General features: G+C 46.9%; 2 protein-coding genes across 5 annotated transcripts in view; one reads left to right on the forward strand and one right to left on the reverse strand.

Annotated features, from left to right (window-relative positions):
- Positions 1 to 43,535: 43,535 nt before the first annotated feature.
- STYX (serine/threonine/tyrosine interacting protein) lies at positions 43,536 to 364,349 on the reverse strand. Its single transcript, XM_086937427.1, has 11 exons — positions 364,083 to 364,349; positions 314,003 to 314,035; positions 272,664 to 272,717; positions 222,645 to 222,742; positions 195,342 to 195,402; positions 186,546 to 186,582; positions 173,779 to 173,818; positions 173,647 to 173,697; positions 92,909 to 92,981; positions 59,675 to 59,768; positions 43,536 to 44,503 (listed from the first exon to the last, which is right to left on the reverse strand). The coding sequence occupies exons 1-11, from the start codon at positions 364,137 to 364,139 to the stop codon at positions 44,430 to 44,432; spliced, it is 672 nt and encodes a 223-aa protein (XP_086793553.1). The 5' UTR covers positions 364,140 to 364,349; the 3' UTR covers positions 43,536 to 44,429.
- Positions 364,350 to 538,277: 173,928 nt separating this feature from the next.
- Positions 538,278 to 576,716, forward strand: part of DDHD1 (DDHD domain containing 1) — a 463,741-nt gene continuing 425,302 nt past the window's right edge. The window contains exon 1 of one of the 4 annotated variants that reach the window (XM_086937428.1): positions 538,278 to 539,179. In XM_086937428.1, the coding sequence (XP_086793554.1) occupies positions 538,453 to 539,179 (727 nt within the window). In that variant the 5' untranslated portion in view covers positions 538,278 to 538,452. The remainder of the gene's footprint in view (positions 539,180 to 576,716) is intronic. The other 3 variants (XM_086937430.1, XM_086937432.1, XM_086937429.1) reach the window with 3 other exon arrangements.

Below are 576,716 nucleotides of genomic sequence, written 5' to 3' on the forward strand. Positions count from 1 at the left end.
TCAAAGATGCGCCATCACTTAGAAGTTTCAATCCAAAGATTAAACCAATTCTCATCACGGATGCTAGTGAAAAAGGTTTAAGGGCAGTGTTGCAACAACATAGCTTCAGTGGTATGCAAACCATAACATTTTTATCACGCAGTCTTAAAGATCCTGAAACTAGATATTCAGTGGTAGAGAGGGAAGCCCTTGTGGTCTTTCGGGCCTTGAAAAATGTCTCTGGGGTGTTAACTTTGAGGTACGCACCGATCACAAACCCTTGGTTGAGATATTTGGTAAAAAGGGTCTTGATTCAATTTCCAGCAGGATAACCAAAAGGGTTATAGGTTTACAAGAATACAATTTTGCACTTAAGTACATCCCTGGTGTAGATAATAACATTGTTGATATGTTGTCTTGCCTTACACCTAAAGTTGTATCTGAAGAGGAAGAGTTGGAGGATGTTGATGAATGGATTTGTGTAGTTGATCAAACAATTCGGAAAAGAGGTGGAGTGATGAAATGACTCAAGAAGTCATTTTGAACAAGGTCATGGCCCTCATTAACAAGGGCTGGAGTAGCAACAAAGAAGGTTCTGATACTACTAAACAATTTTGGATTATGCGTAATGAGTTGTCTGTACAAAATGGATTACTGTTTCATGCAGTCTCAGGAAGGAGCTGATTGACTTAGTTCACTCTTCCCATGCTGGACTCACTAAAAGTAAATAGTGATTACGCATGTCGTATTGGTGGCCAGGCATGCACAAAGAGGTTGAACGCGCAATACGTGACTGCATACCGTGTGCACTAAGTGACAAGTCCAAGTGTGCTCGTGTTCAACCGATAGTATTAAGGAGACGTCCATTTAACCCGTGACAAGATATCGCATTGGACAATCTTGGTCCAATACACAATAACGATTCTCAGACTTATGTTTTAGTTGTGATTGACATGTACTCAAGATGGCCTGAAGTCTTCTTTTCAGTTATCGATTCTGCTCACGTTATTAAATGCTTGAAGAGTTTGTTTGCAAGAGAAGGGGTTCCTGAGTCCATTTGAACCGATAATGAAGTTCAGTTGATCTCTAAAGAGAGGGAAGATTTTCTTTCCTCTCATGGTATCGTACACAAAACATGTTCTCTCTACCATCCAGAGGCCAATGGAACGGTAGAGATATTCAAGAAAGTGATCAAGGAAACCATTGTTCTTGCAAAGTATTTATCCTTGGATTGGAAATGTGAATTGTAAAAAAAAAATTGAAGAGTATAGATTGTGTTCCTCATGCAATCACAAGAAAAACACGTTTCTTACTGTTTCGTGGTAGAGTTCCTCCTTAGAGTTCCTAATATTTGTGTTGAACCGGCGTAATTAAACAAAAATGAAGTGGCTAAAGGTAAAGAAACGAAATGTGATAATAAGGTCATTCAAAAGAGAGAATACGAAAAGGCAAAGGAAAGGAAAGAGTACTTTGATTTTAAAAAAGCAGTTAGAAAGACCAACGTTAACATTGGGGATTGGGTAATGATCAAAAGTCCAGGTTTAGGAGGTAGTTCTGTATCCAAATTCATGAAACCCCTAAAAGTAATGAAATTATTTAATAATGCAATAAAAACACAAGACTATCGCATTTGGAATTTAAATAGAGTGGTGCTTGTCAAAGGCAATCTTACTGATGACTCCAATGTAATTTCAGGTATTTCTGACAGTACTTGTGTTCCTCCACATGCTGGTGTGGAAGGTGGAAGTTGAAATTCATCTAGGAAGTGCAAACGAACAAGTTACTTACCTTCGTGTAACCTTTCCGGGACTCGCGGGGATAGCAGTGAAGGGCAACAAGCGTGTTTTGGTTACAACGGGTTTTATTGAATTGAGTAAGTCATCAGAACAAGTCTTTCTGAGTAAGGGGGTTCTCCGGGGAGATCGACTTCAGGACCTTCTTCGTCGCCGGTGTTCTAAATACTGAGTCCTCCGATAGCCGGTCTGGCTCCGTCGGGCTGTGTTATCGTCGGGGTCCGTCTTGCCAACGCCTCGTCCCCAGGACCGGAGGCAAACAAAACAAAAGGCACTCGTGAGAGCGTTATCCTATTCGGACAGCAGTTTACGGGAAAGGGAGTGAGGAATCAAACCCACACGTGCTCCAGCTCTTCTATACAAGTGAAGGGGTCGTGAGGGGGATTGTGCTCGGGATAGGGTTAACCGGGAACCAGGGACTCCGCTAATGTACCACCGGACCTCCCTTTCGTCCCACCCAGCCCCTGAGCCGATTACGCACCTGAGCAAGCCACGCACCTCCCCCGGGTGAGTGGCTGGGCAGCTCATGGGATCGGTGGCCTCCAGGCATATCCTCTTCAGTCGGGGCTCCTCATCCTCCACGGTGAGACTCCACCGTCCCGCTCGTTTCACTCCTTCGCCGTCCTTTCTCCTCTTCTCCTCTGCAGGTGTACAAGCACACCTCGTCGTCCTGGACTTCCGCTTTTGACGGAGTTCCGTCAATCCGTAACTCCACCCACTCGTCCTCTCCTTGATAGTTAAAGGGCCAGTCTCTGTCTTTCTCATGGGCCGCTGCAACCTCGTCTCCTGTCCCTCGATAGTCCGTCTGCTGAGGGATATAAGAGGGGTTAATGGAAGTACTCTGCGGAGTCTTTAGTATGTGTACAGGTCCTGATCCCTTAACGGGGAGCCACGTCGGGGACACCCCGTTACATTCCTCCCCCCTAGGACGCTCACGTTCGGGGAGCGGATGACGGGACAGGAAAGCGGCACCCACATTGTCTACCCCGTCCTGTGCCGCACTGTGAAGGAGTACGGCTGGAGAGACAGAAACCAGCGCATCACACGCGCGTTGTTAGACTTGTTTCTGGCCATCCAGAGAAGGGGGGGCATGGTCAGTGAACAGGGTAAACGGATGCCCCTCCAGGTAGTAAGATAGCTTCTCCACAGCCCACTTAACCGCCAAACACTCCTTTTCAATGGTGGCATAGCGCAACTCACGCGGAAACAGTTTCCTGCTTACATATAGGATGGGATGATCCCTACTGTCCTGTCCAATCTGAGATAGCACAGCTCCTATACCATACTCCGATGCGTCAGGGTGAAGGGTTTAGAAAAATCAGGGGATGTCAGTACCGGGGTGGAGGTGATGATATGTTTGAGGTAGGTGAATGCTGACAGCATGGCTTCTGTGGGCTGTAGGGACGCAGAGGATTTACCAGGATGTCGCAAGGCATCTGAAAGGGGCGCAGCTATGTGAGAGAACTGAGGAATGAAGCGTCGGTAATACCCAGGAATGCTCTTAACTGTTTTCGGTTGGAGGGAAAAGGGGTTTCCGCTATTGCCCTGATCTTCTCAATCTGAGGCTCAATGAGCCCGTGACCCAGGACATACCCCAGATATTTCACCTTTTGATAGGCGACTTTAGATTTTTTGGCATTTATCTTCAGGCCAGCCTTTTCCAAGGCTAGGAACACCTCATGTACATGGCGTAGATGAGCGGACCAGGATGGACTATGAATAACAATGTCGTCGAGGTAAGCCGAGGCGAACTGGGATACGTCTTTCAGTACGGTGTTCATGAGTCGCTGGAAGGTGGCAGGGGCTCCATGCAGGCCGAAGGGGAGGACCGTGAATTCGTAATGTCCTTCATGTGTACTGAAGGCGGTTTTCCGTCGGTCTTCTTCCTTTAAGGGCACCTGCCAGTATCCTTTGGTGAGGTCGAGTGTCGTGATATACTGGGCATCCCCTAACCGCTCTATTAATTCATCGACTCTCGGGAGGGGATAGGCATCGAAGCAGGAGATCTCATTCAGCGCCATGAAGTCCATACAAAACCTACGGGAGCCATCTGGTTTGGGGATCATGACTATGGGACTGGACCAATTGCTTTTTGACGGTCGGATGACTCCCAGATTTAACATGTCCTCCACTTCCTTCTGTATCGCCCTTCTCCTGGATTCAGGTACTCGGTAGGGTTTGATTTTTACCGTCTTCCCTGGGGCCGTCTCGATGCTGTGTTCCGCCATAGATGTTTTGCCTGGTAGATTAGAAAGAGTGTGTCATGACGTAGTAAGAGGTTGTTTAGTTCTTCTTTCTGGCTAGAAGTAAGCTCGTCATTGATCTGCAGCTCTTCACGGGTGGATGGCGTGGACACTGGGGCGGCTAAAGGTACTTCGGAGGGTGCTGGTCCTAACCACTTCTTCAGAAGATTAATATGGTACACTTGTGTTTTGTGGGGCCCAGTCTGGAGTCGGTAACTGGTGTTGCCGATAGTTTCGACTACTTTGTGGGGGCCCACCCATTCTGCACGAAACTTCTGGTTGGATGAAGGAAGGAGAATCAGAACCCAGTTGTTTATCTTCAGACGTCTCCATCTCTTTCCTTTGTCATAGGAGGCCTTTTGCCGTCTCTGTTGCGATTCCAGGTGGGTATATGCCAGGTCTTGCAGTTTTCCTAATCTTGATTTTAGGCTTTGGGCGTATTCTAGGGTGGTGGCTGTCTCCTCCGGTAGCTCGTTCTCCCAGGCGTCCTTCGTCATCTCCATCAAGGACCGGGGTTGTCTTCCGTATAAAAGTTCAAAGGAAGACACGCCTAGGCTGCTCTGCCGTTGTCCTCGGATCACGTAAAGAGCCAGGGGCAAGATGTAGTCCCATCCAGCCCCGCTGACCTCCAACATTTTACGAAGTGTCGTTTTGACGGTCCTGTTATACCTCTCCACAAGGCCATCCGTTTGCGGATGGTACACAGAAGTGCGGATCTGGTGTATGTCGAGGTTTTTACATACTTCCCGCATTAGTTTGGACACGAACGGGGTACCTTGGTCCGTAAGGATTTCTTTCGGGAACCCTACTCGGCTGAATACTTCGATCATCCGATCCGCCACTTGTTTAGTGGTGGCCGCGGTTAGTGGAAAGACCTCAGGAAACCTGGTCGCATAGTCAACCATTACCAACACACGTTGGAACCCCTTTTGTGTCTTCAGGAGGGGACCGATTAGGTCCATGCCGACTCTTTCGAATGGCTTCCCTATAATGGGAAGGGGTTGTAGAGGGATTTGAGGGGGCTTTGTCATGTTCTTTTTCTGACAAATGCAACACTCCTTGCAGTACACCGCTGTGTCCTTGTATATGCCCGGCCAGTAAAAGTGTCTGAGAATGTTTTGGGTAGTCTTTTCCCCCCCTTGTGTCCCGCTAATAAGTGACTATGGGCAAAGAAGAGCACCTGACTCCGGAAGGACACTGGTACTAGTAGTTGTGCTTCCTCGTTGGGGTTCCCTTCCCGGTATAACAGGTCATGTTTAATGATAAATCGGGGAAACCTGTCCGGATCATGCCCCTGACCCTGATGGGCCTGCTCCCAGGCGTTAAAAAGTGTGGGGTCGTTTGACTGCGCATAACGGAAGCTCCTGTCTAATAGCCAAGGTTCAGGGGCGAGCATCGCGGGACAGGGGGCACGGGGACCATTCTCCTGGGGTGGTGTTCTATCGTGACTTTCTGTACTGGTCTTAAACATGGACAAAAACCGCGGGTTGTCGGTGCCTATGATAAGGTCCTCGGGCAAAGAGGCTAACACTCCCACCCTCACCGTCTGGGTATCCCCCTTCTTGATTTGAATGGGAATGTTCGCTACGGGGTAGGGTCGTACATCCCTATGCACACACCGAATGCTCACCATTTGTCTGGGAATATACTGGGACAGGGTAACATGTTTGGGTTGAATTACGGACTGTCTACACCCAGAGTCTAGTAAGGCAGGAATGGAGGTGACACTTACTCTGTACGTGCCTCCCATCTCTGCAGAGAAGAGTATGGATTTTGGAAGGTATTCTACTTCCATCGGTTCATCCGGGGTCTTCTCTTTGGACAGTGTCTGGCAATGTGCCCCCAATTACCGCAGTCAAAGCATTGGGGACCGGATGCCCCCGGGCTCATGGGTTGCCAGGGCCGTGGTTTAGGTGGTTCGCCCGGACGTTGCGCCTTCTTCTCGGGTTTGAGGGCTTGCCGGGGCGCCTTCTCATGTTCCCATCCTGGATTCCGGGGCTGTGCCCGTACAAACGAGGAGGCCATTTCAATGGCCTGAGCGGCAGTAAGGTTGTGATGCTGCCTTAGCCATCTCTGAGTGGGGTAGGGGAGAGCTTCCAAGTACTGCTCTAGATAGATGCGGTCCATTATTTCCTCCTTCGTGCTCACGGAGGGGGTTAACCATTTGTCTGCAGCCATGTGCAGGCGTACCAATAGGGTTTTGGGATTCTCCCCAGGGGAACCCCGTTCTTTTCGGAAACGTAGACGATACGCCTCCGCATCCAGCCCCAGATGATCCAAAATGACTTTCTTCACTTCCTGATAAGGGGTATCCCCTGTGGGGTTTGCCACCTGATAGGCGGCCTGAGCTTCACCCACCAGGAGGGGGGCCAGGAAAAAAGGCCATTTCACCACCGGCCATCCACAGGACCGGGCGGCGCGTTCAAAATTCAGGAGGAACACGTCCGGATCCTCCCCAGGCTGGTATTTCTGTAGGGCTATGGCGGCCGAGCCATGGGGGATTACTCTCTCTGCACTGCTGCTGGGTTGGACGGGATCCACCCACGGGGCTGGGGCCCGAGTGGCCAGGGCCTCCTTCAGTAAATCCCTATTGGCTTGGGCCGCGTTGAGCTGCTGCTCTGCAACCCATTCCAGTCTTTCTTGTCCTTTTGCGAGCTGTTCGATAACCGTTTCCATCTTCTGTGTGCAGATGGAGTCTATGCCCGGATTCTCCACCACTGTAACCTTTCCGGGACTCGCGGGGATAGCAGTGAAGGGCAACAAGCGTGTTTTGGTTACAACGGGTTTTAATGAACTGAGTAAGTGATCAGAACAAGTCTTTCTGAGTAAGGGGGTTCTCCGGGGAGATCGGCTTCGGGACCTTCTTCGTCGGCGGTGTTCTAAATACTGAGTCCTCCGATAGCCGGTCTGGCTCCGTTGGGCTGTGTTATCGTCGGGGTCCGTCTTGCCAACGCCTCGTCCCCAGGACCGGAGGCAAACAAAACAAAAGGCACTCGTGAGAGCGTTGTCCTATTCGGACAGCAGTTTACGGGAAAGGGAGTGAGGAATGAAATCCACACTTGCTCCAGCTCTTCTATACAAGTGAAGGGGTCGTGAGGGGGATTGTGCTTGGGATAGGGTTAACTGGGAACCAGGGACTCCGCTAATGTACCACCGGACCTCCCTTTCGTCCCACCCAGGCCCTGAGCCGATTACGCACCTGAGCAAGCCACGCACCTCCCCCAGGTGAGTGGCTGGGCGGCTAGTGGGATCGGTGGCCTCCAGGCGTATCCACTTCAGTCGGGGCTCCTCCTCCACGGTGCGACTCCTCCGTCCCGCTCGTTTCACTCCTTCGCCGTCCTTTCTCCTCTTCTCCTCTCCAGGTGTACAAGCACACCTCGTCGTCCTGGACTTCCGCTTTTGACGGCGTTCCGTCAATCCGTAACTCCGCCCACTCGTCCTCTCCTTGATAGTTAAAGGGCCAGTCTCTGTCTTTCTCATGGGCCGCTGCAACCTCGTCTCCTGTCCCTCGATAGTCCGTCTGCTGAGGGATATAAGAGGGGTTAATGGAAGTACTCTGCGGAGTCTTTAGTATGTGTACAGGTCCTGATCCCTTAACGGGGAGCCACGTCGGGGACACCCCGTTACACTTCGCTAACGATATATCTGTAAGAAACAGTAGTTAGTATTAGATTCCTTACCTTAGAATATCCCCAGGCGTCTGACTGGATCCGGAAATTTTTGCATAGCAATACCCCTGCGCGTCGTTAGGCGTCGTCTCCGGCTCCGCGTCCGTCGTCGTCTGCGCTGGAATGACGTCGGAGTACTTAGACGCTGCCTATGCGCGCTGACGTCAGTTCTTAGCCACAGCTTTTCCGCGCCAGATACGCAGAGCCATGCTAGAACCAACACTGGTGCCAAGAAACTAGGGCCCTGAAAGGGGAAAAACCTTAACACTAGGTATCAGTTCGCAGAACGGGGAGGATGGGTGAGGCGGTAAGGAATCTAATACTAACTACTGTTTCTTACAGATATATCGTTACCGAAGGTAAGTAACTTGTTCATCTGAAAGAAACACGTTAGTATTAGATTCCTTACCTTAGAATAGATACCCCAGCAATACCAACCCCGGTGGTGGGTCTGCGAACCAATACTCACACCAGGGGACGGAACGGCCAAAGAAGCCATCCCTCCGGACCTGACAGTCCAGGCAGTAGTGCCTCGCAAAGGTGTGCAGCGAGGCCCACGTAGCCGCCTGGCAAATGTCCTGCAGGGGACTCCCCGACCCAGGGCAGTAGTGGCTGCCGTGGCCAGAGTGGAATGGGCCATCAGCCCAACTGGAGGCTCCTTTTTAGCCAAGGAGTAGCACACCTTGATGCATAAGACGACTGACAAGAAACTAGGGCTTGGGCGAGTTTAGTCCGGACCTCCTCAGGGCATTGTGGCAGCACGTCCGCAACCGTGTCCCACAGGGTGTGGGTGTAGCGGCCCAAGAGGCATGCGGTGTTGACTGACCGCAGTCCCAGACTAAGGGACGAGAACACTTTCTTGCCAAAATGTTCAAACCTCTTGGATTCTCTGTCGGGAGGGGCCGACGGGAACGTGGTCTGGGAGTTAGAGGCCTGGATAACCAGGCTCTCGGGGGTTGGATGGGTCGACAGGAAGCTTGGGTCACCCGAAGCCGGGCAGTAGCGTCTGGCCACGTTCCTGTCCACAGACTGTCCTGAGGCGGGCTTGGACCAGGTGCCCAGCAGAAAGTCACATAAGGCCTCATTGAACGGCAGCAGAGGCTCGACCGAGCTTGACTGCGGTTTGAGGACCTCGGCGAGGAGATTAGTCCTCTCTGCCGCTGAGGGGAGCGTAAGGTTTAAGGCCTTAGCCACCCGCATCAGAACTACGCTATAGGCTGCCCCCTCCTCCGTGGCCACGGTTGGAGGGGAGACAAAACTAGGGTCCGGAGAGAGATCCAGGCCGCTGGTTTCCCCAAGCTCCTCTGTCCAGTCCGCTTGGTCCTGACACTCCTTTGTCAGAGGGTCCTCAGACCCCTCCCAGTCCTCTTCGTCACCCAATGCCTGGTAGCCAGGATCAACAATTGGGGCCCGTTCATTAAAGTAGAATGTACCCAAAACCGTCTTGTGTCGACGGCTGAACGGGATTGACAGAAGAACTGGGGCCGGCCGAAGTCGGCGCCGGTGGTAACACCCTTGGGGCGGCGCCGGTGAGGTCGTAAGGTCGACCGGCGTCGACCCGGACCCGGATCCGGCTGGGGCCTTCGGTACCGGGACCGAAGTCGCCGGCGGCGCCAAGGCCGAAGCCATCTGCGGCGTCGGTGCCGAACCACGCGACCCGCCAGGCCCCGGAGCCGGACCCACTGGGCCCGAAGGCGCCGTGGGGTCCGGTGGAGAAGAGAGCGACCTCATGGCCATGAGGTACCGCTAGATCTCCTCCGGCGTCGCACCCTGTTCAGGGACCCGAAGGTGTGGGGCAGGATGCGGCTCTAGCGACTACTGCGGAGCTGTATGGGTGGTGCCACCCAAAACCCCGGCCGCATCGGGCGAGCGTCGGGGGCGGTCGGAGGGGCGATGATGCCACTCCGACCTCTCATGCCTCTTACCTGAGGAGGAACCAGAAGACCGATGCTGACTTCCAGAGCTGCGAGGGCTCCGTCCCCGCGACCGATCCCTCGACCTCCCATGGGACCGGGACCTCGAATGGCGCAGGGCCGACTGTCGGAGCTCGAGCCGCTTGCGGGACCGCTCCCGCCTAGCCTTCGACGTCAGAGCTCGACAATCGGAGCAGGAACGGTCGTCGTGGTCGAGGCCTAGGCACTGCAGACACCAGCGATGGGGGTCGGTACTCGACATCAGTCGACTACACTTCGAGCAGGGTTTGAACCCGGGCATCCCTACCGGCACCTGAAGAGTCGAGAGCGACTCGAAGAAGATCAAAAATGATCAAAAAAGTTTTAGTCAAAAAGTGACTAAGGGGTAGAACTTCTCCGGATCTACGCTAGCTGGTGCGGAAAAAAGAAGAACTGACGTAAGCGCGCATGGGCGGCGTCTAAGTTCTCAGACGACGTCATTCCGGCGCAGACGATGCCGATGACTGACGCGGAGCCGGAGACGATGCCTAACGACGCGCAGGGGTATTGCTATGCAAAAATTTCCGTATCCAGTCTGACGCCTGGGGATATTGTAAGGTAAGGAATCTAATACTAACGTGTTTCTTTCAGATGTCCGTATTATCTTTCTGATTATGTATAAATGTTTTCCGTATTATCTTTCGGATTATGTATAAATGTTTTGCTTTTTCTCTCAGTTAAGTTTTGTTATTTAAATAAGGAAGGGAGGTGTGTGGAGTACTACCTTCCTTCTGTCATCAGTAGAATTGCAATATGTCAAATACAGAATCTTGCTTGTGTCATGTGGCAATGTCCTGTACAGAATTGTATATATGTCATCTAATTCTGGAAGTAGATTCTTAAGAGAACTGAAGCAGTTAATGATACTGCCTGCTTGTTGATGAATGGAATCCTCTAAGAAATAAACCTGAAAACAAACATCTTTCCAGTGTACCATCTTTATTTATGGAAATGCCTCACCCTTACTCTTCTTCCTTCCACCTGTGACATTTCTCTGATGATGGAGTGTGGATGTCTACCCTCCCCTGCCAAAGTTTATTGGCCGGTCTGCTAAGTTCTGGTCTTTCTGGATTTAGTTTGTCATCCACACCCCCTCCCCACGCCTTGAGACCCTAGCGGGTGAGCAGCGCGCTCCATAAATTGAATAATTGATTGATCTGGTCACTAAAGTCCATCTGCTTGAAAGCGTCTTCTCTGGTATTGTCTGGAGTAGCCCTCGTAGTAGCCTTTTTTGAGGCCAGTCCCTGTTGTTCAACTCAAAGCACGCCATCCTGTTGCATCACTGTTCGGGGGAGTAGGGATCTTCCTAAAGTGTAGTCACCCACACTGTTCTCTCCACATACCCACTCAATCAGCTTAGGCCTCTCGGTTTCCGAATTTTGTTTGTGGCATTAGATCTGCTGAACCAATTTACAATCTCCAGCCACTCCCACACTTCTTCAGGAGCATTTGCAAAGAAGACCTTTTATCCCATTAAAAACAGAGGTTGAAGCTGGAGGCTTCACATTTTTTTATTTTAATTAAAGCGGTTTGCCGAACTTTTTGTTAAAAGACAAACCTCACCAGACGCTTTATTCCGACAGTTGATATGCTTCAGCTGAAATGGAAGGGAAGGAGTGCCCTGTGCTGTGGTCAAGAGAGATTTGGGGGGCTTGGGGTCAGAAAGCTAAAAAAGGAACATGCCTTCTTGACTGGGTGCCTGCTGCCTGAAAGAAATGTAGGTCTGTGCAACTGGTTAATCTGCAAATGGAAAGAGGAGACCTCTTGGTCACTCCGAACGTATGGCTGGGTGCCCCGATCCCCCGGGAAACCTTTGCGGGCAGGGGGGCGTGTCCCGGCCGGTATGCCCATAGTGGCGTGGTTGGAGCACGCCCCCGCCGCCTAAAAAGGGTTGTCCTAGCACCCGCCCGGAAGTCCGTGCACCTCTGGGCAGGATGGGGATGCTGCCTGCCTTCCAGCTGCAAGATAAAAGGCGCAGGAATCCAGGCAAGCGTCCTCTTGTTCCTGCGCTCGGGAGGCTGCACCACTCGTCGCTGGTGAGCCCTCAAGGGAACATGCTGCAGTATTTTGAACGTGTAATCGTTGTTTTTTCTGTTTCAGTCGTCAAGGCGTAGCTGGAGTCCGAGTTGCTACTGGAAAACAGGCAGAGACAAAACAGAACGCAGATATGCCTGGTAAGAAGAGTGGAAAGAGCTCCGAGATGGAACGAATGCTGCGCACACTGGTGAACCAAGTGTCGGCGATGGACAGGAAATTCGGTAAAGTAGACCAGCTGGGTCGCGGCCTAGCGGCCCTCCGGAAACAAGTAGAGGCCCAAGCGGGGCCCTCAGGGCGACCTAAGAGGATCGTGGGGCCTGCTTTGCCAAACATTACCCCAGGGGGGGGATAAGGGGAAAAAGAGGAAGGGGAAAGTAGGTCCTAGCGAGGCCCCAGTCCCGATGGAGGTCCCGCTGGTCCTGGTTGCACCAGCGTCCAGCCCGGTACCCATACCGGATGGGGGATTGCCAATCCCTGTGGTTATCACACCACTGGATAACGACCAAATGCCCCCCGAATTAGTGATTCAGTTGGCGGCTGTATTACCCTGGTTGAAGAAGGGAGCGGGGGAATCCGCGGCTGTGGAAGACCCAGCCGAAGAAGCTAGGCAGATTATCGAGCAGCCCAAGCAGACAAGGGGCGCTGGGGCAGCGAACGTGCATTCTATTTCTCCGCAGGTGGCAAACCTGGCCGCGGTCGAAAATCGGAATAAGTGGACGGACACGACCGGAGGTACAACAGAAGCCGGTAAGAGATCGCTCCCTATAATGGGGGAGGGCGCTGTACCCTCAAGGCGGGAATGCTTGGCGCAACATGTTCCTATGGCAACTAAAGAAATGGTGTGGGCAAATAAGTACATCAATATGTTTTCATTGTTGACAGACAATCGTGAGTTAGAATATGCCAAGACTCAGAAGGATTTATGGCACCCCAGTGTATGGCGGGCAAAAATGGCAGAATTCAGGGTGGAAGAGTCTATGATGAACTGGATCAGGGCTTTTTCTGTTATTGTAGCAATTATGGCTGAGCGAACACCAGAACTGTTGGGTGACCTAGCGTGCTACCAGAGCAGGATCACGGGCTTCCATGAGAAGTATGGAGGAGAAGAATGGAAAGGGTATGACGTGGCATTTAGAAAAGCAAAAGAGTTTAATGAAACACTGACTTGGGATTGTTTGGATATTGTATCTTGGCATGCGCAGTTCTTGCCGGGCTCGGCGGGTAGATCGGGGTCGAGCGCAAACGGCTCCAGGGCCTTTCAACACAAACATCCACAGCCCTTTTGACCAACCTACGGGGGGGGGATACTCAGTCTAGATCGGGTGGGAATGGGAATAAGCGAGGAGTATGTTGGGGTTTTAACAAGGGAACGTGTAGTAGGCCGCAAGGAACATGCAGGTTCAGGCATGCCTGCGCAGGTTGTGGTAACACCTCCCACCCCGAAACTAGCTGCCAATCCAGAGGCAATGGTACCGGAGGAAAAGGGGGTACTACGCAGGATTGACACGGTGCCTCGGAGGTCCAAATAATCGCCCGTGGATATTCTGGCTTTAACTCCCTGGCTGAACAAATACCCTGATCATGTGTCCGCTGGGATTCTGCGAGATGGCTTCTCGTATGGCTTCAGGATCCCGGCGGGTGATTTTCGGGGGGCCCCCTCATGCAAAAGCCAACTGTCCGTTAAGCAAAACCCGGCGGTGGCCGCCACAAAGATCGCAAAAGAGTTTTGCTTGGGGCGGGTTGCAGGACCGTTCGGTGAACCACCAACGGCCAATTTTGTGTGTTCCCCATTAGGGGTAGTTCCCAAGAAGGAGCCGGGAGAATACAGGCTCATTCATAATTTATCGGCACCAAGGGGGGCTTCCGTTAATGAGGCGATCGATGCAGACATTTGCAGTGTGAGGTACGCATCATTCGATGACGCAGTGGTAATGCTGAATCGCCTAGGCCCCGGTGCATTGTTAGCGAAATCGGATATTGAATCCGCATTTAGGTTGCTTTCGGTACATCCCCAGGATCAGCACTTGTTGGGTTTTTGCATTTCAGGGGAAGTAGTACATGGATATGTGCATGCCCATGGGTTGTTCAATTTCGTGTGCCTATTTTGAAATGTTTAGCTCATTTCTGGAGTGGGTATTCTCGAAGGCCTCAGGGCACCAACATGTGAAGCATTATCTCGATGATTTCTTGTTTCTCGGCCCGGCGGGCTCTCGGGACTGTGCACGGGCATTGCAGGATTTCTGCGTGCTCATGCAGGGTTTCGGGGTACCGTTGGCGCCAGGTAAGACGGTGGGTCCAACTACCTCCCTGGAGTTTCTGGGTATCGAACTAGACTCCGTTGAGGGTTGCTTCCGTTTGTCGGCGGAGAAGATCGCCAAATTCAGGGCCTCCTTGTTGCAATGTCTCCGGAACGACAAAGTGACACTGCACCAACTACAGCAAATAGTGGGTCAGCTTAACTTTGCATTGAGGGTTATACAGATGGCTCGCCCTTTCTCCCGATCGATTGCCCAGGCCATGGTTGGCCTAAAGGAAGGGCACCATCGTACGAGGCTGTCGGCGGAGGTTCGCCAGGACATGCTCATTCGGCTGGCATTCCTGGCGGATTTCAATGGCCGGGTAGTCTGGAGCAAAGCCCCGGCCTCGTCAGCAGAGTTAGGTTTATGGACCGACTCTGCGGGCAGTGTGGGGTTTGGCGCGATCCTTGGTAACCGATGGTCGGCCCAGAAATGGCCAGCATGGTGGGAAACAAGTGGACTGACGAGCAACATTGGTTTTCTAGAGCTATTCCCCATCTGGGTAGCGCTGTCGGCCTGGCCAGAAGAGTTCCGAAACTGCTCAGTGATATTTTGGTCTGATAACATGACCGTAGTCGAGTGCATTAACCAGCAGGCAGCACGCTGCAAGTGGATATTGCGGTTGTTGAAACAAATTGTGTTGAAATGCTTGAGACTAAATGTGCAATTCAGGGCAAAACATGTGCCGGGAGTACTGAATAATGCAGCTGATGCGCTCTCTCGTTTCAAAATGCAGGCTTTCAGGGATTGTTTAACCTCAGAGGAGCTAGTGGCAGCGCCATTTCCTGAAGCATTATGGCAAATCGGCGCCCCGGACTACAAAACCTTGTGGCAGCCAGTTTAGTGCCCAGGGCAAGAAAAGCTTATGAAGGGGCGTTCCGCTCGTACTGCGCCTTTTTGGGCCCTACATGGGAGCATAGATGGGGTCAGGAGGGGTCCTTTACCCAATTTTTAGTGGCACTTCATGAGGAGGGCCGGTCGGTGGCAACCTCCAGTCGGTATAAGGCCGCCATATCGTTTATGGCTCAGCTCCAGGGGATCAGGGACCCGACGGATTCCTTTATAGTCAGAAAGGCGCTGCGTGGCTGGCAGTGCCTAGAGGGTTGCAAAAAGGATACCAAGCACCCAATAGGATTTGAGAGATTGACCTTGTTGGCTAAACTAGAAGAGACATGCTCCTCACCTAGTGAGGTTGTCCTATTCCGGGCAGCATTTGCATTGACGTTCTATGGGGCCCTGCGGGTAAGCGAACTAGTGGCTGCCAACAAAAGGGATACCAAGGGGGGTCTGCGCAGGGACCACACGCAAGTGAGGGGGGATTCCCTGCTGATTACCATAGCCAGGTCAAAGACAAACCAGGAGGCCCAGGGGAATAGCATTGTGTAGCAGCGCGCTCCGGTTAGTCCTTGTTGTGCAGTGAGGCATGCTGAGGCCTACCTAAAACAAAGGTTGACGAGGTGGGGGGGCCTTGCTGAGACATGCGGACGGCACCCCGTTAACAAAGTTTCAGTTCCAGAGGGTGCTGGCAATCACAATTGCAGCTGCGGGCTTGAACCCGAGTGATTTTGGGACTCATTCATTCAGGATAGGGGCCGCTACAGAAGCAACGGGGTCTGCGGGCAGACAATGTTAAACAATTAGGCCGCTGGTCTTTGAATTGTTTCAAACGGTACGTGCGGCTGCACATGTTGTAAGTTACTGAAGAAGTGCACTCACGCTTGTTGTCTTTTGTTTGGATTACAGTTTCACGAGCCTGTGACGCAGGGCGGAAATTGGGACCGGCCCAGTATCAGCTAACTACCACTTCAGGATCAAGGAATGGAAGACGAGTGGTTTGGGTCGTGGGCCACTCATACGTGAGGCGTGCCGCGGACATATTCAAGGCAGGTGATGCGATCCACATATCTGAGTAATATGGTTTCAGGGTGTCCTTCCATGGGAAGGGCGGCCTATGCATTGACCCACTGCAAGGTTTTGTGGAAGAATTGTTAGGGCGGCACAGGTCACCGCCATCAGTAGTCATAGTGCACATTGGGGGCAATGACTTGGTAAGGTTGGGCAGACGAGCTTTAATCGAGCACATACTCTCAGCAGTTAGTTGGTTAGCAAAGACGCTCCCGGGGTGCACAATAGCTTGGTCACACATGATTCAGAGGAGGGTATGGAGGGGTGGATTGTCCACAACAGCGTTGAACCATTCGGTAAAGAGGGTCAACAATAAAATGGAGAAATTGTTTTGCTCTGCTCATCTTCAAAGCATACCGCATGGGTGCATCTGGGGGGACCATTGTTATTCAGATGATGGGGTACACCTGTCCAGGGTGGGGAATGAATTGTTGATAGGAGACATGATAGCTTGGCTAGTGGGATTGAGGAGACATGACATATAGGAGGTGTGGGGGGGCCAGATAGTCGGTCAACTATCTGGCCTGTGGCGGTAAGGTCATGATCGGTGAGCAGTGATTTCAAGGTCCCTAGTAGGGACGCCACCGATTATGGATGGGAGCGCCTGGGGGAGGCGGCCATTGGCCCCTCCCACGGGGGGCGGGGGGGGGCAGCACCCATTACGGATGGGATCGCCCAGGGGGAGACGGCTATATGCCCATCCCACAAATTTCCCAGGGGCCGGATATCCGCTCCGGCAGAAGAGAGTGCGGGGAAAGGGGGGGGGTTCACGCTGTCCTTTTTACGGATACCCCGCACGGGAACTCGGACGACCTTAAGATGGCGCTGAGTGAAAGGGGGCCCCCATGACAAGGGAAGTTACAGTTGGCTACGAGGGTAAAGTCCTCTGCGCATGCGCCACTCACACGTGAGGGCGGAAATTTAGTGATAGGGATCTGACACCGGTTAAGACCGTGCCGTTGGCCCCTAACGATAGGATGTACAAAATTCGTATGCAATGCATTATGTCATGATGTTCTACTTGGTTAGGAAAATCTTTGTATTAGAGATTTGTTAAGGTTAGCCTGGATACCGGTCTTCATCAAGTGTAATGAAAGTTACATTGTGTACATGATACATGAAACGTTTTTAATTTAAAGTTTTAAATTTTGTTTCATATTTTAATAAATACGGCCGGGGGGGTTGTGAGGCCCCCCTGCCTTCCAAAAGTTCAAACTGTGTCTGTCCCCTACCATTGGGATTGGTGGTGGAAGGGGTGGCGGGCATCCCGGACCATATGGAAAGGGGAGACCTCTTGGTCACCCCGAACGTATGGCTGGGTGCCCCGATCCCCCGGGAAACCTTTGCAGGTGGGGGCGTGTCCCGGCCGGTATGCCCATAGTGGCGTGGTTGGAGCACGCCCCCGCTGCCTAAAAAGGGTTGTCCTAACACCCGCCCGGAAGTCTGTGCACCTCTGGGCAGGATGGGGATGCCGCCCGCCTTCCCGCTGCAAGATAAAAGGCGCGGGAATCCAGGCAAGCGTCCTCTTGTTCCTGCGCTCTGAAGGCAGCACCACTCGTCGCTCGTGAGCCCTCAAGGGAACAAGCTGCAGTTTTTTGACCCACCCACCAGCCCCAGGTGCAGAAGTTTTGGAGTAAACAAAGTTGTAATTAACAATTTGATTTTAATGGATAAACTTCTTGTTGGAACCGTTGCTCTCATCTTAGATTGATGCCAAGAGTGTGCATGCAACTGAATACTTGCCTATAGGCCTTTTTTCCTTTGTAGAAATGTAATGAACTGTATGTAATAAAGACGTACTCTGTTATAGGACCTTTTTCTCCTTTGGTAGCAATGTTTATAGTTCATTGGATATACCTAGCTGTAATTTAAGATTAAGCATAGGTTTTCCCCCTAGTAGGTAACTGTCGTATTTATTTAGTCTGCGGTCGGGCGGTAAGGTCATGATCGGTGAGCAGTGATTTCAAGGTCCCTAGTGGGGGCGCCACCCATTATGGATGGGATCGCCCGGGGGGAGGCGGCCATTGGTCCCTCCCACGGGGGGCGGCACCCATTACGGATTGGATCGCCCAGGGGGAGACGGCCATAGGCCCCTCCCAGGGGGAAACGGCTATATGCCCCTCCCACGAATTTCCCGGGGGCCGGATATCCGCTCTGGCGGAAGAGAGTGCGGGGAAAGGGGGGGTCCACGCTATCCTTCTTACGGATACCCCGCACGGGAACTCGGACGACCTTAAGATGGCGCCGAGTGAAAGGGGGCCCCCATGACAAGGGAAGTTACTGTTGGCTACGAGGGTAAAGCCCTCTGCGCATGCGCCACTCACACGTGTGGGCAGAAATTTGGTGATAGGGATCTGACACCGGTTAGGACCTTGCCGTTGGCCCCCAATGATAGGATGTGCAAAAATCCGTATGCAATGCATTATCTCATGATGTTAAACTCGGTTAGGAAAATCTTTGTATTAGAGATTTGTTAAGGTTAGCCTGGATACCTGTCTTCATCAAGTGTAATGAAAGTTGAATTTTGTACATGATACATGAAACGTTTTTAATTTAAAGTTTTAAATTTTGTTTCATATTTTAATAAATACGGCCGGGGGGGTCGCGAGGCCCCCCTGCCTTCCAAAAGTTCAAACTGTGTCTGTCTCCTACCATTGGGATTAGTGATGGAAGGGGTGGCGGGCATCCCGGACCATATGTAAAGGCTGCTTAGAAGCCAGAATTGGCTTTAACTGAGTCACTTGAAGCTCGCAATAACGAATATGTATTATTTTTTCAGAGAAATTGTAAGGGTGTTTTGTTACCAGCTGAACAATGGAGTGTGTGATTTTAATGCACAGATTTTTTTCTTTGCACAGGGTACAGTCTGATTGCGCATCACTGCAGTCTAGATTTTGAAAGCCTTTTTTAATTCTTAAACCGTTATTTTTGTGGCAGCCCGTCTTATACGGTGTGCAACAAAGTTTAAAATAATGATTTACATATTCACATTGTTTCCTATCACAGGCTGGAACCTTGTAGAACTAAAAACACACAAGTCACTTCCCCACTACACTAACAAGGATTACATTATTTGGCTCTCTGGTTACAGACAGCTGAAGCTATCACATTAAATAACAACTTAAAATAGTGCATTTCAAACTAATTAGTTTAACTTGCATGAATTGTTCATGTAAGGTATTATGTTATGTGTAGTTATATGAAGGTGAAAAAATCCCAACATTTTTACAGAACAATTTGTTATTTTTAGCCATGAATTTGACCCCACGCTCTTGGTATGGAGGATCAACGTCATCATACTTCATTCAAGGCACCTCAACAGCGGATTAAAAGTCAGCTCTACAAGGCGAAGAATAATCTTGCTTAGTTTAGTTATTCATTCATGAACCTAACTAGCTCTGGAAGCCCAAAAGACAAACAGTACTCCCAAAGTTCTAAAAAACTGTTGCTTGCACCAAACGCAGGACCCTGTGTGTTAGAATTGCTATGAAATCTAGAGGCACTAGCCAGATGTTCATTGCCTACATGGGCCTCTAAGTCATACCCTCAAATTAAGCAACACGTTTCGCGCGTCTTACCAGTAGACACAGTGTATTTTAACCGGCACGGCCGCAGGAATCTACTCACAGAGTAGAGTACAGAGGAAAAATACTGTCTACTGCCGGCTCTCCAGGTTATTAATTTCGCGCATGCACTCCCCAGGAATTTGAAAGGACTGTCTACCAGCCCGCATAAGTGCAGATTAATCCATTTTACTATAGGAGGAGGGGTAAGGCTGGATAGAGAAGTACAAAGTGGGGGAGGGAAGAACTGGTCGATGAGCAAGTAAGCCCTAAAATAATGGCACTTCTGACAGTTTTCCAAGAGAATAGATGAGAAACTTGATTCAATTTGCTGTTGGTGGTGTAGTGTTCCTAGTGACAGGTTGCTGATTAGCCAGCACAGGCTGGGCTCCGAGTCAACCAGATCTGTGCATTTCATGCTGCTGGGGAGATGCGTTGGCTGGGAAGGGGACGGCCCTAGAGTAAGAATGGCAGGAGACCAGGGTCATTTGCACCAGTTTTGTTTTTAAACATTAAACTAGAAGCCTGTACTGCCACACCCGCTTACCAGCATGTAGTGGATGTCTAGTCAAGAAGCTGCAGACTGGTTTCCAAAGCGAGCAGTCGCCCAACACGCAAATAAGAGGGACAAATGCTGCATTAATATGCAAGAAAAGGCAAACAGTAACAGAGCAGGAAACCAAGAAAAAAATAGTACCCCAGAGAACTGATAAACAACCGTAATGTAAAGATATCATACTTAGTCCCTGCTCCATGGAACGAAAGAGAGAAAGAAAGGGAGGGACAAAAAGGAAGGACTGACCAGTAGCAAACAAGGATTTTTAAAGGACACTGATCTACACAAATGAAGAGCAATGGCAAGCAATGGGCGGAGTTGAACCCCACAATCCATATACAACAGGTCGCTAAGTGACAGTGCAAGCGCTGCATAAGCTTGACCTAAAAAGGGATTTTCTCGGCGGATCAGGTTTGTTTCCAGTGTGTTTACATTGTCCTATAGTGGCCAGAGTCAGTGCCCCAGTAGGCTTTTATTATGCTTGAGGGGATGGGTGAACGTACTCCCCTTCATTCTATTCCCCCACAACCCTCCTTCTGCACCAGTTTATTGTTCCATCTTTGAGTGGGATGTTTTTGGGATCGATCTCTTGCCATGGTGACCACTTCTCCCCAAATGTTCGGAAGTTCCCCAGGCCCTGGTACCATGGCGTGTGGTATTAGGCCTCCAGGCACCTGTTTGTGATAGCCTGGCTGTTGTATAGAAGCCAGAATTTGGTGTTCCTTTCTTCCTGGTCACTTAGTAAGGTCTTGAAATCCTAGGCTTCTCACTCACAGGAGACTCATCTGTGCAGACCCATGGTAGGATGGGGAGTGCATAAAGGTTGTCTCCCTGTTGTACATTGTGCAAGTTCTCTATGTAAGGGAATCTAAAGTTGGTCTGTTGTCTTTACCCCCCTCCTTGTGCCTTGGATCTGTTAACACTCGGGTGGTGTTTCTGGTCACTCCATATAGCTTCAAGTTCCCAAATCTGGTCTGCAAGGTCGATAGGGATTTGTCCTTGGTTAGAGGGACTGATATGCCTTCCCTCTCTGATCGAACTCCCACTCTTTTTTAGTTGCGTCTCCTTTTCAGCTGCTTGTTCAGAGGGTCTATGTAGTTTTGGAATTAGAAGACTGATGTCTGCACCCTGACATCACATACTTCTACGTTCTATAAGGGAATAGGATGAACAGCAGTATGAGTTCAATGCTTGAGAGAGGCGGCTGTAAACTTTTGCGCTGCAATAAAGGTACTCATCTATCCTGGCCTGATCTTTAGAGAATTGGCAATGAACAAGGCAAGCTAGTCAGCATAAAGACCTATGCGATTATTGCTGAATGTGGCGATAAGCATGTCGAGCAACACAGATTTGGAATACACACTGGAAGATCTGCCTATAAAGACAACACCTAATTGGTAAATTGGTACTGTTCCTGTGCCAGAAGTGGCGATATAGCAGGGAGTAAAGGGATTTCTTGACTCACTGATCCATATAGTTGTAAAAGACTCCACCACATACCTATAAGAGTCGTCATCATGAGGTCTTTAAGCGCTGCCTGTGATGAAGCCCAACCCCCACTTCTAGCATGGGACAAATTAAGTCATAAACTCCTGTTACATGACCCTGAGGTAACCATTTTGAGTGTACTTTGTCCACAAATACCAGCACATTTTCAACACGGATTACTTCATGAGGCCCACTTACGTGACCTAACAGGCTGATGTTTTGAGTGTACTTCATACACTGGAACCAGTACATTTCTGCAAATATGGGTGTCGTCTTCTCATGTATGATATATTACTCCATGCTACACAATTTAACCTACAGGCCGCCTGGAAGGTTTCCTGGTGTCTGTCTCTAGGGTGGTGTTGCGCCATTCTTAAGGTACAGCATATATTTATATACAATTGTATGGAATCTCTTCAATGTGTGTTCAGAATTCCATCACTTACATCTTCCTCAACCTTTCATGCCATCTGGTTTTGAGCCTACCCTAAAATGGGAAGAATGGATAGCACTTTTCATGAATTCCATTTCAACATTTGATGATAAGGATAGGTCTCCTAAAAGGAAGAAAAACATTTTATTACACGGTTTAGGTCCTGATGGATTAAAATGTTATACGGAATAAGAAAAATCTGAGGCAAGATGGAGACGGGGACATTTTCCTAAATGCCTTGGAAGATAGGGATGCTTATTTCCTAACAACTGTTTGTTTCGCCATTGACGGCTACAAATATTTTTTCGTCAATCCAGCCGTGAGGGGAACGGCTTGTGCTGCAACTACAGCCCCCAGGTGGCAGTGGGGCTGCCAGTGATGCCATTCCCGCGCCCAGAGGCGCGTTAAGAGGACCTGCGGGCTCCTGCAGCGCAGGACACTCGTCAATCCAGCCGTGAGGGGAACGGCTTGTGCTGCAACTACAGCCCCCAGGTGGTGAGTTATACAAACTTTATAAATGTGGATATCACACGCCATGGGTAAACGCACCATCTTGCCAAGCTCCCGTAATTCCACTTCTATAGACAATATGTTGGAAAGAGCGGTTCACATTGTTAGTACGGCGATCGAGTTAACTGAGTGGCGTCTCTCATTGGAAAGAACAACTCCTCAGATCACTCTCCCAACCGAGGATAGTGACCGTATAGGCCCCCTGCTGATGCCTAACTTATCAACCAACCGTAACCCGCAATCATTAGTCCTGGGAAGTGGACTCGGCGCTGAGGGCAACAGGTTGGCTGAGGATTTCCCAGCATCGACCTGTATCAAGGAGAGTGCCGCAACTGTGAACATTTCCCCGAACCCAGCAATTACCGGTGCCGAAAGGAAAAAGAAATCAATGAAGCTGTTTGTTCCAAGAGGAAACAACCCCCACGCCTAAAACAACAATGTACCACCTTAAGCTCATGGATCCAAGGATCAGTGGTCTCAGCCAACACAGTAACTGTTAATGCCACCGTTGACTTAACTCTAAAAAGAGAGTTTTCCCAAATAAACCCAGAAAGGACTGGGAAATATCGCAATCAAACAAAGAAATTCCTTTCCTTTCCTTATGTATCCCCAAGGATACATAACTGGTACCCGAAAGATTGAAATTAACAATAAGTAAGATCTGTTTATGACCATTCACTCTAGTAGCCCGCTTGTAGAAAGAAGTTTTCTTTATATAAGTATAACTCAATTAATTGTATGTATTTAATTTTAGAAAGAAGATTTGATGTTTTTAAACTATATCGTCCTGAGGAAGGTGTTCTATAAAAACGAAGCACCGAAACGCGTCGACATACAGATTTTTTTGTGTATAAAAATTGTTTTATTGAAATGATGTATTGTGAAATATGTATTAATTTACTGTGAAATTCACCAAAATTGAACATAATGTTATTATGAAGAATATGTGTGATTGTTTTTAAGGAATTGTCAACAAATATGCATCTATTTCTGAACTTCTTTTAATAAAAAGTACTAAGATACATACATTTTTATTTTGGGATTATAATGTTTGCATAGGGCTATATATATAGTTTGAAATTGGTCTAAACAAATGGTGTTTTGGAAAGTAATGCGAGTATATGAATTGGAACACACAGAAAGGAATTTCTTTGTTTGACCGTTGACTTAACACCTTCTGAAATACTAAACTCCTCCATTTATACTCAAACGGAGTCCATATCAGCACCCTCTACTTACTTTAAACTTGGGGACACTGAAATTGATATCATTGTAGACACTATGTATGAGCGTGTTAGGGAGCTTGTAGATAAGAACTTTACTATACTTTGGAAGCGCTTCGATCGTTTAGAGTCAATAATCAATAAACTAAGCCTGCACATTAACCCCTTGCATGCTGATGACGGCCCCCAGCTGTCATGCACTACAGTGCTCGTGTGCTGATGACGGCTGGGGGCCGTCATGACCGCACCCGCGCTGAAATCTTCAGCACGGGAGCAGAATCGCGGCAGCATGGAAGGGGTTAATGCACCCAAATCGTCACTACAACAGGGAGGGATTCCCAAATTGCAGCCCCCCAGCGTAACGAGTTCTAGTGTGCAACGCTAACTCCTGCGCAGCCTCCTCCAACTGATTTCTGTGACACCTGCCGTGAAGTTAAAAGAATGCATTTTCCCCAAACCCCAGGAAAAATCATTGAAGCCAGGTGACCTTAATAGTTTACATCCACTTACTCAATCAGCCGACCATGCCACCCTCATATCCCCTGTAAATCATGTCTGCTTAGCGCGCAACTCCCAGAGCATGATCCCTGCCATTAAGAACAATGTTTGCGAGCTCACTGAGGCAAGTAAAGAAGTCCTCAGCTTATCACCGGCAGCCTGCCCTTACGTCTTGGTTCTTGCAGGGTCCCTCCCATAGGAAAAAAATCTGTATGAGTCTTGGGATCAATTGCGTAATAAAAGTACTGACCGGCTGGCCAAACATAAAGGGTTCAGGGTGTCTAACATTAATGATATTATAATGGTGCGCAGGGTAGGCTGGGTTGGATCCTCACCTAAAACCATAGAGGGAGACTGTGTTGTCATAAATTTCCGCCAACCGGCACTCTTAAGATCGATATTGATGTCAAAAGAACGTAATAATTTCACACCTACTCACATTTGGTCATTGTCTCTTGGCTTCTTCTATAAACCAAACCTTGAGCAAAACACACCAGTTATCTCTCCATATACAATGCATAATAGGTTTTCTGCCCTATCAGGCCTAGATTGACTGATGCCTAACATAACACCTATTGAATTTGTCCCTTCCATACCCATGTCAGACTCTTTGGGAAATGATGGTCTGGAGCCACATAACCTAAACCTGCAGGTGCCAAGCCGGAATATCTCGGGCTTGGCCTCTAAAGTAATCTCCGAGGATTGGGTCAAGGTGGTCCAAAAATATTATATTTTAGTGTTCCAAGAGACTTGGGCAACAAGGGAGCTATACCTTGAAGGGTTTGAATGTTTTAATGTCACTGCACCCGTCCCTAAACATGGGAGACCCTCTGGTGGCCTTTCCATCTGGGTCAATATTTCTTCAGGTGGCAGTGCTAAAACACTCACCACTAATAGTGATAACTCTCAAATCTCGATATACATAGGGGGGGGGGGGTCTGAATTTGTTTTATACATTTTTGTAACAATGATTTTTTAACTGTACCCAACACGAATTTCATTTTTTTTTTTTATTTTGTTTCGGATATACAAAGCCAAATGGAGAATCATAAATTTGTTGGAATATGTTTGGGTGGAGACTTCAACGCTAAAATTGCCAGGGCAAATTTATTGGTTGCCGACCACCCACTCCAAGTACACCTGTGTAAAAGGGGGACAGAATTATTGGATCACCTGTCTACCACAATTTATTAAACGTGATGGACATCGCGGCAATAAATCATAATGACAGTTTTGCAATCCCCCACTTATGGAGGCCGCAGCTGCTCCTCAATTTTAGATTATGTTTTCATATCCGCTTCTTTAGAAGATTTTTTATTAAAAGCCGAGGTTGTACCCACTACATACGGGCCCATAATCCAACCTTGGTTATATTTAGGGTTGTCCTTAGACCGGATTTTGTTAAAGAACTTGAGGCCAGTAACTTAGTACCTTCGACAGATAACTTAAGAGTGATCTAGAAAATCATTGACAACAGTAACCTGTTTTCAAAAATGTTATCAATTTACCAATTATTTGATGAAACGTGTGAGGTCTATTGATCTCAATCTTCCCAGTATTATCACAACTGATGCAAGCCATAAAGGTATTTGTAGTGGTAATAACTCAGAGAGAGGGAAGTAGTAAAGAACTGATTGTCAATCTTCTAGTTCATGGACTCCTGCTAAGGAAAAATTCTCAGTGACAGAAAAGGAGACATTAGCATTCATGTGGGGTTTAGAAAGATATTGGTAATATGAGTGGGGTACTCCTGTGAGGAAATATCAGACAAATTGAAAGCTGTAAATCAAAACTTGAGGAACCTAATATGGAATGAGAAAAAATCAGGCAAGACCAGTATTCTGGGCAAAATTATTCCATGCAAGTAATCAGACAAATACAAGAGAGTTCTGGAAAATTATAAATGGTCTGGCAAGACCAAACAAAAGGGTTGTTTCCTCTGTTCTAACTGAGCTAGAATGGGTGACATTTCTCAGAAAACATTTAAACCAGAAAGGTATAACAAAAGCAAAAATAAATTGAAACACAATCTACAGATAGCTATGATTGTGATATGGAAACCCCTATCGCAGTAACAAAGGATCAACTAAAAAAATTAATTAAAAAACAGAAAGATGGGGCACCAGGACCGAATGGAATTCTTTTCGCCCTATTCAAAGAAAATCCAGATCTATGGGCAGCATACTTAGAAAAGGTATTCAATGAAGTTATTGAGAAAGGCGTTATCCCGGAGTCATGGCGAGGGTCATTAATTACAACAATTTATAAAAAAAGGAAACTGGGCGCTCGCAGAAAATTATAGGCTCATTACCCTTCAAGATACCGAGGCTAAGTTGTTTGCTAGGATCCTGCTTAATGAGTTGAACGAATGGGCGATAGAAAAAAGATTCTGCCAATGGCTTCGTTAAAGGCTCAGGGACATCTACAAACATCCTGGCATTATCTCATATAATGGACAAGTCAATTAGACTTAAGCAGCCCTTGTATCTATGTTTCGTAGACTTTAAATCAGCCTTTGATTGTTTCCAAAGAAATCTGCTGTGGAAAAAGCTCAGAGAAATGAATATTCCAAGGGCCTTGCTGAAAATCATCCAGCTCTTATATAGCAAAACCTGGGTTAGGATAAGGATGGGGGATGGCCTAACGCTATCGAAGGAAATCCCAGCCATCGAAGGTATAAAACAAGGCTGCGTACTGGCCCCACTTCTATTCAATTTGTTCTTGGCAGATTTAACTGTGACTTTAGACGAACTAAACGCACACCCCCCGAAATTAGCTGATAGGCATATTTCTAACTTGCTGAATGCCGATGATGCCATCCTTCTAAGCCGCACAAAAATTGGGCTACAGCGACTTATCAATGGAACATGTACATATGCAAAGGAAAATGGGATGGTGATTAATGAAACTAAAACGAAGATCATGGTAGTCTCTAAGAACAAAAAATTAAGACAAAGATGTAATTGGTATATGGAAAACATACAACTAGAGCAAGTCGATGTATACAAGTATTTGGGAGTACTGTTTGATGAGAAGGGTAATTATCAGCCTCAAAAAAGAGATATTCAAAGGAAGACAAACTCCCTAATTGCTGCATTTAGAATCCTGCAGAAAACACTGGGCAACCTTACATATGGGCCGCTTTTAAAAATTTTAGGGGCAAGACTGCTACCAACAATTACATATGGCAGTGAACCATTAATGGGAAATGATACTGAAACAATAAATAAGGCTATATCCAAAACATATAAATTACTATTTCACTTCCCAATTAATGCCTCCCCAGCCCAAATTAGACTGGAGTTTGGTTTAACGAACCAATATTATGCGAGGAAGGGACACTTTATTAAAACCTGGAACCGGATTAAAAACGATCACGACAACCAAATATCGCAGTTATTATGGAAAGAGATAAGTAATAACACAAAGGCAACAGCATGGAACTATCTTAAAGAAGCTATAGAAGAGTTTGCGGTCACCTCAATTTGGAATAATACTATAACTAATGCATCATTCAAAAAAATAATCAATAGAACTACAAACCATCTATCACTCTTAAATGACAAAGATAGTCTTGCAAAAAGAAAACCTGCTTGGACAATAATAAATGGATATAAAAAAAAAAGAAGGTACAAGACTATTTGGAAACCCCGTGGTCAGAAAAAAACAACAAATCCTTCTCATAGCAAGATTTGGAATACTCCCGGGAACTTGCCACCGCCCTCCTTGGAAAATCAATGAAAGGTGTACATTATGTAGACTATGTAAAAGTGGAGAAGAGAACATTGTCCACCTGTTATGTATTTGTACGGGACTCCAAAATGAAAGGAAATCTTTACTTAAATTCCCTTTTAATGTACGTGTAATACGGACATGTAGGCAAGCCCTGAAATGTTGTCTCCAACCAAATGATACGCTACCTTTGTAAAGTTTTTATTAATAGCAAAAACAAAATTAGGAGACTAAGTCTTAAATGAATTATCTTAAGGATCTTTAATGAATTTTATGAAGAAAGTGTTTTTCTATTTTTTATTTTTATTGGTTTTAGATACTAAAAGTATTTATTATGGTAATTGTACATTGTAAGATTTTAAATAATCAAACAATAAAGATATATATATATATATATAAATATAAATATAAATTCAGCTTTTCCCCGTGGGGAAGTTTGGTTCCTCATGCACTCCCGTGTGAAGATAGTAGTTCAAAAACCACACCGGGTTTTAGTCAAATTACAGATTTCTTTATTTAGCATCCAGCAACACCTAACGCGTTTCGGTCTCTACGGAGACCTTGCTCACAGGTTAGTTTACTCGACAACATTTTTACATTTAAATAAAGAAAAAAAGGGACCCCTTCGGGATTACATCACTTCCTGTATATCATACAGGCATTCTGGGACATGTAGTTTCTTTGTATTGTTTTGTCAACCATAAGCGCAAAAAGTTTTTTTTCTTTCTTCACAGGGTGTGTAAATTCGAAATTAAACTAATGTTGTTGAAGTTTTCAAACACGTAAATTAAAGCCCTCTGGTGGGCGTTTGAGTACATGTGCATTTAACTCATGCATTTGTACTGTTATAATGTTAAGCAACATTAAAAAGTGATAAACCTCAAAATTCACATTAGAGCCCTCCAGTGGGCAAACCCGTTCCACACCAAGTTCATTTATCAGTTCCTTGACAGTGCTAAAATTATTCTTAATATTCAAAAATTGTGAATTTAACTCATACATTTGTACTGCTGTATTATGAAGCAACCTTAATAATAAGAGTTCATAATGGAGCCCTCCGGTGGGCAAAACCATTCCCCCCCCGGATCATTAATCCATCTTTTGAAATGGACAGTGCAAACAATGTTATAAATGTTCAAAACATGTCCTAAATGAAGAAAAATTGTGTGAGAGATAAACGTATAAATTAAGACAGGGCAGGCATCAGTTATTTCTGATAAGCGTGTAAGTACAACTTTACAGGTGGCAGTGTAGTTCTTCATCCTGATTATGCCCAAACGGGCTCAAGGTTCGGAAATTCATGATATGTTTGGACTCTTTTTGCCTCATCACCAATTCACGATCACCACCTCTTTGATTTGGTCCAACACTTTCAATTCCGTAGAAGATTAGAGATTTCCAATCCCCTTTGTGTTCCTTCTCCATATGTCTAGCCATGGCATTACTGCGATCAGAGTTAATTGTCGCACAAACATGCTCCAAAATACGAAGTTTAAGTTCTTTTTTGGTGCTTCCGATATACTTTTGGGAGCACGGGCATTCTAAGGCATAAACAACAAATTGTGTTTTACAGTTAATTAGTTGCTCAATTTTCCAGGTCTTTTTATTTGCCATCTGTATTTCCTTGGTTGTTTTGGCAATGCAACAGACTTTGCATCCTGAACATTTATAAAATCCTTTGGGTCTCTGTCATACTTCTGGTTTTTTTTGTTCCTGAAAATGGCTATGAATCAGTTTATCCTTCAAGTTCTTTGCCCTTCGATAGGTCACATTAGGATGATCTCCTACAATTTGAGCCACTGTAGGGTCCATGTGGAGAATATGCCAGTTTTTTTTGAGAATTTTAGTAATTGCTTGGTTGGCCGTTGAGTGAGTGGTGATGAAGCGAATTTTGTCTGATTCATCCTCTGATGGTTTTAGTTTATCCACAAGTAGATCAGTTCTTTTAATAATTGAAGAACGATTAGAGGCTGTTTGTATCCATGCTGGATTGTATTTCCTTTTCAAAAATCTGTTTTTAGCTAGGTCTTTATGTTTTTGCCAGTCATCTTCGTCCGAGCAGATCCTTTTAATTCGGAGAAATTCTCCATATGGGATGTTCTGTATAAGGCTAGGTTGATGGGCTTTTCTTTTAGCCCGTCGTACGCATGCCTGACAATGGGACAATGGGAAAAGACATGGGCATGGAGATCGGAAAACGACCAAGCGGTTCAAAAAACCATAGCATGGTTAAGATACATAGACGATTTGTTGCTAATTTGGGAGGGAACAAATGAAGAATTTGAAACTTACTTTGAAATTTTAAACAATTCCAACTTTGGTTTAAATTTCACTTACACAATCAGTGATTCTAGGGTTGTTTTTCTAGATACGGAGATCTTCGTCAAAGACAATGTATTGCACACAACATTACACCGCAAAAGTACCGCAACAAATGCGGTCTTACATGCTCAGAGTTTTCATCAACCTAGCCTTATACAGAACATCCCATATGGAGAATTTCTCCGAATTAAAAGGATCTGCTCGGACGAAGATGACTGGCAAAAACATAAAGACCTAGCTAAAAACAGATTTTTGAATAGGAAATACAATCCAGCATGGATACAAACAGCCTCTAATCGTTCTGCAATTATTAAAAGAACTGATCTACTTGTGGATAAACTAAAACCATCAAAGGATGAATCAGACAAAATTCGCTTCATCACCACTCACTCAACGGCCAACCAAGCAATTACTAAATTCTCAAAAAAAACTGGCATATTCTCCACATGGACCCTACAGTGGCTCAAATTGTAGGAGATCATCCTAATGTGACCTATCGAAGGGCAAAGAACTTGAAGGATAAACTGATTCATAGCCATTTTCAGGAACAAAAAAAAACAGAAGTATGGCAGAGACCCAAAGGATTTTATAAATGTTCAGGATGCAAAGTCTGTTGCATTGCCAAAACAACCAAGGAAATACAGATGGCAAATAAAAAGACCTGGAAAATTGAGCAACTAATTAACTGTAAAACACAATTTGTTGTTTATGCCTTAGAATGCCCGTGCTCCCAAAAGTATATCGGAAGCACCAAAAAAGAACTTAAACTTCGTATTTTGGAGCATGTTCGTGCGACAATTAACTCTGATCGCAGTAATGCCATGGCTAGACATATGGAGAAGGAACACAAAGGGGATTGGAAATCTCTAATCTTCTACGGAATTGAAAGTGTTGGACCAAATCAAAGAGGTGGTGATCGTGAATTGGTGATGAGGCAAAAAGAGTCCAAACATATCATGAATTTCCGAACCTTGAGCCCGTTTGGGCATAATCAGGATGAAGAACTACACTGCCACCTGTAAAGTTGTACTTGCACGCTTATCAGAAATAACTGATGCCTGCCCTGTCTTAATTTATACGTTTATCTCTCACACAATTTTTCTTCATTTAGGACATGTTTTGAACATTTATAACATTGTTTGCACTGTCCATTTCAAAAGATGGATTAATGATCCGGGGGTGGAATGGTTTTGCCCACCGGAGGGCTCCATTATGAAGAAATGCGTTACTTACCTGTAACAGCAGTTATCCAGTATTGGTGTCTTTCATGGATTCACATGCCTGAATCATTCCCCGTCGTCGAGACGGGAGCCTCCGGTAAATAAAAAAGTAATGTCTTATAGACATACATAGAGAAAATAGGCCTAAGGGCCTCCCCTTAGTAGCCTTTCTTAGTCCTTATGTAAAAAGGACCAAACTCTCCTAGTCAGCCAATCAGCTCCGACCTCCCTCTAGAACCTTCCTGGGAGGAGCCTCAGTCCCTCAGATTTTCGTACGCACCCAGCTAGGTAGGCGTAATGTTGTTAGAGAGGGATGTGAGTCCTTCCCGGGGAGGCGGGAGGGTTGCATGTGAATCCATGAAAGACACCAATACTGGATAACTGCTGTTACAGGTAAGTAACGCATTTCTTATCCAGTATTAGGGGTGTCTTTCATGGATTCACATGCCTGAATCAGAATAGTTAGCAGTCAGATATGCACATTTGCGATGTAAATCAGCTCTGCAGTCATGTTAGACAATGCATATATTATCACATATAGTATCACAAGAGCAAGGAATGTGCATACCTGGACGGCGGGATGTAGGAAGGCTCACCTCACTGAAAGAGATGGCGAAGTCCTGCTGGACCCGCTGCCGCGTCTTTCTGAAGTTCGAAATCCAGGCAGTACTGTCTGGAGAAAGTGTGCGGTGACTTCCAGGTCGCCGCTCTGCAAATGTCCAATATTGGCACCTCCGCGAAGAGAGCTGCTGACGTGGACATTGCCCTGGTGGAATGTGCAGTGACGCGAAGAGTGTTGCTGACGTGGACCACGCCCTGATGGAATGTGCAGTGACCTGATCAGTTAAAGGCCGTCCGGCCTGGTCGTGGTAGAATGCAATCGCTGATGAGATCCATCTTGAGATGCTTAGTTTCGTGAGGGACAGGCCCATTCTTGGCCTGCTGTATGCCACGAACAGTTGTGAAGAGTATCTGAAGTCTTAGAGTTATCTAGGTAGAACCTGAGCCATCTTTGAGATTTAAAGAATGTAGAGCCCATTCTGCTGCGGTGGAAAGGTTCGCAAAGAAAGTTTGAAGGATTACTGGCTCATTGAGATGAAAGTCTGAAGGCACTTTTTGGAACGAATTTTTTGGGTTCGGACTCAGCACCACGCCATCATTCCTGAAGTGCATGTATGGTTCCTGAATGGACAGAGCTTGAAGCTCGCTCACTCTTCTGGATAGAAAACCGTCAGTAGCTCTCTGACCCTTAGTGTGGATTTTCCCCCGAGACATACTTTGGGTCAGCTCCGTGTACTGGTTCAAACGGATGTTTCATGAGCATGTTAAGAACCCCATTGAGATGCCAGGAGGTGGCAACCTCCTTACTGTCGGGAAAGATCTATATAATCGTTTTAGAACTTGCTTAATCAACCCGCTTGACCAGAGCGATGGGCTCGTTGGAATTCTTATATAACGAGATGACGCTGTTAAGGGTACTGTAATGGAGGAGTGGGTTAGGTCCGACTGTGGTAGATGTAATCGATAAGGCAATATTTGCACCAGTGATGTGGGGAAAAGCATATTTCCGCGGCTACGCCCCAGACACAAAGCGCTTCCCTTTCCGGGAATATGTTTATGTGCTATCCGCACTTGCTCTGGTAAGAATGTCTACAGTCATGTGGATTATTCCGATTGTGGAACTCTGAACTCAGGGGCCAGGCGACCAACCTGAGAGACTACATACCCTGATGTTGAACTGCCTTATCGTTCATAGTAAGCAGAGATAGATACTGCCGCCGGTGGATCGGTGGCTCCAGGGATAGGCGGCGGAGTTCTGTGAACCAATGCCGCCTCGGCCCAATTGGGGCTAGTAAATCCAGAATACAATAGGCGGCGGAGTTCTGTGAACCAATGTCGCCTCGGCCCAATTGGGGCTAGTAAATCCAGAATACAAGGCTCCACCATTCTTGTCTTGAGGACAATGGGAGCATCGGGAATGGTGGAATGCCCACGCAAAAACAGTGCGCCATGCGGTTGGAGATGCATTCCCCAGCCAATTTCCGAAGTGTGGGCATTCGGCGTACATTGACGTCGCAATTAGATCCATGTGCGGCGTGCTTCATCCGGAGAAGATGTGGCCAATGATGTGTTGGTCCAGCTCTCTGTTACAATGGTTTCTGCCTGCTGAACGCATTGGTGAGCCCCTTGTTCGTCTTATTCTTGGTAGGCAAGCTTGAAGAACCAGGAAGGCCGCCAGCAGGTTAGTCCGATTGATATGTAGTGTCTTCTCCATAGGAGACCACCGTCCACCTTATGTGACAACGTGAGGAACCGCCGGAAGTAGGAGTGACCAGCCTTGAGACAGTGTTTGAGAGGGTATTCCCCATTGTAGGATTCCGGCCATGTGCGGAGTATCTTTTATGTGGCAAGATGACCCTGTGGAATGTAACCACCGCTTCAATAGCGCCCCTTTTAGAGGTCTCGTTCGTAGTTGAGAGCGAGGGGGATACACGATCACTCACCGATGGGAATGCTTGTGGTGACCGTGTGTCCAGGGTATACCTAGGAAACTGAAGTACCTAGGAAACTGATGTAGTGAGAAGGTTCCAGGACCGATTTTTCCTGATTGAGGATGAGATCCAAGCATTGAAAACTGAAAGCAGGCGTTGGGAGACCTGGACCGTCTTGCAAGGATGAAGCCTTGACCAGGCAGTCATTCAGAAACCGAAGGACCTGGTGTCCTAGTAATGTCGCCCCCAGGGAACGGTATTTCGTGAGTATGTGTGGCGCAGACTTTAGCCCGAAAGGCAGAACGCGAAACTGCAAATGTCCGGCCACTACTGCAAATCGTAAGTATTTTTAGCGATTTCTGTGAAGTGGGATATGGAGTTAAACGTCCTGTTTGCAGGACCTCATGGATTGCCATGCGAAACAACTGTCTCTTGTAGGAGTGTGTTGAAGTCTCTGAAGCCCAAGGTTGGTCTCCACCTCTTATCTTTTTCTGGATATAAAAAAGGGAAGCGGGAACAAAAAACCCTTTTTCCTTATGAGGAGGAGGTACTCTCGCTATAGCTCCTTTGAGGAGGAGGAATTCTCGCTATAGCTCCTTTCTACAGTATAACCCAGACGTAGATGCAGCTGTACCTTTTGATATCCCCGCTGTCCGTTCCCTGAGAAGACAAGTTCTCAGAAGAGGGGTGCTTGTTTTGCTATTGTTGGCGACTGAAGGCCTTGCGGTCTACTCTGGCCTGAAGAGCAGGAAGATTGGAATTGATAATGTCCTTTGTGGGAAGACCTTCTTCTTCCTCCCTTTGCACTAAAGGACTGGTTCATATACTGAAGAGTGTTCAAAGTTCTCGCATTGTCTGCCTCGTTAACTAATCGTGCCAATAGTGACTGGCCCTCATATGGCCTGACCACAACTGTCGTTTGCACCTCAGGACGGAAAGGGCCCTCCTTGGATCCGCAAGACTGCTGTTTCAGCCAACTGGCGGAACCCTGTCATAGCGATGTTCTTCGCGCAGTCTATAGTTTAACGCCGATGCTTCACCATGTAGCGGATTCCATTTTACTTCCACTTCGGATGAGCCTGGCAATTCCGACTGGTATGGGGTCAGTGAGGCCACAATTGTCCATGCTAGCGTACCAAGAGCGCTAGAACGGTCACTGAGGAAAACCTGTTCCTAAGGTTGTCCCCTCTTAAATCCTCCGTATCAGGAGGAGGTGACCTCGGGGCCGAAGGATCCCCAGAGTTTTTCTAGGCCGCCCGTGTCACTACGGAGTCCGGCATAGAAAGTTCCTGTTAAACACGCCGGTGTGAGGGATCACCAGTGATACAGAGGATGGGTACTACCTGACCCGTACCTTTTCCGACTATAGGTAATTTATAACCAGTATTGACCTCACAGCCTTCTTGAAGGTGTCTCTGGAGACGTACAAGAAGCAGGCCTGCTCTTGAGAGGTCATCGAGGTCTGAAAACGTTGAGTAGTTCTCCATACCACCTTAGAAGAGATTCCAGAATTGGTGGATTTCCTCCGTCGATGAATTCGTCGACGCGGTTGCCGTCATAGACTATGCCATCGCAGACGAGCAGTCATAGATGACCATACCCCCTTTAGAAGAGAGTACAGAATTGGCGGATTTCCCCTTCGTTGCGAGTCCGTCGACGAGATCTCCGTCAGAGACTATGTCGTCGTAGACGAGCAGTCATAGATGAGGCCGTCGTAGACGACTGCATATATGCTCCGTCGTAGATAAGGGCGACGACGCCGTCGAAGACTAGCCTTCGTAGCTGAGGCCGTCGTAAATGCGGTCATCATAGACAAGACCATCCTAGACGAGGCTATCGTAGACAAGTCCCTCGTAGGCTAGGCCATCGTAGACGAGGCCCTCGTAGGCTAGGCCCGCGTAGATGAGGCCGTCTTAGACTAGGCCATCTTAGAGAAGGCCCAGGTCGACTAGACAGGTTGTCATAGACGATGTCGTCCATGACTGACGCCGTAGATGAGTCCTCGAAGATGAGCCTACGTAGATGAGGCTATCGTCGATACCATAGACAGGCCGTCGTAGGCGAGCAGTCGACTCCTTAGACTAGCCTTTGTAGATGAGGCCGTCAGAGACTAGGCCATCTTAGACTAGGTCGTCGTAGACGAGGCCACCGAGCACTAGGCCTTCGTAGACGACTAGGCCATCGCTCACTAGGCCTTCGTAGAGCAGGCCATTAGACTAGGCCATCGTAGACTATAGAGTAGGCCATCGTAGAGTAGGCCATTGTAAACTAGGCCATCGAACACTAGGGCTTCGTAGACTAGGCCCTCGTAGACTAGGCCCTTGTCGACGCTGTAGACAGGCCGCGACGCGCCCACGAAGATGCGCCTTCGTAGATGAGGCCATCCTTGAAACCGTAGGTAGGCCATAGAAACGCCGTCGTAGAGGAACAGCCATGTAGATGAAGCCATAATCGATATTCCTAGAGGTTGACGTCGATGGTTGCGTGTCCGACGTCGATGGTTGCGTGTCCGACGTCGACGGTCTCGTCGTCGACGGCCTTGCCGTCGACCGCCTCGTCGTCGACCGCCTCGTCGTCGACAGCCTTGCCGTCGACAGCCTTGCCGTCGACGGTCTCGTCGTCGACGGTCTCGTCGTCGACGGTCTCGTCGTCGACGGTCTCGTCGTCGACGGTCTCGTCGTCGACGACCTAGTCGTCGATGACCTCGTCGTCGATAGTACCGCCGTCGACGGCCTCATCGTCGACGGCCTCGTCGTCGACGGCTCGTCGTCGACGGTCTCGTCGTCGACGGTCTTCCCTCGTCGTCGACGTCATTGTCGACGCTGTCGTCGCCGTCGACACTCTCATCGTCGACGCTTAGACAAGCATTGCAGATGAGCCATATAGACGCAGAGGCTGTGGTAGCAATGATGATGTTTTTGACATCGATGGCTCCTTAGGCTGTACTTCGGGTAGGAGACGCCCTTCTGAATGATCCTATGATCAGAGGAGGCGATTTAGACGGCTCATACGTCGTCATTGTTATCCGACATTTCTCCAAAGGCAAGTCCTTTACTCTCCTTTTTCACAGAGTGGGGAGATTGTTGAAGGACTGCGCCCGGAAGACCATGAGCGGTCTTTTTTAGGGCCTTCTCAGGATGGTACCCTGAGGAATGAGTCTGAGGAAATTCTTTATCAAGGTCTCCTAGACTTTGAGGGCAACACCTCATCCCCGTAACTGGAGAAAATAATAGCCTCCTTTCTGGCCTTAACCATTTTAACAGCCTCTCTTCACGACCCCTCAAAAATCACTTGAAAAAGTGTAACATACCTTTTGGTCTGTGAGTGTGAGGAACAGAGCAGAGCTACCTCTTGGAACAAGAAGTGCAAATAATAGCCTCCTTTCTGGCCTTAACCATTTTAACAGCCTCTCTTCACGACCCCTCAAAAATCACTTGAAAAAGTGCAACATACCTTTTGGTCTGTGAGTGTGAGGAACAGAGCAGAGCTACCTCTTGGAACAAGAAGTGCAGGCTCCAAACAGAATTCTTCCGTTCTTTCCCTTGTTATATCTTCTTTATTTGAGATAAAGAATGTATGTGAAGATAATCCATAGTAGAAAAGCCAAATTAAGTAAAAAATACACAGAATCTGAGCAGAGCTCAGAGGAGACTCCCTAGCACAACGTGCGGTAGAAAATCTGAGGGACTGAGGCTCCTCCCAGGAAGGTTCTAGAGGGAGGTCGGAGCTGATTGGCTGACTAGGAGAGTTTGGTCCTTTTTACATAAGGACTAAGAAAGGCTACTAAGGGGAGGCCCTTAGGCCTATTTTCTCTATGTATGTCTATAAGACATTACTTTTTTATTTACCGGAGGCTCCCGTCTCGACGACGGGGAATGATTCAGGCATGTGAATCCATGAAAGACACCCCTAATACTGGATAACTCTTATTATTAAGGTTGCTTAATAATACAGCAGTACAAATGTATGAGTTAAATTCACAATTTTTGAATATTAAGAATAATTTTAGCACTGTCAAAGAACTGATAAATGAACTTGGTGTGGAACGGGTTTGCCCACTGGAGGGCTCTAATGTGAATTTTGAGGTTTATCACTTTTTAATGTTGCTTAACATTATAACAGTACAAATGCATGAGTTAAATGCACATGGACTCAAACGCCCACCAGAGGGCTTTAATTTACGTGTTTGAAAACTTCAACAACATTAGTTTAATTTCGAATTTACACACCCTGTGAAGAAAGAAAAAAAAACTTTTTGCGCTTATGGTTGACAAAACAATACCAGGAAACTACATGTCCCAGAATGCCTGTATGATATACAGGAAGTGATGTAATCCCGAAGGGGTCCCTTTTTTTCTTTATTTAAATGTAAAAATGTTGTCGAGTAAACTAACCTGTGAGCAAGGTCTCCGTAGAGACCGAAACGCGTTAGGTGTTGCTGGATGCTAAATAAAGAAATCTGTAATTTGACTAAAACCCGGTGTGGTTTTTGAACTACTATCTTCACAGGGGAGTGCATGAGGAACCAAACTTCCCCACGGGGAAAAGCTGAATTTATGTAATCGCAGCGGGTCCTGCTGCGCCTCGCGTGCACCGCCCTAGAGCACCCGGGAGCCTCTGAACTTGGGCCAGACTGAATTATATATATATATATATATATATATATACTCCTGTTATTTAAGGGGTGATCATAAACCTTTAGTCAGAGTATTAGCTACAAAAGGGATTATTAGTACTACACCATGTATTGCACATATGTCCTTAAGTTTGTTGGACTATAATTATGTGGTAGAATATGTTCCAGAAGCAGAATTCCATTATACTCAAAAGAAGTCCCAGAGAATAGTTGGTTTGGTTACCAAGTTGCCAACATAACAGATGATTCAGTACATTGTATCACAAGACAGGAATGGAATGAAAATTTGAAAGGAAGACAAATATTTTTGTTTGATTGTAGCGGTGTGCTCAAGAAATGTGGTCTGCGAAGAGAGCAGTAGAGAAAGTTATAGTAAAGCTTTGGTAGGTGAGGAATGAGCGAAGTGTGGATATAGGGGGTATTTTGTTAAGAGGTTCTAAAGTTTTGCCCCCTAACAATTTACTCAAGAATCTGAATGACATTTTCCATGACGATCACAAGGGGATTGTGAAAATGAAAGGAAGAGTTAAAGACGTTTATTTATGGCCTGGCATAGATGTAAAAGAAGACAAATTGGTAATTGATTGTACTTCATGTGAGAATTCTGATAAATCTCAAGTGACACCTAATCCGCCATTATGACATCCGAAGTTTTCTAGTATGCCTTAGGGGAAATGTTGAGATTGACATTATGAGTCCCATTTATGAAGAAGTCACAAATGGAAAATACATTGGTACGGTGGATGTATTTTAAGATGGGTTAGGTTTGTGAAACATATAGATGTCAGTGTTATTTTACAATACATGGACAGAATTTTCTTAGGCTAAGAGTTGCCGGAGGAAATTATTGGTGACAATGGTCCCCAGTTTTTTTTTCACTTGTGTACATTGTTTTTTCTTGAATTGTATATTGTATAGGACTACTTCAAATTACCATCCCAAAGAAAATGATTATCTGGAAAGATTCAATAAAGTTTCTAAAGGAGGGATATGGTTGACCAGGAAATAAAGCTAATTGGAAAAGAGAAGTATTAAAAAAGTGGTGGACGTCTAGATTAATACAAAGTAATGTTAATGGGTTTAGCCCATTTGCTCTTATGAAGAGTAAACACCATTTAAGGACAATGTAGCCTGGATGTAAAAAACAGACAAATTGAGTGGTCTTCTGAAATTGCGCAGAATAACATAAGGATTACTCAGTTGGATTACAAGAAGAATTATGATGAAAGGCACTGAGTAAGAGAATCTGAACTCAATGTGAGTTATTGGGTTTGCATTCCTATGGAAGTAAAAGTATTTTTTTGTAACTCTGCTCGACTCAGTGATGGGAAGATATGGGATGTTTGCAGAATGGCAAAGTACAAGATGCATACAGAAAATATTCTTGATGCACAGAAGTGTGATTGGTTGGAGGAGGAAGATGATGATGATACAAGGGCTGATAAGGATGCTATTTGAAGGTGTTATAACAAATAATATACCACATTTGTAAATTGCGAACAATCACCCGTAAGGGTCTCTAGGCGCTGGGGGCCGTCAGGAAGATTAAGCAAGCTATTGCCCAGAGTCACATGGAGCTAGGTTAAACTGCCACGGATCGAACTGTGATCCCCAGATTCCAGTGTCAGTCACCCTGGCCGCGGCACCACACCTCTCCCTAAATTAAGGATGGATTAAGTGATACTCCTAGTGATAATGCTAATAAAACAGCTTCCAATAAAGTTTGCGTTAAAAGGAGAAACCATGGTCGAGAAATTGTTAAACCAAAAAGATTTCATGATTTCTTGTGTGATTAAAATATTCTATAGTAATCTGCATATATTGTATGGTTAGAAGATTTTAATAATTTTCTTTTTATATTCTGTATATCTACAAAAATATTGATATTGATTTTTTTTGTATATTATAAGGAGGAAGACATGGATAGAGTTGGAACTAATAGGATGTGATGTCAGCACCCTGATATCACATATTTCCACATTTTATAGTGGAATAGAATAAACAGCATTTGGAGTTGAATTCTGGCTTAAGACAGCTGTAACCTTTGGACAGCAATAAACTTTCTACTCATCTATCCTGGCTCTGCCTAATTTTTACAGTCAACTGCTGACCAGGCTGAGTCTCCGACTCACGTAGACTTGCCCGGCCGCCAACCAGGGCCAACCTAGTTCCCTAGTCTCCTTCTGAGCTGCTGCCTCATGTGCAGTGGAAGGGGTTATGGGAATGTGGTGCTGTTGTGTCTCTTGAGTGCCACGTCTCATGTATGTCACATCACCACCTCTCTGTCTACAAGTACCAGTATGCAAAAGCACAGTGGTGGGTGAGGTGCTTACACCTGCCAGGGGAGCGTTTAAGATCTCTGGCATTGTTTGGGTGATGGGATACAGACACCTTCCTGCTGCTTAAGTGACGCTCTTGCGCCAAGTACAACAGATCATGTTAAACTGCTCATGAGATTCATGAACCATTGGCTGTTTCCAGGTGTTTACTTTCTGTTTGAAGCCCCTCAAGTGGTGGTGATATGTTTGGATTAACCTCGTTCAGCTCTTCTGCCTGTTGGCACTTGGCCCCCAAGGCCTTTCCACAGCACGCAGCAATTAACCATTAACTACATGTTTCCGTGAACAATGGACACCCAAGTTACAGAACTATGGAATTCACTTCATAATCGTTAGACCGATAACTCAAGGGATGTATAACTGGTAAACAGATTTTTTTCACACAGCAGTCTCTGTTGTGAAATATCATCCGTGTACTTTTTTGTTTTTATTACTCTGGATAAATTATCACCGATTTTCAAATAGGGTCTCAGACTAGCTGTCGAATCCCTAAGGGTAGGGTATCAAGGTGCTTTATGAAAAGACTGCATGCTTTGGTGTATTTCTTTAAGTGCAGCTTTGGTCATCTCTTTCAGGGAGTGTGAACTGTGAACCTGCCTCCCAAGATCCAGGGGCGTGGCTTGGTCAGTAAGATTGGTGGGTTGCGAGCTTCAGATTCCCCAAGAATCACAATAGCATATAATGTAAACATTATAAGACAAGCAAGACACGAACGGGCCTTAAGAGGCAGTGAAAAGAGAGAGAAGTGCGGATTGTTAGGGGTACTTAAAACACAACTGTTTTCAAACTAACCAAGTTTAAGAGGAGCAAGAGAGAACGCTTGTGTTTGTCTGTGTGCATGTAAAAATCCAGAGTGAAATCCGACAGACAGACCCTCCTAAAAAAAAAATGATTTTAAGGTAAACATTTGGGTACAGGTGCTTTCAGTCGAGTACAGCGAGGTAACACCTCATACACTCCCCATGAAGCTTCGCTCCTGCCAACTTCAAAGACGTACACCATTTAGGTGACTTGGATTACTACATGTGCTCAGGACAGCAGGGCTGCCTCAGTGTGCACACACCACAGGCGGTGTTCACAGTGCGTGTACTGGTAAAACACAGAACAGCTAAGCATAGACATCAAACATATGGAGTTGGTGCAGACTTAGTAGTCAAATAGCAAACTAGCGCTTCAATGTACCCGTAGATTGTCTTTTGATATCTTTAACAGGAGGGCTAGTTCCTTAAAATGAAATGAACCTTGATTGCGCAGGCAGATGTTTTAGATTAAAGAGCCCCATCCCACCCTCCACACGAACAGTTTTTGCAGAATGATATCCTAAACAGAACTATCCGTGTGCATACTTTGACGTTTTCGAACATTTCAGGATTGCCTTCAGACTATTGCTTTTAACCAATTTCAACTCGCTGGGAAATGTTCAATTTTCTCCTCTGTTTCAAACTTGGTTCAGTGAGGGACCCCACAACCATCTATTCCTGTCTCACTCACATTCTGGCTCACACGTCATACCCCACCACTTTCAAAAGTCACCAGCCAGCATTGACCCTCACCTCACTTGTATTGTGTGGTAAAAGTATAATTACCTTTGTGGTAAAGACTGTGTGGAAAAGGCTATTCCCCTGAGCCAGGACACACATGTTTTGAAGACACTGTTGACTATTTTAAGCCCTTCAATATGTTTGGTGGGCACCTTCGACAGTTTGCACTCCCCCCACATTCTATACTTTAGGTCTCGTCTAAGAGCATGTGTGCAGTCACTTGCAAACATTGTGTTTTCTTAGAGCCCGCATATTGCTTACCATTGGTTGGCTTCATCGTCACGCATTTCCTAGCTTACTTTTAGTCAGCAAGGGCAGACTTTACTTCGTGTATTTTGTCCCTTCCTTGAAGAGTGGCCCAGGTACTGTTTACCTTGCTCAGTGTTCTCCCACTGCTCATTGCTTTTAGAGGTACTTTTTGTTTCCATTTACTTTCACCACCCTCCTTCCGCCACCACATGCATGGTTTCTTTCCCGGACCCCCACCTTTCTCCTCAATTGTTGCTTGTCCGGTTTGCATCTCCCAAGTTGCTGCTTGCCTCATCCACCCCCTCCCTCTTCATTGCCTGCCCCTCTTGTCCTAAAAAAAAAGCCCCCAAAAGCCATATCAATGTGTCAAGATGCTACAAAGATGCAAAGCGCACTGTGCTCCGTGCTCTGCATTGCCAAAATGTAGCTGTCTTCATGCGCGGCCAAAATGTCAAAGTTCAGCTTAAACGAAATATATTAAACTTTTTTTTATTTTTGTGAAAGCAGAGATAGGGAAAAAAGCGCTATGATGCAGCAGTGATCAGTTTTCTCAAACTTTTACTTGTGCACTGCTGTACAACATGGCTAAAAGAAGTTGACAATGCCAATGACTCTCCCATAGGCGAGACTTATTGGCTTTGTAAATGCTTACTGATGGTTTAGGTTTTGAAAAAGGTTCCACTGAGGGAGGTAGGCACGTGATTAATCTCTTCATGAGCACAATGCCATCCATTTGTTTTGTTTTTTTACACATACTGATGTACCACAAAATTACAAGATGTATTTTGTTGATCATAATGTTACTTTGACATGTCATACATTTCTTCAATAAACAGAAAAGTACTAAGAACCGTTATTCTTTGTTATATTTCATCTGGATGTGTTGATCTGTTTATTTGGGGACAAAAATATTTGTACTACATTTACAAAGATAATGAAAGATTGAGGAAACTTAGGTTTACAATAAAATATGTTGCAAGTGAACAAAGAAAACCCGGGCACAGCAAAGCTGCAATAGCAGTCCTGTCGGCTGCTGTGACACTGCTAATTACCGGAATCAGATTACCCTCCCGAAACCCAGAAATTTCCTGAAATTCCCAGCCCTTGCTTAGGCATCTTGCAGAGTCGTTTTCTTAGGATTGTATGTGCACCTATATACCACCCAGAGAAATAGGAGCTAAAAAATACATTTCAGCGGGGTAGAAAGTTATTTAAAAGTATGCAGAATTCCCACAGAAGTAATAGACTGTGTACCAATGAAGCATAAAATATTCCCCAATTGTGGGGTACATCATCACATTCTGTATGTGCGTTAAAACATCCTTAACATGTGAAGCTATAAAAGTTTATGTACAAAACACAAAGTACATTTTAGAAAAAACATTTCTTTACTAAAGATTTGAAGTATAAATTATACAAATAACTTTTTATAAACAATTTCTCATTCCCCAACTTGTTTGCATTTTACGTCATGTAATAACTTCATATAAAGTTCAAGTATGAAAGTGCATTATTGCAGTAATACCTGTTAACAGGCCCAAAAGTCTTGCTTTTTTAATAAAATGGTCAAGTGTAAAAATAATAAAACAATCAATTAGGGACTTGTAGTCTTTCTAGTAGTTCATTGCTTCGATGCATTTCCGAAGAAGTTGAGGCAAAGTGTTACAAAACAAGCTGTGTTTTACCCTTCCACAATATTAATATCTTTCCTATGTATTCCAATTCATGTACACTGTACAGCCACAAGCTAATGTCATCCATCTTGAGCAGCGGTCACTTGCATACTTCCAAATTCATCTTCCTCCTCGTACGTCCGCTTCAGACCTCCTAGAAGAGAAGTACTTTTGAATATGGTAAACCCAACAAGGTACAAGCCATATATATATATATATATATAAATATATATATATATATATATCACCATACCAACCCTTTTTGACAATGCGACCTGAGCTAAAACATGCACACGCATCAAAGATTAAAAAATTTAGTTTTGTGACAGTCTAGCAAAAAAATTAAATCAACACAATTCCTACTGTGGCTCTAGCTCGAGGCACCCTCCAGTACATTCTAAGACAATATATTTCGGACTTAGAGCTTTTGGAGTTCCAAATACTTTCAGGTCAAATAATCCCTTTTAAATTAAGTCAAATATTAAATCCAGGATGTACATTTTTGTTTAGTGCTTTCCAAAAAAGGCGATATTTTAATTTTGGGAACTCCCGATGCAATTAAATCTTTTCTTTTTACTGAGGGAGCCCCCCTGCCCTATTTATCTTAACCGAACTGTAATCTAGCTCTTTTTTGCTAACCCTTCTCTTACTCCATGTCATAACCTCTATCCCTACATCCCTTACTGTTTACCTGTCTTTTGTCTGATTTTTAAGTTGGGTCTAATAGACACGCAAGCTGTCTGGCTGCAAAAGGCATATAGTGGGTTTACTAATAACTTACAGGGGCTTACAGACCCCATGCCCACTCGTTGGCTTTATTGTGGTGTGGCTCACTGGTTGGAGGCAGCAGACCCGGAAGCAGAAGTCGGCCCGGGACCAGGGTTCAATTCCCGACGCGGCAGGGTCGTGGACCAAGGTCAGCGGACTCGATAATTCTCGCCTCGGCGCCTACTCTAACCAGGGGTCCCACTCTGCAACTCTGGGCATTGCAATAGCTTGCCTAATCTCCACAACGGCCCCATCAACGCCGGGGATGCCTGGCTCCACCTTGGGGACTCCCAGTAGGGACCATCCCACAGGGAAAGCCAGGACGGGTTCCCCAGTGGTATACAGCGCCAGGACACCGGCTGGCAAAAGTGCGCTTTACAAGTAATACATTACATTGTCACCCATTTACTTGCTTCATATTCAATGTTTTTTCTTGTCCCAGCTTGTCCATCTTGTGTTTGTCCCTCCTCTGAAGCATAGCCTCTTTACAATCGCTTTGATTTGCTGGCTTCTTGTCCTTCAGCTGCTCTCTTTTAGGGAACTTTTTATTTTAACCTAAGCACGTCATGATAGTGCATGTGTTTTCCAGCTCTCTTCCTTGTGTGTTCTCCCCATGCTCCATGTTGCTTTCTCACTCATGTGCTTGTGCACATGTTGCTTTCCCTGGTGTTCTGCTTTTCCCTCCCTGCCCTCCGTGTTACTTTCTCGCTTGTGTGCTTTTGCACATTTTCCTGTCCCAGGTGTTCTGCTTTTCCCCTCCCCGTCCATTCATCGCTGCTTCACCCATAGATTTTCAGAATAAAAGCAGACCAATTAAATAATTTCGGTTTAGATTCAGTGGGTCCAATTCAAAAGTTGTACATTTAAAACTAAACATGCACCTCTCTATGCACAGATGTAACTCACTACTTTTCCCAGTAGTATGCCTAAAAGGTGGCGGAAGGTGCAGGTTGCCAGTTCTACTCGAAATGTAATCTGCCATGTCCCTCATGCTGAATGGTATGTAAGGTTGAGCTAAGCACGAAGGAAAGATAGCCTTAAGCAATAACAAACAAGTTCCTTCTCACAGTTTTATATAGCGAAAACTTGACCCAAAGGTATCAGGTGTCAGTGCGCTTTACATGAACACCAGTTGAATTACAGGCGGACGCATTCATTTTTATTTTCAGGCACAGGGACATTAATTGATTTGCCCACAATCACAGGATGTTGAGCGTTGTTGCGGAGACTCGTACCCGGTTTCCCAGATTAGAGGTAGACTGCCCTAGCCGTCAGACAACATCCTCTCCCCTTCGGCAACGTCTTATGTGGTAGAGACTTTATCTAGCCGTAGATTCCTTACCATAGAAATATCCCCAGGTGTCAGACTGGATCTAACAATTTTCGAGCAGTACCCCCAGCGCGGAGCCATGATAAAGAATGCCACTGGTGTGAGTTGCTATGGCCAATTGCAAGGGGAAGCCCTCATCCGTTAATCAGATCGCAGCGCAGGAAGGATCGGTAAGGAAACTGCAGTTAGATAGAGTCTCTACCAGATGAGGCTTCCCTGAAGCTAAGTAACTTGTTCATCTGAGAGAGACTTCTAGCTGCAGATTCCTTACCTTAGAATAGATACTCAAGTAATGCCTCCTGAAGCCGAGTCTACAAACCCAACTTAAGCCAGGAAGTCCTGTAGGAGAGAATGGGCAAAATCTCCTTCCCGATGGACCGGACTTTCCATGCAGTAGTGCTTTCTGAACGTGTGCAGTGAAGACCACGTTTCAGCCCGACAGATGTCCAAGACTGGAACTACACTGCCTAACACGTGGTCACAGCTTTGCTCTGGGAGAATGAGTGTGCATGCCCTCCGGTCGTTGCTTTTTGGCCAGCGTATAGCAGATTTATATGCAGAGCACAATCCATAGGGAGATGGTTTGTTTCTGTATAGCCTTCCCTTTCTTGGCCTCAATATACCCTACAAAGAGTTGGTGTGGCATCTTGGTTCCTGTTGCTAGGAGCTATGGAATGCTATGTAGTGAAGACAAGAATGTTATGTTTAGAGTTTAGTCAGTTGAAGCCTGGTAGATGTACGGAAGACATCTTTCCTGTGGATGAGATTATTTCTCCTGAATAAACCTACTTAAAGTCTTGTTCTGCTTCCCCGATTCTTACAATTGGCGACGAAGGATGGGATGGATGAAAGGATCTCAACGTTACTCCTGGATAAATCATCTTCAAAAGAAGAAAGAACTTTAAAACTCAATTTGGATACACATCGTTTGGAAGGTACTGTAATTTTCAATTGCTGGGATTTTCCCTTCTATACTTGGAAGAAACTCCTTAATTAATAACTTTGGCGTTCCCTTTATTTATAAAACTTGAGCGAAACTTCAGACAATTTTTTTTTGTTTACACTATTGTTAATTGGAGCACGCAACTTTATCGACAAGGAATCTTAGCAAAAATTACTCTGATTTCTACCTTTTGTTACCATTAATATCGTAACTTTCTGTGGAAATGCTTAAGAAAGTTCAATTGTGACATTTGAGGTTCGTTATTTCGCTGGAAAATGAAGCCGTTAATGTGAATTGTGACAGCTCCGTTAGGTGAAATTTGGGACTATCAAGCAAGTATCGTCACGCAAATACTGTATGTAATTGCTTCAAATGTTGTATCGTCTCATAACTACTCACAACGTTGTAATGCAGAGAGCACATTTTTCAAACTTACCGTGCTCGAGCGTTTGCATTGCGGGTAGTTCGGAGAAGTTCTCTCCATGTCAAGACGTTCTCTTTGGATTGTGAGACGAGAAGCGTCATCCACAGCGAGAGGAGAAGCGTCATTCTCTGCCGTCACAAGGAAGCATTGCATTGTGGGATCATGCAGTGCTAAGCGTCATCACGTTTTCAGACTAGCGTGGCGGCCATCTTAGGTGTGGAGATCTGGACTTTTAAGCTGAATCTTCGGGTCAGACGATTTGACGGTTTCAATATTTTTTATTCATTTCAAAACAAGGCGTCTCTTCCGAAGTACAAGAGGTACGTTTGGGGTAATTTTGAGGCATTTTCACCGCGTGTTACGACAGTGACACACACACTAGACAGACTCTCTTTTGAGGCACAAGAGTTATGTTTGCAGTAATTGTGGGGCATTTTCATCACGTTACAACAGTTACACGCACACTGGAGAGAACAATTTTTGTTGTGCAACAGTGACACGCACACTTTATATAAACTTATCTTCCACAAAATATATTTGGATATTACTATAGTGGGATGTGGTAGAAGCAGTAGTTTCTGTCCTGTAACTCAAGTTCTGTAGTAGGGGTATCTCTGTTATAGTCATAATCTAGTGAATAGTCCCGCCCATGTGCGTGGACCCCGGAGCAATCAAAAATAATCTCTTAAGGTGTCGAAAAAAATGCAGAACTGCACAGACACTTAAAAGAGAATTAAAGACAGATAATGCAGCCTATAAAACCAGGCTACACTGTCCAGTACTTCAACTAGAAATTCCACCAAAAATCCACAAACAGCAACGTCTGTCCAGATTTCCCTTGCCTCAGCAGCAAAAAACCCCTCTGGAATGATAGAGAGGAAGACCTGGACAGACAATCCCCATAGGCAGAGATATCCCTACTACAGAACTGGAGTTACAGGACAGAAACTACTCCTTCTGTAGTAGGGGATCTCGGTGTATAGTCATAATCTAGTGAATAGAATGGCAATGGAGGTGGAGAAACGAGAAATAACACCACTATTGTGCGAACAGATTTCGCAGCGAAGCATGCCCCACCTGAGCGTCTGCCCTGGCATCAGTGTCCAGGTAGTAATGCTTAGCAAAGGTAAGGACCGACTTCCAAGTGGCCGCCTTGCAGATTTCTGCAATGGGAACATTACGGAGCAAAGCCGTCGTGGCAGCTTTGCCCCTGGTGGAGTGAGCCTTAGGTTTACCCCCTAAGGTCTTATTAGCCTTTTGCTAACACAGTTGTATGCAGGACAGAATCCACCTAGAGATGGACTGTTTAGAGGTAGCAAGACCGGTCCTGACTGATCCAAAATTGATAAACAATTGGTCTGACCTAGGAATATCTTTGGTCTTATCCAGATAAAATTTCAACACCCTCCTAGCATCCAGGGAATGTAAAGACCTTTCCGCTGGAGATGAAGGATTCTGAAAAAACGTAGGCAAAGTTATGGTCTGGTTGACATGAAAATCAGAAATAACTTTGGGAAGAAATTTAGGGTGAGTACGCATAACAACCTTAGCAGTATGAAATACAGTATAAGGTTCTTGGCAACACAACGCTTGAATTTCACTCACCCCGCGGGCCGATGTAATGTCCACGAGGAACGCCGCCTTCCAGGACAGGTGCTGCAACGAAGCCTTATGAATAGGTTCAAAAGGCTCCTTCATCAATCAGGACAGCACCACATTCAATTCCCATGAAGGCGAAGGAAGCCAGACAGGAGGGAATACTTTCTTCAAGCCTTCCAAAAAATCTGATCACAGGGATCTGGAAGAAGTCTGAAGGGCATTTCCTGTAGGCAGTCAATGCAGCGAGATGAACCTTAATGGAATGAACATTAAGGCCAGACTGCGCCAAATGTAGAAGGTAAGGAAGGATGACGTCTTCCTTGCACGTCGTCAGGTCATAGTTCTTGGACTTGCACCAGATACAGAACCTCTTCCACTTGTAAGCATAGGAAGTCCGAGTGGAAGGTCGCTTAGCCTCCTTCAGTATGACCATGCAATCTTCTGGTAGATTCAAATGGCCATATTGCACTATCTCAGGAGCCATGCCGCCAAACTCAAAGACGAGAGGTTGGGGTGCAACATCTGCCCCCCGAACTTCGTGAGAAGGTCCGGCCTGCACGGCAGCCGTATCTGCTTAAGGAGAGACCGGTGAAGCAGGTCCGTGAACCACGACTGCCTGGGCTATTCCGGGGCAATCAGGATCATCCGTGCCCTGGACTGGGACAGCTTGATGAGCACCGCCGGAATCAGGGGAATGGGTGGAAAAGCATACAGAAAGCTGTTCGACCAGTTGATCCATAGCGCATTCCCCAGCGTCCCCTGCTGGTAGTACCTGGAGACGAAGTCTAGGCATTTGCTGTTTTCGGCCGTGGCGAACAGATCTACGTCTGGAGTCCCCCACCTTGCGAAGACTTCTCCTAGTACTTCGTCGTTTATGACCCATTCGTGGTTTTCCTGAATCAGTCTGCTCAGTGCGTCCGCCTGAACATTCTGCACACCTGGCAGGTGGGTAGCCGTTATCGTCAGTCCTCTGGCCAGAAGCCAGTGCCAGATCGTCTGCGCCTCCTGTGACAGAGTGCGTGATTTCGAGCCCCCCTGCTTGTTGAGGTAATACATCGTGGTGGTATTGTCCATCTGTACAAGCAGAGAGTTGGTCTGAAAGGACGGAAGAAAGGCCTTCAGTGCCAAGTGAACAGCTCTGAGTTCCAGGAAATTGATGTGATACGTGGCCTCCATCGGGGACCACGTTCCTTGAATCTGTAGGTTTGGGGAGTGCGCTCCCCACCCCTGGAGAGAAGCATCCGTCACGACAGTCTGCGTGGGAATGTCCTTGTGGAAGGGAACCCCTCTGAGGAGATTCTCCGCTGAACACCACCACTTCAGAGACTGAAGAGCATGCAGAGACAGTCGTATCTTGTCGTCCCAAGATCCTTTCCTCTGATCCCACTGGTCTTCCAAGCACTCCTGCAGAGGTCTCATGTGCAGCTGTGCGTGTGGCGTCAGGAAGATACAAGAGGCCATCGATCCCAGAAGAGAAGACACCGTCCTCACTGTTGTAGATGGAGTGGTCATAAGAGCCTGAGCCTTCCGATGGAGTGATAATCGTCGCTCTTCCGAAGGAGACACGCTTGCTGACAGCGTATTGATGGAGGCTCCCAAGTACTGTATGCATTGGACCAGAGTCGGGACAGACTTGGACATGTTGATGTGCAACCCCAGCTTGTTCAAGAAAACGCACGTCTTCTGGAAGTGTGCTCGCGCTTCCGAGAAGGAGGATGCCTTGATCAACCAATCGTCCAGGTACGGGTAGACAAACACCTTGTTCTTCCGTAGGTGTGCTGCTACCACCGCCATGCACTTCGAGAATGTTCTCGGCGCAGACTTTAGTCCGAATGGGAGTACTGTGTATTGATAATGATTGGCGCCGACTTGGAACCGCAGGAACTTCCTGTGTTTGTGTGCAATGGGCACATGGAAGTACGCATCTTGTAGGTCTATAGCACATAGCCAGTCTCCCTGTTGCAACTGAGGATAAATCTGATGCAACGACAGCATGCAAAACTTTTCCCTGCGAATCCATCTGTTTGCCTGTCGCAAATCCAGAATGGGTCTGAAATTGTTCTTGTCCTTCTTGCGAACCAGGAAGAACCGGGAGTACAGACCTCTTCCTCTCTGAGACAGAGGTATGTCTTCTATCGCCCTTTTCCTTAACAGGATATCTGCCTCCGCCTGAAGCTCGCGCAGCTGAAACTGCGAGCTGACCGGTGGAATTGCTGGAGGCGGGCTGGTGAACCGAAGACTGTATCCATTGCAAACAATTTTCAGCACCCACTTGTCCTGAGTAATTTTTCTCCACTCTGCCAGAAAAAATTGAATGCTTCCCCCTACCGGAGTGGGTAACAGATCCGGGGGAAGTAAGTGCTCAGGGCCTAGACCCGGCCGGGCCCTTGGTCGCTGGAGCAGACTGTTGGCCTCCTCTGCCCTTCGGGTGTTTCTGGAACGGCTTACGGAACTGTTGATGTTGCTGCGACTGACCCGAAGGTTGGCTACGTCCTCTGCCCGGCCCACCGAACCGCCGTTGGAATGGGCGGTACGATTTCTTCGCTTCTTTGGGCCTCTCCAGGCCCACAGCCGTGAGCGTTTCGGCCTCCGCCTTCATGTGGGCCATTTCGTCATCCGCATGTTTCCCAAAAAGGGTCTCGCCAGAGAATGGGAGGTTGGCTACCCTTTGCTGTGCGTCCGGTTTTAGTGACGTAAGGCGGAGCCAGGCGTGACATCGCTGGTTAACCCCATGGCAAAAACCATGTGCCGCTAATAGGGATGAGTCTGCTGCAGCGCTGATAATCTGATTCGCTATCAGCATCACTTCGTTGAGCACTTCCTGGAAGCCTTCCCACTTCTCGCGAGGCAAGTGTTCCGCAAACTGCTGGAGAGAGACCCAGATGGCGCGGTCGTAGCGTCCCAACAAGGCCGTGGCACTCGCAGCCTTCATAGAGGTCGCCGATGTTCCACATACTTTCCTTCCAGCTGAATCCATCCATCTAGACTCTTTATCCGGGGGAACCGTGGATGACTGGGTGGTGCCATGTTGTTTGCGGGCCGCCGTCACAATCACCAAATACGGAGGAGGTTCCGCCCTTAGAAAGGCCGGGTCCGAATCGGGAGCCCGGTATTTTTTCAGCAATCTCGATGGGGCTGCCTTACTCACCGCAGGGGTGAGGAAAAGGTCCATGGCCGGTTCCTCCAGGCCTGGCACCAGAGGCAGCAGTGGATGAGACAGGTGTTTCTGGTGCAGTGTCTCGAAAATGACTGATGTCTTAGGCATGGGCACCGTCAAAGATATGCCCAATTTGGCAGCGCCTCTCAAAAGGACATCATGGAACGCCACCAGGTCATCAATCGGCGACACCCTTGTGTCCGGTGACCCCGACAAGGTCGGAGAGTAGTCCCTGGTCCCTGAGGACCTCGTGCGAGAGCGAGATCTGTGCCTCCTATGGCGGTGTCTCGACGCGTGGAAGACCTTTGGCGCGATCGCTCCTTCCTCCTAGAGCGAGAGCGTGATCTCCCGGCCCGTGGACGCTCCACAGGTTTCCGTGGGGGCGTCTTCCTGGGGCCTAGGTCTAGGGGTCCCCTTAGGAGGTGTCGGCAGAGGAGGCAAGGGCGTGGACCTCGGCAGAGGGACCGGGGGTATCACTGACCGAGGGGCAGGCCCATGCGGTGGAAGCGGTGGCAGTGGTCGTCCTGGCGGAAGTGGAGGGTTGGTGGGAGGTTCCTCCTTAGGTACAGGAGGAGGGGGCGACTTCGGTCGAGTTGGTGTATACACCACCGAGCCCGGTGACTCCTTCGGCGAAGGGGACTGTGACCCAGCCCCTTCCGCAGAAGATCGCTTTCTCTTGCGTCCTCCACTAGATCCAGCCTGACTTCTGGCGCCAGAACTCCTCTTGCGCCGTTTAGGAGAGTTGGAGCGACTCCTAGACGCCGATCTCTTCCTTCGACGTTGAGCGTCGCTTTTCCGGCGTCGAACGTCGCCTCCGCGACTCTGGCGTCGAACGCCGCTTCCGCGACGTCCACCTCTTCTTCCTCGACGCTGAACGCCGCCTCCGCGACGCCGATCGTTCCATTCTCGACAACGAGCGTCGATTCCTCCTTCTCGAGGTCCTCGACGTCGAGGAGTCCCTCGACGCCGACCTTTGTTTCGACGGCGACCGGCGTTGTCGCCTCGACGGCGAGCGCAGATGCCGGTCGCTCCATCTTCGACGTCGATAGCTCGACGCAGACGTCGACGATGAAGATGCAGTCGACGTTGGTCTCGACGGCGGCCTATCCAGGCCCTTCGACGTCAAATCTTCACGCCGTCTCGACCCGGAGCCCCGGGGAGATGGGGAACACACCGTCGTCATCCCTCTCGACGTAGTCGTCGAGGCAATCGACGCCGACGGAGACCGGTGTAGGAGAGTAGGGTCTGCAATCCTATGATCACCCCAGATTTTTGCTTTTTGCTTCACTGGTTTACGACTTCCCTGGCTGTGGGCCTGCTAATCAGACCCACAGCCTAGATGTTCTCTCACTAAATTGACACGTGTACCTTAGGTGCATTTACCAATTGGTACTGGGCCACCTTGTCAGACCCTGTAACTCAGGGCATAGGTGTACCCAGGGCCTACCAGGGGCTGCAGCATGTATTATGCCACCCCTGGCTGGCCATCTAAATCTGACACAATTGGCTGCACGATAGCTGGGGCAAGGTGGTGTAATCACCCTTTGCTTTAGATATAGTATACCTCTATCTAACCCTAAAATGGACACATAGATTTCTATCAGTCACTCCTATGGCAGGCCTTAACAATCCTGAAGGCAGAGTGCTTGGAATCATGCGAGATGGTGCTCTGGCATGAGCTGAGCCCGTTTGCAGCTTGCGGAACCAAGTCCTAATAGCTGTTCCATGATAACGCATACCATATACTCTTAAGTGCATTATAATCCTCGCGGTTATATGCCAACTTTGGTATCGCTTTATCAAAACATGTCGAGTAAGGTGTCATACGAATTGGAATACTAACCCCTCGCCAATTCTGGCGACGGGGTTAGCATTCCACCCTTCTAGAGGGACACGACATGTATGTAACTGTGAACCCCGGTTAAAGTTAACTCGAGCCTCAGCATCACAAAATGGATGCTGCCACCACAGACACAAGTCTGACCTCCTGCTGCTGGGAGTCCTTCCAGCGAGGAGAGCTTGGACAAAGGGTTTCCTGTCAGGGGCGGTGCTAGCACCATCCCCGACAGGGTTTTGTGTATCCTGGGTAGGCAGGGCTGAATAGGAAGGTGACTGCAAGTGGCACCCCGGTGCTCACTATGCATAGGCCGGCTAGAACCAGTTCCAGGGGCACACCAGCCCCTGAGCTGGGGAAAGTCCGGCATGGGAGAGGGGTGTAACCACCCCCCTTCCTGGTCCCACCCATGGGCAGGACCTAGTCCCGTACCAGCCCCTTTCTTTAGAATAAAGGTGGGAGCGGGGACCCTTCCAAATTAGATCATCTTTGAATCCTGAAACTACTTTCTACGAAAGGAACTCAAGACTTCTTCCTAAGATTTCTCCCTTGTGACTAAGGAGTAGTCCCCCTGCATCTGCGGGCACCAACTAAATAACCTGCGGTTTGCTGCACGTCCTTCCTCCGGAATCCGACCGACCAGCACGACGAGACCCGGCTTCCCATGCACCTCTGACCTCTACCTACATTATCAGCCCAGCTGAGATTCGTGGGTGTGATGAGACCTCGAGGGACCGGCCATCTTCAGAACTGCACTACACTTATCCAGCACGACCGCCGAGGGATCCTCGAGTGAGTGCTTTGGGGTTTGAGAAGCCATAACCCTGAGCAGCTCCAGCACCGAAGTCCAGCCCCCCAGCATCCACGAGATCTGCGTGGGGCCCTTCTGCTCTTTGCTGCTCACCGCGTTGTCCGGCCACTTGCCTGCTGGCTTGTAGCCCTCTTGACGACGAACGACGACATCTCCATCGCTGGTCTGGCTGCTCCAGGCTGGCCCTTGCTCCCCTCCAACAGAGGAGCACCCCGGACCCTCCTGGTCCACTCCAGACGCCATTTTGAGTCCACCGCGTGGGCTTGCATTTGCCAAGAGTTGTTGCCCCAATCCTGGGTCCAGCGATGTCGACAGCAGATACCTTCGTGGGACAGCTCGCACCTCCATCCTGGTCGCCGACAACGCCTCCTGGTCCGAGAGACTGCAGAGCCCAGCGTCGCCCACTCACCTGGTCGAGGTGACTTCGTCCGGTGCCATCCTGGTGCCCATCTAATCACTGGCTAGTGATTCAGAACTTGGTCCCCTCTGCTTACAGGTATCCTTCATCACCGATCTAGGCTTGGATCACATCGAACTTCATCACTGGTCGCCTGCCAGCAACTTCTTCTTTCAGGCTCCATAGACTGCAACGAGGATTCCCGGCGTCTTTTCAGCCCTATGCAGCCGCAGCCCCTGGGCTAGGTAACCTGAGTATTTTGGTGCAAACAATTACTGTAATCCTCCGAGCACTCAATCAGATATCAAGAAAAGTCTGGAATTTATTTGATGGAAGATTGGACATTAAAAGAAATAGTGCAAACTATATAAGACTTTTCTTGATATCTGATTGAGTGCTCGGAGGATTACAGTAATTGTTTGGACCATTGGTTTGTCTTGGAGACTGTGGTAACCAGTCCCCCACCTCTTCCTGAGCACCACTTTGACATACTATTTGATTACATATACCTGGACTTTGTGCTGTGCGCTCTTTTAAGCCGTTACCATTGTTTTCTGAGTATTTTGGTGCTCCAGCATAGCTTAACTATCTAAGTGTCCAGATCCTTTTTCGTTTCAGCTCTACCTAGTCGGATTCGTCCGATAACACTAACTTTACGAAATCTAGCATCCATAGACTTTGTCCCACATCCCGCGTGAGAGTGCACACTCTGCACCCGATCTCCCTAGGCCTCCAGCTCGTAATCTGAAGGTTCAGTAGTCCAGTCCTAGCGATCCTAAAGCCTTTGAGACTAGTTACTTACCTGCTAGTATTTCGCATTCCACTTTTAGAGTATATGGCTTTCGCACCCCTCGGGCATTTGTGTAAATTGTGCGACTTTCAGTATATCTTTAAGAGCTTTGTATTATGCTTAGCGCCCTGTCCTCATAAAGAGTCCAGGGCTGTTGTGTTCTAAATAAATATCCTTTTATTGTCATAACAACTTGTGTGGTGTCCTTTCACTTGGTGTTCAAGGGGTATATGTGATGGTATAACAGCTGGCTTAACACGCCCTCTAGAGTTTAGCCTAAAGACTGCTCTTGTCCAAGCTACTAGGATAGCTGGTCTATCAGGTTGACTTAATACCAATCATCAATAAGGGTTGTTTGGACTGATACATAGTGATCACTAGAATAGTGAGCACTGCATATCAGGCCAACTTCTCACAACCAAGACCGTTTGCTGGTCTTCCTGCCTCTGGGGAGCCCCCCAGAGGCCTCAGCAGAGGCAGAGGGAACCTTCCCAGCCTGCCCAGACCCACCTGCAGCCTGCAGTCGTCTCTCTTCAAGGCCTTGAAGCCTAATCTTCAGCCTGTCCCTCAGGGTCCTTGCTGAAAGCTGCTGGCAGATGCCACAGTCTTCAGGGACATGTGTGTCAGGGAGACAGACGATGCAGACGTCGTGTGGATCACTCTTGGCCTTCTTCCTTCCACATGATGGGCATTTATCGAAAAGACCAGGCATTTTAGAGCCCTAAAAAGCCTGAACCAACACACAGGAGAGAAGAGAAGCACCAAGAAATATATACTCAAACACTTTTATCCAAAAAAGTGACAAAAATCCAATAAACCCTTGAAACAAGGGAGAGCTCAATGCCAGGGTCCTGTTAGCAGGAGCCGGAAAAAAGAACTGAAAGTAAGAGGGACCTGCTATGCATTCTGGGATACTGGGAGAAAGTTCTGGAAAGTTCTCTTAAAGGCACAGTATCCTATTTAAACCACATAATGGCAGCCTATGGGGCTTGTCTGTCCATGCCTTCCTCTCTATCCTTCCAGAGTCTTTTACTGGTGGAGGCAAGTTTCTCTATGGTAGAAACTGGGCAGGTTGTGTTGTATGTGGTGTTGTTTGGTGGAATTTCTAGTTGAAGTACTGGACAGTGTAGCCTTTGGATATAAGCTGCATTATTTGTCTTTAAATTCTCTCTTAAGTGTCTTTGCAGTTTCTGCATGATTTGACAGGTTAAGAGATTATTTTTGATTGCCGGGGTCCACGCACATGGGCGGGACTATTCACTGGATTATGACTATACACAGAGATCCCCTAGTACAGAATGATCGAAACTCTAATCAGCCCTGAAGAAGTCAAGGTATCACCTGCCTATTGACTTAACACGAATTGGCTGAACTGTGTTAATTGCTGAACTATTGTATGCTGGTTACACATCTCCTTTTTGATTGGATCACATATTGGCTGTGAGAAAAGCAACTAACCTAGCTTGAGAAAATGTGTGGACTTCAATTCCATGTGATCCAAACAGAACATTTTGTATTAAAGATGACTTTACAGCAGTTCCAGTTTCTTTAATATACCGGAGTGCTGGGATTGGTTTGATGAAGAAAAATAAACAAGCTGGGTTCTGAAAGGGCAGATGGAGTGTTGATCAGATCCTTCCTCTAAGCAACATCATAGATCAGTATATGGAGTGGCAGAAAGTACTATACATTAACTTTACTGATTTTAAGAAAGCGTTTGATAGTATCCACACTGACAGCCTCTGGCATATACTGCGAGCCTAGGGCATACCGTAGAGATAGTTTTCTTTATCAAGAGCTTTTATGATAATTTGATCTGCAAGGTGGAAGATAGGGAGTATAGGTTAGAGGTCAAGACCAGTGTGCGACACTGATGCATTATGTCAGTGTTGCTCTTTAACCTAGTCATCGACTGGGTGAAGTGACGCACAACTGAAGACCAAGCCAGTGGCACTAGATGGACCTTATTCTCTACAATTAAGGACCTTGACTATGCAGATGACCTTGCCTCGCTCCCTCACATATACCAGCATATGAAAGGAAAGAATTATTGCCTCAACATATATGCATAGCAAGTGGCAATGAAGAAATCATTAATCATACCACTTAACATCTCCAAAAGTGAAAGTTTTTAAAAAGTGAAGGCATGTTGCCTGTGAGAACAAATGAGATTAAAATACCTTCAGAAAAAGACGGTGAAAAAAAATCTTTACAGGAACATTATTAGAAAAATGTAAGTGATGTCGAGCAAATGTAAAAACTCAACAAATGTGGTGCCTGAGCCAAAAATAGCTTTCAAAATGGCAGAAAGGGTTTGGGATATTTTACATTGGGTAGGAAAAAAACTACATAAGTCACCATTCTATAAGAGGACAGTGAAATATTCCAAAGTTCTCAAAGAGGTAGGGGCAGTTTTAATGCTCAACAGTAAATTGTACAAGGTCAGCATTTCTTGCTTTTACTTTTGCTCTAAAGTATAATTCAGTAGTGTTGTTTGAGCCACATGAGTAAGTTCTGCTCAACAGATTTATGTTTTCCATTTATTTATATTTAGTTTACATTCAAAAAGCAATTTTTATTAACATGTCATCTGCATCCCACACTTGCACACAGATATTCACATTTTTAGATGATAAGAGGATCAGTTAGTGTATCATTTATAATACCCACCTAGCAGTCCAGATAATACAGCAGGTAGATAGATATCAGCGCTCTGCAACACCATACCTCTAGTTAATTCACACAAAATGAACCCGTCAGGCAGTACGCAGTCCCAGGTAACCCATTTAGCAAGTGCACGCTAGCAAGATCTCCAGCCACAGTCAACAAACTGTATACATTGTTAGCCAACAAAATATCATCCATGTTCACACTGCCTACTACCTCCCCCAACTCTCACACGCCACCAGACTTCGGGGCTGCAATGGAATCCTCAAAACCATGACAAGAAGTTATCAAACCTGACTGGGAGGGTGCACACCAAATAATTATGAATAACACAACATAATTATATGCCAATGTATACAACCATGCTGTGGTGGCTTGTAACTCTGGAAGCACCACTGTGCAATTAACATGGGATTTATTGGTGCACTACAAAAAATATAATCATGGATTATTTATCTTCGGAGGCTACAATGAGTGAGAAGGGTGAAGAGTGAAAAGAGCGGGAAAGTGTGTGTGGGGGGGGGGGGAAATCAGCAAAGAGAGAAACAGAAGGATACGAAGAGAATGTATTTCTGTAAAAGTGGTCTCATTAAAAGAAACCTTACCTGTGGTTCCAGGCTGCAGTGTTAACGATCTTCCAATCTGCAACGGGGACATCATCTTTATTGTTAATTTTGCTAGATATATGGCTTCATATTCCTAAACCCAAAAATAAGACCGAAACATTGCGTTCGTTAAAATGTATGTTTGTCTTTCTACAAATGCATGACATTTTACTTTAAATGGGTTACATAAATCATGTTAAAATTACTCGGGGAACACCAATGATTTATGTACAATGCAATGTACTTTGATATCTTCGATCCAGTCACAATTTTCAATCAGGTTCATTCCGAGTAAAAAATCAGAAGGCAACAGGAACTGATGTGTTCTCACCCACGTCTAAACAGGGATGTGAAGGCACTCTTAAGAATCCATTGTGGCACGATTACACCGTGTGCCTTCCTGTATGGGTATTTTATGTATGGATCCGTGGATATTTAGATTCAGCAAGAAAGCAAGGGAGGGCGTCAGGGAGGGCAATCCAGGAAAATTAAGATTGTGGATCGAAATTTGTTGGAGTAGAACCTACAATGTAGATGTAGTGTTCTCCGATGAGCTGAGAATTCAGAACAAATCGGATTTGAAAGGTCGGGCAGTTCTGATGGTGACAGGGATGCTGTTCCAGATTGCAAGGCTGTGTATGGAGAAGGTCTGGTTTCCCCCTGTTTGTAGATTTTTAAACTCTAGTCTGTCCAGTGATGCTTTAGAAAACATGGGTTCTCTTTACTCGGCGCTAGCAAGAACAGCTTTGTGTGACTAAACTGGCAACGCCAAAGGAGCAGTCCAAAGAAAAGATTCTTGCAAAATTACTGAGGCACTGCATGAGAGGTAGGGATCGCTCGTCATCACTCGGTACTGAATGACATTCCCATCCTACCGACAAACTCACATTTAACTCACATTTAATTACAGAATGCAGAGCTTTCCCAAAGTCTTGGAGGAAGGTCCCATTCTGACCATCTTGCTAAAACACTTAAGGGCAAATTAATAATTTCTGAGCAATGCTACCATCATTTGGGGATTTAGCAGAATCAGAAACCTATAGATCAGATTACAAAACCATACAAAACCGATAAGTCACCCTAATTAAGTATTGACTTAAAAAAGTTAAGTCACAAACTTCCAAGGCACGTTATCATCCCTGTCCTAGCTTTCCGCTGTCCCAATCGAGGGATATACCTGCAAGTATGCTCAATGGATTGGAAAAAGCAGATGCCACCTACGTATGGTGAAAATGCCCCAAAATCATTGTATCATCAAAAAAGTCCTTAGCAATAAACCTTACTGATCTTAAAAAGGATACAACCCCTAACCCTCACAAGGAGGCATGCTTCATCATATGGGTGCTCCTTCACCAGCACCAATTAGTGATAGAAGAGACTCCTCTAGAGATCTAAAATGGGAGCTGTGTTTTGAAAGTGTGAAGGGTCATCATAAATTAAGATTGGATTACAATAGAAACGATCAATGACAATGCATAGAATAGGGGTAATTTTTATTTCACCCAAAATATGCTAATCATAAAAACGATGAAACCATAATTAAAAAATATTTTAATTCCTCGATCTACCTAGATAAAACGTTTTTTGATGGTGTTTGGTCAAGCAATGTGCGGTATGACGCACAATCGGTTTAATTTAGATGATGCTACTTTCCCCTTTATGAGGAAAGTAGTTTATTATATGATGATGATGTGGTTGTGTGACATCACCATGTAATAAACAAACAAACCCGTAACAGGTCCAGTCAGACTCATTTAAAAACCTTTAGCACAGTCCTGGCTAGCTGTGAACATGGCCTGAAACCTCACTTAAATGCAAATACAACGGAGGGGGAAAAAAGCACGCAGCTTGTTATCTCTTTACAGGTACGTAAGAGAGGCATGCTTTTTACTTTGTTCAGTCCCTTTATGTAAGTAAGTGCATGCACTGTAAGAATGGCAGATGTTTTTATAGCGCTACGATCCCAATACAGTGTATCAGAGCGCTTTACATAACATACACATTAGACATTGATAATAAATCACTAAGTGTGTAAATCAACGTACAAGATGTGTTACATGAGTCAGTGAGGGTTATAAGGTGTAGGAGTCACATTCTACACAGCTCACTTTGATATATTAGAAGGATTATAATTTATGAACTGCAATTAACAAAAAGATCCGTGTTCAAAGCAGTAACTTACATACAGAGCTACATAAAATAAAAATCTCTCACCTGCATATTACGTGATGTGCTGTGCAGGATACACATTAACCTTCTATACTACTTTGATGCAAATCAGGGACTACTCAAAACACAGATCTCTCCAACAAAGGTTTTAACCTCCAGAGTTATCTCACCATTATTATTATACCGTGGGATTTACTGGGCACCTCAGTAGCAGATGCCTTAAACCCATAAAATAGTTTAAAATGCAGACCTTGCAACCAATTAAGTAGTAGAGATTTACTGCCATGCTACTCCTTGTTGCCAATTTGTTTGTGGCACGGCTTTGAGACATTTTTTTTTTTAAGTCGAGCGTAGCGATGGACCTTTTGTTGGCGTGTTTGGGGGAATGTGAGACAGCGATCGCCCACGCGCCTCGCTGTCTCAGATTCCTCCTCGTGGGCGCGCACGGCGCCGTGCCCATTTCCTGTGCGCACACAGCCAGCCCCCACACCACACAGACTGAAACACACGCGCGCACACCCGTCTCCACTGCAAGCCTGCTGGTTACTTTCACTTTCCATCCCCACACCAGTCATCTGGCTCTTTTTACACACGCACGCATGCATGCATGCATACATACACACACACACACACACACAACACACACAGACGCGCACACACAGGCACACACGCGCACAAACACACAGACACACACACACGCGCGCGCGCACACATCCCCCCCCCTCACAGAGTTCTTTTCGTGTGTCCCTCTCTGCAGCGGGACATTCTCAGCAGCAGGCGGGGCTCTCCACGAGCACGGGAGCCCCGCTAGCTGACACACAAATCTCCCGGCTGACGGGCACAGGAGCGCTTCAGCACAGGAGCGCGGGGTAGGCTCCCGTCTGCTTCCTGTCTTTTTGCGGCCCCACCCCCGTCCCAACACAGGTTGCCTGGCTTCCTGTTCAAGCCGGGCTGCGGCGGTGAGTTTTTTTGTTTGTTTGCTGCCTCAATGCATCTTCCCCACTATATCCCATGACCGACCTCACAGAGTGTGCCATGCAGGCCTAAATTAGCCAGGCAACTTTGTATTCGGAGGCTCGTAACTTACATTTCGAATATGACGAACAGACTGCAATTTCCGTAAATTAAGTGATTAAATATCAAACTGTCGCTGATGTTTCCTGTAACTGGGCTGGAGGAGAGGGCCCGTCGCGGGACCTCTCCTGCGCAAGATTCTTATGCAGCAGGCAGGCAGGATCACCGTGTCATAGAAGAGGGGGGGAGAAAGAAGGGCGACACAAAACAACAATCTGCCTCAATGCCAGAGAGGGACGCACAGTCATAAAACAGACACGCAGGCTGACAAAACAATAATCTGACTCTTTGACAGGCAGAGACCAACAGGGTCACATAGTCCGAGAAAAGACAGGAAGATGGAAAGGCAGACACAACAACAGTCAGAGGCAGGCAGCATCAGAAAGTCATGGACACACTGACCAGACAAGAACAATGTGACTCTGTGACACAGGGTCACAATGTCATGGAAGGGGCAGGAAGATAGAAAGGCAGACACACAATATTACTCTGTCTCAGTGGCAGAGGCAGTCAGGGGCACACAGAGAAGAGACTGGAAGATAGAAAGAAAGACACACAGCAACAATCAGGACGGTCTGCCACTGACCCACTGCGGCACAAACCTTTGGCATCTAGTGAACAGTACCACAGGATGGGTCTGTGAAAGAGGACAGTCTGCCACTGACCCACTGTGACACAAACCCTTCGGCTGTTGGTATTATAAATGATAATGCGTTTTATTTATGTTTCTTTTTAAAAACATAAATAAAAGGCATTGTCATTTACAATGCGAGAGTTTAAGCTATTAGCATTGTAAATGACTGCCATTTATTTATCTGTTTTCAAAACCAACACATAGATAAAAAGGTTTATCATTTACAATGCCAATAGCTCAAACTTTTGCAAATGCGAGACCTATTGCATTGCAAATGCTTGTTTATTTGTGGCCCCGATTTTGCGTTGGGATTGCACTACTTTTTTTGGCATGAGCCCAAAGCAAAATCTAATTTGTTAAATCGCATAATGCGCTTAAAAGTACTCATAATATACCTGATAAACATGTGTGAGGTCTTAAGATCTTATGTCACTTCCAGAGAGATAATTTCCTGTGATCTCATGTGCAATGCCACGCTTCATGGCGTCATTTGCTGTGTTGGCACGCGCCACGATGTCACTTGCAAACTACACAACTTGGTTAGTATCCCAAATTCTTTTTTTTTTTTAGGACATTCACCCTGGGGGAGGAGGTGGAGGTAGGTGGAAGGTGGGGGGTGAGTCAGTATAATCATGTGTGCAATTTGTTGTTTACTGCGGGGAGCAGCGTTGGGCACCAACGCATTTCCTCGCTTCTTGCTTAGGGAGCAAGTTCGCCGATTGGCAGCCAGCAAAATGAGAAAAATGTTGCTGCCAGCCTTTATAGGACATGGGGACTTAGCATAGCAAACAAATACTCTCAGACACTTTAAACATGCTAATTTGAAAGTGGAAGTCTCTGCTACAACAGTTTCCATTGATTTAAGACTGTAACGGTATGATTATGAGAAAAATCAAGTGCCACAATAATGCTGCAAAACTTCAATTTTTGTGCCACAAAATTTAAATTATTGTGTTGCAAAATTTGCAAATCTATGCCACAATATTCTAGGGTGTCTGAGTAGCGATGATCTAACTTTTGGTAACAACGTGCTACAGGGGTTGTTGGATTCGAACAGTTTTTGTAATTTCAAAGTGAAACACTAACTGCTATTTTAACTGGCACTGAGCACCCCATACCCCCACCCCGGCACTTTAAGGCAATCCATATCGTGGGCAACCACTATTTAGGGTTACTGCCAATTCATTATCCCCTGTCTTTTAAACAAACAATAGAAACTATGTTCAGTAACTCGATAATTTTAGAGTCAGGCAACTCTTTAAGGATATTGGTACTGTGTATCCCAGTATTGTCTCAGGGACCGCTCATCAGTACAGGTTTCAGAAGGACATATTTATTCTTATACACTCACAACAGGACTATAGAATGACACCACATCGTCACTTTACTGTAGGGCATTGTGTCAAGTACGTGTCCAATGTAGGGAGATGCAGCCAAGTGTCAGACAACAGGAAATTATGTCACGGGTTTTTTGAACCAGTTTCAAGTATCTGATTGTCAACCTGTTAAATCTAATTATAGCATAACAAAGTTTATGTTTTAAAAAGCAAGTATAATATTCTTTGTTCTTCGTGTTAAATGGAAATTGCATTCTAAAATCATTATGCATACATTGATTATCACGTTCAACACAATAGTTACTGGGAGTATCTACTGGGATGTATTATTTACCTATCTGATATGCTAATCAGCAACTTTCTGAAATATAAACTGAGTTTGGGTGCCATCTTTAGCAGGGACTATACTTCCAAGTATGCTGGGTTAATGGCTGAAGAGATTGCTTCAACTTTCCTGGGCACATTCCAATCTACTTATTACTAAAAGTATTAACCCCTTCAGCGTGGCGCAAATTCTTGCGCTGTGCTGAACATTCCATTGGGTCTATGGAACCATGACGGAACGGTTCCGTCATAAGCACAGGGCAACCGACGCTCATGACGGAACCGTTCCGTCATGAGCATGGAAGGGGTTAAAAGAGGTTAAGAATACTGTTGACTACAATACGCCGATCTAATTGTGGACTTTTGGTACTATCTGAAGCTGCCCAAGTGATTCTATAAAAACGCTTCTTCATTGCGAGCATGTAATAATTAGGACATTTATATACTACTCTTTATATTCGTAGGGATGCTATGTGAAATAGTATCTTTCACTTAACCACTGGTGAGTTTTTAGTGCTCTATGGTCACACACAGATAAATTGAAATGGAGTAAAAAAGGCCCTTTGTTACTCCCCAGTGTAACTGTATTTAACAATGGAGTAAGAATACTATCATTAAGCACATGATTGTGATACTGGCTATCCACATATGCTCATAGGTAACAGTTAGAGCTACTGATGAAAAGAGGCTGATGAACCTCCTTCATTTCCTTACCTTGAAGGGTCATTGCCGGGTTTCTTCCAATATATTTCCAAAACTACTTGATCATAGAGTGGTACTCAATTTTATTCAGGCCTGTTGCATGTGTTCCCAATCAATAATTATTTCTGTCCGTGAGCAATAGCCTTTGTTTCATGTTTTCTGACCCACTTCTCTATGTCTGTCCAATGTAGTTGTTTCGCTATATTCTGCGGTTCTTGAATTGTACTACCAATATGGTAGTTTGAATGAGATTTTCATATTGGATTTATGTTTATTTTCCTTGTCATACCAGTGTATTTTATTTCACATGGAGACCATGGACACTGTATTAACATTCACAGTGTTCTAGTTAATGAATGAACATTGGTTCAACGTGAGGTTCCGTGACAATCATGGTGGTGTTTTCTTACTCGTTCGAATATGGACGAGTTTGATATCTATGAACCGCAAATGACGAGTTTAGTGGGTGTACGCGTTTTCGCTATGCTGGCCTGTACCGTTCGTCTTATTCGTGGGTTTCTCCATCTGAACCCACGGGTTCCATTTTAGATACGGCATCCATTTTGTCTCTTGCCCTCAAGTAGCCAGCGAACGGACACTGTCCGCTTCGTGACCCTGGGATTCCCAAGCTCTTGCGGAAGACACGTGTTCCTTTGAGGGTGTCTTTATGATGAGGGGGATGACACTGCAAAGGCAGATGGCTCTGCTCGAGGCTCATCTTGCCGTGCCGGTCTATTGTTTCAGCCGTGCATGCATTAGGCACAAATCCTTTGATCCTGCAATCGTGCTTCCGATACTGCCCCCTACACTCTTTTTCAATCTGTTGTTTATCTTTGTCTTCCTTGCACCTGTTTCTGTCTCTTTTCTTAACTCGTTTACAGCTAGAACAGAATGTACTTAATGGTGAGATAACGTACTTTTACAGTTGGGAACCGGCGATGTTACTGTAATTATGTTCCGGGCTCCTGAATACATGAAAGCAACCCTTTTGAAGTTTACTGTGGGAACTGAATTGTAACCCTTTGTTCGCCATGTTGTGCTATGACTAAAATATGTATAAAAAGGAGCGATCCACTGTTGCAATTTGAAGCAGTATCTCAGAACCTACACGTAGTGTACTTCTTGCGATTTCTGTATCCCTGCAGTAAATAAACGCTGATCTTTGACGCCGAAGGAAGTGTCCCGTGTCTCTGTGATTTGTACGCCGGAACAGGTAACCCACGAAGGTTTCAGGTGTTGTCCCCTGGCACCGCTGGGCCTTAGAATAGCCCAGTCCTTCAGTTGGCGCCCAACGTAGGGCGACATCAGCGGTACCGGTCCAAAGCCCGACGATCGTGAGGAACTTAGTGTGAAATCTCTGAGGGAAGGTGCACCCCGCTTCATCGATCCTGTTGTCGAAATAAGTGGTCCGAAGACTTTTCCAGCGAAGATTCCCGCCTCCTGACGGCTGTGACGGACTGATGCCCTGACTGTCGACCTGTTTTGGCGCCTGGCGTAGTCCTTTGTACGGCGAGACGATAGACGGGTCTTCCTGGTGACGCCATTGTTCTTTCAGTTAAGTATTTGTGGGTCGCTCCCAGAGTCCTTGGTTGTTGTTGAAACTTGGTTGTTTTGCATGGTTCCATTGCATTTGTGGTTCTTAGTTGTTGGTTCTTAGTTGTTGGGTTTTATTGGACGATTGCAATTGCTAAAAACCGAGGGTCTTGCATTTTTGCGAGGACATCGTAATTCGATAACCCTTGAAGTTTGTAAACTCGGTTAGTGTGCACGATGCCTGGCCGTAGTACTTTGTTTGGTTTCTTTAAATGTTGCTGTGCGGATTTCCGATTGGAGGACTCATGTCCGATACCTCCAGTTGGAACTCCGATCTATGAGCTCTAAAGTCGCCATTGAGTGGGTCCTATCGTATATAATGATTATTGGATCCGCTACACCAAAGACGATGGTGTCCTTAGTTGGCCACCTCATGGCAGTTTCGAAGCTGCAATTTTGGATAATCTTGAAGCAAAATTGTTTAAGAAAAAATCTAGGCCGGCCATGTTTGATTCCTTTCGGTTATGGCGCAAAGAGGCCAAGCAGAAAGAAATCAAACAGATTAAGAAAAATAAGAGGGAAGGTATCATTACGGTGATGAGAAATGCAGAGCAGTTTCAGCGAGACAAAGAAGAGAAGGAAAAGGAAGTTTTGCTAGATTGCAACATATGGCGGTGGATAAGTGTTATCCTGTTTTACCGTCGAGTTCTGATAAGAAGGGAGAAGAAGCAGTAGAGGACCCTTTGTTGTCCTATCTACTGAAATCACCACCTCCATACGCACAGGATACTACAGCCCCTGTGGTTCCTCCTGTTCCTCAACCTGTTGTTCCGGCAGCTGCTGGTCAGCCTGCCGTTGGTCCTGTTCTTCCGAATCCTCTTGTTCCTCAAGTTGTCCCTGCTCCCTTACCTGCCCCTCTTCCTACTGCTCCACTGCCTATTCCTTCTCAGTCTGCTGTTCCCGCTGCTCCTACGTTCAGCCCTCATGTTGTTGCCCCTGCACTTTTCTCATCTTCTCCTGCTGTCCGTAGTCGCATACCTAATGCTGTTGCCAATCTTTACTCTCCATTTGGACCGATCCTTGGGTCCGATGTTTCTGATGTCTCTCAGAGACGAAGTCAAATTCCTGGTGGTAGGGAGAGTGAGACGTTAGTGAAAATGACGCGTAAATGGATTAGGCATCCTGCTAAATACACCCCGCGCATAGTTTGACACGTTCTCTCAATTTAATGAGCCCACACAAAGATTTGTGTTTGAGGAAATGTGTAAATCCCTAAGAGAAGAGTGGGATAATGATGAGGTAGACAATGTACCGTCTGAAATGACTGAACTCCAGAATCAGTTTTCGAACGGTATGATTGTGGGTGGTAATATTCGACGTGCTTTAGAGCGTATCTTATCCTTTCGATCTACAGTACAACCTCGAGCATTGTTTAATGACGAAACTGAGGAGTGGATGGCACAACCTGGTCAGTATCCCATGCGAGAAGCTCCCCCAGTGTGGATGCCAGGTAATCCTGCTGCTAACCCTGCAATTTTACCACACTTCCGGAGAGTTTGGATACACCTCCCATGGAAGCGTTCGGAAGTTTTGCAGGTGAAGCAAACTTTGCCTGACCCCAGCAAAAATCTGGCTGGTTATTATAACGAATTATCCCAATTAGTGGATGCTACTGTTATGAACCTTGCCGATATCGACATGCTGTTCGGTAATGTAGTACCTCAACCAATTTGGGCAAAAATCCGTCAAGAGAATCACATAGCCGAGTTAGGCGGTGATTGGGCTGCTCTTGCGGCGGTTGACGGACGACAAGTTGGTGGGGCTGAGCCTGAACAGCTCATTACGGATCTGCCACAGAGGATTATTACTCTTATGAAAACACTTATGCCAGCAATGAGAGTTAATTGGGATAAATTGTCTGCGTGTAAGCAAAAGAAGGACGAGAGTGTCTCCGATTTCTTTACGAGATTTGAGGAGGCATTCATCGATCACAGTGGTCAGGATATGAGCACTGAGGGAGGTCAGCGATTGTTCGTGGATAAATTTGTATCGAATTTGTTGCCTGAACTCAGCAACAAATTGAAAAATTCCGAAAGTTCGTGGGCTGTTTCTACCTCTGCTCAAATATTAGCCACGGCTCAATATTACGAAGATAGAGAGGAGGAAAATGATCGTGCGGATAAGAAAACGAAGGATCTTAAAACTAAAGTTCTGTTGCAGCAAGCGTATCCTCCGCGCTCGAATCAAAATGACGCACAGCAGCAAAATAGATCGCAATCACAGTCTTGTAGGACGCAGTCGCGTACTAACTCCTCTACACTGAGATCTATGCTTGGTTATAATCAATGCGCTTATTGTAGGGGTGAGGGCCATTTGAAGTTTAACTGTCCGGTTTTACGTGACCGAAATAATGGTGTTTCGGCTCGAGGAGGTCGTAGTGGTCCTCAACAGGCATCACGTGGTAGAGGTTGTGGTGTTACTCAGAATCAGAATGAGCGTTCTACCACTTCATCAGACACGAATAATTGCTTTGATCAGCGCGGTTCACCGTCTGGTAGATCTGCACAGTATCATGCGGACGACTATTACGTCGAGCATGATATCGATGCTGACGGTAATTACTAGGACAGCCACAGACAAAGAGAGGGAGTAGTATCAGCTCCGGTAGATCAGAGAGGGCCTTACGTCGCAGTTGCCACATCGGGCGTAGTTGAGCCTTTTCTGTTGGACACTGGTGCAGCGAAAAGTTCCATCATGCATTCGAAACTCCCTGGCGCACCTTTGTCTGGCTTAACGAATGTTTCCGTTGGATTCTCTGTTGCCCCCGTTAGCAATCCGGTTTCTAGCCCTTTGCCCCTTACAATTCGGCCTTGTGAGCTAGAAGCTCCTTTGATTCCGACTACTGGTTGTGGTGAGAATATTTTGGGCCTGGATTTGTTGAAACGGTTATATGCGACTCTGTACTGTTCTCCTGCGGGAGTGGAGCTTACATTGGGTCAGAGAGTGATCTCTCCTATGTACTTGTCAACTGATAAGCTCCCACCGGAATTGAGTTCTCTTCCTAAGTCTTTGTGGGCAACAGGTCCCAATGATGTGGGCCTGCTGGACATATCACCTTATGTTGTCCAATTGAAATCGAATGTGCGATTACCACGTATTCCCCAGTATCGTATCTCTCTTGATGGTGAACGAGCACTATTAGCGATCATTTATGACTTGATCGAGAAGGATGTCATCGAGGAAACACGGGGAAATGTGTGTAATAGTCCTGTGTTACCTATTTTGAAAAGAACTGATCCATCCAAGCCTCCTGTGTACCGTTTTGTCATTGATTTAAGGGAGGTAAATAAAATTCTGATTCCACATTTTCCTGTGGTGCCTGACATTACGGCTTTACTGACTCTGATTCCAGCCTCTGCCTCTTGGTTCTCGGTGATCGATCTGAAGAATGCTTTCTTTAGCATTCCGATTGCTGAGGAAAGCAGATATCTATTCGGCTTCTCATTAGGTGGTCGCAGCTTCAGGTTTAAACGCGCTCCTCAGGGCTACTGTGAGAGTCCATCGATCTACAGCCAAGCCCTAAAGAGTCAACTTGATGCATTTGTGTTACCGGCTGGTGCGGCCTTGATTCAGTACGTTGATGACTTGTTAGTGGCTGCTGACACTAAAGAGATTTGTAAAACTGCTACAGTATCGATGTTACAGCATCTCTGTGACTTACATCACAAGGTGTCACCTTCTAAGCTGCAATATTGTTGTCAAGAAGTAACCTATCTAGGTCACTTATTGTCAAAGGAGGGAAGAAGGTTGACCCCAGAAAGAATTGCAGCGATCGCTCGAATGACTGTGCCAACAACTCAGAGAGATGTGCGTGCCTTTCTAGGTATCACGTCATACTGCAGGCAATGGATTCCAAATTTTTCATTGCTAGCGAAGCCATTGGTAGCCCTCACGTGCAAGGATGTTCCGACTCCTTTGCCATGGACTGAAGAGTGTCAGAAAAGTTTTTCTGAATTGCGTGATGCGTTGTGTTCGGCTCCTGTGTTAGGTACTCCTGACTACAGCAAGCCGTTTACACTATACGTTCACGAGAGAGAGGGTTGTGCGTCGAGTGTCTTGACGCAACAATTTGGCGGTAAGCAGCATCCATGTGCATATTTTTCCTCGACCTTGGACCCAGTAGCTAGAGCATTGCCGAGTTGTCTAAGAGCGACAGCGGCAGCTGCGGTGTCCATCCGGCAATCTGCAGGACTAGTCATGGATAATATGCTTACGGTGATGGTTCCGCATGCAGTTGACACACTCTTGAATCGTACAAAAACTCAACACTTGACGAGCGCAAGGTTGTCTGGTTATGAGTTGACGCTTTTGGCAAGTCATATACAAATAAAGCGTTGTAATGTACTGAACCCGGCGACATTGTTGCCGACTAATATGGAATCAGATGATGTACCACCACATGATTGCTATTTACGAACTGAGGAAGAAACGAAGGGTCGTGTTGACCTAAAAAACACTCCATTTTCAGATCCCGATGGTACTCTGTATGTTGATGGTTCATGTTTTAAGTTGCCGAATGGTGATGTGACGACTGCGTATGCTGTGGTGACGTTGAGTACGGTTGTGGAAACTGCGAGATTGAGTCAAAATTCTGCACAAACTGCAGAGTTGATTGCGTTGACGAGAGCGTGTGTTTTGTCTAAGGGAAAGCGAGTGAATGTGTTTACAGATAGTCAATATGCATTTAACGTTGCACATAGCTTTGGTCGTTTGTGGAGAGAAAGAGGATTTATGACATCGCATGGCACGAAGATCCAACACGGACAGCTCGTGAACGATATTTTGGACGCACTTACATTGCCTAAGCAGGTGGCAATCATTAAATGCAGCGTGCATCGAAAGGTTACGGATGATGTTGGTCGTGGTAATGCGTTTGCGGGTGAGATTGCAAAGGAAACGGCTAAGAATCTTGCAACTCGAATGTACATTACGAGTTCAGTAAGGTGGCCGGCGGAGACTGGTATGTGTAAGGACACTGTTGAGAGCGTGAAAGCGATTCAGAATGAGGCCACCGAAACTGAAAAGACTAAGTGGAAAGAAAGCACGGGAAAGTTAGACGTGCATGGATGTTGGATTGATTTGTCGGAATGTCAGAGATGGATGTTACCGGATGCATATGTGCTAGCCGTCGTGACTATGGCTCACGGCTTGTCACATATTAGCGCGAAAGGTATATGTAAATTGCTGTCCGAGATTTGTGGGTCCCTTCCAAGTCCTGCTGGCTACAAGGACTGCAGTTCGGTTGGAAGGCCGAAAGAATTGGGTGCATGCCACCCACACCAAGAAAGTCCCGATCCCTTTGCCAGCAGACTCTTGGGTTTGAACTGGAATTGCCGCATCGGAAACAGAGACCCCAACACGTTTTGTGCCGTTTAGTGATGCTCAACCTGTAGGAGACACTTCATCGCAGCCAGATACATCTGTTTAACCATCAGCATTGGAGAACTCGAGGCTTGAACCGTCATCTGATCGATTGAACGCTGTTCCACAATCTGAACAATTATTTGAAGAACAGACTCGACCTGGGAGAAGTCGATATTTTCTTCGTTCTCGTGACAAAGACTAATAAATACATCCCTTTTTGTTTTTCCTTTTGAATTCATATTACCCCCTTACTGTTGCCATGAACATTATGAACAATTGCATCCTCTATTAATTCTTGAGTTCTTTTCCACGTATGTTTTTTTTCCACAGCTAGGAGATTAGCATTAAAATTGAATGTTTGATTAAAGAAAACCTTACATCCGGGTTGACCGTAGGGCCGTGCGGGTACTTCCTTCTGTTTAGCAGGTTTCTGACACTAGGTCGGTTACTTTTGTCGATTCCTGGGAATTGATAATCGCTACTCAGAACGAAGTGCGCCAAGAACGTTACGGACGGTTTTTAGAGGATGGATTTCTCTAAGTTGTCAGAAGTAGAGAGGATGTCGGCTCGACGATCGAAATTGCACAGGGTTGTACGAACAAAATGCTTTCTGTTTCAGGTATTCCTGCTGTTTCTATGCTATTGGTGGGTGGAGTGTATTTTGGAATACAGTCATTATTGCCTTCCGCTTCACCTACTTCTTCTTCTGAACTAAAATCTATTCCCACTGTTTCTCCACATTCCTTTCATCCTCTGCCCCAACATGAACAGGTTAGACGTGCGGAATTCATGAACAACTCCTTTGTCCAGCTTCTACATCAGCATCAGTTGGTGATGAATACTACTAACTGTTGGGTGTGTGGGTTAATGCCACATACCATGGATAGGGGTATTCCGTATTTTGGTTCTTCCTTACAGCTCCCAGGGGTCAGCTCGAGCATTCCAAACTATGTTCCGTAGTGCACTAGATTCCTACCCCCATCGAGAGCCACGCTCTGCAGATTCTGGTCCCGGCCCGTACCACAAGCCTTTGGCAAGAGCGATTGTTGACTTAGATAGAGATATTTTTGATGCATCGCTTATTCCAGAGGAAGAGGTGCGAGCATACAAGGATCTGAGTGAGGCTGAGTATAGTATATCAGTGGGTGATAGACAGCTTAAAAGCTCGTCTCCGATCTGGATTGTACCCCATCTCGGTAATTTCTGCTTGCAAGGCCTTGGCCGAAATCCGCGAGCCCAGCTTGGGAAGAGTGCTTGCACTGAAACGTATGTTTTACCAATGCTCGCTTCCCCTGTTTTCCTGACTGCCAAGGGTACTTACTTTGTATGTTACGATCGCGCATATACATGGTTGCCTCGTGACTTCTCGGGCACCTGTTATATTGCGAATCTGTTGCCACCGACCTTCACAGTCGCCTCGGATTATCACAAGACTAGAGTTGTGAGAGGCGTTATTAGCAAAGAGGACACTGCCGGTCAAGAAGCAGGAGACTTCTTTAAGGGTTTCCAGCCGTTTTGGGGACCTATGGTCAATAGTAGGAACCTGAGACAGTTGACTCGTGTGGTTGAATCGATTGCTAATATAACTGCAAGTGCTCTTGGTAATCTGACAGCAGAGCTTCGGGCGGATAGGCTTCTGACATTGCAGAACCGTATGGTTTTAGATGTCGTTCTTGCAGATAGAGGTGGTGTGTGCAAGGTGATCCATTCGAGTTGTTGTATTTTCATCCCTGATAACGCTCCAACTGTATATCAAGCCATCTCGAAGTTGCATAAGATCTCCGAGTCCATACACGTGGACGTAGGCGATTGGACGCTACTAGGATGGTTTTGGAGCCTGATGTCGACGTGGGGTTGGAAGATTCTGATGATCATCGGGGTTGTTGTAGCGTTTCTGTTCACGTGTTGTCTTTGTGTGCAGTGTGGTCCTGCCTTATGTGGCCTTTGTGCTACGACGTGTATAAGACGACCATCTGTTACCAAAGAGGCATTGATGGATAGAATAATGCTGCAGCAACATCTGAATGATTTGATGAATTGCGAGATCGATTCTGATATCGACTAGTGCTTGCCTACATGAGGGCAAAAGGAGCGTCTGAGGTTCTGTGACAATCATGATGGTGTTTTCTTACTCGTTCGAATATGGACGAGTTTGGTATCTATGAACCGCAAATGACGAGTTTAGTGGGTGTACGCTTTTTCGCTACGCTGGCCTGTACCGTTCGTCTTATTCGTGGGTTTCTCCATCTGAACCCACGGGTTCCATTTTAGATACGGCATCCATTTTGTCTCTTGCCCTCAAGAAGCCAGCAAACGGACACTGTCCGCTTCGTGACCCTGAGATTCCCAAGCTCTTGCGGAAGACACGTGTTCCTTTGAGGGTGTCTTTATGATGAGGGGGATGACACTGCAAAGGCAGATGGCTCCGCTCGAGGCTCATCTTGCCGTGCCGGTCTATTGTTTCAGCCGTGCATGCATTAGGCACAAATCCTTTGATCCTGCAATCGTGCTTCCGATACTGCCCCCTACACTCTTTTTCAATCTGTTGTTTATCTTTGTCTTCCTTGCACCTGTTTCTGTCTCTTTTCTTAACTCGTTTACAGCTAGAACGGAATGTACTTAATGGTGGGATAACGTACTTTTACAGTTGGGAACCGGCGATGTTACTGTAATTATGTTCCGGGCTCCTGAATACATGAAAGCAACCCTTTTGTAGTTTACTGTGGGAACTGAATTGTAACCCTTTGTTCGCCATGTTGTGCTATGACTAAAATATGTATTAAAGGAGCGATCCACTGTTGCAATTTGAAGCAGTCTCTCAGAACCTACACGTAGTGTACTTCTTGCGATTTCTGTATCCCTGCAGTAAATAAACGCTGATCTTTGACGCCGAAGGAAGTGTCCCGTGTCTCTGTGATTTGTACGCCGGAACAGGTAACCCACGAAGGTTTCAGGTGTTGTCCTCTGGCACCGCTGGGCCTTAGAATAGCCCAGTCCTTCAAACGGTGTTCCAAGGCCCAAATCCAGACTTAGTTGGTTTGGTAACATACAAGACAATTACCACAATGGCCCACTGGTTTTGGAAGGTTCCATAATGTCTGCTGGATAACTATTGTGTTTTTGTTTTGGTGGGTATGAACTACGATATCTCGAATAGTTGTAGCCAGTTTTAAATGCAAACAAGTGGCATTACACATTTTGTTCAAACGTTTTAAGATACTGCCAGTGTTTGATTACAGATTGTTTCAATGTGTTTGAAAGTGTGAAAAAAGTAATTTCACAGGTCATCTGATTAGTTACTAATTTTTCTAAGGTCTCTTCGAGCCAGTCCCTTCTATATAAGCAGAACAAATAAAGGTTAGTCAGATGTCCCACTCCCGTTTTAATACTCGTCCTTGTGATTCTACTTCTACAATCAGGGTTTTGTTTGCTTTAACACAGCTCATATGGTTAGCTGGCGTTCTTTTAGCTAATCAGCCTTATCTTCTACCGCTCTAACTCCCCCATTGTCCACTGATTCTATGATGATTCCATGGTTAAGTTAAGGCGTTTCGTAGAGTCTCTATACTTATTAAAATAATTAAGCTTTTGTTTCTCCAATCTTTTTAGATCCTCCAGTGTAGCTTTACAAATGTTTAGAGCTATGGTTTGACCATGTTGGATTGTGGTGTAAACACTTATTTCCTTTTTTATAGTCTTGTTTTTAATTTATTTGTGGTTTTATAGGGACTGTAGAAGACCCAGAGGCAACAAAGTGCTTTATGAAGAAATCAAAAATAGCATATTAAATATAAGTGGAGTTTACATTAAGCAAGAGTAAGTGTAGATATTAAGCAAGAAGCTACTGAACGGTGAGCCAAATTACATTGAAGTCAGGGGGCCGACATCAGCAATTATTCGTGTTCTGAAAAAGTACGAATCACACACTGGTTAGCAAGTCAGGGAAGACCAAAAATTAGTTTGGTAAGTCGCTACCAAGTAGAATGTGTTTTAGGTTCTTTAAGGTTTCTGAAGGATAGCTTGCGGGTCTCCAGTGAGATAGAGTTCCAGACTCTGATGGAATTTCTCAAGAAAGAAGAGGAGGTGGGCCTCTGCTTTTTAAATCTTGGAGGTACAAGTAGTAGAGAATCTTTGCGTCTGAGGGAGTAAGTGCCTCCAGATTAAATAATTTTTTGCAAGGTATTTCGATGTACCATAGTGTAGGGCTTGATGTTCAAAAAAGATTTTAGGCATCAATTGGGAGCCAGTTTAGTGAGACCAATACGGATGTGATGACTACTTCCTGAGACCAACCGTGCTGCGGAGTGCAGTGTAGCTTTCAGAGAAGCAAAATAAGTTTTGTGGAAACCTGTAGGAAGTGCTTTTCGGTAATCCAAGCTGGAGATGTCTAGGAATTGGACTGCTTTTCGAAATCAGGCTCTTGATTTAAGGTTTGATGGATATGAATCTTTAAGCTGGTATTGAGCAGATTTAGTGTATGTATTTATGTGTGCTTGTGAATTCAGGTTCTTGTTGAGTGATTCCAAGTGATTTAGAGCAGTCAATGATTTTCGCTTTGCAATTCAAAATGTTACGAGAATCCAGCCAGGTTAGTATCGGCGGCAAACTTTGAGGAGGGGAGATGAGGAAGAATCCTGTCTTCAGCAGGTTTGATTTTAGGTGACCGAGGGATATCCATGATTGCATGTTCTTTAAGGATTGGTCCAGATGGTGTACATTGTTAAGCAAGGACACTTTCAGATAGAGTTGTGTATCGTTGGCGTAAAGATAAGGAAATGATATGTATTGTTTGTGAGTAGTGATTAGGGGTTCAATGTAGAGGTTGAAGAGGTGGAGGAGTATAGATCTTTGTAAAACCTCATGGATTATTGAGTAAGAAGCAGATAGCAAGTTACATAGCTTGATTAATTGAGAAACGTTTTTGAGGTAGGAGTGGAACTAAGTAATGTCAGTGCTGCTTATTCTAATTCTTTGTTTTAGAGTTTAGAGTAGGACATTGGGATTGATTGTAGCAAATGAGGCCAAGTAGGTCAAGGAGTACTAGAAGACATGAGTCTACTCTGTAGAGGTGATGGAAGGTAATGTCTACTATTTATAGCATGGCTGTTTCAAAGCGGCAGCCCGGTCTTAAGTTTGATTGATTGCTATCAAGTCATGGGTTCCAATAAATTACTTCAGTTAGAACATGGGTACTCACAAACATTGTCCCATGGGACAAAGTGTTTGGTCTATAATGTGACCGAGGGCTGCATTGATGCCAGCAGGCTGGCGGTCGAAGGGTCAGGAGGCGGTAAGGTGGGTGTGAGTGACGAGAAGCGTGTACATCTAGTGAGTGAATTGCATAATGTAAAACCAGAAAACCTGCATCAATCCCTGTAACCTTATGTGCCCACATTGTGTTATCCCATATTCCAGGCAGTTGTTTTATTTCACTTTCTCTCCATTTTCATCATTATAACATTTATGAGAACTTCAAAATTAATGACTTCAAGATGTGTGCTGTAGAAAATCTACTCCAATCTTTAATATAATAAACTACAATGTTGTGTATAATAACAAGCTAGGCCACCCAAAGGGTGTACAAAACAACTGACTTGCCCCTTAGTTCACTGTTGACAATGATGTCTGGTGTGGTATGGGGGGAGTGGTGTAATCTAAAGTCATGTTTGAAAACACTTACAAAGTTTAATGACATACACTTTTTGAGAACATATCATATTTTTTCTGAAAGAGGTCTTCAAAAATATAGGCATTCCTAAAGTTTAGCGATGCAGGACACCTTTTCTTTTACTTTGGTTAACCTATAAATAAATGCTTACCCATGTATAGTTGAGTAAACAGCAGACCCCTGGTGGTGTTGAACAGGGGGCCACATGTAAAGATCAGGAGGGTCGCAAGCTGCCCCGGGCCATACTTTGAGGATCACTGAGTTGGCAGAGATACAGCTTTACAGGATTTTAGCCAGAAGAGGTATTTTGATAATAGGGTGGAGGTTTTTCCAGGGCTTTGGGATTGGCATTAGGGTATTTCAGCCTCGGTGGTTGTGAGAAGTTAGCCTGGCATATGATGTCCACTAGTTCTAGTGGGCACCTTGCACCAGTCTAATCGACCCTTATTGATGGTGGTTGTATAGTCAACCTTATAAAAAGCTATCCTAGTTCTAGCATGGACCAGCAGTCATCAGGCTGAGACTTCAGCGAGCATATTAAGCAAGTTGTTTTACCAATTATAATCCATTGAGTACCAAATGAAAGCACACCACACAAGGTATATATCAAATATGCATGTATTTATTCTAAACACAACCCCTCTGCACTCTTTATGAGTTCAGAGGTAAAAGTACAATACAAGTTACTTAATCAGCATACGATAAGTTGCACAGTATACGTTTTGCCCTAGGGGCCTCACAAACCATATACTAAAATAGTGGTATAAGAACCACGTGAGAGTTAGAAAGCAGGCCTGGGGCCTGTGGAATCACTGGGGCTACTCTAAACAACAAAAGGTTAGGAAGTAGGCGTGCAGTGTCTAAACACTGCCGCGGGTTACTATTGACTTTCTAAGGGAAACAAACAAGTTACAATTTTACAATTTAAGGATACTTACAAATGGACTACGATGGAACCCTTTTAGACTTAGACACTAGGACGGCCAATACCCTTGAGACTACCAGAGTACTCGTGTTACCTCACCCACGGAAGCCGGGTGCATAGGTGTCTTTGGTGTCGGGTTTCGTCGTCGATTTCAATGGAGAGCTGCAAAGAAGTGCAGCAGGCGACCAGAGGAAAAGTGTCCGGGTGGATCGAAGATCTAAAGAACCTGAAAGCAGAAGGGACAGAGTCTGGGTCACTTGCCAGTGATCAGGATGGCGATGGAAAGCTGCCAGCCAATGTCGGGTGATTTCAGGTGAAAGGGTGAAGTTCGTCTCTTCAGCCACGAGGACCAGGAGGCGTCGACGACGACCAGGAGCTGGATTTGAGCTGTCCCACGAAGGATCCAGTTGACTGCGGTGTCGGTATCCGGATTGGACCCAACAAGCCTTGGCAAACGCAACCCACGCAGGATGTTGAGATTGGCTTCGGTGCAGACCAGCAAGGTCTGAGGAACTTCTCCTTTGTAGGGAAGTTGGATCAAGCCTGGAGCAACCAGGAAAGCACGTTAGATTCAGAAGAAAGTCCTCAGGGGGGTCACTAGCCAATGGACTAGGAGCCGCGAAGACGCGTAAAGCTGAAATGCAAAAGCGGGGTCCACGGGACACTCGTGGAGTGGGGGCCTCTGAGCTTCTGTGCAAATGGTCCTCAGGTCTGGGGCTTCAAGCACCCCAATGCACAACTTCGAGATACCTCGTGAAGTGAGTGCAGCTTGCAAAATGCAGGATGTCCAGGAGTTCCGGTCCCACGTCTTTCGTGTCCGCCACGGGTCTCAGCTTTGCTGTGAGCGAAGGTCGGGGTCAGAGATGTCTGGAAGTCCGTGTCCTGTGTCGCAGATTCTTCGGGATCCGGCGGGAGCCTCGAAAATTCAGACAAGCAAAGTTGCTGTTGGTGCCTGTTTAAACAGGGTGGTCACTCCTTGACCACAAGGGAGATGTCCTCCATCTTCCAGTCGAAATGTAATGTCGAAGGTCCAGGATATATGTTTCAGAGTTTCGTCCAGGGTAATCTAAAGTCCTAGGGACTGGGTTCCTATAATACTACTAAGTTTAGGGGCTGGACTACCTTTAAGGTCCCTCCTATGGGTGGACCTGGGAAGGGGGTGGTTATACCTCTTTCCCTTTATCCAGTTTCGCGCCAGAAGTGAGGCAGAGTGCCCCAGCAACCGGTTTGAACTGGGAATTTCATGGAACACCTAGTGTGCCCCAGGCAGTGTCTGGAAAGCATTCACTGAATGCAGCCCTCCCTGCCCCAATACACAAAACCCTGTCTGAGAGGTGCCAGAAGCTCCCTGGACAGGAAACCTATTTTCCAGGCCTACCCTCCCGGAGGTTCGTCCAGCAGCAGGAGGGCAGTCTCGTGTCTGTGGCAACAGCATCCATTTTGTGATGCTGAGGCTCGGTTTAACTCTAACCGGGTAAACCAGTAACTACATGTCTTCTCCCTCTAGAAGGGTGGAATGCTACCCTCACGACCTGAACTAGAGGTGAGAGATGGTTCAATCTTCCTGATTTTCTGAGTAAGGAATTCAGCTTGCTCTTCTCATTTACACTGGAGGAGGTCGATTTAAGTTATTGGTCCAGATTGTTGTTTAATAATGTCGAACAGTTCTTTTGGGCAGTTTCTGTCTCGGTCTAATTGCACTCTGAAAAATTAGGCTTTTGCTTCAAAGCTTTTGTTTTTATATTGTCTGCTTGATAGGCAAAATTAGAGGAGATAAACAACCCATGGTTTTTGGCTATATGTACGTTCCTGTAGATGTAGAGAACTTCTGTTTTCATTTAGTTCCAGGGAGAACCACTTATAAGAGTGCTTTATTTTTTTCTCTTGAGTTTTGGCGGGGGCAGCTCATCCATTCAGTTGTTAGCTATTATAGTGTTGTACTGATTGGAAAGTATTGTTGCAAACGCTTTTCCGCTGGGATCTGGAGATGAACGCCAATTTTCTCCGCAAGGTCAAGGTTTATGTGCCTTGTGCCTCTTATCCATTCTTTTGGTCTAATCACTTGGCCTCTAGATCGCGTTCTCAATAAGGACATCATTATCATTGTGTCATTGGTGTATTGTCCTTGAAATAGCAATGGAGTCTTAATTTCCTAAAGAACTGATGAAGTTAAATTTTTGCATTCAAATGTATGAGGTTTATTAGTGTGGACAAAACCGAGACCAAATTGAAAAACCTTGTTTTCCACTGTGCTTGATGAAAAAGTGTGCTCATATTTTCAAATGTTGGTATGTATGGATAAAATGGGGGCCATAAACTAGTACCAGACAGTGATCTACTGCTTGCTACTTCAAAACATTACTCTACTTGATGTAAAAGTTCAATTGCCAGGACCTCTTTTGTTCTTATTGTCTTAAGACCTGTTAAACTCTGCATTTATACAGTTCTCTTCTTTAACACAGGTATGTATGGTTTTGTGGGAAAGTCTGTCATCTCATTATTGCTCTCTTCTAGTCGCTTTTACCATATTGTTATTTGTACCAAGGTTTTGAATTGTGATTTGTTTTCAAGGATTTCAACTAACAAAGGATCCAAGATTCTTTTTGGTGTGGTAGTCCACCTAGAAACTAGAAATTTCCAAGAAATGTATGACTATTCCTTCCTGAAGATCAGGTCCACTAAAAAGATTTTGGGATAGTCAGTAACTATTAAACAAGGTACTTACCTTCTGTAACGATGTATCTGTAAGAAACATATGTTAGTTTTAGATTCCTTACCTTAGAACTACCTCCAGGCGTCAGACTGGATCCAGAGATTTTTCTTTAGCAGTACCCCTAAGTGTCGATAGGTGGCGTCGGTCTACTTCGCATCAGTCGTTGGTGTTGTGGTCGGTGGAATGATGTTGCGGTGTCTACTTAGACGCTGCTCCTGAATGCGAACGTCAGTTCTGACACTACTTTCCACTCCAGAAGCGCAGAGCTATGCAAGACACTAACCACTGGTGCACATAACTAGGGCCCTGTAAGGGAGTCCCTATCCCTAGAAGTCCGTTTGCAGAACAGGGAGGATCGGTGGGGCGGTAAGGAATCTATAACTAACATAGGTCTCTTACAGATACATAGTTACCGAAGGGAAGTAACTAGTTCATCTGAAAGAGACTGTTAGTTATAGATTCCTTACCTTAGAATAGATACCCCAGCAATGCCAACCCCGGAGGAGGGTCTGTGAACTAAGTTTCATGCCAGAAAGTCCTGGAGAACAGAAAGGCAAAAGTCGCCATCTCTCCGGATTTGGCTTTCAAGACAGTAATGTTTGGTGAATGTGTGCAGGGATGCCCACGTGGCCGCCTGACAGATGCCAAGGAGTTGGACTCCACATACCGAGGCACTAGTAGCTGCCGTTGCCCTGGTGGAGTGGGCACGCAGTCCCACTGGAGCTTCCTTTTTCACTAAGGAGAAGAAGATTTAAATGCATAGGACAACCCATCGAGAGATGGTGCGTTTTTGCACAACCCGACCTTTCTTGGTGCCCACATAGCCAACAAAGAGTGGACTGTCGACCCGGAAATCTTTTGTGCGGTCTGGATAGAAGTATAGATCACGTTTTGGGTCCAAATGGTGGAGTCTCTCCTCCTCCTTGGAAGGGTGCGGAGGTGGGAAGAATGTGAGCAAAGTAATGGTCTGTCTTATGTGGAAAGAGGTAACCACTTTGGGAAGAAAAGGGGGCCTTGTTCGAAGGACTACTTTGTCTGGATGAACAGCAAGAAAAGGAGGTTTTGAGGACAGTCCCTGAAACTCACTCACTCTGCAAGCTGAGGTGATGGCGGCAAGGAAGGCAGTCTTCATAGTAAGGAGTCTGTTAGGACAAGTATGTAGAGGCTCAAAGGGAGCACACATAAGGAACGCCAAGACAAGATTCAATTCCCACTGGGGCATTATGAAAGGAGGAGGAGGAAAGAGATGAACAATGCCCTTTAGAAATCTATTCACAATAGGGGACTTGAAAAGAGAAGGCTGATAAAGAAGGTGAAGAAAGGCAGATATGGCTGAAAGGTAGCCTTCAACAGTGCCCAGAGCAGAACCCTGCTGGGCTAAAGAGAGTATAAACAAGAGTACTCCCGAAATGGCGGCATAAAGGGGATAAACAGCCTTTACTGTGCACCATGCCAAAAACTTGTTCCATTTAGAGGTGTATACAGACTTGGTTGAGGAACGCCTGGCTGCCAAGATGACATTACAGACTTCAGGTGGAAGGTCAAAAGCTGTCAACTGCCGCTGCTCAATCTCCATGCAAGGAGGTGAAGGCTGGACAGGTTCGGGTGGAGGACTATCCCCTGCTGCAGCGACAGAAGATCCCCCCCCGAAGAGGCAGATTGATCGTAGGGTTGATGACCATGCTCAAGAGCTCCGGTATCAGGCTCTTCGTGCCCAGCCCGGAGCCACAAGAATGACTTGGGCCTGGTTCGCGCTTGATCCCCCTCAGCACTCGGGCCAGAAGTGGTACGGCTGAAAGGCGTACAGGAGGTAGCAAGCCCACCCGCGACGAAAGGCGCCGCTGAGCGAGTGCTGCCTTGGAAATTCCAACGCGCAGAACTGCTGACATTTCAACTTCTTTGGTGGTGAACAGATCTAACCAAGGCTCTCCCCACTGCTGAAAGAGACCTTGCACCACCTCCGAGTGAAGACGCCATTCGTGATCCATCACGCAGAGACGGCTGAGCTTGTCCGCCCTGGTGTTCAGAGAACCTGCCAGGTGTTGAACCGCAAGGGACATGCTCTGAATTTCCAGCCATGCCCAAAGGCAAAGAGCTCTTGACCTAGGGTCCATGACCCCACCCGCCCTGTTTGTTGCAGTACCACATGGCAGTGGTGTTGTCTGTGAATACCTGCACTACTCTTCCTTTGATAGGGGGAAGGAATGCCTTCAGTGCCAGACTAATTGCTCGGAGCTCCAACATTTTAATGTGGAGGCCCGACTCCACCGGAGACCAGAGTTCTCTGATCTCCGCCTCTCCCCGGTGGCCGCCCCATCTCAAGAGGGATGCATTGGTCACCACTGTCAGCTCTGGTTGGGGAAGGGAGAGGGATCTCCCGCTCACCTAATCTTGGTTCGTTAACCACCACTGCAATTGACGTGTAGTCCCCTCCAAAATTTGGACGACGTCTGAAAGCTTTCCCCAATGCTGCACCCACTGGAACTTCAGGTCCCACTGCAGAGCCCGCATATGCCACCTGGCATGATCCACCAGCAGGATGCAGGAGGCCATGAGGCCCAGCAACCTCAGGGTCACTCACTGAAATCCAAGATAGAGGCTGAAACATCTGTATCATAGCCCAAATATCCCAGACTTGCTGTTCGGGAGGATAAACCTGAAACTGCGTCGTATCCAGACCGCTCCGATGAAAAGAAGCTTCTGAGAGGGAGTCAGATGTGACTTTGGCACGCTGATAGTGAACCCCAGCAAATGCAGGAGGTCCGCCGTAGTCTGGAGGTGGGAGACGAAAGCCTGGGGCTAGCTCGCCTTCAACAGAAAGTCGAGATAGGGGAAGACTGGAACCCCGGATCTGTGCAGATGAGCTGCGACCACCATCACTTTCTTGAACACCCGAGGGGTGCTTGTAGGCCAAAGAGGAGCACAGTGAACTGAAAATGCTCATGGCCTATTGTGAACCTGAGGTAATGCCTGTGGGCCGACATGACGGGGATATGGAAATACGAATCCTGCAAGTCCAACGCTAACCATCCAGTCTCCAGAGTCAATGGCAGACAGGACCTAAGCCAATGTGAGCACCTTGAAATTCACCTACCGGAGGAAGCGATTGAGGGCCCTAAGGTCTGAGATAGGACTCCGGCCTTTGCCCTTCTTGGGTACCAGAAAGTAGTGGGAGTAGCAACCACAACCTACTTCTGGCACAGGAACCCTTTCGATAGCTCCCTTGGCCAAGAGAGCCATAACTTTCTGGCTGAGAAGGACCTAATAATCCTCCGACATGCAGTGGAAGGATGGTGGCATTGAGGGAAGAGTAGTCTCAAAGGGGAGGGAGTAGCCCCTTCGGACTATCTGCAAAACCAACCTGTCCGACGTGATGGTGTGCCAGTGGGGGAGGTCCCAGCAAATCCTGCCGCCTGCTAGCTTCTGGTGGCCCTGAAAGGTCGGACTAGGAGAGTTTGGAGGCTGCTGTAGGGAGATTATGGGTGGACTCGCCCACTGGTCCCCAGACCTGCATCGCAGGGCCCCATGTCCGCGACTACGTACAGGCTGTGCAGCTTGCGTGAACCGGTGGCTAGACTGGGCCGAACGAGGGGGGGCACCCCTTCCGTAGCCATGAAAGGCGAAAAGCAGACTGCGTGGGGCGAGAAGTCACTGCGAGACCCAAGGATCTGGCCGTAGCCCTAAAATCCTTAAAAACGATGGAGCGCAGAGTCTGCCTTATCAATGAAAAGGCGACGACTATCAAAAGGCATGTCCAGTAAGGTGGTTTGGATAGCCCCAGAAAAACCAGACATCCTCAACCAGGCGTAGAGCCTCAGGGCTACTGAGGTGGAAACCGTTCTGCCCAGTGAGTCAGTGGTATCCAGCCCTCATCTGATTTTCAATTTTGCTGCATCTCTGTCACTGCGTGGGTGAGAAATGCCCAGGCCTCCTTCTGGCACTGTGGCCGCACTTGCTTATCCGTATCCCACACTGTATGGGTATAATGGCCCAAGAGGCATGCAGTATTCTGGTGGTAGAAAACATCTTCCCAAATGGTCCAGCTTCTTGGACTCCCTATCGGGGGAGCAGTAGGGAATGCACCCTTAGAGGAAGAGGCTTGGACCACCAAGCTCTCTGGGGTTGGGTGTTGGCAGATGAATAGTGTGTCGCCCGGGCCGGGCAGTGGTTTCGGGTAATCACCCTGTCCACAGGAGCTCCTGTGCTGGGCTTGGACCAAGTGCCCAGATGGAAGTCCCTGAGGGCTTTATTGAAGGGCAAAACGGGCTCTGAAGAAGCTGCCGCAGGATGAAGCACCTCTGTCAGGAAGTTAGTCCTGAATGCCACTGTAGGAAGCTCTAGGCCCAAGGCCTCAGCCGCCCTACGCTACACCACTTCATAGGACGCTCCCTCCTCCATAGCCTTGATAGGGGGAGAAAGCATGCCAAGATCTGGGGAGGTATTCAGAACACCGATGTCACCCAGGTCTGCTCACCTATCCGGCATATCGAGCTGATCAGCTAAAGGGTGCACAGACCCCTCCCAGTCCTCCTCACCCTCCTCTGGTTGTCAGTCAGGCCGAAAAGGAACACCAAGGGTGAACAGTTGGACAAAAGTTCCTTCCAGTGCCGACGTCGGTTTGGCGACAAGGCAGGGGTGAGGCCGGGATCGGCGGCAGGGAAGGTACAGTGAGGTCGACCAGCATCGATCCGGACCCAGGCCTGGATCCTCAAAGGCCCCCTGGGGCCGAGACGCCGGGATTGAAATCCCAATGCCCTCAACAGAGTCCACGGGGCCCAAAGGTGCACCAGCGGAGTCGGGCTGCCCAAAGATGCTGTGAAGTACTGCATAGAAAGCTCGAAGCTGGGCAGGGGACACTCCGGCTCTGGGAAAAGGAGTAAGGTGCGGGGCTGTCCCAGGAACAGACTCCGAAGACGGAGAGCGACGTCGTGTTGGCCGATGGACGGGGAGAAAGCAAAGAGGGCATGCTGCTTCTTCGCCTTCTTCTTGTGCTTCAACTTACCCGAAGACCGCAAAGACTTGGAAGACGAATGATGGTGGTGGACTGCCGTGCCTCCAACAGCTTTCGGGACTGCTCCCGCTAAGACTTTTGATTCATGGCCTGGCTGTCGGAATAAGACTTCGGATCGTGGCCACAATTCAGAGGCACACGAGGTGGGGGCCATTACTGACATCAGGCAGTTAAAGGCCTCGCACGGCTTGAACCTAGTCTGTCGATGGGACATCCCTCGTACACCAGGAGTCGGAAAACTGAAAGAGAATTCAACAGAGTCGAGAAAAAGTTAGTCAAAAAATGACTAAGGAGTAGCTCTCTCTGGATCTGTGCAAGCCTGGCGCGGAAAAAGAAAGAACGGACGTCAGCGGGCAGGGGCGGAGTCTAAGTAGACACGGCAACGTCATTCCGGCAACCGCGACGGACGTGGAGTCGACCGACGCCACCTACTGACATGCAGGGGTAGTGCTAAAGAAAAATCTCCGGATCCAGTCTGACGCCTGCTGGTAATTCTAAGGTAAGGAATCTATAGCTAACAGTCTTTTTCAGATAAGCCCTTTAGTACTGAAAATTACAGGAGATATTCTGTCACACAAGCATCGTGAAGTGCTGTTTTAGTCTGGTTCTTAAGTGTAGATAGAGCTTGCCATTCGTCAAAAAAGGTCTTGATTTGAGTAGTGTTATTGTCCTCAAGAAAGAAAGGTCTAATTAGAACAGATTCAACCATCTCATCAATAAAAGTCTGTTTTTTCTTTAGTCATGGTTTAGTAAGAAAATACACATGGGGGTATAGATTATCAAAGAACCTCAAACCTATAATAAGTGGAAGTCACTAATTATGTGATAACTTTCCTTTTCCACCTTTAAGCCGATGCTACCATTATGATTCCAGTGACCAATCTGGCATGCACTTTATCTGAAAACAGGAAAGTAGAGGGTTTTATAGAGCCCATGACAGCACAATCTATTTATATACATATACAGACAACACACACACACAAAAACACACACACAATACAGACACACACACACTCTGACAAGGTATGGTAAAGAGAACTTTGTTCTTCGCTTGACTGGTTTGTTATCCTATCACAGAGTATTAAAGTTATTGTTATATGGGAGGGATTGTTAAAGGAAAAAAAAGGACAGTGGCTGTCTGGAAAAAAGAAAATGCAGCTGAAACAACCCATCAGTTTGAAACCCTTTGACAAATATTAGCCATGAAAGATGCCACCTGTACCAAGCGTGGACATGCTGCATCGCTAAGCATTTAAATTCTTGGAGTCAAGGAATCTTCTGACACTGGTTACTTAACTTTCAAATTATTTTTGATATAATATCAATGCCCCCCCCCCTTTTAATTTTTCATACATTTTCTGTCTTCCAAGGTGATATAGGGTTGACCTATCTGCAACTGGGGAGGGGTAGCTGTGGCTCAGAACAAAGAGCCTGTAGACATTTAGCTAGGGCCTAAAATGGGAGGAGTTCATGGACCAGTAAATGCACAGCATGCAAAAAGGACCCATCTCATAGACTTAAGACTCTGGCCAAGAAGGGTCCCACCATTTCCATAATTGGAAACATAATGGAGTGGGGGGGGGGGGGAACCCTTTTCTCTGAGCAATGTTCTTCATGGAGGCTTCCTACACAGGACTGGGAAAACCAAACATATGAATTCTCAGTGGGGTAGTCTCCAATTAGATCCCCTTGCTCCATGTCTCACACCACTCAATATGTATGGGGTCTGTAGTTGACTTCCCCTTGGTGGGGGATGTCATACAGGTTATGATTTAAAGAAGAGAGGTTGTTAACTGGTCCCTTTGCAAAGATGCCTAACTCTGAAGTGCCATCCCTATCTTATTACCTTATCAGACCTTCAATTCCCAAAAAGCTTTCCCTAGGTGTGGTGTATGGGGCCGAAGGTCCATCCAAGCTTTCTTCTCTCAGACCATCAGATTACTACTTTGCTAACGCGTGACAAAATAAGGTTGGCATCTTAAGAGAGCATTGCAGGTGGAAAGCCTATAGATGAAAACGAGGGTTATTTAGAGCGTGTGGCAAAGTGGTAAAAATACAGTAGCATAATGAATCACGCGACAATGTGAGACCATTCACAAAGTACTTCAGAGCAAGCTCCACTGTAAAAGAGAATTCTCTAAATCTTACAGTGGCCCAATGGATTAGCCCAAGATGACTGAAAACTGGCCCTTTTTTTTAACAACTTTATTGATGACTTCATTATTTCATACAATGCAATAAAATTGTACAGAGGCAGTCATTTTCCTTTTTATAGTAGTTACATTGCCTGTATACAGATTCTGCGTATATCATTCTGTGTAAGTTATATTACCAATGATCACTATCTCAAGTAATCCTGTTGTCAGTATAAGCTGAAAAGGCTCGATATAGGATTCATCAAACATAAAGCCATGTACATTTCTAGTGAAAAACAACTAACCTGTGTAACCCCAACATCCCCCTCCCTAACCCACTCGCTCCCACTCCTGGCCAGTCCTGCTCTCACTGCGAAGGTAACCAGGGTAAATCAGTATAAACAGCACACTCTACAGGCTGTAGCTTCCTTGGGGTATAAAGTGCGGGCCTAGAACACAGAGTCCGAGGTTGGGGAGCTACTAGGTGGCATTATGCGCTATGGAGTCGGGGTATCCTGCTGGGGCACTAAGTCCATCGATTCCAAATCAATCAGCATAGCCTCCCATTCCAACGAGATAGGCGGTTTTCTCAGCACCCTCACTTCCTCTCTACGAAGAGCTGAGCCCTCCGCTCTTCCCCACTGAATCAGGTCAGCTTGCCAAATGGAGATCGCAGGACATCTGGGGGATTTCCATCTCATGGTGAGAGCTCGCACTGCCAATATGAAGGCTAAGTCTAGAAATTGTAGCCGTACCTTCTGTACTCCTGAGCGCTTACGAAGACCTATGAGGCAGTTCAAAGCATCAGTTGGGACTGGCAATTGTGTGACTGTATTCAGTGTGTGGCACCCACCCACCCAATAGGCTTGGAGACAGGGAAAAGACCATAACATATGCAGGAAATCTGCCTCATCTCCTCTGCAGCTGGAGCAGCAATGAGGGGAGTCCAGGAACATGCGATGGAGCCTCTTAGGAAGAAGGTGGGATCTATGAAGAATCATCAATTGGATGAACTTCAGTTTCGCGTTACGCGATACCTTCTTGGGGTGTTCCAACATACATTTCCAGGCCTTATCAGCGAGTTCAACATCAGCATCCCCAGATCATTGCACCCTCAAGGAGGTGAGTGTGATTGCCGCATGCGCCCAGACACCAGTATACAGCCACCGTACCAAGTGCCCCCCAGGTCCCATACAGTATAAGAGATGTACCAGGTTATGCTGAGTGGGTTCATTCCGCTGTAGGGCCCATGTGTTCTTAATGTAATGTGTCACCGTGGCATGTAGTAAGTATAGACGAGGGGGTGCGCCCGTAGCCTGCACAAAGCAGTCTTGATCAAGTAGGACACCATCTCCGAAGAACGCAGACATACTCCACTATCTGTCCAGTCCTGCATCCTGGCCCTCGTGAGTCTACCTTGTGGTGTAGGGAACCCCAGGAGGGGGATGTTAGGGGCGTAAGGAGTCGCTGTAGAAGTGTATGACAGTGCCTTCCTCCAGCAGTGTAAATCTGTTTTCAATAGGGGAGGGCTATCTATGCGAATCTTGGCTTTTGGTAATAATAAAGAGTGTAGTTCGCCCGGTCCAACTTCTGAGGTGTAAACCCAATCTCCTGCAGGTTCCTCCCTGCCGTCCAGAAGGAGAGCCACTGGAGTTGACTGGAATAGTAATAACTTTTGAAGTCGGGACACCCAGGCTGCCACTCAGGGTCTCCAGTTGCAACTTCCGCAGGCCTATTTGTCTGCAGCCAGTGCCCCAGATGAGATTAACACTGAAAACTGACCCTTGTTCACAGCAAACAGATGTAGAGAATCAAGGTACCTCCTTGTTCTTAATGTGCCAAGTCCAAAATCCAAAAGCATAGAAAATCTTCAATGACTTTGGTGAGTGATTCCAAGGTGCACAGAAAACAGAAGATAGCAAACCACTTTGTAAAACCTACAGGTAAAAGGTGTGCAGGTGCTGGGCAAACATGTATTTTCCCCATTAACCATACCGGTGGACCAAGGCTTTAGAAGAGTTTTTAAAAGATGGATTATTTTAAGAGGTGAGGTAGAGTTTTTCCCATATCAGACATCCCAAATCTGAAACTCTGGGTGATCCAGAGCCATTTAGAGTTCTGTTAAACTATCATTTCACAACCATGTTAACAATGTTAATGTCGACCATGTTTCCTCATGCAGAAATACCTCGGTATGGTCACTGTATAAGATTTCTACATTTCTGTACAGTCTATTTCATGACACGCAAAAGTGCTCTGGTCCACCAACCTGTCGCTGGACATCCCTTGGTCTAGAGAGACCAGTAAAAGTTTCATAGTAAGGTGGATGTCAAATGGGAGACAAATTTTAAGTAGGTGAAATACAGTGAGGGAAGAGGAGATATTAATCTTTACTTTGGCTAGACCCAAGACTTTTTAAATGTATATTCAATTTGCTTGTTAATACATAGGCAGTTAACTAGCAAACACGGTTTAAAAATGAATATTAATTGTGGAAAAACAAATAATAGATATGAGCAAATACACATTTGGCGAATAGTCAGGCTTAATAATCATCAAAGTAACAAACATTTGTTTGGTAACACACCTACTGCTTGCTGGACATACACAATACCACAGTTATGTCACCACAAGTCAACTATGATACAGCAGTTTGCATCTGGTGGTTTTTCAAGTACATATCAATTTTCCAAACAAAGCAGTCCAAGTTTGCAACTAACTGGGAGATGCTGCACCAATCCCACCAGCGTTTGGTCTAAAACTATGCAAGTGCTATGTCCTCGCATAAATTATAACTTAATTCCAAGAGGAACATCAGTTTGACATGGATAAGATGAATTTCTCTATATATAACTGAAGCCTTAAACAAAGGAATGATGTTAAGTGGTCATTTGTGTAAACATACTTTGAAAACAACTTTAAAAACGCGACAGCAGTCTAATCAAGGCTTATGCAAGACGTTCAAATTTTGCTTTCTAGTGATTGTCCTGAGGTGACTGAAGTGTAAAAATTTAAAAAATGAAACGCATTGACATGAAAAGAGGTAGAAGGCACAAAAATAAGAATTCATGCATGATGTATTTTATATTCAATGACAGAAAGTGGTTCATAGTTTTTCAAATTTTTGGCTTGTTGGTCCCTTGCATTGCCTGAGAAGCAAAAACAAGGACCGCTTGATTTTTTACATGTATTTGTTATCAGAGTAGGAAATTGTATATCCTCACTTCAATGAAATATAGGTTGTTAAATCATGATACATACATTTTTTGAGATACTTCCTTTTAAGGTTCAAGGGAAAAAACTAATATACTACAGTAAAAGATTTTCACTGGGATTAATTAACAGAACCTGGAGGCAGACTATTAATGATGCCATCTAACAGCCATATAGAATTAAAAATAATTTTGCCAAGGGTGGAAATTCGTTATGTTTTTTATAATTTGTAAACAAAGTAACATTTATATGAGATTAAAAATTGAAAAAAGGGCGAAAGCGATTGAAGCTAAAAGATATCTACACTGTACAGAATTGAAGATGAAAAGCATTCAAGTGTTGGTTTGGCAGATTGGCACAGAAAGAGCATACCTGAAGTTGATGAACAAATCCAGCATTAGGATTAATGCAGAACCTTCTTTCTTGAACATAGGTAAAGGCATCCCTAGGAAAGAAGAACATCTGTGACTACATATACTTTCATGATTGTTTCAGTTCAATTTACAAATGAGCAAAACATGTTTCTCCTTGATTCAAGCTTAAAATGAAAATGTTTACAAAGGAAAGGTTACCTACCTGTATTGGCTCTGACTGGCACAGTACAAAAGACTCCTTTCAGTTTTCAACTGTTAAGGTTCTGACTGTGTGGAAGGACCAGACTAGTTTAAAATGTAACAGTAAGATATGTCTAAATGCTTTTTTTATGTGTCTGCTCACACATCGTGTGCGCCTCATTGTATCTGTTCCAAAAAGGAACAATTACTTTCTCATCTAATCAAGCCAGCAATCCAGAGATGAGCACAAACAGGAGTTTACTTTCGAATCAGAATTACATCTGTTGTGAACCTTTTCCCTCCACCCAAATATTGCCAGCTAAAACATTTATTGACTTCTATATTTTTCTCGTGCTGACAGTGGAGTCTAGATATAGATTTTATTAACCACTGAAATACTCCACAATCATGTTAAAAGGCAGTTGTTGGCACATTCTGATGCTGAGGCTCCTAACTGGAGTCTTTACTACTAAATAGTTATTTAAGATGAACGCAACTTGCGTCTTAAGTTGGTAAGACTGAGAAAGGGGGACATAAGGCAAGTTCATTTAGAAGGACAACATTAGGGCTGCTTGTTCACAGAAGTGCAAGTAAAAAAAGACGTATCTTGCTCATGGAGCCAATATGTTTTGATTTTTGGTGATGGTCAACTAGTGGTATGTCTTCCCACTAGCAAATCTAAATATATATTTTACAGAGTTGGCAATAGTGACTGTAGTTTTGATCATCTCTGATTTTCCAATGAAAAAGCAATTCTTGCTTAGTTTATAAATATGAAACCATTTGACAAATTTGCTTGCAATTTTCCCATCAAATTCCATTAATGTCTAGATATCGGAATGTCAAGCTTTGGGCAGATCAGTTTGGGAGAAAAATAGAAAATGGTTTTCCATTTTAACTACTGTAAGAATCTTTGCTCTATTGTTACAGCAAAAACACTTAAAATAATTACACCAAACATGGTATGGAACTAGAAATGTACTCAGATGTTAATTTGCTGGGTTTGGTGAAACTCGGAGGGATAGTTTTTGAGAACTACCATTACAAAAAGGTGTCTGGTGAGCTTCAAATTGTTAAATGTAGAGATATATATTTACTATTATCTTCAGAATTAGCACAGACTCCGCTTATCCAAAGAAAAATAAATACATAAAACACCACAGGATGAGGCAACTTTTTGCCATGTCACCCAGTCCATTTGTAGATCTGGAGGCCCCTGGTTCACCTATGCGTCCAACTCATAGTGAGCATGCAACATCCACAGGACACAGCCTTCAGGACTGGGGTATGGGTTTGATCATAGGATATGGCCCATGGCCATCCACTGTGCCCCGCTCTCAGAGGCTGGCCAGCACAGCAGGGGACGACATCTTGCCCAGGCACAGTACGCAACACTCAGTAGGCGGCCAAACATGCAGCCATTGGCACAGGGTTGACCTCCCACAGGGCCTAACCTTCAACCATGTTCAGTGAGGTTGGCTGCCGGCATGGATCTTGGCTGCAGCACCTAACACTCCACTGATGGGCAACGCCCCCTGCACGTAGCTGAGGCTCTGCACTCAACTCTGAGGGTGGCCAACACCCGCAGCCCACAACCTTCTGCCATGTGCAGATGGAGTTGGCAGGACCAGGCACTGTACCCAACATCTTTGTGGACCAAAGAGTGGACAGCCTAGCAAAACCCAATCCTGTGCGGCCAACGCACATGTGCAGCCGTCGGCCAAGCACAGCATTAGGGCTCTAAATACTTTATTATTTTTCTTCCAAATAACAAAAGTCCTGAGCGGAAGCTCCCCCCCACCCCCATGTAACTTCTTTGCCCAGGTGACTGTCATGCTGCGAGCTGCGGTAAATCTATCCATCTATTGATTAAACATTTTTTTTAAGAATAGGGGGGCAACTCCCCCGCCCCTATATAAAGAAACTGCCTCTGACAAAAGGAATATTTCGCCTATACCAGCCACTTGTTTAAAAAGATGCTATAAGGGTAAAAACTGCAGTTTCTCTTTAGTTGTGTGGGCTACTGTGCAATGGAGGGCCTGGATATCTACTGAAGACAAAGACTGCTGCTTGCTTTAATTTAAGAATAGAGTGTTTCAAGAGGCCAGTCCCATGCTGTGCGAAATTAACACATAATTGTGATTGTATTACACACATAAATGAAACTTTGAGCTGGGTTATTTTGTTTAAAGAATGGTTTAATAGCTGCATTTTCTGGGGAAAAATGATTTGTACTGTAGCCTTGAGTTGTAGCCTAGTGACCATGTGGAAGAAACAAAAAATGTATTTATATTTAAACGTTCCTCATATTACCAGCCAGCTTCAGCTGTTATTTCCACAGTCCTCATCTTATATTAGTTTTTAGTAATTTACTGCCCATTAAGGGAAACAATTGCTAGCTGGGTATCCCCACACTGAGGAGACTAGTCTGTATGGATTTTAAAGAAATGTTAATTGGAATGCGTAACAGATCCAGCCACATAATATCATAATATCTCTGTTACTTCGTTTGACAGTCAGCGGGAAATGTACCAAGTTTTGGCACAAAGTAGCAAACACAGTTGCTGTTCTGCATTGTGTCAAAGGATAAGAGGAAAAACAGCGGCAGATCTAAAATATTTCACAGATTATCTGTTCACCAGCACTTTACGCTGCCATGCATTCACACACACCCTGGCACCACAGTGAAAGGACGTGGCCATTCTGTCAATCGTAGATTTATTTACTGCACCCTTCCAGTACAAAAACTATGCTTTAATGCTTGTGCCACTTTGTATCTGTGCTGTACAATGCTGCACTCATGTAAAGTTTGAAAAATATGGATCATTTTAAAAGTTACTAAACTGTAAATCCTGCCCCGACAAGGTCTAATATTTTGGTGCAAATCCCGGTCTACAAACTTTAGTGGTTGGGGATTTGCTTCAAAACCTATGTCTGGTTGCATAGGAACACAAAGCAGCACTATTTTGCATTATTTTAGCCATCTTTCCAATGCAAATCATAATTTATGTTGGAAAGTAAATCTCACCACAGCGCTTTGTGTCTGGTTTACATGACTTTAGTGATGCAAACCCTATGCAAAGAGCTAGTAAATCAGGGCCAGAATCTTTAGACTGGCACGTGTCATTATTATTAGGACAATTTGTTTTCGTACTGCAAGGGTATGCAAATGTTGAGGACTATGTAAAATATGAAGGCAATGGGGAAGCCGTAGAGTAGGGTCCCATAAAGTATGGCAGAAAAACGTTTGTGCTCCGAATCGACCATGCCAAATTTCTGTAAATATGTGCCAGGTTGGTAAGAGTGTCTGAACCCTCTTCAACCAGTATCATTTATATACATTATTTATAATATTTTTATCAATACAGAGCACTAAATCATCATACAAGTTTACAAAACCTAAAATTTCAAAGGTTGCTAAACAATATAGCTATGCCAATTCACTTTATTGGACTTACGGTTTTTCTCAAAAGGATAGGTATCAAAGGCTGCGTCAATTTTTACACTCTGCAAAAACATCACACCTGCGCGCAACGGTGGGCACAGCACCATGTTTGAAGCATTTCTCGGAGATTCATGTTCCTCACTCAACACCTCGATTATAGGCTACACTACACTCTAATTGAACCATGCAGTCCAGAAGGGAGCATAGGATCACAATGCAAATAAGAATACATCACAGCTTTGCCCAGAGTATTAAGCACCATAGAATTACAAGAGGACCAAACAACCACATCAGTGTTTCTCCTCTTTAGCCATCCCAGTGGTAAGGTGTGGATGCGGGCCCCCTAGTGGCAACAAGGGTGGGGGCACCGAGCCATTGCAGCCTGCCCCATTACCTTGCCAGGCTGGTAAAGGAGATTAGATAAGAGTTATGGAACACCACTCTGTTCTGTGATCTCACCAATTGATTCCAGTCAGGGGAGTGGCTATCACTGGTGCAGCCTTTGCAATGACCCAGGGCCTAAGCATAGGAGAGGCCCCTACAGCTCTGTTCTGGCACCGGTTTATTTTACAGGGGTTTTGCTGATAATTTCTTTCGGCGTGCTACCCAATGTTTAGCTCCGTGTAATCTCTTCCTCTCTGAAAGTTTAAGGAAGGGCACTGCCACAGAGAGCATTATAGGTTGCAGGAAGCCCCTGGTAAACTCAGCAAGGAGGCTACAGCGCAGCAGAGGCCAAACACTGTATTCAATGGGTTTGTGCAAGTGCAATGTACTAGAGCAAAGAGCCAGGGTGGAAGGTGGCAGAGGAGGTGAAAAGGGAGCAGAAGTAAAACTGAAACGTGGAATGCAACAGTGGTGGATATAAAGAGGCTGGGGGAGGATGGAGCTATAGAGTTGAGAAATTGAGGAGAGAAATAAAGGTGGGCCATGGAAGGGTGGACCAAAATGGAATATGAAGCAGAGATATTAAAGAGCAAAAACTGAAAAGATGAGCAAAGGAGATAATCACAGACGGGAAACAAAGATACAAGAGTTAAGAAAATTAGAAAGGATAAGCACTGGGAATGGAAGTAAGGAGAAGCTTCACGATAGGAAAGGAGAACAAGCATTTACAATGCAATGGTCTCGGCATTATTAAAGGTAGAGCTATTGGCATTGCTCATGATTTTTTATTTTTTATTTTTTTTAAATCATAAATAAATGGCATTGTCATTTACATTGGCAATAGCTTAATCGTTAAATAAATGGCATTGTCATTTACAATGCCAATAGCTTAATCGCTCGCAAATGCATGACCTATTGCATTTACACCCACACAGAGCCACACACACAAAGCCACCCACACACACATACAGAGCCACCCACACAGAGCCACCCAGTCACTCACATAGAGCTACCAACACATAGAGCCACCTACACAGAGCCACCCTCACACAGAGAGCCACCCACACATAGAGCCACCTACAAAAAAGCTATCCACACACACACACAGAGCTACACACACACAGAGCCACCCACACAAACACACAGAGCCACACACACAAGAGCCACACACACACACAAGAGCCACACACACACAAGAGCCACACACACGAGCCACACACACACACAAGCCATACACACACACACACACACACACACAAGAGCCACCCACACACAGCCACCCACACACACAGAGCCACCCACACACACACAGAGCCACCCACACACACACAGAGCCACCCACACACACACACAGAGCCACCCACACACACACACAGCCACCCACACACAGAGCCACACACACACACACAGAGCCACACACACACACACAGAGCCACCCCCACACACACACAGAACCACCCACACACACACAGAACCACCCACACACACACACAGAACCACCCCCACACACACACAGAACCACCCCCACACACACAGAACCACCCCCACACACACAGAACCACCCCCACACACACAGAACCACCCCCACACACACACAGAGCCACCCACACACACACACACACACAGAGCCACCCAGACATACACACAGAGCCACACACACAGCCACCCACACACACACACACACACAGAGCCACCCACGCACACACACAGAGCCACCCACACATAGAGTCTCACCTATAACTGAGTCTGCTTCTTGGAAAGCGGGGAAGAGGCGACCCTTTGATACAGACTCCAGCAGCTGGTGTCCATAAGGGGCAGATACCACATTCCTTTCCATGCACTCACACTTCTAACTGCTCCTAAATGTCTGTGGAGGGCATGCCTGGTGGAGGGCTGTAGAGGGAAAATGTTGCCTTCCTGGTGGCATTGGCCCCTTTCTGAAATGGATTCCTAGTGGTTCCCAGACACTTAGCAGCTGCTGACCTATTCACATGCCTACAGTCTGCAAATATGCGCTCCCTCCTTGCAGAGACAGAAACTGCAATATTTGGGGACAGACACTGTTGCTGAGGGACTGGTGCCAGTGTAGGGACAGGCAGACTCTTACTGGTGTAAGGACGGACATGGTGTTGGGGCCGACCTCAGTGGTGAGGATGGGCACTGGTGGTGCGAGACATACACAAGTGTAGGTGGCGACGGATGTATGGGAGGGACATGTACGGGGATAGACACTGGTATGAGGGACAGATACTTGGGGAGGGGTGGACACTAAGCGACAGACACTGGAGAAGTGGAACATACACTGGCGACAGGAGCCCGACACAAATGTAGGTGGCGACGGATGAATGGGTAGGGACATGTATGGGGATAGTACTGGTATGAGGGACAGATACTGGTGTTAGGTCAGATATTGGGGGAGGGGTAGACACTAAGCAGCAGACACTGGTGAAGGGGAACAGACACTTGTGTAGAAGACGACAGATGTACAGGGAGGGACATCTATGGGGATAGAGACTGGTATGAGGGAAAGATAACTGGTGTTAGGGAAGATATTGGGGAGGGGTGGACACTAAGCGACAGACACTGGTGAAGGGGAACAGACACTGGTGAAGGGGAGCAGACACTGGTGAAGGGGAGCAGACACTGGTGAAGGGGAGCAGACACTGGTGAAGGGGAGCAGACACTGGTGAAGGGGAGCAGACACTGGTGAAGGGGAGCAGACACTGATGAAGGGGAGCAGACACTGATGAAGGGGAGCAGACAGTGGTGAAGGGGAGCAGACAGTGGTTAAATGGAGTAAAGGGAGCAGACAGTGGTGAAGGGGAGCAGACAGTGGTTAAAGGGAGTAAAGGGAGCAGACAGTGGTTAAAGGGAGTAAAGGGAGCAGACATTAGTTAAAGGGAGTAAGGGGAGCAGACAGTGGTTAAAGGGAGTAGACAGTGGTTAAAGGGAGCAGACAGTGGTTAAAGGGAGCAGACAGTGGTTAAAGGGAGCAGACAGTGGTTAAAGGGAGCAGACAGTGGTTAAAGGGAGCAGACAGTGGTTAAAGGGAGCAGACAGTGGTTAAAGGGAGCAGACAGTGGTTAAAGGGAGCAGACAGTGGTTAAAGGGAGCAGACAGTGGTTAAAGGGAGCAGACAGTGGTGAAGGGAGCAGACAGTGGTGAAGGGGAGCAGACAGTGGTGAAGGGGAGCAGACAGTGGTGAAGGGGAGCAGACAGTGGTGAAGGGGAGTAAAAGGAGCAGACAGTGGATAAAGGGGGTGAAGGGGAGCAGACAGTGGTTAAAGGGAGTAGAGGGAGCAGACAGTGGTTAAAGGGAGTAAAGGAAGCAGACAGTGGTTAAAGGGAGTAGGGAGCAGACCGTGGTTAAAGGGAGCAGACAGTGGTTACAGATAGTAAAGGGGGCTGTGGCCATCAGCAGCCGTCCCAAAGGAGGGACAGTTTTCAGGCAGCCCCACCCGACTTGTTCTGGTTCAGTTCCCTGAAGTCGGGCTGGGGTGAGGGTACAGCGATCTCTGTTTACATCTGTAACCCTCCCCCTTCCTACGGGCTGGCCCGGCCCTTTTGACAAGCATGACCAGAAAAAGAGGAAACCGTTGAAAAGAACAAGATAACCGCAAGGCAGGCACGGGGGAGCAAAAACAGGGCAAATGAGTGTGTGTGACAATATACTGGTCGGCTCGAGCTTGCCCCCCCACCACGTCTTACAAAAACACACACACCACTATGCCCCCTCATTCTCACAAACAAACTGACCACAATGCTCCCCCCTTCGCCTCAAGTCTCACAAACCTACAGACCAAAATGCTCCCCCCTCGCCTTAAGTCTCACAAACCTACAGACAATGCCCACCCCCAGTCTCAAAGCTACAGACCAAAATGCTACTAACTAGGGGGGGGGGGAATAATACAGTATGTGCACTATTTGAGTCACAATTGACAATTTACAATTTTACCCCCTCGGAACATCACTAGTGTGGGGGAGATGATCACAGAACCCCTGGATTCGCGTCGCACACCGGCACAGCTCCACATATTACCGTAGCGATGTGTGCTCTGAGTAAGAGACTGCACGTGCTCGGTAGCTCCAAAATGAATTATCTCAAGGCGCTACGAACTCGGAGGACTGGGCGCATTGGGGACATGGAGGGCGGGGTCTGCGTGGTTTTATCCCTACGCACCTGCACAAAGAAGGCACGTCGGGACTCAGTGACCAACTTTTCAACTTCCTTAAAGTCGGAGCGTGGTCCGGGAGTCGGGGTTCTGGTTAGACTTACCCGGTTGAGCCCGTCTCTCAAGTGGGCAGTAGCTGCCCATGTGCTGGAAATGAAAATTAGCTTTGTCAATTAATTAATTTAATCAAGGCTGTGACAAACATATGGGGTGGGGGCATCATCTGCGGCAGCAGAATTGTTGAGGGAGCCGGGCATACTGAACACGGGCTACAATTGCATCGGGCATTATTAGCAGCAATTCACACAACGAGACTAAAAACACAAGCATAAGCAGCTTTTCTCATATGACTGCTTCACTAGCAGGCTTGCTCGTTTTATGGCCACATAACAGTCAAATGAAAATAAGCGGCTGCTACGCCGACTCAACATGCATGAAATCAATATGCCATACAACAAATCAGATTCTTGGGTGGTGGGAACAACCGCGCCAACTAGAAGTTAAAACTATAGGAACGCAATCAGCATTGTTGGGAAGTCACCTGATGAGATGTGAAGAGACACGGATAAAGGAAGCAAGAACAGGAACACGAAGAAAAATGGGAGAAGGTAAAATGAGGGCGAAAGAGGAACAGCAAGAGAATGAGAGAAATGGAACAAGGCAGGGGGCAGAGATAGAGCGACAGAGAACCGTACCGGCGGTGCTGGTCATAACGTCATGTCACCGAAGGCAGTGGGGATAGAGAGGAGCTGAACAGCGGAGGGATGGAAAGAACAATGGGAGACGAGGCAGGGGGCAGAGATAGAGCGACGGGGAGTGAAAACAGAGAACAGTACCGGCAGTGCTGGTCATAACGTCATCTCACCGAAGGCAGTGGGGATATGGCACAATCCTCGCATTCGTCCTGCAGCTCTCCTGAGGGTGGTGATAGCACAGACCGAGCCACAGATTATGTAACATGCGCTATCTTTTGCCCCCCCACCGGGTTTGTTTGCATTTCTTTGAAGTCAACCGTGGTGATCAGTGCGTGTTACAAACCTGCAGTGACCCGATAATACGTATTCCGCAATCATACTTTTCATTAATCCAGACATATAATGCAATAGAATTGTAATCCGATGTTGAAGCAGACCTGGCGGGTGTTTAAGTTGCGGTGAGTGGCGGCACGACCTGTCTCTGGCCCGCGGCTGCAGGCCTGGGCGGGGAGGGGGTTCGCGGCCTGCAGCTCCGGAGATCGCGCGCTGGGGGGCAGTGGCCCTGGAGAGATGAGACCCTCCCTACATACCCGTGGCTCTTGGTGCTGGCATGGGAGTGACGGTGCTGAATATCACCTGAGTCACAGCTGTGGGCAATTCATCGCAGCTGAGGCCCCCGCTGCGTCTCTGCAACATGGTAGCCGCCACTGTATAGCGGCTGGTGCTGCCTGCTCTACTCCCGTGTTGTGAGCCTGGTCTGCCCACGGCGTCTACCGTGCGCTGGACCACTTCTACTGGGGCCCGGAGGCTGCCCGTGCCTACATCGGACACCTGGAATCAGCAGAGGGCTGAGGTGGAGACTCAGCAGCCCGTATTATCGGCGGCTCCTGTGGCGGAGTGCGAAGATGTGCTGGAGTACTGAGACTGCCTGGAGGGGCTCCGTACAGCACCTACGTTAACTGCCCCCGCAAAGAACACACTGTGCTGCGACCGAGTTGCAGTGAGTGGCGGCACAACCTGTCTCTTGCCCGCGGCTGCAGGCCTGGGCGGGGAGGGGGTTCGCGGCCTGCAGCTCCGGCGATCGCGCGCTGGGGGACAGCGGTCCTGGAGTGGTGAGACACTCCCTACATACCGGTGGATCGTGGTGCTGGTGCTGCGCCCCACAATAGGGTGCTGAGACCTGCGTGCTTCATCTGGCCATTCGAGAAGTGGATTGCAGGGCCCGGAGTGCCTGCGCCATTTTCACTCACAGCAAGCACGTGTGGGGAGTAGCGAGTCGGAGAGCAGCCACTGTAGCCCCTTTCCTATCTAAGCCTGCGGCCCTGCATGGGATTCAAAACAATCAGGGGGAAGAAGGCAAGACGACAGCTAGGAACGGCTCACCTTCACTGCGAAGGAAACAAAATGGCTGCCTCAAGCTTCCGAAATTTTTCGGATTGGGGGCGTGTTCGGTGTTCTCAGAATGGGCGTGGCCAAAAGGTGGAAAGAAGTACACCGAACACACCTCCAAATCCGAAAAGGACGGAGCCTATTCGGAAGGACAGCTCTCTCCTCCAATGGCTGGCCTCCGTTTAGGAAGCCAGGCAATGGGAGAGAGGCAAAAACAGAGGCGGGACAAATAGTCCACACTAAGAAACATTAAATCTCGGTACAGCTCTCTCCTCCAATGGCTGGCCTCCGTTTAGGAAGCCAGCCAATGGGAGAGAGGCAAAAACAGAGGCGGGACAAATAGTCCACACTAAAACATTAAATCTCGGTACTTCCGGCTCTGCCTTCGGCAGACCGGATATTACCTCGACCTAAAAAGTAGGGAGGACAGAGATAATAGCACGAAAGATGAAGAGGGGAATAGGGGATCTGGAGTAAAGAGACTTTCGAGTTATGAAGAAAAAGAGTGACGCGTAACAAAAAGGAGGGAGAAGGAGAGAAGGCAGGCAAGGACAAAAGGAACGAAGAAAAGGGGATGGTGAAAACAAAGATGACAAACTGGGAGGTCGATAAGGAAAGGAAGAAGAACTAGAGTGAGGAATAAGCATAATCAAGGTATAGACTTGGTACAGATTTCATACAAGATGGAGAGAATGGCAGTGATGTAATCTTTTGCAACCACTTAGTGGTCCAGTGCACTCTGTTATCTATACCAAACTGAAACTGTGTGGATGCACTAATGGTTACTCTCAGGGAAATTGTGTGGATGCACTAATAGTATCTCCCATTCTTTCTCTGTAAAGGGCCTATCCAGATCTGTTGTCCTGCAACTGCATTATCAGTGTGACCAGTCTTTTATCACCAGTATCAATGGTGCATAGCGCTTGCACTAAAGAAAGAGTTAGGGGTTCTTGATGGGTGATAGCCAATAGAGTGCGAGTTTTCTGTGTGTCATAAAAAGCCCATACTACTCAATCAGTGTGCTGATTATGATCAATGTGCAGTCATCCAGTAAATTGGATGCCGGAATTCTCCAATGTTTCCTGAGCGTTCGTAGATAAGCCATGTCTAGAAGGGCTAGGCTTCACAAGGGTATCTTTGGGAAATAAGAGTTTCACGCCTTTGTTATTAAGAGGACAATGATGCTGTAATTGAGACCTAGATTTGGATTTGGGAGGGTGGGATGGGGAAGTTATGAGGCAGAGGTAGTATGGGGGTTAACTAAAGTTATAATTTATGGTTTGGCAATGGAATCACAGATTTGTAATGAAAAAATGCATAGTAATAAGAAGGGAAATGGTTTTGTTAAGTCATTGTGATTCTTACGCTATGTGCATATTAGATAATGTTTTTGTATCACACAAAATGGGTGCTGCCCAAATCCAAGCCTGGGGAACACCCAAGAAGAATTAATATTCCGGACTTAGTGGAGGCCCTTAGGCACACCCCCCCCCCAGTGAATACACAAAATTTGGATGAAGCGGTCGATAATTTTTCATCCTGGATACTCTCTTCCATTAGATCACTACCAGAGTGTAAAGGAAAAAATAACCGTAGGGCCACCCCCACATCCCCTTGGTATACTGAACAATTAAAGATTTTAAAAGTAGGATGTAAGGCGCGAGAGAGAGTATGGAGAAGTAATTACTGTCCCATTGCTATATCGGTACTCCGAGCAGCCCAACAAAATTACTATGCGGCGATCAAGACGGCCAAGGGGGAATTCTACGCGGCTAGAATTCTTAAAGCTAAGATCAACAGCCGAGAAATTTTCTCCATTGTTAAAAGCTTCACAGCCCCGGTGGCAGAGAAGATGTCAGCCCCGATCTCTACAGATTGGTGTGAGCAACTATCCACCTTTTCTATTGATAAAATACAAAAAATTCAAGATAGTTTTAAACCCTCCGATCAGCCACCCTCTCTGCAAACCGATCAAATTCTAATCAATCGACTACCTTCACCTTCACTATGCCAAGTAACAAAGGTTAAAGCGGAGATGTCTAAATTTACTCATGTTGAAGAGATGGATGTGATGACCATACTAAAAGCTCTGAAGTCGGGGTCCCCAGCAGATCCATGCCCTGCGAGGGTTCTGAGTGGAGTGGCCGAAGTAATTACCCCTATGGTCACTGCTCTGGTCAATGAGTCACTAGCTTCAGGAATGGTGCCCTCCCAGTGGAAACAAGCTAAACTCCTCCCTCCGATTAAAAAACCCACTGCAGATCCACTGATTACATCTAACTACCGGCCCATATCCCTTCTCCCAGCCCTTGCCAAAGTATGCGAGAAGGCCGCATTTCGGCAGCTGGAGAGGTTCGTGGAATCCTCTGGGGCACTTCACCCGGCCCAATCAGGGTTCTGTACCTCTTTTAGCACCTAGACTGCACTTGTGGAGATGGCAGAGGCCATCAGGGAATGCCTGGACGGAGGCGGCAGAGCGGCTCTAATATTATTGGACCTCTCTGCCGCGTTCGATACGGTGCCTCACCTCCAGCTTCTGTCTAGGCTGGAGGACATTGGCATCTCGGGTATGGTCCTTGGGTGGATCAGGTCTTTCCTGTCTGACCGGTCCCAACAAATCTGGTTACCTCCCTTTCATTCTTCTAACCGCAGGGTAGAGACTGGAGTACCACAAGGGTCGACCTTGAGTCCCCTTTTATTTAATGTTTACTTAACACCTTTGATTCTGCTGGCAGAGAACTTGGGTGCAAAGATAATGGCATACGCCGACGACACCCAACTTCTCTTTACCTGGGATAAGGAGAATATCTGCACTTCAGGAGCTCGCCAATGCCTATCCTCTGTATTTGCTTGGCTAGCAAGAGCAGGCCTCAAATGCAATGAGGACAAATCGGAAATCTTGCTCTACGGCCAATTTCCAACTGACTTTAGGGAGTCCATTTGGCCTAGTGAATTACCTTGCCCTAAGGGAGAGGGTGGGATAGCTAAGAACCTTTGAGTCTGGTTTGGAGCTGACCTGTGTTTCCGTGACCAGATTTCTAGACTGGCTGGGACTTGCTTTGGTACTCTGACCACCCTTCGAAGATTCTTTCCCCTTCTCCCCCAAGCGGCCAAAGAAACGGTAGCCAGAGCACTGGTGCTCTCCCGCCTGGACTACTCGAATGCCCTTTACATCGGGGCACCTGACTTTCTGATTAGAAAGTTACAGGTAGTCCAGAATGCGACGGTGAGACTCCTCTATAACATCCCGCGGAGGCTCAGCGTTCGTAAGCAATTGAGGGAGCTTCACTGGCTCCCAGTGGCCCAAAGAGTGCGCTTCAAGGCTCTGGTACTCGTTTTTAAAGCCCTACATGGACCATGCCCACCCTACCTTGCAAAAAGATTTGCCTTCTACATACCGACCCGTCAGTTGCGATCTGCCTCCCGAAAGCAGGTGGTCGTCCCTAGATTCAAGAGAGTTCGCCTAGGGGGGCAATCTCGGACGGTAAGGGGAGCTCAGATGTGGAACGTCCTTCCTGATGCTCTAAGACATTCTCCCAACCTGATTAATTTTAAAAAACTGTTAAAAACTCACCTTTTTACACATCATGAATAGCCGTTCCCCCGATCACTCTGATTCAGTTTTTTCCCCGCGCCAGGACAGTCTCGACTAACGGAGCGCGTTATAAATCAATATATAACATACCATATAACAAAGATATTTGAGGGGGAAAAAAAAGTGTATCATGCCTTCTTTTACCCTAGGTTTTTTTTTTTTAATAGCATCCCATTGGAATATGGATCAGACAAGTATAGCACTCATGTAGTGTAGCAGGGAAGGAATACATCCATTAAGGGACTGTCCCTGACAGAGACAGAATCAGGAGGACAGGTCTCCTGTGGTGAGCAGCCAGCGACAGGCCCACTGTAATTACACTGCTAGAATAGTGTACAAAGTCAGAAGCTACACGAAAGAAAGGGTAGTTGCACACCAATTGATATTTAAAACTACTGTTTCTTTTTTACATTTCATTTTTAAAGGTGTTGGCTGCAGGTGGGTATCGCCCTCTGATCAAAGGCGTAAATATATATGCACAGCAATAGGTTATTCTGGAGAAGAATAACGTCCCTACTTTGCACTCCAATTCGAAAAATCTTGAAGCTTTTATTCATGTATTTCTTAGAATAGTAATCGCTCTGTAGTCAATAATATTTGTATAATCGTACATTTTTCTTTATTGATTTTGAAGCATTTTTATTGCTTTTGGAGTCTTTTATTGTGTTTTATGGTGTTGTACCTCACAATACAATTGAAATTCATATGCATCAATTTGGAATCCCAATGCATTTCGGGACAACATATAATCAAAGTTCCATGAATTATACAGATTAGCAGTTGAAAAACCTCAGTGTGTACATATCCAGTCTTCAATAGTGTTTTTCTTTTTTTGTGCCGCGGTACATACAAAAGTACACTCTAATGATGGTAAATTAAAGTGAGCATTCCCCGGCTGGCTTTAGCACGGAGATAAGAACCATAGATGTGAACTTCCGTTATCCCTATTTAAAACACGCAGATTCCATGGATTGTGAAAACTATACACCGTGTCTCTTAGCTCGCCTTCTTTGTGCCCCTTCTGGTTACACACGAGTAATACTCAGAATATTACAATGGCATAACCTCCCCATGTCTGGCGGTATTAGTGAAAATGAAATCATTATGTGAAAAAAATGATACAATGATGATCTCGGAAGTACAAAAACTGCGTTCAGTGCACGTCATAGTCATGCCATAGTAAATAGTGATAGTCGATCGCAACTGTGAAAACTATTATCGCATGTTTAAGTCACTTGCATGCGCGTCGGCGAATTCTAAACCCCTTACTAAAGTTTTCACAAAGACTTACAGAAACCGCCTTTTCGACCAATTATTTCAACAAGAAATTCCATACACAAGCCCATTGGAAGAAATCTAGATTGACACCTTCAACTGATCGTCCAGAAAATGGCTACCTATTTAAAGGACACAACGGATTTTCTAAACAAAATAAGATCAATTGAACTAGAAGACATAATTTTCATCCTGTGTACCATTGACGTAAGGTCACTGTATACTTCCATTTCACATGATCAAAGTCAGCAAGCAATAGAATCTTTTATAATCAATGCCACAATAGAAGACAATCTAAAAATCTTTGTTGGAATTACTACACTTACGGTATATCACAGCTACTTTGCGTGTGAGAAAGAATACTATTTACAATTCTCAGGTACTTCTATTGGAAATTGCGCAGCACCGTGCTATGCGAATAACTTCATGCATCGCTTCAAGTTAGACATCATACTCCAAACATAAGAATGGTTAGAAAATGCAATCTCTTTCTGGAGATACATCAGCAACATATTTATTATAAGGAAAGGTCAACAAACAGTTAATTTCTGCGATTGAGAATTTGAATACTAGAGAGGAACGCATCAGTTTTTACCCACACTAGGAGTAAGAGTCAAATTACACTTTTGGACGTTGAAGTTACAGTTCAAGTTTGAAATTTTGAAAAACAGTTTCAGTAAATCAACAGACCGAAATAATTTACTATATTACAACAGTTGTCATCAAAGAGCACAGAAACAACATCTCCCTTACTCTCAACTGCTAAGAAACAAAAGAATAACTTCTAACAAAGAAAAGTACAAGACAAAGTGCAACATACTAGTTAAAACAAAGTGGATATCGCGACGACAGCATAACCACTGCTATTGAAAGGGCAGATACAAAAGATAGAAATCAATTGCTAACAAGTACATAGTCTCTGACTACCAGCAGTAGATCTGTTTTTGTCTCAAAACTTTCCACCAGAAGTCACGCATTCAAGAGAATTGTGTTAAAACATTGGTCTATGTTACAAACTGAAGATGATTTCAAAGGTATTTTTAGTCTTCCCTCACTCTTCACATACCAAAGAACCAAAAATCTAAAAGAGATTCTGGCTAAGCCACCTACCCCAAAACCGCCTAAGTATACAAAGGGACCATACCTTGTGGCAATTGTAATAACATCATAAAGGGTACCACCATTTTGCATCCCACAAGAGGAATTTCCATCAAATTAAACACTACAGCCACTTGTGACTCCAAGAACGTAGTTTATATGTTGAAATGCAAATGTGGACATGCACACATTGGCAAAACCGAGTGAAAAATAAAACCCAGACTTATTGAACATAAAAGCAACATGCGAAACAAGAACGAAAAATCAACAGTGGCAGTTCATTTCAACAAATACAATCACAGTCAGATTCCTCGTTTTGGAAACAATACCCGTCCAGGAAGGCAAAGATAATAAAAAATATCTACTTCAAAGGGAAACCCATTGGATCAATAAACTTTAATCTTGCAGCCCTAAAGGTTTGAATGAATGTCTGGTCCTGAGCTGTTACCTCTAAACATTTTTCAGATACTCATCCTAATCTATTTTGTCAATAAAGTGAGTTCATCGCTCTTGGAATTTTGGTATTTTGAATGCGTTTCAATTACCTTTGATTGTATTTATTTACAATTATTGTTTATTAATTCATGTAATCTTTGTTCGACAAGAAAGCACTAAGATAGGGCACATGGATTTTGCTATTTCAATATGAACTCGGGTGGCAAAGTGAGCTAAAGAAAGATGATGGATTTAATTCAGATCTGTGACTGGGCGTGAGTGTCTGAAAAGTTTCAGTGCTCCGACCATCATCTCCTTGTGTTTGCTTTGTTAAAATACCATATGGAAGATATTGGTCTGAGTTGTAAATGTGTATGCCGACATACCTGATTGTTGTTTTTCCCCAGCTGATCATGCCACCTCCAATGTCCTTTCTGTGCTCAGGGCAGGTGGAGAGCAGGGAGAAATAGGCATGATTTTGATGAACTGAACCCTAAACCCGAAATCATTTTAAAATCATGTAATGTGCACAATATCAATGCAGTTCTGGAGGAGAGATCACAAATGTAGGTTATGTTAAATCTTTATAGGAATATCTTAAGCAGGTGCCTTTTCCCCTTTGTTGACCAACACATGTTCTACTGCTCTTTTCTTCAGCGGTGAAGGTGCCTCATAGTGCAGGTTGAACAGATAGTACTTTGATGCCAATGTTGTTGGAACCGAAGGAGGGGAGAGATCTGAAATAAAGAGTATCCAACTTGAATAAGAGTAGGCACGCAACTGTAGCTTGTGATATTTTGCTCACTCTTGCATGTTCAGTGATACAACAACCCTCATCGGAGCAGAGTAAAAGTGTGCAGGGGAGACAGGTGAGTCTTTATCTCAAGTTGGGCAGCAGTCACCCAGACAAGTTTGGAGACTGTTGTTGGTTGGCAGATATAGAGTCTTGCCTCTAATGGAACAGGTTCCTCTGTGGCGGTTATTGCTGTTGACGAGGACCAATGAGGTATTGATTCTTCTGTCTTTAACAAAGGCTATCTTTATGACAATATTAGGTTAAGAGCATTCTTTACAGTTCTCCAAACCCAACTAAGTCTCTGCTCTTCACTGTGCATTTACTCCTAAGTATGTTGCCTAAACAGAAAGGGTTGTTTGTAAACAGCAATTATAAGATTTTCAAAGGAGCCTAGAGGAAGGGGAGGGGCAGAAAGACAGGGCTATTTTGGTGAAAGGCCACCCCCCCCCCTTTCTTTTGTTTTATTCCCACCAGTGTCAAGCTGGCTTTCTGCCTCCCACTCTCCCCCTAGGGGATGATGGGGCGAGCGCAGGGCAGAAAGACTGTTGGGTCGTTCGGGAAGCACATCTCAATTGTAGAGTGAGCTGGCCCCCCTCCTTATTGTTTTTTTCTGTTTTTCACTGGTGGCCTTTCTACCCTGCTTGTACGTAGAGGTGGGGGAGATTTGAAGTAAATCCCTCAAATGTTTCCAAAGGTGGCATAATGATTTCCTTTTTTATGGGGAGCCCCTGCCCATGTAAAGAGACACCGATCAGACACTGTCCCCTTTCCAGCCTGCTTGGGCCGAACCTTGGGAGACTAAGATATGCCTGCGAGCAACCATCAGAGTGAAACCAGTTGGCACGGACTGCAGAAAAAGATGCAAAGTCTCTAATAGGCAACCCTCCCCTAGAAGGGAATAAGGAGGTATTTTCCCAATAGCAAACATTGATGTAAGTGTGAAGATCATGAGATTTGGTGTTGGAAGATACAGAAGGTTTGGGGGGGTGTCAGAGGAATCTGAACAGGATCATCTGCTGGAATAGTAAAAGCCTTAAGTCTTACAGGTGCTGGCAATAGGTGCAGCATGTTCTGCAGTGATGTCCCCTTCACTTAAGAATGTGCAGCTGTTGACGTCAGCCTCTCTCCATAAGATGTTCCATAGTTGTTGGGAACTCTACGATAGTTCACATCTAAAACGTTTATTTTTTTAAGTATGCTTTGCTTTCAATCTTAATACTATCTGTATTAGAAAGTGAGAGATTTATTTTCCATGCAAACTGCTGATAACATGAAGCCTCCAATGCGGGCAGACACTTCTTGTTTCTATTTTTGTTTTCACAATGGAACTCTTTATGGTAGCTGTAGGAGAGTAGGGTCTGCAATCCTATGATCACCCAGATTTTTTGCTTTTGTTTCACTGGTTTACGACTTTCTCTGGCTGTGGGCCTGCCAATCAGACCCACAGCCTGGCTGTTCTCTCGCTAAATTGACATGTGTACCTTAGGTGCACTACCAATTGGAACTGGGCCACCTTGTCAGACCCTGTAACTCAGGGCATCGGTGTACCCAGGGCCTACCAGGGGCTGAAGCATGTATTATGCCACCCCTGGATGGCCATCTAAATCTGACACAACTGGCTGCCCGACAGCTGGGGCAAGGTGGCGTACTCGCCCTTTGCTTTAGGTATAGTATACCTATATCTAACCCTAAAATGGACACCCGAATTCCTATCAGTCACTCCTATGGCAGGCCTTGACAATCCTGAAGGCAGAGTGCGTGGAATCGTGTGAATTGGGCTCTGGCACGAGCCGAGCCCGGTTGCAGCTTGCGGAACCAAGACCCCATGGCTGTTCCATGATAACGCGTACCATATCGATAACTTCGGTATCGCGTTATCAAGACATGTCGAGTAAGGTGTCATACGAATCGGGATACTGACCCCTCACCAATGCTGGCGATGGGGTTAGCATTCCACCCTGCTAGAGGGACACGACATGTACGTAACCGTGAACCCCGGTTAAAGTTAACTGAAGCCTCAGCTCCACAAAATGGATGCTGCCACCACAGACACGAGTCTGACCTCCTGCTGCTGGGAGTCCTTCCAGCGAGGAGAGCTTGGACAAAGGGTTTCCTGTCCGGGGCGGTGCTCGCACCATCCCAGACAGGGTTTTGTGTATCCTGGGTAGGCAGGGCTTTACAGGAAGGTGACTGCGGAGTGGCACCCCGGTGCTCACTACGCCTCTGCCGGCTAGAACCAGTTCCAGGGGCACACCAGCCCCTGACCTGGGGAAAGTCCGGCATGGGAGAGGGGTGTAACCACCCCCCTTCCTGGTTCCACCCCTAGGGCAGGACTAGTCACGTACCCACCCCTTTCTTTAGGATAAAGGCAGGAGCGGGGACCCTTCCAAATTAGATCATCTTTGAATCAAGAATACTTTCTACGAAAGGAACTCTCGACTCTTCTCAAGATTTCTCCCTTGTGGCTAAGGAGTAGTCACCCTGCATCCGCAGGCACCATCTAAGAACTCTGCGGTTTGCTGCAAGTCCTTCCTCAGGAATCCGACTGCCCAGCTCGACGAGAACCGGCTTCCCTGGCACCTCTGACCTCTACCCACATCGTCAGCTCAGCTGAGATCCGTGGGTGCGACGAGACCTCGAGGGACCGGCCATCATCAAAACCTGCACGCTTTCTTAAACCAGCACGACCGCCGAGGGATCCTCTGGTGAGTGCTTTGGGGTCCGAGAAGCCCCGACCCTGAGCAACTCCAGCACCGAAGTGCAGCCTCCCAGCATCTCCACGATCTGCGTGGGGCCCTTCTGCTCTTGCCGCTCAATACGTCGTCTGGTTACTAGCCGCTGCCTTGTGACCTTCTTGACGACATCCGACAACCAACGCTGCTGGTCTGGTTGCTCCAGACTGGCCTTTGCTCCCTTCTGAAAGAGGAGCACCCCGGGCCCTCCTGGTCCACTCTCGACGCCATTTTAGGCCCACCACGTGGCCCTGAAATTGCCAAGGCTTGTTGCCCCAATCCTGGGCCCAGCGACGCCGACAGCATCAACCTTCGTGGGACAGCTCGCACCTCCATCTTGGTCGCCGACAACGCCTCCTGGTCCGTGAGACTGCAGAGCCTAGCGTCGCCCACTCACCTAGTCGAGGTGACGATCATCCGGTGCCCTCCTGGTACCCTCCGACTGCTGGCTAGTAGTTACGAACTTGGTCCCCTCTGCTTTCAGGTGTCATCCATCTCTGATCCAGGCTTGGATCTCTACAAACTATCTCCACTGGTCGCTGGCCAGCAACTCCTTCCTTCCGGCTCCTGGCTCGTCAGCGAGGACTCCCGACGTCTGTAAAGACTTGTGCAGCCGCAGCCCTTGGGCTAGGCAACTTCGGCATTTCGGTGCCCGCATAGCCTCCTTATTTAAGGGTCCCGAGTCCCTATCGCTTCCGACTTGCCTTATCGGGTCCGCCCGAGACCACTAAACTTTCCGTGCCCTCGGGCACTTGTATTGATTGTGCACTTGAAGTATTTTCTTAAGAGTTTCGTTGTGTGCTTAGTACCCTGTCCTCATAAAGAGTACAGGGCTGTTGTGATTCTAATAAATACACTGTTTATATTCATAACACTTGTGTGGTGTCCTTTCACTTGGTGTTCAAGGGGTATGTGATGGTATAACAGCTGGCTTAACACGCCCTCTAGAGTTTAGCCCGAAGACTGCTCGTATCCACGCTACTAGGATAGCTGGTCTAAGGTTGACTTACAACCAATCACCATAAGGGTCGTTTGGACTGATGCATAGTGATCACTAGAATAGTGAGCACTGCATATCAGGCCAACTTCTCACAGTAGCCTTACATCTTACTTGATTTCACACACGTTTATGGATGTCATTTTGGCAACTCTATAAAAGCTCAAGGCTAACATGGCTTGGTCATTAAATGTAAATGTGGAGCTAAGCTAATGTATATTATGATGTGATATTTTTCACTGAGTAACACGGCCTCAAACTCAGATTTTTCTTGAAAACATTAGATCAAATCGGGGCCAAATTCCTATAAAAATGAACAAAAGTTACTTACCTGTAAACTGTGGTTCTCCAGTATTGGTGTCTTTCATAGATTCACATGCTTGAATGATTCCCCTTCATCGAAGTTGGGTCCGGATGATTGCACATTGTTGTCCTGGAAGAGTCTTCGAAGTATCACGAGATAGGTGGCTCCTCCTCTGGACTACAGTGCGCATGGGCATCCTCTCCATCCTCAGATTGTTTTTCGCCATTGTGGCAGAGATGGAGTGTGATACAGTAAGAGATGTCCATGCAAGAAAGTAAGAGTAAGAATTAATGAATGCTACAGCTGCGATAGGCACCGGGGGAGGAGGGTGGGCGATATGAATCTCAGCTGCCCTACATGCCAAGAACAGATGCATACTGGTAAGTAGCATATTCCGTTCGAGGCATGTGGGATGCTGAATTCCTATCTGTGCATAGAATGTATAGCAGTCTCTCCCTTAGCGGTGGTTGCCTGTGCCAGCTGCAGCAGTCTGAAAAAGAGTCTTGAGAACAGCCTGTCCTACAGCTGCTTGGGAGTGTACATCTACTAGTTCTATTGTTTGATTTATGTGGAATTGTTATACCACTTTGGGCATGAATTTAGTGTTTTTTCGAAGCACGTCCCTATTTGCGTGAATTTGAATGAATGGCTCTTGATGGTTAGGGCTTGCAGCTCGCTAGCTCTTCTAAGCGAAGTAATGGCTACGAGAAAAGCCACCTTCCATGTTAAAAATTGTATCTCACAGGAGTGTAATGGCTCAAAAGGTGGTCCCATTCGTCTGGTTAAAACGACGTTTAGGTTCCAGACAGGGGAAGGTGGGTGTCTTGGTGGAATCACTCGTTTGAGGCGCTCCATGAATGCCTTAATTGCATGCACTCTGAACAGTGAAAGGTGCTGTCTGTTTTGAAGGTAAGCAGCTATGGCTGCTAAGTGTATCATTATGGACGTATATGCTAGATTGCAGCGGTGTAAGTGCAAAAGATAGCATATGATATTTTGAATGGACGCGTCCAGTGGGTTTATGTCGTTGTTGTTACAATAAATGACAAAACGTTTCCACTTTCACGCATAGCAAGCTCTTGTTGTAGGCTTTCTTGCCTCCTTGATAATGCTCATGCAGTCAGGAGGTAAGTTGAGGTAGCCGAACTCTAAGACCTCAGGAGCCAGATTGTAAGGTTTAGCCGCTGCGGATCTGGGTGCTGAATGTCTCCATGGCTCTGCGTTAAGAGGCTGGGTGTTAGACGTAGCCTTTGATAGGGCACCACGGAAAGTTCTAGGAACGTGGTGTACCACGGTTGCCTCGCCCATGTTGGAGCAACTAGGATTAGCGTCATGGAATGCCGGCGCAGTTTACGTGCCACCAGCGGTATCAAAGGTGGTTGTGGAAAAGCGTATGCAAATTTGCCTGACCAGTTCATCCATATCGCATTCCCCTGAGACTGCGGGTGTGGGAACCTTGCGGCGAAGGACCGGCATTTTGCGTTTTCTTTTGTGGCAAACAGGTCTATTTCTGGCTGTCCCCACTGTTGGAAGTATGGTTGAAGCACTGAGGGATGAATCTCCCACTCGTGCACTTTCTGGCTGTGTCTGCTGAGCAGATCCGCTATCTGATTGTCCTTGCCTGGGAGGTGTTCCGCCAGGAGGAAAATGTTTCTCTGGATGGCCCACTTCCACACTCTTTGTGCCAGATGCGACAGCTGTGGAGAGTGTGTTCCTCCCTGTTTTTGTAGGTAGTACATCGCAGTCATGTTGTCCGTCCAGATCAACACGGTCTTGTTGCAGAGATGTACCTTGAAAGCTTTCATTACCATGAAAATTGCCATCAGCTCTAGTAGGTTGATGTGCAGTTTTTTCTGCTGCGTGGTCCATAGGCCCTGTACTGTGTGGTGGAGGACATGGGCACCACACCCTATCAGGGATGCATCCGTTGTTAGCACAATTTGTGGTACAGGCTCCTAGAACAGTCGCCCCTTGCAAAGGTTTTGTGGTTTCCACCAAAACCAAGAGTTTTATGCACGACTGGTCACCAACACTAGGTGGTTTAATTGTCCCTGAGCCTGGTTCAACTGCCGTGCTAGGCACTCTTGCAGCGGACGCATGTGAAGTTTTGCATGAGGGACTATGCAGATGCACAAGGCCATCATGCCAATCAGTTGCATAAACACTCGGGCTGGGAGTGAGTGTTGTGGCCTGAACTTCTGGATGAGCGTTTGGATACTGTTTATTCTGGCAGGATTCGGTTGTGCTTTTGCTGCCAGAGTGTCTATTATTGCTCCCAGATACTGCTGCACATGGGCAGGCTGGAGATGGGATTTGTTGTAGTCCAGCGGGAAACTTAGATCGTGCAGGAGGTGAATAGTACGCAACATGGGGCTGGCACACTGCTGGGCTGACTGTGCTTGTATTAGCCAGTCGTCCAGATATGGATAGACCTGGATATGCTGTCTTCTGAGGTGCGCAGCTACTGTTGCTAGGCACTTGGTAAACACCCCTTGGGGCTGTTACCCCAAAAGGGAGGATCTTGAATTGGTAGTGCTGGTTTAGAATTGTGAATCTGAGATATTTCCTGTGTGCCGGGTGTATCGGTATATGGAAATATGAGACTTTGAGGTCCAATGTTGCGAGGAAGTCTCCTTGACGCAACAGTGGCAACACCTGCTGTAGAGTGATCATGTGGAAATGCTCTGATAAGATGTATTGGTTTAGGGGCCTGAGGTCTAAAATTGGTCTGAGGCCCGTCCTTTTTGGGGATTAGAAAGTACAGAGAGTACACCCCTTTACCTTGGTGTTCTAAGGGTACTAGTTCTATGGCCCCTTTGTGTAGCATGGTGATGACTTCCTGCTGCAATAAGTGTAGGTGTTCTGCGGACATAGGACGTTGTCTTGGGGGTATATTGGGCCGTGTGGACATTAACTCTAGGCAATAGCCATGCTGTATAATTTGCCTCACTCACCTGTCTGTAGTTATGGTTTCCCAGACTGGCAGGAACTGCTGTAGTCTTCCCCCGACCGGTGTTACATGGTCTGGGGGCAGTGACAAGAAGTCACTGTTTGGTGTTGGAGGATCTGGAGCTGTTATTTCCTCGTCCTCTACCCTTGGTGTAATTGCCACGGTATCCACCTCTACTGTTCTTTTTGTAGGTGTTCTGTGTGTTGCCTTTATTGTAAGAGGTTTGCTGTGTTGAGGCTCCTCTAACAGCTCCTCTGTTGCCGGAGCGACGAAAGGAACCGCCTCTATATTGTAGTAACTGCAGGGCACCCATAGACTTTGCTGTCTCTGTGTCCTTTTTCATTTTGTCCATTATGGTGTCCACATCAGGACCAAATAAATAGTCCGGGTTAACAGGTTGGTTATGTAAAGTGGTCTGAACTTCATTTTTAACCCCTTCAGCGCTGCGCGAATTCCGCTGCGGTGCTGAAGGTTCTAAAGAACCAATAGAACCATGACGGAACAGTTCCGTCATAAGCACAGGCCAACCGACGCTCATGACGGAACCGTTCCATCATGAGCATGGAAGGGGTTAAACCCCGAGATGCGTAGCCACGCATGTCGTCGGAGCATGACGCTGGTGTTGATAGCCCTGGCTGCTGTGTCTGCTGCATCTAAGGCACATTTTATGGATGCATTAGATATGAGCTTTCCCTCTTGTATCAGGAATTCTGCCCGTTCCTTATAAAGGTCAGGTAGATGTTGGAAGATTTGTTCCAGTGTGTCGTAGTGCGCCCTGTCATACATGGCTAAAAGGGCTTGCGTGTTTGCAATTCTCCAGATGTTAGCTGCTTGAGCAGCCACCCTTTTTCCTGAAGCGTCCAGAATTTTGTACTCTGTCTGGAGGTGGAGCTTCACCAAAGGTTTGAGAATTAGCACGTTTACGTGCATTGGAGACAACTAGAGAGTCCAATGGCAGTTGTCCCTTAATGTATGTAGGGTCCACCGGGGCTGGCCTATATTTTCTCTCTATCCTAGGGTTAATGACCCGTGCCCTGGTTGTGTCTTTAAATATGTCCCCTGCACATTTAAGCACCCCTTTTAGCATTGGCAATGTTTTGACGTTTTTCTCAGAGGTGCTGAAAGTGTCAAAAAGGAAGTCTTCATCAATTGGATCTGCATGCATCTCCACATGGTGGTTATATGCTGCCCTTTCTATCAGTGCATTAAAGGCAGCTGTGTCCTCTGTAGACAATGTTTTAACAGGGTATGCAGTGTTGTCAGGAATTGTTTGAGAATCTCCAGGATCTACAGGGTCAGTCCATGGCTGATTTTGTGTGTCCTGGTCATTATCCGTTGGATAATTGTACTGGTCATTGTCCTCATACTCCCCATAGTCATCTGTGCGTGAGGGCGAGTACACATAGCTCTCCTGCACATATGGTGTGATAGTCTCAAAGAGAACTGGAGATGTTGAAGTGTCTCTTTTCCTCTTTAGAGGTATTTTGTAGGACTCCACGGTAGTTTCAGGCCTGATTTTCCTTTTTAACAGGGTAACCTTCCCAGTGTCGGGGTCGACATACAGTTTAGACAGTTCTCCAGCTGAGGGATCCTGTTCCTCAGCTACTTTAGCTCTTTCCCCCAATCTCAGCCTTTTTGGCTGGGTCGGTTCGAATCCGCTTTCTTTTTCGACCACCCTTGGCTTGATGTGCGGAGGAAGTCCGAATTTTATCGGTCCGAGAGGTTTTGGCTGTTGGACCGTTTTAGTAGACTGTATGATTTTTTTTTTGAGCCGTGGTTATCGATCCAACTGTTTTTGGTTGTTCGATAATCCTCTTTTGGCCCGGCGTCGACTTCGGAGCTTGTTGCTTCGGAGCGATGCTTTGTTCAATCGGTTCGACTGAGCTCTTCGGCTCGAGTCTTGATTTTGGCTTGAGTGTCTGTGTGCACTTGCTTTGGTTGTTCGACGCGTAACTTGGGATCGATAACCGTTGTCCGTTCGAGTCCTTTCTTTGTGTTGGCAGGCGTCAATGTTGTCGGGTCGACGGCCTTCAGCTTAATCGCGGACGTAGGGGTAGTGGCTCTAGCCTCGACAACCTTTGCGAGCGACCTCGATGAGTCGACGACCTGTTTTTGTTTGGTCGGCTTCGACGGATCCGCCATTTTCGGTCCGAAGAATGGGATGTCGATCAGTTTCGGTTTCTGTTTGGTAGCTATCACTTTCGGTTTAGTTTTTTTCCAGATTGTGGTAATGTTGTACCGATGGCTCTTGTATTATATTCGTAGCCGGGCTTAACTGCGGGGCTATAGAATCGTTCTGATCTTGGCTAAGGCCTTCCGGCGATGCCTCGACCTGAGCCTCTGGATCTGAACCTGCGAACATATTGGGCTCCGTACTCACAGGCTGCCCAGTGTCCTCGCCGGAGTCGTCCTCGACGGCTCCTATGCCTGGATCGTCGTCCCCTACCTCGATGATGTCTTCTTCGTCATCGGCGTCGTGTTCAGAGCCATGCTCCGACTGCTGATCCGAGTTTTCCGGCTCGACAACCTCTTCGTCACCTTCAAAGATGTTCTCTGGCTCAGGCGCTGACTTCTGCATTGTCTGCCTCGCCGCACGTCGAACTCGAAGTCTTTTTTGACCGAAATTGAGCACAAGCTAAGCAGTCTGCTTCGTTGTGTTAAGGAGATAAACACTTATTACAGACTGGGTGTTTATCAATGTGTGGGTATTTAGAGTTACAGTTGGGGCATCGCTTGAAAGGACTTCGTTCCATCGACGATTGGCCCTGGTGTCGAGAAGGCAACGCAGCCCGATTCGACGTCCGGAGTAGAAAGAACAGGAATACGTTGTAGGTACCGATCGAAGATACAATACTGACGCCCCGAAGGCCTTTAGAAAGTTATAAATATATTTCCGAACTCCGAGTAATGAAAGTACATCCGAACCCAATGGCGGAAAAAACAATCTGAGGATGGAGCGGATGCCCATGCGCACTGTAGTCCAGAGGAGGAGCCACCTATCTCGTGATACTTCGAAGACTCTTCCAGGACAACACTGTGCAATCATCCGGACCCAACACTAGGCGGCGATCTATGCACAGATATGAATTCAGCAGCCCACATGCCTCGAAAATAAGAAATTTAAAAGCACCATAGCACAACATAGGTCCATAGAAGCCTAAAGGGAGAATTCACTTTAGTAATATATTTATGTCATTATAATGGCCCACATTCCAGCCAATCAGGCTGCAGCACCCCCTAGAACCTTTTCCTCAGAAGCTCAAGCCCTCAGATTTTCATAGCACCAAAGCCTCTGAGGGGAGGAAGGGTGGGTCGCATGTGAATCTATGAAAGACACCAATACTGGAGAAGGAATATGCTACTTACCAGTATGCATCTGTTATTGGCATAGAGGGCTGCCAGATTAGAGTATATTAACGCCCCTAGAAAGATCCTTTATTGTGCTGGACGGACATGCGATTTCTCGTTGTTGATGGAAAGACCCAAGGCCTGAAAGACGGACAGGCAAGTCGGAGTGTGTTGTCTTGCTGCAAGAAAGGTTTGGGCCTTTATCAAGCAGTCGTCTAAATAAGGGTAGAACTGTATGCCCTGTAGGCGTAGAAAAGCCGCAACCGGAGGCATGATCTTTGTGAAGACTCTCGGAGCGGTACCCAGGCCGACAGGTAAAACTTTGAATTGGAAGTGTTTCGATCCCACTGTGAAACGAAGGTACTTCCTGTGTCTGTGATGGATTGTCACATGAAAGTATGCATCTTGGAGATAGATTGTGGAGAGGAACTCTCCTGGAATTCAGGAACTGTAAAATTTCCAGCAAGGTCAGCATCTGAAATGTTTGGGACTTGATGAACTTGTTGAGGGCTCGGAGGTCCAAGATAGGGCACCACTCTCCTGATCTCCTGAGGGAAAAGCGGGAATAAAAGCCCTTGCCATGTTGTAAATCGAGGAACCACTTCGAAAACCCCTTTTTTTATCATAACTGCGACTTGTGCAAACAGCTCCTTCAAATGTGCTGGGTGAGGGCCAGAAGGTGGGAGGAAATTTGAGAAATTCGAGAGCGTGGCCCTGTAAGATGACATCCAAGACCCAACGATCTGAAGTTATTTTTGACCAATTGTAGAAGTGTTGGGAGATTAGACCTCCAATTTTCAGAGCAGGAGAACACCTGACCCGTGGAAAGTCACTTTTTTTTTTAGAGGTAGCACCTCCTCTGTAGGTGGTTTTCCTCCTATAAGGCCTGGAATCGGATTGCCTATTCTGAGTTTGATAGGAGTAGTGCTGCTTGTTTTCACCATAGGAGTGGTACTGGGAGGAGCCACGAAAATTGGAGGAAGTACCCCGGCCACGTGCTCCACGAAAGGGCCGCTTCCGGTACTGGAGAGATCCCAGGGCATGAGCAATGTCCGTGTCTTTCTTGATGGACTCTAAGGCGTCGTCCACATGCTTGCTGAAGAGGGACTCTCCATCAAAAGGTAAATCGAGCACTCTTGCCTGCACTTCAGGCCGAAAAGCCGTAGCCTTAAGCCAGCCCTGCCTCCTTAAGACGGCAGCACCTGCGAGCTGTCTGAAACCCGTAGAGGAAATATCAATGGCACAGTCTATAATTTCAGAGGATATTTTCTCTCCCTCTTGCATGATCTTATGGGCTTCTGCCCTGGAGTATTCCGGAAGTAGGTCAACCAAAGCCGCGATCTCTGACCACATCCGACGGTGGTAACGCCCGAGGATGGCTAAGGAGTTTGCCGTCCCTGACCGTCGTGGCAGCCATAGTGGTAAATTTCTTCCTGATCCGGTGGCGAAATCAACGGAGTTGCCGGGTTTCACGACCTCTTGAGCGGCTTGCGTAATGACGAGTCAACCTTTGGTTGGGACACAAGGCATGCAGGTGAATCCTCAGGTTCCTTACACTTCTTGTCAAGGCGCGGAAGCACGGCCAGGATGGAGTTAGGCTCTTCCATTCGTTTAAGTCCCTCCTGCCATATAAATTCAATTATTGGAATGGTATGCACTTGCTTTAAAGGTTGATCCTTGAAGGCATAAAGGAAACAGTCTTGTTGTTTGACGACCATGGGCAAATGAAAACGCTTTGCGGCTATCATCATTAAGTTGCGGAAACCCCCAATGTCCACTGGGGGAGAAGCCAGGGGAGAAGCAGGAGGAGGAGACGGGGTCTGGGCCCGATAATTGTCTCAATCTGCAAGGACAGCGTCATTGTCCTGGTCCGTATTATTGCGGACATCATCATCATCAGTACCAGGATCTGGAAGAACTGGTGATCTTGCCTGAGCAACAGGAAGTGGCTCTCGTGCTGGAGGAGGCAGAGTAGGAGAGGCCTGCGAAGAAGGTGGGAATCGATGGTTGTAATCATCTAACATGTGCTTATGGTTTGATAGCAAAGACACAGGTATCTGTACCATAGGAACAACATCCAGCTGGTCTTCATGAACTGGGAAGAGTGAACCCCTGTCATCATTGTCCTCATCCTCCTAGTCCTGACATTTTATATTGAGCTCTGAAGGACTGCTTGCAGGACGAAAGGTGTCATCAACATAAGACCCATCAGAGGATTCCTCCTCTGCAGATGCAAAGAGTTGAGCAGGGGGGCCAGAACCACCTTGAAGAGGACTCAAAACCAGAGGAGCGGGACGTTTTACAATAGAAGCTGTCACCACAGTAAAGGTTGTTGCAGTTGCCAGAGAAAAGTGTTCTGTCAACTGGCCCGTCAATGAGCTCGTGGTCGAAACAGTCGTCGAGGGATTCGGCAATGTTGAACCAGGCGTCGATGAAGAAGCGGAAGCCGTCGCCGGAGCCAGGACTTTCCTCGTAGACGGTGTAGCCGTCATCGACAAGGTCTCCGTCGTTGACTGAGCTGGCGAAGATTATGTGGTCGTCGACGAGGAACTCGACGTCGACGAGGCTACCGTCAACGATGGTGGTAGCGTCGACGAGTGACGCGTCGACGAATGCTTCTTAGGTAAGGACGTCGACGAGACTGATTTCTTCGCCGTCGACGAGATCTTCACAATGGAGGTTATAGGCCTAACCTCTTGGTTCATCGTCGACGATGTGGACGTCGTCGTCGACAGAGCATGTCGTCGTCATCGTAGGCACAACGTCGACGGATCTTGTCGTCGTCGACGGGCGCGTGGACGAGCTGGCACTCGTTTTAGACGACGAGGGCACAGATTGGGACTGTGACGCCAATGAACCAGGTCCCGTAGGCGTAGAGGCCGGCAGATCCCATGGGGAGACGGACTTTGGAGCGTCCACAAACTTTTCTTTAGAAAAGGAGAAGGCATCTCTGTCTCAGACCCACGTTTCAGAGAGGTCTTGGAATGGCAGGAAGACACACTCTCCACATCAGACACAGGGTTGTCTGAAGTCTTCAACTTCTGTAGCCACTGAAGGAGACGGGCCTCTCTATCCTTTAGGGTCTTAGAAGAAAAAGTTATGCAAAACTTGCAATTCCTCACCTCATGGTCCGGGTACAGGCAATAGATGCACTTTTTATGAGGGTCCTCAGGGAACAGGCGAAGTTTTCCACAAGCAGAATAAGGCCTGAATAAAGATTTTTTTGTAGAAGACATTGTAGAAGAAGAAGAAAGGTCTGTAGATTGAAGAAATTGAGCAGAGCTCAGGGAGACTCCCTTTACACGACGTGCGGTAGAAAATCTGAGTGCTTGAGCTTCTGAGGAGAAGGTTCTAGAGGGTGCTGCAGCCTGATTGGCTGGAATGTGGACCATTATAATGACATGGATATGTTACTAAAGTGAATTCTCCCTTTTGGCTTCTATGGGCCTATGTTGTTCCTATTTATATATTATATATTTATATGTATATGTATATTTATGATGTTTTATTACTACTATTTTATGTACCGTGGGACTCCCACTTCGACGACAGGGAATTATTCAAGCATGTGAATCTATGAAAGACACCCTAATACTGGAGAACCTGAGTTTTTCACCATTGACCAGGAAAGGTCTTCACGCTACTGATCATCACCAGAGGTCATGACTATTTGCAGATTCCTGATCCAAAGTCAGCTCATAATTGGAGAGATACATCAAGGAGAGCCAGCTGCAGGAGCTGTGAGCAGCCGTGCTGGGATCCCCGTTCTTGACTGAAGCATGAGTCTGATCTGCCTTGGTAGAGCTCTGATAACAAACAGCCAAAGTTGCGGTTTCGAAATGTATGCTGGGCGGTCCTTTCCAAAAGCTCTACAGGCAGGGTTACTCTCTATGGTTTTAGCCTACTAAATTCGTGTAGGGTTTAAAAATAACATTAAGGGTTTGGATGTTATTTAACTTGGAAACATGCTTGGAATCTTTTATGGTGCTCATTAATAGTAACAATTTCAACTGAAATGTTATTCTCAGGTGTAGTTACTGTTCATTTTATAAGCACATATCAAGACTTAATATAAACTTTCAAAACTACATATCCCAATGTTTTAGTGCAATGCTTGAGTGTGTTGTTTGCAAGACAAATTGTGTCGATTACCACTGTGTCTCTTTCAGAAAGCAGCTAAAAACCTGACTATTCGATAAGTAATGCACCCACCCTCCCTCAAGCGCCTTGAGACCCTCTGGGTGAGTAGTGCGCTATACAAATTACAGAACTTGAACTTGAACTGTCCCTGAACTTGTTTGAGAGGACAACTGGTTAGTAAGCTGAATATGGACAAGACTGAGATCATCATCCTCGGTCCTAACCCCTAAGCGTGGGACGACTCCTGGTGGCCAGAATCACTGGGATTCCCCCCCGGCACCTACCAACCACGCGCGAAACCTAGGAGTCATCCTCAACTCCAAGCTCAGCATGACCAACCAAGTCAACGCAGTCTCCTCCTCCTGCTTCCACACCCTCCGCAAGATCTACAGATGGATCCCGATGGACACAAGGAAAACCGTCACCCAAGCTCTCGTCAGCAGCCGACTTGACTACGGAAACGCCCTCTACGCCAGAGCCCCGTCCAAGCTCATCAACAGACTCCAAAGAATACAGAACGCTTCAGCACGCCTGAACCTTGATGTCCAGTGCAGAGACAACATCACCCCGCACCTGAGAGACCTGCACTGGCTCCCTGTCGACAAAAGAATCACATTCAAACTCATGATCCACGCACACAAAGCAATCCACAAGACCGGCCCTACCTATCTCAACAAAAGACTCGCCTTCCACGTACCCAACAGGAAACTCCTCTCTGCCGACCTTTCCCTGGCCGCTGTCCCACGCATCCACAGAACCACTTCTGGGGCAGATCATTCTCCCACCGCGCCGCCAAGTCCTGGAATGCCCTCCCCCTCCACCTACGACAGACCGCAGACCTCCCGGCCTTCAGAAGACTGCTCAAGACCTGGCTCTTCGTCCACTAGCGGCAGCTGCCCCCCATTCCCCCATCGCCTTGAGACCCTCGCGGGTAAGTAGCGCGCTTTACAAATCCCTTGATTGATTGAGTAATCTGAAAACACTGCCTGTGCAAAGAATAGCCTAATGGGCTTAATCAGTGGAATGCAGTCCACTGATTATCTCAAACTCAGCATGTGCACAACTGAGTTCCTGCACTGTGGGCTATAGATCCCACCCCTGCAGTTCTGGAAGAACTCTCCAGAATTCATAACAAAGGTAAATGACCCAAAGTCAAAGGTCAACTTGATGACAAGTGGTACATCATCAAGCAAGATAGAGATATTGGATGTTGGCAATCTTTCAGTGACTAGGTGTTCACTGATAGAGTACTTATGATGTTTTGCAGTGATCTGGACATTTCAATCTACGGCGAACAGGTGACCCCACCCTCCAACACCATTCTCAGGTGTTGAGACCTTAAACTTTGAGCAGAAGTAACGATGTCAGGAGCTGTGCAATCGGTGGTACCATCATATTTCTTCATACTGTGAGTATTTTGGTGCCATGAGCTGCACTGCATTGGAAACAGATGCTTAACTGGAGCAGATGCTTCACTGGAAGCTCTGTATTTCTCCTTTTTGCTCTTTGCCATCACTTCTTCCAGATTACATCTCCCTGTCTTTGAAGGTCCCACTAGACATTTTATGGTAAAATTCACAGTCCTTGGTGGAATGAGAGGCTGGAACAAACCAGATGCAGATTTCTACCTTCTATATGAACATCTTTGTTTAGCTAGCTGCCTAAGATGGCAGGAGGACCATTCTAGAGCTCCCAAGGGATGCCTGGGAATCTCCCTCATCCGGTCCGAGAAAGACACCCACATGCTACAGGGGAGCTGCCCATGCCCAGGCTGCCTGGCATGAGGGTACCGACACAAAGTAAGCTGCTGTTACCAGGGGAGCTACCATTGCTGTTTCGTTGAGGCCAAGCGAGTGGCGCGGCCCGCACTACGTGTCCTGTTGTTTCCCGCTCCTTTTCACTATCAGGGCTCCATGCCCAGTAAGCTGAGCCCTTGGGTCCTCCTCCCTCTCCCTACACATCTTGACTAAGCTGCTTGGCCATGCCCCAGGAATCAAGCCGCTGAAATAGAGGAGCGCTCTTGGCCGTGGAGCTGCGTGGCGGTCGTGTAGTGGCCTGAGAACATAAACACAGCGGCTCAGCACGGCCTACCGCCGTGGTGCCAGGCCCGGGTTGAAAGTCTAAGTTGAGGGCGTGCCTCTCCCTGTGCAAGCAACGCTGCAAGGCTGGATTCTGCCTTTCTCTCCCTCGATCATTCCTCCTGGGCTGGGAGGACAGGCCTCGGGGCTCTCCTGTTCGAATAGGGACAGTGTAGACTTCAATAACAAGGCAATACACTGACTAAGTGCGGGAAGTATCATGATAGCAGCTGCACTGTTCTTTTGATCTACCCCTGTGCCAGGTTGTCAAGCTGGGGCTTAGGATTCTGGGAAGGGAGCGGGCTGCTGCGGTGCTTGGATTCTGCATGTACTTGAGGCCTACTGGCCTTGCTCCCTGTCGGACCACTGACGCAATCCTGATTGGCTAACACAGTGGGCCTCCCTTACACTGCTCTTTGCTGTCCACTTGGGACCACACACCACCCGGATGCAGTGCTACTAGTGTTTTGGCCACACTACATGCTGACTTGACCTACCCGATATTCCTCCTTTTGAGCCCGTCCACTTGCACATGAAGGCTATCACACTGTTGGATTCTTCTGCCTAATGGAATGTATGGTACTATTCCCTCTGACTCTATGCACTGTCCTCAAATCACAGGCTTCACCATGGACTGAGCCCTAGACCTTAGCCCCCAGCCCTGTCCGTCCCACCCTCACCCCCAGTGGCTGTCCCCTCCTCTTCTGCTCCCAGGTGGGTGTCTCATCTCTCAGTGACGTGGACTGTGGCCTGGCGGGCTGTCGAGCTCCCAAGGGATGCCTGGGAATCTCCCTCATCCGGTCTGAGAAAGACACCCACATAGTACAGGGGAGCTGTCCCATGCCCAGGCTGCCTGGCATGAGGGTCCCGAGACAAACTAAGCTGCTGGTACGAGGGGAGCTAACATTGCTAACAGGGGTTGCGGCGTATGCCTGGGTCACCTGACCGTGCAATATCACTGCAGGGAGCGCCATGTCATTTCGGGTTCTGTGCCCTCATTTCCCTGCTCTCCCACACTAGAGGAAAACCATGGGTCACCTTAAAAGCACCAGGAAAGACCAGATGCCGGGCTGCAACAGCCTTCAACCCAGGTGTGTGCAGTTCGATGGATCGCCGGCCCGTACAGTGGCAGACGATATACCACCAACTGTGACAGGGCCAGTCCTGACAAACTAGACTTGATCCTTCAGGAAATAAGGGACTCAGGAACTGCTACAGAACATCGCATTGGGGCTCTGGCATCTGACTTCAGTCTGCTTCACGGCGAGCACCGCAAGACTACAGAAGCTGACCTGGCAACCTTGGCTCTGCAGCAAAAGACAACCAAGGCTGAAGCTCGAAGACCAACTCTACCAAATACGCCTATTACACGACAGAGTCGAAGATGCTGAAGGTAAGGCACATCTAAATATTAATAGCATCATTGGCATTGCCTGAAGATGGGGAGGGCCCTAACACCACAATGTTCATTGAGGATTGGTTGAAAACCAGGGTTGCCCCTCAAGGTCTCTCAAACACATTTATTGTGGAACATGCACACAAGGTGCCCACATGACGTCCTACACTAGGAGTGCCTCCGCGACCCATTATCACTCGGATATTTAACTACAGGGACTGTGACACTGTACTGTAGAAAGCCTGTGAGAATGCCCCTATAGTTAAGGATAACACCAATGTGGCCCTCTTCCCTGATTATACACTGGCTGTCCAACGCAAGCGATCCTCCTTTCTTGCTGCAAAGAAACAACTCTGTATGGAAGGCCTGCCGTATACCTTATTGTTCCTGGCGTGCCAGAGGGTATTGCACGACCAATGTACCCTAGTTTTCGATACTTCTGAGTCAGTATGGTATTGGTTGGAAACCCACTAACCAAATGCCCGTCAGCCTCCACTATGTGAGAGCCAGCAGCTATTTCCAATGCTTTCCTAGATGCCATCGGTATGGAACTCCTCGCCAACCACCACCTTCCACTGTGGTTCCTTCTCCACAGCAAAAACTGGAGAAATGTTGTGCAACCACAGTCAAAAAAGGCATGAACAGTCCTGTGGACCCCCAAACAGCTCCGCTACCGCTGCAGCAGACTCCAATGCAGTGTGGCCCTCTTCCCCAGTGTGACTGAGCTAACATCAGACACCATTAATTGACCCCACTTCTATGCCTGCCTTGGGCCTTGCTTTTGCCAGGAGGGCCCAGCTGGCACATGGGGACTACTCTGTTATTCCAAACACTAGTATCGTATTATATATATTGTTATGTATTTTATTATGTGTTTGTCTTCTCTTTCTTCTATTCTCATTCCTGTGGTGCAACATTAGGGAGTGCAGAGAAACGCTTAATAGGTAGCACTCATGTAGATGTACTTTGTTGTCAATGGCTTCACTGGCCTTCCTCCATGACAGTCCCAAACGTTTATGCTTAATTGTTATGTCTGCCTTTATGGTCAAACAAATGTTCCTCGCTGGACCTAATATTAGGGTTTGCTTATTTGGGGTTCAATTTCTATTGTGTATACAATTCTATGTCAGGACCGGAGGCTTCAGATTATGCTATATCTTCCTTCGCTTTATTAACATAAAGAAACCACAGCAGCTCAGGAAAAGATATAATAAGAACAAAAAATGCTTTAAACATAAAGCATTGACGTAATGTTCAACAAAAAATCAACAACTCCCAAGAGTCTCTTTGCTTATAATAATAGTCCATAGTCCTTTGTCTCTGTCCATCATCACTATATAACCGGACTTCCCATCATCTTCCTCCTCTTTCTTCGCTGCTCCCGCAGCCAGATAAGGAGCTGAACTAGGATTCCTGAAAGGCGCTTTGCTTTTTGTCACCGGACCTGCTTTCCACCTCGCCGGACCCGCTACGCGGGTCCCGCAGCGTGGCATTTCTCGAGGGGCTGCTGTCTTGGGCTGTTCTCCGGACCGGCAGGGTTGCGAGCAAAGCAGGGACTCCGTGGACCAGGAGCCCCTGCGAGCCCCATCACCATCAGCTGGGCTGCTCTCCCTGCCGGCCGCGACCCCGCCCACGGAGCTTTAACAGGCGGGATCTTCCGCGCCCAAACGGGACTCTCTGAGGAGCTGAACTAGGATTCCTGAAAGGCGCTTTGCTTTTTGTCACCGGACCTGCTTTCCACCTCGCCGGACCCGCTACGCGGGTCCCGCAGCGTGGCATTTCTCGAGGGGCTGCTGTCTTGGGCTGTTCTCCGGACCGGCAGGGTTGCGAGCAAAGCAGGGACTCCGTGGACCAGGAGCCCCTGCGAGCCCCATCACCATCAGCTGGGCTGCTCTCCCTGCCGGCCGCGCCCCCGCCCACGGAGCTTTAACAGGCGGGATCTTCCGCGCCCAAAGGGGACTCTCTGAGGAGTTGAACTAGGATTCCTGAAAGGCGCTTTGCTTTTTGTCACTGGACCTGCTTTCCACCTCGCCGGACCCGCTACGCGGGTCCCGCAGCGTGGCATTTCTCGAGGGGCTGCTGTCTTGGGCTGTTCTCCGGACCGGCAGGGTTGCGAGCAAAGCAGGGACTCCGTGGACCAGGAGCCCCTGCGAGCCCCATCACCATCAGCTGGGCTGCTCTCCCTGCCGGCCGCGACCCCGCCCACGGAGCTTTAACAGGCGGGATCTTCCGCGCCCAAACGGGACTCTCTGAGGAGCTGAACTAGGATTCCTGAAAGGCGCTTTGCTTTTTGTCACCGGACCTGCTTTCCACCTCGCCGGACCCGCTACGCGGGTCCCGCAGCGTGGCATTTCTCGAGGGGCTGCTGTCTTGGGCTGTTCTCCGGACCGGCAGGGTTGCGAGCAAAGCAGGGACTCCGTGGACCAGGAGCCCCTGCGAGCCCCATCACCATCAGCTGGGCTGCTCTCCCTGCCGGCCGCGACCCCGCCCATAACGTGCACTAGTACTTTAAGACCTTAGCACGCCCGCTGCGCGGGAGCGCGCGGGAGTGCGCCCGGGAGAAGCCCGGGACAAGGGCGGGACCGTCTGTGGCCGTCCGGGGCCGGAAGAGGCCGGGCTGGGCCTATTCTCTTGGCCCGCCACTCACCCCCAGGTACTGAAGTTGTTAAGCATCCTTATTGCTGGTATCACACCCTAAGGAACTATGCCGTCTCCGGCAAGAGAAAGTACCCCCATAAGACAGGCAGGAACAAAAAATATGACCCTAGAGAACTACTTCCCACGGGCTGGGGTTGAAGGGGACAAGGAAAACATGTTAAGTAGACTTAGGGCCGAGCGGAGACGCTCCATTGACAACTTGAAAGGCCGACCCCCAGGAGACCATCCCCCTACACCTACCCCAGATTTAACATTATTGGAAGACGTCCCTATCCTGCTTAGGGATGTCACGAAAACGCCCCCTGAAACACCAAGGACCTCAACTCCAGTGGGGAGCGAAAGCCCAACCAGGGAGACCATTGATCTAATCTCCCAAGCCCCCGCACAATCAAAGCCTAGAAAAGCTAAACCAAAACAAATTGCTGCGCAGGGTGTATTTGGACCCCCCCAAATAAACGTAGGAGGAAGTCGAAGGGTGCCCAGGTTAAAAACAAACCCAAGATCTCCCACTCCGACTTTGGGAAGCCACCCAAACACACGACACCTTCTGTGACTGTGGCGGGTGATTTACACCCCATACCCACGGCTAAGGAGGGTGGGGCCCCCATTGTGTTAAACGAGGTGGCTAGTAACACCACCAATGCCCCTCTTTCTGTTGTCCCGCTGGGCAACCTGGAATTCCTGCTTAGGTCACTTTTGCTTCCTATTAGTGAAAGCATTAAGAAAGTGGAAATAAGATTAACCATCCTTGAGGCCACGCTAAGTAGCATTAAAAACCCGCCCAATTCCCACGAAAAGGCCCCTAAATCAACTGTCAGTTCAAAAGTCCCGAATAGCGTACTACATCAGGCTCCCCCACAGGCGCCCATTACGACCATCCCACCACAAACTCAGAGGAACAATCCTGTTTTAAATAAACCATCCAACTGTACAGGATCTAACACCCCTGTAAAGGCAAACAGCGTCCCCATAGTACAGCCGAAAGTAAGTGTAGCACCTACCCCACTAATGAAGCCACCCCCTAGGCCACGCAGACCCAACTTACCACCAGAGGCGAATGACCTCACAGTAGTTATGGCGGGCGTTCCACCATTAAAGGAGGGTGAAGCTGAGGATTTCTGCACTTTAAAAGCTAAGGTGATTAAGTGGCTAAATAAGAACAGACCATTACCTGTACACCTAAGTAATGAAATAATAATGGTCAGAAGGGTACCCTGGATAGGGAGAACACGTAAATCCATCATAGGGGACTGCATACTGGTGAGCTTCAGGGACACTGGAACAGTCGCTCACATATGCCAGGGAAGGAATAGATCACTAGTGACAACAATCCAAACACTTCAGGTGTCCTTTTTCTTTCCCCCTGTCCCGGTTCACACACATGGCACCCGTTCTTATGACAACTGGGAAAGGGTGGGCCGAAGGGGCGCCCAGCACCATGAGTTCAATCCCAGGCCTCCACCTAACAGGCCACTACCACCCTTCCAAACTTTTAATCGGTTCCATTGTTTGGATGGACTCGAGGGGGTGGACTGACAAACAGAACACTGCAGGGGGGATAGCGGGGACAGAGGTGCCCAAAACATTGAGCAGGAGATTACCACCCACCTAACAACATGTAGTGCCCGGAACCAGATGTTGGATGAACCGAGGGCCGTAGAAAATGCACACTTGGGTGATGCGCAAGGACCAGTCCCGGGGGAGGAAGGGCGTGATCCGCTAGATGGGATGCAACGAAGTGGGGTCCAGGGGGGGGGATGCACTAAAAATTATTTCATGGAATATAGCCGGTTTGGCTGGGAAGGTCAACAACAAGGAGTGGCTTGAATATATCAGGAATTTTCACATAATATGCCTGCAGGAGACCTGGGCCCTGGAGAACAATTTTCATCTAGAAGGGTATAAGTCCTTTTTTGTACCTGCGCAAAAATCAAGATCAGGGAGAGCCATGGGAGGTTTGGCTATTTATACAGATCTGAGCATACCGGGGAAATACGCTTGCCTGGAGTGCAACTCCCACAGGATTCAGGCTGTTAGGTTCACGGGGAAAGGTCTTAGATTCGTCGCTGTAAACCTCTATAACAATGAGACTGCGGGATCTAACTCCCCTTTTGCCCTCGAACTGGATAACAGGTTGAGCCAGGTACTATTAGGTCACAATAACGGGCTTCCATATGGGCTAGTGGTTATGGGAGATTTTAACTGCCATTTGTGCCCAGCACTGGTCAACACAAGCATAGATTGGTCCCGATGTCCTCTGGAGAAGGGACCACATTTCTCTCATACGCCGTTGGGCTTAGCCCTTAGGATGTCACGGCTTAAATATGATCTTGGGCACACCATTAATATGGTAGGGATACAGGAGGGTGGCACACTCCCCCCCACATTTAAGGGCAGAGGATGCTCCTCCTTTATAGATTATATCTTGGTCTCTAGGGCACTAATGAATAAGATAACCAGCGTAGGGATTGAGTGGAGTGGTTTTAGCGACCACAACCCTCTTGTCCTGGAACTGCTGTATTTGGCTGGCCCAAGAATTAGAGCCCACCCTACCATTACTGAGATAGCACCAGATCAGGGCAGGAGACTAAAATGGGCTAAAATTGATGGGGAAAAGTTTTATAAGGGCTTAGTGGACGCTGGGAAACTAGCCATTAATGATTGCCTGGACACCGAAGTCCATGGACCAAGGGTAATGGAAGCCTTCGAACAGATTGCAAAGCTGGTCGACGGTTTATTAAAAACCAGTGTGCCTCTCAAGACCGACGGGAATCCCCGTTGGTTTGATAAAGCCTGCTCTAAAGCCCTGAGGGAGCTGAAAAGCACCCTTAAAGCCAAACCAAGGGTTCCTCATAAAGTAAAAGAGTGTAGAGACGTTTACAAAAGAGAAATTAAGAGGAGGAAGTTTGCCTTGCAGGCGGAAGCATGGGCAGATCTACGAGAAGCGGGGGAAAAAAGGACCTAGCGGGTTTCTGGAAAATAATTAATAACCCAACCTTCCAGGAAAAAGACTCCCCGGGTATAGGGGCTAATATTCTCCCAGAGCAGTGGATTAACCACTTTAGGGGCCTCTATAATCACGAGCCAGGTTCCTTTGTAGAATCCTCGGCAAATTCTAGCGAGGCCACACTGGTGGAATTTTCCATTAAGGAAATAATTGCAGGGATTGAGGGTCTGACTAAAAACAAAGCACCGGGGCCCGACGGAATCCCTCCCGATCTCTTTTTGAGTAACATCGAATTGTGGGCCCCCTTATGACAAGGGTAATAAACACCGCTATTATTTATGGCCTGACCCGATCCTGGTCCATGGCAGTAATTGTGCCAATCTTCAAAAAGGGCAACAGGGATGACCCAAAGTGCTACCGCCCAATCTCCCTGATTGATGTGTCAGCAAAGCTTTTGGGGAGGGCGATCCTTAATAGATTGTCAGAGTGGACCGAGGAAAGGAACATCTTCTCGGACACCCAATACGGCTTTAGGGCAGGGAGGTCCACTAGTGATCAGTGTTTGAATCTATATATGCTGACTGCCAAGTATACCATAGCTAGTGATGAACCCATTTATATGGGTTTTATGGACTTGGCAGCAGCATTTGATCACGTGAACAGGGAAAAACTGTGGGGCATGATGCTCAGTATGGGGATAGAGAGCGGGCTAATTAACATCCTGAGAGAACTGCATAGTGATACCACTGCCAAGGTCCGCTTTAATAGGGAGGGGGGGCTGACTAGTTCCTTTCCTTGTAAGAGCGGAGTGCGTCAAGGCTGCATTCTCGCTCCCTTTTTGTTCTCACTCTATATCAACAACTTAGAGCAGTTTTTATTAGGATTGAAGGCAGATTGCCCAAGGGTGGGGTCGCGTCATATTCCCGTCCTGCTTTACGCAGATGACGTGGTTTTGATTGCACGCACACCGAGGAACCTTCAAACCCTGATTGACGGATTTGTTAGCTTTATGTCTGCCCTGGACCTTTCTGCAAATCTTAGTAAATGTTATGTCCTCCTGGCAGGGAAAAAAAGCGCCTCTAAATTCACCTACAAAATAGGGAGCCACATTTTGGAAGAGGTTAAAACATTCCCATACCTTGGTGTTACATTTTATGGTGCCTTGCGGTTTGACACCTTGGTAGAGGAACGCTGTGGCAAAATGGTATTTTCTAATGGGGCAATTGCCAGTTATGGCAGGAGGCTAGGAAGATGGTCCCCGGAACAGGTGTTAAACCTGTATAGCTCTGTATCCTGCTCCAAGGTAATCTATGGGGCAGAGGTATGGGGCTTTGTTAATACCACTAGCATACAAAGAGAAGAAAACAAACACCTGAAATCAGTTCTGAGGACCCCACAATGTACTGCGGGTTTGATTGTCCACAGTGAGCTAGGGAGACCATATATAGAAGACCTGATAAAACTGAGGCCAATCATAGCATGGTTAAAAATTTGGGTGAACCCGGAGGCGGCACTAAGTAGAGAAATTTTATCAGATTGTCTGAAGAGGGACAAATGTATGCGCATCCCCTGGCTCCTTTATGTAAAGAATAGCTTAGAGGAGCTAGGTTTTGGGAACCTCTTCTTCCACCCTGCATCGATTGTAGCCCAGGATAAACAGCAAGTGGGGAGAATATTCCTGGAAAAGAAAACTACGTGCAGAGAGGAGGTTGAAGGATGTAAAAAGACTGTGAGGGCCCATTGCCAAGTAAAAAGCGTTCAAGGTATGGAGCCATACTTGTTTCTCATGCACAATGCCCAGGATAGGTTCCTGATGTGCCGATTTAGGCTAAACTTACTCCCATTCATGTTGGCATCACCAGCGGGGTTTGTCACAACAATAGACCAGAAGGGGCCCTGCGGCTGCGACAATAGGTCTCCGCAGGGTTCCCTTCACCTGGTCTTACTTTGCCCCCTCTACTCTATGCCCCGGCGTAAATACCTTGTGAATATTTTGAAAAAAGCTAATCTGGTCCACGCTAGGGAGGCATTAGTCTTCTTACAGAAAGCCGAGGACCCTTTGACACTGTGTAGCATCATGAATTTTATTAAAGTTGCCCTAAGACTAAGGCTCACTAGAGATGTAGATTGAAACTTTTTATTCTCTCTTTTTAATGTTAAATATGGTCATACTGCTGCAGCTATGTCTGTTAATATTTTGTACAAAGAATTCTGAAATGTTTAATGCTTTTTATTGTGTAAATATAAATGTGCTTTTATGGTGTTTTTTAATCACCGAATAAAGATTCTTTGAATACTTGAAAAAAGTGCTTTTTCTATTTTGTCTTCTTTTATTGTGATTTATTATCTTGTGTGCGGTCTTTGGGGACTCCTTGCATGGTTTATTCCCTTTCAGAGTCCCCGGTTGCGGGAACGTTCTATCGTTCCTACGCGACTTTATTCCCACTTGTGTGCGGTGTGTACATAGACCGCACGGGGGCGGCCTGTCGCTTCGCCGACCCTCCGGCGCGCCTCCGCAGTGTGAGGAGCCACGCCGTGGGGTCTGCTTGCGCAGGGGCCGACCCTCGCGTACCCCTCTGACACCTGGTGATCCGGGTCTGTACTTTACCAATTTTGACGCCCTCTGGGGTCTGTATAGCGGTTCTGACCGCGTGAATCGCCTTCGGGCGAGACCTGTGCACCTCTTTACCCGTGTGTGGCCTAGCGCGCTTGAGGGGTACGTAGACCCGGTCCCGGCGTGGAGGGTCTGCGCGCTTGGGGGTTGGTGCAGCCCACCTGCCACGTCAGCTGGCCCAAAACGTGATCGCAGCCGCTGGGCCTGCCCACATTCGAGAACTTTCTCGGTTGCCGCCCTCTTGGGTGCCCCGCATTTGCCCCTTGGTTCCGAGATGGAAGGGGAGTACGACGAGGAGGCCTGCCCCTATCTGCAGGATGATGAGTTTTATCAGGCGGTGGACAGCTCCATCTATCGTTGCGTGACGGAGGTGGTAGGGCCCATGGAGGACCGCCTTTCTGCCCGCATCGTGGAGGAGTGTGCGAAGCTGGCAGCGTCGCAGGTGCCTCCGTCCCCCGAACTCCCGGGGACGTCCGGCGGGTTACCGCCCGCTCCGAAGAGACCCCGTGGTGAGGGACCTTCATCAGAGGCCCAAGGCGTGGACAAGGGCGCTTTCGAGCGACTTCGCGACGCCTTCCTGGCTAAGGCGACGGCGGTGCCTCCGGCGCCCTTGGTGGACCCTGGCACTTTGGGCGACGTGTCTACTGCGCCCGCCTCCCCGATCTACGACTCTCCGGACACGGATGACGACGGGGAGTCGACCCGTTCTTGGCTTCCGGCACCTTCAGCGAAGGAGATGCCCCGAGACGAGTCGGGCATGCTGGACCCGGACGAGATCGTCCACCCCCGTTCCGCGGCCTGGGCCCCGGGGGAGACGGTGGCGAAGTTTGTCGCGGGCAGACTGCGCAAGCCCCTGGAGAAGGAGGCGAGGGGTTGCTTGCGCGGGGAATGCCCTCGGCCTACACTGGAAGGGAAAGTGGCCATGACACCAGAATTGGACCCCAAGATGGCCACCTTCCTGGCGAAATTCATGAAGGACCCCAGGAAGGGGATCGACCGGTCCTGGCGGGCCTGCCAGGACAAGCTGTTGGATGCGGTCGGGCCCGCCACGAAGATCCTCGATATGGCGGAGGAGGCCCGAGCGAATGGCACCGCCATTTCACCGGAGGTGCTCTCCAACTGGGCCCAGAGGGTGATCGTATTTTTGGGCAACGCCAACTGTGCCCTATCCACGGAGAGGCGGCGTTCGCTCCTTATCAAGCTGGATCCGAAGCTGGGGGACCTGGCCTCGTCGGAGGCAGGTGCCGTGGCCCAGGGTGGCCTCTTCGGTGAGCCTTTCATCCGCGAGCTGGGAAAGTTCGTGAATACGTTCACGTCGCTGGACAAGGCCCAGTCCAGCATCAAGAGGGTGTTCCACCAGCGTTTTTCTGGAGGGGCCGGTCGCGGCAGGGGCCGCGCGATCGGCCGTGGTCAGCAGACCAACAACCGTGGACAAGGCTCCGGAAGAGGTCAGTACCAGACCTCGGCCAACTACACCAACTTCTACCCCACCAGGGGACAACGCTATGGTGGCAGAGGGTTCAAGAAGAACTCCGGACAAGGAAATGCCCCCGGTAAGTGTACTTTGCTTAGATCAAGTGCCGATTGGGGGGCGGCTGGCAAGCTTTTACGGGGAGTGGGAATTGCTCACTGCCGATGCTTGGGTTTTGCAAACTGTGAGAGGTTTCCATATAGAGTTTTACGACCAGCCAACTCAGGTGAGGCCCCCGCGCCCTATGGTTTTTGCAGATTCCGACGCGCGCTTGATAGACGAAGAGGTCTCAGACTTGCTGCGCAAGGGAGCCATCCGTCTATCAACGCGCCACCCACGTGGGTTCCTCAGCAACGTCTTCTTGGTAGACAAGACAGATGGGGGCAAGAGGCCTGTGATCAATCTCAAGGAGTTCAATGGGTGGTTGGTCTACCGTCACTTCAAGATGGAGGGGATCCACCTCCTTCGGGACGTGCTCCTCCCTCAGGATTGGATGGTGCGACTGGATCTCAAGGATGCCTACTTGGTCGTTCCCATCCACCCCCCTCATCGTCGTTTCCTACAATTCCTGAGGGACGGCAAGGTGTTCGAATTCACCGCCCTACCGTTCGGTCTCTCGTCGGCCCCGTGGTGCTTCACGAAGGTCCTCCACCCGGTAGTGGAGTTTCTCAGAAGTCAGGGGGTCCGGATGTTAGTATACTTAGACGACATCCTCCTCATGGGACAGTGCCCAGAGGTGCTGGCGGGACAGCTGCGTCAAGCTGTCGGCCTGCTTCAGAGACTGGGGTTCGTCATCAACGGCTCCAAGTCGGTTTTGGTTCCCACTCAGCAGATCACCTTTTTGGGTTTCGTGGTGGACTCGGTACAGGCGGTCTTGAGCCTGCCGGGTCGGAAGGTCGCAAAGATACGACACCTGCTCCGGCAGACGATCGCGAAGGATCGTACGTCACTGCGCCATGTCGCCAAGGTGGTGGGTCTTCTGTCGTCCTCCATCCAGGCGATTTTCCCGGGCCCGCTGCACTACAGGGCTCTTAAGCGCCTGAAGGCGCAGCATTTGCGCCGTGGGATGTGTTACGATCAGTGGGTCCCTCTCACGGACGAAGTGAAGGAGGAAATGTCATGGTGGCTGTCTCACATGGAGGCATGGAATGGGCGAGCGATCTTCGGTTCGGCTCCGGACCTGATCATAGAGTCCGACGCCAGCAGGTCGGGCTGGGGCGCCCGGTGCGGGGATTTTTCCACCGGCGGCGCCTGGTCGTCAGAAGAACAACAATTGCATATCAATTGTTTGGAGCTCCTTGCGGGCTCCTTCGCAGTTCGCTGTTGGACCAAAGATTCAATCAAGGCTTGTGTCCTGCTACGGATGGACAATATTTCGGCGGTCCGGTATGTGAACCACCTAGGAGGTCCTCGATCCCGCGCCTTGGCGGACTTAGCGAAGGACTTCTGGGATTATTGCCTGTCTCGTCACATTGCGGTGACGGCGGAGTATCTGCCAGGCCAGTGCAATCAGGTAGCGGATTGGCACTCTCGACATCTCAGGGATGCCAGCCAGTGGAAACTGGATCCGGGAGTCTTCCGGTGGCTACACTCCCTCTGGGGCCCCTTCTCGGTGGACCTCTTCGCGTCCCGTCTCGACCACCAGCTGCCGCGGTTCTACAGCTGGAGGCCGGACCCTCTGGCAGAGGCCACGGACGCGTTCTTGCAGGATTGGAGTCGGGAACAGCCGTTTGCGTTTCCCCCGTTCTCCATGATCATGCGAACGGCGGCTCAAATACGCCGCCAGGGTGCGGAACTGGTGTTGGTTACACCGCTGTGGAGGTCTCAAGTATGGTTTCCGGTTCTTCTGGAACTTTCTTGGGATTTTCCAATCCTACTCCCCCTGTTTCCTCTGCTCCTGACCAGCCCGGATCAGGATCCTCACCCTCTCGTCATGCAGAACACTCTCCGCCTCGTGGCGTGGAGGCTCTCAGGAGACGCTGGACGCTCCCGGGCCTTTCGGGGTCAGCTGCGCACTTGCTCTCCAAAGCATGGGCCGATAGTACGACGAAGCGTTACAGATCCGCTTGGCTTAAGTGGATGCGTTGGTGTTTACGAAGGGATTTGGATCCCATGGTCGCCGGCCTTGTTCCCGTGCTGAATTTTCTGGCCCATTTGGCCAACAAGGGTTTAGCGTGTAGGACGATCAATGCTATCCGGTCGGCGATTTCTGCGGGCCACGATAACATCGATGGCCATCCGGTAGGGGAACACCCTTTTGTGTGCCGGCTTCTGCGAGCGGTTCGCCTCGCACTGCCGCCAGAACCCAGGTACTCCGTCCTTTGGGACGTCAATCTGGTTCTGAATCTGTTCCTGTCGTGGCCAGCGAATTCTTATCTGTCTCTTAAGGAGCTCTCGGCGAAATTAGCCATGTTGTTATGTCTGGTCTCTTGTAGGCACGTCTCGGACGTGCGCGCGCTGGATGTTTCTGCACGCATTTTCTCCCCGGATGGGGTTACCTTTACGGTGGGCCGACGCACTAAGACGTCGTCGCGTTCCATTTCTTATCCAGCCTTTACTGACACTCCTAAGTTGTGTGTCGTGCAATGCCTCAAAGCATATGAGGACCTGACCTTGGATCTGCGCCCTCCGGGCGAGCGTCAGTTGTTGATTGCCCTGCGGAAGCCACACAAAGCTGTCTCCTCTCCCACTATTGCTCGGTGGGTGCGTTGGGTCATGCAGGAAGCGGGCATCAATACTTCTCTCTTTGGAGCACACTCCGCCAGGGGGGCCATGGCCTCTAAGGCATTCTCGGTGGGTGCTCGTCTGGAGGACCTTATGCGAGCGGCGGACTGGTCCTCGGATTCCACCTTCAAGAGGTTTTATTTTAAGCCGGTGGTGGATTTGGCTCAGTTGGTGGTAAGTAAGCTTTAAACTAGCATAATCTGAAGCCTCCGGTCCTGACATAGAATCGAAATTTGCCTAGCTTACGTAACGGTAAGTTTCAATTCTATTAAGGACACGGAGGCGAGGATTATCCCACCCGGACTACGGTGGTGTCTCTACCCACCCGTATGGCAGTAAGTAAAGCGTTTTCCTTTACGTTGTCGGTACTGTGTTGTTCACTGAATGCTCCTCGCCTTGTTGTCGCATTTTCCTGGGCCACCTCGCTGATGCTGTTCCTTTTTTGGCAGGCAACGACGGTGCTAAACAGGACCAATGAGGCTTAAGCGTGATCTGCGAGAAGAAAGAGGAGGAAGATGATGGGAAGTCCGGTTATATAGTGATGATGGACAGAGACAAAGGACTATGGACTATTATTATAAGCAAAGAGACTCTTGGGAGTTGTTGATTTTTTTGTTGAACATTACGTCAATGCTTTATGTTTAAAGCATTTTTTGTTCTTATTATATCTTTTCCTGAGCTGCTGTGGTTTCTTTATGTTAATAAAGCGAAGGAAGATATAGCATAATCCTCGCCTCCGTGTCCTTAATAGAATTGAAACTTACCGTTACGTAAGCTAGGCAAATTTCGATTCTTGGTGGGTGGCAGAGGGTGGAAGGGTTATGACACATTGCTTGCTCGTGCTGGAAATGTCAAAAATTACCAATGCTTTTAAGATACTAACATGGAATGTCACGGGCCTAGGCTCCACTCATAAGCTCCACCATTATTACAATAGAAAAGTTCGTGTTTGCGCATTGCTCTAAGTAGGTTAGCAATCTCGGCGCCATTTTCTATGTGGGCACCATTTTGGGTTATATTCAAACGTATCCTTCGTTATTTCTGAGAAGAGGCCTCAGTTGGATTTCATTTTCCAGAGTCTTCGATTCACTTCACTAATGAATACACTGTGCTTATTAGCGCATACCTTTCCCACTAGATAGAGGCCTTCTCCCACTTGTCTAGTGGCGGGCACGGGCTGAGCGACCTTGTATAGTAGATAGTGTGTGCCCGGCCTCAAAATCCAAACTTATTCTTTGTACTTCACGGTTTCCTGCCTCTGCTTGGGAAATTCCACAGTGGGCGTGCCTTTATTGGTTCTGAAATGTACATAATGTATCTTTATGCTTGCTGATGTCAGTTCCTCTGCAGCACTCCTAGCGACTGGGCAGACTGGGCAGTGTACTTTGTATAAACGTTATTGGTTTGTATTCTCCACTGTCTGACTGACTCTTCATTTGGTATGGAAGGCTGAGAGGCGGTCATTAGTGACCCGGATGACCCTAAACGGGTGACTTCCTTCACCATGTCCAATCCGAGCTTGACCGCTGCAAGGCTTGTATTGTCTGCTCACATGACATGCATCCCCCCCCCCCCCCCCCACTGAGTGGGAGGCGTTCAAGGTGAAAAGGGGGCATCCATTGTGGTAATGTCAGGAGCAGGACACACAGTCCTGTTATTGTTATTAATTGTTATTAAATATTTTATAATGTGCTCTGCTACTCACAAGTATCCTGGCGTGGAGCGTAGAATGGTGTGCGGTGAGCAGAGAGGGGGACATATGGGTAATTAATCAGTAATATTAAACAGATGAGTTTTCAGACCTTTCTTAAAGCATGAGATGGTCTGGGCTAACCGCAGGTGGAGAGGGAGTGCATTTCAGGCTTTGGCAACCATCACCGAGATAGACTGACCTCCCAGCCTGGTGAACTTAAATCTGGGCACAGCCAGCCTGCACTGATTAGCTGATCGAAGGCAGCGATTGGGGACATAAAGAGAAAAGCGTTTTCTCAAGTATAGTGGCCCAAGCTGATGAATCGCTCGAAAGGAAGGGACCAATGCTTTAAAGGTAATACGCTGTGCCACCAGAAGCCAGAGGAGGCTATGCAGGTGAGAGCGAATGCTGGCTCTCCTGGGCAGATTAAACAGGAGTCTTGCAACCGCGTTCTGAATCACCTGGAGCCATTTGATCAGATAGGAGGGTATGCCACAGAACAGGGCATTCGCGTAATCCAGCCTGGAAAGAATGAGGGCGCGCGCCACTGTCTCTTTGGTTTCTCTTGGCAGAAGAGATGGTCAGGGCTGCCCGCAGGTGGAGAGCGAGTGACATTATACATGCCAGGACACGGCTGTGTTGGATCGTGAAGCAGCACATGATTTTTCCTGCTTAGATGACCTACAGGACTGTCGCATTCAATACGCCGAGCTCTTAGAGTGACTGAGTGTCAGACCACAAAACATACAGAAAATACACACTGAGGGCGACAAAGCAGGAGCGCTGCTGGCACTTATGATTTGCTCACCTCTGTACTCCACTCCCATTTTCTGTGCACACTCCCACAGGATCACTGCATGTGACGCAGAGACAAACTCCGACCTTAGGGTCTATTATGTCCAACTTTTGGGGCCTCATGCCCCCCTTCCCCTACTGCCAATGCAACCCTTGACACAGGATGAAATTTGGAATGCAATAAATGAACTCCCCGCAGTAAAACTCCTGGACTAGACAGACTGACCATCGAGTTTTACACCATCTACGCTGCCTGTCTTCTCCCACATAGGATGTATAGGATGTGCCTGGACTCTGGCTCCCTTCTTCCTACTGCATGCCAAGCTTTAGTCACGCCCCTGCTTAAACATGGATGCAACCCAGAAACATACAGGCCACTGTTCTACTGTCAAACAAATATAAGATACTCAGTTAAGTGCTAGCAACTAAATCGCTTCCCCTGTTGCCAGGGGCATACACACAGCGCACCGTCAGTACTTCGTATACTCATATCTTAAGCGACAAAACACACAAAAATGCTTCCCCAGGAAACTCATCTCACCAGCAAGAAGCTCCAACGATTGGGTAGGCGCTAGAGAGACACTATCTACAGCACCGTGTACTCTACATACCCACAAGAAGCACTGATCTGGCTGTGCTCCGGCATGTCCTGCCAGCCACTCTCGAAAGCCATCGACACTGAAGGCATGTATGTCTTTGCAGAGGGCAGCCTGGATGATACCCAGGTGCTCTTGGGATTAGTTTACGCTCCCAACTCAGACCAGCTCAGCTTCTGAACCTCTCGGTTAGAGGTTCTGGCACAATGGATAGATAATCAGAGGAAACTATAACAGTGTCTAAGACGTCTACCGCAATAGGTCACCCCTCCCTCTACCCCAAGCATCAGCCCTTCTCCACTCTGCGCATTTCGCTAGCTTGGTCCAGCACTGGACATTGTTAGGTGCTTGGAGAGCACATAATCTCACAATCTCACCTTAAACAATACTCACGTTATTCAGCACCCCCCCCCCCACGATTTATACACATTAGTCGACTCCTCTGCTAAGCCTCTATCCTTACACAACTCAAACATTCTGACCTTTGATGTTTAGCCCCCTACCATGCAGCACACATCATTGACATGGACTGGATTGCTCTGCATGTATCGTTCCCCACTTGAAAGCTTCCCCAGGATGTCTTAGACAACCAGACCTTCTGAGACTCCCAACTCCCAAATTAGCTGTTACTTCGCTAAGAATCATGTAACAGCCACTATGTGTGCTATAGAGTGGGGCTCTTAAGGTTGTCACCAGGGGTACCGGCTTTCAAAGCATAGTGGGGGTCCGGAGTGAGCAAGACGAGAGACTTGACACTGAGAGGAGGTGCTGGCAGATCTTGAGCGGCAAACCTCTTGGCATGGTTGGCCCGAGTAGTAGTGCATGCACACCCCATCATGGAGATAGAGCTGGGTCCTGCCCCCCCTCTGTGTACACAACAAGGCATGCACCAAGCATTCAATGAGTACTACTTCATCCTCCAAAGGGCACATCGTGCATCAAACCTGACATGGACACTGTAGTTCCTGGCAGGTTTCAGTCTTCCCAACATCTCAGCATTCGAGCGCAAATAACACAATGCCACATCACAGGAGAAGAGATGAGGAAGGTCATCCATGACATAACTAGGAATAAAACGCAGGATATGGATGGACTGCTGCTGGAATATTGCAATTGCTTATCGGTTCATCTGGCCCCCAAACTGACTGACATTCACAAGGAAGCCCTTAACACAGTGACGCCTCCACCATCTGTTCGGGAATCCCGATTTTTTTCACTGCTGAAAACTGACAGAAACCCCACACACCTGTCTTCCTACCGACCCATAGCTAATCTAGGAGCAGACTGAGATTTTGGGCAATATACTAGCAGATAGCTACATCCAAATACTGCCCAATATTATACATCCTGATCACAACAGGTTTGTCCCTGGCTGTAGTAGGCTCAACAATCTCTGACAATTCATCCACATAAAGGACCAGGTGTCATTGAAATTCCCCCAAGCCGAGAGTCTCATACTAGACCTAGAAAAGGCATTTGACATGCTGTGCTGAGACTACCTCTTGCAAGTCTTGGCCAGGCATCAGTGAGAGTCTACTAGCATACACAAAGCTGCTGTATACCGACCCAAAACCCTGAGTGCAGGCCTGAAATGCCATAATGGCAGGCAAGAGCTTCCACTCAACCTTGCTTGGACTGCCATTTTCAGGGTGATGGCATGCTGCTAACTGGCGGGGGAAGCCACTGTGACCTTACTAGACAGTGGTCTGACCTTTGTGTCGCCTCGCAAGGGATGCAGGAGCCCGGACGGGTGAGGATCCTGGGGCTTTCGGAGGCTTGCAGCACTCAAGATGGCAGGTCAGGTCAGAGCGTATTGCATCTTCCCCGGACCGCGCTCCCCCTGCTGGTTGTGGTCCGTGCTCTGGGACGTCATCCGCTCGGAGTTGCGGCAGGCGGGCGGTGGTGATTAGTGCCTGGCAGCAGAGGAGACTGTGTTGCCTCCAAGGATCCGGACGGCGGGATGGAGCTGGCCCGCCTGCTCTGATTCTGCTAAGCGCGGCATGCGGAACGGTGTGCTTCGGGGGCAGGATTGGGCGCTGGTGCAATCCCGATGTTGGGCATTGCCCTTGGATTTGTCTGGTCTGCGACGTGTGGGTGAGGACGAGGGTTGGATTTGTGCGTGCCTGGCAGAGGAAGTGGAGCTGGCATGCCCTGGTTGCTCGGGCAGTGCAGTGGTAGCAGGGCCACCTGCCTGGAGTATGTTCAACTGTCACATGAGGCCCTGAGGAGAGGTCCCCTGGTCAGGGACTGGGCCAAGCCACTTTGCTGTAAGGCCAGGTGAGGAACGCCCCTCGATTGCCCTGTGGACTGCGCTCCTGTTGGATTATATTGCTGGGACCTGTGGGGTGGAGGGGTTCGAGGGACCACTGGACTCGTCTCCACAGACCGTCGCATTGTGTGTCACCTGCCTGCCGGGACCCCCACGCTTTGACGAGTCCTGGGTGCTGGATAACTCGGGTTTGGTCTGAGGGCCCGGGTCTGCGACCCTCGCTCCCTTGGATCCCACCAGTGGCACGGTGTCATGACATCTGACTTGCACCAACTGCTTGTGCCGCCCAGGCCCGACTCCTGGCGCAAATTTGTTGGCCTCTGCCTGTGGCTGCTTCCGATTGTGGGCAAATGCTGATTATCTCTGGGCCTCAAGGACGGGCGAGCCGAAGCTTTCCCACCATTGCGCCATCCATCACCTGGATTGTCAGCTGTGAGGCACCATGGGTCGTGATAAAGATCAGTCGAGTCAGGCTAAAATAGAGAGGTAAAGGGAGAAGGCACCGGGTGGAAAACTGGACAGCTCTACATCTGGTGGCAACACACCCCTCATCCTCCAAGCCATTCTTGACTACAGGACTATATTATAAACAGAAATCGTTGAGGTGGGTGCAGACGTCCCCCTGTTGTGACAGGACTTGTGACAGGACTGTTGAGTTACAGAGGCTGAAACGAGGATCTCTACTCTGGAGGATATAGTTTCACTTCTCTCCTCCGAGGTGACTTGCCTGTTCCACAATGCTAGGCTCTTGCAGCAACATGCAGAAGATGTTGTGAATAGAGCCAGGCACAATAATTTAAGCTTTATAGGCTGTCCCAAAGGAGCGGAGGGTCAATCCTCTGAAGATTTTATGGAAAGATGGCTTAAGTCCAATAGCCTGTCCTGTTTTGTAATAAACCCCTTCCATGCTCATGACAAGGTCAACTCGTCATGGGTGTTACCTGCGCTGTGCTTATGACGAGTTGACCTTGTCATGATTCTATAGTATTCAAGCATCTTCAGCACAGGAGGGGAAAACCCCCTAGCAGCCAAGGTGTTAAAAGGGCCAATGGCTCCTTGGCCCAAAGACCTCACCCAGATCCTAAATTGCCCGCTTTTTGAATTACAAGAACTGGGACGTGGATCTGCATGGCGCATATCTAATTAAAGATCTCATGATTCAATCAGTTGCATATTAATCTTTCCTGACTATAATCACGGGTACAGACCCTGTGTAAATACTTCAACCAAGTCAAGGTGAACCTTTGCTCCATACATATTTTTTATATGCTGTTGTATCCCACCAAATTAAGGATCAGCCACCAATCTAAGTCGGTCTTCTTTGATTCCCCGAGAGAAGCATGGACATGGCTGACTAAGCAGCGCCCTCGGACGGATAATCCCACGCCTCCTTGGGGTACCGCAGCCTTGCTTTGAGTGAGTGGGTGAGATCCGACATGGCTTCGGAGCATGAGGCAGCGAAAGAGGTCTCACCGGTGGGTGGCGGGACTTAGAGAGGTAGACGCAGCCTCTGACTCAGAAGGAGGGGGAAGGCAAATGAGACGTGCAGAGGTTCCGGTGGCTCAGACAGATTTGGGCAACACATCCAATGCATCCTCCAGATGATTGTCAACACAGTGTCTAAATCCTTCATGCAAGCAAGCACCACAGTATCCTACGCAAATATCTTATATGTATGCGGTTGAAGGTTGCAGGTGAGGATTAATGTGACACGCATGCATACCAACTGGCCCTTATGTTCATAGTTAGTCATATGGTTTTGTTGGGGATGATCAACAGATGGTTCTTCGGGGAGTGGGGATTGGGGTGAGGGGATGTATGTTTGACTGTTTTTTGTTCCACTTGCACTGCCTTGTTCTGCCACTCATGGGGATGCTCCATTATACGCTGACGGCAGTGTCTGGACACCAGTACCGTTCCTTCTCCCAATGCTAGGTAGGCACTCCAGCCCAAGGGTCGAAATGACCCCTCGAGGTTCAGCCCCCACATGGACCACACTAATGACATGGAATGTAAATGGCCTCCTAGACTGCATTAAGAGGGGGGCTATTTTATAGTTCATATAGCGACATGCACCGGGGTTGCTGCTGATGCAAGGAACACCTCTGCAGGGTCACAATTGTCAATTTTTGTCCTGCAAAGGTTATGACCGATGTTTCATACAGGACACACCAGGGGGTCCACTGGCTGTCACAAAGGAAGTTAGTGACACTCGGGTATATTATAGGGGAAGGAACACTGAAAGGCCTTGTGAAATAATATTGTGAATGTTTAGGTCCCAAATGCCCAGTCCACACAGGTGGTTATTAGGGCCTTAATTGTATCGTTTCCGCCCAGGCAGACTATCATTGGTGAGGACTTCAATGATATCATAAAAAGTAGAGAAGGTTTAGCCTGACAGGGGGAGCCCAGCGACGCAGCCATGGCCTGGGAGATTGGGCAGGGGTTAGGTCTCACAGATGCCTGGCGCACATGGCATCCTGACGTGCATGAATACACTCACGTCTCTGCGGTTCATGGGTCACTGTCTAGTACAAACTACTTGTTCTTATCAGGGGATGACCTCCTTCTATGCTAGAGGCCTAGATTCTGCTTCACGGATTATCCGATCACGCACATGTCCTAGTTCGCTTTCGCATGCCTCTTCGGGATGAACGCCTGATCTGGCACCTCAATACATGGTTTCTTCAAGACAAGAAATTAGTCAAATTTCTCAGCAATGAACTTACCATTTTTCTTGACCTGAATGAAGGTTCCGTGGAGTTGGCAGGCACTTTGTGGGAAACTGTAAAGGTATACATGAGGGGGGGTGGCTCACTCAGATGTTAGGGGCGTAAATAGCGATAACATTTCCCAGATTACAGACCTGGGAGCCTCTCTCCTAACTCATGAACACATTGATCCCCATGCATTTACCGATATCGATAAGTGCCAATTGGAGCTCGACTTGACAGTCACTCCCTCAGTTATGTCTGGATGAAGCCCGCAGTTGTTGGATGGCGTCAACATGGGGTGTGTATGAATGGGGGGGAAAAGTCTATTAAATTGCTCCACTAGCTTGCCACACACCAGGTGATGTCCCACATCATTCCCCGAGTACAAGGGGATTCCGGGTAATGGGCTGCAGATTCTCTGGTGATTGCAGCTGTATTTGTCCACTACTATGAAAACCTGTACGCAACCCGGCCTCGCTCAGCTCAGGAGCTGGAGTCTCCTTCGTTAGCTGAGCTGCCCTTGAGTCACCTTTCAGCTCCATAGAGAGCAGGGTTGGAGCATGCCATCATGATGGAGGGAATAGGAGCGGCTCTGTCGGACATTACTCACGGCAACACAACAAGACTCGATGGATACACAATGGAGTTCTATCACAAGCTCAGCATCGACATCGCTCCATCCCTTCTTTGCTTCTTTAAAGAGGCCATCACAGGGGCTGCCTTCCCCTAGCAGTTCATTATACCACAAATGTGGTCCTCCATACGCCTGGCAGTCCACCAATGACCTGCACTGCCTGCTGGATGATTTCTCTTCTTAATAGTGAAGTCAAGATACATGCCAAAATCATGGCCAGCAGGCTTTTGATTATTATCCCTTCGGTAGTCCACCCAGACCAATGTGGGTTCATCATGCGCCAAGGGACTAGACACTGTATCAACTGAGTGCAAGTGGCTGTCTCGTATCAAGGTATTGGAAGGTCCTGCAGCCCTCCTACTTGACTACGAGAAGGCCTTCAACACCGTCAACTGGTCTTTGCTGGACGAAACATTGAATAATATGGGCTTAGGACTATGGTTTCGGGCCTATGTTAAAGTTCTGTACGCTGGACTGACAGCAAGGGTGCAAGTCAATGGGGTGCGTTTGCGTGAATTCCAGGCCGGGCATGGCACCCATCATGGATGCCCACCATCTCTGCTTTTGTTCGCCTTGATTGTAGAATCATTGGCGACCTGGGTGAGATGCAACCCTCAGGTGTGGGGTTTCTACTGGGGCCTCGGTCAGAATGACCGCATTGCTTTCTATGCAGACTACGTTCTGTTGTTCATGTCCAGCCCAGCCAACATGGAGCTCAGGGTCATCAAGATGCACAAGTTACTACTTGTGTAACGATATATCTGTAAGAGACAATAGTTCGTGATAGATTTCTTACCTTCGAATACCACAGGCGTCAGACTGGACCCGGAAAGTTTTGCTTAACAGTACCCCTGTGTGCCAGTAGGTGGCGTCCTGCGGCTCCGTTCCATCGCTGGCATCGTATGCGCCGAGATGACATCATAGAGTCTACTTAGGCGCCACCCATGCGCGCTGGTATCAGTTCTGTACACGACTTTCCGCGCCAGGAACTTTGAGCCATGCAAGATACGGACCACTGGTGCATTGAAAACTAGGGCCCTGAAAGGGATGACCTTAACCCTAGTAATCAGTTCGCAGAACGGGGAGGATGGGTGGGGCGGTAAGGAATCTATCACTAACTAATGTCTCTTACAAATATATTGTTACACAAGTAGTAACTTGTGCATCTAAAAGAGACACGTTAGTGATAGATTCCTTACCTTAGAATAGATACCCCAGCAATACCAACCCGGGTGATGGGTCTGCGAACAAGATTACACCAGAAAGTCACGGAGAACATCACGGCCAAAGAAGCCGTCTCTCTGAACTTGACTGTCAAGGCAGTAATGCTTGGTAAACGTGTGCAGCGAGGCCCACGTAGCTGCCTGACAAATGTACTGCAAGGGAACGCCGCGTCCCAAGGCAGTAGTGGCTGCTGTTGCCCTGATGGAATGGGCATGCAGCCCCACAGGAGGATCGCTCTTAGCCAACAAGTCACAGGCCTTGATGTAGAGAACGACCCACCGAGAGATGGTCCGTTGTGCACGGCTCGACCTTTTTTGGCACCCACGTAGCCAACAAATACCTGGTCACCACTCAGAATGGAAAGGGGCGACCACTCGGTCCCCCCGAACGTATGGTTGGGTGCCCCGATCCTCCCGGGAAACCATTTTGGGCGGGGGCGTGTCTCGGCTGGTATGCCCGAAGCGGCGTAGCCGGGGCGCGCCTTTTCCCGCCCAAGAGGGGTTATCCTAGACACCTACACCGATGGCCACGCCCGGTAGGCGTACCGGAGGAGGGTACACGCCCTGCCACAGAAGAATAAATAGAGCGGGAATCCGAAGAAGCGTCCTCTTGTTCCTGTGCTCTGAAGGCTGCACCCACTCGTTGCTCGTGAGCCCTCGACGGAACAAGCAGCAATTTTGAGAACTTGTAATTCTTGTGTTTCTCTTTCAGTGACTTTAAGGCGAAGAATCCAGGACCGTGTTGATCGACTCGGAGCGGATAATCGAAACCATGTCTGGCAAGAAGGCAGGAAAGGGTTCCGAGACAGATAAGGTGCTAGGCATGCTGGTGAACCGAATAGCGGGCATGGAACGAAAAGTCGGACAAGTCCCAGCGATCGGTCGAGGTTTGGCGGACGTCAAAAAGCAACTGGCGGCACTGAACAATCCTGGTAGTCCTAAAAAGGTAATAGGCTCAGCCTTGTCGGGAGTCGTCTCCGAGGGTAGAGGGAAGCGGGTCAAGAGGAGGGCGGTTGCTGGGGGGGTTCCGGTCCCTGAGGTGCCCCCGGTCAACCCTGTCACACCAGCTAACGACCCGGTACCAATCCCAGACGCGGGTCAACCGATCCCGGTTGTGATTACGCCCGCTACCGATGAGGATATGCCTCCTGAATTGGCCACCCAGTTGGCCGCATGGCTCAATAAGAAGGCGGGGGGTGCTACGGCGCCCGGAGACACGGCCGAAGAGGCCAAGTTACTAATCCAGCAGTTGCGGCAGTCGCGAGATGCCGCGAAGGCGAATATTCCTCTTGTTTCCCCACAGGTGACACCGGTAGGACCGGCAGTTGGTCTCGAGAAAACGGCAGGAACAACGACCGAACCGGGTAAGCTCGCTTTGCCAATGGCGGGGGAGGGCTCATTACCCTCAAGGCGGGAGAGGGTGGCACAACACATCCCTATTGCAACGAAAGAATTGATATGGGGGGACAAGTATGTCAATATGTTTTCGTTAATGACTGACCATCGCGAGATGGAGTATGCTAAAACCCAGAAAGATTTGCGGCACCCGAGCGTCTGGCGCGCCAAGATGGCGGAGTTCAGGGTGGATGAAACGATAACGAATTGGGCGAAGGCCTTTGCAATATTTACTGCAGTTATGGGGGAGCGTAAGCCCGATGTATTAACTGAACTGTCTTGTTATCAAACTCGTATAATGGATTTTTATGCAATGTATGAGGGGGAGGAATGGAAAGGTTACGACATGAAATTTCGAAAAGCGAAAGAATAGGATGCCTCTCTGACATGGGACTGCCTCGACTCAGTCTCTTGGCATAAGCAGCTCCTGCCGGGGGCGGCAGGTACATCCTTGCCAGGCGGGAGTGGGTCAGGGGTTTCCCGCCAAAGGCCCGCAGTGCCCTTTCGAGCAGGCGCCGGTGGCGATCACCAGCCGAAAACCGGCGGGAATGGTGGAAAGCGGGGGGTCTGTTGGGGCTTCAATCGAGGCAACTGTAACAGACCGCAAGGGACATGTAGGTTCAAACATGTGTGTGCGGGCTGTGGGAATTCCTCACACCCGGAGAGTTCATGTAGATCGAAAAATAACGGGGCGGGAGGAAAAGGGGGGTCCAAGCAGGACTGAGGTTGATCGTTGTGACCACTTGCCTACACCCGTTGATCTCATGGCTATGACTCCTTGGTTAAACAAATACCCTGATCATGTCTCCGCTGGGGTGTTGAGGAAGGGATTCTTACACGGCTTCCACATCCCGGCGGGGGATTTTCGAGGGGACTCCTTTTGTAAAAACCAGTTATCAGCGCAACAGAATCCAAGTGTGGTAGAGAGAAAAATTGCAAAAGAAGTCAGTCTAGGGCGAGTGGCGGGGCCTTTTCAGCGCCCACCAGTGGCGGATTTCATCTGTTCCCCATTAGGGGTGGTCCCGAAGAAGGACCCGGGGGAGTTTAGGCTGATCCATAACTTGTCTGCTCCAAGGGGTTTCTCGGTGAACGAGGCCATTGACCCAGAAGTCTGTTCGGTGCGGTACGCATCATTCGATGATGCCGTCGCCATGTTAAATCGCCTGGGCCCCGGGACGCTGATGGCGAAATCAGATATCGAATCAGCGTTCCGGTTGCTCCCGGTACACCCACAGGATCAGCGTTTGCTAGGTTTTGCATTCCAAGGGAGTTATTACAAACGGACCGAGAGATGGTCCGTTTGTGCACGGCTCGACCTTTTTTGGCACCCACGTAGCCAACAAATACCTGGTCACCACTCAGAACTGTTGTCTGCGTTTCAGATAGAACGAGAGCACATGTTTTGGGTCCAGACGGTGGAGCCTCTTTTCCTCTTTGGAAGGATGCAGAGGCGTAAAGAAGGTGGGCAAAGTGATGGTCTGCCCGATGTGGAAGGGCGTGACAACCTTTGGCAAGAAAGAAGGACGGGTCCTCAGAACCACATTTTCCGGATGAACAGAAAGGAAAGGAGGTTTAGAAGAAAGAGCCTGGAGCTCACTCACTCCTCTGGCAGAGGTGATAGCTACCAGTAAAGCCGTCTTCAAAGTGAGAAGACATAAAGGACACCTAGAAAGGGGCTCGAAGGGAGCGCACATCAGAAACGTCAAGATAAGGTTCAAGTCCCATTGAGGCATCATGAACGGCACAGGAGGGAACGTGTGCGTAAAGCCTTTCAGAAAACGGTTAACAGCCGGGAACTTGAAAAGAGAAGGCTGATCAGGAAGCTGTAGAAAGGCTGAAATGGCCGAAAGTTAACCTTTGATAGATCCCAGAGCAGAGCACTGCTGGGCCAAAGAAAGAAGGAACAAAAGAACCTCGGAAAGAGGGGCAGAAAGGGGATCCACAGCCTTAGCTGTGCAATATGCCACAAACTGGTTTCACCTGCAGGCGTATACCGATTTTGTGGAGGGAATCCTGGCTGCCACAATGACATCACAGACTTCAGGAGGAAGATCGAAAGCTGTCAACTGTCGCCGCTCCATCTCCACGCATGGAGGTGGAGGCTGGACAGTTTTGGGTGGAGGACCGTCCCCTGCTGCTGGGACAGAATATCCTCCCGAAGAGGCATTCGGATTGGGGAATCGATCGCCCATGCTGAGGAGCTCGGGATACCAGTATCTTCGTTCCCAATCTGGAGACACAAGAATGATTTGGGACTCTGGGCAGAAGTGGTATAGGCGGAAAGGCAAACAACAGACCGCAACTCGCGAACTGATGACATTGCGCGCTCTCTTCTGTGGCGAATAGATCCAACCAAGGCTCTCCCCACTGCAGAAAGAGACCTTGTACCACGTCCGAGTTCAGCCGCCATTCGTGATCCATCATGCACCGGCAGCTAAGTTTGTCCACCCGCTGTTCAGAGAACCAGCCAGGTGTTGAACCACCAAGGTAATGCCTTGATGTTCCAGCTACGTCTAGAGGCGCAAAGCCTCCTGACATAGGGTCCACGACCCCACCCCACCCTGTTTGTTGCAGTGCCACATGGTGGTGGTGTTGTCCGTTAACACCTGCACTACACTTTCCCGGACAGAGGGAAGTTAATGCTTTCAGTGCAAGTCGGATCGTCACCACTGTGTGCTCCAGTTGGGGAAGGGAGAGGGATCTGACATTGACCCAATCACGGTTTGTGAGCCACCATGCAAGTGTTGCGCAGTGCCCTCTGAGATCTGGACGTGTTCGGACAGGTTGCCCTGATGCTGTGCCCACTGGCATGTTGCATCAGCAGGATGCAGGAGGCCATAAGGCCCAGGAGCCGGAGGGTCATCCTGACTGAAACCCGGGATAGAGGATGAAAGATTGGTATCATAGCCTGAATATCCCGGACTCGCTGCTCGGGAGGATAAACCCAAAACTGCGTTGAATCCAGAAACGCTCCGAGGAAGGGGAGCTTCTGAGAGGCACTCGGGTACAACTTCGGCACATTGATGGAGAACCCCAGCAAGTGCAGGAGGTCGGCCATAGTCTGAAGATGGGTGACTACTGCCAGGGGCGAGCCCGCCTTCAACAACCAGTCGTCAAGGTAGGAGAAGACTGACACCCCCAACCTGCGCAGGTAAGCTGCGACCACCGCCATCACTTTCGTGAACACCCGAGGGGCACTGGTAAGGCCGAAGGTCAGCACGGCAAACTGAAAATGCACCTGGCCTACTGTGAACCACAGTAACGCCGGTGGGCCGGCAGGACTGGGATGTTAAAATATGCGTCCTGCAAGTCCAACGCTACCATCCAGTCTCCAGGGTCGAGGGCAGCCAAGACCTGAGCCAGAGTCGACATCTTGAACTTCTCCAATGGACGTCCCTGAGGTCCAAGATGGGGCGCAAGTCCCCCTTGTCCTGGGGACCAGTAAGTAGTGGGAAAAACAACCACGTCGTACTTCTGGTCCAGGAACGCGCTCAATGGCCCCCTTGGCCAAGAGGGCCCTAACTTCCTGTTGGACGTCCAGGGAGAACCCAGTGGACCTTAACCAGGCGTGGAGACGAAGCGCCACAGTTGTGGATATTGCCCTACCAATAGAGTCCACGGTGTCCAAGCCACAACGAATGGCGAACATAGCCGCGTCATTACCCTCAGCCACAACCAGAGACATTTCAACCTGGACCTCCTCCGGGCACTGAGGCAACACCTCAGCAACGGTATCCCACACCACGTGGGAATAGTGGCCCAGAAGGCATGCAGTGTTTACTCACCGCAGTCCTAAGCTGGCAGAAGAGAACAACCGATGGCCAAATTGCTCCAATTTTTTAAGAGTCCTTATCCGGTGGAGCCGTGGGAAAGGCACTCTGAGACGTAGAAGCTTGAATGACCACACTTTCGAGTGTAGGATGAGAGGTCAGAAAGGCAGGGTCACCTGGCGTCGGGCGAGGACGCCTGACGACGTTCTTATCTACAGGGGCCCAGGTGGCGGGCCGTAACCACGTGCCCAATAAGACTTAGGTGAGAGCATCATTAAAGAGCAGCAGCGGCTCCGAGGAAGTGGACGCCGGCTGGAGCACCTCAGTGAGGAGGTTTGTCTAAGGACCTCCGCAGCCCGACGGAGCACCACCGTATAAGGTGTCTTCCTACATAGTGGGTGGGGGAGAGGCAAGTCCCGGATCAGAGGATATGTCGAGGCCACCGGCCTCCTCCAAGTCGTCCACCCAGTCCTGCTCAGAATCACACTGATGAGCAAGCGGGTCCTTAAACCCTTCCCAGTCAGCCTCCTTCGCCGGCGCCGCAGGTATAGGCCTCATATTATAGCCCCTTCCATGCCCATGACGAGGCACAGTTCAGCTGTGCTGATGCTGAGCTCGTCATGACACCAGCAAATTGGCAATTTTCAGCACAGGGGAAAAATAACCACAGCAGCGATGTGGATAGAGAACAATGGTCCCTATTTTGGAAGGGGAAATAACATTCAGAGAATAATCATACTCTAAATAGTTATTATGTCTTATTTTCCATATATGTGCATATATGTGCATAATTAAGGAGTGGTTTAAAACACTCAATGCCAAGTGGGCACAGCCGTGACCCACAGAACACTTAGACAAAACAACGAAAACAGAATGGCCAAAGGGCAAGGCAGAATACGTCTGCACACTCTTATTTGAAATTTTACAGACTTGGATTATTATTTTGTACACCATTGCACATTACAATATTGCTTAATCATATTGCATATGGCGTTTGGGTTTCGGGCTGGATCCGTCGAAGGACCAGCAGGATCCGGACACGGGACCGCTGGGCCCGAAGGCGCAATGGCGGGAGCCTGTGGTCTAAACAGGCGGTCCATGGCAGCAAGGAATTCTTGCATTTGTGCGGGAGTCGCCGACCGACCAGGGTAAGGCGGGTAGGCCGCAGGACTCCCAGGCTCCAAAGGAGCCACAGGGGCAGAGCCCCTGGTCCCCTCGTCCGCATCCGGGGACGTCGGAGAGCGAAAACGCTTCTTCGACCTTTTTGTGCAGTTTCTTACCCGAATCTGAAGGGGAAGAGGAGTGGTGGTGAAGACTACGCAAGCCGTCACAGGAACGACCTCTGGATCTTGAACGGGGCGGGGGCGGGGACGAGAGCCAAACTTCAAACAACTTCCGGAGCCGTTGCCTCAGGGCCTTCGGGCCATAGCCCTACAGTCCAAACAGGACCGGAAGTCAGGGTCGTGCTCCAGGCAGTAGAGATGGAGGTCACGAGGGTCCGCCACCGATATATTGCAACGGCAGGTTCTGCAAGACTTGAAGCTAAGCATCCCTACTAACACCAGAGAAAACCACACAAGACAAAAGTCTCAAAAAGATAGTCAAAAAATGACTAGGGTACGTGCTCTAACCAGATCTGTGCTAACTGGTGCGGAAAAAGAAAGAACTGATGCCAGAGCGCATGGGTGGTGCCTAAGTAGTCTCTGTGACGTTATCTCGGCACATACGACGCCAGCGACAGATGCGGAGCCGCAGGAAGTCACCTACTGGCACGGCTAAGCAAAACTTTCAATAACCAGTCTGACGTCTGGGGATATTCTAAGGTAAGGAATCTATCACTAACATGTCTATTTCAGATTCAACAGCTCACAGACGCATCAGGCCTGCGCCTTAATTAGAGTAAGTCCCTATTGGTCGCGCTACAGGGGGCAGATGGGACAAGGAGTGGCACACTCAGATCCCAATCAGGCAGATCAACTTTCCCTATTTGGGGACATACATCTCCTGGGAACCAGGCCTAACCTAGAGCCTGAAATTGAGCCCTGTGAGCACAAAGTTTGAGAAGACATGAGGCGTTGTACTGCTCTTCCTCCGAACATTATGGGCGGAGTGGCGCTTTTTATCCTGCGGAGGTTACTTTGTGTTGACGAATTACCCAGCATTTATCCCTCAGGCGTGGTTTGTCACTATATAGGCAATAGGGTGCTGGTTCTTCTGGGCAGGTGGTACTCAGAGGGTGGCTACCGGGAAGTGTACACGCACAACATACAATGAAGGACTGGCCATGATCTATTACTATATACTATATATTACATAGGCTATATTACAGGGCGACTTAGCTCCTCCCCATTAATGACTGACTCAATGGGGGATGTGATGGTCCTGCCTACATGGTAGAACTTGCACTGTTCGGGCTTGACAAAATAATAGTCATTGTTTACAAAGCGCCTATCCCCATTACACTCTCAGAGGTTACCCAGGTGATGTTCTGTATATGCAAGCTGGGCTTCGCTGGACTGGGTGTTATTGCAGGCTTACCCATGAGACCCCACTGTGGGAAGGCACGTGATTGGCTCAGGTGGCATCACTGGAGGGCTTCCGCAGGTGAAACAGCATAGGAATTTCAAAGCTTGAAGAGGTTTGGAAAGGGGACAACATGGGGCCTTCAGGGACCTTAAAGCAGACTTCAGCATGCCAATCTCCCAGTTCTTACGATACTTACAGCTCCACCTACCATGCTGCATTACATGAAGTTCTGGAATACAGCCACCAAGAATGTAAGCTCATAACAGGTCACCTGGGCAAGGGGTTTGGTCCCAGATTTATCGCTCGCTGGTGGTGAATTTCCCTACGACTCCTGATGCCCTGAGGTGGAAGGGTTGGATGGTAGAGATGAACAAGGCTGACTGGAGGGACGCTTGTATGGCACCCGCACTCAGGCAATGTCTGCCAGACTTCGTCTGTCACAGTTTAAGTTCCTCCACCAGACCTACTAAACACCTGCGTGACTGTGGCCACAGGTGTCGAGCTTCGCTTAGTAATTTTTTCCACACGGTTTGGATCAGTCCCATCATAAAAATCTTTTGAGTGGCCCTCCTAGGGATTTTCTCTGCAGTTATAGGGACTCCCATTGACTGGCAGCCCCGAATCGCTCTCCTGCGCTTTATGGAGGACATGAGCAGACTACGTGGGCATAGGTTGCTGGTTGGGTTTGGAATCCTACTCGCCAAACGAGACATAGGCCGCCACTGGACATCCACTGCAGCGCCACCTCTCGGGGCATGGGACTGAGGCGAGAGGATGTCCCACGAAATTCCGGAGGGTGTGGGGAAAATGGTGGAAGTATCATGGTCAGATAGGCTAGTTATCCCTCACAGGGAATTTTGGGTGACAATAAGAAATGTAAGTAATGGTTGGGGCTGGAACTATATTGAAAGGGTGAAGCTAATTGATTCTGTACTTGAATGGAGCGCAGTAGTTGTAGCGGTTTGGCATTTTAAAACGAATATGCTACTTACCAGTATGCATCTGTTCTTGGCATGTAGGGCTGCTGACATTCATATCTGTGCATAGATCGCCGCCTAGTGTTGGGTCCGGATGATCGCACATTGTTGTCCTGGAAGAGTCTTCGAAGTATCACGAGATAGGTGGCTCCTCCCCTGGACTACAGTGCGCATGGGCATCGACTCCAACCTCAGATTGTTTTTAGCCATTGTGGCCAAGATGGAGTGAAACTAAGTGAAAGATGACCATGCTAGAAGTATATGTGAATTCTGCAGCTGCTACAGGCGCCGGGGAGGAGGGCGGGCGATATGAATGTCAGCAGCCCTACATGCCAAGAACAGATGCATACTGGTAAGTAGCATATTCGGTTCGAGGCATGTGGGCTGTTGAATTCATATCTGTGCATAGAATACATAGCAGTCCCCCCATTAACGGCGGCCGCCCGTGCCAGCTACAGCAGTTTGGAAAAGTATTTTTAGAACAGCCTGCCCTACAGCTGCCTGCTGTTTGGAGTGCACATCAACACAATAATGCTTTGTAAGTGTGTGTGTGGTAGACATTGTGGCTGCTCTACATATGTCTTCCAAAGGAATATTTCCAAGGAAAGCCATTGAGGCCCCCAACTTTCTGGTGGAGTGGGCCCTCGGTGGAATGGTGAGAGTACGCTTGGCTTTCTGATAGCAGATCTGAATACATTTAAAGATCCACCTAGCTATACCACCTTTGGAAATGGGGTTACCTTTGTGTTGTGGGCAAAGGCAACAAAGAGTTGTTTAGTTTTCCTAAAATCCTTGGTCCTATCAATGTAATACATCAGGGCCCTTTTGACATCAAGGGTGTGGAGCATTCTCTCCGCCAATGACTCAGGATTTTGGAAGAACACAGGTAATTCAATAGTTTGGTTAATATGGAATTGAGACACTACCTTAGGAAGGAATTTAGGGTTAGTGCGAAGCACCACCTGGTTAGAATGAATTTGAATAAATGGCTCTTGGATAGTTAGTGCCTGGAGCTCACTAACTCGTCGCAGTGATGTAATCGCTATAAGGAAAGCTACTTTCCATGTCAAGAATTGAATCTCGCAGGAATGCAGTGGTTCAAAGGGGGAACCCATCAGCCTGGTGAGGACCACATTGAGGTTCCACTCCGGAGCTGGTGGAGACCGCAGAGGAATGACTCGCTTGAGTCCTTCTAGAAAGGCCTTAATGGCAGGCACCCTGAAAAGTGAGAGGTGCTGCCTATTTTGGAGATAGGCAGCCATTGCGGATAGATGTATGCGAATGGAAGCATAGGCCAAGTTACATTTGTACAGATGGAAAAGATAACAAATGATGTTCTGAATAGATGCATCTAGCGGGTTACGGTTGTGGTCTGCACAATAAATGACAAACCGCTTCCACTTTGCCACATAGCATGCTCTTGTGGTGGGCTTTCTCGCCTCCCGGATGATGTCCATACAGTCAGGAGGCAAGTTTAGGTAGCCAAACTCTAAGACCTCAGGAGCCAGATCGCCAGGTTGAGCTGTTGCGGATCTGGATGCTGAATGTCGCCATGGCTCTGCGTCAGAAGGCTGGGTGTGAGGAGTAGCCTTTGATGTGGTACCACGGACAGTTCTAGAAACGTGGTGTACCATGGTTGGCGAGCCCACGTTGGAGCAACCAGGATGAGAGTCATCGAGTGCTGCCTGAGCTTGCGTGCCACCAGCGGTATCAGAGGTGCTGGGGGAAAAGCGTACGCAAATTTGCCTGACCAGTTCATCCATATCGCATTGCCCTGCGACTGTGGGTGTGGAAACCTGGAGGCGAAGCTTTGGCATTTTGCGTTCTCCCTTGTGGCGAACAGGTCTATTTCTGGATGACCCCACTTTTGGAAGTACGGGTGGAGTACCGATGGATGTATCTCCCACTCGTGCATTTGGTGGCTGTACCTGCTGAGCAGGTCCGCCATCTGATTGTCCTTGCCCGGGAGGTGTTCTGCCATGAGGAATATGTTCCTCTGAATGGCCCACTTCCACATGCTCTGAGCCAGATGAGACAGCTGCGGAGAGTATGTCCCTCCCTGCTTCTGAATGTAGTACATGGCCGTCATGTTGTCCGTCCGGATCAACACGACCTTGTTGCACAGTAGTACTTTGAAAGCCTTTAGTGCCATGAAGATTGCCATCAGTTCCAGAACATTGATGTGCATCTTCCGTTGCTGTTGCGTCCATAGTCCCTGCACAGTGTAATGGAGTACATGAGCTCCCCATCCCTGGAGAGAAGCGTCCGTTGTCAGGATGATCTGTGGCACAGGCTTTTGGAACGGTCGTCCCTTGCAAAGGTTTCGTGGATTCCACCAATGCAGAGAGTTGTATGCCCGACCGCTCACCAACACTAGGTCTTTCAACTGCCCGTGAGCCTGAGTCCACTGACGTGCTAGGCACTCCTGAAGCGGACGCATATGTAGTCTTGCGCGCTGGACTATGGAGATGCAGGAGGCCATCATCCCTATCAACTGCATGAACACTCTCGCTGGAAGCGAGTGTTGGGGTTTGAATCGTATCAGCGATTGAATGCTGCCGACCCTCACTGAATTTGGCTGTGCTGTGGCTGCCAGAGTGTTTATCGTCGCACCCAGATACTGCCGTATGTGGGCGGCTGGAGGTGGGACTTTGGGTAATTCAGTGAGAATCCCAGATCGTGAAGGAGATGAATGGTGTGGGACATGTGAGCAGCACACTGCTAGGCTGACTTCGCCTGAATGAGCCAGTCGTCCAGATAAGGGTAGACGTGAATGTTCTGTCTCCTTAGGTGCGCCGCCACTGTCGCCAGGCACTTTGTAAAACACCCTGGGTGCCGTGGTGACTCCGAAAGGCAAAACCTTGAACTGGTAGTGTTGGTTTTGAATGGTGAACCGGAGGTATTTTCTATGTGACGGGTGCAGCAGGATGTGAAAATACGCATCCTTTAGGTCTAAAGTTGCGAGAAAATCCCCCTGACTGAGCAACGGGAGTACTTGCTGCAGGGTCAGCATATGGAAGTGCTCCGATAGGATGTACTGGTTGAGGAGTCTGAGGTCCAGTATGGGTCTGAGGGACCCGTCCTTTTTTGGTATCAAGAAGTACAGGGAGTAAACTCCTGTGCCTCTTTCCTGCACAGGCACGAGCTCTATTGCCCCTTTTTGCAGCATGACTAGGACTTCCTGCTGCAATAAGTGCAAATGCTCGGCGGACATAGGACGGTGTCTTGGGGGTATGTTGGGTGGAGTGGATGTTAACTCCAGACAATAACCGTACTGTATAATCTGTCTGACCCACCTGTCTGTGGTGATGGTTCCCCAGACCGGCAGGAACTGCTGAAGTCTCCCCCCGACCGGTGTTGTGTGGTCGGAGGGCAGTGACAATGCGTCACTGTTTGCTGGTGGCAGAGGATCTGGAGTTGTTGTTTCCACGACCCCTGCCTTTGGCGCTGTTTCCACAATATCCACCCCGACTTTTGTTGGTGTATGTGGACTGTGTGTTGCCTTTGTAGTATTGCGTGGTTTGGGAGAGCTGGCCTCTGGAAACGCCTCTAGTGCTTGAGCGACGAAAAGACCCACCCCTGAACTGCTGGTACTGTAAGGCATCCATGGACTTAGCAGTTTCAGTGTCCTTCTTAATCTTTTCTAAGGTGGTGTCAACTTCTGGGCCAAACAGGGGATCTGGATTTACTGTTTGATTAAGGATGGTGATCTGGATTTCTGGCTTAAATCCAGAGATTCTCAGCCAGGCATGTCGTCTCAGCATGACACTAGTATTGACAGCCCTGGCTGCGATGTCAGCCGCCTTCAGCGCACATTTAATCGAAGCATTAGAGATCAGCTTCCCCTCTTGAATAAGCATCTCAGCTGCCTCCTTGTATTCATCTGGCAGGTGTTGCAACAGGGTCTCCAGTGTGTCATAGTGTGCCCGGTTATACCTTGCTAGAAGCGCTTGCGTGTTGGAAATGCGCCAGATATTGTCCGCTTGTGCTGCCACTGTCTTCCCTGATGCCTCAAACACCTTAGATTCCTTGTCTGGGGGAGGAGCATCACCCGTTGTCTGAGAATTAGCCCTCTTCCGGGGATTCGAGACGACAAGAGAGTCCAGAGGCAACTGTCCTTTAATGTAGGTAGGATCAGTAGGCGCTGGTTTATACTTTTTCTCGATCCTAGGGTTTATCACCCTGGCTCTTGTAGGTTCTTTAAAGATCTCCCCAGCATGTTTTAAGACACCTTTCAACATAGGCAGAGTTTTGACAGTTCTCTCTGAGACTGAAAAAGTATCAAAAAGGAAATCGACGTCAATAGGGTCAGCATGGAGCTGGACGTTGTGATTCTTAGCAGCCCGTTCAATGAGGGCATTGAACGCTGCTGAATCCTCTGTAGGGGATGTCTTCACGGAATAAAGTTGAGTGTCTTGTCCAGAATGAGGATCACCTGGGTCAGCACCAGCAGCCCAGGGCTCATTGGTATCATCAGGGTCTGTATAAACAGGATAGCTGTACTCATCCTCATTATCGCCCTCCCCAGCGTCCACATCAGAGTAAGTGGGCGAGAAATCATGAGGCTGTGGAGAAAGTGGTTCCACAAGGACAGGAGTGGAAGCAGAGTCCTTCTTTCTCTTCAGAGGAATCTTGTAGGACTCCATAGGTTGTTCCGGGGCAATTTTCCGCTTGTGAAGGGAAAGCCTGCCCGTTTCGGCATCAATAAAATGTTCATGTTGGTCTTCTACCGAAGATTGCCGATGCTTCAAGGTGGAAACCACCGTCGACGACTTTGGGACCAAGGACACCTTCTCGGGGACGCTGGCGACCACTTTAGGGGTGAAAGCCTTCGGCGCCACTTTTGGCGGCAACGTGAAGTGAATGGGCGTCGACGCCTTGTGAGGTTTCTCGACCGGCTTCGAAGGTGGAGGATCTCTTGGGCCGACAGCCGAGGCCTTCTCCTTGATTCGCTGTAGGGAGTCCGTCACTCGCTTGGTGAAAGCGGCGGACGGGCGCGCCGAGTCGACAGAATCCTTCGAGGCCCCACCAGGAGTGGACTCTCGGGGTGCGCCGCTCTTGGCCTTGTCATGTTGACGCGGAGTCTCGAGAACCTTCGGGTCACCGAGGCCCTTGTTGGTGTCGACCGCCTTCGGCGCCGATTTACTCGGCTCGACCACCTTGACTTTAGTCTTCGGCGCGGCTGACTTCGTCTCAACGCCCTTGACTTGAGCCTTCGTATCGACAACACCCTTCTGCTTCTTCGGCGCCGAGGGCTCCGAGGCCTTGGATCCGACCAAAGTAATGTGCATTTTCGGCTTCGAGGCAGGCACCAGTGCTGTTGCTTGTGTCGAGACCGTAGGTTTCACTTTCGGTTTCGATTTTCCAGGGTGCGGCTCAAAAACATATCCGTGGCTGAGCCCGAAGGCGGGGCCGTAGAACGCAGTGGAAGATCTTGGGTAAGGCCTAGTGGCGATCCCTCGACCTGAGCCTTATGAATCGGTACGGCCCCAGTGTTAGTGCGAGGTAGCTCTTCGTCCGAGCTATCCTCCATGGCCCCAAAGGCCCCGTCGTCGTCCCCTACCTCGTCGACAACTTCTTCAGCCTCGAACATTTCGGCGTCCGCGTCGTAGTTGTAGTCGACGTCTGACGTGGGATTCGACAGGTTGTCACCGATGTCCTGGTTTGCTTCTTCCTCGACATCCCCGGCATCGAAAATGTCCGCAGGCGCCGGTGCAGTCTGCTGGGCTTCCTGGCGCGCAGCGCGTCGATGCTTAAGCGTCTTCTTGGACCTGAAGCGGGAACAAGCCATGCAACTGGCTTCGTCATGGTCCGGCGACAGACACTTGTTGCACACCGGGTGGACGTCGATGTGGGGATACTTTGAGTTGCAGACGGGACATCTCTTGAAGGGACTTCGGTCCATGATGAACAGTCGATATTCAGGAGCCACATATCTCGTGATACTTCGAAGACTCTTCCAGGACAACAATGTGCGATCATCCGGACACAACACTAGGCGGCGATCTATGCACAGATATGAATTCAGCAGCCCACATGCCTCGAACCTACGTTTTTCTATAAAAAAAAAAAGAAAAAGTAAGTGCACGTCGGCTATCTTATCTCTGCTCCTTTCCTGATTGGCTGTGGCACCGTTCAGGATTGCCCTCTCTCCTGTCCTGTTTGCCATCACCATGAAACCCCTAGCCATCCACCTTAGAATGTAAAGAGAACACTGAGGGATCCCGTTGGGCCAGACAACCCACACAGTGTCACTCTACACCGACTATCTGCTGTTGTATTTACACAATATTAATGCTGGCATTGCAGCGATACACGCAGTCCTTCAACAGTTCAAGATGGCAGGAGATCTGTGAGTGAACTGTACGTATTCACTGGTCTTCCCCCTCAGCCGGGATGAACCACCTCCGACCTCCAGGTTGGCGACACATTCAGCTGTCCTGTGAAGGGGAAACGTGCAATATCTCGGAATTCAGATATACCACTCACAGAAAGACCTCTTGGAGGGCAACCTGAAGAGGGCCCTTGTGGCCCTCAAATCTCAGACCAAACAGCTACCCCTTGCCATCACAGTTAAATCGGTCTCTCCAAGATGACAATCCTCCCTCACCTACTATACTATTTTATCAATGTACCGGTATACCCACCCAGGTCATTCCGAGAGTTACATTTCATACTGGGGGAGCTCATATGGGCTGACAAACTACATCAAATAGCTCTTCGTTAACTCCAGCTACCATTTGGGAAGGGAGGGTTTGGAGCGTCTTCCTTTGAATCTTATTACTTAGTGGCCCAATTCCAGTGGGTGTAGTACTGATTGGCAAGCAGCAATTTATATGAAACCTATACAGGCGATGGGCATCTACCATTAAATATCCTTCGCCAACTATTGCTACCCTCCGTTAAGATGCATAGCTTGTGGTCGCTGCATGTCTGGGTAGCTTGCAGATGCCCAGATCTTCCACCTAAAACGCCTGGTCCTCCCATACACTTTTACGATCCCTCTGCAAGACCTGCCACGATTTCCAAGGTCCTTCGCTTTAGAGGAATTTGCTCCCAGGCACAACCAGACTGTTGAAATAATAGGAAATCTATTCCAGGACCATCACCTACTGGCACTCTATCTACCAGCAGCAAAAGACTATGATATGCCTCCCGGCCAACTCCTCCTCCACAGCCAGCTATTGTCTATGTGCAGTCTCTAATGGTGCACCGTCTATGAGGACGGTGTGTATGACTGCATAGTCATACACACCATGAACACCACAGGCTCCAGGTCCCACCTGATTACATGCCTAAACAAAGACACAGGGATCTCTCTATCTTCCCTCAGATAGGTGTGGGAGGACGATATTTGACACGCGCTCAATGGTTTGGAGTGGACACTGGTTCACGATTCACCTCAAAATATTTCACTATGAGGCATGGGACACCATGACATCGCAGTTTGGAGAACTTGTACGTGAAGACAATCTCCCCCTCTTCACGACGACCCACTGCTGGCGCGCCCTCCCCACTGTATCAAGCCTGCTCAACCGGTCCGACCGCCGGTCGCACGAGTGCCACCCCTGCGCCCAGACTATTGCCACCTCTTCAACACATTGTGCACCACCCATGCTCAAACTGCTACACGACCTCACGGCACACCACAGTTACAGTTTGTTCTTATCAGCGATTCACTTCTCAGTATTTAAGGTCTATTATAGGGCCCTCACTAAGTCTTAACTCATGGCTGGTTTATCTATTGTTTTATGATATTTATGTGGGCTGCTTCGGCTTCTGTATTTGTCTTGTTACGCTATTCTACACAAATCCATGTAAAGGAGCTAGTCAATCAAAGTAGGGATATTTACCCCTTCTCTGCTGATGTAATGTGACATTAAAAATTCCTCATGCCTGTTAAATCTATATAGTCATCAATCCCAGACATTTCAGGAAAGAGCTCAAAACTCTCATATTGAACTTGTATTTTATGAACTAAGACTGACCATCTTGTTGCCATATTTAGGCTGTGGAAATCTGGTTTCCGCTTATGTGTAAGTTATAATGCCTGAGGCTTTGCATACACATACACCTCTGTTTACCAAATGATTTAATACTTATGGCATATTCCAAATGAATTGCTTAGTTTTACAGACGTTTTTACTGTGATCTGCGCTTTTGTAGATATAGCCACTCGTTACATCCAATTCCTGCTAAATGATTAACCTACACATGGGAACTATGTTTCAAAGTCAGCTAGGAGGATGAACTCGTTCTTGGTTCAGGAGATCACATGTTTCTAGTTCTAATGTGTCTGAATGACTGGATGATGGTGCTGGTGTCTGCTGTGCAGAGTTTTCTAAGGAATCTGGATCCATAAACAGTCTTCAGCTTAGCCATATGGAATGCGTTACTTACCTGTAACTGCAGTTATCCAGTATTGGTGTCTTTCATAGATTCACATGCCTGAATCATTCCCCGTCGTCGAGACGGGAGTCTCCGGTACATAGAAAAGTAATGTCTTATAGACATATATAGAGAGAAGTAGGCCTAAGGGCCTCACCTTAGTAGCCTATCTATGTCCTTTTGTAAAAAGGACCAAACTCTAGAAGAGAGCCAATCAGCTAACACCTCCCTCTAGAAACTTCCTGTCAGGAGCCTCAGTCTCTCAGATTTTCGTATGCACCAAGCTAAGTAGGTGTAGCACTGATAGAGAGATAGGCGAGTACTTCCAAGGGAGGCGGGAGGGTTACATGTGAATCTATGAAAGACACCAATACTGGATAACTGCAGTTACAGGTAAGTAACGCATTCCTTATCCAGTATTATGGGTGTCTTTCTTAGATTCACATGCCTGAATCAGAGTAGCAAGCAATACCTTGTGCACATTTCTGATGGAACAGCATATACAAGTCATTAGATAAAACATATCATGCGACTATGAACCATCAATAGACATCAACCAGAAGCATTAACAGAGAAATGTGCATACCAGAAAAGGATGGAGGGATGGAGGAAGGCTCACCTTACTGGAATAGATGGTGTAGCACTGCTTGTCCCACTGCTGCATCCTTCATCAGCTCTGTATCCAGGCAGTAGTGCCTGGTGAAGGTATGCGGCGACTTCCATGTTATTATTATTATTATTAGGGGGTTTTGTAAAGCGCTTGGTGACGCTCAACGGCGTGTCCCCGCGCTAAGGAGCGAGTGCTTACAGGAGAACTGCAGAAAGCGGAACCTATTAGCGAATGAATAGTATTGTTTTTAACTTGGCTCTGAAGATTGATTCAGATGGTTCTAAGCGCAGCGCCGCAGGTAGTTTGTTCCAGCTGGACGCAGCTAGATACCTGAAGGATCTGCCGCCCATCCGTGCTTTAGACACCTTTGGAATGGCCAGGCGCCCGAGCCGGAAGATCTAAGGGAACGGGACGGCTCGTATTGTGTCAGCAGTCCTTGCAAAGGTTGCTGCCCTGCAGATGTCAATAACTGGCACTCCTGCAAATAGTGCCATAGAAGTCGACATGGCTCTTGTAGAGTGAGCCCTGATTTTGGAGTGCTGTCCAGCTCTGTCGTGACAAAAGGCAATCGCCGAAGAGATCCATCTGGAGATGCATTGTTTGGTAAGCGGTAGACCCTTCCTAGGTCTACTGAAGGCTATGAAGAGCTGATTAGATTTTCTGAAATGTTTGGTTTTATCAATATAAAATTTTAGACATCTCTTAAGGTCCAATGAGTGCAGCGATCTCTCAGCTGCAGTGCTGGGATTTGGAAAGATTGATCTGAGAATCACATGTTCATTTAAGTGGAAGTCCGACGGGACTTTAGGAATAAACCTAGGACTGATCCTTAAAAATCACTCTGTCATCCCTAAACTGCAGGAAGGGGTCTTGGAAGGAAAGAGCCTGCAGTTCACTGACCCTCCTTGCTGATGTAAGCGCCAGGAGGAGAGCCGTCTTCCACGAGATGTATTTAATGTCTGCCCTGTGAATGGGTTGAAAAGGGTTATTCATTAGTATGGTTAAGAACCACATTTAGATGCCATGTTGGAGGGATCATCCGTGGCCGAGGAAAAGATCTATAGAGACCTTTAAGGAACTGTTTTATTAGTCTACTAGACCAGAGAGAGGCCCCATTCGATGTTCTTTTAAACCTTGATATCGCGCCAAATGTACCCTTATGAAAGAGTGGGCCAGGCCCGACTGTGCCAGATGTAGCAGGTAGGGAACTATTTGTTCTGGAGAGGTGGCAAAGGGACGTAGACCTTTGTCCGCACACCAGATGCAAAAGCTTTTCCACTTCAGGGAATAAGTCTGGTTAGTGCTTTCCGCTCTTGCCTTGGCTAGGATATCTTTACAATCCTGCGGGATGTTTAAGTTGCTGAATTCTCAGTACTCAGGACATTGTGCCATGCAATGGAAAATGAATTTCCGAGAGACCTTGATTGGGGATGCCAAGTTTTGGCATTTGGTGTTCTCCCTGGTCGCAAATAGGTCGATTTGCAGCGTTCCCACCTTGAGAAGATTTGAACGGTGGTCGTCATGTCCAGCTCCCATTCGTCCGACAAAGACCTTTGTCTGCTTAGTGCGTCTGCGATGACATTGTCCTTGCCTGGGACGTACTCCACCCTCAACAATACGTTGTGGAGAATGAGCCAATTCCAGATCTTTTGCGATTCACGAGAGAGTGTTAGCGAACGCGTCCCTCCCTGTTTGTTCAGGTAGTGCATCGTCGTAGTGTTGTCGGTCCTGACGAGCACTAGGGAGTTCTTGATCCTTGGCAAGAAGGACTGCAAGGCTAGAAGACTGCCCTCAGCTCCAGCAGGTTGAAATGGAGCTGCGTCTCCGGTTCTGACCATCTGCCACTGATCCGTAATTCCTGTAGGATGCTCCCCAACCCTCCAGGGAGGCGTCCGTCGTAATGATATGAGGAGCTGCTGAAAGCAGGAACGGCAACCCCTGCGATAGGGTCTTGAGCGACCTCCACCACTGCAATGCCTTGGTGACTTGCATTGTGATCGTTATGCGGTCTTCGAACGATCCCGTGCATTGCGTCCACTATTTGGACAAAGCCTCTTGGAGCGGACGCATCCGGAGGCGACAGTGCGGTATGAGCAGGATGAGCGGTATGAGCAGGATGCACGAGGACATCATTCCCAAGAGGGATTTGAAGGTACGGACTGGTAAAGTTTCGAAGCCACTGATGCGGCCAGAGAGACGAGCTTGCGTTTTCTCTCCTGAGATGGGAATGCCTTCTTAACTTTTGTATCAAGTGTTGCTCCGAGGAAGGTAATGACTCGAGAGGGATTTAAGGTGGATTTTTCTCGATTGAGTGTAAGACCCAAGCGCTTGAAGAGATTTAGACATCTTGGAGTTCACCCTCTTCCTGTTGTTCTCCCTCATCGTCAGATGATGGAGGATCTTGTATCTGTTCCCTTTCCTGACGGAGCACCAATGGCGGTGGTCTGGGCCGTGGAGAGAGAGCCGTCCCCGCTGCTGGAGGAGCATTTCTAGCCGTTGGAGGAGGAGCGGAGGACTCCGGGAACCGTTGTTTATAGTCTTGTATCAAGAACCTCAAATCAGACACTATAGATGCTGGTAGACATACCATGGGCGTCTGGGGAGTCTGTGCCTGTGCCTGAACATTATGCTCTTGGGTAATTTCGGTACAAAAGGGGGTGGTAATGGACGGAGCATCTGAACCAATTAAACACTCACACCCAGTCAAAAGATCTGGGTTTAATCCATTCTTTAGCCCACTCTGCCACCCCAGTTCAGACATGGCTATTTGCAAATCAGTCTGACCCTGTGCCTCATGGGAACAGTCCAGCCCGAACTGCCAAGCCATGCCTTCCCTGGACCGGAAACAAGCTTCTGGGAACCGGTTTCTGGCATTCCAGCCGTCTTCAGCCCGGCTTTCTTGAATCCAGTGGCAAAGTGAGCAAGGGACTAACATCGGAGCATACCCTGCCATCTGAACCAATCAAACACTCACACCCAGTCAAAAGATCTGGGTTTAATCCATCACCGTTCTTTAGCCCACTCTGCCACCCCAGTTCAGACATGGCTATATGCAAATCAGTCTGACCCTGTGCCTCATGGGAACAGTCCAGCCCGAACTGCCAAGCCATGCCTTCCCTGGACCGGAAAGAAGCTTCCGAGGACCGGTTTCTGGCAATCCAGCCGTCTTCAGCCTGGCTTGCTTGAATCTAGTGGCAAAGTGAGCAAGGGACTCACGTCTGAGCATACCCTGCCACACTTATGGCGGCCACAAGCCTTTTTAAAGACAACTTTGAGGAGACCGAAGAAAACTCATCTTCTTCTGAAGATTCCAGATTGTCTCTGGTCTTGATACTGTTAAGCCAGAGTAAAAGACGTCCTTCTCTGTCTTTTAGCGTTTTTGTAGAAAACGTTCTACAAATTTTGCAGTCCTTTGGTGAATGGTCCGGATACAGGCAATATAAGCATGTCTTGTGCTGGTCTTCAACATGTAACCTCTTTTTTCCAAAAGAAGTACATGCTCTTAAGAGACCCTTCTTCTGAGGATCAGCCATAATCAGTCTTGAAGTAAAGAAATATAAATCTGTGAAGAAATAGGCTAGAATAAGGAAACCTGAGGAGAACTCAGGTGGAGACTCCCTTAGCACAACGTGCGGTAGAAAATCTGAGAGACTGAGGCTCCTGACAGGAAGGTTCTAGAGGGAGGTGTTAGCTGACTGGCTCTCTTCTAGAGTTTGGTCCTTTTTACAAAAGGGCATAGATAGGCTACTAAGGTGAAGCCCTTAGGCCTACTTCTCTCTATATATGTCTATAGGACATTATTTTTTTTATGCCCCGGAGACTCCCGTCTCGACGACGGGGAATGATTCAGGCATGTGAATCTATGAAAGACACCCATAATACTGGATAAACTGAGTCACTCCAATCAGTTACAGGGAATTAACAAATTGACTCAAACTCGAAGGTTCACTGCAGAGACCTCTAGGTGTGGTTTATTTATCTTATGTGTGATCGAATATTTCCTTGCATGGAATTCCTATGTGGTGAATCACTCAGAATAGAAGTCAATGTAGTTCGCCATTGGCCTTACAGCAGATAGGCAGATTAACACTTACGCCTGCATGCACTCCAACTCGTATATAATAGGGGCAAAAACAAAGCTCATATAGATCTATGTGGTTGATAGGGTTATCTTCTTTCTGGACAAAGGTCAAACTTATAACAAGCCCTAGACAGCTGGTGCATAATTCTACACTAGAGTAACTAAGTATTCAATGCAACATCGACTAAGCACCTTCAAGAGAACCTACAAACACTACTAAGCAAACATCCATAACTTACAGCTACGAAGAATGAGAGAGGGACGTCCATAGCCTTCAAACCTAGAAGTTTAGTAAGAAAGGGAAACTAACTCATGACCCAAATGGCAACTCTTCTACCTTGGAAGCCTAACCTAGGACACACTCCTACCAGTCCTACGGTTTGCAAATCCACTACAGTACAGTGCTGTGACTGCTCGGTTCAGACACCATCTGTTTTTCATCAACATCTAGGTATTGATGTTAAATATCCATGCACCACACAAAAAGTGGTGGTGCAAGGCTGTGGACGACAAACTAGTAGACTCCAGTGATCTAGGGCTAGCCTATCACTTTCCTTTTCAACTCTTGAATGGCCAATGATACTCGCAAACCCTGATGTAGATGAAGGCGCGCAAGAGGGCCAAAAAAACCTTTGCCAACTACCCATCCACTGGGATCAAACCCTAGCTATGAAGAGAGTCCTACATCTCCAGAACAAGTGACAATATCTCAGTCAGGCAAATACATCACTCTCCTTTTGCGTCAATCTTTCTGATCCATAGAATACTTAAGCTGTATACTTCCTTCCACAACTTTTCAATTAGTTCACTGCTGTTAGCAAGAACGTTAAAGGTAAACCTATGCAAGTTTCATTTGCGCACAGATCTCTCACGATTCATGCGTTGAGTATGACACAGCACAACAGGCAGCAATTTATTTTGAACACTCACTCTTGTAAGACGACCTTGCTTATGCACAAACCTCCACATAGTCTATCCTGAAATGTGCAAGGGATACTGGCGGAGGTCATTAACATACCTATTGGAGAAAAATCTAAATAAAGGCTCTCATTACCTATGTAACTTTATGGCCTTTAGATTGACAATATCCCATCCTAAAAGAAAGCTACTTTGATCATAAATATTAAAGCACAACATGTAAAGTGGCAAATTAAAACGTCTATTCAGATATACTTAAAAAGAGATTACAAGAAAGCAAATCAATTTAACCAAGCAAAGATATTCATACAACTTTCATATTACCTGTACTTGACACCAAATGTTTCCATAATGTATGCTATGACTAAGGCGGCACTGAAAATGAAAAAAATAATTTAAGTTATGGTATGAACTAAAACACATCAAAGCAAAACTAAACCAATCATGTCCACTTACCTTCTAGAAATCCCTGCATTCCCATGGACAAGAACCTTTCCTGTGGATAAAGAAAAGTGGAAAATGTTTGGATTAATATTTGCACTGAAAGTAAACAGATAATAGATAACTGGTGTATTTCAATACATTTTTACCACAAAATATTTTAACATTCTATAGAGCTTCAGTCTCCAATAAAAGAATCCCATTTGCATACAAGTACCTCATGTTCTTCAGATCATACTATTATCATGCTCTCGGTGTACAGGTAGCATTTAACATATTAGCCTCCACTTATTTTATTAACTTACAAATATTGCACAGTAGAGATAGATCCTGATGCATACAGTGTGTTTTTTGTGAGGTGGTATAAATCCGTTCAGTCTTTCTTGGGAAATTAAGGTTAAAAATGCATAGATATGTCAACAGTGGATCCTGCGGGACTCCTGCGTCCGGATTGGTCGTAAGTGCTATTCCCACCCTATCGCCCGGCTCGCTTGAGTGGTGCTGCGGGAGCGATCGGATTGACTGACAGCAACATGTAAGAAAATGTTACAGCCGCAATTACAAGACATGAGACTCTGTCCCGTGTCCTGAAAATTATGTTTAAAAATGTGTGTTTTTTTTTTTTTAAAACACACATTCAGGGCAGGGTAGGGGGTATCCAGATCCCTTTGACCTTCTCTGTGGATCCCAGAGTGGAGTATAACTTACACCAATGTGATATACTGTATATGACCTCACATATTACATCAATTATGACATTGAAATCTAAGCGGTTCAAGTTATACTTATGTCAGTTACATACAATTTGTGAGTTTTTGTGTTTTTTGGTTTTTAAAGTTATACTTATGTCAGTTACATACAATTTGTGAGTTTTTGTGCTTTTTGGTTTTTAAACTATGTGCTTTTTCAGGGAATTTCGAAGCTTATTCTTAATGCAAACTAAAATGTTACTACTTTCCTCACATATAAGTCCACCTAAAACTTTTTTGTGTTAAGATATATACACACACAGATATATATATATATATATATATACACATCCATCAAAGAGTTTGCCCCAAGGAAAAACCACACAGGTAGGTAGATCTCTGACTTATTTTAATGAAGGCAGCAGTCAGTGTCAGGTGAAACCAGTCCTCGTGCTTCCCCTCCAGACGCGTTTCATGCTTTGACCGTTAATCATGGCGCTTCACTGGAAAAGCAGGGCTCCAATGTGCAACTCTTTTATTCACCTCAAACCAGCCCCAGTGGGCGTGACTGCTCCTGCAGCCTTGTGGTTCCAGTAGTTTGCACAACATTTAATCTCCAGTGAGTGTTGCCTTGCAGTTCGCAATTAAAGTGTCTTTAAAAACTCCAGTGGGATGGTACTCAGTCCACGTAAACAGCGCTGGTTGATTCCGCCATCCATTAGGAGCTAACTACCGCTACTTGGCGAAGCCGGTTGACCTCACCACGGGTCCGCAAACATGCAGCGGGGCTCTTACGCGGCTGGGCCAGCCGCTCAAATCCATCAAAGAGTCTGCCCGAAGGAAGAACCACACACGTAGGTAGATCTCTCACTTATTTTAATGAAGGCAGCAGTCAGTGTCACATGAAACCAGTCCTCGTGCATCCCCACCAGACGCGTTTCGGGCTTTGAGCCTTAATCATTGGCGCTTCACTCAAAAAGCAGGCCTCCAATATGCAACTCTTTTATTCACCTCAAACCAGCCCCAGTGGGCGTGACTGCTCCTGCAGCCTTGTGGTTCCAGTAGTTTGCACAGCATTTAATCTCCAGTGGTCTACATGATAACCTGCGACTGTGGCAAACAATATATCGGGTATGCCATCTGTCCGCTGAGAAAGAGGATATTGGAGCACATTATGGCAATCAAAAATGGTGATACCAAATATGCGATTACCAAACATTTTGAGACGCATGACAATTATACCTGGAAGAACATACAATACAGTGGAATCACACATGTCCCGACTCACGGGAGGGGAGGAGACAGAACTTTGAAATTAAGACATCTTGAATCGAAACTCATCATCAAACTGAGAACGAAACAACCGAGGGGTTTAAACGCGGACGAGGATCTGTTTGTACATCTATAATAACCCAAAGCTTTAAACCAAATGGACTAATATGGACTTGCAAGATGCGAAGCAATTGGACCACACGCATAGAATGAAAGGACTATAAAGGAGGACTAGGCCACTAAGGCGAGACGATCACCCGAAAGAGGGGCCCATTCATCATGACCAAAACCCTTCTATTGTACTGTCCGATGAGAAACTACTTATGAACAAACACAGAGAGGACTCGGACCAACCGATGATCCATTAGCCACACTAGCAAAAATCTCAAATGTAAACAATTTCCACAAAAAAACAAGAACCTGATCTCTCTGTGTGGACTATTCAATAGAGATCATGTAATCAAATGGACTTCAGAAAGCATGTTGGTTCATCAATCAATCAATCAATCAATCACAGCATTTATATAGCGCACTACTCACCAGGAGGGTCTCAAGGCGCTAATAGAGCAAAGACACTGCATAGAGTCACTAAGTCTATGTACATACATAGTGAATGAAATACATTCATATCATTGGTCCAATACCACATATACATGTGGCAATTCTATTCGCACTTAAACATATGAAGTGTTAAACTTAAAGTGGATGTAATGCAACACCGTAAACAAATGTATATAATATTGTTTGAAAAACTATAGGAAACTACACATCCCAGAATGCCTCATTATGGGCACATTGGAAAAGTAGTATAAATTGGTAAGTGTAAACAGACTTCCCTAACCATGAACATGCCTATATGGTGAATAAAACCATTTGAAGCAGTACTACTAGAGTGCGACATCAATTTGTTATAGAATATTGGGGCAGGATTCCGCCCACCAAAGAGGTTAGCACCGGATGAGTGAGCACACTGTCTCTGAGAATCAGTGGTTGTGACACTGACACTCACACTGACACACACACACACACACACACACACACATCCCCCTCCCCACCACCAGATTGCGTGTGCTTTGCCATGAACAAAGAAGATCGGGTGGAAAGGAAAGCCCATCTTTATGAGACATTCTTCCTAAGCTGAGCCGTGGCTGCTGTCTAGTCTTTGCACACGGCCAGTGTGGTTGCTGAAATCTTGAAAAAGGAAATTTTTTATTGCCTTTAAAATCAATATCTTCTCATTTCCCTGCAGCTACTAGATTGAACTCTTACTTTAAAAAATGTACTTGTCAAGATAACTGGTGTTACGGCTCTATTTGGTGTAAAAGGCAGAGTACACACAGTGGGTGCAATCCAATATCATCTTATGGTCCCCAGGAGTTTGAAATACATGGTGAAATAATTGTGAAGCGCAATATTCTAGTTCTGCTTTTGAAACCTTAACATTCATGTGTTTTACGTTGCAATGACTGCAATTATTTCTATGGTTTCATTTCTCTCACAACTGATACCTTTTGATGTTCGGGGGGGGGGGGGACATAGGATCTGAGAACTCGTCTCGTGTATGTCTGATCTTTGATGATTGTTTTAACCTCCTCCAGTGTGGATTCAGAAAGGGTTGAGGTCACCGACACATCCAAGTCTAGATTCAGAGCTGGATGCCACCTTTTGTGGGTGAGAATTTGGTACCTGTAGTTCAGCAGCCATTACAAAAGAATAGTTTGATTGGCACTGAGAGGGTAACTCCTCTGTTCCATAACTTTTATCTGCTTGTTGCAATTGTAGGAGAAATCCAGATAGTCGATGCACATTCAGGCTTTGGCTGATCAAAGACACTGGTACAGCAACAAATGATGGATAGAATCCTGAGTAAATCAAACATTCACCCCCAGTCAAGAGATCTGGGCTAAAGCCATCATTCTTTTCCTCACAACGCCTCCCCAGTTTGGACCTAGCCATATGCAAATCAGTCTTGACCCAGCTCCTCATGGGAACAGTCCAGCTCGAACTGTCAAGCATGGTCCTCACTGGACCAGAAAAAAGCATCATAGGACCATGTTTAGGAGTTTCACCTCTCATCAGCTAGGGTAGCTTGAATCAAGTGGCACAGCAAGCAAGAGACCCACGTCTGGGCATACCCAACCCACTTAGGGCAAAAATTGCTACAGCAACAAATGATGGACGGAATGCTGAGTAGATAAACCATTCACCCCCAGTCAAGAGATCTGGATTAAACCTATCATGCACTGGAGTCAAGCTGGCCTGGCTGATGAGGGGTGCACCCCGACACTGGTCTCAGGATGCTTGTAACCAGTCCAGGGAGGAAATGGCCTGGCAATTCGGGCTAGACTGTTTCCATGGGGAGTGGTGTCAAGACTGATTTGCATATATGGCTGGGTTTAAATTGGAATGGCATGGGGAGCAAAAGAAACAATGGATTTTAGGCCCAGCTCTCTGTACTGGGGTGAATGTTTGACATTATTCAACATGTTGACCATTAATTGTTCCTTATTTTTTGACACCACAGCAAAGGGTAGGCTGTCAATCCTAGAGTTTCTGCTATTCACTCAAGGTTGCCACCAGTCTATAGCATGTAAAGCAATTTTTATGAACTGTTTCACCTGGCTTGCTGGCTATCACCTATATTACACTACTAGATATGGAACAGCTAAGTCACAGTACAATTGCACAAGGTGCACTGTTTTGCATAGTCTGTGATTGGGTATCTGCAGTCTTCCACTTCCATCTGGACTCATGCCTGCTTCATCTATTTAGAGAGGGCCACCTTGCGTTCCAATCCTCACTTGGCCCCCTTTCTCAGTTCAGTAATTTTTCTGGCAGTGACCCATCAGGCCCAAGTCTGCTCTGTCCTAGGCAGACAGAAAAGTGTTGCCCCCAACTGTCAACCGGGCTCATCTGCTAGACTGGGGGAGCTCATATCATGCGATGTGACAGTGGCCACCGCCAGTCCTACCCCTGTTTCTCTTCAATGATGAAGCACATCTAATGTATTTTTCAACCCTCAAGAGGGTTCGCTCTCTGAGATGTCTAGTTGTGTTGTATGACTGTAACCAACATGCACAGCGTTGCTTAATCTGCATAGAGTAGAGGGCAAGCTCTTCCCTTCAAGGAGTAAATCAATTACCTTGTTTTATTTACTAGTAGAAGGCAAGCCCTCTACAAGCAACTCTGTACACAGCAACGGTCATCAATGGAGTAACGAATAGTGTCTTTGGAGTATTACGTGCAGCTGCTAAAAAGCTGCCTAAAAGCCAACAAACTTCAGGGACTATATAGACATCGAACTGGCTACAATATTATGTAGTGCTTTACGGCACACCACTGTTCTGGGATGGAACTTCTGGTTCCTTTTAAGCCAGTACTTCCATACAAGTAACAGGTCATATTTAGTGAAATGATCTTATTTCCTTACTCTAATTTCAAGTTCAATCTGGTCCTTGTTAGTTTGCAAGACAACAAACCGTTCTTTATACAGCCCTGGTTTTGGGGAAACTATTTTGTCGACATCTGGTATGCTGTTACAGGACCAGAAGGTGCAAAATTCTGTAACAAAATGTAGCTCCTATGTAGAACACCAAAGAACAAGGGGATCGTTAATTGTGGATGACAGGGAATTACTCCACCCACTGCACTGCAGCACCAATCGTACTGTTTCATGTAAAGAGATTATACAATTAGGTCTTTCCTTTACGTGTACAGTGCGTGGTCTGAACATGGTCATTTGTAAGGGTTGCTTGCACTAACAATTCTCTAACATGGGCCTGCCATCCTATGCATGCCTCAAGCACAGCAACAGGTTACCTAGTTCTGGATCAGTGATGCTAGCCATCATTGAATCTATGTTTTATTGTAATTAGGGATAGAAGAGGGGAGAGATGGAAAGGTGAAAGAGGGTATGTCTCAATGCCCATCAGCTTCAGACTGGACAGGTTCAGAAACTGGAAGCAGTCCACACTCATAGACCCGAGCTGAACAAGCAAAAGCTGAGTCTTCTTGGTGTGTTTTCCCTGCTGCTTCCACAGGTCTCAGCAGAGCCAAGCCAGAACTGCCTGCAGTGCTGCTAAACGTAAGGAAGGAAGGAAGTATATGAAGAGCGCGTGTGTATGAATAAGCATGAGTGTATGCATGCGAAACAGGTAGGGGTTGAGGGGCTCACACTTGCCTAACTGCATACATAGGACATATTCTGGACAGTCAAGGCAAAATTATAGATATCTTCCCGCAGACTAGAAGAGACTAGAAGACCATCCATTGCGCATTATGGGTATTCAGTGACACTATAGCTGCACTATACAAAGTAGGGTCTCATCACTGGCATATTGGTGGTGTTCATAGAGATATTCTAGCAATTCTTGGCATAAGAGAGACCTATTGTAGGAAGCTGGCTTGGTATATACTATACCAAAGTGAGGTAAAGTGTGCACAGAGTCCAGTGGAACCCAAAAGGTAGGCAGAGGTAAAGTAGATAGCTATTTGTGGTAGTGTGTGTCGAGCATTAAGGCTATATCAGAGGACAGTGTTAAGCATTTGTTGTACACAGTCAGCAAATGACTTCAGACACTCAAATACACCTTCAGACCAATTGTTTTTGTATAAAAATATTCTTTTAGTTATATTATTTTCTAGAACCAAGCAAACCTGGCACAGGTAAGCAATAAATACTTTACAGTAGTAATGCAGTAGTAACATAGTTTGGATAGCAATTGTATATGCACTTTGCTCAGATTACAGTACTGTTACTAAAATGCAATGATTTGGAAATACAGTACATATACTTTGAAAGCTTTTCAGTAAAATGACCAGTAGATTACTTTACAAATTACTCTTCTTAAACAGTGCAGTATACCTGGGTACTGTACTGGGACATTTCATGTAAATAGGTGAGTAAAAGCATGTTTGTTATTTAGCACAATTTTAAAAGGATTTCTTAGATTTTCCAACTCCACACTTAGAAACTTCACACAAAAACAGTCAATGTTATCCTATGGAGAAAAATAATGTTATTGGTTAACAGGTAAGTACTTTGTTGTGGGAATTGGTATTCTGGGATTAGACTCAGGGGTCCCCCAGGGTCAAAGATGCAATTTTGTCACAACCTCAGCGGCACTAGGGCGGCTGGGTGCTGAGGCCCAATGTTATCCATAGAGGGATAGGGGGCCTCAAGTTGGTGGCTGCTTTCGAGCAGGCCAATGGGTTGGGGAGCAAGGCTCCTGGATGTAAGCTCAGGGAAAATGGGGGTTCAACCAGCACAAAGGGTGCTCCCTCAGCAGCACTGGGGTGGCCGGGTGCAGAGTGCGGTTTTGGCCTCGGGCGCCCTGTAGCTTTTAATGGGATTACTCCTGTTTGTAAACACACTGCAGGCTCTAGGACAAAGGTCTTCTGGGTGCGACCACCACTTGGAGAGGTAAGTTGTAATGCCGGGGGTTGGTTAGGCACCGTAGGGTGGGCCACCCAAGGCTGTGTGGCGTCAGCTGCAGGGGTGCCTTTTAAGGTTGGATCTTCTTAACAACTCCTGGTCGCATTTGGAGAGACCTTTCAGTTTGAGGCTGCAGGCACCAGTTGGAGGCTTGAGGCAGGTCAGGGATCACTGTTTCTCGGGTCTGGATCGTCAGGGAGACCTCCTTGTGGAGTTGGGCCACTCCAACTCGGGCCGAGGGCGTCGGGTCCAGAGTGGTGCAGGCTCACGGAACCTTGAGGAGCTTGAGTCTGTGGGTGAACAAATCCGGTGTTCACAGGAGACAAAGTCTTTGGGATTGAAGGCAGGCAGGTCCTCCGGGTTTCTCAAGGTTGCTGGCTGCAGGACACACCAGGATTTTGTTGGAGCAGGTTTGAGGTGGGGACAGGAGAGTAGGGCTGGGGCCAAGTCAGTGGGTGTCTTTCTCTTGTTAACTTCCGCATGGCTGTTCAGTCCTTCTTTTCTTCTTGTAGTTTGTCTGCCTTCTTGGTTCAGGGCTGCCCCCTAAATACTGTATGTAGGGGGCGTTTTAGGCGTCTCTGGGTCAGCAGCCAATGGGCAACTGACCTTAGGGTGACTACATCCTTGGTGTGCTCACAACACGTGGGAGAGTAAGCACATTCCTAATCCTGGTTGGGGAGTGCCTGCCATCTTAAAGATGGAAGGCACTGAAGAGTTGGCTTCACCTCACCTCTCGCACCTGAGGGGTGGGGTTGGCAGAGGTGGCCACACCTTCTGGGCTGGCTAAATGATCCTGCCTGTCTTCCAGCCGAAAAGAAGGGGAAACAGGAAGAGGGCCTACACGTGATAGCAGGAGAGGCCCAGGGTCGCATTACAAAGGCTGCAAGGCCTTTGAAGCTCCCCTGCCACAGATGGCTCTTCCTGGCCTGGGGAGGTGTGACCACCTCCTCCCAGGAACGTCTTTGTTTCTGGGCTCGGGGAGCGAAGGCTCCCACCCCAGGGGTCCAGAAACATGTCCTGTGGTGGCAGGCTGGTGTGTACCAGTAAGGGAACCCACCAGAGGCTGGTTGTTTTTCAGGGGAATCTCTAAGATGCCCTCTGTGTGCATTTTTCATTAAATCCCACACTGACATCAGTGTGGGTTTAATGAGCTGAGACGTTTGATACCAAACTTCTCAGTTTTCAGTGCAGTCATTATTGTACTGTGGAGTTTGTAATGACAAACTCCCAGCACCATATGCTCTTAATGGCAGCACTGCACTTACAATGTCTAAGAACTGACGTAGACACTCTAGGGGTACAGGGCTCATGCACCTGTACCCTCACCCCTGGTATAGTGCATGCAGCTAGAGGGGTGACTGATCCATGCCAGGGCAGTGGGTTGTAGCATGGCACACAGGGATATGTGCCATGTCGACTCTTCACTTTGGTCTGCACCAAAACAAGTATCCTGCAAAGGCAGTGTGTGAGTGTAAAGGTACAGACCTTCAAAGGTGGCTCTATAAGTGCTACAGCCCTTAGAGGCCTTTCCTGTGGTACAATTTACCAGGGGCTGACCCGTGGCCAGAGAGTGGCAATTGGGTCTATTGGGGAAAGAACACAGGCCCGGAGAACCTGATTGGCAGAGACCTAGGGCACAAAACGTCAAAGTGCATCAGTAGTCTGGCAAAAAGTGGGGGGGTGGGAGGGGTTGATGCAAGAGAAACCCAGCTTCTCACACTTATCCTTTTCATATATTGAACGTTTAGATTCAACATGGTCATCCCAGGCATCACTGCATCCTATCTTTTACATAATGTGAGTATTCATGGCAACATTCTGAGTACTCCTGACAACATAGTGTGAATCCATGAAATACAGTGGGCGTTCCTAACAAAATGGTGGCTATCACTTCCATAAAGGTGGTCCTGACACAATGATACTAACCTTTAACTTCTTGTAACCATTCTTGGAATAATTCCGACACTGGCAGAGAGAAGGTGAAAATCCCTGCCATATGATTAGCATAACTAGTAACTGATGGCTGTAAGTGGAAATGAAAGGCAGACTGTCTTCAGGAAACATTAACACTTGAGTTCTTGGTGAAACTTACACATATGTTTGGGGAACAAACCGGTTTTGCTAAACATGTTTGTATAGCACTTTTCACCCTAAGTAGAACCGGGATGCCCAGACGTGGGTCCCTTGCTCACTGTGCCACTGGATTAAAGCTAGCCTGGCGAATGAAGGGTAATACCCAGAAACCGGTCCCAGGATGCTGGTTTTCTGTCCATGGAGGACATGGCTTGGCAGTTTGGTCTGGGCTGTTCCCATGAGGCATAGGGTCAAGACAGATTTGCATATGGCTGGGTCTAAACTGGGGTGGCATGGTGAGCAAAAGAACGTTGGATTTAACCCAGATCTATTGACTGGGTGTGAATGTATGATTTATTCAGCATTCCATAAATCATTTGTTTGCGAAACATTTAATGCAACATTTCAAGACAAAAGTACTATTTTTTATGATAATTACAATTTTCTGTCTTTAATTAAATTAGCTTAGTTATGCATAATGAACATCATGTACTTCACAGTGCAATGTCTATCTTCAGAAATTGGTTAGCTGATGTTTCGAGACAACATAAAACTAACAATTGAGGGATATTTCATGCAGAGAGTGGGATGTCTCTGGCTTACTTTGGTGTTCTGGGCACCGGAAGGCACTCACTGTCTTTATTTTGAGGCATTTCATTATCTATAAAGCTTTCTATGATATTACTACTAATGTCTGAGGCCTTATGAATTAAGATTGGTGCAAGTCTATTTTCTGGAAAAAAAGGGCTAACAAGGTACTACACTGCACAGATATCTTCCTAAAGGTACAGAGGTAAGACAAAAAGATCCAGCACTGTAATATCCAAAAAGTGGCTTCTTAAGAAGCGACTACAGCCCAAACAAATATACCAGACAGAAGAACTCCTACAGGGATCCAGGATGAGTACCCACAAAAAACTCACTGAATGAGAAGCATAAAATTAATTCACTGAGTTACAGAGGAGGGTAACATGAAACTGTTAAGATGACTCCACAGGATGCAGACAGTTCCAATATTTCAGTTATGGATATCTTCTAGGACTGGTGTGTATGTTACTATTCCCCTTACTAGGCTTGCTCGAAGCGTTTATTCTTTGATGTCTGCCCTGATTACTCCTATGTGCTTTAACAGTGGTGCACACAAGTAGGGAGAAGGCGTGATGGATAGAAGAATATGTCCAAAAATAAATGGTACTGTTTTAGTCAATAAATTGGCACTCGGCATACAGTTAAATAGCAATCTAACTATTACATACCATGGGATGGTATTGACAAGTTTCAGCACTGCTTCCGGTGAACTATATGAACCAGTGCCTTCATCAGGGCCTAGCAACACACACTACTTGGTTCTGTTGACAACTGGAGATAAAGTAATGTTCATACATTCCAACTTTATGCATGAGGGTTATCCATTTTGTGCTGTTTTATATGTACAGTTGACAGGAGTTCAAAAACAACAGGCAATATATTCAGATACGAGAACTGGAAAATATAAAGCTGAATTAAAGACATTGATTTTACTCTTTGGCAAAAGACAACCATTAATGGGAAAATCATCATGGGGAATAAACCGTGCAAAAATACCAGATGAAAATGTGGAGCAAAGTGTAGTAAACAAAGATAATGGCTGCATATCAACATGAATTGATTTTGCAAAAACACCAGTCTTCATCTTTTTTTAATTGGAGAAAGGTTATACCTTTCCTTTATAGCTGCAATAGAGGTAAGACCAACATATTCCCAATTTTCACCACCACCCCATTCACAGATTAAATGTAAGCATCTGCCATACCCTCTACAGCAGGCACTTTTGGTATGTAATATTGCACACCTCCTGGTGAAGTGGTTTTTGCACTAGCAGCATTTCTTTTTTTTCCTCAACGCAGTCAGAATATCTTTTCTAATGCTGAATTGCTCATAGAAACTGAGATGAACGCCATTTGAATACACTTTTTCTTCTCTGATTTTAAATACCAAATATTTCAATATAAAATGCTAATAATAACAATAGTGATGAATGATTATAACTAGTGCAACCAACCGTGTATGGGTGAATAAAATCATGTATAAATATTGGATTTCAACTCAATCTGACTTAAGAGCATCACAGTCAAAAATTAGTAGGCAATGGTAGATGAGGCATATCACTATCCACTCTTAATCGCGTACTATAGCATTATGCTTCATGTCCAAATAACGGTGATGGATCAAGCCCTGATCTTTGGACTGGGTAAGAGTGGTCTGTTTAACTCAGACACTCTGTTCATCACCACCCCCTTTTTGTAAATCGTTTTTGGCCACTATAGGTGTGGCAGGGTATACTCAGACATGAGTCCCTTTCTCACTGCTCCATCAGGATTCAAGCAAGCCGGGCCGAAGAAGGCTGAAATGCCAGAAACCGGTCCCCGGTAGCTTGTCTCCTTTCTGGTGAAGAATTGGTTTGGTAGTTTAGTCTGCCCTGTTGCCATGATGCACTGGGCCAGGGACAGACTGATTTGCATATAGCCAGGTTCTGAGCTGGGATGGGGCAGTGAGATAAATAACGGTGATGGATCAAGCCCTGATCTTTGGACTGGGTAAGAGTGGTCTGTTTAACTCAGACACTCTGTTCATCACCACCCCCTTTTTGTAAATCGTAAACAAAGATAATGGCTGCATATCAACATGAATTGATTTTGCAAAAACACCAGTCTTTTCATCTTTTTTTAATTGGAGAAAGGTTATACCTTTCCTTTATAGCTGCAATAGAGGTAAGACCAACATATTCCCAATTTTCACCACCACCCCATTCACAGATTAAATGTAAGCACCTGCCATACCCTCTACAGCAGGCACTTTTGGTATGTAATATTGCACACCTCCTGGTGAAGTGGTTTTTGCACTAGCAGCATTTCTTTTTTTTCCTCAACACAGTCAGAATATCTTTTCTAATGCTGAATTGCTCATAGAAACTGAGATGAACGCCATTTGAATACACTTTTTCTTCTCTGATTTTAAATACCAAATATTTCAATATAAAATGCTAATAATAACAATAGTGATGAATGATTATAACTAGTGCAACCGTGTATGGGTGAATAAAATCATGTATAAATATTGGATTTCAACTCAATCTGACTTAAGAGCATCACAGTCAAAAATTAGTAGGCAATGGTAGATGAGGCATATCACTATCCACTCTTAATCGCGTACTATAGCATTATGCTTCATGTCCATTAGTATATTTGGCTAAAGATAAGATACAAATCAAGTGAACAAACATATACATGTTGACATAATTTAATTAACTATTAAAAAGACAATTTAAACATTACCTCCAGTTTGTAAACTTTCATCAACAAATTCTTTTGTCTGTAAGGGAAATGTGTAAAAAGGTTGTATAAAACACTTTTTCAAATGTTATCTGTTAAATACAAGTGAGACTTCCTTATTTTGATAGCTGTACTATCTAACCAGAGATCATGTGAGTATGGATATTTTCAACTTGGGTGAGACCATTCCAATTTTCTACAGGTTTACAATCTGTAGTGTTAATTTGGTGTTTAGGAATTCTTGCTTTTGGTTATGCCAAAATTAGAATTTGTATTGAAAACATTTAGCCAGGGAAAACGTGAAGGTTAACATGGAAATGTTAAAACATAACATACCTACAATAAAAAATGTTAACACAATTAAAAATTTAAAAGGACAAAGTAGAGATGCTAGGCAAGCCTGTTAAACAGACGTCAAGTCAAGTCAAAAGATTTAAATAGCGCGCTACATACCCGGAGGGTCTCAAGGCGCTTGAAGAAGGGTGGGGAGTTACTTGTCGAATATCCAAGTTTTAAGTTGCTTTCTGAATGCTAGATGGTTCTGAGTGAGATGAAGGTGAGTGGGGAGTGAGTTCCAGGTTTTAGCTGCGAGGTAGGAGAAGGATCTACCTCCCATGGTGGTTTTATTGATGCGAGGTACGGTAGCAAAGGCTTGTTTGGAGGATCGTAGCTGGCGGGAGGGGGTGTAGAAGGAAAGTCGTGTGTTGAGGCATTCGGGTCCAAGTTCGTAGAGTGCTTTGTGTGCGTGGGTTAGGAGGCGGAAAGTAATCCTCTTATTGACGGGGAGCCAGTTGAGGTTTTTCAGGTGACTAGAGATGTGGTCTTTACGTGGGATGTCTAGTATGAGTCTAGGTGATGCGTTCTGGATGCGTTGGAGTTTTTTCTGGAGTTTTGCGGTGATACCGGCGTATAGGGTGTTTCCGTAGTCCAGGCGGCTTGTAACCAGAGCATGGGTGACCGTTTTTCTGGTGTCGGTGGGGATCCAGCGAAATGTTTTTTTGAGCATGCGAAGAATGTTGAAGCAAGATGATGAAACAGCGTTGACTTGTCTGTTCATAGAGAGTGAGGAGTCCAGGATGACGCCCAGGTTCCGTGCGTGGTCCGTCGGGATGGGTGCTTTTCCAAGGGCCTCTGGCCACCAAGAGTCGTCCCAGGCGGAGGGGGAGGTACCTAAGATAAGGACTTCTGTTTTGTCTGAGTTCAGTTTCAGACGGCTGTGCTTCATCCACTCGGCTACTTCTTTCATTCCTTCATGTAGGTTGGTTTTGGCGGTGTTAGGGTCTTTGGTGAGTGAAAGGATCAGTTGAGTGTCATCCGCGTAGGAGATGATGTTGACGTTGTGTTGGCGAGCGATGGCCGCGAGGGGGCTCATGTATACGTTGAAGAGGGTGGGACTGAGTGAGGACCCTTGGGGTACGCCGCAGATGACTTCAGTGGCCTCTGAGTTGAATGGTGGGAGGCGGACTCTCTGGGTTCTTCCGGTGAGGAACGAGGTGATCCATTCCAGTGCTTTTCCTTGGATTCCGATGTTTGAGGCGCTGTAGAAGGGTGCTATGGCAGACTGTGTCGAAGGCCGCGGAGAGGTCGAGGAGGATGAGGGCGACTGTGTCTCCATTGTCCAATAGAGTTCGAATGTCGTCTGTTGCTGCGATGAGGGCGGTCTCCGTGCTGTGTTTGGCTCGGAAGCCGGACTGTGAGGAGTCGAGGGATTTGTTGGTTTCGAGGAAGGCGGCGAGCTGGTTGTTGACGGCTTTCTCGATGACTTTGGCAGGGAATGGAAGAAGCGAGATTGGTCGGTAGTTTTTGAGTTCGGTGGGGCAGCTGTGGGTTTTTTCCGAAGGGCGCTAAGTTCTGCGTGTTTCCAGCTTTCCGGGAAGGTGGCGGAGTTGAGGGAGCAGTTGATGACGTCTCGGAGGTGTGGTGCTATGATTGAGTTTGCTTTGTTGAAGATGTGGTGAGGGCAGGGGTCTGTAGGGGATCCTGAGTGGATGGAGTTCATCAGGCGGATGGTGTCCTCAGTGGAGATTGGGTTCCAGTCATTAAGGATGTTCAAGGGGGGTGAAGGTCCTGCAGAAGGTTGGGTGGGTTGGTCTCCGGGTCGGTTGACGAAGCTGTTGTGGATGTCTGCGATTTTGTTGTGGAAGAACGAAGCTAGGGAGTCGCAGAGGGCTTGAGAGGGGGTGATGTCGTTGGAGTTGGCTGAGGGGTTGGTAAATTCTTTGACGATGTTGAATAATTCCTTGCTGTTGTGGGCGTTGTTGTCTAGTCGGTCTTTGAATGCGGTTTTCTTGGCAGATCGGATTAGTTGGTGGTGTATGCGGGTAGCGTTTTTGAAGGCGTCCCTAGTGCTGGTGTTTGGGTCTTTTTTCCAGGCCTTCTCGAGGGAGCGACAGAGTTTCTTCGATTTCTTAAGATCATCGTTGAACCAGGAGGCGTTTTTGCTGCCTAGTTTGATTTGATGTTTTTTCAGCGGTGCTAGGATGTCGGCGCTGTTGGATAGCCATTGGGTGAGGTTAATGGCTGCTTGGTCGGGGTTTGAGGAGTGGGTAGGGGGGTTTTGAAGAAGCGATGAGGAGATCTGGTCGATGGTGATTTTGTTCCAGTTTCTTCGCAGAGTAGGTTGAGGATGGTTGCGAGTTGTGGTCTTGTTGTAGATAAAGTGTACGCAGCTGTGGTCCGTCCAGTGGAGAGTAGTGGTGTGACTGAAGGAGATATGTTTGCTGGAGGTGAAGATAGGGTCGAGTGTGTGACCTGCGATGTGGGTGGGCGTAGTGACAAGTTGTTTGAGTCCGAGGTTGGCGAGATTGTCCAAAAGGGAGGTGGCGTTGCTGTCATTGCTCTTTTCCAGGTGAAAGTTGAGGTCTCCCAGCAGAATGTATTCCTCGGAGGGGAGGGCGTGTGGGGTGATAAAGTCAGTGATAACGTCGCTGAATTGTGCGCGGGGTCCTGGTAGAGGAGTGTGCCTCTGAGTGTGGTCTTGGGGTCGGTGTGGATCTGGAATAGAACCAACGTAACATAATAATGAAATGAGACTCTACGAAGAGGATATCTCAGATGTTACTAATGACAGCATAATATAGGGGAGGATATAAGCTTAAAAATGTTGTGTTTGGGACCCAATGGAAAGAAATGAGGGCTGGATGCAGTCTGATGTCAACTGAGTGAGGGTTCAATAGGCAAAGAGTTGGTTTTCTGAGGTGACCCTGGAAGCTCGTCTAAGGGCAAGTGATTTCAAAAAGAAGGCAATCTCAATAACATAGATTTTACGAGTACCTGTGACTAAATGAACAACAAGTTAAAGAAAAAGTTACTTAACTTAGACAATGGTCTTTCTGGTGGATACACTAATTCTGCATCTTCTAAATCCAACAAGGCAACAGACTGAATGTGGAAACTTTTCAGTAATTGCTTCTATGCACCTATAGCTGGAGCCAGCATACTCCCTGGGGCTGCGAGCGACTGATGTGTACAAGAACGTGCAATCTGGACTTCTAATTTTAACAGCATTGTGATTACCGCATCTTGAGCGTTTTTAACCTTTTTTAAATTTGCTTGAAATTCATCTCTGGGGGCTTTAAAATTAAGGGGAATTGATACCTTAGGCACTCTGACACCTTAACACCTCTCTTCCTCTTTTAATTCCGCCCTACCGCTCCTTAGCCGACACTCGGCGGCGGTGGGCGCCATCTTGAGTGAGGCAGTCGGGGAGAGCGCTCTAGTCGCGCCCTACTCCCACCCTCTTATCTCCCTACATAATGTGCAAAGCAACCAGACGGCGCAGCGGGCTGGCGCAGCGGGCGCGCCGGATACGCGCCGAAGCAGCGCCTAAGCCAAGCCCGTCTGCGCCCGTCCGCGCCAGGACCGCGCCGGGTACTCAGTTACGACTCTTCCACGCTGCTGTCTATGCGCCCCACCTTACCTAGTCCTTCCTGTTGTGTTCATTCCTTTTCTGACCACCTCTGGGGCCCTTTCATCTGCCGACCATGTGGTTGGTCATCCTCCAGCCCCGTCAGCCCTATTCCTCCCCTTCCCCCTCTTCCGCGGCATAAGACACCCTCCTTTAATGGTGGCCTCATCAACGCCAGATCTTTAGCGCGTCACGGACAAGACATCTATGACCTTATTATAGCAGCCAACCTTGATGCCTTGTTCATTACTGAATATTGGTTGCATGATGCCTCAAACCCCGATCTTGCTACCGCCCTCCCCCCTGATTACACCATCTTCAGGCGGGATAGACCCATTGGTCGGGGAGGCGGACTGGCCATCATTGTAAAGAAAGCACTCAAGTGCCATACTTTTGATCTGGCCTCCTTCAAGGATTGTGAATCCCTGGGATTTGTTATCCAAACCAGTTTTTCCTCCGCCTTTTCAGGAGCACTCGTCTATCGCCCCCCCGGAAATGCCACTCCATTCTTGGACTCCCTTGATGAAACTTTGGCAGCTTTTCTTACCCATTACCCCACCTTCACCCTCTTTGGAGACTTCAATCTTCATTTGGAATCCGATACTGACCCCCACACTCAACTTCCGCCACTCTCTTGAGATTTTTGGTCTCTCCCAATTAGTCTCCCATCCTACCCATTGTGCCGGGCACACCTTGGATGGCATTTGCACAAACCTGACTTCCCTAGATGTTTCTATCCCTTTGCCTCAAATATGGACAGATCACTGTCTCATTCCCTTCTCCATCAATACCAAAACCTTCCCCCCTCCTCCCATTAAACACTCTCACACCCCCTCCCTGTCAATTGGAAGAAGGTAGCTGAGTACATCAAACTTAATCCACAACCGGCTGTCCCCCCCCCCCCTTCCATCATGGGCGACGCTTCACTAGATTCCACAAACTTCCACCTGTGGATCGACAGAGTAGTCTCTGCCAATTCAAAATCTGTTACTCAAAAACCCGTCCGAGGAAAAAAGAAACCCAATGCCCCCTGGTATACTCCGGCTCTCACTGACTGTCACCTTAAGTGTAGGCTTTTGGAGAGAGAATGGAGAAAAACCTACGATCCTACGTCCAGATCCATATACATTCTCCAGAGAAAACAATATCTCTCTAATATAAAAAAAGCAAAAAAGGCATTCTTCACCCTAGCAATAGACTCAGCTAAACAGAAACAACAAACGATTTTCAATATCGTAAAATCTTTTACTCATCCCAAAGCACTGGCACTTGAAATCCCCCCCTCACAAACCCTCTGTGACCAAATTGCTGATTTCTTTGAGGAGAAAATTAATAATATCCATAAGGACTTCCCCCCCTTACCCATTCCAACCCAAGAGCCTGATACAACTATTCCCTCACTAAATCAATTCACAGCAGTCTCCCTATTGCAAACGCACAAAGCCATACTGGCCTGTAAATCAGGTGCACCTACGGACTCCTGCCCCCCAGTCATTTTGCACCACCTTATTGAGTCCGTCAACCCTCTAATCAATGCGATTGTGAATGAATCCCTCAACTCCGGTATTGTTCCTATTGAGTGGAAGAAGGCCATAGTCAAGCCCCTCATGAAAAAGCAAAATAAATCCCCTACTGATTTGTCTAATATGCGCCCAATCTCACTTCTCCCTGCGCTAGGCAAAATCACCGAGCAACTAGTCCATGAGGAATTAAAGAATTTTGTGGAAAATAAACGTATCCTGCACCCACAGCAATCTGGCTTCCGCCCCGGCCATTCCACAGAAACCGCTTTGATTGAGTTGTCAGACACCATCAAGTTCTTGCAGGATGAGGGCAGGCAGGCTGTCCTCATCCTGCTCGACTTAACCGCGGCCTTCTACACCATCTCACATGCTATTCTAATTAACAGGATGTGTGAGATTGGTGTCTCGGGTTCCGCGCTTGCTTGGATAACTTCATTCTTGTCCAATCGCTCTCCAACGGTCTCCTTAGGCCCCTTTCTTTCTGGTGAACGATCCATCATCTCAGGGGTGCCCCAAGGTTCCATCCTGAGCCCTCTCTTTTTTAATGTATATATGGCCCCCCTTCTCACGTTGATCGAGTCACATGGGATTCTCGTGACATCCTACGCTGACGACACCCAGCTTGTTGTCACTATCGACAAAAGACTTCCTGATGCTGCCATCAGATTCCAAAACTGTCTGTCAGAAGTCTTTTCCTGGCTCAACCTGAATCACTTAAAATGCAACAGCGCCAAAACAGAAATAATTCCCCTAGGTAAAGGGGCATTCTTTTCCCCCAAAGACTGGTGGCCTCATAACTCCGAAGCACCACCGAGCGCGGTCGCTTCAGCCCGCAATCTGGGCGTTCAATTTGACGCTTCCCTCAGCTTCGATGAGCATGTGCGCATTACCGCAGGGCGCTGTTTCAGTCTGATCAGGCAATTAAAGAAATTTTTTAATTTTCTGCCTATTTCAGCCAGGAAATCAGTCGCGGTGGCGCTTATCCTCTCCCGGCTGGATTATTGTAACGGCCTCTTAGCAGGCATCAAGAAATCCTCTCTTAAAAAACTACAAAGTGTTCAACATGCAGCAGCTAGGCTTGTTTTGAAACTCCCCCGTAGGTCCTCGGCCTTTGCAGCCCTCAACGCCCTCCATTGGCTGCCCCTCCATAAGAGAATCTTATTCAAGCTTTTAGTTACTGTATTTAAAGCTACCAGGTGCATGGGTCCATCCTACCTGACCAAGCGCTTCCAGCGTTACACTCCAACTCGCTGTTTGAGGTCATCAGGCGCCAATTTCATCTCTGAACCCCGTATAAAATTAAAATCCAAGGGCGGAAAGACCTTTTCTTTTCTGGCGGCTAAGGCATGGAACCGTCTCCCCCCCAACCTTAGGCACGCTCCCTCAGAAAGCCTATTTAGGAAATCCCTGAAAACTTGGATTTACTCTCAGTCCGACTCCTCAGTTCTCGCAGCTATCTGATCCACGCCCCCCATAGTCGACCTTCTGTGTGCTCAGCGCCAAGATGCTCCCTCCGGAGCGAAAGTAGCGCTTTACAAATGCCAATAAATATCAAATATCAAATATCAAAGCAGGCAGGCCCGCCTCCAGAAGTGAGAGTGCAGAGCTGTATAAAGGCATCACCCCTGTGCAGAGATGCCAGTTTACAGCCAAGCAGTAAACTGGCATAAAAGTACACATCCTTCAAGTTCAAGAACACTGTCCAATCCCCAGGATCAAAGGCAGAGAGGACATGGGCCAGGAATCTCTCTCTCTATTGCACTTCAGTCATCTCGAACAGAACATTTTAGTAAGGGAGGAGGCGTGTTGTGCCGAAATCTGAGAAAAGAAAGGGGAGGGACTAGTAGAGTGTAACCATGATGGAAAATGTGCATGACCTCAAGCTTTAAGTTTTTGAGTTCCCGGATGGGAGGTAAAAGCACATCCAGTCCCTACTGAATACAGATGAATCCTGAAGTGGAAATCAGAGTGGCATGAAGCAGCAGTTGAAGCAGAAGAACAGGACTGACCTCACTGGTGGCCCGTCCACTGCCACCACCATGATCCCTGGAGCCACAAAAAGGCTGAACGTCCTGCTGGAAAGAGATAGAAGTCTCTGGCAGTAACTTCTGAATTTCTGGTATCGTTGGTGGAACTCGCAGGCAGCAGATAGTAATTCTAAGGAGTGCAACTTAGCACTGCTGTCTTTGAACCAAATATATGACACAAGATATTCCAGATTTCTTGTTGACTTTATAAGCCTGAAATACTTGTACCCTGCAACTTAAACTTAGTTAAGGAATGCTAGGGCAGGGGATGGAGTCTAGCAGGACCATTTTTTTTTTACAAATCATACTTGGAGTATTTCAACAGAAATCTAAAACATTTTTTTCCAAAACTTTACATTTTTTATAAATCTTGCAGGGCTACAAACATGCTCTGAATCCCCTTAGATAAAGTGTACACCTCTGAAAATAATTACTGGAGAGTTAATGGCAACTCAATATTTGGCATGGCTCATTTTTACACAGTACGCACCTAGGCCTTGTATGCTCTGGGGTACTATTTATGGGGGATTTAACAGATGATAAAAGTAGGCTTTTCAACATGTCACAAATAGTTTACTTTGGCATTTGCTGACTATAAGTTCCATGCCAGCAGATGAGAGTTGTATTGACAGCACTGCTGCCACATTCTAGAATCACTCATGTGGATGATGTAAAACTACACTACAGCTTATATGCAACATCTAACATATAAGCTATATGGGCACTTTCAAGGCCATATCACTGACGTCTTACTAAAATGTGAGATATTCAAATTCCAATAAACATCTCAAAGGGGAAGAAGACATGCACTGGAAGCTGTTTAACAACCTGCCTGTTTCGATGGACAAAATATGGCAGCAATTCCAGTTTAACAAAGGGCACAAACATAGACAGACCACACAGACAGGCCAATTTCTATACAATTATTGTAATCTAGGCCAGTATTTTGCAGACACATTCAAGTCTGACTATGTCTTTATGTACTGAAGATCTCACACCTTATCTCCAACTGTTTTAATTTTTCATTCTTTCACTAATTTACGGTCAGCGGGAGGAGAACAAAAACGAAACATGCATTTATGCAAGTCTCAAAGTACATAGAATTGTCACCAAAATCATTTTAAAAGAGCTGTAATATTTTCATAATCTTGACTAGCAAAAAGGAAGCTCATTATTTTGATAAGGGTATGTATGGAGTGTCTTCCAAGTAATTAAGTCTATTTAATGTGCAGGACTTTTTTTAGGATTAAGCTTTGAAGCAGTTTAAAGTAAACATGTATTGCCTTACTATTCATTGTAGCATGCTGCCTGTTCTAAAAACAAATAAATAAACAACGCTTACCACTGAGAAAAATCGAATAATATTTTCAACTGGATTATCGGCGATATCCAAGACCAAGTACCTGAAACAAAAAATAAGCATGCATGTCACTTGGTGTACACTGGCAGATGTTGTACTCAATCAACATAGTGAACTGTACTTGTGGTTTTAACTATTTTAGATCAAAATAAACAAATAAGCACTTTCATTCACGTCTCCGCTTTCAATTGTTTAACCAAAGCAATACTTAGGGGAGAGGATGTAGCCTTATGGCTAGAGCAGTCGACCTCGAAGCTGGGGAACCAGGTTCAAATCTCGGCAACGACGTTCGACATCCTGTGATTTTGGGAAAAACACTTAATCTCCCCCGTGCCTAACTTAAAATATGAATGTATTCTTGTGTAACGAAACTGGTGGTCATGTAAAGCACTCTGATACACGAATTCTTCAGGTCTAGTTTACGCTATATAAAACTCTAAAAATAAAAAATAAACAACGCCCTAGCCTACTTAAAGAAAAATCTAACAGTAAAGAAGTTCAAAACATTACAACAGTAAAGGAAACCACATATTTCTAAACATAATCTGACTTTAGTGCAATGCATGTTAACCCTGTCACCATTTGATCCCTATTGAGCTTAAAATGTTGAGACTCTTCCCATTGTTTGTTTGTAATTTCTATATATGACCTATTGCTTTGAACCAGTCTCAAACACAAGCAGTTGCATAACGTGCCTCCTTGCACTCTTGGCAGTGTTTGGCTTCTTTTGGCCAGCATCTTCAGCAAGGAATAGTTGCGGACCTGTACTCCTAATTCCTTTTCAGGGGATTCTCCATTGAAATCATAAGCACTGAATAGTCCCGCCCACGTGCAGGGATCCCGGAGCAGTTCTTTCAAAGTCACATCTACTTTGCAAAGGCCAGGAAACATACTTGACAGCCATTTTGACATGTTACATTTTTTTCAACTTTATAAACAGACTATACTGTGAATGTATATGAAATGTATTTAAAAATTGAGGAAAAGAGGGCAAAACCCTTAAATTCACTTAAACAAGAATGAAAATGGATCTTTTAAAAACACCCTTCACAAACGCATATTACTTATTTTGAAAGTAGACTATGCAATAATACATAGCAATGTAGCCTGTATAGGCTGCAGCTTTGAAACAATGTAAATAGGACAGTACGACTTGATGGACTTTCTGACCTCTAGTGCCCCATCATGCCCTGTAGGTGGCAGTTTAATCAGTATTTTGTGAAGAGCGAAGAACATAAGTTACTTACCTGTAAACTGTGGTTCTCCATTATTGGTGTCTTTCATAGATTCACATGCTTGAATATTCCCCGTCGAAGTGGGAGTCCCACGGTACATCAAATAGCAGTAATATATGCATATCTAAGTAAAATTATTATAATTATATAAATACATATACATATATAAAATACAGTAAAATATCCAGAAAACTCAAAAGTACCATAGAACAGAATAGGCCCATAGAAAGCCTAAGGGAGAAACTCAACTTGGTAACATATCAGTGTCATTATGTTTTGGTCCAAATTCCAGCCAATCAGGCTGTAGCTCCCTCTAGAACCTTCTCCTCAGAAGCCCACGACCTCAGATTTTCGTAGCACAGAGTAACCAAAAGTGCCTGAGAAGAAGAGAGCCTCTGAGGGGAGGACGGGAGGGTCGCATGTGAATCTATGAAAGACACCAATACTGGAGAACCACAGTTTACAGGTAAGTAACTTATGTTCTTCTCCAGTATTAGGGGTATCTTTCATAGGTTCACATGCTTGAATAAGAGTAGAAAGCAGTAATCACCACATAAGTCATAAAGCGAACAGTAAATTCAAGCATACAATAAACATATCATATTAAAGAGAAAAAACCTTTATGACTGGAGGCGGGTAGCAACAGAGGCTCACCTTTAATGGAAAAGATTCCGCAGCACCGCTTGTCCTACTGCCGCATCTGCGGCGTCTGTGGACTACAGACAGTAGTGCTTCGTAAAAGTATGGCTGCTCGACCACGTAGCAGCTCTGCAAATGTGTCGCAGAGGTACCCCCGCAAAGAGGGCAGTAGAAGCTGACACAGCTCTAGTTGAATGAGCACGTACTGGAGCTGGAAGAGGCTTGCCAGCCCGTTGATGACAAAAGGTAATGGTGGAAGAAATACACCTAGTAATAGTTTGTTTGGCGACAGGTTGTCCTTTACAGATCGGGCCATAGGCTACGAACAGTTGATCAGATTTCCTGATGGATGCAGTGCGCTGAATGTAAAACTTAATGATTCAGAAAAGGGGGTGGTGATGAACAGAGTGTCTGAATTAAGCAGACCACTCTTACCCAGTCCAAAGATCAGGGCTTGATCCATCACCGTTTTTTAGCTCACTGCACCACCCCAGCTCAGAACCTGGCTACATGCAAATTAGTCTGTTCCTGTCCCAGTGCATGATGGGAACAGGGCAAACCAAACTACCAAGCCAATTCTTATACTGGGAAGGAAACAAGCTTCCGGGGACCGGTTTCTGGCATGGGTGGCAGGGTATACTCAGACATGAGTCCCTTTCTCACTGCACCATCAGGATTCAAGCAAGCCGGGCCGACGACGACGGCTGAAATGCCAGAAACCGGTCCCCGGTAGCTTGACTCCTTTCTGGTGAAGAATTGGCTTGGTAGTTTAGTCTGCCCTGTTCCCATGATGCACTGGGCCAGGGACAGACTGATTTGCATATAGCCAGGTTCTGAACTGGGATGGTGCAGTGAGATAAATAACGGTGATGGATCAAGCCCTGATCTTTGGACTGGGTAAGAGTGGTCTGCTCAATTCAGACACTCTGTTCATCACCATCCCCTTTTCTGAATCATTTTTGGCCACTATAGGTGTGGCAGGGTATACTCAGACATGAGTCCCTTTCTCACTGCACCATCAGGATTCAAGCAAGCCGGGCCAACGACGGCTGAAATGCCAGAAACCGGTCCCCGGTAGCTTGTCTCCTTTCTGGTGAAGAATTGGCTTGGTAGTTTAGTCTGCCCTGTTCCCATGATGCACTGGGCCAGGGACAGACTGATTTGCATATAGCCAGGTTCTGAACTGGGATGGTGCAGTGAGATAAATAACGGTGATGGATCAAGCCCTGATCTTTGGACTGGGTAAGAGTGGTCTGCTTAATTCAGACACTCTGTTCATCACCACCCCCTTTTCTGAATCGAATGCAAAACTTAAGACAACGTTTCAAATCCAGGGAATGTAATGAACGATCCGCAGGAGTTTGTGGATCAGGGAAGAAAGTTTTTAAAATGACTGGTTCATTGAGATGAAAATCGCTGGGAACTTTCGGATTAAATTTAGATTAGTACGTAATGTAACAGCCTCTTTTGAGAACTGGAGAAAAGGAGGCTGAATTGTGAATGCCTGAATGTCACTGACACCCCTAGATGACGTCAAGGTGAGCAATAGGGCAACTTTCCACGTGAGGAATTTTAAGCTTGCTGAATGGATGGGTTAAAAAGGAGGTAGGAGGAGCTGAGACAAAACCAGATTTAAGCGCCAAGCAGGCGGAGGACGCCGAATGGGTGGAAACATACGGAGGAGGCCTTTGAAAAACTGTTGAATGATTCTAGACGAATACAGTGAGGTAGAACCATCATGGCGGAAGCGGGAGAGAGCCGCCAGAAATACCTTCAGAGTGGAGTGGGAAAGTCCTGACTTTGCAAGGGATAGGAAGAAAGGCAGGATCTGTTATGGTTTGGCGGTCATCGGATCCTAGGCTTTGGTATGGCACCAGACACAGAAACGCTTCCACTTCAACTGATAGGTTTTAATGGTGGAAGGAGCACGGGCGTGCGCTAACACCTCTCTGCAGTCAGAGTCGATGGTCAGACGCGCAAATTCATGGTGTTCAGGTTCCAGGCATGGAGCTGGAAGTATGCTGGATCCGGATGGCAAATCTGCCCCTGCTGCATCATGAGGAGGTGAGGCAGTGGATGAAGCGGAATTGGCTCGTTCTGGGAGAACAAGAGCGGGTCCAAGAACCATGGGCGCCGCGGCCACTTGGGTGCGATCAGGGTGATGTGGCAGGGTTGAAGCCTCATCCTGTGCAACAAGCGCGGAATCAGAGGAAGCGGAGGGAACGCGTAGCTGAATGCGTTCAACCAGCTGATCGAAAATGCATTTCCGCTCGACTCTCTGTGGGGATGAAGACTTGCAAAGCGTTGACAAATCCTGTTGGTGATAGTCGCAAACAGATCCATCTGCAGCTGGCCCCACTGGTGGAAAATGAACTCGAGAGTTGGTTGATTGAGTTCCCACTCGTGGTTGTCTGAGAAAGACCTGCTGAGCGAATCCGCCAGAACATTGGAAGCACCCGGCACATGGATGGCTGTGAGATGGACTTGATGACGAATCGCCCAATTCCATATCTCCTGTGCTTGTTGGGAAAGCAAAAGGGACCTCATGCCGCCCTGCTTGTTCAGTTAATGCATGCTGGTGGTGTTGTCTGTCCTCACCAGCAGAGATTGACCTTGAACGATCCGTTGGAAAGACTTCAGGGCAAGGAAGATCGCCAGAAGCTCTAGGCGGTTGATATGCCAAGAGCGTTGGACCGCAGTCCATTTCCCTTGTACTGACAGATCTTCGAGATACGCTGCCCAGCCCTCCAGGGACGCATCAGTTGTAAGCGTCAGATTTGGAACATCGTCTTGAAAAGACCGACCTTTTGAAAAGTTTGGAGGTGAGCCCACCACTCCAGAGCTTCCTGAATGCAGGGCGTGAGAAGAATCCTGTGGTTGAATGATCCTGAAATCTGTTTCCACTGCTTGTCTAATTCCTCTTGGACGACCCTCATATGTAGTCTGCAGTGGGGAATCAACTGTATGGCAGAGGAAGCCATGCCGAGGAATGATTTCAACATCCGGACTGAAACGTACAGTTTTGACTGCAGGGACCGTACCATCTGGAGCATACGGTCTTGTCTTTCCCGGGAGACAAAAACCATTGCCAGCTGAGAATCTAGTGAGGCTCCTAGAAAATCTTGCCGCTGAGACTGGCGAAAGTGTGACTTCTGGCAGTTGATGGAAAGGCCCAAGTCTTGAAACAGGGAGATGCAAGACCGAGTATGCTGGATTGCCAGTTGGATGTTCGAAGCCTTTATGAGACAATCGTCCATGTATGGATAAAACTGTATGCCTTGCAGGCGTAGAAAAGCAGCTACCGGGGCCATGATCTTGGTAAAGACCCTCAGTGCTGAACGGAGGCCGAACGGCAGGACTCTGAATTGAAAGTGTAGGTGTCCAACTGTAAAACGAAGATATTTTCTGTGCCTGGGGTGGATCGGAACATGAAAATATGCGTCCTGGAGGTCGATCGTGGAGTAAAATCCTTTGCCCTGCTGGCCTTGTGGAGCTACTTCGACAGCACCCTTCCTGATCATTAATTTGAATTGAGTCAAAAGGTCTTTGAAATGGGGAGGAGGTGGGCCAGTAGGGAGGGCGAGGTGGAGGAAATTTTGTGAATTCCAAGGTGTGTCCTTTTGAAATCAGATCCAGGACCCATTGATAGGAAGTAATGTTGGACCAATTCAAGATGTAATTTGAGATTCGACCTCCAATTTTTACAGTCGGTGGAGAAATAGTGCTGGGACTGTCACTGTTTCTTTGCATTTGAACCACCTCTATAGGTAGTTTTTCTTTGGTATGGTCTGGAGGAGGTCTGACGACTCTGGGACTGGTAAGTTTGTCTTTGCCGGTTGTCATTGTAGGAGCTATATTAGTTTGAGCCACGAAAAGTGGAATAGTTGCCACCTCTACCACGTGCTCCTCGAAAAGGGCGTTTCTTATATTGGAGAGACCCCAACGCCTTGGCAGTATCCGTGTCTTTAATTGATTCGAGGACCTCGTCGACATGCTTTCCGAAAAGCGATTCCCCATCATAAGGAAGATCGAGGACTTTCGCTTGGACTTCAGGGCGAAATGCTGTTGATTTTAACCAGCCTTGGCGCCGTAAAACAGCAGCGCCCCCAACTGTCTAAACCCCGTAGAGAAGATATCAATGGCGCAGTCAATGATCTCCGAATAGATTTTTTCACCCTCCTGAATGACGGTTTGTGCCTCTGCGCGAATATCATCTGGAAGTTGTGGAAGCAATGCCGCAATCTCGGACCACATTTGGCGGTCATACCGTCCAAGAATGGCCAAGGAATTAGCTGCCCTTACAGTGGTGGCTGCCATGGTAGTAAATTTTTTCCCTATGGAATCCAGCTTTCGGCCTTCCTGATCTGGAGGAGAAGTAAGGGGCGTGGAAGGATTGCGAGACCTCCTTTGAGCCGCCTGAGTAATGACGGAGTCCGCCTTAGGTTGAGACACCAAACATGCTGGCGAATTTGGTGGTGCTCTATATTTTTTTATCAAGCCTTGGCAGGACAGCTGGGATCGAATTCGGCCGCTCCATCAATTTGAGACCTTCCTCCCAAATGTGGTCAATTATAGGGATAGTGTGAGCTTGCCTTTGAGGTAGGTCCTTAAAATCGTAAAGAAAACAGTTAGTTTGTTGGACGTCCAAAGTGAGATGAAATCTCTTAGCCGCGCGGACCATCAAATTGTGGAAGCTGCCAATGTCCACAGGAGGCGAAGCCAATGGCGACGTTGGTGGAGTGGAAGGTGTGTGAGCCCTGTAATCATCCCATTCTTGAAGGGCATTGTCGTCATCATCATTTGGATCCGTATTTTGAGGATCAGGATCGTCATTGTCCGTATCAGGCAGGGCCTGCACCGGTGATCGTGACGGAACTGGTGCCGAGGCTTGTGTTTGCGGAGGAGGCTGCGGGACTGGAGAAATAGGCCGAGATGGAGAAAATCTGCGGTTATAATCATCCAGCATGTGTTGCAGATTTCTTACCAAAGACAGGGGTATCTGTGTCGTTTGGTCTGACATAAGTGCTTCCGACCTATCTACTGGAAAAAGTTCCGTCCCATCTTCGACGTACTCTTCATCCTCCTCATCATAATCCTGGCACTTAATGTGCAGCTCGGATGGACTAGTCGCTTGACCAAAGGCATTATCGTGCTCCGAATCATCATTGGAGTCCTCCTCCGCAGACTGAAATAACTTTTCAGGAAGTGCAGAACCACTCTTAATTGGACTCAGTTGAATTAGAGGTATGCGTCGCAGCGTAGAAGCAGTAACCACTGAAGGTGGTAGCTGTGGCTAAAGAGTGGTGCAGCGCCGACGAGCCCGTCGACGTGGCGATGGAAGAGTCAACAGCCGGTTGAGGCGTTTGCACTGTGTCCACAGGCAAGGATTCTGTCGACGGAAGCGTCTTAGGCTTCGTAGATGAAGATTTCTTCGCCGTCGACGAGGCAATGGACTTGCTCGTCGAAGAAGATGGTCCCATCGACGAAGGGTGGACCGTCGACGGGGTGACAGTCGTCGACGGTAAGGCAGTCGTCGACGAGGTAGTAGTCGTTGAAGCAGATCCCGTTGACGGGCAACGACCCGTCGACGATGTAGAAGTCTTGGTCGAAGACGATGAGTGCGTTGACGAAAGGCGCATCGACTGGTGAGTCTTCGACGGCGAGGTGGATTTAGCAGCCGTAGACAAGATCCTCAAAACAGAGGTAATAGGCCACTATGTCGTCGACGTAGTTTGAGGACATAGAGCAAGTCGTCATCGACGTAGAGACAGCATCCACGGATTTCCTCGTCGACGGACGTGTCGACGGGCCCGTCGACGAGCCAATGCCCAGTTTAGAGGATGAAGGCATGGCTTTGGACAATGACGCCAGAGAACCAGGTCTCGTAGGCGCATGTGGAGGTAAATCCTGTGGGGAGACAACCTTAGAAACATCAACAAGTCTCTTTTTCTTCAGAAAAGGAGGAGGTAATTCAGTCTCCGACCCGCGTTTCTGAGAGGTCTTTGAGTGAAAAGAAGAGACACTCATCCTCCGAGACCACAGCGTCCGTTGTCTTCAACTTCTGAAGCCACAGAAGGAGACGGGCCTCTCTGTCCCTTAAAGTTTTAGGTGGAAAAGTACGACAGTACTTACAGGTCTTCACTTCATGGTCAGGGTAGAGACAGTAAATACATTTACTGTGTGGATCTTCATGAAAGAGACGCAGTTTTCCACAGGAGGGACAAGATCTGAACAAAGACTTCCTTGAAGAAGACATTAAAGTTGAAAAAACAGCTAAATAAGTTGAAAAACTGAGCAGAGCTCAGGGAGACTCCCTTCAGACGACGTGCGGTAGAAAATCTGAGTTCTTGGGCTTCTGAGGAGAAGGTTCTAGAGGGAGCTACAGCCTGATTGGCTGGAATTTGGACCAAAACATAATGACACTGATATGTTACCAAGATGAGTTTCTCCCTTAGGCTTTCTATGGGCCTATTCTGTTCTATGGTACTTTTGAGTTTTCTGGATATTTTACTGTATTTTATATATGTATATGTATTTATATAATTATAATAATTTTACTTATATATGCATATATTACTGCTATTTTATGTACCGTGGGACTCCCACTTTGACGACGGGGAATATTCAAGCATGTGAATCTATGAAAGACACCCCTAATACTGGAGAATCAGTGTTATACATGTATTATCTCTTTCGTCAGGAAGGAGGGAGGGATGCGTATGATTTATGAGACAAAAAAGGAGAAAAGTAAAATTAGGCAAATACATTCTTTAGAGATGTTTGCCCCACCTGGGACTCAGCATTAGCAGCCGATTCAAGACAATGGTCTCTCACAAAGGTATGGCCTGATCTCCAAGTTGCAGCCTTGCAAATCTCAGCAATAGGGATGTTCCTTAGCAAAGCAGCTTTAGCTGATTTACCCCTGGTGGAGTGGGTCCTAGGTTTACCGGAAAGGGTTTTGTTTGCTTTTGATAACAAAAGATTATACAGGAAAAAGTCCATCTAGATAAGGATTGTTTGGAAGTGGCATATCCAGTCTGTAGAGGACCATAGTTTGTTTTTTGAAAACTTATTTTTATTGTAATACTGCACAGACATTACATTACATATCAAATATACTACTGACACGCTAACAGATTACATCACAGCAAACTGTTTTTGGTATCCACGTGCTCCACTCATTGCTTTCATTGCGGAGTGTGTAGTAACTATATGGTGAATAGGGCCTACTCTGCCCAGGAGAATTGCGTGCCGCATTACTTATCTTAACTTTTAGTAACAAGGAAAAAATTAACAAAAAGAACCATGGCAGCGATTAGTGGAGAAAACCCATCCCTTAGGAAATAGAGGTAGGACGTCTAGCACAGGACTATCAACTGTTTATAGAAATTGCAAAGGAAGTAAGGGGCTAACTAGATCATTCCCCAGTGGGTGTTATTTCTATGCGTGTGAGCAGGAATTCTCCTCGTTCTCCGGGTTCTGCGTGGAGGTGGTATAGCTCGACGTCTGCGTTGAACTCTCCTCTCTCTCATTCAGGCCCTCTGGTGCCTGCAATCCAGATGACCATGGTTGACAAAGAGTTGTTTTGATTTTCTTAAGGATTGTGTCCTATCTAGATAGAACTTCAAAACCGTTCTGACTTCTAGAGTTGGATAGATCTCTTTGCAGGACAAAAGGAGTTTGAAAGAGCATAGGTAAAGGAATAGTCTGATTGACATGGAAATCTGAGACTACCTTAGGGAGGAATTTAGGATGGGTCCTTATTACTGCCCTGTTTCTATGGATAACTGTGTAGGGTTCATGTTAACCGATAGTATGTATCTCGCTAACTCTGCAAGCTGAAGTAATGGCTACCAAGAAGGAGGCGTTGGAGAAAAGCCTTGAGAATAGATTTGAAGGGAGGACAATGTTCAACTCCCATACAGAAGATCTCCGGAGGGAGGGATATATCTTCTTAATGCCTTCAACAAAATCTTAACTACAGGCATTGTGAAAAAGGAAGTTTGTGAAGGACATTTTCAATAAGCTGTGACAGCTGTGAGATGTACTCTAATTGAGGAAAAATTTAATTTCCCTTCAGCGAGATGGAGAGATATGGTAGCATAGCCTCTTCACAACAAGTAAGAGGATTGACATTGTTCTAAGAACACCAGATGCAGAATCGCTTTCATTTGAAGGAATAGGAAGTCCTAATATATCGTCTCTTGGCTTCTCTTAGCACATTCATGTATTCCGGAGGAAGGTTTAGGTGGTATACTGTACGTGTTCAGGAGCCTTGCAGTGAAATTCAGGGAGGGAAGGTTGGGATGTTGAATCTGGGGCAACATTTCTATAGAAGATCCGGTCCGTGTGGACACTCCGAGAGGTGAAGGAGAACCGTGTACCATTACTGCTAAGGCCACTCCGGAGCAATGGGAATTATCCTGGCTTTATAGTGGGAGAACTTGATGATCAATGTCAGCAGGAGGGGAATTGGAGGAAATGTGCACAGAAATTTGCTTGACCAATCGATCCACAGGGCATTCACAAGTGTGCCCAGTTGGTGGAACCTCAATCCGAAGCCTGTACATTTTCTGTATTTTCTGTCTGCAAAAAGATCTATTTGGGGGAAAACCCCAGTCTGAGAAGGTGTTGTGAAGTATGGCGTAGTTTAGAACCCACTCGTGATTTTCTTGAATAACTCTAAGAGTGTCCACCTGAGCATTCCGGTTTCCTGGAAGATGGACCACTGTAAGAAAACAAGTTACTTACCTGTGACTTTGATTCTCCAGTATTGGTAACTTTCATAGATTGCCATAGCTTGTATAATTGCCCGTCATCGGAATGGGAGCCTCGGTAAATAAAAAATAACATAGCAGTAGGTACAAAAGAAAAAGAAAGGCCTAGGCCTCATCTCATTTTGTAGCATATCCACCTCTTTTTGTAAAAAGAGACCAAAAACATGTAACAACCAATCAGATTAGCCTCACCCCATAGAACCTTCCTGAGAGAGCCTCAGATTTTCATAGCCGTTGTGTAACAGTAACCAAATATGCTGAAAGGCGGAGCTTTCCCAGGGGGAGGAGGGTGGGCGCATGGGAATCTACGAAAGTTACCAATACTGGAGAACCAAAGTAACAGGTAAGTAACTTGTTTTCTTACTCCAGTATTGGAACTTTCATAGATTCCCATAGCTTGTATCAGAGTAGCTCGCAGTTTGAAACAAAGCACATTTTGTGAAATAAATACTGCAATAACCTTGTTTCCATATTCTCAAAAGTAACAACCAGACATTCCAACATTACTCAGTAAGCATGATCAGATAAAAAATGTGCCATTACAGGAAGGAGGGTTAGAAAGTAAAGCTCACCGCTTATTGGAAGAGGTTCTTCAGGACTGCCTATCCCACTGCCACCTCACTCTGTGTGGAAGAGTCCAAGCAGTAGTGCTTCGAGAAAGTATGGGCACTGCTCCATGTAGCTGCCCTGCGAATATCCTTGATAGGAACTCCAGAGAAAAGAGCAGCAGACTATGAAACTGATCTTGTGGAGTGCGCTCGGACACGTCCTTCTAGTGGCTTACCAGCTGCTTGGTAGTAGTAGTGGATTGCACTGGCAATCCAACGTGAAACTCCTTGCTTTGAAAGAGGAAACCCTTTGAGAGGTGCACTGAAAGCAACAAAGAATTGAGTAGATTTCCTGAAATCCTTGGTACGCTGAAGATAGAATTTGAAACATCTCTGGACATCCAAGGAATGAAGAGACCTCTCCGCTGGAGTTGTAGGTCGGGGGAAAAAGATTTTAGAATGACCGGCTCATTCAAATGAAAATCCGGAGGTACCGTTGGTGTGAATTTCGGATTTGTTCTTAGAATCGGAGTGTCCTTCTTAAACTGTAAACATGGATCCTTTATTGGAGAGCTTGAAGTTCCCCATCTCTCCTGGCTGACGTTAAAGCGAGAAGGAGAGCCACTTTCCATGACAGAAACTTAAGATCCGCTCTATGAATAGGCTCAAATGGAGGTCTCATGAGTTGGTCAAGAACCAAATGGAGTTGCTACATGGGAGGCGGAGGTCTAACCGGAAGGAATACTCTAAAGAAGTCCTTTCAAAAATTGTTTGACAATTCTTGACGACCAGAGGGAAGGACCAGAGGCTGTCCGTCTGAATCTAGATATAGCCGAAAGGTGCACCTTGATAGAAGAGTAGAATAGAAAGGATGAAGGTTTTCTCAGTGGCACCACAAGCATAAACGTTTCCATTTCGAACAATAGGTTTTATTCGTACTTGATGCACATGCTTGAGCTAGGACCTCTTTACACTCCTGCACATGCTTGAGCTAGGACCTCTTTACACTCCTGAGGGATATCTAAATTCTGAAACTCTCGGTTTTCAGGAGACACGCTGTCAACTGAAGTGAGCTCGGATCCGGATGTACCACTTGGCGTTGAAACATCGTTAATAGAGAAGGAATGGGCTGTAGATTAATCTGTTGATCTTGAGAGAGCAGGAGAAGCTCTGTGAACCAAAAGTGGTGGGACAAAGCCGGTGCTATTAGAATCATTGTGCATGGTTCCGTTTTGAGTTTCCTTGGATTTAGGGGAATTGGAGGAAAGGCGCAAACAAATGCGCCTGACCAGGCCACCCTTGATGGGAGGGAGAGAGGGGGTGAGGGGGAGAGGGGGAGAGGGGGAGAGGGGGAGAGGGGGAGAGGGGGAGAGAGGGAGAGAACGGGAGAGGGGGAGAGAGGGAGAGAGGGGTAGAGAGAGAGGGAGAGAGAGAATCTCTCAATGTATCTGCTGTCGTGTTGAGGCTACCCGGGAGATGTTTCGCCGAAAGAGTGATCTTGTGAAGAATCACCCATTCCCAAATCTCCTGGGCCTCCTTGGAAAGTAGCTGAGACCGCGTTCCACCCTGTTTGTTCACATAGTGCATGGCCGTCGTGTTGTCTGTATAGACCAGGACGGTGGAATTCTGTATTCTCGGGAGGAAAGCCTGTAAAGCCAGACAAATCATCTTGAGCTCCAGAAGATTGATGTGGAGAGTGCTTTGTTCAGGTTTCCAATGGTTGCTTACTTGAAGGTCTTGCAAGACCACCCCCCAGCCTTCTAGAGAGGCGTCCGTGGTCAGTATCAAAGGAGCTGGAGTAGTTGTGAAAGAGAGACCTTTTGAGATATTGTCTTTGATCATCGACCAGCTGACCGCCTCTTTCATAAGAGGAGTAATGATTATCTTGTTGTCAAACGAGCCTTCCGCTTGGCGCCATTGCATGTTCAGTTATTCCTGTAGTGGGCGCATACGAAGCCTGCAATGCGGAATTAAGGGAATACGTGATGAGATAGATCCTAGGAGCGATTTGTATAGGCGAACAGACTGTCTTGTTTGTACTCTACGGGCGGAAGAAACCAGCCTTTTCCGTCTTTCTTCTGATGGAAAAGCCTTGCAACAAGTTGTATCTAGAATGGCCCCCAGAAACTTGCCCGATCTGGAAGTACAAAGGACTGACTTGTCCTTGTTGAGTTGAAGACCCAGATCATTGAAAAGCTGAATGCAGCTTTTGACTGGTCTTGTAATTGCCTGAGAAGATGGTGCTTTTATCAACCAAACGTCTAGGTAAGGAAAAACCTGCAGTGACAGTCTTCTAAGAAACGCTGTAACTTGGGCCAATACCTTTGTGAAAACCCGCGGCATGGATCTGAGTCCGAAAGGTAGGACCTAGAATTGAAAGTGGCTCTTGGCTACTGTAAATCATAGAAATCTCCTGTAGGCTGGGTGGATAGGAACATGGAAGTATGCGTCCTTGAGATCCAGAGTTGCCATGTAATCTCCTGGATTTAGAAGACGCAAGATGTCCTGAAGAGATACCATCCGAAACAAGAGTTTTATGAGATAGGTGTTGAGCTCCCTCAGGTATAAGATTGGGCGCCATTTTTCTACTGTCTTGTGAACCAGGAAAAACCGAGAATAGAATCCCTTGCCTCGTTGGGATAGAGGTACTGGTTATATCGCTCTTTTGAGAAGCCGTTGATGAGCTTCGAGAAGTAGAAGGTGTAGATGTTTCGATTCGGTGGCGCGAGGGGCTCTTGAAGGTGGAAGGTGCTTAAACTCTAGTGTGTGTCCAAACCGAATGACATTGAGGACCCACCGATCCGATGTTATGATCTCCCAGCTGCGGAGGCATTGTGATATCCTGCCCCCCACTGGTGTTACATGGGGTGGAGGAACAGTAGACATCTCTCCCCTGATGCCCCTGTCGCCCTCTTGAAGGCTGGCGAGAGAAAGACGCAGAGTGGCTCTGGTGTTGAGAGTACTGAGGTCTGTACGATTGTGATTGCTGCGAATAGGAGTAGTAGCGCTGCTGTTGGTATCCTCCTCTGTACAAAGAAAAACCTCTCCCTATTGCTCCACGGAAAGGTACTCTGCGGTATTGCAAAGTCCCAAGGGACCTTGCCGTTTCGGTGTCCTTCTTAATATCTTGCAGCGTGTCGTTCACATCCTTTCCAAAAAGCATTTCCCCATCTAATGGAAGATCTAAAATTTTATTCTGAACTTCCGGGCGAAACCAGGTGGACCGAAGCCAACCCTGTATAAGGACAGCAGCACCCGCCAAAGAGCGGAAAGCAGTGGTGGCATTGCGCAATCGATGATTTCTAAAGAAGACCGCTCTCCTTCCTCCAGGATCATCTTTGCGTCAGCCTTAGAACCATTTGGTAGTTGGTCCATTTACGAAGCGAAGTCGCACCACATTTGGCGATCATATTGTCCCAAAATTGCTAATGCATTGGCAGCCCTTACACGGAGGCTGGACATGGAGGAAAACCTCTTTCCCACATTATCTAGATGCCTACCCTCCTTATCCGGTGGTGTGGTAAGGGGCGCCAACGGATTCTTTGACTTCTTTTGGGCCGGCTTCGGTTGACCAACCAGGCAAGCGGGACCATCCTCTGGAGCCTTGTATTTCTTCCCCAGTAGCCGGAGAACAGGGATGACGTTAGCTAGAGACTGCATTACCTTTATCCCCTCACTCCATATATGTTCCAAAATCAGGATTGAACGGACTGACTTTCTATAAGGCTTCTTAAAATCGTAAATTAAACATTCCGATTGTACAGTCTGAATGGGAAGATCAAATCGTTTGGAAGCGTTTCCATCAGATTATGGAAACCTCCGATGTCCGCTGGAGGGGAATCTATAGGATCCATTGATGGTGAAGCAGGATCGGGGATAACTTAATCGTCACACTCCTTATCTGGATTCGGGACCTGGTCGATGTTCTGGTCATCATCCGATGAATCATCATGTACTGTGACGACATTTTGGTGATGTTCAGTTGGTTCTGGCTCCGGAGGTTGAGGTTGTTGAGGAGCTACTGTGTCAGAAGAATAAGTTGGAGGTGGAGGAGGAGGCCCCTGTATTGATTGTTGATCAGAGGATTGTGATGGAAATCTCCTCTTATAATCCAACAACATGACTTGAAGATCACTAATAAGTGAAGAGGGCATGGCCACCATACCCTGCTGCAACTGTTCTTGAGATCTAGCTTGTGGCAGTTATGGCTGCTGCTCAACATAATAGTCTTCAGAGTCCAAGTCCTGGTATTGTACTTTTAGTTGGGATGGACTGTATGCATCCCCAGAAGAACCCTCATTCTCATCTGAAAATTCCTCATCCAGAAGAAGTGCCGGAATTAATGGTGTCACTCTCAGAGGTGATGTCATTTCTGGTGTAATTTGGTGTCTTTTGATTGAGATTTGCACTTTCTGTATCGTCGACGAGATAGTCGACAAGGTCGTCTGAGGAGGAATCGTTGATTAAGAGTGAATAGTCGACGTGGATGGAATGATAGTCGACTGTACCATTGATGAGCTCGTCGTCAGTACCATTGTGGATATCGACATTGTCGGAGTCTACGTTGCCTTAGTCGTCGACACCATCGTTGGCGTCCTCCTCGTCGACGACATTGTAACTGGTACCTGTAGCGTCGACGATGTCATCGAAGTCGTCATCGTTGGCGAAGCTCTCGTCAACGCGCCAGTCGACGGAGCTGAAATCGATGTCGGGTGAATTTTAAATGCAGTTGTCGACATACCAGATGTTGTCGTCTACGACGGACAGATTTTCCTGTCAGATTTTCCATCTCGAGGTACCGAAGCTGTTTTTTTTTTAACAGCTTTGGCTTGTTTGATGGTCAAGGCGGAACAGAAGGACCATGACTCGCCTTCTGAGTAGAAAGTACTTCAGGCACTAGTCCCTCCCTCTCCTTTACACCTCGGTGAGGAGATTTTATGGGACTGGGCCTGTCAGACCTATCAGAGGTCTTTTGCAAGGCCTTAGCAAGGGGGGTCAGCTGAAGTTGAAGGGGAAGACCTACCCCTCTTTCTAGACCTCCTTGAAGATGTTGCTGAGGAGGTATCATCACGGTCACTGGATATTTCTTCCTTTCGTGACTTCAGCTTCTGCAACCAGGTCTGTAAATATCCTTCGCAGTCTCTCAGGGTCTTGGAAGAGAAGGTCCGACAGATCTTACAGTCAGTGGCCTTGTGGTCAGGGTACAAGCAGTAAATGCAGTCATTATGCTTGTCCTCCACATAAAGCCCCTTCTTAGAACAAGTAGCACAGGCTTTAAATAAAGCTTTCGTCTCCTTGTCTGACATCCTGAAGAGAACTGTAGAGAAAAACAAATGAAATCCAAAGTTGAAGAGAAATCTGAGCAGAGTTCAGTGGAGGCTCCCTTAGAACAACGTGCAGTAGAAAATCTAAGGCTCTGAGGCTCTCTCAGGAAAGTTCTATGGGGTGAGGCTAATCTGATTAGTGGTTACATGTTTTTGGTCTCTTTTTACAAAAAGAGGTGGATATGCTACAATATGGGATGAGGCCTAGGCCTTTCTTTCGCTTTTGTACCTACTGCTATGTTATTTTTTATTTACCGAGGCTCCCATTCAGACGGTGAAGGATACAAGCTATGGGAATCTATGAAAGTTCCAATACTGGAGTAATCTTAAGATCTGTGGGGATGGGCCACTTCCAGTTGGTTTGAACTCCGAGGGACAGAGTTCTGGATCTTGTTCCTCCCTGATTGTTCAGATAATGCCTGGTTGTTGTGATGTCCATCTGAACAAGATGATCGCCTGTTTTGAACGACCAGAGGAAAGCCTTCATGGCTAGGTGTACTGCCCTCAGTTCCAGAAGGTTGATGTGGTTAGACTGTTCCCTCAAAGACTGCAGGCCTTGAATCTGAAGAGGACCCATATGAGCAACCTCAACCTGTCAAGGAGGTATCCATCACTATTGTTTGGGCACAAATGTATTGGTGGAAATGTATCCTTTTGATGACATTTTCTGAGTGGCACTGCCATTTGAGCGATTGTTTCGCATGAGTAGTCAGAAACACTCTGTCTTACCATCTTACCGAGGTTTGATCCCATTGATCTTCCAGGCACTGTTGGAGAAAAGATGTGCATACAGGACTTTGAAGATGCACAACACCATTTAAACTAGGAGAGAAGAGACTGGTCTCACTGTTTGATGGGATGTTTTGTTCAGATTGTGAAATTTCTGATGGATAATGGTCTCTCCTCCGAAGGACACACTCTTGTGTGTAGTAGGTCTATAACTGCACCCAGGTAATGCAGTGATTGAATTGGGGTTGCGATGGACTTGTCATGATTCAAGTGCAGACCTAGTCGATTGAGAGTTATGACGATTAGGTTATAATGTTGGCTTGCTTGCTCATAGGAAGATGGCTTAGTGAGCTAATCGTCAAGATATGGATAGTTTAAAATCCTCATTTTCCCGAGGTGGGATGCTACAGCCGCATGCAACTGGAGAAAGTTCACAGTGCAGACTAGAGTCTGAAAGGAAGGACCACGTATTGATAGTGATCTTTACCTATAATGAACTTCAGGAAGTGCCGATGTTTTTTAACGAATGTGAAAATAGGCGTCTTGCAGGTCAATTGAACATAGCCAGTTCCCTTGATGGAGTTGAGGGTAGAGCTGATGAGGAGCCAACATCCTGAAATTTTCTTTGCGAACTCAGTCAAAATACTTTTATTCAGCGATGTGCCACAAAAACATGAAGATCAATAAAACATTGTTAACAAACCAAGCCAATTCAAGGGTTAAACTACAGAGTAAAATACAATCTAAAGTAGAAGTGTGCCAGGTATGCCCAGGCGTGGGTCCCGGGCTCACTGTGTCACTGTATTCAAGCTAGCCTGGCTGATGAAGGGTGAGGCCCCGAAGCTGGTCCAACGATGTTGGCTTGGCAGTTCCGGCTGGACTGTTCCCATGAGATACAGGTTCAAGATCGATTTGCATATGGCTGGGTCTAAACTGGGGTGGCATGGTGAGCAAAGGAACAATGGATCTACCCCAGATCTATTGACTGGGGGTAAATGTCTGATTTGCTCTGCATTCCGTCCATCTGTGTATCTTGTGCTTCAGTATAATTCCAGCAGATGGCTATGTTACCTTTCTTAGTGAACCTTAGTTGCCTATCGGCCATATATCGACATTCTACAGCACAGTTGATCGTTTAGTAATTAGAATTACTGTCACTGTTGTGCGGTATAGGGGCAATATGTTACTTATGAAAATATACCATAAAATTAAGATGCATATATACGTTGCGATTAGGAGCACTCTAATAGTATAAAATGAAGTTGGAAATATAAGTCGTGAGCGCTCTGATGGGAGATGCATTGTCGTATCCCTATAATGCCGCACAGAGCTATTGTTTCATAACTTTCATTATGGGGAAAAGCAGTAAGACGGTGAGGCTGGAGGGGGTAAAGAAACACAGAAAATAGAAAGACTGCCTGAATTACAGCACAATCAGTGGAGGGACACTAATTAAGGTAAATAAATCTGCGCTTGGTCCATGGAACAACAGGTTTTTAATTCCACACCCTGTGCATCTCTGAATTCCGCAGCCACTCAATTGACTAGAAGTTGAAGCTTCATATTCACAGCTGCTAACTGGCATGGTCTCTGCTGCTCGGCTATACTTTCTGCAGTTGGTCATGCTCGCCTTCCTTATTTTAACAATAGGAAAGAAACCCCCTTAGTTCTTGTTCACAACAGAGACCTTAACTTGTCTCATCTTCTCATATTGCAGTACAACCGGCCTAATTTTTGCTCTGTTTTTAAAAGCATGAAAGCAGACTAGTTAGTAGCTCCACACCTTTCAGACACCGGATGCCACTCCTTAGCTAACAGTGGATTCAACATTCACAGAGTTAAAACAAGGCCCAGATTTACCACCCAGAAGACAATCCTGTAAGCTGGGCTAAGCCTAATGGGACCACTGGGTAGTTGTGGAAGTCCCCAAAAGCACCATTACCATATGAAACACAAATTAACATCAACTGCTATCTTGTAGGAACAATGTCAAACAACAAATACAAATATAACACAGCATTTGTATCAGATTATCAGTTTGATTATTTCTTATATATCCCACTCATATGTGAAATTTTTTGAGTTTCATCGTTTAAGATAATCCATCCACAACAGTCACCTCAATATGTATAAGTTTTCCTTCACTCTTTGGAGAAAGCAAAGTACCTCCTGACAGCTGCCTGTGCAGTGGGAAACCCTTGTTTACACTTTGGCAATTCAATTTTAGCTGGCATTCTCCATTATAGCAATAACTCAAATCAATGCGGTCTTTCACATTATGGCGTTCCTCTTAGCTACAAAGAGTAAATTCAACTGCTTATCAATGATTATGAAGGAACTACATTGAGGTTCCTAAAGAAGCCGCAATTAAATTTAAAATCTGAAGTCTCATGAAAGAATCTAAATGTGGTTAATGCAAGAACAAGAATCAACTACTGACCGTGCTCATGTAGACTTCAGAGTGATCTACCAAACGCAAAGTCAAACAGAAGGACTGCATTGGTTTGTCTTTGCAACCAGAATTTGACACAATTATCAATTTGCTTGAAAGTTGGTAAGGACCCATGCTAAGGATTTCCAAAACTGTGTTTTTCAGCAACACAGACTTTGAGGTTTCTGGTTAGCTGTCTGTTCTGGGACCAGATTCAACAACAGCATGTTGGTTTTGTTATAAAGCAAAAAGGATATCTGCTACATGCTTCTAACCTACTGCATACCCATCATGAACGCATGTTTATTGAGGACCTTACAAGAACAAAAAAAAAAAAAAGGAGGCGTGGCCAAGATGGCGGCTTAGGTGGACGTGTTTTCCGGAGGCTCCCCGTCCCGGACCTCCATGCCCTGCCTAATTTGCTGACCACCCTGCTGCTGGACCTAGGGCTTTGTGGCCGGAGGTGGGGGAAGCACACGAAAGGCGACTCAACCGCTGACAAGCGGACCTGCGTAACGAGAGCCGGCAAGCGGGGCCGCGCTGGGAAGGGCGAGCGGCGGCCCGTCTTCCGCCTTGCAGAGAGGCCCGAGGGTTCCGTGACGGAGCTACCAGACCGGGAGGGGTCACCGGAGCTGGCCAAGGCACCCGAGGTGGTCCGGCGGAAGTGTGGACCGGATCTGCCCCGAAGGGCCGAGAGAGAGGCCCGTGCAAGGTGTCGCCGGGTGGCCCGGCCGGGGGCAGCAAGGAAAGGCCCCGGCTGCGGCCTTGCAGTCTGAGGTGAGAGCTCCGGGCGGCGTGTGCAACCCGACCCCCGCATTGAGGAGGACCCTGGAGGGACTGCGGCGCTGCTGCTGCCTCGGGAGGAGACGCCGGAGCTGCCCAGGACGATACGGGAGGTCCGGAGCTGACGAGGGCCGGTTCAGCCCCGGGACCTCGGGTGAGCGGTGCGGGGAAGGAGACGTCAGGGGGCCCGGCAGGAGATAACGGGAGAGGCCCCAGCTGCGGCCTAGCCGGCGGGGGAGTGAAGGCCCCGGAGGATTGGAGCCAGAAGGGGCAAGGCCTGCGGTCAAGAGGCTCAGCCACCCCGGGCGGAGAGTGGGACAGAGCTGGCAACGCCGGGGGTACCTAGTGAAGACAAGTGGAGGCTTGGGCCAGAGGGGAGGAAGGGCCGGGCAGGCCGAAGAGGAGAAGAACGGGAGGCTGCGACGTGGGCCTGACAAGTGAAGGTTGGCCGGCCTCGTGTACAGGGCACGCTGACTGCGTCGGCCCCCCTTGGGAACTCCTCACCACCGAGAGAGGGCATAAGCCGGGCTGGCAGGGAACACTGGTGGCGCCGGGGTCCGGTGTTGACGCACTTAAGCTTGAACCAGACGGCCCGCAGCCGTTACACACTGCAGCTTAGGGGCCAGAGGCTGGAGGAGAACAAGCCCCGGAAAGGAGCGAGAGACTATCGCAGAGGGGGCCCCGCTGCGGAGCCGCAGATCAAGGAAGCGGAGCCTGAGGCGACGAACGCTTCTACGACGCACTGTGAGTTGTGCTCCCTGACCCCAGGGGGAGGGTGGCCGCCTGAAGCCATAGCGGGACTGGTGGCGCCAGGGGGGCCACGGGGGATATCATTGGCCTAAGGGCAGTGCGCCACTGACGGCTTGCTGCGTGAACTGACCGTGCTGGGCTCCTGGCCCGGGTATTGGCCCGGACGGATCGACTGAGCCCCCAGCAAACAGGCGGAGAGGCCGGTGGTGGAAGAGCCGATTAGGAGAGGGAAGATGGCGGCCACCAATCGCAAGGGGAACCACACCATCATGGACTTGCTGTTGAAGGGGAACTCCAAGACAGGAAATTGTCCGGCTTAATGAGCAGCAGACTGACCTCCAGTCCCACACGGAGGACCTAGAAAATCGTTCCAGGCGGAACAACATCAGGGTTCGAAATGTACCCTCTTCTGCGGAGGGGGGGGGGGTCGCAAGCTATCTACAAGGACTATTCCGGGCAGTACTTGAGGAAGGAGAGGATTTTGAGATCCGCATAGATAGAGCTCATCGAGTGGGCCCGACACGTAGGTCCCGGGGTCCTCCCCCTGACATTCTGGCCTTTCTGCCCGATTACCCTTTAAAAGAGTGCATCCTGAAGGCGGCGCACCTTAAACAGCCCATTCAGTATCAAGGCCAAGCTCTGGAACTTTTTCAAGATCTCTCAGCGATCACGTTACAAAAGAGAAGATCCTTCAAACCAGCAACCACGTTTCTCCGCAACGAAGGGGTCCAGTACTCCTGGGGTCACCCCTTTAGATTGATCTTCCGATGGAATGGGACCCTCCATCAATTGCGCTCCCTGAGAGACACTTGCTCAGTGCTGGGAATTCCATACGAGGAGAACCGACCAGGATTCGACGAGAATGGAGGCTCTACAGGGTCCCCACCCGCATCCTCTCAAGCGACGAGCGACGGCTGGCAGAAGGTGCGATGCGGCCGATCGTCGAAGAAACCACTCAAGCCTGACCAAAAGACAATGGAACAGGAGAAGGCAGCAGCAATACAGGAAGTATCCAAAGACACGGGGCAGGCTCCTGAGGTCTGGTAAGGGGGTCATACACAGATAAGTATGGCACTAGGGATGGGGAATGGGGCGGGGGGTCTCTAGATATTGTTGCACTGCAGGAAACACATCTCCTGAAGTCAGAAGATCATCGGCTTAAGCACAAAAAATACCCCCTTATATATAAAGCCTCTGCGACCACTAAACAAAAGAGTGTAGCACTGCTTTTCAGCTCGGCCGCACAGTTCCAGCCTATGTGTACATAGGGCGACAAAGAGGGGAGATGGCTGATGGTCAAGGGCCGTTTAAAGGGTAAAGTGTGCACATTTGTATCGGTTTATGCCCCCAATACTGGCCAAAAGAATTTCTTGCTTACACTTCTGGGTAAAGTGACAGACTTTGCAGAGGGTCCTATTTTCCTTTTGGGAGATTTCAACCTGGTCTGGCACCCAACTCTAGACAGTACACACACTAGAAGATCTGACATGGGCACATTCCCGGACTCTATCCAGGCGCTTATTGGGGACATGGGGCTCCTGGACACTTGGCGATTAGCACACCCAACCACCTGGGACTTCTCGTTCTATTCCCATGTACATCAGACCTACTCACGACTTGATTACATCTGTCTTAGTCAGTCCCTACAGGGCTACCTACAAGACGCGAAGATCCTCCCCATCTCCGTATCCGACCATGGGATGTACACAATTTGTTTAACCTGGCTTGGTGGTGCCCCAAAACCAGCACGTTGGTACTTCCCAGAAGCATTAATAAAGGACAAGGAATCGTGCACGCAGCTGAGGGAGGCAATTGGGAAGTTCTTCTCCTTTAATGACCCGGAGGAGACCTCAGAGTACAACACCTGGGACACGTTCAAAGCTGTTTTGAGGGGGAAATGCATTGCACTTAACTCAGCTCTTAACAGACAGCGCGCTAAGGAAAGGGAAGGCTTGGAGCAGGAGCTATCGACGGCCGAGCAGGCCCACAAGCAGACACCTACCAGACAGACACTACGCGCACTCACGGCCCTCAGAGGCAAACTGCCGGCCATATATAACAATAGGGCGGAGTTCACCCTCCTCAAGCTGCGCAGCCTATCCTATACCCAGGGTAACAAAGTGGGGAAGCACCTGGCCAGACAATTGAAGGATAAAAGGGAGAGAGAATATATAGGGAGAATACGTGACAGGGCGGGGAATCTACTTCACAGAGACGAGGATAAGGCAAACCTCTTCGGGGCGTTCTATGCATCTTTATAAACGGCTGATACTCCTGACACTGAACACCAACGCGCTTTTCTGAGGGACCTACCCATCCCAAAGGTTTCCCCGGAGTGGAACGAAGTCCTCACAGCCCCTATCACCCTGGAAGAAGTCCAAGCAGCTATCAAATCGCTCAAGGCCCATAAGGCGCCTGGAACGGATGGGTACACTGCAGTCTTCTATAAGACCTTTACATCCGAGATCGCGCTTCACCTGGTCCGACTTTTCAATCGTATGGCCACGGATGGCAATTCTGCAGCCTCCATGGCCGCGGCGGTGATCTCGGTGATCCCCAAACCGGGCAAGGACCCTTCCCACTGTGCCTCCTACAGGCCCATTGCCCTCCTTAACGTAGACGCAAAACTATACTCCTCCATACTGGCCAAGAGACTGGGCGACCTTATGCCGCTTATCGTCCACCCCGACCAGTCCGGCTTTATCAAAGGGACGCAAACACATGACAACACTAGGCGCATCATCCATTTAATAGAGAAGGCCAACAAATTTAAAATTCCTGCGGTGTTGATCGGCCTTGACGCCGAAAAAGCGTTTGACCGCGTGGATTGGAGCTTCCTGTGGTCCACCCTGACGAGGTTTGGTTTCTCCCCCCAATTTATTACAATGCTCCAGGCCAACTATCGACACCCAAGCTCTAAAGTCTCTGTCAATGGGGTGCAGTCAGCCTCCATTAGCCACTCCAGAGGGACTAGACAGGGTTGTCCTCTGTCCCCCCTACTCTTCGCCCTCAGCATAGAACCCCTAGCTATATCGGTCAGGGAACATCAAGGGATAGAGGGTCTCCCCTTCACTGGAGAAGCCCACAAAATCTCGCTTTTCGCGGATGATTGGGTTCCCTCCCACATCTACAAGACGTGCTTGCCTCCTTTAAAAGGGCAGCAGGCTTCAGGGTCAACCTGGACAAGTCCTACATTCTTAACCTAACCCTTTCTCAGGCGGAGGCCTCGTAGCTCCGAGCGCTATCGCCGCTGGACTGGGCACCCTCTTCCATACAATACCTAGGGGTCCAGCTGACTCCCAGGGTCGATCAATTGTACGCGGCCAATTTTCCTGTACTCCTCACCCGCATCCAAAAGGAACTGGTACGTTGGAAGTCGCTTTTTCTCTCTTGGTTGGGTCGCATACATGCTATCAAAATGACCCTCCTACCTAAACTGCTCTATTTATTTCAGGCACTCCCCATAGAACTGGAGGAGGACTTCTTTGCACGCCTAAAGACCATGATCCTGAAGTTTGTGTGGCAAGGCAAGGGGGAAGGGCATGTTACTCATTTTTCATGCTAAGACGCCCACAAAGGGAGGGGGGAGCTGGTCTTCCCGACCTTCGCCTATACTATAAAGCGGCCCAACTGCGCATCCTGGTTGAATGGGCGCAAATGGAATCGGAGAAACACTGGCTCCATATGGACCGCAGCGTAGCGGGCAGGACGATCTGGGATTTGATCTGGCGCGCTAAAAAGGACAGAACCCTCAATGCGTACATCAGCACCCCGACACGCACCGCCCTCAAAGTGTGGGACTCTGTGGCGGAGAGGGAGGGCTGGACGTCCTTCCCGTCACCACTCACTCCAATTCACTTCACCTCTTCCTTTCCTCCAGCGCTCCGAGAGGGGCCGTTCGACGCCTGGAGGACAGGCGGCGGTCTCGCACTCACGCACCTGTTCCACAACTATGATCCACTTACTTTTGAGAATTGCAAGAGGGACTATGGGGTGGGGGATCAGGAGCGCTATCAACACGCGCAACTACTTCACTGGGCTCTGGGGCCACAGACTAGGGAGGGAGCCAACAGACCTCTTACCAGGTTCGAATTATTCCTTCTCAAGGCTAAATCCATGAAGGGGGCAATCTCGGCGCTGTATAAACTCCTACTCTCCACAGAGGCCGCCCCACGGCCACGCTTTATGTCTTGGTGGGAGGGGATGGCTAAGCGGGACACTGGGGAGGAGAAGGGGACACACCTGTGGGCGGATATCTTCCGCTTTAACCGCTCCACGACGCTGAGGGAGGCCCATTTAAAGGTGATGGAAGACTGGTACCTATACCCATCTAGACTTGCGAAGATCTTTCCAGGAGCATCGGATAGGTGTTGGAGGGGGTGTGGCCTTTTGGGTGACTTCCAACACATATGGTGGGATTGCCCCTCCATTAGGCCGTTCTGGGAGGAGATCCTTGCTCAGATAAAATCCATTTTAGGATACCCGGTCCCGACTACGCTGGCAGAAGCTCGACTTGGCCTTAGGGACCCCCTGCTAGAACACCAAACCAGAGCCGATAAAAGAATTATGTGGTTATGCTTGGGGGCTGCTAAATTAGCAGTTGCAAATGCATGGAAGCAGAGAGAGGCGCCCGCGATGTCACTGTGGCACTCCCGCCTATGGCAATTGCTCAGCTTGGAGCGTATGTCCGACATATCTCGAGAAGACTTTAAGAACTTTGAGTATCGCTGGGGACTACTGGTCTCGTTCCTCTCTAAGGGCCTACCATCTGCGGTGTACCCCTCTACTCTCAGGGCCATGCATTTGTTCGAGATTTAAAGGCCTCATTGGGTTGACACGCTACTGTATGGCAATTTCACCACAGGGGGGGGCGGGAGAGGGAGTTCGGGGGGTGGGGGGTGGGGAGGGAGAGTTGAGCGGTATGGTTTTTTTTTTTTACTGTTTGAGTCAGGGTAAAACGTCCACCTTCAGATATCCTGGTGCTCCGGGGACTCAACACTAGCGGAACGCTCTCGCTGGTATTGCTGGGGCTTAAGAGTTGGGAGAGCATATTGTGTCTAAGGACTTTTGCGTTGCACCATTGCTCTTGTGGTTCTCCCTTCTAGGCCCAACTGGGACTAAACCCTGGCCACTCAAGCACGGAACATTAAGGAGCACAGTCCAGCGGTGACTTGAGTCGTTGTGAAGTATTGACCCCTTAACTTGGCCATGTTGTACATGCTGTGCTCATTGTCTTGTGGGCCCCTGCGTGGGCTTGTTGGCGGATTGTGCCCTGATTCTTTAACTGTGGACAACAATAAAATCTGTTTGACAAAAAAAAAAAAAAAGGAGTTACATCGGTAGATAACACACACAAGAACCAGGAGAGACTAGGAGACACCCATGTAGGAGACAAATCAATATTAAAGTAAAATCTGCAACTGGAAACTGTTTCCATGTTGCGAAGGTTGGAACATATTTTCTAATCTCAGAGTATTCAAGTAAGATGGAAGGGGTATGAAGGAAAGGTAGGACAATTAAATGGGAAACTCTATAATAATAAGTAGAAATACATTTTACCATGTCTTCCTAGGTGCAAGGAATAGCTTTGTTGGTACTCACCAGCTAGCGATTGAATGATATGCCATTTACTCATTTCATTTTAGAATACAAAATACAGAAACTTGCTAGGTATTCAGGACCAAGGGGAACGTGGAATCAAGTATCCTACACATTTGCTTTCCCAAAAATAATATGTTGAATATTCTTAGCTTAAGATGTGTGAACTACTTGATGACTACTTACAAGATACTTCAATAAAGTAACTGGTCATTACCATTGTCAGTTTCCAGTGCCTTTTGGGTGCACATGGGTTTGTAGAGATCATACGTGGGTCACAGTTCTCTTATGACAGTTTGTCCTGTGCAAATTACCTATAATATGTGAAAGCCTAAATTCAGATTCAGAAAACGAAAACGAAATACTACTTTGTGTGCTATTGGATACAAGGGGAGAAAATCAGTGGGCGATGCTCGCAGTCATTTTTTGCAACCTCCAGTATTTCTACACTACTAACATACATGATCTTACCTAAATAACTGTTGAAAATTTGGTTTAATAAAATTGGCTTCAATATTTTGCCTTATGCATACTATATGGGTGATTCCACATTTCTGAAGCACCGGCAGCTGTAAAAAATAAAATTAAAAGAATACACATTAGAAATTTAGTTATTTTAGGAGCACAACAGTTGTAAAACTGATAATATACATTTTAATCTACAATGTCATGTTTTTGGAACTCATCTAGAACTGTCACTTGAAAAGTTGGGGGGCTGAGTATGGTACAACATTAATTTCCTGTCTTGTCCTAGATATGATGCACATAGTTTTAGCATTACCTATGCAACAACGGCCTGTGGACTAATGGGAACAAAAAGGTAGCTGATGATCAGGTGCCGTACTAGGGAAGGCAGGAAGGAAAGCAGCTTTATTAATACACAATGACCAAGGAAACCGAAGTGTGGCACTGCATGATCCATTAGAACTTCAGTATCAACAAAAGAGGTCACAATTCACAGTACTTCTGGTTGAGCATCACAGTGATTTTCATTGAACTTATAAATGTAATAATAGTCACATTAGAATAATTTCCCACAACTTGTGTGGGGAGCGGAACAATTCACCCACGGACTATTGCCAAAAAGTCAAGAAATGAACCTGTTCAATGTATTAAAGCACCCCATAATAAGCCCGTTAAAACCCAGCTTTCTAGAAAAGTTCACTTTTTAACCAACAATCCATACAAAACGACCTTAATCTCCATGGCTGATACAGCCAGAGAAGAGGGATGGTCTTTTATCAATTCTATGAAGATCAATAAGAAGCAGAACCAGGACATAAAGTAAGTAGCCGTTTTTCTACTTATTAGGTCTTCATTGATATTATAAATCTAATAACAGATTTAAAAGCAAATCCCTACAATCTGTGACTAGACCATGAGAAATAAATGCCATCATGTCTACAATGCTACCAAAGAGATCTACAGATTTAAAAAAAACATAAAATCATGGTAATAATTTTTGGTGCCTTATAAATGAGTGAACAGATTTCCAAATCGATGCTTTTCGAAGCTGGCCAACTGAATGTTCCGTAACCAGGACTTAGTATCTAATTTCTCTCTAGACTAATGGGTTTTTGTCGTTATAGGCAGTTTTTTTTGTGACAATTGGCAACAAAAACAAATACAAGAGCCAATCCAATAAAAGATTAACTGTTTCGAGATAGCTTTCCAGTCCTTACTAGAACAACATTAAGACTGTGAAGAAGACTTCCTAATTGATTTGGGCTGATTTAGATAAACACTGAACTCTTCTGACAGGTAACAAGTACAGAAAAGGTTCTGTCGATAAGATGGGTTGCTGAAAAACACATACAAGGTGATTCTATGGTTGATATGATATTCAGAAACCACCTTTAGTAGAAAGAATGGGTGAGTTCTCATAACTACTGTATGAAACGTAGAAAGTTGTATTGGGCTATACGTTTGAGAGTGAGCCTGTAGTTATGATACCATATGGGAGCACCGTTTCCCAAGTTAGATACAGCAATGAAACTTTGTGAAGGGGTTTAGAATGAGGACCAGCTAATTTGGACAGCACTACATTTAGCTTCCAAAGAAGGTGAAGGTGCCTTTATAAGTGGATGAACTTTTTTCATGACTTTGAGGAAGTATTTCACTACTGGAAGATTGAAATAGGAGGTTTAATTTAAGCCTTTTCTATACTCTGTTACACAGGCCGAGGCTGCCTGTTTTTTTCTATCAGGTATTTCCTTGGTGAGCTGGAGCTTTTGAAGGCCAGTAGTTTTTGGGCAGGGGCCACTGCAGGCAACTCTGTCACTTTCTCCAGATTTCCCAGGTATTTACAGCAGGTGTGGCTTCAGGAGAGGACTGAACATTTTGCCAAGGCTGCTTTTGGTACCCAGTTCAGCGCTGCTGTTACAACTGCATGGTAAACATTGATGGAGGAGAACTGAGGTATAGCAAGATACAATAAATATAATAAATTTGCTTGTGCTTCTTATGACTAACGTTAACATGCTGGTGCCGCTCAGGCCGTGCTCATGCCTGTGTAGGAGGAGGACGACGTGATGTGATGGCAGTTTAGGAGTTGCAGTGGGGTGACTGACTAGGTCAGCCAGGTGCCACAGGATTGTGAAGTAGGAGCAGTGAGTGGAAGCATCCTAGCATACCAGTGGTGTCGCCGCTGTGACCAGACTTCTCCTTCCAGGCTTCCTCGGTCACCTCAGACCACGTTGCATTGTGTGTTGCTTTCGCCAAGAAGGGTCGCCACGCAACTCTGTCCTTCTTTCCTTCATTTCATGATTAACAAGAAAATTGCCCACATCCCCTGCTCACATTCAGAGCAGATTTATGCTTCAGGGCAGTGGCAGCTCAAGTTGGTGGCTCACTCCATATGGTTTTCAAGTCATCCTGGGTGGGGTACAGCCAGGGATCATGGGTGGAGCGGGGAGCCGTGTTTTTGGTGTAGGCTTGGGTTGGTCCCAGGCAGAGGAGACATCAGCTATCAATCAATGGAACGTGGTACTGCTTTAGCTGACCAGACACCAGACAGATCCCTCTCTGAAAAATGCAATCAAGCACTCAACCTAAATACTAAGATATCATGGAAGATCGTGGATTTCTGTACTTCTGTTCTGTCAACAGAAAACACCAAAACACTCCAGTTCAGCTCTAAAAAGTAAGCTTTTATCCACGAGTATTTTGAATGATTACATGCTTGTATAGCGCATGGCTACCCGGAGGCATCCCAGCGCTTTCAGACCCAACAAGTATTCAACCACTCAACAGAACAGAGAGGTCTTCAACCGTTTCCTGAACACCAGATGATTAGATTCCAGCCGGATAGAGTCCGGGAGCGGATTCCAAAATTTCGCTGAATGAAATGAAAAACGTCGGCCACCCATGCGCGTCCGTTTGACCCTAGGAACTTTAAGCAGGTTTTTATGATTAGATCTAAGAGATCGCGAGCTCTGTTGGTGATGAAACATAGGGCGCAGGAGGGCCGGACCGTTGTCAGAAATTGACTTATGGACCATACACACGGCCTTGAACCAGACCCTTTCCTGCACCGGCAGCCAGTGTAGTGATCGCAGTGCCGCCTTGGCAGAGCTACGTCTCGAGATATCCATAAGAAGTCGGGCCGCACAATTCTGCACGGTCTGTAAGATTTTAATGGTACCCTGAGGTGCACCCCGATACACTGCATTAGCATAGTCCAGACGAGATAAAATAAGTGTCTGGACTAAGAGGCGTCTGGCCTCGGGGGAAGAAGGGTAGGACCTTCCTTAGGAATCTGAGCAGGCCGTAACACGTAGCCGCGAGCTTGCACTTGAAAACTCAGACTCGGATCTAGCCATACGCCCAGACTCTTAATTTGATTTTTCGGAGGGGGAGGGGGCCCAAGACACTCCGGCCACAAAGGGTCTAAATTAACAGGGGCCTTGTACCCTAACATCATAACTTCGGTCTTTGAACCACTGAGCTTGAGAAAAGAGGAGTCCATCCATGCAAGAACCTTACTAAGACAGGGGGACAGATTATTTTCCCCTGACTCAATTAAATTAGTCCGTGAGAGGGAGACCACCAGCTGCGTATCATCGGCGTAGGTGACCAGCTGATCTCCCCAGGGAAACACCACATCAGCCAGAGGCCTCATGTAGATATTAAACATGTTAGGGCTCAATGAGGATCCCTGGGGAACGCCATACTGCAAGGAGAGCTGTTTAGAAATTGTTTCATCCTCAAACACGGCAAAGGTTCTATCATCAAGAAAGGACTGCACCCATTTAAGGGCAGTCCCCGTGACTCCTACCTCTCTCAAGCGTTGGATCATGAGCAGGTGATTAACCGTGTCGAAGGCTGCGCTGAGGTCCAATAGGACCACCGCAGCGCAGCCTCCCGCGTCGACAATTTTCCTGGCTTCCTCAACCACGGCAACCAAGGCAGTTTTTGTGCCCTGCCTGCTTCTAAAACCAGTCTGAGTAGGATGTAGGGCTTCGTTGTTCTCCACGAAAGCTGATAATGCGGAATTAACATGTTTCTCAGCTGTTTTACCCAACCCCGGCAACAAGGAGATAGGGCGGTAGTTTGCCCAGTCTTCAGGGTCTAGGCTGTTTTTTTTTTTTAAAGAGCCTTGACTCTAGCCTGCTTCCACATAGGTGGAAGCAACCCCGCAGCCAGAGAAGAGTTGATAACATCCCTGATGACTGGAGCAACAGTAGCAGAGGCTAGCTTAAGGACAGATGGAGGCGCAACATCCGAGGGTGAGCCCGATTTAAGATTCCCATGGAGTCTTTCCACCGTGACTAAGTCGAGCAAAGGGAAAAACACCAACACAGCAAGCAATACTGGCGCAGTAGAGAGTCGAGTGGGATCCAGTGGCTGAAAAGCTGTGCAGATGTTAGCCACCTTAGATGCAAAAAAATTAGCCAGCTTGTCACAGCGTTTCTGGGGGTCCAATGATTCATTGGGGGACTGGGGGGGGGGGGGGGGGGGGGGGAAGGGTGATCAGTGATTTAAAATTTTTAAATATTTCCCTGGGGGAATTAGCAGCAGAGGCAATCTTCTCTTGATAGTAAGAGGATTGTGCAATTGTTATTCTATTTTTATAAGTCCGTGCTGCCAATCTGTATTTGTTCTTGTTGTCCTCATCTTTTTTTTTCTCCATTTTCTTTCAGCCTGCTTACAGCTTTGTTTAAACTGTTTTAATTCAAGGGAGTACCACTGCTTTTTATTAGAGCCAATGCGATGGCAGACTTCTGTTTTAGGCAGAGTAATATCTAAAGAGGCTTCTAACCATCTATTAAAAGATGCATTGGCCATTAAGGGGTCCTCGCAGAAAGACGGGGGGGGGGGGACTTATTCAGGCTCACAACCCAATCATCAAGAGAGAGTCTGGACCAAATCCGACTCAGTTTCCTGGATAATCTAACTGGATAGTTTTGGTCCTGGGTCATCCATGTAAAGGCAAGCAAAGCATGGTCCGACCAAGGGACAAAGATCGACTCTTCCCAATGCAGATTATTCAAGTTGGTAAAAAAAGTGGTAAATCAGGTGGCCTGCTATATGGGTAGGTCCAGCAACGATTTGTTTGAGCTGTAGCATCCCAAGCCCTTCCATAAGATCTTGTGAGGAGGGGGCCTCTGGTTCGTCAAGGTGAATATTAAAATCACCCAAGATGGAAAAATTGGGGACAGTGCTGGCGAAATGAGTTATCGTGTCTTGAAGATTGTAGCAGAAGTATGTGTTCCAGGGGGCCGGTACACCCAGATACCCAAAAAGGCACAGGTAGGGGAAAAGGAGATGGCAAACGCCATACTCTCACAATCTAATAGAGGGCTATTGGTAGTTCGACATCCGAATGTATTTTTATAGATAAGAGCGACCCCTCCCCCCTCCCACTCAGACGATCCTGTCTACTAATCGCATAATTTGGCGGCAATGCTCGGACTACATCAGGGTCCGATCCCTCATTCAGCCACGTTTCAGTTAAATAGAGAAAAATCAGGTTCTCGACCTTCCAGCAGCATACAAATTTCACTCGCATGTTTGGGGAGGGAGCGGCAGTTGAGAAGCGCTAGGGAGAACGACTTTACTTTCTCATTTTTGGGATGGAGTGTTTCTACTGATCCGATGGCAGAATTGCCGCGAGGGCAAGAAGTCAACAGCTCCTCAGGCGCGATAGAATGGGGCATATAGGTGTTACATCTCCTCTCAGGCTCCAAAGCTGCTCCCCAATATATTTAAGATTACCTGATCTAGTGTGTCCCAGAGTACCGGCCCCTGGCCCCGTCCTGGCGCGGACGGACGCAGATGGGCTATCCTTTGGCGCTCCATCCTTTGGCGCTCCTTCGGCGCGAGGGAGGCGCGTCCGCTGCAGAAGACATGACTGTCTTGATTTATACTGTCTCAGCGCGCGTCCCAGAGCCTAGACCGCCAACCTGCGTGCCTCCCCAAGAAGGCAGCTGTATCTTACCGGCAGCCTCCGTTGGCATAAACAACTCAGCACCTACTCGGCTGAGTGAGAGCGGTGAATGAAGCAAAATGAGGCGAAAATTAAAAGCAAGTATCAACTTGCTAAAAAATAATACTAACTCCAAATTAAGTTACAAATGTTTTAAAGTCATGCACAAATATCACAGCTCCCGGCTTCCGCCTCAGGAGTAGTCCTAGGTAATACTGGGTCTGACGCGAGCGCTAAGGGAGCTTGATTTATACTGTCTCAGTGCCCGTCCCAGAGCCTAGACCGCCAACCTGCGTGCCTCCCCAAGAAGGCCGCTGTATCTTACTGGCAGCCTCCGTGGGCATAAACGACTCAGCACCTACTCGGCTGAGTGAGAGCAGTGAATGCTGCAAAATGAGGCGCAAATTAGAAGCAAGTATCAACTTGCTAAAAAATAATTCTAACTGCAAATTAAGTTACAAATGTTTTAAAAGTCATGCACAAATATCACAGCTCCCAGCTTCTGCCTCAGGAGTGGTCCTAGGTAATACTGGGTCTGACGCGAGCGCTAAGGGAGCTTGATTTATACTGTCTCGGCGCGCGTCCCAGAGCCTAGTCCGCCAACCTGCGTGCCTCCCCAAGATGGCCGCTGTATCTTACCGGCAGCCTCTGTGGGCATAAACGACTTCGCACCTACTCGGCTGAGTGAGAGCAGTGAATGCGGCGCAAATTAAAAGCAAGTATCAACTTGCTAAAAAATAATACTAACTGCAAATTAAGTTACAAATGTTTTAAAAGTCATGCACAAATATCACAGCTCCCGGCTTCCGCCTCAGGAGTGGTCCTAGGTAATACTGGGTCTCCAACAATAATAACAAGGATAAGGTGGTCACTCAGTTGGGACTAGTCAACAATCCCAATGAGTCAGGATGTCACCACAACTACTTCACTCACTCCAGGCACGCCAACTCCAATTCCGGCCTCTCTGAATGCCCAGATAGTTGCTGTACCTGCAAACACAATCCCTTCTATCACTTCAATTCCTGAAGATGCGCAATCACAAAAAGCGAACTAACTATAACTCAATGTATGGCCTTGACTTTTCACCTGTAGAGACAGGAATGGAGGAGCACCTCTCTGATTTCTCATCAGAACATAATTCTATTACCAGTTTGCTGGATTGATATGCACTTTTAGACTAGTTGCCTGGTTTCAGGACTCCACCATCAAATGTTAATTTATCAAGTCTACCTCTCTACAATGAAAACACAAAATTTCCAAATTACTCACGCCGCTGGTTTACCCCATTTTACCAGCTATGGGGGTGGTAACCTCAACCTTAGAAAAATAATTCTAATACTATGGGGGACCCAGTCTTCCACCATGGTTAATCAAATTGCACAGCTAAAAAACAATAGGAAAGACTTGGCATTGTTACTGGATTCAAAGAATCTCTCCTTAAAATGCAATATTTAATCTGCAACATGGAAAGTTATCTACTTGCGATCATATCTCATAACAATGACATCGTGGATTTGCTTCAACTCTAATAAATCTTGTTAAGCGAACACTATGGCTCAAACGCTTTCTACACCACCCAGTGATCCTTTAACATCCAGTGACTATCAGAATGCCACCAATAGATCTTACTATGGTGATTGAACCCTCTTCTGGGGGATAACCTCAATTTCTATATTGTCAGATCAACCTAGAGTCCACATCAGGGGACTTTCAATGGTACATCAGTAAAAGATACTGTAAAGCTCGGTGGCTTGAGGCGTCATGATGGTGGTCGCACTCTAAGAGTGCTCCGGACCCCCTCCGTCATCCGCCTCGCATCAGCCGATATCAGCTACCATTCGATTTCAGCATCTACCTGCGGTGACTCCCCGTACAGCCTGCTGTCCCCCGTTTTCCTTTGGGAGCTGCTCGGTGCCTCTGCTGCTCCCGCTGAGCCCCTCTCCTTCTGCGGCCCTGAACTCTCAAAATGGCGGCCCCCCTGCCGTCCCGTCCCGGGCCCTGAGGTCTCTGCCCGGACGGTCCGGTGCTCTCCTCACCCGCTTCCTGTGACTCACCTGGCAGTGGAAGACTGCTTTGGCAACCGATCTAATCGCCCTGGAGCCAGGGCTGCTGCGTTGAGCCGTCCTGGGCCGGCGGGTCCGGAGGCCTGCGGGAACGCTCCCTAGGAGCGGGGAGGCACTCTGGGTTCACGAGAGGTGCGCTTGACCCCCCGGGGTAAAGGCGGCCATGTGAGGCTGTCGGGCGGTAGGCGGCATGGACACGATCCCCAGCTGCGCCGCTGCTGCCTGAGAGGCGGAGAGTGACAGCCAGGCTGGGCCGGACTGACTCGACGGGCTGACCGACGCCGAGGGAGACCCGCTGGAAGAGCTGCGGTGAGTGAGAGCAGAGCCGGTGTGGGGCGGCTGGACTGTTACGACGCAGGTGTGCCCGGCGCTAACCAGACGGCGGGCTAAGTGCGGGCCCTGCCTGGTCGCAGCAAGACTGTTGCGTGGGGCCCCTGTGGAGTGGGCTGGGGGCTGGTGCACCGCCCTGTGCTGCCTTCCCTGGGTCCTGCTCCGGACCGCCTAGGCCACGCATATGTGCTCCCACGAGCTGGCCGAAAGGATTTTGCTCAGTTGCACTGGCCTGGCGAGCGGGCTGCCACTGGGGCCGGTGGGCCATAGTGCAGGAGGTGGCCAGACGTAGGTGACTACATACTGGCTTGAGAGGGGCTACACCAAGAGGCCCAATTCCCTCCTTGGATGCAGTTGTCTTTCACGCCCTCTGCCATTTTGAGGGCGCGGTGCGGGGGCGCTGGGAGCTGCTGGCCTCATTGGGTGTGTGGATCAAGTTTACTCTGGATATTCTGTGTTCCCGGGGGCAGGTGCGGAGCTGGGCTGACCTCTGCCCGGAGACGGGGGGTTGCTGCGTGCCCGTCCTCCGGGGCTCGAGATCTCGGCAGCCGGCCCCGGATACATTGCAGTGGAGGCCCAATTCTTCTCAACGACTACGCAGCCGAGTACTGCCCTGTGGTTCAGTGTAGGGGGTAAGTCGGCCATCACATCAGGTGGCGTCCACTCTCCCCCTTCAAGCCTCCCCCCTGGGTGCCTGGTGCTTTGCTGCTGGCAGCAGATGGATGTGCCCCGAGGACTGTGGTGTTATCGGTGCTGCCTGGGTGTGGTGCGTGGGAGAAGGGATCGGCCACTGCATCGAGTGGCGGGGATGCCGGCTGGGTCCCCCGTCTCTGAACACATTTGACTGCCTTCCTCTGAACCATGGGCAGGACCCGCACCACTCAAAACCCTGTTCCCACAACCAAAACTAAAATGGAGAAGTTCACTACGTCGGACCGAGACCCAGGTGGCAGACGTCCGGCCATGCCTGGCATCGCCGGAGGGGATTCTCTCAACCATCCTACACTGGTCGCTCCACTCGCAGCTCGTCCCTCCCTGCCTGTTGCTTCCTGGTATCGTGGTATCTCGTTGCTGCCTGGTATCGTTCACTGTGTGGTATCTCGTTGCTGCCTGGTATCGTTCACTGTGTGGTATCTCGTTGCTGCCTGGTATCGTTCACTGTTATTAGTCATTAATTGAGCCAGCCATATGCGCCATTGATTTAATTTGTGCCAGCGACCTGCATTTTGTTGTGCCCTTAGCCCGTCCCTGCCGCTGCTCCCCCGCGGCCCCACCCCTGCTCCCTCCAGCTTCTTCCGACCCTCCGCCCTCGCCACCCCGCTCCCGCCTCCCAGCTGCTCCTCCCTCGCTCCACCCCCCTCCACTCTCCACTTATGGCAGAGTCGCGGGCGCGCCCCATGCGCGCCAAAGGTAAGCCCGTCTACGCCCGTCCGCGCCCAGCGCCAGACCCCCTGGCCCCCGCAAAAGCCACCCTTCCCGCCTAACATACGACGCCGCATCCCTCACTGCACTCACGACTCCCCGACTGTCACCGAGCCGCACCAGGACGTACGCATGGACCCTTCACCTGCCAATCCTGCAAGTTTTGCTGCATCAGGACCCACACTACAACCAATAACGCCAAACAGAGCTCAAACAACAACCACCTGAAGTGCATCCTGCTCAACACCCGCTCGATCCACAAACACGCCATTGAACTATGGAACCTACTGGACACCACAACTCCGGACGTCGCCTTCCTCACGGAAACCTGGATGAATGCCTCATCAGCGCCAGACATCGCCATAGCCATCTCGGACGGATACAAGATCATCCGAAGAGACTGCATCAACAAAACAGGAGGAGGCATCACCATCGTCCACAAGAACACCATCCGCATCACAACCCACCCCGACGACACCCTCATAGCCGCCGAACATCTCCACTTCCAGATACACACCGACCCCAAGACCACTCTCAGAGGCACCCTCATCTACAGACCCCCCCCCCAGGACCCTGCACAAAATTCAGCGAAGACATCGCTGACTTAGTCAGCCCACACGCCCCCCCCTCCGATGACTATATTCTCCTTGGGGACCTCAACTTCCACCTGGAGAATAACAACAACAACAACAACACCGCCACACTGCTGGACAACCTCGCCAATCTGGGACTCAAACAACTAGTGAACACCCCCACCCACTAAGCCGGACACACACTTGACCCAATCTGCTCCTCCAGCAAGCACATCTCCTTCAATCACGCCACGGGACTCCACTGGACAGACCACAGCTGCGTCCATTTCAGCTTCAGAAAGACCACGACATACCACCACCCGCAACAAGTTCCTCGCAGAAGCTGGAACGAAATTACCACCGACCAGCTCACCACATCTCTGAAACAAAACCCTCCCGCCAGACCAACGGACCCAAATCAAGCAGCCATCAGTCTCGCACAATGGATCACCCACGGCACTGACGAACTAGCACCCTTGAAAAACCCTCCCAACAAGCCAGGAAGCAAAAAAGCCTCTTGGTTCAACGACGACCTCAAGTACTCCAAAAAGAACTGCCGCACCCTCGAGAAAGCCTGGCGAAGAAACCCAATCACAGACAACATGACCGCCCTCAAGAACGCCACCCGCAAACACCACCAGCTGATCCGCACCACCAAAAAATCAGCATTCAAGGATCGACTAGACAACAACGCCCACAACAGCAAGGAACTCTTCAGCATTGTCAATGAGCTCACCAATCCCAGCGCCGGCAACAACGACATCACTCCCTCAAGACCTCTGCGACTCCCTATCCTCATTCTTCCACAGCAAGATCGCGGACATACATAATAGCTTCGGCGACCTGACCACTCCCCCCAACCACAGAAGCAAAGCCCCCCACCACCGCCCTTCGCGCCTGGACCCCGATCAGCACCGAAGACACCACCCGCACGATGAACTCCATCCACTCCGGATCACCAACCGACCCATGGCCCATCACATCTTCAACAAGGCCGACTCCATCATCGCCCCCCAACTCCGGGACATCATCAACTGCTCCTTCAACACCGCTACCTTCCCGGAATGCAGGAAACATGCCGAACTCAGTGCCCTCCTGAAGAAACCTACAGCAGACCCCACCGAGCTTAAGAACTACCGCCCCATCTCGCTCCTCCCATTCCCCGCCAAAGTCATAGAGAAGACCGTCAACAGTCAGCTCGCCGCCTTCCTTGAGTCTACCAATTCCCTCGACCCCTCACAGTCCGGTTTCCGAACTAACCACAGCACCGAGACTGCCCTCGTTGCAGCCACAGACGACATCCGGACACTGCTCAACAACGGGGAAACAGTGGCCCTCATCCTCCTAGACCTCTCCGCAGCGTTCGACACAGTCTGCCACCGCAACCTTGTACAACGCCTCAGGAACGTCGGGATACAAGATAAGGCCTTGGATTGGATCATCTCGTTCCTCGCCGGAAGAACCCAAAGAGTCCGCCTCCCCCCTTTCAGATCAGAGTCCACCGAAGTCAGTTGCGGCATACCACAAGGATATTGCTCAGCCCCACCCTCTTCAACGTCTACATGAGTCCCATCGCACGCCAACACAACCTCAACATCATCTCCTATGCAGACGACACCCAGCTGATCCTCTCCCTCACCAAAGACCCAACCACCGCCAAAACCAACCTACACGAAGGGATGAAAGACGTAGCCGAGTGGATGAAGAGCAGCCGTCTAAAACTGAACTCAGACAAGACTGAAGTCCTCATCCTAGGATCATCCCCCTCGGCCTGGGACGACTCCTGGTGGCCCCCGGCCCTAGGCAGCGCACCCAAACCAACGGACCATGGTCGCATCTTGGGATTCATCCTAGACTCCTCCCTCTCGATGACCAGATAAGTCAACGCCGTCTCATCATCATGTTTTAACATCCTACGCATGCTCCGAAATATCTTCCGATGGATCCCCACCGAAACAAGGAAGACGGTCACCCAATCACTTGTCACCAGTCGACTGGACTACGGAAACACCCTCTACGCCGGAACCAGAACCAAAATTATAGAAAAGACTTCAATGCATTCAGAACGCCTCCGCTAGACTCATCCTAGACATACCTCGCCACAACCACATATCCGGTCACCTGAGAGACATGCACTGGCTCCCCGTCACCAAGAGAATCACGTTCAGTCTCCTCACCCACGCACACAAGGCCCTCCACGACCTAGGACCCAGATACCTCAACACTCGCCTGACCTTTTACACCCCCACCCACCAACTACAATCGTCCAACCAAGCCCTCGCCGCGATTCCACGCATCCGAAGAGCCACCATGGGAGGAAGATCCTTCTCCTACTTGGCAGCCAAGACCTGGACCTCCCTCCCCACCCACCTCCGTCTTACACAGAACCACCTCTCCTTCAGAAAGCAACTCAAAACCTGGCTGTTCGATCAGTAGCAAACTCATCTGCCTTAAGCGCCTTGAGACCCTCTGGGTGAGTAGCGCGCTATACAAATTTCCGGCTTGACTTGACTACGTCGCAGGCCTCTGTAGAAAGCAAGGTCGGTGAGGTGCGGGTGGACGTGGCCCTAATTCGCCAAGACCTCCGTAAGGCCACGGCGCGCATCGCGCAGTTCCGTATCTCCACGGTGGAGGATGACGTGGACACCCTCAAATCCCAGGTGGCCCGTCTTCAGACGCAGACCTCGGAGCTACACCGTAGGGCCGAAGATGCCGAAAATAATGCGCGAAGAAACAAGCTGCACCTCGGGGTTTTCCAGAGGGAGTGGAGAAGAGTCGTACTGACACCTTTACAGAGACCTGGATATGCTCCTGGATGCCCAAAGAGAAACTTTCCCCCTGGTTTGCGATGGAGCGGGCTCCTGGCTCTCTCGCTCCCAAACCTCCGCCTGGAGCTCCTGCTCGTCCCATCATCCTCAGGATCTTCAATTTCCGGGACAAAGACGCTATACTGGGGGCGGCCAAGGAGCTGGGTCCGCTGCACTCCCAGAATTCAAAAATAATGGTCTTTCCGGATTACTCCAGGGAGGTGCAGACTCAACGCCGATCCTATGATGTAGTTAAACAAAAAACTCAGGGCTATGGGCCTTCGCTATGTGCTCCTCTTCCCGGGTCAGCTCAAGGTGATCTTCCAGGAAAATACCTTCTTCGACACCCCTCAGGCGGCGTGGACCTGGTTCACGGAGGAGCGGCCCCTCCTGCCGGGGGCGGCCCTTTCTCCAACCCGGAGGCCCCTGACGCAGCCAGACCACGTCGCACCTAAGTCCCAGCAGCGCCGAACAGGGTCTCGGAGGAGAGGCAGCCACCGGGGAGGGGGTTCCCGTTCGCCGGAGGAGCAGTCCCGGCGCGCTCCGGCCCAGACTCCAAATCAGGAATCCACCTCCCCCACCTGACTTCTTCCTTGATCGACCTGGGCAGCGTCCCTGGGCCCAGTGAAACTCTAAGACAGGCCATTTTGGATTCTGACCTGTCCTAGAGCCATGAGATCCGTGGATACGGTGGGGAGGAGGGAGTATGACCGGCGCCACATGGTGCAATTCACCCTTCGGGTTTCCCAACAACGTGACTGATCCTGACCCCACGAGCCGGGACCTATCGGGCTCTACCGTGTGGTCTGGTTGGGATTTGATCTTCATTGCAGTCCTGGGTTTGATGCACTCTATTAATCAGACGATTGTCATTCTATGCTTTCAGCATTTCATCAGTATACATGGAGGGGGGTCCAACTCAGCCATGTTCTTACTTGTTTGTTGATAACCGTTTTAGATTAGCAGTTCACCTCTTTGTGGGGTAGTTTATGGTTGGGAAATTTTCAGGGCGACAGATGCTTCCTTTTCCGAAGTGTAGGGGGGGTGGAGTTGGAAGGTGGGGGGGGGGGGGGGGGGGGGGGGGGCGGGGGGATCATTGTCTGCCAACAGTTTAGCCGCCTACGGGCCGCTGTGTTTCGTTCCCCTTGGCAGCCGCGCGTTACTAGATGTTTCCACAGCCGACGAACACATCACTACTTCTTCTAGCCTCATCTTTAGGTCCTGGGTCCGGGTGGGTGTTTCCCCAAGACCTAACACGGACCCCCGCTCACATCCGCACCCACCACACCTCACCCCTCTGAATGCCTTACACCTTTAGCAGACCTCTCCTCATCCCCTCCTGGAATGTAAATGGCCTTCTCGACCGAATCAAGTACACAGCTGTCCTCTGTGCTGCCCACCGACACATGCCTGACATTCTGTTTCTCCAGGAGACGCACCTTCTGGGCTCACAATGCAATTTCCTAGCCCGTTACGGGTTTGACTGGGTCTGGCATTCCGGTTTTGCCCGGGGTTCCCGGGGGATGGCCCTTTTGCTCAGAAAGGGGCTTCCCTTTACCCTGGCTAAAGTGGAGCCTGACGCGCAGGGTTTGTATGTGGATATGTCGGGGACGATTGAGGGACACTCATGAACCTTCTGTGCACTTACGTTCCTCCTGCGTTCCTGGCGTCCACCCTTCGGCGTAACACGCTGGTGATTGCCTCCTTTCCACAGGGCCTCACTGTTGTTGGGAGTGACTTTAACGCAGTCTTGTAGCCCTCACGTGACGCAATACACCCACACATCGGCGGCTCACCATACCCACTCCTGTATAGACCTCATTCTAATGAACGCCACGGACTGCCAATTGTTGTCTGGGGCCGATATATTGCCATGAGGGGATCTTGGACCACTCCCCCATCTCTCTCCGTATTGGAGCCTCCGCTGCTGGCCCACGGGCGATCTGGCGGCTGAACGCCTGGTTCCTGCAAGACTCGGCGCTGGTGGAATACCTATGGCATGAATTGCGCCACTACTTCTTCACTAACATGGGCTCGGTCCCTTCACCAGGGACGTTATGGGAGGCTGGCAAGGCGGTTGTTCGGGTGTGGCCAGAGGATTGGTCCATGCAAAACGTACGGAACAGGCCGTCCAGCTTGTGCAGTTGGAAACTCAGGCAGTGCAGTTGGAAAGCGTCCAACTGACCAATGGTAGCGATGACTCCTCTAGCCAACTAGCAATGGTCCGTGAAGAGATTCGTCGGATCTCACTGGAGTCCGCTAAAAGGCTCTAGCGCTCCTCTGTGGCACGTATTTATGGATGGGGAGATAAAAATGGCAAGCTTCCCCACAACCTAGTGTCCTACCCCAAAGTTAACCGTATCATCCCCGAGATTCGGACGGTCAATGGGATCCACCATGTAAGTCATCGACCATTGTGCAAACTTTTGCGGGCTACTACGTGGACTTATACGCCGCTCGACCTCCTTGCGCCTCCCTGGCAGGCTTGCTGGAGAAGACCGGTACCCGGCTGCCATGTCTCCCCCAAGAGACCGTGGACAACTTGGACCACCCTTTCACCCCGGAAGAAATCCACGGGGCAATTTCCCTATTGCATCCAGGCAGGACGCCAGGACCTGACTGGTACCCCCAAGAGTACTACGCGGCCTTCCGAGATGAACTGGTCCCCCAATTAGTGGAACTATTCAACCATGTGCTGGAGGAGGGGTCCTTCATGCGTGAAACCGATGTGGCCACTATTGTGGTCATTCCGAAGACGCAGCCGCCCTCCCTGGATAGCTCCACTGTGATAGCTCAGGGACTTCATCCCTTCCTACAGGACTTGGTCCACCCTGACCAATGTGGGTTCATGCCTGCCATAGGTACCAGTCACTGTATTCGTCCAACCACCTGGCTATGGCCCATCGTCCTCAACTGACCCCGTAGCTGGTGTTGCTTTTCATCGACTTCGAGAAAGCTTTTGATACAGTGGACTGGAGCTACCTTGAGGATGTACTGGAGAGGATGGGATTTGGTCTTCCCTTCCGCCGCCTGTTTAGGGTCCTTTATAGTAACCCTAGAGCCAGTGTCCTCATTAATGGTGAGCTTTCCGAGACATTCCCGATCCGGAGGGGCACCCGTCAGGGATGCCCGCTCTAATTTGTGCTGGTGATGGAGCCCATGGCGGCGCTCATCTGCCAGGACCCTCTCATCCGGGGCTGGACCTGGGACCTTAGCCAGGTTGAGAAGATAGCTCTCTATGCGGTCAATGTCCTACTTTACCTGGCAGACCAGGACTGTTCCGGCCCTAGATGCCTGGAGGTCCTCTCGGCTTTTGAGAGGGTCTCTGGGCTCCGCCTTAACCCGACAAAATCAACCCTGGTCCCTTTGCACCCCTCTCAGGCGTGTTTTGATTGGCAGATGGCGATTCCCCACCGGAGGCAATCATTTAAGTACCTGGGCGTGTGGGTTACCCTCCTGCCGGAACTCGAATGGGCCCTGAATGTCGCACACCTGGTCGCTCGGATGAAGGCAGACCTCAAGAAATGGCAGACCCTTCCCCATAACCCACTGGGTAGGAGTGCACTTTTTAAAACGATGATCCTCCCCCCGCTTTCTCTACACTCTGCAAAATATCACAATCCACCTTCCAGGTAGCTGGTTCCGGGAACCGGATGGCGCTCTCACCCGGTTTCTGGGGGTGGGGGAGGGGTGGGGGGGAGGGAGGTCGCGAATGTCCCTGGCACACTGTCGTATTCCCCCCATTGACAGAGGTATGGGGGTGACCAATCTCCACCTCTACGTACCTGGTCACGAGACTCATCGTGATCCAGGATTGGTTTGCAGACGGCTGGTCCGACCCAGCATACCGGGTGGAATTCAGAGCAATGGACTTCGCGCAGATTCAGGCGTTTTTTTATACGGTTGCCCAGTGCCGCAGGCTCTACCTTCAGTCACTAGGACAGTGCTCAAGGCCTGGCGTACAGCCCTTCGTCATGTGCAATGGGACCGGAAGCTCACCAGACAAACGTCGTTGTGGAATGGTGCTTGGTTGAGGGAGGTCTCGTCCTTGCGGGGGTTTCGCCACTGGGATCTCGCTGCTTGGAGACGTGTGGGTGGGGGACCACATTCGATCCTTTGCTGACCTAAAACAACGCCAGGCCCTTCTTCACTCCCAATTCTATAAGTAACTACAACTCACGCGCCCTACGCACACACATTCCATCCCCCACCTGTCTCCCGGAATTCAGTCCCCTGGAGGCTCAAGTGATGATGGGGGTGGTGGGGGGGTGGGGGGGTGGGGGGGGGCGAACTTCCCAGAAGAGGCGGACTGGCGGAACACCCTTACCCTTATGGCACCTAAAACCCCGACTACATCCTCTAAGTTACGTCTGGTCCAACTTTACTACCTCCACACAGCGTCTCTCACCCCGGCGCACCTTTTCCGGGCCCGTATGAGATCCTCCCTGGCATGTGTGCGCTGCGAGTCTGCTCCAGGAGATTCCTACCATGGTGTGGCAATGCCCGGCTCTGGCGCCGTTCTGGAGCGGGGTGGAACTCAAGCTCACGCAGGCCCTAAGGTGGGAGGTTCCCCATGATCAGAGGCGCTTACTGTTGGTGGTGTTAGACGGCCTGGATGGCTCCAGGGCAGACAAGCGTTTCCTGGGAACAGCAGTGGCGGTGGCGAAAAGAGACATAGCTGCGCTCTGGTCTTAGGCAGCGGCGCCGACTGTGCGGAGATGGAGGGGGTGGATTGGTGTATAGTGCAGAAAGAGTCTCTGTTCGAGGCCCGGGGATTCCCTGAATTATTCAGTAAAGTGTGGGGTAAATGGTTCAGTTTACTACCAGTGTGAAGGTTCAGGTCTTTTTTTTTTACAGCTGCAAGTTTGGGGACTATCACACCCAATCAGGAGGGGCCACCTTTACCTTTGTCGATTGTATACGATGAGATGCGTTTTAACTGTGATGCTTGATTCGTTGCCAATGAATTTGATTGTTCTTAAAAACCTAATAAAAATTGAATAAAAAAAGATAATCCTAGAAAGCTTCGACCATCTCAAAATCCAGTGTAGCCACTGAGGCCAAGACTTGCAATTTGTTCCTACAGGTCTGCTCCAACCTCATTTCCAAAGAGAAGGGATATGAATCAACTGAAAACATGTCCGTCATACAGCAGCAGTCTGTGGAGTCAGCCTCAAAATCATTATTGCGACAATCTTTGAAGTCAACCATCAGAATCGGGAGGAGCACGGGCTTACATAATTCAGTCTCCTAGTTTAAATGAGGATAGAGCACACCCTCAGTTTAAATGCTCTTCTGAGGAGCACCAAAAGACAAGACCGGATCTTCAAGGCACACAGAAGGGGAATTTAGCTAAAATAATTGCAGAGGACTTCATCTTCTTGGTTAAATGTCTTTCCAGTAACACAAACCAGCAACAAACACCACTAAAAGCAGGAACAACACAAGCAGGGACAAACTCTCCATTTAAAGGACAACCTGGAGCATGTTTTAATGTGGGTGCCCACTAATAACTCAGTGAGCTAAAAAGGGACATTCAAAATCCAGCCAACTGTCTAAAGTATTCATCGAACTAAGTTATTGCACTTTGAACTGTCGGATACAAGGCGATCAACCGGCGCAACTAACGTTTGTTACAGCAGACTAAGAGCATAATTCACTACTCTTCTTCATTTTTCACATTTTTTATGTAAGGAGTTTAAAATCATTCCAAAGAAAGAGAGGGGTCACAATTGCCAAATAATTGCAAATGGAATGATCAGCTTTGGCAAAAGATCAATAAGTGGAACAATGATTCCCTCATGCAGATGAACCAAAATACAATACAAGACAGTACCTTCAATTCAAAACTTTCCTCATTAAAATGTGAATGATTTATCACTTCATGGTCCAATTTAGATAATCGCAAGCACAACAAAATGATGGATGGAGTGTTGAAACTTGACAAACATTCACCACCAGTCAAGAGATCTGGGTAAAATCCATTGTTCTTTTGCTCACCATGCCACGCGAGTTTAGACCCTCCCTTACTCGCTGTGCCATTGGATTGAAGCTAGCGTAGCTGATGACGGGCTGATACCTAGAAACCGGTCCCAGGATGCTTATTTCTAGTCCAGGGAGAACATGGCCTGGCAGTTTGGACTGGACTGCTCCCATGGGGAGCAGGGTCAAGACTGATTTGCATATGGCTGGGTCCAAACTAGGGTGGCATGGTGAGCAAAAGAACTATGGATTTAACCCAGATCTCTTGATTCGGGGTGCGTGGTTGAAATGTTTCAGCACTCTGTCCAACATCTTGTTGTGTTTGATTAATTTATATAACTCACAGCCTGATCCTGCTTCAGACTGTGTAAGGGCTGGGAACAACTCCCGAGCTCAGTATTTAATCTCCTCAAATGTTCAAGTCAGAGGTGGCTGACATCCGCATCCAAAAGATAAATCAATACAAACCATGAAAAGATTGCAGTGGAAACAGGTGAGAAATTTTGGGAAAATACACCTTCCAAAAAATGCAACTAATTGATCAAGGTGAAAAAAAACAAGTATATAATGAAAATAAAAGAATCATGGACAAGGTGTCAAGAAACATAGTGGGCACAGCTGTTATTAGCTACCAGGTCCAAAGACACCAAAACATTCTGAACAGAGTGGGCCACGGCACCGGATCACATAGTTGCCTCCGATTTTCACGTACCTTTTAATAAATAGCATGTTATCTTATTTCAATTTGTAAAGCGCACTAATCTCCTGAGAGTATCAACCGCTTGGGCAGGTGTGTGGTGTGATGCATACACCAATGAACTGTACAGGTCTAGTACTGGTGATAGGTTACTCATCCAATTTACGCAGACCAGGACTAGAAGATCACGAAAAACAAAATGTGTCTTATTATCAAAAGGGCTAAATCCTCTAGAGCAGCAAGTCCAAGAATTTCAATTAACATCTTAAAACTAGATCTGGATCTATGGAGTCACTTTGTTTAATTTATTTTCAAATATTCTTCATTCAGGCCTAATTTCACTTTCCTGGAGAGAACCCATAATCCAAACTCTGTACAAAAAATATTTTAGCGACAACCCTAAGAACTATTATCTTTTATTGCACTCGAGTGTGGAAGAAGTAGTTTCACACATTTTGCTGAAATAAGTCTGATGGGACAACTGACTCCAACCTACTTCAGTTTAACCAAACCGGTTGTAGGCCAGGATGCTCTAACCTTGACAACATTCTTGCATTGAAATTGATAGCAAATTAAATTACACAAAAACATCTTTCATTATGTCTGCTTATTGACTACTCATCAGACTAGTGAAAAGATGGGGTCCCAGTAGCATAGGAACATTAACCACAAAGATAAAAATTAATCAGACAGACATAAATTTGTCCACATTGTTTAATCACAATGGGAGTATGTGTTGGATATACAATTTTTCAAAGTAATACATCAGTGGTTTTTACAGTGCCCCAAAGTAATGGAAGGGGGGAGGGTGGTGTGATAGTGTGAGGAAACAGTGAAAGAGAGAAGAAAGATTCTCAGGTGACAGTATACTCAACAATTATGACTCATTTCTCTAAGTTACAGGCTATGTACAAAGAATAGGACCGACAGGTTCATAGCATTATTTCAAGCAAAAATCATACTCCAGTTGTTCAATAAATGAAAACAATGGGGTGTGGAGTTGATATTCAAAGACAATTGGTTGTCGACGTTTCGACCCTTATAGGTGCAGATAGTAGTGCTAATCTTGCTGCATGGTCTTCATCAGGACTGGAAGGTTGGGGACAAGTAACCTATTTGATACATAAATGTATGTTTTAGGCACGGGAAAATGTATCCCTAGATCAATCAAGGACAAAAAAGCACATCAGCCCCTAGTGGGATTGAAAAACGACCCGCCAAGATTGCTGGGACAGTGGCAATAAGGCATTTAATGCGATAAGTTAGGTTGCGCTAAAGCGTCACAGCTATTTAATGCACATTAGAGACCGTGAGGTTAAAGACAACGCCCCGCCTGACTTGATGGGACAGTGGCACTGAGGCATTTAATGCAATTGGTTTGGTTGCGCTGGAGCGTCACAACTATTTGATACACATCGGAGACCGTGGGGCCAAGAGCAGTTGGGGATAAGCCAAGCCGACATAGGTGGACCATTCAAAGAATTAATAAAGACCGCTAATAGACACATGGTAATTAAGCGTTGAACCCAAAGAAAAGAGGGTAGGACCAGGGTGTGATTTTCAAATCACAAATTAAACGCGGCAATTCTGGTAAATACTAATCAACTATTAAACTTACCACAAATGTGGTATAAACAGGACCCGATGTTGTATATGTTCAGGGTCGATGTTTGAGGAAGGATCTATAGGAATGAAAAGTATAATTTAGACGGTACACTATTTAGTATGGGAGGTGGAAGGTGGGTCGCGGGACTTAATAACAAGTGGCGAAAGACTCACCGTAATTTAAAAACATACGTGTATTATAGTTGTTCAGAGGTAGTTCGGGGTCCTTGATACCATCGAAATTGTAAAATCTGTTCAAGTATAAAGGGAGTCGACTTTCAGGGAACCATAGTAAACCTCAAGATATCGGACAAATTCATGCACGGGAGAGGGGAAACACTCACCCAAACGCCGTAGAGAAAACACCTCCGGCGGTTATCGTATTCCGTTGTAGTCAGGTTAGGGTACTATAGGGATAAAAAGTATAATTTAGACGGTACACTATTTAGTATGGGAGGTGGAAGGTGGGTCGCGGGGCTTACTAACAAGTGGCGAAAGACTCACCGTAATTTAAAAACATACGTGTATAATAGTTGTTCAGAGGTTGTTCGGGGTCCTTGATACCATCGAAAATGTAAAATCTGTCAAGTATAAAGGGAGTCGACTTTCAGGGAACCATAGTAAACCTCAAGATATCGGACAGATTTATGCACGGGAGAGGGGAAACACTCACCCAAACGCCGTAGAGAAAACACGTCCGGCGGGAATCGTGTTCCGTTGTAGTCAGGTTAGGGTACTATTCAGAATGTTTCTAGAAAAACGAGGGGAAGGGGAATTAATTACTGAGCCCGCTCACTAGTGGCTAGAAAGTAAGTTCCACAGGAGTTACAGTGATGCTTACCGGTCGCGGAATTAATCCCGTTCCGATCTCTGCTCCGAGTCGCAATGCCGAGTTCGAGTTCCGGGTGTGGTGATATCACCATGGGAACGCGGTCACGTGATACAAACTAGTCGTGTCGACATAGAGGAACTACATTGCGTTACTAGGTTACACTGAACCCAGCAGTTAAACAATGAACATAGTAGACAGACTATTTTCGTTACCAGATAATTCTAAACTCAAAGATATGTATTGAGCGCAGGTTCACCGCCCAATTACAGCGTACATGGTGTGGCATAGGATATATATTGTTGTACGCACTTAATTAGATAACAAAAAGGTGTGTGACACATTAACAATGGTACATGAGTGAATAAATGGGTAAAGAGTTAACTTTCCAATGGATAGCGTATTGAAACCAAGAGTGGTGTACCTCTCACAAGAGGGTAAAGACCACACCGCAGGGCCAGTAAATTATATTGAGCATATAGTTGACAAAAAGTTCATACATTAAGAACATGATGTAGTCGCTATACACTGTTATAATATCACATCATTAAAGTGATGGCGTACCACTCACATGAGGGTAAAGGCCACATGAACAGTAGGTGGGACAGTGTTGTGATGAAGACCCTGCAGCAAGATTAGCACTACTATCTGCACCTATAAGGGTCGAAACGTCGACAACCAATTGTCTTTGAATATCAACTCCACACCCCATTGTTTTCATTTATTGAACAACTGGAGTATGATTTTTGCTTGAAATAATGCTATGAACCTGTCGGTCCTATTCTTTGTACATAGCCTGTAACTTAGAGAAATGAGTCATAATTGTTGAGTATACTGTCACCTGAGAATCTTTCTTCTCTCTTTCACTGTTTCCTCACACTATCACACCACCCTCCCCCCTTCCATTACTTTGGGGCACTGTAAAAAACACTGATTTATTACTTTGAAAAATTGTATATCCAACACATACTCCCATTGTGATTAAAACAATGTGGACCAAATTTATGTCTGTCTGATTAATTTTTATCTTTGTGGTTAATGTTCCTATGCTACTGGGACCCCATCTTTTCACTAGTCTGTTAACCCAGGTCCCCGTAACGCTAACTGGGTATACCCCCCTATCAATATCCCTATTGACTACTCATCAGCATCTGACACTGTAAATCACAGCAAACTTTAGCAACAAATAAGGAAATGGGATATCAACAATTCTTTGTTATATTTCTTGGTGTTATTCCATGAAGAAACGTGCCTGGAAGAAAAACTATCTGAAAATACCCCCTCCCCCAGACTAATTACTTTACATCTTGACAACCCTGACCGCCTCACTCTTAAACTCGAATGGAAGTCAATTCCATATTTAGCATGTGCGAACAATATTGTTATTTTCTCTTTAACTCCTTCTGGCTTACAAACTCAACTCCAAAGGTTTCCGGAGTACAACAAGGCAAATGACCTAAAGATCAATTTGGAGAACAAAATCTATGAAAACAAACTAAATTCGAATTGAAAATCATGGTTGCCGCATTGTTCATGTAAGTTATTATGGTTATCTTGGTCTGAACTTACAGGGGCTGAGAGTATTACAGTTGGTATCTATAAAGGACGGGCTACTGACCAATTAATGAGCGTCGCAAAAGTCAAACTTATTCCCACCCTTTAATATGCTTTCATTACCTTTAACTAAAAAAAGTATTGATAATTTAAATAAAAATCAACCGAATTAGAGCACTATTGAATTGACGTTCATCTACATTCAAATGGCCATATTGTCTGATCTCAGGAGAAATGCTTCCAAATTCAAAGATGTCATTTCGGATTAAATATATGCCTTTGTTTCCTGGACAGCAAATTTGGTTTGCAAGAGAACATCTTGTGTGACATGCATTATTGTTGCATTGTGGCTTTGTAACTGCAAGATTACTGCTGGAATCGAAGAAGTGAAAGGAAAAGCGAAATAATATCTGAACAATTCATCAAGAGAGATTTTCCAGAGATCCTATTTCCATTTCCTGAGAGGGAAGCTTTTTTTTGCACTGTGGAGAACATGTTCATTTCTGAAATACACCAGGCCAGGAAGATTTTTTTACCACATTGCTGTTTAACACCCAATCACAATTGCCTTCGAAGAAGCTGTTGAGAAAATGTGCTAGTTTATTCTGCTGTCCTGGGTGACTGATTTCTTTAATTAAGAGGCTCCAGGCAAGCAGTTAGAGCCACAGGGGCCTTGCTTTGGCGCTACCATGCTTGTTTAAATTATGCAATGTAGTAGTATTGTCTGTTTGCACAAAGACACATTCCGCTGTCAGATATTGCCTGAGAGCTATGTGACCCACTCTGAGCTCCAAAAAGTGCTACAAGCTTCACAAGCCTTGGACACTGAGGCTTTCTAGATTAGCACCCCACCCCTCTAAAGAGGCTCCTTCAATTGTTTGGGTGGGAAGATATTGAAGAAGTGACATTTCTTCTTAGAAGGTTGATTGCCTATCATCATCTGCCTCACTATCTGTGACAATTTGAGATTATTCTTCCAATCGTTTTCTTTCAGTAGCCACTGGTCTGCCAAACACTGTTACAGGGGTCTTGCATTAGACGCAATCGTAATACAGGATGCCATCGATCTCAGCAGTGAGACAATTTGAACAGGCTGTTTGGTTTGAAGCTTACACAAGATGACACCTTTACTCCGTCCTCCGAAGGAAACACTTTTCATTGTTTTGTGTGCAAAGTCAGTGTCTGAATTGAAGTTCATGTTGATTATTTGGGATTTAGCTGTAGGCCTAATCGATGAAGAAGTGAGATCATGATTTTGAGTTCATCTTATAACTAAGGGCTACACTCCTGGAATGTTACGAAATACAACCCTGGGTCAGCATAGTGCATGTGAGAGGACAGACATGTTATTGTTTAAAACTAGAATGGAAAGGGGCGACCACTCGGTCCCCCCGAACGTATGGCGGAGTACCACGATCCCCCCGGGAAGCCATCTTGGGCGGGAGGCGAGTCTCGGCTGGTATGCCCGAAGCGGCGTAGCCGGGGCGCGCCTTTTCCCGCCCTAGAGTGGGTTGGCCTAGACACTGACGCGGCTGGCCACGCCCTTGGGGCAGGCAGGGGCGGGTTTACGCCCGCCCTGAAGACGGATAAAAGGAGAAGCAAGATCAGAAGGCATCCTCTTGTTCCTGTGCTCTGAAGCTGCACCTCCTCGCTGCACGTGAGCTCGAGACGGAACGAAGAGCCAATTTTGAGCGTTGTAATCGTTCTTGTTTGTTTTTCAGATACTCTGTTGGAGAATGCCGTAGAATTCGGGAAAGCGCATGACTACTGACCAGATGCTGCGCGTTCTCATGAAAGAGGTGACCGAACTAAAGAGGCGAATGGATAAAGACGAGGAAGGGGGACCGAAACGTCCTTTGGCGGGAGCAGCCCCGGGAGGGAAAAACAAGAGGCCCAGGAGGGGAGCAGCTGGGGAAGACATCCCGGGTCCCAGTACCCCGCTCGAGGCACCCACTCCCGTGCCGGAGGAAGGGAATCCGATTCCCGTTGTGGTCACCCCCGTGTCCGGGGAAGATATGCCGCCCGAGCTGGCAGCACAATTAGCAGCGTGGTTGGGTAAAGGTAGCGAGGGCGCCACGGCTGTCGACGCACAGGTGCTGATGAAGCAACTGCGTGAGTCACGGGAAGCAGCGAAGGTGTCCACGCCGGCTGCAGCAGTAGAGAAGCCACAGGGGACGGGTTCAGTAGCAGAGGCAGCGTCCGGTTCAGGTAAGCATATTTACAAAAAAAGGGGTGGTGAGGGACAGAGTCTCTGAATAAAACAGAATACTCTCACCCAGTCAAGAGATCAGGGCTAGATCCAACACCGTTTTTTTAGCTCACTGCACCATCCCAGTTTCAGAACCTGGCTGTATGCAAATTAGTCTGTTCCTGTCCCAGTGCATGATGGGAACAGGGCAAACCAAACTACAAAAGCCAATTCTTACACTGGGAAGGAAACAAGCTACCGGGGACCGGTTTCTGGCATTTCAGCCGTCTTCGGCCCGGCTTGCTTGAATCCTGATGGTGCAATGAGCAAGGGACTCACATCTGAGTATACCCTTCCACGCTTAGGGTGGACAAAAATATTTACAAAACAAGCATTTACAATGCAATGGTTTCGCCTTTTGAAAAGTTTGAGCTATTGGCATTGTAAATGACAACATTTTTATTTATGGGTTTGTTTTGAAAATAAATAAATAAATAAATGGCATTATCATTTACAATGCCAATAGCTTCAGAAAGCTTAAAAAAAGGCAAGAGTGAACGTCGTGCAGGGCCAAAACACAATTATGCTCAACAAACTCCTAAATAATTTGTTGCATGCAAATAATAATAGGAAAACTAAAACCGAATCATGCTGCACACTTACTAAAAAAAAAATCTATATTGGCATTATTAAAACACTAGTTCGATTTCTGAACTCTAAACATTATACATAAACGCAATAACATCAGTGCACCAAAACCTATAAATAAGGCACATAAATCATGTCTTCTACTATAAAGGCCTATGTTTGGGGTAAGAAACTCAAAGTATACATTATACCAAGGGATAAATATTCATCTAGGGCCCTTACTACAAATTTTAGGTAAAATCAAGGGGCATATTGAGCAATGTGGTGTAATTGCATAACTTCGGAAATTTCATAACAGGTGCAACATGAGTTTATCAAAAGTATGTGAGATTATGCCAGCAGAACAAAAATGTTATCTCGGCCTTCTACAAAGCGGCCAGTGACTGTGTGAAGGTGAAACAAAAGAGCTAGATGTACATCGGCTCAAAATCAACTTCAAATATAACAAGCAACACGAAGGAAGCCCTGTGAGTGAGGTTAAAATGAGGGCCTGTGGATCTGGCTATGCAGTGGACGAATTGGGCTAAATTTGGGTATATCTGAGAGCCACGTGAAGGGGCACTAATCACTACTGTTTTGTAGCACAATGCACCCACAGATACAAATATTGTTTCGCACAACATTGGTTCTGTTGCCTTTTAGGCGACATACTTCTAATAATGAGTACATGTAGTGACACTGCTCGCTCCTCAAAGTGCATCCAACAAAAAGCTGCTGGTATAACTCTCATTGGCAATCATTCTCGATTTCTGAAACATAGGAGACTAGGTGGGCCAGCAGAGCGATTCGGGCCTGCAGCCTTCAAGATGCACACAGTAAGGGCCTACAAGTCCCAGCATGCAAGCTTTTCTTGGGTTTGGCTAAAAGGACACACGTGGTATGAGGTCACTCAGCAGCTGTGGCCTTATTGACAACTCATGCCATGCATGCACTGATGTGGGAGGCTCACCTGACCAGAGAAGTAGCTTGTCGTGCGCATCCTCCTGGGAGCTCGAGTTCTGGGCCAGGGCGGTGGAGGTGAGGCCGTATGGCAGGTGGGACCATAGGCAGGCGTTGTACTTCAAGGCTTCGCAGGAGGCCGTCTTCTTGCACCGGTCAAAGTAGAAAGTCTCGTTGCCAGCTTGGACACCTGCTTGTCGAGGCAGCAGAAGCACCAACGCCCACAGCACCCAGAACCCCCTGCCCAGGACCTGCTCTCTCCTAGAAATTTTGGGGGTCCTTTTCTTCACGTGGGCAGGACCCCGGGGGTCCACAACTGCAAAAGTACAGAGTTTCTGGCTTATCTCAACCAGAAGTACAGCAGACCCCCAACAGTTCACCTTGTTTCCTGCTGGATGGTCTGAGTATCCCCGAAATCCAACGAGGTGTCTCCTGGGCTGGCCCTCCTCGTTTCCCATTGGAGGCTTGAAGAACCCAGCAAGTCCGGCTAGCCCCAGTCGCACCTCCTCGAGACCCGTCCGAGGTCCCGGGGGGACCCCTCAAAATCCTTCTGCCTTCTGGTAACATCACCCTTCTCTCTGGAGCCCAGGGATCCTACCAACCCACCGGGCCCTGTCCGTTCCACCTCACTCACCATAGGACGGTGTAAAGGGAACCCCAAAAGCCGTCTACAGCCTGCGCTGCATCCAAGCCCTCGTGGCTTTAGACACAACTGGGCCCTCTGGGGACGGGCAACGACAATCTGCCCCGATATGCCCCGAGCCCTCTTGCTCTTCAACAACAATGCGGCCGACTCGGGAGCCTCTCAATCCATAATGGCCCCCGGGCCTCTCAGGCTCTAATTGCAGGAATGCCCAAGCCTCGTGGGCTCTCTGGACGGATGTGCCCCCAACATTGGAGTGGTAGCGCCACGCAGCCATGTCCCCCTGCCCAGCCATCACCCACCGGGCGTCTCTCGGGGGACTCCAGCACTCTACCGCTCGGCTTCTCTGGTCATCTCTGCTCCCCTCGCAGCCCTGGGCCCTCTCTTCACTACGGGAGCCCCGGAAGAGGCCAGGAACAGTGCTGCGTCCGCCGGTCACCACAATGCAGCCGGCAGCTCTCCTCTCAGCGCGGGGCTCCCCTTCTCGCACTGGGAGCCCCTCAGGACAATGGCCACCCTTCTTCTCGCATCCGCGGCGGCTTCCCCAGCAGTTCCGGTCTCCCTCTCCACACGGGAGACCGGCAACGAACCACCAGCAGGCTTCCCCCGGGCAGGGGGAAGCGGAAATGGCCGCCTCGAGGCCCCGCCCACGTCGCACCACTGCGTGCCTGGCTTCCTGCGCTGAGGGCCGCCAATGGCAGCGCGGCCCTTGGCAGGGAGGCGGGCGCAGCTCCTCTTGCTCGATCTCCGGGCCAGCGGCGGTGAAATCAACACGGAGCAATGCCGGGTGGGCACCGGCCTCCAATAATTAAATAAAAACGGGGTGGCACCCGTAAATAAAAATATAACAAGCGGGAGGGGGCGGGAAAGGGGGAGGAGAGACGGCTTCCTGCGCTGAGGGCCGCCAATGGCAGCGCGGCCCTTGGCAGGGAGGCGGGCGCAGCTCCTCTTGCTCGATCTCCGGGCCAGCGGCGGTGAAATCAACACGGAGCAATGCCGGGTGGGCACCGGCCTCCAATAATTAAATAAAAACGGGGTGGCACCCGTAAATAAAAATATAACAAGCGGGAGGGGGCGGGAAAGGGGGAGGAGAGACGCTGACGGAAGGCGGGTGCCGGCAATGCCGGACCAGACACGGGGGCGTTCCCGGCGTCGCGTGACGTCGGCAAAAGCCAAAGAATCTCGGGAACGCCCCCGTGTCTGGTCCGGCATTGACGGACGCCTCTCTGTTCCAATGGCTAGCCTCCATTTATGGAGCTAGCCAATGAAGCAGAGAGGCGTGTTCAAGTCACCCATACTAGAAACTACAGATTTCTCTGGAGGAGGAGCCTAACGGCTCCGCCCCCCAGCGAAACCTAAAAAGGGGTGGTGAGGGACAGAGTCTCTGAATAAAACAGAATACTCTCACCCAGTCAAGAGATCAGGGCTAGATCCAACACCGTTTTTTAGCTCACTGCACCATCCCAGTTTCAGAACCTGGCTGTATGCAAATTAGTCTGTTCCTGTCCCAGTGCATGATGGGAACAGGGCAAACCAAACTACAAAAGCCAATTCTTACACTGGGAAGGAAACAAGCTACCGGGGACCGGTTTCTGGCATTTCAGCCGTCTTCGGCCCGGCTTGCTTGAATCCTGATGGTGCAATGAGCAAGGGACTCACATCTGAGTATACCCTTCCACGCTTAGGGTGGACAAAAATATTTACAAAAAAAGGGGTGGTGAGGGACAGAGTCTCTGAATAAAACAGAATACTCTCACCCAGTCAAGAGATCAGGGCTAGATCCAACACCGTTTTTTAGCTCACTGCACCATCCCAGTTTCAGAACCTGGCTGTATGCAAATTAGTCTGTTCCTGTCCCAGTGCATGATGGGAACAGGGCAAACCAAACTACAAAAGCCAATTCTTACACTGGGAAGGAAACAAGCTACCGGGGACCGGTTTCTGGCATTTCAGCCGTCTTCGGCCCGGCTTGCTTGAATCCTGATGGTGCAATGAGCAAGGGACTCACATCTGAGTATACCCTTCCACGCTTAGGGTGGACAAAAATATTTACAAAAAAAGGGGTGGTGAGGGACAGAGTCTCTGAATAAAACAGAATACTCTCACCCAGTCAAGAGATCAGGGCTAGATCCAACACCGTTTTTTAGCTCACTGCACCATCCCAGTTTCAGAACCTGGCTGTATGCAAATTAGTCTGTTCCTGTCCCAGTGCATGATGGGAACAGGGCAAACCAAACTACAAAAGCCAATTCTTACACTGGGAAGGAAACAAGCTACCGGGGACCGGTTTCTGGCATTTCAGCCGTCTTCGGCCCGGCTTGCTTGAATCCTGATGGTGCAATGAGCAAGGGACTCACATCTGAGTATACCCTTCCACGCTTAGGGTGGACAAAAATATTTACAAAAAAAGGGGTGGTGAGGGACAGAGTCTCTGAATAAAACAGAATACTCTCACCCAGTCAAGAGATCAGGGCTAGATCCAACACCGTTTTTTAGCTCACTGCACCATCCCAGTTTCAGAACCTGGCTGTATGCAAATTAGTCTGTTCCTGTCCCAGTGCATGATGGGAACAGGGCAAACCAAACTACAAAAGCCAATTCTTACACTGGGAAGGAAACAAGCTACCGGGGACCATGTTCTGAGCTGGGATGGGGCAGTGAGATAAATAACGGTGATGGATCAAGCCCTGATCTTTGGACTGGGTAAGAGTGGTCTGCTCAATTCAGACACTCTGTTCATCACCACCCCCTTTTGTAAATCGATTTTGGCCACTATAGGTGTGGCAGGGTATACTCAGACATGAGTCCCTTTCTCACTGCTCCATCAGGATTCAAGCAAGCCGGGCCGAAGAGGCTGAAATGCCAGAAACCGGTCCCCGGTAGCTTGTCTCCTTTCTGGTAAAGAATTGGCTTGGTAGTTTAGTCTGCCCTGTTCCCATGATGCACTGGGCCAGGGACAGACTGATTTGCATATAGCCATGTTCTGAGCTGGGATGGGGCAGTGAGATAAATAACGGTGATGGATCAAGCCCTGATCTTTGGACTGGGTAAGAGTGGTCTGCTCAATTCAGACACTCTGTTCATCACCACCCCCTTCTGTAAATCGATTTTGGCCACTATAGGTGTGGCAGGGTATACTCAGACATGAGTCCCTTTCTCACTGCTCCATCAGGATTCAAGCAAGCCGGGCCGAAGAGGCTGAAATGCCAGAAACCGGTCCCCGGTAGCTTGTCTCCTTTCTGGTAAAGAATTGGCTTGGTAGTTTAGTCTGCCCTGTTCCCATGATGCACTGGGCCAGGGACAGACTGATTTGCATATAGCCATGTTCTGAGCTGGGATGGGGCAGTGAGATAAATAACGGTGATGGATCAAGCCCTGATCTTTGGACTGGGTAAGAGTGGTCTGCTCAATTCAGACACTCTGTTCATCACCACCCCCTTTTGTAAATCGGTTCAGGTAAGCGGCCATTGCCGATTGCAAGGGATGAGTCAGCACCCTCTCGTAGGGAAAAGTTGGGTCAGCATGTTCCTTTGGCTATTAAAGAGAAGATATGGGCAGGGGAGTACGTAAACATCTTCTCGTTGCTTACTGATCACTATGAGATGGAGCATGTTAAGGGCCAGAAGGATCTCATGCATCCGAGTGTTTGGCGCGCAAAAATGGCCGCCTTTAAGGTAAATGAAAACATTGGCAATTGGGGCAAAGCGTGGGGGTTTTTTACATCGATCTTGGGGGAACGAAGGCCCGATCTGTTACCCGAATTGCCGATTTATCAGTCACGAATCATGGGGTACTCGGTATCACACGAGGGTAATCATTGGTTCTGCTATGATAATCTGTTTAGAAAGGCTAAAGAACATGATAAAAACTTAACGTGGGATTGTTATGATTCTGTGTCATGGTCCAAAATGGAGGATACTGGTATGTTAAAATTGCCATTAGTAGGTAGTAACGTTGGCGAATCCTCCCGCCAGTATGCGGGGACGCCCTTTCGATCAGGTGCGGGTACCGACAATTACGCGAGGCCTGCCGGCAATACAGGAAAAAGGGGGGTTTGTTGGAACTTCAACAGGGGTAAATGTACTAGGCCCCAGGGATCGTGCAAATTTAGACACGAATGTAGTGGGTGTGGGCAATCATCCCATCCTGAGTCCACGTGCAGAGCCAAAACGGGTGATAACGGGGGTAGAGGAGGCGCCAAACAGGTCTAACATAGTCCGAGGGGCGCCTTTACCTACCCCGATTGATACCTTGGCAATGATTCCCTGGCTCAGTGAATACCCGGATCGTACTTCTGCTGGGGTGTTGCGGAACGGGTTTTCTTATGGTTTCCGCATCCCAGTGGGGGACTTTCAAGGTGTAGGGAAATGTAAAAATCAGCTATCGGTCTTCCAGCATACGACCGTGGTACAGGATAAGATCAGGAAGGAGGTTGCTCGAGGTCGAGTCGCCGGTCCGTTTAGTGTACCACCGGTTCTTAACTTTGTTTGTTCCCCTTTAGGTGTGGTCCCAAAGAAGGACCCGGGTGAGTTTCGGCTGATACATAATTTATCAGCCCCACGTGGTCTTTACGTAAACGAAGCGATAGACCCAGAAGTGTGTTCGGTGCGGTACGCATCCTTCGATGAGGCCGTAGCCATTTTGAATCGCCTGGGGCCCGGGGCGCTGATGGCAAAATCTGATATCGAGTCAGCGTTCCGGTTGCTCCCGGTACATCCAGACGATCAGCGTCTCCTAGGTTTCATGTTTCAGGGTCATTATTACATGGATAGGTGTATGCCGATGGGGTGCTCTATATCTTGTGCCTATTTCGAAAAATTCAGTAGTTTTCTACAATGGGTCTTCACAAGGAAGACGGGTTTCCAACATGTGATGCATTACCTTGATGATTTTTTGTTCCTGGGGGCAGCCGGGGATCCGGAATGTGGGCAGGCTTTGGCGCAATTTTGTGTCTTGATGAATCAGTTTGGCGTGCCATTGGCACCAGGTAAGACTGTGGGGCCTTCCACTTGCCTCGAGTTTCTGGGGATCGAGTTAGACTCCGGAGAAGGTTGTTTTCGTTTACCAGCTGACAAAGTGTCAAAGTTCAGGACATCCCTGCAAATGTGTATAAGTGGACCTAAGGTTAAGCTGCATCAATTACAGCAGTTAGTTGGCCAGTTGAATTTTGCCCTGAGGGTTATACCAATGGCCCGCCCCTTTTCCCGGTCGATTGCTCAAGCCATGGTCGGCCTGAAGGAGGGCCATCATCGCACAAGGCTCTCGGCAGAGGTCCGCCAGGACATGCGCATTTGGTTGGCATTTCTGGCGGATTTCAATGGTCGAGTCGTCTGGAACAAACCGGCCGTGTCCTCTGAGGAGCTGGGGCTGTGGACAGATTCGGCAGGGAGCATAGGTTTTGGTGCCATCTTCGGCACAAGATGGTCTGCACAAAAGTGGCCGACGTGGTGGCATGACAGTGGACTGACAAGTAACATTGCTTTCCTGGAACTTTTCCCCATTTTAGTGGCCCTGAGAACTTGGCCCGAAGGGTTCAAAGATCACTCTGTGGTATTTTGGTCTGACAATATGACCGTGGTCGAGTGTATCAATAGCCAGGCAGCACGATGCAAATGGATTTTGAGACTGCTCAAGGAAATTGTTTTACTGTGGATGCAATTGAATGTGCTATTCAGAGCAAGACATGTCCCAGGGGTAATGAACCAGGCGGCTGATGCACTGTCTCGTTTTCGTATGCAGGCTTTCTGGGGTTTTCTTCCCACAGCGGACCCGGAGCCGGCACCCTTTCCCGAAGCTCTCTGGTCTCTCGGTGCCCCGAACTTCGTAACCTCGTGGGAGAGAGTTTAGCACCCAGGACGAGGAAGGCATATGAAGGGGCGTTCCGGTCCTATTTAGCCTTTTTGGGGACTGATAGAGAGGAGCTTTGGGGCCAGGAGGAGTGGGTGGTAAATTTTCTGATGTCCTTACATCTGGTCGGGAAATCGGTGGCCACGGCTCAGAGGCATCGGGCTGCCATTTTTTTTGTTGCTAGGGCTCATGGGATCCATGACCCGACAGCGTCTTTCGTTGTACAGAAAGCGCTACGGGGGTGGCAACGCATTGAGGGTCGCAGAGTAGACGAGAGGCGCCCGATAGGTTTGGATAGGCTGGCCCAGTTATTATCCAGACTCCCTGCTACGTGTTCATCTCAGTTTGAGACAGTGTTATTCCGAGCCGCTTTTACGCTGGCATTCCATGGGGCTATGCGGGTAAGCGAACCAGTGGCGAGGAACAAGCAGGATGTGACAGGAGGATTGTGCCAGGAGCACGTCCAGATCAGAGGGGAGACAATGACGGTCTCATTTGACAGGTCCAAGACCGATCAAAGTGGGATGGGTGACTGCGTAATCATACGCAGGATTCCCGGGTCCTCCATGTGCCCGGTAAAGTGTTTAGAAGATTATTTAGCACGAAGGGTGGCATCATGGGGGGGGACCTTGTTGAGACACGCGGACGCCACCCCACTGACAAAGTTTCAGTTTCAGCGGGTGCTTGCGATGTCGATTGCCGCTGCGGTCTTGAACCCGGGCGAGTTTGGGACCCATTCCTTTCGGATAGGGGCTGCTACAGAAGCTACAGCCAGGGGTCTGAATGTGGAACAAGTTAAACGGGTGGGGCGTTGGTCCTCCAATTGTTATAAAAGATATGTGCGGTTGCACATGTTGTGAAGCTGTAACGATGTACTCACGCTTCTTGTTTTTGTTTGGTTTTCAGTTGCGCAAGCCTACGAGGCGGGGCGGACTTTGCAGTCGACCCAACACCGGGCCAGCGGTCAGACATCACCGGCTGTGAAAAAGGAGGTGTGGGTCGTGGGCCACTCATACGTGAGACGTGCCGCAGACGTATTCAAGGCAGGTGACATGATTCACGTAGCTGGGGAATACGGGTACAGTGTGTCCTTCTACGGAAGAGGCGGTCTCTGTATTGACCAGTTTCAATCATTTTTTGAGGGTTTGCTAGGGCGGACGAGGTCACCGCCGTCTGTAGTCATAGTACATCTTGGGGGTAATGATTTGGTCACCACTGGTAGACGACTTCTTCTTGAGGCGATGCTTTCCACTGTAAGTTGGTTAGCGAGGAGAGTTCCAGGGTGCACAATTGCGTGGTCCCATATGATCCCACGAAAAGTGTGGCGGGGTGCTATTTCGGTTCCTGCTTTAAATCATTCTGTTAGAAAGCTTAATAACAAAGTGAGTAGGTTGTTCCGTTCCAAGACACTGCATTCTATTTCGCATGGGTGTATTAATGATGACAGTATGTATTTGGGGGATGGAGTGCATTTGTCTCGGGTGGGGAATGAGTTACTCATAGGAGACTTCTTAGCATGGCTAAAAACGTTATACCATGACCTTTAGGTAGGAGTATTGTGGGGGGTCCGGATAGCCGGTCAACTATCCGGCCTGTGGCGGTAAGGTCATGATCGGTGAGCACTAATTGGAAGATCCCTATGAGTGGGCGTCACCCAGCACGGATGGGAGCGCTCGGGGGAGGTGGCCATTGGCCCCTCAACGGGGAGGCGGTCCCTTCTAAGGATGGGTCGCCGAAAGAAAAGGAAAGGCGGTCAAGGCCCCTTCCTGGGTAGGAGGGGTTACAGCCCCCTCCTGGGGAATTTCCCGGGGCCAGGACGTCTGCGACGGCAGATGTGGTAAGTTGTGTGGGGTTTGGGGGGGGTCTACGCTACCTTCTAGATACCTCACACGAGTCCTCGTACGACCTCTAAGTGGCGTCGAGTTTTATTGGGGCCCCCGTCAAGTCAAGGGAAATTGGTAATTGCACTTGAGGTACGCCTCTGGGCCGCCCCTCACAAGTGAGGGCGATATTTCTGGGTTAGGGATCTTGACACCGGTTACGACCTTGCCGTTGGCCCTTAAACGTTAGGATGTACAATTTCAAAATTTCAAGTAAATGTTTTGTAGGATGTTAGTTCGGCTAGGAGAACCTTTGTATTAGAGAATCTGTTAAGGTTAGCCAAACATCGCAATGTGGTAATGAAATTGTACATAATATGAAACTGTTTATTTAATGTTTTAATTTTGTTTCATATTTTAATAAATACGGCCGGGAGGGTCACTCCCTCCCGTCTTCCAAAAACTTCAGAACGGTTTCCGGTTTCCCATCCTTGGGGATTGTGTTGAGAGGGGGTGGCGGGTATCTCAGCCATATGGAAAGGGGCGACCACTCGGTCCCCCCGAACGTATGGCGGAGTACCACGATCCCCCCGGGAAGCCATCTTGGGCGGGAGGCGAGTCTCGGCTGGTATGCCCGAAGCGGCGTAGCCGGGGCGCGCCTTTTCCCGTCCTAGAGTGGGTTGGCCTAGACACTGACGCGGCTGGCCACGCCCTTGGGGCAGGCAGGGGCGGGTTTACGCCCGCCCTGAAGACGGATAAAAGGAGAAGCAAGATCAGAAGGCATCCTCTTGTTCCTGTGCTCTGAAGCTGCACCTCCTCGCTGCACGTGAGCTCGAGACGGAACGAAGAGCCAATTTTGACCCACCCACCAGCCCCTGAGGACAGCAAGTGGTTTTTTGAATAAAGTTGATGGATAACTCTGATTTTCGTTTACAGGTTGTGGTATTATCGTGATGATTTTGAGTATGTAATAAAGAATGGTCGATTTGTGTTACGTTTCGCAAATAAAGAAATTCTGCTTTAGTGTTCATTGGTAAGCATGCTTTTAATAAAATTGTAGTTGCTACTGTCTTTTTTAGTTTAGTCATTTAGTTAGCATTGTCGTATTTATTTTGGTCGGGCGGTAAGGTCATGATCGGTGAGCACTAATTGGAAGATCCCTATGAGTGGGCGTCACCCAGCACGGATGGGAGCGCTCGGGGGAGGTGGCCATTGGCCCCTCAACGGGGAGGCGGTCCCTTCTAAGGATGGGTCGCCGAAAGAAAAGGAAAGGCGGTCAAGGCCCCTTCCTGGGTAGGAGGGGTTACAGCCCCCTCCTGGGGAATTTCCCGGGGCCAGGACGTCTGCGACGGCAGATGTGGTAAGTTGTGTGGGGTTTGGGGGGGGGGTCTACGCTACCTTCTAGATACCTCACACGAGTCCTCGTACGACCTCTAAGTGGCGTCGAGTTTTATTGGGGCCCCCGTCAAGTCAAGGGAAATTGGTAATTGCACTTGAGGTACGCCTCTGGGCCGCCCCTCACAAGTGAGGGCGATATTTCTGGGTTAGGGATCTTGACACCGGTTACGACCTTGCCGTTGGCCCTTAAACGTTAGGATGTACAATTTCAAAATTTCAAGTAAATGTTTTGTAGGATGTTAGTTCGGCTAGGAGAACCTTTGTATTAGAGAATCTGTTAAGGTTAGCCAAACATCGCAATGTGGTAATGAAATTGTACATAATATGAAACTGTTTATTTAATGTTTTAATTTTGTTTCATATTTTAATAAATACGGCCGGGAGGGTCACTCCCTCCCGTCTTCCAAAAACTTCAGAACTGTTTCCGGTTTCCCATCCTTGGGGATTGTGTTGAGAGGGGGTGGCGGGTATCTCAGCCATAGGGGAAGTGGCCAGATGAATTGGCTGGTGGGAGAATTTCGCTATCGAGCCTACTTTGTGATAGGACGAGTCCCTCTGTTGAGGTTTGTGTTGTTGCTGCTGGGCTCCCTCACATTTCCGAATTCATGATAATATCGAATAATTGGACATGTAATGCGCAGAAGCCGTATAGGGAAACCTTTTGTTTTCTACTCTAACATCAATTCATAAAAATGCCCCTTTTAAGTCTGCAGATGTCAGACCTAGAAATTGCGTATGATGAACACCAGCGCTTATGTGACTTGTAGTCGAGCAGTCTGTTTAGGGCGCCTAGCTGCTGTGACCTGTGTGCAGGAAGCAGTCTCATGTTCACGCCAAGAAGGTTAAATCCAGACTTTCACCCACTGACTGGGTGAAATTAATGTCGTTCAGTTGCTTAATAATATCTATAATTTTACTCCAGCTCTATGATGCCACTTCTGTGGCAGAACGCGCTATATATAAATTACTATCATTAGACTTATGATATAAATTCTCCAGTACATCTATCGAGAGACAAGGTGGTGTATTTGATATCGTGACTCTACAATCGGTATACGTACATGCACATTTTTTTTCGTGTAAAAAAAGGCACCTTCAGCTGCAGGGGTTTGTCAATATGATAAGGACAGAACAAAAGAAAGTTTACGATTGCTTTCACCATCTCCAACTATCATCGGACTTTCTTTTTTAGCTTTTAAATAATATAGGCTCTAGTTACCAAACTCACCGATACCTAGTTTATCGATTTAGACGGATAAGAAGTTAAGTGAAGCCAGCAATGTGATGTTCTTTGCACAGAGCTATTTGAGCCGCTGCTCACTAAACCACCGGGGTTTACACGCCACACGGACGGACCTGGCTGTAGTTTTATCAAAAGCCAATAAATGTAATGTTATGCATGGCTTCGTATGTGCGTTATTCACACTCGTCGTTTACTGCACACTGGGCGGACGTAAAGGCAGGGAAACATTTACATCTGTTTTGCTCCCCCTGGTGGGCATCGCTACAAGTTGTTTTGTTACACAGGCAACAAGCATTTGCAATGTAATAGGTCTCGCATTAGGACATTTTGAGCTATTGGGATTGTAAATGACAAATTTTGTATTTATATGTTGGTTTTAAAAATAGCAAAATTAATAGCTTTGTCATTTGCAATTCCAATACTTTTAGCTTATGCAAATGTGACACCTATAGCATTTGTAATGCAATATGTGTTGTATTTATGCGACTTAGATGTATTGATATTACAAATAGCAATGGCTTTTATTTTTTTAAAATAATTAATACTTAAATAAAAGTTATTGTAATTTATAATGGCAATAGCTTAAAATTTTGTAAATAACTTTTGTGAAGATTATGTCCAGTGTATTTTTTTTTTGAAAACCCTTATTCAGAAAAGAAGGAGATACATGCGCAGGCCCACAACCATCATGGCCGGCCGCAAAAGCAATAAAACAGGAGAAACTGAAGCCAATCAGGAAACAGGATATATCAAAGTACATCAAATGCGGTTGTGGGGCTCGCAGACAGGATATGAGGTTTTCATTTTTAAATTTTAGAAGAAGAGTGGGGGCTGCAACAACAAGGGCATCGCACCTCACAGGATAGGAGCACAAAGGAGACGATTGGGACCCACCCCAATCACAGCCGGAGATAGGCTATAACAAAAGCAACTATACAATCCAAGCAGCCACGGCGATAATACTGGACGGGAAACCACATTACAATGATCCACAGTTCTAAAAATCACCCCAAAGAGCCTACCCCCCCCCCAAGAACCGAAAAACATAGGCTTGACAAGAAGCCGAATAAAGAAAAAGAAAGGTGCAAGACCAAGAGACAGCCAACCCTACGAAAGTGGAAAGAACCCGCCAGAAAAGAGCGATAGAGACCATAGAACAAAACAAACTACAATAACAAACCCCCCCCCCCCCACACCCGCAACCCTGCACCCCTGTAATGGCTACGGCCTAACCCACTAACAGCGTGCCTGTCGCCCCGGAACTGCCCCACAGAAGGGAAAGTATTATAAGAAGTGGAGGAGGAAAAGTCAAACAAGCCCCCGGACACCTGATACCTCCCGCCGGCGGTATCCCCCCCCATAGCACAATCATTATCAATAAGCAGAATCAGTCAGCATTAGCACGGGGAGCACAGTCACCAGAAACCCCCCACCCCAACCCCCTGCCCGGTGAGGTATTCGGTGCAATCCCGGCAAGAACAAACGGAGCAACCCCAAGGAATCAGAAGTCAACCCCGCAAGCGTCACAAGGAGCTATATCGCCAAAGTCGTAACAGTTGCAAACCGAGGAAGCGTCTCAAAGTTCAAAGCAGTGGCAAGGAGCAAGAAAAATTCCAAAGTCAAAGTCAGCCCTGACCAGTGCGAATCCGTTCCGGAGCACATCTCAACCAAGCCGCATCAGACCAGAAGCAATCAAAGCGTCCATGGTGGACCAGGGCAGTGAAGGCGAAGCACGGGTCGGTTTCAAAATGGCGGCATCCGTTGCACAGACTGGCCGGGACAAAGGAAAATGGTGATCTTCTCCGACGGGACCGTGAGACTCGGCAATGGGGAACAGGATTTCCAACGACGACACACCATCGAAGAGCAGATGTAGAGAGAAGACCATGCGCTGCAGTAGATGAAGGAAAGGTGGGGCCAACTCTCAAAGGAACAAAATCGGGCTGCCGCTCGGGCCCCCGCGGATGGAGGGTCAAATCAGTCGTCTGGATCGCAGATTTCTGTGCAGGCACTGCAGCAACCGTGGCAGGCCACGAGCAATCATCGTCCAGTTTCGCCGCCAGGGAGACACAAGCGCCGGTGAATTGCGATTGGAGCGCCCCAATCGCCGCCATTACGGACCTCAATGAAAGTGCGCCATCCATCCCCTCCATCCCGGGGCCCAGAGGACGGAGGGGAACACAAACTCCAGCACCGGGTTCCGGGCACACACTTGGCGATCGCTACAGCGAGGGCGTCCCGAACTGGCGCACTCAGGACAGACACCGAGCCGTGGGTGCAGCCCGTCGGCCCCGGGACCGTGACACGGGGGCAGGCACACAACGCACAGCCGCGGTACAGGAGGATCCCAGCAGTGTCACTTCTCCATCCATCAACAAGGACAAGAGTCAAAAGCAGAAAAAAAAATTTCCCCCCAGACCTGGAAGACCGGCCATAATCGCGGTCCCACCGCCGATGTTGATGAGGTCCCTCTCGGGTGCTTCAGAAATCGAGGACCCGGCGGCAGCCCGGGAGTAGGCCGAAAATGGAACACGACATAACTTCGTCGCTAAAGTAGATAGAAAATCCAGGAAAGCACCATTAGCATCAGGCAACCTTCGTACAGCCAGGCACGGGGCGTGGGTAGAGGATAGTCGACAGGATATTCAGGCCGCCGGCGGAGGTCGGCGGAGCCGGGAGCTTATGCGGCCATCTTGGATCACGGCGTAGCTCCTCCTCCATGTTCAGTGTATTTTATTGTGAAAAAAATCCAAGAACAGAAGTGAAATATTAACATCTTTTTGTGACATTTGTAATAAAGCTTGAAACATTGAGAGAACTTAATTGTACCAGTTGTTGTATGAATGGTTGCACAGATTGATGCTGTAGCGTTCATGGATGTTGTGGTGGCGACTAGTGATGCTGTGGCGTTCAGTGATGTTGTGGTGGAGACGAGTGATGCTGGGGTAGCGCATGGTGATGTTGTGGTGCCCCTGAGTGATGCTGTGGTCGCGCATAGTGATGCTGTGGTGCCTTTGAGTGATGCTGTGGTCGCGCATAGTGATGCTGTGGTAGCACATAGTGATGATGTGGTAGCACATAGTGATGATGTGGTAGCACATAGTGATGATGTGGTAGCACATAGTGATGCTGTGGTAGTCAAGTCAAGTGATTTATATAGCGCGCTACATACCCAGAGGGTCTCAAGGCGCTTGAGGAAGGGAGGGGAATTACTTGTCGAATATCCAGGTTTTAAGTTGCTTTCTGAATGTAAGGTGGTTCTGAGTGAGGCGAAGGTGAGTGGGAAGTGAGTTCCAGGTTTTAGCTGCCAGGTAGGAGAAGGATCTGCCTCCCATGGTGGTTTTGTTGATGCGAGGTACAGTTGCAAGGGCTTGGTTGGAGGATCGTAGGAGGCGGGATGGGGTGTAGAAGGAAAGTCGTGAGTTGAGGCATTCGGGTCCAAGTTCGTAGAGTGCTTTGTGTGCGTGAGTTAGGAGGCGGAAAGTAATTCTCTTGTTAACGGGGAGCCAGTGGAGGTTTTTCAGGTGTCCAGAGATGTGGTCTTTACGCGGGATGTCTAGTAGGAGTCTGGCTGAGGCGTTCTGGATGCGTTGGAGTTTTTTTTGGAGTTTTGCGGTGGTACCGGCGTATAGGGTGTTTCCGTAGTCCAGGCGGCTCGTGACCAGTGCGTGGATGACAGTTTTTCTGGTTTCGGTGGGGATCCAGCGAAATGTTTTTTTGAGCATGCAAAGAATATTGAAGCAAGAAGATGAGATGGCGTTGACTTGTCTGTTCATAGAGAGTGAGGAGTCCAGGATGATACCCAAGTTCCGTGCGTGGTCCGTCGGGACAGGTGCTTTTCCGAGGGCCTCTGGCCACCAAGAGTCGTCCCAGGCGGAGGGGGAGGTACCAAGGATGAGGACTTCAGTTTTGTCGGAGTTCAGTTTTAGACGGCTGTACTTCATCCACTCGGCTACTTCTTTCATTCCTTCATGAAGGTTGGTTTTGGCGGTGTTAGGGTCTTTGGTGAGTGATAATATTAGTGGAGTGTCATCCGCGTAGGAGATGATGTTGAGGTTATGTTGGCGTGCGATGGCCGCGAGGGGGCTCATGTATACGTTGAAGAGGGTGGGACTGAGTGAGGATCCTTGTGGCACGCCGCAGATGACTTCTGTAGCTTCTGATTTGAATGGTGGGAGGCGGACTCTCTGGGTTCTTCCGGCGAGGAACGAGGTGATCCACTCCAGTGCTTTTCCTTGGATTCCGATGTTTCTGAGGCGTTGTATTAAGGTGCTATGACAAACTGTGTCAAAGGCTGCGGAGAGGTCGAGGAGGATGAGGGCGACCGTGTCTCCGTTGTCTAGCAGAGTTCGAATGTCGTCAGTTGCTGCGATGAGTGGGGTCTCAGTGCTGTGTTTGGCTCGGAAGCCGGATTGTGAGGAGTCGAGCTGGTTGTTGACCGCTTTCTCAATGACTTTGGCCGGGAATGGAAGGAGCGAGATGGGGCGGTAGTTTTTGAGTTCGGTGGGGTCAGCTGTGGGTTTTTTCAGAAGGGCGCTGAGTTCGGCGTGTTTCCAGCTTTCCGGGAAGGTGGCGGAGTTGAGGGAGCAGTTGATGACGTGTCGGAGGTGCGGTGCTATGATGGAGTCTGCTTTGTTGAAGATGTGGTGAGGGCAAGGGTCTGTGGGGGATCCTGAGTGGATGGAGTTCATTGTGGTAGCGCATAGTGATGTTGTGGTGCCCCAGAGTGATGCTGTGGTAGCGCATAGTGATGTTGTGGTGCCCCAGAGTGATGCTATGGTAGCGCATAGTGATGCTGTGGTAGCGCATACATGTTTGTGTTTTAATGATTTGTATTGCGCGCAACTACTCAGAGGTGTCTCGGCGCATGTGTTTCTCAGGACAGATCCCGCTACAGGAATCATTGATCGAATAACCAGGTCTTGAGCTGTTTGCGGAAGCTGGCGAGAGTGGGACAGCATCTAATGGACAAAGGGAGCGAGTTCCAAAGCTTGGGGGCTGCCACTAGAAAGCGTCTGTCTCCCCATGTAGATGTTCTAGTACGGGGGACTGAAAGGAGACAGGAGGCGGAAGAGCGCAGCGGTCTGTTGGGGACATAGATGTGAAAAGCGTTCCCCAGGAACCGTGGTCCTAAGTTGTGAGCTGCCTTGTAGGCAATGCACAGCGCCTTGAATTTGATCCTATTTCTGACCCGTAGCCAGTGCAATTGACGTATGGCCGCTGAAGTGAGAAATGTGAAAGTGAGAGTAAGTGTAAGAGAGTGAGTGTAAAGTGAGAAATCTAGGCGTCATCTTCGATGCTGGCCTCAATTTTATGGCACATGCGAATAAAACTGCGGCTTCAGCTCATATGAAATTGAGAATGATTAGGAAAATACTACCTTTCCTACCGAACACGGCCGGGAAAACACTGGTCAGCTCACTAGTCCTGTCCTCCTTGGACTATTGTAACGCTCTATTCTTAAATGCCCAAGTCCGAGTGACAAATAAGATGCAGTCAATCCAAAATGCAGCCGCACGAATGCTGGCTGGGATCCCCAAGTTCGCACCAGTTACAAACATCATTAGGGATCTCCATTGGCTCCCGATACGCAGCCGTATCAAATTCAAATCGCTGTGTATTGTTTACAAGTCACTCAATAATCAAGGTCCCCACTTTCTCAAACAGAATCTTCTCCATCATGTCCCAACCCGATCTCTTCGTTCCTCTATTCAGAACCTCTTGGCTGTGCCTCGCACTAGAACAGTCACCTGGGGCGACAGGCGTTTCCTGGTTGCCGCCCCTAGACTCTGGAACACCCTTCCTGCACATATCCGAGCAAGTCCCTCCCTGTTCACATTCCGCAAACAGCTAAAGACGTGGTTATTTGACCAATAGCCTTGTATATCTTCTTTACCCCAGTTGCTGATCCATCCCTTAATTAGTGCCGAGACGCCCACGGGTATTCGCCGCGCTCTACAAATGTCAATAAATAAATAAGTTGAATGACGTTTGGGGATGCCAAGCAGAACTCTGGCTGCCGCGTTCCGGATTGATTGCAGTTTGTTAAGGACCTGTTCTTGTGCGTTAAGGAAAAGGGCGTTGCCATAATCCAATTTGGAGAAAACGAGGGTGGAAATCAACGTTTTTCCTGCAGATGGGGGAAGATATGGGAGTAGTTTAATTTTCCTTAACATGTGAAAGGAGGCAGACACCACCGAGTTCACATGATGTCTAAGTTGAAGTTTGTCATCGAATATGACCCAGAGGTTTCTGACCTTGGCCACTGGAACTGGTGGAGGGCAGATTTCGCTTGGCCACCAGATGGAAGACCATCTTGGCAGGAGGTTTCTAAAGGTCATAACCTCGGTCTTGTCCGAGTTTAACTTCAAGCAGTTCCTCGACATCCAGGAACCTATGGCAAGCATCCCCTTCTGGAATCTTGAAGCAACATCTGGCCCATCCTTATGCACTGCTACCACCAACTGGGTGTCGTCCGCATAGGTGGTTAGGCTCAGCCCATGTTGCTTGATGACCTTTGCCATGTCCGACACATATATATTAAATAGTGTCGGACTTAGTGCTGAACCCTGGGGCACCCCGCAAGGAAGAGTGAAGTAATAGTCACCCAGCTTTACTAATTGCGTGCGGTTGGCCAAGAAGGATACGAGGAGATCCTTTGCCAGTTGGTTGATCCCCAGGGTTGAGACACGGTCGATCAGGATGGAGTGATCAACCGTGTCAAAGGCGGCGGACAAATCCTGAAGAATGAGAGCCACCGCCCCCCCTTGATCCAGGATTGCCCTCATCTCGTCAGAGGCCTTTATAAGGGCAGTTTCGGTCCCATGACCCTTTCTGAACCCAAATTGGGTGTCATCCAGGAGCTGTTCTTGATCAATGAATTCAGAGCTGCTGATTTATGAGTGACTCAAATATTTTGGAGGGGAGGCACGCAATAGGTCTGTAGCTTGCAGAGTCTGAAGGATCCAGGGTGGTTTGTTTTTAGCAGCGGTTTGATGACTGCTTTTTCCATATATCTGGGTAGGAACCTGTTGAGAAGATGGAATTGCAAATATCCATGAGGGGAAGGGAAATGACCTCCATGATGAGTTTAAGTATGGTAGGCGGACAAGGATCTAGGGGAGAGCCTGATCTGATGGAGGTGACAAGTTTGCTGATCTGTTCCGTGGAAACTGCACAAAAGTTGGACAAAGTGGGTTGCAGAGGTGAGGACAGGGGGTCGGAAGGGGAGCCCTCCGGACGGTGTTGAGAAGCGAAGGCTGAATATATATTAACAACTTTGGAGGAAAAGAAATTGGCTACCGAGTTACAGAGATCTTGGGATGGCTCAATGTCCGGGCAGGACGGGGGGACTAGCAAGGGAGTTCACTACTTGGAACAACTTTTTTGCAGAGTTGCGCGCAGACTCAATTTGGGATTTATGCGTAACAATGGACCGCTTGTAGGATGCTAGCGCAGCTTTGGAAGTTTGCTTCTCATAGGGATTGTAGTGTTTGCGCCAGTGTCGCTCAAGGTTCCTACAGTGTTGTCTCTGAAGTCTGAGGTCCTCTGTAAACCATTGCGACGATGGCGTGGTCCGGTTGGGAAAGACAGCTTTAATGGGGGCTACCCGGTTGACCGCGTCCAGAACCCAGTCATGATACCTGTCCGAGAGTAGACTAGGGTTGGCGGAGCTCTCATAGCGAGAGGTGGTGAGGGTGTTAAGACAGACATTGGATGTCTAAGTTTTGCCAAGCTCGAGTGGTCTTAGGCATGTGCGCTCTGAACTGAGGTGGATTAGGGTTATGTGCTTTAACAGTGAAAAGGACTGCGGCGTGGTCGGACCATGCCATGGGCTGCGTGATATCGGGGTTGTTGGTAAACAGCCCATCAAGAGTGTGACCTGCTTGATGAGTGGGGCCTAAGACTAGCTGCTGTAGACCAGCTGCTTGCAAATCGGCGATAAGCTGATTTGTGTCCTTGTCGCTGAGAGCTTCTAAGTAAAAATTAAAATCACCCAGTATGGTGTAGTCCGGGGATCCCAGAGAAGGTTCAAAGAGCTCATCCAGAGCTAAAAGGAAGCGCTTTCGGGGACCAGGGGGACGATACAAGAGAGTTCCTTTAAGAGCTTGGTTATTGTTGAGGGCAATTGAGAAAACTAAGGCCTCACAGTCAAGGCGGCCGACAGATTCTATTTTTATGTGGTATTGGGCTTTGTGAATAATTGCTAACCCACCTCTTTTGCGCGAGAGTCTATCCTGCCTAACCACATAGAAATCATCGGGTGTAGCTGCACAAAAGTCCGGCCCGAGGCAGCATCACCCCAGGTTTCAGTGATAAAGAGGATGTCGAGCTCCGAGATTAGCTCCATAATTCCCAGGTTGTGTTTGGGGAGGGAGCGTGCGTTAATCAGCGCCGCACGGTAAGGAGACCTGGATGTAATGCGGGTACAGAGGTCAGTAGGGAGAGAGGTCGGGAGTGAAAACGGACAAGAAGGACATGGCGCTGGTACAGACGGGAGACATGGGGTGAATGGCAGTGGCTTGCAGTGCGAATTAGTGACAAGGGTATTTAAATCTTTAAGCTGCGCTGAGGAGTAGCTTAGTAAAGGGCCTTCAGCACGTGCATTGGTGGGACTAGGGGGTGGGGCCCTGGGCAAGGTACAGGCGCAGACTGCCGCAGACGGGCTTGCCTTGGGCGCGCCCGGCGCACCCGCTGCGCGTTGGAGATGGCATGAGGCTTTTATGTCTGAGCAGGTGAGCAGCTAGACTGCGGACCTCAATGCAAACGGGAAGTGGGGAATCACACTTCCTGGCGAGGCGATCTATCCCTCCACAACAAGCTGAATAATCAGTGGTGGAACGGGGATCACGCCTAACACTCATGCACAAAGGTAATTTCTTAATCAAATAAACATTTGTGACATGACGCAAAGCAAAAAAGTGATGGTGATGTTAAAAACGCTAGGAGCCTTCTAACTGAGCCTCCGTCGGCACTTAAGTAAAAGAATTAAAATTGCATGATTCGCGCTAGTGCGAGTAAGCAGCAGGGCATGAATAAGTGCTTTCAGTCAGCATGGTGGTGTCCTGGGAAATCCTGGGTGATGTTGTGGTAGCGCATAGTGATGCTGTGGTAGCGCATAGTGATGCTGTGGTGCCCCAGAGTGCTGTTGTGGTGCCCCAGAGTGCTGTTGTGGTGCACCAGAGTGATGCTGTGGTAGCGCATAGTGATGCTGTGGTAGCGCATAGTGATGCTGTGGTAGCGCATAGTGATGCTGTGGTAGCGCATAGTGATGCTGTGGTAGCGCATAGTGATGCTGTGGTAGCGCATAGTGATGCTGTGGTAGCGCATAGTGATGCTGTGGTAGCGCATAGTGATGGAGCGGTAGCGCATAGTGATGGAGCGGTAGCGCATAGTGATGGAGCGGTAGCGCATAGTGATGGAGCGGTAGCGCATAGTGATGGAGCGGTAGCGCATAGTGATGCAGTGGTAGCGCATAGTGATGCAGTGGTAGCGCATAGTGATGCAGTGGTAGCGCATAGTGATGCTGTGGTAGCGCATAGTGATGCTGTGGTAGCGCATAGTGATGCTGTGGTAGCGCATAGTGATGCTGTAGTAGCGCATAGTGATGCTATGGTAGCGCATAGTGATGCTGTGGTAGCGCATAGTGATGCTATGGTAGCGCATAGTGATGCTGTGGTAGCGCATAGTGATGTTGTGGTGCCCCAGAGTGATGCTGTGGTAGCGCATAGTGATGCTCCGGTAGCGCATAGTGATGTTGTGGTGCCCCAGAGTGATGATGTGGTAGCGCATAGTGATGCTGTGGTGCCCCAGAGGGGGGGCGATAGATAGAGTGCGGGCGATAGAGTGAGGGCGATAGATAGAGTGAGGGCGATAGATAAGATGCGTATTAAAATGTTTGTTTTCACAAAAAATGTTCTTCATTTGTGCTTTCCTAATTCGGATATAGTCTGGCACCATGGGAGGAACAAACTATCTGAAAAGCCAAAAACAAATAAAGGCAGCAAACAGAAAGCAAGAAAATGTGAGTTACAAAACACATTGCCTCCGGTAAGCATTCGGTGAAGTACATTTTAAGTGAAACTTTCAGAATGTCCTCAATATGTTGTTAGCAAACCAGACAGCGTCACTGTCTGGTAGGCTTCGACCAAAAAAGGGGGAGGAGGAGGACTGGGCTTGTAATATCCAGAAGTTCAGTGATTGGTAAGTAGCGAGGGTGGGCCATACATGAAGAAGTCAAATCATTCCTGAAAAAGAAAGATACTAATTCCAATTCTCTAAAAGTGGAAGGTATGCGCTTTGGGAGCATTTTGTGTTGGTTTTAAGAAGAAGAAATTCTTTGTTGGTCTCCCTACTCCTTTGTTTGTGAAGATATTAAAAAACTTGTATTCAATACAACATTTTTGGTCACCCTAACTGAAATTTCCTTTCACTGTTTTTTTTGTTTGTTAATTTTTTCTCACTAATCCCTAATACAGTTTATCTCCACAATGGAACCCATTTCGACCAATTTTCATTTTTGTATCATGTGTGCGCAATGGTAATCAAAGGTTTTGCCTTTTCTGACTTGGTGAATTTGTGCTCTCAACGAACTTCTCCTGTCCCACGGATCAAAGCAGTTCCACATATATTTACTCATGCATAATTAAATTCCTTTTCCTACCACTATTAAAGTTCAATCCTCTTCATTATCAACATTTATTAAGAAGGCCACATGGCTACTCTTTCTACAGTCATTAGTTAAAAATCCAGTTTCCAAAGTCTTTAAACGATGTTGTTAGTGGTGCTTCAAATACCTTTCAAAGTATCTTGGATGGGGTTCATCACAAAACATTACAGTAAACCTTTAACCTTAGATGATTTCTACATATCTATTACTGTTTAGCTCATTTTCATTTGAACTTGCGTTAAAGGTAAAAATAGCTCTAGAAAACTGCTCAGGGTGTTAGGCACTTGCCATTGACATCTGTGTGAGCCCCAATTCACAGATGTGGATCAATTTAGCCTTACATTGGTCTGAAATGGATATGTTAAACACCTTTATCACATGATATTCACAGCACTAGACAATAATTTTATCAATTGAAGTTATCATCTGTGAGATTTGTTAAAAAGTTGGCTTTTAGTTGTTTTACTGCACCCGGTCTACTTTCGGCCTTGCAGGTTTAAGCTTGTTAAGTCAATTCGCACATTTTATGTAGGGCTACAATTTCCACAGGCATTGTATAGGACTTTATATCAATAGCTCTTCACATTTGTTGACCAATAAAACAAAAGCATATCCAAGCCATCTGGAAAGAAAAATATATATTTGCCAGAGTGTTTGAAAAACACTTAAAGTGAACTTGATCAAATACCTTTAGAACCTGCATAACAAGCAACATTGAAAGTCACCACTCCCAAAAATCAAACAGAAAAGCAACGGTAAAAAGCAAGCATTCTGAACAAATAATGATTTAAGAAAACAAAGCATTACCTTGCTTTTCATGGCTGAAGAATAGGGTCCTAAAAACAGTCCGGGTAAAATTTCCTATTAAAAGAAGACACTATTTAAAACATAATTGCAACTTTAATTCTGTTCGACAGTACATATATTGTTAAAGTGTCTTTAAGATAGTAGCATAAGTGTTAAAAGAAAAACACAGAAGGCGCATTATCTGAATGGGATATCTAAGGAGAACAAAACTTTTTTAAAACAATTACGGAGCATATTGCAAAGAAAACAAAAATTAATATTTCCACACCATGTCCTGGATCGAACATCTTCTTTGAAATACTAGGTGTGCCTTAATAATATTAATTACATCAAATAGGTTTATTTTTCTAGGCTTGTGTGTGACTTTTTCGTGCATTTCTATTGATCTCAAATATTACTTGCTCGGGTGGTAGCACTGAGCCAGGTTTCAAGCACTTCTAAGAATAGGTCCTTCCGAATGTAATCGAAGTGTCACAGCTGTAGCTTGCAAAAATAACTGTAAGCAGAGAGGCACAGTGGAGAGGACTGTCCCAGGCAATGGGTAACTAAGGCACATGCCAGGCCTGGCAATTGCAGAGAGGATCCATCAGATGATAAAGATGTGGGGACTTCAAAGCCAAGCAGCAGGTGTAAGTGAGGTGGCCAGCGAAAGACTGCAATTTGGAACTCACAAACTTTGAGATGCTAGCAAAGGTTATTTGAGTGTCTCCGAAGGGCACCAGAGAACTGATCTGAAGGAGCACAAGAGAAAATGTGAGATTAAAACCCCAAGGATAGTGCAAACATACCAGAGTCAACTCTTGCAGCTGATCTGAAAGGAGAGGGGGACGGAGGGGAAAGACCTCAGGAATCAAATTTAAGATTGCCAAACAAAATATGGTTATGGTCAAGGTGAATGAAGTTAAATACATTCACAAATGTGCATCATGCAAGAAAGGAGATGCTTGATGGGGCTTGAAGGGATGCTACAGAATGGGTAGGATGGACACAATACAAGTAAATAATTCCTTTTTCTACCTGAATGGTAATTTCAACATCATAACAATGGGAAACAGCAAGAATGTTCTAGAAGGAAAAAATCCCAGACCTAGAAGTAAAGGTCCTAAGAAAACAACATCATTCAGCCTTCTATTAGCTAAGATATATATTACAGTGGGATTTGTATGATGCATCAGAAAAGTGCGAACCTAGCTCAGGAAAGTGCTTAACTAAGAGCATGGGCCCAGGAATACGAGGTGGTCTACAAGAAACAGGTTAACATGCATGAAGGTAGGGCTCTTTGAACATGCGAAGGTTTGGTGTCAATGGGAATATTGTTCTGTGTAGGAGGAGTTTCTTTTTTCCCATTTGTTTTCTTCATCGATAGTCTATCCAGGTAGAATACATGGCAATATTTCTTAAACAATTACCAACAGGACTGTTTCGGTTCTTCCTTGAAGCAGAAGACCAAAAATGTAAATGTCCTCACACATGCTCTGGAAAAAATTGCACAATGGTCATCTGATGCAAGGACTTCGAAAGCGTTTGCAGGGCTCGACAAATCCACTCGCCCGCTCGCATTTGCGAGGGAGAATGGATGAGGACGAGCTATTTTTTAGCTCCTACTCGCCCTTTCTGGCGAGTAGGAAACAAACTAACTTTTGTCCTCTGCCTTTGAAAACGGAGCAAAAGTGACAAGATAACAAGATTTAAAGGCATTTTTATTGCTCACAAAGGAACTAAGCAATAAAGATGCCTTTAAATCTTGTTAACTTGTCACTTTTGCTCTGTTTTCAAAGACAGAGGTCAAGTAGGTTGCAGTTGGGTCGAGGGGATTTTCCAAGTTACTAGACCTGCAGGACTAGTACAATTTTTCAGATTTGTCGAGCCCTGGTTTGTGATACAGTCATTTTTTTGATATAGCTCTGAACTACTGTAGGTGGCTGGCTTTAATAGATGCACTCCCTGTCACATTGGTGTCTGTTGCAGCAGATGCCTGAAGTGCGACAGATATGGATTTTGTGCCCACTGCACCATAGGAATCAAGTAGACTGAAATAGAGGGCATGGTACTTCAAGTTGGACTGTTACTGTAGAAGGAGGACTATATTGCTGGTCTCTGATTAGAGTGTGTTAGACCTGACAACCTTGGCGTGGGTCCCCCAACCACTTTTTCGCCCTCTCACGTATGACCCCTTTCTTTTTGTGCTGGACTACAACATGCCGCGTACTGCACCCCCGCTAGCCAGGCCCACTGTGAGTGCCGCCTTTCAAAGTATAACCACGAACAGTGTATCTGACTCGGAGTAAATGGTAGGAGCTCCAGATTAGTCTCTGTTGGAACCTGGGATGTCAGGTCACCTAAGGTAGCCTGGCCTAGGGTAGGTCACATTCACTAAAGGCACAAGTGTGAAGGTTGCAAACCACCCAGCAGTAAATCCACACAATAACATACAAGGATTAGTTACTTACCTGTAATCCTAGTTCTCTTCCAGGGGTAGCCTCATCAAAGTCATAAGCATTAGAATATTCCCGCCCATGTGCGGGACCCCGGAAACACTATATTATATGTGCCCCACATATAAATACACATATATATATATAAATAATATATATATATAAAAAACAAGCAATAGCAGCCAAATCACATTAGAGCTGAAATATGCTGTGAAGAATTTCCACCATACATGAATAATAAGCATTAGAAACAGGAGAAAACACCAAAGTTTGTTTAGGAATTGTTTTAATGCTCAGAAAGCAGTAGAAATTCTCAGAACTCACTGGAAGCATAGGAAGCTCCCAGGCTGCATTGCAAACACACAGTCTAACCAGACTGAAAAGCTAACCTGTAGCTAAATAACAAAAAACTGACACTGTGCCTTTAAGGCACTCATGACCCCCTGAATCCCATCATGCCTCAGGAGTGGCAGTTAGGTCAGTTGTTCTTTTCGGAGACTGAAAACCAAACCCAATAACACATAGGTCAACAATATCTCCTTATGAACGAGTATCCTTTGCCCGGGGAGGCGGGAGGGTTGCTTATGACTTTGATGAGGATACCCCTGGAAGAGAACTAGGATTACAGGTAAGTAACTAATCCTTCTCTTCCGGGGGATCCTCATCAATAGTCATAAGCATTAGAATAGAATAGCGAGGCTCTCCTCATCTCTGCGGGCAAAGGAAAGATAAGACAGAAATCTCATCAATAAGCTTGAGTAGACAAAAACAGACTACCCAAACAGATTCCTCAAGGAGGCTTGCCCTACTTGAGTGTCAGTCCTGGAATCAGAGTCGAGGCAGTAATGCCTCGTAAAGGTATGCACTGATTTCCAGGTTGCAGCCTTGCATATTTCTGACATGGGAACGTCATGCAAGAAAGCCACTGTAGCCGCCTTCCCTCTAGTGGAGTGCGCTTTTGGAGACATCAACAAAGGTTTTTCTGCTAGTTGATAGGCCAACTTAATGCAAGAGACAATCCATCTGGAGATGGACCTCTTTGCCGCTGGAAAGCCAGTTCTCATTGCACCATAGTTCACAAACAGTTGGTCCGTTTTCCTAATCCCTGTAGTCTTTTCCAAATAAAACTTCAGCACTCTTTTAAGATCTAAGGAGTGAAGTGACCGCTCAGCCGGGGTCGTCGGATTTGGAAAAAAGGAAGGGAGGGAAATAGACTGATTTATATGAAAATCAGAGATGACCTTAGGCAAGAAAGAAGGATGAGCCCTTAGAACTACCCTGTTATGGTGGAATACCGTATAAGGTTCCTTTGCACAGAGCGCCTGTATCTCACTGACCCTGCGTGCAGAGGTAATTGCCACCAAAAAGGCTGCCTTCCAAGAGAGATGTTGTAAGGAAGCCTTGTGGATGGGCTCGAAAGGTGGAGACATTAACCGAGATAGAACCAGGTTTAATTCCCACGGAGGAGAAGGATTGCGCACAGGGGGATACACTTTCTTCAAACCCTGAAGGAAATCCTTGACCACCGGAACTTGAAAGAAAGACACCTGGTCAGGTTACTTCCTATAGGCCACAATAGCTGACAAATGTACTCTAATGGAAGCGTTCTTCAAACCAGCCGTTGCGAGGGAAAGGAGGTATGGTAAGATGACGTCCTCCTGCCCTTTAACAGGATCCAAATGATGATCCTTACACCACAAGTAAAACCTTTTCCACTTGAAGGCATAGGATGCCCTGTGGACGGCCTCTTAGCCTCCCTCAAAATGCTCATGCCGTCTGGAGGCAGGTTCAAATGTCCGTATTGCAGGACCTCAGGAGCCATGCTGTTAGGTTCAATGATGGGAGGTTGGGATGCATTATCCTCCCGTTCATTTTGCTCAACAGGTCTGGTCTGCAAGGGAGTCGTTTGTGTGGACAGACAGACAGATGTAGAAGGTCCGGATACCACCACTGCCGAGGCCAGTCTGGCGCAATCAGGATCATCTCCATGTTCGTCCAGAGGAGCTTGGACACCACTCTCGGGATCAGAGCCAGGGGAGGAAACGCGTACGCGAACATCCCTGCCCAATCCAACAGAAGAGCGTTCCCCTGCGTCCCTGGCCTGTGGAACCTGGACGCGAAGGCTTGGCACTTGGTGTTTTCGTCGTCTGCAAACAAGTCTATGGACGGACGTCCCCAGCAACGAAAAAGCTCTTCTACTACTTCGTCGTTTAGCACCCAGTCTGGCTGATCTTCGAAGTGCCTGCTGAGTGCGTCTGCTTTGACGTTCAACTCGCCCGGAAGATGCACCGCCACCACTGTGAGACCTCGAGCGAGGAGCCAATGCCATATTGTCTGAGCCTCTCGAGACAGTGGGCGAGATTTTGTGCCTCCTTGTTTGTTCAGATAGAACATGGTTGTCGTATTGTCCGTCTGAACCAGGACTGAGTTGGATGTGATCGCTGGTAGGAAAGCTTTGAGAGCCAGGAATACCGCTCTGAGTTCCAGCATGTTGATGTGGTAGGTCTGCTCCTGCGCAGACCACCGGCCTTGAATCTGAAGCGGACCCATGTGTGCTCCCCAGCCGTGCAGGGAGGCATCTGTCACTATAGATGGGGACGGAATGGGTTGATGAAACGGCACTCCCACCATCACATTGTGTCTCCGAGTCCACCATCTGACGGACTCTTTTGTCGCCTGGGAAAGATGGATATGGTCCTCCCAACGACCTGTTGCCTGGTCCCATTGATCCTCCAGGGCCTGCTGCAGAGGACGCATTCTCAGCCTGGCGTGTGGGATGAGAAAAATGCAGGACGCCATGGAACCCAGCAGAGACGCCACCTGTCGTGCTGTTGGAGGACGAGACTCCAGCAGAATCCCGCACTTCAGGTTCATGGAAGAAAGTCTCTCCACCGAAGGAAACGCTCTTCCCACGCTTGTGTCCAGAACGGAGCCTAGGTAGTGGATGGATTGCGTAGGCCGCAGGACGGACTTCTCCAGGTTCACATGGAGGCCGAGCCTGTGAAGCTGTTGCAGGCACAGATGCAGATCTTGTGTTACCCGTACCGGGGATGGACCCTTCAGGAGCCAGTCGTCCAGATATGGGTAAACGAAGAGACCCTTCTTGTGAAGAAAAGCCGCCACCACCGCCATGCATTTGGTGAAGACTCGTGGTGCGGACTTGAGACCGAAGGGTAACACCTTGTACTGGTAGTGTTTGTGCCCCACGACAAACCTCAGGTACTTTCGATGTTGCTGCGCAATCGGGATGTGAAAGTACACATCTTGTAGATCCACCGAACACATCCAATCTCCGGCTTGTAGATGAGGACATATTTGGTGAAGCGCCAACATGCGGAACTTTTCCTTGACGATAACATTGTTTAGGAGTCGTAGGTCGAGTATGGGTCTGAACTTGTCCTCCTGATCTTTTTTGGGGACAAGGAAATATCTGGAGTAAACTCCTTTGCCTTGTAGAGCGCGAGGAACTTCTTCTATCGCTCTTTTCTGCAGCAGGATCGTCACCTCTCGTCGGAGCAAGCTCAGTTGGTGAGGGCAAGAGCTCTTCGGAGGGATGCTCTTTGGAAGAGCACGGAAACGTATCCTGTAACCATTTCGCAGTATATTCAGCACCCACTGATCTCTTGTGATGCTGACCCACTCCTCCAGGTGTTGTGATGCACTTCCTCCCACCGGAGTGGGCAACGGTGTCAGAGGAAGCCACTGTTCAGGCCTTTCCTCCTCTCGGGGCGTTGGAGGACTGCTGGTGGCCCCCTCTGCACCTGTTGGGCTTACCACGAAACTGGGGTTTTCCCTGAGCTTTGTTCTGCGACCACTGAGGGGTTTGAACCCTCTGTTGGGCCCCTCTCCCCTTGTTGGACTTGAAGCGGCGCTTGAACTCCTTCTTCTTCTCCAAGCCCACCGCTTTCACCGTGTCCAGCTCAGTCTTCATTCAGGTCATCTCTTCGTCCGCGTGTTCCCCGAAGAGGGCGGAACCCGAAAAGGGGAAATTCAGAATCCGATGCTGGGCATCCGGCTTCAGCCCTGTAAGGCGCAACCAGGCCGATCTTCTGGCACAAACTCCATGGGAATAGGAATGAGCCGAAAGCACCGCCCCATCCGCGACCGTGCTGATCATCTGGTTAGCCACCAGACACCCCTCCGTAACAGTTTACTCAAAGTCCTGCTGGTCTTCTTTCGGCAGCTTGGCTTTGAATCTCTCCATCGAGTCCCATAAGGCTCTGTCATACCGACCCAGGAGCGCAGCTGCACTGGCGACTTTAAGAGTAGAAGCAGCAGAGTTGCAAACCTTCCGACCTCAGGAGTCTTGAGTCTTGCTGTCCTTATCTGGCGGGACTGAAGATGAACCAGCAACCGCATGTGTCTTTCTCGCCGCTGCCACGATGACAGAGTCCGCCGGAGGGTCAGACTTCACAAACACCGGGTCAGAAGCCGCCGGTTTGTACTTCTTTGTAATGCGTGCTGGCACTGCTCTGATTGTCGCTGGGGTTAGGAAAACTTCCTTGACAGGGTCCATAATCCCCGGAACCAAGGGCAGCAGAGGTCTGGAGGTGGCCTTTTTGTGCAAGGTTTCGAAAATGACCGTCGTCGTCACTTGAGGGACAGACATTTCGATGTTCAGTTTAAGCGCACCTCTCTGCAGAACGTCCAGGTACGTGCCAATATCATCCACAGGGGAGCACCTGGACGTTGGACTGTCCGTCAAAGTCGGAGAGTAGTCCCTCTTTGACGATCTGGTAGATGAAGTGGAAGAGGTAGACGGGGTACGTCTATGTCGATGGTGAGAACTGCGTCCCCGCTCCCTCGACTTCCTGGAACGCTCCTCCCGTCTAGGAGAGCGAGACCTGACCCGATCTCTTGGACGATGGTCTCTTCTAGGGGATCGGGACGCCCTGGGGGATCCGGTCGGCGACCGCACAGGAGATCTGCCCCGGGGAGGGACAGAGGTCTTCCGACCATCCAGTCTAGGATCCTTTGCAGGCGATCTAGACCTTCCCCGACCATCCCGTCTAACTTCCCTTGTAGGCGAACGGGACCTCCTTGGCGCTTTGGTGGGTAGATTCACAGGCGTTGAGCGCCTGGGAGGGCTACGCTTGTCCATCTCCTCCACCAGGTTCTGGAGAGCTGACCTGTGGCTTGGGCTGGCATATTCCTGCATACGCCTGGTAGGCCCATCGTCTCTCCAATGGTCCAAGGACCTGTACCATCTCGGCGACAGCCTGATGCGCCCCGCAGAAGGATCTGGACGACGTTCAGGAGTCCTGTGCACAGGGCTTCTGGATCTGGAATGCGCAGTAGAGGAGCCCGAGGACCGATAAGATGAATGGTGAGAAGCAGATTCTGTCACCATGATCGTATCCGAGTGCCTCGACGTCGAGCGCTCACTTCTCGCAGCCGACCGCTTCCGAGGAGTTGGGGGGGTCAAACAATCTCAACCTCGAATGTCCTTGAGAATGTTCGTAGTCACTCGACGTCGAGCGGCGATGAGCAACCGCCGACGGAGCCTTCTGCCTCGACGTCGAACGGTGGTGTCCGGTCGTCGACTGGGACCTCAGCCTCGACGTCGAACGACGATGTCCTGCCGCCGACGGAGGCTTCTCTCTTGACGTCGAACGGTCTCGCCCTGTCGCCGACGGAGCTTTTTGCCTCGACGTCGAACGGCGATGGTCAGTCGCCGACGTAGAGCCATGCCTCGACGTCGGATGCCTGTGCGACGACGGCGGAGGGGTATTGGGCACCCTCGACGCAGAGCGCTGCTGCTGCACCGACGGAGACCGCGTCCTCGACGCCGATCGACAAGCACCTGTCGACGGCGGAGGAGTCACCCTTCTCGACGCCGATCGTCGCCTGGTTGACGACGGCGAGGTGACGTCCCTCGACGCCGGTCGTCGCCTGGTTGACGACGGCGGAGGGGTAATGGATCTCGACGCCGACCGTCGCCCGGTTGACGGCGGCGGAGTAGCCTTCCTCGACGCCGATCGCCGCCCGGTTGACGACGGTGGAGGCGATTTCGAAGATGGCGCCGGTGCCTTCGATGTCGTCGACGTACCTGGCCTTCCTCCCGACGGCGAGCCCGCCGTCGACGGCAGCTTCCCAGAGGAAAGTCCCTCTTGTGGATCTTTTCTCAGCGCCGAGCCCGACGCTGAGGTAGAAGGGTGTGAAGACTTCTTCTTTGAAGACGAATGGGCCTTCTTGGAGCCCTTCTTCACTGGAGATCTCCCTCTAGAACAGAGTTCTTCAATCTGTGGGGCGCGCCCCCCTGGGGGGGCGCGCCACCATCCCAGGGGGGCGCGAACTCCTCCCTAAGATTGAACCTTTGTTATCTTTTTTACTGTCCCACGTGGGGATTTTCGATTTGCTGCGGCTCCGGCTTTCCTATCAGCACGTAGGAACGTCACCAATGAGGAGGACAGCAGCTAGCTGGCATGTTTTTCCCCCCACCATCTGCGTGTTTGTGGTGAGTGCCGTTGTTCCAGAACAAGTAACTTGAGCAGCAAACGTGTAAGTCCTTAAGCAACAGCCAAGAAGGTGTTAACTGCTGCTGAACGCGCCTCTTAGCGCCCAGGTGTGAATGCTCTCGTTCTGTTTTAACTGTGAGAAAGCCTGATCCTATTAAAAAGCAGTGTTAACTCCTTGTTTCCCTCCCCAGTGAGGGTTTGTAAGTATGTTTCATATTATTTTTATAGTTTCCAGCGCCACAAGCAAGGGTAGTAGAGCAACACGAAATACATGTTGACATTCTCTTAAATGCCATCCCTGTCTAGTGCTTTCTAAAACAGGAACGAGGCACCGCAATATGATGCAACACAGAAGCGGCAGGCACAGATAACACATGTTTAAGCGAAAACCAAAGACAGCAGCTCCGATATTATTAAGCATGAATTGTTTGAACCATCGCACCCACCCACTGTCAAAAACAATGAGAACTGATGAAAGAGCGAAAATAGGAACAGAAAGATCAACAAGTCAAAGGCGAACTCATCTGAGTGGGATGTGGAAGCTGTGATCACAAAATAAGAAGGGGCTTCATTTTAAGAAGCTTTCACTAGCCCCAAAACGGCATGTTTGGCAATAATCACAGGGTCCTGGGTTTGTTACGTTTTACCAACTATGGCGCAGTTTTGCACTTATGTAAAGTTCAACAAGTGACAATTTATTTTCTAGTGGTCAGGCAGCGTAAATGCTGGGAGCTGTAAATATGGATGGAAAATATCCCCTGCACCACTGTAATCTGCATAGCATGGACATAAAAGTAAATGAAAATAATAAATCTGTAATCCTTCCAATTACAGGACCTGTACCAACAGCACCCCAGTGAGATTTCCTCAGGTGTCCCTCTCCCTCACATTCAATACCTGCTTATTCTCTTTCTGCATTGGTCCCACACTAGCCCCTGCCCTAATACCCCATACCTACGGAATTGTTATCCCTCCAGCTGCAAAGTGCACAGTGGCTTTCTATGTATTCAAGTTTGCTAGTGACATATAATCCGTACATGGAGCATGTCTTCAAAGCCTCATGCATCTCAAACTTACATCCCCCACATAAGACATGCTGCATGCAGGGCCATCTTAACAGCATTCTAAGCCTCCAGCCAAGCAGTGCGCGGGGCCCTGCCTACACAACCACTCACAGGAATAACAAGCATTTGCAATGCAATAGGTCTGGCATTATTAATGTTGGAGCTGTTGGTTATTTAGCAATGCCAATAGCTCAAACTTACATAATGAGAGACCTATTGCATTGCAAATGTTTGTTTGCTTACTGTGAGGGCTGCAGTACTTTTGGGGTTTATGAGATACTCCGGGGGGGCAGATTTACAAGCCCCTTGCGCCACATTTGCGTCATTTTTAACATGGAACAAATGACGCAAAAGTGGCGCAAGGGGCTTGTAAATCTGCCCCCTAGTCTTCTGTCTTCAGAGGTAACTTTAGGGCAGCACCCCCTTTTCTGCACAGAGAAGCCAAATTACACCATTTCAAACCTGTTTGTAAATATTTGGAAAATGTTTAACTTTCTCTAAAATATTCCCAGACTGGAGTTCAACCATCACTTAAGCCTCCTAGGCAATTGTGTGGAATGTTGCACTTGGGCTGCATTAGAAGAGCACAGCAGCCAAGCTGGAAAGGTAGTAGTTTTTCAGAATTATACAGGCAGGCGGCAACATCCACAGGGCTAAAAGGTCTTCAATTTGCCAAAAGAAAAATGCCAGACATGTGTTTCATAAACAGCCTGTAAATTGCTTGTTTTGGCACTAAATGCGGTTTATAAATAAAGTAGTATGTATTTATTTGTAATGTGACTTTTCTGTCTTTGTTCCTTTTAATTATCAGTCATGGATCTTTCAGGCAGCCCTAGAACACAATTTAAAGTGCTTTCTATTCATATTTGCTGTTCAAAGTATGCACAGATAAATTCTGTAAATACAGCTTTAGTGAGTGCTTATTTTTGTACCTCCTGGGACATCAAAATAATGAGCTGACAACCCTAATCATAAAACTAAGTTTGTTGCAGGATCAGCATATTATTTATTTCCTCCACCCTCGATCCCTGTTTAATTCCATAATAGCAACAGTTTAACTTATATGTGAAACGCTACGCCGCCAATAACATGCTGACATACTTCAAGTGTCTGGAAATGCACCCTGCATTCAGACAACACTCTCCTCATTTTCATCCTTAACTTTTACACTCACCCTGCACTCACAGCAATCATAATGCCCTCACACTTTTCCCCATGCACTCCCACATTCTCCCCCCACCCTGTACTCACAGTGATCACTCTGCACTCACAATGCACTTCAATTAATGGCTGGTTTCTTTAACTTTCTGCACTACCACCACACCCTTCGCTTTCAGGCAGAGACTCCTCAAAGTCAGGTATAACCATTCAGGGGCAGTTTTTGTGAAAGCTGAGTCCATGGGGTGGCAGGTAGAAGCCCAGCAGGGTTGCATTCAGATGCAGAACCCTAATCCTCTTGATCCCTGGGGCCTCACAGCAATGGTCTAGGCGACAAGAAAGGAGCGAGATTCATAAAAATTGTAAAAGAGAAGGCCCAGAATAGGGAGCACTGTATGAGGACTCATTTTTATGTTTACAAATGGCCAGAGACAACATCTTCAGAGAGATACCACAAAGAATGGGACAATCGAAGTGTTCTTATTTTTTAAGGGACATTCATTAGTGAAGCTGATACTGCTGCCAAATGTGTAAGTGGCCACTGGTGGTTATCATTAAGGAAGCAGATGCAGCAGGACTGGAGCCCAGGGATTTGAGGGGCCCACTGCATCACAGTTATTACTGTCTACCTTTAAAAAGGGGGCATCAGAGCTTATTTTTCTTTCAAGCATTAGGACCAAGGTGATGATCTGTCATGGTGGGGTAGAGGTAAAAGATACAGAGGAGATAGCCTGCTACTCAGGACTGCACTTATCATTAGTGCAGCAGGTGTCGTTGCAAGGGGGTCAACGCGTGTGAGGGGCTCACAACCTCCCAATTATAGGGAGCAGTTTGTTTGGGATAAAATCTGTTTTTGTTTGATGCATTTGCTGTTTTATAAGTTTCATATTTAGTGCAGTTCATAGGCTATAGAAAAAGTATTCCTGATACCATCTCATAAGCCCCGCTCCCTGCACGCAGCCATGTTCCTCCCGCTCCCCAATACTTGGCATAAAGATTTGGAGGGGGGCCTGACCCCAAACCATTTTGCTTTGGGGGGGCTCAGAGTAAAAAAGTTTGAAGACCTCTGCTCTAGAAGCTCTGTGGGCCAGGCCATAAATCCGAATTCTCTCCCTGTCCTTGAGAGTCCTTCCTGACAGGTTCTCACAATGTGGACAGGTGTCTGGATCATGGTCATCAGGCAGGCAAACGATACAGACCTCGTGGCTGTCTGTCTTGGCCTTCTTGCTGTTACAAGAAGGACATTTATCAAATAGAGAAGGCATTTTCGAAGTAAAATGCCCTCCAAACTGCTCAAAACAAGCAGTATCTTACTTGACCAGGTGTAAGACGTCGAAGTAAGAGTAAAAGTTGTCAAAAAGAAGCAATTTTTCTGCAAAAAATCAGAAAATTAGTGGAGCTGTGAAACCAGGGTCCTTCACTGAAGGAGCCGGAAAGAACAACTGACCTAACTGCCACTCCTGAGGCATGATGGGATTCAGGGGGTCATGAGTGCCTTAAAGGCACAGTGTCAGTTTTTTGTTATTTAGCTACAGGTTAGCTTTTCAGTCTGGTTAGACTGTGTGTTTGCAATGCAGCCTGGGAGCTTCCTATGCTTCCAGTGAGTTCTGAGAATTTCTACTGCTTTCTGAGCATTAAAACAATTCCTAAACAAACTTTGGTGTTGTTTTCTCCTGTTTCTAATGCTTATTATTCATGTATAGTGGAAATTCTTCACAGCATATTTCAGCTCTAATGTGATTAGGCTGCTATTGCTTGTTTTTTATATATATATATTATTTATATATATATATATATATGTGTATTTATATGTGGGGCACATATAATATAGTGTTTCCGGGGTCCCGCACATGGGCGGGAATATTCTAATGCTTATGACTATTGATGAGTATCCCCTGGAAGAGAAAAAGGACACTACACCAAAGTTATAAAAATATGAGCTGGTTTATAAAAATATTATTTCTGCTCTTTTGTTTTCAGAAATCACAATTTAGGACATTTCAGTTTGTCTTGAAAATAATAATTATACTTTTAAATTGCTAAAGCATATCTTCATCCAGCATTACCAGTACATTGCATTTAGTCAGGAATCTTAATCATATCTGGCAGGTAACACTTATACTTTAACAGTTCAGATGAGCATACACTGTACTTTGTTTAACCCCTCTCTGAACTCAAGGAGTACTTAGATATCCACCACTTTCCCTTATTGCTCTATTATCAGTTGCAGATTTGCACTCCCCAGCAACTCTACTCCTTCTGGGGACAAGCTGTCATAAATTGTCAAGTACCAGAGGATTAGTTAGATCCTCAGTCACCTTTCACCCCTCGGGGATATCATTGGCTTCTTGTATCTGTTAGGTTTGAGGTTGAGCCACTTGTTTTCAGCCCCTCCACCCCTTGCTGTCAACTAGTGCTGCACCAGAGTGGAAAAGAGACAGGCGATCAGGAGGCCTAACCAGCTCTCCCTCGCCACCCCTTACTCTTCCCGGCTTACTTGGAAGGGTGGGCCAGCAGGCGGCTCCTCCGCTCACCCTCTTTACTTGTGAGACGCTCTTCCTCGTGGATCGGCCTCCCCGCCCCCTCACAGAGGAGCGGAGGCCCTACCAGGTGAAACCTGAGGCGCTGATGTGGGGAACCAGCCGATCGACGGAGCTGCTTTCTCCCCCCAGGATCTGTCCCTCGGCGCTTCAGTCGTTCACCAGCCACACGACGGAGCCGCTTCCTCCTCTCAGTTCTCCTCACCGGTGGTAGTCGACGATCTCCTCACCAGGATACTTTCGCGCATGTTTTGAGGTTCAGCGTCTCGGCCCCAGCGGCTGCTCAGACGCCCTGACGCTGAGTAGTGTCTCCGCAACGGGCCTGCTCGGTCCTAGACCCCTCCTGTAATGCAGCACCCAGTTCAGTGGGGAATAAGCGCAGTGGCGCCGGGCATGGACACTTCACCCTCTCTCACTCGGTCCGACCGGAGCGCTGTCACAGAGCGCGGTAGGCGCCCCCGGGGTCCCGCTCACGGTGGTAACAAAACAAGACTTCCCAGGCTCAATAGATCCTGTCTCCACACTCCACCACCGCGTCAGTCAGGAGATTGACTGCCCACTATGAGTCCAGACACCGGTAAGAGAAACCCAGCGCTATCCAGGCCAGGAGCTTACTTCTTGCCCTAGAAAGGGGGGGGTCAGAAGGGGGCTCCTACACGATAAAGTCACAGAGCACTTCTCTAGCACTAGACCACCAGCCCTCCTTACTGGACAGACATAGGGGCACAGGGGACCTCTTAATTCAGTTCCCAGTGCAGGGTCCTTCTCAGCTCCACAGACTACTGGAGTTAACCCCTACACCTAACTGTCCAGGGTCCCAGGATGAACTAACTTGGCTAGGACAACAGGTATGGGGGGTGGAAAAACCTAGACAGAGGGCTACCCTTGTAGAGCAATCCACCCTTCAGGATCCTACCCCTACCAGACCTCAGCCTTCTCTCTAGCTGCCCCTCACTAGCAAGACAAAATGGCTGTCCAGCATTCCGCCTTTTATAGGCTGACCCTCAGGAGTCCAGAAAGGACCAGAAGGTTCTGGAACGCCCTATTCTACTCTATGGGACAGGTTCTGGGTTTGGCAGTTAGGACAGTTGGTAGCCACCATTTTGTGACACCAGCTATTTCCCTGTCAGAAAAGGCCTCTAGGCCTGAGGTGAAAAACTATGAGGGGGGGGAAAGAACACCTATCTCCTTGACCAACACCTAGAAAAAGCTAGTGGACACAAAAATTAATAAAGGTATGAGGGGCAAAAAGGGGACAAAATAAATGATAATTTGGAGGGACTACGCAGAAAGCCAGACAGGTCTAACAGTGTCCCTAATGTCAGGGGTATGTGAGATATTCTCGTCGCGGAATGCAGGCTAGAACCGGAGCATAGAAATGACCCTTGCAGAGAAATGTCCAGATTCCTAACCTCGTAGTGGGCCCCAGATGTGTAGTCAAGTGTCTGGGCTATCTCCCACAGCCTGGGGGTAGCCGGTTCCCGTCAGATCAGAGAGGCGGGATAGTCCTGGCCAGTGTCCTGCTTACAACAATGCCGGCCCCACTCCCTGCGGAGCGTCTGACACCCCGGCCTCCCTCCTTCAAAGTACGAGGGTGCCATCTGGCCGAACAGACCGACAACAGTGACCTGATCAAAGACTTTCTGGGATATAACTAGGGAACCCTTGAACTGGAGATCAGATCGCTTTTGGGACACAGGAGAGCCCTGCTGACCCAGTCGCGGCTCACGGATGGTACCTCATGTACGCAAAGCATCACACCACCCAGAGTCTTGCTGACTGTGTCGCGGCTCGGACCTTGATAATCGTACCCCTGGTACTTGAAGCCTTTCACCAACTCGAGCCCTGCTGACTTTGTTGCGGCTCGAACCTTGAGAATCGCACCCCTACCCTTGGACTGTGAGTAACGAGTCACCCTAGCTTCTCGAACCCCACCCGAACTGACATATTGTGGAAGTGTACTGTCATTGGGCCTTGTGTTAACCCAATATATAAAGAGACTATATTTTCATAGAAACCCGGTGTGGTGTCTGTTTGTAGTGTGGCAAGATATTACTGTATATGATCATAAATGCTTTACACTGGCCCTCTAGGTTCAGTCTGACTGCTTGGTGATACAACTAAGGGGATAGCCCCACTATCCTAACTAGAGGAGGCCGGCCCCGGCTGGGGCAAATGTACTCACCTCTGCTCCCCAGGGACCGCCCAATCTAACAGAGTGCCACAGATAGTGAAAAATAGTGTACTTGAATGCAGTCCAATCCATTGCTAGTGACCGAGATTAAGTCATGCATTCATTACATAATTTTGTTTTCTGCGTGTTCTTGAAATAACATTTAAGAGCTACAAAAGTAATCCCTAGGCCTAAAACCTAAAAATTCTAAAATTCCCGCTGATAATCAAAATCATGTGAATCTATATAAAATTAAATGTTGGATAAGAAATTTTGAATTTCAGTAATATTGGTTCTGATGGACAATGGGGTTCCTCTGCACAACATGTATCTTTCAAACATCGCAAATAAGAAGCTGGAACCAGAGAAACATTTTCCTGCATAATGACATTAAAAACAAGTTATTTACCTTTGGTAATCCTTTTTCTGGTAGAGACTCTCTAACCGCCGATTCCATACCTTAGAACATTATTCAGGCATCAAACTGGATCCAGAAAATCTTGAGAAGTATTTTTGCGTGCTGGAAGGTGACATCAAGCAGCTCTGTGTCAACCACGTCAGAAGAAATGTGCAGGCTGAAAATATAGGTGCCACCCCAGGGTGCTAACATCAGTTTCTTTGTTGGGTATTTCTGTGCCTAGAAATGCAGAGCTGCAAATGAACGATATGTGACCAGTGTGCAGAAAGTAACCAGGGCTTTCGGGTTAAGAGCGCATTTCACAGAAGAGGGAGGATGGATGAGCAGATTAGGAATATGCAGTTACAGTCCCTACCAGAAAACCTTTTACCTATGGTTTTTTACCAAAGGTAAAAAACAAGTTACTTAACTGTACACAGTGGTTCTCCAGTATCGATATCTTTTATAGATTCACGTTTGAATCTTCCCCGTCGTCATGGTGGTAGTCCCACGGTAACAGTAAAATAGCAGTATTAAAACTAAACATTCAAATGCCCATAGGAATTCAGTAGCCTTTAGCAACCTATTACCATTGTTTTGAAACATACAAGCTCCAGCCAATTAGAGCGTAGACCATAGAGTCCTTTTCCCCTGCAGGGCCACCATAAAACTCAGATTTTGAGCACAAGTACTTTTAGAGGAACAAGAGAGGTATGGAAGGTGAACCTGAAAAGGGGGGGGGGGGAGGTTTGCATGTTGAATCTATAAAAGATATCAATACTGGAGAAACACAGTTAAGTACCTTGTTTTTTCTCCAGCATCTTTTATAGATTCACATACTTGAATCAGAAGAGAAAGCAGTTATGAAAAGGTTAGCGAAGGCGGGTAAGGAGAACCATCCCACCAGGCAATGAAAATACAAATAAGATTCATAAACCGCATACCTCATAAGCTCATATTAAATATATATATTTTATTTTTAAACATTGCTCGCCAAATTCTTACACTAATATTCAGTAGAACTCAATATAAATCATCAGTAGCCAACTCCACATGTGTGAAAATGATCAGATCACCTATACATTAAATTCAAATTATTCACAATATGCATGATTTATAAATAAAATCAATGACTTATGGGTGAAATATCACTGCGGAAATCAACCACATTCTGTTATTTGGATTACCATGGACTGATGTAAAAGTATTATTCAGCTCTGAATGAGTCTAGTTTCACACACATAATTCCACCTCTAATTATTCCAACGGTGCTTATGGCTCCTCAAAAAGAATTTATTAAGGAAAGTGTATCTACATTTCATTCACAATTTCATTTTAATGTTATAACTGTCATGAACCATCCGTGTGAGTTACATTTACCCAATAAAAGACCAAAGTTCTTCTTCACATTTTACCCCAATGGAATACGGGTTCGTAGGTCGACTATATATCTAGGCTCCAGCTGCCTCAGGGGTTTAACCCGGTCTCCCCCTCTTTCTTTTGCTGGGATTTGGTCAATACAATATTAGACCAATTTGTAACTCCTGGCCTCATGTAACACAGAGAAATGTCTAGCGACAGGGTAGGTTTTGTCCTGGTTAGTTAGTGCCCTCTGGTGCTAGAGGATTCGCTTCTTTGCTGGGTGTGTTGTACTTCCAATATATTGTAGTCCACATGGACAAAGTAAAAAGTACACAACAAAACTGGAATTAAAATTCAGCAGCTTGTTAATAGGCCTCTTTTTATCTTGCCTGGTACTGCAAAGTCTTTCACCTTTTAGCAATTCTAGCACACTTTGCATGTCGTGCACAGAAAAAAACCTGCGATGGGGGGCTTATTCCGTAGCTTATCTTCAAAGGGGTTTTGCCCAGGGATATCTTTCAATGAGGCATTAAGCTGCCTATGGTACCATCTGTCTGTAAGATATTTCAGTGTTTCTGGACCAGATCCCTGATCCTCTGACCCTGCAGAAAACTATGGCTAAGTCTTCCTCCATGTAGCGATTGTGGTGCCCGGGGGACGAGGAATGATTCTACTTTCAAGATCTAGGAGATGGTATGCCTGCGGGGATGTGTGTAGGAGGAGTAGAGCGAACTACAGTGACCAGCATTCCAAGGGGCAAGCAGGAAGAGCCACGAGACCAAAGGCATATTAGCACCTCCCATCCTCACGGACGGTGCTTGTCAATGTGATTCTAGAGTCGATCGGAGTGGCGGAAGGTGTTTCCCCGCCGGATCCCAGCGAGAAGAAAGAAGTTTCCAGGAGAAAAACCTGTGATTTCCCCCAGCGCTTGGCTGATGACAACGCTTTGCGGCTAAGTACTCATGTAACGAAAGCGGGCTCGCTTTCGTTTTCTTCCTTCGTGATCTTTCATCCCTAGTTAGTTAGATTAGGGCGGTTCTGGGACATTTCGTTTGTTTTGTTATTCATTTATCAGGGAGCGTTCTGCTGGAAGACGCGCTGCGCTGATATTCCGTGTTTGATCTCCCCAAGAGAAGGATTCTGGGAGATGTAGTTCCAAGTTGCTTTTGTTTTTGATTCCACGGACAATATTGCCATAAGAGACAGAGACATATTTCCTGTGAAGTTCGTTTAGCTGGTTTCTTGTCTTCATTTCGTGGCAAACCTCGGAGGGCGGTTTGTGCTTCTTAACAACCGCGATTATTTCCTTTCATTGAGACTACTGCCTGTTGCAGTCCTGAACTCTTGGCAGAACTATTATTGGTCAAGCAGGATTGCTGTGGGGCTTTTCTTTCACGGCCTGGGTTGTGTATGATTCCGGTAAGTGAGGTGCCTAAGAATTGTTTAGTATACGACCCGAGACACATGAAATATAGTATTAATGGTGTTCATTACTCTTCCCTAATTAGATGGGCCCTTCCTTGCTGTCTTCCGTATCTTGGTGACCAGACTCCCGGGGGATCCCAACGAATCATCGCTACCCATTTATTATTTTATCCACTTCCCCTTTCCCGGCTATGTACGAGGGCGCACAGTGAGTTTTGCTTCCACTGTGGGTTTCGTGGTTGGCTGGGGGAGGAGAGCTTAGCATCCGAAGTCGTTTCTGCCGGACACCCTGCACAAAGGTTAGTGGAGTGTGTGAGCCTGCGCTGCTGCCTGTCCATGACAGATTGACAAGCCCAAGTTTACACACCGGCCCGAACGATGAATGTTGAAGCAGTCTTGGCTTCCCTGGTGGAAGGCATTGCCTCTTTACAACAGGAAGTAGCTACTTCTAGAGCAGAAAACCAGACCCTGTATAAAGAAGTTGGTACCTTAAGAAGGGAAGTCGCAGGACTAGTCCAGAAAGGAACAGGAGGTAGTCCTTATATTAAACCAGCTACATTACCTCCCCCTGGTGCAAAAAAATCTGTGGAAGCAGAAGGGGGTGGGTTCTCTGTTCCCCCTCAATTAGCCACCTCTAGTGCCTCATCGGCTTTAGCTGCTCATACTGTACATGTGGTACAGACCGTAGGCGTTCCTTTAGCTTCCCCTGAACGCTTTTACGGAGACCCCCGCAAATTTGAAACATTCTTGAATCAGTGCAGGTTACATTTTTTATGTAAACCCGGGGTTTTCCAAGATGATTCGGCGAAGACAGCCTTTATGATGTCTTATATGGGGGGTAATGCTGCCAGTTGGAATATCCCATTGCTGGAAAAGAATGACCCAGTGTTGCACGATTTTTCTGCTTTTTGTGTTGTGTTGCGCAAGCTATTTGATCGTAAATCCCATATGCTGACCCTGGATAGAGAACTACTCACCATACGTCAAGGTTCTCAGGACTTGTTGTCTTATATCACCTCATTCAACAGGCTGGTGGTAGAGACCGATTGGCCCTCTGCAAAACGTATCTCATTGTTTTATCAAGGCCTTCGTGGAGAATTAAAGGACGTCCTTGCACAAGTGGTACAGTTGCCCGATACCTGTGAAGAGTTCATCGATTTAACAGTCCAATTGGATCACAGGCTCCTAGAGAGGCGAGGGGATAGATCAAGAGGAGACACTCGCCCTTTCTACCCTCGCTTTAGGGGTCCTGTTGAAGAACGTGCTAAACCCTCCGAAGGCCCTGAACCCATGCAAATCGGTGGTATCCGTGGACCACTGACACAGGAAGAGAAGGAGAAAAGACGTCGTTTGAAGCAATGTCTTTATTGTGGAAAAGGGGGCCACTTCATTAAGGACTGTAGAGCCAGGAATACAGTCCCAGCCAGAAACCCCGTTCCAAGGGTGCAAGCCCTAGTAGAGTCCGATCAACCGACGGAAAACTGAAGAACCCAAACCAGGAAGAGGTCTCTGTCTTGGGTTGTTTGCCGCAAATGATCTCCCCCTGTCTTGCAAATACCTTGCATCCTGCAGTGGCGCATATGAACCTTCAAATCATCCTCTGGGTCACCCCTCAGAAATCATTGAATATTGACGCCTTAGTAGATTCAGGAGCCACCGGAAACTACATTGATCAGGAATTCGCCCTGAAGATCAGGATTGCTTGTGAGAAAAAAGAAAAACCGGAGTTGGTGAAAGCAGTGGATGGTACGGTCTTATCATCGGGTCCAGTGGCCTATCACACCTGTCCCATGCTAATGCAAACTGGAAAAGATCATCAGGAATATATCCAGTTTGATCTCATCGATGCACCCCAATTCCGGCTCATCTTGGGAATGCCCTGGTTAACTCTCCACGATCCAAAGGTCTGTTGGGCAGCGCGCACTATCACCTTGTCATCCGCATACTGTCAGGAGCATTGTACTCAGGTTTCTGCTGTTCCCTGCATTCCAGAACTCTCGTCTTCTCTCTGTCTGGCGGCTTCATGTTCTCCAGAGCAATACTGTTGTGCCACCATACTCCCCTCGGAGTATCAGTCGTTCTCCCCTGTGTTTGACAAACAACAGGCTACTCATTTGCCTCCACACAGGGTATACGACTGCAGAATCGATCTCATACCAGGAGCAGATATTCCCTGTAGCAGGGTCTATGCCATGACCGAGAAGGAGACAGAATATCTGAAGACATACATTGAAGAGAATTTAGCATCAGGATTCATCAGACACTCATCATCTCCCGCCTCATCCCCTATGTTTTTCATACCCAAGAAGGATTGCGCCGAATTAAGACCCTGTATAGACTATCGAGCCATTAACCGTGTGACCATCAAAAACCGGTGCCCTCTCCCCTTGATACCAGTGCTCATGGACCAACTTAAAGGAGCCAGGTACTTCACCAAACTCGATCTGCGCGGAGCCTATCATCTGGTGCGTGTCAAAAAAGGGGATGAGTGGAAGACTGCGTTTCGAACGAAGCTGGGCCTGTTCGAATATAGGGTAATGCCCTTTGGGCTGTGCAATGCCCCCGCAGCATTTCAGTTTTTTATGGATGAGGTTCTGCAGGGATGTCTGGAGACCTATTCCATAGTCTACATTGATGACATCCTGGTGTACTCCTCCACTCTTTCGGAACATGTTGGACATGTGAAGTCCGTGCTGGACCGTTTACAACGAAACTCTCTATACGCCAAGTTGGAGAAATGCTTATTCCACGTCCAGGAAGTGTCTTTCCTTGGGTACATCATTAACGAGAAGGGTTTTCAAATGGACTCGAACAAAGTGGAAGCGATACTCACATGGACTACACCGAAAACTGTGAAAGCTGTACAAAGCTTTCTCGGTTTTGCAAACTACTATCGTAGGTTTATCAAGGATTTCTCCAAAATCATTCATCCGATTTCTTGTTTGTTAAGGAAAAATATGCCTTTTGTGTGGAGTAAGGAGGCTGATACATCATTTCAATACCTGAAGAAGCAGTTTACTCAAGCTCCCATTCTTCGTCACCCTGACCCGCAATTGCCATTTATCCTGGAGACCGACGCGTCACAATATGCTGTGGGAGGAGTGCTTTCCCAAAGACACCCTAGTACAGGCCAAGTACATCCTGTTGCCTTCTTCTCCAAGAAGCTCACGCCCTGTGAGGTGAATTATGCCATAACGGATAAAGAACTCTTAGCCATCAAAAGGGCATGTGAGGAATGGCGTCACTATCTACTAGGAGCGGTCCATACAGTGGAGATCTACACGGATCACCGGAATTTGCTATTTTTTAAGACAGCAAAGGCCCTCACTCCCCGACAATTACGGTGGTCTCTTTTCTTCTCCGACTATGACTTCATAATCAAATACAAACCTGGACCCCAAAATGGGAAGGCAGATGCTCTATCACGTTTGGAGGATGGCGAACAGAGAAAGACCGAAGAGGTAGAAACACCTTTGATCCTTCAGGAAACAACTGCCAGAGTAGGGGCTGTAGCTCTTCTGTCATCAAGCAACTTTCTTGAAGACGTGAAAATAGCCCTTGCAGATATGAACATACCTGAATGGATACAAGAAGATCCGGAGCATCGCACTATAAAGGATGATCTCGCCTATCAGGATACTGCATTATTCATTCCCACTGAGGCCCTACGGCAACGAGTATTGGTTTGGTCTCATGATTCGGTCCTGGGAGGTCATATGGGAATGTACAAAACCATTGCCATCGTGGAACGTTCCTTCTGGTGGCCCCAGCTAAGAGAAGAAGTCCGGTCTTATGTGAGGAATTGTGCCATCTGTACGCAAGGAAAAGCTGTGCATGCTCGCCCGGTGGGTCTGCTGAGACCTTTGCCCATACCTCCCCAGCCTTGGCACACTCTCTCCATGGATTTTATCGTTGAGATGCCCCCGTGTAATGGAATGACAGTGATATTGGTTGTCGTCGATCACTTGACGAAGATGGGCCATTTCATACCTCTGAAGGATGTACCCACGTCAGTGGAATTGGCAGAAGTGTTTCTTCAACATATCGTCAGGGCTCACGGTCTTCCTAGTGTATTGATCACCGACAGGGGTTCTCAGTTCACTTCCCGGTTCTGGAAGGCATTATGTACCACCTTGAACATTGATGCCCGTCTGTCCTCCAGCTACCACCCTCAGACGGATGGCAAGACAGAACGCCTGAACCAAACCCTGGAGCAATATCTTCGTTGTTTCTCGTTGAGGAATGATATGGAATGGACTGTGTTACTCTGGATGGCCGAATTCGCATATAATAATGCTGTGCACTCAACACTGGGTTGTTCACCATTTTTTTGCCTCCATGGGTATCATCCAAACATTCTTACCTTTGAGTGGCCTGTCAATTCCCCTGTTCCTAGCATCCACGAACACCACGCACATCTAAGAGCGGTGTTGTTGGATGCACGTAACAACCTGGCCGATGCCCAGTCCGCGCAGAAACGCTTCGCTGACAGGAAAAGGAGAGTAGAACCATCGTATGGAGTGGGAGACAAGGTGTGGCTCTCCACCAAGAATCTCCACATTAAAGGGCATACTAAACTGACACCTAAATATGTAGGACCCTACAGTATAGTAGAAGTGATTAACCCTGTTGCTGTGAAACTCCTGCTCCCGGTGGGTTGGAAGATACATCCAGTGTTCCATGTCTCCCTCCTGGTTCCTTGCCCTCCCACTATGAGATTACCGGTAGTTCCACTTCCGATTGATGTGGATGGTCAGGAAGAATTTGAGGTGCAATCCATTCTAGATTCCCGTATGGTGAGGGGCAGAATCCAGTACTTGGTGGAGTGGAAAGGTTATGGCCCTGAAGACCGGTCCTGGGAACCTCTGGGGAATCTGAACTGTCCAGAGCTAGTTGACCGTTTCCATGCCCTACATCTGGGTAAGCAGGGTCGACCGCCGAGTCGGCAGTCCTCGAGAGGGGGTTCTGTAGCGATTGTGGTGCCCGGGTGACGAGGAATGATTCTACTTTCAAGATCTAGGAGATGGTATGCCTGCGGGGATGTGTGTAGGAGGAGTAGAGCGAACTACAGTGACCAGCATTCCAAGGGGCAAGCAGGAAGAGCCACGAGACCAAAGGCATATTAGCACCTCCCATCCTCACGGACGGTGCTTGTCAATGTGATTCTAGAGTCGATCGGAGTGGCGGAAGGTGTTTCCCCGCCGGATCCCAGCGAGAAGAAAGAAGTTTCCAGGAGAAAAACCCGTGATTTCCCCCAGCGCTTGGCTGATGACAACGCTTTGCGGCTAAGTACTCATGTAACGAAAGCGGGCTCGCTTTCGTTTTCTTCCTTCGTGATCTTTCATCCCTAGTTAGTTAGATTAGGGCGGTTCTGGGACATTTCGTTTGTTTTGTTATTCATTTATCAGGGAGCGTTCTGCTGGAAGACGCGCTGCGCTGATATTCCGTGTTTGATCTCCCCAAGAGAAGGATTCTGGGAGATGTAGTTCCAAGTTGCTTTTGTTTTTGATTCCACGGACAATATTGCCATAAGAGACAGAGACATATTTCCTGTGAAGTTCGTTTAGCTGGTTTCTTGTCTTCATTTCGTGGCAAACCTCGGAGGGCGGTTTGTGCTTCTTAACAACCGCGATTATTTCCTTTCATTGAGACTACTGCCTGTTGCAGTCCTGAACTCTTGGCAGAACTATTATTGGTCAAGCAGGATTGCTGTGGAGCTTTTCTTTCACGGCCTGGGTTGTGTATGATTCCGGTAAGTGAGGTGCCTAAGAATTGTTTAGTATACGACCCGAGACACATGAAATATAGTATTAATGGTGTTCATTACTCTTCCCTAATTAGATGGGCCCTTCCTTGCTGTCTTCCGTATCTTGGTGACCAGACTCCCGGGGGATCCCAACGAATCATCGCTACCCATTTATTATTTTATCCACTTCCCCGGCTATGTACGAGGGCGCACAGTGAGTTTTGCTTCCACTGTGGGTTTCGTGGTTGGCTGGGGGAGGAGAGCTTAGCATCCGAAGTCGTTTCTGCCGGACACCCTGCACAAAGGTTAGTGGCGTGTGTGAGCCTGCGCTGCTGCCTGTCCATGACACTCCATCCCTGAATGCATGGGGGTTCTACCTCTTATTAGAACATTGGAATGTTGGGAGAGCCATTAAAGACAATGGAGTTCTCCCTGCTTCTAAGGGCCAGTAAAGAACCGCAGAGCAACATTCCAATGTCTTCCAAAGGCCTCTCGGAGCTCGAGGGGGTCTAAATCTTCTAGAGCTTTGAGAGGCCTATGTTTTATTTGTTACAACATTCTGCCCTCTAGTGGCAGAATATTCTAATAGCCTTACAGCCCTTCATAACAGGGCTATACCGGCTATTAAAGTCCTGCTACCTTGATAAAGCCCCTCGCCTTCGGCTCGCCCTTTAATACAGTATCAGGCCTTTAACAGCCAGTATAGCCCGCTACAGCAGGCTAGAAGGATATATTGGCTAATACAAATATCAACAGGTCTAAAAATGGCACTTCACTTTTGCTGATGTTGCTAGTGAGCTTAAGATTGATCTCATTCTCATTAATAAGGATATAATTCTCTGTCCCTGTGCATGTCCCCAGCCAAACAACAGGTTGTCTATATCCCTGGTCCATAGGGCTATTTTGTCTACCCAGGATTCGTTCTCCTCCGCCCAGGCCACGGGCTTCTCCCACCAGACCACAAAAAGATTTACGTAACTGGGGGCAAAGCACGTGCCCACGGCGGTCGACCTGTCTCTGCAGATGTAGTTGCCCTGCAAAGAGAAAAATATACACAATTTCTAAAAGCATTTGGTTATGCTTTTAAAATGTCAATGGTCTTGTTTTAAGAAAATATTCTATTGGCAACAGGCAATTCGCATGCACAGTACTCGTGTAGAGTGATGTCAAGCGTAATTAGTACTAACTCTTCGTCCCAAGTGATGTTTTGGATTTGAAGCATAAAGTCGGTAGTGTCCAAAATAAACAAACTTAGATCCTTTACTATAGGAAACCGAAACAACATAAATTGAGGTTTTCTCCAATAAACTCCCTTTTGAGGACACGATTGGATGACCTGGAGGATTATCCAAGTCCTTTGGCAGGTGATAAAATGTTGGCAGCTTGGATAAACCACCTTCATAAACTGCAACTCGCTCTCCTTTAGGATTCCCTTGGACCTCCATTGTTGCAGAAGATCGTACAAGTCCAACACACTTCTATTGTAGGTCTCTCTGCTGATTAGAGTATAATTTTTCTCGTCCCCCAAGAGACGCAGAGCCTCGTTTTAGTAAGATTCTTTAGACATCACAATGAAATTTCCTCCCTTTTCAGATTGTTTTATTACAAGGGCAGGATCATCCTTGATGGATTTGACAGCTTCCCATTGCACTTTTTTAAGATTGTATTTCCTTCTCATGTCTGATTGGAAGCCAGACGTTCGTAATTTGTCCAGGTCCTTAATCACAGCTTCATGGAAACAATGGATGGCATTCTGCGGTGTTTGGGGAATGAACTTTGAATTCGGTTTAAATTTGCGTTTCTCACTGTCTTGATGAATTCCCAGGTTTTTCTAAAAATTACGTGGTTTCCTCACTGTTAGCACTATCAATTTCCCTTTGGGATTCCTGCAAATTATGCATAGTTCTCAATGCTTCCAAATCACTTCCAGTTAGGATATCCATATTTGTCATTGTAAGTTCTTGTTGCACTTCTGGGGTCTAGGATGCAGAGTATATTGATTTTACTTTCAACTTGCAAATGAATTGGTAAAGGTCAATGCGCCTAGTAGCAAAGTCCCATTCTGTACTAGAGCAAAACGTCAATCCCTTTTGCAACACCCTTTTTTCTGTTGTCGTCAAAGTTCTTTCAGAGAGATTGACGCTCACCAGATTGTTTATTTCTTCTTGTTGCTCCGCTTGCTCCTCGTTATACAAGGTTCGAAGGCCTGGCTTGTTGCCTTTCCCTCTTCGCCTTCTTTTCCTCCTCCTTGTTCTGGGGGGCGAGTTTTCTGAGTGAATCTGCGCCAAGACTCCTTGATTAAATGATATTCCTAAGGAAAATTTACATCCTTGATTGCGGAGGCATCGCCTGTTTTCCTGGCAGTGTCTTTTTCTGTCAACTCTGCCTCCGACGCCGAGGAGTCACGCATGGGTGCTGTGGTTGCACTTTCTGATTCCTGCAGTGCTCTGCGAGGGGAGTCGTAATTCTTGGCAAAAGTTAGAACTCTGCCACACATAATCGCGCTGGTCCCGTGTGAATTTGTTTTGCTTTGAACGCTTAATATCATTTTCATAGGCAGACAGTCTTGTTTTAATTTGTGATCATAATGCATCGACCAAGTTCTTATCTGTTTCTTTCGCAATGTTCTCTTCAATACAATCAATTTTGTCAAGTAGTTGAGCCCCGTCACTCTCCGCATACTTTACAAGGATCTCTACCAAACCCTTCGCTGAAGCCTTGGTAAAGTCAACCCAATCCTTTAGAAGGTTAGGATCTGGACGGGACTGTACTAGGTAGCGTTGTAAGGAAGTGGCCTCCCACCACTTCCTTATTTCTTTCTCAAATGTTCTTTCAAACTTGATGAACCACCCTCTCAGATTCTCAGGGGCTCTACTAGAATGTAGATCACCATCTGCCCTGGTGTCATGTGCTGTCCCTTTAAAAACTGTTTCTGCTGCTTGCATTCGTTCAACATCGCTGAACATGGACAATGTTTGCAAATGTCAATTAAAGTCAATCCAAATCTTAAATGCTGGGCCTGACGCTGTCGCTGCTCAATTTAATATATGTGGATGCCTACTAACCAGGGCGGTCTTCTCGTAGACACAAGCACTCATCTCTGGTCCGGCCGCAGCTCGGTGGTTTCTCCCCTTGCATCAGGCTACGCTTCTGGACGGGAATGCTTCAGCCATTCCTCGACAGTTCCAGTCGCTGATCTTTTAATCGCAGGGGAGTGGGCGAAAGTGAAGTTTCTTTTTAAACGTTGCTCGCCAAATACTCCGCTCTCCCCACAGCGTAACATGCAATTAACAGAGGTCAAAGATTGCTGCGTACTCCGGCCAAAATTATCAATATATTTTTATTATTTAAATCATTCCAAAAACGAGAATACTGACAAATGCGTTTCAGCCACCTGGCCTTCGTCAAGGTCAGTGATTTCATAAAAAAAAACACCCTTTTAAACAAGGATTCATCTAATTGGATCGCAATGAAACATAAAATCAAAATCACAAAGGGAATTAATAGTCCGATCATATTCTAAAGGTAAAAAATTTGTCGGACATTTTGACAGTATTATTCAATAGAACTCAATGTAAATCATCAGTAGCCAACACCACATGTGAATGATCAGATCACCTATACATTAAATGCTAATTATATTCACAATGACTCATGGGTGAAATACCACTGCGGAAATCAATCACATTACGTTATTTGGATTACCATGGACCTGACTTAAAGGTATTATTCAGCTCTGAATGGGCCTGGTTTCACACACAATTCCACCTCTAATTATTCCAACAGTGCTTATGGCTAGAGAAAGAACTTTGGTCTTTTAATGGTGAAATATAACTGGCATGAACCATCTCCGTGAGTTACAACAGTGAAATGAAATGTAGGTGCACTTTGTGTAATGATTGGTGTTCGGTGAGTTGTTGGTTGATGGCCTTCTTGACTTGAAAACTTTTCCTGGAAAGGATACCAAGAAGATCGGCCATTAGTACTTCGGTTCTGCTGGCTCAGCGGATGGTTTCTTCAAGAGGGGCCTCACTTCAGCATGTTTCCAGTCCTCAGTGAAGAAGACCGAGGTGATGGGAGGTGTTCAGGTCTTTCTTGAGCTCTTCGCCAATCGTCTTTCTCCCAAGGCTGAAGATGTGATGGGGACAGGGGCCCTGGGTGCTCCTGAATGAACCGAGTCATGATGGAAATTGTGGTTTCAGTTGTGAGTGGGTGTGCAAGTGTTTGGCGTTTTTGGGGATTGGGGAGGGTGTTGGAGAGTTTTATACAGGGCGAACTCGACCCGAAGGTATCAGAGCGCTTTACATAAGCGATAGTTGCATTACAGACAAGACACATTTGTTTTGTTAGGCAAAAGATTGTGTCTATTCTACCTCATGCAATGTAAAGCGCTCTGATACCCATGGGTCGCGCTATACAAAACTCTGTAAATAAATAAATAAATAAATAAATAAAGTGATTTGCCCAGAATCACAGGATGTTGAGCAACCCTGCCGAGACTCGAAGCAGATTCCCCAGCTTCTAGGTTGACCACTCTAATCATTAGGCCACATCCCCTTTGTGTTCATGGGTGTGAGCAGGTTGAAGCGGTTGGTGGGGAGGGTTGGAGTTCGGAGTTTTTGTAGATAGCGGAGATCTTGTCATGGAAAAAGTCCGCCAGGGTGTCACACAGTTCGTGGGAGGTGGTAATGTAATTCTTTGTGGCTGCAGGGTAGGAGGAACTCCTTCACGATGGAGAAGAGCTCCTTGATGCAATTTGAGCTGGCTTTTATGCGGTCTGCTGGGGTGTTCTTCTTGGTTTCTTTCAGGTGGTGATGGAACTGGTGGAGTGCTGTCCTGAAGGTGGTATGGTTTCCTAGCTCTTTAACTGGTGCGCTACTTCCTTTCTAGTTAGCGGCAGTTGCATTTGGTGGCTTTAAGCTTCGCAGTGAACTCTTCTGGCAGGTGCTTCAGATTTGGCTGGCTTGGTGGGGCGATTGTGGCAGCACATTATGTGATCCACTGGGAGAAGTTCTTCGCAGCTAGTTCTGGGTTGGCTGTTGTCTCAGGGAGGTTGGAGTTGAGAGCGTGGTTACATTGGTCCTCTGATATTGTTTTCCAGGTTCTGCGCGTGGAGCTGAGGGGGCATGGTCCCAGTGTTGGTAGGTCCTGAGATTGTGAAGTGGAATCTGTAGTGGTTAACCCAGGTGAGTTGGGAGAAGTGGTTGTATTTGACTGTCGCTGGATGTAAAAAATGGGGTCCAGCGTGTGTTCTGCGATGTGGGGAGGGTCGGTGAAATGTTGCTTGTGGCCAATGTTGCTCATGCTTACCAGGAGGTCAGTTGTGTTGGTGTTGCTGGGGTCGTCGAGGTGGAAGTTAAAATCCTCTCAGAAGAGGGCGTGCTTGAAGTCTATGGCGATTGGGGCAATGAGGTCAGACATGTTGGTGCAGAACCTGGAGTGTAGTCCTGGTGGTCTACAGGAGAGAGTGCCTCTGATGGTGCAATTTCCATCCGTGTGAAGTTGAAAGTTGAGAAGCTCCATTATCGGGTTGAGGAGGTAATGCAGCAGATTGTGTTCTTGTAGATGATGGCAATTCCACCTCCCTGTTTGTTGGTTCGGTCCCGGGTGTGTTAAATGGTAGCCTTTGGGGGATGCAATGACTATGTTCGGCACGGAGGCGGGGTTCAACCAGGTCTATGTGATGAAGATAACGTCCAGGGTGAGGGATGAGATCGTGTCCCAGATCACTGCAGAACTGTAGTACTGATGATTGATTTGAAAAAGAAAAATATGCCATTCTCAGATGTCTGGAAACAGAGTGTCCAGAGAGAATTCTTCAGAGAGAATTCTTCAGACAGCTGAAAAAAGAAGTTTGAATTTTAGAGAGCAACCAAAAACTCCCATTTGGCCCCAAATGTTAGAATAGGGTAGGGTTTGAAATAAGAATGGCGACTACATATAGTAACCAGGCGAGACAGCTGCACCACATTCCAATGAATTTTTGGTTATGTTGTTCAGTCAGATCTGATAACAGGAAGCAAGGAGAGAAATAGACCTTTGACCGCCTATAGAGGACTGCCATCCTTAACTGACAAACTAGTCAAATCCTACATTAATAATGCCAAAAAAGGCACCTAATTAGAGCGAGTTGGTTATAACCGATGTGCACACTGTAAAGTGTGCAAGTACACCAGCCATTTTACATTTAAAGTAGCATATGACAAGAAGGTAAGGAGGATACATAAGAAACAAGTAATTCAGAATTTGCTGTTTATTTTCTAGTGTGTCCGTCTGAGACATACTATCTGGATACTATCATTTCTCCCCTCTGAAGTGAATTCGGTGACAGCTTTGATTAAATTAAAATGTATGTTCAGCAGCAATCTTCATGCCCTTTATTAGGTCTCGCCTGTCGATGCGCATGCGCATCGAGCAAGCGAGACTATGGGGGCTTATCCACTCTTTATCCAACTTGCAAGGAATCGTGGCGATTCCTTGCAGTGCCCGTCACTTTTAAGCTCAATGCGCATGCGCATTGAGCTTAAAAGCGCGTGCACATCAGTTCCCTCATCCGCACGTCGCATTTCTCCTCCCCCTCGCCCCCTCCCCTGCCCGCCGTGTCGCATTTCTCCTCCCCCCTCCCCTTATCTGCCTTCCCTGTCTGTTCCCTCTCCCCGCTCCGCCCCCTCCCCTGCCCGCTGTGTCGCATTTCTCCTCCCCCCTCCCCTTATCTGGCCTTCCCTCCGTCTGTTCCCTCTCCCCGCTCCGCCCCCTCCCCTGCCCGCCGTGTCGCATTTTTTTTTAAATCACCACTTACCCCCTACCCCCCAGCAATGCCAACACTGACGCCGTGCTCTGTGTTTCTCTTGTTATTGCATTGGTTTGAGTGGCAACTGCTATTACATGAGCCCCAGGGATTCCACATGGCGATAGGCCTCAATGGACTTACGCTTCAGTCTGAACCTCCCTGTCAGCCAATATGCCTACTCCGCTAGAGCCCACATATCCTGCCAAACACTGGCGTACGCATTCCTGTAACGAGCAGGGATCTCCTAGCAAGAGCCTTGTGCACACGTGGTGAAGGAAACTCTGCAACAGAGGCCCGACCTCGCAACTTCCAAAATGTTGGCCCCGGGAAATCCTCACGTCACCGGCCCCTGGCGGGCCTCCACAGTAAGTTACTTCACCCTGCAAGCCGGGCTTGGTACCTCTGGAGCGGATCGCTCACTACCTGCTCGCCGGCTCGTGCCCTACCAGATTGCGGGGATCGAGAGCAGGCAAAGCCTTGCATAAAGTGACGCTGTCTGGCCCAAGCAACCCCCGCTGAGCATACTGCGCCCCACGCTACATCAGGGTTACCTCAAGTACGCTTATAAATCCACCTCTTTAATACCCTGAGCTACTCTGCCTGCATCCTTGCCTGAAGCGCACTTTTCCTGTCACTCTGGGCTATCTAGGCCGCTCCGACACCATCGCAAATGTTGCGCTGAGAACTATTCCGCTCCCCTGAACTCTGCAGTCTGGCAGGCAAAGTTTGGTGCTGAACGCCCATGGAGTCGTTTCCTCTACTGCGGAGGGGGCTGGGTGCAGCAGTTACACTGCATGTAGGGCATTTCACCAGCACAGTGCCACTTTCCTCTGAGCTTGACGCCCTGGGCCCTCTGCATTGTGGCTGCTGTAAGATATTAGACCTTGCCCCTACGCCATTGGCACTCGTTCGCACGTTTTCCAAGCGCAGTAGCGGATGCATCGTATCCACAACGCATGGGTAATAACTTGTTGAATTGAGACGTCTGATCATTGCTCCAGGGCCTGCGATACTGCACTACCTTGTGCTTAGCTGCTCTCATTCTAGACTGGCATCCCTGCACTGCTCATCTCCTGTGAACTCTACAGTGGTTGTGCATAAATTTAATGTACCTGCTGGACATGGTGGGGCATGTACTCCCTTTGTTTGAGTGGTTCGTACTTTGATCCTTAACGTCATTGTGCGAATCACCCTTCTTGCAGGTGAGGGCCCCACCTTCCACCCATAGTAAGGACGCAGATACATAAGCACCCTTCACTTGTTGGGCTTGTGAGATGCACCACCGCTGCTGCTGATACTCGGACGCCATTCCACCTTCTGTTTGAGGAGCCAGCACGTGTGCGCTTCCCACTCCTGTTGGACACTTTGTCCCCAGTACTAACTGCTCCTACAATTATGGGTAAGCCAAATGGCCGTCAACCCAAACTTGTTTTCGAAGCCAAAAAAGCTGTTACATGCTCCGACTCTGAAAATTGGGGACAGTCAAGTGTTGAGCCCCTGCCCGCCGTGTCGCATTTCTCCTCCCCCCTCCCCTTATCTGGCCTTCCCTCCGTCTGTTCCCTGTCCCCGCTCCGCCCCCTCCCCTGCCCGCCGTGTCGCATTTTTTTTAAAATCACCACTTACCCCCTACCCCCCAGCAATGCCAACACTGACGCCGTGCTCGGTGTTTCTCTTGTTATTGCATTGGTTTGAGTTTGCTGATTGTTTTGTAAAGCTCTCTGGCGCCCTGTTCGCGCAATGGAAAATCACAAAGATAAATGCATACCCTGCACCCCCCTACCCCCCCTCCACCCTAGCAGGTTCTCTTCGTGCACTTACTCCTATTTATAGCCCTGAGACAGAATGATGTTGCCGTCTTGTTATTTTTTGTGTGTGCAATTTACAGCAGTATATTAAATAACGCACGTCCATTCGGACCGGCAAATTTTCACCCAGTAAGCTGCTCGCGATAGTCCGAACGCTCACAGGACGCTCGCGGATCCAGAGAAAGTGAATGTACAATTTGTCCCACAACAATATTTTGGCCTGCTCTAAATAACAGGCACTTTCCGCTTCTCGTGATGTAGTTTCCAGCTACACTATATGCTTTCCTGAGATCCAAGGTCACATAACAAATCGGTTACCATAAAGTCTACAAACACGCTACGACTGTTCACGTTGCCTGCAAGACACGGCTTCACATACTCGACGTAGTAGATAGATACATTAACATGTATGAAGGTTGTTTAACCCCTTAAGTGCTGCGGACGGCCAATGGTCGTCAGCAGCGCTACCTCCCCAGTGCTGCGCACGACCATTGAACGTCCATTCAGCACTAGTTCTAATGGACAGCGCAGCACTGGGGAGGAATGTGTAATAGCAGCTATGAGGCTAAGCGTGTGAGTGTGCTTGCAGGAAAATAAACATGAATGTAAACATGTATGTACACATATATAAATATATACACAGACACATGCATGCAACCCTAAATTGCATCAATGGGTATGCACGTTAAAAGTCGTGTGAAAAACAGATGTGTAAAGCAATGCATTTCGAAAATTAATTTTTTTATTCTATGTATTTTGCGACTCGTCCCATTTTAAATATTGGATTTTCAAGAAAACTACAGTTTTTCAAATGATAACTGCGTTCAAGAAGAATTAAACCATGCGTATCAGTTTTTGAACAGCTGTGTGGCACATACTTTAAAGTTTTTTTTCGGTCCCGGTTTCTTTCTAGCTTGTGAAAACAGAAAGCTCTCTGCAGAACAAGACACACGATCAACCCCCACAATGTTTGTTGCATTACAATTCGGCCTGGAATAAGACGTGAGTGGTCGGGCCATTACGCAGTTGGCCCGGGCTTTTGATTACAAGTGTGAAAGCACAGATGAACAACGTTTCAGCAGCTGGAAGTGTGTACACTGTGTGTGTGGCAAAGTGGCCTTTCATTTCAGAGCCAATTGGCGCTCCAAGGTCTGAGGGAGCTCTCTGGTTTGCCAGCTGATGCCCTCTTCCCGCCACACTCACCCTCACACACACTCACACCCCCTCACACTCACACACCCTCACTCCCCTCAAAAAATAACACCCCTCACAACAAGCTCACACTCACTACACCGGACAGCCGCACCCACTCACACCCCTCACACTCTCTCACCATCAACACCCCTCAGCCTCACACAGCCTTACCCTCATCCCCTCACCCTCACACACCCTCAATCACCCTCACACCATCACCCTCACACACCCTAACTCTCACCCTCAACAACTCACACACTCACACTCCCTCGCTCACCCTCTCACACACATCACCCTCACACACCCTAACTCTCACCCTCACAACTCACACACTCACACTCCCTCGCTCACCCTCACCCTCACACACACACACACACACCCTCACCCTCACACCCCCCCACTCACACACCGTCACACACCCTAAACCTCACACCCTCAACCCCTCACCCCTCACCCACCCTCACCCTCACTCACCCTCACCCCTCACCCTCACCCTCAACCCCTCACCCTCAACCCCTCACTCACCCTCAACCCCTCACCCTCACTCACCCCCTCACCCTCACTCACCCTCACCCCCTCACCCTCTCACCCTCACCCCCTCACCCTCACTCACCCTCAACCCCTCACCCTCACTCACCCTCAACCCCTCACCCTCACCCTCACTCACCCTCAACCCCTCACCCTCAACCCCTCACTCTCACTCATCCTCACTCACCCTCACCCCCTCACCCTCACTCACCCTCACCCCCTCACCCTCACTCACCCCCTCACCCTCACTCACCCTGAACCCCTCACCCTCACTCACCCTCAACCCCTCACCCTCACTAACCCTCAACCCCTCACCCTCACTCACCCTCACTCACCCTCAACCCCTCACCCTCACTAACCCTCACCCCCTCACCCCCTCACCCTCAACCCCTCACCCTCACTAACCCTCACCCCCTCACCCTCACTCACCCTCAACCCCTCACTCACCCTCACTCACCCTCAACCCCTCACTCACCCTCACTCACCCTCAACCCCTCACCCTCAACCCCTCACCCTCACTCACCCTCAACCCCTCACCCTCACTCACCCTCACTCACCCTCAACCCCTCACCCTCACTCACCCTCAACCCCTCACCCTCACTCACCCTCACTCACCCTCACTCTCACTCACCCTCACTCACCCTCCCTCCCTCACCCACCCTCCCTCACCCTCCCTCACCCTCCCTCACCCTCCCTCACCCTCCCTCACCCTCAACCCCCCACCCACCCTCACCCTCACTCACCCTTACCCTCACTCACCCTCAACCCCTCACCCTCACTCACCCTCAACCCCTCACCCTCACCCTCACTCACCCTCAACCCCTCACCCTCAACCCCTCACTCTCACTCATCCTCACTCACCCTCAACCCCTCACCCATCCTCCCTCACCCTCACTCACCCTCACCCACCCTCAACCCCTCACCCTCACTCACCCTCAACCCCTCACCCTCAGTCACCCTCACTCACCCTCAACCCCTCACCCTCAACCCCTCACCCTCAACCCCTCACCCTCACTCACCCTCACCCTCACCCTCAACCCCTCACCCTCACCCTCACTCACCATCAACCCCTCACCCTCACCCTCACTCACCCTCACTCACACTCACCCTCACTCACCCTCACTCACCCTCACCCACCCTCAACACCTCATCCTCACTCACCCTCACCCTCACTCACCCTCACTCACCCTCAATCCCTCACCCTCAACCCCTCACCCTCAACCCCTCACCCTCAACCCCTCACTCACCCTCAACCCCTCACCCTCACTCACCCTCACCCACCCTCAACCCCTCACCCTCACTCACCCTCACTCACCCTCACCCACCCTCACCCACCCTCACCCACCCTCACTCACCCTCAACCCCTCACTCACACTCACCCTCAACCCCTCACCTTTACTCACCCTCACCCACCCTCACTCACCCTCACCCACCCTCACCCTCACTCACCCTCAACCCCTCACCCTCACTCACCCTCACTCACCCTCACTCACGCTCAACCCCTCACCCACCCTCACTCACCCTCAACCCCTCACCCTCACTCACCCTCAACCCCTCACTCACCCTCACCCTCACTCACCCTCACTCAGCGCAACCACAGCATCTTCACTAAATATATTTAATAAACTTTAAGCTATTGGCAATATAAAATAAAATCCATTTTATTTACGTATTAATTATTAATTTTTTTTAAAGCCATTGATTTTTTTTATATCAATACATATAAGTCACATATAAGTCCCGTTAATACAAAACATATTGCTTTACAAATGCTAGAGGTGTCACATTTACAAAAATTATAACTATTGGCTTTGTAAAGAAGAAAGCTATTAATTTAGCTATTTAGAAAAGACAACACATAAATAAAAAACAAAAAAATAAATAACACCTATAGCTCAAACTTTACTACTGCGAGACCTATTGCATTTCCAATGCTTGTTTTCCTTTGAAAGCGACACACATGTATTTAGCAATACTTGTAGTACAGTACGTCCAAAATGCTGTGTCATCTTCGTGAATCTAACATGGATGCCTGACTCCCTTTCAAAGCATTTTGGCAACTCTCTTAGTGACCCAGAAATAGACACCAGAGTGTACGAATGTTGATGTGGAGCAAGAGCAGTCTTTGGTCAGCACTGATGACACAAAGCCCCAACATGAGTGGGCACTGGTATGATATGCGTAGAGTCAAATAAACAGTGACGTGGTGAGAGGCTAAAAGTGGGCACTGCGGTAATGTTCAACAAATTAGGGTGTTGCAGATGGGATGAGAGATAAACAAGAGCGTGCACCAATGCAATGAGACCAGAGAGAGCCACTGATGAGATGAGACGAACAAGAGTGTGCGCAAATGCGATGAGAGAGTTTTAGGAGGAGTTTTAAGAGAGCAGCACTGATGAGATGAACAAAAGTGTGAACCGATGCAATGAGAGACCAGCAAGTGTTCCGTTTCATACAGGTACGCCAATATAGGCTCCAATAGTAACCTTTCACCTATATTTCCCCTGCCATTACACTACATAACGGTTCTTGGTGTAGACCTTTTACCTAGTTAGGGTACTGCTTAAATGACGTGGGGTTTCTCTGAAAATGAGCCACACTCATTATGCAGGAGGATTCTTGGAATCTCAGCAGGACTACCATCTCCTGCATAATAACTATGTATGAGGGTCGTTTCTTCCGCTATTCTAGTCCGACATGACACAGCAAGGTAGATCCCCTGAGGGTACCACTTTGGATATATAAACACCATATCTTCCCCGAGGTGGGAGAGGAGAAAAAGGACTTCCATCCGGACACACTGATGCAAGACGCTGAGGTTCCTACACGCAGATACTCCAGCTCGCAGTGGTCTGACATTCCTCACGCGGTGTCCATCTAGAGACCAAGACAGGGTCCCACAGTCTCTCACTTCAGGTAATGGGGTTGGCTTCAGCCTAGGGGGATTCTTGGCTTTACACCTACATACAGGCTACGTACACATAGGTACATCTAGTTAGGGTTGCATTGTAGGAGTACGATTACTGACATGTATTTATATACATGCCAGTATTCATTGTGTTAGCACTATGGTAGGAATCTACCATCCTTTTACTCGGTTGGTGCTTGTAATAATTTAGAACTGTTTCTGTCTTATGGTTGTCTCAGCACACCTATTTTACACTTGAATGACACTGGTTCAATAAATGCTTATTGAAAAACGTCCCCACCATTTTATTCCATGTACCTCTCCGAGACTAAGTGAGCAAGCGTGACTGAGCGAAAAGTACTGTACTGTTACCACGATCACTGATGGGACAGAGTTGTCATGTTCAATAATTGCCAAGAACTATTCTCTCCTTGGTTAGAGGAGTTTACAGTGGCACCGTGAGCTAGCTGGTATATAGGCGAACATACACGGTGGGGGTGTCTAGAATCAGCCTGGACACCAAGCCCACAGTCTATGTTGTCTAAACGCGCAGATCCTACATAGGTTTATAGGAACAACACGACACAAGAGTGGCACTAATGCAACAAGAGACTAGCAAGAGTGACACAGAGATGAGCAAGAGAGGCACAGATAAGATAAAACAAACAAGATGGTGCACTAGTGAGAGATGTGCAAGAGAGGAAGGACAGCAGCAATGACAGAAGAGGGTGCGAGCGAGGAGGCAATAGATAGCCACCTAAAATAATCAATCTGTGATGTCCCATGTTAGGGAACTAAGCACTCAAACGTGGGACAGATGGACATTACTAACCAACCAGACTAAAGGAATTTCGAAAGGCAGGCCAACCAACCAACCAGAAGCGCTGGGTGTGTTGAGAAGCCCATAGACGGACTACAAGATGCCTCACAGAGTAGCGTAAGCGCTGAACAGTCTTGACCAAAAAAAGGATTCATCACGGCTGTGGCTGGCTGCATGGCCTCTGGAAGTGGCTAGATGGTTGGGTGCAGGGACAAGCCGTAGGCCAGGCCCTGTGCTAAACCCTGCCGCGTACAGCCAAAGGCCGGGTGTGGCAGGGATGAAGCACAAGGGTTAGGTACACAGCCAAAAGCTAATGTTCCTTAAAATAAAAAACTCTGAAATTCCCTGATAAAACACAAACACATTTAAAGTACCATGGTTCAAATAGTGCAAACACTAAATCTCACATCTGAAAAATTGCACTGAAAACAACAGCTAAAGTGCTGTTATGATTCCACATCAAAACTTAGATACTCACCAGTTCTGGACCAGTACAAAAACCACAACTCACCCCTCGCTATCTAAAACTTAACTTGCCCCCACATGCTCTGCTCAAGGCCTCGCACACTATATGAAATACACATACGTTGTAGTACTATATAATTCATGGAAGATAAAGAACGTCTGTGCCTCATTTAGATCCAGAACTTGCAGCATCGTAGACAAGAATCATTATGTCTACATACTCAGCCTGCAGCCCAGCAAAGTGAAATATTCTACAGGTGTTATCCCCAGCAGCAGGTCTTCCAGTGCTGGCAATAACTATGAGCTAGGTTCGCACTCGTGATCTTCATTAGACATCTGAGCTTTACAGGCAGTTGTTATGGAAACAGGGCGTGGTGATAGATGGGTTGTGACTGTTAGGAGTCTTATTTCAGCTTCTGGATAGCAATCTACCTGGTAGTAAACAACCAACAATAAGCAAATATAAATGCTACTTGTTGGCGTTGCACCGCTATGCAATTTACAGCGGTGGCTCACAGATTTCAGTCTTACTGATTGAACATTTGGTGGAAAAAGCGGACATTAAGTCTTTTGATGACTCAATACTGTAAATACTTATTGCTGTGTGAAGAGCTGTGCAGAATGAGCTGAAGGAGATAAAAGAAGCAGACGAAATTTCGGATTGAGGCTCATATTGCTATAGAAGTGTTTATGTTTGCAATGCAATGCTAAACCTCGCAGTTATCCAAGGATGCAGTGACAGTCATCAGTTAAATAAACGCGGAAACATACCAACTGCAGATGCATGTCAACCCACAAAATAAACAGAGTATCAATTACAAATAGAATTAAGGCTACCCAATCAATTGTGAACTGAGTGCTCACAACATTAAACTATTGTTCCAGGAAGCAGTCAAATATTCCAAGCCACTATTCACCACACACGTATGCCTTGATTCAAGCAAAAAAAAAAAAAAAACATTAAGAAAACATATTTGTCCTTTTTATCCTAATGCCATAGATGCCAAGTTTCGGCAGCTATCTTAAAGCAAATTTACAGGTCCCAGATTAACATCTATATATCCTGGGGAGTAAAAGAAATCCAAGTAGGTTCAATGAGAAAATAAACTAAGGATCTGTGGAGAGATGGGGCGCCCACAATCACTTAGATATTTGTATTTAGTTATTTTAATCAGGAGAGTGATTTATGATCAATTTTTTAGGTTGTCTGTAATCCCAAAATAGATGTAGAATACTTTCTTCTCCTAGTAAGCGTCCTACCTTCTTCCCTAAGTACATGATGACTACAGGATATCAAAAAGGTTTGGAATATATGGATAAAGCGCAATGATTCCAAATGCACTCCCTGCTGCAAGCAGAGCCAATCTCCTGCCCACTCTTCAGCTCGTATTGTCTAGTGGCTCTTGCCCAAGAAATGAAAGCCCTGTGTACATTGGGCAGAGTTCGAGTAGCGAAAGATGATGGTACAACGGACACATTTTGTGACAATGCACGTCTTTTCCAAATTGAAGTATAACATGTCAAAATGTGACGATGTCTCAACGTGTAGATTTGTTCTGCAGTGAACAGCACACCATCGCTTCTTTGCAGGCATAAATTCCACTTTTAAATCTACTACCATGCTACTCCAACCATTTTTGGGGAAGACTAAATGTAATCAGTATGCCACATTTTGCCTCGCTTCTTTCTCGGTTGCATTTTGTCCAGTCTTCTTTTTTTCCACTTACTGATAAAACGTTTCTGAAAGCACAGCTGCTCGCATGTGCCCCACGTGTTGTATTTTAATCAAGTTTTAGAATATATAAGTCTGTGGACTCTCTCTTCCTCCTCACTTTTCGTCCTAGTATCTGTCGGATATGGTAGTCTACTCTTTGCCCTGGAAGACAGGCACACTTGCAAGTGGGACAGAAGGGCTGGTGTCCTCACCTATGTACATTACTGCTACACACCACTTGTTTAATTTGAAGTCTAGTAATGGAGTGAGGAGTTGGAGCCACTAACACACCATAGTGAACATTGGGAAGATGTACTGTAAGTTTCAACTTCAATACAATGTTAAAATGAAGCGCACCTGCATTTCTCTTCTCATTGGATAGGTCCAGTCCTACAAAAGAGAGTAAAAAAGCCTCAAATTAGTAACAAAAAAAAAGATCAGTGAACTGAAATTACCATTCACAAGGCACATAACTGTACTACTTGAATGAAGTAAATCAGACTTTTTATACAGATCACCATATTTACAAAAAAAACAAATAGAAGCATCAGACACATATGCAGTTATCAAAATGCAATGTTGTGAAACCTAATTAATACATCCGATCGTACTACTTTAAATGGCATCAAATTACCTTCGATCACCAAATGAATCCTTACAAAATGGCATCTTGCAAGCTCTTATTTCAAAAAAGACAACCGAAGAAATAGGGAGTAAATTGCTTACAGAAAATATTATCACTGCTAGATATTATACAGCACATTTAACTAAAATCTTGCAAAGTAAATAGTTTTTCTCTTACAAAAATGAATGTCATTGTGCTAAAAAAATTACATTAAAATGCATATAGTGTTATGTATTTTGGGACATACTTAATCACACTGAGTATCTCCATCGATCTAGAGGACCTAAATACGGTGTCAATATGAAAGTGGTAACCAACAAATCCACTGACGCAATAAATGCTCAGGTGACGAGATTAGCTGGGGTACCAACGATGCTTGGTTGTTGGATTACTTGTGGAAGATGCGCGACCAAACAAAGTAGTGCATCGGGTATTTGTACAGCACTACTTTTTTTCCAAGGTTCCATGGCTGCAGATGAATAGTAGGAGGGGAGTTCAGAAAAGTGGGGTGGGAGGCAAGAGGAGATATAACGAAGAGTGAAGAAATGCGTTTTAGGGCTTTTCTGAATAGTGGTCTGTGAAACAGTGGATGGGCTGGTAAACCTAGGTGGAAGACTTAATCTCTTGCTTGGCTCCACATGAAGCCTTGGTAATAAATAAATAACAAATCTTCTGCCTCTTTTCAACCTCCTATTATACAAAATGTGAGAATTTTTATTTTGCCTTAGTCGCACAGAAGTATATCAGAGGGACATAAAGGTTAAGATATGGGCTGCCACTCAAAGGAAATACGCTGTGGTCTCTGGTCAGCTCAGGGTTTCAGTTAACATGGATTTGTTCTGATCCTATTAAAATCTTTGTTTCAATCACAATCATAATTACCAAAAAAATGCTTAATTTTAGCTTTCTTAAGTGCGGACAGTTCACTGACAGGTATTTACATTTTGATGTGCTTAACATAAAAAAAAATCCTACACCCTTTCCTTTCACATTTTTCTTTCTCTGACTGCAAAGTGAGAAGAGTGTTAAAACTAGACACCGTGTTAAAAAAAAAGGGCAACAATTTGTCAGTAGACATAACTTGATATTTGACTTCTGTCTTTAAAGTGCAGCAAACTTGACATGGGAAATACAGAATTATTTTTTGACAGTCAATTTTTATTGAATTTTCTGGAGCAAACAAATTCATTGGTAGCAAAGCACAAAGCACAGCTACAACAGTTCACCACCTTGGCGACAACACAAAAATAGTAGGTTCACCCCGAGTGGTTACTTTAGCGTCCATATATCACATTAACATAACAATAAATGGACCATCAAGATGGTGATAAGCCAAACCATTTGCCCCACACTTCACCAAACCATTCCGGGCAACCCCGGGCCTCAAATAGAGACTCCTCTTGTATCCCACATCAATCCACGCCCCTCCTCCATTTCCGCAGCGTCAAGCCGCAGTCTGGGACCAACTCGCTGCAATGTCCCTCTTCGCCACCACCACAGCTGTCCCCAGGAAACTCTGTCAGCCCTAGAGCCATCTACGCCATCAAATAACCCCAACAGCAAGTGTCACGTGTCGTGGAGGACCTACCACGCGAAATACAGAATTTAAGGCATCTTTGTTATTGCTAGGACTTTCCAGACCCACCAAAAATCGCCGCATGACCCAGAGTTTGAGAAACATTGCTGTAGCCCATCAAGAAAAACATTGCATACAGTAATGCAATGTCAAAGAAGTGCCTACAGTCCAGTCTCAACGGAGAGGAGCTGCAAAAAACCACAGCTTCGCAATGCCCTAATGGATTTAGCAATGTCCATACCTAAGGTGACAAATGTCTGAGGGCGGCAGTAAGGTACAACTATATGCAGAGACCATTCTCCACAGGCGTTGGATACGAGAGAACTGATCAGATTGGGATCAAGCGAGGACGCTTATTAGTGAGGAGCAGGAGTCTTCAAAAAACTCAATTCTGGGACCTCAGAAAAGCAGACAATTTGCTGGATCCAACCCTGACAATATGAAGGAACCCACTAAGCCACTTGAACAATTAGTCACAAGGTCCGGTGGAGCCGTACACTTGCAGGCAATGGACGGCAACTTAATATGCTGCAGATGTGACAAACTAACCACTACAAAAATATATGAATGAAACAGATAGTCAGGAAAAGAAGGAGTAAATAACCAACATCTATCCACTGTCTAAGGAGGCTTAACCCAACAGTAGTCACATTAAATCCAGTGGAGCATATGTTACAGGACCCAATGTCGGTCAGAGGCCTCAAAAGAGTCTGTCCTGCAGACCAACACAAATCTTTGCTGCAGCAGGTGCATTAGCCCACAAGTCTTCTCTCACTGCTGGCAATCATTGCCAAATAAGTGCGGTTTTGTTATTGTTAATAAATGCACCAACAGTAGCATGGCATCCTGGTGAATTTCTGTAGTCTGGGGCATGACTTTCTAAACGCTCTTATCTGAGGCATATTCGATTTGTGGGTCTGTGTAGGGGACTAAATCAGTTTTAATAAGTTGTCATTTCTGCCTGGTGAGGACAGAAGGCTGTACCACATATCTTACACATATCTTCATTTGGTGCGGCTGTCCACTTCACTGCACATGGAAATATGTGGGAAGTAGGTGATGGAAGCAAGTGCTGTCTGATACTAGTTAATCGCCTATGATTCAGTTTTGTGCATGCTCAGAGCTTCTGTCTTAATATTAGTTGAGCTTGATGGGCAGTTATGTTGTAAGAATGGCAAATATTCACCTGGATAGCATCTGTGCTATGTGGATATGTGCAGTACTTAGTTTATGGCGGTGGTGGGCAACAGGAATTTTACCCAGAGCAAGAGAGAACAATGTAGAAAACAGACAGGAGTAAGAGAAATATAGGAAAACCTCGATAAAGGATAAAAAAGAACCTAGAAGAAGCCATTAGGCAGGGCCTAAGGCAGGCTCCTAAAAAAACACAACTTTAGGACCTACATTTTTTTTTTAATTCCTTTAATAATTTATTTACAGTTGAAAAACCTTGTGTGCAATTTTCTGCTAAGTGCTACATAAAAATCTAGTTATCAGGGGTAGGCCAATGGGCGGCATAGCTTGGTTCTGCAAGATGACAGTCACTGTATCGGGCCAAATTGCCACCTACACCATGTCAAAGGGACTACACCCACCACCCATGAAGATCCCCAGGGGTCGGGTGCCAGCGCCCGTGATTTCTGCCATAGCCCTGCTGCAAAAGACCACTCCTCTGCATGATTGTTGCCTGACGCAGGCGGGAGGAGTCCCGGGCCGCGGTGATCTGGCATCCACTTTGGAGCGCTGTGACAGGCGACACAGATGGGCCCGCTGATGACACTGCTCTCCCTGCCTGCCTTCCTGGTAAGCACTGATGGGTTGTGTTGCACTTTTGGCACCAGCGGATTTGGCCATGGAGAAGGACAGCTACTCCCCTACCCTCTTGCCAGGCCTTAAGAAGGCAGGCCCTACTAACCTGCCCTACCAACTCTCTCCTCACGTATGCCATACAGCTTAGCAGCATAACATCAAACGTGGGCCCCTCCTTAGTGTTCGGTATATTGACTGCCTGTAGAGAAGGTACTCGTTCCTCCTCTGCCTTGGTTCCACTCTCCTTTTACAGAGGAGGGCAAAGCGGGTACTCTTCTCCCTAACCCCATAGTGAAGGAGGGCACTCAACCTTGCTTTCGGCACACCACACTGGTCTGACGCACTCTGGGCGATTGTCTCAGATGGAAAGGCGCAAGACACCAACTGCAGATTACGGATTTCGCCAAGCAGATGCAAGACCCTACAGTCCCAATTCGCTTTTTTGAGGGCTAAGTGGATGACATCCGCAGCATCAGCTTTCCCAGAGGGTTCAGAGGGCATCAACCCTACATCATTCTTGGGAGGACTGGCTCTCTACTTCGACTCCGCCTACAGGCTTCTACCCTTTCTTTGCTATTGAATGGGAGCACTAAGTGCCTGCCCGAAGGACCCCACCAAGAGACCCCTCCTGATAGATAGTTGCCAAGATTCTCAACTTCAAAGACAAGGATGTGATACTGCGCACGTGGCCAGACAAGCAAATCAACTGTCATATAACAATGTCCATTTCATGATTTTCTCAAACTACACAACTGCAGTACAGCATCACCGCACCACATTCCTGCGTGTCAATCGCCAGCTGCGAGAGTCTTTTTTCTAATACGCCCTACTGTTCCCTGCCAACCAGGGTATATACTTCTTCACAGAACCCACTGACGCTTGGGACTGGATGGAGCAGCACCAACCTGTACCGGATCATGCTGTTAAACTTGACACCTGATAGTTCACGGGGGACCTGCATCTATGGTGGGCCATCCCCTGGTGGGCCCACTGCCAATGCTACCTTTCCACACCAATCACAGTTGGAGAGAATAGCTGCTATATCCCTGGCATGCGATTCCTGTGACCAAGATCATGCCCCGGCAACCAATGGCTCATGGCTCTGCCTTGGATAAAGGCTCACATAGTTTCACCAAGGAGGGGCCAGATTGTGAGCTGCCATCTATCACACCCCAAACTGTAGACAACATAATTTGAGACAAGCCTCTGCAACAACTGGACTAATGTCTCACTGTCCGACGCAATATGACCCACAATACATGGCACCTATGTTGCCTGGCTTCCTATGGGGCGTAGTTTCTCACTGGAGCCACCACTTACCTATGGTCCCACCCGATTGCTGCAGCCCCTTCGTGGGTAGTATCAGTAAACTCCTTACTCATCTAGCATTCATACTATTGGAGGACCCGGCTAGGATTCACTTCTGGTCTAATTGGTTCCATTGACACTACCACCCCTACACAAACCTATCACAGTTCTATCACTAGATGTATTATTATGTTACTGTCAGTTCATTGTTGGGCAGCCAGAAACTGGGCAGCGGCCAGTTTCTGGCCCATAGACAGCTCCCTGCAGAACTATAACACATTTGGGGCATTACCAACACAGAACCGTCCCCACGCCCTCTGCCTCAGTTACTGTACTCAGTTGGCCCTGGTTGCCTCTTGATTACTTGGCTGGTTAGGGCCATCCCAGACCGCACACAACCCCCTTGCCACAACTTATAAGCCCAGTGGGAGGTTGACGTAGGACACCTTTACATGCAGAAGGAATGGAACAATGCCCTACCCCACAAAATCTCCCCCAACACTAGGTTTCAGTAGAATGTACTTCACCGTGCACAGCTCAAACCACAATAGCTCAGCAAGATCTACACATCAGACACCTCGCCTTCCCACAATGTTCTTTTTCATGCGAATCAGACAAATGTTCTTGGACTGCCCCACTGCTCATACCTTTTGGAACACGGTCTCTACTACCGGACTTGTACAAACTCGAATGCTGCCTCATGGGGCTCTAGAAACCTCACTAGACTGGGCGGGTGTTGACTAAATTTCTGGACTTTGCCTTCCTCAAATCTCGACGGTCAATCAGAAAACGATGGAAGGCATCTATGTTGAATGGATACTTTGCTGTACTGACGCATGATCTGTGGCTGAACTAGTCTCCTATCAGTAAGCAATGGCTGACAGCGTTCATAAACACGTCCACAATGTGCACAGCGGAGCTGGGAACACAAACCAGCCACGGCCCTTGTACTGCAGTGCTTTCACCGTCCCTGCCGACAGCTCACAATTTTCGCCTCATGATTAGATATCAGAAAACAGTCGGCCATCTGCAACAATTCTGCTTTCACAATGATTACTATATTGCTTTAGATTTACAGGAGCACTGGGTTCGTGACTTACACCTAGAAACTGAGCACATAGTGTGACAGACTTCCCTCTGTCTCTTCTCCCAAAAACCAGCTCCGTTTGCAGCAGAATTTAAAATGTGTGAGGCCCGTAATCACTTCTCTCTGCGGTGGGTAAGCTCCCGACTCTGGTATCTCTTCGCTCTTTCCCTTATAAAAACCCTTACTGTGTTTTACAAGCAAAGAGTACTTTCAGCTTGACTGCTTATCTGATATCTGAGAGTATCTACGCATCAGCATCCAAAATTAAATAGATGTATCAATTTAAATTTCTCACTATGCCTCTCCCTATTGTATTCACCCGTGGTGCAGATTACTTATTTTACATGTTAAAAGAGAAGACTCCTAAATATACAATAAACCTAATGAAAACAACAGCGAGCTGGATATACAGTACATTTCATTCCCTTGTCCACATTCACACAAACCGTACATGATGTCCATTTGTTTCTTTCACCCCCACCCCCAATAAAGAGCCGATGATCCCTGTTCCTTGGCTCATTTTACCTCCTGGCACGTCATCTGTGATGTGGCAGCCCGGAGTATCCTGGACTTTGAAACGATGACACCTCCCTCCCTGGGTGCATCTCACATTGCAGAGTCTGCTACAGCAAGCAGAAAGTTGAGCTGTGGCGGTGCTGAATATTGAAAGCGCTTTTTACATGGTTAAGATCCTTAAAGGGCCTATCTATCCGGTGAATGACATCCCTGTAAGTCTCAAAGCCCAAGCGGACCTCAAACAAAACACATTCCGGAACGCCCATGGCTGATAATAGTTAGTGATGCAGGACTAGTTTCACAGAACGGTTTTTGTCTTCACGGATATCCATCCCCGTTAGGCAACTTTGAGGAATATTTCAAACTTAGTACATACAGTTTGTAATGTCCGTGCACACACTTGTTATATTGCTTTCTATCAGGGTTCTCTAAAGTCGGTCCTGGAGGGCCGGATCCATGCCAGCTTTTTAAGAGAACTACATTTATCTAAATGGGGATATGCAAAAAAATCGGGCATGGATCCAGCCCTCCAGGATCAACTTTGGAGAACCCTGCTTTACATCACTGTGCAGATTCGTGTGGAATCTCTTTTAAATGTGTTCCTGCACCGTTTTCAGTGGATCCCATTGAAATTATAATGTTCGTTGGGAGGTGAATGACCAATAATATAGCAATCTGTATATAGCTTTCATTTACGAAGACTAGTCTTATCAGCACTTGTGTGTTCATACTCAATACTGAAGTAAAACCTGATAAGTGCAAGCAGATATTTGAGCACCTGCTATTAAAATTACAGTACGCTGCTGGATCCCCACCGAAACAAGAAAGACTGTCACCCACGCACTGGTCACAAGCCGACTGGATTACAGAAACACGCTTTACGCCAGAACCACAGCCAAACTACAGAAAAAACTCCAACGCATCCAAAACGCCTCAGCTAGACTCATACTGGACATCCCCCGTCAAGCTCACATTTCCGGTCACCTGAAAGACCTCCGCTGGCTCCCCGTCAACAAGAGAATAACGTTCCGTCTCCTCACCCACGCACACAAAGCCCTCTACGACCTAGGACCCGAATGCCTCAACACGCGACTGTCCTTCTACACCCCCACCCGCCAACTACGATCATCCAATCAAGCCCTCGCCGCAATTCCGCGCATCCATAGATCCACCATGGGGGGGAAGAACCTTCTCCTACTTAGCGGCCAAAACCTGGAATTCTCTCCCCACCCACCTCCGCCTTGTACATAACCACCTCGCCTTCAGAAAGCAAATTAAAACTTGGATATTCGATAAGTAAAATACCCCCCACTTCCCCAAGCGCCTTGAGACCCTCTGGGTGAGTAGTGCGCTATACAAATCTCTGAACTTGAACTTGTAGCTGGTGGTATATTTTGGAGCACAATGTCGAAAATACTTTACTAAAGCTTGATGTGGTAGCGCACTGCCATTTATAAACAACTTATTTTCTATTTAAATTACCACTAAATTAGCATAGACAAATGGTTTCTCGGATAAATCCATTCAGTGCACAAATGCTAATGTGTGGGAATTGGCATTACCAAATGTAGTGGTTTGCTTTAATCATATTAAAATCTGTTTACACCACGCTTCAGAATTACAAAACCAATGTGCTTTATTTGTGCTTTCCTAACTGCTGATATATTCTGAAATATTTCTACAAATAATTTTCAAAAATGAAAATGTTGTTACCGGCTAGAAAAACAGGCATTTACTAAATAAATAGGTTTCACCTATGCGAATACTACTGCCTTTGCCAAAGTCTTTTAGCCATGTTGTACAGCAGCGTGGCTACTGTTCGGCATGGCTTAATGTTAGTGGCCTTGAGGAGCATGAAGTGGAGTCCAGTAGAGTGAAGTGAAGTAGAGTACAGTGGAGTGAAGAGGAATGGCGTAGAGTGAAGGCGAGTACAGTGGTGTAGAGTATAGAGTCGTGGAGGAGAAAGTGGCGTAAAGATGAGTAGAGTGGAGTGGAATGGCATGGCGTACAGTAGAGTGGCTTTTTGTGGAGTGGCATAGAGTGGCACATTCTACATTTTGATTTGGACTCTTTCACATTATTATTTACTGTTGGTGCACCACGAGATGTAAGTATTATGCTATATTGTGGCCTCAGGTCACAACCTTTAGCAGAGGGCTCTTATAAAGAGTGCACGTTTCTTTGGAAATAAATTACTATGGGACAAATGGGAGGTGCTGTTCATTGGGCTCGCTGCTCATTTAGTATTTTTGTGCTTATTGCATTGTGTTGCTATGCACGGAATATTAATAAAAGAAAGTTCTAAAAAGAACATTGCAACGGTCTAGCAAGTCCAATAACAAATGTTATATAAAAGCCATGGCAAGGCAAAACAAGCATTGATAAAGGAGCCAGTGCCTGTTTCTTTTATATGTCAAGAGTTTAATATAGTGTGAAACTGTCATTGATTGAGGACATCAGTAGAGGGTGTCTTGTTCCGGTCATGCGATGTAACATTAAGGTATAACATGCACCTTATATGCTTACTGCAGCATAGTACTTTGTCTATTCTAGAAGTTCAATTAATCAATCAATAAAAATCTTTATTCAGTAAATAAAATCACCATAAAAGAATACAGATCAAAGACAATAATATGAAATTCATGGGTAAAAAATAACAAACAGTATAATTATTCGTAAAACTATGAACATTAAAACAATGAATCAGGTCTCGTGCTCCTATTCAACCACACGGTACAAAAGGGGGTGGTGATGGACGGAGCATCTGAATCAATCAAACACTCACACCCAGTCAAAAGATCTGGGTTTAATCCATCACCGCGCTTTAGCCCACTCTGCCACCTAAGTTCAGACATGGCGATATGCAAATCAGTCTGACCCTGTGCCTCATAGGAACAGTCCAGCCCGAACTGCCAAGCCATGTCTTCCCTGGACCGGTTTCTGGCATTCCAGCCGCAGCCCGGCTTGCTTGAATCCAGAGGCAAAGTGAGCAAGGGACTCACGTCTGAGCATACCCTGCCACACTTATGGCAGCCAAAAGCAGTACAAAAGGGGGTGGTGATGGATGGAGCATCTGAACCAATCAAACACTCACACCCAGTCAAAAGATCTGGGTTTAATCCATCACCGTTCTTTAGCCCACTACCATCCCAGTTCAGACATGGCTATATGCAAATCAGTCTGACCCTGTGCCTCATGGGAACAGTCCAGCCGGAACTGCCAAGCCATGTCTTCCCTGGACCGGAAACAAGCTTCTGAGGACCGGTTTGTGGCATTCAAGCAGTCTTCAGCCCGGCTTGCTTGAATCCAGTGGCAAAGTGAGCAAGGGACTCACGTCTGAGCATACCCTGCTACACTTATGGCGGCCAAAAGTACCGCTTTTGGCCACCATAAGTGTGGCAGGGTTTGGGTATGCTCAGACGTGAGTCCCTTGCTCACTTTGCCACTGGATTCAAGCAAGCCGGGCTGAAGACGGCTGGAATGCCAGAAAACGGTCCTCGGAAGCTTGTTTCCGGTCCAGGGAAGACATAGATGGGAACAGTCCAGCCCAAACTGCCAATGAGGCACAGGGTCAGACTGATTTGCATATAGCCATGTCTGAACTGGGATGGCAGAGTGGGCTAAAGAACGGTGATGGATTAAACCCAGATCTTAGGACTGGGTGTGAGTGTTTGATTGATTCAGATGCTCCGTCCATCACCACCCCCTTTTGTACCGCTATTCAACCACACAGCTTATAAAAAGGATAAAACAGTAAAAATCATATGCTCAGTGGGAAGCATCTGAAGACCCATCAGGGAAGGCATAACTGGTTTCAGATTCAGGGATTTCACCAAGAGAATTAAAAAGCGTTTCCTCGGGCAACTGAAATAAGAACAATACATTGGGAAATGCAACATGTCCTGTGGAGACAAATTGTCGCAGCAGCAGGGTGTACTTATGTCCGGCCATACCCACCCACATGGAGTTGACAAGAAATGGTGCAATTGATTGAACCTGAACCTAGCCAATAAAAACTCATCGTTCTGTGAGCAAACCATGACCAGATACGGCTCAATCACAGTTTTTAAGAGCATGTGGCCTCGAACTGAAGGCTTCTGAAGTTCTAAGCCTTCTCTCTCCAAACAAGAGAGTTCCAAAAACAACCTTTTGACACTTCCCAGCTCGCAGACAGAGCGAGGTAGGGTCCACAAAATATCAGATCTACCAATGGAAGAAAAGGCAGCCTTAAAATACGCTATCCACTGTATGCTATTTCTACAAACCAGGCCCAAACAGTCCTCAAGGATCAACTGAGTTAGCTTCAGTTCTGCCCTGCTCCAGATCTAAATCCTCAAATACAAAGGGGGAAACCTGAATCCTTTACTACTTGCGCTTTATAGCATCAAACAAACAACTGCTTTTTTCTGTTTGAATAGTTTATTTATTTAACCATTCCACTTAGGACTATTTTCATATGTTTTTTAACTAAATTCAAAAGCATGAAAAATAGAAAAAAATGAATTTTCAGACGGCGTATGCAGACGATACATTTGACAATTCACAAAATACATACATAAACAAACAGTGAAATGTGCCATCACTTATGTACAAAAATTCAAAAAAGCGTTTTTTACACCATTTCATTTAACAACTAGGCAAGCCTTGAAACTGCCAATTAGATCATACTCAAGGAGATGCCTAACACAGGAAACTACTTTATGCGTACAGACAGGGGATAATTTTCAGTCCATTTCCCTCAGCAGTAAAGCATAGTAATTCACGGTTCCTCCGTGTTCGAAAATGCCTTGCGGTTTTGTTAAAAAAACGTTATGTTCTTGAAAGTTCTGTCATTCCATTGAGGCCGGTAACTGTGCTATTGTATTTTAATATAAGATAAGCCTCCTTTTGTATTAAAGCAGTGTCAATATCAAATAAACGTTTAGTTGTATCCAAGACTGACAACACTGTCCACTTAAAATCCTTTTCACTGTGGGATTTTTAAAGAACATGCTCAACCATGGGTGCAGTTAGGACTTTCTTTTTCATTCTTGAGTGATGTCGAGTAATGCATTTGGTTGATCTGCTGATTTGTCTTGCCTATGTATAATTTAGGGCATGGGCAGAAAACAGCATAAACCACATTTTTGGTTTTGCAATTGGTGAACTCTGAATGACGCCATTTAATAGCATTATGTATAAATTCAGACCCTTCAATGACAGTGTCACAAGCAGAACAGTTTCCACATTTATGGTGGCCCTCAACCGGGTTAAGTTCCCATTGTGATAGTAAGTTGCTTTTTGATCGTGCAGGAAAAATGTCTGCACTTAAAATTTGTTGGCCGATACTTTTCTTCATAACAAATAACTTGGTTTGTCCGTTCCAGAAACCATTTTCTAACCGGTGCCAATTCTTTAATACAATTTGCTTGAATTTATTGGTATCTGGCCCAAATGTTGTAACACAAACCAATCTTTCTAGTGGTGGTTTCACCTTTTGAAGAAGTTCTTCACGAGGAGTATACCACGCTCTTTTTATTGCGCGTTTTAGCATTTTGTTTGGGTATCTCCTCATGATCATTTGTTTGCGAAACATGGCTGCATGCTGTTCATAATCAGTTTTTCTAGACCAATTTCTTCTGATCAGCAGAAGTTGGCCATACAGAAGATTTTCTTTCAGGCTTCTTGGATGATCACTCTTATGGTGCAAGATGTTATTTTTGTCAGTGGATCTGCTGTGCAGTGAAGTAGTCAACCTATTCTCGTGTGGAGAAACCTCCACTTCTAGAAACATCATGCAGGTCTTACTTGAGTTCAAACTGAATTTTATATCCTCATGGCGCATATTTAGCCAACCATGGAAGCTTTCCAATTCATCTTGGGACCCTCGCCATAGACACCAAATGTCTATATTGCATAACCAATTTAAAATTCTTTCTTGGAACAGATTGTTAAAAATGAATTTTTCTTCATACTTGGCTATGAAGAGAACCGCTATTTCTGGTCCCTTATACCTGGATGTAAAACGAATCTTCAAACTTAAAATATATATTTTTTTAGTGCAACCTCAGCTAGTTGTACAATAAATGTCGCCGGCACCCTGTGAGAACGTGTTCTGTCTTCGAAGGAAGCCTGAATTACTTGTAATGCCTCGTCCTGGGGTATCTGTGTGTATAGAGAGGTTACATCAAACAAAACCATTCACTGCGTTTGATTGTCAAACTCTTGGCTTTCCACTCTGGTGATGAAATCAGTGGTGTCTATTAGATAAGATGACACATCCGTCATGAAAGGCTTCAAGAAAAAAATCAACATATTTTGAAATGGGTTCCAGCAAGGAATCACTACCCAAGATGATGGGTCTCCCTGGAGGGTCATTAAGCCTCTTATGGATCTTCGTCAACAAATAAATAACCAGAATCCTTGGGAATTCTTTAAAAAGATAATCAAACTCTTTTGGTCCCAAAAATCCACTATCCAATCCGACCTTCAGTATTCCAACTAGGAGTTCTTGTGTAGGTCTTGAATGATCTTCTCTGACTTGGCGGTACCATTCTTGGTTGTACACTAGGTTCCTGCCTTCTGTTAAATACATCTCTCTGGGCCAAATCATTAGGGCTCTGCCCTTGTCGGCCTGTTTAATAACTACAGTTGTGTCCTTCTTAAGATCATTAATGGCCATTTGCTGTTTCAAAGATATATTTCGTTTAAGGAAAGCTTTCTTTTTCTCCAATTGATTAATTGAGGACAAAATAACCTGTTCATAGGCCACAATTTCTTTTGGAACATTCTGAGTTGGTGGAAGAAACTTTGATTTATTAGAAAGACCAGATACTTCCCTATTGTTTTTGTAATCTTTGCCAAAACCAAAATGACTTCAATAGGATCTTACGACAAAATTCAATCGCTTCTAGTTTAAGTCTAGTAAAATCTGTTGGTCTTTTAGGGACGAATTTGAGGCCCAATTCTAACACAGCTTCTTCATCTTTGGACAGTTGCCTTTGGGATAGACTGACAATAGAGGTGGGTTTTACGACTTGTAAAACTGACGTCGCATCCTCATCTCCCATGGCTGTGGTTTGAACCTTCCTCTTGGTTTCCGATTGCCTTTGTCTAAACAAGCTACCAGTCTTTTGGAGACACCTTCTCTATGGTCCGGATACCATGAAGAATCGGATGATGTTTCGGAAAAAGTAAGGAATCGGTTCCTGGAGCGCCCTTAGAAGTGGCTCAACGGGATTCAGTGGAGGTATAAAATGTGTCCTTTAGAAATGGATATACCTGATCTATGTTAAAAGATTTTGTGTATCTCTTTCTTGATTTTATCAAATAGGGTCTTTGTTTCTGAAACTGTGTGGTTGTCCTTAATTGCCTGAACTAGTTGTTCAAGTTCATCTGCTTCTTTTTTACACATTCTTTGGGCTGTTTCTATTGTGTGGACCATTAAATTACGGCTACATTTGGTATTTATAAAACTAAAGCCCTTCCTATACTCAGGATCATCGGTGAATATAACCGGTATGTTCTTGACCTGGAAGCACCAGGGAATAGTGCCAGCTTTTAAATGTTCCAACAAGAAATTCCCGTGCAGCTCAGTGCGAATATGTTTTTTGTAAAGACAAGTTTGTTTTTCAGCCTCGTTTTGTTGTTTCGCCGAAGTGCTCAATGTAACTGAGGAGAAAAGAGAGGGGGTAGATCCTAAATTATGAATGTGAGCTTCCGTGAATGAGAGTGTCTCCTTTTCAGACTATATCTACAGGAGAAGAATCCAACCTGTACCAGAGCCCTCATGTCCAAACCCTCACAGTTAAAAACCCACTCCAAAGGACAAGGGTCAGTAGGGCCATAATAATGATCAAATACAAAGGGGGAAACCTGACTCCTTCACTACTTCCGCTTAAATCGCTTTATAGCATCAATCTAACAACTGCCTTTTCTGTTGGATTAGTTTATTTATTTAACCATTCAATTTAGGATTATTTTCATGTTTTTTAACGAAATTTAAAAGCATGAAAAGAAGAAAAACACATAATTTTCAGATGACGTATACAAACAATACATTTGACAATTCACAAAATACATTCATAATCAAACAGTAAAATCCAGCACAAGAGCGGGCTTAAGATATCAGGTCCGAGACTTGTTTAAGCCCAAGCTCTGCATGCACTGAAAAATCTGGGGTAGACTGAGTGACCTGAACCAACTTACTTGAAAAATGATTCTCTATCGTTTGGATCCGATCCAACTTGGCATACACCCAGACCTCACTGCTATAACGAAGCTGTGCAATGCATTTGGCCTGAAATATTTTTACGAGATCCCTTGGTGCCCTGGAGCCAAGCCTATGTGCAAAACTAAAACCACCCGAATTGTTTTTACAGACTTATCATTTCGCTCCGACCAAAAGTTTCCAACAATTATTAACATCACATAAAACAACCAAGTAAGGAACTCCTTAACATTGCTCAGGTTAAAATTAGATACCTTAAAAGTTATAATGCTTGTCGATTTGGGGCCCACTACCATTACATATGACTTCGAAAAGTTAACTGACAAGTCAAGGTGCCCCATAAAAGACACATACCAGGCCAGCAGTAAATCCAACCTGTGTGCGGTCCGAGCCAACAAGACTGCGTCATCAACATATAATAAAACAGGGAAAAATCTGTCCCCAACTTTAGGGCAGTCAGCCACGACTGGCTAAAGTGCAGACTCTGGCCCATTCACATACAAGGTGAACAAAAAAGGGGCAAGTATACACCCCTGACGAATACCACCGCTTGTCAAAAGTGTTAGAGTACACGCTTCACCCTGAGAAAAATGGACCGAGTCTGAGGACTTTGAGTGGAGATCAGCTAAAAAGGCCACAATATTAGGATCCTCCCCCCACCCCCATCTCACTGAGCAAGGCCCAGAGTTTTACTCAATTCACCCTATCAAATGTAGACGGCAAATTCATAAATGCTAGATGTAAAGATTCAGACTGGGCCACAGTGAATTTATTAATAATTAGATGGAGGTTAAGACATGGTTTGAAGTTGACCTCCCGCCCTTAAAACCATATTGAACATCGCTCAGAATATTGTTGTCTTTTGCCCAGTCGCCCAACCTTTTTAAAATCACCCTCCCCAATACCTTAACCACTGCATCCAATAAAGATATTGGTCAATAACATTTTGGGTTCTCTTTGTCCCCCTTTTTAAAAATGGGATCAATCACGGCAGTGGCACAGGAGGGTAACAACCCCTACCGTGTAGCCACGTTCCTGACCTGCGTTTAAATTGGCGCAGAGACCTCTAAGTTTGCTTTAAACAGATCTGGCGGTATACTGTCAGGCCTGAGGCCTTATTGCTAGACAAGGCAAGAATGCCTTGTGTGACTTCCTCTAGGGTGAAGACCACTTTGTTATCAGCTGTGAAAGGGTAAATCGGAGTTGTACGCCTCTCCACCCACATCCTGATTATAAAAGCCCTCAAAATGATCCACCCACTGTTGTGCATAAGAGCAGGCCAGAGCCCTCTGCAGGTCCCCTGTTTCCGGTCCCCTGTTTCACAAGCTTGACAGAGCTCCCCCCCAGGCTGATTCCTGTAGGTTATGTTTATACGTCATTTAAGCCTGCTTACAATCCTTAACCAAATTCTCATCCCTCTGTAACTGCATTAAGGCTACTTTCAGGTGGCACAGAGTTCTCAAGCAGTCCCCATCAAACCATTTAGGGTTTTGTGGCTTCCAGACCCTAGAGACTGTAACAGTCAGTTTACAAATGCCCAGGGCTATGCTTTTGAAAGCTTCCAAAACCTCACTATCAAGAGAGATGTTGATTTCAAGCAGACAACTTGCAACGAGGTAAGCTTGGAGGCGCTGAGGTTCTACCCGAGACCATTTCAACCTCTGCCCGGTCAACAGCAGATAGCCTCGTTAGAGCCCCCCTGAACTGTGGTTTGGGGACGATGGTGATATCCAAAGTTAAGGACAATGGGTTGTGATCACTAAACGGGCTAAAAATAATGGTAAAATGTTAAACGACTTACTTGCTGCTGCCCTTCAATTGACAAAAACCACAGTTGATGGACAGAATGCAGAACAATGTCATACATTCACCCCAGTACAGAGATCTGGGCCTAAATCCATCGTTTTTTTGCACTGCCAAGCAGACGTGAGTTCCATGCTCTCCACACCACTGGAGTCAAGCTATCCAGGCTGAAGACGGCTGATAGCCAGAACCGGTCATAGGATGCTTGATCCCGGTCCAGGAAAGACATGGCTTGGCAGTTCGGGCTGGACTGTTCCCATGAGGCACAGGGTCAAGGCCGATTTGCATATGGCCATGTCTGAATTGGGGTGGTGTGGAGTGCCAAAAAATGATGGATTTTAGCCCAGATCTCTGTACTGGGGTGAATGTATGACATTGTTCTGCATTCTGTCCATCAACTGTGGTTTTTGTCAATTGAGGGGCAGCAGCAAGTAAGTCGCCAACTAGCCAGGGTTTAAGAAAATAAACCACCACGTAGTCTCCCGCCAGAGTTTCCTATCCAACTTACTCTGTGTACCATGATGATCGAATCTACAAGCTCCCTCCTTGAGAGAGATGTGAGATGGGCCAGTGCAACAACTTGTTCTTAAGTTTCTGATATGATTTCCCAGTGGAACTGAAGAAGGACAGGACATTTCCCAGGACAATAATATAAGGAGTCGCTTCCAGGGGAAAGTTTAGAACTTCCCTGGGTTTGATGGAAAACACTGGGCCTGCAGGGCGAGGGGGGGGCAACTATGCTAAAAGTTACTCCCACATGTCCTGGCTTGGATACGACTTGGATGCAGGCAGCACCTTGGAGATCATGAGTTGACGAAGGATCCTTCACAGGGCCGGTAGAGTCAGTTGATCCCCAATGCTCTTCTGAGGAACCCTGCTCCTGGCCTACCCCACACCACACCCTCCCCATGATCAAAGAAAAGAACTCAGAAACCTTATCTTCAATGTGCAAACTTCTCACCAGGATTGGATCCAACTTATTGTTTAGCAATGTCTGAGGTCCCCAATCAAAACATTCCTGAGGGAAGAGCCCCCCCTCCTCTCCAGAGGAGTTAGAAATGGGTCAAGCCACCGGCAGAGCCTCAACAGGAGCCCTGGTGAGTACACAAGCCTTCTGTTTCCACCTCGGGCTGATAACCAGTGTGGTGGAATTTATAGACCTGTCCATACCAGGATTAGCCAACACCCCCGCCACCCCCACCCAGATCTTCCTGGCGATCTCCCAATTGTCACCTGTCAGGAGGGGGCCCCTTCGAACTGAAGCAAGTGGGTGACCCATGAGGGGGTGCATGAGACACTTTGCAGTTCAGCGAGAGTTTTCCTTCAACTCCCTTCTATTTCTTTGGATACAGCCCCACTGCCCGATGGAGAATACCTTCTATGGTAGATAGACGAGGGGCAGCAAAACGGTGCGGAGGTTTGATAGGAGGTCCTTTCTTTTTACCCACGTCACAGTATCCTTGACCACCATGTGTTCCCTTAACAAACTAAAAGCCAGTACAATATTACCAAGTAGAAAACACCAATGGCTATTCAGGCGAGGCAGACTAACATTAGTCACACACAAAAAAAAGAATCGGTCACAGAAAGAGTGTACCATATTGCTGTCCTGGGTGGTGCATTACACCAGAACAGGTAACCTCTAATCTGCTGCACAGCAGAATATGAGCCAAAAGGGGTTGCCCTGCCCCACCGACGGGCCAGTTCTGCACCCAGGCACGTCACACACAGCGAGAGCATGGCACGGCTACAATAGGCACCCCTGGCGCAAGTGCTGACGTTGGCGGCTTTCCTGCTGCTGTGAGACTTGGGGCTTGGAGTCCGTACCACAGCAAGCTGCTTCTAGTCCTACGAAGCGTGAGTCCGGCACGGCTAAAATAGGCGTCCACCCCACTGACATAAGTGCTGATGTTGGTGGCTTTCCCACTGCTGTGAGACTTGGGGCTTGGAGTCCGCCCCCACCGGAAAGCAGATTTTGATCCTGTGCAGTGGGCGCCTGGCATGGCTAAAATAGCTTCCTCCCCCCCCTTCCGCACAAGTGCTGGTGTTGGCAGCTTTTCTGCAGCTGTGAGACTTGGGGCTTGGAAACCAACCCCACCGTCAAGCAGCTCCTGGTCCTAGAAGTCTATTGTTTGTTTGATACCAACTCTTGAGAAGTGTAGTAAATTCAAAGGACAAATGATTGCAACTGTACCCTCGCCGACGTGTTGTAAAGTCAGGTCGGCTGCAAACCCTTGTGCCCCTCTGCGCTCCTCTCAAATCTGCTCCTCGTCCATGGCGTTGCAGATGTGTTACTTTTCAGCTGCCCTTGTTATTGTAGAAGTTGTTTTGTAGTGGGTAATGTGGCGGTCTACACAGTCTACTTATAAATGATATTCTACATAATGTTTGTGAGAGATTTTTTTTTTTTTTTTTTAAACTCTTTATTCGTGACTGTTACAGGATGTCTTACATTTCTGTACATTTTCTTATCGTAACATACATCAGTCTTTTCCATTTTCAAACCCAGAAGCTTGTGGGATCAGTGCATTTCAGTTTCAAATTGCTTATCAGAGCATCCCCAGGATGGTTCCCATATGTACTCCGTACCCTCCAGGATTGTGTCCGTCGTAAGTAGCATACCCCAACTGTCCCCTCCTCCCCAACCGCCCGCCCACCCCCTGTCTCCTGGTCGTCCTCACTCGTACACTCCACATCCCGGGTCAAGGTGGCACTATGTGTGTCTGAAGTGGTAAAAGCCGTAGGTCTGGTCTAGCCGATGTGAGTCACATTGGTGCCCTGTAGGCCTCGTCCCCCTCCCGCCATCTTTGCGAGTTCATCCCACCGGGCCTCCCGAGCAGTCCAGGTCTATCTCCTCCAGGTCTACCATCATTAAGTCCCAATCCTGAGCTATAGGATATTTGCGCAGGCCCTTGCTCTCCTCGTCTCGCAGCGCCGCGGATTCTGCCTTGCCCCACTTCAGCAAGTCGCTGCGCCACGTTTCTATCTGCGGGGCCCTGGGTGACTTCCATCTCATGGTGAGCACCCTGATCGCCAGCACCAGTGCCAGGTCCGTAAACCTCAGCTGTGCCTTGCATGTCTTGGGCCGCTTTCTATTCCCCAACAGGCATGGTAACGCTCCCTCAGGGATTCGGAGTGTTGTTATGGAGTGTAGTGTATGTTTGATCGTTCCCCAGTAAGAGTGTAACTTCGGGCATGTCCACAGCATGTGGAGAATATGTGCCTCATCCTGGTAACATCTCGGGCAGCAATGTGCGGTGGCAGGGAACATCCGATGCAGCCTCTGGGGAGTAAGGTAAGCTCTGTGGAGAACCATGGCCTGTATGAACTGAAACTTAACATTCCTAGACACCCGTCTATGATGGCCTAAAATAATTTTCCACTCCCCGTCTGTAATGTCTTCCCCTGAGTCTGCAGTCCAGGACTCCCTAAGTGTAGCAATCGGTGAAGGTACATGTTCCCTGATGCCAGTGTATAGCCATTTCACTAGGTGTCTCCCCGCTCCCATGTAGTGTAAGAGATGTACTAATTCATGCTGTTCCGGTTTCGTCCTTTGCGGGGCCCAAGCCCGTCTGACATAGTGCGTCACCGAGGCGTGCAGTAGGTAGAAGCGTGAAGGTGCTCCCGTGGCCTGCACAAATGAGTCATGTTCCAGCAAGGTGTCATCGCCGAACAGGTCTCCCACCCTGTCCACTCCTGTCTCCGCCCAGGGTCGCAATCTGCGCCGTGTTAAGGTCCCCTGCGGTGTCGGGAGTCCCAGTAGTGGTATGTTGTCTGCATATGGGGGGGTCCCATTCGAGTACGACAGCGCTTTCTTCCAGCAGGTCAAGGCCACGTGCAGGAGGGGGTGGCAGTCCCCAGGAATTCTAGCATTGGGCAAGAGGAGGGAGTGCAGGTCTCCCCGCGCCAGTTTGTCCTCCGTGTAAGCGATCTCATGCAAGTCCCTGCCCCCCACCCATCGGGTCAGCCATTGGAGTTGGCTGGCGTAGTAGTAACTGCGCAGGTCCGGCACTCCCAGTCCGCCCTGCCTAGTATGTAGTTGCAGTTTTTTAAGGCTGATCCGCCTCCTCCCCGAGCCCCAGATAAGGGTGATCAATAATGTATCCAGTGAGGTAAATATCTGACGCGGCAGCAGAATGTTTGTGAGAGATGTTCATTTTTTAAACAGTGTATGGTGGGTGTGGGAATTAAGGAAAATTAAATACAGTGGGGAAAAGGGGTACATGATTAAGATATTACACTACGTTTTGAATATTCTGTGTTTTAAAGGATTTAGACTGTGGACACTATTACGGCTCATCAACCTCAACTCCCCCTTGGAGTTAGATTTTTCATGGTATTACACTGATTTTTATATACGTATGTCTGTGTCTTCCATTTGAAGCAAGCCCATTTCCAAGGGTCAAAGGAGGGGAGGAGATATGTCCATCCCCAACTCTGTCCTAAGGCAAGGTTGGGGAGCGTGGGTTTCCATATATTAGCTTTCATCATAAAAATTACCCATTTGCACCTAAACCCAATTCCAATTTCACCACCTTTAACTGGCCTCTGCTTTTCTCAACGGAGACTAGGTTGAACTAAAAGGCTTTAATCCTCCCCTTGTGTTGTCGAAGGGAGAGGGAAGCAAATGTATTTTATGATAACATGAGGAGTTGCAAAAATACATTAAATAATGGGCGGATGGAGTTTTAAATCACCTGCCATCCTAGCAAAGTGAATATGGGATCAGGTAGGGGGGAGGAACAGGACGATGTTATAACTTGTGTTTCCCTGCTGCTCAGCTGGAATGTATGTCATATGGATTGTTGGATGATTGGAATGTTGCTGTGCTGTGAATGTCAGTTGAGTGAGGGCTGAGCAGCAGGACAGCTGCTCCTGATGAGGTTTCCTTTATATCTTAACTTACTAACTTAAATAAAGTAACTTGATCTATCCAACTTGAAGTATCCTTCTTCTATTCGAGTACAACAGACGACAACATTATTTTGCTGCCCCAACCTTGCGCAATAACGGAAGGTATAATTGCCAAAGCACACCTACTGTGTAGGTCATAAACCTTCTTCAAGACAACTATCAGATAGACTGTTAAAATTATGAATATGTACAAAATGCAGTTGTGAAAACATTATTAAACCCCTTCTTATACTGTCTAATAGACATTATTATAGTGCATATCCTGGTTCGGTTGATTTGGTTGCAAACACCTAGGCCCTTGAATACTACGGTAACGTGAAAGATTCCGGGTAACACAATAGTTGCCCATGAAATAACAATCCAGCCTTAAACGTTTACTGCCGTAAAACACATGTTTTTCACAAGAAAAATTACTATTTGATTTGTCATAACTTTTCATTATAAATACATCTTACCGAAGGAATCTGAGATAAATGTTACCAGTGCACAGATAAAATCTCTAGTCTTTACCAATGGCTTAATTCTATATATAACATAGGCCTACTGAAATGTGCATACAATGGTAACCATCTGACATACATTTATACAATTTCAAATAAATATGTAGAACATTACAGTTGGTAAACAATATAAAACACATCTAAACAGGACCTAACAAGAATCATCTCAGTGAAATTCAACTTTCAGGGTTTGTTAGAGTTGGGTGACCAACACCATAACCCTTGCCTAAGGTAATCCGTGAGATTACATGTAAACAAATACCTTTCTACACCTGTAACATAATGTAATAACAATGCACAATTAAAAGCTTATTGGCTTTGATCATATGCTTTTCTTAATAAATAAGCCAGGCATACTGCCATAGTAATAACTTTTCATAAAATAAACAAGCCAGACCTATGGCGCCTTGCAAACACTTCCCTCCATACCAAACCTTTTGCTGTTATCATTGGCTTGCCAGTACAAACTACTCAGACCTACTGCACTGAGCCTACGCTTTCCCTCAAGGGAAACATCCAGCATACAATCATAATGTCACACAAGGAGACAAAATCACAGTTCTAAAAGCAAACTACCTCTCCTAAAACAGTCGAAGAACTTAGGATAATTGTAGTGACTATCTTCTGTCTGTACGGTTTGTTTGGGTTAATCACCAGCAAAAAAAACCTTGCCCAGAATTACAACTACGAAGAAACATATAGCTTGCAAAACAACATACAGCCTCTCTCAACAGGGCCTAACAAGCACACCACAGTGAAATCCCCCAGGGTTTGGTAGAGTGGGTGGCTAATGCCAAACCCCTTGCCTACTCTGGTAGTCAGTGAGAACAAATATAGCAAAATACCAGCCTGTAACACAATGGGACAACAACCAACTATTAAAGATTCACTGGAATTAGGAAATGATTTTCACAATTAAGCTAGACAAACTGCCTTTGTCAGAAGTTTCATAACAGTAGTACTATTTAACAAGAGAAACCCACGGGTCACTGGGGACTTGGAGTAATCATAATATCATAGCAAAGAATGGTCCCTAGTAATAATCTTTACAATGCAAAATATCCAATGGCAATTTAATAGATCAAAAAATAAATGAACATTGTTTTAAAGAAAACATAGCTGCGTTGGGAGTGTGGGTGCATGAGAATGTGCTTGTTGCTCTCTTTTTGAAGTGATACACACAGGCGATAAAGCGTGAACAACACATGTATAAATAAAACAAGAATAGCACAACCCATCAAGAAAATTCTATATATACACCATCATATAGGTCTTTGTATTTTAAGGTAGACTGCTTTTTGATCCCATTATGGATAGCGTGATTATCATCACAACTCAAAGCATTGAAAGCCAGAAGCAGAGCTGAAATAATGATGGGAAAATAATGTCAGAAAAAGTAAGCAGAATACGGCATGTTGCATGAATGCCTGTTAAACAAGCATTGAAAATGCAATAGGTCTCGCCTTTGATTAAGTTGAAGCCATTTGTTTTGCTAATGGTATTGTATAGCAAAGCGAATGAATGAAAATATTTATAGAGCGCACTGCTGCCGAGGCGTCCTGGCGCTATAGAAACTGAACAGACCACAATGCAATCAAGGATTATTATTGAGTAAAAAGCCAGGTTTTGATTTCCCTTCGGAACATCCTTCTGTTCATTTCCTTTCTCAAAGGAATAGGAACTGAGTTCCATAATTTAGAAGCGAGAAAGGAGAAACGTTTTCCTCCCCATCTTACTTTCTTTATCTTGGGAAGTTTGACCAGCCCAAGCGTGGCCGATCTTAAATCACGCGCAGGTATGTACCGGGAAAACAAGGACTGCACATCCTCTGCCACACCACCAAATAGGGCTTTGTGAGCCAGACAGAGTGATTTAAACTCAATGCGTCTTCGTACCGGGAGCCAGTGAAGTTGTTTTAAGGCAAATGAAGTAGGATGGTATTTAGGTAGATTAAGTAAGACTCTGGCCGCCGCATTTTGAATTGATTTCAGTTTGGCCAGTTGTCTTACACCGGCTCCAAAGTACAGAGCATTGCCATAGTCAATTCTCGAAAGAATTGTGGCAATTATCACAGTTTTCCTCAAGGAAAGAGGAATAAACGGAAGGATCTTTTTCAAACGTTTAAGCATAAAAAAGCGGGCTGATGACAATTGGTTGATCTGTGCATCCCAGTCCAGCTCTTTATCAAACATGAAGCAAGATTTCTGGCCTTAGTTACTGGCACTGGGCAAGCCCCTGCTGAGGGTGGCCACCAATGCTGACCCCAGATGGCGGATATATGACCAAACTCTGCAACTTCCGTTTTTTCTGTGTTTAGTTTTAAAAATTTATAGTTCATACAAGTCATCAAAGCCGAGGTGCAATTAGAGAATTCAACTGCCTGGGTTACTGATACTATTAGCGGAGTTTCATCGGCATATGACACCAGCGAGAACCCATAACTCTTTACTAGTTTTGCCAATGGGGCAACATAGATATTGAAAAGAGTGGGGGATAATACAGAGCCCTGAGATACGGCTCCCGGTAGCAGGAATTCCTCCGACTAAAATCCGTCCAAATAGCTTTAACTTAATGAAAGACGAGACCTATTGCATTTTTAATGCTTGTTTTGAATTTCAATCACTCCAAGAAAGGGGAAGATCTATGCAAATGACCTGTAAACGACCCCAAGCAAGGTGGGAGATGTCAATGCATGGTTTGAGAACAGTGAAGCTGGAGGTTCGCAAACAACAAGTGATTCTGTTCTTTCCGTGATTGTGGCCTCACTTCCCTTGATAAAGGGCCACTACTCTGAGAGTTGTTTGTGGGATGCTAAATGTACATAGCTATTTAATAAGTATTTCGAAAGCTCAACAATTACCCAGAGGTGTCTAGGCACTAAATCTCAGTACAGAGTTGTTTTACATTCTTTTTAAACTCACAGTACCTCCAAAGATGTTTTATTTTGAACATCTCTCCCTCTACCTTCCTTATCTGGCTCCAAAACGGAACTGATGCTGCTGGGGAACTCCTCTCCATCTTTGCCCCCCAGCAGCTGGCCAGACTGTTTGGGACCGATGCCCCCCCCCAAGCAGGAGATCAAGAGCTTGGGGGTATGGCTGGAGCAGGACCTATCATTTAAAACCCATGCCAAAAAGACTGCTGGCGTGTGCTTTGGCCTGCTCCGTTCAGCCCAGAAGATTCTGCCCCTGCTCCCAGTGGCCACTCGAAGGCTTCTCATCCAGGGACTTATCTCGCGGCTGGATTTCAGCAATGCGCTTTTCCTGGGCACACCCGAATCTACCCTGAACAGACTGCAGCAAGTGCAGAACGCGGCTGCCAGGCTTTTGACGGGTCTCCCTAGGCGGCAATCTGCCCGCCCGGCGTGGAGGGCACTGCACTGGCTCCCTGTGAAGGACCGGGTGAAATTCAAGTCACTCTGCATCGCCCACAAAGTCCTGCACGGGGTGGGTCCACCTATTCTTGAGGAGATGGTCCAGCCCTATAAGGCCTCTCGTTCCCTCCGCTCTGACCACCAACATCTCCTTCAGGTTGGCAGGGTGAAAAAGGCAAGAACTGGGGGCAGAAGGTTTTCAATAAATGTGGCCTCCTTGTGGAACTCACTGCCCCTACAACTGCGCTCCGAAGCCAGTCTCTTCAGGTTCCGTAAACTTTTAAAAACTTTTTTGTTCTCTGTTTAATCCTTGCATTCTTGTAGCTGTGTTATGTTCTGATAAGCCCGGGGATGCCTATTGGTAACCAGGCGCTATACAAAACTCGGAATAATAATAATAATAATCTTAAATCCATGCTAAGCACACCCCGCCGATAAGCCTCATACAGGGCATAACATGTCTGCGATTGCTGAATGTCTCGGAGCAGTTGATCCTGGAAAACGTCTTGTTCAAAGTGATTCTTCCTTTATGTTATAACAATATAATCTGAGGATTTGTTTGGAATTCATTGCAGTGGGCAAACAGAGATCAGCAGCAGCCTTGATTCTGTGGTGAAACCCTGAATAAAGGTCTTTCGGAAACTATGTGCCATACATGTTACATTAATGCAGCTGTTTTTGTGCATAGTGCTAGTTGGTTCTTTTGAATCCCTTTTTTATTCACAATAGCATTAAAACGTTTGCTTTTATGTTTTATTGACCTGAAATTTGTTAAGAAGCTCGACCCCATCAATTTTTGAAAAGTGTCTTAAACCGGAACTGGGGGAAACCTTGGAGTTGAATTGGACGTCACTGACAAACTGCTGCAGTGGCGCCCAAGAGGGTTGCATATGAAATATCGCAGCTTTGAGTGCAGAAATGATAAACCCCACACAGGGAGATTTTTCCAGTAACAAAAACCTCACAGCCTCAGTTCTCTGCTGTGAAATATGTGGTTAGTGAATGGTTTATAGTGGTGATTTCGTCTCCTGTGATGTTGAAATGACGTAGCAGCTTGAATGAATGTGTGACAGTGAAGGGGGAATTAGATATTAACGTGATAGCCACAAGGTGATACAGCTGTGCTGCATAAATACACCAAGTGAGGTAGCTGGAGGAGGCAAGCAGCAACGCAACAGGGAGCTGCAGTTGAAGTAAAAAAACACATGCAATCAACAACACAGACTGCCCGCAAACAAAAGCACTGCTGCAACTAAAAAGAACGAGCCTGGCTCAACCTTTCAGTGGCTCGTCCTCCTATAATGTAAGGCCATCCTAAAAGTCGAACCCGAGTCTTTTTTTTCCGTTATGCTTGATCTAAAAGTTGTGTTTAGTTTGAAAACGTTTTTTTTTCTTTTTTCCTTTAACCCTGGCAGCATCACAATTCTTCCTGAAGTTAAACACACACTTCCCAGCGCATTCCTTACCACTCTGAGCCTCCCCTGTAGGACTGCCTGGAAGTCATTTGAGCGCTGAGCGCAAATTGTCAGAGACCAAAAAGCATCGAAGAATAAAATAACGGATCTCTGACGTCTCCAGAACCGGGCGGTTTTAAAGCTTCTATAGGGTAAGATCAACTCCAGGCAAAATAAGCAAAGCAAGTGATAGTGACTAATTGCAACGCAATCAAAATGACTGATTAGTGTGCAGCCCTTCCGACTGCATGGGTTGTGTGCCTGTCGCCCAGACGCAGAGCGAAGACAAACAGTAATAAAAACATTACAAAACGGCAAACCTGAAACAAATCGGCCTGGAGCGGAGAACAGCCTAAGAGACGCGGGAGGGCATGAGCGTGACGCCGTGAGCGTGCACGTTGGCGTTCCCTGCGGCTCCTGCCAGTGGCGGCCCTGCAAAGCTAGAAGCGCGTTCACAGACCTGAGTCGGCTCGTGCCCATACTAGAATCGGCTCGTGCACAGGTCTGTCTCCAGGTCAGTATCCATTGGAGGCAAACACGGCAGCTATAAGTCTCGTTGGCGGCAGCGCTTCGCGCTGCAACGCCAGCGAGACTTAAAAAGTAAACTACTAGTGCACTTGCCTCATCTTGACCAGAGTCAAAAAGAAGGCAAGTGCACTAGTAGAAAAGTGAGTGACATGTAATTAGCAACTGCATATTTCAAGAGAAAAGTTTTGGGGAAAACAGAAACACTCACCGTGCTGCTATATGTTTTATATAAAAAAAAAAAGAATTTTGTCAATGTATTTCTTGATCCATTAAATTGCCATTGGTTACTTTTCATTTTACAGATTATTGCTATAATGTTTCATATTAAGGAGTCCAGGCCTATGGCAGTGGACATACCATATCAGAGTGCTCCACTTAGGCTTATAGCTTGTCACCATAACCAACTCAGGCCTACAGTTTGAGGGCAAGCTTCTCCACAACGCAATTAACAGACACACAGTCCTAAAATTAGAGAGGTATGCAAAATTACAATGGGCTAACCTAAAAACTATCTCTCCTAGAAAGGCTTTTTACGGATTCTCATGGAGCAACTCTTCCTAATCCAAGATTTCTCATATGGGGTAACCCACAGCAAACACATTGCCTACTGTGGTAATCTGCGAGATACAGTGTAACAAAATACATATTTGTGAGCTTTAATATAGAGTATAACAACCCACACTAAAATGCCTATTGACTTTAACATATGCTTTAGAGAATAAACGTGTCAGGCCTAGAGGCTTTATCATAACAAACAAAATTAGGCTTATAACCATGATCATCGCCTTGCCGCCATAACCAACTCCTTTCTTCTGTAGCATAGGCTTTGCAAAAAATGAGAGTACAATTGAAGCTGTCTTTAGCGGAAGCACACACATCTGGCCCAATCAAATACTGTACTGTAGTATTCTAAAAGTTATTTTTTATTGACCACATAAGGTCACACAGTCAAGCCAAACCTAAAAGCATGTAGATGACAGTAGCCCTCGGCATCTCATACTGCTGTCAAATGCAAAACTGCACCTTGAAGTCTAAAGTTACTGATGGAAAGGGAAGATGATAGGACTACAATACATTCCTTATGAATGGCCTCCTCTCACCTGGACTGTTGCCAGAGAAAACCAAACACTGCAAATTATCTAAGACACAGCATTAAAGTGTCATGTATGCCTCAGAAAGGTAAAATTGAAGCTCAAGCAGAAATACTTCTGCTTGCTCAGGCAGCTGGATAAATAAACAAAATAACCTCAGCTATATTTAGAGAAAGCTCTTCTCTCTGTGAAATCACACAACTTCTAGCCAATCAAAACATACACTCTTGGCTACCAAAATGTGGCTGGGGCTATAGCCCCTCTCTGTAGTACTCCTGAAAGTTCTTTAAAAAATTATTTTTAGGTTGCTCACATTACATTTGGCGACAGCAATGCTGTCAAGACAGACTTAAAAAGGGTTGAAAAGTTGTAATTTTACATTGCTTGGAAGTAGTGCCCTAAGGGTGGTGCTTAAGGCAAAAAACTAGGAATACCACCTTTTTTTTTAACCAAAAGAAACACATTAAGTCTACTTACCTCACTTTTGCAGGTTGTTTTCATCCCTGATTTTTGGGTCGAGCTGGTGTAAGCAGTGCGAAGCACTGCGTCCAGCGAAGTATCTTTTGCTACTCACTTCCTGAGAATATGAGACAGGGGATGGGCACGCGCAGGTGAATCTCCCATGTGAGCACGCACGTTCACCCACACGCCGTGCACATCTCCTGTGCTACATTGCCAGGAAGTGGATAACACATACACACAGAAACACACACGCGAGCGCACACACACACACAAACAGACACACGCGCGCGCACACACACACACACACATTCCCCCCTCCCCCCCCCACTCATCGGGCTCTTTCCGCGTGTCTTTCTCTCCCTCGGCAGCCAGCAGGTCAGTCTCGGCAGTGCTAGCCGCTGGTCTTCACCCGGGCCCCTTCCTGGTTCCTTTAACCTGAATTTGTTTCGAACTTGGGTGAAGCTCGTCCTTCATATGCGTGCGTTTCCTAGCACTGACGCCTCAAAGAAGATTGGAAACAGAGATAGGACTAGACCAACCAAGTATGGGTTTCAATTTACTGTGCCATAGCCTCCGTCTTCTATTTCCATTCTTAGATTGCCTTTTTCCGTATGAGCCGCAAAGTCCAACTATTGTCAGCGGTGGACGCAAATCTATACTAATATAATAAAGAGAGAGCCCAAACCTTTGAGGCGGGTAATCTCAGGAACCACAGCACCAATCACAACACCCAATACAGCGTTGGAAAGGGCATTTGCAGCAAAAGGACAAAGGCTATGCAGACGCCCACCATATACATTTAAAAGGTAAAAGAACTGTGCCAGCAAAGTAGTCTCTTGTGGGCGTGTCTGCGTTGTGCTGTGGGAGTTTGCTGGGGGCGTGACAAACCCTGGGGGCGTGTGGTACGTTCCGCCCTTCATGCCATGTCTCATATCGTGTGCTGGGGGCGTGTGCGCGGCGCAGGATTACGGGGGAAAAAAGCGAGCGTTTTGCCCAATATTTCATTGTTTTTTCTTCCCAGGTTCTGTACATTCCAGCTCCGGGTGTCCACCCTGCTCCCTTTAAATACCCCTGCACCCCATAATCATAACCCACCCTTACTCCTTAAAATATCCCAACACCCTTAAACACTAACCCATCTTAACCCTATAAATATACCCTGTACCCCAAAACCCAAACCTAACCCTAAAAAACCCCTGTACCCCAAAACCCAAACCTAGCCCTGAACCCTATAAATACCCCTGCACCTCAAAACCCAAACCTACCCCTGAACCCTAAAAATAGCCCTGTACCCCAAAACCCAAACCTACCCCTGAACTCTAAAATACCCCTGTACCCCAAAACCCAAACCTAGCCCTGAATCCTTAAAATACCCCTGTACCCCCAAACCTACCCCTGAACCCTAAAAAAACCCTGTACCCTAAAACCCAAACCTAGCCCTGAACCATAAAAATAACCCTGTACCCCAAAACCCAAACCTACCCCTGAACCCTAAAATACCCCGTACCCCAAAACTTACCCTGAACGCTAAAAATACCCCTGTACCCCAAACCTAGCCCTGAACCCTTAAAATACTCCTGTACCCCCAAACCTATCCCTGAACCCTAAAAATACCCCAAAACCCAAACCTAGCCCTGAACCCTAAACATACCCCTGTACCCCAAAACCCATACCTAAACCCAAAAACTACCCTTGTACCCCATAACCCAAACTATATCTGAACCCTTAAAATACCCAAACACCCCAAAGCAAATAACTCAGTACCCCAAAACATATACCCCTTTACCCATACTTACCTTATCCAAACATTTAAAAAAAAAAAACATGCTTTTACCATTCATGTATTTACAACGAATTTCGTTGTAAATGTATGCGTGGTAAAAGCATAAAATGTAATGCCATGCATTATAATGGCATTGCGGAGTCATGGTACTTTCGTAATGAAAGTATGCGGAGTGATGGTATGCGGAAAGAAAGTTGCGGAATAATGGGTGTTTACCCTCTCCCGGTAAGTACATTGGTGGCACGGCGGCCCACATCTCCAGCAACATACTCATATTTTATAACCACCGATTTGAAAAATGCACAGGTCTCTCTCATTGATGGCCAGCACCGACACACTTTTAGACACACCTCCCGCTGCAAGTTCTAGAATTGCGAACTTTAGATTTGGGGAGCTACGTTCGAATCTAGGCATCAGCTCAACATCCTGTGATTCTAGGCAAATCGCTTTGTCTCCCCGTGCCTACCACAAATGAATGTGTTCTTCTGTAATGTAAATTGTGCTCATGCCATGTTGTCGAGTTCGCACTATATAATATTGCAAGGAAAAATAAAGTAGGAAAACTCGAGTTCACACACTACTAAACGCGCACTCTTAAGTGCATCAGCAGTGCACTGTGAATCGGAGCGTTTCACAGGCCTGTCACAGATAAGAAATGCTATCAAAACGAAATCCTACAAAACGATATACTACTGGCCGGCAGCAATTCATACCCAGACAACGTCGGGATGGGCTGCTAGTTACTAATAAACAAAGGAGCGAAGGGAGGCAATAAACACACCCGCACACCCCTGCGCGTTGGTAGCGCCCACGCAGTCTGGCATTTCTGTGAGACCCCGGTTATCACCCTTCCCTTTCCCTTTTGCAGTGCCAGCCACACGAACCGCTGTGGAGAAGCTGCGCTCCCCTGCACCGACGACTGCATGAGTACCTTGGCCGAGAGAACAGTGATATCCAGAGATTGGAGCGCAGCCTCGTTTATTTAACCCCCCCCCAGTCGTTCAACCCGAAAGCTAGAAACCACGCAGTTCATCTGACACGTGTCTGTTTAGTGCCCCTGCTCTCAAAATTATGTCCCAACTCTTTACGTTGTAGAAGAAATGCTTACAACGTTTGACTGAGCACAAAATGTGCTCCGGCACCAGAATGAAAGTAATGAAAGTGTTGCCTATTAGTGAAGTAAAGTGGCTGACATTTTTGACATTCAGGTGTTTTGCAAGATATGAGGGACTGTGTTCACTTGTGCTTGTTGTGGTGGGGGCGCCCCCACCACGGATCATGGCTTTGTCGACTCTGAACGGGGCACAGTCAGCAGCAGCAGGGACAGATTCAGCACAGATCTGGGATATAGCAGGATATCACTGTGCACACAACAGTGCACCTCTCCGTGCACCATTATAAAACAGTGCACAACCCCATGCACAACTTTTCACTTTCACCTCATACAGTCAATTGTTTTACCCACCCACGCAACCTCCCTCATGTCCCCTCCCTCCTCCCTCGTGTCCTGCATTGCCGTGGTTCACTGCATGTAACGCCCTCGCACGCATCCTGTAAAGTAGGACACTAAACACAAGGCTCAACAACAAAGGCTCGGACGTGCACAGCAATCTCAGCTTCGTCACAGGTTTATGCGCATTTATCACAGTGCACATCTCCGTGCACCATTATACAACAGTGCACAACCCCATGCACAACTTTTAACTTTCACCTCATACTGTCAATTGTTTTACCCACCCACGCACCCTCTCATGTAACCTCCCTCCTCCCTCTTGTACTCCACCAGTCCAAACTGAACATAATATTCACAAAAGTTATTTACAAAAGTTTAAGCTATTGCCATACTAAGTTACAATAACTTTAATTTAAGTATTATTTATTTAAAAAATGAAAAGCCATTGTTATTTGCAATATCAATAAATCTAAGTCACGTAAATACAACACATATTGCATTACAAATGCTATAGGGGTCACATTTGCGAAAGTTAAAACTATTGGCATTGTAAATGACAAAGCTATTAATTTAGCTATTTTCAAAACCAACACATAAATAAAAAATGTGTCATTTACAATACCAATAGCTCAAACTTTCCTTATGCGAGACCTATTGCATTTCAATTGCTTGTTCACTTGGTCACTGTTTCCCCGTCTCCCTCTTCCTTTTTAGGTTTTGCCTGCGTTGCAGCACCTGCGCTGCTCGCTTGCGAGATCTATTGTCGATGGTTTTCTGTCGGGCTTCTTTGGAAGAGGGGTTGGTGCACGCCCAGTCTCCCTTAGGCCCCGCCCACCCATCGTCTGTTGCTCGTCAAGCGTGCTGCGTCTCTAGTGTCCCTGCCAAGACTCGAACCTTCTAGCCGTTAGGCAACATCCAGCCATCTCCCTAGGGGCTCATTTTCCCCTTAACTCCCACTCCATTCGTGTACGAGTACTTGGTAATGACTAAACAGACGTCAAGCATAAAGGCCACAGGGATCTTAATCACTAAAGAGAAGATGCGTTTGGTGTATGGCTTCTGAAAAAGGCGAGCCCTGTTAATAATTCCCTATGTTTCACCAAGGGAGAGACAGTGTTTCTCCTGCTTTTATGAATGGGAGCAGCTGCTGGTAGGCACAGACTCTTGCTGTGGAAGCCCACACTGTGCCAATGGTTAATGTAACCAGTTTATTTCTCTGCCACCAAGTGAGTCTCTTGCCTGCAACAAGGGAATACTCTGGGTACCTAACTCAACAGAAACTGAAGGCCTTTGGGGTTCTAAACCAACGCATGCGTGGTAAAAGACAGACACTGCACCCATCTGGTTGGGAAAATGAGAATAATGCCCTGGTGTAAGCTGTTCACGGGCCAGAAAAACGACTTCAGTCTGCGCGGTGACATAGCGCGATTCAAAAACATTAAATCCCTCAAATAGTTTCCGCCCATGAATGACTTGGAACGTGAACAAGAAGAGGGCATCGAGTGCCTTTGATATGGTTTACCCACTGGATCGAGAGATCCAGAGTGAATCGAACACAATCTCCCTTCTAACAACTTTTTGAATCTGTCCTCTTGATAATCCTTTCCTGGCATGTTGGCCCCCGTAGCGTCCTCAATGAAACCGACCCATGACGTGCTCACAGCTTTTGTTATAGGTTACATGAGAAGTACTTACATAACAGACATGTGACATCAGAGGACACCATCGCTCCTCAGGAGGAGGGAATGACAAGGCGACCTTTCCATGCTAGGATTATCTACACCCTACATCATGCACCCTGCCCTACCAGCCTTTCAGACGCCCAGTCCCTGCCTATCAGAGGCACAACCCTACAAACCTTTCAGAGACACCATCCTGCCACTGTCTGATAAACGTGGTCCTTCAGGCCCTTTGGAGACTCTTCTTATGCGAGGTTGGCACATCCCCAGCTACATGATTATTCCAGAGGCCCAGCCCCATTTGCCTCTCAGGGCTTTGCTTGACGCTTTCCAAACCCTATACGTATTACAGCCCAAACAGCCTTTGGGAGATTTGCCTGATACGAAGTTGATGCTTCCGGGCCTGACTCCCGCCGCGCAGCGACCTCCTTGTGAATGCTGGGGCTTCGGAATTCCATTGGCTTCTCTTGTAAGGCCGGGCGGCCTCTTCCTACAGTTTCTTACTTGAACCACGTCAAACTGACCCTAAAGTCACTTCAAGGCTTCCAGTGACAGTAATTAACACGTTCAAAGTCCACGACACTGTGCAAAACTCGAGAAAGGTAAAGGGCTAAAGTATCTACGGAAGCGGACACCAAACTGCATCCCCACTAGGAAGCTCTGATCCAGGCCTGTTCACCTGATCAATTTACAGCCAAACGCCTGATACAGAGGGAAGTCCCACTGCGAGGAATGAATCAAAGAGATATAACACAGGCACGATTTAAAACCAACAGGTACAATGAAACACCAATAAACAATTCTAACAGACAACTACATTTTTGCCCGTAAAGGTGCACTAGAGGCCCAAATACAAACAAGTCAACAAATGGAAACCATTTGTAAACTGCCAACTGGAACTGGCGCAGGGTTGTCCGCTTTTGAAAATGCATCTGCTATCTCATACAGTGGAGATTTGGAACTGCCCTCTTCCGTGTATTTATAAGCGATATAGTCCATAGTTCTTGCCTAACCCAGGGTACATATTTTAATACCACCTAAACAACAGCCACACAGATTTAAGGGGAACGCATGTGTTTATCAATGGGGTAAAGTACAGCGGACACCCACTGTCTCTGCTCCATACATTGCATTCTTTAGGTCAAAGACACGGAGTTAGGGTGAAATCACACATAAAACCTTGTCACGCTCTTCAACCCCTGAGGGTTAAGCCAAGGGCACTCCGCCGAAGAAAGCGGCCTAACTTGTTATTTATACTGGAACGTGACATACATAACATCAGGAAGTCAGTGGTTCCAAAGAGACACTTTGAAAATGTTTTATCCCCTGTACAAAGTTACTTTTGCACAGTATTATGGATGATGTTGTGGAATGTTGGGTGAGTGGAGTTTCTCAGTTGGGAGAATAGGCTGAGCAGCAGAGGGTTGCTCCTGGTGGGGCTCTATGTAACTTTATCCTGAACCATTTATCTTAATAAATACCATCCTGAGTTTACCATGGAACCGGACAGAGTCTTCATTACTACATATTCCCCGCTCCAAAGTCTCCACCCATATAGCTCTATTCTTTCATTGGCATTGCGGGCAAACTTTTCGGCAAGGCAGGTAAACCTGAACTCTGACCCTGCCTGGCAACAGCTTCTTTTCTTTCTGAATAGCGCAGGCAGCAAACACTGACAGTCCCGCCTGGAAACCACCCTCCCCCACAACGCGAAGCATGGCCCGTATTCCAGGCCCAGCCCCAAACACGACCTGCAGCTTTGTGGCCTGGCTGACAGGCAGAGCATACTGCGTGGAAAACTCGCAGGGGGCGCTCATTGCAAGGCCCCCTACTACACTAACAAGCATTTGCACTGCAATAGGTCTCGCATTTGGGAGTGTTTGAGCTATTGGCATTGTAAATGACAATGCCTTTTATTTATGTGTTTGAAAACAAACTGTGCGTAAACAAGCACTTTGTACTTCTAAGAAGCAAGGCTGGCAGTCTGTTTTACTGCCAGCCTTGCTTTTCGTTAGCAAGGACTATACGTACAAAGTGCATGTTTATGCACTGGTTGCAGGTTTTCAGAACAATTGAATAACAGGCATTCTCAATTACAATGTCAATAGCTCCAACTCCAAGGGCAGTCTACAAGCTCTAGCACACATCACTAGGGCATGAACAAATAGGACCACATCCTAACACAGTGATGGAACTTCACAGGTCCTCCTTGCCAGTCAACACCATCTTCAAGCTCAGCTGCATTATCTGCAAAGCGATCACAATGTATTAACAGCTAACAAACAAGAACCTAGGAGGTCTATGAGCCAAGCAATTGGCTGGCTAAACTGTCAAGTCTGTCTTTATGACAGTTGGTGCTAAAGTGACTTTAGCACCAACTGTCATAAAGATAGACTTGACAGTTTAGCCAGCCAATTGCTTGGCTCATAGAGCTCCTAGGTTCTTGTTTGTTATTTATGTATGTTTACTGGGGTTCTGAACCAGTAGTAGGTCTCTAAAAATCCTTTCCCTTTGACCCTACTCTCCCTGTTTGTTTTTTGATTAACAGCCAACAAACCAGCTACCTTTTACATCACTCCTTGACTTTATGCTGGTCACTAACCCTGTACAGTGCTCTGCAGCTTTTTGTTAAGTTTGCACGCGGAGGAGGAGGAGGAAAAACCAAGAGAAAAGGCATTTCCTATCTATGCCCCAAGGATCTGGAATGCTGTTCCCATTTCCATTCGGACTGCCCGATGCCTGCTCCAATTTAGGAAACAGCGAATACTCCACTTTTTTAAGAACCTAAATCATGATGCAATCACTATCTACAAACCATCTACTCAGTGGCTTCTCAAACTTCGGCGAGTGGAGGGGCAGGCATATGGGTGGATGTTTTTATAAGATCAAAAAAATTAAGTAAATAAAATTAATAATATACTTACTGTGGTTGCTGCTGCGTCGTCCAACTCTGGTTTTCTTCCAGAGTAACTCCAGGGCCCCAGCTAACTCTTATAACCAAACCTGGCGCTGCTCTCAGTGTCAGAGCAGTGCCAGAATTGGTGGGAGCAGCCTCTAACAGCGCTCACAAGAGCACTGGAGACTTTTGCTTTGTCTAACCCAGCTGTCTTAACACAGCTGTGTTAGAGAGGTTTAAAGTGAGCATGTGGGCCTATCTGTTGCAAGACGGCCGGCCGAAGAGACATGCGCAAAAGGCAGCCCACCATCCTCCCTGCTGTCATTCATCAACGGCCCCACCACAGTACTGACATTCCGTTCGGGGTGGTGTGATGAAAAATAAAATGGTAATGAATTAACCTAATTACCATTTTATTTTTCCATCTCTGGGGGCATTTCAATGGGGTGACGTTCCTCCGCTATAACGGAGAAGCCACCTCTGCTTCTACTCCTCCTATCACATGTTGACTGTGTCTTTGCCCCTGTACAGTGCTTAGCAGCTTTTCGGCCTGGTTTGCACAATATAAATACTGCATACACATATACATATGGAATGCACTAATCTGGAAACAAGTGGTTAACAGTTCATTGAACTTATAGGTTTTGGAGAGACCTACGCCAAACCTTTCCATCAAGTGTGACCAATATAATGTATTTCCAGTTAATTGAAATGTGAAATACATGTGCTTATTGTGTTAGTGTTAATATTTATGTTTTACTGATAACTGCACCAAGAAAGTTGCTTCTAGCAAAGTCTCAACTACAGCCAATTGATGGCACTTCCTTTGATGTCATTTTCTGTGATTTATACGTAATCAAAGAAGACCAGCCTATTGTGAACGTTTAAAGTACTCAGAACTGTATGATAAGGGGTGGGCCATTAGGTTTTTTCATGAAGCCCTCACCCACCAACCTACTTGGTGGCATACTTCATCATCGGGCCCACCCAGTGACACCAAATGTGTCCCGGGTGTGCTACGACACCCGATTACAGCGGAGCAGATATGTAACTGAGTTTGCAGTGTAGTGACGTGAGATGTGAAGATTAAAATGCTATACAGTGTTCCCAGTACCCAAGGGTGAACTATATTTTAATAACTGGGCCTCTGTTAGCGTTTAAAAACAAGGCTGGTGGATGTAATGGGAGTACAAATGTAGGACCTCCTACATCAAGGTGTGGTCTACATGTTTCAGCCAGAGCCTTTAAGTTTAGCTGGCTTTCCTCAGGACCGTAACAAAGTGAAAGTGCAATTTAAAACTTAAGTGAGTGTGTAATTAACTATGTGAAGCACTCACTAAAGTGCTATACGTGTGCGAGGGGGATTCCCCCACCAAGCATACCTGGACATACAACATATATGACAGGACGGAACATACAAGAAGAGAGTCTTAGCAGGGTTGCTTATTGTCACAATGATCATGAAAAATTGCCAATTTTAAGTGCAGTGTGGACGGCTATAAAATGCGGCAAAGGTGTAACAGTACTGGTGGTACTGTTAGTGAGATAGTTATCGGGCTATATGTACAGGTGTGGTGACCTAGAGAGCGAAAGCCTCACACACAGTCTGTGGTTTGGAGCATATATTGAAAAGTATTCTTACGCTGGCGTTTTGCCGCGAATGCCCCCAGGAGTGATCCAGCATAGGTATGACCCTAGAGGGAAAGATGGGCCAGTAGAAGTGAGCGACCTGCAAGGAAAAAGAGCTTACCCGGGAAAGGTGCGGAGTTCCATGTTACTCACGGTATTGGCGGCTATAAAATGCGGCAAAGGTGTAACAGTACTGGTGGTACTGTTAGCGTGATAGTTATCGGGCTATATGTACAGGTGTGGTGAGCTAGAGAGCGAAAGCCTCACACACAGTCTGTGGTTTGGAGCATATACTGAAAAGTATTCTTACTCTGGCGTTTTGCCGCGAATGCCCCCAGGAGTGATCCGGCATAGGTATGACCCTAGAGGGAAAGATGGGCCAGTAGAAGTGAGCGACCTGCAAGGAAAAAGAGCTTACCCGGGAAAGGTGCGGAGTTCCATGTTACTCACGGTATTGGCGGTCAAGACCTGCGGGGGACCTGTAGTGCAGTCATCGACCTCCGGAGGAGTTGTGGATGTCTGCTGAGTGTTTAAATATACCCGGTTCCATTGCGATCACCTGTTGTTGAGAGAACACTGAAGACAGACTAACCATTGCTGCGTCATGTTCGTATCGCGCCTCTGCTGCTGTGATTGTAAGCATTTTAATCTTCACAGCTCACTTCACTACACTGCACACTCAGTTACATACTATGCCACTTGATGCCTGAGGCTTGAGCCGGGCAGATGCTTTGACTTGATTTTAAGATACTTTTGTGTAATATCACCTCCTCTGTGTCCTATCCCCCCCCTGCACAGCGCGCGGATTTAACGCAGCGCGTGTCTCCACCTATTGAGGGTGGAGGCATAACTTTGTTTAAAATTACCTCCTGAACCCCCCGAATCCCGCGCTGCACGGACAGCACATCAGCCTCCCCCCAGAGCAAACGGCCAGTTTAGGGCGGTCTTGCCGGGACACCGAAGGAAAACGGCGGCGGCCATTTTGGGTAGGGCTAGAGACTATAAAAATAGACGGCTATGACTCCGCGCAGCGGACGCGCCGCATTCACGCCGGAGTCAAGCCAGAGTCCAGCCCGTCTGCGCCCGTCCGCGCACAGGCCGGGCGCAGGGCCAGGGACCCTGTAAAAAATGTCATACCCAGGCGCTATGATAGACAAGACCTGCTGGCCTTACAAACAAAGCCCTGTTGTGACTCAAATAATTTTGATCCCTCATACTGGGCAGGACCAGTGAGCTGCCAGGCCTGTCGCCACACTTTTCTGTGGTCCCAGGTTTCGGCCTTCTCAACACCCCAGGATAGCTTTAAAGCTGCCCTAATAAATGCCAGATCTGTACCGAAGCATGCCCAGCATATCCAGGACCTATTGATAGATGACAACTTAGATTGTCTCTTCATTACGGAGACATGGCTTAAACCCTGGTGCACCCCAGATGTGGTTCATGCCCTGCCCCCTGGATATGGTATACAAAGAGTAGATAGAGAGAATGAACAACGTGGTGGAGGAGTGGCCATCATATATAGGGACTCCCTCAGCTGCTCGACGGTACCACTGCAAGAGTTAACAGATGCAGAAGGGATGGGTTTTATAATTAAAATTAATGACAACTTCTCCTTTTCGGGGGCTTTGATCTATCGCCCACCAGGACCCTGTGCGGGCTTCCTGAGTAACATAGGAGAGGTGCTCAGCCCATTGATACTTAGGTATTCTAATTTCACTCTGATGGGTGACATAAACATCCACCTAGAGTCCACAACCGATACACCTGCTGCCTCCTATCGGGAAACCATGGAGGTCTTGGGCCTGACTATCCGAGACACCCTAGCCACCCATGAGGCAGGGCATACAATAGATTGCATTGCCACTAACCTAGACGCTTTGACAACTAACCCCCTTAGACCCCAAATATGGACTGACCATATGCTGATTCCTTTTACGTTCCCTCTTATGTCTTACCGAGAAAACGATTATAAAAAGGAACACAGCATGGTCACAAGGGATGAATGGAAAACGATACTGTCCCACCCAGAACTTATAACTATAGCCAGGAACTGTAGACCCCAGCTGGTAGTACCTGCAAATCCCATCAGTTTCAGAACATGGATGAATGATCTGAAAGGCACAGTTGGGCAGGGAAAAAACAGAACGAGGCGGGGTAGAAAGAAAACATCTGCACCCTGGTTCGATCGAGATCTCAAAGATAAACAAGGGGAGCTCAGAAGAGCTGAAAGAAGCTGGCGGAAAAATTACTCTAGCCTAGAACGTAGCAAATACAAAAGGATAAAAAATGCCTATCATGCGCTGATTAAACAAGCTAAAAAAAGGTACTTCTCGTTGGCAATAGAAACAGCCAGCAGCAAACAAAAGGAAATATTCAAAATTGTCAACGGCTTTAACAAACCTAAATGTTTAGCGCAGGATATCCCGCCCTCGCAGGCACTCTGTGACAAGATCGCAGATTTCTTTGAGGGAAAAGTACAGGGGCTGACGAAGGACTTTGATGTCCCTATATTAGAGCCCAGAATAGAGGATGATATAGTGAGGCAAGGGGCCATGCAGCTGACAACTTTCCTTCCAGTTAGCCTGGAGGATACCAAAAGAGGAATTCTGGCAACAAAATCCGGATCCCCCTTTGACCCCTGCCCAGTTAGACTCTTACATCTCATTGTGGACATCGCCAACCCAATAATAAATGCCATTGTCAACACCTCACTGTCCACAGCCAAAGTCCCCCCAGAGTGGAAACTGGCAGCGGTGAAACCACTGCAAAAAAAAAACAACTCCCTGACCCCACCACATTGTCGAACCTACGACCCATCTCACTACTTCCGGCCCTGTGTAAAGTCACAGAGTCAATTGTAAATAAACAACTTACTCGTTTCTTGGAAGATAGTGATGCATGGCACCCCAACCAGGCAGGTTTCAGGGTCCAACACTCCACCGAATCGGCCCTCCTGTTCGCCACAGAAACTATCCGCTCAGCCCTATACCAAGGCAAGAAGGCCGTCCTGATTTTATTAGACCTATCGGCGGCCTTCGACACGGTCTCACATGCCATCCTATTAGACCGGCTAATAACATCTGGTGTCACAGGGACAGTGCTTGAGTGGATAAGAAACTTTTTAAGTGACAGGAGGCAAGTGGTGACCCTGGGGGAATTCTGCTCCAGTGAAAAAGCGCTGTTGACGGGAGTCCCGCAGGGTTCGAGCCTGAGCCCGACCCTATTTAATGTTTATACTGCACCCCTGATAAAATTGATTTCGTCATTTGGCATAGACGCTATAGCCTATGCCGATGACACACAACTTATCCTGGTAATGGATAAGGATAACCAAGCCTGGGAGGAAAATCTCAAAGGTTGCCTAACGGCCACCTTTGAATGGATGCGTCTAAACCATCTGAAATGCAACACAGGCAAAACAGAGATCATGCCTATAGGCCCAAATAATGAGTTCATCCCACGATTATGGTGGCCAGAAAAAGCTGAAATACCACCTCATACAACCAACTTGGCCCGTAATCTGGGGGTGCATTTTGACTCTGACCTGTCTTTTAGACAACAAGCGGCTAGAGTGGCAGGCATGTGCTTTGGGGTAATAAAGGGACTGAGAAAGTTCTCTGATCTTCTGCCCCTTGAAGCAGAGAAAACAGTTACGGTTGCACTAGTAACATCACGCATCGATTACTGCAATAGCCTCTACGCTGGTACAAATAAAGCTGTCACACACAAACTTCAGATGGTGCAACATGCAGCTGTGAGGTTGGTTTTAAAATGGCCGAAAAGATCATCTGCAACCAAAGCCCTTAAGGCATTACACTGGCTGCCTATTACAAAAAGGGTTTTGTTCAAAGTACTCTTAATTACTTTTAGAGCTGTTCACAACTTAGGCCCATCCTACCTGAGGAAAAAATTCAGCAGATACTGCCCAACCAGAGCACTGCGTTCTTCAACGGCCAACCTGCTTACCGTCCCAAGTTTCAGACTTAAAACTCGAGGGGGTAAATCCCTGGCGGTACTGGGAGCAAAAGCATGGAATACTCTTCCCCCCCCCAGTTGAGATTACTGGATAAAGAAATAGATTTCCGTAAACATCTAAAAACCTGGATCTTTAATCTACAAGATATGACTGCCAGAAGCCTAGTGTAATTCGGGTCTCGGTCAAGTAAGCATAGGAACTACCTAACACCTGGTGGTCCTTTCTGGGCGCCTAGATGCTCCTTGGAGCGATTGCCGCGCGTTATAAATTGGAACTTACATTACATTACATACCTGCTCCGCTGTAATCAGGTGTCGTAGCACACCCTGGGCACATTTGGTGTTACTGGGTGGGCCAGATGATGAAGCATGCCACCAACTAGGTTGATGGGTGAGGGCTTCATGAAAAAACCTTATGGTCCACCCCTTATCATACAGTTCTGAGTCCTGTAAACTTTCACAATAGGCTAGTCCTCTTCGATTACATATAAACCCACGGGGATACGGACTAGCTACCTAGTCCTCTCTCTCTTCCTTGATACGCGGCATATATAGGCATCGCGCAGCTGCGAGAGATACCTAAATCTCACCATGGCGGAAAACCATGGACTTACTTTTAGCGAAGACTATATCAGTGAGATACTAGCTGACCCCTCCTTCCTGGCAGATTTTAATATCTCAAACACTATAGCCCAGACCACCAACTGTGAGACACTGATACAGGATAAGAACTATCCTACATGGCGTCATCTTAACCCAATACCTTCGAACCAACACGGCACCTAGGGGACTCTTGGTAAACAATGCCGCCAAAATATTTCTGGACGATGCCACCTTTAGAAAAGACTGGGCACAGATAGCTTGGCACTGCACCAGGGACTGGCTGGTGCTTATCATTAATCAGCCAAGCACCTATCAGAAGCCATGATAATTGACATCCAAGCCACGGAGAGCCACTTCAAAACCACATTAACATCCTACAAGAAAAGACTAGATGATCAAAATAAAGAGAAGAGGGAATACAAAGACTACCTGACTCAAGCAAAGATCAATAAATTCCAAAAAGATTTGAAGAAATGTAGTTACTCCAAAATATACCCCTATGCAGACGATGACTATGTTCCACCAAACAAAACGGATGGAGCTAGTGACACGTCAGGAGACAACAGCTCGGCATCCAGTAACTCCAGCTCCGGTTCTATCAGACAACGCGGCAGAGGACGTCGGGGACAACACTGGGCCCAAACGTGGCAGGGACCACAACAGGCACCGATCTACAGCCCACAACCATTCCGACATATGCAGAATGCCTTCTACGGTTACCCACTGTTGTACCCACCAGGCCCTATGCCTTTCTACCCAAGAAACCAGAGACCTCCTCCTTTTTTAGACAGGGCCGCAAGTCACGTGGCAGAAGAAGACAGTACCAGCAAGTACACTGGGCAGAAGAGGACAACCCAGTGAGCCTCCATACCCGCCAGAAAACAAAGGAACAACCGGGCCCGAGCAAACAGTGATAACCAAACCAAGCAGATCACTGGTATTCAACCTAACCAGCACCCCGCTCACTGAAAAAGAAAAATCAGTACTGGATAAAGGTCTTTCCTTCGTCCCCACCACTAGACTGGACAAGTTCAAACTTTGTGTGGTACTAGCCGAATTCATCAGGAAGCTAAAACTAAAAGCTTTCTTTTCAAAGACAATACCTAACGATTCCGTCACCAACAACAACCCCAAAGAGACAGGTCCGAGACCTAAATGCACATTTGGCCCACCACCCACTAGTGTACCGTCTGAAATCACAACCTTTGAAGAAGCGGTATATATAGACATAGAGAAACTGAACCCCACAGGATACTACAACAACCTTGCTAGACTGGGACACCATCAGACGCCTACAGGACAACCCTACCCTAGTCATTAAACCCGCTGACAAGTGCAGTGGGATTGTGCTCATGAACAGGACCGATTATGACAAGGAGTGTCGCAGACTGCTAAGCGATGCCCGCAACTACAAACGCTTGGATAAGGACCCCACCCCTGAACTGCAATCAACCATACAAACCATGGTGAAGACAGCAAGTGACCTGGAGCAAATCTCCAATCAAGAAGCCAAATACCTGTGCACCAAAAATGCCAACGTGCCATATTTCTACATTGTACCCAAAGAACATAAGGGAGTTACACCACCCCCAGGCCTACCTATAGTGTCGGGGTCAATTCAATCTTGGAACCCGTATCGCGATACTGCGATTACTTCCTCAACCCCTTGGTCCAGCAGATCCCTACCTACATAAAGGACACTAAATATCTAGTGAGCATCATCCAACATGAGAGCTTTGATGGAACCACACAACTACTGGAAGGTCTGGATATTGAAAGCCTGTACACTAGACTCCCACAAGATGCCACACTCCAGGTACATCATGATGTCCTTATGCAAACCCCCTGGACATCACACACCCAGGCACTTCATCTTAGAGTGCGCGGCCCTAGCACTCAAAGAGAACTACTTTGAATATGAGGGCACCTATTACCTACAGACCAACGGAACATTGATCGGCAGTGTCTTTGCACCAAGCTTGGCGAGGCTATATGTCCACCACTTTGAACAGGCCCACATAATGTCAATTACCAACCCCATCTCCAGTAATATAAAAATATGGTGCAGATACATAGACAACATTCTTGTAATCTGGCAAGGTACCCAGAACACCTTGGCTGCATTCCTCACTTGGCTCAACAGCCGCGACCCGTATCTCAGGTTCACCAGTACATCAAGTTCCACTGAACTGGCATTTCTGGATCTCAACATCACTGTGAAACAAGGGTCCCTGATCACCACAACTTACTACAATCCAACTGCAAGGAACTCTCTCTTGTGGTTTGACAGCTTCCACCCTAGACCACTAAGAGAAAACCTACTGTACGGCCAGTTCCAACGAATACGCAAGAACTGCAGTCAACTAGCAGATTACAAGAGACAGTCCACTACCCTGGCAGCCAAATTCGAAGAACGCGGCTACCCCAGAGCCATCATTACAAAAACCAATAAAAGGGCTCGCAACCAAAACAGGGAAGAGCTTCTAGAAACAGTGGCAAAGGAACCCAATCGCCACCTTCTGAGTCCTGTAAACGTGCACCCACCAACCTACTTGGTGGCATGCGTCATCATCGGGCCCACCCAGTGACACCGAATGTGTCCCGGGTGTGCTACGACGCCTGATTACAGCGGAGCAGGTATGTAATGGAGTTTGCAGTGTAATGACGTGAGATGTGAATCAATCACATCTCACAGCAGCAGAGGTGCGATACGAACATGACGCAGCAATGGTTAGTTTGTTTAAAGTGTTTTCTCAACAACAGGTGATCGCAATGGAACTGGGTATATTTAAACTCTCAGCAGACATCCACAACTGCTCCGGAGGTCCCCCGCAGGTCTTGACTGCCAATATCGTGAGTAACATGGAACTCCGCACCTTTCCCGGGTAAGCTCTTTTTCCTTGCAGGTTGCTCACCACTAATGTCCCATCTTTCCCTCAAGGGTCATACCTCTGCCGGATCACTCCTGGGGGCATTCGTGGCAAAATGCCAGCGTAAGAATACTTTTCAATATATGCTCCAAACCACAGACTGTGTGTGACCCTTTCACTCTCTAGCTCACCACATCTGTACATATTTCCCGATAACTACCACGCTAACAGTACCACAAGTACTGTTACACCTTTGCCGCATTTTAAAGCCGTCCACACTGCACTTAAAATCAGCAATTTTTCATGATCATTGTGACAATAAGCAACCATGCTAAGACTCTTCTTGTATGTTCCGTCCTGTCATATATGTTGTATGTCCAGGTATGCTTGATGAGGGAATCCCCCTCGCACACGTATAGCACCTTAGAGAGGGCTTCACATAGTTTAATTACACACTCACTTAAGTTTTAAATTGCACTTTCACTTTGTTATGGTCCTGAGGAAAGCCAGCTTAACTTAAAGGCTCTGGCTGAAACATGTAGACCACACCTGGATGTAGGTGGTCCTAATTTGTACTCCCATTACATCCACCAGCCTTGTTTTTAAACGCTGAGTCCCAGTTATTAAAATATAGTTCACCCTTGGGTACTGGGACCACTGTATAGCATTTTAATCTTCACATCTCACGTCACTACACTGCACACTCAGTTATATACGTGCCCCGCTGTAATCAGGCGTTGTAGCACACCCGGGACACATTCGGTGTCACTGGGTGGGCCAGATGATGAAGCAGGCCACCAACTAGGTTGGTGGGTGAGGGCTTCATGAAAAAACCTAATGGTCCACCCCTTATCTTACAGTTCTGAGTCCTGTAAACGTTCACAATAGGCTAGTCCTCTTTGATTACATATAAACCCATGGGGATACGGACTAGCTACCTAGTCCTCTCTCTCTTCCTTGATACACGGCATTTTCTGTGATTTCACACTGTATGCAAATTAAAGGGGCCTTAAACATTACCTTTCTGCCCGGGGCCAAAAAGTCCTAGGACCTGCCCTGTTGTCACTATCGAAATAAACTGGGCCTCCAAAGCCTTTGGACAGTAAGAAAACATGAAATACTGGGAATTTGTTAGTATACTTTGCTCCAAGTCCTCTTACCACAAGGCTCTGAAGATGTTACAAATGCAATTTTACTCTCAGAAAAAAGTGTAAATCAAAAGCTTAGAAGTTGGGAATGACTATTAGATAGACGTCGAGGAGTGGGAAAAGTAGAACGTGAGCAGGGTTTTTAAATGTGACTAGTAAATAGCAACCTTCTCTTTGAATGTTCAATGGCTGAGAAGAACAGAAGAGCAATATTGGCTCCTTGGAAAGTTAGGGAATCTACGATTACATGTGATTACAGGAGGACTCACATTGTAAATTGGATGCGTATTGACATGATATACAATATGTATACACACAATATATTAAATCAGGTGTGCTTAGTCGCGCCCCTTCTTTTTTTCCCTTTACATACTTGACCTACCTTGCAGAGTTGGTCAGCCTAAGGGAGACCAGTCTAAATTAGGAACAAGGAGCATTGGCTGTCTACCCTATGCTGATGATGTTGTTATGCTGGATTTAACCGTGATAGGACTACAGAGGCATCGCTCAGAGTTAAGAAACTATGCTGATGAGCACTTTCTAAAAATAAATATTCTTAAGAGTAAAGTTATGGTTTTTAGATCTCAGAGTGTAGAGTTAAGAAGGGTTTTCACTAGTTCCTGGGGAATGACAAATTGGAAGCAAAGTAGTTGTACCCATATCTAGGTAGAATTTGCACAAGTAATTGCTTAAATAAGGATCACATCAGTCAGTGTAGAAGTAAGGCTCTATATCAAGCCTCAGCCACATGTAGACTATATAAGTGTTGTGGACAAAGGCACTTTACCCATGTATTGGCGGTTTATAAAAATTAAGACTCCGCCTTCGCTGAGCTATGCCTGTGAGATAATGGAAGAACAGCATTGGTCCTTTTTTTTTTAGAAGGTTGAAAGGTGAATCTGGCGCCAAATTTGTAATTTGAATTCTTTGTCCGTACCATGTGCTCTTCACTTGAATTTCGGCTTCTCTCTACCAATGTGTTTGCTATTGCTGCTGTTTTAAGGGGGGGGGGGGGGATAAACTTACTGAACTGTGAACCTGGTTCCAACCGAACTGCATTGAAAGATGAAATATTTTACTGTTTTGGAGGGAAGAATTTCCCTCTGTTTAAACTATATGAAAGCTCTGGATATGTTTGAAATTGATCAGAGTGAGACGGCACTCCTTCCAAAGCTCACATTAAAAAATGTGACAAAAAAACATCTACCCATGAGGTGAGCCGGAAAAGGGATTTTGTTCTCAGAATGAAATAACACTTCTGTATACTATTTGGAAAAAACCACAACCGTATGTACTATGGAACCTCCCCCATGGTGTGTGCAGATCTATTTTGGTCTTAAGGTTGAATCTGCTTCCGTTACGAATTATTACTGGAGCCTAGGAGGGACTACCCAAGGAGGAGAGGTTTTGTGATCTTTCTGGAAACTGGGTTCAAGATTTAAATTATGTCCTTTTTGTTATGTCCTTATCTTCATTCATTGCGGCGCAAATTGCTAAGACCATTGCTTTTAAAGTAAAACATAACTACGGAAGTGAAGAATGGAAATGTCTTTTTGTACCACCATCAGAAATAGTTTCTGCAAAAAATGTTTACTTTATTTTTTTTAAAACAATGTTTAAATGTTTTTGGGAATTGTTTGATTTTTTTAATTTCATAGTAATTGTATTTGGTTAGAGATTTGAGGCATTTTAGGTCTCTAATACTTTACATGGTATAAAACCAGAATTACTGTATTAATCTTGGCGTGCACAAATAGAGGGACTGCATTAGTGTTGTATTGTAAAAATGTTGCACTATTTGTTTTACGGTACTTATTAGGTCTCTGTAGTATTGCATCATAATGTTTATTTGAATTGATTGCGCATTTGCACTTTTTCTTGTCTGTGGGGGTATTTTAACATAATGTAGAATTTAGTTGAACACCGACTGGGCTCCTTCTGTATTTCAGAATTCTACATATTTTATATTGAATGAACTGTCTTAAGATTTTCTTTTTGTATGTAGACCTCTGATTTTCAATTCATAATAAAAAATCATTGATATATTAATGAAAATGTAATATTCAGCAGTTTGTTTACTCACTTTTTAGCCAGTCTGGGCTGTTATTAACCCGTTAACACCCCCCACCTTCATTGTTTTACTCTGCTAATAGTGTTTGTATGTAATCCTAGTCACAGTTGAGGCTTGCGCTTGTAGATTCAAGACCATTAATAAAATACATTGCCTGAAAGTAAAGTGGCAATGGGGCGCATCCCAGTGTTTGCATGACCATTGAAAGCGCAGACCCCAAAGTCTGTCCGCATCATAAGACAAACTGCAACATACCTGCAAATGCTCAGCGTGCACAACTATTTAAAGCACAGATCCGTTTGGAAGCACTATTCAGAAAAGGTCTTGCAGATCAAAGAGTTATATCAGATCTCAGTTTTTAAATATTTGGTGTACCGAGCACATTTAATCCCTTCACTTCTGTAGGTAAGACAGCACACTTCACGGCCGGAAAACGGGAGAACTCGCAGCAGATCTCTTTGGCTGCATGTCTAAGGCACCAACAGGAAATATCCCAACCTCCTCCTTTGCGGTACTCATAGTATACCTACCGGCTGCATATCTGTCTTAGTTACAGCCTACCCTAATGCATGCAGATCTTGGGTTCTCTTCATATACCACAAGTCTCAGAGCCTGCAGGGTGGGGGGCCAGCAGCACTCCTGAGAATCCGCATAGTGGTCGTGGGTACTCGCTTTACACCGCAGAACCTGCAAGTCTGGCATCCTCACAGCCTGAAGTTTGTAGGTCTTTACACCAATTGTGGAGCCAGTAGGTTTTTTTAAACTGGTGTCTGTGATATGAAGACTATCACTCAGTACCTACAGATCTGAAGTACTCCCAGCACATTCCCCTACTTATATGTAATATAGAACGCACACCTCAATGGCTGATGAAAGTGTCACTCGTGACGGGTCAATCAATACCCGAGGATATATGGTAGTTTCCACCACTTGCTTGTGCCTCTTGTTGCCGGCTCGTCAAGGCGCACCGCAGTAAGTGTTGTGCCTTTGGTAATCACAGCACACCTAGGCATCGCCAGTTATGCACAAGTGCCCGCAACCCCCCGTTTAGTGGCAGTACTTCTGGGGTTCTTACCTCCGAGTCCTCTTTAAACCGCGGCAGGGGTGGAAATTCAAGCTTCATATTCTCCATGCCCCCGAGCCTGGCTGGTGTGCAGGGTGGAAGAAAGGCGGCTGGCTTCGGCGGAGCGGTTATTTCGGTAACACAGGTGACGGTTCCTTGTAATCCAGCGCAAGAGCAGCTAGCAATTCTAATTCAGCCGCCATGCTGCTCCTATTCAACGGGCGGGCACGCGCAGCCGCGCGCTCCCGGCTCCAGGAACTTGTGCTTCCGGGCCAGCGTAGCCAGAGACACAGGAGGGTGGATCTAGAGGGCAGCCCGCGGAGGCCGCGCTGGGCGGCAGCGATGCTCGCATAATCGGCCTAGGTGCGTTGCTGCCGGTCTCCCCGCCCGAGTCTTGAGTGAAACCGCGAGGCTCCAGCACCTGCCAACGGCAAGTCGTACGCTTCACTCGGGCTCTTGGGTCTTTGTACCGTACCACACGCTGATTGTTAAGGACTTCCCGTCCGGTGTTTTACGCCTGGGATCGCCCACGAAGAGCGATGCTGTGTAAACTTGGGGCCCGTACCGTGGATAGGGTGACCAACTGGCATTGGTGCAAATTCAGGACGGTGAGTGTAAAAATTCAGGACAAAGGGTCAAAATTCAGGACACAAATTCAGGACAGGAGGTCAAAATTCAGGACAAAACTTCAGGACAATAGGTACGTTTTACAGACACATCAGAGGTCGCGCAATAGTATTTAAGTAAGCCCAGCCATTTCCAAACATATTCAACCGTTTGCAAACCTATCCATCATGTATCCTTCCATCTATCATTTCATTCATCCATCCCCTCATCCATCCTTTCACTCATCTCCATTATCCATCCATCCATCCAGCCACCATTTCACCCTATCCATCTGTACACTTATCCATCCACTCTTTATCCCATCCATCCATTCACTCATACATTCAGCCATTTACCCTTTCACCAATCCAGCCAACCTTTCACTTACTAATCCTTCCACCCATCCACTATTTTAGTCATCCATCCATCCTCCCTTTCTCTCTCCATCGACCCTTTCACTTAGCCATCCTTCCTTCCATCCATCCATCCACCCACCCATCCATCCATTCATCCATCCATCTACTCATCCACTCATGAATCCATCCATTGATCCTATCACTCATCCATCTATCATTTCACTCCTTCACACATCTATTCATCCTTTTGTCCGTCTACCCTCCCTTTCACTCACTCATCCATCCTTACATCCACCCTTTCACTCATACGTCCATTCATTCACCCTTGCACTTATCAATCCATCAATCCATCCATCATTTCACTCATCCACCTACCCACCCATCATCCACCCAACCATCCACCCACCCACCATCCACCCACCCACTGATCCATCCTTTCACCCACCCACCATCCAATCCACTGATCCATCCTTTCACCCACCCACTATCCACCCACCCACTCATCCATCCATCCTTTCACCCACCCACTCATCCATCCATCCTTTCACCCACCCACTCATCATCCATCCATCCATCCTTTCACCCACCCACTCATCATCCATCCATCCTTTCACCCACCGACTCTCCATCCATCCATCCTTTCACCTACCCATCATCCATCCATCCATCCGTCCTTCCCCTCATCATCCATCCATCCTTTTCCCTCATCATCCATCCATCCTTTTCCCTCATCATCCATCCATCCATTCTTTTACCCACCCCCTCATCATCCATCCATTCCCTAATCATCCATCCTTTCACGCACCCCTCATCATCCATCCATCCACCCTTCCCCTCATCATCCATCCACCCTTCCCCTCATCATCCATCCATCCACCCTTCCCCTCATCATCCATCCTTTCACCCACCCCCTCATCATCCATCCTTTCACCCACCCCCTCATCCATCCACCCCCTCATCATCCATCCTTCCCCTCATCATCCATCCATCCATCCTTCAACCCACCCACTCATCATCCATCCATCCTTCCCCTCATCATCCATCCATCTTCCCCTCATCATCCATCCATCCTTTTACCCACCCCCTCATCATCCATCCATCCACCCTTCCCCTCATCATCCATCCTTTCACCCACCCCCTCATCATCCATCCATCCTTCCCCTCATCATCCATCCTTCCCCTCATCATCCATCCATCCATCCTTTCACCCACCCATCCATCCATCCATCCTTCCCCTCTATCCATCCCCTCATCCATCCATCTATCCCCTCATCCATCCATCCATCCCCTCACCCATCCCCTCATCCATCCATCCATCCATCCCCTCACCCATCCATCCTTCCCCTCATCCATCCATCCCCTCATCCATCCATCCCCTCATCCATCCATCCCCTCATCCATCCATCCCCTCATCCATCCATCCATCCCCTCATCCATCTATCCCCTCATGCATCCATCCTTCCCCTCATCCATCCATCCATCCATCCTTCCCCTCATCCATCCATCCTTCCCCTCATCCATCCATCCTTCCCCTCATCCATCCATCCTTCCCCTCATCCATCATCCATCCTTCCCCTCACCCATCCATCCATCCCATCCATTTATCCTTCCCCTCATCCATCTATACATCCATCTCCTGATCCATCCATCCTTCCCCTCCATCCACTCCATCCATCCATTCATCCATCCTTCCCCTCATCCATCCATCCTTCCCCTCCATCCATCAATCCATCCTTCTCCTCATCCATCATCCTTCCCCTCATCAATCATTCAGCTACCCTTCCACCCATACATCCAGCTATTTACATTTTCTCTCCATCCTTCCCCTCACTCATCAATCCATCCTCTCTCATTAGCCATTTATTCAATCTTTCATTCATCCATTCACCCTTTCACTAATTCATCCAGCCATTCACCCATCCCTTCACTTAATTACTCGCCAACCTTTCCATATTAATTTTGAGCTGAGCCCATTTGAGAAGAGACCCATCAAGAACTTCACCCTCGCTGCAGGGGCCGTTCCAGGACTGGGACGGAAGCCACCCAGGGTGGAGACAGGATCCACCACAGGGGGGGACAAGAGCCACCACCGGTGGGGGTGGAATGGAGCCACAAATGGGGGGACAGCAGCCATCCCAGGCGTGGGGTGGACTGGAGCCACCACATGAGGGGACCGGTGCCATCACTGAGGGGAGGGCAGAAGCCATCACAGGAGAGGGAACACAGGGGTGGGCATGCAGTATTCTAGTATCATCTTGGGCTCCTCTCCTGCACAAGACAACGAGAAGACAGGCTCTCTGTCCAAAATGCCATCCCCCACTGTGATGTACAGTTCTTACAGGAGATACTCTAAGAGAACTGTTTGAACTGATTGTCCTCCATATTTTGTTAATCAGTGTGGGTGCGATTGTGCCATTTCTTTATTTTCTTACATTATAGACTGCATGTTTGCAGAACCGAGGTTTGCTTACAATTTAGTGACAGTCATTAAGCTCTGTGAAGAAAACCACGTGCTGCCTCGGTGTAATCAGGGATGCAATCTGGCCGAGTCTTGGATGTTTGGGGCCTTGGGTAGAAATGGAACGTGTGAGCCCCCATCTAACTAGCAGAGACATGACACATTCAGGGCTGTTTGCATGTGAATAGATGTCACTGCTCCTGACCCGGCAGCCCCTCCCTCTCAGTCACCTTCGAAGCACCTCTTAACAGGTCATCAAGGGCTGGAGGTGTGAGGGTAGCCAACCCGCTGTGCCTCTCCAATGCTGCGGGCATCTGAGGAGCTTTGGTGCAGCATCGGAGTGAAGAAAAGAGGTGGGGGCAAGCTGTGCCGGCTTTAGGGTGGAGCAACCGGTGCCCTGTTAAAATGACGGACAAATGGCGCCCGTTAAAGATTCCTTCACGGTCAACGGACAGACGGCCGAAATTACGGACTGTCCGTGAAATTTACGGACGGTTGGTCACCCTAACCGTGGACTATATCAAAGCTTCACCTCCATGTGATAATTGATACTTAAGGTTGCCCTTACTCAGAGGAAGAAGGAATACATTTTTTTCCCAGCAGAGTCCGTTATTTATAACATTCGGGGAAAGTGTTTTGTAAAACTGCTTTTTCCGCCGTTCGACAACCCACATGCGGTCCGCTTACATTTTTAAATTACTTTTATATATGGCTTACGGCCCCTGACGAGGCGTTGAAGCGCTTTACGGAGTAGCACGCCACCCCCAACAGAAAGTTAGTGGTCCAGTCCATTAGTTATCATGGTTACTTTTTCACGCTAATTCCAGGCATTCACGCCAGTTTGTTTTTGGTCCATTATTAATACAAATGTTATATCATAAGAGCGTGCTATGTGAGAAGCAATTGCTTGCTAGAATTCATAAGATAGTTATGTTTTCTAAAAGATATTCAGTTTCAGTTTAAGCTTTATTTCGATATAAAAACATATCATAAAAGCTGCACATCACATCAATAAAAAACATAATTGGCACAGGCAGTAAGATGACCAACATAATTAACAATATACATAATAAAAAACAGTCAAAATAGTTTTTAAGAGGGAACAAGAAGGGGAAAAAAGCATACTACTGGATCAACAGTTTTTTTGCCGTTCTTAAGCGCCAGGCCCAGCCTAAGAATTTTGCCATACAGCAGGCGAAAAAGGGTCTCGCATCAGTGCACAATATGCGCAGGGCTTCCAGATGAGATCTTGTTCCCAAACTCCTACATAAGGGTCTCAGCCACAACTTTCTAGGTGCTACATAGGTATTGCATTCGAACAACAGGTGTGCAACAGACTCAACCCTCATATCGCAAAAGGGACAAAATGGCACAGTTTGTAAGGGCGGCTTCCAGGTTGAGGTAAATTGACCAAGAGGGAGTACACCTAACCTGAATTTGATGTACAGTGCTCTGTCACCTGAATTGTGGATAGAATCCAAATAGGGCTCCCTAAAAGGGAGTTCTTTAATTAACAGAAACTGGGTGACAGATTTACAGTGATTAGAGTTGCACATTCTTTTGTTGTCCACCCAAGACCAGTAAGCCTTTTTTAGTAATTGTTTTGAGGGAGCTGATTTATTATCCCAAGCATCACCTAACCCCAATTTGTAGAGAAGGCACTTAACGTCCTTAAGCCAGGTAATCTTGTAGCATCCTGGAAGGGACAGAAGATCTTCCAGAGCATCTGCGTAGCTGTGGAGTTCAGGGACATTCCATATTCTAGACCATAGTAAAAGAGGGCGTAATTTTGCTTGGTCACATATTGGGCGGGAGCCCGCATCTAGCAAAATGGGGATTGTGGGAGTACTGTGGGGTAGCCTCATGAGATCTTTATGAAAATTATTATCCAGAGAGGCCAAGGTATCAATTTTCTGTGAGCCCCACAGTTCCGCGCCGTAAAGTGCTGCGCTTACAACCCTTGCCCTATAGATATCTAGGACTGCCCCAATGGGTTTCAATGGCGAGGCACGCTGTTGTTTAAGCAGGGCTCCAGCTACCCTCTTGTGAGCAAGAAACACCTTCTGATGGTGTGCCCTCCAGCTCATAGAGTCGGATAATCGTATGCCCAAATAGTCGAATTCCTTGACTCTCTCTAGATGGACGGAGTCTAGAACGGGGGGAACAACTGCTTTTTTGGGAGGGTTAAGGACAAGGAACTTGGTCTTGCCTATATTTATGGCCAGACCTTTATCATCACAGAAGGACTTAAAGCTGGATAGCAATTTTTGGATGCCCACTGGAGACTTAGAAATTAGGAGGGTGTCATCCGCGAACAGGAGCGTCGGAATTTTCTTCCCCGCCAGGGTCGGTGCATCAGAAGGATGTTGTGAGAGATGCTCCACCACTCCGTTAACATAAAGAGAAAATAGAGTGGGGGCAAGCACACAACCTTGGCGGACGCCCCTGTTCACCGGAATGCGAGGTGTTTTTTCGCCCTGAGAACCCCATCGTTGAAGCGCTTTACGGAGTAGCACGCCACCCCCAACAGAAAGTTAGTGGTCCAGTCCATTAGTTATCATGGTTACTTTTTCACGCTAATTCCAGGCATTCACGCCAGTTTGTTTTTGGTCCATTATTAATACAAATGTTATATCATAAGAGCGTGCTATGTGAGAAGCAATTGCTTGCTAGAATTCATAAGATAGTTATGTTTTCTAAAAGATATTCAGTTTCAGTTTAAGCTTTATTTCGATATAAAAACATATCATAAAAGCTGCACATCACATCAATAAAAAACATAATTGGCACAGGCAGTAAGATGACCAATATAATTAACAATATACATAATAAAAAACAGTCAAAATAGTTTTTAAGAGGGAACAAGAAGGGGAAAAAAGCATACTACTGGATCAACAGTTTTTTTGCCGTTCTTAAGCGCCAGGCCCAGCCTAAGAATTTTGCCATACAGCAGGCGAAAAAGGGTCTCGCATCAGTGCACAATATGCGCAGGGCTTCCAGATGAGATCTTGTTCCCAAACTCCTACATAAGGGTCTCTGCCACAACTTTCTAGGTGCTACATAGGTATTGCATTCGAACAACAGGTGTGCAACAGACTCAACCCTCATATCGCAAAAGGGACAAAATGGCACAGTTTGTAAGGGCGGCTTCCAGGTTGAGGTAAATTGACCAAGAGGGAGTACACCTAACCTGAATTTGATGTACAGTGCTCTGTCACCTGAATTGTGGATAGAATCCAAATAGGGCTTTTTCCGCCGTTCGACAACCCACATGCGGTCCGCTTACATTTTTAAATTACTTTTATATATGGCTTACGGCCCCTGACGAGGCGTTGAAGCGCTTTACGGAGTAGCACGCCACCCCCAACAGAAAGTTAGTGGTCCAGTCCATTAGTTATCATGGTTACTTTTTCACGCTAATTCCAGGCATTCACGCCAGTTTGTTTTTGGTCCATTATTAATTCAAATGTTATATCATAAGAGCGTGCTATGTGAGAAGCAATTGCTTGCTAGAATTCATAAGATAGTTATGTTTTCTAAAAGATATTAAGCACGATAGATATGAAATTTAGAATAACTTATATACAGGAGAGGCAGGTAGAAGAGAAACAGTGGTGCACTTACAAAAAATAGGGGCTGGAAGTAAGTAAAAGTTTGATAGAATGTACATTTTTGATGCTGGATTTTATGGAATATAGCAGGTGGAGAATTGTTGCACGCAATTTGTGGATGTAAACCTTAATTATTTATTTAAAGAGTTTTATATAGCGCTGGCTAGACCCGAAGGTATCAGAGCGCTTTACATTAGAATCAACAATGTAACAGAAAAAGTTCAACAATTACACAATACATCAATAAATAGGCAATACAATTAGGAGAGGAGTGAAAGGAGAGAGAAAAGTAGTGGAGGGGGCAGGGGCGGTAAGAAAGGGAGGAAAAGGGATGAGACAACAAGGAGAGACGAAAGGAAGTCTGTCTAAAGACCGACAGGGTAGGTGACGACCAAGGAGGGAATCCACAGGCCATCTCCCCTATAGCTAAACCAGGTAGCTCCATCGGGCATCAGGCAAAATAGTTCAGTCTCAATACATTGAGAGAGGAGAGAAGGAGATACATAAATAGAGGGAGGATGCGGGAGGAGACGACAGGAGAGACAAAAGGACGTGCAACAATGTGGTTCAACAATATAACAGAAAAAGATCAACAATTACACAGTACATCAAACAATCAGCAATACATTAGGAGAGGAGAGAAAGGAGACAGAAAAGTAGTGGGGGTTAGGGGAGGTGAGAAACTGAGGGTAAGGGAAGAGACAACAGTAGAGACGAAAGGAAGTCTGTCTAAAGACCGACTGGGTAGGTGACGACCAAGAAGGGAATCCACGGCCTATCTCCCCTATAGCTAAACCAGGTAGCTCCATCGGGCATCAGACATAATAGTTCGGTCTCAGGTGGCGAGGGAAGAGGTTCACAGAAAAACAGGGTGGGGACAAAGGGTGAGGGCAGAGGACAGAAACTGGAAAGAGCAAGCAAGATGTTGAGGACAGTGCATTCTTTCTTTGGTTAACCGTCCTTCTGTACTCCGTTAAAATCTTATAAGGTGATTGGAAAGTAGGGGTTGAGGTGGTCAGCGGGCGAGCAGAGAGGCAAACAGCAAATAACCCAGGCGGATGTTTGTGGTCCGAGCGAGCAAGGAATTGGCAAATGAATAAAGAAGGGTAGGCAAACTTTGAGGCGTTGAGGTGGTCAGCAGGGGGCCGCAGGAGACGCCGGTAAACAGGTAGCCCAAGAAGATGGCTGTGATCGGGAATGGTAAACAAGAAGAACAGAGCTAGCAGAATTGAAACGATTGAGGTGGCCAGCAGGGGACAGCAGGAGATAGAGAGTAAACTGTAACCAGCACAAGCAGACAGCCATGTTACAAGTGGAGCAACAGGGAATTGGCAGGAGAAAGAGTAAAATAATCAAATCTTGTGGCAATTGAATAAACCACAAAAGTCAAACCTTATGGTGCGTTGCAGGGACATAAGAATGTGTAACGGTGGTCGTGCTCTGAAATGCTGGCCGCACCCAGGGGGTCAAAGCAGATGGACAATGTGATTTCATCACATCTGCAATGGAAATACGGGGGAGAGAGAGAAAGGCCGGAGGAGATGCCAGAAAACACAGGTGGTGGAAGGTACACACTCCCTCCGTGCCGTCCCCACTCTCGACAGCAGGCGACCCACCCGCCCTTGAGGCAGCCTAGCAGACCTGCAATGTGTTTCGCGAAATGGAGGCCGACCCCAGGGGGCCAAGACCGGGCGGTTGAGGTGGTCATGATGTGGGCTACTGTTGGACCCGGCCCTTTTTGGCAGGTTCACCCCGAAACTTTTTGCTTTTTACTAGCCTGTTTCTGTGACCTGGTGTTTGGTGATTTTAGGCATCTGCGCACGTTTTCACTGTGGTACAGTGTAAAGTGCGTGAGATCTGTGTGTGTGGTGCGAGTGACCTGCCCTCCAATAGGAATGAATGGGGAATATGGATGCCCATGGTAATTCCTGATGTGTGGGGAGTGCAGGGTCGAGTTTGGTATGTGTGAACTCGTGAGATTGGGCCCTGTTGTTGTCATCAGCTGCCCAGCAAGTAGTGGGCAGCTGCAACTTTTAGGACTGGCGCTGCATTGGCAGCGCGCCTTAACATTCTGGACACAGGGCTTTTTGAGTCCCCTTGTTGGATGGCCAGTTGGCCAGGGGGCTGGTATGTGATTTTTTTCGCAATGTGATTTTGCTATGGTTATGATAGTAATTGCCTAAGGTGATGTTTGCGCTATGTGATTATGAGGTTATTTTACCTATGTAGGTTTATGCTAGTGAGAGTTTATTTCACTATGTGATTTACGCCCCTATATGTGAGTTATGCATAGGGGAAGAGTCTAAAGTGTTTAGACTAGTGAGAGATTGCCTACTGTAGTTTTTACTGGTTAGGCCCAAATGTGAGTTATGCGTAATGTGCTATGCCATTATGCCTGAGACACCTCTGAATGTGTTTTATGCATTATGTGTCTTACCTACACCTCTGAATGTTTTGATGCATCATGTGTTTTTCTGTGCTGCACCTCTGAATGTGTTTTGATGCGTCATGTGCCTTGTTCCTTACACAGCTGAATGTATGTTTATACATCATGTGTCTTTCCTATACCTCTGAATGTTCTATGCATCATGTGTGAAACTTCTGATTGTTATATGTTCTAAAGTGCTATTTCTAACAGTATTCCTAGTTCTAAAAGTGTTGATTCTGACAGTGGCCCATGTGGCCCTGTCCTGTTAATAATCCCTTGTGAATATTGCCCGTGCCAGGTGGCACGATGTATATTGGGTGATTACTATCTGATGTGTTTTGACAATACAAAAGTTATTTTTATATAACCTTGTGTGGAGTTCCTTTTGTGGTGTGCCAGGGATGTGGTTGCTGTTGTGTGCATGCGCAAACGCTTTACACATTGCCTGTCTGCTCGTGCCAAGCTACCAAGGGGGCGAGCAGGGGTAATCTTGGCGTGTGACTCCCTTGCTCTAACTAGAATGGTGGTTTCTGCCTAGCTTTGGCGTCAGCCTTAGCCAACCAGAAATAGCCAGTTCTAACATTGTTGGACAGCGGTGAGGATTAGGGCTTGTGTTTGCGCAGTGCCACAGCGACAACTGGCTACATTACTAAACCCTGCATTCTAGATAGTCACCTGTTTGGGATTATTGTTTGTTATTTTGTTTTCCTCAAGAATGTCATTTTCAAATGGTGTTCCTGCGCTTTATGTTTAGTGGCAGAAGAAAGAACATGACAGGGCGGGACGCCAGTAGAGGGGGAGGTTCCCATAAATATGGAATTCCTTGCTGGGTCCAGTGCCCAATCCCTGTTCCTGTCCCTGTGTGGGTAGATGGAAGAGAGGGAGTGTGGAGGAGGAATGGCTAGCTCGGGAGGGTGGTTATCCCCTGAGTGTAGTGTGTGTGTCTGGATTCCGCAGTATGGTAGGATCCAGTGGTGGCAGCTAAAATGTGTCCAGTGCATGAAGTCCCATTCCCAGTTCCCAGAGTATGGTGCCTGGTGCTCAGTAAGAGGGGTACAGGTTGAGAGTCAGGGGCAGTGAGGAACTGTCTCACCAGTCTGAAGGGGGAGTGTGTGGATGAGTGGTGTGTTGAACTAGAGGAGTTGGTGTGAGTTTTTTTTTTGGTAATTAAAAGAGCTTGCACAGGAGGTGTACCTCTGGTGGTTTGCAGGACGTCCTGCAGAGGCACTGGATAAGAAGGTGGACATCTGGCGATGTGCTAGATGTCTTGCAGAGGAATTTGGGGGTGATTCTAAAAGTAGTGGCTTGTGTGTATGATGATCCTGTGTAGGGGAAGAGGTTCATGTGTAGCCCAGCTAGGTCCCAGTAGGATGGTAGGGGTGTAGAGGCTCACGTCCTGTCTCAGTGGAGGCAGAGTGAGTGTGGGACGGTGTGTCCCACGTTTGCCCGAAACCCTGTCTCAGGGCCTGAAGGGTTCCATAAGGGAGCACCAGGTCAGGGGCCTAGGCTGTACTTGCAGGTCATTTGAGGAGGATCTTCCTGTGTCTAGAGGATGGGGAGTGTCTGTAACCAGAACTCCGGCGGTCCTGGTGTTGGGCTGCACCACTCCTAAGTGGAGGGTGCAGAAGTTCTGGTTCGCTGGGCATTTGACCGTCCAGAGTGCTTGACTATTTGTGGGGCCTCTTTCCCCGAGGAGGGGGGAGGCCAGGTTCAGGTTCAGCCTGACCTGGAGGAAAGGGCATCTGTATTCAGTGTCCTGACCGGTTTTGGCTTCCAGGGGTTCCGCTCCAATGTGGGAGCGTGCAGAACTCTGGAAAGGGGTGCTGAGGGACGGTGTCCTTACCTCTGACCCCGGTGCAACCTGACGGTTTAGATCCTAGGTTGGGAGATTAGAAAACTTCCAGGTCAAGAAGGAATCTCTGCCAAAGTAGATCAGCTGAAGAGACTGAGGGGCTGCCCTTGCTGTGTGATCTGGGGCTCACCTGCAGTTTGTTTCTACTAAAGTAGAGGAAAGGGGACTTTGCTGTGTGCTGTGTCCCCCCACCTGCTTGAAGAGGGACTGTGCTGTGTGCTTGGTACCTCCGAAGTGAAATAGTTTCCAGATCCCAGGTGGTAGACCAGTGATGGAGAGAGGTCTTGATCTGGTGGGAGAGATGTGTTCTAGTGGGTGCTTCCCTGGGAGGGTGCGGAACCCCAGAAGTAGAGGTAGGGTGAGTCATTCTTGCCCGTGACCTCTGGTCAGCCTGAGGGTGTGGTCCCTAGGTTGAAGGATCAGTGGTAGTTGTAGCTACACTGAGAGGGAGAGTGGAGAGTGGAGAATGGCTACTGTGTGCCAGGGGTTACTGCCCCCCACTCTGTGGATTGGACAGGACCTGTGACATTTGGAGGGCCTAGGGCCTGGTCCTGGCTGTGGACGACTAGGGAGTACCAGCGGGGTATCCTAGTTGGGTCAGAGAGTTCTGGTTTGGAGGTAACCATGTGGGTTCAGAATGGCGTACAACCTGACGGTGTCCCTGCCGTGCGGGCCCGTGTCCGTGTTTTGTTGCCCAAAGCAGGGAAGCCCATCAGTGGAGTGATTGGTCTACCCTGCGTTTTGGCTGGAAGGGGGTTGTGTTGGACATGGCCCTTTTTGGCAGGTTCACCCCAAAACATTTTGCTTTTTCCTAGCCTGTTTCCGTGACCTGGTGTTGGTGATTTTAGGCATCTGCTCACTTTTTCACTGTGGTACAGTGTAAAGTGCGTGAGCTCTCTGTGTGTGTGGTGAGAGTGACCTGCCCTCCCATAGGAATGAATGGGGAATATGTATGCCCATGGTAATTCCTGATGTGTGGGGAGTGCAGGGTCGAGTTTGGTATGTGCGAACTTGTGAGATTGAATGCTGCGCAATGATATATGCGGCATGATTGTGTCTAGTGTGGAAGTGCCACTTCTAGAAGTTGGCATATTTGTGTAATTTGTGTCTGGCGTGTGATTGGCTGAAGCTGGCTGGTGAGCCTGGCTCCAAGAGTCTGGGTGGGTCTGCCCCGGTGGTGAATGGAGTGATTATCATGCTGATGTGAGGGGAGGGGTGCACCTGGGCCTGAATAGGGCTGGACTTTCACCACACAATGCTGGCTCCACCCCCTGTGGTGCGTCTGATGTCCCCAGCCTGGCCAGTGAAAGGAGTTCCCTATAACCAGTTGTAGCTGGTTCTCACATTGCCTGCACCCTGCTAGACAAAGGATTTTATGGTATAAAAAGGGGCTGTGTCCCCTTACAAAATGTTCTTGTTTCTGACTTGAATCCTGCCGGGGCGTGCTGCTGCTTGGGCCCAGGGAAAGGCTTGCCTCCCTGGGCCCTGCCCAGCCCCTGGATACCTGATGGCCCTGGATGCTGGATGGACTTTGTTTTAGGGACCCCTCTGCTTTGCTTGGGGGCTGAAGGACTTCCTTTTGACCCTCCTGCCCTCTGCGCCTAGGAGGGCCTTGTTGCTGGGTCCCTGGTTTCTGAAGGGGGGCCATTCCTGAGGAGCCTCGTGCTGTCTGTGCCCCTCAGCACTTAGAAGCGCTGTAATTTGTGCTTTAGCGCTGAAGAGCGCTTTATTTTTGTTGTAGCGCCTGGGAGCGCATTCTGCCCTCTGGCGCCTGGTAGCGCCTTATCTGCTTTGGCCGGTGCCCACCCGGCATTTGCTCAGATTTCCAGTTGCTTATTTCGACCCCCGAGTTCACCGCCGCTGGCCCCGGACCCCTCGCGATGTCATCCCCGGGCCGCGCCGTGATTGGCCGCCGGCCTGAGGATATTGGGAAGTCCCGCCCACGGAGCGAGACAAAGCAGGGAGCGGTGGGAGCCTACTCCGCACTCCTGCCTTTCCCAAGAGAAGCCCCCCCCCCCCCACCTCCCTCCCCCCCCAGGGCTCCAAGATCAAGGGAGAGCCCTGGAGAGCGAGAGGAGGCTGGCGGCGAAGAAGGGACCAGCGCGTCAAGAGTCCCGGTGAGTGGGGCTCCATTGATATGGCCGAGGGGGGGCGTCGGGGCACATTGCCGGTGCCCGCCCCCTCCTCCAGCAGTGTGAGCATCCATGTGGGGGTAGTGGGGGCCGCTCCCCCAGCGAAATCTCATGTACGAGAGAGCCTGAAGGGCTCCGGGGGCATATTTGTGGAAGAGCCCCGGGAGGCTCAAATACGGCCTAGTTTTTTTTCGAGCCTGCGAGGCTCAGGGGGCATATCTCTGCTTTCGAGTCCCCGAGCGGGCTCCTACGTTGCAGGGGGCCTTTGTTCTTCCGAGCCCGCGAGGTTCAGTCCCGGCATCTTTGTTGTCGAGCCCAGAGAGGTTTGTGTCCGCATTTACTTTATTTGGAGCCCAGTGAGGCTCTTGAGGGCATTTTATATTTAGAGTCCAGAGGGGCACATGATGTTTAGAGCCCAGTGAGGCTCTTGGGGGACACAAGTGTTTTCAGAGCCTGTGTGGCTCCAGCAGTGGGCGCAGTTTGTCCCAAGGGCCATTGAGAGCCCATGTCGCAGTTTTGTCTCCAGCTGCCCAGCAATTAGAGGGCAGCGGCACCGTTTAGGAGCCAAGGGAGAGAGAGTCCCTGTGTGGGACAGAGATGGCACAGTGGTGCCAGGCCTTCTACAGCTGCGAAGCACTTAGTGCCAGCTGCAACGTTTAGGCCCCGTTGTTGTCATCAGCTGCCCAGCAAGTAGTGGGCAGCTGCAAAGTTTAGGTTTGACTGGCGCTGCATTAGCAGCGCGCCCTGACATTCCGGACGCAGGGCTTTTTGAGTCCCCTAGTTGGATGGCCAGTTGGCCAGGGGGCTGGTATGTGATTTTTGCGCAATGTGATTTTGCTATGTTTATGATAGTAATTGCCTAAGGTAATGTTTGTGCTATGTGATTATGAGGTTATTTTACCTATGTAGGTTTATGCTAGTGAGAGTTTATTTCACTATGTGAGTTACGCCCCTAAATGTGAGTTATGCTTAGGGGAAGAGTCTAAAGTGTTTAGACTAGTGGGAGATTGCCTACTGTAGTTTTTACTGGTTAGGCCCAAATGTGAGTTATGCGTAATGAGCTATGCCATTATGCCTGTGACACATCTGAATGTGTTTTATGCATTATGTGTCTTACCTACACCTCTGAATGTTTTTATGCATCATGTGTTTTTCTGTGTTGCACCTCTAAATGTGTTTTGATGCGTCATGTGCCTTGTTCCTTACACCGCTGAATGTATGTTTATACATCATGTGTCTTTCCTACATCTCTGAATGTTCTATGTATCATGTGTGAAACTTCTGATTGTTATATGTTCAAAAGTGCTATTTCTAACAGTATTCCTAGTTCTAAAAGTGTTGATTCTGACAGTGGCCCATGTGGCCCTGTCCTGTAAATAATCCCTTGTGAATATTGCCAGTGCCAGGTGGCACAATGTATATTGTGTGATTACTATCTGATGTGTTTTTACAATACAAAAATTATTTTTATATAATCTTGTGTGGAGTTCCTTTTGTAGTGTGCCTAGGATGTGGTTGCTGTTGTGTGCATGCGCAAATGCTTTACACATTGCCTCCGGGATAAGCCTGTCTGCTCGTGCCAAGCTACCAAGGGGGTGAGCAGGGGTAATCTTGGCGTGTGACTCCCTTGCCCTGACTAGAATGGTGGTTTCTGCCTAGCTTTGGCGTCAGCCTTAGCCAACCAGAAATCGCCAGTTCTAACAGCTACCAAGAGGAAATGGCTTACTTTTGAGGACTTCAAGCCAGGACTGAACACCGGCAGCAGGTGTCAGGATAGTGAGGGAGCCGTAGAAAACAGGCCGAAGCAGGCCGCTTTAAGAGGCCTGGATGGGGGCTTCAGAGAGACCTCTTAGTGGGAGTTTCAGGCCGGGTCTGAACCCCAGCTGCAGACGTCTGGTGTCGACATGAAACGGGAGCCGAGGAGGACGGAAACCATTGCAGCAGCAGGCCGTACCTTGGCAGGCTGCAGTGGCCGGCGCTGAGGAGAGAGGCTCCGGATCTGGGTGTCATTCCAAGCAGCAAGGTTCTTATGGCTGCCAACACCCATGCAGATCAGCAAGGTGGCGACTGGCGTCAAGATGAGACGGGAGCCAAGGAGAACGGAAAACACAAGCCGCAGCAGGCCGTACCTTGGCTGCAGTGGCCGGTGCTGATGATAGAGGCTCCGGATCGAGTTTTTAATTCTGGGCAGCAGGGTTTTCATGGCTGCCCACACCCACGCAGATCAGCCAGAGTGATCGAGCTCCGAGCAAGGGTCCGAAATTCTGCTCCTAAGAAATGTAGCTTACACAATCTTTCTAGAGACACTTAAGGTGACACAGATACTTCCAACAGTGAAAAGGAAGCCTAGTGCTTGTTGAGACCTCCTTACTATCAAGCAGTGTGACAAATAAACACATTCTGACAGAACCCCGCAGAGAAACCCCTTTTATGTACCTACTACAGCAGTATATTTAATAATGTAACACATCTTTACGGTTTATGCAATTCAAATGCACCATACATATAATATGAAACAAGTTAACACGCGTCAACTTAAAAATATAACAAGGCAATAGATAAATACATTGCCGTCCATATTTGTGACTCCTTCAGTACCTGGTTCAGAAGGTATTGCCCACTGCATCCATCTGAGGAGCACCCTTAAAAAACAGGCACCCTGTCCAGCAGAATGGATGTCTGAGGTCTCCTTCTAGCATCCACCCTGCCTCTTAGTGAATATTATGTGTGCTTTGAAGAGCCAGGCTGACTGAAATACAAGGGCTCCAAATATTTTGAACTCTCTCCCTTCGGAGATCAGATGCAACCCATCCACATCATCCCTCTTCAGGAAAGAAGTAAAACAATTTCTATCCAACAAATTCCTCTCTCACTGAGGTCTTGGCAACACCCTTGTTCCTTGTCTAGACCCGACCTATGTTTATCAGCCGCTTCTTGGCACTCCGTAACATGCTTGTGTCTTGGGCCTACGTTACGCTACATTCCTCCCGCAAATCTACCTGTGCATCTACTTTCCCCACCCGCGCACCACCACAACTACCTCCTAACCTTTTTGTACACTGTCCATCGTATTCTTTTTTGTTTCATTGACACTATGTATTTTATGTACATTTTATGTAACTCAAATACTTGCTGCGATTCTGTGTGCATATCCCACTGTATTTTGTGTACTCTATTTATTACCATTATTGTTTATTTTTACCTACTCTCTATGTACTGCATGCTATTGCTGTTGTGCTCACAAAGTTGTCGTGAACATAAGCGCTAAGATGCCATATTTGCTCTCTAACTCAGTGGAAAACTATCCCCTCCCTCACGTCTCCCTACCTCAGCTACCTCAGACCTGTCACTTTCTCATGTCCTACTGTCTATCGGCTTCGTCTTTTTATTATGTTGGTTTGTATCTTTGTTTTTGCATTGTATAACTGTGTTACCTGTTGCTATTTTGTTTACATATCCACTGTACACCGTTTACTCCTTTTACAGTTACTACATGTATGTATAGAAGGCAATTCGCTGAAACGCGTCAGTCCGATCTTTTAAATGCAATTGATCGTGTGTATTTGAAAATGAATAAATTAACTTTTTAAAAGAATTACCTGGAATGCAGTAAAGGTGCAGTTTGTTCAGTGGGTGTTGCCGGATTCGGTGTTCGGGAGGTGGGCGTCGTATGTATGTATGTATATATATATATATATATATATGTATATGTATGTATGTATGTATATATATATATATATATATATATTTATATACTTATATACTTATATATATATGTGTGTGTGAATGTGAGTTTATGGAAATATGTATGTGTGTAAATATATATATTTATATATATTTTTTTCTTTTGTATCTAATATCAAGGTACCTCGTGTTATTGTTTGCTGTGCTCATAGTGTAAAGCACTCTGATACCTTAGGGTCATGTTTGCACTATACAAACACTCTAAAATAAATAAAGGAGCTGTGCCAAGTCTGCACATGGACAGAAAGACACAGCAACCACAAATCAGCTGCACATAATGCTTTCATAATTTGACTGTCTGCCTGGGAAGCTATTTTATTATGCCTAAGGGGGAAAGGACAGAAAAACGACCAGGGCTGCTGGTGCATGCAAACAAAATCCATAAATGCACATTCCTTATTAAGAACTCCACGTCAATACTAGACTACACATAACATTCATGCAAATAAAAACAAACATTACATTTAAAATGGTGAACATGTCCAACAGAGTTCTGGAGTCACATCACATAGCCTTTAGGTAGACAGGTAGATAGCCTAGGGTAATATTGTGACCCGTGCCCACTAATGCCAGAGTTGTGGTTAATGATGAATCCCTCCCACTGTCGTGATACGAAGTTTAGATTCTATTAACGACATAGAGGCTCATATTATGAAGAACCTTTACTGTATTCTCTAGTTACGATATTGAATCACAATACGTGAAACACATTAAAGAGTAAAAAAACAGAGATTTGTAAATTCCCAACAAAGACCAAGGTTTACATTCAGTGCCTTATGCAGCACTTACATCATTTCAGGAACACAAGGAAAACCCTAAAGGTTATAGAGATAATATTAAAGAAGACTGTGGTCACAAAAAGTATACCTACAGTGAATACTCAATACACACTTAATGTCCAATGCAATTTTTAGAGAATTACTTTTTTATCACAGTGTGTATCGCGTATGAGCACTGTGCGCTTTTCATAAGGAAGCATATTTTCATAATATTGCTTATTTATTTGTGTGTACAAACGCCATTCCTTCATGTCTTCATTCTGTTTAAGAATATCAATTTAATTGTGCTGCAGACCATGGTCTTTGCTTGTATGTAACAAAATAATGTTTCCCTAGGAAATGATGTTCCTAATGTTACAACAATCAAGGTTACTTAGCTAAGCCTCTGTTAACATGTTGATTTATTTATGTGTAAAAGCTGCTTATTGTTTTTGTTCATGTTTAAATTAATAAAACACATGATTTTCTTTTTCCAACAAATTATGTTCACTGTTAGCCAATGCAAGTATGTGTTACTTTAAACTAATAATGTGGTGCCATACTTGTAACATTTTAGTGCTGCACATTTATGTAATTTCATGCTAGGAAACTGTGATGAAGTACAACGCTTCTGTACATCGAAAGTGAGTCGAAGGAAGCAGAAGTGATGTGACAAAGCGAAGCAGCTGACGGTCAAGCAACAATGTGCTGCAAATCAAGCTGCCCAAAAGCTGCTGCAGACCCGAGCCACAAAACGGAGGCACTGAGCCGCAGCCACGAGGCTGGAACCGCAGGCAGGTGACGGCTAAGGAGAGCGGCGCGGCCCACAAACAAGACCTGCAGTCACGGACGCCAAGTAGAGGCAGAGATAGAAGAATTGCGGAGGCTCTGTGAGCATGCCGCATGTTGGCCTTCCATCACTCTTTGCTATGCCTTCAACCCCCTTTCAGAGAGAGAGGTTGTATGGTGTCGCTTAGTCAGCAGTGCCAGGTGTCGGATGCACTGTGGCGCGAGCGGGCTTAGGAAAGAGCACTCTTTTATACTAGAGCTGAGTTTATCGACTTCCTACTTGCCAGCAGAGCATCTGGCAGGAGGTATTCCAACCGACCCGAGGGATTGCGGGCAGCTGCTCTGGCAGAGGATTTCCCATTAGTGGGCCTTATGACCTGTAGGAGATCAGGAACTTAGGGTCCATAGCACATGACGGGCTCTAACATCCGCGGAAACTGCTCAGCTAGGACTGGTTGTGGCTTGCAGTGCTGGAGTGCCCGCACTCTCCAAGTTTGTTCTGGATCTCATTCTAGTGGATGTCTTGCAGTGGGGACAGCAGTGTTCAGCAGCCTTCTGCACTGGCCGATTGATTGGTTTGTATCTTTTCCACTAGTTTGAATTAGGCATCTCTGCCTCTCATTAGAGTCTCTGAGTTGTCTTTGTCTCAATCAATTCATTTGTAGAGCGCACCACTCACCCGTGAGGGCTCAAGGCGCTTAAGGGCGGAGGAGTTTGGGGGGGGGGTTTGCTACTGCTCGAACAGCCAGGTCTTGAGGAGTCTCATGAAGGCCAGCAGGTCCTGTGTCTGTCGAAGGCGAATGAAGAGGGTGTTCCAGGTTTTTGCGGCAAGGTGGGAGAATGATCTGCCTCCGGCAGTCGCTCGTCAGATGCGGGGGACGAGGGCGAAGTTAGCAGAGCAAAGCTGGTGGTTCAGGGTGAAGTAGTTGAGTTGTTCGTTAAGGTACGCTGGTCCAGTGTTGTAGAGTGCTTTGTGAGTGTGGGTGAGGAGTTTGACGGTGATCCTCTTGTTGACGGGGAGCCAGTGCAGGTCTTTCAGGTGAGATGTGATGTGATGTGGCTGTGGCGGGGGATGTCAAGGATGAGGCGTGCAGAGGCGTTCTGTATGCGTTGTAGTCATTTCTGGAGGTTAGCTGAGTTTCCTGCGTAGAGAGCGTTTCCGTAGTCCAACCTGCTGCTGACGAGGGCCTGGGTGACCGTTCTTCTAGTTCTGGTAGGGATCCATCTGTAGATCTTGCGGAGCATGTGGAGGGTGTTAAAGCAGGAGGAGGAGACAGCTTTTAATTGCTGGGTCATTGACAAAGCTGAGTTCAGTATGACCCCCAGGTTGCGTGCGTGCTCAGTGGGCATCGGTGCAGCTCCCAGTACAGCCGGCCACCATGAGTCGTCCGAAGCGGAGGATCCGATGATGAAGACCTCTGTCTTGTCAGAGTTCAGTTTCAGGCGGCTGTTCATCCTCCATTCTGAGATGGCCTTCATTCCTTTGTGGTGGTTGGGGCCTTGGTGAGGGAGAGGATCAGCTGGGTGTCGGCGTATGAGATGATGTTGAGGTTGTGCGATCGGACGATGTTGACGAGCGGTGACATGTAGACGTTAAAGAGAGTCCGGCTGTGGGACGAACCTTGGGGTACGCCGCAGATGATCTTGGTGTCTTTAGAACGGAATGAGGGAGGTGGACACTCTGGGTTCTGCCGGTGAGGAATGAGGTGGTCCAGTCCAGGGCTTTGTCGCGGATCCCTGCGTTGTGGAGGCATGTGCGGAGGGTGTGGTGGCAGAGGGTGTCGAAGGCGTCCGAAAGGTCCAGGAGGATGAGGGTGACGGTTTCTCCGTTGTTCAGCATGGCCCTAATGTTGGTGGCGGCGGAATCCAGATTGGGACAGGTCCAGGATGTTGCTCTCTTCGAGGAAGGAGGTCAGTTGCCTGTTGACAATCTTCTCGATGACTTTCGCCAGTAACGGGAGTAGGGAGATCGGCCGGAAATTCTTGAGGTCCTTGGGGTCTGCCTTGGGTTTCCTGAGTAAGGCATTGACCTCGGTGTGCTTTCAGCTCTTCGGGAAGGTGGCGGTTTCTAAGGAGCTGTTGATGATCTTGCGAAGATGGGGTGCAATGGTGAAGCTTGCTTTGTTGAAGATGTGGTGTGGGCAGGGGTCGGCTGGTGAGCCGGAGTGGATGGTGTTCATGATTTTGATGGTGTCGTCGTCGTTGACGTGGGTCCAGGAAAGTGGGGGTCGATGTGACTGGGGCCGGTAAGTCTGAGGTGTCGGTGTCTGTCGGGGGCCTGGTTGTTAAGCTGTCCTGGATGTCTGCGATCTTGCAGTGGAATAAGGTGGCTATGGAGTCGCAGAGGTCTTGTGATGGCAGGATGGCTCTGGAGCTGGGGTTGGAGAGTTCCTTCACAATGTTGAAGTGTTCTTTGCTGTTGTGTGCATTGTTGTCGATGTTCTCTTTTAAGGAGGTCCTTTCGGCGGTTCCGATGAGTTGGTGGTGTCTGCGGATGGCACTCTTGTAGGCTGTGTTGCTTTCCGGTGTCAGATCATGGTGCCACTTCTTCTCGAGCCTACGACAGGCCTGCTTGGATGCCTGGAGGACGGCAGTGAACCAGATGGCTTTTCTGTTGGTGCGTCTGTTCGAGGACTTCTTGATCAGGGCGAGAGTGTTGGCGCAGTCGTCGATCCATTGCCTGAGGTTGCGGAGTCGGTGTTGGTCGTGTCTGTTAGTGGGTTTCGGGTGAGGGTGGTGACTAGCTGGTCTTCAGTGACTTTGCTCCAGCTGTGACGGGGGGCCCATTGTGTGTGGTTGTGTGTGGTAGGCTTCTCGAAGGTGAAGTGGACATAGCGATGTTCGGTCCAGTCGAGTTCGGTGGTGTGACAGAAAGTGACGTGGTTGCTGGCAGAGAAGATGGGGTCGAACGTGTGTCCGCAGGAGTGGGTGGGAGTCGTGACGAGCTGTTTGAGTCCGAGGTTGGCGAGCAGGGTGGTGGAGTTGGTGTTGTTGGTGTTCTCGAGGTGGAAGTTCAGGTCTCCGAGGAGGATGTAGTCCGTGGATGCAAGGGCGTCTGTGCTGACGAAGTCGGCGATAGTCGCTGAACGGGGGCGGGGGGTCTGTAGATGAAGGTTCCTCTGAGGGTGGTGTTGGGGTCGGTGTGGATCTGGAAGTGCTGGTGTTTGGAGGTGCTGAGGGTGTCGTCGGTGCTGGTTGAGATTCTGAGGGTGTTTCTGTGGACGATGGCGATTCCTCCTCCTGTTCCATTGGTGTGGTCCATGCAGGTGAGCTTGTAGCCGTCGGGGATGGCTATGGCGATGTTAGGTGCCAAGGAGGGGTTCATCCAGGTCTCCGTCAGGAAGGCGACGTCTGGGGAGGAGGAGTCGTGTAGGTCCCAGAGTTCGATGGCGTGTTTGCGGGCGGAGTGGGTATTGAGTAGAATGCATCAGAGGTTGTTAAGTCCTACCCCGGTGGACGTGGTGGTGGTTTGGAGGTTGGTTTAGCTGCAGTTCCAGCAGGTGAAGAGTCCTTGGGTGCTCTTCAGGGATGCCCGGAACAGGGGTGTGAAAATCTTTAAAAATTCTATATAAACGTAGTAGCCAGAGCAAAAGAGAGTCCAATATTACAGAGTAATTTATGAGTTCACAAGATAATCCAGTCCACATGTGTAGTAAGTCTTCTTCTTTTATTGTATTCACAACAGCAACCTGGTGGATCCCAGCCAACACGTGTTTCGTCTAACAGCAACATTTGCACATAGACCCCATTAGGGCTAGAATGTACAATAAAAACAATAATTACTGAATGCAGCAAGTGATGGGGAAAGGTGACCAAGAAATGATACATGGAATTCGTTGTTTTAGCTACAATGGCTCACAGATGTTCCATATTTCTACACATATATATATTGCAACACTACTTATGTAGTATATGCTGTGATTTGTAAATGCAAACAAATTTACATTGGGAGCACTATCAGAAGGCTTAGGGACCTCCTATCGGAACACTTCAGGGCTCTGAAGAATCGAGATATTAGATATCCGATGGCGGCCCATGCAGCTGGATGTAGTGCACAGGGGACTCATCTCATTGTATAGAGAATGTTTTGCCAGATGTTAGAGGAGGTAACTGCGAGCTTAGACTCCGTCAGAGGGAGGCGCATTGGATTTTACACTTACGTGCTGTTGAAAAGGGCTTAAATTTTGACAATGAACTTCAATATTTCCTAGGTTGCTAATTTTTACCCTAATTACACTGTATCTATAGTGTCAACGCCTATGATGTATACCCGTTCACTCGTATTTTCCTGCTTGGTTCTTTTATGAAGCTATGTGATACTTTGCATTGTCAATGGACCAATTTGATGTATTATAGTTTACTATCTAACTATTAATATTGTTCCCTATATGATCATTTTACATCTGTGCCTTTGAACCAAAATGAGGTTGCATTGACTTGTGCTCTTTAGTATGTTGTTTTTGTTACGCTTATAAATTTTGTATTACCATGCAATATATGAAACAAGTATGGACAGATTTGTTTGACTCTCATGTGTCAGATTTGACTGTAATGTAAGACGTGTTTGACAACCGACATCTGTGCTTCTGAATTCTGTGTTATTTGCACTGATATGTGCTTATATGAGCTCACCCCGATCACGTTTTTGTTGTTAGTAATACTGTACTCTATAAAAAAAAGTTTTTGTTTTTTAATTTTTATGCATGTGATTTTTATATATTTTTTTATAATATGTCTTTCGTTATTTATTTTCTTTCTTTCTCTATAGTGTTTGTTTCTGCTATAATATTAGCTCTGTCAGGTTTTTTGTATTATTTTTTTCTGATTTTCAGGCACTCAATACCTTTTTTAGCTTGGGTTTACTATTATTATTCGATCGTTTTTACGATTCTTGTTTCTTTACAGTATGAGGCTATGGGTGATAAGTATGATGGCTCCATGCTACGGAGTTTCATTTCGATGCCCGTTTATATTTCTTACGGGTTATGCTCATCTTAGGGTAATGTATTGTGGGGGGACCACTCTTCATGTTACTCCCGTTTGATGTGTTTAATAAAGTTTCACGTTGTTATATTTTGGCTCTTCAGCTTTATGGCGGCCATTTTGGATAGGTTCCGTTCTGGTAATAGTATAGTCCTTCCTTTGTTTTTCTCGTTGAGTATTTATTGTGATGACAAGATGGCGCGGTTGCTAGACTCCAATTCCTCGTGGTTACTCTCAAGCGTTACATACTTGGTGAGTCAGGTGCTTTTTTCTGTTCTTTTATTCAACTTAGTATTTATTATTACTTGTATTTAGTTTTACTCTCCCGTTTTATTGTGAAGTTTGCTGTGTGGTATATAGGAACTGGCGGGCTTATAAATCCTTTTTAGTTCTGACGGGATTGTGTTGTTATATGTGTTTACCATTAGTTATCTATACTATGCACACACGTCTTTTTATGTACTCTACTGTGTGATACTTGGGAATGAATAGTCTCTATATCCATTTTGAACTCTGACTCGGTTGCGCTACAATACCAGTTGCCTTATAGTAGCCTTATATTTGATATTGAGAACTCGTCATGAATTCAGATATTTTTAGCATCTGACTGTAGTATTGGGTCTCTTCACTTTGATTGTTCTATAATATAGATATTTATGTGGCTTTATTTAGATCATTATACCTGCCTAACCCCTGACGTGGGGACTGACTAGCTTTCATTTGGACCGTTTTTATCTATATGGATTAGTTTCCTGAATACAAGCTTTAGTAAGTATGATAGATTTATGTTTATTGTGTTACTTTATTTACCCGCTTATTTATGGGCTCCATTCAGTTTAAGTTAGACGTATGATTGTTTGTCTTTATAGTTCCTCAACAGGATCCATGATTGGAAGCTATTGGTGATGTTGGATTATATTTATATTGAGCTGGTGAGCTTTTGTGTTTATGATTATTATCACTTTAAGTTGGCTTCTTGGCATTTTTTCTTTCTTTATTGTATTCTAGTAGTTTATATTTTGGTGTATTGTTTGAACTTTGTTTAGTCCCTTTTTGCTCTCTTTTTGATCTCTTTGTTTTCTTTCTGCTGGTTTTATTACTTCTCTTAAAACATTCTCTTTGGTCTTTTCACTTATGATACACTCTGGTTTTGTTCTGGATTATTATGCACTTTCTGTTCACTGGGTTAAGTGCTTCTGGCTTTCGTTCTTTCTTGGTCACTTTTCCCCATCACTTGCTGTATTCAGTAATTATTGTTTTTATTGTACATTCTAGCCCTGATGAAGTCTATGTGCAAATTTTGCTGTTAGACGAAACACGTGTTGACTAGGATCCACCAGGTTGCTGTTGTGAATACAATAAAAGAAGAAGACTTACTACACATGTGGACTGGATTATCTTGTGGACTCATAAATTACTCTGTAATATTGGACTCTCCTTTGCTCGGAATACTACGTTTATATATTTGTTGTTGTGGATTTTGTCCACATCAGATGGTGGCGGAGTGATAGACGTCACCTTTTATCACTGGGAACAGCCTTATATGTTGTATAACTACTTTTCAACAACTGAGCGCAAGCTTATAACCAACTATCATACCTCTGTTTCTCTTCTTTAAAAATTCTACTTGGCTAGCCTTTTTGGCGGATATTGAGGCCTTTGGCACAGTGTCAGGCCTTAGGATGAACAGAGAGAAATCTCTGCTTTTAACGCTCGGCAAAAACGTTGATACCCAGGGCGGTGCGCCCTTGTATGGAGGGGGGCTCTCAATCCAGATGTAACTCCCATATCTGGGCATTACCCTTACGCCCTCCACCGACCAAACGGTGACTCTGAACTATGCCAACCTCACTTCGCAGATTCGGCGGGATCTGGAGAGTTGGTAGAAACAGCCGCTCTCTCTACTGGGAAGGGTCGCGGTGGTAAAGATGTCGGCACTTCCCAAGATACTATATGTCTTTCAGACAATACCTGTGATCCCGCCTGCTGGGTCTATTAAAACTTTGCAAGCAGCGCTTCAGCACTTTGTCTGGGGAGGCAAGAGACAGCGCATGAACAAACATTTGGCCTGCAGGGGACTGGATGAGAGGGGCCTGGGGATTCCCAACTTACTTCAATATTTTCAGGCAGCACAGCTGAGATACTTGGTGGAGTGGTCTCGGCCCGAATCGGAGAAGAGATGGCTCTTCCAAGACAGGGCTATGGCCGAAACATCTTTGTGGAAGTTGCCCTTTCTTCGACGCCAGCACAGACCACGCTATCTCCAAAACTCCCCCACGACGCACGCTGTCCTGCAAGTGTGGGACACGGTTGCCGTCAAACGAGAGCTTACAACCTTCCCCTCGCCCCTTACTCCTCTATTGGACAACCCGGAGCTGACCCCCGCTCGTTCTTGCAATGGAGAGGCTCCAGCTGTAGAACGGCGGGACATCAATTTAATTTAGAGGGCTTTATTCTGTAGCAGGGATTCCATTCTCCTACAGAACTGTGCATAGAGATTTGGAACCTCAGTGAATTAGGATGGTCCAAAACTCACCTCAGTACCCAAAATCCCCTTTCAGAGCTAGCTACAGTGTCTCATTGGTCATAACAAACTCCCAATGTTTAGACAAACCAGAACATGATCTTTGAATACCTCAGGTCACGTGGAACACATAAAAACTCTTTCGTTATATAATCATTTCAAACCAAAACGTGGAGTAAATAAGGGCTCGTGCATATTTGAAATATTTATTTACTAATGCAGGGTTCTCAAACGCAGTATCTTAGATAACACAAGCAAACATATTATAAAAAGCAAAGTTATCAGCATAGTTATTAGTCCATATAAGGCAAAAGGTGACAACATGCTAAAATGTTGAAATGAATACGAGTTAACAACACCTAATTCTCACCCTCCCTAACTAGCATATTATATTATATCTAAGAAGGTCTCTTTGGGCTTTAGCAGGGAGACCCCATACCTCAATCTCTCAGTGGCAGAGGATCACATTATCTTCCACCAGCTCTCTGCATGTGAAGCACCATTATTATTATTATTAATTGGGTTTTATTGAGCGCAGACTACCCGGAGGCCTTGAGCGCAGACTACCCGGAGGCCTCGTAGCACCATCAAGTGTGTTTTGTGTGTTCTTTGCAAAGCAATATAAAACGCGCCTAAAGCCAGATTTGGCAGCAGCTGCATTTATGTTATGTCTAGGAAAGTGCGAAGATAAGACCTTACAATAACACCGTGTTTACTTATCCTTCAAGGCTTCAGCACTCACTGTACAAACACCGTATACTAAGCATTGTTATCAGAGCAATAACATATTATTCTCGTGTAAAGCACAATGCTAACTTAACACGGTATATAGGTAAGCAGTAACTATATGACATCCCCCCATGATCTGAGCATGAATAAGATAAGAAAAGGCACGGGGCACATCAAGAAGACAGAGTTCAAGAACAATGACAAGACAAGAACAATGAGCCAGGTAAAATTATAAAGATTGATTGGAAAAAACGCATTTGTAAGTCAATTTAGAAAAATCCAACTCGCCAATCCATTTTTCATTTCTGCTCAAGTCAATAGGTCTGTATAACGAAAAAATCACGCATAATTTTCAAAAAAATCATTGCAATTAAGGACGGGCAATCATTCAAAAGTGTCGAAAGCCTTCAGGACAGGACTGAATATGCAACAACAGCCTCCAGCATGAAGTCACTGTCATCATCCAAAAACAGTTCAGCCATCCAATTTAATAGTGGGAAAGAACATACGTGCTCTTCGAGTACCGGAGCCTCTAGCATCATCAGAGGACAATAAAGCTGTGTGCCAAGAAATCTTGCGCTGCTGCGAGTATGTTCCAATGACCCATTAGTCCATGCATCGCTGCCATGGCCATAATCCTTCTGCCAAAACAAACCAGCTCGTGAGTAACTATGGGACTCATCAGATGATTAAAATCGACGTCAGGAGACACCGTCTTGCAGAGACACAAATCAAGGGCCCAGTCGAAATCGCAGCTCAGACAATGAAACACAGGCTGGACACATGTGAAATAGGAAAATCGAAACAATAATCCATATGCCGCGCTTAAGGTCGCAAGCGGCAGCGTGCCATAGTATTCAAGCATCCTGTTGCGGAACAGTGCCAGGTGGGGCTGTGCGGCGTGTAACACAGGACGGGCATCCATTTTTAATAAAGCAAAATATAACCAGAACGCCTGCAGCCAGCGCCAGCAAAACAGGAAATCCACCAAAGAAGCTTGAGAATATTGAATGGAAGAAAGCAGGAATGACTCCAAATATCTTTTCAAATGAAGTCACAAGACCACTGCTAACTATTTTAAACAAGCATTTACAATGCAACGGTTTCGCCTTTGCAAAAGTTAGAGCTATTGGCATTGTAAATGACAACATTTGTATTTATGTGTTGGTTTTGAAAACAGATAAATAAATGGCATTGTCATTTACATTGCCAATAGCTTAATCTCTAGCAAATGTGAGACCTATTGTACCCTACTGGACAAGCTCAGCAGACAGCAATTAAATGGCAAAGCTGATGCCATTGAAAAACCTACACGGAGAAACCCATAAAAGAAAACAAGCATGTTCAAGCACCATTAGCCCTCATAATACGGACTACACCCCAAAAGGCATCAGAGTGCAACAATACATGGCAGTGGTAAGCGCAGCACCCTGTTCTGAGACAACAAAAAATCCTAAAGCATGCAGTGAGCAACGCAAAAGATGGTTTGTCCCCTGCCACGACTTGTGGTTCAATAGTCTCAGATTGGCAGATGAACTCACAGCAGCGCCTAAACCTCTTGCTTGGAGCATTTTGGTTTAAACTGTGGTGTGTAAAGAGTGATTTTGCAGCTTTGACAAGGGGTCTTATAATGGCGTACTTATATGTAAAAGATGTTTGTAACATTATAAGACGGGTTCAGCCTATACTTGGCTTCTCCACTTACTATCTCGCTGTGATGTCCAGACTTTCTCTTTCCCAGTCCAACAATACAAGCAGATGAGATCTGTCGCCTACTAACAAAGAGGTCTCTGTTCCGGTCTACAGCGAGTACATGCATCTGAATATTAGAAATATACCCCACTGATATCCGACACAGAATCCAAAGATAAAACATCCCATGTGGAAAACGTGCGAAGTCACCTGGTAACAGAAAGATCAGTTATTGTTTCATAAAAAACAGGTTTTTAAAGACATACGAAAGCTCAAAACAGAGGAAGCACCTTTTATTTTCAGAGAAAGCAAGTTCCAGTTTCAAGCGGTGCGAACCACAAAACTCCTACCTCCCCGAGAGACAAATTTGTACGACGGCACCACCAGATTTCTACCCGCACTGGAACGAAGAGTCCTATCAGGGGCACACCATTAAGCTTTTCTCTTAGAAAAGCTGGACCAGGTCCCTGGAGCGCTTTGTAGGTGATACAAAGAGCTTTGAACATTATCCTCTTGTGAACAGGGAGCCAGTGTAGAATCACCAAGGCTAGGGCAGCAGCATGGAATCTCATGAGTTTCATCAACCTGGCCGCTGAGTTTTGAAGAATCTGAAGTGTTTTCAGGGGAGCTGTTGGAAAATGTATATATATTCCATTGCAATAGTCCATCCTGGACATTACAAGGCCCATAACAACTGTTCTCAACAGATTAGGCGGAAGAAACAGCTATTTTCCTGATCACGCGAAGCAAGAAGGAGCAAGTAGAAATGACCTGATTTACGTAGGCCATATATTTGTGGTTTGAAATCTACACATTTTACAAGGCGCCTGGAAGCTCTGCCTGCAGACCGACAAATCAACCCCTAGAACTAGAATTTGAGACTTCAAATGCTTCACTTGCTGCTTTTTAAATGTCGGTGTCCAAAGCATGGATGCTGAACAATGGACGAGGTGACCCTCCTGACAGGGTGAACCCATACAACGAGAACAGATAAAGAAAGGGAAACAAAGTCTTAGATCAATCTTTTATTCTTTAAACAGTTAAACACAATGGCTTTTGTAGGACTTCTGAGGATTTTAGGAAAAAGATTCTCTAAAAACCAGCGCCAAATGGGTGCCCTTGACCAGATCCTTCTCAACCATTAATGGGCACGGGGTTGGAAGGACCACACCCGTCAAGAGTGAAGGCAACAAACCGGAAGCAGCAAACTTCTCTTATGAAATACGCTTGTCGCCAGTGGTGTCCATTTTAAGACACCTCATTATTGCTTCAACCGTGGACTTCCAGGTCTAGATACTGAAAAGAACTCTCCACCTCCTCCATCACAAAGACTGGCTGGAGCTCAGCAGGACTCGGCATTATCCTGCTTTGAATGCCGTAAACATCTCAGCAGTGCCGAAAAAGAAAAGTGCAGAACCTCCAAAGGATTCAAGATCATATGGTGGTGTCAGGCATAAAAAAAGGAACCAATCACGTCACATCTGGAAGTGCAAAGAAGCCAATTCATAATTATTTGCGCCATCTTCTGAGCCTCTGGTGATACAGGAATAGATTACACTAGAAAGCAGGTTCCTGAACCGGACACCAACACTAACCTAAGGCAACACAAAATTAGCAGCACAACAGGGACTACAGTACTAGGACAATGTCCTTATGCCCCACACTTGAACATTAACTTCATACCACCCCTGAGGAAAGACCTTAAGAAGTAGGTATTAAATAGAGAATGTTAACATCCTCCAAGCTAGTCTCCAGGCCACACACTCACCACTTCAGAAGAGACTGGGCCACAATCTTAAGCGAGGTTATTCCACAAGGAATATGGACCAGCAAACCAGTAAAGAAGCACACCATAATGATCTGGCATCGGGGGATCCAGAGGTCTCCTTACTGTGAGGATTTTACTTTCACTCCTCCGGTCTATTTCCCTCTCCCAGCCTCTCCTAAATATTACACCGCATATTTCTTACTTTCAATATCCTGGTGTAACACATTGAGTTGTCACCTCTAAACTATCCCAATGGCCTGATATTGCGGGCCGCACCCCATGCAATGTGCGATGTTCTTTTTCGTCTTGCCTGAAGTCACGTTTTTCACCCTTTACCAGTCCTCTTTTTGAGGTTTCACTTTCGGTGAAGCCATTTAATTCCTGCGTTCACAAAGGGAGTCTGGTTGTCATGAAGCAAGTTGGCTAACCGCAGTTGTTCAGATAGAAAATACCTTTTTCTCCTAGATGACATATTTTTCTTAGGTTTTCCCACCTTGATGCTTTATTTGCTTTAGGTAAATGTTGGCCGTTCCACTGTGGCAAGTGCAATAACACATTTCATCTCAGAGAAGATGCAGTTTTGCTTCCAGACACCCCTATTATCCTGATTCTGGTTCTAAAAATGTGGCGAGTGTGGTTTGCGGACCTCAGGATTTCTTCCAGTTAGACTTTCCAAGATCTCATTCGCATGAGTGTGATTAACGCTACAAATGTCAATTCCCGAATTTAGGACCCTGCTGATTTACACTTTTAGAACAGGATTCCAATTCGAAAGACTACGCCCTTATTCACTGTTTTTTCGACAGATGTATTCCCTCGGATTCAAAAGGATGAATAATGTAATGTTTGGAATTAATATTTGTTGTTGCTCGTATGTTCAGAGCAGGTTCTCCTTAAACCTGTCAAGTGGGAACAAATTTAGAGCTCCTTCCTCAGACAGGCTCAAGCTAGGCCACTCGAATTATGCTGCAATAAAGGCCAAAATATGCAGCCGGCTTGTCAAAAGTATATAGCAAGATCAGGCAAGCTATGAGGCAAAATGCAGCACAATGGACCACAGTATTATTTTGTCATTTCAACACCTATTAATGTTGTTTGGACAAAGTTGCACCTCATTAGCACCAGATTAAAACATTAAAACTGAAAGGTTAACAGTAACCCTTCGCTAGTGGTCTGCTTTTGAGAGGAGCCAGGATTAGAAAATCGTTTAATTCACTTTTGATTTGTTTGTGCTAGAAACACCTTTTTTGGGGTAAAATCTGATAATTGTTCAGCAGAAGGAGGATTCAGTGGGAAATGCCGCAAGTCCATAATGATGCAAAAAAAAAAAAAGCTGCTGCCTAATTCCAGTGCCCCTAGACGAGAGGCGTCGCAAAGTGTGCTCTGTGTCAGGGTTTCATCTACAAGAGTGGAAAGAGAAAATCTACATTGTGTACATTTTATTGAAAGAATTTTAAAAAAAGGAATTTGCTAAGTGGAAGACATAGTGGAAAGGAAAGATGACAAACATTCGTATATCTTTTTGCTAACACTATCGCACTGGAGGCGAAGACACAACACTCCAGCAGCTATGTGGTCGTAGAACAACCGGCCACGAGAACCATGCACTTCTAACCAGAGGAATAAAACGTGCAACCTGGTGAACATAGGATGGCCTTGACCTTTAATCGGAGGCTTTAAAACCTTTTGCTAAGCTGAATCTTTGATGGGTCTGGGTTTCCAGAAAGTCCAGTCTTCCTCTTATGAAACCGACTCTGTATCACCAGAGGATGCGAATGGGCCTCAGGAGTAGGACTTGGATTGCAGAAGAAAGGAACTGGACAAGGGGACACTGTTTGTATATCCTCTGAGGTGGTGACCCAGCATACTTTGTACAAGCACTCAACACTGGCTCGGAAGCTTCCATCATTAGTGTTGGGTGCCATATAATTTCAAGGCCCATGCCAGCTAATGGTTCGACTCTGGCGTGGTTCACCTTCATTTTACGCCTTTTACAATACACAGCAAAGTAGACCGTGGTGAGGCTCAACAGAACAACGCCTTGTGTCACATGCTCCATCACTCCACTGTAGGTAGTTTACAAGGTACACAATGTATGTAATCACGTGCCTGCCACCCCTCGATTTTTTACGGGATCCTGAATCGTCATTCACCCACTGTCTTGCACAAAAGTCCATCTCTATTAGATGGATTTGCACTTTGTGGATATCAATGCAGGCACCCAATGTTTTTTTACTCCGACCTGTTGTCGGTTTTGCATTTGTCCTGCCTTCCGTCCTATTGGAAAGAGCTCCGATATCCCTCGGGATCTTGATCGCGCTATATAAAACTTTATAAATAAATAAATGTCAGCAGCAACGTGGCTCTGCTCAGCCCCTAGAAGGGCAGCGAGAAATCTTAAGAGACCTGGTCACGACTGCTGTCACAACCGAGGCTTTACAGGGTTCACCGGTGGCGAGCCGTGCATGCACCCTGGATCACCGTGCAATATTCACTTACACAGAAACAGGCAGAGCAGGGAGGACGGTACATGAAAGAGGCCATTGGGGGCGAGAAGGCAGGGCATGTTCATGGTTCCTGTCAACCAACACCTTAGGTCTGCCATCTCCGTACTATACATGGACAATAGAGCGCGCAGTTAGCAGGGTCTAGGGGGACAGTCTTGCCCCTGTAAAGTCCACATTCAAATTCTGGTCTGTGTGTGAAATCTGCCGCAGCAAAATCCCAAAACGCAAATATTATACTACACAACATGGAATTCCGAAGGGAGGTTGATGCCGACGCTTCGAGGCGCTTTTCATTCCAGATCAGGGCAGGGGCAGCTTGAGTCCGGTGTGAGCGCGAGGGCACCTTCCTTCAGTAAATATGAGATGGTTCACCCCTCCACCCCACTGTCCACCCTTCCACCCCACTGTCCACATCTGCACTCTTGAGCCAGAAGGAACAAGGGTCAAAGGGTACTAGAAAAGGCCAGGGGCGGGCACAGCGCCTAGAAATATGAGATGAGACGCCCGCATAGCAATGAGGGCTGTGACAGGCGCTCCCCAGCCCCGCCTAGTACACAAGGATATGTACACACACATTTCACACTTGTCGTGCTCAAAGCGCTAGCTGTTTAATAATGTAAATGGTGTTTACCTCACTCAACGCCAGGAGCACCAGCCCGCCGGTTCTGGTATCACAGAATGAACGCCTGGCAAAGCCCAGCGGCCCACACGCTTGTAAAGCTAAGCAGGCGTGGTGGCACCGGTGCGCACACGCTATGTGTAAACCTGGCCCCTGCCCCCCTGGGGCATCCCAGGGGGCCGACTTTGAAGCTGGGGAACCGGATCCAGCCTGGCGGGAGGCGGAAGCATCCTGTGATTCTGGGCAAACCACTTCATCTCCCCCTGCCTAGAAATGGATGTGACCGTCTGCAACACAACCGGTGCTCATGTAAAGCACCCGGATAAATTCTGGTCTGTGTGTGAAATCTGCCGCAGCAAAATCCCAAAATGCAAATATTATACGACACAACATGGAATTCCGAAGGGAGGCCGATGCCGGCGCTTCGAGGCGCTTTTCTTTCCAGCTCAGGGCAGGGGCAGCTTGAGTCCGGTGTGAGAGCGAGGGCACCTTCCTTCAGTAAATATGAGATGGTGCACCCCTCCACCCCACTGTCCACCCTTCCACCCCACTGTCCACATCTGCACTCTCGAGCCAGAAATAACAGGGGTCAAAGGGTACTAGAAATGGCCAGGGGGCGGCACAGCGCCTAGAACTATGAGATGAGACACACGCATAGCAATGAGAGCTGTGACAGGCGCTCCCCAGCCCCCGCCTAGTACACAAGGATATGTACACACACATTTCACACTTGTCGTGCTCTAAGCGCTAGCTGTTTAATAATGTAAATGGTGTTTACCTCACTCAACGGCAGGAGCACCAGCCCGCCGGTTCTGGTATCACAGAATGAACGCCTGGCAAAGCCCTGCGGCCCACACGCTTGTAAAGCTAAGCAGGCGTGGTGGCACCGGTGCGCACAAGCTATGTGTAAACCCGGCCCCTGCCGCCCTGGGGCATCCCAGGGGGCCGACTTTGAAGCTGGGGAACCGGATCGAGTCTGGCGGGAGGCGGAAGCATCCTGTGATTCTGGGCAAACCACTTCATCTCCCCCTGCCTAGAAATGAATGTGACCATCTACAACACAACCGGTGCTCATGTAAAGCACCCGGATAGCTTCGGGGCGAGTTCGCGCTATATAAAACAAAAGAAAGAAACGAGAAAAACACGGTCAATTTGAGATTCGGGGGCGTGTTTTTCGCGCTCTCCCCTTCCCATTGACTGGAAGGTAAAATTCCAGCCAATGGGAAGAGGAGAGGGCGGGACTTAAAACAAGACCCAGAAACACCCCTGAATCGCGTTCCGACGGAGAAATAGTGACTGACAGCCAATCTCTTCCAATGGCTAGCCTCCATTTATGGAGCTAGCCAATGGAAGACAAAGGCGGGACTAAGCCCCACACTGTAGGACATAAGATTTTGCCTGGGCGGAGCACTAGTGCACCTGCCCAGGCGAAACCTAAAAAGTGTGCAAGGCCAGAAGTGGAGGATGCGTTAAAGGTTGAATGTATCAGCTCGCTGAAATGCAATGGCAAGTCAGTATTTAATAGCGCCTGTACTTCTGTGTGGGTGTTGGCGACGTGAAGGACAAATGTTTCACAAGCCGAACTCAGAGCCACTTCTTTTTGAGACAAAAGGGCTCTTATTCTACTCATTCCATTGAACTCTGCCGTCAAGGTTGGAATTTGCGGCCAGATGGAAACATCTGAATTCCCATGTGTAGGAGGATACAGAACGTTTTTGCAACACACCACACGTTCAGATACAGTCACCACATAAGCAATGCCTCGGATTAACCCACAACAATCTTCATTATTTAAAAGTAAATAACTACCGTTTGCCAGTAATGGGAAAGTTGGAACGATGGCGGGAACCGGTGTACCTTTCAAAACACAGGCCAAAATAGGACGTTCCTGGTTGCAAGAACCATGTAATTGGATATGTCTACACATTAATGAGTGATCTGGTGTTTCGTTGCACTCCTCACCTTTAAGATAAACCTCCTTCCCATCTTTTAGACATCTGTATGTAAAGGGAAGTGACCAGGCCTCGTGCAGAAATGCACTACCAAGTGGTTCGTATCGGCCTATCGCGATATATCGCATACAATTTGTAAATTTAAATAGAGCAATGGGTAGTGTGATTAACCCGTGGATAAGCTGCGTTGCAGCAGTGGCTTCTGCCACAGAAAACGGTAAGGACTCCAGCCTCTAAATGTGTAACATAGAAAAAGATGCATCCCTCATTGAAAGTAAACATTGCTGTTCAGTCAAATTAAAAGGGGCAAAGAGGGAGGACACGTTCATGTGATTCCAAGGCACTTTTCCAGACTTAAGTGTCTGCAGGGTCCATGCAAATTGCATAATGGAACGCAATTGATTTTGACCATGGTATAACACAGATAATTCATCTTGCACAATATCAACAACAGAAGACACAATATTATCTAACATGTAAATGCGGGAAGAAAGCATATTAATGCTATTATCTACAACTGCAAGAACTTTTTCCAAATTAGCCTGATCAATGGCCCTAAGGCGTGTTGCCGCCTCAATCTGTGAGGTTTTCCAGATTTCATTATAAATCGCATATATCCATCTTTTTGATCTACCACTAGCCGGGCCCTTCATGAAATCATTCAAATCTACATCATCTGTCAGCCTGGATAGATGCAGTTTAACCGATGCTAAAGTAGAATGTTTGAGCCAATTCTGACATAATTTGCCGACTGAATAAGTGGTGACAGAATGGTCAGTGTCAAAACGAGGATCGGGCCTAACATGAGTAAAGCCATCAGCTAAACCTAAAAAACGACGTTGGCAGGAATCTGCACTTCTGTGCCACACTAGCCAACTCTTTGGATTCAAACTGGATATTTTAAATGACGAATTTTGCAAAAAAGTATGTAATTCTCTAATTGAAAAGTCAGTAGAATTACTCCAACCAGAAAAGTCTTCCAAATCAGGTAGGGCAGGAGAATTTAACCTTTTTGAAGTAGCCAATCCAAAGCATGTGGTTTGAAAAATGGTAGAATTTAAAAACAACATATGATTTGGGATGAGACATGCACGGTGCAAAGCCTCAGTGCCTTGTACCTGCCAACTTTTAGAACCCCAAACTGATTTAAGGTCAATGGTATCCTTCCATAACTCGTAGCCTTCTACAGCCAACTTGTCTAGAAAGGACTTCGAATACAACAATTTAGTATCGCTAAGTCTAACCTTGGACATGGACTTCTGAGTCATTTTAAAATAAAAGGACTCGGGATTGGACTGATTAAAGTCAGTAAAATAAGTGTACTTTTTCAAAAAAGTACCCGAACTGACTTGTAAAGGAGATGGGCAATGTTCCCACTGTGTATAATTAACAGAACATCATCTGGAACTTGTTTTATGCAAATAATGATTACCAAAATGTTGGAAGCAAAATAAATCACCATAATTAGCTGATTCTAAGTACAAATCTTCAGCATCAAAAGCAGCATAATATTTCAAATCAGAAAACAACGCCTCCACGGCCTGAATATCCCAATCATCAGAACATATGTTGTGTTTCACCACATCCCCCATGTTCACTCTGAGCACATTAGGGACATTAACAACTTCAGTTGGGCCATGGATTTGAAATTTAACCGCATCCCACACAATCCCATCAAGGACAGGCCAAGCAGTAATGTTAACAAAAGTTAAGTCTCTCTTCAGTCTATGTGTGGAATGCGATGAGGAAAGGGGGGCCAAAGTTCCATTTAGATGCCGAATGCATGTTCGCTCCTCGACATAGTGTCCATTGACAATTCGAAAAAAATAAAATACAAAACCAATTGACATAAAAAGGTAAATCGAAAAAAGTACCAGCCAAATATATGTCCAAGGGGGAATCAAAAAGTGTTTTTTAAATAAACTGGCATAAATTGCAAAACGTGAGGGCTTCTTTGAGTTATGCAAAACAGTGTCAAAAGAAAACCTGGATTCTGTAGCCAAACGTGTTTGCAAATCAGGCATAGATAAGTCAGTTGGGTATGCGTAATCAAGTTCATCAACGTTAGTACCAGGCAAAGTACTTAATAAAGGACTGGAAATTGTAGGCATCTCGATGGCCACCTCTGGCTCAGGATTAGAAGCAGTGGCCAAAACAGAATTTCTCACTATCGAAGGACAGGAGACCGCCGGTGTCATGCTAAGAAGAATCGGCCACTCTGTGTATCTTCACATTGTCAATTGAGATAAACCTGTTTTCCTTACGACGTGGAAGTGGTGGTAAAATGACTGTTCTTGTGCCCTTCACTCCAAGCACTGGAACCGGAGCTCGATAGGAAGGACCAAATTCTTTCTAGTTATCGATCTTTTCTCGAACCAGTTCTCCAACTTGGGGTAGGCAGCCAACTACCCGGATCTGCAACGCATCATCCGATGTGGAGGGCAAATGTTCCTTTGCAAGACTGTCTCTCGTCTTTTGTAGATCCTGTAAAACATTGCAATGTTCATCTACGTCAAAGGCTGTGGCTTGGGCCACGCAGTCTAGACCGTTGTTATGGCTGTCTTTTTGCTAGCTCTTTGGAGATGGAGAATGATGGAGTGTGACTCCAGCCTATCACCCCCATAGCATAGGGATTAGGCCGATAGACAGGGACCCTGTCTTACATATATAAAGGCATTTTCGTATTATTTCCCTTAGAGTAAGGCTTATGAATTTAAGTTAGGGGATAGATATATAAGTACTAGTCATGATTCACTCATTTGCTAACATGCCGATCTGTTATTCATGGAGCTATGCATATTATGGGCCCCGTAGGCCTTAAACGAGACAGACTCCATTTTGCTTTCTGCCCGGTAGCTCGAGAAGGCTTTCTAGGTGAAGAGTAATGTTTTAGTTTCAAGCTGTTGTTCGCTTGGAGAGAACCGGTTCAGGCTGACCCTTATCGAAGGAATGTATTTTTCTCCACTCCGAAGACACAACTTCAGGCTGGCCAGCTGGGAAAGTGTCCTTGGTACGGGGAGGTACAAGAATTTGGTGGGCGGCAGGTTACTGGCCGTGAATTTCCATGAAGGAACGGGCTTTGATATTAGCGAAGGTGTTAGTCTTTTTGTCAGTTAGTCCGTAGGCGGCATCTAGCCGTTAGCATCTCTGCCATTATTCATTTTCATGGTGGATGAGATAGACTGAACGAGAAGTAGCGCGGAGCGCACTGGTACAGAGAGAGAGAGAGAGACGGTAGCTAATAAACAGCAAGGTTCCGAGGTCCTGAGGGAGAGCAGACGAGGTTGAGCCTAGCGGTGCAGACGTGTACTTGTGACGGCTGAGGGTGACTGCAAGGCGAGCCAGGACCCAGAGACGAGACAGGAGCCCAGATGACTGCCGAGTCCAGACTTCCCACTAACCAGGTGATACCCGCCCAATTTATGTAGGATGTGCACTCTAATCTTTACCTTTTTCTTGCAAATGTTATGCTGCATAGTAATGTGATTTATGTTTATTGTTAATAAATACCCTAATTCATATAGAATTATTGTGTGCCTGGTGCTCATGTTCAATCTTGATAAACCCGACTTCTAGTTAGGAGCTGTTTGGGTGAACGGATGAGAAATCCCGATCAGGTAAATGGTGACTGAATAAGGAGGGAGTGGGTGGATCTTTGATGCCAAGAGCAGGGAGTACACTACATAATCTGAAACCATATTCAAAGTTATTACTGTAGTTTTATTCCAGGTAGACCACTGAGACAATACCCCCGAATAATGGTTCATAGGAATGTGGTCGTCGTTGATATGCGGCGTTAGTGATAACACTGGGTGGGAGACCAGTGGGAATACCCACCAGATTGTGGCTTGGATAAGTGAGAACGCCAGGGAGGATACTGGCGCTTAGTTTCGCCAGATTGCGAACAGTTTGGAAAAGGGAGCATTGGGTTCTGCAGGCCCGTGTGTAGACACACCGGATTGTGTGTCAGATCTGCCCTAGGGTAGAACGGTCTGGGTCGGGGTGACCGCGAGGCCAACTGATGTGAATAAGATATTGTAGAAAATCCGTACATACATATATTGTCATTCCCCGTCCTTAGGTGCGATCTGTATATTTATCTGTATATCTACTCATTGTGAATACGATCTGAGGAGGGAAGGTGAGTACGTTTTGGCTGGGTCACAGGGGCCCCTGGGGGCTGATCCCATCTAAACAGAAAATCCAGCCATTACAACCGTCAAGGTCTGGGACATACATCTTGATACCAAAGAGCATTTCGTACGGGGTCCGCCCACCCAGAGACCTTCTAGGGAGATTCTTTAAAGCACGCTGCACGCCATTGAGATGGGCCAGCCAGTTTCTGCCAGTGCCTATAACTCGAGCTGTCAATGATTGCTTTAAGTCACGGTTCATTCGTTCCACTACACTATTACCCTCAGGTCTGTATGGAGACGAAAACTTGACTTGGACCCCCATCGAAATCATGGCATCCTTGTATGCCTTAGAGGCAAAAGCCGGACCCTGATCCGAATGGAAGGTCCCACAGGCAAAAATCCCTACAAAGACACGCAAATATCTTATGACAGTCCGTGAATCAGCGCTGCAATGGGGCCAGACCCACACAAAGCGTGTGCATGAATCAACTGCTACTAAGATGTACTTTTACGCAGTATCAGAAGAAAAAGGACTGCAGTGATCTAAATAAATGCATCCTAGTGGTTTATTAGATATGTACAACTGTGTCTGTGGCGGACGCGCTGCAGTGGAAGGTTTAATCTGCTGGCAAATGTCACATTGAAAGACATAATCGCGCGTCTGTTTGTACAGTCCCCGCCACCAGAAACGTTGATGTAACTGTGACACAGTGGCCGAGACGCCCGCTTGCGCAGACGCCACACCTTCATGTGCAGCTGTAATCAATGTATTCCTGCGGTCAGAGTTGAGAATCAACCGACCCCAACTCCAGGAAATTTCACATAAGGAACCTTATCGGGACTTAAGTGGTATGTGTACTTCGAAGGGAAACCCGTAGGACATTTACCTCCCTTCTCAGTGGTAGCCACCGCCGCCAAGATGTCATCATCTATCTTACTTTTGGACCGTATAACTGCTGCAACTAAATATGTAGATACCGCTGATTTTGCCGCTTCATAAGCAAGCGAGTTACCCACAGCGTGAACTCCAACACGCTGGTGGCCAAGAGTATGAATTACAAACACAAGTGGCAACCGCTCTTTAAGCTCAGCCACTCGAACCCAGATCATTTTATGTTTTATTGTGCTACCCTTGGAATCGCGAAAGTCATTTTGAATCCATTGAATTGTAAGACTGGACACAGTAATAGGAATCTCTCACAATAAGAGTCGTCACACTAGGATCGGCGTACTCCAATGCAAGCAAAAGAGCGCGGAGTTCTGCCAATTGTGCAGTGTTGTCCCCTAGAGTCTGCGTATGCACGACTCTAGACTTGAACTCATCGTTCACCATGGCATCGACCACAATGGCGCATGCGGAAATGTAGGCATGTTTAGAGCCATGCGCAACCTGCGCCGAACCATCGGTGTAAATGACGCAATGGAAATCCTCCAAAGGCCGCAAAGATAAAGGAGCTGAATGAACAAATTCATACTGTAAATACTCCTGCGACCGTAATGAGGCATCAAAAATAAACGTGACATCGAGGACGTCAAGGAAGCAGCCCATTGTATCCACCGAGGGTGCAAAGCTTTCGAATTTGGTACACTGGCTTTTGTAACGGCCTCCAAGGCAGGACACGGGGTAACAACCAACATGCGCTTTCCCTGTGACAGAGCACGTTCCTTAAGAATCGCCATCTGTACAGCTGTCAAAACTTTCTCCACAGTGGAAAATCGCATTTCAGCCAAAGTGTACAAGTGTGACTTGTAAGCAATAGGTCCTGTCTCCTTTATTAAAAGTAAGGTACTTGAAACCCACCGTCCCAGGGATGATTCTTATCACCAGGTTGGTGTGGTTGTCACGAGTCAGTAAAAATTTAGAAGCAAGCATATCAGCCTGCAAAGATTGCAGAATAGCCGAGCGCTCAGGCAGCCAGCATGATTTGGAAAAAGTTGGTTGTATCAAAGCATACAAAGGCTTGATACGCTGGGGATATTCCGGAATGTATGTCCTCTCGAAATTTAAAAAACCCAGTAAAGACTGTAATTCTTTCAGAGTTGTCGGAGCGCGCAGTTGTGCGCATTTCTCCAGGAAGTGAGGAGCCAAACCTCTACCTTCATCATTGAGCTCGTAGCCCAAGAACAACACTGTATATTCTGCAATGTGCGATTTTGCAAAATTGAATTTGTAACCCATGTCTGCAAAGCTACAAATCAAGCGGTCAACGCGACACAGATGCTCCCAAAGTTCGTCGTCTGTGGGATAAATGTCATCCACATACGAGCATGCATCCGGGTCTACCCTCTCTAGAAGAGAGACTATGTGGGCAGTAACAATCCCAGGACTATTTTTATAGCCCATAGGCAAACGTTGAAACTGTTCCTGCACACCGCCGCAATTAAAGGAGGTCCATTGGGAACTTAGACCATCCAAACGATGGGCATAAAAACCATTGGAAATGTCAAGCGTGGTCTTAAAACGCTTACGCACAAGACTATCCACCAAAGCAGAGCCGTGAGTATTCTGTACTGCACAGGTACGGCAATGCGAGTTTAAATGCCAGTAATCCAATACCAAACGATATGAACCGTCTGGCTTGGTCACAGTAAAAAGAAGGTTATTCATAGTTGACACACATGTTTCAATTACACCTTGATATTCCAATTGTTCAAGGATTGCCACGACGGAAGCTTTTGCTTCACGTCGAATGGGATATTGCGGTTGAGGCTGTGGCTGAGACCGTAATGGAATCTCGTGGCTCGGGGAAAATTTATCCCAACCACAATGTGTACGGTACAAAGCTGGCACTAGTGCCTTAGCCCACTCTTCTGCAAAATTCAGCGCATGCTCCTTCGAGACTGTCTGCGCGAAACTGGGGAGGATCACCTCCTCCCCTCGCGGAGGTGCGAACACAAAAGGTGGGGGCCAGTCAGACTCCGAAAGCAAAATGTCATATGTAGACGAAAGATTTTCCCAAAATACCCCTTTAATGGTACGTTGTATGTCACCTTCAATAAGCAGGACTATTTCATAAAGTCTGTCAGGGGGAGCAACTCTAGTATCAGCTGTTTCGATCACAACATAACGATCAGTCGCTGTCACCTTCAGTAGTGGACGCAGGGCCTCCCGCACAATGGTAATCTCCGCCACGCTGTCCAGCAAGGTCCGAGCCCATTTCAGATTCCGAAGACGCGTTCTTACTATCTGTGGCATATTTCGCTGTTAAGGCGCCGACTCTCTTTTTTTGAAACTGTGGTCTTTTCGCCGTAGAACCGTCATGCTTTCCTGCACCTTGTTTCGGGCGGGGCTGATCACGTCCTTACTGGCCACCCCGACCCCTTTCGCCTCCTCCTCCACCGGTCGCTGAGGCCGATGAGTCCTGAAAGGAACGAGGAGAACGTTGATCAGAAACCTGAAATCGATCAGGTGATTTAATCGTCGTGCGATCGCGCAAGTCATAAACACGTTCTGTGGGCGCAGACAACGGAGACGCAGGACGAGACTCCTGTTTCTGTTGCTGTTGCTTTCCCTGTTTCTGTTTTTTTAGGCCAATTTTGTTTTTTGGACTTGGGCTGAACGTCCGTTTCAGACTTCTGCCCTTGGGGTTGCGTTTTTTCTTTAGTCGAAAAAGGTTTTAGTCCCCTACTATTGCGACCCACGGTTTTATAAGCCGCCACAATAATCCTCGCTAACTGACTGGGTTTCTCGGCCTAAGGAAGCGCCGCCAAAAGCATTGGCAACCTGAAAGTTCACTGCATTTATTGACATGAATGAGATCGCAAACCACATCAAAGGTGCCACACAGGCGCATACCCAAATCAACCGCAGCCTCAGGTCCGTGGTCATCTTGAACACGCTTAAGGACTGTAGGCAGGACAGCCATAAACGGAGTGCCGTAACACCTCGCATAGACCGCCGCAAATGTTTTACCCCAGGATTCACAGTCACCGATTTCAGGGGTCAAGTCTTTAGGCAAACTAATCGTCATAATCCTGTGTTTTTCACCAGGAGACGTATTAGGAAATACTGCTTCCAGCTGGTCAAACTTCTCGGCAAGCCAGAAAGGAAAATCATCCTTATCCTGGGGACGCTTGCCCATCACAGCGTTGACCATTACGGGACTGAGCTTCATACCACGCTGTCCAGCCGAAAGCGCCGCACCCCCCGGGGGCCCACCCGGAAGGTTGCGTGTGATGTACTGCACCAAAGCTCGAATAACGCTAATGGATACTACGTGTAACCTGCGTAGGTCAACCACGGAACAATTACCGTGTAGAGGATGAGGAGTAAATCCAGCCAAGACAGGCCAATTCGCGCCTGGAATGGACAAAGGACCTAACCTCGGAGCCGTTAAAGAATGGGGGAGGGGGGAGGAGCCAAGATGGCGGACGGGACGGACGTGTGAGCTCCCGGCTCCGCAAGCCGTCTGATTTCGCATCGATATCCTGGAATTTATTCTTGCCTACACCGTGCTGAGATGAGGACACGAACGCGCTGATGACAATCGCGTTCATTTGAGATCTCCGCCGGCTGTTTTGGTGGAGAATTCGTAGCGTTTGCCGACCTCCGAGGCTGCCCATGAAACCTGTGCTGATCGCCGCCGCTGGACACTGCTGCTCGTAGCCGGTAGGACGAGCTGGGGAGGTGCCGGTGTTTGGGAGTGCGTGCCGATTACGGAGGTGGACGGAGTTGCTCCTATCCTTTGTAGTGAGACTCCCTTTGGTGAAGGAGTGTGTGCTTGGGAGGCTGGAGCCCTTCATGCTGCGCTTCCCCCTGCTACGCTGTTCGCAAATTGGGCGGACTCCATCTTGTGGCGTCTTCTCAGCCGTGGACCACCCGTATCCACGGGAGACGAGGGGGCTCTCACTCTGCGCAGCCCCCGGACTGTGAGCCGCGTTTCCTTCTGTGTTCGAACGATGGTTCTTTTGGTAACGGAGCCGCCCCCCTCCCTCCATTGTGGACTCACGGAAGGGATGGTAATGGCGCCTGCCTTTCAGGATGGACAGATGGCTGCTCCCCTATCCCCAGTGTGTGCTGACCTGCCTGTCCTCGAGCCGGAGGCTGAACCGAGGGCGTCACTGTGCAGTGCGGACCGGCTGATATTACAGAGGGACCTGACTTGTGGTGATATCCTGGTTGCCCTTGCAGATTTAAGGGCAACATGGCGGCGCAACGCTCGAGAGCTGGGGGGGAAGATTGAGGAAGCTGCGTTTACCATAAAGCGACCGCGGCTGCCTGGCTCCCTGCTGCCTACAGTTACTCCTGCAATGGATACAATGTTGCAGCATGTGCATACAGAAGAGCGATGTGTCCCTGGCTACAATGTTGTGTGTCTATTTACCGGCGATGCTACAGCTACAAAGTCTCCCTTCACTTCGGGAACTGTGACTTTGCCTGCGCAATTGCTACTAGGGCTCCGCTTATCGCCCTCCCAGTTGCTGACCGCCCTCGATGTTTTTGCCTCCGGAGCCTCCTTTCTACATGGGTGGAGTGTGTGTCATCCTGCGTGGAAAGGGGGGTTCGTCATTTTGGACACTGAACTTGTTGGGGACTGGGGACACTCGTCTTCTCCTCTTCTGCTTCTTCTATGTCGAGAGCGGCCATCTTGCTCCTTTGTTCTGCCTGAAGTGTACCCGCGGCGATGGTCATGCTTGGAGGGATTTCGACGTTCAGGCCAGGGCTGAAGGTGCTCCTCTCGTCGGCTTTGCTTGATCGGCTGGCGGAGACCCGGACTGTACTGCATTTTGCTATGTTGATTGCGTTGCATGTGCTGCTCTTCCCCACTTAAGATTGCGATTACTATGTTCTGTTGTTTTTCTTGTCGATGGGGTGGCGGTTTTGTACTGGCCCGGGGTTCTGAGTGTGAATGATTTTTTACCCTACTCTGGCTCTATGTCTTCCGAATTTATTATTGCGCACGATGTAGAAGTTATTGATGGCTGGGGAGTCCGGGAGGTCTGATATTGGGTGGGCTCCTCCCCTCCTTCTTTTTATGGGAGTCCTAGATTAGTTTACTCTTTTCTTACTCCCTATATTTCAAGTGTTAGTTTTAAAATTTCTTTTTCTTTTCTTTCTTTCCTTGTCTCTATATTTCGGGTTCTTTATCGGGCGACAGACACACTGCTAGGGGGGGTAGGCCGTAGCCTTTGCATGCGTGTAGGGTGGGGGGTGCAACTTAGTTTATTTTATTTCGTTTCTATGGGCCTTATTTTTCTCTTTTTATTTGCGCTTTTCTTACCCTATTTCTGTTCTGGGTCCGCGATAGGGGTTAGTAGGGAGTGGGTGTCGATGTACATGATGCGCAGATACTGGCAGGCGATCCTGTTGTTTTTATTTGAACCGTCATACTATTTGGGGGGTGTTAGCTCCCACTGTTGTCTCCCGTGCTGATATTGCCTGCTCATGTTGTTACGTCACTGTACGGACTCAGCTCTCCTTGACTACTATTCTTCATTGCTTATATTTAGATCATTCAAAAACTTTTAAAATTAACCTTCAATACTCCTGCTTCTGGGTGACACGGTTCTATTCAGTGTAACTTCCATTGATTGTCTTGTTGTACTCTGGTGCCGCTGAGAAACTGTATTGATTGCTCGTGTGCTCCAAAAGTATCGTGGCCGGCCGGAAGGTTGTGGGCCCGTATTTGTTCTTCTATTCATGCACAATAAAGGTTTACAAAAATTTAAAAAAAAAAAAAAAAGAATGGGGGAGGGCGCCACCAAACCAAACTCTATGTTGCCAAACATCAATAGGTACTTCCTGTGCCCTGTACGGCGTATATTCATTCGGTACAGGAGAGGGAGTGTAAGTGTGGAACACACCCGAAGTGCCGTCCACAGCCAGATATGTCACCCACGAATAAAAGATTTCGTACGGGTAAGCTGTTTCCGCACTCACCACCATTATGACGGCCATGCCATCAACTGGTACACTGTATTGCTGCAAATGATTGCGCACCGCAATGCGACTGTGCTGCGGAATGTCCACGGCAACAGCCATGACGGCACAGAAAGAGAAAGGAACAAAGTAAACTTAGTAGCACAACTGGGTAGTAATTCAAGGAAACCGTTTAGTAAGATTCAAGCTTGAAAAGGACCTATTTCACAAACAGGTAAGTTTTTCCGACACCACCGTTTTCCGGAAAGGACAGTGAAAGGGTCAGGGAATGAATGATATACTACTCAAGTGTCATGATATAAGACCACCAACGATTGGGCGCCATGTAGCAGGGATTCCATTCTCCTACATAACTGTGCATAGATATTTGGAACCTCAGTGAATTAGGATGGTCCAAAACTCAACTCAGTACCCAAAATCCCCTTACTGAGCTAGCTACAGTGTCTCATTGGTCATAACAAACTCCCAATATTTAGACAAACCAGAACATGATCTTTGAATACCTCCGGTCACGTGGAACACATAGACACTCTTTCGTTATATAATCATTTCAAACCAAAACGTGGAGTAAATAAGGACTCGTGCATATTTGATATATTTATTTATTAATGCAGGGTTCTCAAACGCAGTATCTTAGATAACACAAGCAAACATATTATAAAAAGCAAAGTTATCAGCATAGTTATTAGTCCATAAAAGGCAAAAGGTGACAACATGCTAAAATGTTGAAATGAATAGGAGTTAACAACACCTAATTTTCACCCTCCCTAACTAGCATGTTATATTATATCTAAGAAGGTCTCTTTGGGTTTTAGCAGGGCGACCCCATACCTCAATCTCTGTGGCAGAGGATCACATCATCTTCCACCAGCTCTCTGCATGCGAAGCGCCATCAAGTGTGTTTTGTGTGTTCTTTGCAAAGCAATATAAAACGCGCCTAAAGCCAGATTTGGCAGCAGCTGGGATGTCTAGGAAAGTGCGAAGATCAGACCTTACAATAACACCATGTTTACTTATCCTTCAAGGCTTCAGCACTCCCTGTACAGACACCGTATACTAAGCAATGTTATCAGAGCCATAACATATTATTCTCGTATAAAGCACAACGCTCTTCTAGGCTGAAAGCTAAAGCAACAATTATGTGTCGTGCAGAATCAGCAAAAGGTAAAATGGCGTTTAAACATTTAATAAGCTCATGCTAACTTAACACGGTATATAGGTAAGCAGTAACTATATGACAATTCCATTCACCGAGCTGCCCCACAGGTATGCCTCACCTCAGCTTTTCCAATATTTCCAGCTTAGGCATTGGCTCACACAACCTGAGGTTAGCCCTTTCGTTGGCAGACACATGACTGAGTTTGAGAGATGGATGGTCACAAAAGAACAGGACCGTGGCTTTATCACAGACCTATACAGGATGTTGTTTCCTCCCTCTGAGACATACCGTACGGCAGGGCAGAGAAGATGGGAGGGGGAGATTGGGAGGACACTGACATCCCGGGAATGGCAGTTGGTCTATTATAGAGCCGCCCACACAGCTAGGAATACAGCGGGTAAGGAGTCTGCGGTGAAGCTAGCCACGGATTGGCATCTTACACCCGTTAGGTTCCACAAGGGCAACCCTTCCCGGAGCGCGTCCTGTTGGAGGGGGTGTGGGGAGGCGGGCACCCTGACACATCTCCTATGGGAATGCACAGAAGTCAAGGCATACTGGACATCAGACCATAACGATATAGATAGCTCCTTCGACACCGAAATCCTGCGGTTCCCAGCCTATACCATGTTAGGTCTCCCAAATGCACTCACGTTCCCTCTGAAATCGATACGAGGCCGTCAAATGGGCCTGGCCTACAGGCTGCCTCCCAGTACATCCTCTCCCTTTGGGGGACCAATGCGAGGCCCACACACACGGGCTGGTTACATCAGCTTTGGTTCACTTTAGGGATGGAACGCATCCATGCCACACTCTCTCAGTCTTCAGCCACATTCCGCACTGTCTGGCAACCTCTATTGTGCTTCTCTCTCAAGATTTCAATGAAATCACTTGCCCTCGATACCTTCGTCTGCTGGGCCTGACAGACCCACAACACGCCACTACTGATTTTGAGCCAGAAACACTGTAATTATGCTGTCACAGAGATCACCCATGTTACTGGGACTCGGCACACTGGTTGGGGGAGGGGGGAGTTTGTGGGGCAGGGAGGGGGAGTTGTTCCTTTTATGTTTAATACTTAGGCTTCATGGACGCTTACTACTAGTCGCCACGACTCATCTGAAGGACACAACAAGGGAACAGTGGTGGGGCCGCACCCTCTTTATGATATCTGTGCTCGAGGCTTTGGAATGGTTCCTCCGACATGTCCTTTATTCAAATTTGTGGCTTTGTCTGCGCTATGTGTCATTTTTGCTTATCCTTGAAACCAATAAAATAAATGCAAACAAAAAAAAATAATAATAATTCTACTTGGCCAAGAGACAAAATGTTACAGAAATTTACTTGCCCTCTGTAAATTCTGCTTGTCCTACCTACTCCACAAATCCCTAAGATAGGTCTGGACAGAGAGCGCCTACACTGCAATCAGTGCAACATACCATGCAATGTATATTTCAAATGCCGATACAATTATGTAGTGAATGGTGATGCAGCCTTACATGCCAATGTTAAGACAAACGATAGGGTTTACAAAGAGTTTAAGGGAAATACTGGACGCTCAGCTAGCATAAGTAAAGGAAGTGAAAAGGTAGGGCAGTGGTGCTAGAGGACGAAGGGAAAGCCCTATAACCCTTCAAATAAGTGTGTTGAGACCAACACACCAATACCTAAGTTAAGAAAAAAGCCCGCTGCACTCAAATATTAGTACAGCAAATGGTGTGTATAGTGTGACACTCGAATTGCAAAATCACAAATTACTTAGAGTAAAAAAAGGAGGAAGGGGGGGCGTGGCCAAGATGGCGTCGGAGTAAGACGTGCTTTCGAGTCGCTCCGGCGCCCGACCTGCTAAGCATTGTACAGCAACGCCTGCGGGGCTTCCGTCCGCTCTGGAGCAGCCACAGACATCAACGGCTCTGTGCGGAGTGGTCTGGTACCATCGGTGTGTCCCGGAGTGGTTCAGCGACGCCGCCGGGAGCTCTTCAGCTTGAGGCCTACGGAGCACCGGCCTAGCGTGAACGTGAAGCCGCGGTGGGACGCAGCTGCACGGCATCGACTTGGTGGGGCCTCGCGGACCGGAGGGTGTCATCTGCCCTTCTCAGCCGTCAACCCCCCCTGCTGCAGCGAGTTGATTGTTTTGTGGCGTGTCCTGCGCGGTTGGACGCCTTGTCGGCCGGCTGGCCACGTGCGCCTGGACGGTGGAACTCTAGCGGGCCCGGACGAACTGGAGAGACGACCCCACCGGTCCCCTCCAGTGTGAACATCGCTCGGCCTTGGGAGGCCCATCACCTGCGTTTCCTACAGCTTCCCTGCGGCTTGCGGGGGTGGTCTTGTGAGATCGCCTGCGACTGGACACGTGCTACGTAAGGTCTTCGCTCTGTCCCACGGACTGTTTTTCAGACTCACGCGGCCCAGGAGCGGTGCCTTCCGCCCGGCTTCCCCGGGTGTCCTCCCCCCAGGCCTGACCCTGTGCTGCGGAGAATTCGGCATCCTCGGCGGGAGGCCCTGTGCCGCCATTTTCTTGGGCGGCTGCCGCTGGTAACGCGGGTGCCCCAGCACGGCCTGCATCCTAGGCGGCCCTGCCTCCGCTGCTCCGCCGCGATGTCGCAACAGCCGCGTAAGGGGAGGACGGTGAAGGAGGGGACCTCCAAAACATCGCAACCACCGAATTCCCCTGGGGCAAGTGGCTCGACTAGACAATCAGATGAAGACGCTCCGGCCACTAAGGCCTTCATGTCTGAACTCTTTGCCTCGATCAAGGAGGACATCTCCGAGCTCCGCGCTCAACTGGCTTCAGATCTACGTGAGGTCCGGAGGGACGTGGATGGCATCGGGGAACGGGTGGCCGTGCTGGAAGACCACGATTTAAGTATGGCCAATGACGTGCACCAGCTGCAGCAAGATGTTCTTCGCCTTACGGACCAGAACTTGAACCTGCAAGCGTATGCCGAGGACCTGGAAAACCGCTCCAGGAGAAATAACATTCGTATCAGAGCGGTCCCCTGGGACGGTGAGGCTGGAGATCTGAGGGGCTACGTACAGGCCCTCTTCATACAGGTTCTGGACGATGAAGACGTCCGAGAGATCAAACTGGACAGGGTGCACAGGGTGGGCCTGCCCAGGCAAGGGGGTCCCCCTCCAGACATTCTTGCGTGTGTGCACGACTTCCAGACTAAGGAACGCATTCTCCAGAAAGCCAGAACACTCTCCGACTTGGACTTTCGGGGCCATCGACCCCAGCTCTTCCAAGACTTGGCAGCGTCCACGCTTCAAAAACGAAGGGAATTCCGGCCGGTAACTGCCTATCTGAGGGAGCACGGCATCTCCTACTCCTGGGGTCACCCCTTCCGGATTATTTTTCGCTGACAGAACAGGTTGGTGCAGATCCGCTCTCTGAAGTCTGCGAGGGAGCTGTTGGGACTGGAGAAGGACCCATCATCGCAAGCGTCCCAGTCCTCACCTTCGCGGCGACGACGTCGCTCGTCCTCTTGGCACCGAGTTGGGGCTTCCCCGGAGCGGCTGCGCCCGGACCACTCTGTGAGCTTGCAGGAAAGAGGATCGGCTGTGGCGTCGGTGGCCTCGGCCACCCTTGCGGATTCCCAGCAGACCTCTGGAGCGGCATGATCCCTGCTTTCTGTGATGGTTGGGCGCCGGGGCGCCTCTACTCCTGAGGCCCTGGGGTACTATGGTACTTTTGGAGAAGACACCCCAGGCCTTGGTCCTGGGGGCCCCTGATCTGGTGCCCCCACCCCATTTCCAGTCTGATGTGGACCGTGTGACCTGTGGCCCATTGGAACTGTCGACTGTACGTTACAGGTTGCGGGCCCTGTGCCGTTTTTTTGGTTCTTGGGTTGTTGCGGGAGGGTGGGTTTGTTAATGCTCTTCGTGTGGATGTCTTGACAGGGCGGTTTGGGTTGGGGATGGGGACTGGGGGGGTAGTGGCGGCGACCGTGTGTGCTGAATGCGTGCTGACAACAATTTTTTTGATGTTCACTTCCGTCTTTTGGATATCGCTCTGTGGTGTGACTCCTATGGCCCCCCTGTGCTCTGACAGCGTGGATGCCTCTCGTGGATGGGGAGGTGAACTTGCTATCTCTTTGGGATGGTTGTGGCTGGGTTCTTCCCCTCGAATGCTTGTGCTTGCTCGTCTCCCTTGGATGCGGCTTTTGGTTCACGTGCGAGACCGGTACGAGCAATGTGGCTGTATGGAGGTATGCATGGCGTGGTGTTTTAACTTTCCCTTATGCATATCAGCGTAGGAACTTGGAATGTGAAGGGCCTTAACTCCCCGCAGAAACGGCAGAAGCTCTGGAAGTATATTGTGGATCACCACCTAGACGTAGTCGCCCTCCAGGAGACCCACCTGGCTAGGAAGGACGAGTTGAGGCTTTGTCACAGACAGTTCCCTCTTATCTACAGGGCATCTGCGCCCACGAAACATAGGGGGGTGGCCCTGCTCTTCCGGGCTTCCCTGCATTTTCAGCCCCTGGGAGTGAGTGTGGATAAGGAAGGCCGTTGGCTACTGGTGAAAGGTTTGTTGCGTGGCCGCCTGTGTACTTTTGCTGTATTGTATGCCCCAAATGCGGGTCAGAATGGCTTTTTGCAGGGTCTACTGGACAAAATGGGGGACTTTGTGGAGGGTCACTTACTCTTGCTGGGTGATTTCAATATGGTGTGGGACAGGGGTTTGGATAGCTCTGGGGCCCGCAGGGCGGACACTGGTGTCTTCTCAGATGAAACTAAACGTCAGTTGGGTGATATGGGACTAATCGACAGTTGGCGCTTTCTCCATGCACAAACTAGGGACTACACCTTTTTTTCCAACGTCCATGGATCATACTCCCACATAGACTATATCTTGACTAGCCAGGCTCTTCGGGGGGACATTCAATTGGCTACTATTTTTCCACTCTCACTATCGGATCATATCCTCGTGGTTCTGGGACTACATTGGGCCACTGGGGGGGATGGTTGGCGTAAGTGGTATTTCCCGGCAGCTCTGGTGCGGGATGAGGTGTCCTGTAAGGCCTTGCGCAAGGCTATTGATTTTTTTCTCCTCAATCCCCCGGCGGACACATCGGTGTATACCACGTGGGACGCGTGCAAGGCCTCTCTGCGGGGCACGTGCCTCGCTCTCAACGCGAACTTGAATAAGCTAAGGCGCGAGGAGAGGGAGGCTCTTGAAAAGGAGCTGGCCTCTTTGGAACAGGCCCACAAGGCGAACCCCTCCAGGGTGACACTGCGCCCCCTGACGGCGGTACGAGGGAAACTGAGGGCCCATTATAATAACAGGGCGGAGTTTACTCTTTTGCGCCTTCGGCGCACCTCCTACTCCCAGGGCAACAAGATCGGGCGCCATCTTGCCCGACAACTCCGGGACAAACGTGAGAAAGATTATATAGGGGGGATTCGCGACCGGGCGGGCTCTGTTCAGCATAAAGATACGGACAAAGCAGCCATATTCGGGCGCTTTTACGCGGCGCTCTACTCGGGTGACGCTCTCGATCCGGAGGCTCAATCCAGATTCCTGGAAGGCCTACCTCTCCCGAAAGTCTCTAACGAATGGAATGACTTACTGTCCTCCCCCATCACCCGGGAGGAGGTCCTAGATGCCATTAAAGCCCTGAAGTTGAACAAGGTCCCTGGGCCTGACGGCTATACGGCCCTCTTCTACAAAACGTTCGCCTCTAACATCTGTGACTACTTAGTCTCTCTCTTTAACGCGATGGCGGTGGATGGTAGGGCCACGGACTCTATGGCCGAAGCATTGATCACCATTATCCCCAAGCCGGGGAAGGACCCCGCTGCTTGTACATCCTATCGCCCGATTGCGCTTCTCAATTTGGACGCCAAACTGTACTCTTCTATACTGGCGGGTAGACTGCAGGATCTGATGCCTGCCTTGATCCATCCCGACCAATCCGGGTTCATTAAGGGCAGGCAGACTCATGATAACCTGCGCCGCGTCGTCCACCTCATCGAAAAGGCGGAACGATTTCGCATACCTGCGGTGCTAGTGGGGCTTGACGCGGAGAAGGCTTTCGACCGCGTCGACTGGGGTTTTTTACATCAGACGTTGGTGGCCTTCGGATTCTCGCCCCTTTTCATAAGGATGATTGAAGCCAATTACAGTAGCCCTACCTCTCGTGTGCTGGTCAACGGCCATAGATCGGAGAGTTTTCGTCATTCTCGAGGGACGCGCCAGGGGTGTCCCCTCTCGCCACTACTTTTCGCCCTTAGTATAGAACCATTGGCGTTGGCGGTGCGGGAGGACGAGCGGATTCTGGGCCTTCCTTTTACAGGCGAACAGCATAAGATTTCGCTCTTTGCTGACGACGTCCTGTTGTCCATCAGAGACCCGGCCTTGTCGCTACCCCATGTCCACTCGGTACTCTCTGCCTACGAGGAGGTGGCGGGCTTCAAAGTTAATTTCGATAAATCCTACATCCTAAACCTGACCCTGTCGGCGGGGGAGGTGCAACTAACCCGGCTGCTTACTCCGCTCGCATGGGCATCGGCGTCCTTGCTCTACTTGGGCGTACGGTTGACTTCCACCGTGGGTGCTCTGTTCCACGCTAACTTCCCCCCGATGTTATCTTCCGTTAAGACTGAACTGGATCGGTGGAAGCCTAAATTCATTTCGTGGCTAGGCAGGGTGCACGCCCTTAAAATGGTGCTCCTTCCCAAACTGTTATACCTGTTTCAGGCTTTGCCTATTCCGATCGGGCTCGACTATTTTCGCCGATTGAAGACCGTGATGCTGCGATATGTCTGGCAGGGGGGCCGAGCACGGCTTCCGTTTGCGGTTCTGCGGCGCCCACGCTTGGAGGGGGGGGTTGGCTTTCCGGACATGCATTTGTACTACAAAGCTGCCCAGCTGAGAATCATCGTGGAGTGGTCCCAACAGATGTCGGAGAAGCATTGGCTCCACATGGATCAGAGCGTGGCAGGCCGCTCCATTTGGGATCTGGCCTGGAAACCTAAGGCAGACCGGCCCAAAAACGCTTACATTAGCACTCCCACGAGCACAGTGCTGAAGGTCTGGGACACGGTGAGCGGCGACGACCGCTGGACCACCTTCCCGTCCCCGTTCACCCCGATTCATTTCAACCCGGCCTTCCCCCCTGCTCAGACAGAAGGTCCCTTTGACGCTTGGAGGGAGGGTGGCTGTAGAGCCCTCACCCACTTGTTCCATGGCGTCGAACCCCTCACTTTCCACAACTGCATGCGGGACTATGGTGTTCTTCCAACGGAACGCTTCAGACATCTCCAGCTTCTGCATTGGGCGACGTCGCCTGCGGTGGTCGATGCCATGAAGGGAGCGATTTCCTTCCTTTACAAATTGTTGCTGGACTCTGCTGTGTCGCCACGACCGCGATACCAAGACCATTGGGAGGCCACATTGGGGAGGGACATCTCTACTAGTGAGTGGCGGGGCCTATGGAGGGACGTGACGGCACATAATCACTCTACTGACCTCAGGGAGGCACATATGAAACTCATCTTTGATTGGTACCTATATCCCTCTAAATTGCACCGCATCTTCCCCACTGCTTCTGATAAATGTTGGAGGGGCTGTGGGATGTTGGGAGACTTTAGCCATATATGGTGGGAGTGCCCCACCATCAAGCCATTCTGGGCTGAGATCCTATCCCATATAAAGGACATCTTGGGTTACCCGATCCCGGACTCCATGGCCTTTGTCTTATTAGGGCTTAGGGACTCGCTGCTTGAGCACCAGACTAGGGCGGATAAGCGTGTTATGTGGCTGTGTCTGGGTGCGGCTAAGATGACTCTAGCAGCTGCGTGGAAGTCACCATCTGCCCCCGCTGTTTCCTTGTGGCATGCCCGATTGTGGCATCTGTTGAGCATGGAACGCCTCTCTGACATTTTCCTAGGGAATTTCAAGAACTTTATGTGCCACTGGGGCCCGCTTGTGAGGTTTCTGTCCCGGGGTCTGCCTTCAGCAGTGTGTCCATCAGCGCTGCGGTCCCTTCATCTCTTCCAAATTTGATTTCAAGAGTGTCTGTAGTGCTTTGTATGCTTGCTGGTTGCCGCCACTGGGGGGAGGGCGATGTTGGGGAGGGATGAGGGAGGGGGGTCGTTGGGGAAATTGTTTCTTTCTTCCTTGTTCTTTCTTTGGGTGCGACTAGCTCTGAGTGGGGATGGCCACTGGCTTTGGGTGGAGTCCGGGCTGCTCTTTCTATCCGAGGATGCCGCGTCCACTGTTGGGATATCTGTCCTGAACAAGGGCCTGAACTGAGCGGACGCTCCCCCGTTGCTTTTTTTGGACTATTGCCAGCTCTTTGTGGACTTTGGAGCCTTGCTGCCCTTCTTCTTCGAATGATTCCCTCCCTATTTTTGAGCCCCCTGTGTGGGGTTTTGTGGCGGTATGTCGCCTGTCCTTCTCACTTTCTTTCCTGATTCCCTTCTTACTGTCTCCCTACCCCCTTACTGTTTTATCTGATATACTGCAAAATAAAAATTTTACAAAAAAAAAAAAAAAAGGAGGAAAAGAACAGAAACAAAATCTTCTTGGGGTGTCCTTGTTTAATACTTTAGAAGCCAGACGACACGTGTTTCGTCGGGTTGGAACATTAATTCCGCGACTCTTCAGGGCTTTCCAAAATGTTGTCAGTCTGTTGAGGTCACACAGCCGGTGACAGTTCCAACCCGGCTGGGCCCTTTGACCAGGAGATCAGGATTTAAAGTAAAAACCAAGGGTCACGAAGCAAAAAGCACAAGTATACCGCTTGAGTACAAGCACTGGTGTGGTTATAAAGTGGCCAAAATGATTAGCAAAGAAGACGTCGTTATGTAGAACTCCGTGTACCTTATAGTTAGAGTGTAGGTTTCTTGAAGGTAGCCCATAGCAAACTAAGATTCAAATATCGATGAAAGGATCGAGTCCACTCCTATGAAAAACTCGGGACCCGAGATAAAGGGCCCAGCCGGGTTGGAACTATAACCCTAGCGGAATTTATTAAATTGATTTTGCACAGAAAAATATCACATCAATATAACACATTAAAAATTAATAAGTATAAAAAAAATTCAATGTTTAAAAATTCATTAGACAACAATGCATATATTCAAACACAATGACAAGGTATCATATAATATGCAAACAATTTCATAAAAGCATATTGTACATGGGCCAAAGAGCAACGCGTTTCAGAGGGTTAACAAAGGTCCAACATCCTTCTTCAGGCTTGTATTAAAGATGTTCCAACCATCTGTATTATAAAAGTACATAAATATATTTTAAAAAATCATTAAAAACCAATCAACTATACAATTTACAAGAAGTCTTCATATCAATTATTATGAATTGTGACTAATGTTATAACTCAACATCTTTAATGACTTTACTCAATGTAGTGCTGGCACTTGCAATTTAATGACCCAACCCATTATCTCATTATCCCTTTAATGAAAAATAACACTCATTCAGATCTTTCAACCACATTTATATTGACCTCAGAACAATATTATATCTGAGGGTAAAGAAAAAATCATTATATCCTATCTGTATATAATGATTACAGTGTGTGTAATACAACACTTCTTATTATGCCCTGCTCAAACATGGGCCATGGGAAATTCTCCTATACCGCTTTCGCAAATCCTTTTGATAAAAAAAAATATATACAATAATCTAGTACCTACCATGATTGATATAGTTTGTTGACCTTATATGTGGGTTTTCTTATATACGTTTTTTTAAGATCTTCACCATGCTCAATCGCATGAGCCCCTGCTATTGCAGACTTTCTGACACATCTTAAATTGTTGTCTCACCTGAAATAATAAAATCCAGTATTTTATAAAGATACCTATTTTGCTGTTCTTATGTAGAAAACAAGACTTAATGACATACCCAATTATTGTATGGTCCTGGTGACTCTGTTGGTTTTCCAATCTTCCCTAATATGCAATTAAAAAGTTTTATCCTAAAAGGAGGGAACATGAGCTACTATTAATAACGACCACGCCCATTATATCTAAATCCATATTTCATTATTAGAACCACTGAGCAAGTACATTGATTTTTTCTTGAATCCATTGGTACTCGAGTTGAAGTCATATGTGCGAGACTCCTCGCACATTATTGGTATGGTTGAGGGGAAGGCATTTGTGGGAGAGATTCAGTGTCTAGTAACTCTGGACATTGAGTCTCTCTACACGAATATCCCCCAGCAATCCACAGTTGAGCTGATAGAGAGAATATTAGATAGTGCCAACTTTGAAGGAGCCAACAAAGAATTTATACTATAGTGTACGGATTTGGTTTTAAATATAATCTTTTTTTGTTCAAAGATCAGTTATATCGCCAAAAGAAGGAGACTAGCATGGGGGCTACCTGTGCCCCGAGCTTAGCCTGCCCTTATGTGGGTGAATTTGAGGACCACCATATTTACAATGAAAATGCACCTCTTTATGAAAATGTACTTGAGTGGCATCGTTTTATTGATGATGTGTTTTTTATTTGGGATGGACCAAGTGAACAACTCACTGAATTTTTAGCTTGGCTAAACGTAGGCGATTGCAACCTTAAATGTACGGCCCATCATAGCACTAAAAGTGTAGATTATCTAGACATCACTATTAAGGAGTTGGAAGGTAAGTTGGCAGTCAAATTATTTACAAAACCTATGGCCAATATACAAGCTTTCAGAAAAATAATATACCTTTCAGCCAATTCCTCGGTTTAAGGAGGAATTGTACAGATTTGCAGGATTTTTTTAACCACTCAGATGTTCTAAAAACTACACTAAGAGACAGGGGCTATCCTAAAAAACTAATATCACATTCGTTTAAACGGGCCAGGTTTTATCACTGTGAGGCAATGTTAAACAGATCTACAAGGAAACGGGAACAGCAGAGAGTGGTATTTGTCAGCCAGTTTAGTTCTATTAGTGATAAAGTAAAAAATGTAGTAAAGAAAAACTGGAACATTCTAAATAACGATGAAACTGTGAAATTAGAAAGACCCCTGTTTGCTTTTAAAACAAATTATAATTTACGGAGCCAGCTGGTGCATACCTATAGAGATAGGCCCCAAGAAAGACAACAAACCTTGGATCATACCATTGCTAGAGGCAATGTGCCTTGTGGCAATTGTGTGATATGTAACCAATGTCTCAAGAGTAAAACACTGCAACATAACGGTGTAACAATAGAGGCACACACCGTTAATAACTGTAGAAGTAGCAATATCATATATTTCTTAAGGTGTCCCTGCGGGCTAGCCTATGTTGGGGAGACTGGCCGTGAGCTACATGTAAGATTAGCTGAACACAAATCTGCAATCAAAACTAGAAAACTAACCGCCCCCTTAGTCTCCCACTACTTGGAAAAGAAACTGATTTTAATTGGTTCATCCTAGAGAAAGTGTATATGAATAGAAGAGGAGGGAGTATGGAAGAAAAACGCATGATGCGAGAACAACGGTACATTTCCATACTTAATACTGTGAGGTCAGGTTTGAACTCACAAAAAGAATGGGAAAAGCTCTTATAGTAGAACACAGGAAAATAATAACTATGGAGATGATCAGCCTAATGCAGGACCGTATGAGTATATAAATAGAGATCTGAGACTGACATTTTCTGAGTTCAGGAGATAGTTTTTCTTAATAGATATAAACATGACATTTAGAAGCTAAGAGGGTACTTATTTATACATTACAAATCCATTCAGATTAGAAATATAAATGGAACGTTGTTTATTTATTAGAAACAGTCTAGTACTGTGGCTATTATTAAATAACTGATGTCGGAATGGATACAGACTAATATGGCGATTGAGGGTACTGTTTGGCCATGTTGACTGATAATGAGAGTTAAATAATGGGAAGAATCTAGAGATAGTATAGTTAGTGATAATTAAGAAAGAATGTTAAGAATAAATTGGCAATCAAAATAAAACCGATGGTTGGTTGTCATACTTCTAGTACGCAATATGATCGGTATAACATCTAGATCAGCGGCAATAGTATGGTAATAATATGAGACCAGCATTTCGAATTACTCGTAGACTGCATTTTAAATCACTCTAAGAGTGCGGCGACTAATGTTGTGAAAGCAACAGTCCTGTTTCTATCACTGCGGACACATGGGGCGCGTTTGGCGAGGCCGCGAGACGATTGTGTTTATCATATATAAGGACTGTGAGACATGTTACTCCTTGACTTCCCAACTGAGGCATGTGGAGTAGGATATTTTTTAATCCCGGTAAGGAGCTTTGTCGTTGTAAAATCGTAAAAGAAGAGCCACACGAGGTAAGTATCTCTAGTTACTTTATTGGGAGACGGAGCGCCGGGAATACACAACTGCTTGCTGTGAAACGGTCGGCGCCAATGCACAAAATGGCCGCCTTCCGTTTCCGTTACTGTGCTTCCTGTTCCGCCTAGCGGAACACTAGAGCGCTAACGCAAGAGCGTTACCACATATCTCCACCCTTTACTCGCAGTGAATCAATAATAAAAGTTCTTACTTCCAGTCCATGTTAAAGTCCTTGAATCTCCCTGGTGTCTTCACCTCTCTCCCCACTCTGGTTCTCACCTTCATCGTTCTCTCCCTGCACTCCTGTTCCATGCTCTCTTTTCCTTGAGTACCACTCTTGTCTGTCACGTCCTCGTTCCTCTCTTCAGTCCATCCGCTCCTCTGTCCTTCTCGCTCTCCTGCGCCACCTTCATTCTCAACTACCTCCTGCTGTCCTTCTTCTACGTTCACATTTCGTCCTCTGCTACTTTCTTCTTCTCCATCTTCTTCGACATTCTCTAGACCTTCTTCCACATCACCTTCCCCTTTGATGATCCTGCTACACTTGGCCATCCGGTCCTGTGACCATACCTTTCCGTCGCTCAGCAAAGCCGATCGGTCATACGGCTCCAGAACTTGTAATGGCGGCGAGAACTTGCTCTCACCCTTCTTCTTGAGGACTGCTAGTTTGACTCTTACCCAGTCCCCTTTCTCTAGTTCTGCCCTCTTTACTTTGTGGTTCTTGTTGAAGTGTGTCGTATAGATCTCCTGTGCTCTCTCTAGGTTCCTTTTTACCACTGCTGGAGACCACCTGCTCTGTATCACCAACTTTCTCCACGCCTGATTGTCCTTGGTGAACGCTTCTCTCCCTCTCAAAATCTTAAAAGGGCTGTAACCGGTGCTTCCCGGTGTGATCCTGTATGCCCAGACCATCTTCTCTAGTTCCTTCTCCCAGTCTAAACCGTCATTGATGGCAGCTTGGATGGTCCCCATAATCACGCGGTTAAACCGCTCCACTTGGCCATTTCCCGCGGGATGATAGATGGGTGGGTGCTTCACTTCTATCCCATTCCTTTCGGTGAAGGTTATCCATTTTGCCGAAGTGAACTGAGGACCATTATCGCTGATGATGACCTTCGGAATTCCTTCTCTTATGAATGTGGACTGTAAGAAGTTCACCACCGCCTCTGTGTCCATGTTTTCTCTTACTTCTATTTCAGGCCATTTGGAGAATTTGTCCACCAGTGCAACTACATATTTCTGAGTCCCTGCTTTGTTTAGGACTGGTCCCAAAATGTCCACTGATAGCATTTCCCAAGGTCCATCCGGTATAGGGAATTTCCCCAGGGGTGGTCTGATAAGACTTTGAGATTTGTCTGCCTTGGCACAAGATTCGCACTGCCTCACGTGCCTTTCAACCTGCGCATCGACGGCCGGCCACCAGTAAGCTTGCCTGGCAAGGGCCTTGGTCTTGGTGATGCCCGGGTGTCCTTCATGTAGTAAAGCCATCAAGTGTTCCAGTATGCCTCTGGGTGGTATCACCTTGTCCCCTCTCAACAAGAAGATGGAATTCTCGGCCAGTGATAGTTCCTCTCTCACCTCCCAGTACCTTCGGAGCTCTTCTCTTAGATGTCTCTTCTCCGGCCATCCGTGGATGACATATCCCTTGATGGCTTCCAGATCGACATCTTCCTTGTATGCTTCCTCCCACTCTTGCATACTAATCACTTTCTCTGCCTCTTGGATCGTGGCGACTACATAGCCTTCCCATGCCTGTTCTTCTTGGTCACTCCCAGCTTCCATGGCTGCTGCTCTGCTAAGGAAGTCTGCCACTTTGTTCTGTGGTCCGGGGATGTGTTCCACATTGTACAGAAAGTCTAACAGGCGTAGGGTCATTTTAGCAATCCTGGGTGAGGCATGCGCATGGCCACTCGATGTCAGCACTCGGACTAAGGGTTTGTGGTCCGTTTTCACTAAGAATCGCGCTCCCCACAGGTACTGGCGGAATCTCTCCATGGCCCATACCACTGCCAGCATCTCCTTTTCAACCACGCTGAACTTTTCTTCGTTGGGGGCTAGGGATCTGGATGCGAAGCTGACAGTGTGCATCTCACCATTCTCTGTTCGTTGCATTAAAACTGCCCCCAGTCCTCGGTCACTGGCGTCCGTCGTGAGGATTGACTCTGCCTGGGGATCGAACCCCTTGAGTGGGATGGTGGTACTCATCTCCTTCTTTAACGTCTCAAACTCTTCTTGTTCTGCCTGACCCCACAGGAATCTGTTCCTCTCCTTGAGCAGCTGTCGTAGGTGGTGCGTCTTGGAAGCAAATTGTGGCACGAACTTGCTGTAGTATTCGGCCATTCCCAAGAATGACCGAACGTCCTCCTTCTTGCACGGGGTGGGTGCATCTTGAATTGCTTTCATGTTAGCGGTTTTGGGCCTGATCCCTTCTTCACTTATTTCGTGGCCTAAATAAGTGACTGATTTCACTCCCAATCTGCACTTCGACCATTCCGCTGTCAGTCCGTTGTCTTGTAGGATCTTGAATACTTTCTGGAGCTTTTCATTGTGGTCGTGCATGGACATCCCCATCACTAAGATATCATCTTGAAAGAATTGGACATCGTCGACTCCTCTCAGTAATTTGTGCATCATCTTTTGGAAGACCGCGGCCGCCGAAGCTAGGCCAAATGGCATCCTCAAGAATTCATAACAACCAAACGGTGTGATGAAGGAGGTGAGGTGTGTGCATGAGGGGTGTAGTTTGACCTGGTGGTAGGCCGACGACAGGTCTACTGTTGAAAACCATTTGATGTTCTTGGTCTTAGACAACATCTCGTTTATGCGTGGTAGGGGGAACTTGTCGACGAGTATATTTTTGTTCAATTCCCTCAGGTCCACACAAAGTCTGACCTTCCCATTGGGTTTTTGAGCTACCACCAAGGGAGAAAGCCACTCTGCACTTTCTATGGCTCTGATCACACCTTCCTTCTCGAGTCTGTCCAGCTCTTGTTGTACCGCCTCTCTGCTCCTGAACGGGATGTTCCTCACTTTGTGCACCACTGGCGTTGCTCCTTCTTTCAGCTTGATTAGGTGCTTGTATCTCGCCAGCTCCCCAATTTGACCATTAAATACTCTTGGGTACGCCCTTTTCCATGACTCCACGTCGTCTCCTTTCTCCATGTCCATAAGCAGGATTTTCTCGATTCCTCCTGGATTCAGCTGAATTCCTAAGGCACCCTGGTCTCTCCAGCTTAGCACTGAGGGGCCTTTCTCCACTATGTACAGTTTGCACATGGCTTGGCGGTCCCTGAACTCGAACGACAGGGGACAGTACCCCAACATTGGGATCTTCTGCCCGGTGTATGTGACGGGACGCAAGTCCATTGGATGTAGTCTTTCTCCGTGTGTCGACACAAATTTGTCTTCCCATACTTTTCTTTGAATTATTGAGATGGGAGCACCACTGTCCGCTATCATTTCCAACGGTATTCCACCGATGTGCATGTCTAATCGGGGCTTGTCATTTCCTGAGCCATCCATCTCCAATACCTGGACATCTATGTACAGGATTTCCTCTAGATCTTCAGTTTCTTCTGACTCATTGGTATCGTCCTGCTGCTCTCGGTCAACGAACTTCACTGTTGTTCCTTTCGGTTTCCGGCGGCATACTTTTTCGTAGTGACCAAATATTCCACAATACGAACACTTTGCTCGGAACGCCGGGCATACTTTGTCATTACCCAGATGGCTGACACTCCCACATCTGTAGCAGCTCGGACGTCCTCCCTTATTCCCTCTCAGGTCTGTGGGATTGTTGGACTTCTGCCTTCTGCCATCCAGATTTTTCTGCGGCTCCCTTTGCCTAGGGCGTTCCCCTCTTTGTTGTGTCGATATCTGGCACACCGACTGCGTACCTCCTGTTTCTTTCTTAGCTGCTTGGGCACAGCGTTTCGATAGTTCAGCTTTCTTTACCATGGCCCAAATTTCTTTGAGTGGGGCATCTCCATTCACCCATAGTTTCTCCTGGACATGGGTGCTCGAAGTGTGCATAATAATCTGGTCTCGGATGAGATCGTCGTGTAGGGCGCCGAATTTGCATGTGATGGCGAGTTTCTGCAGGGCAACTACGTATTCATCCACAGTTTCGCTACTCTTTTGCTTCCTTTGGAAAAAATTGTAACGGTCAATCGCGACACACACAACCGGCCGGAAGTGTGCGTCTAGGTCAGCAATGGTGTGGCTGAATACATCAGTGTCTGCGGCATCTCTTTCCACTTTCACGATGGTGTCGTAGATTCTGATCCCCTCCGGGCCCAGGTTGTGTAGCAAGATTTTTTTTCTTCTTTTGCTGGAGTATGGAGCGCCTGCCTCCTCTTCCAATGCGTTGAGGTAGTTAAGGAAGTACCTCTTCCAGTCCTCCCATAGCCTCTCCGGTCCCCTGGGTTGGTTAGGAAGGGTACAAGCTGCGTGAGGGACGACGATTGAACCGCCATTCTGCCAGCTCTGTTCCTGGTGGGCTGGACAGAAATGGTCTTCCCTTGGGGGCTGCCTGGAGCGTTGTGCTTGGTCGGGTCCCCTTCTTCTGGGTCACTCTCAATGTCTTCTCTTCGCTGTGCGAGTGTAGGGGTAGGTAGTGTCTGTGCTCCTGCCCTTCCTACTGCATGTGCGTCTGCTGCCTCTTCAGGGCGAGTGGTGGATGACTCCCCTCTGCCCTCTCTCTGTTCCGCCAGTTTGCTTGGCTGGGCACTTCCTCCCTGGGGCGATGTTCCCCTCAGCTCCCTGGCTCGCCTCCTTTTGCGCGGGCACTGTCGCTATGCTCGCTTGTTGCGAGTGACTGTGGTGCTTGGTGCCCAGGGCGCTTGCAGGCCTACCTCTGCTGCCTGATCTTCCTGTGTGCCTCAGGCTGGGGTGCACGCCGTGTATTGCCTGGTGTAGCCCTCTGCCACGCTCCGTCGTGGTTCCCATTCAGCTTCCTCTGACCTCGTTTTTCCCGCTGCACTCTTCCTGGGGTTCGGCGTTATTCCTGAAGCCTCGTCGCCATTGTAAAATCGTAAAAGAAGAGCCACACGAGGTATGTATCTCTAGTTACTTTATTGGGAGACGGAGCGCCGGGGATACACAACTGCTTGCTGTGAAACGGTCGGCGCCAATGCACAAAATGGCCGCCTTCCATTTCCGTTACTGTGCTTCCTGTTCCCCCTAGCGGAACACTAGAGCGCTAACGCAAGAGCGTTACCACAGTCGTTGTTTTATAACAATATCGCGGGGCTGACACTTTGGTATAATCACGATGCTTGTGTGCAATTTAGTGGTTTGTCTTTAATGGAGCTTAATATGACTGCCGTATTTTAGTGCTTGGGTACTCTTGCACATTGTCTGTTAATCGACGTGCTCATTGAATTAGTTATGATGCTTTAGGCAGACTGGTTGCCCGTTATAGAGTTTGCAGGCTTACGACCACAGCGATGAGATTAGGTAGGTTTTATGCCCGCTGAGAACATATTGTTCGGTTGTTTTGTGTCGGTTGAGAAACTACATGTATAGATGTAGATTCGCGGTAAACATTTACTACAAAAGGATGTATATGTTGGTCATGCCCGGTGGGGGGACTGTTGGGATTAATGTCCTTGCCCTTAAGGAGGTGCAGAGATATGTTTATTTCCTGCCTGGTAGTGAGGAATTCGTTATTGCATATCGGAGGGTTTGTTACAATATACGCTTATGTTCATAAGACTTGGTGCTTTATTGTATATGTCTCTAACTATAACAATAAAAAATACCTTGGGATTCAGGATTCAAGGGGGAGTCTGATTAATACATGGCCAAAGAGTTTGTTAAGTATAGAACACTTACAGGCATATGCATCAAAGTAAATACCGGGAGCAAATGGGCAGATTCTCAGAATCTGCCCCTTTGCTCCCGGTATTTTTTGCATTTGAGATGCAGCATCCCAAATGCAAAAATCACAATTTAAGGAATCTCTAAATTGAGATTCCTTAATTTGCGATTGCATTTAAGGAATCCCAAATTGAGATTCCTTAAATGCAATGCATGAAAGTCAAAAAAATAGCGAATTCGCTAATAGGGGGAGCAAATTACCATGAAGTTGGGCTTCATGGTAATTTGTTAAAGCTTTGAAAAAAGCAATTTTGTGCATTTTTCAAAGTTCCATGTTGCGCACACACATGCCCTTAGGGCATGTGTGTTTGCAACATATGTGCATAGATCAATTTCAGGGCTGCAACAGGGTGTCATTTTGACACCCTTGAAATTGCATGAGCAATTTGCGAGTATCTACTGGTACTCGCAAATTGCTCATGCAATCTCCAATACATTCCTATGGGCCTGTAGGCCCATAGGAATGAATGGGACAGCATTCCTTAATTGCGACTAGCAATTTGCGAGTAGCAATTAAGGAATGTTAAGGAATCGCTATTTTAATAGCAATTCCTACATGCATAGGCTTTTGCTATTCCTAAATAGCGATTCCTTAAAAATCGATGTTTAGGAATAGCTAAAGGCTACGTTGATGCATCTGCCAGTTACTATCGTTTATAAGACATTTGTATACAGCAAAGCATAGATAGAGGAGATACATATATACTTTTCCTGCAATGCTACTGGCAGGGATGAAGAGAGCCAGACCTCTGTAAACATCTGTAAACAAAGATCATATTGTCCGATAATTTTATTTTGTAGGTCACACCATCTTATTCTACATACAAATTTATTTGCCACGATAAGGAAATAACAAAGCTTTGAAGTGTATCTATATTGAGAAGGTAACTATTGTTTTAAATATCAATATGAAATATGGATTTAGATATAATGGGCGTGGTCGTTATAAATAGTAGCTCGTGTTCCCTCCTTTTAGGATAAAACTTTTTAATTGTATATGAGGGAAGATTGGAAAACCAACAGAGTCACCAGGACCATACAATAATTCTGGTATGTCATTAAGTCTAGTTCTCTATATAAGTACAGCAAAATAGGTATCAAAGAATACTGGATTTTATTATTTCAGGTGAGACAGCAATTTAAGCTGTGTCAGAAAGTCTGCAATAGCAGGGGCTCATGCGATTCAGCATGGTGTAGATCTTAAGAAAACGTATATAAGAAAACCCACATATAAGGTCAACGACCTATATTTATCATGGTGGGTACTAGATTATTGTATATATATATTTTTATCAAAAGGATTTGCGAAAGAGGTATAGGAGAATTTCCCATAGCCCATGTTTGAGCAGGGCATAATAAGAAGTGTTGTATCACTCACACTGTAATCATTATATGAAGAAAGGAGATAATGATTTTTTCTTTACCCTCAGATATAATATTCTTGTGAGGTCAATATAAATGTGGTTGAAAGATCTGAATGAGTCTGTTATTTTTAATTAAAGGGAGAATGAGATAATGGGTTGGGTCATTAAATTGCAAGTGCCAGCACTATATTGAGTAAAGTCATTAAAGATGTTGAGTTATAACATTAGTCACAATTCATAATAATTGATATGAAGACTTCTTGTAAATTGTATAGTTGGTTGGTTTTTAATGAAAAAAAATGTTTATATCTTTATGTACTTTTATAATACAGATGGTTGGAACATCTTTAATACAAGCCTGAAGAAGGAGGTTGGACCTTTGTTAACCCTCCGAAACGCGTTGCTCTTTGGCCCATGTATAATATGTTTTTATTAAATTGATTGCACATTATATGATACCTTGTCATTGTGTTTGAATATATGTACTGTTGTCTAATTAATTTTTAAACATTGAATTTTTTTTATACTTATTGGTTTTTAATGTGTTATATTGATGTGATATTTTTCTGTGCAAAATCAATTTAATAAATTCCGCTAGGAATGAAATATTTGTATAATGATACTTTGAGAACTATCCTTCTGGTTACTCAATATACTAAGCTGCTGTGAATTGATTGTAATTAGTGTGTGAGTGAAATTTGGATGTGGTTTGTATAACTGGTATGTTATAAATCCCAAAGGGAATTGTTTCTAGACTTTAAACGTACTCTGAGAGTGAGCCTTTAGCCTAAGTACTACTGCAACCAGAACTCATCTCGCATTTCCGGGCGAGGCAGAGAACAAAGACATTAGGAATCTTAGAGCATCATGAGTACGGGTGAGCTAAGCAATTACAGTTATGGTGCCAGTAAGTATGTGAACTCACTGAGCCGTTTTTTTTGCTCATGCACCCCGTATTGCTATTCCTGTAGGTGCTATGTTCTGCATCTTGAAGGATAAGTGATGGGGTGTTCAGGTACTTCGACCTACACTTAAGAGATGCATTGCACAATATTTATGCAGCTGGTGCTCTCACAGGCTGTGCTATCTTACTGGTATGTGGTGTTCTCCCTCACACCATAGAATGACTCTTTCCGTCCCACCACAAGCCCAGCTCTTAATCAGCTACTACATTCTAATGTCGAGCACAGCATTTTTCTTTTCAGTTGAGAGGAAGACAAATTCCTTAGGCACTGGCAGAAAGATCCTTGCACATGTTTGCATCAGCTGCAGATTTGTTTTAATTGGCGCGGAAGAATTGGGGTTGATGGTCCAGTACTCGGCTGCAGCACTAAATAAACACAGTGGCCGTGCCTCTACACATGCCTTCCAGATACCTGTCAGTTTCTCTGATGCACTAGTGTATCGGAGGCAGGCAATTTAAGTAGAAACTGCTTCAGCCTTCATGTCAGAGAGAAAGCTGGGAAGTGTAGCCCCTGTGAAAACTGGCTTTTGTGCTGCAGCACACCATGGAGCTTGTCGTATATCCTTTATGACCATTCAGCGCTGTTGAGGGTGCTGAGGGGCCAGATCTCTGAGCACAGGGCCCCACAGAGTGAAATAAGCGGCTGACCAGTCAAGAAAATACAGGGAATGAAAATCCCCCTCCTTCTCCACCCCCCTCCCCAGCCTCTTACAAGTGAATGCTGGGAGTGCGTTGCTTTGAAGCGATGTTTCCCTGCTCCTTCATGTGCAGCTTTCCTGGGTCATTGAGATTCCCTGTATTTCATGACCTTGGGAAATGCACAGGCATTCTATTTTTTCTGCGCAGTGCCCCTAAGTCCACCACCAGGCTGAGTTTACCAATAGTCTTGAATCAATATTGCCTAGAGCCCCGCTTCCCAAAAAAAAAGTTTAAACGTGGATTTCCTTACAGATGATTTGTGATCCTGACGAGACAAGTTGACCTCCCAGTGTCTCATGAAAACCACGAGCGGTTAGAAACAGGTCAAATGAGTCTATGGCGCGCTCTATAAATACCGGACATTTGGAGTCACAGTTCACAAACAAATAAGTGACACACAAAGTGTCCCACACTGACGGGTGGCACACATACGCCTACGGGATAACAGACCCATGTAACACACCCACGCAGGGATACACTAGACAATCCCTATGCCTCAGGAGCATGCAGACTCACAATGAACATCGTCACAATCCTAGGGGATCACTGACATAATATCGAGGGACAGAATATCAACCATCAAGAACATTGTTGAAAAAATATCGACAGACAAAATATCAAGTTTCTATTTACAAACAGGTAAGTACAAAAATATCGAGTTAAAAATATCGTTTACTAAAATATAGTTTTTAAAAATATCGACTTTACTAAAAACAATGTTAAATTAAATTAATATTAAAAATTAATTACTAAAATATATTTAAAAATACTTAAATTAACTTATAATAATTAAATAATTAATGAAAGTTAAAAAAAATTCATATTTGTTAAACCATATATATATAGTAACAAAATATAATTAAATAATAGCAAATATTATTAACGTACAATAACAAAAGTGTAAAAATTACTATTCCCACTCCAAAGAGTGCAAGCGTAGGGAAAGCGTTGGATAGCGTAGGGGTTAAAATTACTATTCCCACTCCAGTGGGTGCAACAGTAGGGAAAGTGTTGGATAGCGTAGGGGTAAAAATTAATATTCCCACTCCAGTGGGTGCAACAGTAGGGAAAGCGTTGGATAGCGTAAGGGTAAAAATTACTATTCCCACTCCAAAGAGTGCAACAGTAGGGAAAGCGTTGGATATAGTAGGGGTTGAAATTACTATTCCCACTCCAGTGAGTGCAACAGTAGGGAAAGCGTTGGATAGCGTAGGGGTTAAAATTACTATTCCCACTCCAGTGGGTGCAACAGTAGGGAAAACGTTGGATAGCGTAGAGGTAAAATGTACTATTCCCACTCCAGTGGGTGCAACGGTAGGGAAAGCGTTGGATAGCGTAGGGGTAAAAATTACTAGTCCCACTCCAGTGGGTGCAACAGTAGGGAAAGCGTTGGATAGCCTAAGGATAAAAAATACTATTCCCACTCCAAAGAGTGCAACAGTAGGGATAGCGTTGGATAGCGTAAGGGTAAAAATTACTATTCCCACTCCAAAGAGTGCAACAGTAGGGAAAGCATTGGATAGCGTAGGGGTAAAAATTACTATTCCCACTCCAGTGGGTGCAACAGTCGGGAAAGCGTTGGATAGCATAGGGGTTAAAATTACTATTCCCACTCCAAAGAGTGCAACAGTAGGGAAAGCGTTGGATAGCGTAGGGGTAAAAATTACTATTCCCACTCCAGTGGGTGCAACAGTAGGGAACGCGTTGGATAGCGTAGGGGTTAAAATTACTATTCCCACTCCAAAGAGTGCAACAGTAGGAAAAGCGTTGGATAGCGTAGGGGTTAAAATTACTATTCCCACTCCAAAGAGTGCAACAGTAGGGAAAGCGTTAGATAGAATAGGGGTTAAAATTACTATTCCCACTCCAGAGAATACAACATTAAGGAAAGTAAATACTTCATATATTATTTAAAAATTTAAAAATGAATATCTATTAATAATTAATTTAAAATAATTAAAACATGTATATAATATAATAATTAATATATTAAAATTACTAATTAACAATAATTATTTCAATTGATCACCTATTAATACTAATTAATAAAAAAATAACAATTAATTATGTAATAATTAAAAATGATGTAACAAATATTTCGAAATAAATAAATGTAAATAAATGTAATTATTTAATTAATTATTAATAAATTACTTCCCACCCTATTCCCCTATAAACCCACAACCCGCTACAGAAAATACATTATTAAAATTAAAATAATTAACAATTAATCAATTAAATTAATTGGCAAATAACATTTTTATAATTACCCATAAGCACTTAATTATTAATTAATTCTAAATAAATACCAATAAATATTTTTACATATTTAATTAATTATAATGTCATTACTTCCCACCCAATTCCCCTATAAACCCACAACCCGCTACAGAAAATAAATTAGTAAAATTTATATAATTACCAATTAAACAGTTAATTAAAATTAATTACTAATTAAAATTTAATTAATTAACAAATATAAATTAATTAACAATTAATTAAAAATTACTATCAATAAATAAATTTACATATTTAATTATTTATAATTAAATTACTTCCCACCCTATTCCCCTATAAACCCACAACCCGCTACAGAACTAAATTACGCAATAATTATAAAAACAAAATTCATTAATTAAAATTAATTATAACATAAATACACACTTTTCACACATATTATAACAAAAATACACTATAAAAAATTAGATATTATTAAAAAATCGATATTTTTAACTATCTATATTATATACTTTGATATTTTAACTTTCTATATTTTTAACAGTCGCTATTACATCACTTACCTTAAAAACGATATTTTGTTTATCTATATTCTGTCCTGTCGATATTTTGTCCAGTCTATATTTACAACTCGATATTATGTCCAAACGATATTTTGGAATCGATATTATGTCTGTGCACCAATCCTAGGCCACCCCACTCGCCTCTGATTCTCACCGCTTCCCTCCGACAGCCCTCAGCCATCTCTGTGCCCTGCCAAGTCTCTTGCACGCCTCTTACTCTGTGCTCTCTACAAAACACAGATTGGTAGATGTGACGGCGGGAGGACGCCCCATGCAGCAGCTGGTACCTCGGACCCCTCGGCCCATTGCACTGGTGGCCCTCCGGCACGGCAGGCACTTACACCATTCCTTATGATAACCACCTACTCCATTCCTCTGTGGTTGCAGGTAGAGAGGAGGCCAATGTTAACTTACGTGTTTCGATGCCTAGCTGCTGACAGTGCTTAATCTATGTTTTAAGGGGCGGCGGGGCATAACTATTTCCTGTGCCTGGTAATTTGATGGCATTGCGGGGGTGGGGGAGCGCATTCCGGTGCTCACGTGGATTAGAGGCCTCCAAGGGTTCTCTGACTTTCTATTACCCATTTCTGACTGATTGTGAGCCTTGTGGTGCCCACAGCTCCGATATTATTTACGTGATTTAATGTCTACTTGTCCGTCTGACAAAATAGACATTAAATCTTCTTGCCCATCATGAAAATCAACATGGTTTGGGCGTCGGGTGTATGATTACCCCACTCCTGCCGGATGCAGGTGTGTGATCCGCCAGTAGTGAGTGCGTGGAGGGTGCTGGTGTCATAGAGGCGTCGGGTGTCTTGGTGTTTGCGGGGGCCAGGGGGTCGGGCACAGGAAGGCTTGCCTTAGGCACGGCCATCATAAGAAGGGGAGGTGGGAGGAAGGAGCAGCGGGGAGGCGGGAGCGGGACGAATGGGCGAGCGGGGGCGGGACGCAGCATCGGGAACCAGGAAAGCAGAGCTGGCGGAATTAACAGAAGGGCACAATAACAATATAAAAAGGAATAAAGGAGGAATAAAATAGATTACCATACAAAACCGAATGCAAAATCACAGCAGGGCAGGCAAGAAAAAAGGAACAGAGCGAGCACACAGATACCTATGGCCTACCACTATGCCACCAGGGATGAGGCGCAGGTTGTAGCCTCCGGGTGGAGGAGGGCCTCAAACTCACGGCAGTAGCGGCACCTGCGAGGTCAGGGACACGGGCACAACAGGTGGCGCTGTGCGGCGTGGGGAGCGACCTGCCTGGAACAGGGTCAAGGGTCGCTCTCCTCACCGTGCAGCGGCCGCCATAAGAAGGGGAGGTGGGAGGGAGGAGCAGCTGGGATGCAGGAGCGGGACGAATGGGTGATAAGGGGGCGGGGACGCAGCGGCGGAAATCAGGAGAGCAGAGCGGGCGGAATTAACAGAAGGGCACAATAACAGTACACAAAGGAATAAAGGATGAATAAAACTGATAACAATACAAAACCGAATGCAAAATCACAGCAGGGCAGACAAGAAAAAAGGGGCAAAGCGAGCACACAGATACCTAAGGCCTACCACTGGGCCACCAGGGATGAGGCGCAGGTGGTAGCCTGCGGGTGGAGGAGGACCTCGAACTCAAGGCAGCAGCGAGCACAGGGACACAGGCCCAACAGGTGGTGCTGTGCGACGTGGGGAGCGACCTGACTAGAACTGTGTCAAGAGTCGCTCCCTGCTTCTGTCTGCGCTTTGTACTTGACAGAAGCTGGGAGAGGTTCTCTTGAGTCATCCAGTGGCGATGACACTGAAAAAATTACCCTCTGGGTGTGTAATGTTCTCTAATCTAAACCTAAAAACAAACATATCTGCCAGCAGAAACCGAATCTCCCAGCTGCTATTTTACAAATCTCTTTCGCCTATTCCCTCTTATTTAAAAAAAGAAAATTGACAAAGTTATGGCTTAAGAAGTTCTTCGCATCTCTTATCAGTCAGTTTCATATTTGTTTGTGTTTTCCATGTCTTTGACTCAATCAAGCATAAGCTACTGCAGGCATACTTGTTCCTCTCCAGTTGCAAACAAACTTTCAGGTTTGGATAAAATGGGAATAGAGGGGAGTATTAAAACCAGAGGGACTGTTTAACAAGCCTCCGGAGGTGATGCCTTTGCCTGTACCCCCAATTCAGTCGCTGGGGATCAGACAATGGAGATTGTTCTAATTCGTCACCCCTATCAAGCCAATTGGATGGCTTGTGTTTAGACTAAGAAGACATGCCCACAAGAGCTGACTATGTCAACAACGACAAAGAGGTTTTTCCTTTGGAATATTTTACCCTGCCATACATTGATCTTGACTTCCCAACGGTGGCAGGGGTTGTGACATCTACATGCTGTTCCCCCGTCAATGCCTAGGGTGATGTGCGATAGTTTAACATAAATCCATCCATTTGCCCTTCTCGTTCTTCTTTACTGACAGTATATAGTACTTCATCCATAGGGGGCTCCTCCGAACACAAAAAGTTTCTATTTCCTAGTGCAGAGTGGAACATAAACCAGTCCAACAATGGAGGAGGCATTTCATCAGATATTTTGTTTTGTGTTGAAATAGTTTTATTTCCTATATTTTTTTGTCAAAGACCTATTTATTTTCCAAATAATACACAACAAAACATATATGCAGTGCATATCATAGCTGTACTCTGTGTACAAACTCTTGCTATTTCCAAGAATACAGCGTTCGACTGGTGGAGCGTTGGGATACAAAGCTCGAAATAATCTCTTTTGACATATAACACTCGGTGGCATACAGTGCCTCCTTCCCCCTCCCCCCATCCACCTCCCCCTAAACAGAAACATATAAACCAAAAACAAGAGTGTGGTACAGCTGAGACTTAGTATAGTCCAGTAGGAGGGTCAGTTCCTCCTTCAGTTTCACATTATTAGTTGCAAAGTTCCATTATCACTTGTGTGTCCCCCTAAAGTGCAGCTCTTAAAATTGAAACAGGTAATGTGCTCTGGTTCTGGCAGGGCATGCGCGAAGTGGAGGACCCTCTGAGAGATATGATACCAGCGGGCCCTACACATATTCAAAGTTATTGTAAGAGTAAGGTGTGATGCTTTGACCTCTGGTCCAGGCCAGCACTCCCCAGCAGCTCTGGCTCTTAGTCGCACCGCTCCGGCTCTGAGCCCCTCCGCAAGCAGAGTTCACGCCGGCAGCGCTCCCCACGTGTCTTCCCTTTTGCCTGCTGTTCCGTTTTTAGGTCGAGCGTAGCGAAGTACCTTTTGTTGGCGGTTTCGGGGGAATCTGAGACAGCGTTCGGGGCCGCGCCTCTGCTGTCTCAGATTCCTCCTCGTGGGTGCGCACGGCGCCGTGCCCATATTCCTGTGCGCACACAGCCAGCCCCCACACCACACAGACTGAAACACACGCGCGCACACCCATCTCCTGTCTCCACTGCAAACCTGCTGGTTACTGTTACTTTCACTTTCCATCCCCTCACCAGTCATCGGGCTCTTTTTACACACGCACGCATGCATACATACAAACACACAAACACACACGCGCACACACAGACACACGCGCACACACACAGGCACACACGCGCACACATCCCCCCACTCACCGGGTTCTTTTCGTGTGTCCCTCTCTCCCTCGGCAGGCAGCGGGTCATTCTCAGCAGCAGGCGGGGCTCTCCACGAGCACGGGAGCCCCGCTAGCTGACACGCAAATCTTCCGGCTGACCGGCACAGGAGCGCTTCAGCACAGGAGCGCGGGGTAGGCTCCCGTCTGCTTCCTGTCTTTTTGCGGCCCCGCTCCCGTCCCAACACAGGTTGCCTGGCTTCCTGTTCAAGCCGGGCTGCGGCGGTGAGTTTTTATTATTTCATGCGACTAATTTTAGTGTTTTTATATAGTTTTTATATAGCGCGGACTTTACCCGAAGGCGTCAGAGCGCTTCACAATAGGAACAGTAAAGATACATGAGGAGAAAATTACAAGTGCGCAAATTACAAAAGCAAATGTATAACAGCTGTGAGCCCGTGCCTGAAACGGTATGAAAACAGCAGTAGGCCTGAATTATTTATTGGCAAAGCCAACATACCTTTGAGGATGGATTATTATTGCACTGTGTTAAAACGAATGACCGACTCACTTGCCATTCATTTAATCTACAGTGCATCGCATCCCATAAGCCCACTGCTTCGAAATCAGACTGCCATATGGGAATCATATTTTCCTTGCTGCATCATTATTTCCCATTCATGTTCAGAAGCAAGAGGTCAGCCACCTTGGATCAGAATAGAAACAATAGACTAAGCACAATACTATTCCAAGGCAGCCAGACATGCTATGTATATTTTTGTACCTAATTTTATTGTACGCACTTGCCTGCCAAAATTATACGCTACATTGATCTTTTTCAGCTTTTAATATTTTAATTTATCCTGCATATTTTTCTTGAGAATATGAGGGTGTTTTTGTGGGTTCTTAAGTGGATGAATGCAAGAATGAGTCAGTTGATGGATGGATGGATCAGTGCAAGCTTGAGTGGCAGAGCGCATGTGTGATTGGGTATGGAGACCTAAAATTCACCAGTGACCGAAGTGGCACTTGCAACTATGAGCCAGACGTTTTCACATTGCAGATGCTTCGTAGCGTTGTAGATGCTGTCACAGAAAGTTTCTGTCCCATCCTTGTAACCAAGCTGCAGGCAGTTTGTGGGTAATCAAGCAGTTCCCTTCAGTGAATGGTTATGCGTGCTTCTGATCTTTTGCTATTTTCATGCAGACTGGTCCAGCAACGTTCTTTGTCACAAGAGTCAGCAGAAAGGCAAAGTGTGGGTGGAAGGCGGGCGTGAGAGTCCTCTCCCATAAGCAATCCAAAGCAAAATCACAAGCCCAAGGGAAACTGCCCGCATTAACACCTTTTAATATACACACGCCCACGCGCACGCTCTTTCTCTCTTCCCCCCTCTCTCGCGCACACACACAGGCACTTACGCACGCAAGCATTCTCTCTTTCTTTGGTGTGTAGTGCCGAAGTACCATTTATTCCTGCTAGGCACGGTAAGCCATTCATGGGTGCTTTTATTATGATACAAGGACCCCTTGCTCCCTGCCAGGCCTCTAGCACTTGTGGCGTGGTGGGGGTAGTTACAGTAAGACCTTCACTGGTGCTTTTAGCTTCACTGTGATATGATACAAGGACCCCTTTGCTCCCTTTCAGGCCTCAAGCACTGGTGGACTAGTGGTGGCAGTGCGCAGTGCCAAAGCACTTTTGCCTTCTGCTATGCACGGTAAGGCATTCATTGGTGCTCACTGCTTTCAATAGGGCCATGGCTTGACAGCATGCAGGCCTTTGCTCCCTATCAAGTCTCCAGCAGTGGTGGTGCATCATTCATTCCAGCTGCTCAGGGCTGGTGCCTGTTAATGATTCTCCTGCAGCTGCGGAGTCAGCAGTGGGTGCGTTTATGAAAGGCTAGGGTGGTGTGTGTGTGTTCCCTCACACCTTTTCCTGCTCTACTCCATGCTCCCGCTTGTCCCTCGTGTGTATATTACTGAGGTCCGAAAAACACAGCATTTGAAATACCTAAAACACAAAAATATTGCATGAGAACCGGTGCCGCGGGGCGCCTTTCCTCTCATTGATAGGATATACCCGCTCTCCCTACAACATCCTCTTTTTCACGCACACAAGCTCTCTCCCTCTCACACGCATGCACTCACACATGCATACTCTCTCTCCCTCTCCCCCTCACACACACATGTACGCACTATCTTTCTCACACACACACAGGCACACATGCACGCTCTCTCGCACTCACACACACATACGCATACTCACACATGCAGGCTCTGCTCTCTTTCTCTCCCCCTCACACACACATGCACGCTATCTCTCTCTCTCTCACACACACACAAGCACGCACACATGCACATTCTCTTTCTCACACACACACAACCACACACACGCACAACCACACACACAAACCACACACACAAACCATACACACACACAAAACCACACACACACACACAACCACAACAACACACACAACCACACCCAACCACTCATCCACAGACACCCACAACTGCACCCACAACCGCACATACACACAACCACACACACAACCACACACGCACACCACCACACACGCACACCCAAACAAACATCAACACACACACAACCACACACACACACACCCACCCACACACACACCCCCACCCACACACCCCACACACACCCACACACACAACCCCACCCCACACACACAACCCCACACACACAACCACACACACACACAACCCCACACACACAACCCCACACACACAACCACACACCAGGATAGCAAAACCTAGCATAGCAAAACAAAACATAGTATAGCATAACAAAACATAGCATAACAAAACACAACGAAGCATAGCATAACAAAACATAGCATAACAAAACAAAACCTAGCATAACATAGCATAGCATAACAAAGCAAAACAAAACATAGCATAACATAACAAAACAAAGCATAACATAACAAAACATAGCATAGCAAAACAAAACATAGCATAACATAGCATAGCTTAACAAACCACAGCATAGCAAAACAAAACATAGCATAGCAAAACAAAACATATCATAGCATAGCAAAACATAGCATAGCATAGCAAACACAACAAAACATAATATAACATAACAAAACATAGCATAACAAAACATAACATAACAAAAAATAGCATAGCAGAATAACACACACAACACACACACCACAACACACACAACCATCTATCTATCTATCTATCGCCCTCACTCTATCTGTCACTCTATCTATCGCCCTCACTCTCTCTATCACCCTCACTCTCTCTATCGCCCTCACTCTCTCTATCGCCCTCACTCTCTCTATCGCCCTCACTCTATCTATGGCCCTCACTCTATCTATGGCCCTCACTCTATCTATGGCCCTCACTCTATTTATCGCCCTCACTCTATCTGTCGATCGCCCTCAATCTATCTATCGATCGCCCTCAATCTATCTATCGATCGCCCTCAATCTATCTATCGCCCTCCCTCCATCTATCTATCTCATAGCCCTCCCTCTATCTGTCTATAACCCTCACTCTATTTCATCACCACAGCATCACTCAGCACCACCACAGCATCACTCAGGGGCACCACAACATCACTATGCGCTACCACAGCATCACTGAACGCCACAGCATCACTCGGCGCCAACACAACATCACTCAGCGCCAAAACAGCATCACTCAGCGCCACCACAGCATCAATCTGTCCAACCATTCAACAACTGGTTCAAATATGTTCTCTCAATGTTTCAAGCTTTATTACAAATGTCACAAAAAGATGTTAATATTTCACTTCTGTTCTTGAATTTTCGTCACAATAAAATACACTGAACATAATCTTCACAAAAGTTTAAGCTATTGCCATTATAAATTACAATAACTGTTATTTAAGTATTCATTATTAATACAAATTAAAAGCCATTGTTATTTGTAATAGCAATACATCTAAGTCACGTAAATACAACACATATTGCATTACAAATGCTATAGGTGTGACATGTGCGAAAGTTATAGCTATTGGCATTGTAAATGACAAAGCTATTAATTTCGCTATTTTCAAAACCAACACATACATACAAAAATTGTCCTTTACAATACCAATAACATTGTTGCCCACCTGTGTCGGGCTTGCAACCACTGACCCCGCTTGGAATCGTAACAGGAAAGAGTTCATTGTGTCCATCATTTTAGCCAGGTTATCCGTAGTTGCGTAATTACCTTGGGCAGCGTGGCTATCCTTCGCGATGACTGGCACCGGGGGCAGGGGAACCGCCACCTGTGTCATGACCTCCTTGGGGGTCGTCACAGTTCTGCTTCTAGGTGGCGGTAAAGGATCTTGAGGGAAATCCCTGATAGTGGGATTGCGAACCCGCTTCGGTCTGGATGAGGCCACATCAGCGCTGGGCTGTAGTTCTGACGGGGGCGAATCGCCAACAATTCCAGAGTCTTCTGGCTCTGGGGCATGCATAACGCTGTTCGCCCACGCTAGGCCTTTAAGCTTGGCCATCTCGATAAATTCCGCCCATTGCGCATCTTGGGAGGTACCCGGCGACGAGTCCTCCACTTGTGGTGTCTCCGGGAAAAATGAGGGGGAGCACTGGCTGTCCATGCTCACTTCTGCTGTCACGCGGCATGACAATCTGGGAATAAAAAGATGGATCAGCCACAGGGTACAAAGTGCAGAACCAGCGGCTGGCCTATCCGTCCACAGCTCCATCGAGGATGCGTGCCCCCAATCCCCAAATACTTACATATCGTATGGCGGCGTACGTGACGTAGTGTGAGAAATGCGCGCAATGCGGGTAATCCTCTGCGAGCGAGGATGAATGGGAGCTAGGAAGAGAAAATGCAAACATTAGTGGGGAAACCCTGGCTTGTTATATGTTCCAGAGTCCATTTTCAGAACCAAACCAGAGGCAATTTTCAACAAGCCCACCATCAACATCAACACCAACATCAGCAACATCAACCACAGGAACCCCAATTCATTCGCGAGACACGCAATCGCCAGTACTGGGGACAGGGGATGTAATCGCCATTTTTAATCTGTCCTCTAAAGATATAGACCCCTACACTGAGTTGTTATTATCCAAAGGCCTATCATATATTCCACACTCTCAGGTGAATGTTTTCGAACTACAGAAAGACATTATCTCATTCTTTCGTAAAATTAGATTGAAAAAGTTTTTTTCTTTACACATAGATACAAATGAGACAGTTCAGGAAACAAGACAGCTATCCTTGCCATCTACTTTTTTTTTTTTTTTAATTTTTTGAAAACCTTTATTTGTGCATGAGAAATGATACAAATACGGGCCTACAACCGTCAGGCCGGCCACAATACTGTTAAGCACAGAAGCAAGCAATACGGTTCCCCAGCGTCGTCAGGCACTATAGCAACAATTAACAGCAGTTACACTGATCGGAATCACGTCGCTAGGGAAAGGATCATTGAAGGTTAAAGATTTTTTAAGTTTTTTAGTCCAAAATAATCAGTGTAGAATAAATCAAGGAGAACTGAGTCCGCATATTAACATCACAACATGGGCAGGCAGCATCAAGAAGAAACAACAGTAGTGGATGCCACCCCGTCAACTTGGCAGTACTGTACATAGCAACAGGATAGGCAGTTCGCATTTACATACCCCCCACATCGCTACCCACTCCCAACTAAACCCCTGTCACAGACCCAGAACGGAAAAAGGAAAAATTATAAAAAGATCATACGTAGGCACCATAGAAACTAACATAAACTAAATGTAACCCCCCACCCTACACACATGCAGAGGCTACGGCCTGCCCCCCCCCCCAGCAGAGTGTCTGTCGCCCCAAAAACCCGAAATTTAGAAAGAAAAGAGAAGTAGAGAGAGAAAAGAAATAAGAAGCAAAGAAAAAGTTCACCAGTGATATAGGGAGCGAGGAAGGAAACCTATCCCCGAACTCCCACTAAAGAACCACGGAGGGGGAGGGCCACATTACATACGCTCGGACTCCGCCAGCTCATTAAGTATCCTGCCCCCCAGTACCAATAACGGATAGCTACAGCAAGATCTGACCGTTAGGGAGAGGCAACAAGCAATAACCAATGTCATATGTAAGAGTCGGGTCCCTCGCGGTCTCCACCCGCCAACAGTTCGATGCAGCAAGAGGATCCCCTAGCCCTGGCCTGATCTGGGATTAAGTCTCTCACCCACGCCGTGTGGCTGTCCGATGTAGGCCGAGTCGACAAAGAAACATGGCCGCTCCGAGGATGGGGGAGGTGCACAGTCGCTGAACAAGTATCGCCTGCTCTCCATAGATAGTTCTCCACTGGTAACACAATCATCCACAGCATCCAAGCGGCAAAAATCCCGAGATGGAGAAGTCAGGACCGGCAAGGAAGGAGCAGAAGACCAGGCAGGAGGGCAGGCCGGCAGTGACCAAAGCAGTGAATCTGCAGCACGAGGTAGAGAGCCAGCCAGAGAACAAAGGGGAGACAATGTTGCACCGGCAGCCTTGACGAGTGGCAACAATCCTCTACGAGCCTCAGCAATAGTTTCCTCAATCGCAACAGTAGCAGCTGTAGGCGGCGGTGGGCTGGCAGGCTGTAACAGAGGCAATTCCGGATCTTGTTGGGGGTAAGCCCCCTGCGCTTGGCACATATCGTAAGCACATGCATCAAGTGTCTCATTCAATACGTTATAGTTGCACAACATGTCCGATCGTAACTCACCCAGGGCCTTCATTACATCCTTGTAGGACCATTTCGGCTGCAGGTCCCATGGCTCTTCACTCACGGGGAAAAAATCAACCTCGGCCCCCTGCACGAAGGCGTGCGCGCCATCCCAAGTGGAAAGCACACAATCGTACTCACAGCACCGAAGATCAGGCACCGCCATCTTGTCCTCAGCACACGGAGAGCAGGGGGGGGGAGTAATACAAGGGGGCCACGGGACCCGATCGGTAGGCAGCTATTGTCCCTGTAGCAGCCTGTATCCTCTCCCGTCTGTCGTGTCAACAGGGAGCAGCCGGTAGTGAGGCAATCGAGCAGGGCTGTGAGGAGCTCACCAGCGACAGACACTGTGACGGGAAGAGCCGACCAGCATCATGGCGGCCAAGAACAAAGGAGCCCCGAGGAAGCCCCCTCTCAGTCGTACCGGTAGCTCCACGTATCCCCGGCTGGGTAGAGAAAGCAAGCATCGGCCAAGCAGCAGGCAGTTGGAAGTACCCCCGCGCTGTGTTACAGCCGCCGCATCAGAACGGACACCTCGGGGCATGCGAGGTCCGACAGGCTCTGTGGTGCAGGCGGGGACCCGGGCAAAGGCGATCCGTCCCGTATCTTCCGACTCCGGGCGGGCGGAGAGGCAAGAGGGACACCGCTGGAATCGGCTCCTTTTCCCGCACCTAGTCAGCAAAAAAGATCAGGAGTACAGTAGTCAGGATGCAGGTGTGGGACTCCACAGCCGGCGGAGCCGAGCGACCGCACGTCCGTTCAGGTCGCCATCTTGGCTCCTCTTGCCATCTACTTTTAATCCTTCTCTGGACCAATTAGGACATTTGAATTAGTTGTACTCCATACACTCGAAAGAGCCCTACGATACATACCTAAACCCATTTACAATCTTAGCAGAGAAGAATCAGACTCTCTCAAAAGACTGAGAAATAATAACAAGTTGGTAATTAAGAGCTGCGATAAGGGTGGTGGTATTGTACTGATAGATACTGACAAATATGAACAAAAGATGAAAACTATGCTCTCTGATTCTGCCACCTACTCTCTGATTAGAACCAATCCTCTGACTTCGGTATCCAAAAAAATTCGAAACCGTACCAATATAGCCCTCTCAGTGGGAGATATTAACCCTAAGGAATTTGAGTACATGAACCACCATCAACATAAAACAGCATGCATTTACGGCATGCCAAAAATTCATAAGAGCTTAATAGACCACCCTTATAGACCCATTGTATCAACGATAGGCACGAATACAGAACCTCTCTCTAAATTCATTGACTCCTTCCTACGCCCACATGTACCCAAAATTATTTCGTACATCAAAGATACGGGCTCCATGATAACTAAAAAAAAGAAAATTTACCTTTTGACCCAAGAAAAGACCTATTAGTTACCATGGACATCGAAGCGCTGTATAGCAATATCCCCCAGCAGGAAGCAATGTCAGCTACGAGTTGGTTCATTGACACCTTTGATGTTACATGCCCCAAAGACTTCTTACTGGACCTTTTGCATATTGTTCTCACAGAAAATATTGTGGAATTTGGAAGTACCCTCTACCGTCCGACAAAGGGTGTCAGTATGGGGCCATCAGTTGCACCATCTATTGCCAATATTTACATGGCAGCCTTCGAAACTAGGTTTATCCATAATGAAATAGCACCCTTCTACGAATCCATTTCCCATTGGTCCAGATACATTGACAACATCTTTTTTATCTGTACCAATGGGAAAGACTCATTATGTGAATTCCTGGAATGGATCAACCTAGTGGATGCTAACCTTAAGTTCACTGCTCAATACAACGACAATCAGGTGGAGTTTTTAGATATAATCATTAAGCATCAAAATAACAAACTCATAGTTGACCTTTTTGTTAAACCCACTGCGAGGAACACCCTCCTTCATTTTAAAAGTTTTCATCCCCGGTGCCAACGAGAAAGCATACCCTTTTCTCAGTTTCTTCGAGTTAGAAGGAATTGCTCGAACTTAGCTGATTATGATATACAAGCAAAAATCATGCGACAAAAATTTCTTAACAGAGGCTATCCACATAGGTTAGTTAGAGTCTCGTACAAACGAGCTAGGTTTTATGAGCGAGACTCCTTGCTCAGAACGAAACCCCCCACAGTAAACAACCAACTCGTATGCATTACGAAACACTCCACCCTTGATAATACAGTCAAACACATTGTGAATACCAACTGGCATATTTTGAATTCGAATCCTACCAATTCTAAGCTAGATAAACCTATGTTTGCACATAGAAGAAATAAAAATCTAAAAGATCTTATTGTGCATTCACGCTTCACTGTAAATAATGTTCATTCTGAATTTGTTCAAAGGTCAATCAGTGACAACTTTCCAGTTAGAGGCACTGTCAGATGTTCGTCCTGTAAATCCTGCAGTAACATCATAGGAGGTGAGTCCTTTGAACACAATGGTTGTCACACGAGTGCCAATGACATGTGGAATTGTAAAACCGCCAACTGCATCTACTTCATTTTATGTCCTTGCCAACTTGGATATGTTGGCGAAACATCTAGACCCATTCAGGTTAGGTTAACGGAACACCGTTCTGCCATCCGAACCAACAAGAGTATGGCACCTTTAGTTAAACACTTTCAGGAAAATCACCACACTCCAGATGACTTCAAACGGCGCATTTTAGAAAAAATAAGACTTCCAGACAGCAAAGGTGGTGACGAGGTTAGGAGGAAAAGGAAAGTCTTCTGGATCTTCTCTTTTGGAACCTTCAGGAAAGGGCTGAATGCCGAAATTCCCTGGGAAAATGCCATAATTTAGATTTGACCATGTTGCCAGTTAAATTGTATCTTCATTTATAAGTTTATTTTGTCTCAATTAACTACTATCATCTGCGCCCTCTATCCCGCCAAACCCCCCCTCCCCTTTTTTTTTCGCTCATCTTGTAGATATAACATAACCAGTGTATACCTAATACAGCACTCCAAGATAGGCGATAGAATGACTTAATTATGGAGACCAGCTCTCTATGTATCTCTTCAAAACCTATAGCTGTTCTACTGCGTAAAATATATATATATCTCTATGATCTACCTTGGTAGATATGGCGAATATGGATAGTCCATTGATCATATCCCTGGTCGACTATTTGACCAATCTACTTTTTATCTGTTTTAAATTATCATTTATACTATTATATGTCCATTTATAATATTATATCTTTTTCGCATAAATTCCCTTTTGGACCCATAGAGTTCAATATAAATCTTTTCATAGTGAATTACCGCCCTCAATGTAATATTCGATGGATTTTTCAGATTTAATTTAGATGCGGGCATTTATTATTTTTTATTTTTCTTCGACCCACGTTATCCAGGCACGGGGCATTCTCTCTCCTCGTGTACACCGCCAATCACGTTCTGACTCAATACACACAAGCCATCTTGGAGTGGTCTGCGATACTCGGATGGCGGCCGACTAGTCCTTTGCCGCTGTTTAGTATTTGGCCGCATCAGCCACTGATTTCCCGCGCTCTTTCAGGGATTTAAAAAGGCCGTTTCAATGTCGGCTACCATCCTTTTCGCTGTGGAGGACGGGACGCCACGCCACAATCGTCGAAGTAGCACCATCCTGCTGCCCATTATTTATTTCTCAAAGGTAAGAGTCACCGAGCGAATGTAGATCTAGCTACGAGCGCTAGTTTATGTAATTGCTGCCATCTAGAATAAGTTATGTTGCATCAACTGCAGATGCACTTTTTCTTTACTAACCTAGGGTACACTATATTATTTATTTCTGCAGCAACAAGATTACCGTTGGAATAAGCCGCCTTCGCCCGCTGATGTGTATCCTACATCACGCATTTTGGGTTACCCAAACTAAATCAAACAAGGTATTGGGACTTTTAGAGTACCGTTTTCTCTCTAACTGTCTTACTAGTGTAATATAATTTAGTTATTGATATGTCATCTCTCTAACTGTCTTACTAGTGTAATATAATTTAGTTATTGATATGTCATCTTTTTTGTAGTTACATCCGCAACCATTTATACATGTGGCGACGTTTAAAAAGTAAGTATCTTGCTGCTACACATATATGCTATACTTGTTATCAACGTCATCCCATTAAATAACACAGCAAGAAAATTTTATATTTTATCAGGTAAATATATGTATATACGCAATATAGCAGGATAGCAGTTTATTTGGGAGTTTATATTACGATCTCTATAGGTCTCCATTGCCAAACTTTTCTCCTCCAATTCAATGATGTATCTCAGTAATTTAGGAGTTTGTATACATATTTTCTCAACCTTATCGCTCCCTGATTAGGTTGATGCAGCTCCTATACCATCGATTATGTTTTGTGAGGCGGAACGATATATTATAGACATCTATAGATACATTCTTCACCATATACTAGGATAGGCTTCATGTGCCTTTTATATTATTAATACGAATCTATCTAACCTCTATTTTCTGTATGGATCACTTAGACCATCTTGTACCTTTGTTTAGTCCCATATTACTCTGCTTTTAAAGACACCAACAATTATTGGGTCTCACTTACCATCTTTTTCGTGAAGCCCTACCATCATGTCCTGTATTCGTGTGGCCCACTGTGTTCGAAGAGAAAATAGTATGTATAAAACATTATAACACACAATTGTGTTTCTTTATTGATCAGGAAAAAACCTTTATCGAGTGATAATTTGCTTATCTATATACGAAGATATCAGCTACCTTGATGTACTGCTATAAAATACAGCTTTGAATGTAAGTTTAAATCTATGTACCAATACATGCGTAATCTGGATGTACCATTCATTGTTATGCCTTAATTCAGTGCGTTGCTTTAATTTACCCCTATCAATGCAGTCAATATTGCGCATTGAACAGTGATAGGATATACTGTATACTATTAGTTAAGTACTGCACAATTGTTGGAAAAGACTTGTCTACCATATGACATCGAGTGAACAAATTAGTAGACCAGACCGGTTGAGTGTTGAGGACTTTCGAGTCTGAGCTATGTAATGTTAACTTTCTATCCACCATCTGTATTTTGTATCTTTATGTATACTTGTTTGTTCATAATGTATAAACTCGGATGTCTGATACCTGTCTTTTTCTTGTAAATATATTTCCAGAGTATCACCTGTGACTCCTGAGGAAGGCGTTTTCTGCCGAAACGCGCGTCGAGTTTTTATGTTTTCCAGCACTTTAGGCACTAACTATAACTCTGAATGTATTTTTAACTGAACTTTGTATAATTCATATGTAATGTATTTATTTTTATTACATTTGTATATGTTGATGTATGCTTTATGATATTTGTCTATTCTTATCATATAGTCTGATTTTTGTTCAGTTTCTATATGAGTTTTACTATGCTAATTAAAAACATGTTTTTTATATAATTTTTATTTTGATTGTTCCTTTCACCACTGGGTCTGGTTAATTGTTCACTTATTTAGTAGATGGCCTAGGATACTTTACTCACATACTTTGTTACCCTGCCCTAGGAGTCTGTACATTACTACTACCCAGGGGGTCCTTGTTTATCTCATCTCACTTGTTATATGTTCCTCCTAGCAGAATCTCTGCCAGTCCTATGACGCCCAAAGCGGGCCAGCGCACTCCCTTGCTCCCCCGTGCCACCGTCCCCTGCCCTATACCTGCTATCAATTCCTCTATGCTCTGTTCTTATCCGCAATGTCGACCGTTCGTTTCCACAAGAGGTGTTGTTTCTGCCACCTGCAATATAAATGGAAACATTTATGCATCAAACTGAATTGCATTTGCAAACCGTGCGATTCGCAAAAATCGTCCGTTTGCGAATGCAATTAATTCATTTGGGATGCATCAACTGAGAAGTGCATTTTCGCAATTTTAGGAATCGCAAATGCCTTTGCAATTCCTTAAATTTCTTGCTAAAATTGATAATCGCATATTTTTGCGAACAAATCCTATGCATGAAAATTCGCAATTTGCGATTTCTTAAGAAATCGCAAATTGGAATTCTTAAAATTAGAAGAAGTCAAACCTGGAGGTAATTTTCCTAACTTTGTCCAAAACAGGTGAAACTCATCAGGACTGCATAAAAGGGGCCTCAGAAAGCATCCAAATCTTTCCCAGAATGGCAGCACTTTTCTTTTTGGCACGCAGGCAGAGGTTGGGAGCAACAGCAGGATGGAGGAGAAGGCTGATACAGGAGAGAATATTCAGACTGCCCATTACTTTGCTACAGCAGACTGAACCAGAAATATATGATAGGTATAGGCTGAATGCTCACTTAATTTTAGATTTAATAGATGAACTGGACCCAATATTGCAGAGGCAAACACGCAGGACTCAAGCTATACCAACCCATGTTCAGGTATTGTGCTCACTGCACCGCCTAGCTTCTGTGTCATTTCAGGGTGTAATAGCGATTGCTGGTGGTGTCTCCCAGAGTTCACTTTCAAGATTTTTTAATGCCTTTCTAAATGCCATGTTACAAAGAATAAGGCATCACATTAAGTTCCCCAGTACACAGCAGGATTTGGTGAAGACCAAGTTAGATTTCTATAACATGGCTCAATTCCCACATGTGATTGGCTGTGTAGATGGCACACATGTCCCCATTTGCCCACCCTCTGAAAATGAATACATTTTTCGCAAAAGGAAATGCTTCCATTCCTTTAACATTCAAGCCATTTGTAATGCAAAAAATATTATCACAGACTTAGTGGCAAGTTACCCTGGCAGCGCCCATGACTCCATGACACAGTGCCATCCATGCACGACTGCTTGCTGGTGAATTTGGAGATGGATATTTGCTGGGTAAACTTACATTTTTAATTCAAAAGACATCCTTCTGTAATTTCATTTATGCATTTCATCTGTCATTATCATTTCTCCTAGGTGATAGTGCCTATGCAGTGAGGTCCTATAGATTAACACCATATCTCAATCTAGCAACCAGGAAAGAGCAGCAGTATAACCATGCTCACATTTCAACCCGCAATGTGCTAGAAAGAACATTTGGTGTGATGAAATCACGTTTTCGCATACTTCATAAGACTGGTGGAGCATTGCAATATCGCCCAGAAATTTGCTGCAAAATAGTAGCTGCATGTGCAATGTTGCACAACTTAGCAACTGAGAGAGGCATAGAACTTGAAGAAGAAGATGTACTACCTCCAAATGACAATCAGCCTCAACAACCCCAACCAAGAATGCATGGACCAGAAGCAGCAGAGGGACGAAGGAGAAGGGCAGAGATTACACAACATTACTTCTGAAAAAGGTAAAAATTACACAAGACAATCTGCTGCTTGAATGGAAATTTTTTAATTCACAATGTAAACTTAAATGCATTTAAATCATGCATTCTGAAAGTTTTTTTGAATATACTTGTAAATGTTTATGCATTCATGTCAGCAATAAAGTAAATGATAATGAAATTATGTGGTCAAAATGGTAACAGAAATTTGAAATCATAGGAAAAATTATTTCTTACGCCCACGCACACCTAATGCCTTCCCCCTAGTAATCAAATTGGCCATGGGCATCTTGCAAGAATTACTTGGTTTCCTGCTGCTACGCCGTGCCCCAGGTAAGCCATGGTCAGGTATGCCATTGTCACTTCTGCCAAATTCACTACCCTCCTTTTCTGTCTACATATCAGGTGCAGCATCAATGTGAATTTTGCCAACAGCATCATGTAGTGTTCCCATTCCCCTGGCAATCTCTGTACAAATTTGCTTCATTTCAAATTGCATGGAAACTGTCTGCTTACAGAGTTGTGCAGTACAGTTGGAGAGGCGATACATTCCCCTGGTATGACCCTGCATGGAGGTCATTGCTCTAAGGTGCCTTTCACCACTTCTCAGTTGCTGGGTCTGTACCACTGTGCACAATGTCTCTAAAGAAGTTGCAATGCGGTCTAGCTTTTCAGAGGTTGTGTTATGCCCTTTCTCAATAACATTTGCAATTTTTTTAATACTGTTGTGCATGGCACCAATCTCTTTGCTGATATTTCCAAGTTTTCCCTTGATAATTCTCATGCCCTTGCCTTGTAGGCGCTGAACTTTGAGGATTTTATCTTCCACAACACTACCGGTGCTGCTAGCCTCTGCAGCTCTGCCAACATCTGATGGTTGTGACCTGCGCCTATAAAAGTGCTGAAGTCTCCTTCGCCTACTTTGCCTTGTGTTACTGGTTGTTGCAGTTTGAACAGTCTGCATGTCAGAGACATTTTCATTTTGAACTTCATCTGAATCAGAGTGCTGCAGTTGGCGCACTCTGTGTCTTTGCCTTCTTTGGAAAAGGGATGTTGATGTGGTAGCAACATTAGCATCTTCTGAGTGGTGATCATCTTGATTGTTGTAATCTCTCAAGTCTTGTTCTATTATTTCTTGAAGTCTTTCTATGAGTAAGAAAGTGCAAACAGTGTGTTACTTTTAAATTTGCACTGCAGAAAAATGTCTCTAATAAACTTTTTTCTTTAAATGAAATCACATGTTGTCTGCCTACTTTGGTCTCAGTAATGACTACCATTATTTGTAAGTAATTCGCTTTGTAATTTACTAATGTTTATTTGTGTGAACTACATCTCCCATGATGCACTGCTTTCTGACTTACAACTGTTAATAACCAGGTTTAGAAGAACGAAATTGAAGTAGTACAATACTGAAATGATAATTCAGCATGTTCAACAACAGTTATAGCTCAGATGCACTCTCATTGCGCATTTCAGAATGAATTTTTTTTTAACAAAAACTTACCTTCAGAAGGGGTAGGAAGCTCTGATGTATCAATATCAATCACTCCAACAACAGCCTCAGTTAAAAGTGTGGCTTCCACCAGGTCTTCCAGGGGGGTATTGGGCCTATCCCTGGGGGAGGCACCACCAGTTCTTTTTGCTGTTTTAATTCTAGTTGCAATTTTCTCTTTGGCACGACTGCGCAGGCCATACCAGCGTTTTTGTAAGTTGTTTATGTCACGATGTGCAACACCCACACCATTCACTTTTGCTTGGATTGCAAGCCACAGATTCCTTTTCACTGCTTCAGGAACCCTTAAAGATTGTTTGCCAAAAAGTTGTTCCTGCCTCTCAGTGACCTCCTCAATGAGAATTTCCAACTCCCGGTCACTGATTTAAATTTTTCTTTTCCTGGCTTGCCCCTCTTCAACAGCATTTTCTTCTGCCATTCCTCCAAAGGATTCAGACAACCAAACTGCAGCACCTCCTCCAGCCAAAGCTCCAAACACCAACTGCCAAACCTCCAACTGAAACCAGGGAGCAGCTGTCTGTGATTACTCTACTGGCTTCCTGGCTGTTAACTTAATGATATTCATCATGTGTGCTTTTTCGCAATTTGCGAATTCACAAAATGCGGATTCGCAATTAAGAATTCGCAAAAATCTTGCGATTCGGTAAAAATTGAGATTTTTACCGAATCGCAGAAAAATTGCGAAAAAAATGATGCATAGCAAATTGTGATTCCTTATTTGCGATTCCTTAAAAATTGCAAATAAGGAATCGCAATTTGTGACTTTGATGCATGTGCCCAATAAATTATTTTCCCCCCTTCTGCTGTGCCCTGTGCCTCTGGCCCATGCGCCTTTCATTTCTGTGCCATTGGCCCCCTGTCCCCGTCCTGACTTTGCTTTGGCCCATCCTCCGGCATAACAATGTAAGGAACACCTCCTGCAAGTACACAAATGTTAGCCCAACACATTTCCAAGACGAACAAAATTAAGGCTTAGCACACTTTCCCGCCAGTGGCGTATTTTGCACATTACCGCTGTATATATTAAGGTTAAACTTACATAATTTCCCAACACCATTAAATTACTGTGTTCCTGCAAACAAAACCGAGTCACATACCCCCAACGTATGCAAGATGCAGCAAGCCCTTTGAAAATATATGCTCCCATATTATGAGGCATAGATCGACCTCTGATGCGGCCTCATCGCCCCCCAAACCAGGCCTTGCCTCTCATCCCTTCCGTGCCCCAAGGCGGCTGCTGTCTCAATGCCTCTCCTTCGCTGTCCTTCTCTTCCGTTTACATGAAACAGAAACCCCAAATACGGACCCCAGGCTACTACCCCAGTGTGCCTGTTAGACGGACCGGGAGGGTCGGCCGAGGACAAGGGGAGAGGTCTCCGGGGAGAGCCGTCTCCAGCGATCGTACAGACGAGTAACTTCCCCCCCCACAGATGTACACCACACAGAAATAAGGTTTAACGTTCTTTATAAGCAATCTTTAAGTACGGTGGAATGGTACAAGGAGGTCTGGACTCAGGGGTCCCCTCGATTCTAGTCTCTTGGTTTGGGGAGAAGGGGTAGCGGGACAGTCTTGTTACCAATCTGGTAGATGCGATGATAAGATGGATAGCTCACAATCCTCGAGCTCGGCGTTCTAGATGATCGGGCCGCGGCGGAGCCAGCAGGTCCCGAGAAGGTGGTAGTTACAAACGGTCCGCGGCCACGCCAGCAGGTCCCGACGAGGATGAAGGTTTCAGAAGGTTGCGGCATCGCCAGCAGGCAAGACAGTAGTTCGCAAGGCAGGGCTACGGCAGCGCCAGTAGTCCGTCAAGGATGAGTTCTTCACTGCGTCTCTCGACTCCAGGATACAACTGCCTTCCTGCTCTGGAGCTGCCCCAGTTATAGGTCTGGTGCCCTTTGATGTCCGGACCCTCGCACTTGGAGGTCGGGAGGTCCAGGATGAGGGAGTCCAGACACCCAGCAGGGGGGTGGAGCCAGCGCCTGGGGGAGCTGGGGGCGATCGGCACCTGGCGGGGGAGAGCCATCGACACTTCTTTCTCCCATTGACCTGCCAAGTGGTCCGTTCACCTCCTGGGTGGATGGTGGTGCCGGGATGTCGGGGCCTGGCCAGGCCCAGGGTTAGGGTCGATCGGAGGCCACGCGGCCTCGTGGTGCAATGTCCAAGATGGTGCCCAGGCCGGGCGAGGGGGCCGGTAGTGATTCGGGCCCATGATGCAGGGATGTCCGGGGGCAGGGGTCCCGTATGAGACGGGGAGCGGGTGGTTTCTGTGAGTAACACCTGGAGGGCCGGGCTCGGGCCTTGTCATGCGGGGAGGGAGCAAGCCCTTCACGTGGCCTGTCCAACATGCGTCCCCCCCAGCTGAAGGCGGGGAGAGTCACCCATCCTCTTGGGGACTCTCCTCGTCGAGGCGGAAAAAGCGTGACAGGCCATCCGCGTTGGCGTGGTCTTGCCCAGGTCGATGTTCCACAGTGAAGTCCATCCCCTGCAGGGAGATGGACCAACGCAATAGTTTTGGGTTTTCCCCCCGCATCTGCATTAGCCACTGCAGGGGCCGATGATCTGTCTGCACCCGGTAGTGGGTACCGAAGAGATAAGGCCGGAGCTTTTTGAGGGCCCACACCACTGCGAATGCCTCCCTCTCGATGGTGCTCCAGCGTTGCTCTCGGGCCAGGAGACGTCTGCTGATGAAAGCCACTGGTTGGTCAAGTCCTTCGGGATTCAACTGGGAAAGGACTGCCCCAATGCCATGGTCGGAGGCATCCGTTTGGACGATGAATTCCCAACTGTAGTCGGGGGCCTGGAGCACAGGGGCGGAGCACATGGCGGCCTTCAGCTTCTCGAAGGCCGCTTGACAGTCTGGGGTCCAGTTGACCTTCTTTGGGTGGTTTTTGGATGTGAGTTCCGTGAGGGGCCCCACAATGCTGCCATAGTCCCTCACGAACCGCCGGTAGTAGCCTGTGAGTCCCAAGAAGGCGCGGACCTCGGTCTGGGTGATGGGGGGCTGCCAGGACTGGATGGCAGCGATCTTGAGTTGCAGAGGGGCCACCAGACCGCTTCCCACCTGGTGTCCGAGATAGGTCACGGACCCCTGGCCAATTTGGCATTTGCTGGCCTTGATCGTGAGGCCAGCTCGTTGGAGGGCCTGCAGAACCTCTCGGAGGTGGTTGAGGTGGTCGGACCAGTGGCGGCTGTACACAGCGATATCGTCCAGGTAGGCGGCGCTGAATTCCTCGAGTCCCGCCAGGACCTGGTTCACTAGCCGCTGAAAAGTTGCTGGGGAATTCTTCATGCCGAATGGCATGACCTTGAAGTGGTAGTGGCCATCAGGGGTGGAGAAGGCAGATCGTTCTTGGGCCCGGGGTGTGAGACCGATCTGCCAGTAGCCCGCTGTCAGGTCGAAGATGCTGAGGTAGCGGGCAGCTCCCATGCGGTCGATTAGTTCATCTGCTCGGGGGATGGGATGTGCGTCGGTTCTGGTGACAGCGTTCAAGCCCCGGTAGTCGACGCAGAACCGGAGCTCAGGAGTGGTGCCGGGGGCGGCCGCTTTGGGGACCAGTACCACTGGGCTGGCCCAGGGGCTGTCTGAGGGCTCGATGACCCCGAGCGTGAGCATTTTTGACACCTCCTCTTGGATGCAGGCCCGTACCCGATCTGGTACGCAGTAGGCCCGATGTCGGATAGGGGGACTGTCTCCAGTGTCCACGTCGTGCAAGCACCAGGGGGTGACCCCTGGGGTGAGGGAGAACAGAGTTGCGAACTGCAGTAGGAGGTCTCGGCAGCCTTGGCGCTGTTCCGGGGTGAGGGCCTCTGAGAGTCGGACCCCGTCCACGGAACCGTCCTTCTCCCGAGTCCGTAGGAGATCAGGGAGTGGTTCGGAATCCTCTTCGGCTCCGCTGTCTGTCGCCATCAGGAGGCTGAGCTCCGAACGCACAAAGTGGGGTTTTAATCTATTGGCGTGGAGGACCCGGAGGGGGTTCTGTGCAGATTCCATATCGATGAGATAAGTGACAGGGCTCTTGCGCTCGACCACTTTGAAGGGCCCTGTCCACTTGTCCTGCAAGGCGCATGGTTCGGTGGGGGACATCACCCACACTTGTTGGCCGGGTTCGAATTCGATGGAGGAGGCATTTTGATCGTACCACCTTTTCATGTCTTCCTGACTGGCCTCCAGGTTCGCTTTTGCCATTTCTCTGAATCGCCTGGTCTGATTGCGTAGGGTCAGGAGGTACTTGAAAACATCTGGAGGGTTCTTCAGGGGGGGCATCTCCCAACCTTCTTTGACTAGGCTGAGCGGCCCTCGCACAGGGTGTCCGTATAAGAGTTCGAACGGGCTGAAGCCGAGGGACTTCTGGGGGACTTCTCGATAGGCAAAGAGGAGGCACGGCAGTAGCACATCCCACTGGCGACGGAGGGGCTCTTCCAACCCCCCAATCATCCCTTTGAGCGTGCGGTTGAACCGCTCGACTAGTCCGTTTCCTTGAGGGTGATAGGGGGTCGTGAATCGGTAGGTGACCCCGCACTGTTGCCAGAGGGACTTCATGTATTTTGAAATAAAGTTTGTGCCCCGGTCGCTGACGACTTCTCGGGGAAAGCCCACCCGGGAGAAGATCCCCATCAAGGCCCGGCCGACTACCGGGGCTGTCACAGTTCGCAGGGGAACAGCCTCGGGGTAGCGGGTGGCGAGGTCCACCAGTACCAGGATGAACCGATGTCCTTGTGCTGTACGGGGGTCCAGGGGCCCCACAATGTCTATCCCCACCCTCTCGAACGGGGTGGTGACAACTGGGAAAGGTTGCAGAGGTGCTTTAAGTTTGCGGCCACTCTTCCCGCTGGCCTGGCACGTGGGGCAAGACCGGCAGTGATTGAGTACGTCGTTTCTCATCTTGGGCCAGAAAAAGTGGGTCACCAGGCGACTGTAGGTTTTGTCTTGACCCAGGTGACCAGCCAGTGGGACATCGTGGGCCAGGTTTAGCAAGAAGTCTCTAAAGCGGAGGGGCACCACTAGCACTCGACTGGCCCCTAACTCTGCGATTCTCTGTTCGCTGTACAACAGGTCGTTGTCCCAATAGACCCAATGGGCTCCGGAGGTATCCCCTGCGCTCTGGGCGAGGGCTTGTTGGCGGAGTCCCTCGAGGGAGGGACAGGTCTTCTGCTCTTGACGAAACTGTTCCTGGGTGGGCCCCCCTTCTTGACGCCACTGAGCCAGGTCGGGAAGGTCCTGGGGCTGAGCGAGCCCTTCGGGGGTTTGCTCTTGAGGGTCGGCCCGGTCGGCGTCTTCTGCTGGAGCGACCGGGGGAGGAGGTGCTGGCCATTCTGGTTCTTCAGGTCGGGGGATGGCACGGGCGGCCATGGACCGGGTGGTTACGCACGCCCAGTCCGGGAGGCCCAACATCCCCAGGTGCTCTCTTCTCTCTACGGCGGCCCACGGGGAACTCTCAAGATCATTCCCCAGGAGACCGTCCACGGGGGCATCATCTCGGACCGTTACCTTCAACATGCCGGAGACTCCTCCCCACTCGAAGCGGACGCAGGCCATCCGGCATAGACTCTCCGAATTGTCGGCTGAACGGACAGGGCAGAGAATGTTCGGCAGGATCTGTTCTGGGGTCACCAGGTGACAGCGGACGGCTGTCACACTGGCCCCTGTGTCACGTAGGGCTTCGGCCCTGCGTCCATTAATGTTCACCCACTGACTGTACTTCCTGGTGTTGGCGGGTAGGGGGGCCCGCGGGACCATGTCTCTTCCCCCTAGGCATGCTAGAACCATGGCGGCTGGTTCCCACTCTTGGTGTTCTTGCTCGCACTCCTCTTGTTCTTCGGAGATTTGTTCTTCCCCCAGGGCGGCGGCAGCCATCTGGCGGGGTCTCGGAGTCTGGTTCTGTGGACAGTTCGGGTCATTTGCGTAGTGGCCGACTCGCTGGCATCGGTGACACGTGACATTGGCTCTGTACCCCGGGTGCGCCGGGGGGTTGCCCCGGTTGGCCGGGGGTGGGGTGCTGGCAGCGGGAGCGGCCGGGGCGTTGTCTCTTCCTCGTCCCTGGCCCCCTCCTCCTCCTCGGGGACGGTGCTGACCGTGGTTGTTCCGGTTCTGTTCATGTGGCCCATTCCGGCCCACTCGGGTAATTTCCCACCGGTCAGCCTCGGCGGCGAGCTGCCGTGGATCAGTCAATTCTATGTAAATAACAAGGACCCCCTGTTCAAATACTGGATGCGTAATACAGGGAAATAGACAATGTGTGACAAGTTAAACAATTGATATTACAACTAGGGAAAAGAAACAGTATGTAAAGCACAACAAATAATTAAAAAGTACAACAACTAATTAAAAAGTACAAGGTTGAGTTTATTTCTAAATGTACATATTCATATTAAAAAAGTCTCAGTGCAAAACCATATGCACTAATTAATTCTAAAAAATCAACAATCATACACAAATAACTTATATTAAACAAATTTACACCAATTTATACATAATAAAACAGTGGCGAAAATTGTATCACATCGACGCGCGTTTCGGCGTTAACAGAACGCCTTCATCAGGAGCCACAATCAATCTAGGAGAAACACAGGATGAGTGTTCTCTAATCGTTTCTTGTGGATATATCAACACTTTTATTCTCTTTGGAGTTTACACTTCACCTGGCTTACTGTTTAAGCCCAATAAGATGAGGGGCCAACAGTGACATCAACCTGTGGGAGCTCAGATTACGATATGTACAAGCTCCTCACAACCAATGGAAAAGATAGCCACACTGCCAAAGGAAAAAGCGAGCAATTGTGTCAACATGTGAGAGTATCGATCACCATCTCAGTATGCTCCTCACAGCCGTTGGAAAATATATAGCTGCGCTAAAAACAATGTCAATAGTGCTGTGTCCTCCGCCTGAAAGGTAAATTGCGTCGGCTCGTCGGGGCTTCAATTTCGATATATGTTAGCTCCCACAACCGCAAATAAATGCAGCCGCGCTAGAGACGGTGAGAAATTAGCCGTTTCATCAACCCGCGGGAGCCGTGTTCGGAATCTAAACCGGCGTCCCGCAGCCGTTGGAAGTGTTGAATGCTCAGTCAATTTACTGTCGAGGAGGTGCTGCCTGAGCTCGACGAAGCAGTTGTTAGATAGGTGCTCCCACACCATGAGATTGAAGAGTTGCTCGTAGGTCGTTACATTGCTTCCCTTGATCCAACCCTCGAAGGCTCGGCTGAAATAGTTCACATACTCCACCCAAGTTGTACCCGGGATCCGGGTGCAGTCTCGGAACCTCTGGCGGTACATTTCGGGTGTGAGCCCATAGCGGGTGAGGAGGGTAGCCTTCATGTGGTCATCAGGTGGTCTGGGAGCTGTAACAGGGCGTCGCGGCCCTCATTGACGAACCTCCCCCATAGCCCGGCTCCCCAGTCACTTCGATCGATCTGGTGGGAGGTCATAGTGATCTTGTAGGCCTTGAACCATTGTTGTATGTCGTCATCTCGGAAATATTCTCGAACGACATCCTTGGGGATGTGTACTTTCTTTTCTGTTGCTCCCGGGGTGCGCGGTTGCTCGGGCACCCCTAATTCTTTGTTCTGCTTACGTAAGTCTATTTCTGCTAGCTTGCGCTCGTGTTCATACGCTAGTCTCTTTTCTTCGAGTTCTCTTTGTCTCTGTTTTTCTTCCCGTTCTTCTCGGAGCCGCAGATGTTCTAGGTTCAGTTTTTGTTCGGCTAATTTGAGTTCGCCATCCATTTTGAGCCGGGCCATTTCTAACTCATGTAGTCTGTTTTTTTCTCTCTCTTGGATCTCTTCCTGCGAGAGACCCGTTCTTCGCTCCTCGGGAGCCGTGGTGTTCCTCTCTGATGCTGCAACATTTTGGTCCGGGGGTCTGACGGCCCCGGTTTCTGCCCATGACTCAATGGCGTGCTTGAAATCGTCTTTAGTACTCAGACCGGTGGTAGCGATACCTAGTTCAATGCAGAATTGTTTCAACTCACGATGGCTGTACTCTTCCAATTTCTCCATCTGGAATTTCTCGGTGGATCGGCTCTCTTTGGTTGTCATTGTGGTTTCGTCGTGGGGTGAGCTACTCTCTGTACGATTACACGTTGATTCGGATCCCGCCGCTGGCCACCAATGTTAGACGGACCGGGAGGGTCGGCCGAGGACAAGGGGAGAGGTCTCTGGGGAGAGCCGTCTTCAGCGATCGTACAGACGAGTAACTTCCCCCCCACAGATGTACACCACACAGAAATAAGGCTTAACGTTCTTTATAAGCAATCTTTAAGTACGGTGGAATGGTACAAGGAGGTCTGGACTCAGGGGTCCCCTCGATTCTAGTCTCTTGGTTTGGGGAGAAGGGGTAGCGGGACAGTCTTGTTACCAATCTGGTAGATGCGATGATAAGATGGATAGCTCACAATCCTCGAGCTCGGCGTTCTAGATGATCGGGCCGCGGCGGAGCCAGCAGGTCCCAAGAAGGTGGTAGTTACAAACGGTCCGCGGCCACGCCAGCAGGTCCCGACGAGGATGAAGGTTTCAGAAGGTTGCGGCAGCGCCAGCAGGCAAGACAGTAGTTCGCAAGGCAGGGCTACGGCAGCGCCAGTAGTCCGTCAAGGATGAGTTATTCACTGCGTCTCTCGACTCCAGGATACAACTGCCTTCCTGCTTTGGAGCTGCCCCAGTTATAGGTCTGGCGCCCTTTGATGTCCGGACCCTCGCACTTGGAGGTCGGGAGGTCCAGGATGAGGGAGTCCTGACACCCAGCAGGGGGGTGGAGCCAGCGCCTGGGGGAGCTGGGGGGCGATCGGCACCTGGCGGGGGAGAGCCATCGACACTTCTTTCTCCCATTGACCTGCCAAGTGGTCCGTTCACCTCCTGGGTGGATGGTGGTGGCGGGATGTCGGGGCCTGGCCAGGCCCAGGGTTAGGGTCGATCGGAGGCCACGCGGCCTCGTGGTGCAATGTCCAAGATGGCGCCCAGGCCGGGCGAGGGGGCCGGTAGTGATTCGGGCCCATGATGCAGGGATGTCCGGGGGCAGGGGTCCCGTATGAGACGGGGAGCGGGTGGTTTCTGTGAGTAAGACCTGGAGGGCCGGGCTCGGGCCTTGTCATGCGGGGAGGGAGCAAGCCCTTCACGTGGCCTGTCCAACAGTGCCTGTCCGCCACTTACATCTGCTCTGGCAGAGGGAGCTCCCCTGAGGGATCTCCTCTCACGGACACGCCACAGCCCTGCACATGCCAAACCGCGGGAGAAATTCAACATCCTGCATCCCTAAGGAGCGAATGGCCCAGAGGATACAAGTTTATGGCACGCCAAACCCCGGAAAAGTGCGAGCGAGGGGCCTCGTTGAGCAACATGTAGCCACGAGGCCCCGCTCGAACCTCCGGCACCTCCTGAGCGTGCCGCTGCCAGATAGGCCCACGGTCCACGAGGGGCACCCCAGTGATGGGCCGCTCCCCCGGCTGAGCGCGAGCGCCAGGGTGACAAAATTTTCCAAAATGTCGGGAAACCTCGTCCGAGTGCCCAACAGCTAAACTCTTACAAGCATGAAAGCACACAACCCCCTGACAGCAGGAAATCAACCCGGCCCGGGGGGGAAAGGTAGGCCGCTGCACGTGGGTGCCATTTTCCCCCCGCTCCGCGTCCCCCAAGCACGTGGGCCCCCCCGCTCGCAGCTGCCCCGCTGCTACTGGCTACCCGCCCGGCCAAGGCCACGAGGCAGAGGACAGCTGAGGGTGAGAGGAGAGAGGGATGCAATGCAATCCCAACCGCTGCAATCCTAACGACGCCGGGGGCTCCGACAGCCCATCCTAAAACAGCCACCTAGCGCACCCCCCCCAGGCACTCCACGCAATGACTCATATGTGGAACAAGTTCAACATGGTAACCCCAATACTTGTAAAAAGTCCCCATGGAGACATCTAAGGTGATAATTCATGATAGTCCCACCATTTTTTCCAAATCTTATCATATTTGTGAGGACATCCCCATGTTTCATAAATTGTCTCCTCCAGTTTACAGAAGTTCAATTCTAAACTCATTTTCTGAGATAGAAGAACTAAGATTAGTAAAAAGTAGCAACATAAAAAATGTGTGTATACACTGAATTGCGCCAACAGCATATTCTAGAATCACATTAGGCTCATTGGTTATCGCACACCTGGGTTTGCAAAACTGTGATTTTTTTAAAATGTTGTGCCTATTGTGGAGCAAAACACAAGAAAACTGATGGTCTAAGTGCAAAACAACAGAAGGTATATGTAACCATAGACACAGAACAGAAGTAAGCCAAACAACCCACATTGAATGTTTCATCAAACTAGCTGTGAGTGAAAATGAAAGGTTAAAAGAGTCTTTACGACTTCATGTCAGGAGAAACCCTGAGGAGGGCAGAAGAAAAAGGATTTCCATCAACTGCCCTTGGTGGCCAGTGTCATCATTTGGAAAACCAAAGGCGCCCTATGTCACCTCAGCTCTTCTGGCAATGAGCCAAATGTTGGTAGACTAGGCGTATAGTAACCAAGGAGACAAGTGCAGTGCAAAGAATATAAATGTGAGTGAATTAAAAAAGTCACAACAGTGGCCCAAAACCCTTTATTGATGACCACTGGTGGACTTATTAAAAAATACAGTGTCGGTTTTGAACAAATCTACCGAAAGTGGTCTACTAGTTTCAGCCGCTATGGATCTAAGAACCCCGGCTTTCTTCAGGACCTAATCAATTTTGCTACTGCATTAAGTATGGTGATAATAAAAAAACGAACAAATATCACAGTGTTAAATGTATGTGACCAATCACAATACCTCCATACAGGATGGTTGAAACTTCATACCTATCCTGTATGAGATAGAAAGCCTCACCTCACCTGGCTCTGACTCAGGTCGAGAAGGAGGCACCGCCCTCACCGTCGGTACCCCGGGTATGTTCTGAGGCACCTCCCCCTGCCTCAGGACATACCCGGGGTACCGACGGTGAGGGCGGTGCCTCCTTCTCGACCTGAGTCAGAGCCAGGTGAGGTGAGGCTTTCTATCTCATACAGGATAGGTATGAAGTTTCAACCATCCTGTATGGAGGTATTGTGATTGGTCACATACATTTAACACTGTGATATTTGTTCGTTTTTTTATTATCACCATACTTAATGCAGTAGCAAAATTGATTAGGTCCTGAAGAAGGCAGGGGTTCTTAGATCCATAGCGGCTGAAACTAGTAGACCACTTTCGGTAGATTTGTTCAAAACCGACACTGTATTTTTTAATAAGTCCACCAGTGGTCATCAATAAAGGGTTTTGGGCCACTGTTGCGACTTTTTTAATTCACTCACATTTATATTCTTTGCACTGCACTTGTCTCCTTGGTTACTATACGCCTAGTCTACCAACATTTGGCTCATTGCCAGAAGAGCTGAGGTGACATAGGGCGCCTTTGGTTTTCCAAATGATGACACTGGCCACCAAGGGCAGTTGATGGAAATCCTTTTTCTTCTGCCCTCCTCAGGGTTTCTCCTGACATGAAGTCGTAAAGACTTTATTAACCTTTCATTTTCACTCACAGCTAGTTTGATGAAACATTCAATGTGGGTTGTTTGGCTTACTTCTGTTCTGTGTCTATGGTTACATATATCTTCTGTTGTTTTGCACTTAGACCATCAGTTTTCTTGTGTTTTGTATTAATAGGTTTGGGGATTAAAACTGTTGGGTCTTTAAACATTCTCCCTAGGACCCCCCCTCTCTCCCTCCTTGGGAGTTGAGTACTGTGTGTTTAGTTTTCCTATTGTGGAGCACCCAGAAACCCCACCACAACAAATTAATTTACTGAAAGTAAATAAGTCAATGGTGGTTGCTGTAATTGGACCTGATAATGTTATTCGACAGTGGAATCCTAATAATATAGTTGTCTCACTTGGGCAGGGAGGGCGAGTGATAAAAATTCTGGAGCTTCTTGCTGTTAACCCACAGGCTGTTGAGTCGTAGGAGTGTTTCCAAGTGGAGTTGGGTGGCGGAAATCTTGAATAGCACCCAAAGGTGATCACTTGTGGTAGCTCTGGCAGGCTACTCCTGTCTTGGAGCATGCCTGGGTCATGGTGAAGCAAAATTGAACTATTTGAAGTCTCTTAACCCGTACAGTTTATGTTTACAAGAAACTTGGACATGCACTGTCACGACTTGTAGTGTTCTTACCGGTTCTGGCGTGCTGGAGAGATTCTCGACTTCGGTACTTGAGGGTTCTGTAGTAGGGGATCTCTGTGTATAGTCATAATCTAGTGAATAGTCCCGCCCATGTGCGTGGACCCCGGCAATCAAAAATAATCTCTTAAGTTGTCAAAACATGCAGAAACTGCAAAGACACTTAAGAGAGAATTTAAAGACAAATAATGCAGTCTATATCCACAGGCTACACTGTCCAGTACTTCAACTAGAAATTCCACCAAATAACACCACACACAACACAGCCTGCCCAGTTTCTACCATAGAGAAACTTGCCTCTACCAGTAAAAGACTCTGGAATGATAGAGAGGAAGGCATGGACAGGCATGGACAGACAAGCCCCATAGGCTGCCATTATGTGGCTTAAAATAGGATACAGTGCATTTAAGAGAACTTTCCAGAACTTCTCCCAGTATCCCAGAATGCATAGCAGGTCCCTCTACTTTCAGTTCTTTTTTCCGGCTCCTGCTAACAGGACCCTGGCATTGAGCTCTCCCTTGTTTCAAGGGTTTATTGAATTTTTTTGACACTTTTGTGCTTAAAAGTGTTTGAATTTAGTTTCTTGGTGTTTTTATTCTCTTCTGGGTGTTGTTTCAGGCGTTTTAGGGCTCTAAAATGCCTGGTCTTTTTGACAAGTGCCCAGCATGTGGAAGGAAGAAGGCCAAGAGTAATCCACACGACGTCTGCATCGTCTGTCTCCCTGAAGATCATGTCCCTGAAGACTGTGTCATCTGCCAGCAGTTTACTGCTCGGACTCTGAGGGACAGGCTGAAGATTAGGCTGTCAGGCCTTGAGGAGAGACGTCTGCAGGCTGCAGGTGGGTCTGGGCAGACTGGGAAGATTCCCTCTGCCTCTGCTGAGGCCTCTGGGGGGCTCCCCACAGGCAGGAAGACCAGCAAACGGTCCCGGTCTCCGTCGATTGCATCGACGACGACGTCGAGAGGGATGACGGCGGTGTGTTCCCCATCTCCCCGGGGCTCCGGGTCGAGACGGCGTGACGACTCGACGTCGAAAGGCCTGGAGAGGTCGCCGTCGAAGAAACCACCGTCGTCATCATCGTCGTCGGAGTCTTACTATCGACGTCGGAGACGAAGTGACAAGCATCGGCGCTCACCGTCGAGGCGACACCGCCGTTTGCCGTCGAAGCACCGGTCGACGTCGAGGGCCTCAAGAAGGAGGAATCGGCGCTCGTCGTCGAGAACGAAACATTCGGCATCGCGGAGGCGGCGTACGGCGTCACGGAGGAAGAGGTCGACGTCGCGGGGGCGGCGTTCGACGTCGTTGAAGAAGAGGTCGACGCCGGAAAAACGACGCTCGGCGTCTAGGAGTCGTTCCTCCACTCCCAAACGGCGCAAGAGGGATTCTGGCCCCAGAAGTCAGACTGCTTCTAGTGGGGGACGCAAGAGGAAGCGATCAACTGCTGAAGGGGCTGAGTCTCAGCCTCCTTCGCCTAAGGGGTCACCGGGCTCGGTGTACTCAGTGGTGTACACACCATCTCGGCCTGGGTCGCCACCTCCACCTGTACCCAAGGAGGACCCTCCCACCAACCCTCCGCTTCCACCAGGCGACCTTTTGCCCCCGATTCCAAAGCATGGTCCGGCCCCTCGGTCGCTGGTAGATCCGGTCCCTCCACCGAGGTCCACGTCGTTACCTCCTTTGCCTACACCTCCTAAGGGGACACCGAAACCTAAACCCCGGGAGGAGCCAAGGAAGACCCCACCACGGAAACCGGTGGAGCGGCCAAGGGCTGGCAGATCTCGCTCTCGCTCTAGCAGAAGGGAGAGATCGCGACACAGATCGTCCACTCGGTCGAGACGCCGCCATAGGAGGCATGGCTCCCGCTCTCACACGAGGTCCTCAGGGACCAGGGATTATTCTCCGACCTTGTCGGGGTCACCAGACACGAGGATTTCCCCGATTGATGACCTGGTGGCGTTCCATGATGTCCTTTTAAGGGGCGCTGCGAAGTTTGGCATATCCTTGACGGTGCCTACACCTAAGACTTCAGTCATTTTCGAGATATTGCATCAGAAACACCTGCCTCGTCCACTGCTGCCCCTGGTGCCGGGCCTGGAGGAACTGGCTATGGCCCTTTTTCTCACCCCTGCGGTGACAAAGGCGATGCCATCGAGATTGCTGAAAAAGTACCGGGCTCCCGACCTTTCTGAGGACGGAACCCCCTCCGGATTCTGTGAGTGTGACGGCGGCCCGCAAACAACATGCCACCACCCCGTCATCCACGGTTCCCCCGGATAAGGAGTCTAGGTGGATGGATTCTGCAGGGAGGAAAGTATGTGGAACGTCGGCGACCTCTATGAAGGCTGCGAGTGCCACAGCGCTGTTGGGACACTACGACCGCGCCCTCTGGGACTCCCTCCAGCAGTTTGCGGAGCACTTACCTCGCGAGAAGCGCAAGGACTTCCAGGAAGTGCTGAATGAAGGGATGCTGGTGGCAAACCAGATTATCAGCGCTGCAGCGGACTCTTCCCTGTTGGCAGCTCATGGGTTTTGCCATGGCATTAACCAACGGCGTCACGCCTGGCTCCGTCTTACGTCCCTGAAACCGGACGCACAACAGAGGGTAGCCAACCTACCATTCTCCGGCGAGACCCTCTTCGGGAAGCATGCGGATGATGAGATGGCCCGCATGAAGGCGGAGGCCGAAACGCTCACGGCTGTGGGCCTGGAGAAGCCCAGAGACACGAGGAAATCGTACCACCCCTTACAACGGCGGTTCGGTGGACAAGGCAGAAGACGTGGCCAAGCTTCGGGACAGTCGCAACAACAACAACAGTTCCGTAAGCCGTTCCAGAAGCGCCAGAGGGGCAGAGGAGGCCAGCAGTCGGCTCCGGCGCCCAAGGGCCAGTTTGGGACTAGGCCCTAGGAACCTACTTCTCCCGGATCTGTTACCCACTCCGGTAGGGGGAAGCATTCAATTTTTTCTGGCAGAGTGGAGAAAAATTACTCAGGACAAGTGGGTGCTGAATATTGTTTGCAATGGATACAGTCTTTGGTTCATCAGCCCGCCTCCGGCAATTCCACCGGTCAGCTCGCAGTTTCAACTGCGCGAGCTTCAGGCGGAAGCGGATATCCTGTTAAGGAAAAGGGCGATAGAAGACGTACCTCTGTCTCAGAGAGGAAGAGGTTTGTACTCCCGGTTTTTCCTGGTCCGCAAGAAGGACAAGAACGAGTTCAGGCCCATTCTGGACTTGCGACAAGCAAACAAATGGATTCGCAGGGAAAAGTTTTGCAGGCTGTCGTTGCATCAGATTTATCCTCAGTTGCAACAGGGAGACTGGCTATGTGCTATAGACCTACAGGATGCTTACTTCCATGTGCCCATTGCACACAAACACAGGAAGTTCCTGCGATTCCAAGTCGGCGCCAATCATTATCAATACACAGTACTCCCATTTGGACTAAAGTCTGCGCCGTGAACGTTCTCGAAGTGCATGGCGGTGGTAGCACCACACCCGCGGAAGAACAAGGTGTTTTTCTACCCATACCTGGACGATTGGTTGATCAAGGCATCCTCCTTCTCGGAAGCGCGAGCACACTTCCAGAAGACTTGCGTTCTCTTGAACAAGCTGGGGTTGCACATCAACATGGCCAAGTCTGTCCCGACTCCGGTCCAATGCATACAGTACTTGGGAGCCTCCATCAATACGCTGTCAGCAAGCGTGTCTCCTTCGGAAGAGCGGCGATTATCTCTCCTGCGGAAGGCTCAGGCTCTTATGACAACTCCATCTACAACAGTGAGGACGGTGTCTTCTTTACTGGGATCAATGGCCTCTTGTATCTTCCTGACGCCGCACGCACGGCTGCACAGGAGACCGCTGCAGGAGTGCTTGGAAGACCAGTGGGATCAGAGGAAAGGATCTTGGGACGACATGCTCTTCAGTCGCTGAAGTGGTGGTGTTCGGCGGAGAATCTCCTGAGGGGGGTTCCCTTCCACAAGGACATTCCCTCGCAGACTGTGGTGACGGATGCGTCTCTCCTGGGTTGGGGGGCGCACTCCGGGAGCCTACAAATTCAAGGAACGTGGTCCCTGATGGAGGCCACGTATCACATCAATTTCCTGGAACTCTGAGCTGTTCACTTGGCACTGAAGGCCTTTCTTCCGTCCTTCGAGACCAACTCTCTGCTTGTACAGACGGACAATACCACCACGATGTATTACCTCAACAAGCAGGGGGGCTTGAGATCACGCACTCTGTCACAGGAGGCGCAGGCGATCTGGCACTGGCTCCTAGCCAGAGGACTGACGATAACGGCCACCCATCTGCCAGGTGTGCAGAATGTTCAGGCAGACGCACTGAACAGACTGGTTCAGGAAAACCACGAATGGGTCATAAACGACGAAGTACTAGGAGAAGTCTTCGAAAGGTGGGGAACTCCAGACGTAGATTTGTTCGCCACCGCCGAAAACAGCAAATGCAGAGACTTCGCCTCCAGGTACTACCAGCAGGGGACGCTGGGGAATGCGTTATGGATCAACTGGATGAACAGCTTTCTGTACGCCTTTCCTTCCATTCCCCTGATTCCGGCGGTGCTCATCAAGCTGGCCCTGTCCAGGGCTCGGATGATACTCATTGCCCTGGAGTGGCCCAGGCAGTGGTGGTTCACGGACCTGATTCACCGATCTCTCCTTCCTCACATTCGGCTGCCGTGCAGGCCGGACCTTCTCACGAAGTTCGGGGGACGGATGTTACACCCCTACCTCTCGTCTTTGAGTTTGGCGTCATGGCTCCTGAGATAGTGCAATATGGCCATCTGAATCTGCCTGCGGATTGTATGGACATACTGAAGGAGTCTAAGCGACCTTCCACTCGGACATCCTATGCTTACAAGTGGAAGAGGTTTTGTATCTGGTGTGCGTCCAAGCACTATGACCCGACGACGTGCAAGGAAGATGTCATCCTTCCTTACCTTCTACATTTGGCGCAGTCTGGACTTAATGTTCATTCCATTACGGTTCATCTCGCCGCATTGACTGCCTACAGGAAATGCCCTTCACAGACTTCCTTTTTCCAGATCCCTGTGATCAAAGATTTTCTGGAAGGTTTGAAGAAAGTATTCCCTCCTGTCAGGCTTCCTTCGCCTTCATGGGAACTGAATGTGGTGCTGTCCAGGTTGATGAAGGAGCCTTTTGAACCTATTCATAAGGCTTCGTTGCAGCACCTGTCCTGGAAGGCGGCGTTCCTCGTGGCCATTACATCGGCCCGCAGGGTGAGTGAAATTCAGGCGTTGTGTTGTACTGAACCTTATACTGTATTTAATGCTGCTAAGGTTGTTATGCGTACTCACCCTAAATTTCTTCCCAAGGTTATTTCTGATTTTCATGTCAACCAGACCATAACTTTGCCTACGTTTTTTCAGAATCCTTCGTCTCCAGCGGAAAGGGCTCTCCATTCCCTGGATGTTAGGAGGGTGTTAAAATTTTATCTGGATAAAACCAAAGATATTCGTAGGTCTGACCAGTTGTTTATCAATTACGGATCAGTCAGGACGGGTCTTGCTACCTCTAAGCAGTCCATTTCTAGGTGGATTGTGTCCTGCATACAATTGCGTTACCAAAAGGCTAATAAGACCTTAGGAGGTAAGCCTAAGGCTCATTCCACCAGGGGCAAAGCTGCCACGACGGCCTTGCTCCGTAACATGCCAATTGCTGAAATCTGCAAGGCAGCCACTTGGAAGTCGGTTCACACCTTTGCTAAGCATTACTGCCTGGACACTGATGCCAGGGCAGACGCTCAGGTTGGGCAGACTTCGCTGCGGAATTTGTTCGCACAGTAGTGGCGTTATTTTCTTCTCCACCGCCACTTTGGTGTGGGGATGGGCTTGCCATTCTATTCACTAGATTATGACTATACACAGAGATCCCCTACTACAGAAGGAGTAGTTTCTGTCCTGTAACTCCAGTTCTGTAGTAGGGGTATCTCTGTTATAGTCATAAGCGCCCGCCCTCCTCCCCGGTGGAGAGATATTCATGTAAGGAATGCGACAGGTCTGGCGTGCTTCGCCTTCAAAAAGAACTGAATGTAGAGGGACCTGCTATGCATTCTGGGATACTAGGAGAAGTTCTGGAAAGTTCTTTTAAAGGCACAGTATCCTATTTTAAGCCACATAATGGCAGCCTATGGGGCTTGTCTGTCCATGCCTTCCTCTCTATCATTCCAGAGTCTTTTACTGGTAGAGGCAAGTTTCTCTATGGTAGAAACTGGGCAGGCTGTGTTGTTTGTGGTGTTATTTGATGGAATTTCTAGTTGAAGTACTGGACAGTGTAGCCTGTGGATATAGGCTGCATTATTTGTCTTTAAATTCTCTCTTAAGTGTCTTTGCAGTTTCTGCATGTTTTGACAACTTAAGAGATTATTTTTGATTGCCGGGGTCCACACACATGGGCGGGACTATTCACTAGATTATGACTATAACAGAGATACCCCTACTACAGAACTGGAGTTACAGGACAGAAACTACTCCTTCTGGTCTGTCTGAGGTAAGGGTGAACCCTTCTGCTTGCCACGGTGCTGCCGCAAGGAAAATGGCCAAAGCAGACTGTGTCCTCGAAAGGGAGTCCAATGAGGAAAAAACCCATAGGGAAAAACCTCTGATGGAAGTGGGAACTCCAGGAAATAGAAGGCAAAGAATCAAAACGGGAATAGAAGACTATAATCAGGAAGAAGGTACACCAGCAGGAATCATAGATACACCAGGCAGGGGCACAGGATACCAACAGAAGCGAGGACACACCAGCAGGATCAAAGAGTGTTGCAATGCAAGGAAATGAAGAATTCGGCCCTTTAAATACACATGAATAGGAAGTGACCAAAGAAGAAGTAAGTAACCACCATCTTGGATAAGGAAAAGGATAGTGGACGGAATAGGAAGGTCGCCATCTTGAATTGGTAGAGCAGATACTTGGAAGGCTTTCTGGGAAGAAGACTATGGAATCATGGGAAGGCAAAGATGGCCCAAGAATGAAGAAAGAAATATATATCCAGTGAAAGGAAGATAAAAAAATAATGCCCCAACATGTGAAAATAGGAAGCCGCAGTTACAAAACAGGAGCTGCGGCATTCCTGTCATGCAACTTTTCAGACACTCACCCCCAGTCACAGATCTGGGTTGAATCCATCATCGTTCTTTAGCTCACTTCGCTACCCCAGTTCGGACACAGCTATATGCAAATCAGTCTTGACCCTGTGCCTCATGGAAACAGTCCAGACCAAACTGCCAAGCCATGTCTTCCCTGGACCGGAAAAAAGCATCCTGGGAATGGTTTCGGGCTAACAGCCTTCATCAGCCAGGCTAGCTTGAATCCAGTGGCAAAGTGAGCAAGTGACCCACGTCTGGGCAAACCCTGCCGACTTAGGGCGAACAAAGCAAATACAAGGAGATGATGAAGGGAGCACTGAAACTTTTCAGACACTCACCCCCAGTCACAGATATGGGTTGACTCCATCATCCTTCTTTAGCTCACTTCTCCACTCCAGTTCAGACACAGCTATATGCAAATCAGTCTTGACCCTGTGCCTCATGAGAACAGTCCAGACCGAAATGCCAAGCCATGTCTTCCCTAGACCAGAAACTCGCATCTTGGGACCGGTTTAAGGCTAACAGCCCTCTTCAGCCAGGCTAGCTTGAATCCAGTGGCAAAGTGAACAAGGGACCCACGTCTGGGCATACCCTGCCAACTTAGGGCGTACAAAGCAAACACCAGGAGATGATGGACGGAGCACAGAAACTTTTCAGACACTCACCCCCAGTCACAGTTCTGGGTTGAATCCATCATCGTTCTTTAGCTCACATAACCACCCCAGTTCAGAAACAGCTATATGCAAATCAGTCTTGACCCTGTGCCTCATGGGAACAGTCCAGACCGAACTGCCAAGCCATGTCTTCCCTGGAACGGAAACAAGCATCCTGGGGCTGGTTTCGGGCTAACAGTCCTCATCAGCAAGGCTAGCTTCAATCCAGTGGCAAAGTGAGCAAGGGACCCACATTTGGGCATACCCTGCCAACTTAGGGCAAACAAAGCGAACACAAGGAGATGATGGACGGAGTGCTGAAACTTTTCAGATACTCACTCCCAGTCACAGATCTGGGTTGAATCCTTCATCATTCTTTAGCTCACTTCGCCACCCCAGTTCAGGTCCAGGGAGGACCTGGCTTGGCAGTTCGGTCTGGACTGTTCCCATGATGCAAAGGGTCAAGACTAATTTGTATATGCCCAGGTCTAAACTGGGGTGGCATGGTGAGCAAAAGAATGATGGATTCAACCCAGATCTTTTGACTGGGGAGAATGTTTTGATTTGTTCTGCATTCCGTCCATCAATTGTGTGTCTTTTGCTTTCTCGCCCTAAGTGCGCTGTGTATGCCCAGACGTGGGTCCCGGCTCACTGTGCCTCTGGATTCAAGTTATCATGACTGATGAGGGGTGAAACCCGTTCTAGGATGCTTGTTTCCGGTCCAGGGAGGACCTGGATTGGCAGTTCGGGCTGGACTGTTCCCATAAGGCACGGGGTCCACTGATTTGCATATGGCCAGGTCTAAACTGGGGTGGCATGGTGAGCAAAAGAATGATGGATTTAATCCAGATCTTTTGACGGGGGGGGGAGAATGTTTTGATTTGTTCTGCATTCCGCCCATCAATGATGTGTCTTTTGCTTTCTCGCCCTAAGTGCGTAGGGTATACCCAAACGTGGGTCCCGAGCTCAGTGTGCCACTGAATTCAAACTATCATTGATGATGAGGGATGAAACCCCGAAACCGGTCCTAGGAAGCTTGTTTACAGTCCAGGGAGGACCTGGCTTGGCAGTTCGGGTTGGAATGTTCCCATGAGGCACATGGTCAAGACTGATTTGCATATGACCAGGTCTAAACGGGGTGGCATGGTGAGCAAAAGAATGATGGATTTAACCCAGATCTTTTGACTGGGGGAGAATGTTTTGATTTGTTCTGCATTCCGTCCATCAATTGTGTGTCTTTTGTTTTCCCAACACAGAAAGAGAGCAGGTGCCTGCGTTGCCAAAACGGCAACAGCAGGCTAACGCGCAGCACCGCAACACGCCCGAAGAAAAGAGAGAGGCGCCACGGGCTGTATTGCGGTTCGTGAGCAGGAATTGGGCAGCACTGCGGGCCGAATCATGGTCCATGGTGCAATGTGCACAGATTGTACATTTGATGATTGTTGTGGAATCTCCTGCAATGCACAGCATTCTGAAAGGGGGCATGCTAGTGGGGAAGAGGTTATCAGCTTTACTCAAGAACACTGTGAATTGTAATTGAGAAGTTTTTATTTATCCATCAAATGTATCTCTATGCTTAATATTGGCCTCCCAAGATATGGGAGGTTATCCAAACCTCCTTTCTTTTAGCAAACATGTATATCCCTCCTGGTAAATCTTTGACCACTAGTGAGTTTATTTTTTACTTTTGTCTATGACCTTAGTTTTGCTGAAGATTGTTCCTTGGTAATTATCATAGGTGATTTAAACGCAAAGGTTTCCAATTCTGCTTCTTCGACTTTTGCTAATGTTAAAAAAGAAGCGTGGTCTGTTCCGGATATTTCTTTATAGGAAAAAAAAGTAACAGATAAGTGTGGTTTATGTCGACTGTAAACCCTTAGAAAGTATGATTTGGTCATCTTAAATAGAAGATCCCCAACTGGCAAGTCTTCCTCCTATACCTTCCATTCAACCTCGAGGCAGAGCTTACTTGTCTATGTGATAGTACCCTGTCAAGTGTTTGAGGCTTGTTAAAGATCTACTGTGTTCCCAACTGACATGAGCGATCATAGCATAACGAGTATGACTGTTGTCTTTAACTAAGCATGGGCGAATTTTGCGAATCTGGCGTTCGCGAATTTAGCGAATTTGCGAACTCGCAATCCGCAAAATCCTCGAATTCCTGCGAATTTGCGGATTTTTTTTTTTTGTGTTCGCAAGTGTTTCTGCCAGTTCGCGAGGATTTGGTACTAGTTCGCAATTGCGAACTTACTTGTCGGCTCGCAACGGTCGCGACTATGTTGTTTCTACGTCTGGTTCATCATCACAGCCTCCCAGCACCCTCTGTTTCACCACTGCCACCCTCTCTTTGACCCATGCCACCCTCTGTTACATCAATGCCACCCTCTGGTTCATCATCACTGTAGAAGATGGGGGGGAAAAGCAAGCACACCTGCCCTGCTTCAACTGACATGAATTAATTTGGGGTTAGTTTATTAACAACACCTGCCCTGCCCCAACTGACAATAATGAATTAGGGGCTAATTAATGTGTCACTGAATTTGAAGTTCCAGCCTGGCACCTGCTTGTCTGCTCCCTTAGCTGTAAATCAGGACCTTTGTGGCATACAGTTAAGGTCAGAGCAGGGTCACACAATAGTTGCAAGCAGGCAACCGAATTCTGGAGGGCCCCCTCAGGAAGCACAACAGGGAATCGTTACAAATCATGAGATTGACCTTTTGCACCTGCTCATTTGTTTTGCTTTTGCAAAAATCGTTTTTCGGTAATTTCGCGCTATTTGCGAGGCTCGGCGTCGTGCGAAACCGACCGCGGAAGCTGCCAATTCGTGCGAATAAGCTTTATATTTTTTTGCCGCGTGTTATTTCGCGAGTTTTTTTGCAGTATTCGCGAGCCGCTTGCAGCGCAACACGCGAATTTACCCCAAGGTCGAGTACGGGCACGGCCATTTTGTTTGCGCGACGTATTTCCGTTTCCGCCCGCTATGTATAATCTCGCGAGGTAAGCGCATTGCGAGTACAAGTTCGCACGAGATTGAGAGGAAAATTGCGTGCGAACTTACTTTCCCGCTCGTGAACGGGCGGCCATCTTGTTTTTCATTCATTTCCTGTGTCTGGGCATGGTGTTTATCCTCTTGCTATCTTTGCCATCCTTTGCTTGTTTTCAGGTTTTTTTTAACGATTTTGCTTCTTATCTATCCCTCTCTTTTCCTAGCTGTCTATTTTTGTCTTTTCTGCTATTTTTGTTTACTTTTAAACTACTTTTTAAACTCTTTTCTTTTCTTCTTCCCTATCCTATTCCTTCTTAATTTTCTACTTCCTACCTTACCTGCCCAGACCATGGTGAAGCCAGGCGCCGTGAAGCTGCCCAGGCACTTAAGGGACGCAGCGGCGGCGGGGAGGAGGAGTCCTGGACCCCGTGCCAGGACAGCATGCGGGCGATTGAGGGGGGAGCAGGTGACGCGACGAGAGATCTTCAGCCCGGAGGAAGTGAGCGCGCTGGTCTACTTCGTCCAGCGCCGCCTGCCCAGGACCATCGCGGGAGGTGGCAGGATCGCGGCCGGCGGCTACAACATCCAGGAGCGCCGGAAGCGGGGGCAGAAGGTGTGCTGGGCCATGTCCCAACTCTCTGGGGTCCAAAGCACCTACAGCCAGGTCACCCACCGCTGGACGGACGTCTTGGACCGGGAGCGCGACCTGCTGGACCAGCTCGGCTTGGAGATCCCCGGGCTTGGTGAGTAGTAGTAGCTATTTCATAACTCACTACTATGTTTTCTCCTGCTCTGTGTTGTTGTATTGCAAATATTTGTTTTTTACATGGAGCAAGCCAATAATGCTGCTGACGATTACATTGTAGTTAAATTATATTTCAAAATCTTCTGTGCATTTCAGGTGCACTGCTCTCCTTCTCAGTGGCGTTGCTAATATGCTTATTTGTTTTCTATTTTGTGGTCTCATTGGCCTGAGTAACTATTATGTATGAGTGTACTTTACAGAACTGCGTAATGCTAGACACTAGGGGGCAGATTACATTTACAAGCCCCTTGCTCCACGTTTACGTTGCCTTGCGTGACGCAACCGCAAGGAGAACGTGTTGTGTAAAACACACACTGACACAGTTATGAATCAAAAATCATTAATCAGAGATAATCAAGGTTACTCTTAACAAGTATTGTCATTTATTTAACAACACTAGGTTTAAATCAATAAGACATTGCTTTCACATTTATTAAGTGAGTGCCCCAGACGGAAGGAAGGAGAGGAAAGAGAAAAATGTGCTCAAAGCTGTGTAAATTCAAGAAAAATACACAGAGTCAAAGAAAAATAGGTTATTACAATCTTCAAATCGCAATTGGAATTATTCCAAAACAAAAGGCCTACACAATTGTGGCTGCGTTGTATCACTATTAACCTAGGGACATTCAACGGTCACATACATAGTTCAATGTAATCAGGGGGATGTGCCGGAGGTCCCAAATGAGAAGGAAAGTCATCGACGTTTCGACCCCTAACCGTAGGCTACATTAGGTCCTTTACCGGGGTCTTCATCAGGACAGGTACAGAGGGGAGGGAAGACGAAGTAGGGTGGGGCAGTCCTATCTGTGAAATCTCGGAGCCGTCTTACTTTTTCAATTAACTATGTTACCAATATGGCCTGTATTGCTCTGTTACAGCGATTGAACACGCAACAGTGTCATAACAGAATCCACTTCGGTTTTGCCCAGACTAAAACAATTGGTTATATCGGCATTCTCTTAAGGTATGACTCTTTAGTTTTATGTTGATTTTTAAGTCGGTCAACCACATAGGTATGTTACTAATTAGGGTTTTAATGCTTCCCAACAGTGATAATTCGAGAGGCAAAGTGACATCAGGCACCATATCCGAATTGCATAAACTACCAGCGTATTCACTCCTGTGTAGTTAATGTAAGTTATAAATGGAATCCTATACTACTATGTGGCCGTTTTGCTTAATTTTAGTAATAGACTAACTACACTGTTACACCTCTAACCTACAATTGGTGTATTCTCGGAGCAGCCAGTCTTACCTGGAATAGTAACAAATTGGACGTTTTTCCACTTCAGCAATTTGATTGTTCTAAGCTGAAGTAAGTCTCTACTGCATAGAGTGAATTTCACCACGTTGTTTTTAATTCCTGGTTGGTTAATTCCCCTCTGTAAGTACGATTTATATCATTGAGTTTGAGCATGACTCTACGCTTGCTCCTACTCACTGTCCTTGTCCAGAGGCCTTTCTTGGCCCGGACTCCATGGTTAAGTTTAACTTCATAACTAAAGTACTTTGCTAGACAGGATGATGACTGTCAGGTCTCATGAATTCATTGGTCTGACCTTGGTTTTTTATTTCACAGATAGGACTGCCCCACCCTACTTCGTCTTCCCTCCCCTCTGTACCTGTCCTGATGAAGACCCTGGTAAAGGACCTAATGTAGCCTACGGTTAGGGGTCGAAACGTCGACGACTTTCCTTCTCATTTGGGACCTCCGGCACATCCCCCTGATTACATTGAACTATGTATGTGACCGTTGAATGTCCCTAGGTTAATAGTGATACAATGCATGCCACAATTGTGTAGGCCTTTTGTTTTGGAATAATTCCAATTGCGATTTGAAGATTGTAATAACCTATTTTTCTTTGACTCTGTGTATTGTTCTTGACTTTACACTGCTTTGAGCACATTTTTCTCTTCCCTCTCCTTCCTCCCGTCTGGGGCCACTCACTTAATAAATGTGAATGTAATGTCTTATTGATTTAAACCTAGTGTTGTTAAATAAATGACAATACTTGTTAAGAGTAACCTTGATTATCTCTGATTAATGATTTTTGATTCATAACTGTGTCAGTGTGTGTTTTACACAACACGTTCTCCTTGCGGGGACCCCTCTTTACACTTACTAAATAGCTCCCAGGTTCCCGCGACTGCATGGGTTCAACCCCCCCTTTTTGTAATGTTGCGTGACGCAACAGCGGCGTAAACGTGGCGCATCCCTGCGAGTCATTTACAGCGTGACGCATCTAGGGAGATGCGTCACGTTATAAAGCCATGGGCCTGCGCCACAATGGGTGCATTCCTAGTACGCAGGGTGGGCGGTCCTGCGGCTGTGCGCCTCGCAAAAGTGTCTGCGTGAAATCTACAAGATTTAACGCAGGCACTTCTGCGACGCTGCTACGTCAATTCAATTCCTTATGCCTGCTTGAAGCAGGCGTAAGGACTGACGCAGCATGTTAAGTATTGGGTGGCCCTGAGCATTACTGGAGTTGCATTGCGTTGGCGACGTGACTCCAGCGATGCCCGCTCTTACGTGACGAGATGCGTCACGCAAGTGCCTACCCTTGCGCCAGGGCGCGCCGCATTGTAAATGAGGCGCATCTGCCGTGTCGCAAGGGTAGTTTTGCGTGACGCATTTGATCTGGCGCATCTCTGGAGATGCGCCAGAACGCGCAAGTAAGTATGCCCCTAAGGGGCAGAATTGCAATTACCGTCGCATCCCTGCAAAGTAGCAGGGATGCGCCAGTAATTTTGCGGCCCGCTACCACCACCAAACATGGTGCGCCGTATTTGCAATGCGGCGCACCATGGGCCCAAAACGTCACCGAAGCTTTACTGCTGGAGTTGCGTTGCAACGATGGCGCAGCTCCAGCAATGCTCTGGGGTACCCTATCTCCCCAATGCTGGGTCACGCCGTACGTCTGCTTCAAGCAGGTGCAGGGTTTGTGTGACGCATCATTGTCCTAAAGGTGACTGATTGAAATTTTGTAAATTTCCTCAGCCACTTTTAGGATGTGTTCCAGCGCAGGAATGCCCTCCCTTGCGCTGGACCGCCCCCTGATGGCGCAGGGCTTCATAACGGGATGCATCTCCCAAATGCGTCACATTGTTATAATATTATACGCCGCACCATGGCGCCTCTTTTGTTTAGCTGCTGCGTCACAAAAGTCACGCAAGAACGGAGAAAAAGAGCCGCAAGGGGCTTAAATCTGCCCCTTCCTTTGTACCCCTGACAATAAGAAAAATAGTGGCGGTGGATTGATAGTTTGACTATTTAAATGACTGGTTATGTAGCAGGCAACTGTTAGTGTTGTCACTGATCTGACTGAAATCACAATGGAGTTTGTCTGTCACTTTGCGTCTTGCTTGCGGACTGCTGCCTGCCAGTCCTAGGTGAACCTTTCAGTACTTTGTTTAGTGAGTTACGTGACTTTCGAAGTCGCAGGTCCGCAAATCAATGAAAACTAACCCTAATCAATATAATTTCGCGGAAATATTTTGTTATTGTTGTTTTGAAATGTTTGATTTGGTTGACATTGACAAGCAACAATCATCCATGTTTTCTGTTCTTTCTTTCATGTTGTACGTCAGCTCCCCCCAGGGGCGAGGGGACACAGGAGCAGCATGCGGCGGATGCTGTTGAACAGGGCCAGGATCGGGCAGGCGAGGGCTCCTTTGCTGGCCCCAGTAAGTTTTCATTTTAGACTAGTACCTATTTTTCCTAGCGTTCCTCAATTGATTTTTTCAAAATCGTCTTTGATCTTCTTGTAGACTGTATCTAAATTCTTATCCTGCCTCTACTATGACTCCCTGTGGTATTACTAGATTATTCTTATTAGTCTGTCTGTGTAGCTAACTAAGATTGCACGGTTGGCGAAACTCCCATTCTAGTCAGCAATAGCTCTATCAACTTAGTGCAGTGCAGTCCTCTGGGATTGTCCATAATGTCTTTTGAAGTGTTCTATCTGCTTTGAAAATTCCCAACTATAAAATGTGAATGACCACCAAGAAAGAATAAGATACTACCTTTTGGTTTGGATAGGAGGACAATCCATACCACTACTGTTGGGGGGACAGTTCTTCTGCAGAAACAGAACTATGGACAATAAATAGTGCATTGCTTATCAATTATAATAGGCGCTGTTAGAGTTTCCACATACCTCTGTGATACCAGACTTTGAACCCCCAATGTCCTTACTGACTGACTACATAGTGTGGCACAGTCATTTACCTCCCGAATTCATCGATGATTGATCCCCAATCATGATTATCCAACGTAGCTCAAGAGTACGGACTCGAAGTCAGAGTCAAGAAGTGTCAGAGGCACGGACTCATGCTTGCAAAAATTGCAAAACCTTTCGCTCAGTCACTCTAGTCTGGGCCAAAAAACACAGAGTCTATTTAAGTTTAAAAGCTTTATTAAAAGTAAACACATTTATTAAAATGAAGTCATAATAAAAAAACTAAACGTTTAACTGAGAATGGAAAAGTGGTTAGTGCTGACGATTAATTGGAGACATTTCTTGTTGTCGGGCCGAGCTCTCACCTGGTTTCAACTTGATCTTGTTGTTAGAAGTCCATCTTCTGTCTGTGTGGAGAAAAATGGTGCGTGTTAAAAAGCCAGCCTTCATCAGTTGTGCCAAAAAGTGCAGCAAGACAACACCCTTCCCTGGAAAAAGGGACATTTTTTTTTAACTTTCGAGTAGACAGTCACAAATTACATTGTTTTCACATGTCTTCATTCCTAGACCAAATACTAGTGAGTGGTTTATTCTAACATTTTTAAATGTACTTTGTAGGTGGAACATCTGGTGGCGTGGCCAGCGTGGAGGTGGTGGTGCTTGACACGGAGGAGGAGGGCAATTCTTCAGGGGAGGAGGCGGCGGCTCCAGTGCCGGCTGTGAGAGTTGAGACGGTGGTGGTGGCGGGCAGAGGTAAGCTCTTATATATTCCTTACTTATTGAGATTGAAGACGTGGCTGGGAAGGAAAGAATATGAGATGCATGGCTGGGTGAATGATGAAGCAATGATTGGTGGAAGGACAACAGCCTGGGTGGTTGACACAGAAACTGTATGTGTCCATAATATACCTGGATCATGCTACTATCTGACTCTTAGATAGCATATGTGTATCTAGAGCAGGGGTACTCATAGTACGACCCGCGGGCCGGTGGCGGCCTGGCAAGCCTTCCTTGGCGGTGCGCAGACCTTGCAGACAATCACTGCTACCCCGGCCCCCACAGAGCAGAGGCTTTGTTGTATTTCACCTGTTAGCGCCCCTGCATCTCCACTCTGACAATCACTGCTCCCCCGGCCCCCACAGAGCAGAGTGGAGATACAGGGCCACAAAGAGGTGAAATAGAACAAAGCCTCTGCTCTGTGGGGCCGGGCAAGCAGTGATTGTCAGGGTGGAGATGCAGGGGCGCTACAACAAACAAAGCTTCAATAATATGTTAATGGTCTTTTAAAGACCTGTTAAGTACTTTGGTGTGGCTGTCTGTGTGTGCTCGTTGAGGAAGCTGTCTCAGCCCGGGCTGAAGGCTGACACAGACAGACACACACACAGTGAGATGACAGAGGGGGAGTGAGAGGGAGGGCAGGAGGGAGAGAGAGATGGAGATGGAGGGCAGGAGGGAGAGAGATGTATGTAAATGCTGGGTTTGGTGGCTCAGTGGATGAAGGCATCTGCTGCAGGGACCTGTGTGCAACCTCATGGTCACAAGTTTTCATTTTGCTTTAGCCCCGCCCCCTCTGACTCCGCCCCACCAGTGCGGCCCTCGGCCACAAACTACACTGTAAATTTAGCCCCAGAGAGAAAGTTTGTGAGTACCCATGATCTAGAGAGAGTAGACGGTCAGTGGATGAACTAAGTGTAACTTTGAAGAGCATGTAACACTGCACCCGCACGTCCGTTCCAGTGTAGGAAAGGCAAGGAAAAGAAGTTGTAATTTTGTCCAAATACTACCATCAATAGTAGCAGTAGTTTGAATTGCAAGCACAGCATAGATCCGGTTATTACGGTGGCCACTCCCTACCTCTCTTAATAAGTTTAGTAGTACTCAGTCATTCATGTGTGGATGTATCACTGGTCACTCAATAAAAAGCAAAGCACCTAAAGTCATCCCATATGTAAGCAAAAACATCCCATGTGAAGTGATAGATAATCAGATTATTTATCTTCTTCATTTTTCCATTTCTAGTACTCATTTGCACTGTAGGGTGAAAGTTAAATTAATTAAGCAGTGGCCCTTGTAACAGAGTATTCTCAGTGCCACCCGTAATAGAAAAGTAAGAGCTTCACCACCTGCATGTACTGGACCGGTACAGTAACGCAAGTCTAGGTCACTCATCATGGCGTGCGTCTCTTTTTCTCGGGTGCAAGTTCACTGCGCTGGCATTATGCCGGCTTGCAGAAGATAACGTACCAATTTTCCTAAACAAGAGACAAGAAGAAGAATAAGACTGGTGTACTTTCATAGTCGACTCCAATGGAAGTCCATAGTGCTCGTAGAATTTGTTCCTTAAACTCCCACTAATGTTAAAGCAAGGATGAAGAAGTCGGAGGTTAGATAGATACTGGCCTCAATAGTTATGTAATGCGCTTGCAAGTTGCTAGTTGTACTGCAACACAAATTTCTGCTGAATGATTGAGTTAATCTTAAAGAGCATTGGTTACAGACTATGTCTTTCTTTCTTCATATACTTCCAATATATGAAGCTCCTTCCAAACAAACAAGGAGGAAGGAGCTGGCTAGAGCGGCCCGGCAACGGAGGATCGATGCCACTGTTGCAGAATATCGCGGCTGGTGGCCCTGGAGGACGACGAAAGTGTGCAGTCGTCCACAACAATGACGTCGTCTGCATCGGCCTCCGTGCCCCCACGGGCTGCCACCCAGCACAGTGCTCCAGCCAGACTGAGCCGGGCTGCCAAAGCCAAACGCCGACGCCATGCAGCAAGGACAACAGCTGCCTCTCACAGCCATTGCAACTGCAAGGCACGCCTGCGCCACAGTACCCTGAGGGTGTCCCGCCTTCAGCAGGAGCTCCACCACTTTACAAACGTGTTGGAGGGGCTCCGCGTAGAGCACGCCTTGCTCCGCCAGGAGCATGATGCCCTGGCCCAAAAAGTAAACAGCATCCACCCATAGTGTCCCTTTCCCCTTTTTTAGAGACTTTTGGGGGGTGGGAATCGGGAGTTGGGTTTGGGACTTTTAAAGGACAACCGTTGGGGTTAGGGAGGGTCTTGCGGGAGATTATTTTGTTAGGGATATGAATATACTTTTTCAAACTTTATCTGAGCATACCTGTTTTTTACTGCTTGCCTGGTGGGTGGGGGTTTAACAGTAACTTTGTTTTCCTGAAAGTTTAGTTCCGTTTTCTTCCTTTAAGTGTAAATGCCCAAATGTTTTCAACACTAAGTGCCTCTCACAGAGTAAGTGAAGTGAATTCAAGAGTCCTAGGACTTTAGTAGTCAGTCTCTCGTCTCTCCTAATACTCCATTATACTCCCTCCCACCAAATGCTTATCTTACCTGTAATTTGTGTTTGAAAGTAGGGCTAGACCCAGGGCTGGCTCCACGGGAAACAGCGAATAAGGTTGGCAATCCTGGGCGGATAAAATTTCCTCATAGCAGTGGTACTAGTGGTGTGAAACAGTGGCAATTGCATGCCTATGAAAAAAAAGAAAATGAAATCTGGTTTGTCCTCCTGAGCAATACAACGGTCCAATAGAGAATATAGCAGGTGACAGTACACTAGAACAGTGCCAGATGGTAGCCTAACAAATGGTAAAGTATAACTACTAATTCGGTTGAAGTTCTTTGACATTAGCCATGGGTCTTTGTCAAGCAGAGTAAGAATATATCCTCGGATTTCTTCACCAGCCTGTTGCTATCACCTTATCCTCCCCAGCAAGTGTGTGGATTTATTGCTGTAATTTAGTCACACATCAATCAAAACCACACAGCCCGGGGGAAGAGGGTTAGGGTTTGAAAAATGGATGGGTACGGGGGTTTTTGGGAAAGGTTTTGGGAGACAAGAAAAAATAGCACAGCATGGACAAACAATTGTGAACATAAACAAATCTTTAGGTACAAACCTATCCATCAATCTTTGAAAGTGCATGCACTACTGCATGCATGTCAGTGAAAAGTAAGTAGTACTTTCGACAACTGTGGAAGAAAGAATGCGACAGTACAGGGCATGTGTGGAAATATTGATAACTATATTCAACATAAGGTCTCTGTTGCCAGATACCTGAGAGCCTTGCTGGTCACTATAAATCCATTCACAACACTCAATGGGGTTGGTCTGGAAGGTATAGTAGATCGAAAAGGAGAAATTGCTCTTTTTCTAGGTGTCCCCTCACTCACCAGGGTTGCCCCTTGGTGACATGCTTCATCATTGGGGCCATCCCAGTCCTCTACGGGCTGGGGCGTGCTGCGACTTGCGAATTACGTAGGAGCACTTACAAATGACTATGTGTGGTGCAGATGTGATAGTGAAGTGGACTAAGTGATGTGTTAAGGGATCAATTTAGAAGCAGAGAGAGATCCAAGAAATGCAGTCACAGTCATAGAAAGAAACAATGGATACTGTATCTGTATGTTATTGTAGTTGTCCTGTTGAAATTGGTAAGTAAGTTGCATGCAGAAAAAAATTCCTCTTATTAGCGGCACTCCTCCATTGCAGCTGACGCTTCGTCCATCAATGTTGGTCACCAGAAGACACCCTGTAAAAAAAGCACAGCATGGAAAAACAATTGAACATAAACAAATCTTTGGGTACAAACCTATCCATCAATCTTTGAAAGTGCATGCACTACTGCATGCATGTCAGTGAAAAGTAAGTAGTACTTTCGACAACTGTGGAAGAAAGAATGCGACAGTACAGGGCGTGTGTGGGAATATTGATAACTATATTCAACATAAGGTCTCTGTTGCCAGATACCCGAGAGCCTTGCTGGTCACTATAAATCCATTCACAACACTCAATGGGGTTGGTCTGGAAGGTATAGTAGATAGAAAAGGAGAAATTGCTCTTTTTCTAGGTGTCCCCTCACTCACCAGGGTTGCCCCTTGGTGACATGCTTCATCATTGGGGCCATCCCAGTCCTCTACGGTCTGGGGCGTGCTGCGACTTGCGAATTACGAATTACGTAGGAGCACTTACAAATGACTATATGTGGTGCAGATGTGATAGTGGAGTGGACTAAGTGATGTGTTAAGGGATCAATTTAGAAGCAGAGAGAGATCCAAGAAATGCAGTCACAGTCATAGAAAGAAACAATGGATACTGTATCTGTATGTTGTTGTAGTTGTCCTGTTGAAATTGGTAAGTAAGTTGCATGCAGAAAAAAATTCCTCTTATTAGCGGCACTCCTCCATTCCATCCGACGCTTTGTCCATCAATGTTGGTGACCAGAAGACACCCTGTCCACTGCCTGCCTGGCGGATGCTGAATTGCGGCTCGCTAATGTGAAGCCTGACTCCATCCTTTTTTCCCCATTGCACAGACTGAAACCCGGCCTGTAATTATTCAGCGAAAAACAGGAAGTGATATAATATTACAACACCACTGATAAATAAATATAAGGTATGTAGGCTGTGGAGTGCAAAAAGTCACACTTTGATTTTCCTAGTAGACAGTACAATATTTTTGAAAGTGCGTACTCTGTCTGAGTCACCTTTTGAAGGATAAATAAGTATGGGCAAATTAATGTAGCGGATCTTTCCCCTCAAGCTAGGTGTACTGTAAACTGTGATTTAGAACAAAATTAGATCTTCCCAGCAGTGCTCCCACCCAGACCCTTAGTAAAGCCAGTCACAAATCAAATCAAATCTCAAAAAACGAGGCCTAGCAGAAAACTGGTGACAAAACGTACTTTGAAAGTAAAAGTAGGCCCAAATACCCCCTTACCCACCGTGGATTGTATTCAAACCACTTGCAAGAAACCAAGCAAAAGTATCCATAGCCAGCATCGCTCCAAGACTCGAAACCCCCCCCACCCAAACACATGCAATAGAAATACTGCTAACCCTAACGAACCCTAAGTTAAGAATAGTGGCAAAGGCTTTCTTTAACTATGCCAAATCCCCCCTTTCCCACCATGGATTTTCTTCAAATGACTTGCAACCAAAATTACACATTCTCACGAGTGCTCTAAGACCCCAGAACTCAGTTGCAAAAATCTAGAACACCCCGAAACACAGGCAATCCTGCTGCTAGGGCTAACCCTAACGAACCCTAAGTTACAAAAAGTGCCAAAAGGCTTTTCCGCGTGGATTTTGTCCCAACCACTTCTACCCGGTATTAGACCTTCCCAGGAATGCCCCAAGACCCGCCAACCCACCCGCCAAAAAGCATAACACCCCCAAACAGGCCAAAAGCAAAATCTCCTACTTACAATATTTCTCGGCCTTCGGTCCAAACGCGCTGTGTAGCTAGGCCATAAGTCCGGTTTACCACCACGGATTTCCTGAAAAGCAAATGCAATCACGATTAGAGTGTCCCAGCAGTGCTCCCAGGCCCCGAAACTCACCCACAAACACCAGGAAGCCCCCCAAACAGGCCCCCGAAAACGCTACATTGAGCAAAATGTCAGAAATAGCAACAAAAAAAATCGGCGTGGATTTTGTCCCAACCACTTCTACCCGGTATTAGACCTTCCCAGGAATGCCCTAAGACCCGCCAACCCACCCGCCAAAAAGCATAACACCCCCAAACAGGCCAAAAGCAAAATCTCCTACTTACAATATTTCTCGGCCTTCGGTCCAAACGCGCTGTGTAGCTAGGCCATAAGTCCGGTTTACCACCACGGATTTCCTGAAAAGCAAATGCAATCAAGATTAGAGTGTCCCAGCAGTGCTCCCAGACCCCGAAACTCACCCACAAACAGCCGGAACCCCCCCAAAGAGCACCTCAAAGGCAAGCAAGTCAGCAAAAACACCAAATAATTTCCGCCTCGGATTTGGGCCAAACCACTTTTATCCGGTATTAGAACTTCCCAGCAATGGCCCCAGAGCCGTCAACCCAGGAGAAAACGAGTAGAAGACCCCCAAACAGCCAAAGAGCAAAAGTACAAAAATGGGGACTTAGTCATTTTTTTGCAAATTTCCCAAATCACTCCGCGCGCGCTCTGCAGCTAGGCCCTAACTCCCCTCTGCCACCATGGATTTGCTTCAAACCTCTTGCAAAGTAAAGTATCCTTAGCCAGCAGTGCTCCCAGACCCCGAAACCCACCCACAAACACCAGGAAGCCCCCCAAACAGGCCCCCGAAAACGCTACATTGAGCAAAATGTCAGAAATAGCAACAAAAAAAATTGGCGTGGATTTTGTCCCAACCACTTCTACCCGGTATTAGACCTTCCCAGGAATGCCCTAAGACCCGCCAACCCACCCGCCAAAAAGCATAACACCCCCAAACAGGCCAAAAGCAAAATCTCCTTACAATATTTCTAGGCCTTCGGTCCAAACGCGCTGTGTAGCTAGGCCATAAGTCCGGTTTACCACCACGGATTTCCTGAAAAGCAAATGCAATCAAGATTAGAGTGTCCCAGCAGTGCTCCCAGACCCCGAAACTCACCCACAAACACCAGGAAGCCCCCCAAACAGGCCCCCGAAAACGCTACATTGAGCAAAATGTCAGAAATAGCACACAAAAAAACGGCGTGGATTTTGTCCCAACCACTTCTATCTGGTATTAGACCTTCCCAGGAATGCCCCAAGACCCGCCAATCCACCCGCCAAAAAGCATAACACCCCCAAACAGGCCAAAAGCAAAATCTCCTACTTACAATATTTATCGGCCTTCGGTCCAAACGCGCTGTGTAGCTAGGCCATAAGTCCGGTTTACCACCACGGATTTCCTGAAAAGCAAATGCAATCAAGATTAGAGTGTCCCAGCAGTGCTCCCAGACCCCGAAACTCACCCACAACCAGCCGGAACACCCCCCAAAGAGCACCTCAAAGGCAAGCAAGTCAGCAAAAACACCCAAAAATTTCCACCTAGGATTTGGGCCAAACCACTTTTATCCGGTATTAGAGCTTCCCAGCAATGGCCCCAGAGCCGTCAACTCACCCGCAAAGAGGTAGTACAACACCCCCACAAGTGCTGAGTCTTTCTTCATTGGGCGTAAACCTGCCCTCTGCTTTGATGGAAAGAGGAGTCTGGAGGAAGAGGATAGAGGAGCATGTTCTTCTGAACTTGTGAACCTGAGGAATGTAGACTGCGGCACCTTCAAATCAATAAGCAAACAAATGAAGACAGTTCTGCTGATGGGCTTGTTTTTGTGATTATGTGATTAAAGTTTGAATTATATTAACTGTGCACAACAAAGAAAGACAGACACACAGGAATAAAAGTGAATAAGGACGAAAAAGAAAGTTATTGATTCGTTGTCTCATTTTCAGGGCTCGGTATCACGGTCCATGAATAAGAATAAGGCTTCGTCGTCATACTCTGCGAATTCAGGCAGGGTGAGCTCAGTGTCACCTGACAGAGAAGAAATTCCCTCATCTATGTTGCTGTCCACCTCGTCTTCATCCGGTGCGCTTTCTCGTACTCTGTAATCTGGTGGTATGAGGTGCTGATTCATCTTGATCATTGTTAACCTCTCCAGATTTTTGGGCGAGAGGCGGCTCCGTTTGGAAGTTACAATGCCACCAGCAGCACTGAAAACACGTTCAGAAGACACGCTTGCGAGTGGGCAAGACAAGTAGTTTAAAGCCAGGTTGGAGAGCTGTGGCCACAATTCTTTTTTCCCATGCCAATACGCCAATGGGTCAGCATTAACATAGACCTCTGTTGAGTCATTCAGATAGTCCTTCACCATCGACTCAAGGTTCTCCTCCAAGGTTCCTCCACTTTGCTTAGCTGTTGCTGTGACCTTTTGAGAACCAAACCCAAGCCAAGCTAGCCAATCCTCTTCAGCCTCCAATGTTACTGTTGTGTCTGGTGGTGCAGATGATCCGGTTGCCGGTCTCTTTAACGGCTGAGAGGTCACTTGTGCCGCAGCCACAGGTGCAGAAGTGGATTGTTGTGACTGGGGATGGCCTGCTGATGCTGATGCACTGCCCTTTCCTTCAATTTCCAGCCGTTCTCTTTCAAACCTCTTGGCTGAGGAGGCTAGCCACTGTTTGTACTTTGTAACATCTTCATCAGCAAAAGGAAAATGCTTGGTCTGCCAGCGCCTTTTTGTAGCGTGGATCCAGAATAGTAGCACAAATGTAATGCTGGTTTGAGTGGATCATTTTAAGACGTTCATCACCTTGTAGGTGCTCTAATAATTTCTCCGCCAGAACAAAAGGGTCTTGGTTTTCTTCATCTTTTTCAAACACAGAACACACCTCCTTCAGTTGGTGCTCCAGCATGTACAACAATGGGATAGCTTTTCCCAAATTACAGTCCTCCTTGCTGACTGCACGCGTGAAGAACTCAGAAGGACGAAGCATGCTTGTCAGGCTTTTAACTATGTCCCATTGCGCCGCACCCATCCTCAGGTCCTCCTTCTGAGCTGTACCCTGTGTTAAGAAATAGTGATCGAGTACTGTATACTGCTCATACAGACACTCAAGCATGTAGAAGGTTGAGTTCCAACGTGTTGCCACCTCCTGGATGAGTGCTTTCACTGGCATGTGACGTTCATATAGCAGGCTCCTCAGATGCTTCCGTGCCTTAAAAGAATGGCTGAAATGTTTGCACATTTTTCGGCAGGTGTCCACTACCCTGTACGCTGCACTGTCTTTATCACTCAAGAATTTTTTGACAACCAGGTTTATACAGTGCGCCAAACACGGCACTCTGAAATAGTCACCCAGCTGCATGGCCTTAACTATATTGGCGCCATTATCCGTGGAAACATAACCAACCTGGCGTTTTTTTGGGGACAGCCATTCAAGGACCGTTGTGTTAAACACATCCAAAATGTTTTGTGCTGTGTGACGTTTCTCCAAACCAAACATGGCTAGTGTTGCATGTTTCCGAGCAGCTTTAAAAACTTGGTCCGGGTCAACACCTGCGTTTAGCTTTGCTTTAACCCCTGAAAAAGAGACCCAGTGTGCAGTGATGCACATGTAATCAGCGCCTGCGCCACTGGTCCACATGTCTGTTGTCAGATGTATATTGTGAACAGCACTCTTCTGCAAAGCTGCCCCAATCACCTCCAGAACATCTTCATGTAGTGCTGGAACCGCAACGAGGGCAAAATAGAACCGGCTAGGAACCTTCCATTTAGGGCAGAGCGCTGCCACTAATTCTAGAAAACCAACCCCTTCTACAAAAGAAAAAGGGAGAAGGTCCAGAGCTAGCATTTTAGCCAGCTTAGTGTTATACAGACGCGTCAGTGGGTGGTTGCGTTCATATTGCGCTTCTGTAAACAACATCTTTTTAATGTTGCCCTGGACCAAGGATTTACGGGATGATGATGATGATATCTTCGACCCAGTTACGCTCGCTGATGAACTTTTTCGCATTGGTGTCTCACTCTCTCCCACACTCTTAGTGTGGCTCACATGGGGTGTGCTGCTGACAGGGGTACTGGGTGTAAGTGAAGTGTTTGACACGTCTTCTTCCTCCTCGTCATCATCAGATGAAACATCAACGTTTTCATTACGTGCAATTCGGGCTTCCTTGATCGCCTCTAGGTGCGCAAACCATTGGACAGCGTGCGTTCTCCTAAGATGACCTCTCTGGCCTCCGGTACCATAGTTGGTACCAAACTTACCACGACTAACTCGAAGCTTACAAATGCTACAAATGGCTACGTTTTCCTTTTTTGAGCAAACACTAAAGAAGTCCCAAACTGCAGACTTGAAATGTCTTTGGGGGCCGGAGGAGGCGGCGATACTGGTGGTGGTGGTCCTGCTGCTAATGCCAGATGAAGTGGAGGATGTGGATTGCCGAACTTCAGTACGTTTTGCACTTTCACCACCACTAATTGAGGTCGAGGTGGATGGAGGTCCCTTCTTGCGAGGAAGAAATATGGAAGCGGTAGGTGTTGGTGTACTAGTTAACTCCAAATCCAATGATTGTTGTGTTTCCATTGCCTCCTCGTCGACATCATCATCACGCTCAGCAGCTTCTCGGGATAGGGTCAAAATGTCTCTTTGCTGCATGCCCGCTGGGGCTGCAGTGACCTTTATGATGACTGGCTCGTCGTCGTGAGAGGCTTCATCAGCAGCAGTATCCGTCACTTCTTGTTGAGCCTCATCACACTCCATAGCTATGAGTTTTTCGACGACCTTCCTTTTACGCTTAGGTATCTTTGTCAGATCATGGTGTGCCTCACTCTCAGACTGCCGTGATGATGGTTCCCAATCTTCATCCAGATCATCAGAAGGAGGTGGGCTTGAAGAAGATGTAGACAACCCCCTTGATCTTTTCCTTGCTAGGGATGTGGAAGACAATGAATGGTCATCAGGAGGAGTGGCTTCCTCAAATGATACCTCGGTTTGATTGTCAATTTCCTGATGTGCCCCTACTTCGGGAGGAACAACTATTGTGGGCACTTGTGAACCTCCATGCACCTCTGCTTGCGCATCTCCTTGCGCTGCCTCTCCTTCCACATGTACTTGGGCTTGTACTTGCACATGGTGTTGTTGTTGCGGCTGTGGTTGTTCAACACTTGTCAGATGAGTTACAACAACCTGTGTTGATTCAGGGACATTGCTGCTACTTTCTTGCGATGAGCCAACATCACTGGTCGATGGTGATTGAAGAAGTACACTGACTGCCTCTGAAGCACTCAAGGGTTTTGACTTAAGTTGGCGTGGTGGTGGAGGCACTGAACCCAATGGAGCGGGGGTGCTGCTCCCAGCTTGGTCCCCAGCAGATCCCAAAAAGCGCGGCGGCCGGCACACCAGCCTCCTTGGTAACTTGCTTTTTCTGCTCCTTACTAGCAACTTTCTTGCTAGAGGAGCTACGGAGACCTTTTTTTGGGGCCATCTTCTTCAGAGCAGGTCAGACAGCAGGCCGCAGTTGCACGAATTGCAGAGTTGTCTGAGGCCAGACGTGACGTCGCGTGACGTTATGCTGCACACACACACCGCTGCAGGACTTCTTCCTGGCACTGGTGGTTCTCTTGAGTCTTGTGCACCTAAAAGCAATGGAAGACAGAGGAACATCAGTTCAGTTATACACCCCAAAAAAATCGGGAAAAAAACAGAAAAATGAGCACAATCCCATGCCCTCCATGATGCTTAAATTCAAGACACCCCACAGAAAGACTAGGCACATGCAACACTCACTAGTCACTACCCCTGGTGAAAAGGCCACAACAACAGGCCCAAAAAACAAAAATCACAGAAAAATTAGCACAATCCCAAGCCATCCAGCCCCTCCATGATGTTTAAATTCAAGACAACCCACAGAAAGACTAGGCCCATGCACCACTCACTACCCCTGGGCATAATGGATGAAACTAGGCAAAATGGGTGCAGGCCTGAGAACACTGCCTGCATTCAAAATGGCCCCCTCCATCACAGCACATGGCCAGGGCCTGTAGCTGCACTCAAACTGGCCCCCAACCACATGGCCTGTCCACAACAGGCCAAAAAAACGAAAATCACAGAAAAATCAGCACAATCCCAAGCCATCCAGCCCCTTCATGATGTTTAAATTCAAGACAACCCACAGAAAGACTAGGCACATGCACCACTCACTACCCCTGGGCATAATGGATGAAAGCTAGGCAAAATGGGTGCAGGCCTGAGCACACTGCCTGCATTCAAAATGGCCCCCTCCATCACAGCACATGGCCAGGGCCTGTAGCAGCACTCAAAATGGCCCCCAACCACATGGCCTGTCCACAACAGGCCCAAAAAACGAAAATCACAGAACAATCAGCACAATCCCAAGCCATCCAGCCCCTCCATGATGTTTAAATTCAAGACAACCCACAGAAAGACTAGGCCCATGCACCACTCACTACCCCTGGGCAAAATGGATGAAAGCTAGGCAAAATGGGTGCAGGCCTTGGAGCGCTCGCTTATGGGAGACAATACGCTGCACACCATTCTATACTCGGCCCGCCTGCAACGAGCACTGCCGTCGGTCACAAAAGTGGTCTTTGCGGTGTGGAGACAGACCCTACGCCGCATGGGCTGGTGGGGCAAATTGACAGTGGAGACGCCGCTATGTCATAATGGCCTGCTCCCGGAGCTTTCGACTCTAGACGGGTTTGAGGGATGGGAGGCAATTGGCATTTCACTCCTGGGCCAGGTAATGTCTGGCACTACCCTTAAATCGTTTCAGAAGCTCCGTACGGAGTTCCACATGCCTCAGTCCCAGTTCTTCCGCTACTTACAATTGCGTCATGCCCTCACCCCGAGCATCGCCAATCTGGACTCTCTCCCTGAGTTTAGCCCGGTCGAGGCGAAGGTCTTTATGGGGGACCTGGAGGATAGAAAGGTCTCCCGTATTTACCAGACGCTGGTCACTCACTGCTCCTCTACCCTACTCCCCCTCCGGGCGGCATGGGAGGTAGATGTGGGCCCCCTAGATGAGGACGATTGGAGGGAGGCCTTAGAATCCCCGCGTGGGACCGCTATCGCTGTGCGACTCCGGCTTATCCAATTCAAGTACCTTCACAGAGCCTATTACACCCGCGAGCGGTTGTGGAAAGCTGGGTTGATTGAGTCCCCTGAGTGCCTGCGCTGTGGAGCCACGCCAGGTTCTTTGTTGCATACCGTGTGGTCATGTGCTCGATTGTCTGGCTTCTGGATGGGTGTGTGGAGCTGCCTGTCCGAGGTCCTGGGTTGGGATCTCCCCCGCACTCACCGATTGGGGTTGCTGCATGTTATGGAGGGCATTGGTGGGAACATCTATAAACGCCATTTGCTGCTCTTGGGACTTGTTGTTGCCAAAAGGGATCTTGCCCGAGCGTGGAAGGGAGAGAGGGCCCCCCCCTTGTCTGCGTGGAAGGCAGGGTTGGACTACTACATGGGACTTGAGAAGCCGGTATTTGAGGCAACGGGCTGCCCCCGCAAACACTACAAAATCTGGAAGCGGTTGGCCGACTACAGAGGACTGTCGCTGGATCCCCCGGTGGAACGAGAAGAGGACTTATGATTGTGCTAAGGTTGCTGGCCCGATTCTGTGGCACACCTGTCACACTACACCTAAACACCTTTACTTGCTGCTAATTGTACACGTGCCTAGGGAGGGGGGGAGGAAGGGGGTGGTCCTGGGAGATAGGGGGTTCTGGGAGTTGACGGGATAGGGTGGGTTGTGGGTTTGTTCATATTTGAGCCTATTTTCTGTATCTCATTGACCATTGATGCATATGAAACAAGCTGTGTCCTAACTGTTGGTGGTGATCTCCGAATTGTGGGGTGCCACGGTTTTATTGCCTGATTTGCTCAATAAAATTGGTTGTGAAAAAAAAAAAATGGGTGCAGGCCTGAGAACACTGCCTGCATTCAAAATGGCCCCCTCCATCACAGCACATGGCCAGGGCCTGTAGCAGCACTCAAAATGGCCCCCAACCACATGGCCTGTCCACAACAGGCCAAAAAAACGAAAATCACAGAAAAATCAGCACAATCCCAAGCCATCCAGCCCCTCCATGATGTTTAAATTCACGACAACCCATAGAAAGACTAGGCACATGCACCACTCACTACCCCCTAGTGAAAAGGCCACAACAGGCCAAAAAAACGAAAATCGCAGAAAAATCAGCACAATCCCAAGCCATCCAGCACCTCCATGATGTTTAAAATTCAAGACAACCCACAGAAAGACTAGGCACATGCACCACTCACTACCCCTGGGCATAATGGATGAAAGCTAGGCAAAATGGGTGCAGGCCTGAGAACACTGCCTGCATTCAAAATGGCCCCCTCCATCACAGCACATGGCCAGGGCCTGTAGCAGCACTCAAAATGGCCCCCAACCACATGGCCTGTCCACAACAGGCCAAAAAAACGAAAATCACAGAAAAATCAGCACAATCCCAAGCCATCCAGCCCCTCCATGATGTTTAAATTCAAGACAACCCACAGAAAGACTAGGCACATGCACCACCCACTACCCCTGGGCATAATGGATGAAAGCTAGGCAAAATGGGTGCAGGCCTGAGAACAATACCTGCATTCAAAATGGCCCCCTCCATCACAGCACATGGCCAGGGCCTGTAGCAGCACTCAAAATGGCCCCCAACCACATGGCCTGTCCACAACAGGCCAAAAAAACGAAAATCACAGAAAAATCAGCACAATCCCAAGCGATCCAGCCCCTCCATGATGTTTAAATTCAAGACAACCCACAGAAAGACTAGGCCCATGCACCACTCACTACCCCGGGTGAAAAGGCCACAACAGGCCAAAAAAACGAAAATCACAGAAAAATCAGCACAATCCCAAGCCATCCAGCCCCTCCATGATGTTTAAATTCAAAACACCCCACAGAAAGACTCAGTGCACCCACCACTGAGTACCCCTGGGCAAAAGGCCCCAAAACAGCCCAAAAATTGAAAATTCCAAAATTGTAGTTGCAGCAACTGTAATGCCCCAAACAAACTTACTTGTGAAATTTCTAATCCAAAAGTGATCCAAAGAAAGTCAAAAAGGCCTCAAATCCAAATATCCAGCAGCATCCACAAAAAGTAATCCTTCCAGCTCCAGATCCAAATGAAAAGTGACCAGGAGATGGACAAAGCACTGGGAGAAGCCTGCTGGACAGGAACAGGAAGTTGAAGACTGTGGAGCACTTCCTTCCTCCCACCCCCCCTCCCCAAAATGGACTCCTCGCAAAAAAAGTGCAGGCAAATGTCAACCTGAGGAGTTATTCAGATAAAAATCATCATTTCCAGAAGGTTTATGCTGCTTGCTGGTGGATTTCTTGTGCAAATTTTATATTTTCGCGAGTGCGAGATTGTTGCTGCTCGCCGCATCTCCAAGCTCGCAATTGCGAAGTACCGCGATACGTGATCACGGCGTACTCGCGTTGACAAACTCTCGCTGTAAAAGTTGGCAAGCCGCGATTACGTAATCGCGCTTGCCAAATTCCCGCGGGATCCCGCAGCAAGATCCAAAATGGCGCAGCACTCGCAAAATATCAAGAAAAATAACTCGGCAAACGATGAATGACGGGAAGTAAACGCCGCGCGCCGCAAAATTGTATCACCAAGAAGAAAAGAATCCGCTGCGTGCGAATTTGCGGATTTTGCGGGAAATTCGCAAATCTCGCGGATTGTGAATTTACCGAAAATCCGCAAAATCCGCGAGTGTAACGGATTTTCCGCCCATGCTTATCTTTAACCTCAAGGAATTAGCACCTGGAACCTTTTGGTGAGGTCAGCTTTAATGAGTCAAATGGGCGTACCTTCTGGGCAACTAGGAATATTAAGACCGTAAGTTACAAAATTCAAGGCGCATGTGTTAGATTCAATCAGGCTTCATGGGGCGACGCTCTATCCTTTTTTGAATCTCACATGGTTGTATTTTGTAATTTAGGTTCTAAGGATGAAAGCCCTAGGCAGTTGAAAAAGTGTAATCCGAACCTGAAAGTGATAAACCAGAAAATTAATTTCCTGATAAGGAGACAGCATCTGTTGTTTTCCTTTCAAGACAGTATGAAATCGATCGTCTTAAACGTATTAGATCAAGATTAAAAAAACAACAGCGTAGGAGTGAAAGTAATTCTAAATTGATTAATTTATGGGAAGCCGCAAACTCTTGGGACTCAAGGAAATATTGGCACTTGGTGGATGAATACTGTGATTCTAGGGTGGCAGTGCATGGCATTCCCATCTCTGAAAATGTGTGGGTGGGTTGCGTTTATAAAATGTATTCTAATAATTCTGGGGAAGCTGATCCTGTGGTGTTCAGTATAGATGAAGAAATGTTAGTAGTGTATGGTGCTCCTTCACAAGTTAATAGTGTTGATTTTATAAAAACGCAAGAACGTCTGCAATTAGCAATGGGGCCCAATGAGATTCCTATTGCAGCTATTAAAAAGGAGGCTGTAGCTTGGGGAACCTTTCATAGCCTGCTTTTTTTAATATTGCTATCGAACTGGAAAAATACCTTCATCCTGGAAGGGCAATGTCATCGTACCACTTTATAACAAGCATTTGCAATGCAATAGGTCTCGCATTATGAAAGTTTGAGCTATTGGTCTTGTAAATGACAATTTTTTTATTTATGTGTTGGTTTTGAAAATAGCTAAATTAATAGCTTTGTCATTTACAATGCCAATAGTTATAACTTTCGCAAATGTGACACCTATAGCATTTGTAATGCAACAAGTTTTGTATTTACGTGACTTAGATGTATTGATATTACAAATAACAATGGCTTTTAATTTTTTTAAATAATTAATACTTAAATAAAAGTGATTGTAATTTATAATGGCAATAGCTTAAACTTTTGTAAATAACTTTTGTGAAGATTATGTTCAGTGTATCTTATTGTGACGAAAATCCAAGAACAGAAGTGAAATATTAACATCTTTTTGTGACATTGTAATAAAGCTTGAAACATTGAGAGAACATATTTGAACCAGTTGTTGTTGAATAGTTGCACAGATTGATGCTGTGATGGCGCGGAGTGATGTTGTGGTGGCGACAAGTGATGCTGTGGCATTCAGTGATGCTGTGGTACCGCATAGTGATGTTGTGGTGCCCCTGAGTGATGCTGTGGTGGCCCTGAGTGATGCTGTGGAGGCCGTGGGTGATGCTGTTGAGGCCGTGGGTGATGCTGTGGAGGCCCTGAGTGATGCTGTGGAGGCCCTGAGTGATGCTGTGGAGGCCCTGAGTGATGCTGTGGAGGCCCTGAGTGATGCTGTGGAAGCCCTGAGTGATGCTGTGGTGGCGCATAATAATGCTGTGGTAGCGCATAGTGATGCTGTGGTGTTCCAGAGTGATGCTGTAGTGTTCCAGAGTGGTGCTGTGGTGGTGCTGAGTGATGCTGTGGTGGTGCTGAGTGATGCTGGGGTGGTGCTCAGTGGTGCTGTGGTGGTCCTGAGTGATAATGTGGTGGTGCTGAGTGATAATGTGGTGGTGCTGAGTGATGATGTGATGATGCTGAGTGGTGCTGAGGGATGCTGGGGTGGCGCTGAGTGATGCTGTGGTGGTGCTGAGAGGTGCCGTGGTGGTGCTGAGTGGTGCTGCTGAGTGATGCTGGGGTGGCGCTGAGTGATGCTGTGGTGGTGCTGAGTGGTGCTGTGGTGGTGCTGAGTGGTGCTGTGGTGGTGCTGAGTGGTGCTGTGGTGGTGCTGAGTGATGCTGTGGTGGTGATGAGTGATGAGGTGGTGGTGCTGCGTGATGCTGTGGTGCTGAGTGATGATGTGGTGGTCGCTGCTAGTTTAATACGCTATTTAATTTTACGTTTCAAAGGGAAATAGTTTGTACAGGCTTTTGCTGTTGATTTCTTTTCCAACCTTTACAGAAACATACCTGCCACTAGTACTTAATTATCTTCTTTTACTTTAAAATTTGCTGGTTTTTCCACCCCAAAATATTTTTCCATCGATCTTATTTTTAGTTGTATGCTGACAACGTGGCTTGGTTAGTTAAACGAGTGTCAGACATCTTCTGTGATCTTAGGGTCATGGGTTTGCTCCAGACAACTCTCCCTTATATTCTTCTGAGGTCATTAAATTGAGTAATACCAATTTAGTTGAATGCGTAAATCCTGTTATTAGCAACGCCGAGAAACTGGAAATCTGCGACATAACGCTTTATCGACAATCCTCTTGTTATTTTCATTATATTCATCATAAACATTGTTTTTGGTTAGCCTGTTTGTCTGCCTCTTGAAATGCCAGCCTAGACCGACTCGCCAGACGTGCCTGGCAACCCTAGCTCACTGTATAAGCAGCTGCCTTCTAGGCACTGTGTGAGTGCACACTAGAACAGTTAGAATACGCAAGCAAGCGCGATGTTTAAAGACAGCATAGTATCCTTGCAAAGAACACGTTTCCGTTGCACGTGCCTGTGTATCTATGTGCGTGATATCGGCCACACGACATTGTATATAACAGTGCCAGCCCCGCGAGGCTCCACGGAGTTGCATGGTGTCTTTATGCTTCGGCCTGTCACTGTACCTGGGGTCGCACACTGTATATTACGGAATCGCCCTTAAGCATTGCACCTGTGGCCCTGTGGCATATGTTACTATGGCAGCCTGTCGGTGTGCCTGGAATCACACTGTTCGTGTACCGGCGCGCCACCCCTTAACATTGCTCCTGGGACTAGGTAATGTCTCGTACTATGCCTGTCCTTTTACTGTGCTTGGACCTGTACGCTGCCAGCGTGACCTACCTTCTTAACCCGTGAGTGCCCTCTGTATGTTATCCTGCCGTCCCCCTGGCACCGCGGCTAAGCCTGTACAGTGTCTGTCTCTGCTACTCGGAGAGCTGTGCCAGGCTCTGTTAACTGTATACAATCTCGCAGGGCGTCTGCATTGTCTCACCAACCCTCAGTCCAAATGTATTGGGATCGTTTTAAATATAAAAAAATTGTGCAACCGCTGCATTTTGGTATCCAAGTGAGCCCGTGCATAGCTATATAGTATACGCGCCCCAGTCCCAGCATGCCAGCCTACTGGCTGTCTGCCAGTGAATCCTGGCACCGCGTCTGTCGCCCGCCATGCCACCCCACTGTTAGCTTGCCACAGGATAGCGCCTGTGTTTGGAATGCCAGGACGCTGTAAAATATGTAGGCGCGGGAAGGCATGCGGCCGTAGCTAGCTAGAGCGCCATGGGTCCTTGTGCAAGTAAGGAGTCTGAGACGCTAATCCCTTAGTTTGACTGTAGAAAAACACAGACACCCTGGGGCGGGGGAGGGGGGGGTAGTAGTGGGCCCTCACTCTTCTGAGTACTGGTGCCACTGCACCTCCTTCCATACTAAGACCTATGTTGCTGACACGCCGGCCTTCTCTCATCACGCATTGCCAGAGCCACGCAGTCTGCAAAACGACCTGACCATCTGTCTTGAAGAATATGGGATGCACACTCCTCTCCCCTACAGAATATGAGGACCTTTTTGCCCTAGTGCTCGAGAAACTCATAAGGATTACTTAGGGTGTGCACAAATTGCGTAATTCCCTTCAGCTCGATACGCAAAATAATTGAATTACGTGAAATTACACGAGCTGGAAGTCCAGTATTTAACGTTGTATTTTAGCGCAAAATGCGTTGGGGTGTCCATCCTGGATGCGATGACGTAGTTCCCCAAAAGCCCAAGTGCTGCAAGCAACAGGTACCCACGTGCTGGTCCTTCTTGTTCCAAATGCTTCATCAAAAGGATTTTTGCACGAATGGGCTTTAATTATGCGACAAGGTATGAAAGGTGAAATGTCAGGAATTTAGAATAGCAAGTGTAAAGCAAAATTGTGAAAATTATACGAGTCTGTCTGCATAACGAAAATTACACCTGGGCCTAGATTACATTTGTGTCTGGCTAAACTGGCAGCTGTACAGCCAGAAAACCTGACGAACCCTTTGAAGTAGCCAGGCTAAAAAAAAAGCAATTAGGACGGCCTGTGGCCGTGAATAAGTGACGGCGGGGGGCGGGGCAGCTGAAGCCTTTGATGTGGAAAATGCTGCTGGCAGGGGGAAGCCTGTGGGGAAATGCAAGCTTGTGCACGAAGGAGCTTGTGGTCACATGATTTCACGTGAACTGTTGAGAATCCTACTCATAAAAAGTCAGCTTTTGGATGGACAGCAATAGGTTCGAGTAAACTCGACCTAAAAAGGGCACCAAATCTTCCCCTGCAAGCTTTAGACAGATAGCATTGCTGGATGCATCAGGAAAACTCTTTGCTAGGAGTTTCACTTACCCTTTTACAACAATGGGTTCTAGAAAATAACATCATTCCACCCGAACAAGCTTGCTTTAGGTGGAATCATAGCTCCATCAACAACATTGCTGTCCTCCAAGCGATCATTGAGAAATATCCTTTTTCCCGGGGTATGCCATTGTATACAGCTTTCATTGGCGTCTCCATTGCGTCCAATAGAATAGATTGACAAAAACTGTAGAGAAAGCTTCTCTGTTTGGGTGTTCCTCATTACCCCCTAAGGCTCATTATTGAATTTCACTGAGACACCTGGTGCCATATTCTTATGAGAGGAACTCAGGTTCTATCCCAAAATGTTACATCCCAAAATGGCCTAAATAAGGGCTGCCTGCTGGCTCCTCTGTTGTTCTCTCGCTATAAATATGATCTACAAGGAACTTTCTCAGGTGCAGAGGGAGCCTCCAAAAATTAGCACTATGTCTATTGGCTGCCTGTTGTACACTGATGACTGGTTATATGGGATTTAACACCTATTGGCTTACAATATCTCCTTACTGCCTTGATGAAGTATGCAGGAGCAGACTTCCTGAAAATAAATGTATCTAAATGCAACATTTTGACTTTCCATAAGAAAAGTACAAGAACAAAGGAGAAGTTCAGTTCTAGGGGAAGATAATTTGGAAAAAGTAGACTTGTATCTTTATTTGGGTAAAATCTTTTCCAGTAGTGGACAGTATGACGATCGTGCAAATCTTTGTAAAAGTACAGGCTCTATTAAAGGTAAATGCTCTTAATATACTATATAAAACGTGCATGAGTGTAACAGAGCGAGGCGGAGTACTACCGAGGAATGGTGGACTCCCGTAACTGACCCTGCCATGCCTCCTTCCTTACAGACTGACCCCTGGGATACAGGACTGGACGATGTAGATGAGGAACGCGGCGCCTTTAATTGGGCGTACTCGGAGGAGGAGGTGACCACTCCTCCTCTATACGTCTGCGAGGTCGGATTGGATAAAGAGCAGGAAGTACGGAATGAGAGGTGTGACATCACCCCGGAGGAGGAGAAGGCGAGGAGCGGCGTCGGAGAGCGGTTGGAAAGAAGCGGAGAAGTCGGTAAAGAAGGACACCGAAGGAATTCCGAAGAACAGCCCGGAAGAGACGAGTCCCACGGAGAGCCAGGAGGCCAACGACCCTGTGAGCCGCCGTGCCACTCTCCCGGGGGAGGAGCGTGGCTGTCCCAGGTACGGGAGCGTATGGCGGTGTGGGTGGGAATAAAGCGTGCATGTAAATAGTGTACAGAAACCCACGTTCGTATTTCCTCGTATTTCCCTACCTCTTGTGTTCATTACCCCGCGTTTAACCCTCACCTTCTGTACCCTCCCCACGTCACCGACTGAATAGCAGCAAGTTTAACACTGGTGCCCTCCTTCTCCCCCCCACTTCACACGGCCCCAAGGTGCAATTCCCAAAAAGACTGTAGAACTAACGGTTCCCTCTCTGTTGGTCTTCCTTTTCATGGGCTCCGGAGCGACGAGACACCTCCTTGACCAGACCTTGAGGCCAAGACCGGAGGACCAAAGACCCCGGAGAAGGAGACACCCCCGGTTCAAAGACGGATCCCAGTCAATTTGCTAGGGAGAGACTTACGTTTAGGACCCGGAGAACTTTGCAACCAAACCCTAAACGTGCAATACCAATAAAACCCTCTTTGCTTCCCAGACCTGCTGTCCATCCAGTTTCTGATTCTCTACCGGGTTTGCCTAGCAGTCCTGTCCCAGAACCACTACTCAGACCTCCGGGTAACCCCTCACCCCTACACCCGGTCACAATGAGATATCATTTTTGTCACGTTTTGGTGGTCTACAGCATTATAAATCTTGCGTCACTAAGTTATGTCTTTGAGGTGTTGGATATGAGTCTCTTGTGTTTCTGTGAGGTAATAGACGGTCGGATTTTCCATCAGACTAGCCGCCCCTCATGCCCTTCACCTGGAATTTTGATTACGCAAACTAAGAAAACGGGATGACCAACCAAGGTTTGCAACAACCAAAACAAAAGTACAAATATGAATGGGACTCTGGTGCGATACACTTGCTATCCCCGTCGTCCTAGGGCATAATTCTGGGCATAAGATTCTTTGGAAGGCGGAAGGCGCTCTCAATAAAATTCAAAAAAAGTTCTTATAATCCAATTTGTTTTCTTTATTTCGGTAATTTCTACCAAGTACTTGACACAGCCAACGCGTTTCGTTTCTCCTAGGAACTTCGTCAAGGCATTGAATTCAATTTAATGAAGATAGTAATCACTGGAGTAGATAGGCAAAACACCACTGTATCAATTCGTGCTTCTGATGTAAAAGTGTGGAAAACGTGTGATTTACGCACTCCGCAGCAAAACTGACAAGGCCCCATACAGGGAAATACTGAATATGATATATTGCAGACTAGACAAATTATTGCTTCCTCTCAGCCGATTTGTGCCCATGGTTATGGGGATCACCTACTTAACCCAATATCTTTCAGTTCTGTCCTGTTGAGTCTTGGGGGAATATATGACCGCCTGGCAATATCCCTGTGGTGCTTCTAGGCGGAGGCACTGACGGATCCCCCCTTTGTGGTTACAGTCACTGACGCCTGACTCATTACTTTGAAGAATCCTTGATTTTGTATAGCCTGATAGCAACTATCATGTAGGCTGAGCCCAGGGGGTATCTCCACACCTTGACTACAACCAATGGCCCAGGCTAATTCCTGCAAGTGTGCGTTCAAAGAAAGAACTTCTTATTTGCCCAAATAAACCCTCTCTGCTTGTCTTGGAATTTTTGAAGAGAGCGTCACTGGGAGTCACAACATCAAAGATCCTGTTGGTATAAGCAGGTGACATGTATCATGCCTACTATGACTATTTTTCAAAACCCTCAAGATTACCACTTGTGTCCAACTTGTTGAAAAGGTAGGGTACCGTTGCATGTTTATCCTGCTTTGAGAGTGGTTGTGGGAGGCTGCTTCCAACCTTTGCTATGCTCACAAGGCAGCGCTCTTGCTCTGGATCTTGCTTTCTACCGTGCTGCGAAGATAGAAAACTCGCTTCCTGGGACACTTGAGGACTACTGAAAACCTGTCGCTTTCCACCAAAACTGTGCTATAATCCTGTTGTGTTTTTTGTGCGCCTTCAGGTTGGGTCCAGCAGGAAGATAGCCTTTGGGGATGATATTGCGATTTACAAATGTACACATCAAATCCCCCTTGTCTGCACTGGGTCACCACGCACTGCCTTTTATCGAGGTGGTTCATGACATGATCAGAACACACAACCTGCACAGTGACACCACCCTGCTCGTGTCCTGTGACTATTACCAGTTGGGCTCTTGTTATACAAAAATCTCTTTGGTGCTGACATCTGGTCTCAGCAGTTATCGGATTTCCTTTTCTTTGGCATGCAGAGTCTTCGACCACAGGAAGCAAGCTGATACTATTGTGGCCCAACCTACTGTGACGGAGTAAAGTTGCTCAAGAACTTAAAGCGCTTGCAATAAAACTACTTTCTATGCTTTATGACCCTAAATATCCTGCTACCCTGGTACCTGTATTCTTTACTCTGCATCCTTCTCCTATGTGGACAAACTGGAGTCCAGACTAAAATGAGTCTATCGATTTATGGAGGGCACTTATTGTGATGTTTCCACTCCATCCTATTTTATTTGTTCCTACTACTATTCCCATTTCCTGCTCCTGGATATACATGGTAAACTGAAAGTCATCAGTTTTATATAGCAAACCCCAAACCAAATTTCTTTCAAAAGTATTTCTCCCAACTTTTGACTCACTTTCTTGCTTCCAACTTACCTGCAATCTGATTGACTATTGAAGCAACAGTACACAATATTTAGCCTCAATACCAGGCATAAAAAAAAAAACATTGCCTCACAAGTGAAATCAATGCATACAATTTTATATATCACAATGTTATGTTATGTAATAGGAACGTATGCCGCGCATGGCTGCCCCAGCAACATGACGTCCCAGCGCTTCACAATGAAGGTCCAGATTTAAAAAAGAATAATACATGTACTCTTCTAGGTTTACTTGAGCATTTGGAGTAAATTTACATTTTGAAACAAAAAAAATATATATTACATGCTCTTGGGAAGAAGTAAGAACCACAGCTTTCAAGGTTTACATGCATGTGTTACCATTTATGCCTGAGTAAATGCAGCACAATTTTTACATGTGTAAATACTTAGAAAAATGGGCATTTAAACTTGTTATATAATTTTTGATTCACAGAGAATCCCGCCTGCCTAAAACTCAATTAGTTGTAGGAGAGTTCATATCCCATTACCATCTGGATATGGACTGCTGCTGTCCTCGCAGGAGGAAATATCTGACCATGTCCATGGTGGGATTGTGTCAGAACAAATATACCCTAAAATGAAAAGTGTGGTGGCATTCACCAGGACCTAAATCCAATCTGCTAATGCAAACTAACAAGAGAAAATAATTCGAAAGTTAAACAACCAGTGATGACTGAAGGCCTGCTGGATTTCACTGACTTCTGATCCTGTATTTGTTCGAAGATAAAGAGCAAACAATTTACATGAAAAGACAAATATCCATATTGAAAAGAGAATAGTGCGATCCTCCGGACTTAGGGACTGGACTCACTGGTGTCCCACTACATACATACATGCATACCATTCATACGTACATACACACACAATCGCTCTCTCTCGCAGTGATTTAGGAAGGGATTAAGCAAAAATACACGTTTGACAAGTCAGTGTACAACAATACTCATTTCCATCATAGTCAAAATCCACTATAGGCAACAACCCTATCTCATTCCGATCAATTAGCATTTATGACTGATTATATCAGGCATATGCACCGTATGGCAGGAGGTAAGGATGCCTAATCTAAAAAATCTGACTTTAAATCGTTAAACTGCGGAGTGGTCCGCTGTATTGGGAAAGCAGGATGAAGGCCATAGTCACAGGTTAGTCAGTAAATTGAGTGAATCAAGTAAGTCTTGTCATGCTGACAGGCAACAATGAGGGCCGGAAAGGGGCCTGGATTGTTTCTTAAATATGGCGGGTGACAAAGCAACTTTCAGGCAATTTACGGATCAAGATTCAGACTTTAGAAAATAACATCGAGACTACAGTCCAATTTACAATTTAAAAGAAAAACTGGAATAGATTATCGAAACCATAAATGAAAGCAGAGATTTCTTGACACAAAATAAGATCTCAAAGTTTAACTTAGATGTTGCAAGATTCTCCCAGAATAGAGTTAATCCCTATACCATTGAAGATTACTACCAAGAATCTCCTGGCAAGACCAAATACAAGGGCACTATGGGGTGATGTAAAAACATCCTTTATTGGACATCAATCTGTCCATGTAATGTAATGTAAATGCCAATTTGTATCGCGCAACAATCGCTCCAAGGAGCATCTAGGCGCCCGAGTAAGGACAACCAGATGTTAGGTTGCCTCTATGCTTACTTGACCATCTAACTTGTCCATCTTAATGTGCCAGCAGTAGTGAAGACTCAGGCCCAGGCCAACCTACAATGTTTTCTGCACATAGGGGATGTGAGTTTTAATCTACAGCATACAGATTTGGTCCCCCTAGCCCTTAGTGGCCACCACAACCTTCGGGTTACCCCCAGGCTCTTTCCAAGGTAATATCTTCCCACCATCAAATTAATAATCTCCTTTGTAGCAAGGGACAGAGAAATAATAAGGGGAAGAAAGCAACAAACACAGCAGGTGCGCTATCGCCCTCCTCCTTCTCCAAAACAGACAAGGAGCCACGACCACTCATGAGACCAACTAGTGCTAAATTTCAGCTATATCCTGAAAAAAGGACTCGGTTTGTTCCCGTGAATATATGTGCTGAATTCACCATTCAGACTGAATTGACAGCTTTATTAAGGATGATACACTTTAAATTTGACTTTGACCAAGGAATCTGTCCCAACTGACCAGAGCATGTGAATAAAAAAGAAATCCACCTTCCGACCCCATGTTAGAATCTTCCCCCAGGAATAAACATGTTTGAGCAGGTTGTATTGAGAGATTTCAATAAGGCCAAACATAACCATTAAAGACAGTTTTTTAATCTCCACACGAAGAAATGGAAATTGTGAGAAAACTTTCAAATGTTCCATCCACCTATCAAACCAGGAGAAAAGAGCAGCACCAGTGTCCTGCATACAGCACATTGCAAACAAGAATGCCCGTGGCATCTCAGCAATGATCACTTCTATATGAAAGAGGCAAATGGGAGTGTGGATGGTAGAGCCTTAATTAGCGGGAAATTACTGAGACTCAGGGATTCAGAAACTGGTGCAGGCCTCAAGGATCAGAAGGGGCAACACAAACTGGCATATCTCAAAGCGCTACGGCTAGGTAAGAGCAGGGAAGTGTTGGCCCTTTCTGCTATCCGTACTCGAGAGAGTGAGCCTCTGCCCCAGGATTCCATCTTGGGCCGTACTGCTTTACACACAGACTACAGCCAGAGTGAGAACTAATGGCGTCCTATCAGATACATTCCTTGACCAGTGGTACGAGGCAGGGGTGTCAATTCTCAGCACTCCTGTTCCCGCTGACTATACAACTACTTCAACCAAGAAATACTTTTAGGACCCTGTACTTCTACCTACTTCCAAAATTACATTAACAACAGACACCACCTCAGGAAGGCCCATTGTATCTGGGATTGGATACATCCTTGAACCCCTCTTCAAATTTATGAACGGATCCTGAGAGCAATTGTGGCAATAATGCCATTCTTTCTGAAAGACACCAAATAAGTCCTTAACCTGCTTGAGAATGTTGAATTTGATTTATATAGACACTAACAGGACTAGATGTAGAATCCTCAGGATGAGACTCTCAGTACAGTAAGGAACTTATTACAATTACTCTTCACATCACCAAATGACACTGGTGAATTTTTTGATCAAACTGGATAAACTTTCTTTGAAAGACAATTTTTTGTACAAGAACCAGCTGTATCTATCTCCAGACTAACTTCCATAGGAAGCACTTAAACCCCAAAAATGGCTGTTTTTTTTATTTGCATCAGTTTGAGAATACCTTTATAAACTCAAACGACAACCCTTACTTCTACCAGATTAAACGTAGGAATGGTTTATTGACAATATCTTTATCATATGGGAAGGAGATAGCCTTACTTTTGGAAATACCATATTTTGTGTAGAGTACTAGCAGCGGCCCGCATAACTCACGGGTAGGGTTTGGGCTGGTGGGTCCCGGGGCAGGGGTGGGGGGAAGGAGGTCGCACGGGCGGTCGTGATTGCGGAATGGAGAGAAATAATGTAATTTAAAAAAAACACTTATCTTGCCGCCGCCCAGTCCTGCGTTGCTGCTCCTGCTCTCCAGCTTCCGATTTCAGGAACAGAAAGCAGGCAGCCAGAATCCTTCCCCAACGCCAATCACAACGCTGCAATTGCCAGGGCCTGAAGGGGTGGCCCTGTTCTCCATGCAGGCTGTAATGCAGCCAGCATGGAGGAGTGGGAAAGTGTGCTTCACTGGTTTGTGCGGCCCGAGAGTGCAGACCAAACAGTCACTGCACACTTTTAGGAGTGGACAAACCACTCCTCCACTACCCTGTTCACGGAGCAGAGTAGCTCTGCCCACCTGCCCACCCACAGAGCAGCCAAACATAAAATGAAAATAACTTTCAGTTATTATCAGTTTATGTTTTTGCTTCTGCACTGCTTGAAAGCAGTGGGGCGACGCTCCTCTACCATAGAGGAGGAGCCTCCTCTGTAGAGTACCCCCATATGTTTAACTTTACTGTTTTTGCTGGCTGTATTCGTGTCATTTTATTTATTATGTACTCTATTTTTCTAAATTGCTTTGGAATTTTTCGTGTTGTGTTTTGACTTTATTACTGTTTTGGAACTGCTTAAATACTTTACATATTACGTCTGAGTTAAGCCTGCCTGCTCTGTACCATAGCTATCAGAGAATTGAGCTTGGGTAACTTTTGTGACCTTAAGGGTTCACTCTGACAAGGGTTGTGGTTATTATTGGAGGTGGGTCCTCATCCCTCCTCAATTAAAACCCCAATTTCTCAACTTACCCTTCCTGCGTTGGCTCAACAAGTGCAACTTGATATTCACAATAAGATGAGCTGATATACCCTGAGGGAGGAAGCCTACAGATAGAAATTGACTTCTGCTTTTTGAAAGCAACCAAGGCGAGAGCCCTTAAGAAAAGTCAACTGAATGGACAAAATCTCCAGCTTAGATAAAACTGCCTACCTTTAAGACTCCTGCTACTTTACTAAGTGAGGAACTAGAACATAGGTAGTACCCTCAGAACATGATTAATTGAGCCATGAAAACAGACTTGCATGTCTTGAAACTCACACTAAAACTACCTCAGAGAGACTAGTCTGTCAAACTCTTATTCTAGCTTGTCCAATGATATTAAGAAAGCGATCCATAAAAATTGGCAGATTCTCAGTACAGTAGTTCAAGTTCAGAAGACCTTTATTCGAATTTCATAAAATTCATAAAAGTACCGCAGATAAAAACAACAATTCATTTAAATATACATACATACAAAAAGAAAAAGTGTTATAATATAAAAATATTTCATAATATAGGGTTCCATACAGTAACAATACAGTACATTACATTATAGCTCCAGTAAGACTAGTTTCTATTTTCAGGGATTTTCCATCGTTTTGCGCACTCGTATAGCCAATCTTAGAAAAGTGCTGGTGCGAAAAATTAGTTCATCAGTATCCAGGGAAACCAACATGCTATACGATTCTTTAAGTGTGAGTGGTCTGTGTTTCTTAAAATAAGGAGTTAAAAGCCATTTGATAAATCTAAGGTAACATTTACAGAAAAATAGGAAGTGCAAATCATCCTGTGGACTCACACCATCACAGGGACACGGATTAAAGTCAGCGCTATGACGATACCCCATAGGAAAAGACAACAAATATTTTACAGTACCGCCCTTAAACGAAACAAAAGTGATCTCTCCCAACTAGTCATAGGAAGGGATAGATAGGTCGGGAGAGTTTGTCTACACAATTCATTTCCTAGGTATTTCACAACACTTGATTTCTGTAATTCACTTCCTATCCGTTCATTATTGTAAAGTGCATACAGTGCGTTTTTAACCTCGACTTTATCCTTAATTTCAATTGTCATAGGATCGGTGAACAGGATGCCTCTATCCACTGCAATAAGTGATTTAGAAACTTCTGAGAGCCATGGAATCGCCATTCCATAATCACAGTTTAAACAGTCCTTTATAATATTTTGTGTGAGGACGGCAGCATCATTCCTCCAGACTCTAATCCAAAAAAGTGCTGGTCTGGCTCTAATAAAATCACTTATATATGGAAGATTTAATTCGCTATGGCAGATAAAATCAGAGGAAGAGATCGGGGCGCCCAACACTTTCCTGCAGAAGCGACTTTCCTCCCTTTGAATACAAAGGCTGCTTCCCGACCCCATACCTCCGCTCCATACGAGGCAACAGGTGAGCATTGCAATTTAAAAATCTTTAAAATAGCCTTGGTGGCACCAATTTTCTTTGCCTCGCGTTGCCATTTCTCTTGCCGCTTGGGTGTCGGTCGCAGAGCTTGAATATCTCGTCCGAAATTTGCCGAACGGCCGCGGCGGCTGCCGCATGCTTTCGTGTATAGACTCATAAGCCTACAAACACAGGCACATCAGACTATAAACTGACTTTAGGCGCACCGGCACCCCAAACACTCTTCAGTGTTCTATACATCGAGGGAGTATCCTGATATCCCAAGTCTAAGCGACAATGACCTCCCCAATCCATGTCCTGAGGAGAACCCTTAACTCATTGAACGGGTTCGAAACGCGTCGGCGTTCTGCTCCACCCAGATACTGAACTAGGAGGGCATAATAGGAATAGAACTCACACAATTCTACACTGCTGTATAGTCTTTGTGTCTTCTTTTTTTACGCACCATATGACAAATTGAATGTGTATCTAGTGGTGGTGGAAACAAGTAGACCAGTCTGTCACCCTGTCAGTCCACTTGTTCCTTGTTTATTCAGGATTGGTGCCTCAACGACGTAATTATTTTTTGAGGCATTGCACAGTTGTCTATATTTGTTGTTATCACAATTGTTATATGTGTATGATTTGATTGAATATATTGTATATGGTTTTTCAATGTATTTGTGAACCTCTGTAAATGTGGTGGTGTATCCCTTGATGCCAAAATAATTGCTTATAATCTTTTCATAAAAAAACAAGTGACTAAACACAAATGGTTTGTGAGCCTAGCAATTCATTGTACTAGGTGTGCATTTACATTCCAACAATCCATACTGTCCGGCATCTTGCTTTGTTTATTTCATAAGAGTGGTCCAGGCCGGTCAGAGACAGGACCCAGCCTTTCCCCTTTTTTTTTTTTTACCAATTTTCTTTGGGCGGGGAAGACTCAAAACAGAGATGTTGGCTTTCGAGAACTTGCTCGTGGCGTAGGCCAGATGCCCACTCCACGAGCCGTTCGCAGCGAAAACCAACCCTAGATAGGGAAATGTAGGAACAGATTCAAGTTTCTCTGTACCTATCTGTATAGTGTTGAGTTTCCTTTTGCCAGGGCCGCAGGACATAATAAAAGATTTTTTTAAATTGACCCTCAAATCCAGACCCTCCATAAAATTAACAAAACTATGTACAAGCAGACGAAGAGCATTAGGAGTGCGGGCCATAAGCACCGCATCGTCTGCGTATAAAAGCACTGGTAGAGGTTTCCCTAAAATTATTGGAACATCTGTGGTGACTTTTTTCAAACAGTTGGATAAACCATTAATATAAATGATGAACAACAGGGGTGCTAAAACGCACCCCTGTCTCACCCCCCTACCTATGTCAATGGCTCCTGAGACCTCTGCGCCCATCCCAATACGTACCCGTGCTTTCAGGTCGGTATGGAGATAGGCTAGAAATCTCACAAGAGTATCACCTAGGCCATTAAGTGAAAGGATTGACCAGAGTTTGGATCTATTCACAAGATCAAAAGCGGATGAAAGATCCATAAAGGCAAGGTAGGTAGGAGATGATCGGGCAACGCTATACTTATCAATTATTAATTTAAAATTTAAACATTGCTCCACTGTTCCTACCCCACTCCGGAACCCCATCTGGCAAGGGTCCAGGAAGTCTGTGTCTACCGCCCATTCTAATACTTTATTGTAGATTATACGTCTCAAAATTTTTAAGGTGTTGTCCAAAAGGAAGATTGGGCGATAATTAGCAGGATCTGACCTATCTCCCTTTTTATAGATTGGGACGATAATACTGGTTGCCCATGTGGCCGGCATAGCTGCTGTTGGAAGGCTGTTAAAAACATTAAGAAGTATTGATGTCCACAAATCAGCATTGTGTTTAATAATGTCTATGGGAAGACCATCTGGTCCGGGCGCCTTATTTCCCAGACTCTCTTTTATGGCTATTTTAACTTCGTGGTCCTTGATCTGTAGGCCACACAATTGTCCTTGATTTAAAATAGGATGCTCCTCTGATGGGGCTGCATAAATTCTAGAGAAATGGGTCTCCCATACAGCACTTGTTATATTACAACTAATTTGGGTAAGCTTCTTTCCCATTTCCCTCGTTTTTTTGACGGCGGACCAAAATAGGCCGCTGCCACCCAAATTTGCGCTGATCACCAGTGATTCCCACTGTTCAGAAAGCAGATTAGCCTTCCTTTCAGTTGTTTTGGCTTTATAGTTTTTTCTGGCAGCTTGAACGGTCACTTTGCACCTAGGTTTGGCAGAAAGTGCCTTTCTTAGCTCCCTATTCGTCAAGGAGCAGGATGAGTCAAACCACCTTGGCTCTTTGCCTTCCTTGGGTAATGGGACTGACAGAAGGGTTTTTATGGTTGAACACAGTACTTCAAAGTCAGCAATTAAATTATTGTGGTTACCACTTGAAGACAGGCAGGACTCAATCAAGTGTGGATGTGACATTTGTACACTGTCTAAAATGGCCCCACAGTCAACTCCCCCCCATTTTAATCGTAGACCGTCAATTGACGGTGTAATGTCCCTTGCACCATTTAAATTCATAACAATCGGGCTCGGTGCAAGATTCAAAATTACAATTAATGGATTATGATCACTGAAAGATGTCACCACCACAGAAGTTTTTACTATACAATCTGTTAGCAGTGGTGACATGAATACATAATCAATAGTGGAGCTACTGTCCCTGCTTATGAACGTGGGGGCGTGAGGGGAGCTAGGACTATACCCTGCTCTCATAGCGTCAGCAAGGTCGAATTCAGTTAGTATATTAAACAATTCAGTACCCCTGCGTTCTGCTTGATCTTGGTAAGTCTGATTCTCAAACCCGTGACGCTTTGTTAATTTCGCATTGAAATCACCCCCTATTAGAATTCCTGACTCTGTGTCTAATGATAAAAAAACATTCCAATTTGGTTAAAACCTTTGATAATGCCAGAAAATTCTCATTCGGTACATAATAAAAATCATTATTATAAAAATTGATTAAAGAAATCGTGGTCTTTGACTTTAACTCGTATTCAAGGATTTGAATATTAAGGTTATCACTGGGCAGGTCTCTAATTGTACCACCTGCCAAGATCTTGATCCCAATGAATAGGCCACCCACTGCTCGGCCAAAACTGGGTTTAGGTGATGTTAAGCTGAAACAGTGATAGCCCTCTATGTATAGGTTCCCAACAGCCCATGTTTCTTGAAACATAAGAATATCCACGTCGTCAATTATCTCAGTCCATGCAGGATCCAATAACTTAGATTCCAGTCCTGCCACATTCCAGCTGAGAATTGATAGACCATGGGTAATACAACATTTACTGGGCTTGCCCCCAATACTCCCTGTTTTATCATAGGTTGTATTGACAACAACAGGCAATATACTATTAGTATGCGTGATGTTCGCAGGACTATTCAGATCCTGACATTCTACAACTAGTGCTAGGTGTCCCTCTTGTCTATTGTTTATAACTTGGCTATTAGTATTACTTTTAGCCATTTTGTCCAGTCAGTCCTGCTCATCTAGGTTGGAAAAGTATTCGAACCGATTATGAGTAGGGATGTTAAATAATGGCCTAGCTTCAATTATCGGTGTGAACTGATTGGAAGCAGGAACTGGATAAGACCTATCTCTATAGTCATACTGATGCATAGTTGGGAATTGCGGGTAATGCAGGGGATGGGAAAAAGGTGCTGACATTGGGGCCTGATTCCGCCAATTGTGGCCATTCAGGTAATTAAAATCTTGGTTTTGGGAAAAGAGCGGTGATTTAATCCTTGCTCCAAAATTCAAATCTTGATGTGGAATTGTAGAATGATTTACCATAGTTTGTTTGGGGGATATCAAGTGTCTATAAAAATAGCCTAGTGGAAGGAGTGTAGTATTAAATTCCCATGGTGAGGGTAATGGGGCACTTGCCAATGTTTTCTCTGCCCATTGAGGGTTTTTAAAATGTATTGTTACGCAGTCACCCACAAACTTTTTCCTCAGTGGGCCTATCCAGACCACTCTCTGGGTGTGGTTGAACTCCCTTGCCCCTTCTATGGGGAAATTACAATTTGCAATTAACCAGTGTAAAGTTTTATTTTTGAGGGATATAGTGGCTTCATCTTGGTCCTTCCTTAATTTTGAAACATTAACTAGGACCAGCACATATGCCCCACACTCAGGTGGAAGGTTGATACGTGAGGGAACTTGCCTTATAGTTTTTTGTGGCGGTTGGACCATGGGAGAACTATTTGAGGGATTATGAGGTTGACTCACAGTGGTCCCAATCGATTGTTTAGTATTTTGATCCTTCCTTGAATCTAAGGCTACTTTAGTAGTACTAGGGTTAACTGTTAGCTGGCTGGCAGTAGTCCCTTTAGGTGGGACCTGCGGGGGTTTAGGTACTGTGTTTGTAATTGGTACTTGTGGATTATTTGGTTTGGTGCCTGCTATTTTGGTAGAACTAGGTTTAGTTGCTGCACCATTTGCAGCACCTTCTTTGGATAAATTCTTAATGGGGATGCTTAATTCAGCTATTTGCTTTTCTATGCGGGTGAGCCTACTTTCAATGGGGGACAAATACATGCTAAGTAGCTCACCCAATCTTTCCAGCATGCGATCATTTGCAATGTTGGCATCAAGTTTGCCATCCTTATCTGGTGTCCCACCCTGCTGCTCCTCTCTATCATCCTCCTCGATAGTCTCCTTTGTCCTGTTCGTACTTAGGTGGGAATTGGAATTGGCACCTTTCCTAGTCTTTCTTTTGGGCAGACCGTGTTTTCTGACCTTAGGAGTGCGGGGCTTCGATGCATGTTGTATTTGTTTTTGAATAGCACCCTCCCGTCTCCCTCTTAGTTGCCTCGTGCTATCTACTGATATTACTTCTGGAGTAGGATTAATATGCAGGTCTGGGGTCTTCTCCAAATCCATGCTTATATCTGTCTCAGAATCTATCAATGGGATTGAGGCAGATAAATTTACCTCACTTGGGATAGTATGGATATCAGCGGATACATCAACTAAAGGTCTAATATTGCTGGGCATAGCCTGGGTAGGTGTGGTAGCAGATGCAATAAGACCGAGGGATGAACGTTTAGCATGGGCTAGATCTTGTGAAACCCTACGTTCTAGAAGTGAAATACCCTGGTTTATAGCATCATTGGCCTTAATTATAAAATTATCAATAGGGCCAGTCACTGAGCCTCCCCCGGCTGCTGTTCTACTGCGGCTGCCCCTTGGAGACATATTGAAATTAACAAGTAATATACTAAACCAATCACAGTATGAGATCAAGTATCAGTTCTATTAAACAGTTCAATGAACAAATGCTAGCAAAAGGTATAGTCGGCCACACAAGGTGCAGAGCAAAGCAAAGCAGTTAGGTAAGTATCAATGTGTTAGTGCTCCTAACGCACATATGGAAAGATAATGTCAATAATCCACAGTACGTCTGCACGATCAAACAGTCAGATGGCAGTCAGGTACCTTAGAATAGAGATATTCAGGGGGGTGCGCCCGTCCCGTCCTCCTCCGGCCTCTGAGGGCCACAGAGGGCCCGCCCTTTGCCCGGGCTTCGCCCGGCGTCCCGCGAGGCGGGGTCTCTTTATGCGCCTCCTGGCGCTCGAGTGGCGTCACTAGAAGCGCGCCGCCGCAGAGGCTGCCGGGATTAGCAGTCCAGGGGTGGCTGCCCTAGTGGCGATGGTGTCGTTTGTCCCGCTCAAAGTGACTCTTGGCGGTGGATTCGGCGTGCAAAGCCTCCCCTGGCAGCTGTACCGGCTGGTAAGTTCCCCCGTGCTCGCCGGGTCTCTGGCGTCTTTATGCGCCTCCTGGCGCTCGAGTGGCGTCACTAGAAGCTCGCCGCCACAGAGGCTGCCGGGATTAGCAGTCCCGGGGCGGCTGCGCTAGTGGGGATGGTGTCGTTTGTCCCGCTCAAAGTGACTCTTGGCGGTGGATTCGGCGTGCAAAGCCTCCCCTGGCAGCTGTACCGGCTGGTAAGTTCCCCCGTGCTCGCCGGGTCTCTGGCGTCTTTATGCGCCTCCTGGCGCTCGAGTGGCGTCACTAGAAGCTCGCAGCCACAGAGGCTGCCGGGATTAGCAGTCCCGGGGCGGCTGCGCTAGTGGGGATGGTGTCGTTTGTCCCGCTCAAAGTGACTCTTGGCGGTGGATTCGGCGTGCAAAGCCTCCCCTGGCAGCTGTACCGGCTGGTAAGTTCCCCCGTGCTCGCCGGGTCTCTGGCGTCTTTATGCTCCTCCTGGCGCTCGAGTGGGGTCACTAGAAGCGCGCCACCACAGAGGCTGCCGGGATCAGGCCCGGACTGGCCGTTGCGGGCACCGGGCAATCCCCCGGTGGGCCGCATGGTTGGGGGCCGGTTTTGGCCCGCTGGGGGGCGTTTTTGTTACAGGGCCGTTATGCTGCAAAAACGGCCCTGTAACAAAAACGTCGGAAAACCGGCCCTGGCACATAGCGCGGTCGCACCTCCTCCTCCTCCCGGAGGGGGGAGGGGGCCGGCCGAGCATTTTGCCAGGGCCGGTTCTTGTTCCCAGTCCGGCCCTGGCCGGGATTAGCAGTCCCGGGGCAGCTGCGCTAGTGGTGATGATGTCGTTTGTACCGCTCAAAGTGACTCTTGGCGGTGGATTCGGCGTGCAAAGCCTCCCCTGGCAGCTGTACCGGCTGGTAAGTTCAGTATATATGACTTTGGATAAACCTTTTTGCGTGCAAATTAAGTCATAATCTGAAAAACATCCTTGACCACATCAGAGCAAGACAGACCTCTTTTAACTCCCAAAATACTTCGTGGGACCATCCTAAAATAACAGGACATCGCCCCTGTGGCAACTGTGGGGCATGTAAATTCACAGTACACAAAATCATACTTGGTATGGGTCACACCACAGCATGGGAACTATAAGGGTTCACTAACTGTAACAGTGATGGTGTTATCTATTTGATCACCTACCCCTGAGAATTACGGAGCATAAGATCACAACTCAGATAACAGAGTTTATGAGCAATATTAGATGGTGGCACTATAAAACCAAGATGATAACACATTTCTTACAAATGGGTCACCATGAACATGATGGATGATCAGTGATAAATCTAGACCTCTGGTCATACAAGCGATTCCAGTCACTTCCTTCTCTTTAAAGGGAAGTGCTGGGGTGTTTAGACTTCAGACACATACTTGTGGAATCAATTATGACATCCATGAACATCGATCTTTTCTGAAACCACAAGAATTAGCTCTTCATTCTTCTTAGCCTCTTCTCCACTGTTTATTCTGACATGCCTCTGGATATTCGTCTAATTGATTTAGACAACATTGGCACAACTGCTCTTCTGCTTGACATGCTGCAAAATCTTTTTACCTCTCCACAATTGGAGATATCACAGGAATTACATCCCCCCTTCAGAAATGCTTCCTTTAACAAGCACATCAATTATACAATGGAGCCACATATCCCAATAGTATTTTAGCATGCCTCTGGGTATATAGCTTAGTTTTTTAGGCAACATGGCATGGACACAACTGCTCCCTTGTGTGACATCTCTTAACAACAGGAGACATTCCCTTGAGACTACACACCCCCTCCACCAAGGCTTTCTTTAACAAGAATGCACCACAGCACAATGAGTCTACATATTATTAATACCTTGTATGCAGCACACAAATGACATTCCCGTTGCTGTACAGGCAGGGCGTGCTCCCTTTCTAATGGACGCCTGGTCCTCTGAGAAGCCTCTTCTCTGATTATTAGTGGGTGCCACTGCCTGGCGGTGTGAACAACACAAGGTAGACTCTCCCCCACCCATAGTTAAGCAACGATTCGGCATTTCATTGTTGCCGGACAGTATGACAAAGATTTGCTTAATTCACTCTATTTACTGACTAGCAGGTGACCACATCCCTTATCCTGGCCTCCCAATACTGCCAACCAATCAGCAGTTTAACTATTTTGAGTCCGATTTTTTTTTTAAGCTTTAGCACCTCTACCTCCTTCTATCTATATGGTGCATGTGCCCTATATTATGGGTCACAAACGCTGACCACGTTTTGACTGTGACGGAGATGAGTATTACTATACGCTGACTTCTCAAACATAAGTTTTTGTTTAAGGAAAGCTGTGATGTAGGCCCCCTACCCCGACATCGAAGACTAACCAATATCGTAGTCATACATAAGGAGGGTAAACCTCCGGAATATTGTGCCTCCTATAGGCCGATCTTATTATTAAATGCTGAAGTGAAAATATTAGCGAAGCAGGTGGCTACTAGGCTGATCCAGGTGATCACGTCTTTAATCCACCCCAACCAATTCGTCTTTATGCCTTGGTGCAATACCTCTTTCAACCTGCTCAGTCTGCACGTTAGGGAGTTCTGTAAGGATGCCCTTGTGCTGTCGCTGATCACGCGCATGGCCTTCGACACCGTCGAGTGGTCATACATGTTTGAGGCCTGGGCTAAACTAGGTTTTTGCCCACACTTTTTGGCTTGGGTGCAACTTCTATATACTGCCCCCCTGGCCCAGGTGACAGTTAATTGGGGTACGTTCTCTGTGTTCAATCAGTGACGAGGCACAAGGCAGGGGTGCCCACTTTCTCCTCTCAGATGTGCCCTGGTCCTGGAACCCCTAGCGGCTTGGATCAGATGTGACCCCTTGATTCAAGGACTAAAATGAATGGAGGACTGGGAGGATCGAATCTCCCTTTACATAGATGACATCCTGCTTTATATATCTGATCCAGTCCTTGACCTTGACAGAATACTGCACATCCTTACCCTGTTCTGCCGCTATTTGGGGTATTCTATTAATTCAGACAAATCACTCCTCTATCTTCTTCATGGGGAGGCCCCACATCTACCCTGATACTGTCCAGCCAAAATTGTTGAAGTGGGGTTCCGCTATCTCAGGATCTACATTACAGCAGACGAGATGTGTTTTTCAAGAGCATCCTGAAGCCGTCTCTTGTGTGCCTCCGAGGAGATATACTGTATTGAAAGATCCTACCTGGGTCACTCCTCAGGAAAGTTGCCCTGTTTAAAATTATGCAAAAAACACACAATTGATGGACGGAATGCAGAACAAATCAAAATATTCACCATCAGTCAAGAGATCTGGGTTAAATCCATAATTCTTTTGCTCACCATGCCACCCCAGTTTAGACCTGGTCATATGCAAATCAGTCTTGACCCTATGCCTCATGGGAACAGTCCAGCCCGAAATGCTAAGCCAGATCCTCCCTAGACTGGAAACAAGCATCCTAGGACCGGTTTCATGGTTTCACCCCTCTTCAGCCAGAATAGCTTGAATCCAATGGCACAGTGAGCCCGGGACACACGTCTGAGCATACCCAGCGCACTTAGGGTGAGGAAGCAAAAAACACACAATTGATGGACAGAATGCAGAACAAATCAAAACATTCACCCCTTGTCAAGAGACCTGGGTTAAATCCATCATTCTTTTGCTCACCATGCCCCCCAGTTTAGACCTGGCCATATGCAAATCATTATTGACCCTGTGCCTCATGGGAACAGTCCAGCCCGAACTGCCAAACCAGGTCCTCCCTGGACCGGAAACAAGCATCCTAGGACCGGTTTCGGAGTTTCACCCCTCTTCAGCCAGGTTAGCTTGATTTCAGTGGCACACATGCGCCTCCAGCATATTCTATTGTGCTCTCTCACACCCTACACCCACCACTCCTGCACCAATGGCACCCAGCAGCCCACTCACTCTCAATCATCCAAACCAGCCACCTGCTCATTTTCACACAGACCAAACACGGCTCACATAACATGTCACACTTGCATGCGCTTCAACACCCACTCGCTTACCAAATATGCCGCGGGGATATGGGACCTACTGCACGACCATGCTCAGGATCTGCGCTTCCTCACAGAAACATGGCTAAACGCAGCCTCTGCACTGGACATTGCTACATCCATCCCTGCTGGCTACAAGATCGCAAGGCAGGCCCAACAGCAAAAGCTTGGAGGTGGAGTTGCCATCGTATTAAAAAATACCATTAGTTGCACAACCTACCAGATACCCCCACCAGCTACATGGAACACCTCAAGTTCAAGATACGAATCACAGCCAACTTCTCCCTGGGTGGAACCCTCGTATACAGACCACCAAGACCACGCACCAATTTTGCCAGAGCCATCAAAGACTTCGCCGCACTCTTCATCAGCACCTTCGCCCTCCTCCGAGGCCTCAATTTTGAAAAAGACAAATGCACACACCGATCACCTGCGGAGTCCCCCAGGGCTCCTCCCTCAGCCCGACGCTCTTCAACGTCTACATGGCTCCACTTGCCCCCATCGTCAGAACCTACGTACTCAACATTGTGTCATATGCAGACGACACCCAGCTCATCCGCTCCCTATCCAACGAGCCCAACACCGCCAGACGCAACTTTCGAAAAGGCATGGAAGCCGTCGCCAAATGGATGAAAAACAGCTGCCTTCAACTAAACACCAACAAAACAGAAGTACTCATCATGGGCCCAAACCCCGACGCCTGGAGCGACACCTGGTGGCCCACCGCCCTCGGAAACCCGCCAACCCCCACAGACCACGCACGCAACCTGGGAATCATCCTGGACTCCGAGCTCAAAATGGACCGCCAGATCAACTCTGTCTCATCTTCCTGCTTCCACACCCTCCGCCTCCTTCTTAAGACCTTCAAATGGATCCCCCTCGAACACCGAAAGACAGTCACTCACGCCCTGGTCACCAGCAGACTCGACTACGGCAACGCACTCTACGCCGGAATAAACAAAAACCTCATCCGCAAGCTACAGAACATCCAGAACGCCGCCGCAAGACTGGTCCTCAACCTGCCAAAACACTGCCACATCTCCCAGCACCTGTGCACACTCCACTGGCTCCCCGTCGAGGCGAGAATCACCTTTAAGATGCTCACCCAGGCACACTAGGCCCTCCACGGCACCGGACCAGCATACCTGAACAGCCGACTCAAATTCCACGCACTCCAAAGGACCCTACGATCAGCCCAGCTTTCCTACGCCGTGGTCCCCCGCACCAGAAAGACCAGATCAGGAGGACGCTCCTTCTCCTTCCTCGCGGCCAAAGCATGGAACGCCCTTCCGCTCCACCTCAGACAGACAACATCGCTCCCCATCTTCGCAAGAAACCTCAAAACCTGGCTCTTCGACAGACCCCCTCCTTGATGGAATGGAACCTGCACCCCCCCCCCACCCCCCCACCCCTAGCGCCTTGAGACCCTTACGGGTGAGTAGTCGCGCTTTAACAAACTCCTGATTGATTGATTGGAACTCTATGGCCCTTCTAGAAAACCTCAGAAAACCTTGTCCTCACCCAGCATGTTACCAAACCCACCCACTCCACTGGGAACCTATTGCACCTGATTTTCTCCTCAATCAGCAACATCACAGCCAACAAGCCAGCAACTATGACCTGGACAGACTAAGCCCTCATCAGATCTGAAAGAGACACGTTAGTGATAGATTCCTTACCTTAGAATATCCCAAGGATTCATACTGGATCCGGAAATTTTTGCGTAGCAATACCCCTGCGCGTCGGCAAGCGTCGTCCATGGCTCCGCGTCCGTAGTCGGCGTCGTTAGCGCCGGAATGACGTAGTCGGAGTACTTAGATGCCGCCCATGCACGCTGACGTCAGTTCTTCTTTTTTCCGCACCAGCTAGCGCAGATCCTAGTCATTTTTTGACTAAACTTTTTGATCTTTTTGATCATTTCTTTCCTCAAGACTTCGACTCTATCGGTGCTGGTAGGGATGCCCGGGTTCAAACCCTGTTCGAAGTGTGACCGACTGATGTCGGTTACGGACCCCCATCGCCGGTGCATGAAGTGTTTAGGGCTCGACCATGACGACCGCACCTGCTCCAACTGCCGGGCCCTGACGTCTAAAGCTAGGCGGGAGCGGTCCCGCAAGCGACTCGAGCCCCGGCAGTCGGCCCGCGCCGTTCCAGGTCCCGGTCCCGGTCCCACAGGAGGTCGAGGGACCGGTCGCGGGGTCGGAGTCATCGCAGCTCCGGGAGTGGACATCGGTTGTCAGGATCCAAGTCCTCAGGTAAGAGACATGAGAGGTCGGAGAGACGTCCTCGTTCCTCCAACCCACCCCAACGCTTGCACGATGCGGCCAGGGGTTCGGGCGACAACGCCCACGCGGCTCCGAGGGAGCCGCAAGCGTCGCCACCTGCCCCGCACCTTCGGGTCCCTGGGCATGGCATGACGCCGGGGGAGATCGAGCGGTACCTCATGGCCATGAGGTCCCTCCCTCCTCAGTCGGGTTCCATGTCGCCTCCGGGCCCAACGGTCCCGGCTGGAGGCCCTAGTGGGTCGGGTGCTTCGGCCCGACGCCGCCGGCGACTTCGGTCCCGGCGCCGCAGGACCTCACCTGATCCGCTTCCGGATCCGGGTCGTCGCCGGTTGACCTTACGACCTCACCGGCGCCGGCCCCACGGGTGTCACCCCCGGCGCCCACTGTGGACGCCGTCCCCAATGTTCCCTTCGGTCCGACTCTGGCGCCGAAGGGCGCCGCTTCCGACGGCCTTTGGAGATTTTTATTTCCATGAGGAGGCCCCGTCTGTTAATCCTGTCTTACAGGAGACGGGTGACGAGGGAGATTGCAAGGGGTCTGAGGACCCCCTGGCACTGGAGTGCCAGTCTCAACAGGACTGGACATATGAGCTTGGGGAGGCCAGTGGTATTGACACTTCGCCAGACACTGGATTAGTCTCCCCTCCAACCGTGGCTTCGGAGGAGGGGTCTACTTACAGTGTAGTGTTGACGAGGGCGGCCAAGGCCTTAAACCTTGAGCTCCCCATCGCGGCCGTGAGGACTAACCTCCTCACTGAGGTCCTGAAACCGCAGTCAAGCTCCAGCGAGCCTCTGCTGCCGTTCAATGAGGCCTTGTGTGACGTTCTTGTGGGCACCTGGTCCAAGCCCGCCACAGGTCCGTCTGTGGATAGGAACGTGGCCAGACGCTACCGCCCGGCCCCCGGCGACCCTTGCTTTTTGTCCACCCATCCCACCCCCGAGAGCCTGGTTATCCAGGCCTCCACTTCCCAGACCGCATTCCCGTCGGCCCGGCCCGATCGGGAATCCAAGAGATATGAACAGTTCGGGAAAAGAGTGTTCTCGTCCCTAAGCTTAGGGCTGCGGTCTGTCAATACCGCCTGTCTCTTGGGCCGCTACACCCACACCCTGTGGGAAGCGGACGTGCTGCCGCAATGTCCGGAGGAGGTCCGGGCTAAACTCGCCCAAACCCTTGTGGAGGGCCGAGATGCAGCGCGATATTCCATCCGGTGTGGGCTGGATACCACGGACTCACTGGGCAGGGCGATGGCAACGACAGTGGCGGTTCGACGCCACGCCTGGTTGAGGTCCGCCAACTTTTCGGCCGATGTCCAGGCCACACTTCTGGACATGCCGTTCGATGGCCGTCGCCTCTTTGGCGACAAGTCAGACCATGCGCTTGAGCGTTTTAAGGACTCCAGGGCTACGGCCAAGTCCTTGGGCCTCTCGGCCACACGCCAGCAAATGGGTGCCTTTCACTCCTTTCGTGGCCAAGGAAGGGGCGCCCCCACACGTGCTGCCAGCCACGCACCGCAGAATGTTCAACAGCGCGGTGGCGGCCGTGGAAACCTCCGTGGTGGCGGTCGGGGACAACGGCGAGGCCAGTCCACACCTCCCTCCGCAGCATCTGCATCAAAACCTTCCTAGTCCGAGTTTTCAGGCCCATGTGACGCCTGTGGGAGGCAGGGTTCGCCATCACCTCTCCCACTGGCGCACTGTCACGTCAGATAGGTGGGTGCTGCAGATCGTCCGAAGGGGCTGCTCCCTCCCCTTCGAGGCGACCCCTCCAGCCATACCACCGCAATTCCACCGCGTGTCGGGGGATCACTTGCAGCTTCTGCAAGAGGAAGTCACGGCCCTCTTGGCCAAGAGAGCCATCGAGCGCATTCCTAGGCCAGAAGTAGGGTGTGGTTGTTACTCCCACTACTTTCTGGTACCCAAGAAGGGCAAAGGGGGCCTACGCCCTATCTTGGACCTACGGAACGTCAAAGGCTTCCTCCGGAAGGAGAAGTTCAAGATGCTGACTTTGGCTCAGGTCTTAGCTGCCCTGGACCCTGGAGACTGGCTGGTAGCGTTGGACTTGCAGGACGCTTATTTTCACATCCCGTCCTGCCGGCCCACCGGCGTTACCTGCGGTTCCTGGTAGGCCACGAGCACTTTCAGTTTACCGTGCTCCCCTTTGGCCTTACCAGTGCCCCACGGGCGTTCACGAAGGTGATGGCGGTAGTCGCAGCTCATCTGCGCAGGTTAGGGGTGTCAGTCTTCCCCTACCTCGACGACTGGTTGTTGAAGGCGGGCTCGCCCCAGACAGTCGTCAGCCACCTCCAGACTACGGCCGACCTCCTGCACTTGCTGGGGTTCTCCATCAACGTGCCGAAGTCACACCTGTGTCCCTCTCAGAAGCTCCTCTTCATCGGAGGGGTTCTCGACTCGGTGCAGTTTCGGGTCTACCCACCCGAACAGCAGGTTCAGGATATACAGGCTCTGATTCCAATCTTTCAGCCTTTATCCGGAGTCTCGGTCAGGTTGACGCTGCGGCTTCTGGGGCTGATAGTCTCCTGCATCCTTCTGGTGCATCACGCCAGGTGGCGGATGCGGGCTCTGCAGTGGGACCTGAAGTTTCAGTAGGCCCAGCATCAGGGCAACTTGTCCGATCATGTCTTGATCTCGGAGGGCACTGCGAGACAACTGCAGTGGTGGCTCACGGACCGCGATTGGGTCAGTGGCAGATCCCTCTCCCTACCCCACCCGGAGCACGTGGTTGTGACGGATGCGTCTCTCGAGGGCTGGGGAGGCCACATGGGAGAGGCGGAAATCAGAGGCCTCTGGTCTCTGGCGGAGTCCCGGCTCCACATCAACATTTTGGAGCTGCGGGCGATTCGTCTAGCACTGAAGGCATTCCTCCCCTCTGACCGGGGGAGTGTAGTGCAGGTGTTCACGGACAACACCACTGCCATGTGGTACTGCAACAAACAGGGCGGGGTGGGGTCGTGGACCCTATGCCAGGAGGCTCTGCGCCTCTGGCAGTGGCTGGAACATCAGGGCGTGACCCTGGTGGTTCAACACCTGGCAGGCTCTCTGAATGCCAGGGCAGACAAACTCAGCCGTCGGTGCATGATGGATCACGAATGGCGTCTGAACTCGGACGTGGCGCAAGGTCTCTTTCAGCAATGGGGAGAGCCTTGGTTAGATCTATTCGCCACAGAAGAGAATGCGCAATGTCATCAGTTCTGCGTATTGGAATTTCCGAGGCGGCACTCGCTCAGAGACGCTTTTCATCGCGAGTGGAGTTGTGGTCTATTGTACGCCTTTCCGCCTATACCACTTCTGCCCAGAGTGCTGAAGAAGATCAGGCGCGACCGGGCCCAGGTTATTCTGGTGGCTCCGGACTGGGCACGAAGATACTGGTATCCAGAGCTACTCAGCATGTCAGTCGATGCCCCGATTCGTCTGCCTCTTTGGGAGGACCTTCTGTCGCAGCAGCAGGGGACGGTTCTGCACCCGAACCTGTCCAGTCTCCACCTACAAGCTTGGAGATTGAGCGGCGGCAGTTGAGGCCATTTAACTTGCCTCCCGAAGTCTGTGATATCATTCTGGGAGCCAGGCGTCCCTCCACAAAGTCGGTATACGACTGCAGGTGGAACAGATTTGTGGCATGGTGCACAGCAAAGGCTGTGGACCCACTCTCTGCACCCCTTTCTGAGGTTCTCCTCTTTCTTCTTTCTCTTGCCCAGCAGGGCTCTGCTCTGGGTACTCTCCAGGGGTACCTTTCTGCCCTTTCCGCCTTCTTACGGCTACCTGATCAGCCTTCCTTATTCAAGTCCCCAATTGTAAATAGGTTTTTGAAGGGCATCACACACATGTTCCCTCCTGTTCCCTTCGTGATGCCCCAGTGGGACTTGCATCTTGTACTTACTTACCTAATGTGTGCTCCCTTTGAGCCGCTCCATAACTGTCCTCTCCGTCTTCTTACTTTGAAGACTGCTTTCCTGGTGGCCATCACCTCTGCCAGGAGAGTGAGTGAGCTCAGGCTCTTTCTTCTACACCTCCTTTCCTATCTGTCCATCCGGACAAGGTTGTGTTGCGGACGAGACCCTCTTTCCTGCCCAAGGTTGTCACGGCCTTCCACATCGGGCAGTCCATTACCTTGCCCACCCTTCTTTCCGCCTCCGCATCCCTCGAAAGAGGAAGAGAGGCTCTACCGTCTGGACCCAAAACGTGCGCTCTCTTATTATCTAGATCGCACACGCCAGTTCCGGGTGGATGACCAACTCTTTGTTGGTTACGTGGGTGCTAAGAAGGGAAAGGCAGTGCACAAGAGGACCATCTCGTGGTGGATCATCTTGTGTATCCAGGCATGTTACTCCGTGGCCAAAAAGGAGCCCCCTGCTGGATTGCGGGCTCATTCTACTCGGGCCACGGCGACTACAACTGCCCTGGGCCGAGGAGTGCCCTTGCAGGACATTTGCCAGGCAGCTACGTGGGCCTCGCTGCACACGTTTGCAAGACACTACTGCCTGGACAGCCAAGTCCGGAGGGATGGCTTCTTTGGCCGTTCCGTCCTCCAGGACTTTCTGGTGTGATTATTGGTTCGCAGACCCACCACCGGGGTTGGTATTGCTGGGGTATCTATTCTAAGGTAAGGAATCTATCACTAACGTGTCTCTTTCAGATGCACAAGTTACTACTTGTGTAACGATATATCTGTAAGAGACATTAGTTAGTGATAGATTCCTTACCGACCCACCCATCCTCCCCGTTCTGCGAACCGATATCTAGGGTTAAGGTCATCCCCTGTCAGGGCCCTAGTTTCATGGCACCAATGTTGGTTCTATCATGGCTCTGCGTATCTGGCGCGGAAAAGCTGTGTATCAGAACTGACGTCAGCGCGCATGGGCGGGGTCTAAGTACTCCGACGACGTCATTCCGGCGCTAATGACGCCGACAAGGGACGCGGAGCCGCGGACGACGCCTGCAGACGCGCAGGGGTATTGCTACGCAAAAATTTCCGGATCCAGTCTAACGCCTGGGGATATTCTAAGGTAAGGAATCTATCACTTACTAATGTCTCTTACAGATATATCGTTACACAAGTAGTAACTTGTGCTTTTAGCAGATAGAACTGGAAAAGCATCACAGATGAGGAGTGGGCTTCCACCCTCTCTCGCAGTGGCTGGAGCACACCAGCAACTTGTCAAAAGTCATTAAGAACTTCAACAGCTGGATCACCGCATGCATTAACACCCTGGCTCCCCTCAAATGAAACTGTGTAACATAACTGGTGCTCATGTAAAGCGCTCTAATACCTTCTGGTCAAGTTCACGCTATATAAAACTCTGGAGAAAAAAAAGAGCTTGACCACAGGCCAGTTGTAACACAGGCTGGCTGACGAAACATCACTGCAAGTAACTGGAGCACAAAATGGAGAATAAGTCAAGGCACCAGAGATAATGACATCTTCAAATCAGCCCTAAGACACTACCATCAGAAGATACAGAATACCAAGAGCACAGCTCTTGCAGATTGCACGCACTAATAGCAGCAAGGAAATCCTCACCATCATCAAAGATTTCACTGTGCATCTTGCCACCTCCAGCAACATCACAAGACCTTTGCAACAAACTCTCAGAATTCTTCTGTAACAAAATCACCTCCATATACAGCAACTTCAACCATTAACAGGAACAATAAGCATTGCAACTCACCTTCCAATCATTGCCGAAGAACGAACCTTGACCTTGTGGCCCACTGTCACCACCATCAAAATCGCTGCTGCCATTAATAACATCAACTCGGAGGCTTCATCTTAGCCTTGCCCCCACCATACCTTCACCAAAGGACTCCTACCAATCAGCGAAGCACAAATACCCATTATAAACACCGCCATAGATTCAGCCACATTTCCAGACAATTGGAAACATGCCACTGTCATTCCCATACTCAAAAAAACACCTGCTGTTCTAGACATACTTTCCAACAACAGATCCATCTCTCTCCTACTATACCCGGCAATGGACTTAGAGACACTAATCAACTGATGCCTCACCAGCCACCTCAGCAACCACCAGCTACTCAACAACAAGTAGTGCAGATTCAGGCTCAATCACAGTACAGAAACAGCATTCAGCACTGTCACAGATGACATCTGCATGATGTTTGACAAAGGAGACCCAGCTACCCTCAGTCTCCTGGACCCCAATGCAGCATGTGACACTGTCTCACACCTCATCCTTATCAGGTGCCTGCATGAGATTAGCATCAAAGGACCTGCTCTCCACTGGATCTGCTCCCACTGAATGAATTGAACACAAGCTGTCAGCCTGGCACCTTACTCCTTGGAAGCCTGCAAACTCAGCTGCGGAGTGCCTTAAAGTTCATCTTTTAGCTTTATTCTCTTCAAAGTATACATTATCCCTCTTGACAATATCATCCATGCACAGGACATCAACATCCTCTCATATGCTAACATGGAATTCATACTCTCCTACTTGGACAACACCCCCAAGGAAACTCCACCTAATTATATGTTACTTCCCCCGCAAAGTCTACACGACTTGACGCGCAATCACACAATCATAATGCACTATTACTGAATGACAATGACTAGACTCTTGAAACTGTATTTCTATTACACTGTGATTGACTGATAATTATCTAGACTCTCTAAACTGTTATTTTGATTGTACTGTGATTGACTGATAATTGTTGTGACGTTGCTGTAAAGTGCTCTGATACCCTCGGGTCATGTCAGCACTATATAAAACTCTCAAAATAATAAATAAATTGTGAAGTAGAGCTGGGAAGATTGCTTGTATGGAGGCAGACAACAACCCCACAGTCCTCGCCAACCTTATGGGGAAACATGTTTAATATAAGAACCGATCAGATCTCTATATCAATGTTATTTTCTTTTGTGGAAGAAAAAGAGCCACCTTCACTGAGTCTATCATGAATCTGAGAAACTGTATTATTTAAGTGGGAACCAGTACAGATTTCTTTTGGTTCATCACAAAACCTAATCCCTGCAGAAGGAAAATTGCCCCTGGACATGAGTCTGCAAAAACTGTTGGGAATGTGCCATCAACAATATATTATTCAAAGAAATCATTAATCTGACCCCATGTGAGCTCAGAATCACTACAACTGCTTTCAGGATGTTCGTTAAACAACATTGAGCTGATGAAAGACCGAAGGGAGAGATCTGAATTGGAACCTTTCGTTTTGCTACAGGAAGTGAGGAAAACATCTGTGTAAATAATGAAGTAGGACTTAAGGCATCTTTGAGTTCTATTTTGGCTCACCAGTCTTCAACCTGTAAAGAATTTCTTAGACAATGTACTCCATCTATCTTGAAATGTATAGAATGAAATTGTTCAGTAGTTTTAAATGTATAACTGACCGAAAGCCTTTGCTTGCTTTTCTGCGTAGAAAGAGATTGCTTTGAAGTCCTTGGGAAGGTAGTGGAATTTTCTCTCTATGGCTCCCTTGAGCATCAAGTCTTGAATTTCCTTCTTTAACAATTGTCTGTCTGGGAGCTATATTAAGGAGCGAGGAATATAATCTTGTAAACCTGGATGGCTTGCCGAAGCCACTCATCTGACGAGATTAACCTACAATTGCAAAGAAAGAGGGTGAGTCTGCCACCCAGCCGCCTTGGTTAAACTGACCTACTGTTATTGACTTGGGAGAGTCCTCTGCCACATATAAATCTTCTTCTAAATTGATTTCATCGCTGAGGGAAGAATGGAGTATGTCCAGGCTTGTCACTTTAGCAAGGCGTGTGAACCCCTCAAAGAGCGTAAAAGAAAGGCTTGAAGGAAATCTCTTGAGATACACCTGGAGAGTCAGCTCGACTGTGACTGGCCAATGCAAAAACTTGTGGCGTAAAATCCTTTCGTAGAGTTTTGAGAGATGTTAAAGTCTGGACACAACTTGAAATAGCCTTCACAAAGTGATCATCAAACAGAGGTCCTTCTGCTCCGTATTATTTCTCTGTCATCTCCACTAGTTTAGAGTGTACGCTCATAAGCAGAGCCTTTCTTATTTCTGCAGACATAACAGAGTTGGCATTACCCAGTAAACATAAATCATGCTGACTCCAACCTATAAGGATGGGTAGATTCACAGGGGTTCTTGAGGGCGCAGCAACTTCTAACTCCATAACTTTGGGCAAAGACCGAAAAATGTCCAATAGTTCACCTTGGCAAACACACAAACCTTTATCTATTCTTTTATTCATTTTTCCCCCTTTTGAGTGAAAGGGCAACCAGAGCAAGGTCTAAGTCAGGCACTGAGTCTACCTTATGGGGGAAAAGAGGTCTGGGACACTCCACCCTAAATTAATTTCTGTTTGACTTGTCCATTGTTTTCCTAATCCAATAAGCATCAAAGTCTGAGTGTGAAGAGGATGGGGTCCTTTCACCTGATCTCTGGTGAGTAATAACTTCGGAAGCAAAATAAGGGATACCAAGGGCATCCAGAATTACTATAATTTAGTTAATAATTTAGTTGCAGCTATGTCTGAGACGGCGGAGCATACACTTTTCAAGTTCCCACATATAAAGGTAATTCAAACGGTTCATATATAGACCATATTCTATTATCTACGGACCTTGCTAACTTTGCTTTGGATTTTTGCATTCAATTGAATGCCCACAGCGATCATAACCCGATTTCCATCAACCTGGGTGGAGGCATTCTTGACCTGCGAAAGCGCAGCGAAGGCCGGGGAACTATAAAGTGCATAAATGGAAAGCGCCGCCTAAAATGGACAATGGTGGACTGTGATAACTTGTATATCTCGATAAATAATCTATGTAGCTCTGATCTTTCAATTTGTGTGTCATCCACATCATCTCCTGGTCAAACTTTGTCTGCCTTTGAGGGGGTCGTAGCAACAGTAGGGTCTTTGCTGATGGTGCCAGCAAATGGGCATGCAGGAAACAACCCAAAATGGTTTGATCATTCTTGTTTCAAGGCCAACAGAGACCTTAAGACGGCCCTAAAAGCTAGACCCAGAGACCCGGCCTGTTTTAAGGCTATGAGCGTACAATATAAAAAACTCTTGCATTACGGAAAAAAGAGGTAAAGGCAAGCACTTGGGAGTCCCTCTTAGATCCCAAAATCTTGGGTAACAGCGCTAGGTTTTGGGAAATCATCAATAAACCCCTGTTTGACGACCCAAGTAATATGGCCCTTGGCACAAATATTCCTGAGGAAGATTGGGTCGCTAATTTCAGCACCATTTTTAAAAGTGACAAGCCACAGGCAGAGTATAATTCTATTACTCCTATGGAGAATCTTCTGCATTTTTCAATTAATGAGGTTGAAAAAGGAATTCAAGGCCTAACCTGTAATAAGGCCCCTGGGCCTGACGGCCGCCCCCCAGATCTCTTTAAATCCTGTCCATCACTATGGGCCCCAGTCCTTACCGCTGTAGTTAATACGGTAGCAGCTTCTGGTTGCCCAAAGTCGTGGGGGATTTCTACTATAGTACCTGTATTCAAAAAAGGAGATGGCAGCAGCCCACTCTGCTACAGACCAATATCTCTAACTAATTCTGTAGCAAAAGTAGTAGGGGTGTAATTTTAAATAGACTAACAGCCTGGGCAGATGAAAATAATATAATTTCCCCAATTCAATACGGTTTCAGGCCTGGTCACTCAACGATTACCCAGTGTCTGAACCTGTACATGATCATAGGGAAATACACCATGGCCAGGGAAGGTACAATTCATATGGCATTCATGGATCTATCGTCGGCTTTAGACTGCGTAGATCGAGGTAGACTATGGGATGTCATGGCAAAAATGGGCATAGAGCAGAACCTAATTAACTTATTAGCCGACATGCATTCTGACACAAGAGCAAATGTCAGATATACACAAGACTTAAAAGTAACAAGGGACTTTGGAATACACCGGGGCGTTCGCCAAGGGTGTATTCTAGCCCCATTCCTCTTCAACCTGTACATTAACGATCTAGAAGAGTATCTCTTAGGCATGGGAGTTGACTACCCTTATGTTGGACGGAAAGGACAGACGGTACTGCTATATGCGGACGACGCAGTCCTGATTTCCAGGACTGCAACAGGCCTACAAACCCTGTTAAAAGCATTTCATGACTTCATGAAGTCACGGGACTTGAGTATTAACAACTCAAAATCTTATGTCATGAAGGTAGGCTTGGGGAATAAAAAGCTAAACACTTTTAATGTTAATGGGGAAAAAATCCCCATGGCTAAGACATTCTCTTATTTGGGTGTCCTTTTTGACCATCAGCTAAACTGGGGACCCGCAGTACAGAGGAAAATGGGAGAGGTAACTAGGGCCAATGCAGCCATACTTGACTTCGCAAGAAAAATGGGCAATAGTCCAGTGGCTGCACTGCTCCAACTCTATCAAGCAAAAAGCATATCTATTGCATGTTATGGAAGCGAGCTATGGGGGTTCACTTCTTCTAGAGGCCTGGAGGTTGCAGAAAATAGCTTTTTAAAACGAGTTTTTAGGGTACCAAGGGGCACAGGCAACTTTTCTGTCCATGAAGAATTGGGTATGCCCTATTTGAGCGACAGAATAGCCGTAAATCCCATACTTTGTTGGCTAAACTGTTGGACAAATACTGAAATACCCATTACTCAACAAATCTTGAAAGAAGCTTAACATGGGAAAATGGATCCTGGCTCAAATATATCAGCAAATGTTTATCTGAACTAGGGCGTCCTGACCTTTTTGCAACCCCAGAGCTTATTACTAAATCTGACGTTATTTTTGTATTTAGCCCGGGAGGAGGCCGAATTAAAGAAAGACAGTGTCCGGTAACATGTGTTACTAAAAACCTGTGTGCAAATGGAACCGTACCTGTCATGGCCCCTGTCAGGTTATGATCGCTTTTTGCTTTTGAGGTTCCGCCTAGATCTATTCCATCTTTTATTGGCCGTACCGAGGGGGGCCCATCGAGGCCAAGTGTTGCCACCTTGCGGCTGCGACGATAAGTCTCCGCAAGATCTGGCACACTTTTTATTCATCTGCCCCTTTTATCTCGTACCACAGAAGTTATATTTAAAACCAATCCTCAAACAATTGAATTTTGCACAAATCCGACCAGCACTTTACTACCTCCAACTACTAAGTTGTGACTGCACTTTATTTGTATGTAGCTTTTTAAAACTTGCAATTAAATTTAGGAAAAGTATGGAGGGATAATTGCGTTGTTGCCGAGAGAAACATTTTTTTTTTTCACAACCAATTGTATTGAGCAAAAGAGTATCAAGAATGTGGTATCTTCACACACCAAGATCCCCACAACAGTATCAATGCAATGGTGACATACATAGTATTCCATGAAGCAAGTGTCAATGAAGCTCAGCTTTAAAAATGCCCTAACAACCCATCCCAACCCCAACTACACCCCCACCCGTACCCAACACCCCCCCCCCCCCCCGCCACACATGTACAGAAGCAACACAAAGACGATTCACATAGAGGAAGCAGGTATAATGCAACCAGGGTTTTGCCATTTGGGCCAGAAGAGTCACTGCGATCAAATGTCCTCCTCCTGCTCCGCCGGGGGTTCCAAGGACAGGCCACGGTAGTCGGCCCACCGCTTCCAGATCTTGAAGTGTTTGCGTGGGCAGCCCCGCGCCTCAAAGACCGGTTTTTCAAGACCCATAAAGTAGTCCAGCCCAGCCTTCCACGCAGACAGGGGGGGGGCCCTCACAGATTTCCAGGCTCGAGCCAGGTCACGCTTAGCAACCACCAGGCCCAGGAGCAACAGGTGACGCTTATATATGTTGCCCCCAACCCCTTCCATGATGTGCAGCAGGCCTAGCCGATGGGTTCGAGGAAGATCCCAGCCCAGGACCTCAGCCAGGCAACTCCATACGCCCCTCCAGAATCCAGCCAGGCGACCACACGACCACACCGTATGCAGCAGGGAGCCAGGCACTTCCCCACAGCGCAGGCACTCCGATGACGCAATCAAACCAGCCTTCCACAGTCGTTCACGTGTATAATAGGCACGATGCAGGTATTTGAATTGTATCAGGCGGAGCCGAACCGCAATAGCGGTGCCGCGCGGGGACGAGAGAAACATTTTTTAACCAATATAACTATTTATATTTAAAAAATTTTACTATATATTCTGTCTGTGACCTTTTACTTTATGTGATTCCTAGTAATATATGAATTTTATGTGTTAACTGTAAATTTACTGAAATGTGCTTTTATGGATGTTACTATGAACATTCGAATAAAGTTCTTTTGACTTGACTTGACTGTACCAGAAGTGGATGGGTTATGTGCATTTGTCTGAGGTAATGGCTGAAGAGAATAGTCATCATCAGTATCTCCCTGATGACCCGTAGGGAAATAGATGGAATCTGTATCAGATGTTGCAAGCTGTAAAGTATAATTTCCACGCTGATGTATCAGGAAAGGATACTGCATGAAGGTAACCTTTATTTGTTTTTTATACTCAAAGGAGACAAATAATTGAAAACAGGTATTAAAGTACTTATCTCTGCTTAAGCAGCAAAGAAAAGCGGTGGTTGCTGCTCTAGAGGGATTGTTATACATTGGACTGGATTATGATTGGTGCCCTGTTGCATCATAGGCACTCTAGACTGCTGACCTCTGTTGAACTGTTTACTACATCATTTTTTCTCAGCCATGTTATATGTATTTAGTTTACTTTAGTGCTTGCGAAATACGGTAAATAAAAAATCAGTCATAATCGTGCCTCTATCTAGTACTGTAATAGAATTAAGTCACTTTAGAATAAATAATGTTAGCTGAAGCTATAGCAGTTGAAGCGCCTTACTAGGAGGGACCGCTTTACGGCTTCTTGCGACCCCGTTATTTAAACGGTTTTGCCTTCATTCACTTTAAGAGCAGGGAGCAGCATTGCCCTCATTCATAAAAGCTTTCGACCTCACTGATGACCCAACTAACAGGTGACTATACTTGAATAAAGCAGCAGCTCCCTGGCCCCCGCCGCAGACTGTTTCTGTGAGCTGTGCTGCTGGTCCAGGTTGTGACAGGTGCGCCGGGTGAACTGACAGCTGCGTGCACTGTACCTCAGTCACAGCGAAGATGACGGGCGAAGCCGCTAGGCGCGCTTCCTGTGGAAGCGCTTCGTTGGTAATTAAAGCGCCCCTCGCTGGGTTGGCCCTGCATTTATTAAAAATACATATCCAGACACCCACGGGGCAGTAGAGAACAGACAGACAAGCCGCCTCAGTGAGATAGGCAAATCGAGACGTGACGCTCTGGGCACGCGACACTCAGTGCATCGCGGCTCGTGATCCGAAGCCAGCTGGAGCGCCACCGGGATGTGCGCAGGCCCCGCCCCCAGCCTCGCCCGGCCCCGCCCACCGCCTCGCCCGGCCCCGCCCCGCCCACCGCCTCCCACACACCCTGTCAGGCCTGGAGGCTGCCGGTACGGGCGTTGAGAGACCTGCGTGCAACGGGGCCAGTCCTCCCTGACGAGCGGCGGATGCTTCCGCGGCCCTTCCCGCTGGCATTGATGCGTGAGCGGCAGAAAGACCGAGGACAGAAAGGGAAGCGTCCCCCACCGCTGGAGGCATGAGTTTCACGGACGGCTACCTGCTCGGCGCCGAACCGGGGGAGAAGAACGGGGCCTGGCAGCCGGGGGAACCCGGCTACCACTTCACCGTCTACGAAGAAGATGGGGCGGACGAGCGGGTCAGCGCCCGGCTGCAGGAGAAGAGACCGCCGGGGGACGAGAGGCAGCAGCAGCCCCACCGACACCACCATCACCACTACTGCCAGTACCCGCTGCCCAGCCCCGGCCAGCTGGAGCTCTGCCTGGGGCAGCCGGCCTTCGACTTCGCCTCTGAGACCTGCGCCCCGGGCGAGGATGAGGAGGAGGAGGGCGCGGTGCCGGGCGAGGGCTGCAGCCTGGGCCTCCCCGAGAGGAAGCGCACCCGCTCCACCAGCTCCCGGCACCGCTACGAGATCGTGACTGAACTGGGCCCGGAGGAGGTGCGCTGGTTCTACCGGGAGGACAAGAAGTCCTGGAAGCCGTTCATCGGCTACGACTCCCTGCGCATCGAGCTGGCCTACCGGCAGCTGTGGGACCAGGGGGGCGCCAAGGCGCCGGCCAAACCGGAGGAAGGGGGCGAGCCGTCGAGTCCGCCGGAGGAGGAGGCGGCAGAGGAAGCACGGGAAGGGGGCCTGACGCTGGACGTGGTGCCCTTAGACCTGCTGAAGATCGAGCCGGTGTGCGTGCGCAGCGGCCTCTACGAGGTGGATGTGGCAGGAGGAGAGTGCTACCCGGTGTACTGGAACCGTAAGTACATGTTTGCTGGCTTGTCACTGTGCAGAACGGCATGTGTACCCATGGGAGTCCTACTGCAGCATGTCACCCTGGTATGATTAGATTTTTCACTTCTGCGAGAGACCAAAAGTCATGAGGTGGAAAGGTAAACAGAACATATTGGAACTTGGAATGCATACCTCTCCGGGTTGGAGGCATGCTAAATTTTGTTCTTTTGTAAAGGGCTTGAATTTGAGAATGCATAGTTATACTTGGATGTGGTGCGCTCCTAACGTCTGGCTAGATCACCTGGTAACCCTGGCTAGATCACCTGGTAACCCTGGCTACACTAGGTGCCCCTGAGCTTGAAGTCGTGTCAGTTTTAACATCCAAACACGTCATGTATCGATACCTTATATTTGACAAACTGAAAATAAAATGGTTAGCCTGCCAGTTACAAAGATTGCGTAAGAGGACATTTACATTACTGGCATCTAAAGAAGTATGAGACTCCCCAAGGTTATGTATTGCACTAGCCTTATTTTTTATGTTCATTTATTAAAATACAAGGTATTGAAACAAAAATTATTTTGAGTGGTAGAGTTATGGACTAGGAAAGCTAAATCATGATGCTGCCTGTGACTGACTGTTATTGTCTACACAGGGCTTGTGTTTGTCCCAATTACTTTTTACCATATGTATTAAACCTCTCCATAATCTCTGGTGCAAATTAAATATAAGTTTTTATAACTACTTTGACACTGAAGGTCTGGTCCGTTTGACTGAAGACTTGGGCGTAAAATAGGCCAGAATTAGTAGCATATTTGACCTGATCCAAATGAGAATGCGTGGCAACTGGCTTTAACGTGTTAAGGCAAATTTCGAGTTTTTGTTGGTAGAAGTAGATATCATTTTAAAGTAGGAAACGATCAGGTGTTCAATGACACATTCATTCCCATAAAAGATGAGGCAAAAACTCTCGGAGTTTGGTTTGATATAAGGATTTCCATGGATTCTACAATTAGTGCCTTAGTCACAGCTTCCACCTTAAAATTACTCCTGACAGGTCAGCATCTCCCGAACAAACCAGATCAGGCAAATATTGCGTTAACTATCGTAGGAGCCTATGTAGTACTACAAGTCTTCATTGGTCAGTACCACAATCCAGATACTCAGCCAGGGCAGTGATGCACAATATCAATTCAACTCTTAAAACGATGCATTGTTGTAGGTGAAGAAAAGGATCAATGTTAAGACCTTTAACGTGTGCTCTCGTATTTCATTTGGGCTGACCAAATGGAGCAACAAAGGTTGGCACCAACGTCAAAAATTAATAGGAGCACAGATCTGGGCATTTGCATCCAAAACTAGCATTCTGTTAAGGAATACGGAGCTGTACCTACAATTTATAAAAGTAAAAAAAAACTTTTCTAGCTCGTCCTTAATGTTTGACTATGGCAACACCTTTAAGGTGAAGAATGTGCGGCACTGTACAAATTGTTGCTGCTGATGGTACTTTAAATCTGGATGATCAGTGGTTCTGATTGTCCCTAAATAGCTGGGAATAGCACCAGAACCAGTGACAACGGGTATTGACTGCTTCAAGATTGTGTAATCTTTAAAGTATATTACATCTTCCACATACTATAGTCAGGGCTATCTTACTAATAAAATCTATTGAGTAGAACAGACGTGAAGACTGCAACAACTGCTCAGTCGTCTTTACTTCTTGACCTCTTTATATCCTGATCTTCCTTAATCTGGCTTTGATCCCCTGAGCCGCATATGTCTGTGACTCATGTTCCTCTGAGGAAAGGTATTTTTACCTCCTTAGAATTTATTTTTAACATACTGTTGTGTTCACTTAATGATCATCATTATTAAGTAAATTAACATAGACGTGACAGCAGTTGTGGTCTATTTTTGCTTTACTAAATGTACAATCAACATGGTCTGCACCAGCTTCCCCACAGTTGAGTGATCTCTCGTAATCCCCAGGCCTATATTGCAAAAAATATATATTTGGAAATGCTCTCCTTTCTCCGAGCAAAAAATAAGGCAAGTATCACAGATAAATTAAAAGGATGCCCCAGCATGCTGGATACACAGTTTTTGACCCTCTATAACTGAGCCTTGAGGACTCAACAGATTATAGGGATACATTAACCAACTGATCCAAAGCCTTCCAGGCTTTTGTTATCAGAGGTCATACCAAATGTAACTAGAAGGTCTAGTCTCTAGTGTATAATAGTTCTGAAGCAATATTTTCGGTTGTGTCAACCTGAATCTCGACCACACATTTTGGGTACAAAGGTGCCTCGCCCATTTCCTCTGCATTTAGAAGCTCTACTTCTGCTTCCCATTGGGGTTTTGGATCAGCTATATACCAAGGATACTGCATGTTTCATGAGCAGGATTAATAGTATTCTATATTTTACTGGAGATTGATCTCAGTCATTACATAATGTGCCCGTATATTTCAGATAAATATGCTTGATCAAGTCAAAAAGTTTCCAAAATATTGTGCGAGACTAGGATAAATCCTCCCGTATAGTGTTGAATTATTTTTTTTGGGAAAACCTTTATTATATCGTTCAACACAAAGTACAAAAGTAGCCCTGTAACGACAGGAGCCGGTCACCACATGTAAGCGATACGTATCAGGAGTTCCAATAATACAGCTCTTCAGCCGACAACCCAGGGGTCCGGCAGCGGTAAAGGATATACGGTGTGTTGAAAACATTTCGGATCAAGGATATACATAAGGTTTCATTTTACATTTAACCCCCCCCCCCCTCCCCCCCCCAGAGACAAGATAAAGAAGAAGATACAGGATATCCGGAGCTACACATTCGGAGGTATAAAAAATGCGGGTAGGTGTTAAAAGGTAGTCGGGAATCAGTTAGACAAACAGTAAAGATGCAAGCGCTAATAAGTTCACTAAGGGTGAAGAACAAAACTACCGATCTCTCATCGTAGCCACCCACCCCAGACCCCGCCCACTCGTATACTTCAGGATGAAACCGAAAATATCGCTACCGGACCCTGCGAGAAGAAAGAAAAGGGGCCATAGAACACAACAAAGGCAAAACAACAAACCCCCCACCCTGCACCCCTGCAATGGCTACGGCCTACCCCACTAGCAGCGTGCCTGTCGCCCAGAGGAATACCCTAAAGAGAGAAAGAAAAAGGGGCCATAGAACAAAACAAAGGCAAAATAACAAACCACCCTGCACCCCTGCAATGGCTACGGCCTAATCCACTAGCAGCGTGCCTGTCGCCCAGAAACGTCCCTAAAAGAGAAAAGAAGCGGAGGAGGAGAGACAAGAACACACTCCCGGACTCCCTTACCCCCCACCAGATGCGACCACCCGGAAACAAGTTCAAAATAGAATGCAGCGAAATACATAATCAATCCGGGGAAGCATGATACATACCACCCGACTCCCGCACTTCACAGGTCACAATCCCAGCAGCAGATTAAATTATTTTTCCGAACCCTAAAAAGCCCCACAAGTTAACCCTGGCCAGTACGAATTTTCACTGGAGCACTTACAACCCAGGCCACAGCAACAATGAGAGAGGTGAAGCTTTCATAAAAGTTCAAGTCAGTATGAGCAAACCAAATAAAGGATAAAAGTTCACGATCTCCACAGAGCAAGCGAGGAAAAGCGTGGAAGGATGATAAAACTCTCCAATAGTCACAGGTGATCTTGTTGAGGCAGTCAAGGTTGTCCATAGTGATATTCAGCGGGATATGGTTCAAGCAGGGGACGCTGACAATGTTCATGGGCGCATGATCTGTCTTATAGGAATCAGCAGCGCACATGGAATCCGACTTCTGCACAGGGACCTCAAAGTTGGACATACAATGTTCCGTGGGTAGTACCGCTGGCTGAGATAATGGCGAAAAGTCGCCGTCCGGTCTCCGGCAAAGATCGTCCATTGTTACAGACAGTGCCTGGTAGTTGACGATGATCTGTGAGTGGAGCGCGCTAATGGCCGCCATTACGGCGTGCAGTGGTGGTGTGTCTTCTGTCCCCTCCATCTCCTCTCGCAAAGTGACAGATCAGGATGTGAACCCCGGAGGTCGACTACTCCGGGTAGCAGGCAAATCCCAGTGTTGAATTATTAGATGGGGTCTAGACCCCATATATGCGTAAAAGCTTTGATATCCCTGTAATATAATTTAGGACGTGGGGAAACCCAATAAAGCCTTGTAGTCTTGGGCAATGATTAGTTTAAGTAAATGGTGACTACAAGGGATTTTGTTTTTGGACACAAGGGAACCCAGTAGGGGACCTTCGGACCGTGGGTTACTTTAACTTGTTATAGAGCACAGGGGTCCTAAGGATTCAAAATATCACATGCAGATAATAATATAGACTACAGTCAGTACTATATTTTTGGAAAACGTCCAGCCGGACGTAAATTTATTCATAGGATAACATAGAGTTGTGTTGGCCCATGGAGGGGCCACAGATAGTGGCAAGATAGGGTACAGTCCTGTACCTATCCCGAAAGGTTTAGAGGAGATAAACCAGGAAGAAGGAGATAGAGCAAAGAAAAAGTTTTTCAGGCAAGCAAGAAGTTTTTTGAGCCAAAAGGTGACTTGTAGTTACAGTAAATACAGTTACAACAAATTCACCCTGCAGTGTCAACAATTTCAAATAAACATATTAAGTAATATGCTACACTGCATTTTGCGTCGACGTTTCGATCCCTAAGGGCTCATAATACAATGGGATCATCATCAGGACAGTTTTTACAGTTAGTGCCTGCAGTAAATATAGCCTGTAGTGGGCAGCCACCTTACAATGAGAGCAAGAGTCATACCTTGCCGAGGCCGAGAATTCAGGGTAAATCTCCCTGTTCAGGGAGAAGGGTGCTGCCAGGTAGTGAGTGGTTCCTATGTCTCATTGGCATTCGATAATAAGGCTTACCTGGCGCTACTGCTAGTCGCCTATAGTTGGAATGACTCTTCCTACCGGTGGACAAGATTTCAACCGGTTGAAATCTTGTCCACCGGTAGGAAGAGTCATTCCAACTATAGGCGACTAGCAGTAGCGCCAGGTAAGCCTTATTATCGAATGCCAATGAGATTTACCCTGAATTCTCGGCCTCGGCAAGGTATGACTCTTGCTCTCATTGTAAGGTGGCTGCCCCCAGGCACTGTTTCACTCACCAAGTCACATCATCACAGAGCACTAGAATGCAATAGTAGCATCCCCCATGTTACCACGCATATACCACAACTGTAAATGACACCCATGTCACTGCGCCGTTTTTTCAGCACTTTTTCACTTGTAAGCATCTCTCTTTTAAAAATCACAACCACACCAGCCTAGAATCGGCGAGTGCAAGTAATGAAATGGCCTTTTTAAAAAACTTATAATTGTGCCCTGTCAAGTATTAAGCTTTCTTGAATCTTTTTTTTTTCTCTCTGTGGGCCTAGGCCTAAAAATTGTCATTATTTCTCCCCCCTTTTTTTACAGGCTATATTTACTGCAGGCACTAACTGTAAAAACTGTCCTGATGATGATCCCATTGTATTATGAGCCCTTAGGGATCGAAACGTCGACGCAAAATGCAGTGTAGCATATTACTTAATATGTTTATTTGAAATTGTTGACACTGCAGGGTGAATTTGTTGTAACTGTATTTACTGTAACTACAAGTCACCTTTTGGCTCAAAAAACTTCTTGCTTGCCTGAAAAACTTTTTCTTTGCTCTATCTCCTTCTTCCTGGTTTATCTCCTCTAAACCTTTCGGGATAGGTACAGGACTGTACCCTATCTTGCCACTATCTGTGGCCCCTCCATGGGCCAACACAACTCTATGTTATCCTATGAATAAATTTACGTCCGGCTGGACGTTTTCCAAAAATATAGTACTGACTGTAGTCTATATTATTATCTGCATGTGATATTTTGAATCCTTAGGACCCCTGTTCTCTATAACAAGTACAAGGGATTTTGTTTCACAATTGGTTTAGAAAAACTTTAAAAAGTTTGAATCATAGGCTCATGAGATAATTAGGCCAAATGTATCCACAGGATTACTTAGATATTAATTGCACAATTTCTTTAGAAAGAGTATATTCAATCTCTTAACTGATTAAGTAAAGGAAAAGAGTAGAAGCACACAGCCAAGGGAAGTTATGTTTAAAATCAATTGTATTTGAATAAATCACAAAGAACAAATCATGGGGACAAATAATAGAACACAACTTTAAATCAAGGTCATGAAAAGCAGTGTGTTAATATTCACTCATCAATTCATTACATTTCATCAGCTCCTAAAAGAATTTTAAATATAGAAAACCAAATACAACAAATGTATAAAGGTGTCCTTCAGTGCATAAAAGCTGGGGAGTTGATGACTTTGGTCGACGTTTTGGTCTTTTCTCTTGAGTTTTATAAGACCATCTTCAGGGCTTAGTATTTCATCAAGTAAAAAAACCCTATGTACAAAAATAATTATATACAATTAATTGATGTATCAACAAAAATCTGACAACATCAACTAGCTATTTACATACTATACATAACATTCAGACTGTGTGCATGCCATCGAATTGATGGAACTTTTAAACGGAAGAATAGGCTGTCACAATAACTACATTTTCACTTGAGTTCACTGTTTGAGGAAACACTGTGTATCAACTCTTTTCTTAAGTAGGTCTGGAATATTAACTTCCATTTTTTTTAAAAAGACCATATTCATATTCTTAAATTGCTTAAAAAAGATTGTGGTGATAGTACAGTACAGTTAAACACTCACTTCAATGAAATTGGTGTCTGGGACTGATCTTCCAAGTAGATATAGATTTGTAAAGAAGAATCTGTAAGATCATATATGAAGCTTGAATCACTGTGTGTGGTCACATTAGTTGTTCACTAGCAGATCTATGGAAATTTATGGGCACATACCTGCCAAAGATTAAATCAACAGTTGGAGATGTCTTAATCCTGGTATCTTTATTTCCAGGTAAGCGATCGTATTTATCTATAATAAAGAATAATTATTTATTCGTTGTTGTTTAAACTCAAAAATGAGTCATTTCTGTGCGATCTAAAGTATAAATTGATAGTTGTTTAGATGACTGAATTCTCTAAGTAACTGGTGACTGCAATGTATCGGCAACTACAACTTGTTAAACTCGAGGAGGTGGTTAATAATGTCAGCTCGTATTTAACTAACAATCAGTGACTTTCTCTACCTGGTCTCCTAGATATTCATATAACGTTATGGTAGAGAGATGAAGTACCGAGTTCTGTCTAAATGGTGCTGAGCAACCAAGATGCAAAGTCTGTTTGCCAAACAGACGACAAAACACGGCCATACATTTCGGGGTAAAATGTTGGTTCGAAAGCCGTGATTTAGACAACAAGGGTTTTTAGGGGGGGGTGTACGGGGTCGAGTGATAAAACTGATTTACAAACCGGCCCAATGGTTTATACTTCTGACAAAATTTAGTCGTTTTTAATGAAAATAACTTTGTGCTGATCAGAGCTCTAAATCTATTGAAGGCACTAAGGCAGCCTCGATCGCAAGTTAAGCAGACTGAGCGTGGGCACTTACTTTGATACACTAAAAGGAGCCTTGAATCGGTAATCACGTACTTCCTCGTAGTCTCCAGTTGATAAGACAACGAGAGTGCTAGGGAACAAGGCCTTGTTTTAAATGCCCCAACCGGAAGTGTGTTTCTAAACTTGCCGGGTGTTTGTTAAATGTCAAATCCTATGTTTGTCGTCCATCTTGTAGTGGTTTATTTAACGTATAATACATCATATATTTACATGTAACCTATGCATCTAGTTGAGTTGATATTTTGTTTTTTGAGAATTTCATTATTTGGAAGAACTAGATGACTGGGCAAACCGCGTTTTGTTATTTAGAAATTATTTAACAATTTTTAATGAATCGCGGTGTTACTAAGAAGGAAAAACACATTCTATAGCACATAGTGTAATTACATCGGTATATGCATCGTGAGTCTTATCTTATTTAATCCTGTTATATTTATATTTAAATAAAGACATCACTAGCCTGTGTGATATTCGGTGAGTACATGTTGAAGCAATGGATTAAAAATAATATCTTAAACCATCGTGAATCTCAGTATTAGCAAATTGATTAAGATAAAAACACAATCAACAGCATGTGGTGTTAATACATCAGACTATAAATCGCAAATCAATTCTCATTTGGACATGTTATATTTATATTTAGGTGATAAGTTATTCACAATCCAGATGTTGTTCGGCAAAAAGATGTCAAAGCAGTGAAAATATACACAATATCTTTGAACATCGTTGTGATTCATTTTCTTTGCATCCTTATTACATGATTCCTGCATCCGACAGACAGTTAGTATTAAAAAGGACCTTTTGCATTCTTTTTATTTCATGTGTAATGCATATCTTTCATATAGTAAAGTGGAAACCACAGTAATACAGTTAGCATATAAAGCCTATTAAATAATACAGCTTTTTCAACTTAATGTTTGTACGAATATAAGAACAGAAAAGCAGGAGTGTGAAACCAGAAAATTAGAAGTATTCAGATTGTCATTAATTATTATTATTATTATTATTATTATTATTGGACATTTATTAAGCGCCTGGTTACGCCACTGGCGTGTCCCCGCGCTATGACAAGTGGAGTGGCTGTCCCCCCTCCTCCCAACCAAGCTATCTACTGAAAAAGATGCGTTTTGAGTTTTTTCCTAAACTGGATTTCGGAAGGTTCAACCCGAAGTTCCAGTGGAAGATTATTCCAGCACTTGGGAGCAAGGTATCTGAAGGATCTGCCTCCCATACGAGCTTTAGATATTCTTGGAACTTTTAACAGCCCGGTCTGCGAGGACCGGAGACTGCGTGTAGGCTCGTAGTAGGCTACAAGGCTCTGGAGCGGAAGGGGTGCTTTGCCGTGCAGGATGCGATGGCAGGTGGCAAGAGCCTTAAACTTCACTCTCCTCTCGATGGGAAGCCAATGGAGCGCTTGCAAGGCTGGCCTGGCGGATGACCTCCTAGGGAGTCTGAGGACCAGCCGCGCTGCCGCGTTTTGAAGAACCTGTAGGCGGCCGATGACCCTGCCTGTGGCCCCCAGATAGAGCAGGTTCCCATAATCGAGTCGGGAGGTGACCAAGGCATGCACCAGCGTCTGACGAGCAGAGATGGGAAGCAGATCTAAAACTTTCCTGAGGGCTCTCAGAACACTGAAGCATACCCCCACCACCCGACCGACATGTGGGCCAAAGGTGAGGTCCTTATCAAGCCACACGCCCAAGTTCCTGGCCTCACGGCAGGGAGCGGGGACTTCCCCCAGACAGGGTGGCCACCACGCCGATGACCACGCCGACGGTACACCCCCCACCACGAGCACCTCGGTCTTGCTCCCGTTCAACTTTAAACAGTTGGCAGACATCCAGGCAGCAAGGTCTTTCATGCAGTTCCTGAAAATGTCTGCCGCAAGACCGGGCGCGCGCGATAGGGAGATGACCAACTGCGTGTCATCGGCGTAGGACACCAAGCGGAGGCCATAACCCTCCACAATGGCCGCCAGAGGGGAGACGTAGATGTTGAAAAGAGTTGGGCTCAGGGACGAACCCTGAGGTACGCCCTGGCCCAGCTCAATCTCCCTGGAATAGCACTCACCCAGTCTGACCTGAAAGCACCTCTCAGAGAGGAAGGACTTGATCCAACCAAGCGCAGCTCCTGTCACCCCTCCTCCATTCAGACACTGTAGCAAGGTGGAATGTGCTACAGTGTCGAATGCTGCGCTTAAGTCAAGAAGGATCAGTGCCATCGTCTGGCCCTCATCTACTCCCTGTCTGAGTGCTTCTACCGCCACGAGGAGAGCAGACTCCGTCGAGTGACGGGGACGGAAGCCAAATTGCGAGTCGTGGAGTAGCGAAGCCGTCTCCACGAACTGCATGAGCTGAATGTTGGCTATTTTTTCCGCCACCTTCGCCATGTAGGGAAGGAGGGAAATAGGACGGAGGTTATCCAGCTTTTCAAAGCTAACGTTGGCCTTTTTTTGCAGGGGAAGTACCACAGCCTGTTTCCAGGCCTTCGGGACAACCTGAGACTCGAAGGAAATGTCCAGCAGCTGACGCACATAGGGCTCTAGTACTGGCAAGCTGTCCTTGAGCCGACTGGGGGTGGTCGGATCTCTAGGGGAACCGGATTTGATGGATCCACAAATGCAGAGGAGCTCCGTAGTGGAAGGAGTGACGAACATGGTTAGCCGATGTTCCCCTTCCATACATGGAAGTTCCAAGGGGGCAAGGCCGCTCTCTGTCCTCTGGGGGAAGGAGTTGTATATATTGGAGACCTTGGTTGCAAAGTACTCCGCAATACGGTTGCAGCCTTCCGTGGTGCAAAGTTTCTTCGGTGCTGCGGCGGATTTTCCTATTGCAATGGATTTGTAAATAGAAAAAAGCTCCTTGGTGGACTGCTTAGCTTCCTCAATTTTATTGCAGTAGTACGAGGATTTGGCCTTCCTAATCAGCATGTGATAGGCACGTCTGCAATCAGTGTAAGCAGTTTTGGCCTGCATGGAATAAGCAATCCTCCATTGCCTTTCGGCGCGTTTACATGCAGCTTTGGCCGTACGCAAATCCTCATTGTACCAGGGCGCCGACCGTTGAATTCGGCCGCCTGATTTCGCCATACCCAGAGGTGCCACCTGATTCAGGGCTTCCAGGATACGCTGGTCCAGGTTGGAATTTATTTCATCAGCCCCGTCGCCCCCAAGATGACCTTTCTCGGTGCCAGATTGAATTTGGCCTGGGAGAACGCTGTCCATCTGCGCCTCGGATGTTTATCAGCGGGAGGGTCATTGGGGCGAAGTCCCTGTGTTTCGATGGTAAAGGGGACGAGGAAATGATCGGACCATGCGATGGGAATCGGGGCTTGGGCGTCCACTTGACTCCAGTTAGCAAAGACTGGGTCCAGAAGGTGACCCAACTTATGGGTGGGTTGCAATACCTTCTGCTCAAATTGTAAGCTAGCCATCGTGTGGCATAGCTCGCTCGCCACCCTGTCCGAGGGGGTATCTAGATGTAAGTTAAGATCCCCTAGGACCAGATATTTGTCCGAGCGTAGAGCGGCTTCTGTAACGCCTTCCACTAACTTTTCAACAAAGGCTGTAGAGGAGCCTGGAGGACGGTAAATTAACAAACCTTTCAGGGTGAAGTAGCCATTAATAGAAATGGAAAATGCGCCAGCCTCACTGTCGTCAATCACAGTGCGATCCAGCTGACACTGATAATCTTGCCGCACAACAATGGCTATGCCGCCCCCTCTCCCACGTGGTCTGTCTAGCCTCTGCAGGCAGTAACCTTCAGGGATGGCCTCAATGATCTCCGGCATGGAGTCTTGGTCGAGCCAGGTTTCTGTGAGGAAAAACAGATCCCAATTTTTCCCCGTAAGAAGGTCATGAATATCGAGGGAGTGTTTCCGTAGGGAGCGAACATTTAGTAGACCACATACCAAAGTATGTTGGCCTGCGGTTAGCGCCTTACCTGTGTTGAAGGTGTACTCACAGTGGCTAAAAGCCCGCATTAGTCCCTGTATCAATGCTGTGGGGGCATAGCCCGCATAGCTCTCTCCGGAGGAGAAGTAAATCATCTCGACTCCAGGTGACTTGACAAGAAGGAGAGGCAGGGGTTATGGCCCTGGGCCGCAGTCGGCCGCAGACGGGCTTAACTCTGGCGCAACTCCGGCGCGCCTCCGTCGCGCCTGCTGCGCTCGCCCGCTGCGCTGTCGACAGCACATCCGCCTTATACCCCCCCCCCAGCGTTCCAACAACTAGAGCGCTGCTGTTCCCTACCGGAAGTGCCTGGCTCGGACCCTCCACGCCCTCTGCTCAAACGGCGCTAATCACCGGCGTCAGACCGAGGCGGGAGGGAGGGGCGAGTCCAGTCCTCCGTAATCCGTCTAACAGAGCTCAGCCGAGCTAAAAACAAGGGGCACACACAACACGCTGCCAACACGCTGCGCTTCCCAGCCAGGTGAGGAGAAATAATGTGCTGAATTAAAATAGCATAAAAATGCTCACGCGCCGCAAAGCAGGCGAGCTAAACGCAGATGCGCTTTAGTTTTAAAAGCGGTAGGGACGCTGCCACAGTCCACTTACCACCATTAATGATTCACATCAAACAGGCTAATGTCTGCCATTCTGAGCTGGAATTAAGCCCTTGCTTTACTGAGTCAGCTGTGCAAATCCAATGTTGTTCCTTAAGGGTCAAGATTCGATCAACGTTGGGTTGTCTAATTGTTGGCTTAACGGCTTCAACAACCCACCACGTCAGATCTTTTTCCGTGTGTTTTTCACGTGAAAAATGCTCCACTAAAGGTGCATTTTCCACATGACATCGGATTCGGAACTGGTGCTGTAAAATACGCTGTTTGACTTTTTGCGTTGTTTTTCCAAAATATCCTAGTCCGCACGGACATTCAATACAGTAAACAACATTTGCTGTATTACAGTTAGAATTTTTTTAAGGGTGATAGTTTTATCCTTAATCTTAAAGCTCTTTTGGGGTTTAGTTGTTAAACATGCCAAACATTGACTACATTTATAGTGCCCTACTGTTGGGATCAATTGGCGCATGTTGTCTACTTGGTTGGTCTCCTTGTTACTGTAGGCATGGACCAACCGATCTCTCAGATTGCAGCCACGTTTGAAAGCGAACATTGGTTTATCAACTAGTTCTGGTAGATTTGATAGCAGAGACCAGTGTTTGGGTATCAGTTTCTTGATCTGATTAGTTGATGTTCCGAAAGTGGTAACGCATACAATATTGGTGGCAGTTGTTTTTTCTTTTGTTTGTAAAAGTGCCTCTCTATTATTGTACCATGCTCGTTTTAGTGAGCGCTTCAGAAGTTTGTTGGGATACCCTCTCGCATGTAGCTTGGTCTTAAGTTTTTGCGCCTCTGAAAAGTAGTCTATACGTCTTGTACAATTTCTTCTAAGGCGGAGAAATTGGCCAAATGGCAGTCCATCTCTAAGGGCCTGAGGATGGTGACTGCTATATTTTAAGAGTATTTCTTGCTGTTGGTTTAGTGAACAGCGTTGTATATAAGCTTTTTTCTTCGCTAACTTTTATTGACATGTCCCAAAAATCCATACTGTTATGGTCATAAGTCATTGTAAACTGTAGGTTAGGATTTTGGGCATTTAACCATTGATGGAAAACGGTGAGTGTTTCGCTGGTACCTTGCCAGATGAAGAAATATCATCTATATAACGCAACCAGCAACGTATGTTGGTTGCGAAAGAGTTGTTCATATTATAGATGTATTCTTCTTCAAAACTGGATACATAAATGTTTGCTATATCCAGTGCAAAAATGGCACCCATAGCTACCCCTTTTTGTTGTTGATAAAAGGTCTTATCACAGATGAGAAAATTCTCGCATAAAGGAATGCGGATGCATTCTACTATACACTCAGTTGGAACAGCGTGTGATCTTATTCGGTTCTCTAATACATTTTCAAGAATTAGGAGAACATCTTTTTGAGGAATGTTGGTGTAAAGGCTCTCGATGTCCAGGGACACCAAGAGCTCTGTCTCATTATCAAAGGGAAGATTTTCTACCACTTTTATCACTCCTGCATCCTGCCACTATGGGGCGGCCCGGTGGATGTATTGCATCTTTATGTATTTTTGGCAATATATAAATTGCCGGGACCGTTGGGGCTTTGTTGATCAAAAACACTTGCAAGTTATCATGTAATCCTACGCCTAAATTAGAGAAAAAGATCTTTGAACTAAGCAAGACTGGACAAGAAGGAGGGTGGTTAAGTGAAAAGGAAGCTATGTTTTTGATCAACAAAGCCCCTACGGTCCCGGCAATTTATATATTGCCAAAAATATATAAAGACGCAATATATCCACCGGGCCGCCCCATAGTGGCAGGATGCAATTCTATTCTGAAACCCCTGGCAGAATATACCGATTTTTTTTTTTTTTTTTTTCCCGGCCGTTTGCTACTGACTCGGAACATTATATAAGAGATACCACAGCAGTGATAAAAGTGGTAGAAAATCTTCCCTTTGATAATGAGACAGAGCTCTTGGTGTCCCTGGACATCGAGAGCCTTTACACCAACATTCCTCAAAAAGATGTTCTCCTAATTCTTGAAAATTTATTAGAGAACCGAATAAGATCACACGCTGTTCCAACTGAGTTTATAGTAGAATGCATCCGCATTCCTTTATGCGAGAATTTCTTCATCTGTGATAAGACCTTTTATCAACAACAAAAAGGGGTAGCTATGGGTGCCATTTTTGCACCGGATATAGCAAACATTTATGTATCCAATTTTGAAGAAGAATACATCTATAATATGAACAACTCTTTCGCAACCAACATACGTTGCTGGTTGCGTTATATAGATGATATTTTCTTCATCTGGCAAGGTACCAGCGAAACACTCACCATTTTCCATCAATGGTTGAATGCCCAAAATCCTAACCTACAGTTTACAATGACTTATGACCATAACAGTATGGATTTTTGGGACATTTCAATAAAAGTTAGCGAAGAAAAAAGCCTATATATAACGCTGTTCACTAAACCAACAGCAAGAAATACTCTTTTAAAATATAGCAGTCACCATCCTCAGGCCCTTAGAGATGGACTGCCATTTGGCCAATTTCTCCGCCTTAGAAGAAATTGTACAAGACGTATAGACTACTTTTCAGAGGCGCAAAAACTTAAGACCAAGCTACATGCGAGAGGGTATCCCAACAAACTTCTGAAGCGCTCACTAAAACGAGCATGGTACAATAATAGAGAGGCACTTTTAAAAACAAAAGAAAAAACAACTGCCACCAATATTGTATGCGTTACCACTTTCGGAACAGCAACTAATCGGATCAAGAAACTGATAACCAAACACTGGTCTCTGCTATCAAATCTACCAGAACTAGTTGATAAACCAATGTTCGCTTTCAAACGTGGCTGCAATCTGAGAAATCGGTTGGTCCATGCCTACAGTAACAAGGAGACCAACCAAGTAGACAACATGCGCCAATTGATCCCAACAGTAGGGCACTATAAATGTAGTCAATGTTTGGCATGTTTAACAACTAAACCCCAAAAGAGCTTTAAGATTAAGGATAAAACCATCACCCTTAAAAAAAATTCTAACTGTAATACAGCAAATGTTGTTTACTGTATCGAATGTCCGTGCGGACTAAGATATTTTGGTAAAACAACGCAAAAAGTCAAACAGCGTATTTTACAGCACCAGTCCTGAATCAGATGTCATGTGGAAAATGCACCTTTAGTGGAGCATTTTTCACATGAAAAACACACAGAAAAAGATCTGACGTGGTGGGTTGTTGAAGTCGTTAAGCCCACAATTAGACAACCCAACGTTGATCGAATCTTAACCCTTAAGGAACAACATTGGATTTGCACAGCTGACTCAGTAAAGCACGGGCTTAATTCCATCTCAGAATGGCAGACATTAGCCTGTTTGATGTGAATCATTAATGACGATCTGAATACTTCTAATTTTCTGGTTTCACACTCCTGCTTTTCTGTTCTTATATTCTTATATTCGTACAAATATTAAGTTGAAAAAGCTGTATTATTTAATAGGCTTTATATGCTAGCTGTATAACTGTTGTTTCCACTTTGCTATATGAAAGATATGCATTACACATGAAATAAAAAGAATGCAAAAGGTCCTTTTTAATACTAACTGTCTGTCGGATGCAGGAATCGTGTAATAAGGATGCAAAGAAAATGAATCACAACGATGTTTAAAGATATTGTGTATATTTTCACTGCTTTGACATCTTTTTGCTGAACAACATCTGGATTGTGAATGACTTGTCACCTAAATATAAATATAACATGTCCAAATGAGAATTGATATACGATTTATAGTCTGATGTATTAACACCGCATGCTGTTGATTGTGTTTTTATCTTAATCAATTTGCTAATACTGAGATTCACAATGGTTTAAGATATTATTTTTAATCCATTGTTTCAACATGTATTCACCGAATATCACACAGGCTAGTGATGTCTTTGTATTTAAATATAAATATAACAGGATTAAATAATATAAGACTCACGATGCATATACCGATGTATTTACACTATGTGCTATAGAATGTGTTTTTCCTTCTTAGTAACACCGCGATTCATCAAAAATTTTGGTAAATAATTTCTGAATAACAAAACCGCGGTTTTCCCCGTCATCTAGTTCTTCCAAATAATGAAATTCTCAAAAAACGAAATATCAACTCAACTAGATGCATAGGTTACATGTAAATATATGATAGATTATTTGTTAAATAACCACTACAAGATGGCCAACAAACATAGGATTTGACATTTAACAAACACCCGGCAAGTTTAGAAACACACTTCCAGTTGGGGCATTTAAAACGAGGCCTTGTTCCCTAGCACTCTCGTTGTCTTATCAACTGGAGACTACGAGGAAGTACGTGATTACCGATTCAAGGCTCCTTTTAGTGTATCAAAGTAAGTGCCCACGCTCAGTCTGCTTAACTTGCGATCGAGGCTGCCTTAGTGCCTTCAATAGATTTAGAGCTCTGATCAGCACAAAGTTATTTTCATTAAAAACGACTAAATTTTGTCAGAAGTATAAACCATTGGGCCTGTTTGTAAATCAGTTTTATCACTCGACCCCGTACACCCCCCCCTAAAAACCCTTGTTGTCTAAATCACGGCTTTCGAACCAACATTTTACCCCGAAATGTATGGCCGTGTTTTGTCGTCTGTTTGGCAAACAGACTTTGCATCTTGGTTGCTCAGCACCATTTAGACAGAACTCGGTACTTCATCTCTCTACCATAACGTTATATGAATATCTAGGAGACCAGGTAGAGAAAGTCACTGATTGTTAGTTAAATACGAGCTGACATTATTAACCACCTCCTCGAGTTTAACAAGTTGTAGTTGCCGATACATTGCAGTCACCAGTTACTTAGAGAATTCAGTCATCTAAACAACTATCAATTTATACTTTAGATCGCACAGAAATGACTAATTTTTGAGTTTAAACAACAACGAATAAATAATTATTCTTTATTATAGATAAATACGATCGCTTACCTGGAAATAAAGATACCAGGATTAAGACATCTCCAACTGTTGATTTAATCTTTGGCAGGTATGTGCCCATACATTTCCATAGATCTGCTAGTGAACAACTAATGTGACCACACACAGTGATTCAAGCTTCATATATGATCTTACAGATTCTTCTTTACAAATCTATATCTACTTGGAAGATCAGTCCCAGACACCAATTTCATTGAAGTGAGTGTTTAACTGTACTGTACTGTACTATCACCACAATCTTTTTTTAAGCAATTTAAGAATATGAATATGGTCTTTTTTAAAAAAATGGAAGTTAATATTCCAGACCTACTTAAGAAAAGAGTTGATACACAGTGTTTCCTCAAACAGTGAACTCAAGTGAAAATGTAGTTATTGTGACAGCCTATTCTTCCGTTTAAAAGTTCCATCAATTCGATGGCATGCACACAGTCTGAATGTTATGTATAGTATGTAAATAGCTAGTTGATGTTGTCAGATTTTTGTTGATATATCAATTAATTGTATATAATTATTTTTGTACATAGGGTTTTTTTTACTTGATGAAATACTAAGCCCTGAAGATGGTCTTATAAAACTCAAGAGAAAAGACCAAAACGTCGACCAAAGTCGTCAACTCCCCAACTTTTATGCACTGAAGGACACCTTTATACATATTTTGTGTTTGGTTTTCTTAATTTAAAATTCCTTTAGGAGCTGATGAAATGTTATGAATTGATGAGTGAATATTAACACACTGCTTTTCATGACCTTGATTTAAAGTTTTGTTCTATTATTTGTCCCCATGATTTGTTCTTTGTGATTTATTCAAATACAATTGATTTTAAACATAACTTCCTTTGGCTGTGTGCTTCTACTCTTTTCCTTTACTTAATCAGTTAAGAGATTGAATATACTCTTTCTAAAGAAATTGTGCAATTAATATCTAAGTAATCCTGTGGATACATTTGGACTAATTATCTCATGATGTTTGCTGATATCTCCGTGCTCTCCTTAATTTGAATCCAAAATTTCTGAAAGTTCGTGAGGCGCAATCCTTGACGCACTGTGCCTGGCAGTGCCTTAAATCATAGAGAGAATGTGTGATATGGATATCACTAAGGACGCGTCATTCAACGTGAAACACAAGGGGTTTCTTCACTCGTTCAACGTTGCTTAATTGTCGAAATTAAACCAGTCTTGTCATTATTGTACTCATCATGTATTTTTATTCTTTGTTAAATCATTATGCTCGTCAAAGATGTTTGTATGAATTCATTTCCAAACATAAGCAGATAAATTGCATTACTTCATGCTCGTCCAATGCATTTCAGGTTAAAAGGATAACCCTTCGTCAGGGGCCTAAAACAAATGGAGATATACAGGACCTTAGCGATCAGGAAACACACCATAATCAGATAAAACAACATAACATATTCAATCACATTACGCTTTCATTTTATACATTCAATGAGTTCATAGCGTGGGTCATAACGGAAAGGAAAATCTAGCATACATACTTTACATAATTGGGCTAACTGTGTTTACCGTAAAGGATGAGGTAAGAGGTGAATCAATATGTTGGCGGACCAATCAGAGAGAGTATTATAACTCTGTGATGACCACGTGATGTCGGAATCTTGTGGAAGTGTACTAAAACTTATCACAAATTGGTGTACGTGTAGCGTAATGACTAAATTAAGATTCTATACACAGATTGGAAATGGGTAGTCTGATGTAAAGTTATTATATAAAGCGGTTCGAAAACCGTGAGTTCTAAGACATTTGCATGGCGATAACATGGGTCACGTGATCAGGAAGTAAACGACGGACATGTGTTTACTTTATGAGAATGTTGTTACTGCAATAAGATCGGTGCAGCTCTCGCGATCTGGGTCCTGTAAAAGGATAGAACAATACAGCCTAAGAGCTGAGTCAACGTATTCACTATGATGTTGGAGTTAAGTGTAGTGAAGATGTGAAAACAGTCTTAATGAAGTCTTAATGAAGCGGCTACAGGCAGAATTTTTCTGGATCAAAAAACTCAACTCCCTTCAACCTACAGGGATTAATGACAGAATCGAATATTCATGTTTTCTCTAATATCCATCATGATCAGAGCACAACTTGGAACTATAAGGTCCCTTCCTTCCCTCCTCCAATAAACTCTCTAAAGTTTTTTTTATGAACTATGATGATTATTTTATGGTAATATTCTTACCGAAATAAAGGTTTTTCGATTCGATTCGATTATTCACCATTCCATAATATAGAGAGGAAGTCAAGTTTAAATATTACCACAGCTCATTGTAAATTTCATTGTATATTTATTTGTAATTATTATTTTATTTTTTTTTTATTTTTTTGTGTTCGCTTGTTATTTTTTGTGTTTGCACCGATAACTCTATGCACTTCATTAAGACTGTTTTCACATCTTCACTACACTTGACTAAACTCCAACATCATAGTGAACACGTTGACTCAGCTCTTAGGCTGTATTGTTCTATCCTTTTACAGGACCCAGATCGCGAGAGCTGCACGGATCTTATTGCAGTAACAACATTCTCATTAAAGTAAATGTCCGTCGTTTACTTCCTGATCATGTGACCCATGTTATCACCATGCAAATGTCTTAGAACTCACGGTTTTCGAACCGCTTTGTATAATAACTTTACATCAGAATACCCATTTCCAATCTGTGTATAGAATCTTAATTTAGTCATTACGCAACACGTACACCAATTCGTGATACGTTTTAGTACACTCCCACAAGATTCTGACATCACGTGGTCATCACAGAGTTATAATACTCTCTGATTGGTCCGCCAACGTATTGATTCACCTCTTACCTCATCCTTTACGGTAAACACAGTTAGCCCAATTATGTAAAGTGGTAATCTTAATTTTCCTTTCCGTTATGACCCACGCTATGAACTCATTGAATGTATAAAATGAAAGCGTAATGTGATTTAATATGTTATGTTGTTTTATCTGATTATGGTGTGTTTCCTGATCGCTAAGGTACTGTATGTCTCCATTTGTTTTAGGCCCCTGACGAAGGGTTATCCTTTTAACCCGAAATGCATTGGGCGAGCATGAAGTAATGCAATTTATCTGCTTATGTTTGGAAATGAATTCGTACAAACATCTTTGACCAGCACAATGATTTAACAAAGAATAAAAATACATGAGTACAATAATGACAAGACTGGTTTAATTTCGACAATTAAGCAACGTTGAACGAGTGAAGAAACTCCTTGTGTTTCACGTTGAATGACGCGTCCTTAGTGATATCCATATCACACATTCTCTCGAATTATCTCATGAGCCTATGATTTAAACTTCTTAAAGTTTTTCTAAACCAATTGTGAAACAAAATCCCTTGTAATCCCTGTAATATAGCAAGTATGAAACTGCTAAATTACTTAGATTGTGAAGCATTCAGGGGTCAACATACTCTTTAATTCCACTGTACGAGAAGCTGTTTTCCAGTACTGTTTTAGATTCTGGCCTCATACATGGCCCTAGAGTAGTTGGTTCCTGATATCCACAGTGCTTGATTGCTTTGAGGTAAGGCTCAGTCATTTCTACCAATTTAGAGACATGTGGTGCCTCCTTATGTCAGAGCGATTCCGTACAAAGACCTCAATGCACAGCATGGATAGCCGGATCCTTTTTACACTCTCACCATCCAAAAGGTTGCATGTAAACTCATGTATGTTGGTGCCTTAGGTATCAGATATTCAGTGTTGTTTTCTTAGTGGCTAATAGAAACCTCGAAAGGGCAGTCACCCCATAGAACATATATCCCTCTACCCATTGGAGAAAATTGGGACATCCGTAGTTTGACCCATTTTCACTAAACTTGGTAAAGTTGTCTTCAGCCTCCCGTTCATAAAACCTCCCTATCTTTGGTGATATACAAAATTAGTTACTTATTGCCATCTCCATATGTTAGAAATTGACAGTCCATGTGTGGTGGCCGTATCCTATTTATAAGGGTGAAGAGTACTAATTAGTCCCAATAATGAGGATGATTAAGTATTCATATAATTCGATCTCTTCAGGGATCCATATATTGAATGACCAGGGTAGACAATATACAAAAGGAAAATTTGCATCTTAAATTGAAATGACATTTCTCTAGTCATTGTCGGATTTCATGCTTCTAACCAGAGAATTCTGCCTAATACGTCCCTCTGTTCCTTAAAAAAAGAGAGCAATAAGAAGCATAGTGAAGGGACATCAACACCTCTTGCCCCATTTCAAAGGTATAACTACCCTACAGCACAGTGCACCTTGGGCAAGGAAGATGTGATTGTATAAAAGTATTTATATCCATTATGTCATTAGAATCAGTCTTTGGAAGAGAGTATGTTTGGGTGATCTCAGTATTTGCAGGGCCTTCAGAATTATGCTGCAGGGGTGGGCCAAGTTATGTAGGAGAGTTCAGTTAATTATGTGACAGGGAAAGGCAAATAATGCGGAACCTTTTGTGATGGTGTAAAAATTACAAAATAAGGAAGTACTACTATCTGGGCATTGGTTTCACTTTTAGTACCAGTTAGCCTTCCACTGCACAGCAGCACATGGTACTGCATTTTTTGTCACTTTTGAACCCTTTGAGCTAGAAACAATTATTTTTATGTTCAAATCTGCAGATTATTCAACAGATGATGGATTATGTGGCAAATGCGGCAAATTTATAATTATGCAAAAACGCAGGGCCTCTCAATTGCATAATCCCAGTGGCCAGGCGTATTTGTTACATAAACAATCATAACAATTGAACATAAAGGACATACAGTTCCTGCAATCTTATGTTTGACCCCACCAATCCCAACACACAAGTCAATTAATCAAACATACATTCAGTACAAATAAAGTAAACAAAATAGGATTAGACATTCAGTTCGTGAGGGTAAACAATAATATTTTTCTATGAGTGTTCAAAGAAGAAAAATCAGGGACGATATTACCAATGCCATTCAACGTCCCCAAAGTTTACATTTGTCTACGTTTCAGTGCCTTTGATGACTTGTATACGTCCTTCATCAAGATTAGGCAAGGGTTATTGCATATTTTCCTGAAGGTTGCTGTGAGAAATTAACAAAATATTTTACAATGTATTCTTCTCCCTCCTATTTACAGTTCCTATTATCTAAACAGCAAGTTGTACAAAATTCAACTAGAAAAGAAAATTTGTTTTAAAACATTTATAAACTGCTTCTGATTTCAACATTGGTCGTTCAACAATATTTCAGTCTATTCATGTGTTTGAAACCATTTTTTTAATACATCAGTATTTAAACGTGCAAACATTTGTATTGTATGCCACTTGAGCATGCTCAATAATATACATAGGAATATAATACAAAAATATGGATTATTTTCCAATTATGATAGCAGATACGTTTCCTATTTCACAATATATTCAGAAACAGTCTGTAGAGTATCAAAAGGTTCCAATCAAGTCCCACCATAAATTTGGCTACCGGAGTGTTCACATTAACCGAAGGTATTTCAAATCCAAAAATCTCTAAATACAAACATTACCATTTTATGTTAATAATACACATGGCATAATTACATAGTGCCTTATTACGAGTTTGACGGTGCGGGAGCGACCACCATGCCGGTGGCCGGCTCCACCACATCCGTGTGCGCACTGCCTACCAGATTACGAGTTTACTCTGGCCTGGTGGGCTTTTTTTGGTGCTGCATCTGAAATTGGGCATCACAGTAGGAATGCCAAAACCCGTTCTTGCACAACATGGACTATAACGTTCATGCCCTGCAGGAATTGGGGAGCATGCCCACAAGGGGCACATGCTGTGCCCCCCTGCATGCATCCCTATTTACAAGGGTAACGGGGGGCCCTGTAAGACCTCCATGACACCCATGGTGGTCCTGAAACTTGTACCATGTATGACAGTGCTGTAGCTGTACCACTAGCAGATTGCTGACCATTGAACGTTGCGCCACCGCCAGGGAAGGGTGGTTGTGGCAGAGCAATGGCGGTCTGACCACCAGAGTTGTAATTGGGCAGTCGGAGCAGCGGTGAGGCGTTGGCTGGACTGCCACAGCCACAAGTATGGTGGTACTCAGACAAAATAAATTATTCCAGTGCGCTGAGTAGTAGACTTCAGGGCTCGACAAATCTGAAAAATTGTACTAGTCCTGCAGGTCTAGTAACTTGGAAAATCCCCTCGACCCAACTGCAACCTACTTGACCTCTGTCTGTGAAAACAGAGCAAAAGTGACAAGTTAACAAGATTTAAAGGCATCTTTATTGCTTAGTTCCTTTGTGAGCAATAAAAATGCCTTTAAATCTTGTTATCTTGTCACTTCTGCTCCGTTTTCAAAGGCAGAGGACAAAAGTTAGTTTGTTTCCTACTCGCCAGAAAGGGCGAGTAGGAGCTAAAAATAGCTCGTCCTCATCCATTCTCCCTCGCAAATGCGAGCGGGCGAGTGGATTTGTCGAGCCCTGGACTTTCTTTACGGGGCAAACGTTGTATTGGACAGAGACCTCATCAAACGTTAGATAAATGTGACTTCCGTGTAGCGGCATAGTCTCATGCATTTCGTAATCGGACTGACTCCTAATATTGAAAAGGAGTACCTCCAGTTGGCCTTCTTTAGTTCTGAACCAGTTGTTTAAAAAAAATTGCCCCTCCATTCGAATATAATCAAAAGAGAATGTGACGCATAGATTACAACATGGTTCTATGACTATCAACATCTGTTCCGTTTACTAAAAAAAAAAAACAGTACAAAGTATCTGTTATTACACAAACATGCTTTAAAAAAGCTGCTGCTACGTTAGAAGAGGTCTGTTGGTCAATTTCTTTTAAATTGATGCAAAAAGTCTTCGGAATCAAACACGCAATAGTATGCGTGTGTCCTTCATTCTACTTAGAAACCAATGACCATGATCTCTCGCTAGAAAAAATTGTAAGAAATAAACATATTTAAAGGCATCTTCTTAGAGTGACAGTGTTCAAGATTAGCCGGTTATATTTTACATATGGCATACCTTACTGACACAGTCTTGGGATAAACGACATCATTTGAAAAACGATGGTTGAACAACAGCTACTGCAAGGCCCGTATTATATAGTGTTCCTGATTGGTTAATGAGATCAAATGGAGTATGTGCTTACTCACAGTTTAACCACCACAAACTATCCTGAGAAAAGTTGTCAAAAGCACCTGCCATCTTAAAGCAATAAAGTACAACAGCAACGATGTAGGAAATTAAATATACAAAGCAGTGTGCATTGGACGCAACAAAAGTCATCTGTGTAGTAAATCAAATGACACCCTAAATATCAATTCCTTGACAGCACAAGAATAAAGAATTTAATGCAAGCCAACAATACATATCAAGGAAAGAAATAAGTAATTTCATTGTCTCGTCAGCTAACAATTCATATCGAGAGGGCATCCACAAATCTGCATTGATATAATAGTAAATATCCTAATGACATTGAATCAAATCCGTATAATTAGTGAGGCAAAATATTTATTACTTAATGCAAAGAGAACATGTAAACAAAAGTGTACTTATCAATGCTTACTAAGTTTCCATATAATACCTTTCTACTGCAGAGTTTAAAGTGGCAATGACACTATTCAAGTCTTCCAAATCCAATGATTTTCTTTAATGGGCAAGGCCCTTTCTATGTTTGAACCTCTTATAGTCATACAGCAAACCTGAACATATCACTTGCTTTGTGACCCTTTCCCAGGAAGTGTTCCACAAAAGTTTCATTTGACTCCCTGCATTTAATCCTAGATTGACGCTATAAAATGCAATTTTCACCTACTGGTTTGTTTTACGAATATATCTTTGCCAACATTACCATTTGGTTAAATAAGTTACTTTTTTTGCAAGTAGAAAATGTGTAAAGGGCCTAGATCTGTACATTAATTCAAAAACATTTTATATTGGCATCTAGGTAACCTTGTGCTACTAAATAGAATGTTAGATTCTCAGCTTCCTGAAAATAATTAGTCTTCTCAGAGCATTTCTACATAGAAACTGTCAAATCCACATATTTGGATAATGGGTCAAGCATAGACAGCCAACCAGACACAATTGGGCAGCCAGGAGAGTCAGGGTCCTTATGTATTTTTGGCAGAGTAAATAACATTGGAATACATACATTGGAATTATTTAACAAACTGTACTCCTTTTGGCTGATCCCAACCCTCATTAAGAGCATTATCAGTTACAGATTTAATCTTTTCTGATTCTATTCGTGGGATCACAGTTATGGCATTTATAACAGTCAACATCAACTGTCTATGTATCTTATGTAAATATTTTGACTGATATTGCAGGACTATTCCGTCTCCTTTGCCCGCAGCCTAATAATTAATTCATTGAGTTTGGCAATGTGTTTGCCTAACAGAAGGTTGAATTTTATATATTTTTCTTTTTTGAACATGGCACCTATCTAGGTAAGAAACATTTTCACAGAGCAGGACCTCTTTGTCCATCTGATGGTTTACCTGAAAGAAGGTAGGCAGTAAATGTAAGCCTGTGGTGTTCAAAGAGTCTTGATTAAAATGTATCTAAATCGTTTTTTAACCTAATCATTCAAAATAACAGTTCCAGTTTAGACTTGAAAATGTTGTTTCCTAAATGAAGGAACAAAGGATAGACCTTTACTCAAAACTTCAACCTCACACGATCTAAAACATGGGATGGCAAATGTAATATCGGAATATCCATATTGTTTGCAACTCGTAAAACAGATTCCTGGTTTGTATGGTATCTTGCTTAGTTGCCACCCCCGTTTCCCTCTTCATCCCTGTTTCCTCTGTTAACAACGTAAAGGGCCTCACTATAAAAAAAAAGAAAAGATTTTTGATTCTTTAATGCTTGTGTCGCGGTGCCTGGATGTTCAGAGTCTGAAACTGAAAAGGTTTCAGAAAAAGTCACAATCTTTGTAAGGCCCCAGCAAACCATAATCTTAACAATAGTAATCCCCAGCGCAGCAACTCAAACTCTGCCCAAAGGTTGAAGGTCCTATCCTGGAACATTGCCGGAATTAAAAACAAGCTTCATTCCCCTGATTCGGAGCAATTTTTGGGTGAATTTGAGGTGTGTATGTTCCAGGAAACCTGGGCAAGGGAAGATGTTGTGAGGATGGGGTTCGCAACTTATAATGTGATGTCCTCCTCAAGGGGAAGAGGTAGGCCCGCTGGGGGATTGTCTACCTGGGTTGCTACCCATTTAAATTGCACTGTTGAACAGCTGGACACTCTGTCCAATGATATTCAGTGTATGGTACTCACGTTCTCCCCGAATAATAGAGTTCTTTTATCAACATCTACTCTCAACCAGTAAGCATTACCCAGGAATCCCCCACCATAGACTCACTAAGCTCATTTATAGATGCAGCCCCCCTGAATTTAAAGTTGGTTATAGGGGGGGATTTTTAGTTTAGATAGCTTTATTGAATCAAATATACCATGTAAAACATCAGTACAATATCACAATCAGTAAAAATAAGCAAATGAAAATATGCAATATAAAGGTGAAACCACAAAAAAATCCCAAAAAGGGAGTAATACATATTTATACCAAGAGAAAATGCTTTTTTAAAGGTTTTGTGAAAAATGAGAAAATGGAAAAGAAAAGAGGAGAGGGGTAGAGAGAGGAGGAGAGGGGAAGGAAAATAAAAAGCATGCAGTTAAAAAAAAACATAAATAAAACACAAATTAAGGCATATGTCGGGAAAGAAAATCAGTTAAAGGTTACCTTAACAAATCCCTTTTGATCAAAAGGGGTAGTAGTAGCATAGGCACGATCAAGTCTATGATGGTGACATATCAAATTCCACCAAGCATTGTAAGAAATTTTTGAGGTATCCTTCCAGTTCATAGTGATTACCTGCAAAGAAATAGCTATAAACAAATCTATAAATTTACGAACATTGTATGAAACATTTCAAATGGGGGAAGAACCACCTAGAAAAATATGAACAACATCAAAAGTGTAATTGGAGCCTAAAATATCATTCAACGTGGACCATATTTGATACCAGAGAGATTTGACCAATGGGCAGTGGAAAAACATGTGAAAAAGATCACTGTCAGCGTGAGGGCAGGACCAACATTGACCAAATTCTGAAGATTTGAATTTAAATAAATCCGAGGGGTAAAGGAAAAGACGATTATTAAAAAAAATATAGTCTGAGTGGTCCTAGCTGAGCGAGAGACAGTGTGAATTTTAGACCATATGGAATCCCAAACAGGGAAGGAAAAGTCCTGCGACAAATCTCTTTCCCATGCAAGCTCAGGTTTGGATTTGGGACGTTCTGGGTCAGAACGGGAAAGAATCTTATAAATAACAGCAGCTTTGAGAGGAATGGTGAAATCTGGTGGAGGGGAGTCTGACAGAGCCGTATCAGGTAGGGAGTTGTGATGGGAGATGAAGGTGGTTAGAGCTAATTTAGGCGCGGGTATTGGGAAGAATATGTGTTAGATAAGTTAAAGTATGTACGAATATCAGAAAAATCCAACAAGGAATCAACAAAAAGCTTATCCGCATAAATAATGCCTTTGTCAATCCATTCCTTCCAAAAAAGAGCTTTATTATTGATCTTCAGGGATTGATTATACCTTGTACCATAACGGGGTGAGAGAATGAAGACGTGCTTGAGAGAATTAGGAGTGAAATAAAGATAGTGCGAGAGCCCTTGAATGTTTGAAGATGGGTGAAAGAAATTGTTTAGGGGTTGAGACAAATGGGTAGCAGTGAGAAAAGAGAAAGGCGAAAACTGAGCCAGTTCTATTGCACTCCAGGCTGTGACGGGGAGAGGGGATGAATCTGCTAAAAAGGGCCATATTTGTTTTAAAGTAAAGGAGGAGTGAAAACGGATGAGGTTGGGAAAGTTGACCCCTCCCAAATTCTTTTGTTGCTGAAGGCGAGATAGAGAGATCCAAGACTTGCGAATATTCCATAAGAACCGAATAAGAATGCGATTGATGAGCGTAAAAAAGTAAGCGGGAAGGGAGATGGGAAGCATCATTTTAATGGTTGCTGATCTCCCCCACCAACATAAGAATAATGGAGACCAACGGTCTATAAGTGCGGAAAGCTTAGAGAGAATGTCTTTGTGATTAATTTTAATATTTTCTTTAACATTATTAGCATAAAGGATACCTAAACATTTGATATTCGTAGGGTTCCATTCAAAACCAGAACTTTGAAACATATGGGGGAGACAGAATTTATTAAGGGGTAACACTTCAGATTTATCAATATTCAACTTATATCCAGAGACTAAAGAGTATTCGTGTAGTAAGGAAAAAAGAGCAGGTAAAGCGGTATTAGGTTTAGAGATATAAAGTAAAATATCGTCGGCATAAGCAGTGAATTTGATATCAATATTCTTGTATACGAAGCCAGAATAAGATGTGGAGCGACGTATTTTTCAAGAAAGGGTTCTAAAGCCAATATAAAAAGAAGGGATAGGGGACAACCTTGTCTGGTGCCTCCATGCAGAGGAAAATAAGAAGATTGAACACCATTAACCCAAACGGAGGTAGAGGGAGCTGAGTATAATAAGTGTATACATTTAATAATGTGGGGACTAAAACCATGCCAACGGAGAGCGAGAAAACATAAAATCCCAGCTGACCCTATCAAATGCTTTTTCAGCATCAAGGGTGATGGTGGCGAGTGGAGAATTCATTTTAGAAGCAAGGTGGATAATATTAAGGAGAGTTCTAGAATTATCTGTGATAGATCTGCCTTTGACAAAACCAGATTGGTAAATGTTGATGAGGTCAGGAATAACAACGTTTAATCAAGAAGCAAAAATGTTGGCGTATATTTTGCAATCTGTATTAATTAATGAAATAGGCCGATCATTTTTACAAAGAGAGGGATCTTTCTTTTTTTTTAGGAGTAAGCATAACATGGCTTGTATGAACGAACCTTTGGATTCCCCCATTGAAAGAAAATTAGTAATCAATGAGAATAGATAAGGTAATAAGAAATTCTTGAAATGAAAATAGACACGGACAGTAAAGCCGTCAGTGTCAGGTGATTTATCTTTAGGTAAGAGAGTAATGGCATGAAGAATCTCTTTTTCAGAAATGGGTGCATCAAGGGAGGAGAAATCAACATCGGCATTCGAAGATTTGGGAATAGTTTGGAAAGATGAATCAATTTGAGCAGAGGACGGTGTCGATTCAGGTGTATATAAAGAGGAGTAATACTGAACAAAGCATTCAAGGATCTTATCATCAGTGGAATGCCGGTTCCCATGAACATCGGTAATGACGGCTATTTTGGACTTCTATTTCTTAATTTTGATCTAATTCGCAAGTGATTTACCGGCTTTGTTGCGCCCATCGTACATTTTTTTATTGAATTTGAGAAGATTATTACAGGCCGCATCCCAAGAATGTTTATTAATTTGAATTTTAGCTTTGACAAGGGAGGAAAGAGTGTCTGCAGAGTTGAAGGTATAAAAAAGATGCTCTAATTCCTTTATCTATTTGAGAATAAGGGAATATTTAGAAAGGGCTTGTTTCTTCTTACGAGATACAAAGTCAATAATATAACCTCTAGCTGCTGCCTTAAAAGCATCCCAAATGAAATGAAATTGAGAGGCCGAATTGAGGTTATTTCGAAAAAATTCCTCCATGAAAAGAGTAAATTGGTCATTGAATTGGGGGTCAAGAAGAAGAGAGTTGTTGAAGCGCCAACGACGGGAACTGGGAGTAGGAGAAGGTAGGTCAATGTCAAGAATAACGGGGGCATGATCTGAAATAAGGATAGAGCCAATTTCAACATTAGTCATAAATTGGAAGGTGAGTTGAGTGAGAAAAATGTAATCGATACAGGAATGTGATGCATGGACGGGAGAAAAAAAGGAAAATTCCAAAGTGTCAGGGTGGGATAATCTCCAGGAGTCAATTATGCCTCTGGAGGATATAGCATCTTGTTGGGAATAAATCTAGTTTGAGACTTGCGATCCAGAAAAGGGTCTATTAATTGATTGCAATTGCCACCAACAATTAAATCCGCAGTAGCATGCGAGGAAAGAAGGATAGAGAAATCATTCCAGAAAGTTAAATCTACACCAATAGGACCGTAAACATTACAGAAGGATAAATCCGTATTGTTAACTATTACATCCAAAAACAACCATCTACCATTCGTATCTGAGAACTCATTTTTTAACTGAATAGATAATGATTTATGAAACAAAATAACACAATTTTTGTTGCTAATTGAAGGGTAACAAAAAAATTCTCCCACCCATTGTTTGCGTAGAGAAGACCTATCTTTAAGGGAGAGGTGGGTTTCTTGTAACAGAGCAACTTGGCATTTCAGTCTTGCTAAATGAGATAGGACCCGCTGTTTCTTGACCGGGTTGTGGAGTCCTTTAACATTCCAGGAAACAACACGAAGACCGTTCATTTCTGGAAGTTACAGAAAAATAGGCAAGAAGATACGAAAGGAGTGTAGCGTAGTAGGAATAAGCAAGAGATAAAAAATAGAGAAGAAAGAAGAAAGGCTACTGGAAAGAAAGTAGCGAATGAGATACTGGAACCCATAACCACCGTAGAAAAAAAAAAGAGGAACAAGCAAGTTGTGGATAAGTTGAGAGGACAAAGGAAAGTCAGGATATGAGTAGCAAATGGAAAAGGATATGAAAGGAGCAGGATCAAATGAAGATTGCCTTGGAAAAAGAGAAGAGCATGATAAGAAAAGGGAAATCCAGAAGAGAGGAAGAAAAGAGGTAGGAAAAGAAGGATTAGAGATAAGGAACAGAAGAGGGGAGATGAAGGTAGAAAGAAGGGAGTGTGAGACCAAAACTCCCAGGAGATGAAGTGGAAAAAAAAAAGATGGCAACAAGCCGGGTGGCTTTAGCCATTGAGGTCAAAGAAACAAAAGACAATGAAGTAGGAGGGGGAGCAGCGAAGAACAAGACAACCGCACGAGCAAAAGAGAAGAGCAAATGTATGGTCTCTAAAACAACAGTTACAGAGAAAACAGAGAAAAAATAAATAGGTCTAAAGACTAAACATGACCAAGTAAGACAAATGAAGGGAACTTGCCAAACAATTGGGAAGGAAGGGCAGCGTAACGAAATGCACAGTACAGACATCGGGGTAGCACAGAAAATAGAATGAACAGCGAGAACAACGAAGAGGGAACCTGGAAAACAAGATGAGAAGAACAGGAACATCATTACCACAGGGAACAAGATACCTAAAAATATAAGACAACAAACAGAAAAACAGAAAAATTAAGATTTGCTGATTCCTCCTTATGGGTGTTGATGAGCTTCCGAAGGTCCGCCGGATCGTCGAAACTGAAAATTCTTTCTTTGTAGGTCACTTTGAAAAAACAAGGATGGATAAGACCAAATCGGGCAATCATTGATCTAAGAGCAGGCCTCAAGTCCAGAAACTCCTTTCGCCGCGCAGCAGTTGGTTTAGAAACGTCTTGAGTGAGGAAAACTTTATGGCCAGACCAAAGTAACTGCTTGTTCTGCTTAGCAGAGTGAAGAATAGACATAAGGTCTGAATAGAGAAGGAAATAAGCAATGATGCCTCTGGGTTTTGAAGTGGAGGAAGAGTTCCGTGGTCCAAGACGGTGAGCCCTTTGAATATTGACATCCAAGTGCTTAGGAAGGCCAGTAATAGGTAGAACTTGAGTCTTTAAAAATTGAATATCAGACCCCTCCGAGTTTTCCGGAATGCCATAAATGCGCAAATTATTACGCCGATTGCGGTTTTTCAAATCCTCAGAGGTTTTTTGAGCTGGTCAACTTCCTTGTTAAGGCTGCCAACCTTAGCTACAACATCTTGAGCATCACTGACTTTTTGCTCTACGTCATTTAGCCTCTTATCCAAACTGGACCATTTATCGTCAAGTCTCTGAGAGTAGTAGTGGTGTCAGTCATGAAAGGGCGTATAAGACGTAATTCTTCCATAACAATCTCCAACGTAACAGGAAGTGGAGATTTTCATGGAGATGGAGGGTCTTTTTTAAGGCGTTTAACAGTAGCCACAGAGTCTTTAAGTGTAGCAGAGGCGGCGCCATGAGCCTTAGAGGTATGTGAGGGTTCCATTGTGCACAGAGCACCAGCAGGACATGGAGATGGAGTTATGAGAAGGCCGCCAGCACGTGGAAAAATAATGGACTAGCAAGTGAGGCAGTAGCAATTAGGTGAGGAGCCAATAAAAGCGACTCAAAAATTAAGCATAACTCGATAAAATGAAAAGCCCAGCTGGAGATATACAACAATACGTCTATTTAGTCAGGAGAGTATGCAACAGTACCTAGTAAGCAAGTAGTTGGAGAAATTCACAGAAGCGAATAAAGATTCACATAAGAAGTGGCCCCATCAGTCAAAAGATAAAAGTTCCATCAGGAATAGCATCAATAGGGCTTGCCATGAATTACAAGAGCAGCAAGTAGAGAGAAAAAAAAAAACGTTGCTTGAAAAAAAACCCAAAATGGCGGCTATTATCGAGTGAGGAGCATTTCATCGATAAACTAGATAAAAAACGGCATGCTGTGCCTTGAAAGCATACCCATATGTGGAGGGGTGCCTCCGAATGCAGAATCCGCTGTTTTAGCAAGGAAATTCCAAAGTGAGATAAGCCCTTCTTCAACAAGCGCCGCTCGACATCGCAGAGCTCGTCAGGGTGCGGCCATTTTGTTTCGCCGCGTCGCGCGCCTCCCCTATAGATTTTAACTGCCAATTTGAGCCTCTTTCTGCTTCTACTGATATTTCCTTTAGTGATGAGGATAGCTTGTGGTTAATTCCTTACCCCCAGATCCCCCCCTGTTACGGCTTGGACCCCACTGGTATTCCAGATTAATGCGGTTCTCCTAGCACACTCTTTGAGAGCATGCAATGGTCGTACCAAGTTTGATCAGCCAGGGAAGTTAACTTTTAATAGAACAGGACAAACTTCCCTCTTGGACGACATTCTAGTGGAGACAAGGTTATGGCAGTGGGTTGTTGACTATGCTGTCATACCGAGACATGATAGTGACCATCATGCCTTGATGCTGGAGATGGAGCTCCCAGGCCTTTATAATCCTGTGGCCTCTGGCCTCCGATTCTTCTCCAGCTAATAACTTAAAACTCACTAACAATAGAAGGAGAATTACATGGGGCACAATTAAGCAGTCTCCGGACAAGATAGCTGCATTATATTCGTCAATTATCTCGCCACTTTCATCTCAGGAGGAAACTGAACTTACTAATAGCCTGACAAATATTTTGAACCCTTTGGTCCATTCCAAGTCTAATAAGGGTGTCAAATTAACTTGGTTTGACACCTGCCATAAGGGAAAGGGAGGTCTTCTAAAAGCCATTAAAACCCAGGATCCACCTTTAATATTAACTGAAGGCCCACTACCGAGCTTGTGTCAAGACAGCAAAAAAGAACTAGGACCAGGATAGATGGGTTGCCATTAGAGCAGCATTGTCCAATAGGGACATGAAGTTCTTCTGGTCCTTTGTGAGCGCAAGTAGCTGTGAGGGGAAGCCAGCCCTAGAGCCTAATATTGCTGCAGTTGTTTGGAAATCTCATTTACAGGGCATATACTCTATTGGGGCAGCCCTGGAATTGAATGTTGATCCTTCAGATGCAGCTATAGATGCGTTATGAAGTGGGCTGTGAGATTACATTACACAAAGTTTTACAAGCAATTGGGAAGCTTCCCCTTGGGAAAGGCCCAGAACTAGATAAGCTTCCTGGGGACTTTTTTCGGGACGAGCCAAACATTTGGGGACCTTATTTGTGTGTAATTTTTAATGCCATTTTGAGGGGTATGAAGGTGCCAGATTCTTGGCTTGGGGCTGAAAGTTTCCCTGTCTACAAGAAGGGTTCTCCCCTCTTGCCGATTAATTATAGATCAATCAGCCTGATATACGTTACCCAGAAATTATTTGCCAGAATCCTCCTTGAACCCCTCCATGTTTGGATGGAGCATGGTGAAATACTGAGCGCGTATCAGGCTGGTTTTGGGAAAAATGTCGCCCATTGATCAAATTCTTAGACTTCAGTTTTTATATTGGAAGACGTGTCAGTGGAGGGTGGCAGTCTCCAATATTCTGCAAAAACAGGGGACTGGAGATTAATACAGCTAAAACCAAATTGATGGTATTTAATGCGGTAAAAACATCACGCCCAAACCTCTCCTTAAACGGCACCCTATTAGAGAGGCTATCAGTTTTTGATTATCTTGGCGTCGCGCTGTCTGAATCATTTGAACGGGGACCGCAGTTAGCCAAGGCAGGTCTCAGGCTTGCCCAGACGGTGGGGGGACTTATAACAATTTATAGGAACTCCTCTCATGTATCGCCTAGTCCTCTGGTTGAGATTTACCAGGTACAATTAAGGAGTGCCATAATCTATGGGGCTGAACTTTGGGGTCCTCGTCCCACTGCTGGTTTGTCAAGAATAGAGAACAGCTTTATGAGACCGTTGTTGGACTTACTGTTGAGCTCGCCCCATGTACCACTACATCTAGATCTGGACATTAGACCTATCGCAGATGAGATCGGGTTGAGGCCACTAACTTTTTGGCATAGACTGTGGGTGACCACGGAGCTAGGAGATTACCAGTTGAGCTAAAGGAGATAATGGGTCTCCCGGAGGTAGCTAACCTACCATGGTTTTCATACATAAAAAATGCATCCCTTAGGATTGGTATCCGCGACTTGTGGAGCAATCCAGAGGGGGCGTGTTTGACAATCTCACGTCTAGGATTGGTAAGAGCCTACCGATCTGCTAAGCTTGCTAACATACAGGGAAATCCCAATCTTGGTCACTTAACAGTTGATTTTCTCAATTTTAAAACAACTATTTTATAGAGCCATTTTAGATGTCATTCAACCCAACATGGCAAGTAAGCTGTATATTCAGTTTAGAACAGGAACTTTGCCATTGCATGCTTTCACTAACAAATGGCAGAAAGTGCCTCCTCTCGGATGCCCCGCTTGTACCAGTTCAGTTGAGACGGTTATCCATGGTTTCTTTTTTTGCTCAGGCTATACAAAGGCTAGTCAGCGCTGGCTCGTACCGCTTTGTTGAAATTTAGGGTTTAATCAATGTTTAGAGGCATTCAGACTGTTACTAACTGACACACACCCACCTATCGTGTTTGCAGTGTCCCGTTTTTTTAAATTCATTGTGGCAGAGTCGAAGGGGATTCTTAAGATTATCATTGTAGGTAGTCATTTTCACTATTTGTATTGTTTACTTTTTATTTTCTATAATGACCGAAATACATTTTTTGGAATTGGATAATTTTTATATATAATCATTTCATCCTTGCATAAGGGGTACGCCTGTTATTTTGTAGTAACTTTGTTACCCCAGTCCCTTGTGCTTCTCAAAAGGTACACCCTGTGTTGCCATTGTGATATTTTAAAAGAATGGCAGGCAACCGTACTCAATTGTCTTACACCTTAACCTTGGGGTACGTATATAATGGAGGAGAGAATGTCCAGTGCTTATCTTCCATAGTACAGCTATCATTCACTGGAGCTGAGAGCCTTTTTGAAATCCAATGATAGGCTGCTGCTTCAACAACCAGAGTACGAGCATAAGCCAAATAACCATTGAGACATTTCGGCTTGTGTCTTCTGCATCTGCAGGGCAGGAACCAGATTGGTCAGGGTTAATCAGGGACTCTGTTACTTCACAAAGATGATTGACCAAAATCTTTGGAAGAATGTTGGTCTTAACATTTAGCAGAAATGTAGCCCTTCAAAAAAACATTGTTCAGTTTATCTGGTTCATGAATGAGTACTGTTGCAGCCATGTCTAGGTCTGTTGGAAGAATTCCCTCTTCCATTTGGAACATTAAAAGTATGGGGTGCTGACATCTTACTCAATAATCACTTAAATCCTATGTCCGAAGTTCAGTAGGGCCAGGAGCCTTTTCCCCTTTTATCTACTACAGTACCTCAGTCATTTCTTCCACTCCCAGATTTTCGTTGTCCAACAAATCTGTACTTCAGCCACATCACCCACATGTCTGGTGCCGAACGAGGGTTACAGATACTTTACAAACATTTGCCCCATCCTGTCACTTCATGTACCCATTTGCGACTTTTCCTTCTTGATAAACCTTGCCAGCAATATTGTCTACTCAAGATGTGGTTCTATCGACAGTCTCTAATTAGTATTTCTTGATCAGTCTGGCACCTAGACTCAGTCGAGGGACCCTATGTATAGTGCTTTTCTAGTTTACATAGGTCATTCTTATATGCTTATGTAGTAATGAGATCTGTATCTGTCTCACTGGTGCGGGGACACCCTGTGTCTACGGGTTCGCAAATGAGGATCAACACTGGAGTGGAAACGAAATACAAGTTTATTACATGAGCGGGCTCCTACTTAGACACTGCACGTGTCTGAGAGGGAACTACTTAAGCATGGTTTCAACACGTCTTTTATACAGTTTTGGTGCAGCATGACACTTACTAAAACCCCTCTGTCATGCCCAAAAGCAAACTGTTGACTTCTGATAAGCCCCCACAGTACTCTCAAAGATAGATAGGAAACATTACAGGCGTTGGTGGGTTTGTAGATAGGAACATCTGTGTGCTTGGGGCAGCTCGTCAGGGGCCAGGCCTTTATTCTTGCACGCAGGCTTTATCAGCACAACCAGCTTTTGGCAAACATGTAACTCCCTGACCTCACGAAGCTCCCCACAAAAACACAAAATGGATGTTCACCGACAAAATGGCAGAGGCTGATTTTCAGAACAAAAATACATCGGTAGCAAATCAAGCACATTATTGAGATGAATTACATTCGAGAGAAGACAACAGAAACTCATATGGCAACATTTGCTTACAGATATACATGTACTCGACACAATCGAACCCCTCAAGCGGGTAATAAGTTGAACCATTTGCCCCACACTTTGCCAAACATTTCAGGGCAACCCCGGGCCTCGAAGAGGGGCTCCACACCAGTCCACTCCCCCCCTCCATTGCCTTACAGTAGGTGATTTGGCCTGGGACCAGAGTGTTGCTATATTCCGCTTCGCCGCCACCGTTCCTTGGAAGCGCTTATCGGCCCAGGATCCATCGAGTCCATGAAACATCCCCAGGAGCAAGCGTATTGGGTCGTGGGGAACCTCCCACCCAAGGGCTCGCATAAGCTCAAGTCCACCCCTCGCCAGAACGGGACACTGCCAAACCACGTGGTAGAAATCTGCTGGAGCATGGCTGCAACACGTGCAGGCTGGGGAGGGTCGCATGTGGGTGCTGTAAAGGCGTGCTGGGGTGAGGTTATGCTGGGGTGGGGTTATGCCATATGGAGGTAGTAGAGCTGAACGAGATGCAACTTGGAGGAGGTTGTCAAGGTCTTGGGGGCCATAAGCAAAGCACTACATAACTTGGGCCCTGTATATCTTGCAGAGAAATTTGTACCTTATGTTCCATCTAGATCCTTCC

Source organism: Lissotriton vulgaris, chromosome 9 (assembly GCF_964263255.1).
Source record: "Lissotriton vulgaris chromosome 9, aLisVul1.2, whole genome shotgun sequence".
In the NCBI taxonomy this organism is placed as follows: Eukaryota; Metazoa; Chordata; class Amphibia; order Caudata; family Salamandridae; genus Lissotriton; species Lissotriton vulgaris.

Coding starts and splice junctions, on each gene's coding strand:
- STYX (XM_086937427.1), bottom strand. CDS start 364,139: ATGGAGAATATGAAGCTTGAATTTCCACCCCTGCCGCGGTTTAAAGAG. Junction 314,036..364,082: donor GGTTTAAAGAGGACTCGGAG/GTAAGAACCCCA, acceptor TCTCTTTTGTAG/GACTGGACCTATCCAATGAG. Junction 186,583..195,341: donor TTATTCGATTTTTCTCAGTG/GTAAGCGTTGTT, acceptor TTTCCCTTACAG/ACAAAAGAATTTGTTGATGA.